The 576,716-nt window shown below is 33.6% G+C and overlaps 11 protein-coding genes, 4 long non-coding RNA genes and 1 other non-coding gene across 24 annotated transcripts; 8 read left to right on the forward strand and 8 right to left on the reverse strand.

Annotated features, from left to right (window-relative positions):
* The first annotated feature begins 2,303 nt into the window (after window positions 1-2,303).
* Window positions 2,304-8,646, forward strand: LOC139846707 (beta-amylase 3, chloroplastic). Its single transcript, XM_071836197.1, has 5 exons — window positions 2,304-2,884; window positions 3,409-3,619; window positions 4,452-4,562; window positions 4,679-5,497; window positions 8,501-8,646. The coding sequence occupies exons 1-4, from the start codon at window positions 2,340-2,342 to the stop codon at window positions 5,462-5,464; spliced, it is 1,653 nt and encodes a 550-aa protein (XP_071692298.1). The 5' UTR covers window positions 2,304-2,339; the 3' UTR covers window positions 5,465-5,497; window positions 8,501-8,646.
* LOC139847445 (uncharacterized) lies at window positions 5,696-7,669 on the reverse strand. Its single transcript, XR_011759492.1, has 2 exons — window positions 6,443-7,669; window positions 5,696-6,286 (listed from the first exon to the last, which is right to left on the reverse strand). It is a non-coding gene; the product is annotated as an uncharacterized lncRNA (long non-coding RNA).
* Window positions 7,678-8,429, reverse strand: LOC139847444 (uncharacterized). The gene is made up of 3 exons (XR_011759491.1): window positions 8,271-8,429; window positions 8,022-8,195; window positions 7,678-7,919 (listed from the first exon to the last, which is right to left on the reverse strand). It is a non-coding gene; the product is annotated as an uncharacterized lncRNA (long non-coding RNA).
* A 575-nt stretch (window positions 8,647-9,221) lies between the features above and the next one.
* Window positions 9,222-15,816, forward strand: LOC139846653 (uncharacterized). Of its 2 annotated transcripts, none has more exons than XM_071836138.1 (2): window positions 9,222-11,764; window positions 14,496-15,816. In XM_071836138.1, the coding sequence occupies exon 1, from the start codon at window positions 9,224-9,226 to the stop codon at window positions 11,738-11,740; it is 2,517 nt and encodes an 838-aa protein (XP_071692239.1). In that variant the 5' UTR covers window positions 9,222-9,223; the 3' UTR covers window positions 11,741-11,764; window positions 14,496-15,816. The 2 variants fall into 2 exon arrangements, with proteins under 2 accessions (XP_071692239.1, XP_071692240.1); XM_071836139.1 differs by having other exon boundaries at window positions 14,507-15,816.
* LOC139850087 (uncharacterized) lies at window positions 11,779-15,480 on the forward strand. Its single transcript, XM_071839681.1, has 3 exons — window positions 11,779-12,694; window positions 13,334-14,389; window positions 14,507-15,480. The coding sequence occupies exons 1-3, from the start codon at window positions 11,779-11,781 to the stop codon at window positions 15,478-15,480; spliced, it is 2,946 nt and encodes a 981-aa protein (XP_071695782.1).
* Window positions 15,817-87,769: 71,953 nt separating the features above from the next.
* On the forward strand, window positions 87,770-88,243 carry LOC139850088 (SNF2 domain-containing protein CLASSY 3-like). The gene has a single exon (XM_071839682.1). It carries the CDS (start codon window positions 87,770-87,772, stop codon window positions 88,241-88,243), a length of 474 nt encoding a protein of 157 aa, XP_071695783.1.
* Window positions 88,244-111,734: 23,491 nt separating this feature from the next.
* LOC139847584 (uncharacterized) lies at window positions 111,735-415,308 on the reverse strand. 5 transcript variants are annotated; one of them, XM_071837283.1, is made up of 5 exons: window positions 415,222-415,308; window positions 414,624-414,727; window positions 413,417-413,876; window positions 409,744-409,805; window positions 111,735-112,284 (listed from the first exon to the last, which is right to left on the reverse strand). In XM_071837283.1, the coding sequence occupies exons 2-5, from the start codon at window positions 414,629-414,631 to the stop codon at window positions 111,954-111,956; spliced, it is 861 nt and encodes a 286-aa protein (XP_071693384.1). In that variant the 5' UTR covers window positions 414,632-414,727; window positions 415,222-415,308; the 3' UTR covers window positions 111,735-111,953. The 5 variants fall into 5 exon arrangements, with proteins under 5 accessions (XP_071693384.1, XP_071693382.1, XP_071693381.1 ...); XM_071837282.1 differs by lacking the exon at window positions 111,735-112,284 and adding an exon at window positions 409,057-409,553 and having other exon boundaries at window positions 409,652-409,805; XM_071837281.1 differs by lacking the exons at window positions 413,417-413,876; window positions 414,624-414,727; window positions 415,222-415,308 and adding exons at window positions 409,945-410,505; window positions 411,377-411,473.
* Window positions 122,139-125,519, reverse strand: LOC139847263 (uncharacterized). The gene is made up of 3 exons (XM_071836925.1): window positions 124,320-125,519; window positions 123,006-123,267; window positions 122,139-122,771 (listed from the first exon to the last, which is right to left on the reverse strand). Exons 1-3 carry the CDS (start codon window positions 125,321-125,323, stop codon window positions 122,592-122,594), a joined length of 1,446 nt encoding a protein of 481 aa, XP_071693026.1. The 5' UTR covers window positions 125,324-125,519; the 3' UTR covers window positions 122,139-122,591.
* LOC139850779 (small nucleolar RNA R71) lies at window positions 342,326-342,432 on the reverse strand. The gene has a single exon (XR_011760160.1). It is a non-coding gene; the product is annotated as a small nucleolar RNA R71 (small nucleolar RNA).
* LOC139847988 (6,7-dimethyl-8-ribityllumazine synthase, chloroplastic) lies at window positions 385,920-401,255 on the reverse strand. The gene is made up of 8 exons (XM_071837726.1): window positions 401,030-401,255; window positions 400,828-400,946; window positions 396,024-396,119; window positions 395,842-395,937; window positions 395,629-395,707; window positions 394,409-394,455; window positions 394,081-394,140; window positions 385,920-386,264 (listed from the first exon to the last, which is right to left on the reverse strand). Exons 1-8 carry the CDS (start codon window positions 401,181-401,183, stop codon window positions 386,223-386,225), a joined length of 693 nt encoding a protein of 230 aa, XP_071693827.1. The 5' UTR covers window positions 401,184-401,255; the 3' UTR covers window positions 385,920-386,222.
* A 23,526-nt stretch (window positions 415,309-438,834) lies between the features above and the next one.
* Window positions 438,835-440,990, reverse strand: LOC139847134 (casein kinase II subunit beta-2-like). Its single transcript, XM_071836751.1, has 5 exons — window positions 440,697-440,990; window positions 440,081-440,317; window positions 439,823-439,932; window positions 439,552-439,717; window positions 438,835-439,309 (listed from the first exon to the last, which is right to left on the reverse strand). Exons 1-5 carry the CDS (start codon window positions 440,911-440,913, stop codon window positions 439,179-439,181), a joined length of 861 nt encoding a protein of 286 aa, XP_071692852.1. The 5' UTR covers window positions 440,914-440,990; the 3' UTR covers window positions 438,835-439,178.
* A 3,042-nt stretch (window positions 440,991-444,032) lies between these two features.
* LOC139848137 (phospholipid-transporting ATPase 6-like) lies at window positions 444,033-448,141 on the forward strand. The gene is made up of 2 exons (XM_071837868.1): window positions 444,033-446,700; window positions 447,103-448,141. Exons 1-2 carry the CDS (start codon window positions 444,033-444,035, stop codon window positions 448,080-448,082), a joined length of 3,648 nt encoding a protein of 1,215 aa, XP_071693969.1. The 3' UTR covers window positions 448,083-448,141.
* A 14,848-nt stretch (window positions 448,142-462,989) lies between these two features.
* Window positions 462,990-465,044, forward strand: LOC139847932 (uncharacterized). Of its 3 annotated transcripts, XR_011759748.1 has the most exons (5): window positions 462,990-463,046; window positions 463,600-463,637; window positions 463,723-464,153; window positions 464,232-464,367; window positions 464,524-465,044. It is a non-coding gene; the product is annotated as an uncharacterized lncRNA (long non-coding RNA). The 3 variants fall into 3 exon arrangements; XR_011759747.1 differs by having other exon boundaries at window positions 463,600-464,153; XR_011759746.1 differs by lacking the exon at window positions 462,990-463,046 and having other exon boundaries at window positions 463,053-464,153.
* Window positions 465,045-504,920: 39,876 nt separating this feature from the next.
* Window positions 504,921-507,966, forward strand: LOC139848106 (serine/threonine-protein kinase SAPK3-like). The gene is made up of 9 exons (XM_071837840.1): window positions 504,921-505,222; window positions 505,855-505,929; window positions 506,034-506,135; window positions 506,288-506,341; window positions 506,425-506,517; window positions 506,612-506,704; window positions 506,776-506,880; window positions 507,332-507,430; window positions 507,523-507,966. The coding sequence occupies exons 1-9, from the start codon at window positions 505,100-505,102 to the stop codon at window positions 507,805-507,807; spliced, it is 1,029 nt and encodes a 342-aa protein (XP_071693941.1). The 5' UTR covers window positions 504,921-505,099; the 3' UTR covers window positions 507,808-507,966.
* An 843-nt stretch (window positions 507,967-508,809) lies between these two features.
* LOC139847429 (small ribosomal subunit protein eS1) lies at window positions 508,810-510,953 on the reverse strand. Its single transcript, XM_071837101.1, has 7 exons — window positions 510,855-510,953; window positions 510,683-510,730; window positions 510,476-510,581; window positions 509,719-509,856; window positions 509,455-509,640; window positions 509,160-509,360; window positions 508,810-509,057 (listed from the first exon to the last, which is right to left on the reverse strand). The coding sequence occupies exons 1-7, from the start codon at window positions 510,863-510,865 to the stop codon at window positions 508,965-508,967; spliced, it is 783 nt and encodes a 260-aa protein (XP_071693202.1). The 5' UTR covers window positions 510,866-510,953; the 3' UTR covers window positions 508,810-508,964.
* A 25,753-nt stretch (window positions 510,954-536,706) lies between these two features.
* Window positions 536,707-538,084, forward strand: LOC139846552 (uncharacterized). Of its 2 annotated transcripts, none has more exons than XR_011759091.1 (3): window positions 536,707-537,079; window positions 537,248-537,452; window positions 537,814-538,084. It is a non-coding gene; the product is annotated as an uncharacterized lncRNA (long non-coding RNA). The 2 variants fall into 2 exon arrangements; XR_011759092.1 differs by having other exon boundaries at window positions 537,308-537,452.
* Window positions 538,085-576,716: the final 38,632 nt, after the last annotated feature.

Raw genomic sequence — 576,716 nt, forward strand, 5'->3', positions numbered from 1 at the left:
CTGTAGTTAACATAAGGTTACAAGGTTGTGTTTAAATTGAAGTTTAATAGAATTATAGAAGAATGGTTCATGGAGCCAAAATGAATGAATTTTCCAAATATGTTAAAGACATTTGATGCTTTTTTTTCATTAGGTTTTTCTCGGGTCATATCTAGTTTTTGATTGAGTCTTAGATGGTTCCTAATCTTCCGAGTAGTTTGCTTGATTGGTTACCCTCTTAGTCCCTTTGTTCGATTTTAGTTTGTAATGAGTAATGACGTTTTGTTTGTCATTCCTTGTGGTGCCGTCGTGAGCTTTTGTTCGGTTCATGTTGTTGGGTTGCTCGATAGTTCCTTCGGTTTGTATGGTTTTGGATTTCATCTATTCGATGAAGTTCGCCTTTTTAGTTATATAAGTTTCTTGTTTTTCTTAGAAAAAATAATAATTGAATTTTATATTATGAATGTTGAATTTACTTTAATTTTTATAACAAATTAAAGTCGACCAAAAATCATAGTACGGAATATATGAGAAATATATTTGGGCGAAGCCTGGGAGCGTTTATAAGTAGAGTATGTGGTGGACAAGATAAAAAGGAACAAGAAAGAGGATAAGGTGTTAATATCCTCCAATCAAACACAAAAAGTGATAACTCGATTCCACGTAAGAACGAAAAGTACGTTACCAGCTGTAAATCTAACCAAGATATTATTCCCATTCTTACATTTCAAACCTTTAAAATTCAAATTTACATACCGATGTGTGACAAAATAGATACATCCGTTGATAATGTTATCTCAACATATATAAATTTTCAAAATGACTATATGAGTATTAATTGGTTGAAGTAACTCATTCGATTGTGCATGCTAATTGCTAATTCTATTTGATTTTATATATGTTGATTGATCGTGCTTGATTAAACCACACAATTAGGACGATTTGATTGGTGTCTTGATATACAACTATACAATGTTTTGGGTTATGATATTTTATGAGTATTATTGACGTTATAACCACTTTGCACATGGAATATTCTATATGCGTAAATATAAAATATCTAAGCAAAGATTTTTAAGTGTACCATAAATACAAGTCGAGCGAGTCAACCAATGATAATATTCTCGTCAATCTTTGTTTCTAACTTATCCTGATTTAAATCCTAAATGTTTATAATTATTTACAGAATATTATTATTGTGAAGCAAATTTCTTTTAGCTTGAAGTATAACCATACCAAATAAATAACTTTGATTCTTCGAAAAGATTACTAATTTGGCAATTTTAAATTGCTTTTTTAATCAGGTTATGAGTTTAAGTGTACTAAATCCATCATATGAATACATTAACGAGTCCTATGATACAACATGTTAATGGATATGTAATGGTGGACAAAAATGATATAGATATTTAACCACCTAAGATATAGAGTAATGAGTAATATGTTTATAGTAGGGATGAGATCGGCACATGTCTCGTACTGTACTGTACTGTACTGATACCGAAAATTCCGATACCGAAACTAAGAAAAATCAAGAACGAATACCGTACCGAATATCGAAATCTGAACAGGTATTTTCGGTATTATACCTGTTTTTTCTGAATTTACATTTTTTTCAATTTTTACAACTTTTCTTTTTCAATTCACACAACTAATTTTGTCACACAACTAATATTGGTATACTTTTTGAATTATATTCACGAATATATCTTTTGACAAGGGTTTCATGGCATTTTGAAAAATAGAAGGTAGTGTAAAAGTTATATGAAGTGATTTGCATGGGTACGGATACCGAATGGTACCGATACTGTACCGGTACCGATAACGAATGATACCGTACCGAATGGTACCGATACCGAATAGTACCAATACCAAAATCGTGTCAAATCAAGAACCGATACCGATACCGAATACCATCGGTACAATATTTCGGTACCGGTAGTGGTATGGTACCGGTACGGTTTCGGTATTTCGGGATTTATGCTCATCCTCAGTTTATAGTATCTACCTGATTTTCTATAAAAATTATAAATAATAATAACGTTCTTTTAAAGAAGGGGGATGATTCTCACACACACTTTTTTGATCCTCACACACCTATTTTAACTTTTTACTCTTCTAATAATACTCAATTGGTGTGTGAGGATTAAAAAATATGTGTGCGAATCATTCCCCTTTAAAGAATGCTTACGCGTCTCTGAAAATTTTGGGTAACCAATTTTGATATTTTATGCCCTTTTTCCTACAAAAGGGACCCACAAATATTGTCTTCTATCCACATTTCATTTTATAAAGTAGCATAACACCCTTCTTACATTCCCACATACATACATTTCTTCAAAAATTTCTTAAAATTTCAAATGGCTTTAACTCTTCGTTCTTCTACATCCTTTTTAAATCTGAAATATATCAAGACAATAAAAACCCTTGACGATTTCTCCGCCACCATTAGTTTTACACAAATCAAACCTACACGTCGTTTAAGAGCCAAAAATTCGTTACAAGATGCTCAAATAACGCGCGATGATCAAAAGATGATATCGCCATTCGATCATGGTTTGTTCGATGAACAAAAAGAAAAATATTACTCTTTATCAAGTGGTCATCAAGTAGAAAACAACTCAAGGGTGCCTGTTTATGTTATGTTGCCTCTTGATACGGTTACATTAAGTGGCCATTTGAACAAACCTAAAGCGATGAACGCGAGTTTAATGGCGTTAAAAAGCGCAGGAGTTGAAGGTGTAATGGTTGATGTTTGGTGGGGCCTAGTTGAAAAAGATGGACCAATGAAGTATAATTGGGATGGGTATGTTGAACTTGTGAACATGGTTCAAAAACATGGATTAAAGCTTCAAGCTGTTATGTCTTTTCATCAGTGTGGAGGCAATGTTGGAGACTCATGCAGGTATACTAGCTAGTTAATTAAATTAATTTATTCTTTTAATTTCATTATTATATTTTCATTAGTAATCTTAATCATAATATTGTTATTATAGATATAAATTCAGGTCCTAAAGAAATGATGTAGAAGGATATTATTTGTTAGAGCCATCATGATATTTCAATATATACTTTTTTCTTTATCATAGTGTACGTATATTATATTTAATTATTAAGTACGAAGTATTTAATTTAGAGCTAGCCTAGTTTATATTTATATATTGGTTAATCCTCTACGGTAATTTATGTGATCTTTAGGGGATAATAATGATTTATATATACATAGGTTATTTATTTTCGTTATATTAATATTAAAAAGCTTTTTTGTAAGACGGTTTTTATTCATCCCAAAAGTTAATTGTTAATTATTTTATTTTCATAAAAATTATTATCTTCATTTCATTCTTATTCTTATTTTAGGTTATTTTAAATGCAAAATACATTTATTGTGTAGATTTTAACATCACAATTTGATTACAAACATTATAGCATCCCGTTACCACCATGGGTTCTTGAAGAAATCAACCACAACCCCGATCTCGTCTACACCGATCGATCTGGCCGTAGAAACCCCGAGTACATCTCTTTAGGTTGTGACTCGGTTCCGGTCCTTAAAGGAAGAACTCCTATTCAAGTTTATTCGGATTTCATGAGAAGTTTTCAACAAAAATTCAAAAGTTACCTTGGAAATGTTGTTGTGGTACGTAATACTTACTTTGTTCCGTCTATTACAAAAGTGCAACTTTATTACTCCATATTTATTTATTTGAGTTGTAATCTATTGAATACAATAATTTGCTTGAAATTCAACGGATCAATCAGAGCGCGACATGTGGCGCAACAATCACATGTGATTGGAAAAAAAAATTAAATAATTTTTTTTAATTTTTTTTGAATTTTTTTTTTTTTAAATTTAACATTTCAAATTCAATCACATGTGATTGTAAAACTCAATCACATGTGATTGTAAAACACAATCACATGTGATTCTGCATGTCAAATTTAATCACATGTGATTGGAAAAAAAATTCAAATTTTTTTTCGAAAATAAATTTCAACCGGAAAGTGACTTTAATTTGGTGATTTGATCAAGTTTGTTAGCGTTTCATGATCATATCTTCAAAATTTCAGACTTTAATTCGGTGATTTGATGAAAAACTTGGTGTTTAAAGGTTTTAACACAAATTAATTAAAAATCGTCATTTTACTATAAAAAAAATTCAATCACATGTGATTGAATTTGACATGCAGAATCACATGTGATTGGATATTACAATCACATGTGATGGCATGCAGAATCACATGTGATTGAAAAAAAATTAAAAAATTCGAAAAAAAAAATTTCGGAAAAAAAAAATTCGAAAAAAAATTAAATTTTTTTTTTGAATTTTTTTTCAATCACATGTGATTATCGCACCACGTATCGCACTCTGAATGTTCACTTGAATCTCAACTTAAAATTTAGTTTCATTTGAATATTTCTCTTATTTATTTATTTAAAATACTTATTAAATTTATTTTAAAATTTACAGGAAATCCAAGTGGGTATGGGCCCATGTGGTGAGCTAAGATATCCATCTTATCCAGAAAGTAATGGGACGTGGAGGTTTCCAGGAATAGGTGAATTCCAATGTTATGACAAGGTAATTATGCTTTCATTACTTGTACCGTACAAGTGGTTAATACATAACTAAAACATTCCTTTTTTTGGAAATTGTTTTTCTAATTAAAAGTCTTCATGTTATTTGTATATAAACAGTACATGAAAGCCTCACTAGAAGCAACAGCAGATGCAAATGGAAACAAAGATTGGGGAACTAGTGGGCCCCATGATTCCGGCCAGTACAATCAGTTCCCGGAGGACACCGGCTTTTTCCGGCGAGAAGGTACATGGGACACCGATTACGGCCGGTTTTTCATGGAATGGTATTCAGGTAAACTAGTCGAACACGGTGACAAAATCTTAGGTTCGGCAGACAGCATATTCCGAGGAACCGGAACAAAACTTTCCGGCAAAGTTGCCGGAATTCATTGGCATTACAAAACTAGGTCACATGCTGCTGAATTAACGGCCGGATATTATAACACTAGAAATTCAGATGGGTATTTACCCATTGCTAGAATGTTAGCTAAATACGACGTCGTATTTAATTTTACGTGCATGGAAATGAGGGATAATGAGCAACCAGAACATGCAAATTGTTCGCCTGAGGGTTTAGTAAAGCAGGTGAAGTCAGCGGTTATAATTGCCGGAATCGAATTAGCGGGTGAAAATGCGTTAGAACGATACGATAGTGGTGCGTACGGACAAGTTTTGGCTACGAGTAGATCGGATTCAGGGAACGGGTTATGTGCATTTACCTTTTTGAGATTGAATAAGCGGTTGTTTGAGGCGGAGAATTGGCGGCAATTGGTGAATTTTGTTCGGAGTATGTCGGAAGGTGGACGGGTGAAGTTGCCGGAACATGATTCGAGTAGAACTGATCTTTATGTTCGGTTTGTTGATCTTAAGTTGAAGGAGGATAAAGAGATTGTATTGGTGTAGATATTATTATTTTGTTTATGTGTACGTAACAAGGTTGAGGTCAGCCGCGCGATGCTGCGTCGGACCTGGGTTGTTTTTTCAATGCATACAATAATCAGCACACAATGAAGCATAGTTACATCTATAGCTGAAGGTCATTAGCATAACATATAGAAGAATCTACAACTGCAAATAATTCAAGTTTGTGACAAAAATAGATTTGTATAGTAAGTAATGCAAATAAGAATGAGAAAACACAAAAAACAATAGAGATTGACAGTAATATACTAATATCTTTAAACTGTCCAAACCGGTTTTGTTCCTTAAGAAATGCTGTAAAAAAAGAAGGCAATGTAACACGGGAACCAACTTCTGATCTAGCGTAACCACCCCTATCAACAGCGCCGTACAACCCACTTAGGTATACGGCTCGTTCTAAGAAGAAGGCTGTGCATAATGTGCCGCTCGCGTAACTCACAACAATAATACATATTCATCGTAAGCCTTTTGCATTTTCTACTTCTACATATTCACGTAATCTCATGACATCAGGAGGTTCCTTTTCTCTAGTTAACCAAACACGGCCTCGTTCGCAACACCCATGATCACAAACATGTTCGCAAGTAGATGCTTTCAGGCGTTCTTCATACAGAAAATTCGCATCAGAATGGCTACAAACGTTATAGCAAGCTCCTAAATATTGGTAAAACGAAGAGACACTTGATGTTTATACGACAATACATACATCAGTACGATGTAAACTGAAAAAGAACGACTATTTCCAAAGATACAAATTAGCCACACCTTCATCATTCGAGGCTACACCGCCATGACGATCAACAACTGGAAAAGCATGTACAACAGACGTTGCTAGTCAAATGACAGATTAAGCTTCCATAACCGCGCCAGAAAATAGATAAGGTATATCATGCAATTAACAATGCAGCAAAAGTGAAAAATAATGCTATCAAACACAAACAAAAGAAAAAAAGGCAGTACCAGGTGTAACGTGTAACAGATGAAGTAGAAACGTTGCACGAAGCTTCGTCTGATAACAGGACAGCAGTTCGTATGTTGTTTTTAATCCCAGAATTTATTACTAACAGTAGCAAAGGAAGGATATGGAAATGAAGCTTCCGCACAATTAAGATGCCGTAAGATGTTTGTAGTAGCAATTTGTCTTGAAGATATTACAGGCATTTCAGAACCAATATCGTGTTCACTAACAACCCCATGAGAAGTATTCTTATTGTGAGCTGACCAATTTTGGCGTTTTGCACTTGCAATTAGGCTGTTTCAGCCTAATATAACGAACCCCCATTCTCTCAAGGTCACATAGTAACAACATTATAAAATGAAAATATATAATTTATAGTATGAAATGTCAACTACTAATGCCCAAAGACTTATAGCAACAGCATTCGATAACCAACAGTATATGTAAACTAATTGCTAAACAACCGCACACTATGAACAACATTCAATAACCAAGGAAATATGTAAAAGCTAACTGCTAAACAAACGCAGACTATGAACATTTATAATAAAAAGCAAGGGATCAAAATCAGCAAAAACCAACTATTTACAAAAGTTAAAGAAAGACAAAAAAAACTTACGGAACGAAGCTCTAATATGGTGGATCACACTCACAAAACCTATAAAAACTCACCATTACAAATTTAAGAACAACTCAATCGGGCATTTTATCAAACATCTGATATGCATTTCTATTTTTTTTCTTTTTAGCAACTCATATTTCTGCTCAACAAAGCGTGAATATGCATACAAAAGGAATAAACAAACACCTAAATAATCAGTTAATTACAAATAGAATGCATCTTTTACAATCAATTGCAGGTTGAAGGCTTAAACTGTTTGGGAAGAAGATACAAATGACGATTTAAAACATCTTTTCGAACCTATAAAGAACAAATCAGATATATTTTATACTCCTATTCTGGATATTTTCATTTACAATTGTAGAACGAAATATCACCATCTAAGGTATAAAAAAAACCCATAGAAAAAACACTTGTATTAAAATCGAAAAAATAACGATAGTAAACTATTTTTACAACAAAAATAAACAAATAACCAAACATGAAATCTACTAATTATTAGAAAGTTACAGGAACAATACCAGGCGTAGATACGGACGGTGGTCATAGATGACAAAACAGTGATGTTGAGGGATTTGAGTTTTCTCGCATTAAACCGTAATCTTTATCCCAACGTTTATATGCTATCATTCAACAATTACTAACTATAATTATTTAAGCAAACAATTCACGGGAAACACTTCTCATGGACACAATAAAAGATACATAGCATCATGATACCATCAGTGACCATGCAAACGAAAATATAATTTAAAAAAAAAATCAATCCAAAAGTGCGTAACCAAATAAATACTACGTAATAACAAAAAATACCCGGATTCTTGTGAAATTGAAAGAGTAATCTGTAACAGAACCACCTAAATGGAAAAAAACCCCAAACATGAGGATGATAGAAACAACAACGATGTTTCATTTCATAAAAATCATGATGAATAAAAAACTTAAAATTGAGAACAAACCAACTGTGTGGAAGTCGGATGGCAAGGAATTGCGGAACTTCAGGGAACATAATAACGTTGAATCTCTTCCAAATCGTCACGAAATCACGAACCCTAGGATTAATACATAATAGCGATGGATCTCTTCCAAATCGTCACAAAATCAGAAACCCTAATGTTAAGTTAGAATCGCACCTACAAAATGAACCGGAGAGGAAACTTTGATTAGAAAATATGAGACGATATAGAACGTAAAATTTGAGGAAATACCATAAGAGATTGATGGCAGTTGAGAAGCTAAAACCCCAAGCAAACGGTGGTCGCGAAGGAGCCGATGTGTGGTGGCGACGGAGGTGGTAGCGATGGAGAGGATATGTGGTGGCGATGGAGGCAGTAGGAAGAAGCTTCTGGTGGAAAGTGGTAAGTAGATGGGAGTATATAAATAGGTTACTGTTGAGGAACAGTAAAAAAATTTGCTCAAATGTAATAAGTATAATAAGTTAAAGTTACTATTGATTAACTAATGGGATCAAGTATATAAGTCTATGTTAAGAGATGGAAATAATTAGAGTAAGTGTTATTTATGTTAAGAAGGTGGATTAATTTTTTTTGTTACATCTTTGTATTAAACCTTGTATATTTGTTGAATATTATTTTGATTAATCTAAATAATATTATTCTCTCCACCGCCACTCACCGTCGTCGCCGGAAACAAACCACCGTCTTCAGATCCATCTCTCAAACTCAATCTCCGATCATTACCAAATCTTAAAATCTGTGACGGTTCCGCTTTCATCTGAGCTGGCGGCATAGTTGCCGCCGGAGAAGAATTAGTCGCCGTAATTTAATTATCATCGGAACTTGACGACGATCGTTTCTTACGGATCGCACCGCCGACCGGAATTTTACGGAGAGTGCCGCCTTTAGTCGGATAAGGGAATTTTATTTGGGGATTTGTGGGTTTAATTGATAGACGGATAAGGCTTCTATGTTAGATGAAGCTATCGAATATCTCAAGCAACTTCAGATTCGAGTTCAGGTATCCACTTCTTTGGTAATTAATTACTTAATTTTAAAAAATTTGTTGCATCTTTATTAATATCAATCAAAAAAAAAAAAAAAAAACGAGTAAGAACAAATGAGGATGGGATAAACTGGTGGTTGGTTGCTAGTCAACAACTGATAAGTGAATTTAAGATCGGATTTTGAAATACTCTTTTATCATGTCAAACATACCGATATCCCCTTTTACACCAAAAGCATCGAACAACCAATCCCAGTCGAAACAATCTTTCTTTGCTGATAACAAGCATATCCGATATCAGCCTATCAATCAGGGTATTTGGGTTAAAATTGATCATAATAAGCAAAACTCACCTTCAAAAAACCCTAACCCTAATTACAATAACCAGCAGAATCCAACCCACCTTGTCCGATCCAAATCTGGTCTCAATCATCACTCGACAAGGTTAAACTCATCCTACAATCAATTATACAACAACTTCAAAATACGGGAATCAGCCACCAACCTTATCAATCGTTATGGCAAGCCTTTTCCAGATGCGAATAATTCTAAAACAAATCAATTGCCAAAACCGATCGACAAGTCTAGAATTACTTCATACCTCTTCCACAACTTTCCCGAACACTGGTGTTCAACGGACTTATGGGATGTTTTCAAAAAATATGGCAATATCCACGAGGTTTACATCCCCAGGAAGACCTTAAAAAACGGAAGGAAGTTTGGTTTTGTTAGATTCTTAGACGTTCCAGATTACCACAAAGATTCTCTTGCGAGGAGACTAAGTCTCATTGTTGCGGGTGACAATTTACTCAAAGTATACAAGGCCCGTGATCCCGAAGGAAAGAAACAAGCTCCACAGCCTAACAATGCAAAATCGGGTTCTAGGAACAATGTTAAGGTTGCATTTAACTCACCTGTAGACGAAAGGAATTTCAAAGAAGTGGTCCTAAACAAGCAGGCTACAAACTACGGCATCCCCTCGATTAAGGTAAATTCTAATGATGATCTTATCCAAATACTTGGTCAAGCGGTTATTGCCAAAGTTAAAGATCTTGAATTCCTTGAATATTTTAATGAAATATGTGAAAGTGAAAACCTTGGTGGGTTTACTATCAAATACCTGGGCGGGCATGATCTAATGCTTATATTTGAGGAACCCAACCCGGCCCTAGACTTGATTAACAATTCGGAACACCCATTATGGAAATGGCTTGAAGATATAAACCCATGGGATCCCGAAATTTACAAAACCTCTGGTAGACTTGTTTATGTTAACATATTCGGGGTACCTATTACTTGTTGGTTAGAATCCACATTCATTGACATAGCAAAAAATTGGGGCGAGGTAATTGAAACGTTTAATTGCTCTATAACCAATGAGAACAACCAAGATTTATCGCATGGCTCGGTAATTATCAAAACAAACAATTTCTCACCGATAAACGGCCAAGTTATTATCAACCCCGGTGACGTCAATCAATCTAAGGCTTACATCATTGAAGTTCAAAACTTTTCTATGTTTAACACTTATGGTGATATCGATAATTCGTCGAATTGGGATGATGAAATTCTTTCGGACGATCACATTTCTGACGAAGAGTCCCACTTGGATTGTGAAAATCGAGTTGAAGGAAACGCTGAAAAGACCACCCGTAACAACAACCACGATCCCACGCCTCCTCACCAAACCTCCTCTAATTCCTCTAAACGAATGGATACTCGTCCCTTTAATAATAATGCCGATAACCAATCTCTCCAATCTCCTAGCATATCGAAACCCATCAACCACTTTGACACCACAAACCCTCACACCCATAATCCTTCCAATCCCGAAACTGTTTTAAATAATACTAGCTCTACAAAAGAAACTAGCCCATCGAATGAAACTGATCCAATTGAACCACCTCCTATTCCTGATTTTAATACAGCAAGGCCATATAATACCACCTCATATCAACCAAAACCAAAAACCATCCCTTTGGAGTCCACTGTAATCACGCAGCCCATTACCACCAATACCCCCCCAAGCCCACCAAGAGAGGATACCCTTGCAATCCCGCAGCCCAACACTGTTATTAACGGCCCATCGAATCAAGTAAATGATACCCCTGTTACACCTAGCCACATCTCGGGTAAATCTAATATGGACAGCTCACCTCAACACATTCTAACAAATGATTTATGCTCACCAATAGTGACACAAGAACATGCAGATTCTGTTCCCGAAACCCTCCCTCACCATACCACAAACGACACCCCCTGTACTACCCCTTTAAACCCTCAATCCAACTCTCCATTAAATTTTATGCCTGCCCCTAACGCTACACAACAAACAAATTCCGATCCTTTCAACCTCGAACCTTTACTTTATACGGGTAAAGAAATTTCTAAAAAGAGAAAAATTTCTAGCACCATCGCCAAACCTATCATTAAGTCAAAAAACACCTCTCAAAACCCAGATTTTAAAAGACCTAGATCCAATATGCTTTACATCAAACATCTAGCTAGAAGTGGCCAAAAGCTTAGAATCTCTCAACTGGCTAAACGTTGTAAGTCCTCGTCTAACGGTGGTGGTAGCACATCCTACTTCTCGAAGGGATCTCATATGGACATGGTACATAACAAAAAGACTAAAAAGACAGGTTCTACCTCTAGCAAAAGCTTGGATACGTTCGAATTCGGGAAAAGCATCGGGATTCGTCGCAACAACCCATGAATCCACCTCCGTCACATCGATTCTGTAAGTTTTTTCTCATGTGTACGATTTCTCTTAATATTCGGGGTATTGGACAAACGGGTAAAATAAGCTGGCTTAAACGTATTTGCTATAAAGAAAAACCATCAATTCTAGGCCTCCAGGAAACCAAATGCGGCCAAACACGTGACAACACCATTGAATCTTTCTGGGGTAATTCTGATTTTAAATTCGTCCAAAAGGATTCGGATGGTGCTTCCGGAGGTATCCTAACTATTTGGGATACTAATATCTTTTCGTTCAACTATGCTATTGAGGGTGAATTCTTTCTTGCAATTTGTGGCACGTGGGCGGGTCATGACTCTGAAATTGCCTTCATTAATGTTTATGGCCCCCATTCCCATTCAAAAAAACTTAGACTTTGGAGCGAACTCTCATCCCTTACTAACTCCCTTAATATCCCACACATTGTTTTTGGTGACTTCAACGAAGTAAGAAACAAAACAGAACGCATGAACACAGAGTATAATCTAAATTGGGCAGATAATTTTAATAACTTTATAAATAACTCTGGATTAATTGATCTTCCTTTAGGCGGTAAAAGGTTCACAAGGATTTGTGAAAAAACAATGAAGTTTAGTAAACTTGACCGATTCCTCATTTCCGATGGCATCTTCACTATCTGGCCCAACACATCCTCCAAAACTCTAGATCGGGACCTTTCTGACCACTGTCCCATTATCCTAAGAAATAACCTCCTCGATTCTGGCCCTAAGCCAATACGTGTCTTTGACACATGGCTAGATCTAAAAGATGCCGACACCATCATAGAAAAGGCTTGGTTGATCCCAATTAGTGGGAATAGGCCTGACTGCATTTTCCGTAACAAACTAAAAAACGTTAAATTAGAACTTAAAAAACATAGTAATCAACTTGATAACTTAGACTCCCAAATACGTGATCATCTTACTGAATGTAATAATTGGGAACAAACCGCCGAAACTAGACCTTTATCCGAAACTGAAAAACAAAAATGGATCGATGAAAAAATGCATCACATCGTCAAAGAAAAAAAGAAAACAAACATGCTTAAACAAAAATCCAGAATCAAATGGGCGCTTGAGGGTGATGAAAATTCGAAATACTTTCATAACTATATCAAAAGAAGAACAAGTAAAAACAACATCCACGGGCTCTCAATTAATGGTACATGGACTGAAGATCCTAATCTAATAAAACAAGAAGCATATTCCTATTTTAACAACATCTTCCGATCCAAACACTTACGTGACGAATGCCCTTTCGATCATGTTTCACATCTTGAATACATTTCTTCCTTGGACAATCAACTCCTAGAAGCTAAATTTAACGAAAAAGAAATATGGGAAGCCATATGTAATTGCGATAGCTCTAAAGCTCCTGGGCCGGACGGTTTCAACATGAGATTCTTTAAAAAACATTGGGAACTGATTAAAACCGACCTCATTAAATCTCTAGATTGGTTCTGGGAAAACTCAGAAATCTCCAAAGGATGTAATGCATCTTTCTTCACATTAGTCCCGAAAAAACCCAACCCAATCGGATTAAATGAATATCGCCCAATCTGTCTAATAGGTAGCTACTATAAAATTCTCACCAAAATACTCTCCAATCGCCTTGCCATGGTCATTCATAAAATCATTGGTAGTGAACAAACAGCTTTCCTCAAAGGTCGAAATATCCTAGATAGTGTCCTAATTGCAAACGAAATAATTGATGAATTAAAACGTAAAAAACAAAAAGGTTTAATCTTTAAAGTTGACTTCGAAAAGGCATTTGACTGCATTGAGTGGGACTTTCTATTTAAAACCATGCACTTCATGGGTTTTGGTCCAAAATGGATTGGTTTCATTCGGGCATGCCTTTGGTCATCATCTATTTCTGTACTAATCAATGGCTCTCCCACCAAAGAATTTTCCCCTGAAAGGGGAATTCGACAAGGTGACCCCATTTCGCCATTCCTGTTCATCATTGTTGCTGAAGGTCTTAACATACTTGTCAAAAGAGCATTAGCCAATGGTCATTTGCAAGGATTAAAGATCGGACATGACAATCTCAATATTACACACCTCCAATATGCTGATGATACAATCTTCTTCGGCGAATGGAATAAAAGAAACGCCAAATATATCTCCAAACTACTAAAATGTTTTGAAAATATTTCAGGCCTCAAAGTTAACTTCCGTAAAAGCAAACTTTACGGTATAGGTACATCTACGACCGAAACCGAACAAATGGCTTGCTACATGAACTGCTCTGCGGGTCATACCCCGTTCTCCTATCTTGGACTTCCTATTGGTGTACCCACATCTCACGCCTCCTCGTGGCAGCCGATCGTTGAGAAATTCGACAAAAGGCTTTCAGATTGGGCTGCTAAATCTATTTCTTTCGGAGGTCGACTTACGACCATCAAATCAATTCTTAGTAGTATCCCATTATACTACTTCTCCTTATTTCATGCACCATCCGCTATCCTTAAGATACTTGAATCTAAAAGACGGAAATTCTTCTGGGGAGGATCTTCAAACGATAATAAAATTAATTGGATCAAATGGGACCAAATAATTTTGCCATACGATTGTGGGGGTTTAAACGTGGGGTCCCTCTTTGCTAAAAACATATCATTACTTTGTAAATGGTGATGGCGTTTTAAAAACGAAGATAATGCATTATGGGTAAAAATAATCAAAAGCATTTATGGGCCGGGGGGAGGGTTGGATACTAACTTTTTATGCAGGAACATTTCAGGTCGCACCATTTGGAAAGAGATTATTAAAGCTGGAAAAGTTGCTGACAATATAGGCACAACCTTCACATCCTCGATTTCAAAGCGCATAGGAAATGGCACATCAATAAGCTTCTGGCATGATATATGGATCGGATCTGAGTGCTTAAAAGATACATTTCATAGACTATTCATGTTGGAATCCCGCAAAGAAGCAACTGTTGCTGATAGAATAATGAACGTTAACTCTACCTCGATCGGTAATTGGGATTGGTCCCGCCCTCCTAGTGGTCGTGCAAAGGATTATCTCACGGAGCTCAACAACCTAATAACATCTGTTATTATTTCAGATCGCCCCGACTCATGGAAATGTTCCCTTGACACATCCGGCATCTACACTTCAGCAGCACTGTCAAATCTGATCAATAAGCTTAAATACGGCACAAACTCTAGAAACCTTTCACTACCTCAAAACAAATTCGTTCCACAAAAGATATTCATTTTCTCATGGAGGGCCGTTCAACAAAAAATCCCGGTTAGAAGCGAACTCGATAAAAAAGGAATTGACCTTCACACCATCTTATGTCCCTTATGTGAGCACCAAATTGAAACCATTGATCACGCGTTGTTAAATTGTCAAAAAGTATCTTCAATATGGATACAATTTCTCGATTGGTGGAATCAAAACAACATAAGAATCTCTAACATCAATGATGCCATCATCTCGGATCAAGGCATATCAAATAATTCCATTGGTTCTTCAATATGGCAAGCTGCTAAATGGATTGCGTGCTACATTATTTGGAAACATAGGAACTTAAAGATTTTTTCCGGAAAAATATGGAACCCCGCTGTGATAATCTCCGAGATCCAATCTCAAAGCTTTAGCTGGATCTCAAATCGTTCACGGAAGAAAACACCTATCGATTGGCATCAATGGCTACTCAACCCGTCATTTTACGTGTCACCTCCTTCAAACCGCATAGGCGTCGGTTAACATAATTTAATTCAAATCGGGATGGTTTCGTTATTCTATATAGCCTATGTGGGTTAGATTAAATGGGTTGGTTGTGTGTCAACTTTGTAGTCGCTTGATCGGCACGGTTGTCCCCTCCTTCCCCGCTTGTTGTTCTTTTACGCAAGTTCGTCCCTCGTAGTGTTATCTAGTCTACGTCTCCCCCGATCATAAATTCAGATAATTATTCCATATTTTCTCAGCTGATCCGTTTCGTTTATAGCATTGTATAAAAGCATATAGGGACTTGTATTGTAATATTCCATATAATAATAATAATATTTTTGCTTTTCAAAAAAAAAAAAAAAAAGTAGATTTTAATATTATATTTTCGACCGAATTGTTGTTCACGTGCATAAAATCGTTGATTATAATTTCACTTTTATATTAAAGTTAAATTTAGGTGAATATATTTATAAAAAAGTAACTAAGAGTAATATATAAACAAATAAGTTCAAAAATTCAATAGTTCTTTAGTTATCATGACAAAATAGTTTTTATGCACTTTAGTTATAAAATTTAACAGTCCAAACTTGGTTGAACTCAAGTTCGAACGTGTGCATTTAGCACGTTCGACCTTTGTCACAAGGTATGTTTGAAATTTTTTTCGATCACATCAGGCACAAATTAGTGCATAATGAGCGCATGTTGTGGGTTTAACGTTAGTAACGCGTCGTCCCTTATTGGGTATCATGATGCCAGAGCTATCGTCGCTCGCAAGTCGAGCTTGAAACAATTTATAATTTCATTTTTAATGGCTACTTTCTAAAGCTTGAAATAATTTACAACAATTGGTTTTGTTAGACGTTAATGTTGTTGATACTTAGATGTCTTCTTGTCATTATATATATATATATATATATATATATATATATATATATATATATATATATATATATATATATATATGCAGGATCAATGGGGAAGTAACCAGTCGGGGGGAAGCAATTTTTTTTTTCGTTTTTTTTGAATTTTTTTTTCCGACATCAAGATCACACAAAAATATGAACATTTAGAAGAGACACTTCGTGATGAATGTTATTATTTTTGCGGGAAAACGTCGAAGAAGTAATATATAACAATTATCGTGTTTTTCGAGCGTATGTTGAGGTTTTAGACATTAGGGTTTAGATATTAGGGTTTATAGGGTTTAGATATTAGGGTTTAGAAATTTAGGGTTTAGGGTTTAGATTTAGGGTTTAGATTTAGGATTTAGATTGAGTTTTTAACACGAACGGTTTAGAGTTTAGGGTTTAGGGTTTGGTGTTTTGAGTTTATGGAATAAACCCAAAACACCATACCCTAAACCCTAAACCCTAAACTCTAAATCGGGCTAAATTTTACTTCACAAAACATGGAAAAAAACGTTAACATTCTTCACGAACAATATTATCTTGAATGTTATTTTTGTCGATCGTTTTTCCTCCAAAATAATAACATTCATCACGAAGTGTCTTTTCTAAATGTTTGATGTTTTAGCAGAGTGGTATATAAAATAGCTATTAAATTTTACAAGAAATACTATTAAATACGATACAATTTTACACAAGATATTTATTTATTTAGAGAATGGATATACTTAAACCTTCCTACAACACTTATAGGCAGTGTACCTAATCGTACAGTAGTGTAGTTTTTAGTAAGTTCGGTTCGTTCCACAGGGAAATCTTTAAACAAAGCTTAACGCTATATTAGTTTACTTTTATAAAAATACAAATATATATATAAGTAATATTATTATTATAAAGGGGGGTTTTTACCGTTTAATGACCGGTTTGTCGATTTTAAAACTTTAGTCGCAGTTAAAACCAAATGTAAAATAATAAATAAATACAAGACTTAATTTAAAGCGTAAAGTAAATAACGATAATAAAATTGCGATTAATAAAAATGCGATAAAATAAACTTGCGATAATTAAAAAGTACGATAATTAAAAGTGCAATTAAATACAATAACAATAAAAATGCGATAATTAGAAGTGCAATTAAATATAAAATAAAGGAAATTAAATATGAAATAAAAGAATTATGCTTATTTAAACTTCCGTAATCATGATGTTTGACGTGTTGATTTTAGTTTTATGCCCATGGGTTAATTGTCCTTTGTCCTGGATTATTTAATATGTTCATACGGATTTGTCCATAATAGTCCATCAGTCATAAATATAAAGAGCGAAAGCCTTCGTCAAATTATTCTTATTCCCGAAGTCAAATATTCCAACTAATTGGGGATTCGAATTGTAACAAGGTTTTAATACTTTGTTTAATGAATACACCAGGTTATCGACTGCGTGTAAACCAAGGTTTTACTACTTTGTTAACAATTACACCAATTACCCTTGAATGTAATTCACCCCTGTTTCAACAAGTCTATTAACTATTAATCCAGTTCCGTATCCGGTAAAATGAATAATTATTGGTATTTATAGATATCCCGCCCACCGTACCCAGTCAAGCGTATGTGGTTATATATAAATACGTCGAATTATAAGTTTGTATATTAAATTAACAAGGTATTGTTTAGTTAATATAAAACCCATTAATAGCCCATAGTCTAATTTCCACAAGTGTCGTTCTCTTATCCAAACCCCAATTATGGTACAAAGCCCAATTACCCAATTTTAGTAATTAGCCCAACATCATGATTACTTCGGATTAAATAAGCATAATAATAACTTAGCTACGAGACATTAAATTAAAAAGGTTGAACATAACTTACAATGATTAAAAATAGCGTAGCGTTACACGGACAGAATTTCGACTTACACACTTACAACATTCGCTAACATACCCTTATTATTATGATTTAAAATTAAAATTAAAATTAAAATTAAAATATAAATATATATATTTACGTATATATTGAGAGAGAGAGATATTAGATGATTTTTGCGATCAGAATTCGTTTGCTTTTATAGGGATTTTCAGAGTTTGGGGCTCCGCGACTCGCGGCCCTTTTGGCCTTCAAACTCCGCGAGTCACGGAGTTTGAAAATACAGCTCACACACTTTGGAGTCTTTCTTGCCGACGGTTTTATAAATAAATATAATATATTAAATAATTATAAGAATTATTTAAATATTATATTATATTTATGTGCATAGTTGACTTGTAATTTTTAGTCCGTTGCGTCGAGCGTTGAGAGTTGACTCTGGTCCCGGTTCCGGATTTTCGAACGTCCTTGCGTACAATTTTATATTTTGTACTTTGCGTTTTGAATCTTGTACTCTTGTAATTTTGAGACGTTTCTTATCAATAATTGGAACCTCTTTTATTGTCTTTTGTACTTTTGAGCTTTTTGGTTGTTTGCGTCTTCAATTCGTCGAATCTGTCTTTTGTCTTCACCTTTTATTATTTAAACGAATATCACTTTTAAATAGAACAATTGCAACTAAAAGCTTGTCTTTCTTGAGGAATAATGCTATGAAATATATGTTCGTTTTTAGCATTATCAAATATTCCCACACTTAAGCGTTGCTTGTCCTCAAGCAATATCGTCTTGAAATACTAGAATCACTTCTTTATTCTTCACACTTTGTACATCAGTGATTTCTATACGGCGGTATAAACAATGGTAGTAACGATATGGTTTACAGTCCTACATGACTATAAAAATTTAGATCCATTAAGGAAATTGGATCTTTATGAAAACATTTGATTTTTGAAAATTAAATCTAGTTTTTACCCTAGATAAGTTTTCCGGAATAACCCTTTACCGGTGTTTGCAAAATATTTTTGTGGGTTTGGTGGGTTTCAGATTTGAAAATTTTAGCTCAAAACTTATGGTTTTGTGTCACCCACTTGCTAACCTTGTATTTGGAAAGCAACACGTCCAGTTTACTTGTCCCGTATATTACCTTTCGATAAACTACCGTCCGGTTGTAAAGGAAAGCGTTGAACAAGCAACTGTTAAGGCAATGTCCCCCGACATGCTTTTAATTATGGTCTATAACGTGTCGGACGCAATTACTATCCTTGGTAGGAGCAATAGTAAAGCTCACCCTTATAATTTTTCGGTCTGGCACAAGGTCCTGTCTTTGACCACTATGCAACCACCGTTCTTACGGTTGACACCCGATTTAGTTCAGGTGACCTAATGAATTCCAGGTGAATTCCTAGGATTTTACGTTCAATGGTAATGAACGCATTGAGAATAGGGTTTTCAGAAAACAAATCGGTTTTTTTTTTTTTATCAAAATATTTTCTCGTTCAAGCTCGAGTTTAGATATCATTGAATTCCATGAGTTTGTAATTCTCAATCTTTAAGGTCAATCTCAAAGATTGAGTAATATCAGGCTTAAAAGCTGATTTTTGATCTTTTAAGGAGATTATCCTTTCTGGGGATCTGATTCATTAGTCTTATCCAGCTAATTTGCATGGTGCCCCCCCATTTTACGAGATAAATCCTTCTCATGGTAAGGATAAATCTGACCACTTGGCGACCCTGTTTTATGCTGAGGTCCGTGGATTTCTGCTGATTTTAGTGATGACTTTTCTAGATTTTTCGTCAACCTACAGCTGGTCTGGACGACAACTTCTTGACCTAAATCAAGAAGCGCGTGTCTTTTTCGGAAGACTTTACTTCCTTTTAATGATGGAATTGATTCATCGTGTAGATCCATCTTTTCTTTTATCGGGTAAAACAATTTAGTTTAGTCCAAAGCAAAAGTATTTTCAGTTATTTGTTACAGATATATGTGATATATGTTTCGAATAACTTGGTAAATTTTCTCACACTTGGCTTTTATTTTCCTTTTTATCGTCCTCTATTCCATTTTAAATGAATTTTAACATTTTGGTTTGTTTCTCAATTTATGTCCTTTCTGAGGTAACAATAATTTCGGTGTTAAAACCTAGTTTTATCGTTCATAGATATGTATAAACATGATTTTGAGTTCATTTAATTGAAAATTTTGAAAAATTTTACTAGATTTGGGTAGTCAGTATATAAGACTAGGGCTGTTCTTTATTATCAGAGAGCACTAGATTCTAATACAACTACTGCTTTACTAGTATTTTTAATGGTAAACCAACGTTTAAGATAAAAATTTTAAAATCCGAAATAATTTAACCCCTTCCCACACTTAAGATCTTGCAATGCCCTCATTTGCAAGAAATCAGTAACAATTTAAATTATTGAGGGTGATTTGTGTGAAAATGATTAAATTTTACCAAAGTTTCCAAATATATTGGCGTTTGTTTGCTGAATGATAAATGGTGCACATCATTTGTTCATTCCGTCTTGTTGTTATTTCACATATATTTTGCATCTTGTCGTCAAAATTAGTTGCTTTTGCTGAACTTAATGTCAGTCTTTGAAAATGCGTTGTTTTACCCTGTTGTGTACATAAGATAAACTGCAAACATATATACATATTTTTGAAGTTTGGTATATTACCCCACATTCAAAAATTATTAAAATCTAAGAATAAAAGTTAGAAAATTATAAAAACTATTACAATATTAACATAAGTATTAAACGTATCAATCATTACAAATTACAAAATATTAAAAAAAAACTAAGTAGACTAGGGATGATATTGATACCAATAGGGGTTCCAAGCATAACCATAGGTGCTATAAAATGCTTCGGCAGGGTTATACGTAGGATACGGTGGTTGCATCGCTATAGACCAGGGAGGGAAGATGGGTTTCGGAGTAGGAATATAGTTTCTACCTATATGTTGGCAATAAGTTATGATTTGGTTTTGATGAACTTGCCAATCTTCAAATGCTCTCTGTCTAGCATTTTCGTACTCCTGTGCAGCTATAAACCTTTGCATTTCTTGCATCTCATTTCCCCCTCCTACATTACCTTGCTGTTGGTTTCTCTCAACCTGTGGATGTCTACCATGGTATTGTACTGCGGCGTTATTTCGCCTCTTCAAAACTTTCGCACCATGGTATACATTTAAACCTATAGTATCGCGGGGTTCTGGTTCTTCGACTAATAATCCCCCCCGACTTATATCCACACCGAGATATTCAGCAATCAAAGTAATAAAAATACCACCACCTATTATGCTATGCGGTCTCATCCCCCTAACCATAGCTGATAAATAATAACCCACACAATACGGTATACGTACAGCGCTTTGTGGGTCTCGAATACACATATGGTAAACACAAATCCTGTTCATTTACCTTTTCCTTGTTCTTACCTCGTTGTGTAATCGAATTAGCTAAAAACCTATGAATCACTCTTAATTCAGCTCTATCTATATCCAAATAAGAGTAATTTCCCCCTTTGAAACGGTGATGGCTTGTCATTTGACTCCACACACCGTGTGTATCAAAATTTTCATCTATCTTTCTACCATTTAGTATCAACCCTCTACAATCGGCAGATGCTAACTCCTCAGGCGTATATATACGTAAAGCCTGAGCCATGTCTAGTAAAGACATGTGGCGCATCGAACCTCCTAACAAAAATCTAATAAAAGATCGATCGGTTAAACTAGCTACCCGATCATTTAATTCTATACTACACAACAATTCTTCACACCATACTTTATATACAGGTCTACGCATGGTGAATAAACGTACCCAGTCATTAAAAGTAGAATTATCATATCTCTGTGCAAGTAATTCTCTAATTGGCCCGGCCAATTCTACAGCTTGTAAGGGTCCCCATTCTATGACCCTAGGTACCTCAACAACTTTAGAATGAAGAGTATGCAAACCCCTTTGATATTTTGGATAATCTATCCAAAGTCTGTCAAATCTCAGGTTCGGGTGCAACTCTTCCAAGTGCATATCAGAAAATGTCATGACTGGATGAGGTATATCTTGCTTGTAGTAGTTATCCACCTCCTGTTGTTCCGCATTCTCAGCAGGAGCATTGCGAGCTTGGGATGAAGATTCACCCCTTTCAGTCTGCAAAACACATCAAACACAATTTTTTGTGCATCCAAATATGCATTAGTGTCAGCAAAATCATCAATCAAAATAATTACAATGACATGATCAATTTATATCAAACTTAAGCTCATTTTCAAATTTTTATCAAATCTACACTTTTTCAAATAAGCATATACGAAAATGTTCGCCAAGTTCATAAGCATTCAACTCAAATAACATGTCAAAATAATCATTACTAGCAATTAAACAAGTTTCAAATGGCATTATCTTTCAAAAATCAAGTTCATGAATTTTTAGACTTGAAAAAGTCCACTTTAATTCTCAAAATCATGTTTAGGCTCTGATGTTATGCGAGGTGTATATAAAATAGTTATTAATTTTAGCAGAAAACACTATTAAATACGATACAATTTTACACAAGATATTTATTTATTTATAGAATGGATATACTTAAACCTTGCTACAACACTTATAGGCAGTGTACCTAATCGTACAGTAGTGTAGTTTTTAGTAAGTCTGGTTCGTTCCACAGGGAAATCTTTAAACAAAGCTCAACGCTATATTAGTTTACTTTTATAAAAATACAAATATATATATAAGTAATATTATTATTATAAAGGGGGGTTTTTTTACCGTTTAATGACCGGTTTGTCGATTTTAAGACTTTAGTCGCAGTTAAAACCTAATGTAAAATATAAAATAAATACAAGACTTAAATTAAAGCATAAAGTAAATAACGATAATGAAATTGCGAATAATAAAAGTGCGATAAAATAAAATTGCGATAATTAAAAAGTACGATAATTAAAAGTGCGATTAAATAACAATAAATAAAAGTGCGATAATTAGAAGTGCAATTAAATATAAAATAAAGGAAATTAAATATGAAATAAAAGAATTATGCTTATTTAAACTTCCGTAATCATGATGTTTGACGTGTTGATTTTAGTTTTATGCCCATGGGTTAATTGTCCTTTGTCCTGGATTATTTAATATGTCCGTCTGGTTTTCGTCCATAACAGTCCATCAGTCATAAATATAAAGTGCGAGTGTCCTCGTCAAATTATTCTTATACCCGAAGTTAAATATTCCAACTAATTGAGGATTCGAATTGTAACAAGGTTTTAATACTTTGTTTAATGAATACACCAGGTTATCGACTGCGTGTAAACCAAGGTTTTACTACTTTGTTAACAATTACACCAATTACTCTTGAATGTAATTTCACCCCTGTTTTAATTATTCTAGTGGCTATTAATCCATTCCCGTGTCCGGTTAAATGAACGATTATTCGTACATATAAATACCCCGCCCATCGTGTCCGATTGAGTGTATATGGTAATTTATAGGGACGCCCAATTGTAAATCTTTATATTAACATTAACAAACTATAATTTAGTTAAACAAATATAAAGCCCATTAATAGCCCATAGTCTAATTTCCACAAGTGTCGTTCTTTTGTCCAAACCTCAATTATGGTACAAAGCCCAATTACCCAATTTTAGTAATTAGCCCAACATCATGATTACTTCGTTTTAAATAAGCATAATAATAACTTAGCTACGAGACATTAATATAAAAAGGTTGAACATAACTTACAATGATTAAAAATAGCGTAGCGTTACACGGACAGAATTTCGACTTACACCCTTACAACATTCGCTAACATACCCTTATTATTAGAATTATAATTAAAATTAAAATATAAATTATATATTTTACGTATATATGAGAGAAGAGAGAAATAGATTATTAATTGTGATCAGAATTCGGTTAGCTTTATAGGGATTTTCGATTTTTGGGGCTCCGCGACTCGCGGTAAAATCCTCTTCAAACTCCGCGAGTCGCGGAGAATGAATTTACAGCTCAGTCCTTGGAGTCTTTCTCTGCCGACGGTTTTTATTTATAAATATAATATATATATAATTAATATAATTAATTATATATTATATTATATTTATATACCTAGTTAACTTGTAATTTTTAGTCCGTTGCGTCGAGCGTTGAGAGTTGACTCTGGTCCCGGTTCCGGATTTTCGAATGTCCTTGCGTACAATTTAATATCTTGTACTTTACGTTTTTAATCTTGTACTCTTGTAATTTAGAGACGTTTCTTATCAATAATTGGAACCTCTTTGATTGTCTTTTGTTCTTTTGAGCTTTTTGGTCGTTTGCGTCTTCAATTCGTCGAATCTGTCTTTTGTCTTCACCTTTTATCATTTAAACGAATATCACTTGTAAATAGAACAATTGCAACTAAAAGCTTGTCTTTCTTGAGGAATAATGCTATGAAATATATGTTCGTTTTTAGCATTATCAAATATTCCCACACTTGAGCGTTGCTTGTCCTCAAGCAATATTGTCTTGAAATACTAGAATCACTTCTTTATTCTTCACTCTTTGTACATCAGTGATTTCTATACGGCGGTATAAACAATGGTAGTAACGATATGGTTTACAGCCCCACATGACTATAAAAATTTAGATCCATTAAGGAAATTGGATCTTTATGAAAACATTTGATCTTTTGAAAATTAAATCTAGTTTTTACCCTAGATAAGTTTTCCGGGATAACCCTTTACCGGTGTTTGCAAAATATTTTTGTGGGTTTGGTGGGGTTCAGAATTGAAAATTTTAGCTCAAAACTTGCTGTTTTGTGTCACCCACTTGCTAACCTTGTATTTGGAAAGCAACACGTCCAGTTTACTTGTTCCGTATATTACCTTTCGGCAAACTACCGTCCGGTTGTAAAGGAAAGCGTTGAACAAGCAACTGTTAAGGCAATGTCCCGTGACATGCTTTTGATTATGGTCTATAACGTGTCGGACGCAATTACTATCCTTGGTAGGAGCAATAGTAAAGCTCACCCTTATAATTTTTCGGTCTGGCACAAGGTCCTGTCTTTGACCACTATGCAACCACCGTTCTTACGGTTGACACCCGATTTAGTTCAGGTGACCTAATGAATTCCAGGTGAATTCCTAGGATTTTACGTTCAATGGTAATGAACGCATTGAAAATAGGGTTTTCAGAAAAAAATCGGTTTGTAATTTTGATCAAAATATTTTCTCGTTTAAGCTCGAGTTTAGATATCATCGAATTCCATGAGTTTGTAATTCTCAATCTTTAAGGTCAATCTCTAGGATTGAGTAATATCAGTCTTAAAAGCTGATTTTTAATCTTTAAGGAGATTATCCTTTCTGGGGATCTGATTCATTAGTCTTATCCAGCTAATTTGCATGGTGCCCTCCCCATTGTACGAGATAAATCCTTCTCATGGTTAGGATAAATCTGACCACTTGGCGACCCTGTTTAATGCTGAGGTCCGTGGATTTCCTGCTGATTTTAGTGATGACTTTTCTAGATTTTTCGTCAACCTACAGCTGGTATGGACGACAACTTCATGACCTAAATCAAGAAGCGCGTGTCTTTTTCGGAAGACTTTACTTCCTTTTAATGATGGAATTGATTCATCGTGTAGATCCATCTCTTCTTTTCTTTCATCGGGTAAAAACAGTTTAGTTTAGTCCAAAGCAAAAGTATTTTCAGTTATTTGTTACAGATATATGTGACATATGTTAAGATAACTTGGTAAATTTTCCCACACTTGGCTTTTATTTTCCTTTTTATCGTCCTCTATTCCATTTTAAATGAATTTTAACATTTTAGTTTGTTTCTCAATTTATGTCCTTTCCGAGGTAACAATAATTTCGGTGTTAAAACCTAGTTTTATCGTTCATAAATATGTATAAACATGATTTTGAATTCATTTAATTAAAAATTTTGAAAAATTTTACTAGAATTGGGTAGTCAGTATATAAGACCAGGGCTGTTCTTTATTATCAGAGAGCACTAGATTCTAATACAACTACTGCTTTACTAGTATTTTTAATGGTAGCCAAATGTATAAAGTAAAAATTTTTAAAATCCGAAAGAATTTAACCCCTTCCCACACTTAAGATCTTGCAATGCCCTCATTTGCAAGAAATCAGTAACAATTTAATTTATTGAGGGTGATTTGTGTGAAAATGATTAAATTTTACCAAAGTTTCCAAATATATTGGCGTTTGTTTGCTGAATGATAAATGGTGCACATCATTTGTTCATTCCGTCTTGTTGTTATTTCACATATATTTTGCATCTTGTCGTCAAAATTAGTTGCTTTTGCTGAACTTAATGCCAGTCTTTGAAAATGCGTTGTTTTACCCTGTTGTGTACATAAGATAAACTGCAAACATATATACATATTTTTGAAGTTTGGTATATTACCCCACATTCAAAAATTATTAAAATCTAAGAATAAAAGTTAGATAATTATAAAAATGATTACAATATTAACAAAAGTATTAAACGTATCAATAATTACAAATTACAAAATAAAAAAAAAATAATAAGTAAACTAAGGATGATATTGGTACCAATAGGGGTTCCAGGCATAACCATAGGTTTTATAGAATGCTTCGGCAGGGTCATACGTAGGATATGGTGGCTGCATCTCTATAGACCAAGGAGGGAAGATGGGTTTCGGTGTAGGAATATAGTTTCTACCTATATGTTGGCAATGAGCTATGATTTGGTTCTGATGAACTTGCCAATCTTCAAATGCTCTCTGTCTAGCAGTTTCGTATTCCTGAGAAGCTATAAACCTATGCATTTCTTGCATCTCATTCCCCCCTCCTACATTACCTTGCTGCTGGTTTCTCTCCACCTGTGGATGTCTACCATGGTATCGTACTGCGGCGTTATTTCGCCTCTTCAAAACTTTTGCACCATGGTATACATTTAAACCTATAGTATCGCAGGGTTCCGGTTCTTCTACTAATAATCCCCCCCGACTTATATCCACACCGAGATATTCACCAATCAAAGTAATAAAAATACCACCTCCTATTATGCTATGCTGTCGCATCCCCCGAACCATAGCTGATAAATAATAACCCACACAATATGGTATACTTACAGCGCTTTGTGGGTCTCGAATACACATATGATAAAACAAATCTTGTTCATTTACTTTTTCCTTGTTTTTACCCCTTTGTGTAATCGAATTAGCTAAAAACCTATGTATCACTCTTAATTCGGCTCTATCTATATCCAAATAAGAGTAATTCCCCCCTTTGAAACGGTGATGGCTTGTCATTTGACTCCACACACCGTGTGTATCAAAATTTTCATCTATCTTTCTACCGTTTAGTATCAATCCTCTACAATCGGCAGACGCTAACTCCTCAGGCGTATATATACGTAAAGCCTGAGCCATGTCCAGTAAAGACATGTGGCGCATCGAACCGCCTAACAAAAATCTAATAAAAGAACGATCGGTTAAACTAGCTACCCGATCATTCAACTCTATACTACATAACAATTCTTCACACCATACTTTATATACAGGTCTACGTATGGTGAATAAATGTACCCAGTCATTAAAAGAAGAATTACCATACCTCTGTACAAGTAATTCCCTAATTGGCCCGGCCAATTCTACAGCTTCTAAGGGTCCCCATTCTATGACCCTCGGTAACTCAACAACCTTGGAATGAAGAGTATGCAAACCCCGTTGATATTTTGGATAATCTATCCAAAGTCTGTCAAATCTCAGGTTCGGGTGCAACTCTTCCAATTGCATATCAGAAAAGGTCATGACTGGATGAGGTATATCCTGCTTGTAGTAGTTATCCACCTCCTGTTGTTTCAAATTCTCAGCAGGAGCATTGCGGGCTTGGGATGAAGATTCACCCCTTTCATTCTGCAAAACACATCAAACACAATTTTTGTGCATCCAAATATGCATTAGTGTCAGCAAAATCATCAATTAAAATAATTACAATGACATTATCAATTTATATCAAACTTAAGCTCATTTTCATATTTTCATCAAATCTACACTTTTTCAAATAAGCATATACGAAAATGTTCGCCAAGTTCATAAGCATTCAACTCAAATAACATGTCAAAATAATCATTACTAGCAATTAAACAAGTCTCAAATGGCATTATCTTTCAAAAATCAAGTTCATGAATTTTAGACTTGAAAAAGTCCACTTTAATTCTCAAAATCATGTTTAGGCTCAAAGTTTGGATCATTTAACTACCTAGACATGTTACACTACTCAATTTAGCAACAATTCATGACAAAAATCGGCCATAACCTGTTTATATCAAAAAGCCCCAAATTGCTCAAGAACACAAACCCTAGATTACTCAAAATTTGAAGTTTAAGGCTTCTAATCATGTTAAACAGCATCAATCTAGGTTATACAAGCATAATACATAAACAATTTAAGCTTAATTACACTAAAAAGCATCAAAATCAAATTGGGGAAAAATTTGCTCAAGAACACCAAATTTCGGATTAAATGGTGTTTAGGTGTAGAAATTTACCGTTTTTCTTGAGTAATTCTTAGATAGCATCCTTCTCAACATGATTTTAGCAAAAGATTTGGTGATTAACGGTTAAAAATTGTGATTTTGGGGGTGTTTTTGGGTGTATTTTCGGCAGTATGTTCGCTGTGTTTTTTGAGTTTTGGGTTGGGGACTGAAACTGATCGTTCAGCTCTTTATTTTTTTTCTATAATCCGGCCCCTCCGCGAGTCGCGGGGATTTACCCTCCAAACTCCGCGAGTCGCGGAGTTTGGTATTTTTTTTTTTTATTATAATCATTAACTTATTAAAACAATTAAGTAATTAATTTTAAAATTTTGTTTCCCTTTTTATTTAGGACGAGGTCATTTCGGATCGATGTCCTAGTCCGTCCTTCGACAAAATTTTAAAATTTGTCTTTTTGTAGCGATTGTTTTAAAAGCTAAGATTTTTGGGTTTTTCAATGTTTTTGGCATACTCTAATTCAATAAGATTAAAAATAATGATAATAAAAGTTCTCGTCCCTCCTTCGGGTAAAGCAATTTCGGTTCAAAGACCTAGTCTTCAACTTACGACGAATTTTAAAAATCATATTCTTAACTTAATGAGATAAAGTAAATTTTTGTTTTTAAATTCACACAACTTAAATATAAAATTCAAAATTATTATTAAAAATTCACACCAAACTTAAAATTTGAAATGCATAAAATTAAAAATTTATATTTTAAAAATTCACACCAAACTTAATTTAAAAATTCATAAATTCATATCAAACTTATATTAATTTTTCAAATATTTACAATTTTAAAAATATTGATATTACAAAGTTTACAATATTTATAAAGGGTTCAAATATTAATTTTTAAAAAAAAACATGGTAAAAATAAAATTAAAAATCTTTTTGTCTTTTTATCCCACTTTAATCAATCAAATATTATCAAAAATATGCGCCCCTCTTTTCGGTAAAGTAATTTCGGTTCCAAGACCTAATTTAACTCATGACGAATTTTTGAAATATTTTGTGTTGATTGATTAAAGATATTTATACCTTAAGAATAAACGTTAAATTTCGCAGTGATGTAATAAATTTTTTGAATGATATCAATAATTTCGGTCGCCAAACCTAATTTTATTTAATGCCAATTTAATACTTTTTAGCGAACAAATTAGCGTTTATTATCAAAAGGTTAAAAATAAAAATAAAAATAAAAACTGTACAGACATACCTGTGAAATAGATTTCTTAGTTATATGATCTATCCCATTCATAAGATAGTCGGTTTAATTGGTTTTCCATGGCTACATAGGCGTAACCTCGAGCATTCAGTATCTTTTCTTCTAAACATATGAACGGTCCGTCTCTGCATAAAGTAACAAATTCGGTATTTGAATAGGTTTGATTATTTGAACATTTACCTCCATGTGACCATTTTCCGCATTTGTGACATCTTTCTAGGTGTCGTGCTCTTCTTTTCGCTGCGGATTTTCATTTTCCTTTACCAAATTGTAACTTATTATCTTCGCATCTGGATTCTTTTCTAACTCCGTCCATTCTTTCTCTGATTACTGATACTATTTCACTCGGTAGTATGTCATTATTTCTTTTAGTGATCAAAGCGTGTAGCATTAGACCATGGTTTAGTTCACAGGCAGTCTTCATTTCGTAAAAACCTAAAAAAAATAAAAATTCAGAATGGGGGGAGAAGACTAGTTCTTTAGGGTCTGCTAGGGAAAGACCATTCGGGTTCCATTTTCGAGAACTACACGAAAACAGACAATCTAACTCTAACAGAAATACATATTATCCTTTAAAGACTTGATTCTCCCCACACTTAGTTAGCTGTGGTGTCGAAATTGTGATTAACTTCGTTGTCGACTTCCATCGGACCATGTATGTAATGTTTAACTCTGTGACCATTAACTTTAAATTCAATCCCATTTGAATTTATCAATTCTATCGTTCCGTATGCGAAAACTCTTTTGACTATGAATGGTCCAGACCATCTTGATTTCAATTTTCCAAGAAATAGCTTGAATCGTGAATTGAAAAGAAGAACTCTGTCTCCTTCTTTAAATTCTTTTGAACTTCTGATTCTTTTATCATGCCATTTCTTCGTTCTTTCTTTATAGATTAATGAATTTTCGTATGCTTCATGTCTTAATTCTTCTAATTCGTTTAGTTGACTTAATCGTAGACGTCCGGCTTCATGTAAATCAAGATTACATGTCTTTAAAGCCCAAAATGCTTTGTGTTCAATTTCTACTGGAAGATGACATGCTTTTCCATAAATAAGTCTAAAAGGTGTGGTTCCAATTGGAGTTTTGTAGGCTGTTCTAAAAGCCCAGAGTGCATCCTCCAATTTAATGGACCATTCCTTCGGATTTGATCCTACGGTTTTCTCTAGAATACGTTTTAAAGCTCGGTTGGTATTTTCAACTTGTCCACTTGTTTGTGGATGATATGCGGTGGAGATTTTATGAGTTACTCCATATCTTTTAAGAACTTTCTCAAGTTGATTATTACAGAAATGAGTACCCCGATCACTTATTAAAGCTTTCGGTGTTCCAAACCTTGCAAAAAGACGTTTTAAAAAGTTGACTACAACTCGTGCATCGTTAGTTGGGAGAGCTTGTGCTTCCGCCCATTTAGATACATAATCAATGGCTACGAGTATATATAGATTATTATTAGATTTTGAAAATGGACCCATAAAGTCAATACCCCAAATGTCAAATACTTCACATACTTGGATGACATTTTGTGGCATTTCATCACGTTGACTTATTTTTCCGGCCCTTTGACATGCATCACAGGATTTGCAAAGAAGGTGTGCGTCTTTGTAAATTGTAGGCCAATAGAATCCAGCTTCATAAACTTTTCTAGCTGTTAGTTGAGGCCCATAATGCCCTCCTGTTGGTCCTGTGTGACAATGGTTTAAAATTTTACTAGCTTCATCTCCAAATACACATCGGCGTATTATTCCATCGGGACAACTTTTAAACAGGTGTGGATCTTCCCAGAAATAGTGTTTTATATCACTGAAGAATTTCTTTCGTCTTTGGTACGATAATCCTTTTTCAAGGAATCCACAAACTAAGTAGTTTGCATAGTCTGCAAACCATGGGATTTCTTTATAATCTATCTTCAATAGATATTCATCAGGAAAGTTGTCTTGTATGGCTGATTCATTTAGAACTTCTAATTCGGGATTTTCAAGACGAGAAAGATGATCAGCGGCGAGATTTTCTGCTCCTCTTTTATCTCGAATTTCAATATCAAACTCTTGTAAGAGTAAGATCCAACGGATTAATCTTGGTTTAGCATCTTGTTTTGAAAATAGGTATCTAAGAGCAGAATGGTCGGTATAGACCACCGTTTTTGCTAGAACGAGATATGATCGAAATTTGTCAAAAGCAAAGACAATAGCAAGGAGTTCTTTTTCAGTAGTTGTATAGTTCGTTTGTGCTCCTTGTAATCTCTTACTAGCATAATATATAGGTTGAAATCGTTTTTCAATCCTTTGTCCTAAAACGGCTCCCATTGCAAAATCACTTGCATCGCACATTAGTTCAAATGGTAGATTCCAATTTGGTGTTATCATGATCGGTGCATTAGTGAGTTTCTCTTTAAGAATATTAAAAGATTTGATACACTCATCTGAAAAGATGAATGGCGCATCCTTTTCTAGGAGTTTATTCATAGGTGTGGCAATTTTAGAAAAATCTTTTATAAAACGTCGGTAAAAACCGGCATGCCCTAGAAAACTCCTAACTCCTCTAACATTGGTGGGATGTGGAAGTTTAGCAATTACATCTACTTTAGCTCTATCCACTTCAATTCCTTCTTTTGAAATTTTATGTCCAAGAACGATGCCTTCTTTAACCATGAAATGGCATTTCTCCCAATTAAGTACTAGATTTGATTTTTCGCATCTAATTAGCATTCGTTCCAGATTAACTAGACATGATTTAAATGTATCACCGAAGACTGAAAAGTCATCCATGAATACTTCCATGCATTCTTCTATCATGTCGTGAAAAATCGCCATCATACACCTTTGAAAGGTTGCAGGGGCGTTGCAAAGTCCAAATGGCATACGTTTGTAAGCAAAAGTACCATAAGGGCACGTGAATGTGGTTTTCTCTTGGTCCTCGGGTGCTATTGGAATTTGAAAATATCCGGAAAATCCATCTAGAAAACAATAGTAACTATTTCCGGCTAATCTTTCCAACATTTGATCTATGAAAGGTAAGGGAAAGTGATCCTTTCTTGTGGCGTCATTTAATTTTCTATAATCAATACATACACGCCATCCTGTTACAGTCCTAGTAGGAATAAGCTCATTTTTCTCATTTGTAATGACAGTCATGCCACCCTTCTTAGGCACGCATTGAACTGGGCTTACCCATGGACTATCAGAAATTGGATATATCAAACCTGCATCTAGCAGTTTAATAATCTCTTTCTTAACTACATCTTGCATATTAGGATTTAGTCTTCGTTGGCGTTGCACATACGTTTTATGACCTTCTTCCATAAGGATTTTATGTGTGCAATACGAAGGACTTATTCCTTTAATATCATGAATCTTCCATGCAATGGCTGGTTTATGAGCTTTCAACACAGAAATGAGTTGTGATTTCTCATTTTCAGTAAGAGAAGACGATATTATTACAGGTAATTCAGATTCACCATGTAAATAAGCGTATTCCAAATGGTTTGGAAGTGGCTTTAACTCTAATTTCGGAGGTTCTTCTATCGATGATTTATATCGATATCTGTCTTCTTCTTTTAGCATTTGAATTTCTTCTGTTGTTGGTTCATATCCATTAGCTATAAGTGTAGCTAACATTTCAGCTTCATCAATTGGTTCATTACCTTCTCCTAAAGAACATTCTCCTGTTCCTTGTAATTCTGGAAATTCTTCTAATAATTCTGCATGTGCATCTATAGTTTGAATATAATAACATGTATCATCTGCAGATTGTGGTTGTTGCATTGCTCTATCAACTGAAAAGGTAACACTCTCATCCTCTATACTTAGGGTCAGTTTCTTACCGAACACGTCTATCATTGCTTTAGCCGTGTTTAAGAATGGTCTTCCTAATATGAAAGGAACTTGAGAATCTTCTTCCATGTCCAAAACAACAAAATCTACTGGAAATACTAAAGTACCAACTTTAACTAGCATGTTCTCCATTATCCCTCTAGGATATTTTATTGATCTATCGGCTAGTTGTATGCTTATTCTGGTTGGTTTCAATTCTCCAAGGTCTAGTTTAGCGTATAGTGAATACGGCATTAGATTTATACTAGCACCTAAGTCTGCCAATGCTTCTATTGAACTGAGACTACCCAGAAAACATGGAATTGTGAAACTTCCTGGATCAGATAGTTTTTCTGGTATCTTATTCAACAGCACTGCTGAACAATTAGCATTCATAGTAACAGCCGAGAGTTCTTCCATTTTCTTTCTATTTGAGATTAGATCTTTCAAGAATTTAGCATATCTTGGCATTCCTGAAATCACATCAATGAAAGAAAGATTTACATTTATCTGTTTAAACATATCCAAGAATTTGGATTGCTCGGCTTCAAGTTTTTCTTTCTTCATTTTACTCGGGTAAGGAAGTGGTGGTTGGTATGGTTTAACATAAGGTTTATCCTTAACTGTGTTATTTTCATTAACCTTTTCAACTACCAGTTCTTTTTCCTTATCTTGATCAGGTTGTGGTTCTTGTGGAGTAGGAATAGTTTCATCAGAAGTTACAGGTATTTCAGGTGATTTAAGTGTTGTACCACTTCTTGTGGTAATAGCTTTAGCTGTTTCATTCCTGGGGTTAGCATTTGTATCACTAGGTAGACTTCCCGGTTTTCTTTCACCTATTAATCTTGCTAGGTTACTTACTTCTTGTTCCAGATTTTGAATAGAAGCTTGTTGATTTCTAAATGCTTGAGCATTTTGTTCATTAGTTTGTTTTTGAGATGTGAAAAACTGCGTTTGAGTTTCAACTAGCTTCATCATCATATCTTCTAAATTCGGCTTTTTATCATCGGTTTGTTGTGGTGGTTTGTTTTGAAAATTTGGTCTTTGCTGATTGTAAGTATTATTGGATACTTGTTGATTGCTAGGACCTTGTTGGTTGTTGTATGGAATATTTCGGTTATAATTCTGGTTTTGATTGTAAATCGGTCTTGGCGGTTGATAATTATTCTGATAATTATTTCCAGGCCTTTGGTTTATGTATGAAATATTCTCTCTTTGTTCCATTGTTAATTCAATACTGAGACAATCTTTTGTCAAATGTGGTCCTCCACACTGCTCACAACTAATTCGTATTGAGTGAATATCTTTAGTCATCTTTTCCATTCGTCTCTCCACAGCATCTATCTTTGCGGAAATGGAATCTAAGTCATGGCTAGAATCGGCTCTAGCTGCTTTAGATGATCTAACGATATCTTTTTCTTGGTGCCACTCATGTGAGTGGGAAGCAGTGTTATCAATAATTTTGTAAGCATCAGTTTCGGTTTTCTTCATAATAGAACCACCAGCTGCTATATCTATGTCTTTCCTTGTAGTGATGTCGCATCCTTGGTAGAATATTTGTACTATTTGACAGGTGTCTAAACCATGTTGCGGACATCCTCTTAACAACTTTCCATATCTTGTCCACGCCTCATATAGAGTTTCATTTGGTTTCTGTGTGAACGTAACAATTTCTGCTTGAAGTCTTACGGCTTTAGATGCAGGAAAGAATTGTTTAAGAAATTTGTCAACTAAAACGTCCCATGTATCGATCGCCCCTTCAGGTAATGATTCCAACCAATCTTTGGCTTCTCCCTTTAAAGTCCAGGGAAATAACATGAGATATATCTGTTCATCCTCCACTTCTCGGATTTTAAATAGTGTGCAGATCCTATTAAAGGTACGTAGATGTTCATTTGGATCTTCCTTCGGCGTACCACTAAATTGGCATTGATTAGTCACCATGTGTAGAATTTGTCCTTTGATTTCATAATCTGGCGCATTAATGTCTGGATGAGTAATTGCGTGACCTTGGCCAGTGCTTTTAGCTCTCATTCGGTCTTCCATACTTAAAGGTTCCAGATTCTCCATAATTGAATTTGTTGAATCGGTATCACTAGATGATTCTGATTTAATGGTTTGTTCCTCAACAATCTCTGTTTGAATGATTGGTGGCTCCGGAGGAAAGTTTAATGGTTCAGGATCTACGAACCGTTCCTGAATATTCTCCGGATTCTCAATTGTGATGTTGGGTTCAAAAAATGGATTATCGGAAATTTGAACTGAAGTACTTGGTCGACTGGATGACGATTCTAAAGAAAAATCAACGGCGGTTATATTTGCTAAATGTCTTGATCTAGTTACAGGTGGTGAACGTACAAAAGGTGATGAACGTCTTGCTCGGTGCATTCACTGAATATCCTATTAGTTTTTAAAAGGAAAGAAAAATTATAATAAGTTATCCAACCAATAGACTTTTCTGATTTTGCTCACGTTTTGAATAGCCAAAAGATGCAGCAGAGGGGCAGGATTCGTTTGGTCTCAATATAATTGAGGACTGTTTGGCTCCAATAACCCGGTCCACGTACAAATCCAACTATTACTACGAACCAGAAAATTTTGATGTCTATTAATTTAACCACTTAAAATAAATTTTCGTAATTTTAAGAAATTTAGATAAGAAGTAGAAAAAATTCTAAGTCCTAAAAACTAGAATGGCGAGAAATGAGAAAGAAAAAGAGTTCGTCGAAAAAGGTCGAAAAAGAAAAAATGGTTGAAAAATAAAAGGTGACGGAAAAATAAAAGAAACTTATAAAAACTTAAAAATACTTGACTAACCTAACCTTATTACTACAACTAACTTAAAATTATAATCGCAAATTGAAATTACTAATTGGAATGATAATTAATACATAGTAAAAGGTCTAAAAATATTAAAGCTTACAGGAAAAACTAAATCCCAAATGGAAATAACTTAAAAAGAAACTAAAACTTAAAAAGGCATCGCAAAATTCTAAAGCACCTAAATCTTAGTCTAAGGAATAAGCACTTAAGGAATTTTACGGCAAAGCCTAAGAATCTAGGAGTAAAAATGACTATAGCAAAAACTAAGTTTAAAATTAAATATGAGCTAAAAATACAAATATTATGCTAAAACGATTAAAAAGGGACAAAATATAAAAATATGCAAAAAGTTGTAAAAATTACAATTTTTATAAAAATATTATTTTTATATATTTTTTTTTTTATAAAACTACTAATTTTACAATTTAATAAAACTAATTTAAACAAAATAAAACAAATTAAATAAAAAGAAATTTTAAAATAAAACTTAATTATAATAATAATACATAATTAGGGTTTATATTAATAATAATTAATAATAATCCGTAATAAATGCTGAATTAGGGCTTCTGTCGGCGAGTCAGAAAGTCTCCGCGAGTCGCGGTAATTAATGAAGAAAACCCCGCGAGTCGCGGGGTTCAGAATTTCAGATCTGGAGCAGTTTGAAATTTTTACGCGTTTTTTTTATTTATTTTCTGTTTTCTGTTTTTTTTATAAATAAAAGATATTTAATAAAATTTATATTATTATAAACTAAAATAAAAATAAAGAAACTTATAAAACTTAAATATTTAACAAAATCTTAAAAATACTTATATTTTTGTTTTTCTTTTTATATTTTTGAATAATTAAAACGTATTTTTACAAAAACGAATTTTTAATAGAAGTAATCTAAAAATCTTTTTTTTTTTTATATATTTGCGTTGCGCTTCCGGCGTTTAAGAGTGTTCCCCGGCAGCGGCGCCAAAAATACTTGATGTTATGCGAGGTGTATATAAAATAGTTATTAATTTTAGCAGAAAACACTATTAAATACGATACAATTTTACACAAGATATTTATTTATTTATAGAATGGATATACTTAAACCTTGCTACAACACTTATAGGCAGTGTACCTAATCGTACAGTAGTGTAGTTTTTAGTAAGTCCGGTTCGTTCCACAGGAAAATCTTTAAACAAAGCTCAACGCTATATTAGTTTACTTTTATAAAAATACAAATATATATATAAGTAATATTATTATTATAAAGGGGGGTTTTTTTACCGTTTAATGACCGGTTTGTCGATTTTAAGACTTTAGTCGCAGTTAAAACCTAATGTAAAATATAAAATAAATACAAGACTTAAATTAAAGCGTAAAGTAAATAACGATAATGAAATTGCGAATAATAAAAGTGCGATAAAATAAAATTGCGATAATTAAAAAGTACGATAATTAAAAGTGCGATTAAATAACAATAAATAAAAGTGCGATAATTAGAAGTGCAATTAAATATAAAATAAAGGAAATTAAATATGAAATAAAAGAATTATGCTTATTTAAACTTCCGTAATCATGATGTTTGACGTGTTGATTTTAGTTTTATGCCCATGGGTTAATTGTCCTTTGTCCTGGATTATTTAATATGTCCGTCTGGTTTTCGTCCATAACAGTCCATCAGTCATAAATATAAAGTGCGAGTGTCCTCGTCAAATTATTCTTATACCCGAAGTTAAATATTCCAACTAATTGGGGATTCGAATTGTAACAAGGTTTTAATACTTTGTTTAATGAATACACCAGGTTATCGACTGCGTGTAAACCAAGGTTTTACTACTTTGTTAACAATTACACCAATTACTCTTGAATGTAATTTCACCCCTGTTTTAATTATTCTAGTGGCTATTAATCCATTCACGTGTCCGGTTAAATGAACGATTATTCGTACATATAAATACCCCGCCCATCGTGTCCGATTGAGTGTATATGGTAATTTATAGGGACGCCCAATTGTAAATCTTTATATTAACATTAACAAACTATCATTTAGTTAAACAAATATAAAGCCCATTAATAGCCCATAGTCTAATTTCCACAAGTGTCGTTCTTTTGTCCAAACCCAAATATGGTACAAAGCCCAATTACCCAATTTTAGTAATTAGCCCAACATCATGATTACTTCGTTTTAAATAAGCATAATAATAACTTAGCTACGAGACATTAATATAAAAAGGTTGAACATAACTTACAATGATTAAAAATAGCGTAGCATTACACGGACAGAATTTCGACTTACACCCTTACAACATTCGCTAACATACCCTTATTATTAGAATTATAATTAAAATTAAAATATAAATTATATATTTTACGTATATATGAGAGAAGAGAGAAATAGATTATTAATTGTGATCAGAATTCGGTTGGCTTTATAGGGATTTTCGATTTTTGGGGCTCCGCGACTCGCGGTAAAATCCTCTTCAAACTCCGCGAGTCGCGGAGAATGAATTTACAGCTCAGTCCTTGGAGTCTTTCTCTGCCGACGGTTTTTATTTATAAATATAATATATATATAATTAATATAATTAATTATATATTATATTATATTTATATACCTAGTTAACTTGTAATTTTTAGTCCGTTGCGTCGAGCGTTGAGAGTTGACTCTGGTCCCGGTTCCGGATTTTCGAACGTCCTTGCGTACAATTTAATATCTTGTACTTTACGTTTTTAATCTTGTACTCTTGTAATTTCGAGACGTTTCTTATCAATAATTGGAACCTCTTTGATTGTCTTTTGTTCTTTTGAGCTTTTTGGTCGTTTGCGTCTTCAATTCGTCGAATCTGTCTTTTGTCTTCACCTTTTATTATTTAAACGAATATCACTTGTAAATAGAACAATTGCAACTAAAAGCTTGTCTTTCTTGAGGAATAATGCTATGAAATATATGTTCGTTTTTAGCATTATCAGGCTCAAAGTTTGGATCATTTAACTACCTAAACATGTTACACTACTTAATTTAGCAACAATTCATGACTAAAATCGGCCATAACCTGTTTATATCAAAAAGCCCCAAATTTGCTCAAGAACACAAACCCTAGATTACTCAAAATTTGAAGTTTAAGGCTTCTAATCATGTTAAATAGCATCAATCTAGGTTATACAAGCATAATACATAAACAATTTAAGCATAATTACACTAAAACGCATCAAAATCAAATTGGGGAAAAATTTGCTCAAGAACACTAATTTTCGGATTAAATGGTGTTTAGGTGTAGAAATTTACCGTTTTTCTTGAGTAATTCCTTGATAGCATCCTTCTCAACATGATTTTAGTAAAAGATTTGATGATTAACGGTTAAAAATTGTGATTTTGGGGGTGTTTTTGGGGTTTTTTCGCGCAGTATTTCGCTGTGTTTTGTGTTGTGGGTTGTGGACTGAGCAGTTCTTGCGTTTTATTTTTTTTCTGTATTTCGGTCCTCCCGCGACTCGCGGTGTTTGGACCCTTTTTTTATATTTTTTTTTATTTTATATAATCTTTAACTTATAAAACAATTAAGTAATTAATTTTTAAAAATTTTGTTTTCCTTGTTATTTAGGACGAGGTCGTTTCGGATCGATGTCCTAGTCCGTCCCTCGACAAAATTTTAAAATTTGTCTTTTTGTAGCGATTGTTTTAAAAGCTAAGATTTTTGGGGTTTTTAATGTTTTTGGCATACTTTAATTCAATAAGATTAAAAATAATGATAATAAAAGTTCTCGTCCCTTCCTTGGGTAAAGCAATTTCGGTTCAAAGACCTAGTCTTCAACTTACGACGAATTTTAAAAATCATATTTTTAACTTAATGAGATAAAGTAAATTTTTGTTTTTAAATTCACACAATTTAAATATAAAATTCAAAATTAATATTAAAAATTCACACCAAACTTAAAAATTGAAATGCATAAAATTAAAAATTCATATTTTAAAAATTAAAAATTAACACCAAACTTAATTTTAAAAATTCATATTATAAATTCACACCAAACTTATATTAATTTTTACAATTTTAAATATATTGTTTTTACAAAATTTACAATATTAATTTAAGATTTATATATTAATTTTAAAAACATGGTAAAAATAAAATTAAAAATCTTTTTGGCTTTTTATCCCACTTTAATCAATCAAATATTATCAAAAATATGCGCCCCTCTTTTCGGTAAAGTAATTTCGGTTCCAAGACCTAATTTAACTCATGACGAATTTTTGAAATATTTTGGGTTGATTGATTAAAGATATTTATACCTTAAGAATAAACGTTAAATTTCGCAGTGATGTAATAAATTTTTGAATGATATCAATAATTTCGGTCGCCAAACCTAATTTTATTCAATACCAATTTAATACTTTATAGCGAACAAATTAGCGTTTATTATCAAAAGGTTAAAAATAAAATAAAAAAAAATAAAAACTGTACAGACTTACCTGTGAAATAGATTTCTTAGTTATATGATCTATCTCATTCATAAGATAGTCGGTTTAATTGGTTTTCCATGGCTACATAGGCGTAACCTCGAGCATTCAGTGTCTTTTCTTCTAAACATATGAACGGTCCGTCTCTGCATAAAGTAACAAATTCGGTGTTTGAATAGGTTTGATTATTTGAACAATTACCTCCATGTGACCATTTTCCGCATTTGTGACATCTTTCTAGGTGTCGTGCTCTTCTTTTCGCTGCGGATTTTGATTTTCCTTTACCAAATTGTAACTTATTATCTTCGCATCTGGATTCTTTTCTAACTCCGTCCATTCTTTCTCTGATTACTGATACTATTTCACTTGGTAGTGTGTCATTATTACGTTTAGTGATCAAAGCGTGTAGCATTAGACCATGGTTTAGTTCACAGGCAGTCTTCATTTCCTAAAAAAAATAAAAATTCAGAATGGGGGGAGAAGACTAGTTCTTTAGGGTCTGCTAGGGAAAGACCATTCGGGTTCCATTTTCGAGAACTACACAAAAACAGACAATCTAACTCTAACAGAAATACATAAACCCCCTATACTTAGTTGAAATTGTGATTAACATTATTTTCAATTGAATCATCAACAACTTGTATATCTTTGACTTTTTCTTCAATCCATTTGTTGATTTCCTCCGTAATTTTCACAAATTCAACTAACATTGCCTTTTCTTTTGACGATAAATTGGATATTAATCGGTTATATAACTTAAAGTTTCCTTTAATCTTAGCATCGTGAATCCGTTTATAAAGTTTTTTCGTTGAACTGTTAAAAATGGGTTTATCTAATTTCGTATCATCAGCGGCATTCTTTGTGATTGGATCATCATTAAGTGTTTCTTCATCTTCCCCACACTTATGCGTTTTTATTGGTCTAACAGTTTTGGTTTGTGGAGATCTAAACTTTTGGTTCACAAAGGTGATCGATGTATCACCAACCCTAAGTGTCATTCTACCTTCTCTAACATCAATGAATGCCTCGGTGGTTGCTAAAAATGGGCGACCTAGAATTAGAGGAATATCAAGGTTTTCCTCCATATTAATCACTATGAAGTTTGCAACAAAGGTCAAACTTCCCACGTTAACAAGTAAATTATTTGCTATTCCAACCGGGTGTTTAATGGTTTGGTCAAATGATTGAACACCTATTTTGGTTGGTTTTAATTTACCCATGCCTAATCTTTTGTATAAGGAAAGAGGCATAATATTTGCACTTACTCCTAAATCTGCGAGTCCATTATATACAGCACCATCATTAAGTAAGCAAGAAATGATAAATTCACTCGGGTCTCCTGCTTTAGTAAGTCGAGTTGGTTTGTAAACTTTTTTCGGGTGTTCTTTCCTTGATTCTTTCATTTCTATTTGAATTTCTTGTTCACATTTTTCTTCGTTTCTTGGAATGGGAGGTTTGTATAGGAATTCTTTTTCATCACTCAAATTTGAATCCTCCCTATATTCCAATTTTAATTTTTCATATGTTGTTGATAACATATTTATGTTTTCATTTTGAAGGTTTTCTTGGGTGGTGAAATTATGATTAACTTCATTGTCAACTTCCATCGGACCATGTATGTAATATTTAACTCTGTGACCATTAACTTTAAATTCAATCCCATTTGAATTTATCAATTCTACTGTTCCGTATGGGAAAACTCTTTTGACTATGAATGGTCCAGACCATCTTGATTTCAATTTTCCAGGAAATAGCTTGAATCGTGAATTGAAAAGAAGAACTCTGTCTCCTTCTTTAAATTCTTTTGAACTTCTGATTCTTTTATCATGCCATTTCTTCGTTCTTTCTTTATAGATTAATGAATTTTCGTATGCTTCATGTCTTAATTCTTCTATTTCGTTTAGTTGACTTAATCGTAGACGTCCGGCTTCATGTAAATCAAGATTACATGTCTTCAAAGCCCAAAATGCTTTGTGTTCAATTTCTACTTGAAGATGACATGCTTTTCCATAAACAAGTCTAAAAGGTGTGGTTCCAATTGGAGTTTTGTAGGCTGTTCTAAAAGCCCAGAGTGCATCCTCCAATTTAATGGACCATTCCTTCGGATTTGATCCTACGGTTTTCTCTAAAATACCTTTTAAAGCTCGGTTGGTATTTTCAACTTGTCCACTTGTTTGTGGATGATATGCGGTGAAGATTTTATGAGTTACTCCATATCTTTTAAGAACTTTCTCAAGTTGATTATTACAGAAATGAGTGCCCCGATCACTTATTAAAGCTTTCAGTGTTCCAAACCTTGCAAAAAGACGTTTTAAAAAATTGACTACAACTCGTGCATCGTTAGTTGGGAGAGCTTGTGCTTCTGCCCATTTAGATACATAATCAATGGCTACGAGTATATATAGATTATTATGAGGTTTTGGAAATGTACCCATAAAGTCAATACCCCAAATGTCAAATACTTCACATACTTGGATGACATTTTGTGGCATTTCATCACGTTGACTTATTTTTCCGGCCCTTTGACAAGCATCACAGGATTTGCAAAGAAGGTGTGCGTCTTTGTAAATTGTAGGCCAATAGAATCCAGCATCATAAACTTTTCTTGCTGTTAGTTGAGGCCCATAATGCCCTCCTGTTGGTCCTGTGTGACAGTGGTTTAATATTTTACTGGCTTCATCTCCAGATACACATCGGCGTATTATTCCATCTGGACAACTTTTAAACAAATGTGGATCTTCCCAAAAATAGTGTTTTATATCACTGAAGAATTTCTTTCGTCTTTGGTACGATAATCCTTTTTCAAGGAATCCACAAACTAAGTAGTTTGCATAGTCTACAAACCATGGGATTTCTTTATAATCTATCTTCAATAGATATTCATCAGGAAAGTTGTCTTGTATGGCCAATTCATTTAGAACTTCTAATTCAGGATTTTCAAGACGAGAAAGATGATCAGCGGCGAGATTTTCTGCTCCTCTTTTATCTCGGATTTCAATATCAAACTCTTGTAAGAGTAAGATCCAACGGATTAATCTTGGTTTAGCATCTTGTTTTGAAAATAGGTATCTAAGAGCATAATGGTCGGTATAGACCACCGTTTTTGCTAGAACGAGATATGATCGAAATTTGTCAAAAGCAAAGACAATAGCAAGGAGTTCTTTTTCAGTAGTTGTATAGTTTATTTGTGCTCCTTGTAACGTCTTACTAGCATAATATATAGGTTGAAATCGTTTTTCAATCCTTTGTCCTAAAACGGCTCCCATTGCAAAATCACTTGCATCGCACATTAGTTCAAATGGTAGATTCCAATTTGGTGTTATCATGATCGGAGCATTAGTGAGTTTCTCTTTAAGAATATTAAAAGATTTGATACACTCATCTGAAAAGATGAATGGAGCATCTTTTTCTAGGAGTTTATTCATAGGAGTGGCAATTTTTGAAAAATCTTTTATGAAACGTCGGTAAAAACCGGCATGCCCTAGAAAACTCCTAACTCCTCTAACATTGGTGGGATGTGGAAGTTTAGCAATTACATCTACTTTAGCTCTATCCACTTCAATTCCTTCTTTTGAAATTTTATGTCCAAGAACGATGCCTTCTTTAACCATGAAATGGCATTTCTCCCAATTAAGTACTAGATTTGATTGTTCGCATCTAATAAGCATTCGTTCAAGATTAACTAGACATGATTCAAATGTATCACCGAAGACTGAAAAGTCATCCATGAAAACTTCCATGCATTCTTCTATCATGTCATGAAAAATCGCCATCATGCACCTTTGAAAGGTTGCAGGGGCGTTGCAAAGTCCAAATGACATGCGTTTGTAAGCAAAAGTACCATAAGGGCACGTGAATGTGGTTTTCTCTTGATCTTCGGGTGCTATTGGAATTTGAAAATATCCGGAAAATCCATCTAGAAAACAATAGTAACTATTTCCGTCTAATCTTTCCAACATTTGATCTATGAAAGGTAAGGGAAAGTGATCTTTTCTGGTGGCGTCATTTAATTTTCTATAATCAATACACACACGCCATCCTGTTACAGTCCTAGTAGGAATAAGCTCATTTTTCTCATTTGTAATGACAGTCATGCCACCCTTCTTAGGCACGCATTGAACTGGGCTTACCCATGGACTATCAGAAATTGGATAAATTAGACCTGCGTCTAGCAGTTTAATAATCTCTTTCTTAACTACATCTTGCATATTAGGATTTAGTCTTCGTTGGCGTTGCACATACGTTTTATGACCTTCTTCCATAAGGATTTTATGTGTGCAATACGAAGGACTTATTCCTTTAATATCATGAATCTTCCATGCAATGGCTGGTTTATGAGCTTTCAGCACAGAAATGAGTTGTGATTTCTCATTTTCAGTAAGAGAAGACGATATTATTACAGGTAATTCAGATTCACCATGTAAATAAGCGTATTCCAAATGGTTTGGAAGTGGCTTTAACTCTAATTTCGGAGGTTCTTCTATCGATGATTTGTATCGATATCTGTCTTCTTCTTTTAGCATTTGAATTTCTTCTGTTGTTGGTTCATATCCATTAGCTATAAGTGTAGCTAACATTCCAGCTTCATCAATTGGTTCATTACCTTCTTCTAAAGAACATTCTCCTGTTCCTTGTAATTCTGGAAATTCTTCTAATAATTCTGCATGTGCATCTATAGTTTGAATATAATAACATGTATCATCTGCAGATTGTGGTTGTTGCATTGCTCTATCAACTGAAAAGGTAACACTCTCATCCTCTATACTTAGGGTCAGTTTCTTACCGAACACGTCTATCATTGCTTTAGCCGTGTTTAAGAATGGTCTTCCTAATATGAGAGGAACTTGAGAATCTTCTTCCATGTCCAAAACAACAAAATCTACTGGAAATACTAAAGTACCAACTTTAACTAGCATGTTCTCCATTATCCCTCTAGGATATTTTATTGATCTATCGGCTAGTTGTATGCTTATTCTGGTTGGTTTCAATTCTCAAGGTCTAGTTTAGTGTATAGTGAATACGACATTAGATTTATACTAGCACCTAAGTCTGCCAATGCTTCTATTAAACTAAGACTACCCAGAAAACATGGAATTGTGAAACTTCCTAGATCAGATAGTTTTTCTGGTATCTTATTCAACAGCACTGCTGAACAATTAGCATTCATAGTAACAGCCGAGAGTTCTTCCATTTTCTTTCTATTTGAGATTAGATCTTTCAAGAATTTAGCATATCTAGGCATTCCTGAAATCACATCAATGAAAGAAAGATTTACATTTATCTGTTTAAACATATCCAAGAATTTGGATTGCTCGGCTTCAAGTTTCTCTTTCTTCATTTTACTCGGGTAAGGAAGTGGTGGTTGGTATGGTTTAACATAAGGTTTAGCCTTAACTGTGTTATCTTCATTAACCTTTTCAACTACCGGTTCTTTTTCCTTATCTTGATCAGGTTGTGGTTCTTGTGGAGTAGGAATAGCTTCATCAGAAGTTACAGGTATTTCAGGTGGTTTAAGTGTTGTACCACTTCTTGTGGTAATAGCTTTAGCTGTTTCATTCCGGGGGTTAGCATTTGTATCACTAGGTAGACTTCCCGGTTTTCTTTCACCTATTAACCTTGCTAGGTTACTTACTTCTTGTTCCAGATTTTGAATAGAAGCTTGTTGATTTCTAAATGCTTGAGCATTTTGTTCATTGGTTTGTTTTTGAGATGTGAAAAACTGCGTTTGAGTTTCAACTAGCTTCGTCATCATATCTTCTAAATTCGGCTTTTTATCATCGGTTTGTTGTGGTGGTTTGTTTTGAAAATTAGGTCTTTGCTGATTGTAAGTATTATTGGATACTTGTTGATTGCTAGGACCTTGTTGGTTGTTGTATGGAATATTTCTGTTATAATTTTGGTTTTGATTGTAAATCGGTCTTGGCGGTTGATAATTATTCTGATAATTATTTCCAGGCCTTTGGTTTATGTATGAAATATTCTCTCTTTGTTCCATTGTTAATTCAATACTGAGACAATCTTTTGTCAAATGTGGTCCTCCACACTGCTCACAACTAATTCGTATTGAGTGAATATTTTTAGTCATCTTTTCCATTCGTCTCTCGACAGCATCTATCTTTGCGAAAATGGAATCTAAGTCATGGCTAGAATCGGCTCTAGCTGCTTTAGATGATCTAACGATATCTTTTTCTTGGTGCCACTCATGTGAGTGGGAAGCAGTGTTATCAATAATTTTGTAAGCATCAGTTTCGATTTTCTTCATAATAGAACCACCAGCTGCTATATCTATGTCTTTCCTTGTAGTGATGTCGCATCCCTGGTAGAATATTTGTACTATTTGACAGGTGTCTAAACCATGTTGCGGACATCCTCTTAATAACTTTCCATATCTTGTCCACGCCTCATATAGAGTTTCATTTGGCTTTTGTGTAAACGTAACAATTTCTGCTTGAAGTCTTACGGCTTTAGATGCAGGAAAGAATTGTTTAAGAAAATTTTCAACTAAAACGTCCCATGTATCAATCGCCCCTTCAGGTAACGATTCCAACCAATCTTTGGCTTCTCCCTTTAAAGTCCAGGGAAATAACATGAGATATATCTGTTCATCCTCCACTTCTCGGATTTTAAATAGTGTGCAGATCCTATTAAAGGTACGTAAATGTTCATTTGGATCTTCCTTCGGCGCACCACTAAATTGGCATTGATTAGTCACCATGTGTAGAATTTGTCCTTTGATTTCATAATCTGGCGCATTAATGTCTGGATGAGTAATTGCGTGACCTTGGCCAGTGCGTTTAGCTCTCATTCGGTCTTCCATACTTAAAGGTTCCAGATTCTCCATAATTGAATTTGTTGAATCGGAATCACTAGAGGATTCTGATTTAATGGTTCGTTCCTCAACAATCTCTGTTTGAATGATTGGTGGTTCCAGAGGAAAATTTAATGGTTCAGGATCTACGAATCGTTCTTGAATATTCTCTGGATTCTCAATTGTGAGGTCGGGTTCAAAAAATGGATTATCGGAAATTTGAATTGGAGTATTTGGTCGACTGGATGACGATTCTAAAGAAAAATCAACGGCAGTAATATTTGCTAAATGTCTTGATCTAGTTACAGGTGGTGAACGTACAAAAGGTGGTGAACGTCTTGCTCGGTGCATTCACTGAATATCCTATTAGTTTTTAAAAGGAAAGAAAAATTATAATAAGTTATCCAATCAATAGACTTTTCTGATTTTGCCCGCGTTTCGAATAGCCAAAAGATGCAGCAGAGGGGCAGGATTCGTTTGGTCTCAAAATAATTGAGGACTGTTTGGCTCCAATAACCCGGTCCACGTACAAATCCAACTATTACTACGAACCAGAAAATTTTGATGTCTATCAATTTAACCACTTAAAATAAATTTTCGTAATTTTAAGAAATTTAGATAAGAAGTAGAATAAAAATCTATGTCCTAAAACTAGAATAGCGAGAAATAAGAAAGAAAAAGAGCGTGTCGAAAAAGGTCGAAAAAGAAAAATAAGAAAGAAGGATAAAAGGCGACGGAAAAATAAAAGAAACTTATAAAACTTAAAAGTACTTGAATAACCTAACCTTATTACTACAACTAACTTAAAATTATAATCGCAAATTGAGATTACTAATTGGAATGATAATTGATACATAGGTAAAAGTCGTCTAAAAATATTAAAGCTTACAGGAAAAACTAAATCCCAAATGGAAATAACTTAAAAAGAAACTAAAACTTAAAAAGGCGTCGCAAAATTCTAAAGCACATAAATCTTAGTCTAAAGAAAAAGCACTTAAGGAATTCTACGGCAAAGACTAAAAATCTAGAAGTAAAAATAACTATGGCAAAAACTAAGTTTAAAACTAAATATGAGCTAAAAATACAAATATTACGCTAAAACAATTAAAAAGGGACAAAATATAAAAATACACAAAAGTTGTAAAAATTACAATTTTTATAAAAATATTATTTTTATATTATTTATTTTATAAAACTATTAATTTTACAATTTAATTAAACTAATTTAACTAAATAAAACAAATTAAATAAAAAGTAAAACTTAAAATAAAACTAATTATAATAATAATAATAATTAGGGTTAAATAATAATAATTATAATTAATTACCCGTAATTAATTGCAGTTAGGGTTTCTGTCGGTGTCAGAGTTTGTCCGCGAGTCGCGGTACTCGATGCAGAAAACCTCCGCGAGTCGCGGGGTTCCAAAATCAACTCAGGTACGTTTTTTTTTTATTCGATGTTTTTTTTTTTCTTCTTATGTTTTATGTATGTTTTAAATAAAAACAAAATACTTAAATAAAACTTATATAAAAGTGAAGAAACTTTATAAAACTTAAATATTTAACAAAATCTTAAAAATACTTATATTTTTGTTTTTCTTTTTATATTTTCGAATATTTAAAACGTATTTTTATAAAAACGAATTTTAATAAAAGTAAACTAAAAATTTCTTTTTTTTTTTATATTAGCGTTGCGCTTCCGGTGTTTAAACGTTTCCCCGGCAGCGGCGCCAAAAATACTTGATGTTTTAGCAGAGTGGTATATAAAATAGCTATTAAATTTTACAAGAAATACTATTAAATACGATACAATTTTACACAAGATATTTATTTATTTAGAGAATGGATATACTTAAACCTTGCTACAACACTTATAGGCAGTGTACCTAATCGTACAGTAGTGTAGTTTTTAGTAAGTCCGGTTCGTTCCACAGGGAAATCTTTAAACAAAGCTTAACGCTATATTAGTTTACTTTTATAAAAATACAAATATATATATAAGTAATATTATTATTATAAAGGGGGGTTTTTACCGTTTAATGACCGGTTTGTCGATTTTAAAACTTTAGTCGCAGTTAAAATCAAATGTAAAATAATAAATAAATACAAGACTTAATTTAAAGCGTAAAGTAAATAACGATAATAAAATTGCGATTAATAAAAATGCGATAAAATAAACTTGCGATAATTAAAAAGTACGATAATTAAAAGTGCAATTAAATACAATAACAATAAAAATGCGATAATTAGAAGTGCAATTAAATATAAAATAAAGGAAATTAAATATGAAATAAAAGAATTATGCTTATTTAAACTTCCGTAATCATGATGTTTGACGTGTTGATTTTAGTTTTATGCCCATTGGTTAATTGTCCTTTGTCCTGGATTATTTAATATGCCCATACGGATTTGTCCATAATAGTCCATCAGTCATAAATATAAAGAGCGAAAGCCTTCGTCAAATTATTCTTATTCCCGAAGTCAAATATTCCAACTAATTGGGGATTCGAATTGTAACAAGGTTTTAATACTTTGTTTAATGAATACACCAGGTTATCGACTGCGTGTAAACCAATGTTTTACTACTTTGTTAACAATTACACCAATTACCCTTGAATGTAATTCACCCCTGTTTCAACAAGTCTATTAACTATTAATCCAGTTCCGTATCCGGTAAAATAAATAATTATTGGTATTTATAGATATCCCGCCCACCGTACCCAGTCAAGCGTATGTGGTTATATATAAATACGTCGAATTATAAGTTTGTATATTAAATTAACAAGGTATTGTTCAGTTAATATAAAACCCATTAATAGCCCATAGTCTAATTTCCACAAGTGTCGTTCTTTTATCCAAACCCCAATTATGGTACAAAGCCCAATTACCCAATTTTAGTAATTAGCCCAACATCATGATTACTTCGGATTAAATAAGCATAATAATAACTTAGCTACGAGACATTAAATTAAAAAGGTTGAACATAACTTACAATGATTAAAAATAGCGTAGCGTTACACGGACAGAATTTCGACTTGCACACTTACAACATTCGCTAACATACCCTTATTATTAGGATTTAAAATTAAAATTAAAATTAAAATTAAAATATAAATATATATATATTTACGTATATATTGAGAGAGATAGATATTAGATGATTTTTGCGATCAGAATTCGTTTGCTTTTATAGGGATTTTCAGAGTTTGGGGCTACGCGACTCGCGGCCCTTTTGGCCTTCAAACTCCGCGAGTCGCGGAGTTTGAAAATACAGCTCACACACTTTGGAGTCTTTCTTGCCGACGGTTTTATAAATAAATATAATATATTAAATAATTATAAGAATTATTTAAATATTATATTATATTTATGTGCATAGTTGACTTGTAATTTTTAGTCCGTTGCGTCGAGCGTTGAGAGTTGACTCTGGTCCCGGTTCCGGATTTCCGAACGTCCTTGCGTACAATTTTATATTTTGTACTTTGCGTTTTGAATCTTGTACTCTTGTAATTTTGAGACGTTTCTTATCAATAATTGGAACCTCTTTGATTGTCTTTTGTACTTTTGAGCTTTTTGGTTGTTTGCGTCTTCAATTCGTCGAATCTGTCTTTTGTCTTCACCTTTTATTATTTAAACGAATATCACTTTTAAATAGAACAATTGCAACTAAAAGCTTGTCTTTCTTGAGGAATAATGCTATGAAATATATGTTCGTTTTTAGCATTATCAATGTTCTTATTTTCATCCAATCTATAATGTTCGTGAACAAAGTTTTTTCAAAAAACGAAAAAAAAATTTGTTTGCTTCCCCCGCTTCCCCCGATTGGTTACTTCCCCATTGATCCTGCCCCTATATATATGTAAAGACCTCGACCTTATCCTCCTGGACGAAGTCATCAACAGTTGGTCCCATTGCGATGGTCGACTTCAAGTAATGTCCTTAACACGAGCTAATGCACAGCGGAAGACTTAATTCGTACCTGAGAATAACATGCTTTAAAATGTCAACATAAAGTTGGTGAGATATATAGGTTTGATGCTAGCAGCGTTATAACTATGGACCACAAGATTTCATATTCATAAACATAATACACTCGCAAGTGTATGAAAAGCATTCCAAGCAGTGGGCACCCGGTAACTAGCCTTAACAAGAGTGTGTACCCCTGAGTTATAATAATATGTGCATCGAATCAAGTGCGTTCCGTTAACCTCGAAGTACTAAACACCCGTTCTTCTAGTTTAGTAGTGACTAGAACAACATCTGGGTGGGGGTGTAAAACCCGATAGATCTATCTTTAGGATTCGCGCCTACCAGTTCATAAACCAATAGTTAAAGTTACCAAGCTAGGGGATTTTTTTGATTCAAACCCATGTAGAACGTAATTTTAGTCACTTGTGTCCATAACGTAAATCATTTATAAAAATAGCGCATGTATTCTCAGCCCAAAAAAATTTAAAGTTTAAAAGGGGACTATATACTCACCTAATGTATTTTGTAGTAAAAATACATATAACATCATTGATCAAGTATAAGGTTGGCCTTCGATTCACGAACCTATATTACGTATATATATTAACACATAATTGAAGTCAAATAATTTCATCTATTAATTATATAATACTTAATGAATGTTAATGTTTATTTAATATTTTATGGAATATTAATATAATTATGTATCAAATATTTTTTTTTATATGTATTTAGAAATATTGTTAATAATAAAAATGATAATTTAATAACTATGAAATTTTTTTACAATAATAATAATTTTAATAATAATAATAATAATAAGAATAATAATAATAATTCAAATTCAAATTCTAATTTTAATTTTAATAATAATAATAATAATGATAATAACACTAATTAATAATAATAATAACACTTTTAAATTTAAATTTTAATAAAAGATAAGCTTAATAATAATGATAATTCTAATATTAATCTTAATGTTAATACTTAATAGTTTAAATGATAAGAGTCATTATAATAATAATGATAATACTAATAGTTAATAATAATAATAACTACCTCACTAGAAAGAGCTCCAAAAAGAATAACTGCCCATGTCTGGGCTCGAACCCTGGACCTCTCGCTAACCCAATCCACTCCTAAACCACTCCTCCATGCTTGTTTTTCTATACAAATTGTAACCCGTTTTATTTTTAACCGAATATTAGCCTGTTTTTCTTTTCACCTCCATCTAAAAATCTGATCGATTGAACTCAAACCCAAATATAATTGGGCTTCAAAAAGAGACGTAAATTTTGCACAGCAGCCCACCTCTCGGCCCAATATCATAAGAACATAACGCAAGCCCAACACTTAAACCCACTCGGCCCAACAGGCTATAATGTTTACGGTCCAAAAGAAACAAGTATTACGACCCGGTTCAGTTTAATACGATGACAAAAACAGATAGATGTGGTGAGCTGGAGCTCACTTCGGTACTAGCAGCCATCCATTAACTAGGAATTTCGGTATTCCCTTTTAGTGGTCAACAACAAAAAAACTAAATTAAATGTAGTGGAAATTGGAATCCCATGAACACGTTTACATCCTGTCCCCTCAACTCTCTTACTTTATGTTAATCATATACAGCACCTTTCTATGTTTCTTTTTCTTTTTTTTTTTAAACCGAAAAGTATATTATCATTATATGAACAATAGTCACCATCCACTTCTAATCATCATTGTGTGAGTGTAAAGAAACAGTACAGCAAACAGAAGTATGGTTGTTCGGTTCGGGTTCACATTCAAGAAAAAGGATAGAGAGAAAAAAAAATAGAGATAGAGGAGAGTGACGGTTTATGGTGATTCGTTGGTGGTGGTTATAATGGCGGTGATGAGGTGATTAATTCGGACGTTCCTGGTGGTGAGTTGTGGATGGTTGGAGAAGGTCGATCAAGGTGATGGAGGATGGTGTTGGTTTGAATGAAAATAAAAAAAAATAGGGGAGAGAGAGTGAAAAACGGTTTGTGTAAAATGGTGTCCATGGTGGTGATCAAGTTTCGGAGATGATGAGCCGATGATTGCTAGAAGATGAGGTGGTGTCACGGTGGTGGCGGACATGATCATGGTTGCAATGATTGTGAGGTAGAAGAAGAAGTAGTAGCAGTGGTGTTAAAAGGTGTTTATTTGGTTGTAGGTGAAGATGAGGGTGAGATCAAAGGATTTCGACTTCGTGCTTTAGTAACGAGAACCGTATGGTTTCAATTATGGTTGTAGTCCATGAGTTAAGACGTTCATGGTGGTGGTTGATTAGGTGGCTCTCGGTAATCTTTTACGGTTGTATTGATGGTCGTGGAGGTGAGTTCATTCGAATAGCAAAGAGGAGTGGAAGAAAGTATCTAAGATTAAACGTAGGTGGCAGTTTACTTACAAGGTCGCTTGCGGTGTTGGTGGTCTATTGTTTGATGGTATTTGGTTGTAAGGTGATTGAAAGAATGGTGGCGGTTTATCTAATATGGTCGTGTATATAATTACATATAGAGAAGTGGTGGGTTTTGATGATATACATGAAGAAAGGTGGTAATAATGGTGGGTTGTGCCGATGGTGGTGATAGATTTTACAATTTTAGAAGTGGTAGTTTAATGGTGTGAAGTGGGCGAAGGCGACGGGTTGATCATATTAGTAAGGGTGGTGTATGGAAGAATGATGACCGGTGGTGAAGTTGAGGTGGAGGTGACGATTATAGGCGATATTGTTGGTGTGGTAGTGATGATGGGTTCGGTTAAACGAAAAACAGAAGATAGTGAATAAAGGAGGATGGTTTGATCGGAATAAAATATGAAGTAGAAGTAGAACCCAAAAGTGTGAGGTGTTAATCTGTGTTTGATATGTGTTTGATCAGAGAAAAATGTGTGTGTTAATATCTTGATACCTCATATGAAATGAAAGATAGAGTGATGTATATAAAGAATGATAAAGAGATATGATTGATCGACAGTTATAGTCACGAGTACACAGAAAGGAAAGAAAAAGAAATTTAAACTGAAAGGGATAGATTTTGGTATATGTATAATTGATTATATATTATCTTAATTAATAATAATAATAATAATAATAATAATAATAATAATAATAATAATAATAATAATAATAATAATAATAATAATAATAATATAAATCATATAATACAAATATATTTTCATTTAATATTTCTAATATCATAATTTATTAATTATAATATAACATTTATTGAAATATTTATATTTTACATTAATTATGAGTTGAAATAATATATATAAATTTATAACAACTTTTATTGTCTAAATACATTTATACATATTTAAGTCTGATAATTAGCTTGTATTTTATTATATATATACAACTATTATTCGTGAATCATCGGGCATGGTCAAAAGGGTAACTAATTATTCAAATATAGATTTCGAACCTTCTAGACTCAATATTAGGGTTTTTGCTTATCGTGTCGGAAACATATAGAAGATAAGGTTTAAATTTGGTTGGAAATTTCCGGGTCGTTACAGTACCCACCCGTTAAAGAAATTTCGTCCCCGAAATTTGGTAGAGGTTGTCATAAATAACAATAGGAACGTTTTCATGACAAATATGAGGTGATAATGGGGTTTTATCATTATTGATTAATATAGATAAAACAATTCGATCATGTGAAGCGTACGAGTGAAGCTATCACAAAAAATCGAGATAGAGATTTAACTTTTGACGTAGTCACGGTGGATTTTCAAAATTCAAGGAATTTAAGGAAATCTTCCAATTAGAAAGAAAATGTGATAGCACGATTTATTAGCAACTGTTGGAATTACGGGAGAACAGAAATATCAAGGAAATATTTCCGTGATATGCTTAGAGATCAAGTAGAATGAAAGAGTCGTGTAACATGTCACATGATGATGGTACTTTGAATCATCACATTCCATTAGAAACTCAACATGACTTATTGTAATATAATGAAGTTGATCAAGTTTCATTATATTACACTAATTCATGCATCAGTTCCCAACATTACTTCAAAACATTCATTTTTAAACTCGAAGATTTTAGAATTTAGAAACTAACACAGTTTCTTTTATGTTGTAACGCAGATGTTACGGAGTGGTAAATGTTTTCAGATAGTTGTGAAAATATCTCCAGAAATATGGAGAATATGTATAACGGAAGATATGAAGATATCTTATAATATCTAAGATAAGATGATGAGGAAGAATATCATCCGGGAAAGGTTTAGAATAAAGAGTAGGGTTCTTACTAACGGTTTCAGCAGGCACTGAATCGTTTGAATTCTTTGAAGTCAAACTTATTCTTTGTGATTTGTCCACAATCTCCTTCATACTTTACTCAATTCGTTTTCCAATTCTCAACCTTCTCTTTTTATGAGCTTTACCAACATACTGTACTTTATTGTCAAACTTTTGACTGTTAAAGTCGTTTACAGTTTTTGCTGCTTCATCAGCATTTCAATAACTACCTCATAGTTCAGGGTGTTTTTCAGAAACTTCACATTCGGAGTATGAAATTCTTAGGGATAAACGTTGTAGGTATAAATGGAGAAGTTATGCGAGATTTTCAAAATACTAATTTGCGGATTTTGCCAAAGGGATGACAAGCTGCTGATACATCCGATGATGATGTCGCGGAATATAAAAGGTTTTCCGGTAACGATGGCAAAGGGACAAGGTATAAATATCGAGGTTATAATAAGAGTAGTCTTTCTGAGAAGTCAAAGTGGAGCTGTGACAAAATTAGCTTCTTGAAAAGGAATCGCATGGTTGTTTTTGCTAATGAATGATAAGGAATTCGACGCGGATAGGTTTTAACTATGACATCGGTTTCGAAAGTTTTTCAGGTGCATAACTGTATGCATGAATCTCTTTTCCATAAACGAGGTGTGGCTGGTTCAATTTCTCAATCGAGGTGTTTTCAAGAATCATGAAGGATTTGAACGCGAATTGTAATTGTCGAGGTACAAATGAGGTTTAGAATAAAATCAAGTGGCAAACCTGAAGAATTGTTTAGTTTCATATGTTATAATCAACATTTTAATTCATTTTTAATTGTCCAAAGTTAGCAGTCCAATAGTCAAATATATTCATATATAAATTAAATATATATAATATTCGATTTAATTAATACGTATCGTTACCCGTGTACCGGTCTCGGTGTCGATCACAACTCAAAGTATATATATATATTTTGGAATCAACTCCGACCCTGTATAGCCAACTCCCACCTTCACATATAGAGTGTCTATGGTTGTTCCGAAATATATATATAGATGGGTCAATATGATAAGTCGAAACCTTGTATACGTGTCCCGTTATTTAAAATGCGTAAATAACAGAATGACGATAAATAAAGTGCGTAAAATAAATAACAGAAATTAAATGACGATAAATAAAATTGCGAGAATGTAAATTGCGATAAATTAAATGTTAATCAGTTAGCTGGGAACAGTTAGCCGGAACAGTTATCGTGGATTCCTATCACAATTTCAATTAATTAATCCGTTTGTTTCTAACACTTTTTATTTTTGTCCAATGTTTTCTTCGTTATGCCACTTGTTGGATTCTGCTAGGTCAAAATCCAAATATGAAATTTTGAATAGAGATGGTTATTCTGTGGTGAACGAATACGTATATCGGTGATTGTAAATAGAATAGCAATTGACCGTTGAATCAGATTCGAAGAATGTACAGTGTAACTTATTAATGTGAAATCTGAATATTTCTCGGGTACTACCCACCCGTTAAAATATTTTCATCATTAACAGTTTGTACGAAAGAATTTTTAATTACAATCTTTATGAAAATATACTTGCATATATATTTTCATCGAATGTAATCATGGATTTAATGAGTCAATAAGATATTAAACTCATTTGATTTATCGTTAATACTGGATTACATGATCTCTAAAACATTAGAGATTTCATAATTACCATGTCGAACGAAGATATATGAGGTAGAACGTTACATAAAGCGAAGGTAATCGATGTAAAACGATATATAGAGCGAAGATTATACTTGAAATACAGATGATGATATTAAGACGTGTGATGTTGATATCCGAGATACAGATCGTGGTGTTGAGATTTACGACGTGATTGTGGTTGGGTGTTAAGAGTATTATCGGCGTTGATGATGATGATACAGATTATGCTGCCGGTGCTGCTGCTGATGTTTGTAACCTTCGCACCGTGTTTTCCAAAGTTGTCACACGAGCGCGAAGTTCGTTAATTTCTGCTAGTACACCAGGATGATTGGCGGTTGGGGTGAGCGAATGAACAAGGTCCGAAATATGGGATAGGATATAATCGTGACGAGATACTCGAGAAATGAGAGAGAAAATGGTTTCTCAAATAGGTTCGCCGGTAAGTGCTTCAGGTTCGTCGTCAATAGGGCAATTTGGTGGGTGAAAGGGATCACCTTCTTCTTGTCTCCAATAATTTAGTACACTACGAACCCATCCCCAATTCATCCAGAATAGATGATGGGAAATTGATTGATCCATTCCAGTGACGCTGCCTTCGGAGTCCGAATGAAAATCCATATCAGCGTAGCTGTCGGAGTCGGAGGAATTCGAACTGGACGCGGAGTTCATCTTGTATAGTCGGGGAATGAATTTTTTTTTTTTTTTTGGTTTGGGATAAATTATAGGAGTTGAGTTTGATATTCTTCAATACATAACTTACATATGTATTTATAATACTCAAAATCCCGTGATTTGCGGAGAATCTTTGAAATTCGTCAGGCAATGTTTATAGTAACAGATACGTTAGGATACGAATTTTGTCTATACACTATCGATGCACTAAATGCAGTAAAACGTGTCTAGACTTAAGAATACTAAGCAGGCAATTCCTAAGGATGATAAGCAGATGATTTCCGACTAAATATAATAAGCAAAACTTTTGACATATAGACACGGTCAAAGTCCAGACTCATTAATGTATTCTAACAACTACTAGTCAGACACACTAATGCAAGACCTAGTTCACTAAGACCAACGCTCTGATACCACCTGTAAAGACCTCGACCTTATCCTCCTGGACGAAGTCATCAACAGTTGGTCCCATTGCGATGGTCGACTTCAAGTAATGTCCTTAACACGAGCTAATGCACAGCGGAAGACTTAATTCGTACCTGAGAATAACATGCTTTAAAATGTCAACATAAAGTTGGTGAGATATATAGGTTTGATGCTAGCAGCGTTATAACTATGGACCACAAGATTTCATATTCATAAACATAATACACTCGCAAGTGTATGAAAAGCATTCCAAGCAGTGGGCACCCGGTAACTAGCCTTAACAAGAGTGTGTACCCCTGAGTTATAATAATATGTGCATCGAATCAAGTGCGTTCCGTTAACCTCGAAGTACTAAACACCCGTTCTTCTAGTTTAGTAGTGACTAGAACAACATCTGGGTGGGGGTGTAAAACCCGATAGATCTATCTTTAGGATTCGCGCCTACCAGTTCATAAACCAATAGTTAAAGTTACCAAGCTAGGGGATTTTTTTGATTCAAACCCATGTAGAACGTAATTTTAGTCACTTGTGTCCATAACGTAAATCATTTATAAAAATAGCGCATGTATTCTCAGCCCAAAAAAATTTAAAGTTTAAAAGGGGACTATATACTCACCTAATGTATTTTGTAGTAAAAATACATATAACATCATTGATCAAGTATAAGGTTGGCCTTCGATTCACGAACCTATATTACGTATATATATTAACACATAATTGAAGTCAAATAATTTCATCTATTAATTATATAATACTTAATGAATGTTAATGTTTATTTAATATTTTATGGAATATTAATATAATTATGTATCAAATATTTTTTTTTTAATATGTATTTAGAAATATTGTTAATAATAAAAATGATAATTTAATAACTATGAAATTTTTTTACAATAATAATAATTTTAATAATAATAATAATAATAAGAATAATAATAATAATTCAAATTCAAATTCTAATTTTAATTTTAATAATAATAATAATAATGATAATAACACTAATTAATAATAATAATAACACTTTTAAATTTAAATTTTAATAAAAGATAAGCTTAATAATAATGATAATTCTAATATTAATCTTAATGTTAATACTTAATAGTTTAAATGATAAGAGTCATTATAATAATAATGATAATACTAATAGTTAATAATAATAATAACTACCTCACTAGAAAGAGCTCCAAAAAGAATAACTGCCCATGTCTGGGCTCGAACCCTGGACCTCTCGCTAACCCAATCCACTCCTAAACCACTCCTCCATGCTTGTTTTTCTATACAAATTGTAACCCGTTTTATTTTTAACCGAATATTAGCCTGTTTTTCTTTTCACCTCCATCTAAAAATCTGATCGATTGAACTCAAACCCAAATATAATTGGGCTTCAAAAAGAGACGTAAATTTTGCACAGCAGCCCACCTCTCGGCCCAATATCATAAAAACATAACGCAAGCCCAACACTTAAACCCACTCGGCCCAACAGGCTATAATGTTTACGGTCCAAAAGAAACAAGTATTACGACCCGGTTCAGTTTAATACGATGACAAAAACAGATAGATGTGGTGAGCTGGAGCTCACTTCGGTACTAGCAGCCATCCATTAACTAGGAATTTCGGTATTCCCTTTTAGTGGTCAACAACAAAAAACTAAATTAAATGTAGTGGAAATTGGAATCCCATGAACACGTTTACATCCTGTCCCCTCAACTCTCTTACTTTATGTTAATCATATACAGCACCTTTCTATGTTTCTTTTTCTTTTTTTTAAACCGAAAAGTATATTATCATTATATGAACAATAGTCACCATCCACTTCTAATCATCATTGTGTGAGTGTAAAGAAACAGTACAGCAAACAGAAGTATGGTTGTTCGGTTCGGGTTCACATTCAAGAAAAAGGATAGAGAGAAAAAAAAATAGAGATAGAGGAGAGTGACGGTTTATGGTGATTCGTTGGTGGTGGTTATAATGGCGGTGATGAGGTGATTAATTCGGACGTTCCTGGTGGTGAGTTGTGGATGGTTGGAGAAGGTCGATTAAGGTGATGGAGGATGGTGTTGGTTTGAAATGAAAATAAAAAAAAATAGGGGAGAGAGAGTGAAAAACGGTTTGTGTAAAATGGTGTCCATGGTGGTGATCAAGTTTCGGGGATGATGAGCCGATGATTGCTAGAAGATGAGGTGGTGTCATGGTGGTGGCGGACATGATCATGGTTGCAATGATCGTGAGGTAGAAGAAGAAGTAGTAGCAGTGGTGTTAAAAGGTGTTTATTTGGTTGTAGGTGAAGATGAGGGTGAGATCAAAGGATTTCGACTTCGTGCTTTAGTAACGAGAACCGTATGGTTTCAATTATGGTTGTAGTCCATGAGTTAAGACGTTCATGGTGGTGGTTGATTAGGTGGCTCTCGGTAATCTTTTACGGTTGTATTGATGGTCGTGGAGGTGAGTTCATTCGAATAGCAAAGAGGAGTGGAAGAAAGTATCTAAGATTAAACGTAGGTGGCAGTTTACTTACAAGGTCGCTTGCGGTGTTGGTGGTCTATTGTTTGATGGTATTTGGTTGTAAGGTGATTGAAAGAATGGTGGCGGTTTATCTAATATGGTCGTGTATATAATTACATATAGAGAAGTGGTGGGTTTTGATGATATACATGAAGAAAGGTGGTAATAATGGTGGGTTGTGCCGATGGTGGTGATAGATTTTACAATTTTAGAAGTGGTAGTTTAATGGTGTGAAGTGGGCGAAGGCGACGGGTTGATCATATTAGTAAGGGTGGTGTATGGAAGAATGATGACCGGTGGTGAAGTTGAGGTGGAGGTGACGATTATAGGCGATATTGTTGGTGTGGTAGTGATGATGGGTTCGGTTAAACGAAAAACAGAAGATAGTGAATAAAGGAGGATGGTTTGATCGGAATAAAATATGAAGTAGAAGTAGAACCCAAAAGTGTGAGGTGTTAATCTGTGTTTGATCAGAGAAAAATGTGTGTGTTAATATCTTGATACCTCATATGAAATGAAAGATAGAGTGATGTATATAAAGAATGATAAAGAGATATGATTGATCGACAGTTATAGTCACGAGTACACAGAAAGGAAAGAAAAAGAAATTTAAACTGAAAGGGATAGATTTTGGTATATGTATAATTGATTATATATTATCTTAATTAATAATAATAATAATAATAATAATAATAATAATAATAATAATAATAATAATAATAATATAAATCATATAATACAAATATATTTTCATTTAATATTTCTAATATCATAATTTATTAATTATAATATAACATTTATTGAAATATTTATATTTTACATTAATTATGAGTTGAAATAATATATATAAATTTATAACAACTTTTATTGTCTAAATACATTTATACATATTTAAGTCTGATAATTAGCTTGTATTTTATTATATATATACAACTATTATTCGTGAATCATCGGGCATGGTCAAAAGAGTAACTAATTATTCAAATATAGATTTCGAACCTTCTAGACTCAATATTAGGGTTTTTGCTTATCGTGTCGGAAACATATAGAAGATAAGGTTTAAATTTGGTCGGAAATTTCCGGGTCGTTACAATATATGTATATATATATATATATATATATATATATATATATATATATATATATATATATATATATATATATAATGCATTACTCCGTGTAAAATAAAAAGATGTCAATAAACGAATACTAAAATAATCAACCATCAAGACCAATACATGCACACAAAAAGGAACTTCCAATATAAAATAAGATAAACAAAGAGAAAAAATGAGATGCATCCGAACAGAACTTATGGAGTAGTATTTGGGTTTCTCACTCAATATACGCAAAGGAACAATTATACAGAACTTGAAATACACTTATAAAATGTCCAAGTATAACCATGTCTCAAATTCCATAATAAGGCGCCGCAAGCATATGTGTGAGTTTGCGCATACAAGATACGGCAAAACAAGAACAACAAAATCTTTTGCAACTCTGATTGGTCATGCCCACTTGTTTTTCTAGAAATCCAAGTCCACAACTTCAAGTGGATGTCAATTCGATTGAAGAAAAGGTCCATCAATTGGTTACAATGTATATCAAATCCGAACGCAATAGATGATCATGGCTAAACTCGCTTGAATACTAGTCTTCATAGTCTATACGTGTGATCACTTTTTCCTCATATTAAACCATAAGTTGCTTCAAGTTCCGGTACTTTTCAATTTACTTTCCGACTCTATGATTTTAAGTTTTGTAAATACTTACCTGGAGGTGCTTTTAAGTTTAATGAATACACTGAATTGCTGTCTTCTGGTACTTTTCAATTTACTTTCCGTCTATGTGAGGTAGCATGGTTATAATCAGACCTAACCAACAAATATTCAGTATTAAGAAATAAAATACATCAAATCAGCAAACAAAAATAGAACAATCATGTTTTCATTTACAAAAAAAATAATAATAATAAATTTGAAAAATGAAAGAATGCCCATGAACTAATATAATAGTTGAATTATGTTCAAACATCAATTCATGTCATTTTAGATTAAATTCTAAAGTACGATTAAAAATATTTGTACGACAAACAATTACTACTTATTTAAGCACTCCACTTGAAGCAAATGCATGATATCGAGACGTTCTAAGTCAACATGCTTGAATTCATCATCACCTACTCGATTCATTCGATTGTTGATAAAAAATAGTAATAGTAATAGTTATGATTGAATAGATAAAAAACAGAAAAACTCATGGATAAAGAATAGATTTTTGTATCTGAAGTTGTTGATTAAAAAAAGTACACAAAATAAAATTAGAGTTTTGAATCATGTATATAAACGTACCTTGAAACGTCGATATACATCAATAGTCGTTACATACAAGTAATCGACAAATATTACACATATAAACATCATAACACAACCGATCATCACCATCCTTCATCGTCGTGTTTAAATGAAACTATTTGAGGTCGCTGTTTGTTCACTTTTCTAGCCGTAGAACATTCTAGAGCAAAAAATTGATTATGACTTTGTGAGGATAATCAAATTAGGTTATAACAATGAGAGCAGTTTAAAAGAAACTGACGAGTCATTTATTTGATCTAGTAATTTTAAGAGTATATTAGAGAACAATTATTTATCTTGGTAGGAAAAAGGGTATTATATTATAAATTATGAGTTGTAATCACTTGCATCCATAAATATGCTTGAAAACCAAGGGACCAATGAGAACGCGACATGTGGCGCGAAAATCACATGTGATTGAAAAAAATTTTGAAAACAAAAAATTTTAAAATTTTTTTTCGAAATTTTTTTTTTGGATTTTTTTTCATTTTTTTTTAAATCACATGTGATGTGATTATGCATGTCAATCACATATGATTATGCATGGCAAATCCAATCACATGTGATTGTACAATTCAATCACATGTGATTGTAAAAAAAAATTGAAAAAAAAATGTTAAAAAAAAATTCGAAAAAAAAATTTTAAATTTTTTTTTTCGAAAAAAGTTTTTGAATTTTTTTTTCCAATCACATGTGATTTTCACGACACATGTCGCGCTCTCATTGGTCCCTTGAATCTCAACTTAATTTATGGATTCAAATGAATATTCCTCTATAAATTACCATATTAACTATTAGACAAAACTTATGAATAGCATCAGGGGTGTTTTCGTCTTTTCACATCTTTTTTTTGTTTGCTTTCTTTCAAGTAACACCACAAAAGCCCCCCACACTTTTTCCAAAAATTAAAATTGGCCCCCAAAACAGGGGGTTAAATCGTCAAATCAAAATTTCAATAAAATATCTTAAATAAACTCCACTCAAATATTCAACAGGTCATATCTTCTCGCTCGCAACGAGTTAAATTTTTTCGACACCATCCTTAAACTCGAAATAATTTTATGAACACAATGTCACTAACTATACGCAAAACTGACACTTTTAAAAAAACGCTAAATATTTAGGGTACTTTTCGTATATGTTGATTTTTCACTCGCAAGCTCCGTAACTAAACACAATAAAATACATTAAAAATCGAACCCCCGGCGCGAAGCGAGGGTTCGAAAACTAGTAATTATACCTATATTCTAAAAGAGATAGTGGAAACGAATAGTAAGGGCATTTTGGTCTTTTCAATTTTTTAATACCTATATTCTAAAAGAGATAGTGGAAATGAATAGTAAGGTCATTTTGGTCTTTTCAAATTTTTTTTTCATTTGCACAACAAAGCCCCCTCCCCCCACACTTTTCCAAAAAAAAAAAAAAATGTCAAATTATCATTTTCATAAAAAAATCTTAAATAAACTCCACCCAAATATTCAACGGACAATATCTTCTCGCTCGCATCGAGTCAAATTTTTCCAACACCATCGTTAAACTTGAAATAATTTTAGGAACACAATGTCACTAGCTATACGCAAAACGAACGCTTTTTAAAAAACGCTAAATATTTGGGGTACTTTTCATACACGTTTATTTTGCGTTATATTTTTAAAAATCGACAATTCTATAGCGAAACGCGGAGATGCACATATATTGTTAATTTAAAATAACATTTAGATTTTTCACAGGTTATACCTTTTAGTTCGACTCGAGTTGCGGTTCAACGACATCATCGTTCGCCACGAAATAATTTTACAAACTAAACGCAATAAAATACATTGAAAATCGAACCCCCGACGCGAAGCGAGAGTTCAATCACTAGTTACAAGCTAAGATGAATATAGACTTTTAGATAAGTTTTTTTTTTTTTTTTTCCTTTTGTTTTTTGAAAGACAAAGCAATACTCTCCCCATCCCACTATAAGCGCTGGTAATTCCATAATCATAACTCAATAGGGTCTTGATTTTTTTTTTCAGTACTACTTATATTTGAATGCTATTTTAGCGGTTTTTACTTTAAAAAAAAAATAACAAATTCGAAAATATATGTAGTCCGAGTATTTAAATTTAGTGGTATCCTATACAATTTCAAGAAAAAGCTTTAAATTCGAAAAATATATGGGGTCCTATAGTTAAATTTAGTGTTGTTTTATACAATTTAAAAAGTATTTTCTACCTAAAAATTTTAAACTAGTGGTGTCTCGTGACTCCACGGGGTATAATCTAGACTCGCCCTTGACTATAACTGTCCACTTACTTTTTGCACATAGTTTTAGTAAATATCACTAACTTCATTTTTCACCAATCAGAAATCTTCTATCTCCAGAATAACCTCTTCTCAATGGTTGAAATAAAAGTGGACACTTGAAATTAGACATTCTAAAATGGAAATGTGGATACTTGTGGTGGAATGGAGGGAGTCTTATTAATAGATAGGAAATGTACATGTAGGGATGCGAGCAGTGGCGGATCCAGAATTTTTTCCCACCGGGGGCGAAATTTTTTTAAAAACCATAGCAATTTTTTTGAGTAAAATATGGAGGTTTTGGGGTAAAAAATTGAAGTTTTTAGGCAAAATTTGAAGATTTGTGGGTAAAATTTGAAGGTTTTGGGTCAAAATTTAGAGAATTTTGAACAAAATTTGAAGGTTTTGGGGCAAAAAAAAAAATTCACCGGGGCAAAGTCGAAAAATCCAAAATTTTTACACTAAAATTTCGAAATCAACCGGGGGCGGGCGCCCCCCCTCCTTACACTCTAGATCCGCCTCTGGATGCGAGAGCATACGGGAAACGAAAAAAAAAACCCAAAAAAAACACAGATAGTCTAAATTTAATTTTTTTTAACAAAAATAGTAAAGAAGCATGCATTTTTGCACGAATAGTTTAAAATCATTACCTCAATGAAATTGATACGTTAAATGTTAACTAGAGACATGTGCTAGACATGTGAAGCTCATCAATCATCAATCCTCGTCTATATCTTTATCTTTATCCCAAATAAAAAACCAAATTTTTCTTTACAAACGGAAATATCATCTCCAAAAATTTCAAAAACCATAAGAATATATTAACACAAATTCTTATTTTTACCAGCCCCCCCTCTCTCTAACATAAAAACTCTACAGCCTCTCTCTCTTACTTTCGTTGGAAACCCTAGCACTCACCTCCGCCGCTATCGGCCTTCCGGCGCTTCGACTTAGGTCCGGCATCTTCCTTTTCGCGTTTTTTCTCTCCCGTTTTTAACTCAGATCCACTTTTTTCCAACCTTCCTCACGAATTTGCAACGAATTCCGGTCATCTTCTATCCTCTATTTACCGGTGACAGGCGGCGTAAGGTATGGTTCTCACACTTTTCTGTATCCCGGTGTTGATATGGGTAAGATTTATTATTTTTTATCGCTCCTTTCTTTTAATTTAAGGTTCGGTCATGTTCTTTTTTGTCCACCGGTCTCTTTTCCGGCCTTTTTGCCCGTCATACGTAGGCGGCGAGTTCCTTTTGGAGCTCTACGTCCCATTTGGCGACCTGTCCTTATTTTTCCAGTATATACTTATGTTTTTCTTTCTTCTTTGATAAACTACGGTTTTATATTTAGCTGGTTGATTCTCCGGTTCCTGGTTTTTATTGGGGTCCGTTTGTTTTCCGGCTTCCCTGTGTTTGGATCTACTCTCCATTTGGTCTGATTCCTGTTTCCGTTCCTGTTTCCGGCCTCTGCTGAAAAGCGGTCAGTTTTTGCCGGAGTTCACATAGCTGTTGTTTGTATCATCGGTGCTCTGGTCTTTTTGCTGCAATCCGGACGGATTTCTTGTCAGGTCACTGTCATTGTTAATAACTATCAACCTATGAACACGCCAAATAGATAGAAACAATAACATTTCAGCATTTAATTAATCTATTCCCTTAATCCAATAACACCAAAAAGATTATAATAACATATCAGCATTTAATTAAATTAACAATAAACCCAAAAAATTATAAGGATATAAACTACCGTTAGCCAAATACTAATATTTGGTTTAACAAATATTAAATTCAATAACATTAACATTAAATATTAAATCCGCCAGTACTAGCTTCCTCGATCAAACGTGGCATTTAGACTTCAAATATATTGTCAAAGCAAAATTTCTTATAAATTCATTGATCTCAAACACTGTCATATCATATTTGAGTTTCATCTCTAGATATTTCTTGTTATAACATTTTTGAATTTTAATCCTTCAATGGAACAACATACCATCAAACACAGCGGCCGGTGATTGTTGACTTCGGTAAATAGGCCTCGGGTTAGGTGTTCCTGGGTTGCCCGGTGATTGGTTTGGATTTGCGGTTTCTGAGGAGTGCTGTTGCGGGGTTGAATTCGGGATCGGGCTTATGTGTTTATGTTTTAGGCTTAGGTTTGGTGGGTTGTCTTTGTTTGACTTTTCAGTTGCAAGTCTTATAGTGCTTATGTATCGTTCATATCGTTTAGAACGAACATAGTTTCTCTAGAGATCGTTATGATATGTTTAATGTTGTACCACTGGAACCTCGGTTCTTTTATATATATATACATAATATTTTTGCCAAAAAAAAAATAAAAAATCAAACACAGCGGCCCTCTCAGAGGATTTCCGCCACATATGTATCATTTTCGTTGACTAAGGAAATTTGCAATACGTTGGAGGGTAATACATATGTTTAAACTGCTCAGCAAAAACATCTCGTACCACTCTGAACGTTGAGATTCAGCAAACATGATAGCAATGGTAGGGAAAGGTTTTCTTGATTGATTGTAATTGTTATCTTTTTTCACCTTCATCGTACGAAGAACTCACACAGCATCGTAAAATCCTCTAAAGTTGATTCGAATATCTTTCACAACATCCCGTTGATAATTGCGGGGGAGTTTAAACTAATACCATCATCAATAATTTATGAATCCGAAACTTTCATGGGGGTTCTTGAAGCCTGTGTGGTAGATGTCACACCCTCTAACAAGCACTGTTGGGTCGGGTTGACCAGGTTCTTGGATAATATTTCGAAAACGTTACGGATCACGTCTTTCGGTATGCTCCGTCTTGATCGGTGATATCACCGTTCAAGACTAAGCATATCGTATTACTGTTCAAGACGAAGCATACCGAGAGATGTGGTTCTTAATTTTTCAGAAATAATTATTCAAGAACCCTGTCAACCAGACCTATCAGTGTTTGTTAAAGGGTTTGATATGTGTACCACATAAGCTTCGAGAACCCCTATCGGATTCCGATGTTATTTGTGATAGTGTTAGTCTAAACTACCCCAACAGTTATTAACAGATGGTTGTGAAAGGTATTTGGATCAGTTTTGGAGGTTTTTATGATGCTGTGAGATACCTTCGTACGATGAAGGTGAAATAGGATAACAATTACGATCAATCTAGAAGCTCCTTCCTTACCGTTGCTATCATGTTTGCTGAATCTCAACGTTTAGAATGGCACGAAATTGTTTTCGCCGAGCAGTTTAAACATATCTATTACTCTCCAACGCATCGCTGATTTCTTTGGTCAACGAAAATGGTACATCTATGGCGGGATTCCTCTTAGTGGGCTGTCGTGTTTGATGGTAAGCCGTTCCATGAAAGGATAAATATTCGTAAACGTTATACCAAGAAATATCTTGAGATGAGCAAATATGATATGACAGTGTTTTGAGAGCGATGGATTTGTGAAAGATTTTGCTTCGACAATGTATCTGAGGTCTAGATGTCACGTCTGATCATTTACTATTAACCTAATACTAATACTAATATTTAATTTAACTAAATATTAACCCAATAATAAATTTCAGATATGACATCTAAATCTCAGAAGCATTTTAGAAACGGCTATATAATAGATACATCACTGTTTTTTCCCGTTATTAACTCGGATCCACTCTTTTCTATCCTTCCTCACGAACTTGCAATGATTTCCAGTCATCTTCTATCCTTTATTTACCAGTGACAGGTGGCGAAATGTGTGATTCTCACATTTCTCTTTATTCGGGTGTTAATATGGGTAAGATTTATTGTTTTTATCGCTCAATTTAAGTCTCGGTCATGTTCTTTTTTGTCCGCCGGTCTGTTTACCGGCCTTTTTGCCCGTTGTACGTAGGCGGCGAGCTTCTTTTGGAGCTCTACGTCCGATTTGGCGACTTGTCCAGATTTTTTGTGCTAGATCTGTGCTTTTTTGTTTTGGCCGGTGGTGCTTCTCGCTGCCGGAATTTTTTTCCATGTTTTTCTTTTTACTTTGATAAACAATGGTTTTATATTTAGCTGGTTGATTATCCGGTTCCTGATTTTTTTTTGGTTCCGTTTGTTTTCCGGCTTCCCCGTGTTTGGATATACTCGCCATTTGGTTTGATTCTGATTTCCGTTCTTGTTTCCTGCCGCTGCCGGAATGCGGTCAGTTTTTGCCGGAGTTCACATAGCTGCTGTTGGTATGATCGGTGCTCTGGTCTTTTTGCTGCAATCCGAACGGATTTCCTGTCAGGTCCCTGTCTTCGTTGCTTTTCACGTGGTCTAGCTCGCTCCATTTTCCCCTTCATCTTCATCTTGGGTGGGGTCGTTGCCGCCGCTGCCAACTTTGAGTTTCGCTTCGAAAAATTGATGTTTTCTGTTTTGGTCTCTCAGTAGTTTCCACTGCTATCGGAGTTTTAGATCTGACTGGAAAAAAAGGCCAACCCAAGGTCGTAAACCACCATTTCTAAACCGTCAACCATTTTTGAAGCTATCAGTTGACCTTTTCAACATTTAATTAAACTAGTAACTATTAAACCTATAAACACGCCAAAAAAAGATATAAACAATAACATTTAAGCGTTTAATATTTAATAACATTTTAAAAACTAAATAGATATAAACTACTATTAGCCAAAATATTAATATTTAATTTAACAACTACGGAGTATTAAATTTAATAACATAAACATTAAATATTAAATCCACCACCACTAGCTTTCTCGATTAGACGTGACATCTAGACCTTAGCTACATTCTGGAAGCAAAATATCTCATAAATTAATCGTTCTCAAACACCGTCATATATTATTTTGCGCTATCTCAACATATATCTTGGTGTAACGTTTTTGAATCTTATCTTTCAATGGAACGACTTACCATCAAACACGGCGGCCCAGCCAGAAGATTTTCGCCACAGATTTACCATTTTTGTTGACCAACGAAATCTCTCATACGTTGGAGAGTAATGGATATGTTTAAGCGGCTCAGCAAAAAACGACTTGCTATTTTGAACGTTGCGATTCAGCAAACATGATAGCAACAGTAAGGAAAGGTCGTCTAGATTTATTGTAATTGTTATGTTTTTTCACCTTCATCGTACGAAGGAATCTCGCAGTATCGTAAAATCCAACAAAGCTGACATAAAATTTTTTCACAACATCCCGTTAATAACTGCGAAAGAGCTGAAACTAATATTACCACCAATAACATATGAATTCGAAAACTTCTATGGGGTTCTTGAAGCTCATGTGGTACAGATCAAACCCTCTAACAAACACTCTCAGGTCGGGTTCGCTAGGTTCTTGGATGGTTATTCCGGATATATTAAGGACCACGTCTATCGATATGCTTTGTCTCGAACGGTGATATTTGTCTCGAACGGTGATATCACCGTTAAAGACGAAGCATTATCGTATCACCATTCAAGACGAAGCGTACAAAGAGACGTTGTCCTTAATGTTTCCGAGATAATTATTCAAGAACTGGTCAAATTGACCTAACAGGGTTTGTTAGAGGGTTTGATCTATACCACATAAGCTTCGAGAACCCCGCGGAAGTTTCGGATTTAAATGTTATTGTTATTGGTAGCAGTATTAATCTAAACTACCCCAGTAGTTATCAACATGATGTTGTGGAAGGCACAAATAGTTTTTTCTGAGCAGTCTAAACATATCTATTACTCTCCAACGTATGGCAGATTTCCGTGGTCAACGGAAATGGTACATCTGTTGCGGAAATCCTCTGAGTGAGCTGACGTGTTGGATGGTATGTCGTTCCCTGAAAGAATAAAAATTCGAACACGTTATACCAAGAAACGTCTTGAGATGAAAAGCAAATATGATATGACAGTGTTTAAGAGGGATGGATTTATGAGAGATTTTGCTTCGATAACGTATCTGAGGTCTAGATGTCACGTCTGATTTGAGTTTATTGTTAGTTTAATTAAATGCTAAAATGTTATTATTTATATCTTTTTTGGTGTTATTGGGTTAATAATGTAGTAGTTTAATTAAATGCTGAAATGTTATTATTTATATCTTTTTTGGTGTTTTTGGGTTGATAGTTATTAGTTTAATTAAAAGTTAGTATGAGGCAATATTCAAAACCTCACAAGGTAATGTTCAAACAAGATGAAATTTACCTAAGAAGTATTTAAATGTTGGGGTGGTGCTATGGAATTTCTTATAATGAACAATAAACGGGTTGAAAGTCCATTTTGTATACACTAACTGCAATTTCTATTTATTTTCTATTATCCTCTCTGAACTTTAAGTTTAGAGGCTAAATCTGATCATCTACTATTAACCCAATACTAATATCTAATTTAACCAACTATTAACCCAATAATAAATTTCAAATATGACATCTAGATCTCAGAAGCAGCTTAGTAACGAACTCCCTCATAAATCCATCACTGCTAAACACTCTAATGTATGTCCTTAGCTCAAGACTCGTGGATAGGCTTAGTCTCAAAGGCGGCTGCCCACTCAAAAGATTGCCGCCATTAGCCAACCTTGTCTGGTAACCATTGAAATTCGGAATACAGCGAAGAGAAGCACAAATCATTGAACCGCTCAGAGAGGAATGTTTCGTACCATTCCCACCGCTGCAATTCAGCTAACATTACCACGAGTGTAAACACAAGGTCTTTTAGATTTCTTATAATCGTTATTTTTTTTTCATGGTCGTTCGAAGATATCTCACCGCGACATAAAAACCCGAAAATCCGATCTGAATGCACTCAGAATGTACCAGTTATAGCTGAAGGAGTAGCTTAATCTAATACTGTCTTCTAAGAGATTATCCAAGTGAAAACAATTAAATTTGAACTATCGAGTTATTTTGAGGAAACCACAAGGACTATTCATGTAAATTTGTCTTGTTAGATTAACATTGTTAGAAGCCCTAATTTGGAGGTATTAAAGGCTATGCGATAAAGCCTAAACCTCCCTAAAACCTCAATTACGTCACTTTTAAAATCTGTAAATGGCGTCGCCGTCGCTGTTGCGCATTCGGCTTAATTTAAACGACATTAATATGGGAAATCTTACTGATGATAACGCTGGACACGTATTTTGAAGGGGGATAAGCCAATTATGAAGAGGAATACTTCGAAATGTGTTGGCCAATGTTTCTGAAATCATCAGTCAAGAACGTGATGAATCCGACCTAACAATTTTTGTTAAAGGGTATGATTTTATCATATTGGGTTCTTTGCGACTATGGAAGATTCTAAGTTTCTGACGTAAATCTATTAGAAGACAGTATTAGGTTAAGCTACTCTTCCGGCTATGACTGGTATGTTCTGAGTGGCATTCGGCACGCGATGTGATATCTTCGAACAGCGACTGTGAACAAAAATAACGATTATAAGCAGTCTGAAAGACCTTTCTTTTCACTCGTGTTAATGTTAGCCAAATCGCAGCGGTGGGGAATGGTATGAATCGTTCCTCACTGAGCGGTTCAAAGATTTGTGTTTATCTTCGCTGTATTCCGAATTTGTTTCGTACTTCCTTGTATAATTTTGGCTAGGGTGGCAATTCAACATTTTGCAACTACATGTGTTAACTGGGAAGTAATATATTTATTTATCGTGTGCATCCATATTGAAAGAACAAAGAAAGATACTAGAGGCATTCAAAACTAGCGAGGATGTCAACACTGCTTTCCTTTCAAAATTCGTCTTTACTTATTCGTTTTGGTTGTGGATTATATGGTTGTTCTGTAAATTGTTAATGTGCTGTAATCATTATTTCTGTTACTTAAAGGTGGGTGATAATTCAATAGATATTCGTGAGGCAAATGTGATTATTCAAATATCATCACATGTTGTGTTCAAGACGTCAAGAACCTCAGCGTCTTGGACGTATTCTTAGGGCGAAGGTGTTTTTGGCTTGGTAGTATTATACCAATGACTTGCAAATTGATAACTGATTATTTTTGTTATTTTGTGAATGATGATCGAGTGTATAGGTTCGTCTTCAAGATAGAATGGTGGGTGGAAAAGAAGAATACAATGCTTTCTTCTACGCGCTAATATGTACAAATACACAAGTAATATTATATTATTATTGTAAATATAAATAATTATGTTCGAATAAACCTTGGGACCTTAAAACCTAGTTTTTGGGATTGCAAAGTGTTTGCTGAGTTAATTTATCTGTACTGCAGGAAATTTACTACTCAAGTAAGAGGCCAGCAGCAGTTTCTGATCGATTAAGGATATAGCTTTAAGGTAACGTGTTACTTTTGGTCTGCAACTAGAGGGAGCTTTATGTTGCATCATTTTAATAGGGGAAAGCATTGTAAGTGAGCTCATATGGTATGGTGATATGTCAAGGGTAAATTACTTGTGTATTTCATTAGCCAAACTTTACAAATACTACTCATATCGTATTAATTAAGCATTTGTTGTTCGATTTAGGTATACTTGTGGTGGTGGTGGATACATGATGCCTTGTAGTGGAAAGAGGAAAGTATGTTTCCATCTTTCTAAAAGAATAGGTTGTTGATAATGTAAACTGGTGGTTCACTATAGTCAAACTTATGCCCCGTTTGGTTCACGGAATCCAATGGGATTCACGGAATCCAAAGGGATTCCGGTGGAATTTGAATTGTATTTAGACACGTGTCATGTCTAAATTTATCTCCAATTCCGCTGGAATCCCATTGGATTCCGTGAGCCAAACGGGATCATAGTCTCTTGTTAATCCAAATTTACGTATTTCTGCCTTGTGTTTTTTGTATTTCTCGGGTCTTCTTTTGCTTTGGGAATTCAGTTGCCTCCACTCGTTTTATGTTGCAAGACTAGTTTAAAATACAAACAACAGAAATGTGACAAATTGTAATCTCTTTGTAAGACTTGTCAATGTTTTTACTCTTATCATTTATTTATTTGTCAATATTTTGATCAACGTACTGCTCATATGCTTATTAGGAAGTGATGAACTCAATGATGCATCTCAGTTGCTGATTTTGCTTAGCAGATCTGGTGTTTTGCTCGTAAGTTATTATTATTATTATTATTATTTTTTAATATTTTCCTATATTTATTTATATATCTGGTGAAAACTCACTCAATAAAAGATGCTCTAACTTTATGCCAATCTTGTGGTTTAGTCTGCGCGTGCGTGCATGCAGGTATGCAAATGTATTCCTCCCCTTCATAAATATCATTATTTCTGCCACGTTTGAAATTCCGGTTAAAGAATTTGGCTTTCTTTGCAATTATTTTATTATGCTTTTTAAGTGATATCACCCCTTTTGAACTTTCTAATAAGCAGATGAAGTGTAATGAACAGGTTGGATAAGGGGTCAAATTGCCAAATTGGGTTGAAATGAGTCAACTATCTTTCAACTTTTATTCATTTTTCATGCGATTCATTGTGTATCCAATAGATTTCTATAGAAGTTTTTCTAATAAATAGGAGAGTACACTTTGGGCAACTTATTTTGACCCATTTGATTCATTTTTTCAAATTAAATGTTTTCGATTTACCATCTAAATTAGACATGTCATAGAATAGATAATTCCTAGAGTTGACCAAAATCAATTCATTTACGTGTATTTTTGCCTCAAATGAAAATTGAACTAGCAACATATTGATTAATTGAAAGGGATATAATATAATTCTTGCTACCGGCAAAGACGAAATCTGTCTAATTGAAATATATATATATATATAATATATAATATAAATCCTCTGTATACACAATCTGTCTTAAGATTAGTAGAACATGAGATTACATGATGTTTCACACAATATTTTCCAGTAACAAAAGATTAAATTAAATAAAATATTTGCATTTTATGGGATTTTTATTTTATCTTTCTGTGCATCATAACAACTTCCAACTTTCTCTAATTTAACTAACTGATTCCAACTTTGGAGCACGTGCTGAGAAATAGAGGCTGATTCTATAATTCAAAACGACAAAATGGGTCCTGTGGTATTTTCAAAACTATAAAGAGTTCAAAAGAATTTTTTCAACATAGAAGGTCATTGTAGTATGCATTTGTTTTACAAGTAGTCCACTTCGTTAACAACGTTAAAAACTCTGTTAAGTTCCATCACATGAGTTGCACATGAGGGTATATTGGTCTTTTAAGCTCCTCTGAACCTCTTTAACTTGTTACTTGCTTGGCTACTTATGTCAGTTTCCTTCCTGTCTCTACAAAGCTTAACAAAACTTCATTAAACAAACATGAACTACAATATAACATAAACAATTTCATCATTATAAAGTGTGGCGCACTACAACATTAATGTTTTTCTCTCTCTCCGGTAAGGTCTCTCTCTGACCCCGTTGCACCTCAAACAAATGAAAAAAAAAAAAAAAAAAAAAGCCCAAACCTTGATCGCAAATTGCTCCTAATTACCAAAGTAGCAATAGCTAAGTGGTACGCGATACCTTTGAAGCTGGGACCCACTTTGTGGAAGCTTGAACCCAAAATAGGTGCATGTTCAATCCCCACTCGCGACAAGAATTTACAACTCTTGTGGTAGTGGGATGATGATTGCTCATGTCACATGTGCGGGGACCCGGTGGAGGTAATTTTCCGGCATTCGACTCTTTCAGGGTGGGTCTAGTGGGTTTACAAATTACAAAGTAAACACATGGTCGGGGTGTTCCTGCCAAATATACAACTTTTGGACCTAAATTGCTCCTAATTTCCGTGCGAATTAGAAGCCACGCCTACACCAATAACTCGCATAATTTCTCCGAACCTGGGAGTACAATTTTCACCGGCATCTGTTACGAAACGCGCCGTCACGCGCCACCCTTTTAAAGCCACCGGAAGTTTTTTCGACCCCTTTTAGCTAGTTTTTCAGGTAATCTTCTGCAAGTGTTTTCCGACACGGCACCGGGTACAGTAGCAAGGGTTTTTTTTTTCAACAAGAAACACCCCATTTTCGTCTTCTGCCGCCATAGACCGCTAGAAACTGTCGTCGTAGACTATCGTAGATTATTTGTTGAATTTAGTTAGGGTTTGTAATTTGTAATTTAGGGTCTTGGTCAAAGTTGATTGAAGCAATCTTGATTTTGAGCCTACTTCAAATGATTTCATGTAGTAAGGAATGTAGCCTTTATAATATTTATTTTATATAGATCTTGATCTTGAAAATAAGGTGTAGGTTGAGTCTTGAATCAAGAAAGGTAGGTGAGGAATTTTTCCTAATAGGTAAAATTAAAAAGGAGGAAACTCTTTTGGGACGTGCATGTGTAGGTGGGAATTAAGGGTGGGTTGATGGGTTATACGACAAGAGGGGTCTAAATTGATGAAAATACCCTCATGTGCACTACATGTGAGGGAACTTTAACAGAGTTTTTAACAGCAGTTTGCGAATTGGACTCCTCGTAAAATAATGCATACTACAGGACCATCTAAGTCAAAAAAAATAAAATTTTGAACTCCCATTGTAGTTTTAAACAGGACCCGTGTAATTTTGTCATTAAAAATAGGAGATCATTCCACACTCAAGAAAGTACGGAGTAAATAACATTTATTTTAATATACATCACATGTGGATTAATACTTGGAGTTTTTCTAGAATAATGTTCAAATTGAGTGGTCTTGAAATTGAGTGAACTTGAGTTTAGTACTCATGTATCCCTCAATCTCATTTCAATAGTTCAGTATTTTATTTCGGACTATCTCATTCTGATAGTCCACTTTCATAAATAGATAACCATATAAACAACTTTTTCTATAATACTCCTAACATGATTATAAACATAAAACCAAAGTATATATACATATATATGTCTTCTCTTACTTCACATAGTGACTCATGTATACAAAATAGAAAACATAAACGGTTCATAGTCCATTACATATGATAAACAAAATTACATCGAGCATTTAAACTCTTTGATGTCACATGTATGTTCATGAATCTTAAACCATTAAACATTCAACTTAATGAAAATTAAAACTTCAGTATCATCAGTATAGATACTTCAAAAACTTGACTCTATTTCACCATTTTTAACTCCTTTCACTTACGTTCTCCTTTCACTTATGTTTATTGTTCCAAACTCAAAACAACCTCATCTATGAGGTTTTGATCACAGCAAATTTGCATTGACAAGTTACCCTGCCTTTCTAATTTACTCTTCCCTATATGTGGTATTTGGTAATCGTTGCCACCGTGAACCTTCATTATTTCCTTCATACATGTTTGAAGAGTTAGAAAAACATTATTTAGCTCACAAGATTGCATTTTATCAAAAGAATTTTGCACCGGCGAAACCATCATCAATTCAACCCAAAGGCTTTTGCGCTTGAAGTGATTGAATCGCTCGAAAAAATTCAAGGTCCAACACATTTAAATCGGAACTATTTGGTGGTTGAAAAAGAAGTCGTATATCAAATCCCTCTTGAGATGATGCTTCAAGAAACTTACTATCATTAACACTAATATGATGCCTTGCATTATCATGTTGAATGAATATTGGACCCAAATGACCGTGTGGCCATTTTGCTCTTATCGCCGGTAGGACCTTCTCTATTAATCATTAACCACACACGTGTAACTTCTTAGTCACCAATATCATAGGCTTTATTTCCATTGTCCCCGCAACTCGGTACTTGCTTGAACGCATAGCGGGTTCTAAAGTGGTAATAGCATCTTGACGATCTTGATATGTAAAACCATTTTTTTATCAATATGTACAACATTAAAGTTATCGTGAAATGCGGGACTTGGAGTTGACAAGGATCGGGTCACCATAGATAAACAAAACTCTAGCCTTGCTCTTTTATTCACATTTGTGAGATCCGGTTTGATTGCATTTGTGTGGGGTACTAATTCACCTTCTTTAACTTTGATGATTTGGAGAGCTCTTTATAAAAATAGCAAAAATTAATCACAAGAGAAAATAGTGTTTTTAGTGACTTTATATAAAACCAAAGCTAGATACAAATAATGATAAAATATCATTGCAATTTAGTTACTATATCACATCACACGTACTTAAATCCATTTATAATGAAACAGATAAGTTATTCTACATCCATAAAATAAAATATAAAATATAATCATTAAATAAAAGCACCTAAGCTTCTATGCATCACTTAAAAAGTGGAGTACGTACTTCTATCTAGAGACATGTAGCGATTAGTAATAATCTTCCTAATTATACTTGACTAATTATACTTGAAGGTCACAAGGTAAAGTGGAAATTTCTTATGTAGAACCAAAGAAACCCTCCTCTTCCATGTTCAAATCTTCATTCTTTGTATTATTCGGAAGCATCCAATTAAATAAGTAAAGAAGACTCGCTATCAATAAATTCTTTGCATTATTCGGAAGTATCCAATCAAATTTCGCTATCACGAACTATATAGTTGTAGGAGCTATGTTCATTGCTGGACACGATCTTCGATCTTCCCCCTCCAAACGGCATCAATGCAAATTCAACATCAAAATTCTCATACCTTTATGGATACAACTCGTTGGCACCGTTTCCCCAAATGTTGGGATCCCGACCTATACCCAAAACAGTTGTATATGGCAGGATATCACCCCAACTTGACAATGACTCAAGCTTTCGTGTGGGATCAATAATGGAGCAGGCGGGTGCAATCTGAGTGTCTCTTTCACCACCATCTTCAAATATGCCATTTTTGTAATATCGAGATCTTGCAATTCTTGTTTTCTTTCTGTTTGTTTTCGGATTTCATTTTGCAACTTTTGCATTACCCTAGTGTTTCTAGCGATCTCAGATATTGCCCATACTATTGTGGTGACAATTGTATCAACTCCGCTGGCAAGTACATCCTGAAAGCTATTTGGGAAAAATCAATTCAATATATTAACTTTATAAGGCTTGTCTGAGTGGTCACCGAGTTGTCCAATGAAGCATATCACCCGGGCTCAATTCATGGCTATGCCAAATTGTTCAAAAAAGGGAGTGTGACTAGAGGGTGTGCATAATGCGCAATTCACCCGGTACCAGGTCTCGCGCTCGGGGGGCTTGATTACCCGAGGTTTTACCTTCTATGGGGAGCCAATGTGCTCGTTCATAGGAGGGTTCCTCGCTTACCAAAAAAAATTTGAAAGCGGATTACTTACTATAATTAGTGCTTTGATATCATCTTTAATTAGTCAATCGGTAAGCAGAAGCATTCTCTTTGGATGATAACTCAATTATGGCATGAACAAAGTCTTTGTCGTCATCACTTAATTCTTTGATGTTTAAGATTGATGGTGAGGTTTGGTTAGTATTTGATGCAAGTTTCCAAGTATACAAAGTTTTGGAGGGTTAGGAGGAAGCTTATAAGGACTAGCCATGACCATTGATCTTTTCGTGGATCTTAAAGTATACTGAAAGATGCAGAAGATGAATGTGCTTGTTATAAGAAGCCATGAAGAGAAGATTTCCATATTTTAGTGATGTGTTTTTGTATGTTAATACTACTACATGTTAATTATAAGAATATATGGATGCTTGAAAAAATAAAGTACTCTAAGAAAACTAATACCTGCCAATCAATAAGTTGCATTTAAGTATATTAAATGTCTACTCTTTAACAAATCAACACATATCCACCTCAATGCATCACCAATTATACGACTAATTGCCTCTTCATCCATAAATTACACATTAATTAGCTTGTAATGTCACTACAAAGAAGATTTCATTTTTTTTTACACTTACTTTGTTTTTGACGCTTTAAAATATAAATAATTTGACATGTTTTTGACAACATTAAGTTTTACAAAATTTTTGACATCAAAAAGAAAAACTCATTGACAATTAAAAACGTTAAAAAGTTAGAGAAATGATAGGGCCACTCAATTGTTTCACACAAAATGTCCCACACACTGATGTGGCGACTGACATATATCTCCACGTCATACCCCCTTTATTTTTGCTCATTATTATCATTTCCATTTAAATTTAAAAAAATACTACGGAGTAATATATCTACATATATGCATTACTGTATTACGGAGTAATATTCAACTTATGGCCCTATCATTTTTCTACTCTAAATTATCTTCATCCATTACTAGATTTTAATGATACATATTACTTCTTAATTTCATCTGACACAAGGTGAGGATAAATTGTACATATTACTGTATTAAATTGGTTAATGATTGAAAAGTGTTAAAAAGTTAAAGCCGATATTACAATAACATGAAGTGGCTTGGATGGTTTTTTGGTATGTGCTGCCAAAAATCTAATATGTGGTGATGATGAACATAAAGGTTAATAGTAATGAAAAAGATAAAAATGAAACTGGATTCATCTTAGTGAAAACAATGATGTATGATTTCAATTTTGAATGACAGGTACATAAATCATACTCTCAGTGGATTGATAAAAATCGTTAGCAATTAAGCACCTTTAATCATACGTACGATTCTATGTAATTATATATTATATATTATACCATTCTTTTTTTTACTTTTCGCAAACTTAACCCCCCACTTTTATTAAAATACAAATCGCACCCCCACTTTATACTCTTATTAAAATACAAATCGCACACCCACTTTATACGTAAATTTTTTTCCCAAATTTCACAAACTTAACCCCTTAACTTTTATTAAAATACAAATCGAACCCCCACTTTATATACCTATATCTAAAAGGCAAAGGACAAATGAATAGTATCATTCCTTTTTCCGATTTTCGCAAATTTAACCCCCCAACTGTTATTAAAATACAAATCGCACCCCCACTTTATACTCTTATTAACACTTTTCGCAAACTTAACCCCCCACTTTTATTAAAATACAAATCGCACCCCCACTTTATACCCTTATTAAAATAAAAATCGCACCCCCACTATATACGTATATTTTTTTCCCAAATTTCACAAACTTAACCCCCTAACTTTTATTAAAATACAAATCGAACCCCACTTTACTAACTTTTTTTTTTTATTACTAATATTCAATTTTCACAAACTTAACCCCCTAACTTTTATTAAAATAGAAATCGAACTACCACTTTATACATATATTTTTTTCAAATTTCACAAACTTAACCCCCTAACTTTTATTAAAAAACAAATCGAACCCCCACTTTACTAACTTTTTTTTTTAAATAAAACCCGAACGCTAAAAGAAGCAACTTTCACAAAACAAACAACCCTTTAATGTTAGATGTCGAAAAAAAATTCTTTTTTACAAAATAGATCAAGACTTTTTTTTAACTCGCATTCAAAACGGAGCCCCGGCGCTAAGCGAGGGCTCCACAACTAGTTATCTTCGAAAGCTCTATTAATTTAACAATGGATGGATATTAAAGAGATTTTTTTGAGGGAACAAAGAGAGTACGTGGATATTTTGAATAGTTGGAAAGTAATTTATATAGATGGAAAGGATAATTTATTAAAAATAAATATATACCCTGTACGTGAGTAAAAATAAAGAAACACTCGAAGCTCTTACGTGGAGGTACATGTCATTAGGTCACATAAGTGTGTGGGACATTTTGTGTAAAAAATTGAGTGGCCCTATCATTTCTCAATAAATAGGACTAAAAAGTTTTTGACATCATCTTAAAATTTTTGACACATTTTTTCCCTCGCTTCTAACTTTTTGACACTTATAGGTGTTAAAAAGATGTCAAGTTATTTATATGTTTTAGAGTCAAAAATATTAAAAATATTGAAAGCGTCAAAAAATGAACATTCATGTATTGTAGTTAATTATGTCAAGACGTTTTATTTTGTTGATTGCATGGTATGATATATGCACAATAGTTACATGGTATGATATATGCACACTAGCTACACTGTAGCTTAAATTTAAGATATTCTATAAACCAGTATTAAGCGTACAAAACTTTTGAAGTAATCATAATGGACAATTTGTTTGGTATACTACACATCTCCTAATTATCAACCCAATAAACAGTGAGACAGAATTCAGTTGTATACATTAGGACTATAACCTAATTTAGGTCATTTAAATCATTTCCTAATTAGTTATTATCATGTCAGCTATAGTTGGCTATTGGCAGTTAAATTTCACTTATTTGTGGTCCGGTCAGTGGCGAATCCCGGATGAAAACGCAATAGAGTCCCCGAAATTTTTGAAAATAAACTATAAATTTTGAAAATATATCTTTAAATTTAGTGGTGTTCTACACAATTTGAAATATACATTTTATAAAAAAAAAATTACACTAGTGGGTCATGAAACCCCACTCCTACTACTATAAACTCGCCCCTTGGTCCGGTGCAAAATTGGTGTTTGGATGAATTTTTCACTTCCTTCTTTGATGATATTTGGTCTTGGCTTTTGCCGAAACCAAGGTCCTCTCTACTTTATTGATCATCTAGAGGCTCAAGGCTCAGAAACAATATCATTTTCAATGATTCAAGGTTTCGGAGATGCTTCATTATCGAATATATAGTTCCTAAAGTTTATAAAATAAACTACTAGACGTTGTGGTTACTAAACTATATGCGTATCTTGTAATTTCTAGCTCCGTACTAGTTTTTAGTGAATTTTTTTGTCATAAAAAAAAGTTGTATATGTTCAAAACTTATGTAATTTAACTTTTTCTAAAATAAAAAACGTTTATTTCCTGTTAATCAAACTCTAAAAAATGCATTCCCACTTTCTCAATGATAATTACGAAAATGTGAGATGCTACAATTAGTTACTATATTTAGTTATATGAGAGTAATAATTGGCTAGTATACCCTTATTAAACCCCTGTTTCCACTTTGAAGGAAAAGAGTACCATACTCGTTGCAATGTGTACAACACGGTAATGCGATAAACCAACAAAGGAAGGTTTTGGTGGGGGCCCACCATGCATTAACTTTTCTTGAAATTACCCGTAAATCGCAAATCAGAGTTTTTCGCGCCTTCCCGGTTACTTCTTTCGTGAATCAATTGTCATAATAATTTCCTCTTACTAATTCCGATTTAATTTTATTTGTTTCCCTATCTAGAACATAATTTGACTACCAGCTACTCGATTTCGAATTTTTATTCCCCGTCAAAATCGCGATTTAAAATTCAACTTGTTCAATGACGTCATCTGTTTTCCGGTGAGTACTGCAATTTATTCTCTATCGATTAAGTTTACTTAATTTTAGGTTTAACCGTGGTTAGGTTCTCGATTTAAAGTCGCAATTGAATCGCCAAATTCGAAGTTAATGCATTAAATGTGTGTGCCTATATATCTTTATGTTCATATTTATATAGTGTATATCAGGTTTATGAATGTGGTTGTTGTTCTGTGTGTTGCAATCACTTATGATTTGTTTGTAAACTGATAGATAGTGTGTGTTTTTGGTGCGTGTGTAGTTGAAGTTTGGTGTACAGGTGTAGAGAATTGAGTTATTAAGTGATGGATTTTTCGAAGACGAAGTTGCATCAGCGGACGCGTTCATGTTATGCTAAGCTTTACACAGAGTTGAGTAAGAAATCAAGTAGTGGAAGGTCACGCCGATCACGTGAGGAGAGTGAAGGAGATGAGGTTGAAGTTAGGGTTGAACAGAATTTGGGGAAAAAGATAAAGTGTGATAACAATTTGAACAGGGGAGTATCTGTGAATAAATGTAAGAATGTGAGTCAAGATAGTTTCATTGATAAGATAGACCTGGATGATGATGATGATGATGATGATGATGATGATGATGATGACGACGACGACGACGACGACGATGATGATGATGATGATGATGATGATGATGATGATGTTGTTGTTGATGTTGATGAGGATGATGATGATGACGATGATGATGATGACGACGACGATGATGATGATGATGATAATGATGATGATGATGATGATTTTCAAACCAAAGGTGATGTCAAAAAGGTTTCTATATGTGGGGAAAACAAGAAAAAGTTTCAAAAAGGGCTTTCGATTTCAGATAGGGTTCGTTTGGGAGCTGATAAATCACAACGAACCAGTGATGGTTACGATGCTCATTCATATATGGGTGATAAGGATAGGAATGGTAATACTAGTGTGAGATCACATGGAGGTGGTCTCCTTGATGAAAGTGATGATGATGATGATGATGATGCTGTGATATACTTGGGTGATGATGAGTCTTGTTTGGATGATTATGATCCCTCACATAGTTCTCGTGTTGAAAGCAATGAGGTGAAGATGAGTCCAGTAAAGCTTCAAACAGATTCTGATAAGTCATCTGAAGATGAAGGTGATGATGATCCAAAAAATTCAAAGTCACCTGATAACGATTTTATTTGGACTGAGGTTTCCAGAAAAGTACTAGATGATGATAAATATGAAGAATATGATGTTGACTGTGAAGGGATGAAGAACAAGAAAGGTAAGATTTTTAAGCATGGCACTAGTAGAAAAGAACGTTGTATCGGTGAAGACAAGTGGGTAGCTACTGAGGGCAGTTCAAAGAAGCAAAAGACTGCCTTGGATGATGCTCGTGTGCAAACGACAGATACAAAGGGCACCCAAAAGACTGGTAGGAGATCAACTGAAAAGCACGAAAAAGAAATTGATGTTATAGGGATTTTAGCAGATACGTTAAGGGATGATGATGGGGATAAGCTACTTAAAAGTTATGTCAGGCCTCAAGAAGACAACCCTGTCAAAGAAATACCTGTTAAGCAAGTACAGTCGTATATATTTAAGTTTGATGATGAGGACGTTATAGAACCGGAGAAATCAGAAATCGATATTGAAATGGATGGGCTTTTCAGTGAGATGTACGAGTGTTTGCAGTTTGAAGAAATTGGTTGCTCTAGCAATTCTGCCGTAAGTATTTAATTCATTAATTAATGTAACATAGAAATTAAATGAGCTATATTTTAGCATGCATATATGATTTCGCGCTTAAAACACTGTTCTCATATTATGCAATGCACAGGTTAATCGTGGTAATGGTGACGTTAAGGTGGACGGAACTGATAAATCAACCTGTTGTCAACAAGGACAACATCATCTTACTTTCAATGAGGAGTATGGGATCATCTGTAGACGTTGTTCATATGTTGAGAAGGAAATTAAAGATATTTTACCCCCTCTGGTTAGTCTCAACTTGTTCTTACTTAAACATGTTCGATTATGTGCTGTTTTTTTTATTAAGATATTTTTGTCTGTAGAGAAGATGTGACCCAAAGCTGATAGTGTAAATTGTTTGTTTTTATGTCTGCAAGATAAGTTAATGCATATTTTTTAAGTCTACAAAATATGTTAATGCATATTTTAAGTCTGCGAGTTTGCAGACAGAATAAGATATTCTTTTATCTTATGTCTTCTTCAGAAAAACAAACAATGTGCAGTAAAAACGTCGTGTGCATACATAAGACATAATAATATCTGCAGACTCAAAAACAAACGACACCTTAGTCTCAACTTGATATAGTTTTTTTTCTGCTGTCTTATATGCAGAGTAATAAGAGCCGAAAAGGAGGGCATGGCAGGCATGAATACGACCAAGACAAAACAAACAACAGGAAATTCTCTGACCTTCATCTATCTGGCTGCCATCATGATTCTAACGAAGGTAATTACGACAAAGGGACTGTTTGGGACTTGGCTCCCGGTGTTCGAGAATCAATGTATCCACATCAGCGTGACGGTTTCGAGTTCATTTGGAAGAGAGTAGGTGGAGGGATTTTTATCGATAACTTAGAAAAACGTCTTTCTACAGGTGGAAGCGGATGCATAATCTCTCATGCACCTGGAACTGGTAAAACCCGCCTCACGATTGTGTTTCTACAAGCATTTATGAAAATGTATCCAGATTCTAGACCTTTGATTATCGCTCCTCGTTCAATGCTACATACATGGGGTAAAGAATTTAAACAATGGAATTTTGATTTTCCATTTCATAACTTGAATAGCACCGAGTGTTCGGGACATGAAAATTTAGTTGCTGCAAACCTTTTAAAACAATCTGGGAAAGCAAAATCTTTACTCGGTTCACGTTTGTTAAAGTTGTATTCTTGGAAGAAAAGTTCAAGTGTTTTGGGGATTACTTATAGATTGTTCGAAAACCTCGCTGGTGAAGAAGGTAAGAGGAAAAAACCTGCAAATAACTATGAAGATGACGAGATAAAAAACGTGCTCCTTAAAGTTCCGACCGTTTTAGTACTTGACGAAGGGCATACTCCTCGTAACGATCAGAGTCTGATGTGGAAGGCGTTGTTAAATGTCAAAACGAAGCGTAACATCATTTTGTCTGGAACACCGTTTCAGAACAATTTCGACGAGCTATATAACACCTTCTGTTTGGTGAATCCTTTTTATTCGTTAGGGCTTTCGTCGTTGAGAAATGACGTTTTTACCCTCAAGCATGGACGAAAAAGTAATTCAGCAAGAGAGCAATGGGATTTGATCACGAATTCTGTCAAGAAAGATCGAAAAAAATTGGAACACCTGAAACCTTTGATTGACCCTTTTGTGCATGTACACAAAGGAACGATTCTTCAAGAAATGTTACCCGGATTAAGGGATGCTTTGGTTGTTTTAAACCCTACCGAAACACAAAAAACATTTCTTGGAAAGATTCGGGGATCAAAACAGTCATTTGAAAACAATCATTTGATGTCGTTAGTGTCTGTTCATCCTTCACTGCTTCTTCCACATCTTGATCATGGTAATAAGTATGGAAAAACGCTTGATACGTTTAAAAACGATCCTCGTTGTGGGGTCAAGACTGAATTCTTGATGGAACTTATTAAGCTTTGTGAAGCTTTAAACGACAAGGTTTTAGTTTTCAGTCAGTACATTAAAGCCACTGGAATTTATTAAGGAGCTATTAAAAACTAACTTTGATTGGATTGAAGGTAGAGAAATATTGTACATGGATGGACAACAAGATGAGAAGCATCGACAAACGTCGATTAGTATGTTAAACGGTCCTAAAAGTGAAGTTAAAGTTCTTCTTGCATCACTTAAGGCTTGTTCTGAAGGGATCAATTTGGTGGGTGCGAATCGAGTTGTGTTGCTCGATGTTCATTGGAACCCATCTGCCGAAAGACAGGCGATAAGCAGGGCGTATAGGCTCGGTCAGGAAAAAATTGTGTATGTTTATCATCTTGTTACTGGATTAATGGAAGGTGAGAAGTATATTAGGCAGGTTGAGAAGACACTACTGTCTGAATTGGTGTTTTGTTCTAACAATAAAGACGGTTCGAGTTGTAAAATTTCGACGAGTGAATCGGGTGATAGGATTTTAGAAGCAATGGTGCAACATGAGAGGCTTCAACATATGTTTGAGAAGGTGATTTACCAACCAAAAGAAGCTGATTTGGTTAACACTTTCGGGTCGATATAGTTTATGAACTGCCTAGGTACAATGCTCTACACTTATATGCTTGTTTATTTATTTATTGTTTTTATTTCTGCTTTCAAAACCATACAGTTTATATATTATTGCTGTAGAGATAACTGGTCATATAACATGGAGTTAATTCGAGTTTTTATGTAGTTGTGCATACAGAATTCTGAAGGAGACATGATGTTGGAACTTAGGAGGATGATTGTGATTCAGAACCAGGGGAGAGATACACGTGCGATCTTACTATCTTAGTTGGTCATTTTAACTTGTTAATTAACAGATAGCTTACTGAACCTTTAATAGTTTATGGTGAGGTATATGTATTCTGATAAATCATTGTTTGATCTATTATGATGCTTAAAAATTGAAACAGAATTAACTATCACTCTGAAATTGGGGAGAGAAGCATAGGTTAAGAAATTGGGTTCGTTTTGAGTTTTGACTCTTGCTCATTTGTTGAGTAAATCTAGAAAAGGTTACGATTTGATTTTTCTAGTCATTGTTAATTATCAAATCTCTTTAAGATTAAATTGTAGTAATGCGTGGTCATCTTGTGATTATACCGGACATTCAACACACGACGTAATGAGTGTATTCTATAACCTGTTTTAGATATTAAGCTTTAATGCTTCTAAGATTAAACAATGTTTATCAATTATGGTCTTTAAGATTCTGGAACATAAGCTAAAGGGTTTAAAAGATTACATAACCTGTTTAATACATCTTAATTAAAGGTATTACTTAATGGCAGCTCCCGAATATTAGGAAGAAAGAAAAGAAAAGAAGAGATTTAAAATATCTTTATCGTTATGTCATTGAGTTTTAAGATAAGAGAGGAATTATTAAATGTATTCTTGTTCTTGAACTGGATATAAAAAGAGAGTAGTATGACATTTAAAAAAAAAAAAAAAATACCAGAAAAGAAAAGAAACTGCTAATTGTTGTGAGAAATCATTTCTAAAAGTCAAATTTTTGGCTGCACAATTTTATAAGCCATTAAATGTACAGTTCATATTTGTAGTATAAATATGTGGGTAATGATGATGTAGTTTTTACACCATTTCTTAATACATATACTTCTTACATATACATTTACTCCATTGGTATACTTGTTTTAATCAAGTAGTCTATAGTCAAGAACCAGACAACTAAAGGTAGTTATAAAACTCCTAAATTATAACACGTTATCAGCACGAAGTGCTCCGTATAATCAAGGTTTATCTAAGCAAGCACACGTCACTAATCTAGGTAAGAAATTGTCTAACTTTTATTAACTTCACTAACATTTATATTTATGTTATTTAAGTTATATATGGTCGGTTATACCGCCTGAATTATATTTCTGTAATCTAACTTTTATTAACTTCACTAACATTTATATTTATGTTATTTAAGTTATATATGGTCGGTTATACCGCCTGAATTATATTTCTGTAATCTAACTTTTATTAACTTTTTTTTCAAAAAAAGGCGAAAAGCATTGAATTAATTGGAACGTTCTTCATCAAAACGATGAAGAAAAGGAAGTTACAAAGACGGAGTAAACACTCGGTCTAACCAAAAGCATACAAATGAAAGAAAAGTTAAAAACAAAGTAACGACGGGTTGTTTTCCCAAACGTAGAATTGTGACCCGTTGCAAAGCTTTAAATTTGAAGCCCAAAGGAAGGTCTTGAGTTTGATGTTGCGAACCAAAACCGAACGACACATAAATTTCCGATTGAAAATAAAGTCGTTTCTAGCCAACCACATTGCCCAAAAAGTTGCGGGACCTATTAACTTCCAAAACTTGGACGCTTTAATACCCATCCCGTGGAACCAATCTAAAGAGAAATCTTCTATAGAACCAGGAATTACCCAAACCAACTTCCACCATGAAAAGAGATCCGACCAAACCTTGAACGTCCACTTACAATGCAACAAAAAATGATTGACCGTTTCGACTTCCTCCAAACACCAAACACACAAATTGGAATGAGACGAAGGCAAAATATGTCTCTTAATAAGAACATCATACACGGGTATACTATGTCGAATAGCAAGCCAATGGAATAACATAACCTTAGACGGAACATTGTTACCCCAAACGACTTTTGACCACGTTGGGGGATTAACCGAATTCGAGTAAGCAAGCATTCTAACTGCATCTGAAACAGAGTAAACCCCATCCGGAGCAGCCGACCACAATAAATTGTCTTCCCTCATTAAGTTCAATTGTACAGGAGCTAATAAAAGGGCCATTTCATTTGCTTTTAATGAATTGAAAAGAGACAATGGGCGTGTAAAGCCCAATTCACCCTCACAAAACTTCAGTACATGAGGAGAAAAGGCAGAAAAACATTGGCTAACCTTGATTAGAGGAAAACGGCTTGATTCGAATAAGGAAGGAAATGTGTCTTTTAACAAACCATCAATTAACCAAACATCATGCCAAAATAAGATTTTATCACCATTTCCTACCTTCCATTTCCATACATTAGGACCAACAATTGGATGAAGAGACGGATCGTGTTGCAATTGATTCAAATCTCTCCAAATATGAGAGATTTGAGAAACAAATAAAGGAGAGTCACTATGCATAAGGTCTCTTCCAAAAGAAGACCCGAAAGAGGACGTCACTATAGATTTCCAAAGACAAGGCTTGTTAGAATTGATTTTTGCCCACCATTTAACAAGCATTGCTAGGTTTTTAAAACGAAGGGGAGTGACACCTAGCCCTCCCAAATCTTTGGGAAGACACACCATATCCCATTTAACTAAACACGTCTTCTTTTTAAGACAATCCCCCCCTAAAGAAAATTTCTCCGATAACGTTCTAGTTGTTTGATCACCGCCACCGGAGCTTTATAAATCGACATGTAATGAAGAGGGAGATTAGAGAGAACCGCATTCACCATCACCAAACGACCACCAAAAGAAAGGCATCTACCTTTCCACCCGGCAAGCTTCTTTTTGAACTTATTAACAATAGGATCCCACATAGCAATACGATTAGAATTGAAACCGATTGGGATACCTAGGTACACCATAGGGAAAGTCCCCACTTTGCACTCGAAAATAGCCGAAAAAGTAATCATGTCTTCTTTAGAAACATGAATGCCATATAAAGTTGTCTTAATAGCATTCATTTGAAGCCCGGATAATTGGAAAAAAAGACCCATTATAAACTTGATACGGTTTAACTCACGAACATTTGGTTGTGCGAAAATGATCGTGTCATCCGCAAATTGCGAATGATTAATAGACAAATTATTACCAAACTTGCAACCTTCCAAGAAACCATTGGCTAAATCTCTTGAGAGGAGTTTACTCAAGATTTCGGTTATGATGATGAACAAAAAAGGCGACAACGGGTCACCTTGGCGAAGGCCCCGGTGCATTACCCCTTCACGAGAAGGAGAGCCATTTAAGAGAACCGAAAATTGGATGTTCGAAATACACGTAGCAATCCAAGAAATGAACTTTGAACCAAACCCCATCTTATGTAAAACCAAGAATAAGAACTCATGGGAAACACAATCATAAGCTTTCGAAAAATCAATCTTAATCAAGATAATAGGAATCTTTTTACTCTTTGCCAAGTGAACAATTTCATTAACCACCATAACACCATCCGTTAAAAGCCTTGAAGGAACGAAACCGTTTTGATTCTCGCTAATAATAGACGGGATTGCTAGTTTTAGTCTATTAGCAATTGTCTTAGAAAGAATCTTATAAGGAGCATTGATCAAACTAATGGGACGCATTTGATTAATGGTTCTTGCCGAATTTGATTTTGGGATCAACACAATGAAAGACGAATTAAATCCTTTTGGAAAGGAAGGTGAGTCATGGAATTGAGCAAACATCTCCATAACATTAACCTCCAAAAAATGCCACCCTTTCTTAAAAAATTGTAACGTGAAGCCATCCGGGCCGGGTGTTTTATTACCATCGAAACCTTTAATAACCAAACAAACCTCATCAACAGAGAACTGCCCTTCAAGAGCAGAACAAACAGACAACGGTACTTGGGCCAGGCCAAGTGAGGCCCAATCCAAATCAATAACAGCATGCATAGATGGAAGGCTGTCAAACAATTTTTCAAAAAAAGAAACAGCATGTTCTTTAATTAAAGAGGGATCATCAATCCAAGAATCATTGATTTGCATACCTGCAACGTAAGATGACTGTTGACGAATTCGTGCAACAAGATGGAAGAATCTCGAATTTTTATCACCGAGCTTGAGCCAATGGAAACGAGACTGTAACCTCCTTTTCGATTCAATAGTGATGGAAGCTTTCTTCTTGCACAATTTTAAAGCAGTCAATTCTATAATTTCCGATTGAGAGAGATCACGACTTTTGTAAAAAGATTTTAACCTCTTGATTTCTGCTTCAATTAACTTTAGTTTGATGACAACCGTATCTTGATTCGAGGAATTCCAAAGTTTTAAATCTGCTTTTAACAATCTCAACTTTTTGTTGATAACAAACGCCGCCCAACCGTACACACTGTAATCGTTCCATAACTTTTCACAGAACCGAAAAAAACCATGTTTATTGATAAGGCTAAAAAGGAACATATATTTCATAGCATTATCCCTCAAGAAAGACAAGATTTTAGTTGCAATTGTTCTATTTTCAAGTAATATTCGTTTATATTAAATAAGTGCGAAGACAAAAGGCAGATTCGACGAATTGAAGACACAAAGGTCCGAAAAGCTAAAAAGTACAAGATACAATTAAAGTGGTTCAATTTATTGATGAGAAACGTCTAAAAATGACAAGAGTACAAGACGCAAAACACAAAGTACACGATATAAAATAGTACGAAAGACCGTTCGAAAATCCGGAACCGAGGCATGAACCAACTTTCAACGCTCGACGCAACGGAGCTGAAAGTACAAGTCAACTATGCACAAGAATATAATATAATATTTAAATAATTCATAATAAGAATAATATTAAATAATAAAAAGTTGTTAATTGAGCATAGTTCAGGGGTCATAAGTGAAAATTTCAATTTATCATTTGCCTATAAAAGGCCATCTAAATCGATGATTTAGATACACCTTTTTCCAATCTTCTTTCTTTCTTATGTAATTTATATTTATATTTATAATATTAAGTTTAATTTAAGATTAATAATAATTGGGTTATTGTAAGAAATGTTTTACGGGTTTTAAAGTAGGAACTCTGTCCGTGTAACGCTACGCGATTAATAATCACTGTAAGTTATGTTCTTCCTTTTTAAATTAATGTCTCGTAACTAAGTTATTATTATGCTTATTTAAGCCGAAGTAATCGTGATGTTTGACTAAATATTAAGACGGGGTTATTGGATTTTGTACCATAATTAAGGTTTGGGCAAAAGACCGACACTTGTGGAAATTGGACTATTGACTATTAATAGATGGGGGGTATTGTCTAATTGAGTGACAACTCATTGGAGTCTGTCGAACCTATCTTCAAATTAATTATTCTAATAATTAATAATGATTATGGTTGTCCTATTTAGTGACGTTCATATGGAATCTATTATAATCATTTAATTAATTATTCGGGTTGGGTAATTGATTATTCAAACTGATCAAGTGGGTAAATTAATATTCATATCTAATCAAAACAGGGGTAGATTACATACAGTGATAACTGGTGTAATTGTTGACAGAAGTGATAACTGCGTCACAGTTTAAATCCTTAATTAGTTGGAATATTTGAATTCGGGTATAAGGGTAATTTGACGAGGACACTCGCATTTTATATTTATGACCGATGGACTATTATGGATAAAAACCAGATAGGTATCAAATAAACCATGACAAAGGACAATTAACCCGAGTAACAATTAATTAAAATCAAAACGTTAAACATCATGATTACGGAAGTTTAAATAAGCATAATTGTTTTATTGTATTTTTCATCGCACTTTTATTTTCTGTCATTTTATTTTCTGTCATTTTATTTATCGCAATTTATTTTACGCACTTTAATTTTTGTCATTTATTTTTACGCTTAAAATCGACAAACCGGTCATTAAACGGTAAAACCCCCATTTTATAATAATACTACTACTTATTTATATATATATTTTTACAAATAAACTTAATAATATAGCGTTAACTTCACCAGCTCCCTGTGGAACGAACCGGACTTACTAAAAACTACACTACTCTACGATTAGGTACACTGCCTATAAGTGTTGTAGCAAGGTTTAGGTATATCCACTCGATAAATAAATAAATAAAACTTGTGTAATATTTCGTCGCATTTTGTAGTAAAAATTAATACTATTTCGTACACCCCGCTGCACACATCAAGTTTTTGGCGCCGCTGCCGGGGAGCGCTAAAACGCTATATTTTTAATTATAATAATATTGAAATAAAATATAATAATATAATAATATTAAAATAGAATATAATAATATTGAAATAGAATATAATAATATAATAATATTTTAGAATCGATACGTAAAGTTTTAAAAAGTCGTATTTATTAAATACTTCAGGGGTATATTATGTAACTTGTAATTAATAATTTCTATCATGTCGCTTTCATGTGAATAGTAAATTAATTAATTTCTTTTCATTTACTATTCATTAATAGTAAATGAATTAAAAAAAAAGTTTTGAAAAAAAATAATAATTATAAAAAAATTATTAATTTGTAAAAAAAAAATCATTTTTTTTAAAAAAAAAAGTTGTAAAAAAAAACGTTTTTTTTTAAGAAAAAAAATTCGTTTGCAAAAAAAAAAAAAAAAAAAAAAAAAAATTTGTAAAAAAAAAAATTTCGTTTTTAAAAAAAAAAAAAAAATTTAAAATTTTTTTTTTTAAAAAAATAATAAATAATAATTTTTTTTAAGTTTTATTACCTTTAGATTTTTAGACTATAGTTACAATTTTTAGTATTAAGTTTAGTTTTGCATAGTTATTTTTATTTCTAGAATTTTTAGGTTTGCCGTAAAATCCCTTAAGTGCTTATTCCTTAGACTAAGATTTAGGTGCTTTAGAATTTTGCGACGCCGTTTTTCGCGCTACTTTCTTATTTTTATTTTTCGACGCCTATTTTTCGACCTTTTATTTTTCGACCTTTTTCGACGCGCAATCTTTTTCTTTCTTATTTCTCGCCATTCTAGTTTTTAGGACTTAGAATTTTTTCTACTTCTTCTCTAAATTTCTTAAAATTACGAAAATTTATTTTAAGTGGTTAAGTTGATAGACATCAAAATTTTCTGGTTCGTAGTAATAGTTGGATTTGTACGTGGACCGGGTTATTGGAGCCAAACAGTACTCAATTATATTGAGACCAAACGAATCCTGTCCCTCTGCTGCATCTTTTGGCTATTCGAAACGTGGGCAAAATCAGAAAAGTCTATTAATTGGATAACTTATATAATTTTTCTTTCCTTTTAAAAACTAATAGGATATTCAGTGAATGCACCGAGTAAAACGTTCACCACCTTTCATACGTTCACCACCTATAACTCGATCAAGACATCTAGCTAATATTGTCGCCGTTGATTTTTCTTTAGAATCATCATCTAGTTGACCAAGAACTCCAACTCAAATTTCCGATAATCCATCTTTTGAACCCGACCTCACAATTGAGAATCCGGAGAATATTCAGGGACAATTCCAAGATCCAGAACCACTAATCATTCCTCCTGAACCACAAACCATTAAATCAGAATCTTCTAGTGATTCGTATTCAACAAATTCAATTATGGAAAATCTGGAACCTCTAAGTATGGAAGACCGAATGAGAGCCACACGCACGGGCCAAGGTCTCGCCATTATTAAGCCAGACATTAATGCGCCAGATTATGAAATCAAAGGACAAATCCTACACATGGTAACTAATCAGTGCCAATATAGTGGTGCACCGAATGAAGATCCTAACGAACACCTTCGTACGTTTAAAAGAATTTGTACACTATTCAAAATCCGAGAAGTGGAAGATGAGCAGATCTATCTCATGTTGTTTCCCTGGACTTTAAAGGGAGAAGCCAAAGATTGGTTAGAATCGTTACCTGAAGGGGCGATTGACACATGGGATGTTTTAGTTGAAAAATTTCTTAAACAATTCTTTCCGGCATCTAAAGCCGTGAGACTTCAAGGAGAAATTGTTACGTTCCCGCAAAAGCCAAATGAAACATTATATGAGGCGTGAACAAGATTCGGAAGGATGTTGAGAGGATGTCCTCAACACGGTTTAGACACTTACCAAATAGTACAAATATTCTACCAAGGTGTCAACGTTGCTACACGAAAAGACATCGACATAACAGCTGGTGGTTCCATTATGAAGAAAACCGCAACTGAAGCTTACAAAATTATTGATAACACAGCCTCCCACTCGCATGAGTGGCACCAAGAAAAAGATATCTTTCGATCATCTAAAGCGGCTAGAGCCGATTCTAGCCATGACTTTGATTCCGTTTCCGCAAAAATAGATGCTTTCGAAAGACGAATGGAAAAGATGAATAAAGATATTCACGCAATACGAATTAGTTGTGAGCAATGCGGTGGACCACACTTATTGAAAGATTGTCACATTGAACTAACGATGGAACAACGAGAGAATGTTTCCTATATGAACCAAAGGCCGGAAAATAATTATCAGAATAATTATCAACCGCCAAAGCTAAACTTTAATCGAAATCAAAACATTCTTTACAATCCAAATGGACCCAACAACAACTCGTACAACCAACAAGGTCCGAATAACCAACCAACTCAAAACAACACTTTCAATCAACAAAGACCTAGCTTGTATAAACCGCCACATCAAACCGAAGAGAAAAAGCCAAATCTAGAAGAAATGATGGCAAAGCTAATGGAATCTCAAACACAATTTATTACGTCTCAAACCCAAACGAACGAGAGGTTTGATCAGTCATTAAGAACTCAACAAGCTTCCATTTTGAATCTAGAAAAACACGTAGGTACTCTTGCTAGCATGATGAGTGAGAGGGAACAAGGAAAGCTACCGAGTGATACTGAAGTAAATCCTCGGAATGAGAATGTTAATATGGTGTCCACGAATTCTGAAAAACCAGCTCCAGAAGTTGGGGAGGTTTTAGATATGAGTAACAATGAAGAAGTTACAACACCACCACCACCCGAGTATGTAAAGCCAGTGGTGGCACCATACAAACCACCCATCCCGTTTCCAAGAAAAGGAGTTGAGTATGAGCAAGTAATAGGTAATAAAGATTGTGATACCTCTGGAAAGAAGAAGAAGAAAAAGAATAAGAAAGTACAAGAAACAAAAGCCGTAGAAGTAAACCCGGTGAATACAGTTCCACCAAAACCTCCACCTAGGGTAGGTGATCCGGGTGAATTTATTGTTCCTTGTCTACTTAGTGATTGTGTCATGTATGATGCACTGGCAGATTTAGGTGCAAGTGTGAGTGTTATGCCTCTTTCCTTATATAAGAGATTAGGTGTAGGTAAGTTAAGTCCAACGGATATGAGTGTTCGACTCCTTGATCAAACCATTAAGCACCCAGTTGGAATTGCTAACAACCTACCCATTCAAGTAGGTAATTTAACCTTTCTAGTCGAATTCATTGTCATTGACATAGAAGAGGACCCAAACATTCCTCTAATTTTAGGTCGACCATTCTTAGTGTCCACCGGGGCGTTATTTGATGTAAGAAATGGTAGAATGACACTTAGTAGTGATGACAAATCGATCACCTTTATGATTCGAAAGTCTAAATCTCCACCAACCAAAACCGTTGAACCAGCAAAAATGATTGGTAAGAACCATGTTGTTTTACCAACTCCAACGGTAGTGCTTAGCAATAATAAAACGCCTAAGTGTGGGGAAAATGAAGTAACACCTAATGATGACCTGATAACAAAGAACCCCGTTGTTGATACGAAATTAAATGACCCCGTTATTAATAGTTCAATGAAGAAACTTATTAAACGGATTCGCGATGCTAGAACCAAGGGGAACTTTAAGTTATGTAACCGGTTAGTATCCAATCTATCACCTAAAGAAAAGGAGAAACTAGTTGAAATTGTGGATATTACACAGGAATCCGACCAATGGTTAAAGAAAAAGTCACGGATATGCAAGTTGATTATGGACCAAGAGAAATTGACGATGAAGTTAATCACAATTTCGACACCACAGCTACCTAAGTGTGGGGAGATTTAAATGTTCTAAAAAGAAAATGCTGTCTAGAGTTAATTGTTCTGTTCTCGTGTAGTTCCGAGAATGGAATCCGATTGGTCTTTTCCGCTAGCAGACACTAAAGAACTAGTTTTCTCCCACCATTCTGAATTTTTATTTTTTAGGTTTTAATTAATATGCCTTTTAAATTTAAGTTTTGTGTGATTTTAAAAACAAAATTTACTTTATTTCATTAAGTTTAAAAAATTGATTTCTAAAATTCGTCGTGAGTTGAAGACTAGGTCGTTGAACCGAAATTACTTTACCCAAGGACGGGGCGATAAATTTTGTTATCATTATTTTTTTAATTTTATTGATCTAAAGTATGCAAAAATATATATATATATATATATATATATATATATATATATATATATATATATATATTATATTTTATAAATTTTTAAACGTGGGATAATATATCAAACTTTAAAAATATGTATATATATGTTTGTATTTTATGTTATGTACAAAACAGGGTAAAACAGCGCACTTTCAAAGAATGTCATTAAGTTCAGCAAAAGCTTCTAATTTTGACGACAAGACGCAAAATATCAAATGTGATATAAAACAACATGTTTGCAAACTCGGTATTTCCAATAACTTTTCTACACTAATCACCCTCATGAATTTATAATTAGAGTCTGATTTCATGCAAATGAGGGCATTGCATGATCTTAAGTGTGGGGAAGGGTTATAAATTCTCTCGGGTTTACACTTGGTTTATTTGCCAAATTTTGCGAAAATTTGAAAAATTTTCAATTAAATGAAATCAAAATCATGTTTATATATATTTATGAACGATGAAAACTAGGTGTTAATACCGAAATTATTGTTACCTCAAAAAGGACATAAATTGAGAAACAACCCAAAACGCTTGAATTCATTTAAAATGGAATAAAGGAGAATAAAAAGGCAAAGAAAGAAACTAAGTGTGGGGAGAATATACCAAGTTATTCAATTAAAAACTATCTATCACATGTTTGTGTAAAGTTTATTGCAGGTGCTTTTGTTTTGGACTAAATTAACTGTTTTACCCGATTTATTGTAATACTTTTGAAAGAAGAGATGGATCTACACGATGAATCAATTCCATCATTAAAAGGAAGTAAAGTCTTCCGAAAAAGACACGCGCTTCTTGATTTAGGTCAAGAAGTTGTCGTCCAGACCAGCTGTAGGTTGACGAAAAATCTAGAAAAGTCATCTCTAAAATCAGCAGGAAATCCACGGACCTCAGCATCAAACAGGGTCGCCAGGTGGTCAGATTTATCCTAACCATGAGAAGGATTTATCTCGTACAATGGGGAGGCACCGTGAAAATTAGCTTGATAAGACTAATGAATCAGATCCCCAGAAAGGATAATCTCCTTAAAGATTAAAAATCAGCATTTAAGCCTGATATTACTCAATCCTTGATATTGACCTTAAAGATTGAGAATTCAAACTCATGGAATTCAATGATATCTAAACTCGAGCTTGAACGAGAAAATATTTTGATCAAAAATACAAACCGATTTGTTTTCTGAAAACCCATTTTCAATGCGTTCATCACCATTGAACGTAAAATCCTAGGAATTCACCTGGAATTCATTAGGTCACCTGAACCAAATCGGGTGTCAACCGTAAGAACGGTGGTTGCATAGCATGGTCGGAGACAGGACCTTGTGCCAGACCAAAAAATCATAGGATGATCTTTACTATTGCTCCTACCAAGGATAGTACTAGCATCCGACACGTCAAAAGACCATAATCATCTGCATGTCATGGGACATTGCCTTAACAGTTTCTTGTTCATCGCTTTCCTTTACAACCGGACGGTAGTTTACCGAAAGGTAATATATGGAACAAGTAAACTGGATGTGTGCTTTCCGATACAGGGATAGCAGTGGATTACACGAACCTAAAAGTTTTTAGCCAAAATATTGATCCACAAATATATTTTGCAACAACGAATGGTGGGTCAAATCAGAAAACTTATCTAGGGTAAAATCTAGATTGAATTTTCAAAAGATCAAATGTTTTCATAAAGATCCAATTTCCTTAAGGATCTACATTTTTATAGTCATGTGGGACTGTAAACCGCCTTTCAAATGTGCACTTTGCTTTGGAAACCGAAAGTAAATCGGCTATTTGATTGCAAGTGTCGTTGACCTAAACCCAAGGCAATTATGGATGACACACCCACCTTTAACCATGGTTCTATCGTTACTATCATTGTTCATATCGCCATATCAAAATCACTGATGTATAAAGTGTGAAGAATAAAGAAGTGATTCGTGTGATGTATTTTATTTCAAGACTGTATTGCTTGAGGACAAGCAACACTCAAGTGTGGGGATATTGATAAGGCTAAAAAGGAACATATATTTCATAGCATTATCCCTCAAGAAAGACAAGATTTTAGTTGCAATTGTTCTATTTTCAAGTAATATTCGTTTATATTAAATAAGTGCGAAGACAAAAGGCAGATTCGACGAATTGAAGACACAAAGGTCCGAAAAGCTAAAAAGTACAAGATACAATTAAAGTGGTTCAATTTATTGATGAGAAACGTCTAAAAATGACAAGAGTACAAGACGCAAAACACAAAGTACACGATATAAAATAGTACGAAAGAGCGTTCGAAAATCCGGAACCGAGGCATGAACCAACTTTCAACGCTCGACGCAACGGAGCTGAAAGTACAAGTCAACTATGCACAAGAATATAATATAATATTTAAATAATTCATAATAAGAATAATATTAAATAATAAAAAGTTGTTAATTGAGCATAGTTCAGGGGTCATAAGTGAAAATTTCAATTTATCATTTGCCTATAAAAGGCCATCTAAATCGATGATTTAGATACACCTTTTTCCAATCTTCTTTCTTTCTTATGTAATTTATATTTATATTTATAATATTAAGTTTAATTTAAGATTAATAATAATTGGGTTATTGTAAGAAATGTTTTACGGGTTTTAAAGTAGGAACTCTGTCCGTGTAACGCTACGCGATTAATAATCACTGTAAGTTATGTTCTTCCTTTTTAAATTAATGTCTCGTAACTAAGTTATTATTATGCTTATTTAAGCCGAAGTAATCGTGATGTTTGACTAAATATTAAGACGGGGTTATTGGATTTTGTACCATAATTAAGGTTTGGGCAAAAGACCGACACTTGTGGAAATTGGACTATTGACTATTAATAGATGGGGGGTATTGTCTAATTGAGTGACAACTCATTGGAGTCTGTCGAACCTATCTTCAAATTAATTATCCTAATAATTAATAATGATTATGGTTGTCCTATTTAGTGACGTTCATATGGAATCTATTATAATCATTTAATTAATTATTCGGGTTGGGTAATTGATTATTCAAACTGATCAAGTGGGTAAATTAATATTCATATCTAATCAAAACAGGGGTAGATTACATACAGTGATAACTGGTGTAATTGTTGACAGAAGTGATAACTGCGTCACAGTTTAAATCCTTAATTAGTTGGAATATTTGAATTCGGGTATAAGGGTAATTTGACGAGGACACTCGCACTTTATATTTATGACCGATGGACTATTATGGATAAAAACCAGATAGGTATCAAATAAACCATGACAAAAGACAATTAACCCGAGTAACAATTAATTAAAATCAAAACGTTAAACATCATGATTACGGAAGTTTAAATAAGCATAATTGTTTTATTGTATTTTTCATCGCACTTTTATTTTCTGTCATTTTATTTTCTGTCATTTTATTTATCGCAATTTATTTTACGCACTTTAATTTTTGTCATTTATTTTTACGCTTAAAATCGACAAACCGGTCATTAAACGGTAAAACCCCCATTTTATAATAATACTACTACTTATTTATATATATATTTTTACAAATAAACTTAATAATATAGCGTTAACTTCACCAGCTCCCTGTGGAACGAACCGGACTTACTAAAAACTACACTACTCTACGATTAGGTACACTGCCTATAAGTGTTGTAGCAAGGTTTAGGTATATCCACTCGATAAATAAATAAATAAAACTTGTGTAATATTTCGTCGCATTTTGTAGTAAAAATTAATACTATTTCGTACACCCCGCTGCACACATCATTTATCACACCACCTGTTGTTAAAGCGAAAGGGTCTCGGGCCCCAATAAGCCAACTTTTTAGCCCAAATTAAAGGTTTATGATCAGAACGGTCACGATGATCGGATTGAAGGATTGCATCGGGCCACAACATTGCCCACTTGTAATTAACAAAAACTCTATCAATACGAGAGAACTTTCCAAACGGTTATTAACTTCACTAACATTTATATTTATGTTATTTAAGTTATATATGGTCGGTTATATCGCCTGAATTATATTTCTGTAATCTAACTTTTATTAACTTCACTAACATTTATATTTATGTTATTTAAGTTATATATGGTCGTTATACCGCCTGAATTATATTTCTGTAATCTAACTTTTATTAACTTCACTAACATTTATATTTATGTTATTTAAGTTATATATGGTCGGTTATACCGCCTGAATTATATTTTCTGTAATCTAACTCTTATTAACTTCACTAACATTTATATTTATGTTATCTAACATTTATGATTACTTATGCAATTAATCATTATTTATTTCATGCATACTAATGTTTATTCTTAAATTTATTATTTATGCATAATATGTTTATTCTCTTAATCTTCGTATTTATACTAAATGTATTTATACTAAATGTATTTTATAGTAATCATATTTATACTAATAAAATTCTTTTATTAAAATTATTTTAATACAACGGCAACATAACGATCGTTAACATTAATTAACGACGTTACAACAGTCATATATACATAATGGTTGTTAACGTCGATTGACGACGTTACAACGACTATATTTTTCAAATATAAATTAAACATCCCCGTTTTCACATTTTCACAAATCAATCTTCATTTTCTCAAATTACTACTCTCCAAATTTTTTTTATTAAAAGATGATTAACTCAAGGATAATTTTTCCTACTGTATTGGTCATAATAGCTATCATCCTTGTTGCTTGTACACCACTAGATGAATCTATATTTTATCCTTCCCTTATGGTTTTATTATTTGTAATCATACCATTATTCCTTTGTTTGCTACTTATGAATCTAAACTAATTCTAATTTCATGTTGTTATTTGTCTATGAAAAAAAAATTGATTATGATTATGATTATGATTTATGTTGTTCATCTTTCTGAAAATAGAAAATGTCAAACTTATCAAAGCTTGAGTTTGATGCCTTAGACGTATCGGGAACAAACTATACATCATGGGTTATGGACGTAGAAATAAATCTTGGATCATTGAGTATTCTAGAAACTTTAAAAGAAAACAATACTTGTTCCGATCAAGATAAATTAAAATCAATTGCTTTTATTCGCAAACATATTGATACCACCTTAAAACATATGTTTCTCACTATCAAAGATCCACATGTTTTATGGGAAAGTATCAAGAGTAGATTCGATAATCAAAAGGAAATATTACTCCCAGCTGCGAGGGAAGAATGGAGAAATCTAAGGTTCCAAGATTTCAAAAAGGTAAGTGAATACAGCTCGGCCATGTTCAAGATCCGTTCAAAGCTTCAATTCTGTGGTCAAGAAATAAGTGATGCTGAAATGATGGAGAAAACTTTCTCCACAATGCATTCTGCAAACATAACTGTGCAAAAAAAATTAAGATTGCAGAATTATAAAACTTTTTTCAAACTTCAAACTTATCTCTTAGTTGCAGAATTTAATAAAGAATTACTGATGAAAAATCAAGAATCTCGTCCTACCGGTGCGCTAGCATTTCCTGAAGCTAATGCTATTAACAATAATAATAATAAAAGAAGAAATGCACATGGACGAGGGCGTGGACAAGGTCGTGGCCATATTGGCCAAAACCATCATCATGGAAATTACCATAACAATAATAAAAATCATAACTATGTTCGAAATCACCCTTATGGTAATGGCCGTGGTGGTGGTCGTGGTCGTGGTGGTCGTGGTCGTGGACAAAGAAATAATAATCCACAAAATTATAAAATCCAAACACCATATAATCCCACAAATCACAATGTTGAAGAAGGCTCTTCAAAGAATGTTGAAGATTCTTGTTACCGATGTGGTAAAATTGGCCACTGGTCTAAAAACTGCCGAACAAATCAGCATTCTGTTAATCGGTATCAAGAATCCCTAAAGGGAAAATGTGACGATCGCTCCAAATCCATATGGACAATACGTCATTCATTGATTTCATTGCGAGGTATTTGACCTCTATATGATACATTTTGTAAACATTGCATTCTTTTGAAAAGGCACACCATAAATAAATATTTAAATCAAAGGTTTTCGACATCTGATGATTTCTACATATAGACAATCACCATAAATAATAGTTTACAATAGTACTTACGTTGAAAATGCAGTCAAAATAAGATACATGGTGATAATTTGGTGAATGCAACGTTTCCTTAAAAAGTATGTCATGTAAGACTCCATGCACATAGCTTGTCTAACATATAAGCAACAGCGGAAGACTTCTAGGAAACCTGAGAATAAACATGCTAACAAGTGTCAACACAAAGGTTGGTGAGTTCATAGTTTTAATGTTTCGCATAATCTGTGTATAAGGGTGGATCACAAGATTTCAGTTGTTTCATCCAGAAACGTTTATCAAAATATTCTACAAGATTGAGCACCCTGGTAACTAAACTTAACGTATATATAATTTGTACCCTTTGTATAATCATCTTAATAGTACACACAAACCAACGTATGCGCTTTTCAAATAGCATACGTCCGTTAAAAGGCTAGCGCTCTAGCTCGGATGGGGATATCAAGCCCTATGGATCCATATATAACTACTCGCGCCCACCAGTTCTTATAACCGGCAGTTACTAGTTACCAAAGCTAAGGGATTTTCGGTTCAAACTCGGTGTAGAATTTAGTATGTACTTGTATCCATTGCGTTTAAAATAAAGTGCATGTATTCTCAGCCCAAAAATATAGATTGCAAAAGCAATTAAAAAGGGAGCAAATGAAACTCACCTTAGCAGCACATAAAGTTGTTCACCAAAACGTGACCGAAACTCGGAATATCAAATAACCGTAGATCCCAAGCTAGAGAACATATGTTGGTCAATAAATGTCTATCAAGCTAGGTCAGATCATAGTGTATAACAATCCTAATGCTCGAGATCGACATACAAAAGTTATCCAAAGTCGTTTCAAAAAGTCAATTTTGACAATAGTTCAACAAAACGAGACATACCTTATATAAGGATTCATTTACTCGGTTGGTAATATTCAAAAATCCAATTTATCAATCTCGTAAACAAGTTGTTTAAATCTTAATTGTAGATTCAAAAGCAATTTCAATTAACGTTAATCATAATTCAGTTGATCATATCTTTTAATCCGTTCATCGAAATTATTCGATATCTAAATAAAAAGTTATTGATTTTTCGCCAGCTTTCCAAAAACATGTATATCATATACCTTTTACCAGTAATATATGTATTTACTTCGTGATTCATCATAACTGTTTAACAATAAAATTTAGCATACAAGCATGCATAAATATATATACTCGAGCACTAGACATGGATACACAATTAATGTATAAAAGATAAAATATGAGTGCTTACGTATCAATATTGAGATTCAATATTGTAGGAAAGTACGTAGACGCAACAGAGATGATAAACACTAGATTTGATTCACAAATATACCCTCGAACATTACCCATAACCTCCATAACAATAACCCATAATTTTCTTAGCTCTATCCCGCTCAAAAACCCATTTTGAAGGTGACACGCTCATAACCTCGTCGTAGTATTTTAGGTATATATACTACTAATAATAATATTATAATAAGATTAATAATAATAATATTAATCTTAATAATAATAATAATAATAATAATAATAATAATAATATAAAAAAAATATAATAATACAGAGGAATGAATCGAGCTTTTATAGTATGTGGCCTGCTATAGTACCTCATGCGATCGCATGAGTTTTCAGTGTTTTTGCCATGCGATCGCATGGCCGCCTTATCCTGTTTTTGTTTGCTAGTTCATCGACATCAAATAGTTTTACTGTAGCAAATAGTGTCTACTGTAGCAAATAGTGTTTACTGTAGCAAATCAATGTAGCAAAGTCGTTTTCACTGTAGCACTGTAGCAAAATACGGTTTCACTGTAGCAAATAGTGTTTTAATGTAGCAAATAGTGTTTTACGGTAGGAAAGTCATTTTACTGTAGCAAATAGTATTTTACGGTAGGAAAGTCGTTTTTACTTGTACATATATATATATATATATACATACATATAATTGTTCATGAATCGTCGAGAGCAGTCAAATGTAATTTAATACATGAAACAGTTCTAAAATTTTAAGATTCAACTTCATAGACTTTGCTTATCGTGTCGGAAACATTAAATCATTTAAAGATAAAGTTTAAATTTGGTCAGAAATTTCCGGGTCATCACAGAAAACGAAAAGAAGCAAATCTTGTGGATGATCTTGATACAAAAATCATTGAGCCAACTTGTGACTATTTTAATGAATAAATTTCTAATATCTATATATATAGATATCCTATTATATGTTCTCGTTAAATAAATGGTTGTAGATTTTTTAATCTACATCATATCTAGTTTACTACAAATTTCCTTATCATGTGCTATCATTTGTAACATGTTTTGAATGTAATATATTGATGAATTATGTATTCATTATTTGTTTCTCATATTTTTTTTTTTGAAGTTCATGATGTATACTGGTGGAATAAAAGATCAGTTAAATGGTGGAGATATTTGTATTGCAGACAGTGGTGCCACTCACACCATACTCAAATCTAAAAAATATTTCACAGACTTGAAAGCAACGGAAGGAACTATACATACTATATCAGGTCCTGTGGACTTAATAAAAGGAATGGGAAAGGCAAAATTCATGTTACCAAATGGTACGAATTTTCTGATAAATAATGCCTTATTTTCTCCAATGTCAAAGAGAAATTTATTAAGTTTCTCTGACATATACCAAAATGGATATGATTATCAGTCAGTGACAACAGAAAATGAAAAATATTTAAGTATCACTGATAAGAATCGTGTAATTGAAAAACTACCAAGACTTTATTCTGGTTTACATTATACACATATAAATGTACCTGAAGTAAATGTGGTAGTTAAAGAAAAATCATGTGATCCTGTAATGATCAGTTTGTGGCATGAGAGATTAGGCCACCCAGGATCAACAATGATGAAAAGAATAATACAAAATACACATGGACATCCATTGGCAGATCAAAAGATCCCTCATGATGCACTTATCCCATGTACATCATGCTCAATTGGAAAGTTGATAATAAGACCATCACCTCTTAAGGTTGAAAAAGAATCACCAATGTTTCTTGAAAGAATTCAAGGTGATATATGTGAACCAATTCATCTACCATGTGGACCATTTAGATATTTTATGGTTCTAATAGACGCATCTAGTAGATGGTCTCATGTTTGTCTATTATCAAGTCGAAATATGGCATTTGCAAAATTTCTTGCTCAAATTATTAAATTGAGAGCACATTTCCCTGATTATACTATTAAAAAGGTGAGACTAGATAATGCCGGTGAGTTTACGTCTCAAGCATTTAATAACTTTTGCATGTCTATTGGGATTATTGTTGAACATCCCGTTGCCCATGTGCATACACAAAATGGTTTAACTGAATCATTAATTAAACGATAGCAGCTAATAGCTAGACCATTGATAATGCGAACAAAACTCCCAGTATCTGTATGGGGCCATGCAATTTTGCATGCTGCATCATTAATTCGCATTAGACCAAGCGCAAGTCATACATATTCTCCCTTGCAACTTGCTTTTGGCCATCAGCCAAATATTTCCCACCTTAGAACATTTGGTTGTGCGGTTTATGTCCCTATCGCACCACCACAACGCACTAAAATGGGTCCTCAAAGAAGGATGGGAATATATGTTGGATATGAAACATCTTCAATAATAAGATATATTGAACCCATGACGGGTGATGTTTTTACAGCACGTTTTGCTGATTGTCACTTTAATGAAACATTATTCCCTAGATTAGGGGGAGAAATAAAAAATAAAGAAAATGATGTTTCATGGTGTGAACCTCAATTAATGTATCTTGATCCTCGCACAAAAGAATGCGAGACCGAAGTTCAAAAAATAATGCATATGCAAGAACTTGCGAATAAATTGCCTGATGCATTTACAGATACAAAAAGAGTGACTAAATCATATATACCAGCAGCAAATGCTCCAGATCGAATTGAAATTCCAAAAAATGATGTCATTCTTGAGTCTTTGCCACGCTAGAAACGTGGGAGACCAATTGGTTCCAAAGATAAAAATCCTCGAAAAAGAAAATCAGCTGATAATGAGGTAAAAGAAAGTGTTCAAAAAGAACTACAAATCAATACTCCTTCTGCAGAGGAGATTGATGATGTCAATGCGGAATTTTCAATCAATTATGCACATTCAAAAATATTATGGAACCGAAATGAAATGAAAAATCTTGATGAGATATTTTCATATAATGTTGCATATGACATCATGAATGATGATGATGATCCAGAACCAAAATCTGTCATGGAATGTCAAAATAGACATGATTGGGATCATTGGAAAGGAGCAATACGAGCTGAATTTGAATCGCTCAATAAAAGAAAAGTTTTCGGATCTATCATTCTCACACCTAAAGATGTGAAACCTGTGAGATATAGATGGGTTTTTGTGCGAAAAAGAAATGAGAAAAATGAAGTTAGAAGGTATAAAGCTAGACTTGTAGCTCAAGGTTTTTCTCAAAGACCAGGAATTGATTATGAGGAAACTTATTCTCCTGTTATGGATGCAATTACTTTTAGATACTTAATCAGCCTGGCAGTTTCTAAAAATTTAGAAATGCATCTCATGGATGTTGTGACTGCTTATCTTTATAGATCACTTGATAGTGATATATATATGAAGATACCTGAAGGATTTAAGGTATCAGAAGCAACCAATGCAAAACTCAAAGAAATGTACTCAATCAAGTTACAAAGGTCTTTATATGGGTTGAAACAATCGGGTCGCATGTGGTATAAACGATTAAGTGATTACTTGATAAGCAAAGGGTATACCAATAACCTTGTTTGCCCTTGTGTTTTCATTAAGAAAACAGCATTCGGATATGTGATCATAGCTGTTTATGTTAATGATCTTAACATCATAGGGACAAATAAAGAGATCCATGAAGCCATTCAACTTCTAAAGAAAGAATTTGAGATGAAAGATCTCGGAAAAACCAAGTATTGCCTTGGTTTACAAATTGAGCATATGCCTAATGGTTTACTTGTACATCAATCAACATATACTGAAAAGGTTTTGAAACGCTTCAATATGGACAAAGCAAAACCATTAAGTACTCCCATGGTTGTTAGATCACTCAATGTTGAAAATGATCCATTTCGTCCATGTGAAGATCATGAAGATATTCTTGGACCAGAAGTACCATATCTTAGCGCAATTGGAGCTCTGATGTATCTTATAAATTGTACGAGACCTGACATTTCTTTTGCAGTTAATTTGTTAGCAAGATTCAGCTCAGCACCTACAAAAAGACACTGGAACGGGATCAAACACATATTTCGATATCTTCGAGGAACGGCTGCTTTAGGATTATTTTATTCTAACAATTCAAAACAAGATTTGGTTGGATATGCAGATGCAGGTTATTTATCTGATCCTCATAAAGCTAAATCTCAAACTGGATATGTATTCCTAAATGGAGGTACAGCAATTTCATGGCGTTCTCAGAAACAAACACTTGTTGCTACATCCTCAAATCATGCCGAAGTCATTGCATTACATGAAGCTACTCGGGAATGTGTTTGGTTGAGATCAATGACACAACTCATTACTGATTCTTGTGGACTAGAACTTAATAAAAGTCCAACAACTATCTATGAAGATAATGCAGCTTGCATAGCACAGATGAAGGAAGGGTACATCAAAAGTGATCGAACAAAACATATACCTTCCAGATTCTTCTCATATACTCAAGGTCTCATCAATGACAACCAGATTGAAATGATATACGTTCAATCTAGCAAAAACTCTGCTGATCTTTTTACCAAAACACTTCCAACTGCTATTTTCAGAACACACATTCACAATATTGGCATGAGGCATGTTCAAAAGATGTAAAAGCTCAACGATGTCTACTTGAGGGGGAGTCAATTCTATGCTGCACTCTTTTTCCCTTAGCTAAAGTTTTTTCCCACTGGGTTTTCTTTAGCAAGGTTTTTAACGAGACAGTACTAGTTTCTCTCTAAATAAAATTGTCAGCCAAGGGGGAGTGTTGTGACAAAATCATTTCTAAAAGTCAAATTTTTGGCTGCACAATTTTATAAGCCATTAAATGTACAGTTCATATTTGTAGTATAAATATGTGGGTTATGATGATGTATTTTTTACACCATTTCTTAATACATATACTTCTTACATATACATTTACTCCATTGGTTTACTTGTTTTAATCAAGTAGTCTATAGTCAAGAACCAGACAACTAAAGGTAGTTATAAAACTCCTAAATTATAACACTAATCTTATATAAGAAAAAATATGTTAACTTAGGGACATTTTGGTTTATATTAGACTTAATTACATGAATAGTCACTGTGGTTTGTCAAATCTTGCAAATTTGGTCACTATGGTTGTATTTTTGCAAGTTTAGTCATTAGGGTTTTAAAAATTACAAGTTTAATCACTTAAGTTGACACGAAGGTTTGTTTTGTAGATTTTCTATATAGATACCAAGTTTTAGCTAGACGTTATCATCACAAACTAAAAAAATAATTATGACACTTGTAGGACCCATATGTTTGTATCTCATCCGCATCAAGAATCCATTGTGATTGTAATATATATAAAGACTAGACGAGACTTTTCTCAGTCATATAAAAAGCCACAGAGCAAGATGAGTATAGGGGATATGCCCATTACATGTAAAAGTCACGTGCATATATCAGAAGATAACTTGCATACTACCATGGTTGTAAAATGGTTGTAAGTTCCATGACTAGTCCGACTAATCCCCGACTAGTCACAATTTTTAGATAGGCGGACTAGTCATAATTTTGAAGTAGGCCAACTGGTCCCCGAACATTCTCCGACTCGGCCGATTAATTTGATCAAAGTTGTCAAAGGTCCAATTTAGCCTGTCAAAGTCGAATTTATTACTTCAAAGAAGAAGTTATTCATCACAGTCGGTCAAAGTATGTCATATAAAGTCAAAGTTAAAATTGGTTAACTTGACCGATTAAGTCCCTACCAAGTCTAACAGATTAGTCCCGACTAGCAACTTTAACAACCTTACATACTAGGGTGTTAGAACCCGCACACAAATAACCTTCGTGTTGGGTCCCACAAATGATATACAATCTAGATGGTAAAAAAACAGAATGAAAAAGGAAGACAATACAATACTAACTACATTGATTTTTTTCGCCAAGACATATCTCAAGTATAGCATGTCTTGATTTAGCACGGAATGCATGTTGTACAAGAGGGATGATTCGGATTGGAAGTTGATTGATTTCATTGCTTCTGCAAAGACTAACGCACTTCTTCAAGTCTTCATCGCCTTCTAGCTCCATCCATAATGGTCGTCGACTCAACCCCCCAAGTGAGAACGTCACCCTGTAATCATTGTCGGAGGAAACCAGATCATGAAACCTTAGGGAGATTTTTGTCTTCAGATCTTCAAATTCAACCGAGGCCGACACGTAGATACGCACATCCTCCTTGCAATCTTCTTCTTCTTCTTCTTCTTCTTTCAATGCTAAGAATTCGAAACGTTTTGCAGCATGGTTGTCAACATCTTCAACGGTTGCCCATTTAAGGGCATCCTCAGACTTCTTAATCGTCTGTAATCAAAACAAGGACAATAATAAATTATTACTGTATTATTTATTACATAAATACATAAGAAGGAATGGTTAGATTCGAGTGAAGAAAACACAAACCTTTAAAGGTTTTTCCAATTCTTTAAAAGTGTCAACATCTACAATAATCGGATGACCACCAAGTTGTGCCCCAGATGATAACTTGAAACTTGGCCAACAACTCTTTAGTCTTTCAAAGAGTGAATCCAAGAACACATAAGGGTTGTGGATGTTGTTGTCATCTAATTTGAATATCATCTCATACACATAATCAACATGTTCAATGTTAATATTCTTCATACATATGGCAAGAAAGCAGCAAGATTCAACAGCAGTGGCAGGGATCAATCCTTTTTTCTCCCCTTTAATATATTTTAATTTTGTAAAGTATGTTTCGTATGTTTCAAGCGCCTTAAGAGTGAGTCCACCAAACCCATCACCTATATTAATACATTGATTCACATAATCGAAAAATACATCTTTAAAATACATGTCTGTAGACCATAAACACTGGGCAATCCCATTTGTAGTATAACCATAAGTCCAAACTTCACAAAGAACTAGGCCATGATCGTTTTTAAGGATCCGCATCGCATCTCGAGCTTCATCTACTGCATCTTGAATTTCACACACGCCGTTGGCTTGTTATTAAAAAAAAAAAAAAAAAAAAATGCATTTGTTATAATTCAGTAGGCTTATAACTACCTTTAATGGTTATAAGAACAAAGAGAGAAAAAGAGAGAAGAAGGAGAGAAGAAATATTGATATTGATATTTCAAGAGAAATGGTGCACCTTAAATGGTTACCATACATGTCTATTTATAGTATAAAATATTACTATGCAAGAAATATAATAATAATAAAATTAACATCCAATCTAGATATTTTATAACACAATCTAGATATTTTATAACACTCCCCCTTGGATGACAATTTTATTAGAGAATAACTAGTACTGCCTCGTTAAAAACCTTGCTAAAGAAAACTCATTGGGATAAAACTTTAGCTAAGGGAAAAAGAGTGCAGCATAAAGTTGACTCCCCCTCAAGTAGGCAACGCCTGAGTTGTTACATCTTCTGAACATGCCTCATGCCAATATTATGAACGTGTGTTCTGAAAATAGCAGTTAGCAGTGCTTTGGTATAAAGATCAGCAGAGTTGTTGATTGAACGTATCTCATTTTAATCTGGTTGTCTTTTACGATATCTTGAGTATATGAGAAAAATCTGAGGTTTTCATCTGAAACTGTATCATCTAAATCTTTTATGTACAAGTTTGACCCTCGTGATTTGTCTACAGTCTCCTTCATGGTTTGTTCAAACCGTTGTTTCAGTTCCTATTCCCTTTCAGTCTTTTTCTGAGCCTTACCAATATACCATTCTTTTCCATCAAACTTATGACCGTTAAGACCGTTTATAGCTTTAGCGCCTCGTCAGCATTTATGTTTTGTTATGTCATTTTTGATACTCTTCTTTCATTTGTATTATGTAAGCTGTATTATCTTCATAGATAGTTGTTACGCTTTTATAGCGTTCTAGTCCACAAGAATCAATAATGATTTGTATCATTGATCTTAACTAAAATCATTCCCGAGTAGCTTCATGTAATGCAATCACTTCGGCATGATTTGATGATGTTGCAACAAGTGTTTGTTTTGAGAACGTCATGATATTGCGGTGCCTCCATTTAGGAATACATATCCAGTTTGAGATTTAGCTTTATGTAGATCGGATAAATAATCTGCATCTGTATAACCAAACCAATCTTGTTTCGAGTTGTTAGAATAAAATAATTATAAATCAGTAGTTCCCCGAAGGTATCAAACTATTTGTTTGATCCCATTCCAATGTCTTTTGGTAGGGGCTGAGCTGAACCTTGTCAACAAATTAACTGCAAAAGAAATGTCAGATCTTGTATAATCTATAAGATACATAAGAACCTCAATTGCACTAAAATATAGAACTTCCGATCTGTTAAAATTTTCATGATCTTCGCAGGGATGAAATAGATCAGTGTCAATATTGAGTGATCTAACAACAATGAGTTTGTCTTTAAAAAAAATGTTTTAAAATCTTTTCGGTATAAGTTGTTTGATGTACAAGTAAACCATTAGGCATATGCTCAATTTGCAATCCAAGGTAATACTTGGTTTTTTCAAGATCTTTCATTTCAAAATAATTCTTTAGAAGTTGAATGATTTCATAGATCTCTTTATTTGTTTATATGATGTTAAGAACATTGACATAAACAACTACGATCTCATATCCGAACATTGTTTTTATAAAACATACGTGCAAAATAAGTTTATATTTATACTCTTTTTTTTTATCAAGTAGTCATTTAATCGGTTATACCACATACGTCCCGTTTGTATAAACCCACTTAGAAATCTTTGTGATTTAATGGAATATATTCCCTTGGGTTTTACATTAGATGCTTATGATACCTTAACCCTTTAGGTATATTCATATATATCACTATTAAGTGATCCATACAGATAAGTAGTAACAACATTCATGAGATGCATTTAAATAACTACCAGGTTGATTAAGTATCTAATAAGTAATTGTATCCATTACAGGAGGATAATTTTTCCTCCTAATTCATTTCTGGTCTTTGTGGGAAATATTGAGTTACAAGTCTAGTTTTGCCTTGTAACTTCATTTGCACATTTCTTTTCGGATAAAAATTCATTTGTATCCCATACGTTTCACATCTTTAAAAGTGATAACGATTGATCCGAAAACTTTTCTTTTATCGAGCGATTCTAATTCAGCTCTTATTGCTCCTTTCCATTGACCTCAATCATGTCCATTTTGTATATTCAATGACAGATTTTAGTTCCAGATCATCATCTTTATTCATGATGTCATTGTAACATTATATGAAAATATCTCATAGAGATTTTAGTTTCATTTCGGTTCCATAATATTGCATAATTTATCGCAATTTTAGTATTTACATTTATCAATATCCTCTGCAGAAGGAATATTGATTTGTGGTTCTTCTTGAACACTTTCTCTTACCTCATTATCAGCTGATTTTCTTTTTCGAGGATTTTTATCTTCGGAACCAATTGATCTTCCACGTTTGATGCTTGGCAAAGACTCAACAGTGACATTATTGCCAGCTTTTGGAATTTCAGTTCGAGCTGGAGCATTTATCGCTGGTATATATGATTTAGTCACTTTTTTTATATCTGTAAATGCATAAAGTAATTAATTTGCAAGTTCTTGCATATGCATTATTTTTGAACTTTCGTTTCACATTCTTTTGTGCGAGTTCAATATACCTTAATTGATGTTCACATCATGAAGCATCATTTTATTTTTTATTTTTATTTCTCCCCCTAATCTAGGGAACAATGTTTTATTAAAATGACAATCAGCAAAACGTGCTGTAAAAACATCACCCATCATGGGTTCAATATATCTTATGATTAAAGATGTTTTATATCCAAAATATATTATCATCTTTCTTTGAAGAACCATTTTATTGTGTTGTGGTGATACAATTGGAACATACACTGCACAACCAATGTTTTAAGGTAGAAAATATTTGGCTCTTGGCCAAAATCAAGTATTAAGTGAAAATATTTACGACTTCCACATGGTATAATGCGAATTAATGTCGCAGCATGTAAATTTACATGTCCACATATAAATATTGAGAGATTTGTACTCATTATCAATTGTCTAGTTATTAGCTGTAAGCGTTTATCTATTGATTCAGCTAAACCAATTTTGTGTATGCACATGAGCAACTGGATGTTCAACAACAATCCCTGTAGATATATAATGATCATTAAATGCTTGAGATGTTAACTCACCAGCATTATCAAGTCTCATCCTTTTAATGGTGTAATCAGAATAATGTGTTCTCAATTTAATAATTTGTGCAAGAAACTTTGCAAATGCCATATTACGGCTTGATAACATACAAATATTAGACCATCCGCTAGATGCGTCTATTAGAACCATGAAATATCAAAATGGTTCACATGATGGATGAATTGGTTCATATATCTTACCTTGAATTCTTTCAAGAAACATTTGTGATTCTTTTTCACAATATACTTTTCATTAATCACCATATGTGCTTTCCATTAATCACCATATGTGTTTTTTTTTTATTTTTATAAATCACCATATGTGTTTTTTTTTTATCATATATCCTTTTCACCATATACGCTTTTAATCATATGCGCTGTGTTTTTCACCATATGCGCTTTTAATCATATGCGATTTTCATCATATGCGTTGTGCTTTTCATCATATTCGCTTTTTATCATATGCGCTTATCATATGCGATGCACTTTTTATCATATGCGCTTTTTTATGTGAATAGTAAATTAATTAATTTCGTTTTACTATTCATATGAATTAATTTAGATTTACTATTTTGTTAATTGAGTAATATATATATACATCATATACTTGTGACTCCGAAGGCTCAAATGAATTTGACCATATAGTTATACGTTGTACCTTGCACATTAATTTTCAGTAGAAGCTTTAGATGCATATTATTTTCAGTAGAAGCTTTAGATGCACTTTTTTTTTTAATCACCAAATACCACAAACACTTTGTTTGCGTTTGTTCATAGTCATCAATGAAAACCATTTTCTTTAATTTTATTTTATACAATAAAATTAACGCATCATTATTCTTTTCAAAAACAATAATCTATTGTTATTGTTCACTTGTGCCATGTTTAACAACAAAAGTCAACAACCTCTGTCTTGTTTGTTGTGGCAACCAAAAACAACCTTTGCTTTTGTTACCGAGAATCCAAGACCAAAAAACAATTAATTTTTAATTAATCTTTTATCAAAACCATAAATGATTTTATTGATCTACGTTGATATGGCCATAAAGAATTGACGGCTGACCTACTTTTGTAAGTGTATTTCGGCTATCATCCCGAAAACGCACAACGACCTTTTTTTTTTTTTTTTATGAACTATTTGTTTCATATCTAGCTTAGGCAATTATTGTGAACATTTGGTCCCTATAAGAGCATTTATTTTTTAGACTTTTAGTTGATTTGTACTTGTCACAATTAGGGATAGCACCCGCGCGTCGTGGATGCGGATCCATTGGATCCATCACCCGTACCCGCGGATTTTTTTTAAGAGACATCCAATTGAACCCTTGTTCGTTGAAACAATTTGACTATATTTTTACTCCCCATTATTAAACGGGCCATTTTGATGCACACTCTTAAAAAAATAATTTGTTTTTTAAGTTTTATTATTCAACCTCCTTTTTTCAACGGTCACGTTTTTAATAAAACATTTGACAAGTTTGGAAAAAAGTTTTTTATTGATTATCATCAAAAGTTTTCTATTGTCACTCTACTGGATGGAATTATGGCATACAACCAAAATTGCAACCCAACACTACATAAGAACAAAAAGGTTGTTTTTAATTAACATATGTATATGTGTTAAACTCGGAATAATAATAACTTATTTTAGAAAATTAACATAAGACATGTTGAAACATTTTTGTCACATTTAGCTCATCAAGTCTAATACTTATCATTGATAGATTTTATCACGTCTAGGAGATGTTTACTTTTTTCTTGTATTAAGTCCTACTTTCATTTACCTTTGTTTGGAAAAATTTTTTTTTTTTACTTTGCTTTCCCCCTTTCTGTAAAACTCATTTAAACACTTTCTTTGTTTTTTTTTTTTTTTAAAAAAACTTCCTTTTTTTTTACGTTACCCGTAAATTATAAATATATAAAAAAAACTTTTTGTTTAAATTTTTTTTTCTAGTTTTTAAAAGGCCACTTGACCAATTTTTTAATTCTTTCACAACACCTGATATCGTGATCGTGACCTTTCACCAAAGCAAGAGATATTCTTGATAAACTAAACACGGACTCGTGTTTGAAATTGTCGGCCACAAAAAAATTAATTTGATAAAAGTATATATATATTTTTTTAGTTATAGAAGGAGACCACTTCATTTTCAATACTTCATTTTTGACAAAAAACTATTCCATTTTACCATCCCCTTTTTTTTCTTACTTTAACTTTTAAGATATACTTTTAATAAAAATACAAACTACTTTTTCTTATTTTAACTTTTAATTTTAACTTTTAAGATTTACTTTTAATAAAAATACAAACTACTTTTTGTATTTTAACTTTTAAGATTTACTTTTAATAAAAGTACAAACTACTTTTTCTTATTTTAACTTTTAAGATTTACTTTTAATAAAAATACAAACTATTTTTTTATTTTAACTTTTAAAATTATAAATTTAAGAATAAACATTAGTATGCATGAAATAAATAATGATTAATTGCATAAGTAATCATAAATGTTAGATAACATATAAAGACCCCGTCGTATTCGTATTGATCGGAATTAATCTCGACCCATGGTACCGTGTTGTCAAATGACGTGTTGCGTACATAAAGTACCGTGTTGTCAAATGACGTGTTGTGTACAATCATGAGGTCTTATTAACATAAATATAAATGTTAGTGAAGTTAATAAGAGTTAGATTACAGAAAATATAATTCAGGTGGTATAACCGACCATATATAACTTAAATAACATAAATATAAATGTTAGTGAAGTTAGTAAAAGTTAGATTACAGAAATATAATTCAGGTGGTATAACCGACCATATATAACTTAAATAATATAAATATAAATGTTAGTGAAGTTAGTAAAAGTTAGATTACAAAAATATAATTCAGGTGGTATAACCGACCATATATAACTTAAATAACATAAATATAAATGTTAGTAGTCCAAAATTTGATATATTCGAGTCTGAAAATTATTAATAATTTCATACCTTGATTAGTGATTCGTGATCGTTTGAGATATCTTTTAATTACACTAAGCTTTTCGTGCTGATAACGTGTTATAATTCAGTAGGCTTATAACTACCTTTAATGGTTATAAGAACAAAGAGAGAAAAAGAGAGAAGAAGGAGAGAAGAAATATTGATATTGATATTTCAAGAGAAATGGTGCACCTTAAATGGTTACCATACATGTCTATTTATAGTATAAAATATTACTATGCAAGAAATATAATAATAATAAAATTAACATCCAATCTAGATATTTTATAACACAATCTAGATATTTTATAACAGCATTCTATTTATCAATTTTCAAATGGAAGTTAAGGTTTTTTCCTATTTCACCATCAACCACAACCTAACACTATCAATTTTACCTTATTATGTATGTATGCATATTTATATATGTATATGCATATGCATATATAATACTACAATTACCATAACAATCAACAACAAGCTTCCTGCTTGTATTTATCAACTTCCCGTCGATTTTAACTTAATATGTATAGTATCTTGTCCCCAAACATGATACGCACATATTCCCTAATTAATTAAAGCTTGTAATTATATATTAAACATGATTTGATTCAATGTAAAAGAATAGGGAACTGTCTAATCAAAATCAAAAATTCAAAGTCTTAACAATAATAACTATAATAATAACGTACTGTATCAATATATAAGAATTTGATTTTGATGGATTTGAGAGAAGAAGAAAACACATACCCCTACCCGACGATCCAGGTCCATCCTATCACGTATCGACGACTGCGAAGAAAATAAAACCCTAAACTTTTATTTCGTTCGGTTTATGGGCCTGATATTGGGCCTGTTATCTTTTGAAATGGTGGATGCTCTTCGAAAACGAGTCACGATTATTCGGACAAGAAGGGTTTCTTTAAAATACCTCGAGAATTGTGGTTTCTTGCTCCCTCCGAGGCAGTGTTGGTTGGTGACACCTCATCTAACGTTTTTACATACAAGATCGTCAATCGGACCGGAAAAACAATTGACCGAGAGACTTTAAACTTTAAAATGAAAAAATCCGTTCCATAACTTTACGGAACATTTAAGTGCTTAATGGTTAAGTGTGTATTTCAGCTCTGAATGGTTCAACACAGAATGTTGAATTCTGAGCATCAGATGTCAGAAACAAATACGATGACTGCTTAAGTGTACATCATTCATCGCTGTATCATTCAGTTAAAAGTTAAACAAACGCACTCGTTGTGGGGTCAAGACTGAGTTCTTGATGGAACTTATTAAGCTTTGTGAAGCTTTAAACGACAAAGTTTTAGTTGTCAGTCAGTACATTAAGCCATTGGAGTTTATTAAGGAGCTTTTAAAAACTAACTTTGATTGGATTGAAAACAGAGAAATTTTGTACATGGATGGAGAACAAGATGAGAAGCTTCGACAAACGTCGATTAATACGTTAAACGGTCCTAAAATTGAAGTTAAAGTACTTCTTGCATCACTTGAGGCTTGTTCTGAAGGGATACATTTAGTGGGTGGGACTGCGAATCAAGTTGTGTTGCTCGATTGTCATTGGAACCCAGCAGCCGAAAGACAGGCGATAAGCAGGGTGTATAGGCTCGGTCAGAAAAAAAAATTTGTGTATGTTTATCATCTTGTTAGTGGATTCATGGAAGGTGAGAAGTATATTAGGTAGGTTGAGAAGACAGAATTGTTTGAATTGGTGTTTTGGTGTAAAAATAGAGACGGTTCGAGTTCCAAAATTTCGATGAGTGAATCGGGTGATAGGGTTTTAGAAGAAATGGTGCAACATGAGAGGCTACAACACATGTTTGAGAAGGTGATTTACCAACCAAAAGAAGCTGATTTGGTTAGCACTTTCGGGTCAATATAGTTTACAAACTGCCTAGGTACAATGCTCTACACTTTTTTTTTTTTTTTTTTTTTTTTTTTTAAAAAAAAAAAAAAAAAAAAAAATGCTCTACACTTTTATGCTTGTTTATTTGTTGTTTTTATTTCTGCTTTTAAAACCTTACTGTTTATATGTACTTGTGCATACAGATTTTTCATTGAGACATGACGTTGGAACTTGGGATGATTGTGATTAAGCACTAGGAGAGAACATTGCTATTGCTAATCATATATATAAGAAAAAAAAAATGTGAACTTAGGGACATTTTGGTTATATTATCATGAAGGTTTGTTTTGTAGTTTTTCTATGAAGATACCAAGTATTAGCAAGACGTTATCATCACAAACGAAAATAAAACTTATCATAGTTCACACGTAAGTTCGACACTTATAGGACCCATATGTCCGTATCGGGTCTAGATCGAAGATCCGTTGTGATTGTAATATATAAAGACTAAACAATACTTTGTCAAAGTCATAAAAAGCCACAAAGCAAGATGTGTATGGGGGATATGCCCATTACATGTAAAAGGCACATGTGCATTTATCAAAAGATTACTTGCATACTACCATGGTTGTAAAATGGTTGTAACCGTTCCCAACTAGACCGATTAAGCCTGAATTAGTCGTGATTTTGAAGTAGACGTTCTAGTCATAATATTGAAGCAGGCGGACTAGTCATAATCTTGAAGTAGGCCAACAAGTCCCTGAACCTCAAAGTTGTCAAAAGTCCAATTTAGTCGGTCAAATCAAATTTTATTAATTCAAAATAGGTCTAAGTATGTCAAATAGAGTCAAAGTTAATAATTGGTTAACGTCTGACTAGTCTCCGAATTAGCCAATTAGTCCCTACAAAGTCCGGCCGATTAGTCACGACTCACGAATTTTACAACCTTCGCACACAAGAAACCTTCGTGTTGGGTTCCACAAATGAGATTCAATCTACATGTATCAAAAAAATCTCAAAAAACATAATGAAAGATTAGATTCTTCGGAGACGAAGATAATACAACACCAACTACATTGATTTTTTTCGTCAAGTAAAGACACAAACATGTACATTTAACATTTTACATTTGAACAAAAGAGGCAAAGGACAAGAAAAAGGCCTCCCAATTCTCATGAATCTTGGTGGCTATGCAGCATTATTATTGCTGTAATTAGCCCCTTCCTCGTATATATATCCTTTTGATTTCAGGATTACATCGTAAGAAAACAACAAGCACTTTAGTGCTCGTTGAATTCGTAAACCTACTAGTGGTAAACGTAGTCGCATATATAAACATATACTTATTTGTAGCTAGAAGAAAGAGGGATACCATTTGCTCCTCAATCAGTTACTACCTTCGATATCCTAAGCTGATTGCGGTTCCAGGGGGCACCACCAGCAACTTCTAGAAACCATCGTCATTCAAACACTACTTTCTTTAAAGTGAGGTTGAATAAACATAAGAGAATTAGACAACTTCAAGTGGTTGGTCATTAGTTTCATCATGATGATCCATTCGGTTTTGGACCGCTTTCACTGCCGCCACTCTTGCGGCATTCGCTGCTCGGTTAGCTGCGGTCACGGCTCTGTTCACCCTCTCATCGTTGTCAGCCACCGCAAGTGCTTTCTCAGCTATACGTCTCGCTTCCTGAAAATCAACACATTGTCATTTAATGTTTTTGCATAGTACTTACTCCGTCCCAAAATAACAGTCCCAGTTTTTGAAATATGACTAAATTTTTTGTGTTAAGTATTATTTGTTGAGAATTATACTAATGAAAACACGTAAAAGTCAAGTGAGACAGTTATTTTGGGACGAAGGGGTTAATAAACGAAAAAAAAATTAATAAATTATGATGATGGTCGTTGTAAGGTGAATTACTTGGACTGCTTTAAGAACTTTGGCATGAGAAATGGAAGACGATGCACTAGAAAGAGATGTATTTTGAGAGGTTGAAACGGTGAGGGCCCCGTTATCCCAGTGACCTGATTGAGTGTCTCCGTTTCTGAAAGTATACATACCAAACCCTTGTCGTCTACCTTCATGCCAAGCGCCCTCGTACCGATGCCCGTTTGCAAAACGGTAGACACCAAAACCGTGCATTTTGTCTGCAAAATATTCTCCGGTGTATGTGTCGCCGTTTCTGCATCATCATGTAATCACATTACTCAACTATATTATATACCAATGAAAATTGGAGGATACTTGAATCATAACAAAAAAATAAAGGGATAAAAAAAAAATCAATAACATTAACTAACTATAAACATGAAATGGAAAATTTGCTATCATCTTTGTAGGGCATGGTAAAATGAATAATTGCAATTATAGTTAGCTAGAGGAGTGCTAGTTTACTAATCATTTTAAGGTCATTAAATAAAAGACTACATAAAACAAGCAATCATCAACAAGAAATTCACCAACCAACCAACCAAGTTGACTATTTTTATGTAAAACTTATAATAACATTTCCAGCTTATAAATAGATATAAATGTAAGTCACAAGGATATGATTGACCTTACAATTTATTAAAATCAACGATATCATTGATCTGTAACGACCCATAAGTCATCAGTGTATCAGTTTGTTGATCGTTTCATAAATAACATAGTATAGACCTAACAAATTCTATATTGAAGTAAGATAATTACTATGCAATAGTCACAAACTAGCCCTACGCAGGGTATGTTTGAAGTGTAGCAAGCTTACGTTTATGTTTTCTAGAAGTTCAAGTTTTTTTTTTCCTTTGTTTATCGAGGAGCCCTCTGACCTTGAGATCATGGGCCGAGTCCTGTTTAGTTATACTCGAAGTACATAAAAATAAACCTACATTCGTATGTCCTTTTACAATGTTATACAGCTTCGATGATATTACCAAAAACTTGTCGAAAAATAACTCAACTTACCAACTAGTTTTGTAAAGTATATCAAAGTAGGATGCTTAATAATGTTGAACAGGGGAAAACCAAATTTGAAACAAAAGTCTAAGCAAGCATCAACAAATATCAAAGTCACAGATCACCATCAGCAAAACTAATTAATCCCAATTGAAACAAGTTAAACTTTAACTTAAAACATAACATAATACTAGATCACAAAGACACACATACACTTATCCAATCATCAAGATTAAAGATTCATTATTGATTAATATGTAAGAATCAGTCAGTCAAAAGATTAAGTTTTTAACTCACCTGAAATGATAATGGCCAAGCCCATGTTTGATACCTCCTTTAAATTCACCAGAATATTTGCTACCATCTTCACAAGTATGAACCCCACATCCATGACACTGTCCTTTAAACCACTCACCAGCATACATATCTCCAGTATAAAATCTATAAACCCCATAACCATGCCTTAATCCCTGCCTATATTGGCCTCGATATCTACTACCTTTAGCCCAAGTTTCGACACCATACCCATCATACTTTTGGTCAATCCAATCACCTTCATATCTCCCATTCAAATTATAGTAATACACCCCACTTCCTGAACATTTTCCTTTATAGAATTCACCCTCATAAACATCACCATTACTATACACCTTTACCAAGAACCCCGAATTCGTGTTATCCTCAATTGTTGCTTTTGACCCAATTGACCAAACCACTTGTGGGTTTGTTTTTGATACATTATCTGATTTATAAAGTTTCAAACTTGGGAAGTTTCGAGCAACGAATAACCGAATCGAAGGAAAATTAGTAGCATGGAAACTATTGATATTAAATGAAGATAAAAGAACACTACAGAAAGCAATCACAAAGAGTACATAAAGATAAAAAGATCTATAACTTAAAGAAAAGTAATATATTGAAGGTAAAAGAAGAAGGATTAAAACCCTAAAAGGAACTTTAATCCAAAAAAGCTTAACGTGAGTGAGCTTCAACAATTTTAAAGCAATTGTTTTAGTAGCTAAAAGGGCTTCTGAAGATGAACAACAAATTAATGATTTTTGATGTGAATTCCTTCTGGGGTGATTACAAAGATGATGATGATGTGATGTCTTTTGATGGGGATTCATAATAACAGGTCTTTTTTGTGGATTTGAAATTTGGGTTTCATAAAAATTGAATCTTTTTTGTTCATTACAATTTCTTGATGGAATTTGAATTTGAAGATGTGGGGTTCTTGATACAAATTCAGGGGAAGATGTTTTTTCTTCTCCGATCTGAAAACCGGTTTTTTTCTGACGCATTGACTGCAAAACAAAATTAAACTAAAAGTACCCAAATTGATTGATTACACCATCATTCAAATGAAACCCTAGAAATATGTGTTCTGTTTTTTGAATTCCGTGCAGTTTTCTTTTGAAATTAATTTGTAGATGAAATTTAATTTGGGAATTTCAGGTGGCTTGTGATATTTTGTCGTCTGGTTTTTTGGAAATTGGAAGAGGGAAACACAAAAAGGCTCAAGTGGGGAAGCTTTGGTGGTTATAAATATACAAGGGGTGATTGTGTTATTTATGTAAATTAATGTGGTTCTTTTTGTAATTTTGATTTTGGGACCACTGAATGTTTCTTTCTAGACCTTCATTTTTGTAGTATTTACAAATCTCACCGCTTCACTCAAAACTCTTTTTGCTCCATTACTTTTTACTTTTTAACTTTATAAGAAAAAATAATTAATTATAGATTAGGGATATTTTGGGAATGGTGTTTTCTCTTTTACTTTATTTTGGTAGAGAAGAGATGGTTACCCATTTTTCCTAATCGAAATTGTTTCACACTTTACTTATTCACGAAGCTTATTGTAATAACCAGTAAACTCTCACAATTTTATATTTCAAATTAGAATTTTTCTGAACATAACTAAGTGATAGTGATATAGTTAAGAAAATATTATATGATTTAACTCATGGTGCAAGATACTACACTAGTTATTAAGAATGGTTTTTACAAGGTACAAATAAAAAATTGCATGTTCTAATATTTTAAGCATAGCCTATAGGACTATAATATAATGATCAAGTTACATTTATTAAACAAAAATAGATAAGTAGAGCCGGATTTTGAGTCATGTAAGGTGTGCAATAATAACACATGATCAAAAATTTAAAAAGACTCAAAAATAGAATCCAACAATATCGTCTATATTTCATTTATGTATAAGTTTTATAAAATATTACATTCTTTGCAGTATTATTATACTAGTGGTAGGATCAATGGGGAATAAACCAATCGAGGGGAAGCGGGGAGAAGCAAAATTTTTTTCTTTCGTTTTTTGAAAAAGCTTTGTTCACGAACATTATTATAGATTGGATGCAAATATGAACATTTAAAAAAGACACTTTGTGATAAATGTTTTTAGTTTGGCGGTAAAACGCTCGAAGAAATAATATATAACAATTATCGTGTTTTTCGAGCGTATTTTGAGGGTTTAGAAATTAGGGTTTAGATATTAGGGTTTAGAAATTTAGGGTTTAGAGTTTAGATTTAGGGTTTAGATTTAGGATTTAGATTGAGTTTTTAACACAAACGGTTTAAGTTTAGGGTTTAGGGTTTAGAAACTAAACCCAAAACACCAAACCCTAAACCCTAAACTTTAAATCGGGCTAACTTTTGACAAAAAAATACTTCACAAAACATGAAAAAGAAAATGTTCAAAGATTAACATTCTTCACGATCAATATTATCTTGAATGTTATTTTTGTTGATCGTTTTCCCGCCTAAATAATAACATTCATCACGAAGACACGAAGTGTCTTTTTTAAATGTTCATGGTGCCGGTTTATGAGGCTTTGCGTTGATGAGGCTTTCCGAGGCAAGTCTCCACACATAAATTCTGTCCATGGTGCCGGTTTATGGCAGGCCATGGAATGGATTTGTGGTTTCTTGATTTAGAAGAATCGCAATGCTTTGGTCTTTAGAGGCAAAGGTTGGAACACTCCGGTTGCTCTTAATGAAATTCAAGTCGTCTCTTTCGAGTGGATCTCAAGAAGGTGTAAAGACAAAACAATCGATTGGAATACTTGGCTTGTTAGCCCTGCTGTGTATCTTTCTTAGTTTTAGTTGTGCAGCTCGCACACCCCTTCTTGTTTTTTTTTTAGTCTGTTTGTTTTTTTCGTGTAGGGCTGCTGCTTTTTGGTCTTTCTGGCGGCTGCTTTTTGCCCTCTTCATGTAATTTTCGAGTTTTATGCATCTGCTTTTCAAAAAAAAAAAAAAAAACAAACGAGTTTAAAAAACTGACAAATCTAAAAAAAATAGTACTACTATAAAGAACACAAGAATAAATAGAAAAACCAAATAATCAAACACGATAGAATCATGTAGGTGAATTTTTCAATTAGATAGTCGTATTACACAATCTTTTGTCTTCATGTTCTATCTTATACGGATTATTTATCAATGAAACTTTTAGCATTTAGCATAAGAATAATATAATAGTAATTAATTAAAACTCGTATAAGTTATACTTTTCACACAAAAGCTCATCGGAATGGTTCAATATTTTTCTCAATGTTGTCAATTGTCAACAATGTAAATTATACTCAATCTCAAATTTCAAAGTAGTAATCAATCATACACATACAAAATTAAGTATTGTTGTAAGAATTATAGATTAGTTTTTTTGAGTATATTTCAATTTTATACCTTCGATTTGATTGTAATGTGATCACTAGTTACAGGCCTAAAGGCGAACGGTTGGTGTGTGTAAAATACCACTTTTATCACAATTTGACTGATTCAAAAGGTATTTAATTGCAACGGCGACCTTGTGCTACACAAACGTATAGCCCCAGCCCCCAAGTATGATAGGTATGGCAACCTTTTGGTTCATACTTCTTTTATGGATTAAGCATGAACATGAAACCATGCAAGTAGCTTTATTTGTTCATTGAAACTCATTGTAATGATAATTACAATCAACATATTATTAGAAACGTGGATTGTCAGGTTGCAAATCTGGAACCGGATTGATAAAATTTTGTGAACACTTTCTCAATAAAGTATTTCGACCAAATTGAACACGGGTTGCACGAAATTAATATTTGGATAAGACTAGTATGATCAACTTTCTTATCCAAAAGAGAATTGATCCTTGACAATTGTAGAAAATAAATTCTGTAAGTTTGAGTGTTGAGAGAGATTGCGAAAGGAAAAATTTTCTGGAACTTTTCACCAATACAAGATGTCTTGTATTTATAATTGGTCAAAATGTACAATTAAAAGTTGTAACCCTTCAAAATTAGTTATGATCAATAGGCACAACTCTAGGCTATGCACTTGTTTAAAAGGGTGCATTAGGAGTTTATGTAACATCCCGCGTTTTCCGTTAAATTTATTTTAACACCGTCTTTTTTTAAAAATAATATCTTTCGTATTTAAATTCGTCGACTCCGTTGACGAACGTTCATAATATTCTCGTTATTTAATTATAACATCTCTCGTTAACTTGCGTTTTAAAAATATTCGATCGGTTAAATCCCGCACCCGCTTCTAAACTCGAGGGACTAAAATTGACACGGGGCAAACTAGTTGACTAGGTCAACTAGTCCACCCCAATCACCACCATTCAACCATCTCCCTCTCTCTCTCTTTCTCTCTAGCAAGAACACACACACAAACCCCAACTTCATAAAATCATCATCTAAATTCGATCTAGGAGGCTTACAACAAAACAAATTACATTTTCGTGATCCTCTCTTCATTCTCTACGATTTGATACTAACTTCATCGATTTTGGGTAACATTTCTAAAACTCTAGATTTCTCTAAATTCGTGTTTTTGATTTGAAATGGTGTTAGTTAGTGTCTATGGCTCGTGTCTAGCATGAATATATGATTTACTTGCTCGATTTGTTGTTTTGAGTAACTAGTTTGAACATTTGAAATGGGTTTGCTTAATCTTGCATTTTGGAAGATTAAATGTTGTTTGATTGTTAAAGTTCATGTTTTAATTGTGTTACTAGTATCACTAGCTTCGTTTTGATGCGTAGGTTGATTTGTAAAACTTCATAAACTTGATTAGTGATTTTGGTGATTTTGGATTAGGGTTGATAAGCTTTATATGAACTTTTGGTGCATCAAATGCTATGAATTGTTGTTGATAAGTGTTTAGTTGCAATGTGTGTTTGATTACCTTCGAAACGGCATATCATACATGTAAATTGGTTGCCCGAATCATGAAATGCGTTTTTAGAACTTGAAACTTTGATTATGAACGTTAAATGCGGTTTTGGGTTGTTGTAAGTGTTGAATTGCTTGATGAAATGTGTCTAGGTGTTTTCCTCGTCAAATTACCTTTCCGATGATATAAGATACATGTTCTAATTGTTTATGGATCATAAAATGTGATTATTTGGTTTTTAGCTCGTGCATACTTGTGAAAAACAGAAACAGACCTGCACAGATGGTGGCGCGGCGCGCCCCATCCCCGCGCGGCGCGCAGATGTGCCTGGTCAGATTCTGACCTCCTCGTCCCATTTCACGTGAAATGTTTGATGACCTACGGACCTCCGATTCACATGAAACTTGTTCTAATATACTTGTATATGAATATTTAGCATAGAAAAATAGTTCGGGACCCGACCCGAACGCGTTGACTTTTTCGTTGACTTTGACCAAGTTTGACTTTTAGTCAAACTTAACCAAACTTTTATACAATCATTCTAACATGCTTTTATACTTGTTTCTTGTATGAAACTTGACAACGTGATTCACATGCTATACTTAATCGAGTCGTAACGAGCCATAGGACTAATTGAACACATTTCACCCGACCTTGTGTCGTAACCGGTTAATTGATATAACTTACTTGTTTAGGTCAAGGCTAAGCAACTTTCATGCACACATTTACTTTGTGAAGTACTTTATACTCGTGCACTCGAGGTGAGATCATAGTCCCACCTTTTCAACAACTTTTATACTTTTAAATCGTGAGCTGAGAAAACATATACTTTGTTACATCTTGTACTACTTACTTTTATGTTTTGAACACAAGTGTGAAAACAAACATTCCACGTGCGAGTTAGAACAAAAATGCCTCAATTCGATTATCATTAGTTACACTTGCAGGGTGTAAGCGAGAACTTATATTGTGTGGCCATACGGGTTTAACAAACCCTCATTCGGACGGTTCGCTACCGTTATGCGGATGAAATATATTTTTGTGTTTTAGTGCGGGTTCTAGCACTGTGTGATGGGGTAACGTTGGTTAAGTTTTGATAATTGAGTGCTCGCGTATAACAACACTTTTGGAATGCAAATGATTTGGATAATCTACGTTATGGAAATACAAAATCTTGTGGTTCAAAAACAACGTTTAATACTTACTAAACCTATGATTTCACCAACGTTTTCGTTGACAGATTTCTCTATGTTTTTCTCAGGTCTTGCACGATATGTGATACATGCTTCCGCTCACTATTTGATACTTGCATTGGATGTCGAGTATACATGCATTACTTGGAGCGTCTTTTGACTTTACTTTAAACCGTGTCGCCTAGATTTCAAATGTACTTATAACCTTGTAACTTAACTTTTGGTTGAACAATTCTTGTAAACTTTGAAAACAATCTTTATTTTGAAATGAGGGCGACATATTTTGGTCAAACTTTGTCATAAAGACTTATGACCAGGTAATGGGACCCACGTAGTCGACGCCGTCACTTGACGATTTGTCGGGGTCGCTACAAGTGGTATCAGAGCCTTGGTTGTAGGGATTTAGAGTTCATTTGTGTCCACCCCGAGTCATAGGGTACATAGGTGAATCTAGACTACAACCGGCATATAGACTGAAGTAGGAATTACTTGACTATGCGTGCATTTATACTCGAACTCTTCTATCATATCTAACTCGTATTCGATCTTGATCTTACGTTAATAAATTTTGTTGACGCGCCACCTTGACCTTATGAAGTAATGTTAAATGCACATGAGAATCAGGGTAATATAATTTCCGGGATTATATTACGGTGATTCATATGGACATTCCGACATTATGACATAAAGAATTTAAGGCGAGTCAAGGAAAATTTTCTCTACATCATCATTTCCATATCATGATTAGTATTATTGAGAATACTAATCAATGATATTCTTGTGTCTTGAAGGAACAATGCCTCCCCGTCGCGGGCCACGTAATGAAACTTCCGAACAAGCTTTTCAACGCATGATAGCCGCCGCCATAGGTGCGGCTATGGCTAGTATCTCCTCCGACATCAATAACAACCACAACCACAACGACCATGGAGCCGGTAATTCAAACGAGGGTTGCTTCTACAAAACTTTCATGGGGTGCAAACCTCACACCTTCGATGGGACCGGAGGACCGGTTGTGCTCACCCGATGGTTTGAGCAAACAGAAGCCGTTTTTAGCATAAGCGGTTGTCGGGACCAAGACAAAGTCAAATATTCCACCCACACTTTTGCCGGTATCGCCCTCACATGGTGGAATACGTATGTGCTGTCGGTGGGTATCGATGAAGCCCACACACTCTCATGGGCCGACTTAAAGAAAAAGATGATCACCGAATACTTCCCGCGCGAAGAGACCCGTAAGCTCGAACACGAACTAAGAACTTTAAAAGCGGTCGGGAATGACCTAAGAGCATATAATCAACGATTTTCTGAGCTATCCTTGATGTGCCCAAACCTCGTGACCCCCGAACCTCTAAGGGTTGAACTTTACATGGATGGTCTCCCCAAGAGCATCAAACAAGGAGTAATGTCATCCAAACCCAGTAATCACCAAGAGGCCCTGAATATGGCCCGTCAATTGATCGAAACGGTAGACGAGATTGAAGTGCCGGCACCTAAAGCCGAGGATGAGTCGGGTGACAACAAAAGAAAATGGGAAGCCCCCCAATCGAGTAACTACAACAACAACTTTTCCAAGGAACCTCTCACCCCCGTCGGCAAGAAAAGTTATGCCGGGACACGACCTTTTTGCAACAAATGCCACAAGCATCATTTTGGTGAATGTGGCAAGCTAATTTGCCATCGGTGCCAAGGTAGTGGTCATATTGCCAAGTATTGTGGAAGTACCGCCCCCTTCACTCAAAAGGGACCCGACGCACCAAAGCCGAGTATTTGCTACAAATGCGGCCAATCGGGTCATTTTAGGAATGAATGCCCAAAGAATAAAGCAAAAACCAACGCGCGCCGTTGAACTTACAACATCGACACCTAGGATGCCCGAGACGATGATGGACTAGTCACGGGTATGTTTCTTCACAACAAACCGTATATTTCATACTTATTCGATTCGAGTACCGTTAGACGTTTTATAACCAAAGAGTTGACTCGTGCTCTTTATATTCCACCTCTTTCCCCCAGATACTACTTAGACGATTTAAGTGACCGACGGAAAATATTGTATGCCTATAAATTTTATTGGAGGATATACGTTAAGACTTTTGACTTGACACCTATAGGACTAGGGAGCTCGGAACCTATTCGTTTAAAGAAAAAAAAAAAAAAATGTTTTCCCCATCATCTTGTATAGATTATTGTGAACTGAGTAATTTTCGGTTGGAAACCGATACCCTCTCCCTCGCATCCATGACTTCATGATTATTTGCACGAATCCCGTATGTTCCAAATCGACCTCCGTTCCGGTTATCATCAATTGGGGGTTAAGTGAGACGATGTCTCCTAAGCCACTTTCCGAACTCGCAACGTTAGTTGTAAAACTCTCTTAGTACCGTTTGATTTATTTAGGGCTCGCCCGTATCCATAAACCTCTTGAACCGCGTATGCAAATTCATATAGACTAATCTGTTATCGTATTTATAGATGACATCTTAACTTATTTAAGTAAAGAAGGAAAACGAACAACATCACCATCTTACGCTCGAACTTTTGAGAAAAGAGCAACTTTATACCAAATTCTCCGAGTGAGAATTTCTGTTGAACGAAGTCCAATTTTCTAGACCATGATGTTAATGGTCAAGGCATTACAATCAATCTCGAAATCAAGCCACATGTAATCAGGAAACTCTCCCAACTCAGACTTGTATTCGTAAAATCTTAGATCTCGCCTGTTATCACCGAAGATTCATTTCTGACTTTTCTCGTGTTACCCGACTTTTACACTCGTTAACTCACTAAGGGAAAACTTTAAACCTCTCCGTGTTCGAACCTTGAGCGTGATTCTTCACACCAACATTTCTAGTTAAAATCGTATAGCAACAGATGGAACTCAAACATGGAAATATTTCTACTTGAACGCCGAAAGGCATACTCTCTCGACTCAAAAATTGACATAACTAAAATTCGTTATTTTGCACGAAGAATTCAAATACTAAATTGTGGATCCGATCAATATTCTCATCATCACGTACCACACTACATACCTCTGTTATTTCACCGTTACCGTCTGATATTACTGGAAATTAAAATAACACACAATCCAACGATACTTCACTCTTCTTTGACTTAACGCCCTTGTGTTTCTGATAATCGGCCAACTATTATTCAACCCCGAACTATACAACTACGTGTACTACCTCGTTTCTCTTTCAGACTTCAACTTTTGACAACTAGAGGCACGTTATGGCAACCTCGAGATGTAAACTCATCCTATTCTAAGTCCTCAATTCACTACTATCTTTACCGTTCACATTTCCGTTTAAAGAAACTCCTTGTAACATTTCTCCATGGATAGAGAAACTCCTCATATTACATAAGTATTCGCCACGAGGGTGAATAGTCCTAACGAACATTTTTCGAACCCTAACTAACTTGTTCAAACGTATCTTAAGAGATTCAATTCCAACACGGTGTATCTTTGTCAATTATTCCGTATCGAAATACTCGTTTCACTTCTAGTTTTACAAGGAACCTTGGGAACCCGCTTAGACATGAGTACCGCGTACCACCCACAAACTGACGAACCGAGCAAACGAACGATTTACGTCTTGGAAAGACATGTCACAAACTCGTATTGTCACCTTTAGTAGATCACTCTTACAACAGTAGTTACCACTCGTGTGTTCACGCGCACTTTCCGAAACCCTATATGACCGCTAATGTCATACCCCTGTTCATTTAACCAAAGCATCAACCACCGAAATCTGAACTCCATCAAGAAACAACAATTGAAATCATTCAAATCCGAGGAGGGCTCGAGACGATCCGTAGTCTCCAAAAGAGTTATACCAAACTTAGATGAAAACCTCACAAATCCCAGTGTGTAACCACGTAATATTGAGAAACCGCACCTTGGAAAGGTGTAATCCAATTTGGGAAATCGAGAAAGGCTATATCCGCAATATCGAACCTTTTGAAACCTTGGGGCGTATTGGAACCGCTTCCTATCGTTTAGAACTTCAGACTCAATTAAGTTTCCGTTTACCCTACATTTCGTGTAACAAACTTAGAAACGTGTCCTGTGGAACAGGAACGTGCAATCCTGCTAGGTACATCAACTATCGATGACAAACTTCTCTTCATAGGAAAACCAGTTGAAATCGGGGATCGTAAAACCAAACTTTAATACAACGTAAAAACCCTGACTATCCAAATTCATGAAAACACTCAAGGACGTACCTACACTTATTCATATTATGAACAACGTAAAGTCTCGAGTAAGAGATATCGACTACTACCTCCAACTAAATTTCGGGACGAAATTTCTTTTGAGGTGTGGATAATGTAACATCCCGCGTTTTCCGTTAAATTTATTTTAACACCGTCTTTTTTTAAAAATAATATCTTTCGTATTTAAATTCGTCGACTCCGTTGACGAACGTTCATAATATTCTCGTTATTTAATTATAACATCTCTCGTTAACTTGCGTTTTAAAAATATTCGATCGGTTAAATCCCGCACCCGCTTCTAAACTCGAGGGACTAAAATTGACACGGGGCAAACTAGTTGACTAGGTCAACTAGTCCACCCCAATCACCACCATTCAACCATCTCCCTCTCTCTCTCTTTCTCTCTAGCAAGAACACACACACAAACCCCAACTTCATAAAATCATCATCTAAATTCGATCTAGGAGGCTTACAACAAAACAAATTACATTTTCGTGATCCTCTCTTCATTCTCTACGATTTGATACTAACTTCATCGATTTTGGGTAACATTTCTAAAACTCTAGATTTCTCTAAATTCGTGTTTTTAATTTGAAATGGTGTTAGTTAGTGTCTATGGCTCGTGTCTAGCATGAATATATGATTTACTTGCTCGATTTGTTGTTTTGAGTAACTAGTTTGAACATTTGAAATGGGTTTGCTTAATCTTGCATTTTGGAAGATTAAATGTTGTTTGATTGTTAAAGTTCATGTTTTAATTGTGTTACTAGTATCACTAGCTTCGTTTTGATGCGTAGGTTGATTTGTAAAACTTCATAAACTTGATTAGTGATTTTGGTGATTTTGGATTAGGGTTGATAAGCTTTATATGAACTTTTGGTGCATCAAATGCTATGAATTGTTGTTGATAAGTGTTTAGTTGCAATGTGTGTTTGATTACCTTCGAAACGGCATATCATACATGTAAATTGGTTGCCCGAATCATGAAATGCGTTTTTAGAACTTGAAACTTTGATTATGAACGTTAAATGCAGTTTTGGGTTGTTGTAAGTGTTGAATTGCTTGATGAAATGTGTCTAGGTGTTTTCCTCGTCAAATTACCTTTCCGATGATATAAGATACATGTTCTAATTGTTTATGGATCATAAAATGTGGTTATTTGGTTTTTAGCTCGTGCATACTTGTGAAAAACAGAAACAGACCTGCACAGATGGTGGCGCGGCGCGCCCCATCCCCGCGCGGCGCGCAGATGTGCCTGGTCAGATTCTGACCTCCTCGTCCCATTTCACGTGAAATGTTTGATGACCTACGGACCTCCGATTCACATGAAACTTGTTCTAATATACTTGTATATGAATATTTAGCATAGAAAAATAGTTCGGGACCCGACCCGAACGCGTTGACTTTTTCGTTGACTTTGACCAAGTTTGACTTTTAGTCAAACTTAACCAAACTTTTATACAATCATTCTAACATGCTTTTATACTTGTTTCTTGTATGAAACTTGACAACGTGATTCACATGCTATACTTAATCGAGTCGTAACGAGCCATAGGACTAATTGAACACATTTCACCCGACCTTGTGTCGTAACCGGTTAATTGATATAACTTACTTGTTTAGGTCAAGGCTAAGCAACTTTCATGCACACATTTACTTTGTGAAGTACTTTATACTCGTGCACTCGAGGTGAGATCATAGTCCCACCTTTTCAACAACTTTTATACTTTTAAATCGTGGGCTGAGAAAACATATACTTTGTTACATCTTGTACTACTTACTTTTATGTTTTGAACACAAGTGTGAAAACAAACATTCCACGTGCGAGTTAGAACAAAAATGCCTCAATTCGATTATCATTAGTTACACTTGCAGGGTGTAAGCGAGAACTTATATTGTGTGGCCATACGGGTTTAACAAACCCTCATTCGGACGGTTCGCTACCGTTATGCGGATGAAATATATTTTTGTGTTTTAGTGCGGGTTCTAGCACTGTGTGATGGGGTAACGTTGGTTAAGTTTTGATAATTGAGTGCTCGCGTATAACAACACTTTTGGAATGCAAATGATTTGGATAATCTACGTTATGGAAATACAAAATCTTGTGGTTCAAAAACAACGTTTAATACTTACTAAACCTATGATTTTCACCAACGTTTTCGTTGACAGATTTCTCTATGTTTTTCTCAGGTCTTGCACGATATGTGATACATGCTTCCGCTCACTATTTGATACTTGCATTGGATGTCGAGTATACATGCATTACTTGGAGCGTCTTTTGACTTTACTTTAAACCGTGTCGCCTAGATTTCAAATGTACTTATAACCTTGTAACTTAACTTTTGGTTGAACAATTCTTGTAAACTTTGAAAACAATCTTTATTTTGAAATGAGGGCGACATATTTTGGTCAAACTTTGTCATAAAGACTTATGACCAGGTAATGGGACCCACGTAGTCGACGCCGTCACTTGACGATTTGTCGGGGTCGCTACAGTTTAAAACCCTAATAAAGCCTTTAAACAAGTCCAGATACGTTCAGGAATAATAACTAACTCTTGATGAAATGTTGCAAAACGTTTGGGCAAGAGTTGCACCAATTCTGCAGACATGCAGTAAAAATGAGGCGCATTTTCATGCCTAAAACTCATTGTCAACGAATTGGTCCATTTATAACTAAAAGTGCGTCGCATTTGCACAAAAGGTGTGACACACTTTTACCTTGACAGCTACTTTCAGTTTGCACTCTTACAAACCAATCTCAACTCAAGTTATCTCTTGAACCTTTTGACGAACGTGTACCTACACTCTCCAATTTCGTTCTAGAGTGTTAGAGATAGCTTCTACTCTCAATCTAGCAAATCCAATACACTAAAATACGATATGTTGGATCACACTAAAATAACCAACACACAATTTTATTAAATCATGACATATATCTATGTGAATAACTTTATCTCTTATCTACATATTTAATATGAAATGAAACTTTAAACGACAAAATTTTAGCGACTAAGTTATCTTTAGTTACATGTCCTACCCGCCCTATTGACGTACTTTCAGATATTTTCTCATGAATTAGTTATTCGATCTTAGTATTGACATGACGTTGATATAATAGTTAAGAAGTTCAGTCTCAAGTTACAAGGCATAAAGATGTCTAAAGACAACTATATATCATATCTTTCTTAAATATATTTCATAATGTACATTATATTTATATATACAATTTTGACCCAACAACTATTAAGTAAATAAATTTTATTTTTTTCTAAAAGCAAGTAAAATTTTTTATAAATACAATGGAGTATTACAAATCCCTATAAACTATACAATAAATTTGCATCATAAAGGATAACCTCACACGAATTACTATATTCAAGATCGGGAACCACTATGCACCACGGCACTTGAAAAGACGAGCTGGGATGGAGCAAACAAACAGTACCGCTGCTGCGATGACAAAGTCGATCACGCCCACCCATTTAACCAAGTGCGTAGAGGAGCCGAGATCCGAATAGCATAGTGGTATACAATTGTTTAATTTAGCCAATGCTCGTTCTTTGCGCGTTCGAGGATGTATAGAAGGATGGGTTAATGAGCCATTGATGCCACTCAATTGTTGACTTTTTTGATCTTTTTGAAATCCATGCGAATGTTTGAGATTGGGTCTCGGAGGTAATGTTTGCGGCATTCCATTCTTTTTTACTAAATACTTTAATGTTACGGTGTTTCCATATAATGTAGGATGAGGCCCATTTGATGGCTTGCCAAATGAAGGCACCAATATGCGTCGAGGTAAAGTTTGGGTTAATTGTTGTTACATCAAGGAGATTGGTTAGGTAATTGGTGGGAAGATTCCACCAATGTAGAATTGAGTTCCAAACCGATGTTGTTTTTGGGCAATGTGTGATGACCCGAAATTTTTTGACTTATTTAAACCAATTCTCTATACGATTTATTATTTTAACACGTTAAACAAAGTCTGTTAGATTGAGTCTCAAAATTTTAGAACTGTTTCATATATACAATTACCTTTGATTACTCTCGACGATTCGTGAACAATTATATGTATATATGTATATATATATATATATATATATATATATATATATATATATATATATATATATATATATATATATATATATATATATATGTACAAGTAAAAACGACTTTCCTACAGTAAAACCCTATTTGCTACAGTAAAAATTACTTTGCTACAGTAAAACACTATTTGCTACAGTAAAACACTATTTGCTACAGTGAAACCGTATTTTGCTACAGTGCTACAGTGAAAACGACTATTTGCTACAGTAAACACTATTTGCTAAAGTAAACACTATTGCTACAGTAACACTATTTGCTACAGTACACTATTGCTACAGTAAACGCTATTTGCTACAGTAAACACTATTTGATGTCGGCGAACTAGCAAACAAAAACGGAAAAGGCGGCCATGCGATCGCATGTCAAAAACACTGAAAACTCATGCGATCGCATGAGCTACAGTAAATCGAAAAGTAATATAAATACGCAGTTTGTTCGACAAAGTTTATCACAATTATCTCTCAATATTTATATTAATATTATAATTATAATTTTAAATTTAAGTTTAATAATAATAAGGTATATACAAGGGTATTTTTAATTCGGGTTTCAAACCGTTTTAAGCTAAGGAAATATTGGGTATTGTTCGGGGTATTGTTCTTGAATCCAAGGTCAACCATAAAGTCGTCTACCATCATTACGTCTACGCAATTTGCCAACAATATTGAGTCTCAATATTGAACTGTGAGTTATAGTCTCCCTTTTTAAATACTTTAAATATTTTTGGGCTGAGAATACATGCAATTTATTTAAACGCAATAAGACACAAGTACATACTAAATTCTACACTGAGTTAAACCGAAAATCCTTTAGCTTTGGTAACTAGTAGCTGCCAGTACATAGGATATGGACTGGTGGGCGCGAATAATTGTATATGGATCCATAGGGCTTGACATCCCCGTCCGAGCTAGAGCGCTAGCCTTTTAACGGACGTATGTTATTTGAGTTTAAGACACGTTGGTTTGCGTGTATTAAAACGAATGGGGTAATTATCACTATAGCGTTAAGTTTAGTTACCAGGGTGCTCTGTTACGTAGAATCTATTGATAAACTTTTGATGAAATCTTGTGGTCTATCTTTATATATGTTTATGACTCGAGCAATTAAACCTATAACTCACCAACATTCGTGTTGACTTTTTAGCATGTTTTATTCTCAGGTCCTTAGAATGCTTCCGTTGTGATGTGCTTGTTGCCTGCATGAAGTCTCTCATGCTTTGTACAAAGTTTATTGCATTCAAACTAAAACTGCGTTGTGTAATAAATAATTGGACTGTGATGTCAACCTGTAAATTAAAGACTTATGTATTTCGGGGTTTTGCTTATACCTAAGCACTCGCCCACATGTTTATAACTTTCTATGTTTAGAAAGTTACTTATTTTAATGAATGCAATATTTTATCAAAACGTATCATATAGAGGTCAAAACCTCACTGTGGAATCAATGATTAACGTGCCGCGTCAATAGCGATTTTGACGGGTCGTTACAGTTGGTATCTGAGCTTGAGGTCATAGGAAACCAGAAATTACATTAGTGTGTTTAACTGGTAATTGTTAGGATGCATTAGTGAGTCTGGACTATGACCATATCTGTTTTTACTGATTTTTGCATATTATTTGGTCAAAAACATTATATGTGATATATTTATATGCTAACGTAATTGTTGTTTCAATTATGTGATAGATGACTTCTTCTAATCCTATCATTTTGTACGACTCGGAATCGGACACTGAATCTATTCTATCCACAACTGAAAAGGGCGTTTCAATACCTATTAAAGAAGAAATTGTGTTTGCCGGAGAATCTCAACTCCCGGTAAACCCAGAGGAGGTTCCAGCTCCACCCAGCTTTAGTTTTCCGGAGCCACAGTATCGTTGGCATAGACCCATGATCCCTGGAGTAAACGAGGATCGTCCATTTCTAAACAAATGTGGACATTGGTCCAGATATACCGCCGAAGGGCGGGTTGTGCCGATTACGCCTGGCAGATTTCGGTTCATGACCACCGATACATATTCTCGCAGTTCGTCATCATATTCTCCTATACATGACTCAGACAGTTCGTCATCAGACGAAATCAGTAAGGAGGAGGATTTCGCTAATGAAATAAAAGAGGTCACTAAGGAGAAATTCCAACTTGCTATAGATAATAAAAACAATCACAATAATAAAAAGTCCTTAATTATTAAAAAGGAACAGGATCATTCGATCCGTAACCACCCTTATTGTATTAAACCCACTGAGGCAACGGGTACCTCAAAACCCCAACCAAAAATTAAATACACTGCCAGAATGTCTGTCGGACCATGTGCACACAAACAATTGGCAGAGAGAACCAAATGGGAAGAAGTTTCTGATAGTTCTGAATAAACGACCTCACAACCATAAATCTTCCATGCGCTATTCTATTGCTTATGTGTGCTACTCTATCTTGTTATGTAGAATAATCATATGTAAAATATCGGTATTGTATGGTATTGTATTATTTTGGTTTATTAATAATAAATGCATGGAATGATTATTTGTATTATTACTACTTCTTATTATTATTATTACATAATAACGTAGTAACTCGCTATAATTTTTCATAGTGGAATATTATTAGGATTTTAGTAGTTAATTCCTTGAACTAGCTATTATGTATGAACTTAACGGGTAGGTAATACCCTAGAAATAATTATAAAATGCTAATAAGAAGAAAAGGCTTTTATAATAATCGGTTCATATTATTAATATGCTACGATTAACTATTGACAACTCATTTTACCTATAATATTCTATATGATTAAATTATATCTGTTGTGTTTTTTGAAGAAACATGTCTCAAATGTCGGATGCTGAGTTTGAGCAACTAGTCGAAAAACGTGTGAATGAAAGAATTGCTGCAGCCGAGGCAGCAAAAGCAACAGCCGAAGCAACAGCCAAAGAAGCAGCCGTAAACACAAACTCACGAAACGGATGCTCATACAAAACTTTTCAAGGATGCAAACCACAGACGTTTAGTGGAACCGAGGGACCAGTCGGTCTAACCCGATGGTTTGAAAAGATGGAGTCCGTTTTCAAAATCAGTAATTGTACGAACGGAGACAAGTCAAAGTATGCTTCGTGCACGTTGCAAGACGGTGCACTTACTTGGTGGAACAATTATGCTAAAGTAGAAGGAATAGATACGACATATGATATCTCTTGGGAATAACTGAAAAAGATGCTAATCGAGGAGTACTGTCCTCGAAACGAGATCAGAAAAATGGAATCTGAGTTATGTAATCTGAAGGTTATCGGCGCGAATCTCAATAACTATGAAAAGCGTTTCATGGAACTAGCCTTGTTGTGTCCCGAATTGGTGCAAAACGAGAAACGAAAGATAGAAATGTATATTGACGGTTTATCGATCAATATCAAAGGAAATGTTACATCGTCCAAACCAAATATGATGCAGGAAGCCATGACAATGGCACACCAACTCATGGACCAGATCACAGAGAGTTCGATTAAGGCACCAATTACCGAAGTCAAGACAACTGAAGGAAAGAGGAAATGGGAAGACTATAAGGGAAAAAGTACTCAATTGAAGAAACAAGAAACTTTTAAAGGTAAACAACATGGGGCAACTGATAGTCCAAACTATAAGGGACCCCATCCGTTCTGCAAAAGATGTTACACACATCATGCAGGTTATTGCCAAGTGGTCTGTGATAAGTGCAACAAGAAAGGACATGTGGCGAAAGATTGTTATGCCACCGTTTCTGAAGTAAAGACAAAATCGACCGATGTCAAGAAATGTTATGGATGCGGGAAGTCTGGTCACTTTATAAATCAATGCCCTGATAAGGAGAAGAACAAAGAACCCTCACGTGGGAGGGCATTTAATGTTAGTGCCAGTAAAGCACGTGAGGATCCTAATCTTGTCACGGGTACGTTTACCGTTAATAATCAACTAGCTTCTATTATGTTTGATACGGGTGCTGATAGAAGTTATATGTGTAAAGACTTTAGTTCTAAACTAAAATGTGCATCATTACTTCTAGACGATAAATATACTATTGAATTAGCTAATGGTAAACTGATAAAAGCCGATAAAATTTGCCATGGTTGCGAAATGAATCTCGCTGGTGAAACCTTCAAAATCGATTTGATACCGGTAGAATTAAGAAGTTTTGACGTAATCGTTGGCATGGACTGGATGTCCAAAACAAGAGCGGAAGTTGTTTGCGCTGAGAAAGCAATCCGCATCCCTCGTAAGGATGAAACGTCATTAATGATTTATGGGGAGAAGAACAACTCGAAGCTGAACCTTATCAGCTGTATGAAGGCCCAGAAACTTATAAGAAAAGGTTGTTATGCTATTCTGGCACACGTAAAGAAGATCGATACTGAAGAAAGAAGCATTGATGACATGCCGGTTGTAAGAGAATATCCCGGAGTATTTTCAGAAGAATTACCGGGGCTACCTCCACATAGATGTGTAGAATTCCAGATTGATCTCATACCGGGAGCTGCACCTGTAGCCCGATCTCCATATAGACTTGCACCTTCAGAAATGCAAGAATTACAAGACCAGTTGCAAGAATTATCAGACCGTGGATTTATTCGTCCCAGTTTTTCACCTTGGGGTGCTCCTATTCTGTTCGTCAAGAAGAAGGATGGATCTATGAGAATGTGCATAGATTACCGAGAATTAAACAAATTAACGATCAAAAATCGGTACAAATTACCGAGGATTGATGATTTGTTTGATCAATTGCAAGGATCAAGTGTTTATTCCAAGATTGATCTACGCTCCGGATATCATCAGCTGAGAGTGAAGGAAGAAGATGTTCCTAAAACCGCGTTCAGAACCCGTTACGGTCACTATGTGTTTCTAGTCATGCCTTTTGGATTAACTAATGCTCCAGCAGTATTCATGGATCTAATGAATCGCATCTGTAGACCGTATTTAGACAAATTTGTCATTGTTTTTATCGACGACATATTTATTTACTCGAAGAACAAGGAATAACATGAGCAACACTTAAGACTGGTACTAGAGATACTCAAGAAAGAAGAATTGTATGCAAAATTTTTGAAGTGTGATTTCTGGTTACAAGAAGTACAATTTTTGGGTCATTTTGTCAGTAAACATGGAATTAAAGTTGACCCTGCCAAGATCGAAGCCATTAGTAAATGGGAAACACCGAAGACTCCAACACAAATCCGCCAATTCTTAGGTCTTGCTGGTTACTACCGAAGATTCATTCAAGATTTCTCTAAAATCACCAAACCCTTAACTGCATTGACTCAAAAGGGAAAGAAGTATGATTGGTCCACGGAACAGGAATCCTCATTCCAGTTATTAAAGAAGAAGTTAACGTCTGCACCCATTTTGTCATTACCGGAAGGAAATGATGATTTCGTGATCTATTGTGATGCTTCGCGCCAAGGTTTAGGATGTGTATTAATGCAACGCACAAAAGTTATCGCATATGCCTCACGACAACTAAAAATTCATGAAAAGAACTATACGACGCACGATTTGGAACTTGGAGCAGTAGTTTTTGCACTCAAAATATGGAGACACTATCTATATGGCACCAAGTGTACAGTGTACACCGACCATAAGAGTCTTCAGCATATTTTTGATCAAAAACAACTCAATATGAGGCAACGTCGCTGGGTAGAATTGTTAAACGATTACGATTGTGAAATCCGTTACCACCCCGGAAAGGCTAATGTTGTAGCTGATGCCCTAAGTCGAAAAGAAAGAGTAAAACCTCTTAGGGTCCGAGCCTTGATGTAACATCGGCCATTTTTTTTTTTTTAACACACAGCGGAAGACTTTATTAACTAACACACTATAAGTCGCGTCATTACATTAATCTGAGTAATTAAGTTTAAGTTTACACAACGGTGTTACGTTATTACAAAACATTATTTATACAAAAGTTCACATCAGAGTTGGGTTGTCAAACATGTCTTCTGCATCCATACCCATCCCGACTAGCAGTACCTAAACCTGCAAAGGGGGAAACATGTGGGGGATTAGCGCACCGCTAAGTGAATGGAATCTATCTAACAGATATAGCTTAAGCCACACACAAGCTATATACATCAACAATACCTGCTAACTACCAACTAGCATACAATAAGACAATACGAGGATCGGCGGCTTGTACGAGCACACGACTCCCAGCTGATCGGGCCTGAGTCTACCGATAGTCCCTGCTACTCAATTAACAGTATAGTTATCCAGATGCAGGGGATGCATCATTCACACTATACTCCACAATTAGTAGCCTATGGACCCAACCTCCCCTAGGCACGATTGACCTCATACGGACTCTAACCTCTCCCAGGCACGGTCTCGAGTCCCAGTCTCCCTAGGCCCGACTGGTGCCATTCACACAGTGTACACATAATTCACATACAACATCAGGCAAAAGGTATTATCCTATCATGGCAATTCCTACACTATGCATGGTAAAAGAGTCAACCACAGTAGCATGATATGCTACTTAAACTCTATCCGTAGATAGACCCACTCACCAATTACCAGCAACTGCTCAGTTATTATTTCTGAGCTTCCTCCTTGTCCTTTTCTCCTGAGAACAGCAAAAACCAAGTTAGAATAGTGTTCCCATCAAGATTAGACACACTGACAGCGAATTATAGCAAATTTGTAAAAAAATGCGTCCGCTAAAATTTTCATGCTTAACACTTGTGCACTTTCAAAATTTACATCCTGAAAATCTTAAAAAATACACGGACAGCATAACGGCTATAAATCAACACTTAGTAAAATTTTCACTGTCTAAGACCATCGGTCGATGGTCCCATCCATCGGCCGATCTTCAACACACCATCGGTCGATGGTCTCCCCCAATCGGTCGATCGTCAAAATTACATCTGCTGGTCAGAAATCATACACCATCGGTCGATGGTCTCGTCCATCGGCCGATCGTCCTCACCATCGGTCGATGGTCAACGACCATCGGCCGAAGGTAGTTCATCAGCTGCAACAGCAGCAAAGTGACGGGTTTCAACCCAAAATCACCAAATCTCAACTTTGGACACGTTTTTGACCTCAAAACTGGTTACATCTTTTACACTAAACATTTAGAAACATAAACCCATAACTTTTATGAACAAACAACAACAAATTGAACCAATTTGGACATCAAAACCCACTTTCATAAAACTTGACTAAAACACCCATTTTGACACTTATTTGATCACGAAATCAGATAAACTTTACCTTGTTAGAATCACAACAACATAAGGAACGATTTGACACCAAAATCAAGCTTTAATTCGAGATCAAATGATTTAGGGTTGTTTGAAGGAGGTGAAGTTAGGTGAGAGTGAGTGAGAGGAAGGTTCAGGAGCAATTGAGAGGAAATTAGCTGGTCTCACACTTAATTTGGGGTTAAAACCTCATACCCCACAACACACGGGTATTTACCAGTTATCTGATATCTTTCGCACAAGATTAGGTAACCCAAACGAGGTCCAAATAAAATAAACAAACATGTTCGGGGACCCTTGTCACAAACTGGTCACAACACAATTATATTAAAATACTAATAAAATAATTAAAATAAAAAGCACTTAAGACTAAGCACAAACCCTAAAGGCAAAAATAGACAACTTACAACTAGCCCGGGTTTCAGTCTGTTACAAATCCACCCCCCTTAAGGAGATTCCGTCCTCGGAATCTGGTCTTGGTCAAACAAATAAGGATAGCGGTTTCTCATCAACTCTTCCGTTTCCCACGTAAGATTAGAACCCAAACTGTGTTTCCACTCGATCAATACCATCGGTATCTCTTTATTTCTCAACTTAGTCACCTTTCGGTCAACTACACGGACCGGCTCTTCCACCAATTTCTTATTCAAATCGACCCTTAAATCTTCTAAAGGAAGAAGTTGTGTTTCATCATCAACTTTACACTTTCGAAGATAACACACGTTAAATGTATTATGAATACCGGCTAACTCTGGCGGAAGATCTAGCACCACAGTCTGATCATTCAACACTTCACTGATCAGAAATGGACCAATAAATCTCGGTGCTAACTTACCACGTTTACCGAATCTGATAACCCCTTTCCACGGCGAAACTTTCAGATACACTCGTTCACCCACACTAAAAGTTACCGGACGTCTACGCGGATCAGCATACATTTTCTGCCTATCTCTAGCGGCTTTCAACTTTTCTCTCGCAATTGCAACTTTTTCAGCTGTCATTTGAACAATTTCGGGACCTGCAAACTGCTTCTCCCCGGCTTCTAACCAACAAGTCGGAGTTCTGCAACGACCGTACAACATTTCATAGGGCGGCATTCCTATACTCGAATGATATGAATTATTATACGCGAATTCGACCAACGGTAAATGTGTATCCCACGAACCACCGTATTCTAACACACAAGCCCTTAACATATCCTCCAAAGTCTGTATCGTTCTTTCACTCTGACCATCTGTCTGAGGATGATAAGCTGTACTTAAATTCACACGTGTACCCAAATTTTGTTGAAGACTGTTCCAAAAATTCGACACAAATCTGGAATCTCTGTCTGAAACGATCGATAACGGCACACCATGTCGACTAACTATTTCTTTCACATACAAATCGGCTAACTCACTTAACGAAGCTGTCTCACGAGTAGCAAGAAAATGAGCACTTTTAGTTAGACGATCCACTATTACCCAAATCATATCATGTCGATTCTGAGTTCGAGGTAATTTGGTCACAAAATCCATCGTTATATGTTCCCATTTCCACTCTGGAATCTGTAACTGACGTAGCGAACCATAAGGTTTCTGATGTTCTGCCTTCACTTGAGCACAAATATGACACTTTTCGACATATCGAGCGATATCTGTTTTCATTGTCGGCCACAAATACACTGTTTTCAAATCATGATACATCTTATTACTACCCGGATGTACTGTCAGTCTGGATTTGTGAGCTTCCGTCATGATTAAATCCCTCAAATCTCCAAGCTTAGGCACCCAAACACGATTGTTTAAGGTCTTTAGTCCACGTGAGTCATCAATTAAGTCCACTTTTCGTTTGGTCATTTGTTCAGATTTAATATGTTCGTCCTCTAAAGCACAGGCCTGAACGGTTCTTAAGCTGTTAATCAAATCTGAAGTTATATTCAAACGAAGGAATTTCACATTTTCACTTGACTTTTTACGACTTAGCGCATCTGCAACCACATTTGCCTTACCCGGATGATATTTAATTTCACAATCATAATCTTTGATCAACTCTTGCCACCGTCTCTGACGCATATTCAATTCTTTCTGTGAGAAGATATATTGCAAACTCTTATGATCTGTACAAATAACACAATGAGTTCCATACAAATAATGTCTCCACAGTTTCAAAGCAAACACTACTGCAGCCATTTCAAGATCATGCACTGGATAATTCTTCTCATGAACTTTCAACTGTCGCGAGGCGTAGGCGATTACTTTATCTCTTTGCATTAATACACAACCCAACCCAGCATATGATGCATCACAGTATACCACGAAGTTGTCTGAACCTTCTGGTAAAGCTAACACTGGTGCCTGACACAGTAGCTGTTTCAAAATCTGAAAAGCCTTTTCCTGTTCATCAGTCCATCGAAAGGCTACATCTTTACGAGTCAACTTAGTCAATGGACCCGCTATTTTAGAGAAATCTTTGATAAACCTGCGATAATAACCAGCCAATCCCAGAAAACTCTTAATCTCAGTCGGAGTCCTCGGAGAATTCCAATTCATTACCGCTTCTATCTTTGTCGGATCAACTTTTATACCCTCGGTACAAATCACATGACCCAAAAACTGCACTTCACGTAACCAAAATTCACACTTTGAAAATTTTGCAAATAGTTGCTCACGTTTTAACAAGTTCAAAACCAACCTCAGATGTTCAGCATGTTCACTCTCTGTTTTCGAATACACCAATATGTCATCAATAAACACAATCACAAACTTATCTAAGAATGGACGACACACTCTATTCATTAGATCCATGAAGACTGCTGGCGCATTCGTCAACCCAAAAGGCATGACAAGAAATTCATAATGACCATACCTAGTTCTAAACGCTGTTTTCGATATATCTGATTCAGCAACACGAACCTGATGATATCCGGCTCGTAAGTCTATCTTAGAAAAGAATGAAGCACCCTGTAACTGATCGAACAAATCATCTATTCGAGGTAACGGATATTTATTCTTCACAGTTCTTTTGTTCAATTCACGATAATCAATACACATACGCATTGACCCATCTTTCTTTTTAACAAACAATACCGGAGCACCCCACGGTGAAGAACTCGGTCGGATAAACCCACGATCTAATAGTTCTTGAATCTGTGACATCATTTCACGGATTTCAGACGGCGCTAATCGGTATGGAGCTTTTGCAACTGGAGTTGTTCCAGGAACCAATTCAATCTTATATTCAACTTCCCTTACCGGCGGCAGACCTGGTAACTCATCTGGGAACACATCGGGAAATTCTGATACTATCGGAATATCGGCCACTGTTTTCTTTTCTTTCTTCGCATCAATCACATATGCAAGAAATGATTCACAACCCTTTGCCATCGACTTTTTCGCTTTCATCATGGTTATCAACAGAAAATTATACCCTCCCCGCTCCCCTCGGGCCACAACACGGGTTCCATCGGTCGAACGAAAGGTAATCATTTTCCTATCACACTTAATATTAGCCCTAAGCGAGCTTAACCAATCCATTCCTAATACTACATCAAAGCTAGGAATAGGTAACACTAAACAAGTCACCGGGAAAGACTTCCCTTCAATCTCTATACAAACTCCAGACACATATGTTGTGACTGGTGTGATCTTACCATCGGCTACTTCTACACTAACCGGCTTGGGTAACACATTAGCTGGTAAATTCAACTTAGCATAGAAATCTAGGGACATAAAACACCTATTGGCACCACAATCAAACAATACACGAGCAGGTATTGAGTTGATTAGAAACATACCGGTGATCACTTCGTCGGTTGCCACAGCATTCTCAACTGACATCTGAAAAGCTCTAGCCTCTGCTGTTGGAGGGTTCTTCCTCTTCTGCCCACTCGAGGCAGTTGACCCTACGGCTGATGCTGAACGCGCCCCTGACCCTGCCCCGGAACTACCACTCTTCGATGGACAACTAACTGCACGATGCCCTGGTTTATGACAACTCCAACACACACTATTCGGATACGGACATGCTGAAGACTCATGCCCAACCACACCACACTTTAAGCACCTTCTTGTAGCCTCAGAACACTGACCACTGTGAGAAGATCGGCACGTGTGACACCAATTCCCTTTACCTGATCCAGATCCAGTACTACTCTGACCACTTTTACCCTTCGATTTAAACCCACTAGACTTCTTAAATTTAGATCCTGATTGACCAGATACTTGTCCACCTTGTTGTAGCACATTACCAAACATTCTGTTTCTGGCAGCCTGAACATCACTTTCTACCATCTTAGCCATCACAACAGCTTGAGACAATGATGTAGCTGTTCTAACAAAAGTTCTGTACTCAGGCAGAATGATATTAACAAAATGCTGGATACGAGACGCTTCGTCTGGCACCCATTGTTGTACAAACCTCAGTTTATCTATAAACTTCTCTACTACCTCATCGATCGTCATTTGAGGTGTCATCTTCATTTCAAGAAACTCAGTCTTGATTCGGTTCATATCAAATGGATTACAATATTGTTCACACACCTTCCCATGAAACTGCTCCCATGTGATCATACTCACTTGCTCTTTTGGTATACTAGAAATCAAAGAATCCCACCAAATCATAGCCCTACCTTTCAACAGTCTACTAGCATATGTTACCTTCAGCTCGGGTTCACACTGACACGCTTCAAATACCCTTTCAACTTCTCGCAACCAATTGAGAGTTACAGTCGGATCAGTACTTCCAGAGAACTCAGAGGGTTTGCAATCACGGAAGTTCTTATAAGTACACTTTTTGGGTGGTTGCATGTAAGGTTGTTGAAACATTTGCATTTGGTACGGGTTCATCATCATGGGATTTTGGTAAGTAAAAGTGTTTTGCGGTGGCATATAATATTGGTTAGGTATTTGATTCTGAAACTGGTTCTGGTGCACATTAGGTATCGTTTGGGATTGCGCGGTTGGGAATCCCGGTGGTGTATCTTCATTTCCAGAATGCCTTGCCAATTCAAGCTCATTAATTTTGTCCTCAGCCTCTTTTAGCTTACTTTCTAATTGAAGGATGTAACTACTTTGATCATCATCAGACTCAACACCCTCTTCTGGTGCTCTGAATGTTCCGGGGTTAGATGGGCCAGTTGCGTTTCTATCAGCCATACCTGTGCTACAAAACAGCTTACACAAAAGCTTAGTGGATAACAGTTAGTTCAATCACAACTAACACACGTATATCCTATTTTCACTTAGCCCCCACTCCCACAGACATGTTTGACTTGCCTCAGGGTTTGGGAACAAAATACGCGCACGTATTTGCCGCCAAACCATGCTCTGATACCAACTTGTAACATCGGCCATTTTTTTTTTTTTAACACACAGCGGAAGACTTTATTAACTAACACACTATAAGTCGCGTCATTACATTAATCTGAGTAATTAAGTTTAAGTTTACACAACGGTGTTACATTATTACAAAACATTATTTATACAAAAGTTCACATCAGAGTTGGGTTGTCAAACATGTCTTCTGCATCCATACCCATCCCGACTAGCAGTACCTAAACCTGCAAAGGGGGAAACATGTGGGGGATTAGCGCACCGCTAAGTGAATGGAATCTATCTAACAGATATAGCTTAAGCCACACACAAGCTATATACATCAACAATACCTGCTAACTACCAACTAGCATACAATAAGACAATACGAGGATCGGCGGCTTGTACGAGCACACGACTCCCAGCTGATCGGGCCTGAGTCTACCGATAGTCCCTGCTACTCAATTAACAGTATAGTTATCCAGATGCAGGGGATGCATCATTCACACTATACTCCACAATTAGTAGCCTATGGACCCAACCTCCCCTAGGCACGGTTGACCTCATACGGACTCTAACCTCTCCCAGGCACGGTCTCGAGTCCCAGTCTCCCTAGGCCCGACTGGTGCCATTCACACAGTGTACACATAATTCACATACAACATCAGGCAAAAGGTATTATCCTATCATGGCAATTCCTACACTATGCATGGTAAAAGAGTCAACCACAGTAGCATGATATGCTACTTAAACTCTATCCGTAGATAGACCCACTCACCAATTACCAGCAACTGCTCAGTTATTATTTCTGAGCTTCCTCCTTGTCCTTTTCTCCTGAGAACAGCAAAAACCAAGTTAGAATAGTGTTCCCATCAAGATTAGACACACTGACAGCGAATTATAGCAAATTTGTAAAAAAATGCGTCCGCTAAAATTTTCATGCTTAACACTTGTGCACTTTCAAAATTTACATCCTGAAAATCTTAAAAAATACACGGACAGCATAACGGCTATAAATCAACACTTAGTAAAATTTTCACTGTCTAAGACCATCGGTCGATGGTCCCATCCATCGGCCGATCTTCAACACACCATCGGTCGATGGTCTCCCCCAATCGGTCGATCGTCAAAATTACATCTGCTGGTCAGAAATCATACACCATCGGTCGATGGTCTCGTCCATCGGCCGATCGTCCTCACCATCGGTCGATGGTCAACGACCATCGGCCGAAGGTAGTTCATCAGCTGCAACAGCAGCAAAGTGACGGGTTTCAACCCAAAATCACCAAATCTCAACTTTGGACACGTTTTTGACCTCAAAACTGGTTACATCTTTTACACTAAACATTTAGAAACATAAACCCATAACTTTTATGAACAAACAACAACAAATTGAACCAATTTGGACATCAAAACCCACTTTCATAAAACTTGACTAAAACACCCATTTTGACACTTATTTGATCACGAAATCAGATAAACTTTACCTTGTTAGAATCACAACAACATAAGGAACGATTTGACACCAAAATCAAGCTTTAATTCGAGATCAAATGATTTAGGGTTGTTTGAAGGAGGTGAAGTTAGGTGAGAGTGAGTGAGAGGAAGGTTCAGGAGCAATTGAGAGGAAATTAGCTGGTCTCACACTTAATTTGGGGTTAAAACCTCATACCCCACAACACACGGGTATTTACCAGTTATCTGATATCTTTCGCACAAGATTAGGTAACCCAAACGAGGTCCAAATAAAATAAACAAACATGTTCGGGGACCCTTGTCACAAACTGGTCACAACACAATTATATTAAAATACTAATAAAATAATTAAAATAAAAAGCACTTAAGACTAAGCACAAACCCTAAAGGCAAAAATAGACAACTTACAACTAGCCCGGGTTTCAGTCTGTTACACTTGAATATTACAATTCGTACTAATCTCACAAATCAAATTCAAGCAGCACAGTTAGAGGCTTTAAAAGAAGAAAATGAAAAAGGCGAAATGAGCAGAGGGTTAGAAAAACAGCTTGAAGTAAAAGCCGATGGAACCCTGTATTTTACTGATAGGATATGGGTACCAAAACATGGTAATCTAAGGCAACTAGTACTGAATGAAGCACACAAAACGAGGTACTCAATTCACCCAGGAAATGGGAAAATGTACCACGATCTCAAGAAGTTTTATTTGTGGCCTAATATGAAGACAGAAATTGCTACTTATGTAAGAAAATGTTTGACGTGTGCAAAGGTCAAAGCTGAGCACCAAAAGCCGTCAGGATTACTGCAACAACCAGAAATTCCGCAGTGGAAATGGGAAAGAATAACCATGGATTTCATTACGAAATTGCCAAGGACTGCAAGTAGTCATGATAGTATTTGGGTGATAGTTTGAAATGTCCCGTTCTTATTGATTAAAAACGTTCCATATTAATTGATTTCGTTGCGAGGTTTTGACCTCTATATGAGACGTTTTTCAAAGACTGCATTCATTTTTAAAACAAACCATAACCTTTATTTCATAAATAAAGGTTTAAAAAGCTTTACGTAGATTATCAAATAATGATAATCTAAAATATCCTGTTTACACACGACCATTACATAATGGTTTACAATACAAATATGTTACATCAAAATCAGTTTCTTGAATGCAGTTTTTACACAATATCATACAAACATGGACTCCAAATCTTGTCCTTATTTTAGTATGCAACAGCGGAAGCTCTTAGTATTCACCTGAGAATAAACATGCTTTAAACGTCAACAAAAATGTTGGTGAGTTATAGGTTTAACCTATATATATCAAATCGTAACAATAGACCACAAGATTTCATATTTCAATACACATCCCATACATAGAGATAAAAATCATTCATATGGTGAACACCTGGTAACCGACATTAACAAGATGCATATATAAGAATATCCCCATCATTCCGGGACACCCTTCGGATATGATATAAATTTCGAAGTATTAAAGCATCCGGTACTTTGGATGGGGTTTGTTAGGCCCAATAGATCTATCTTTAGGATTCGCGTCAATTAGGGTGTCTGTTCCCTAATTCTTAGATTACCAGACTTAATAAAAAGGGGCATATTCGATTTCGATAATTCAACCATAGAATACAGTTTCACGTACTTGTGTCTATTTTGTAAATCATTTATAAAACCTGCATGTATTCTCATCCCAAAAATATTAGATTTTAAAAGTGGGACTATAACTCACTTTCACAGATTTTTACTTCGTCGGGAAGTATGACTTGGCCACTGGTTGATTCACGAACCTATAATAATATATACATATATATCAAAGTATGTTCAAAATATATTTACAATACTTTTAATATATTTTGATGTTTTAAGTTTATTAAGTCAGCTGTCCTCGTTAGTAACCTACAACTAGTTGTCCACAGTTAGATGTACAGAAATAAATCGATAAATATTATCTTGAATCAATGCATGACCCAGTGTATATGTATCTCAGTATTGATCACAACTCAAACTATATATATTTTGGAATCAACCTCAACCCTATATAGCTAACTCCAACATTCACATATAGAGTGTCTATGGTTGTTCCGAAATATATATAGATGTGTCGAAATGATAGGTCGAAACATTGTATATGTGTCTATGGTATCTCAAGATTACATAATATACAATACAAATTGATTAAGTTATGGTTGGAATAGATTTGTTACCAATTTTCACGTAGCTAAAATGAGAAAAATTATCCAATCTTGTTTTACCCATAACTTCTTCATTTTAAATCCGTTTTGAGTGAATCAAATTGCTATGGTTTCATATTGAACTCTATTTTATGAACCTAAACAGAAAAGGTATAGGTTTTTAGTCGGAAAAATAAGTTACAAGTCGTTTTTGTAAAGGTAGTCATTTCAGTCGAAAGAACGACGTCTAGATGACCATTTTAGAAAACATATTTCCACTTTGAGTTTAACCATAATTTTTGGATATAGTTTCATGTTCATAATAAGAATCATTTTCCCAGAATAACAACTTTTAAATCAAAGTTTATCATAGTTTTTAATTAACTAACCCAAAACAGCCCGCGGTGTTACTATGACGGCGTAAATCCGAATTTACGGTGTTTTTTGTGTTTCCAAGTTTTAAATCATTAAGTTAGCATATCATATAGATATAGAACATGTGTTTAGTTGATTTTAAAAGTCAAGTTAGAAGGATTAACTTTTATTTGCGAACAAGTTTAGAATTAACTAAACTATGTTCTAGTGATTACAAGTTTAAACCTTCGAATAAGATAGCTTTATATGTATGAATCAAATGATGTTATGAACATCATTACTGCCTCAAGTTCCTTGGATAAACCTACTGAAAATGAGAAAAATAGATCTAGCTTCAAAGGATCCTTGGATGACTTGAAAGTTCTTGAAGCAGAATCATGACACGAAAACAATTTCAAGTAAGATTTCCACTCGAAATAAGATTGTTATAGTTATAGAAATTGAATTAAAGTTTGAATATGATTATTACCTTGTATTAGAAAGATAACCTACTATAAGTAACAAAGGTTTCTTGATCTTGGATGATTACTTGGAATGGATTTAGAAAACTTGGAAGTAAACTTGCAATCTTGGAAGTATTCTTGATTTTATGAAACTAGAACTTTTGGAATTTATGAAGAACACATAGAACTTGAAGATAGAACTTGAGAGAGATCAATTAGATGAAGAAAATTGAAGAATGAAAGTGTTTGTAGGTGTTTTTGGTCATTGGTGTATGGATTAGATATAAAGGATATGTAATTTTGTTTTCATGTAAATAAGTCATGAATGATTACTCATATTTTTGTAATTTTATGAGATATTTCATGCTAGTTGCCAAATAATGGTTCCCACATGTGTTAGGTGACTCACATGGGCTGCTAAGAGCTGATCATTAGAGTGTATATACCAATAGTACATACATCTAAAAGCTGTGTATTGTACGAGTACGAATACGGGTGCATACGAGTAGAATTGTTGATGAAACTGAACGAGGATGTAATTGTAAGCATTTTTGTTAAGTAGAAGTATTTTGATAAGTGTCTTGAAGTCTTTCAAAAGTGTATGAATACATATTAAAACACTACATGTATATACATTTTAACTGAGTCGTTAAGTCATCGTTAGTCGTTACATGTAAATGTTGTTTTGAAACCTTTAGGTTAACGATCTTGTTGAATGTTGTTAACCCATTGTTTATTATAACAAATGAGATGTTAAATTTTTATATTATCATGATATTATGATATATAATATATCTTAGTATGATATATATACAGTTAAATGTCGTTACAACGATAATCGTTACATATATGTCTCGTTTCGAAATCATTAAGTTAGTAGTCTTATTTTTACATATGTATTTCATTGTTAATACACTTAATAATATATTTACTTATCATTTAACATAATTAACCAAGTGTATCAATATCTTAATATGATTCATATGTACCTAGTAAGATGTTGTTATAACGATAATCGTTATATATATCGTTTTCGAGTTTCTTAAATTAATAGTCTCATTTTTATGTATATAACTCATTGTTAAAATACCTAATGAGATACATACTTATAATAAAATCATGTTAACTATATATATAACCATATATATGTCATCGTATAGTTTTTACAAGTTTTAACGTTCGTGAATCACCGGTCAACTTGGGTGGTCAATTGTCTATATGAAACCTATTTCAATTAATCAAGTCTTAACAAGTTTGATTGCTTAACATGTTGGAAACACTTAATCATGTAAATAACAATTTCATTTAATATATATATAAACATGGAAAAGTTCGGGTCACTACAATACCTACCCGTTAAATAAATTTCGTCCCGAAATTTTAAGCAGTTGGAGGTGTTGACGTATCTTCTGGAAATAAATGCGGGTATTTCTTCTTCATCTGATCTTCACGCTCCCAGGTGAACTCGGGTCCTCTACGAGCATTCCATCGAACCTTAACAATCGGTATCTTGTTTTGTTTAGGTCTCTTAACCTCACGATCCATTATTTCGACGGGTTCTTCAATGAATTGAAGTTTTTCATTGATTTGGATTTCGTCCAACGGAATAGTGAGATCTTCTTTAGCAAAACATTTCTTCAAATTTGAGACGTGGAAAGTGTTATGTACAGCCGCGAGTTGTTGAGGTAGCTCCAGTTGGTAAGCTACTGGTCCGACACGATCTATAATCTTGAATGATCCAATGTACCTTGGATTTAGTTTCCCCCGTTTACCAAATCGAACAACGCCTTTCCAAGGTGAAACCTTAAGCATGACCATTTCTCTAATTTCAAACTCTAAATCTTTTCTTTTACTGTCCGCGTAGCTCTTTTATCGACTCTGGGCGGTTTTCAATCTTTGTTGAATTTGGATGATTTTCTCGGTAGTTTCTTGTATTATCTCCGGACCCGTAATATGTCTATCCCCCAATTCACTCCAACAAATCGGAGACCTGCACTTTCTACCATAAAGTGCTTCAAACGGCGCCATCTCAATGCTTGAATGGTAGCTGTTGTTGTAGGAAAATTCTGCTAACAGTAGATGTCGATCCCAACTGTTTCTGAAATCAATAACACAAGCTCGTAGCATGTCTTCAAGCATTTGTATCGTCCTTTCGCTCTGCCCATCAGTTTGTGGATGATAGGCAATACTCATGTCTAGACAAGTTCCCAATGCTTGCTGTAATGTCTGCCAGAATCTTGAAATAAATCTGCCATCCCTTTCAGAGATAATAGAGATTGGTATTCCATGTCTGGAGACGACTTCCTTCAAATACAGTCGTGCTAACTTCTCCATCTTGTCATCTTCTCTTATTGGCAGGAAGTGTGCTGACTTGGTGAGACGATCAACTATTACCCAAATAGTATCATAACCACTTGCAGTCCTTGGCAATTTAGTAATGAAATCCATGGTAATGTTTTCCCATTTCCATTCCGGGATTTCAGGTTGTTGTAGTAGACCTGATGGTTTCTGATGTTCAGCTTTGACCTTAGAACACGTCAAACATTCTCCTACATATTTATCAATATCGGCTTTCATACCTGGCCACCAAAAATGTTTCTTAAGATCCTTGTACATCTTCCCCGTTCCAGGATGTATTGAGTATCTGGTTTTATGAGCTTCTCTAAGTACCATTTCTCTCATATCTCCAAATTTTGGTACCCAAATTCTTTCAGCCCTATACCGGGTTCCGTCTTCCCGAATATTAAGATGCTTCTCTGATCCTTTAGGTATTTCATCCTTTAAATTTCCCTCTTTTAAAACTCCTTGTTGCACCTCCTTTATTTGAGTAGTAAGGTTAGTGTGAATCATTATATTCATAGATTTTACTCGAATGGGTTCTCTGTCCTTTCTGCTCAAGGCGTCGGCTACCACATTTGCCTTCCCAGGGTGGTAACGAATCTCAAAGTCGTAATCATTCAACAACTTAATCCACCTACGCTGCCTCATATTCAGTTGTTTCTGATTAAATATGTGTTGAAGACTTTTGTGGTCGGTATATATAATACTTTTGACCCCATATAAGTAGTGCCTCCAAGTCTTTAATGCAAAAACAACCGCGCCTAATTCCAAATCATGCGTCGTATAATTTTGCTCGTGAATCTTCAATTGTCTAGACGCATAAGCAATCACCTTCGTCTGTTGCATTAATACACAACCGAGACCTTGCTTTGATGCGTCACAATAAATCACAAAATCATTATTCCCTTCAGGCAATGACAATATAGGTGCCGTAGTTAGCTTTTTCTTCAATAATTGAAACGCCTTCTCTTGTTCATCCTTCCATCCAAATTTCTTCCCTTTATGCGTTAATGCAGTCAAGGGTTTTGCTATTTTGGAGAAATCTTGGATGAATCTTCTGTAGTAACCAGCCAATCCTAAAAATTGACGTATATGCTTCGGAGTTTTTGGGGTTTCCCACTTTTCAACGGTTTTGATCTTTGCCGGGTCCACCTGGATACCTTCTTTGTTCACTATGTGACCGAGGAATTGAACTTCTTTCAACCAAAATGCACACTTTGAAAACTTAGCGTACAGTTTTTCTTTCCTCAATACTTCTAGCACTTTTCTCAAATGTTCTTCGTGCTCTTGATCATTCTTTGAGTAAATAAGTATGTCATCAATGAAAACAATGACAAACTTGTCAAGATATAGCCCACACACTCGGTTCATAAGGTCCATGAACACAGCTGGTGCGTTAGTCAATCCAAACGGCATAACCATAAACTCGTAATGACCATAACGCGTCCTAAAAGCAGTTTTTGGAATATCATCCTCCTTTACTCGCATTTGATGATATCCAGAACGTAAATCGATCTTCGAATAAACTGAAGAGCCTTGTAGTTGATCAAATAAGTCATCAATTCTCGGCAGTGGATACGGTTTTTGATGGTAAGTTTGTTCAACTCTCTGTAGTCAATACACAACCTAAATGTACCATCCTTCTTCTTGACAAACAAAACAGGAGCTCCCCATGGTGATGTGCTTGGTCGAATGAAACCACGTTCTAATAGTTCTTAGAGTTGGCTTTGTAGTTCTTTCATCTCGCTGGGTGCGAGTCTATAAGGAGCACGAGCTATTGGTGCAGCTCCTGGTACAAGATCTATTTGAAATTCAACAGATCGATGTGAAGGTAGTCCCGGTAATTCTTTCAGAAATACATCGGGAAATTCTTTTGCGACGGGAACATCATTGATGCTCTTTTCTTCAGTTTGTACTTTCTCGACGTGTGCTAGAACAGCATAGCAACCTTTTCTTATTAGTTTTTGTGCCTTCAAATTACTAATAAGATGTAGCTTCATGTTGCCCTTTTCTCCGTACACCATTAAGGGTTCTTGTGGTGACCCGGAAATTTCGACTAAATTTAAAATTAATCTTTAACGTTTCCGACACGATAAGCAAAGCCTATGAAGTTGAATCTCAAAATTTTGAACTATTCAATTACCCTTCGGTTGTTCTCAACGATTCGCAAACCATTATATGTAAATAGATACATATATATACTATAACTTGAAAACGTAACAAAGTTTTAATTGCATGATACCGTACATTAAACGTATTGGTTTATATATCTATTTGAATATATATGATTTCAAGTTATTTAGTAAACGATAGTAACATTCGTTTATTTATTCGATTAATATTTAGATAAGTTAACTAAAGCGTTTAAGATGAACCAGTAAAACACTAATTTGCTACAGTGTTTTCAAATTGCCACATTACTCAAAATGCTACAGTGTTTTTGAAAATCACTATTTGCTACAGTGAAATTGACTTTGCTACAGTGAATTGCTACAGTAAAAAATGATTCATAACTTCATTGGAGTATCAACCTCATACGCACCGTAGGCACCGAAGAATACTAATAACCATAAACGACGAAGTATTGATTCATAACTTCATTGGAGAAATATCCTGCAACGATTATGTAATCTTTAATATAGAAGAGATTATTCGTTTCTAGTTCTAACCGAAAATCAAATGAGTTTAATATCTCATTAAATCTATATTACATCTGAAGGAAATATACATACATATATTTTCATAAAGATTGTAATTGAAAATCCTTTTGTACAAACTGTTAATGATGAGAATATTTTAATGGGTAGGTAATACCCTAGAAATATATAAATTCCACATTAATATGTTACACTATACATTCTTCAATTCTGATTCAGCAATCATTAACTATACTGCTCAAACCTATAGATATACGTATCTGTTCATCGCAGAATAACCATTTTCATTCAATTTCATATTCTGATTTCGATAGATCAGAATCCAAGTCAAGATTAAACGAAAAACATCACTCTTAGATTCCTACATCTTTCAAAACCATGCTTCGAAAACCATGCTTTGAATTCAGAACAGTACTAGAACATCATATGATTACATTTTGCGTTCAAACCCATCGAAATTCTTGAAAACACTTCAACTAATGAACAAACGAGAAGACAAACCAACTACACGATATCTACGAGAAGATAGATTTGTACTTATAATCATACATCTGGAAAGCTCTCGAAACCTAAGTAAAACTTTAACACGTATCTGTAATAAATCCTTCGGCATTATTATTACTAAAAATAACCTTGCAGTTCCTTTTCAAAGTATCTAGTATTATCAACCATTCAACCAGTCAACGATAACCTTTCAGACTTGAAACTTTGGTATATACGTTTTTATTACCGGGGAACCTTTTATGTTCCACCACATTTGCAGTAAATTTAACAACAACTTCATTGATCCTTGATCCTCTGAAAAATCCTTATACTCATTGAAACCCTATCATGTACTCATCCACATCTTGTAACGGTAATTTCCATACCAACCACCGGGAATTAACAATCAGTATTTTGAATCTCGCAGCATTTTCTACGACAACAGTTATATATAGATAACATCCAACTTCTAGACTTATATACTTCGAATGTGAAGTTTCTGAAAAACACCCCAAACTACGAAACTAGTTCTCCGAATTTTGGAAAAATGTTGATGAAGCAGCAAAAACTGTAAACGACCTTAACAGTCAAAAGTTTGATGATAAAGAATAGTATGGTGGTAAAGCTGAGAAAAAGAGAAAATTTGGTACTGGAAAACGAATTGAGCAAACTATGAAGGAGGCTGTGGATAAATCACAAAGACTAAACCTGCCTTCAAAGAATACAAATGATTCAGTATCTGCTGAAGTCATTAATGAATACCTTGCTCCTGACTCAAAATCCGTTACGAACAAATCTTCTTCATCATACTTCGATATTAGAAATTCTAAGATATTATCATATCTTTCATTATAAATATCTTCGATATTTCTGAAGATATCTTCATAACTATTATCATCCGAAATTATTTATCTCTTCACGCTATCTATGTTACATCATAAAAGAAACTATTTTAGTTTCTAATTTCTGAAAATTTTGAAAAATGGATGTTTTTGAAGTAGTGTTGGGAACTGAAGCATGAGTTAGTATAATATAATGACACTTGATCAACGTGATTATATTACAGTAAGTCATGCTGAGTTTCTAATAGAACGTGATAAAGGTTCACAGATCCCACCCTCATCATGAACCATGTTACATAACTCTTTTATTCTATTTAACCTCTAAACATATCAAGAAAATATTTTTCTTAATGATTCGGTCTTTTCCGGATATTCTGGTAATTTGACAAATCAAGATCGTGCCATTACGATTACCTTCTTAGAACATTAACTATGTTCATTCCGAAATGTATAGCTACGAATTCTGGACCATTATTTGCTTAATTTAAAGTCGGGAAGAGAAAACAACAGCATGGAGCTCCGAAATATAAGGGAAAATATAAAGCCCAACAACAACACCGAAATTACAAACCATGTATATCAATACAGATAACAACGTAAATACACGGGAGAATGAAAAACACTATAACCCCAAGGTAATAGTTAAAGTTAACAGATTCTTCCGGTGGGAGTTGGAAAAGAAGGACGATCATTGTGATAGTCAGAATAAGAACAAGGATCAGAACTGGATTAAGCATTTTCAAAATCCTTGAAAGTATTGAAGTGGTGAAAATCAATAAAACGGAGGAGGTTAATTTATAATGGAAATATCAGACAGAGTAATCGAGGCAGATCACCGTATTTAATTATAGAGATCTTAATTTCCTTATTCACCAAATAATCAAATCTTTTAGATTTCAAAGATTTTCTTTAAATCCCTTGAATTCCAGAAATCAATCGTTACTATGTCAAGAGATAAGACGCATCTCTATTCTCCATTTCACTCTATTACGATAACTTCTCTTATACGCTTCGAATAATCGGATTATTTTATCCATATTATCCAACGGTGATAAAACTCTATTCATATTCGTTATGAAAACATTTTTATTGTTAGCCATGATGACTTCACTCAAATTTCGGGACGAAATTTCTTTAACGGGTAGGTACTGTGGTGACCCGGAAATTTCGACTAAATTTAAAATTAATCTTTAACGTTTCCGACACGATAAGCAAAGCCTATGAAGTTGAATCTCAAAATTTTGAACTATTCAATTACCCTTCGGTTGTTCTCAACGATTCGCAAACCATTATATGTAAATAGATACATATATATACTATAACTTGAAAACGTAACAAAGTTTTAATTGCATGATACCGTACATTAAACGTATTGGTTTATATATCTATTTGAATATATATGATTTCAAGTTATTTAGTAAACGATAGTAACATTCGTTTATTTATTCGATTGATATTTAGATAAGTTAACTAAAGCGTTTAAGATGAACCAGTAAAACACTAATTTGCTACAGTGTTTTCAAATTGCCACATTACTCAAAATGCTACAGTGTTTTTGAAAATCACTATTTGCTACAGTGAAATTGACTTGCTACAGTGAATTGCTACAGTAAAAAATGACTTGCTACAGTAACTTGCTACAGCAACACTATTTTAAAATGTATTTTAACAAATAGTGAGACGATGATTTATAGAAGTAAATGACCAAAACACTCAAACGTATAAGATACACTTTGAGTGACATAGTTTATGGATAATTTAAGGCTATATTTTAACAAAGGTACGAGTCACAAAATGTAAAATGCTAGTTTTCTTAGCGTACGAAAGGACATTTGAAAAACCGGAACCGGGACATAAGTCGAGTGATGACGTACGACTTATCGGAACAAAAATTACAAGTCAACTATGCACGTGAATTTAATATAATATATAATTAATTATTTAAATTATATATATTATATTAATATAAAATTATGTCGACAAACAAGAAGTTAAACAAATGTGAGCTGTAAAACATCCCCATGCGATCGCATGGGAAAAGGCCTTGGGAGCCATGCGATCGCATGGCAGACCTGGCCTGACCACATCTATAAATTAGATCGAAATCTGTTTTGTAAAACACATATATTACTCCGTATAATATTTATTATTATTATTATTATTATTATTATTATTATTATTATTATTATTATTATTATTATTATTATTATTATTATTATTATTATTATTATTATTATTATTATTATTATTAGTAGTATTATACATAAAATACTACGACGAGGTTATGAGCTTGTCACTTTCAAAATGGTTTCCAAGCGAGCTAGAGCTAAGGAAATTATGGGTTATTGCTAAGGAAATTATGGGTAATGTTCGGGGGTATTTTTGTGAATCAAACCTCGTGTTTATCATCTCCGATGCGTCTACGTACTTTCCTACAATATTGTATATCAATATTAAACAGTGAGTTTCATATGATCCCTTTTACCCTTTACATTTTTGGGGCTGAGAATACATGCAAATGCTTTATTAACCGATATACAATATTTATATGCGTGAGTTCATTGATCCCTTTTTATACATATTTTTGGGCTAAGAATACATGCGCTGTTTTATGAAATGAATACAAAAACTAAAACTGATTTGTGTGAGTTTCATATGATCCCTTTTACTCTCTACATTTTTGGGCTGAGAATACATGCAAATGCTTTATTAACCGATATACAATATTTATATGTGTGAGTTTCATAAGATCCCTTTTACTCAATATATTTTTGGGCTGAGAATACATGCGACTGTTTATAAATACTGAAAATACTAGATTTATATGCGTGAGTTTCATTGCTCCCTTTTTAATTGCTTTTGCAATATATATTTTTGGGCTGAGAATACATGCAATTTATTTTAAACGCAATGGATACAAGTACATACTTAATTCTACACTGAGTTTGAACCGAAAATCCCTTAGCTTTGGTAACTAGTAACTGTCGGTTATAAGAACTGGTGGGCGCGAGTAGTAGTATATGGATCCATAGGGCTTGACATCCCCGTCCGAGCTAGAGCGCTAGCCTTTTAACGGACGTATGCTATTTGAGAAGCGTACACGTTGGTTTGCGTGTATTATTAAGATGATTATACAAAGGGTACAAATTATATAAACGTTAAAGTTTAGTTACCAGGGTGCTCAATTTTGTAGAACCGATTGATAAACGTTTCGGATGAAACAACTGAAATCTTGTGATCCACCTTTTATGTAAAACCTATTGATAAACGTTTTGAATAAAACAAATGAACTTTTGTAATCCACATTGATATACGGATTATGTGTAATATTAAAACTATGAACTCACCAACCTTTGTGTTGACACTTGAAGCATGTTTATTCTCAGGATTCTAGAAGTCTTCCGCTGTTTGCTTATACGTGATACAAGATATGTGCTTGGAGTCATACATGCTATATACAAGAAACTTGCATTCACCAAACCATTACCATGTATCTTATTTTGACTGTATTGTCAACAGATGTATTATTGTAAACTATTTAAATGGTGATTGTCTATACGTAGAAATCCTCAGATGTTAAAAACCTGAAATTTATATATTCATTTATGAAATACCTTTTCAAACGAATACAATGTTACAAAATGTATCACATAGAGGTCAAATACCTCGCAATGAAATCAATGAATGACGTGTTCGTCCATATGGATTTGGAGCGATCGTCACAGTTGGTATCAGAGCGTTGGTCCTAGTGAACCAGGTCTTGCATGAGTGTGTCTAACTGATAGTTGTTAGGATACATTAGTGAGTCTGGACTTCGACCATGTCTGCATGATAAAAGTTGTTGCTTATAATTTTTTTGTTAGAAATTACCTGCTTATCATTCCTTGTGTGGAAAATTACCTACTTATCATTTGTAGTCTAGACACACCTTATTGCATGGATTGCATGACTAGTGTATAGACAAAATGAATATCTTAGCGTATCTGTTACTGTTACCTTTACTTGACAGTTTCCGAAAGTTTCTCCGTAATTCGCGGATCCTTTGTACTATATAAAGGTATTCTATGTAATTAGAATATCATCCGATATCCGAAAATCATTTCACATCGAAAATTATTTATTTAACCGTGTAAGATGAATTCTGCAAGTAATTCGAGTTCTTCGGATTCCGATATGAATTTCCACCTGAGTTCCGAAAGCAGTGTAACCGGAATGAATCAACCAATCAGTCATCACCAATTCTGGATGAATTGGGGATGGGTTCGTAGTCAACTTAATCAATGGAGACAAGAGGAAGGCGATCCTTTCCACCAACCGAATTCACCTCTTGGTGAGGAACCTGAGGCACTTACCGGCGAACCCGTTCGAAACACTATCTTTACCCTCATTTCCAGGATATTTCGCAACGATTATATGATAACTAGAATTTTAAACTTTATTCATCCTCTCGTACCAACCGCCAATCATCCCGGAATAATAGAAGAAGTTAACGAGCTTCGCGCTCGAGTTGTGGCTTTGGAGAATATGATGCACAATTTGCAGGCATCACAGGCAGCACCGGTAGCACCACCAGAACCAGCAGCACAACCAACAACAGTACCAGTACCACCAACAACAACATCCGCACCGTAAACCTTAACCTCACAATCTGTCCCACGAGTATCAACCTCATACGCACCGTAGGCACCGAAGAATACTAATAACCATAAACGACGAAGTATTGATTCATAACTTCATTGGAGAAATATCCTGCAACGATTATGTAATCTTTAATATAGAAGAGATTATTCGTTTCTAGTTCCAACCGAAAATCAAATGAGTTTAATATCTCATTAAATCTATATTACATCTGAAGGAAATATACATACATATATTTTCATAAAGATTGTAATTGAAAATCCTTTTGTACAAACTGTTAATGATGAGAATATTTTAATGGGTAGGTAATACCCTAGAAATATATAAATTCCACATTAATATGTTACACTATACATTCTTCAATTCTGATTCAGCAATCATTAACTATACTGCTCAAATCTATAGATATACGTATCTGTTCATCGCAGAATAACCATTTTCATTCAATTTCATATTCTGATTTCGATAGATCAGAATCCAAGTCAAGATTAAACGAAAAACATCACTCTTAGATTCCTACATCTTTCAAAACCATGCTTCGAAAACCATGCTTTGAATTCAGAACAGTACTAGAACATCATATGATTACATTTTGCGTTCAAACCCATCGAAATTCTTGAAACCCTTCAACTAATGAACAAACGAGAAGACAAACCAACTACACGATATCTACGAGAAGATAGATTTGTATTTATAATCATACATCTGGAAAGCTCTCGAAACCTAAGTAAAACTTTAACACGTATCTGTAATAAATCCTTCGGCATTATTATTACTAAAAATAACCTTGCAGTTCCTTTTCAAAGTATCCAGTATTATCAACCATTCAACCAGTCAACGATAACCTTTCAGACTTGAAACTTTGGTATATACGTTTTTATTACCGGGGAACCTTTTATGTTCCACCACATTTGCAGTAAATTTAACAACAACTTCATTGATCCTTGATCCTCTGAAAAATCCTTATACTCATTGAAACCCTATCATGTACTCATCCACATCTTGTAACGGTAATTTCCATACCAACCACCGGGAATTAACAATCAGTATTTTGAATCTCGCAGCATTTTCTACGACAACAGTTATATATAGATAACATCCAACTTCTAGACTTATATACTTCGAATGTGAAGTTTCTGAAAAACACCCCAAACTACGAAACTAGTTCTCCGAATTTTGGAAAAATGTTGATGAAGCAGCAAAAACTGTAAACGACCTTAACAGTCAAAAGTTTGATGATAAAGAATAGTATGGTGGTAAAGCTGAGAAAAAGAGAAAATTTGGTACTGGAAAATGAATTGAGCAAACTATGAAGGAGGCTGTGGATAAATCACAAAGACTAAACCTGCCTTCAAAGAATACAAATGATTCAGTATCTGCTGAAGTCATTAATGAATACCTTGCTCCTGACTCAAAATCCGTTACGAACAAATCTTCTTCATCATACTTCGATATTAGAAATTCTAAGATATTATCATATCTTTCATTATAAATATCTTCGATATTTCTGAAGATATCTTCATAACTATTATCATCCGAAATTATTTATCTCTTCACGCTATCTATGTTACATCATAAAAGAAACTATTTTAGTTTCTAATTTCTGAAAATTTTGAAAAATGGATGTTTTTGAAGTAGTGTTGGGAACTGAAGCATGAGTTAGTATAATATAATGACACTTGATCAACGTGATTATATTACAGTAAGTCATGCTGAGTTTCTAATAGAACGTGATAAAGGTTCACAGATCCCACCCTCATCATGAACCATGTTACATAACTCTTTTATTCTATTTAACCTCTAAACATATCAAGAAAATATTTTTCTTAATGATTCGGTCTTTTCCGGATATTCTGGTAATTTGACAAATCAAGATCGTGCCATTACGATTACCTTCTTAGAACATTAACTATGTTCATTCCGAAATGTATAGCTACGAATTCTGGACCATTATTCGCTTAATTTAAAGTCGGGAAGAGAAAACAACAGCATGGAGCTCCGAAATATAAGGGAAAATATAAAGCCCAACAACAACACCGAAATTACAAACCATGTATATCAATACAGATAACAACGTAAATACACGGGAGAATGAAAAACACTATAACCCCAAGGTAATAGTTAAAGTTAACAGATTCTTCCGGTGGGAGTTGGAAAAGAAGGACGATCATTGTGATAGTCAGAATAAGAACAAGGATCAGAACTGGATTAAGCATTTTCAAAATCCTTGAAAGTATTGAAGTGGTGAAAATCAATAAAACGGAGGAGGTTAATTTATAATGGAAATATCAGACAGAGTAATCGAGGCAGATCACCGTATTTAATTATAGAGATCTTAATTTCCTTATTCACCAAATAATCAAATCTTTTAGATTTCAAAGATTTTCTTTAAATCCCTTGAATTCCAGAAATCAATCGTTACTATGTCAAGAGATAAGACGCATCTCTATTCTCCATTTCACTCTATTACGATAACTTCTCTTATACGCTTCGAATAATCGGATTATTTTATCCATATTATCCAACGGTGATAAAACTCTATTCATATTCGTTATGAAAACATTTTTATTGTTAGCCATGATGACTTCACTCAAATTTCGGGACGAAATTTCTTTAACGGGTAGGTACTGTGGTGACCCGAAAATTTCGACTAAATTTAAAATTAATCTTTAACGTTTCCGACACGATAAGCAAAGCCTATGAAGTTGAATCTCAAAATTTTGAACTATTCAATTACCCTTCGGTTGTTCTCAACGATTCGCAAACCATTATATGTAAATAGATACATATATATACTATAACTTGAAAACGTAACAAAGTTTTAATTGCATGATACCGTACATTAAACGTATTGGTTTATATATCTATTTGAATATATATGATTTCAAGTTATTTAGTAAACAATAGTAACATTCGTTTATTTATTCGATTGATATTTAGATAAGTTAACTAAAGCGTTTAAGATGAACCAGTAAAACACTAATTTGCTACAGTGTTTTCAAATTGCCACATTACTCAAAATGCTACAGTGTTTTTGAAAATCACTATTTGCTACAGTGAAATTGACTTTGCTACAGTGAATTGCTACAGTAAAAAATAGCTTGCTACAGTAACTTTGCTACAGTAACACTATTTTAAAATGTATTTTAACAAATAGTGAGACGATGATTTATAGAAGTAAATGACCAAAACACTCAAACGTATAAGATACACTTTGAGTGACATAGTTTATGGATAATTTAAGGCTATATTTTAACAAAGGTACGAGTCACGAAATGTAAAATGCTAGTTTTCTTAGCGTACGAAAGGACATTTGAAAAACCGGAACCGGGACATAAGTCGAGTGATGACGTACGACTTATCGGAACAAAAATTACAAGTCAACTATGCACGTGAATTTAATATAATATATAATTAATTATTTAAATTATATATATTATATTAATATAAAATTATGTCGACAAACAAGAAGTTAAACAAATGTGAGCTGTAAAACATCCCCATGCGATCGCATGGGAAAAGGCCTTGGGAGCCATGCGATCGCATGGCAGACCTGGCCTGACCACATCTATAAATTAGATCGAAATCTGTTTTGTAAAACACATATATTACTCCGTATAATATTTATTATTATTATTATTATTATTATTATTATTATTATTATTATTATTATTATTATTATTATTATTATTATTATTATTAGTATTATACATAAAATACTACGACGAGGTTATGAGCTTGTCACTTTCAAAATGGTTTTCAAGCGAGCTAGAGCTAAGGAAATTATGGGTTATTGCTAAGGAAATTATGGGTAATGTTCGGGGGTATTTTTGTGAATCAAACCTCGTGTTTATCATCTCCGATGCGTCTACGTACTTTCCTACAATATTGTATATCAATATTAAACAGTGAGTTTCATATGATCCCTTTTACCCTTTACATTTTTGGGGCTGAGAATACATGCAAATGCTTTATTAACCGATATACAATATTTATATGCGTGAGTTCATTGATCCCTTTTTATACATATTTTTGGGCTAAGAATACATGCGCTGTTTTATGAAATGAATACAAAAACTAAAACTGATTTGTGTGAGTTTCATATGATCCCTTTTACTCTCTACATTTTTGGGCTGAGAATACATGCAAATGCTTTATTAACCGATATACAATATTTATATGTGTGAGTTTCATAAGATCCCTTTTACTCAATATATTTTTGGGCTGAGAATACATGCGACTGTTTATAAATACTGAAAATACTAGATTTATATGCGTGAGTTTCATTGCTCCCTTTTTAATTGCTTTTGCAATATATATTTTTGGGCTGAGAATACATGCAATTTATTTTAAACGCAATGGATACAAGTACATACTTAATTCTACACTGAGTTTGAACCGAAAATCCCTCAGCTTTGGTAACTAGTAACTGCCGGTTATAAGAACTGGTGGGCGCGAGTAGTAGTATATGGATCCATAGGGCTTGACATCCCCGTCCGAGCTAGAGCGCTAGCCTTTTAACGGACGTATGCTATTTGAGAAGCGTACACGTTGGTTTGCGTGTATTATTAAGATGATTATACAAAGGGTACAAATTATATAAACGTTAAAGTTTAGTTACCAGGGTGCTCAATTTTGTAGAACCGATTGATAAACGTTTCGGATGAAACAACTGAAATCTTGTGATCCACCTTTTATGTAAAACCTATTGATAAACGTTTTGAATAAAACAAATGAACTTTTGTAATCCACATTGATATACGGATTATGTGTAATATTAAAACTATGAACTCACCAACCTTTGTGTTGACACTTGAAGCATGTTTATTCTCAGGATTCTAGAAGTCTTCCGCTGTTTGCTTATACGTGATACAAGATATGTGCTTGGAGTCATACATGCTATATACAAGAAACTTGCATTCACCAAACCATTACCATGTATCTTATTTTGACTGTATTGTCAACAGATGTATTATTGTAAACCATTTAAATGGTGATTGTCTATACGTAGAAATCCTCAGATGTTAAAAACCTGAAATTTATATATTCATTTATGAAATACCTTTTCAAACGAATACAATGTTACAAAATGTATCACATAGAGGTCAAATACCTCGCAATGAAATCAATGAATGACGTGTTCGTCCATATGGATTTGGAGCGATCGTCACAGTTCTCCTTCTTCTCGTACAATGCAAATTGCATTTTTATAACATACGATCTCTGCTTTCACCTTCTTCAGCCAGTCCATGCCAACTATTACATCAAAACTCCCTAACTCTACTGGTATCAAATCAATCTTAAATATTTCGCTACCCAGTTTAATTTCTCGATTCCGGCATATATTATCTGCTGAAATTAATTTACCGTTTGCTAATTCGAGTAAAAATTTACTATCCAACGGCGTCAATGGACAACTTAATTTAGCAGAAAAATCTCTACTCATATAGCTTCTATCCGCACCCGAATCAAATAAAACGTAAGCAGATTTATTGTCAATAAGAAACGTACCCGTAACAAGCTCCGGGTCTTCCTGTGCCTCTGCCGCATTAATATTGAAAACTCTTCCGCGGCCTTGTCCATTCGTGTTCTCCTGGTTTGGGCAATTTCTAATAATGTGGCCCGGTTTTCCACATTTATAACAAACTACATTGGCATAACTTGCTCCGACACTACTTGCTCCGCCATTACTCGTTCCGATACCATTTGTTCCTTTCGTTCTGTTAACCCCTGGTCCGTAGACCTCACACTTCGCCGCGCTATGACCATTTCTTTTACACTTGTTGCAAAATTTGGTGCAAAACCCTGAGTGATACTTTTCACACCTTTGGCATAGCTGCTTCTGATTGTTGTTGTTGTTGTTGTTGTTGTTGTTTCGGTTGTTATTGTTGTTGGGATGATTGTTGTAGTTGCTGCTGTTGTTGTTGTTGTTGTTGTTGTTGGGCCGTTTGTTGTAGTTGCGATTAATGTTGCGATTGTTGGGATAATTGTTGCGATTATTATTGTAATTGCTGTTATTGTTGTATTGGTGATTCTTATCACCGTTTTCCTCCCACTTTCTTTTAACTTGCTTCACATTGGCCTCTTCAGCCGTCTGTTCTTTAATTATTTCCTCAATCTGGTTCACTAGTTTGTGAGCCATTCTACATGCCTGTCGTATGGAGGCGGGCTCGTGTGAACTTATATCTTCTTGGATTCTTTCCGGTAATCCTTTCACAAACGCGTCGATCTTCTCTTCCTCATCTTCGAACGCTCCCGGACACAATAGGCACAATTCTGTGAATCGTCTTTCGTACGTGGTAATATCAAATCCTTGGGTTCGTAACCCTCTAAGTTCTGTCTTGAGCTTATTGACCTCGGTTCTGGACGGTACTTCTCGTTCATCAAGTGCTTGAATGCTGACCACGGTAGTGCGTACGCATCATCTTGTCCCACTTGCTCTAGATAGGTATTCCACCATGTTAACGCAGAACCTGTGAAGGTATGCGTAGCGTACTTCACTTTGTCCTCTTCAGTACACATACTTATGGCAAACACCGATTCGACCTTCTCGGTCCACCGTTTCAATCCGATCGGTCCTTCGGTTCCATCAAATTCCAAAGGTTTGCAGGCAGTGAATTCTTTGTAGGTGCATCCTACACGATTTCCTGTACTGATAGATCCAAGGTTATTGTTGGTATGTAGCGCAGCCTGTACTGTGGCTATGTTTGAAGCTAGAAAAGTACGGAATTCCTCTTCATTCATATTCACGGTGTGTCGAGTAGTCGGTGCCATTTCCTTCAAAATAGTCAAATGGAACAAGTTAATCATACAGAATATTAAGAGTAGTTAATAGTATTTCGTAGCATAATATGAACTCATTTATAAAAGCTTTTTCTTCATATTAGCGTTTTATAAGTTTAATTCGGGTAGTACCTACCCGTTAAGTTCATACTTAGTAGCTAATATACAATTCAACTACTACAGTTCTATATGAAAAACTGATTATAATAATATTTCGCGTTCAAACTTTTATACAATATTTTACAAACTTACAATACCGCTTATTTTACATAAAGCATGAAATATAGCACACAATAACTTTGATACAAATTGTTGTGAAGATAATTCTAGCTAGTACACAAGTCGTTCAGCAAAGGCAATAAAGACACGTAATTCATACGTCCAGAAACAAGTCATGCATTCTGGTTTTACTAGGACTACTTCCCATCCTTGGTCTTGTGGAACATAACCGTTATGGCCGTTGATAAGACAGTGTGTTGTAACGTCGTCAAAGGGACGAGGGTTATGTAATGACCAACAGTCTCGTAATAACCTAAAAACCTCATTTCTTACCCCAATTACTGACTCCGTCACTTGTGAGAACGTTTTGTTTAATAGTTGTAGCCCGATTTTCTTTTTCTCACTTTGGTGAGAAGCGAACATTACTAACCCGTAAGCATAGCATGCTTCTTTATGTTGCATGTTAGCCGGTTTTTCTAAATCATGAAGTCCTATATTCGGATACATTGAGTCAAAATAATTTCTTAACCCGTTGCGTAAAATAGCATTTGGGTTCCCCGCAATATATGCGTCAAAGTAAACACATCGTAACTTATGGGTTTCCCAATGTGATATCCCCCATCTTTCAAACGAAAGTCTCTTATAAACCAAGACATTCTTGGAACGTTCTTCGAATGTCTTACAAACTGATTTCGCCGTAAATAGTTATGCCGAAGAATTCTGACCGACTCTAGACAAGATTTCATCAATCATGTCTCCGGGTAGGTCTCTTAAAATATTGGGTTGTCTATCCATTTTGTGTTTTTATACTGTAAAATAGACAAGAGTTAGATTCATAAAAAAAATACTTATTAATACAAGCAATTTTTACATATATCATAAAGCATAAGCACACTATATTACATATATTACACCACACGAATACAACTATCTTATTCCGACTCGCTCGTTTCTTCTTCTTCGGTTTTGGTTCGTTTTGCCAAGTTTCTAGGGATATATGATGTTCCCCTAATACGAGCTGTCGTTTTCCACAACGGTTTAGAAAAACCTGGTGGTTTAGAGGTTCCCGGGTCTTTGTTACAACTTAAGGGCTTCGGGGGTTGACGATACATATAAAGTTCATCGGGGTTGGAATTAGATTTCTCTATTTTTATGCCCTTTCCCTTATTATTTTCTTTTGCCTTTTTAAATTCAGTTGGGCTAATTTCTATAACATCATCGGAATTCTCGTCGGAATCCGATTCATCGAAGAATTGGTAATCCTCCCAATATTTTGCTTCCTTGCCAGAAACACCATTGACCATAATTAACCTTGGTCGGTTGGTTGAGGATTTTTTTACTTAACCGTTTTATTATTTCCCCCACCGGTTCTATTTCCTCCTCCGGTTCCTCCTCTTCTGGTTCTGATTCTTCTTCCGGTTCTGATTCTTCTTCCTGTTCTTCTTCGGGAACTTGTGAATCAGTCCAATATATATTCGACTCTTCGTTATTATTAGGTGAGTCAATGGGATTTGTGCTAGAGGTAAACATCTATCACACAATATCAAACATGTTAAGAGATTAATATATCACATAATATATACATGTTAATAATATATAGTTTCCAACAAAAATGTTAAGCAATCATTTTTAAAGAAAATACGGTCGAAGTCCAGACTCACTAATGCATCCTAACAAACTCGATAAGACACACTAATGCAAATTTTCTGGTTCTCTAAGACCAACGCTCTGATACCAACTGAAATGTCCCGTTCTTATTGATTAAAAACGTTCCATATTAATTGATTTCGTTGTGAGGTTTTGACCTCTATATGAGACGTATTTCAAAGACTGCATTCATTTTTAAAACAAACCATTACCTTTATTTCATAAATAAAGGTTTAAAAAGCTTTACGTAGATTATCAAATAATGATAATCTAAAATATCCTGTTTACACACGACCATTACATAATGGTTTACAATACAAATATGTTACATCGAAATCAGTTTCTTGAATGCAGTTTTTACACAATATCATACAAACATGGACTCCAAATCTTGTCCTTATTTTAGTATGCAACAGCGGAAGCTCTTAGTATTCACCTGAGAATAAACATGCTTTAAACGTCAACAAAAATGTTGGTGAGTTATAGGTTTAACCTATATATATCAAATCGTAACAATAGACCACAAGATTTCATATTTCAATACACATCCCATACATAGAGATAAAAATCATTCATATGGTGAACACCTGGTAACCGACATTAACAAGATGCATATATAAGAATATCCCCATCATTCAGGGACACCCTTCGGATATGATATAAATTTCGAAGTACTAAAGCATCCGGTACTTTGGATGGGGTTTGTTAGGCCCAATAGATCTATCTTTAGGTTTCGCATCAATTAGGGTGTCTGTTCCCTAATTCTTAGATTATCAGACTTAATAAAAAGGGGCATATTCGATTTCGATAATTCAACCATAGAATGTAGTTTCACGCACTTGTGTCCATTTTGTAAATCATTTATAAAACCTGCATGTATTCTCATCCCAAAAATATTAGATTTTAAAAGTGGGACTATAACTCACTTTCACATATTTTTACTTCGTCAGGAAGTAAGACTTGGCCACTGGTTGATTCACGAACCTATAACAATATATACATATATATCAAAGTATGTTCAAAATATATTTACAATACTTTTAATATATTTTGATGTTTTAAGTTTATTAAGTCAGCTGTCCTCGTTAGTAACCTACAACTAGTTGTCCACAGTTAGATGTACAGAAATAAATCGATAAATATTATCTTGAATCAATCCACGACCCAGTGTATACGTATCTCAGTATTGATTACAACTCAAACTATATATATTTTGGAATCAACCTCAACCCTGTATAGCTAACTCCAACATTCACATATAGAGTGTCTATGGTTGTTCCGAAATATATATAGATGTGTCGACATGATAGGTCGAAACATTGTATACGTGTCTATGGTATCTCAAGATTACATAATATACAATACAAGTTGATTAAGTTATGGTTGAAATAGATTTGTTACCAATTTTCACGTAGCTAAAATGAGAAAAATTATCCAATCTTGTTTTACCCATAACTTCTTCATTTTAAATCCGTTTTGAGTGAATCAAATTGCTATGGTTTCATATTGAACTCTATTTTATGAATCTAAACAGAAAAAGTATAGGTTTATAGTCGGAAAAATAAGTTACAAGTCGTTTTTGTAAAGGTAGTTATTTCAGTCGAAAGAACGACGTCTAGATGACCATTTTAGAAAACATACTTTCACTTTGAGTTTAACCATAATTTTTGGATATAGTTTCATGTTCATAATAAAAATCATTTTCCCAGAATAACAACTTTTAAATCAAAGTTTATCATAGTTTTTAATTAACTAACCCAAAACATCCCGCGGTGTTACTACGACGGCGTAAATCCGATTTTACGGTGTTTTTCGTGTTTCCAAGTTTTAAATCATTAAGTTAGCATATCATATAGATATAGAACATGTGTTTAGTTGATTTTAAAAGTCAGGTTAGAAGGATTAACTTTTATTTGCGAACAAGTTTAGAATTAACTAAACTATGTTCTAGTGATTACAAGTTTAAACCTTCGAATAAGATAGCTTTATATGTATGAATCGAATGATGTTATGAACATCATTACTACCTCAAGTTCCTTGGATAAACCTACAGAAAATGAGAAAAATAGATCTAGCTTCAAAGGATCCTTGGATGGCTTGAAAGTTCTTGAAGCAGAATCATGACACGAAAACAATTTCAAGTAAGATTTCCACTCGAAATAAGATTGTTATAGTTATAGAAATTGAATTAAAGTTTGAATATGATTATTACCTTGTATTAGAAAGATAACCTACTGTAAGTAACAAAGGTTTCTTGATCTTGGATGATTACTTGGAATGGATTTAGAAAACTTGGAAGTAAACTTGCAATCTTGGAAGTATTCTTGATTTTATGAAACTAGAACTTTTGGAATTTATGAAGAACACTTAGAACTTGAAGATAGAACTTGAGTGAGATCAATTAGATGAAGAAAATTGAAGAATGAAAGTGTTTGTAGGTGTTTTTGGTCGTTGGTGTATGGATTAGATATAAAGGATATGTAATTTTGTTTTCATGTAAATAAGTCATGAATGATTACTCATATTTTTGTAATTTTATGAGATATTTAATGCTAGTTGCCAAATGATGGTTCCCACATGTGTTAGGTGACTCAAATGGGCTGATAAGAGCTGATCATTGGAGTGTATATACCAATAGTACATACATCTAAAAGCTGTGTATTGTACGAGTACGAATACGGGTGCATACGAGTAGAATTGTTGATGAAACTGAACGAGGATGTAATTGTAAGAATTTTTGTTAAGTAGAAGTATTTTGATAAGTGTCTTGAAGTCTTTCAAAAGTGTATGAATACATATTAAAACACTACATGTATATACATTTTAACTGAGTCGTTAAGTCATCGTTAGTCGTTACATGTAAATGTTGTTTTGAAACCTTTAGGTTAACGATCTTGTTGAATGTTGTTAACCCATTGTTTATTATAACAAATGAGATGTTAAATTGTTATATTATCATGATATTATGATATATAATATATCTTAGTATGATATATATACAGTTAAATGTCGTTACAACGATAATCGTTACATATATGTCTCGTTTCGAAATCATTAACTTAGTAGTCTTATTTTTACATATGTATTTCATTGTTAATACACTTAATAATATATTTACTTATCATTTAACATAATTAACCAAGTGTATCAATATCTTAATATGATTCATATGTACCTAGTAAGACGTTGTTATAACGATAATCGTTATATATATCGTTTTCGAGTTTCTTAAATTAATAGTCTCATTTTTATGTATATAACTAATTGTTAAAATACCTAATGAGATACATACTTATAATAAAATCATGTTAACTATATATATAACCATATATATGTCATCGTATAGTTTTTACAAGCTTTAACGTTCGTGAATCACCGGTCAACTTGGGTGGTCAATTGTCTATATGAAACCTATTTCAATTAATCAAGTCTTAACAAGTTTGATTGCTTAACATGTTGGAAACACTTAATCATGTAAATAACAATTTCATTTAATATATATATAAACATGGAAAAGTTCGGGTCACTACATAGTTGATCGTCTAACTAAATCAGCTCACTTCCTACCAATAAAGGAGACAGACAGTATGGAAAAATTAGCACGCCTATATTTGAAGGAAGTAGTTTCCAGGCATGGTGTACCCATCTCCATCATATCTGATCGCGACACCCGATTCACATCACGTTTTTGGCAATCATTACAAAAAGCATTGGGAACTCGATTAGATATGAGCACCGCTTATCACCCACAGACAGATGGTCAAAGTGAAAGAACAATACAAACATTGGAAGACATGTTACGAGCATGCGTGATTGACTTTGGAACCAGTTGGGATCGACACTTACCGTTGGCAGAATTTTCATACAATAACAGCTATCATACGAGCATCAACGCAGCGCCATTTGAAGCATTTTACAGTAGAAAGTGCAGATCTCCTATCTGTTGGAGTGAAGTAGGAGAAAGACAACTTACTGGACCAGAAATTATTCATGAAACCACCGAAAAGATCATTCAAATACAACAGCGATTGAAAACGGCCATGAGTCGCCAAAAGAGTTATGCTGATGTAAGAAGAAAACCGCTAGAATTTCAAGTGGGCGACAAAGTCATGTTGAAAGTGTCACCCTGGAAAGGCGTAGTACGATTCGGTAAACGAGGAAAGTTAAGTCCTAGGTACGTAGGACCCTTTGAAATCACCGAAAGAATTGGAACAGTTGCTTATCGATTAAAGCTACCGCAAGAACTTAGTAGTGTTCACAACACATTTCACGTGTCAAATTTGAAGAAATGTTTAGCTGAAGAGGATGTCGTAATTCCTCTTGACGAAATACGAATCAATGATAAACTCCATTTTATCGAAGAACCTGTTGAAATCATGGACCGTGAGGTCAAACAATTAAAACAAAGCAAAATACCGATAGTTAGGGTTCGTTGGAATGCAAGACGAGGACCCGAGTTTACTTGGGAACGTGAAGATCAAATGAAGCAAAAGTATCCACATTTGTTCACTGATATCGCTCATGAAACAGGTACTACTCAAAATTTCGGGACGAAATTTTCTTTAACGGGGAGGTACTGTGATGACCCGAAAATTTTTGACTTATTTAAACCAATTCTCTATACGATTTATTATTTTAACACGTTAAACAAAGTCTGTTAGATTGAGTCTCAAAATTTTAGAACTGTTTCATATATACAATTACCTTTGATTACTCTCGACGATTCATGAACAATTATATGTATATATATATATATATATATATATATATATATATATATATATATATATATATATATATATATATATATATATATATGTACAAGTAAAAACGACTTTCCTACAGTAAAACCCTATTTGCTACAGTAAAAATTACTTTGCTACAGTAAAACACTATTTGCTACAGTAAAACACTATTTGCTACAGTGAAACCGTATTTTGCTACAGTGATTTGCTACAGTAAACACTATTTGCTACAGTAAACACTGTTGCTACAGTAAACACTATTTGCTGCAGTAAACACTATTTGCTACAGTAAACACTATTTGATGTCGGCGAACTAGCAAACAAAAACGGAAAAGGCGGCCATGCGATCGCATGGCAAAAACACCGAAAACTCATGCGATCGCATGAGCTACAGTAAATCGAAAAGTAATATAAATACGCAGTTTGTTCGACGAAGTTTATCACAATTATCTCTCAATATTTATATTAATATTATAATTATAATTTTAAATTTAAGTTTAATAATAATAAGGTATATACAAGGGTATTTTTAATTCGGGTTTCAAACCGTTTTAAACTAAGGAAATATTGGGTATTGTTCGGGGTATTGTTCTTGAATCCAAGGTCAACCATAAAGTCGTCTACCATCATTACGTCTACGCAATTTGCCAACAATATTGAGTCTCAATATTGAACTGTGAGTTATAGTCTCCCTTTTTAAATACTTTAAATATTTTTGGGCTGAGAATACATGCAATTTATTTAAACGCAATAAGACACAAGTACATACTAAATTCTACACTGAGTTAAACCGAAAATTCCTTAGCTTTGGTAACTAGTAGCTGCCAGTACATAGGATATGGACTGGTGGGCGCGAATAATTGTATATGGATCCATAGGGCTTGACATCCCCGTCCGAGCTAGAGCGCTAGCCTTTTAACGGACGTATGTTATTTGAGTTTAAGACACGTTGGTTTGCGTGTATTAAAACGAATGGGGTAATTATCACTATAGCGTTAAGTTTAGTTACCAGGGTGCTCTGTTACGTAGAATCTATTGATAAACTTTTGATGAAATCTTGTGGTCTATCTTTATATATGTTTATTACTCGAGCAATTAAACCTATAACTCACCAACATTCATGTTGACTTTTTAGCATGTTTTATTCTCAGGTCCTTAGAATGCTTCCGCTGTGATGTGCTTGTTGCCTGCATGGAGTCTCTCATGCTTTGTACAAAGTTTATTGCATTCAAAATAAAACTGCGTTGTGTAATAAATAATTGGACTGTGATGTCAACCTGTAAATTAAAGACTTATGTATTTCGGGGTTTTGCTTATACCTAAGCACTCGCCCGCATGTTTATAACTTTCTATGTTTAGAAAGTTACTTATTTTAATGAATGCAATATTTTATCAAAACGTATCATATAGAGGTCAAAACCTCACTGTGGAATCAATGATTAACGTGCCGCGTCAATAGCGATTTTGACGGGTCGTTACACAATGGAATAAGATACGTTCTATGGTTTCGATGTGTGAGTTACAAAGTGGGCAAAGAAGTGTGTCAAGGTTGATGTTGCAACTGTCGAGTTCGGTTCTAGTTGGGATTCTTCCGTTTATTACACGCCACATGAAGATATTGATTTTTTTGTGGTATCAATTTGTTTCTAGGCGTCGCAATTGAGGTATGCGAGTTAACAAGTTTTAAGTTATCGAGAGTAGCCGCTAGTGATTTTGTTGTGAAAATACCGGATTGATCAATGTTCCATTTTCAAGTGTTGGGATTATCGGATAGATTAATGTTGGCTAGGAGATTATTTAATTCCGTTAATTCATTAAGTATACGACCATTGGGTGTTCGTGACCAACTCATGTTCCAATCGTTGCCGAGTTGTTTGTACTGAGTCGATCCGAAACAGACGCATTTTTGTTTATTTCTAGCATAAAAAGTCTTCGAAACTAAATTAACCATTTCTATTTAAGTGAGTGGTTATCGTCCTTTCTTGAGTGTCACATTGAGATTTTCATAATGCAATTTATTTTGCAATTGGTTATAAAATCTTCTGGGGTTCTTGCAAATGGTGTGTTTTGCACATATATAGTAAGTTTCCTTCTGGAATTTTCCTTTGCAATATCATGAGTTTCCGTTTAACGGGTGTAGCAGTGAGCATGACTTATGGCTTCCTGAATATAGTCGAGTGAATAACTTATGATCCATTAAGTGATCTTAATATCCTCGTTGAAAAAAAACTACCAAGTATAAATGAGTTTTTCACATTTACCTATATACTAAATTTAGAAAGGACACGAACAATACCATAGCATGATGTCAACATTTTTTTTGTTATTTTTCGTTGTTTTTGTTTTCCTTTTTTCTTAAATTTGAGTTAAATAATCATCTTTACTCCCTCTCTCTATCATAGCCGATGGCCGAATATATTGTACTCGAAATAGGTTATCAGTCTCACTTAAATTTAATGAGAAAAAAATTGTACCCAAAAAAAATTTACTAAAAAATAAGTTGTTTACTAGTGTTTAACCCGGTCGACAATAATAAAATTATTAAATTTTTACACTCGCTCCATCTATATCCGGGTTTAAGTTCCGCCACTGATCATAGCCAATACCATTGTAAGTTTTAATATATTTTTTTTATTTGCTCATCAAAAGAAATTCAAATACACTACTATTATTTTGTGCGAGATCTCTAAAGAAACGACGTATATCCACTTCAAATGTTTAAACCATAAGCCACCTAACAAAAAAACACTAATGATAACTGTTATTTTATTATATGATATATTGAACAAAAACATTTAAAGTATAGACATGTTTGATTACTTTAAATTTGTAGACCCTATAAAGATGATTAGTTTATATGAATTAATTAGTTTATATGAATTAATAAACATTGCTAAATTATTAATAATACTCCAATACGTACGTGTTAGTAATTTCTTAAATTTAAGTCATTAAAGTTTGATGAGTACTAATTAAGAACACACTGGATAATACCAAAATAACTGGTAACGTGTACCCAACATGTACCTCACAACGCCTTCTCGTCGGCTAATTCCATGTGCCTCATCTATGACTATGATCTACTCCTAAATCCACCTCATAATCATTATTTTCTTTCATTTAATTTTTTTTCCTTAGTAAATATATATAGTTAACTAATAAAAAGCATACAATTAATCAACTAATCATGCGTAAAGTAATGCATCGTTGCGCTATGCACATTAGTCTAAAAGGCCCCCGCATTTCACGCTATTAGGGCACGCAACATGAGATCGTGAGTCATTACTTGCACCTCGAGATATTGACGCGATTTGCATGGCGTGACAGTATCCTTTCTTGGATATGGTTTCGACAATTCGTAGCCATAGGTGATCATGCTTTAGGCAGACTTTGTAGCCGGAGATCATGAATATTACGCATGAAAAGGATCTACGTACTATGTGTGTTTATCTAACTTACGGTTGACCTATAAATATTAAATACAAGCCTTAGGTTATCACCACAAGGCGGCATTTACAAGTAAACAATCATACTTAGCACTCTGACGATTAGCATTCTCAAGAGTCTCCACTCTCGAAGGTTTTCAAGTATGTTTCGTGAACTTTAAATTGTACAAACCCTAATCGTCGATCTGGTATGCTTGATCGAAGGTGGACACACTTTCATCGATCGTTTATATCTCAGCTACGGTTATCTACGACGATCAACCAATGAAATACATTACGTCGTCCTTTTACCCTTATTTATTGCATATTGCATTTTCAAGTCAAATGTATACACTCGTGTAAATATTTGCTTGATCACCTCGTGTAAATAACCCTATCAGTGCTACAAAAAAAATTTATAGATTTGTTTTTAACATTTGATACTTTTTTTCTTAAAAATAATAAGTATCTTTGATTATTTATTAATTTAATTGCCACTTGTATTATAAAATGTATTGTTACTCGTTAAGATATAAGTTCTTTTTTATCAACAACAACAATAATAATAATAATAATAATAATAATAATAATAATAATAATAATAATAATAATAATAATAATAATAATAATAATAATAATCCGTAATAATTTATACTTTATTTACTGTTTTTTTGTAGCCTGTTTTAAACGACTATAACCAAGGATAAATCTTAAGAGGGACAATGAGGAGTTAGTCAATTTGTACTTGTTAGAGTTAACAACGTTTGAGTTTTTAAATTAAAAAAATTAAAATTTGTATGAAGAGATATGGTCAAAATGGGGAAACCTTACAGAATTTGCGAGTTTACACCGTTTTGGTTATATTTCTTTTATACGAACTCATATTTATTTGATTTAAGATCTCAAACACTCGCAACTCAAATTACTACAATTTTCACTTATAAGGTTACCTTGATATTCAGAGCCTTCCGTCCGAAATTGTTATATTTTAATAATACATACTTTTATTGTTATTGATCTCAATGTTTACGCAGATTTCAACATTTTTGTGTTAGTATATTAGTATATACTAAGTGGTTGAAAAACTTTTGTATCAAACTTACTTTAAGGTTACTATATTCAATTTACTATTTTATTGATAGATACATATAACAAATTAAAATTTTATATTCTACGTTAAAATAATTTGATCTCCTCAATAAAACATGTTATGTTCACACCCTCTAACTAAAATGTTCAATATCCGCAGACCAATACTTCTTTTATAATACGTAATTGTAAAATTGTAAATTGGGATCCATTTCCTTCTCGGTCATATATAAAAAGTACGAGTACTTCGTACATAGTTCGGTAGAGTGAATACGTTTTATGTTAATGAAAGAAAACTAATAAAGCCCAAAAACTAACACGGATTAAAAATAGTTATCGTTTTAACTTGATATTGCTTAGACTTCATAAAAGAGAGTACTTAACGATCAAATAATTCTGTTACATATATGCGTAGCAATATCCTTAATCTAATTGCTAGCTTGTTTGGTTCTTTGGATTTTTTTTTTTTTTTATTATTATTATTATTTTTTTATTTTTTTTGACTGCGTGGTTTTCATCTTTGTATGAATAACTCTCTAACTTTTTATATATTAGTTTATAAAAATAAAAAGTAAAATATCTATATTTTATGGGCGTTGAAATTGAAAAGCAAACTCAAATTTGACCTCTTGTGATATATGGTTTGCATCATAGAAAAATAGTCTAAGAGTAGTTGGCCATTATTAAATAAAGACAGCTTTAATCACTTATTTATTAATAATTCATTGTAACTCATGATTTAAGGTGAAAATTAAAGGTTATAAAAAGATCTTAACAATATGTTCAGAGTGCATAATTATTTTAATTGGTAATATATTCAATAAAAATATTACAGTATTAAAGATAATGTATCTTACTTTAACTAAATCTTACACGAGTTCCGAGGTTGAATGTTACAAAATTAATTCATCGTTACTTATAAAGCTTTAGTTATATTTATAAATTGAAAAATCCGACAAACATAAAAACTACTATTTTAATTTATTGTACAAAAATTATTGTAATCATCAACTTAGATATTCGCCAATCGCTAGTATTATAAAATTATACTCCGTATTATTATTATTTGTTTTAATTTCTAGTTTCTTGGCCAATAATCATTGACGTTGATAGAATCTTTAAGAGCTATTATATTGGAATACTAGCTTAATATCCGCCAATTCGCGGGACTTTTTTAAGATATTTCCTAAATTTTAGTTTTTGTTTCCTATGCAGAAAAAAAAAACTAATATTATTACATCTCTACCTTAAGCTAAACAATACTTACACTTTGAATCTAAAACAATATCCATGTCCATATCACTAATACATTTAAAAATAATAATATTACTTGCAAACTTTATCCTTCATTCTCTTCACATTGCAGAAACCGCACGAAACTCAGTCAAACCCTGAAGTTCCCTCTGTCTTTCTCTCTCAACCCTCATAAGTTAGTCAAGTAGTGCTTGTCTACCACCGACCACGTAACCTCAACATGTCCCTTCTAATATGCTCCGGCTGCCCTTCATCCCCATTTCTATCACGACTTTGTTCATGAACACCGCCACCATGTTCTTCTCTACGACTGCCACGTGTCCCCCTCTGATGACTTGTCATTTGCACCCACCCCCTAACAATCCTCACTCTTTCACGCTTTGTTTCCCCAAGCCACTATGGACAATTACTCATCTGAGTAACACCAGGTGAACTATTGGTCACACCAGTCTTCCTCCAACCCTGAACAATATGCCTAACCCTTTCTCTCTCAATCTCACCAATATCAGGAGTTTGCTCACGGCTCGAACCATTATTATCTTGACCCACATTCTGCTGTTCATGAGGCCAAGTTGCATAATCATTTTCAATACTTGTAACATCCCCCAAACTACTTTGATGTTCACTCCCTCTACTGTGACAACCCGGAAATTTCCGACCAAATTTAAACTTTATCTTTATATTATTCCGACACGATAAACAAAGTTTGTTAAGTTAAATCTCAAGAAGTGTAAACTGTATTCATACATTCATTTAACCTCGACCAAATTCCGACGATTCACGAACCATTATATGAACGGACATAATTATATATGTATATGTGTAGATATTATAACTTGAAAACATTAACAAAGTATTAGATGAATAATACTTTACATGAACGTATTTGTTTCAAAATATATTTAATATAATTATCGACGGAAATAAAAGATAATATCAAATGAATGAATTATCAGATACATTGTGATTATGATTACGGGTCTCTGTAATGAGGTCCACTAAGATTTGAGAAATATATATATATATATTTTTTTAACAACATGCGGAATAAATGGTCTACAAGTAGAAACATATTATAAAACTTTAAGATTATTAAAGTTATTACTATTATCTTTATTGTTATAAATTTTAGAAATTATATAAAACGATTTGAGTGTCACGTCCTCTTTAAAACGGATATAATGAACCACTTTTGAAAATTTGCTATTGATGATAAGGATAAAGGTTTTAACGGTATTCTAAACTTTAGAATCTTTCTAGAAACCTTTTGACAAAGTATAGATGATAATGGTTTGTGATTCAATAAAATATAAATAAAAATAACGAAGATTAAAAACGTGTTTTAAAACTTATTGATTAGTAAAAATATTTTATATATATATATATATATATATATATATATATATATATATATATATATATATATATATATATATATATATATATATATATATATATATGTATATATAAGTATATATAGGAAATTCCAAATCATTCTTGTAAACAATAGTGGTACTCGTTCAATTGATATTTCAATAAGTTGATTGAACTTGTGAAAACTAAGTTTTTAAAGTGTAAACGTTATTTGATATTATATTTTCTATTATTTAAAAGATTTAGAATTTATATTTTTATAAACTTTAAATATAGTTAGTTTTGAAAAACTATAAATTTTATCGTTAGATAAAGATTTCGAATACATATATATTTGTTATATAAATTTCTAAATGATAATATGTGAAAGGACCCGTCCTAATCCATCTGGACGAAGTCACCAACATCTGGTTCCATTGCGATGATTGACTCTAAATCATGTCTTTAAAATGAGCAAATGCACAGCGGAATGTTTCTTTCATACCTGAGAATAAACATGCTTTCAAGTGTCAACCAAAAGGTTGGTGAGTTCATTAGTTTAACATAAATAATCTTTTCATAATTTTACTAGACCACAAGATTTCATATTTCCATTTCTCATAAACATACGTCCCATGCATAGAGACAAAAATATCATTCATATGGGTTGAACACCTGGTAACCGACATTCACAATATACGTATAAGAATATCCCCATCATTCCGGGATCCTCCTTCGGACATGATATAAATTTCGAAGTACTAAAGCATCCGGTACTTTGGATGGGGCTTGTTGGGCCCGATAGATCTATCTTTAGAGTTCGCGTCAATTAGGGTGTCTGTTCCCTAATTCTTAGATTACCAGACTTAATAAAAAGGGGCATATTCGATTTCGATAATTCAACCATATAATGTAGTTTCGATTACTTGTGTCTATTCCGTAAAACATTTATAAAAGCGCATGAATTCTCAGTCCCAAAAATATATACTGCAAAACTATTTAAAAAGGAAGTAATGAAACTCACGCATATAAATATTGTAAAACAGTTAATAAAGCATTTGCATGTATTCTCAGTCCCAAATATGTAAAGAGTAAAAGGGATCAAATGAAACTCACGTAATGTATTTTGTAGTAAAAATACATATGACATCATTGAACAAGTGTAAGGTTGGCCTCGGATTCACGAACCTATATCAGTATTATTTATCAGATAATATCATAAACGTATTAAATATTAATTATATAATATTTATAAAAGTTTTATGTTAAATTTCAATATGTACATTATTTACATATTACATACTTATTTCATATATTATATATGTATATTATATTTATTTATTTTATATACTATTAAGTTATCATAAAATTCAATTATTAATACTTTTGTCGATAATAAAAATAATAATATTAAAAATTTGTAATATGATACTACTAATAATATTTATAATAATTTTGTATGATGTTCATAATAATGATAATAATGATCATGATTATAATATTAATAATAATAATAATAATAATAATAATAATAATAACATGTTACTTTACTTTAATAATCTAATGATAATAACAGTGATAATATTAAGAATCATATTTATCATAACTTTGCGATTAATTTCAAAACTTATAAATACGGTTCCTTTAACTTAATTTCTTAGTCATGTTTATAACTGTATATGTATTCATATAATTTATAATTATTTTCTATATTTTTACCATAACAATTTTTATTACTAATTTTATAATATAGACATTTATTAATATGTTCATAATCATAATAATAATAATAGTATCAATAACACTACCTTAAGAACAATACTAGTACTAATAATGTTAGTGACACAAATTATATTAGTGTTAACAATAATAATAATTTACCTAATGATAATAATAATAACAATGATAATAATAATAAATGATAGTGAGAAAAACTACCTCACCAATATTTCCCAAAAAGATTAAAACTGCCCACGCCCGGGTTCGAACCCGCGACCCCTCGTTCGCACACAACACTGCCTAACCACGGCTCCATAACTGTTATTCTAATTTAAACCCCAACCGAATTAATATAACTTATTTTTCTTTTTGTTTGTACCATCTTCACTTCCTTCTTCTAAAAAATCGAACGACCCAGAACCAATAATCATCACAGAGATTTTACAATTTGAATTAAGACTTTCCACCTAAATATAATTGATCTAAATTTGCCTTGGAACTGCAAAAAAAATAATAATAATAATAAAATATATTGCTGCTACTGCACTCGTCGAGTGTGAAGAAGAAAAAAAAATTAGACTTCGAGTTTTAGAATGTTTTGGGAAATCTTTACAATATGAAATATTTTACATATCGTTCGTATAGATTTACCAAATCATTAATTTAACAAAAAAAATCGAATCAAGATCAAATTTCTTCAAGAACAAATTAGTTGACTTTTAAAAACTACAACTTTGACTTGTAAATTCATCTTTGATTCCACGAATTAAAAGCTTAGATTTTTTAGGTATATTGGATTAATAAATCCTAACACATTTGCTTTAACAGATTTTTAATTTGATCCGGAAATTGATTTATGGGATACAATGGGTTTACGAAAGAAGAAAAAAAAAATTAATAATAATAATAAATAACTGATTCTGTGGTTTTTATCTAGATTTCACAAACAGCCCTTAGCTATATAATGTTCAAATAAAGGATTTATATTACACTAACAATTGGTTGAGGGTTGATCACGGGTATACAGAATGAGGAGAAAAAAAAATTTAAAAGTTGAAAGGGATATATGAGATGTATGTGTGATAATTTATATAACTTATTACTTAGTATTTAATATTTAATATAATAACATTAATAATATTAATAATAATTAAAATACTAATAATAATAATAATAATATTAATAAGATAAATGAGTAATAATAATAATTAAGATGATGATATTAATATTATTAATGACAATAATAATTTGTATTATTTTCTAATTATAATAATAATAATGGTCTTTAAATAATAATAATAACATTAGGAATAATGTTGATAATAATATCAATAATATTACTAACACTTGTACATAACAACTTTTACATATTCATATATATATATATATATATATATATATATATATATATATATATATATATATATATATATATATATATATATATATATATATATATATATATATACTTACATATTTTGTTATACACAATGGTTCGTGAATCGTCGAAATTTGTCAAAGGGTAAATGCATCAATGTAAACAGTTCTAAAATTTTTAAGACTCAATATTACAGATTTTGCTTATCGTATCGAAATCATATAAAGATTAAGTTTAAATTTGGTCGGAGATTCTCGGGTCATCACAATACCTACCCGTTAAAGAAATTTCGTCCCGAAATTTGAGTGAGGTCGTCATGGCTAACAATAAATATGTTTTCCTGACGAATATGAGCTGATAAATAGAATTTTATCATTATTGAATAATACAGATAAAATAATTCGATTATTCGAAGAGTACGAATGAAGCTATCACAAAAGAGTGAAATGAATAAATGAAGTTTCGTTTTAACTTTTGACGTTGCCTTTGTTGAATTCCGGAATTCAAGGGATTTAGAAAAAATCTTCGAAATCTAAAAGATTTGATTCTTCGGCGAGTAAGGAAATTAAGATCTCTATAATTAAATACGGTGATCTGCCTCGATTACTCTGTCTGATATTTCCATTATAAATTAAGCTCTTCCGTTCCATTATTCTCACCATTCTTCTACTTTCTTTCTTAGTTCATATATCCAAAAGATTGTGAAAATGCTTAATCCAGTTCTAATCCTTGTCCTTATCCTTACTATCATAACAATCATTCTCCTTTTCCAACTTCCACCCGAGGAATCTGGTTACTTCTACTTTGCTCTTGGGGTTATAGTGCTTTTAATTTTCCCGTGTCTTTATGTTGCGATAAACATTGATATACACGGTTTGTAATTTATGCGTTGTTATCGGGCTTCATATCTCTCCTTATATTTCAATGTCCCCCTTTCTGTTTCTATAATCATTGTCATCCACAGTTAATACTCCCTCCTATTTGCTGCGATTTATACTCCAATTTCTATTTCAGATCTTTGTCCTTTCGTTTCTTCTTCTGGCGATTTGGCATCTCTTGTAATGGTCCAGAATTCGCCGATATAAGTTTCAGAATGAACATTATTAATGTTCTAAATAATAAGGAACGTAATAGCAAGATTTGATTTGTCAAATTACTAGATTCACTGAGAATAGAACTATCAAGAATACATTTTCTTGATATGCTCAGAAGTTAATTTGAATGAAAGAGTTATGTAACATGACACGTGATGACGATATGATCTGTGAATCATCACGTTCTATTAGAAACTCAGCATGACTTACTGTAATATAATCATGTTGATCAAGTGTCATTATATTATACTAACTCATGCATCAGTTCTCAACATTACTTCAATAACATTCATATTTTAAGCTCGAAAGTTTACAGAATATAGAAACTAACAATTTCTATATGATGTAATACTGATAGCACGAAGAGATTAATGATTTCAGATAAGAATAGTTATAAAAATATCTCCAGAAATATGGAGGATATTTATAATGAAAGATACGATAATATCTCCGAATATCTAAGATCAGGGGATGATAGAAACTATTATCTTCAAGGGTTTAGAGTAAGGAGCAAGATATTCACTAAAGACTTCAGCAGACATTGAATCATTTAGATTCTTTGAAGTCAAACTTATTCTTTGTGATTCGTCCACGGCTTTCTTCATAGTTTCGCATAATCTGCTTTTCGGTACTAAATTTTCTCTTGAATGTTTCCAATATAATGATACACAGGAAGCACGAAGAGGTATATATTTCCGGACTAGAATATTTTTGAAAATATCCTCAGAAATATCGAAGATATTGATGATTGTAACATCCCACCTTTTTCCGTTTTCTTTTCCGTTATACTAATTTAAACTCCGTTATGTGTTTATAACATCTCCCGTTAATACGCGTTTTAAAATATTCCGTTTAGGTATTTTCCGCACCCGACTACAAACTCGAGGGACTAAAATTGACACGGGGCAAACTAGTTGACTAGGTCACCTAGTCTACCCCAATTACCACCATTCAACCATCTCTCACTCTCTCTCTCTTTCTCTCTAGCAAGAACACACCCAATTTCCAAATTCATTCATTCATCATCTAAATCCGGATTAGGGAGCTAGCAACCAAATAAATTACATATTCTTGATCCTCTCATCATCCTCTTCGATTTGATGCTAACTACTTCGATTTTGGGTAACATTTCTAAAACACTAGATTTCTTTAAATTTGTGTTCTTGACTTAAAAGTGTGTTAATTAGTGTCTATGGCTCATTGTGATGTCGTGTATGTAATTTGTATGCTCGATTTGTTGTTTTTGGTGTAACTAGCTTGAATATGAAAATTGCTTGCTTAATCTTTGATTTTGGATGATTAAAAGTTGTTTAATTGTTAAAGTTCATGTATTAAATGTGTTACTAGCATCATTAGCTTCAAATTGATGTGTAGGTTGATTAAGAAAACTTCAAAAACATGATTATTGATTTTGAGATGTTTGACTAGGGTTTGATAGTTCTTGACATGAATTTTTGGATACTTGAATGTCATGGAATGTTAATTGTTAGTGTTTAGTAGTAATGTATGCTTCATTACCTTCAAAACGGCATATCATATGTGTGAATTGGTTTCCCGAAACTCAAAATGCAATTGATGAACTTGAAACTTAGGAAATGGACTTTTATTGTTCGCTTGATGAGATTTCGGCTATTGTAAATGATGTTATTGTTGGACCATAAGTGCTTAGTTGTATTCCTCGTCAAAATACCTTTCCAACGATATATGATAGGTATTATAAGTGTTTGCGGGTCAAGAGTTGGGTTGGAAAAGGTTTTGGTTCGTGCATACTTTGAAAACTGACCAGAATTCTCTGCCCAGATGGTGGCGCGGCGCGCCCCATCCCCGCGCGGCGCGCGGATTGGCCTGGTCAGATTCTGACCTCTTTGTCCCATTTCACGTGAAATGTTTGACTAGCTACCGACCTCCGATTCACATGAAACTTGTTCTAATATACTTGTATATGAATAATTAGCATAGAAAAATAGTCCGGGACCCGACCCGAACATGTTGACTTTTTCGTTGACTTTGACCCGACCAAGTTTGACTTTTTGTCAAACTAACCAATTAATTATGCAATCTTTCTAACATGATTCTATACTTGTATCTTGCATGAAACTTGACTAATTGATTCACATGCTATATTAATCGAGTCGTAACGAGCCATAGGACTAATTGAACATCTTTGACCGTTTGTGTTTACCGTTATTGATACAACCTATATGATTAGGTCAAGACTAGCTTTGTCTTTGCACGCGTCTACTTGTTGAAGTACTTTATTAACTCTTGCACTCAAGGTGAGATCATAGTCCCACTTTTACTCTTTTTGAACTTATATTTGGGATGAGAAAACATAAACGATTCTTTTGAACTAAGTGAACACAAGAACGGGAAAACAAACATTCTACATACGAGTTTAGAACAAAAATCCTCAATTCGATTATCATTAGTTACACTTGCCGGGTGTAAGTGAGAACTTATGTTATATGGCCATATGGGTTGACAACCCTCATCTTTGACGGTTCGCTACCGTCTACGGATGAAATATATTTTCGAGAATCAGTGTTTGTTCTAGCACTATGGATGGGGTATACAATGGATGGAATGTTAAGCTTTGATAATTGGGTGCTCGTGAAACAAACTTTTGGAATGTATTACTATTATTTCTTTGATGCAAATCTTGTGGTTCACTTGTACTTACTTACTTAAACCTATGATTTCACCAACGTTTTCGTTGACAGATTTCTATGTTTTTCTCAGGTCCTTGAACGATACATGATACATGCTTCCGCTCATTATTTTGATACTTGCATTGGATGTCGAGTATATATGCATACATGGAGCGTCTTTTGGATACTTTTAAATTGTGTCGCATAAGTTTCATTTGTACTTAAAACTTTGTATCGTAACTTGTGGTGGAACTATTCTTGTAAACTCGAACAACCTTTACATTTGAAATGAATGCGACATATCTTTTGGTCAAACGTTGTTTTAAAGACTTATGACCACGTAACGGGACCTAAGTAGACGGCGCCGTCAATGATGATTTGGTCGGGTCGCTACAGATGGTATCAGAGCGTTGGTTGTAGGGATTTAGAGTTCATTAGTGTCAACCCCGAGTCATAGGGTACATTGGTGAGTCTAGACTACAACCGGCATATAGACTTGAAGTAGGAATTACTTGACTACTTGTGCATTTATACTCGAACGCTTCTACTCATATCTACACTTAGTTCATCTTAATCTCACGTTGTTTAATTTGATTGACGCGCCACCTTGACTATATGAAATGATGTCGAATGCACATATGAATCAGGGTAATATAATTTCCGGGATTATATTACGGTGACTCATATGAACGTTCCGACATTATGACATAAAGAATTTAAGGCGAGTCGAGGAAAAACTTCTCTTTATCTTTATTCTATATCACGGTTAGTATTATTGAGAATACTAATCAATGATATTCTTGTGTCTTGAAGGAACAATGGCTCCTCGTCGTGTACGCCGCAATGAAACTCCCGAACAAGCTCTCGAACGGATGATAGCCACCGCCGTAGATGCGGCCATGGCCGGTCACTCATCCAACAACAATAATAATAACAACCACAACAACAACAACAACAACAACCAAGGAGCCGGTAACTCTAGCGAAGGGTGCTCCTACAAAGCTTTCATGGGGTGCAAACCCCACACTTATGATGGAACCGGGGGACCGGTTGTGCTTACTCGTTAGTTTGAACAAACCGAGGCCGTCTTTAGCATAAGCGGTTGCCGGGATCAAGACAAGGTCAAATACTCCACTCACACTTTCTCCGGAATTGCTCTAACATGGTGGAACACCTATGTTCAATCGGTGGGTACCGATGAAGCTCATGCCCTCTCTTGGGCCGATCTAAAGGAAAAGATGATTGTTGAATATTTTCCGCGCGAAGAAACCCGAAAGCTTGAGGAAGAACTAAGAGCTTTGAAAGCGGTCGGAAACGATCTTAAAGCTTATAATCAACGCTTCGCCGAACTATCCTTGATGTGTCCTAATCTTGTTAACCCCGAATCTCAAAAGATTGAGCTCTACATGCTCGGTCTTCCAAAAAGCATCAAACAAGGGGTGATGTCATCCAAACCCACTACTCATCAAGCCGCTATGAACATGGCTCGCCAACTAATTGAAACGGTTGACGAAATCGTAGTGCCGGCTCCTAAAGCCGAGGACAAGTCGGGTGGCAACAAAAGGAAATGGGAAGCCACTCCATCAACCAACTACAACAACAACACCTTCACCAAAAAGCCCTTCAACAATGACGGCAAGAGGGGTTATGCCGGGAACCTACCTCTTTGCAACAAATGCAACAAACATCACTTTGGTGAATGTGGCAAGTTAATTTTCCACCGGTGCCAAGGAGTTGGTCATAAGGCCAACGATTGTAAAAGTGCCACTCCCGTTGCTCGAAAGTGGCCCAATGCACCAAAGACGGGCACTTGTTACGAATGTGGTCAAACGGGTCATTATAGAAATGCATGCCCAAAGAAGAAAGCCAACCCCAACAACCGAGGCCGAGCCTTTAACATCAACACCGAGGAAGCCCGAGATGACAATGAACTAGTCACGGGTACGTTTCTTCTCAACAACTCTTATGTTACTTGCTTATTCGATTCGGGTGCCGATAAATGTTTTGTGTCCAAGACTTTAGCTCCTACCCTTTGCACTCCACCACACCCTTTAGATACTACTTATTCCATCGAAGTGGCCGACGGAAAACTCTTAAGTGCCGACACATATTACCGGGGGTGTACTTTGAACATTTTGGGTAAGGAATTTGAAATTGACTTGATACCCATGGAACTAGGAAGCTTTGATGTAATAATCGGTATGAATTGGTTAGTCAAAACGAAATCTCACATTCTTTGTGATCTTAACGCAATCCGAATTCCTATCGAGAATGGTGAACCTTTGATCGTCTATGGCGATAAGAGTTGCACCGGACTCAACCTCGTTTCGTGTATTAAAGTTAGAAAACTACTCCGTAAGGGTTGTTTTGCGATCCTTGCTCACGTTAAGAAAGTCGAGTCCGATGAGAAGCACATCGATGATGTGCCAATTGTTAGTGACTATTCCGATGTATTTCCCGACGAATTGCCAGGTCTTCCGCCTCATCGACCGGTTGAATTCCAAATCGATCTTATTCCGGGAGCCGCACCCGTAGCGCGTGCACCATATAGACTCGCTCCATCTGAAATGCAAGAATTGCAAAGTCAAATCCAAGAACTACTTGATCGTGGTTTTATCCAACCTAGCCATTCACCTTGGGGCGCTCCGATTTTGTTTGTTAAAAAGAAAGACGGATCCCTACGAATGTGCATTGATTATCGTCAACTAAATAAATTGACGGTTAAGAACCGATATCCTCTTCCTCGCATCGATGACCTCTTTGATCAACTACAAGGGTCTTGTGTATATTCGAAAATCGATCTCCGCTCGGGTTATCATCAATTGAGGGTTAAGGGGGAAGATGTCTCCAAAACCGCTTTCCGAACTCGTTATGGTAGTTATGAATTCCTTGTCATGCCATTTGGTCTCACTAACGCACCGGCGGTGTTCATGGATCTTATGAACCGCGTGTGCAAACCGTATCTCGATAAATTCGTTATTGTGTTCATCGATGACATATTGATCTATTCTAAAAATGAAGAAGAGCACGAACAACATCTCCGACTTGTGCTTGAACTTTTAAGACAAGAACAACTCTACGCCAAATTCTCCAAGTGTGAATTTTGGTTAAAGGAAGTTCAATTTCTTGGTCATGTTGTAAGTGACCAAGGTATTAAAGTCGATCCAACGAAAATCGAAGCCATTAGCAAATGGGAGACTCCTACTACTCCTACTCACATTCGTCAATTTTTGGGTCTCGCCGGGTACTATCGTAGATTCATCGAAAACTTCTCTTTGGTTGCACGTCCTCTAACCGCATTGACTCACAAGGGAAAGAAATTCATCTGGGCGACCGAACATGAATCCGCATTCCAAATCTTGAAAACGATGCTAACCACCGCTCCTATCTTGTCACTTCCCGAAGGCAATGATGACTTTGTTGTATATTGTGATGCCTCGAAACATGGTTTTGGGTGTGTATTGATGCAACGAACGAAAGTCATTGCTTATGCTTCTCGACAACTCAAAATTCATGAACGAAACTATACGACACATGATCTCGAACTCGGAGCCGTTGTCTTTGCACTTAAAATGTGGAGACACTATCTTTACGGGACCAAGAGTACTATCTTTACCGACCACAAAAGCCTCCAACACATTTTCGATCAAAAGCAACTAAACATGAGACAACGAAGGTGGATTGAAACCTTAAACGATTACGATTGCGAGCTTCGTTACCATCCCGGGAAGGCAAATGTAGTAGCCGATGCCTTAAGTCGAAAAGAAAGAGCGGTGCCTCTTCGTGTCCGAGCCTTAAACATCACCATCCACACAAACCTTAATAGCCAAATTCGGGTAGCCCAAGATGAGGCTCTCAAGGATGAAAACCTTTCACACGAGCTCTTGAACATTCTCGTCTCTCGATTCGAAAGTAGGGAGACCGGACTCCGATATTACGCCGGAAGGATTTGGGTGCCTAGTTATGGGGACCTACGAAGCCTTATTTTAGATGAAGCCCATAAGTCACGATACTCGATTCACCCCGGTGCCAATAAGATGTACCACGACCTTAAACAACTATATTGGTGGCCGAACATCAAAAGGGACGTAGCTACTTATGTTTCCAAGTGTTTGACATGTTCCAAAGTCAAAGCCGAACACCAAAGACCGTCCGGACTACTTCAACAACCCGAGATCCCGCAATGGAAGTGGGAAAGGATAACGATGGATTTTATCACCAAGCTACCAAAAACGACGGGCGGTTATGATACCATTTGGGTTATTGTTGACCGTCTCACCAAATCCGCACACTTCCTTGCCATGAAAGAAACGGACAAAATGGAGAAACTTGCACAACTTTACATTAAGGAGATCGTAGCCCGACACGGTGTACCTTTATCGATTATCTCCGACCGAGATGGCCGTTTCGTTTCTAGATTTTGGCGTACATTGCAAGAAGCGTTGGGAACGCGTTTAGACATGAGCACCGCATATCATCCTCAAACCGATGGACAAAGCGAATGTACAATTCAAACCTTAGAGGACATGTTACGAGCTTGCGTGGTTGATTTCAGAAAAGCTTGGGACAAGCACTTACCTCTCGCCGAGTTCTCTTACAACAATAGTTATCACGCGAGTATTAAAGCCGCACCTTTTGAAGCGCTATATGGCCGCAAATGTCGTTCACCTCTTTGTTGGGCCGAGGTAGGCGACGTGCAAATCACCGGACCCGAACTCATTCACGAAACCACCGAGAAAATCGTTCAAATCCGAGATAGGCTTAGGACGGCCCGAAGTCGTCAAAAGAGCTATACCGACAAACGACGCAACGATCTTGAATTTCAAGTCGGTGACCGAGTAATGTTAAAAGTCGCACCTTGGAAGGGTGTAATCCGTTTTGGGAAACGCGGGAAGCTAAATCCGCGGTATATTGGTCCTTTCGAAATCTTGGAGCGTATTGGAACCGTTGCTTATCGTTTAGATCTTCCGCCTCAATTGAACTCCGTTCATCCTACCTTCCATGTATCTAACTTGAAAAAGTGTCTTGCCGAACCCGATGTCGTCATCCCTCTCGAAGAACTTACTATGGATGATAAACTTCATTTTGTGGAGGAACCGGTTGAAATTGTGGACACCTCCGTCAAGACATTGAAACAAAGCCGAATCCCGATTGTCAAGGTTCGTTGGGATGCCAAAAGAGGACCCGAGTTTACTTGGGAAAGACAAGATCAAATGCAATGGAAGTATCCTCATCTATTTGTGAATTCAGAAACGCAAGATCTCGAGGAAGAAACAACGACTACTACGCCTACTTAAATTTCGGGACGAAATTTCTTTTAAGGAGTAGGTAATGTAACATCCCACCTTTTTCCGTTTTCTTTTCCGTTATACTAATTTAAACTCCGTTATGTGTTTATAACATCTCCCGTTAATACGCGTTTTAAAATATTCCGTTTAGGTATTCTCCGCACCCGACTACAAACTCGAGGGACTAAAATTGACACGGGGCAAACTAGTTGACTAGGTCACCTAGTCTACCCCAATTACCACCATTCAACCATCTCTCACTCTCTCTCTCTTTCTCTCTAGCAAGAACACACCCAATTTCCAAATTCATTCATTCATCATCTAAATCCGGATTAGGGAGCTAGCAACCAAATAAATTACATATTCTTGATCCTCTCATCATCCTCTTCGATTTGATGCTAACTACTTCGATTTTGGGTAACATTTCTAAAACACTAGATTTCTTTAAATTTGTGTTCTTGACTTAAAAGTGTGTTAATTAGTGTCTATGGCTCATTGTGATGTCGTGTATGTAATTTGTATGCTCGATTTGTTGTTTTTGGTGTAACTAGCTTGAATATGAAAATTGCTTGCTTAATCTTTGATTTTGGATGATTAAAAGTTGTTTAATTGTTAAAGTTCATGTATTAAATGTGTTACTAGCATCATTAGCTTCAAATTGATGTGTAGGTTGATTAAGAAAACTTCAAAAACATGATTATTGATTTTGAGATGTTTGACTAGGGTTTGATAGTTCTTGACATGAATTTTTGGATGCTTGAATGTCATGGAATGTTAATTGTTAGTGTTTAGTAGTAATGTATGCTTCATTACCTTCAAAACGGCATATCATATGTGTGAATTGGTTTCCCGAAACTCAAAATGCAATTGATGAACTTGAAACTTAGGAAATGGACTTTTATTGTTCGCTTGATGAGATTTCGGCTATTGTAAATGATGTTATTGTTGGACCATAAGTGCTTAGTTGTATTCCTCGTCAAAATACCTTTCCAACGATATATGATAGGTATTATAAGTGTTTGCGGGTCAAGAGTTGGGTTGGAAAAGGTTTTGGTTCGTGCATACTTTGAAAACTGACCAGAATTCTCTGCCCAGATGGTGGCGCGGCGCGCCCCATCCCCGCGCGGCGCGCGGATTGGCCTGGTCAGATTCTGACCTCTTTGTCCCATTTCACGTGAAATGTTTGACTAGCTACCGACCTCCGATTCACATGAAACTTGTTCTAATATACTTGTATATGAATAATTAGCATAGAAAAATAGTCCGGGACCCGACCCGAACATGTTGACTTTTTCGTTGACTTTGACCCGACCAAGTTTGACTTTTTGTCAAACTAACCAATTAATTATGCAATCTTTCTAACATGATTCTATACTTGTATCTTGCATGAAACTTGACTAATTGATTCACATGCTATATTAATCGAGTCGTAACGAGCCATAGGACTAATTGAACATCTTTGACCGTTTGTGTTTACCGTTATTGATACAACCTATATGATTAGGTCAAGACTAGCTTTGTCTTTGCACGCGTCTACTTGTTGAAGTACTTTATTAACTCTTGCACTCAAGGTGAGATCATAGTCCCACTTTTACTCTTTTTGAACTTATATTTGGGATGAGAAAACATAAACGATTCTTTTGAACTAAGTGAACACAAGAACGGGAAAACAAACATTCTACATACGAGTTTAGAACAAAAATCCTCAATTCGATTATCATTAGTTACACTTGCCGGGTGTAAGCGAGAACTTATGTTATATGGCCATATGGGTTGACAACCCTCATCTTTGACGGTTCGCTACCGTCTACGGATGAAATATATTTTCGAGAATCAGTGTTTGTTCTAGCACTATGGATGGGGTATACAATGGATGGAATGTTAAGCTTTGATAATTGGGTGCTCGTGAAACAAACTTTTGGAATGTATTACTATTATTTCTTTGATGCAAATCTTGTGGTTCACTTGTACTTACTTACTTAAACCTATGATTTCACCAACGTTTTCGTTGACAGATTTCTATGTTTTTCTCAGGTCCTTGAATGATACATGATACATGCTTCCGCTCATTATTTTGATACTTGCATTGGATGTCGAGTATATATGCATACATGGAGCGTCTTTTGGATACTTTTAAATTGTGTCGCATAAGTTTCATTTGTACTTAAAACTTTGTATCGTAACTTGTGGTGGAACTATTCTTGTAAACTCGAACAACCTTTACATTTGAAATGAATGCGACATATCTTTTGGTCAAACGTTGTTTTAAAGACTTATGACCACGTAACGGGACCTAAGTAGACGGCGCCGTCAATGATGATTTGGTCGGGTCGCTACAATGATGATATTTTGGAATTTTTTTAAGTTCGATGGTTGATGGAGAAAGATTTTCCGCAAGATTTTAACATGACTTCGGAGCAAGATAATCTCTAAAGATTTCATCGAATTCAGAACTACCCGGATTCTTTGAATATAGGGTTTGGTCCTTGTATTTGTTCTTGGTCTCCTTCATGGGTAGCTCAATCTGTTTTTCAATACCCAATTTTCTATTGAGCGTTCCTAACACTCCTTTCTTTATCATCAAACTTTTGGTCGTTTAGACCCTCTACCATTTTTCTGTTTCCTCTGCATTTAATGCTATGATATCTGAATCATCGGTTATTTATCCGAGGTGGTTTCAGGAAAAATTGTGTTTTTAGATGATTAAACGCTGATGGTAATATGGTGGAATATGAAAGGTTCCCCGGTAACAATAAAAGAACATACATATAAATCAAGGTGATAATAAGGTTGTTTTGAACGAAAAATCGTAGTTAATTTGCTGAAGCTGTGACAAAATTTGCTACTTTGAAAAGAGATCGCAAAGTTATTTTTGCTAATAAATGCCAAAGGATCTGAAGCGGCTACGTGTTAAACTTTTACCCAGTTGTCGAGAGTTTCTCAGATACAATACTATATACATAAATCTTTCCTTCCGTAGATGAAGCACGGTTGATTCATCCTATCGATAGAGGTGTTTTCAAGAATTATAAAAGATTTGAATGCAGATTGTAATCGACGAGATACATATGAGGTTTAAGATGAAATCAAGTGGCAAACTTGAAGAATTGTTTAGTTTCATATGTTATAATCAATATTTTAATTCATTTTAATTTTCCAATGTTGGCAGTCCACAGTTGATAGTCCACAGTTAGCAATTCAATAATTCATATACATTTTAATATATAATATTCGAATTAATTAATACGTAACGTGACCCGTATTCGTCTCAGACTCGATCACAACTCAAAGTATATATATTATTATAGAATCAACCTCAACCCTGTATAGCTAACTCCCGCATTACTGCATATAGAGTGTCTATGGTTATTCCAAATAATATATATAGATGCTTCGATATGATATGTCAAAACCTTGTATACATGTCCCGATATTTAAAGTGCGTAAAATAAATACAGAAATTAAATGACGATAAATTAAATGCGTAAAGTAAATAACAGAAATTAAATGACGATAAATAAAATTGCGAGAATGTAAATTGCGATAATTAAATTGCGATAAATAAAGTGTAATCAGTTAGCTGGGAACAATTAGCTAGGAACAGTTAGCGTGGATTCTTAACAAAATTTCTCCTAGTTAATTTGTTTGTTTCTAACAAATTTTATTTTTGCCAAATGTTTTCTTCATTATGCCACTTGTTGGATTCTGATAAGTCAAAATCCAAATATGAAGTTGAATAAAAATGGTTATTTTACAGTGAACGGATACGTATATAGGTGTTTGAAAATAGGATAGTAAATGACTGTTGAATCAGATTCGAAGAATGTACAATGTAACTTGTTAATGTGAATCTTAAATATTCTTCGGGTATTACCTACCCGTTAAAATATTTTCACCATTAACCGTTTGTACGAATGAATTTTTAATTACAATCTTTATGAAAATATACTTACATATATATTTTCTTCAGATGTAATCATAGATTTAATGAGTTAATATAATATTAATCTCATTTGATTTACCGTTATAACTAGAATACATAATCTCTAAAACATTAGAGATTACATAGTCGCCATGAAAAACGAAGATAATTGATGTAGAATGATACATAGAATGATGATTATACTCGAGGTACAGAATGAGATATTGAGGCACGGATTGTTGAAACTTGAGTTGTTGGTGGTACTGGTGCCATTGGTGCTGAGGTTGGTGATGTTACCGGTGTTGGTGATACTGCTGGTGCTTGCAAATTGTATACCGTGCTCTCTAAAGTTAATACTCGAGCTCAGAGTTCTCTAACTTCTTCTATTAACCCTGGTTGATTATCAGTGTGAGGTAGAGGTCGGATATCTTCTCTAGTTCCGTTAATGGTAGCTTCAAGACGAAAAATTCTTGCAAATAGGGTATAAACGGTGTTGCGAACGGGTTCGCCGGTGAGTGGGTCAAGTACTCCAAGGTTAGGTGGTAGATTCGATTCATGATATGGATTACCTTCTTCCTTTCTCCATAGGGTGAGTATGTCGAGAACCCATCCCCATTTTCTCCAGAAATCACGGTAGTTGATTGGTTGGTGTGCTCCTGTCACGCTGTCTTCGGAGTCAGAGGAACTTTGTCGATTCGTAGAGGCCATCTTACACGGTCTCAGGAAAGATTTTTGGTATGAAGAGTTTAGTGACAGTAATTGATAGTTGGATGGTATTATCAATGCATAATTTGCATAGATATATATAGTACCAGGATCCCTTAAATTAAGGAGAAATTTACGAGAGATATCAGGCAAGGTCTATAGTAACATATACGCTAAGATATGAATTGTCAGATACGCTAAGATATGAAATTTGTCTATACACTATTCATGCAGTCAATGCAGTAAAACGTGTCTAGACTAAGAATAATGAGCAGGTAATTTCCTAAGGATGATAAGCAGATGATTTCCGCTAAAAATAATAAGCAAAACTTTTTGACATGCAGACCAGGTCGAAGTCCAGACTCACTAATGCATCCTAACGACTTATCAGTTAGACACACTAATGCAGACATGGTTCGCTAAGACCACCGCTCTGATACCAACTGAAAGGACCCATCCTAATCCATCTGGACGAAGTCACCAACATCTGGTTCCATTGCGATGATCGACTCTAAATCATGTCTTTAAAATGAGCAAATGCACAGCGGAATGTTTCTTTCATACCTGAGAATAAACATGCTTTCAAGTGTCAACCAAAAGGTTGGTGAGTTCATTAGTTTAACATAAATAATCTTTTCATAATTTTAATAGACCACAAGATTTCATATTTCCATTTCTCATAAACATACGTCCCATGCATAGAGACAAAAATATCATTCATATGGGTTGAACACCTGGTAACCGACATTCACAATATACGTATAAGAATATCCCCATCATTCCGGGATCCTCCTTCGGACATGATATAAATTTCGAAGTACTAAAGCATCCGGTACTTTGGATGGGGCTTGTTGGGCCCGATAGATCTATCTTTAGAGTTCGCGTCAATTAGGGTGTCTGTTCCCTAATTCTTAGATTACCAGACTTAATAAAAAGGGGCATATTCGATTTCGATAATTCAACCATATAATGTAGTTTCGATTACTTGTGTCTATTTCGTAAAACATTTATAAAAGCGCATGAATTCTCAGTCCCAAAAATATATACTGCAAAACTATTTAAAAAGGAAGTAATGAAACTCACGCATATAAATATTGTAAAACAGTTAATAAAGCATTTGCATGTATTCTCAGTCCCAAAAATGTAAAGAGTAAAAGGGATCAAATGAAACTCACGTAATGTATTTTGTAGTAAAAATACATATGACATCATTGAACAAGTGTAAGGTTGGCCTCGGATTCACGAACCTATATCAGTATTATTTATCAGATAATATCATAAACGTATTAAATATTAATTATATAATATTTATAAAAGTTTTATGTTAAATTTCAATATGTACATTATTTACATATTACATACTTATTTCATATATTATATATGTATATTATATATATTTATTTTATATACTATTAAGTTATCATAAAATTCAATTATTAATACTTTTGTCGATAATAACAATAATAATATTAAAAATTTGTAATATGATACTACTAATAATATTTATAATAATTTTGTATGATGTTCATAATAATGATAATAATGATCATGATTATAATATTAATAATAATAATAATAATAATAACATGTTACTTTACTTTAATAATCTAATGATAATAACAGTGATAATATTAAGAATCATATTTATCATAACTTTGCGATTAATTTCAAAACTTATAAATACGGTTCCTTTAACTTAATTTCTTAGTCATGTTTATAACTATATATGTATTCATATAATTTATAATTATTTTCTATATTTTTACCATAACAATTTTTATTACTAATTTTATAATATAGACATTTATTAATATGTTCATAATCATAATAATAATAATAGTATCAATAACACTACCTTAAGAACAATACTAGTACTAATAATGTTAGTGACACAAATTATATTAGTGTTAACAATAATAATAATTTACCTAATGATAATAATAATAACAATGATAATAATAATAAATGATAGTGAGAAAAACTACCTCACCAATATTTCCCAAAAAGATTAAAACTGCCCACGCCCGGGTTCGAACCCGCGACCCCTCGTTCGCACACAACACTGCCTAACCACGGCTCCATAACTGTTATTCTAATTTAAACCCCAACCGAATTAATATAACTTATTTTTCTTTTTGTTTGTACCATCTTCACTTCCTTCTTCTAAAAAATCGAACGACCCAGAACCAATAATCATCACAGAGATTTTACAATTTGAATTAAGACTTTCCACCTAAATATAATTGATCTAAATTTGCCTTGGAACTGCAAAAAAAAAAAAAAATAAATAAAAAAATATATTGCTGCTACTGCACTCGTCGAGTGTGAAGAAGAAAAAAAAATTAGACTTCGAGTTTTAGAATGTTTTGGGAAATCTTTACAATATGAAATATTTTACATATCGTTCGTATAGACTTACCAAATCATTAATTTAACAAAAAAAATCGAATCGAGATCAAATTTCTTCAAGAACAAATTAGTTGACTTTTAAAAACCACAACTTTGACTTGTAAATTCATCTTTGATTCCACGAATTAAAAGCTTAGATTTTTCAGGTACATTGGATTGATAAATCCTAACACATTTGCTTTAACAGATTTTTAATTTGATCCGGAAATTGATTTATGGGATACAATGGGTTTACGAAAGAAGAAAAAAAAAATTAATAATAATAATAAATAACTGATTCTGTGGTTTTTATCTAGATTTCACAAACAGCCCTTAGCTATATAATGTTTAAATAAAGGATTTATATTACACTAACAATTGGTTGAGGGTTGATCACGGGTATACAGAATGAGGCGGAAAAAAAATTTAAAAGTTGAAAGGGATATATGAGATGTATGTGTGATAATTTATATAACTTATTACTTAGTATTTAATATTTAATATAATAACATTAATAATATTAATAATAATTAAAATACTAATAATAATAATAATAATAATAATATTAATAAGATAAATGAGTAATAATAATAATTAAGATGATGATATTAATATTATTAATGACAATAATAATTTGTATTATTTTCTAATTATAATAATAATAATGGTCTTTAAATAATAATAATAACATTAGGAATAATGTTGATAATAATATCAATAATATTACTAACACTTGTACATAACAACTTTTACATATTCATATATATATATATATATATATATATATATATATATATATATACTTACATATTTTGTTATACACAATGGTTCGTGAATCGTCGAAATTTGTCAAAGGGTAAATGCATCAATGTAAACAGTTCTAAAATTTTTAAGACTCAATATTACAGATTTTGCTTATCGTATCGAAATCATATAAAGATTAAGTTTAAATTTGGTCGGAGATTCCCGGGTCATCACAATATGTATATTTTATAAATGACAAAAATATAATATTTAGTTATATAACTAATTGATTATATTTATATTTCTTATAATAAAGATTTTAAATAATATTATTTAATATATTTTAACAAATAGCGAGTAGTCGATTTAAAGAAGCAAATGACCAAAACACTTGAACATTTAAGATACACTTTGAGTGGGATAGTTTTTCATTGATTTAAGTCTAGTTATTGAATAAGGTACACATCGCGTAAGGTAAAGTGCTAGTTTTCTAAGCGTACGAAAAAGCGTTCGAGAAATCGGAACCAGGACTTAAGTCGAGAGTAAACGTACGAGTCATCGAAACTAATTTTACTAATCAACTATGCTTGTAAATAAAATATAATATATATATATAATTATATAAATTAAATATATATATTAAATAATTATATTAGAGTGTCGGCAGCCCCTAAACGAGTGGATGTCAGCTGGATCAGAGGACCATGCGATCGCATGGCCATGATGCCCAAAAACCATGCGATCGCATGGAGGGCTGGGGCAGGTCAGGTGCTATAAAGCTCACAGTTTTGTGAGTCGAATTCATCTCTGCTCTCAATCTCTCACACTCTACTTACATTTATATTTATATTTATTAATATTATTATTATTATTATTATTATTATTATTATTATTATTATTATTAAGATTAATATTATTATTATTATTATTAGTATTAGTATTATTATTTATACATAAAAATACTACGACGAGGTTCTGCTCGCATGTTTTCGAAATGGTTTTTCGAGAGGGATAGAGCTAAGGAAATTATGGGTTATAGCTATGGAGGTTATGGGTATTGTTCAGGGGTATTGCTCGTGAGTCAATCTAGTGTTTATCATCTCCGTTGCGTCTACGTACTTTCCTGCAATATTGAATCACAATATTGATACGTGAGCACTCATAACTTAACTTTTATATATTATTAGTGTATCACTGACTAGTGCTCGAGTATATTTGATTATTCATGCTTGTACGTATAATATTGTCATTAGATAGTTTATGAAGAATTCTGAATTTAATACATATGCTACTAGGATAAGGTATATAATATACATATCGTTGGAAAGCTGACGAAAAATTAATAACTTTTCATTTAGAAAGCGTATGATTTCGATGAACTGTTTAAAAGATATAGTCAATTGAATTATCTATAATTTTAAGTATTATCGTTATCGTTATCGTTATCGCTATCGTTATCGTTATCGTAATCGTTATCGTTATCGTTATCGTCATTATTATCGTCATTATTATTATTATCTAATAATAATAATAATTATTATTATTATTATTATTATTATTATTATTAAAATTATGATTTTAATAGAAATATCATTGTTATTATTAGATATCATTATTATTATCATTTTAGTATTATTATAATTAAAAATTATCATTTTGAATAGAATTATTATTATTATAAAATATTATTATTATTTCAGTTAATAATAAAAAGTATCGTTATTATTAAAATTATCATGATTAGAATAATCATTTTATTATAATTAATAATTAATATCATCATTATAATTAATTATCATGATTAGAATAATCATTTTATTATAATTAATAATTAATCATTTTATTATAATTAATAAATATTGTTATTTTTATTATTAATAGAATAATAATAATAATTATTATTATTACAAAATAATACAACTTTTACTCATTATTATTATTATCAATATTATTTTATCGAATAAATATGTGATACAAAAATATTTTTACCACATGTAATATAATTACATTGATAATACATACCACTATATTTTTATGATATTAAGTGAACTTAATAAATTTTATTACTTGAGATATATAAAAAATATATTTTTATCATATTTATATTTTAATATAAATTTTATTTATTAATAAATGACTTGTATTATCTACTCTAATAAAATCTGATAAATATATTTAAATATATATAACGACTATATTTAAGTTATATAATAAACATGTATAGATTTTGTAATTCATTTTGGGTCAAATTGACTTTGTTGACTCTTGCATATCGATCTCGAGCATTAGGATTGTGATACACTACGACTTGACCTAAATTGTTAAACAGAGATTAACGAACATAAATATATACACTTAATATAGGTTCGTGAATCCGAGGCCAACCCTGCACTTGTTCAGTGCCGTCATTTGCATTAATGCTACGAAATACAGTATAGTGAGTTTCATTTGCTCCATCTTTAAATGCTTTTGCAATATATATTTTTGGGACTGAGAATACCTGCGCTGCTTTTATAAATGTTTTACGAAATAGACACAAGTAATTGAAACTACATTCTATGGTTGAATTATTATACTGGATATCACCCTTTTATCTTGGTAGCCTAAGAATTTGAGAACAGACCCCCAAATTGACGCGAATCCTGAAGATAGATCTATGGACTTTGACACGTCCCATCCTGGTTACGGATGCTTTAGTACTTCGATTTTATATACAGATGAGTGTACCTATATATTGGGGATATTCTAAATGCATTTGTTAATGTCGGTTACCAGGTGTTCACCATATGAATGATTTTTAATTCGCAGGTTATGCGTACTATTTTGTACTCGGGTTACGTGTATAATTATATATCTGAAATTTTGTGTTATATTAAAATGATGGAAATGAATGTTTATAATAAACTAATGAACTCACCAACCTTTTGGTTGACACTTGAAAGCATGTTTATTCTCAGGTTTGAAAGAAATATTCCGCTGTGCATTTGCTCATTTAGAGATATTACTTGGAGTCATTCATGGCATATTTTAAAAGACGTTGCATTCAAATCATTGAGTTCAATAAAGATTATTATTAAGAAGATAACAGATTAAGTCATTTATAGATTGGATATATTATGAAAGGGTATGCATGCCTGTCAACTTTCAATGAAATGAAAGTTTGTCTTTTAAAAACGAATGCAATGTTTGTAAAATGTAACATATAGAGGTCAAGTACCTCGCAATGTAACCATATGTTATTGTATTTATCCTTATGAATTAGGACGGGTCATTTGAGATGGTATCAGAGCGGTGGTCTTAGCGAACCAGGTCTTGCATTAGTGTGTCTAACTGATAGTTGTTAGGATGCATTAGTGAGTCTGGACTTCGACCGTGTCTGCAAGTCAAAAGGTTTTGCTTATCAATTCTTGTCGGAAATTACATGCTCATCATTCTTAGTCTAGACACATCTTACTGTATTGATTGCATAAATAGTGTATAGACAAAATTTATATCTTAGCGTATCTGCTAATGCATATCTTAACGTATCTGTCACTGTAAACTTTGCCTGACATATTTTAAAGATTCCTCCGTAATTTATGGGATTTTGATATTATATATACATATGTAATTTATGTATTAAAGAATACCAATTCTATGTCTTATAATCTTCCTCATATCGAAAAATCATTTCCCTACTCTGTACGAGATGGATCCTGCAACCAGTTCCAGTTCCCCGAATTCCGACAGCTATTCCGATATGGAGTTTCACTCGAGCTCCGAAAGCAGTGTGACCGGAATGGACCAACCAATCAGCCATCATCTATTCTGGATGAATTGGGGATGGGTTCGTAGCCTACTTAATCATTGGAGGCAAGAAGAAGGTGATCCTTTTCACCCACCACATTCCCCTATTGGCGATGAATCTGAAGCACTCACCGGCGAACCTGTTCGAGACATCATTTTCTCTCTCATTTCCAGAGTATCTCGTCATGACTATATACTATCTCAAATTCTAGATCTTATTCATCCGCTCGTCCGAACCAACAATCATCCCGGTGTAATAGAAGAAGTTAACGAGCTTCACGCTCGGCTAGTGGCTTTGGAACATATGGTGCAAAGATTACAAGCACCAGCAGCAGCAATGGCAGCAATAGTACCACCATCAACAACACCAACAGTACCATTACCACCACCAACAACAACCGCATCACAAACCTCAACTTCACAATCCGTCCTACGAGCATCGACGTCATACGCCCTGTAGATACCAAGGAATACCAACAACAATAAACGATAAAGTATTGATTCATAACTTCATTGGGGAAACATTCTACGACGATTATGTAATTCCTAAAGTTTAGAGATTATCTATCCTATCCTTAACCATAAATCAGTTGAGTGGATAGAAGATAAGGTAGAAACCCTGACTGGAATAGTGTGTGATTTACAAGCGAGACTTACATAAGCATCACCAGCACCGTTAGTACCGTCAGCATCGTCAGCACCAGCAGCATCTACCTCATCACAAGCTCAGCCAGATCCATAGTCACCATGAACATCATCACTGATCAACAACGAGTATATGGTATCAACGAGTTATGAAGTATTAACTCATTCCCTCTGAAGAATTTATATGTATATCTTATATATATATATTTTAAAAACATAATAAATCTTTTTGTACTAAGCTATTATGTGTGCATCTTAACTACTCGGTTAATTCATATTACTAATATGCTATGAGGTACATTCGTCGTTAACCACTTAACCAGCGTTAACTACAATCTCTGTCTCAAATCAATGAATTCCATTTAATAATAAACCAAGTGTATTATTCAATTGTACGTTTGATTTTTACACTTCCATTTTCGATATACTCAAAATTTTCAAGAAATCATCATTCGTATCTTGCGAAGTTCGCAAGAATACCACAAGCACCAACACCATTCACCGAGGAAAAATCAATAAAAATGAATAATGAAGTATTGATTCATAATTTCATTTACATTGAAGAGATAATCAGCGAAGATTACGTAATTTCTAAAGGTTTTAGAGATTATTCAATTCTAGATCCAGCCAAAAATCAAATGAGTCAATATTACATTAACTCATTAAATCTGTATTACGTCTGAAGAAAATATACATGTATTTTCATAAAGACTGTAATAAAATTTCCTTGTACAAGATATTACTTGTGAAACTTTTTACGGGTAGATAATACCCGAGAAATACTTAGATTTCACATTAATATGTTACACCGTACATTCTTCGATTCTGACTCACCAATCACTAACTATATTCACTACTTTTACAGCGATACACATTCTTTCATAAAATCAGGACAACCATTTTCATAAATTACATACCCTGATTTTGGACAAATCAGAAATCCAAAGTCAAGATTTAGCAGAAGATATCACTCTTAGATCCCTACATCTTTCAAAACTATACTTTGACTTCAAAACTATCCTAGAACCTCATATGAATGAAAGGACCCGTCCTAATCCATCTGGACGAAGTCACCAACATCTGGTTCCATTGCGATGATCGACTCCAAATAATGTCTTTACAAATGAGCAAATGCACAACGGAATGTTTCTTTCGTACCTGAGAATAAACATGCTTTAAAGTGTCAACCAAAAGGTTGGTGAGTTCATTAGTTTAACATAAATAATCATTTCATAATTTTAATAGACCACAAGATTTCATTTCCAATTCTCATAAATAAACGTCCCATGCATAGAGACAAAATATCATTCATATGGATTGAACACCTGGTAACCGACATTCACAATATACATATAAGAATATCCCCATCATTCCGGGATCCTCCTTCGGACATGATATAAATTTTGAAGTACTAAAGCATCCGGTACTTTGGATAGGGCTTGTTGGGCCCGATAGATCTATCTTTAGGATTCGCGTCAATTAGGGTGTCTGTTCCCTAATTCTTAGATTACCAGACTAAAAAGGGGCATATTCGATTTCGATCATTCAACCATATAATGTAGTTTCAATTACTTGTGTCTATTTCGTAAAACAGTTATAAAAACAGCACATGTATTCTCAGTCCCAAAAATATATATTGCAAAAGCATTTAAAAAGGGATTAATGAAACTCACGCATATAAATATTGTAAAACAGTTAATAAAACATTTGCATGTATTCTCAGCCCAAAATGTATATAAAAGGAGATAATGAAACTCACACATATAAATATTGTAAAATAGTTAATAAAGCATTTGCATGTATTCTCAGCCCAAAAATGTAATGAGTAAAAAAGGGAGCAAATGAACTCACCTAATGTATTTTGTAGTAAAAATACATACGATGACATTTGAAACAATGTAGGGTTGACCTCGGATTCACGAACCTATATCAAGTATATTCATTAACACCTTGTGATATTAATCAACTAAGTTTATATATATTTTTTATAGTATATATAGATACATATCCTTATATATATTTATATTAATCCTTATAATTTGGGGTAATACTTATATGATATATACACTTTATTAGATGTTACATTAATATAAATAATATTATATTAGGTAATATATTAAAATCTGAAATTAGTATACTTATGATATATGTAATAAATATATATTTTTATATTGATATCATTTGTTTGTAAAAATAATAATTATAATAAGAATAATATTGTGATAGTAATAATTAGATTTGAAATTAATAATAATAATAATAATAATAATAATAATAATAATAATAATAATAATAATAATAATAATAATAATAATAATAATATTAATAATAATAATAATAATAATATTAATAATGATAATAATATTAATAATGATACAACTAATGATAATAATGATAATATTAAAATGTTACTTTTAAATGATAGTTTCTAATGATAATACTAATGATAAATTTGATAACAAAAATGATAATTTTGATAAAATGTTCATTTCAATGATAATACTCATTCTAATTAAAATGATAAATTTAACAGTATTGATACTTTTAGTAATACTAATATTAATTTAATTAACCTAACAATTAATAATAATAACAATAATAGTACATATAATAATAATGATAAGTAACTACCTCAAATAGGCTAAAAAAATAAATTGCTCGCAACGGGACTCGAACCCATGACCTCTCGAACACCCGACACCCTTCTTAACCGTTCCACTGCTCCTGCTTTTCTAATTACAATCCCAGTCTAATACTATTTAACCCATCTCTCGGCCCAAGTAGTACTTGGCTTAATTACTCAGCCCAACAGAGTGAATACACGGCCCAACTCTTCGTTCCTGGCCCAACAGCGACTTTTATTACTAAAAAGAAAATTAGTGATGTGGCCTAGGTTCGAACCTATAACCTCTTGTTCCCTTAACACCCTGCCTAACCACTCCTCTGCTTAAACATTTCTATTTTAAATCGTGGATTAAAACCCATATAACTGTTTCACCTTCTTCTCCAACACAACACCCAAAACTATTCATCATCATCATTTTCATTATCATGATCTCTTATTTATTATCACATAATCATAATCAATTATCATAAAATCATCACGGTTAACATCTCGTGTATATCATCATTTTCACCAACGCTATGGCTCCCTATCACCATCAATACGTCCATCATCATCATCATCGCGTCATTTCATCATCTTCCCCGCATCATCTTAATCATGATCATAACCTCACCGTCCTCGTCATCATCTCCACGTAGCATCATCATTAACATCATATATAATCATCATTATTCGTAATTCATTTAACATCATCGTTACCGTCTCTTTGTGATTTTATGTAACATTAATATTTACATTCAGCTAAACAAATAATCATCATCATGATCAGAATCATAATTATATTATAACATAATCATAACATAATCATAACATAATCATCTTTACTTATTCATCGTCATCATCATCGAACTCATTTCATGATCACCATCATCAAGCTACGGTATCATCATCATCACCAATCTACAACATCATCATTATCATAATTGAATCATGATCATCATAATATTAACACCATACTTCACGTATAAATATCATCATCATAGAAACATCATTTCTACTGTTCATCATCATTTTTATAAGTGGGTTTTGAGGGGTGGCGGTTTGTGGGGCTTTCTCGTAAAGAAATGGAAACAGATAATGATAGCAGCTGCAACTGCAGCTATGGTTCGAAGGGAAAACGAAATAGAAGAACATAAACGATCATGGTTTCATTTTGATTCAGGTTGATCACGAAAATTAGCTGCAGAAATAGAAAAGAACAGTAGTAGTAGCGTAACATAGCAGTTTGTTTGAGGGTTGTAAGATGGTTCACGGTGTCTCCCATGTCTCGAATAATAAGAAAAGAAAGAACAGCAACTGTGTTAGGTTTTTGGTGATGGTTGATGATGGTTTTACGGTGGTGGTGTGTGACGAATACAAGGTGGTGATTCTCGTGGGTTTGCGAAGAAAAGGAGGTTCGATTTATGGTGGTAGTGATGATGGCCGGTGGTGGCGAGGGTGATAGGTGGTGACGGGATGGTGACTAGGGGTGAAGAAGATGGTTGATCAAGAGAAGATAGTTTCCCCAATAATAAGTCGTATAGATATAGATATATAGATGTATATAGTTAAAAGGTGATTGCCAATCACAAACACTAATCAATGACACTAATTAAAAACAGTATTAAATAGTAAGGCAGCCTGAGTTTTAACTTACTCTACCGACACTGGCTATATCGTGTCCACTGCTAAACAGTTAACGTATAAAAGTGCTCCTAAAAATCCCAAATTTTTAGATTAAATATATTTAATTATTTTACTCATTAACGGTTTGAAACCTGATCAAAAAGGTTCGAAAATTATTTATTTACTGTTCCAATTTATATGTACGGAGTACAAAAACTTAATTCGAAAAGGTAAAAAAAAAATATTTATCAAAACTATTATCTTTTTATTCAAATTTTGGAATAACTTTTATTTTAAAACTTCATATATATACATTAGACCTATTTTAAAAATAATTAAATGTCAACCAAAAACTATAGACGTTTACCATTTAAACTCATAATTAATTATATTCAATATACGCTATGTATATATATAAAAAATTTTAAATAACAAAATTTACTACGCAAATAAGTATATATTAAATAATTAAATTAAATATAACAATATATATATACAAGAGATATACATATAAAATAATAGTTTTTTTTATTATAATGTATTTTATTGTACATATTTATTTATAATTATAAGTGTATATAATAGTTTATTAATGTTCCAGTTATTATATATATTATACATATATTTATATATACACATATTTATATATATCCACATATTTACAAGCAATGGTTAGTGAATCATCAGGAACAGTAAAAAGTCAATAGAATATAAGAACATCGTTTCAAAATTTTCTGGACTCAACATTACGTACTTTGCTTATCGTATCAAAATCATATAAAGATTAAGTTTAAATTTAGTCGAAAAATCTCGGGTCGTCACAATGAATATTAATGATTACAATCTATGTTCAAACCCCTCAAAATTCCGGAAGACACTTCAAATAATGAACAATCGAGATGATGATCCAACCACATATTAACCACAGTTTTGCACCTGAAAAACTCTCGAAACCAAACTCATAGTTCAACACGTATCTGTGTCAGACCCTTTGACATTTATTAGCAAAAATAACTCTGCAATTCCTTTCAAAAATAACAAATTTTGTCACAGCTCCAGCAAGTCAACTTCGAATTTTCAGTCGAAACAGTCTTATTATAACCTTGATATATACGTGCCCTTTCTTCATCGTTAACGGAGAACCTTTTATATCTCACCACGTTAGCAATAAACTTACCAACAACTTCACTGATCTTTGACTTTCCGAAAAATCATTATATTTATCGAAACCCCATCATTTACTCATTCGCATCTTGTAACAAGAATTGTCATGCCAATTACTGGGAATCAGCAATCAGCATTTTGAAATCTTGCAGCATGTCTACGCCAACAGTTATATGTGTACATATAGCGTCTATCTCCTAGACTTATATACTTCAAATGTGAAGTTTCTGAAAAACACCCCAATCTACGAATTAATTCTCCAAATTTTTAGAAAAGTTGAATGAAGCAGCAGAAACTGTAGACAATCGTAACAGTTAAAAGTTTGATGATAAAGAATAGTGTGTTAGCAAAGCTCTGAAAAAGAGAAGGTTTGGAACTGGAAAACGGATTGAGCAAACCATGAAGGAGGATGTGGACAAATCACAACGACTAAAGCTGCCTTTAAAGAATCCAAATGATTCAGTGTCTGCTGAAGTCTTTAGCGAATACCTTACTCCTGACTCTAAACCTTTACGGACAAATCTTCATCATCATCCATCGATGTTAGAAATTCTAAGATATCATCATATCTTTCATTATAAATATCTTCGATATTTCTGAAGATATCTTCATAACTATTGTTATCCGAAATTATTTATCTCTTCGAGCTATATGTGTTACATCATAAAAGAAACTATTTTAGTTTCTAAATTCTGAAATCTTCGAGTTTAAAATATGAATGTTTTTGAAGTAATATTGGGAACTGAAGCATGATTTAGTATAATATAATGACACTTGATCAACGTGATTATATTACAGTAAGTCATGCCGAGTTTCTAAATGGAACGTGATGATTCACAGATCATAACGTCATTATGTGCCATGTTACATGACTCTTGTATTCTATTTAACCTCTAAAAATATCAAGAAAATATTTTCTTGATGATTCGGTCTTTTCCGGATATTCTGGTAATTTGTCAAATTAAATCGTGCTACTACATTTCCTTTCTACTTTGTATATTATGATAATTCGAAACTCCATACCTACGAATTCTGGACCATTACTTGCGAAAAGAAAAAAAAAGCATGAAACTGCGAAATAGAATGGGGGTATAAATCGCAGCAAACAGAAAAGATCATTAACTATAGATATCAATGATTATAGAAAGACAGAAGCAGAGACATCGAAAGATAGGGGAAGATATAAAGCCTGACAGTAACACACAAGTTACAAACCGTGTATATCAATACGTATTGCAACGTAGAGACACGGGAGAATTAAAAACACTATAACCCCAAGATAATAGTAAAAGTAAATAAAATCCTCCGGTGGTAGATGAAAAAGAAGAATGACAGATATGAAAGTTAGGAGTATATCAAGAATCAGAACTGGATGGAGCATATTGATGAATGCTTTAGGGAGAAAGAATAGAAGGTGTGAGTTGTAAGGAAACGAAGGGGGTGTATTTATAGTAAAATATCCGACAGAGCATGTGACAACCCGGAAATTTTTGACCAAATTTAAACTTTATCTTTAAATGATTTAACGTTTCCGACACGATAAGCAAAGTCTATGAAGTTGAATCTCAAAATTTTAGAACTGTTTCATATATACAATTACCTTTGACTACTCTCGACGATTCATGAACAATTATATGTATGTATATATATATATATATATATATATATATATATATATATATATATATATATATATATATATATGTACAAGTAAAAACGACTTTCCTACAGTAAAACACTATTTGTTACAGTAAAACACTATTTGCTACAGTAAAACACTATTTGCTACAGTGAAACCGTATTTTGCTACAGTGCTACATTGAAAACGACTTTGCTACAATGAATTGCTACAGTAAAACACTATTTGCTACAGTAAACACTATTTGATGTCGACGAACTAGCAAACAAAAACGGATAAGGCGGCCATGCGATCGCATGGCAAAAACACTGAAAACTCATGCGATCGTATGAGGTACTGTAGCAGGCCACATATTATAAAACGCGAATTCTGGTTCCAGTGTACATCCATCTATCTCGATCTCTTTCTCTATTATTATTATTATTATTATTATTATTATTATTATTATTATTATTATTATTATTATTATTATTATTATTATTATTATTATTATTATTATTATTATTATTATTATTATTATTATTATTATTATTATTATTATTATTATTATTATTATTAAGATTAATATTATTATTAATCTTATTATTATTAATATTATTAATTAGTATAATACATAAAATACTACGACGAGGTCTTGAGCATGTCACTTTCAAAATGGTTTTCAAACGGGATAGAGCTAAGGAAATTATGGGTAATGTTCGGGGGTATATTTATGAATCAAACCTAGTGTTTATCATCTCCGTTACTTCTACGTACTATCCTACAACATTGAATCTCAATATTGATACGTACGCACTCATATTTTATCTTTTATATATTAATTGTGTATCCATGTCTAGTGCTCGAGTATATATATTTATACATACGTGTATGCTAAATTTCGTCGTTAAACAGTTTATAATAGATCACGAATTAAATACATATATTACTGGTAAAAGTTATATGATATACATGTTTTTGAAAAGCTGGTGAAAAATCAATAACTTTTCATTTAGATATCGAATAGTTTCGATGAACGGATTAAAAGATATGATCAACTGAATTATAATTGACGTTAATTGGAATTGCTTTTAAATCTGCAATTAATATTTAAACAACTTGTTTGTAATATTGATAAATTGGATTTTTGAATATTACCAACCGAGTAAATGAATCCTTATATAAGGTACGTCTCGTTTTGTTGAACTATTGTCAAAATTGACTTTTTGAAACGACATTGGATAACTTTTGTATGTCGATCTCGAGCATTAGGATTGTGATACACTATGACCTGACCTAGCTTGATAGACGTTTATTGACCAACATATGTTCTCTAGGTTGAGATCTACGATTATTTGGTAATCCGAGTTTCGATCACATTTTGGTGAACGACTTTATATGATGCTAAGGTGAGTTTCATTTGCTCCCTTTTTAATTGCTTTTGCAATATATATTTTTGGGCTGAGAATACATGCAATTTATTTTAAACGCAATGGACACAAGTACATACTTAATTCTACACTGAGTTTGAACCAAAAATCCCTTAGCTTTGGTAACTAGTAACTGCCAGTTATAAGAACTGGTGGGCGCGAGTAGTAGTATATGGATCCATAGGGCTTGATATCCCCGTCCGAGCTAGAGCACTAGCCTTTTAACGGATGTATGCTATTTGAGAAGCGTACACGTTGGTTTGCGTGTATTATTAAGATGATTATACAAAGGGTACAAATTATATATACGTTAAAGTTTAGTTACCAGGGTGCTCAATTTCGTAGAATATTTTGATAAACGTTTCTGAATGAAACAACTGAAATCTTGAGATCCACCTTTATATATAGATTATACGAAACATTAAAACTATGAACACACCAACCTTTGTGTTGACACTTGTTAGCATGTTTATTCTCAGGTTCCCTAGAAGTCTTCTGCTGTTTGATTGTATGTTACACAAGCTATGTGCATGGAGTCTTACATGACATATTTTTTCAAGGAAACGTTGCATTCACCAAATCATCACCATGTATCTTATTTTGACTGCATTGTCAACGGAAGTACTATTGTAAACTATTATTTATGGTGATTGTCTATATGTAGAAATCATCAGATGTCGAAAATCTTTGATTTAAATATTCATTTATGGTGTGCCTTTTTAAAAGAATGCAATGTTTACAAAACGTATCATATAGAGGTCAAATACCTCGCAATGAAATCGATGAATGACGTGTTCGTCCATATGGATTTGGAGCGATCGTCACAGAGCAATCAAAAACAGATGATCGCATTTAAAGCGGATCCTAATTTCCTTGATTACCGAAGAATCAAATCTTATTACAAAGATTTTCTCCAAATCTCTCGAACTCTGGAAATCAATCCTATCTACGTCAAAAGATATGACAAATCTACACTTACTCATTTCACTCTTTTGTGATAACTTCACTCGCACGCTTCACTTAAGCAAATTGTTTTATCCATATTATTTGCTGATGATAAAATTCTAATTTTCAGTTCGTATGTGTCATGAAAACATACTTATTGTCAGCCATGACCATCACAATCAAATTTCGGGATGAAATTTCTTTAGCGGGTAGGTACTGTGACAACCCAGAAATTTTCGACCAAATTTAAACTTTATCTTTATATTATTCCGACACGATAAGAAAAGTTTGTTAAGTTAAATCTCAAGAAGTGTAAACTGTATTCATACATTCATTTAACCTCGACCAAATTCCGACGATTCACGAACCATTATATGAACGGACATAATTATATATGTATATGTGTAGATATTATAACTTGAAAACATTAACAAAGTATTAGATGAATAATACTTTACATAAACGTATTTGTTTCAAAATATATTTAATATAATTATCGACGGAAATAAAAGATAATATCAAATGAATGAATTATCAGATACATTGTGATTATGATTACGGGTCTCTGTAATGAGGTCCACTAAGATTTGAGATATATATATATATATATATATATATATATATATATATATATATATATATATATATATATATATATATATATATATATATATATATTAACAATATGCGGAAATAAATGGTCTACAAGTAGAAACATATTATAAAACTTTAAGATTATTAAAGTTATTACTATTATCTTTATTGTTATAAATTTTAGAAATTATATAAAACGATTTGAGTGTCACGTCCTCTTTAAAACGGATATAATGAACCACTTTTGAAAATTTGTTATTGATGATAAGGATAAAGGTTTTAACGGTATTCTAAACTTTAGAATATTTCTAGAAACCTTTTGACAAAGTATAGATGATAATGGTTTGTGATTCAATAAAATATAAATAAAAATAACGAAGATTAAAAACGTGTTTTAAAACTTATTGATTAGTAAAAATATTATTTATTTTTATATATATATATAAGTATATATAGGAAATTCCAAATCATTCTTGTAAACAATAGTGGTACTCGTTCAATTGATATTTCAATAAGTTGATTGAACTTGTGAAAACTAAGTTTTTAAAGTGTAAACGTTATTTGATATTATATTTTCTATTATTTAAAAGATTTAGAATTTATATTTTTATAAACTTTAAATATAATTAGTTTTGAAAAACTATAAATTATATCGTTAGATAAAGATTTCGAATACATATATATTTGTTATATAAATTTCTAAATGATAATATGTATACTTTATAAATGACAAAAATATAATATTTAGTTATATAACTAATTGATTATATTTATATTTCTTATAATAAAGATTTTAAATAATATTATTTAATATATTTTAACAAATATCGAGTAGTCGATTTAAAGAAGCAAATGACCAAAACACTTGAACGTTTAAGTTACACTTTGAGTGGGATAGATTTTCATTGATTTAAGTCTAGTTATTGAATAAGGTACACATCGCGTAAGGTAAAGTGCTAGTTTTCTAAGCGTATGAAAAAGCGTTCGAGAAACCACAACCAGGACTTAAGTCGAGAGTAAACGTACGAGTCATCGAAACTAATTTTACTAATCAACTATGCTCGTAAATAAAATATAATATATATATAATTATATAAATTAAATATATATATATTAAATAATAATAATTGAGTGTCGGCAGCCCCTAAACGAGTGGATGTCAGCTGGATCAGAGGGCCATGCAATCACATGGCCATGATGCCCAAAAACCATACGATCGCATGGAGGGTTGGGGTAGGTCAGGTGCCATAAAGCTCGCAGTTTTGTGAGTCGAATTCATCTCTGCTCTCAATCTCTCACACTCTACTTACATTTATATTTATATTTATTATTATTATTATTATTATTATTATTATTATTATTATTATTAAGATAAATATTATTATTATTATTATTATTATTATTATTATTATTATTAGTATTAGTATTAGTATTATTATTTATACATAAAAATACTACGACGAGGTTCTGCTCGCATGTTTTCGAAATGGTTTTTCGAGAGGGATAGAGCTAAGGAAATTATGGGTTATAGCTATGGAGGTTATGGGTATTGTTCAGGGGTATTGCTCGTGAGTTAATCTAGTGTTTATCATCTCCGTTGCGTCTACGTACTTTCCTACGATATTGAATCACAATATTGATACGTGAGCACTCATAACTTAACTTTTATATATTATTTGTGTATCCCTGACTAGTGCTCGAGTATATTTGATTATGCTTGCTTGTACGTTTAATATTGTCATTAGATAGTTTATGATGAATCCTGAATTTAATACATATGCTACTAGAATAAGGTATATAATATGCATATCGTTGGAAAGCTGACGAAAAATTAATAACTTTTCATTTAGAAAGCGTATGATTTCGATGAACGGTTTAAAAGATATAGTCAATTGAATTATCTATAATTTTAAGTATTATCGTTATCGTTATCGTTATCGTTATCGTTATCGTTATCGTCGTTATTGTCGTCATTATTATTATTATCTAATAATCAATATTATTATTATTATTATTATTATTATTATTATTATTATTATTATTATTATTATTATTATTATTATTAAAATTATGATTTTAATAGAAATATCATTGTTATTATTAGATATCATTATTACTATCATTTTAGTATTATTATAATTAAAAATTATCATTTTGAATAGAATTATTATTATTATAAAATATTATTATTATTTCAGTTAATAATAAAAAGTATCGTTATTATTAAAATTATCATGATTAGAATAATCATTTTATTATAATTAATAATTAATATCATCATTAGTAAATATAAATATTGTTATTGTTATTATTAATAGAATAATAATAATTATTGTTATTATTACAAAATAATACCACTTTTACTCATTATTATAATTATCAATATTATTTTATCGAATAAATATGTGATACAAAAATATTTTTACCACATGTAATATAATTACATTGATAATACATACCACTATATTTTTATGATATTAAGTGAACTTAATAAATTTTATTACTTGAGATATATAAAAATATATTTTTATCATATATAAATTTTAATATAAATTTTATTTATTAATAAATGACTTGTATTATTTACTCTAATAAAATCTGATAAATATATTTAAATATATATAACGACTATATTTAAGTTATATAATAAACATGTATAGATTTTGTAAATCATTTTGGGTCAAATTGACTTTGTTGACTCTTGCATATCGATCTCGAACATTAGGATTGTGATACACTACGACTTGACCTAAATTGTTAAACAGAGATTGACCAACATAAATATATACACTTAATATAGGTTCGTGAATCCGAGGCCAACCCTGCACTTGTTCAGTGCCGTCATTTGCATTAATGCTACGAAATACAGTATAGTGAGTTTCATTTGCTCCATCTTTAAATACTTTTGCAATATATATTTTTGGGACTGAGAATACATGCGCTGCTTTTATAAATGTTTTACGAAATAGACACAAGTACTTGAAACTACATTCCGTGGTTGAATTATTATACTGGATATCACCCTTTTAGCTTGGTAGCCTAAGAATTTGGGAACAGACCCCCAAATTGACGTGAATCCTGAAGATAGATCTATGGACTTTGACACGTCCCATCCGAGTTACGGATGCTTTAGTACTTCGATTTTATATACAGATGAGTGTACCTGTATATTGGGGATATTCTAGATGCATTTGTTAATGTCGGTTACCAGGTGTTCACCATATGAATGATTTTTAATTCGCAGGTTATGCGTACTATTTTGTACTCGGGTTACGTGCACAATTATATGTAACGACCCGCACTTTTTCGATCATTCTATACTTATAAGATTAATATTTACATAAATTAAACCTTGCCAACATGATAAGCAATCCAAATTGTCGAGACTGATATTTCCGAAAAGAGTTTTACACAACGTTTGACCGTCTAGTTTGACCGATGATATCACGAACTATACAATATATGATAATTATACGTTTGTGTATATAAATGTATATATACATATTTAACATGATTAATAAATGTTTTAATATCTCATTTTGTATTAATAACAACAAGTTATATGTGTATTTTGAAACTACTAACTTAAGTTTTCAAAACAATAACTATACGTAACGTTATTTGACATAAATACTTAAGACTTATAATGTTATACATATATTGTATAAGTAATGTATTTAATTACATTTAAAGAACTTAAATACATAAAACCATATAAGTGTATTCACAAAAGATAACTATATTTGAATCCTCATTTCATTTTTCACAAAATTTCTATACGTATACCTAGAGTATTTGTACTCGTATCATACCTAGCTCCTATACGTATTTACTAATAGTAAATACACATCAAAATCACCACCTAACCAGCCATTATTCATGCCCTTAGAGCTAGGTAATTACTTTTGGATGATTACTTGACTAATTATACAAGAAAACAACTAAAACTTTTGTCCTTGTACACCATCAAAAACGCCACCATCACCACCTTAAATACTTCCATTCATTTCCCATTTTTGATTCACTTTCACTTCAATTATCTTAGCAAAAACACACACTCTTTCAAGAACTCTAAACTCCATAACACTTCAGCAACTTACCAAGAAGATCTAGCTTCAAAAACCATACTAAAACACCATAAGAAAACCATACAAAAACACTTCAAGAAAACCCTCCAAGAACACCAACTTACTTCCAATCTTTCATCCACTTCCATCACCCTTTTTATTCTAGCTTCTTACTCCTCTTTTACAGCAAACTTATCCAAGGAACTTGAGGTAGAATCTATGTTCATAACCTTATTCGATTCATATATATATAGCTATCTTATTTTGTGGTACAAAAGTTTAACAACAAGAACATAGTTTGAATGTTTTCAAACTTGTTTGCAAACTAAATAGATCCTTCTAACTTAACTTTTAAAATACTTCAAGACCTGTAATATAACTTATGTATATGCTAATTTAACAAGGTAAAACTTGGTTTTTCAAAGTATAAGTATTTTTAGAAAAATGGTCATTAAATGATTTTGTTGTAACAAAAATGTTTAACTTCATATGTTTCACTAATGTTTCACTTATGCCGTATGATTTTGAATACAAACCAAGGTATTTACAGTTCATAGTCTTAAAGAAGAACTCGATCCAAGAAGATGGCAATTTGAATCAACGAAAACGGATTTGTAACGAAGAAACTATGACCGAAACAAAATTGGTTATCCTAGATCATTTCAACTACGGGATCAATTGGAAAAAAATGATATAAATCACATATTTCTAAGATAACATGATCTTTTATATATATGTACTTATAATTCAATTTTATATGGTTCAGGATCACCCGTAAACAACACGAGAAGATTAATCATAAGATCCCATGATTGTACGCAACACGTCATTTGACAACACCGGTACCATGGGTCAAGATTAATCTCGACCAATACATATACGATGGGATTTTATTTATTTTGTTGGGGGTTTTGTTTATTGCGGGTATATTAAACATCTAAAAATGAACCATTAAAATTGAATTACTAACATCGGACTGCTAACTACGGACTAAGGAAATATTCAAAATATTAAAAGTATAACAAGTATATATATATATAACGTTTGTTTTAAAATGAAAACATATTGATATATTATATATGGATAGGGTCGTGATATCAACCGGAAGACCGAGTCAAAATATATATATCATCAAGACAAGAGTGAGTATATAGTCCCACTTTTAAACTCTAAATATTTCGGGATGAGAATACATGTATTTTATGTTTTACATTATGGACACAAGTAACTGAAAAATATATTCTACGTTGAGTTGTACCACTGGCATACTTCCCTGTAGCTTGGTAACTAATATTTACAGCGGTATTGTAAACGCGAATCCTGTTGATAGATCTATCGGGCCTGACAACCCCAATCGGACTGGACGACCAGTATTCAACGGTTGCACAGTACTTCGTTTTGTGACTACACTTGGTACGGTGTAGTAAGATTTCATATTAAAGGGAATATGCGACGTGAAAATGTTAAGTATGGTTACCAAGTGCTCAACCACTTAGAATATTTTTATTGAAATGTTTATATACGAAATCTTGTGGTCTATATATATATATTGCTGCGCACTAAACCTATATCTCACCAACTTTATGTTGACGTTTTTAAACATGTTTATTCTCAGGTGATAATTAAAGCTTCCGCTGCATTATGTTGAATTTGAGCAGGATCTTGCGTACGCATATTTGTGTCAAAAATAAAACTGCATACCCAAGGATTTGTGTTGTAAAATATGCTCGAAATCGTGTTGTTATCATTATATGTAAAGTTTGTAAGTCGAAGATTATCGCTAAACGATAATCATCTTTTTATTGTCTAAAGCTTGTAACAAAAATAATGGTTATGGTTTGTAATGTATAATATATGCAGTTTCTCTTTTAAAAATGTCGCATATAGAGGTCAATACCTCGCAATGAAATCATACGTTATCTAACACGTTCTTATGGTTAAGGACGGGTTATGACATGTGGTATCAGAGCGGTGGTCTTAGCGAACCAGGTTTGCATTAGTGTGTCTAACTGATAAGTCGTTAGGATACATTAGTAAAGTCTGGACTTTGACCAGGTCTGATTTAAAAAAAAAACCATTGCTTATCACTGTTGGTTAAAATTTATATGTAAATATTATATAAGTACTAATGGGTTAGTTGTTGTGTGATAGATGTCGAGCTCAAAAATTGTTATCACAATCAACGACTCCGAATCAGAATCTTCAGATGGCGTTCCAGTCATTAACCTGTCCGATGACGAAAATGATATCCTTGGGGAAGACTCACAAATTCCGGATGAACCAACTATAAAGAACCCGGAAAGTGAACCCGAGGAGGAAAGTGAACCCGAGGAGGAAAGTGAACCCGAGGAGGAAAGTGAACCCGAGGAAGAAATACAGGAAATTACAAAAGACAAGTTCGAACTAGGAAAGAAACGAAAGGCTAATGAATTAGAAAATTCAAATCCCGAGTTTAATAAGAATGATGTGGCACCAATTCCACTCAACACTACCACCCCTATCCCCGCTATTCCTATTCGTTTTGTCCCGGCATCCAGTTCTTCAGTCCCACAGCCAAAATATAGGCAGACAGTTAGGATAAGCGTTAAGCAAATCTTTGTGTCTAAACGTCCTAGAAAATAGATCAAACGATGCGTTGCTGTGTCAAACCATGGAACCGAATAATGTTTTGTATAATATTAATAGTGTGGTTTGCTTAATGTTCGATGTAAGATAAGCATATGTAAAATATTGAAGTATGAAATGCAATAATTTTCCATGGTTAAGTATTATTTAGATTGTAGTAATTGATTCTGTACTAAGCTATTAAGTATGAACATTAACGGGTAGGTACTACCCAAGATATAATTATAAAACGCTAATAAGAAGAAAAGGCTTTTATAATAATACCTGGTTCATATTATTAACAAGCTATAAATGTACTATAAATACACACTACATCTATAATATTCCATGTGAATAATTATTTTCTTTCATTAGGAAATGGCGCGATTGAATCGAATGACGGAACAAGAACTCGAGGAACTCATCAACCAGCGAGTGAACGACAGAATGTTATGGGTTGAGGCTGCAAGAGCTGCTGCAGTTAATCCAAATCCTCGTGTAGGATGCTCCTACAAGACGTTCCAAGCTTGCAAGCCTTCATCATTCAGTGGAACGGAAGGGCCGATCGGTTTAACCCGATGGATAGAAAAGATGGAGACGGTGTTTAAAATCAGTGGTTGTGATGAAAAAGACATGACCAAGTTTGCATCGTGCACTTTACAAGATAGTGCACTCACATGGTGGAAGAATTATGTGAAGGCGGTAGGAGGAGATGTAGCTTATGATACTCCATGGGAAGAATTCAAAGCAATGATAATCACCGAGTATTGTCCAAGGAATGAGGTTATTAAGTTAGAAGATGAGTTACGAAGTTTGAAGGTGGTTGGTACTGAAATCACCAACTACAACCAGCGATTCATGGAATTAGTTTTGCTATGTCCTGAATTGGTTCCAACCGAAGAACGGAAGATTGAAATGTACAAAGCTGGTTTGCCCAAAAAGGTCAAGGCAAATGTTACAGCATCGAAACCTAAGACAATTCATGAAGCTATAACCATGGCGAACGAGCTAATGGATCAGGTCATTTTGGACAAGAAAGCATTCAATACTGAGGTGAAGGTATTGGGAAACAAGAAAAAGTGGAATGGAAGTTATGATCGAGGTAACCAACAACAACCTTATAAGAAACAAGAAACCACAAAAGGTGCGAGTAGTGGTTCAGGTTTTGGTTATAAAGGACAAAGTCCTTTATGCAACCGTTGCCACAAACATCATTTTGGTTACTGTAGTGTGTTGTGCACCAAATGCAATAGACAGGGACATCTTGCTGAAGATTGTAAGGCTCTCGTTACAAATGCAAATGGTAACAAGACTCCTGCCACCAACGCAAATAGAACTGCTTTGGCTAACATTACTTGTTTTGGGTGTGGAAAACAAGGTCATTATAAGAGCCAGTGCCCGAATCAGAATGGCGGACCTGCACGTGGAAGAGCGTTTGTTATTAATGCTAGAGAGGCACGAGAAGACCCGGAGCTTGTTACGGGTACGTTTACCATTAATAACTTATCAGCATCTGTCTTATTTGATACTGGCGCCGATAGAAGTTACGTGTGTATAAATTTTTACACTGAATTGAATTGTTCATCATTACCTCTAGATGCTAAGTACTTGATTGAGTTAGCTAATGGTAAACTAATTAAAGCCGATAAAATTTGTCGTGATTGTGAAATAAATTTAGCCGGAGAAACGTTTAAAATCGACTTAATACCCGTAGAATTAGGAGGTTTTGATGTAATAGTCGGCATGGACTGGATGTCCAAAATAGGAGCGGAAGTTGTTTGTGCCAAGAAGGCAATTCGTATTCCTGGTAAGGATAAAATACCGGTGATGATTTATGGAGAGAAGGGTAATTCAAAGCTAAAACTCATTAGCTGTTTGAAAGCCAAGAAGTGTTTAGAAAAGGGATGTTACGCTATTTTAGCACATGTTAATAAAGTCGAAAAGAAAGAAAAGTGCATCAACGACGTGCCTGTGGCAAGAGATTTTCCTGAAGTTTTTCCGGAAGAATTGCCGGGATTACCTCCATTTAGATCGGTAGAATTTCAACTAGATTTAGTACCAGGAGCTGCACCAGTGGCTCGTGCTCCATATAGACTTGCACCGTTCGAGTTAAAAGAACTTCAAAGTCAGTTAAAAGAATTACTGGACCGTGGATTTATACGACCAAGTACTTCACCGTGGGGAGCTCCAATTTTGTTTGTTAAGAAGAAAGATGGATCTTTCAGGATGTGTATAGATTATCGTGAATTAAATAAGTTAACTATCAAGAATCGGTATCCACTACCGAGAATTGATGACTTATTTGATCAATTGCAAGGATCATGTGTGTATTCGAAAATCGACTTAAGATCGGGCTATCATCAACTACGCGTCAAAGAAGAGGACATTCCGAAAACTGCTTTTCGGACACGTTATGGTCATTACGAATTTTTGGTTATGCCGTTTGGATTGACGAATGCGCCAGCTGTATTCATGGACCTCATGAATCGAGTTTGTAGTCCGTATTTAGATAAGTTTGTTATCGTTTTCATTGATGATATTCTTATCTATTCCAAGAGTGAGCAAGAGCATGAAGAGCATTTAAGGTTGATACTGGAGTTGTTGAGAAAAGAACAACTTTATGCTAAATTTTCTAAGTGTGCTTTCTGGTTGAAAGAAGTGCAATTTCTTGGTCACGTTGTTAATAGCGAAGGAATTCAGGTTGATCCAACAAAAACTGAAGCTATTGAAAAATGGGAGACTCCTAAGACACCAACGCAGATACGCCAATTTTTGGGTTTAGCCGGTTATTATAGAAGGTTTATTCAAGATTTTTCCCGAATAGCTAAGCCGTTGACAGCATTAACGCAAAAAGGGAAGAAATACGAATGGACCTCGGAGCAGGAGAACGCATTTCAATTACTGAAGAAGAAGTTAACTACGGCGCCTATTTTATCGTTACCTGAAGGGAACGATGATTTTGAAATATATTGTGACGCTTCGCGACAAGGTTTTGGTTGTGTTCTTATGCAACGAAAGAAAGTTATTGCATTTGCATCCCGACAATTGAAGATTCACGAGCGAAATTATACGACGCATGATCTAGAATTGGGAGCAGTCGTGTTTGCATTGAAGATGTGGAGACACTACTTGTATGGGGTTAAATTCACTGTGTTTACTGATCATAAAAGCCTTCAACATATTTTTGATCAGAAACAATTGAACATGAGGCAACGTAGGTGGGTCGAGTTAATAAACGACTATGATTGTGAAATTCGTTATCATCCCGGGAAAGCGAATGTGGTGGCTGACGCACTAAGCAGAAAGGAACGAGAACCAATTCGAGTACGAGCGATGAACATAAAAATTCGCATGAATCTCAACTCACAAATCAAAGAAGTTCAACGAGAAGCACTCAATGAAGAAAACATAAAGAATGAAATAATGAAAAAGTACGAGAAACAACTTGTTGTACGGGAAGATGGAATTCGGTATTTTGCAAATCGTATTTGGGTACCGAAGTTGGGTGGATTAAGGAAGTTAATATTGAACGAGGCACATAAGACAAGATACTCGATACATCCTGGAGTTGGAAAGATGTATCAAGATCTTAAGACACGTTATTGGTGGCCTAACTTAAAGACCGACGTTGCAACATATGTTGGGGAATGTTTGACTTGTTCCAAAGTCAAAGCAGAACATCAAAAGCCGTCAGGGTTACTTCAACAACCAGAAATCCCAGAATGGAAATGGGATGGTATTACCATGGATTTCATCACGAAGTTACCAAAGACTGCCTGGGGATACGACACCATTTGGGTGATTGTTGATCGTCTCACCAAGTCTGCACATTTCTTGCCTATAAAGGAAATAGATAGAATGGAGAAACTATTACGATTGTATATAAAGGAAGTTGTTTCAAGGCATGGAATACCTATTTCCATTATATCCGATCGTGATAGTAGATTTACCTCAAAATTCTGGCAATCACTACAGGAGGCACTAGGAACTCGGTTGGATATGAGTACCGCATATCATCCACAAACCGATGGACAGAGTGAAAGAACGATTCAGACTCTCGAAGACATGCTCAGGGCATGTGTGATCGATTTTGGAAACGGATGGGATAAATATCTACCGTTAGCAGAATTCTCGTATAATAATAGTTATCATGCGAGCATTGGAGCTGCGCCATTCGAAGCATTGTACGGAAGGAAGTGTAGATCTCCTATCTGTTGGAATGAAGTAGGAGATCGACATTTAACTGGTCCCGAGATCATACATGAAACGACTGAGAAGATAGTGCAAATCAAGGAGAGATTGAAAACAGCCCGTAGTCGCCAAAAGAGCTACGCCGATGTTCGAAGGAAACCATTAGAGTTTCAGGTCGGGGACATGGTTATGCTAAAGGTGTCACCTTGGAAAGGTGTAATACGTTTCGGCAAAAGGGGTAAACTGAACCCAAGATACGTAGGCCCGTTTAAGATCATCGAACGCATTGGACCGGTAGCTTATCGACTCGAGTTACCACAACAACTCGCCGGAGTACATAATACCTTTCACGTCTCAAACCTTAAGAAGTGTCTTGCAAAGGAAGACCTCACCATTCCTCTTGAAGAAATTCATGTTGACGAGAAACTACAATTCGTCGAAGAACCAATCGAAATCATGGACCGTGAAGTTAAACAGCTCAAACAGAGTAATATACCGATTGTTAAGGTTCGTTGGAATGCTAGAAGAGGTCCCGAGTTTACTTGGGAACGAGAGGATCAGATGAAGCAAAAGTATCCACACTTGTTTCTCGATGACGCAAAATAGGTACAATTTTAAAATTTCGGGACGAAATTTATTTAACGGGGAGGTAATGTAACGACCCGCACTTTTTCGATCATTCTATACTTATAAGATTAATATTTACATAAATTAAACCTTGCCAACATGATAAGCAATCCAAATTGTCGAGACTGATATTTCCGAAAAGAGTTTTACACAACGTTTGACCGTCTAGTTTGACCGATGATATCACGAACTATACAATATATGATAATTATACGTTTGTGTATATAAATGTATATATACATATTTAACATGATTAATAAATGTTTTAATATCTCATTTTGTATTAATAACAACAAGTTATATGTGTATTTTGAAACTACTAACTTAAGTTTTCAAAACAATAACTATACGTAACGTTATTTGACATAAATACTTAAGACTTATAATGTTATACATATATTGTATAAGTAATGTATTTAATTACATTTAAAGAACTTAAATACATAAAACCATATAAGTGTATTCACAAAAGATAACTATATTTGAATCCTCATTTCATTTTTCACAAAATTTCTATACGTATACCTAGAGTATTTGTACTCGTATCATACCTAGCTCCTATACGTATTTACTAATAGTAAATACACATCAAAATCACCACCTAACCAGCCATTATTCATGCCCTTAGAGCTAGGTAATTACTTTTGGATGATTACTTGACTAATTATACAAGAAAACAACTAAAACTTTTGTCCTTGTACACCATCAAAAACGCCACCATCACCACCTTAAATACTTCCATTCATTTCCCATTTTTGATTCACTTTCACTTCAATTATCTTAGCAAAAACACACACTCTTTCAAGAACTCTAAACTCCATAACACTTCAGCAACTTACCAAGAAGATCTAGCTTCAAAAACCATACTAAAACACCATAAGAAAACCATACAAAAACACTTCAAGAAAACCCTCCAAGAACACCAACTTACTTCCAATCTTTCATCCACTTCCATCACCCTTTTTATTCTAGCTTCTTACTCCTCTTTTACAGCAAACTTATCCAAGGAACTTGAGGTAGAATCTATGTTCATAACCTTATTCGATTCATATATATATAGCTATCTTATTTTGTGGTACAAAAGTTTAACAACAAGAACATAGTTTGAATGTTTTCAAACTTGTTTGCAAACTAAATAGATCCTTCTAACTTAACTTTTAAAATACTTCAAGACCTGTAATATAACTTATGTATATGCTAATTTAACAAGGTAAAACTTGGTTTTTCAAAGTATAAGTATTTTTAGAAAAATGGTCATTAAATGATTTTGTTGTAACAAAAATGTTTAACTTCATATGTTTCACTAATGTTTCACTTATGCCGTATGATTTTGAATACAAACCAAGGTATTTACAGTTCATAGTCTTAAAGAAGAACTCGATCCAAGAAGATGGCAATTTGAATCAACGAAAACGGATTTGTAACGAAGAAACTATGACCGAAACAAAATTGGTTATCCTAGATCATTTCAACTACGGGATCAATTGGAAAAAAATGATATAAATCACATATTTCTAAGATAACATGATCTTTTATATATATGTACTTATAATTCAATTTTATATGGTTCAGGATCACCCGTAAACAACACGAGAAGATTAATCATAAGATCCCATGATTGTACGCAACACGTCATTTGACAACACCGGTACCATGGGTCAAGATTAATCTCGACCAATACATATACGATGGGATTTTATTTATTTTGTTGGGGGTTTTGTTTATTGCGGGTATATTAAACATCTAAAAATGAACCATTAAAATTGAATTACTAACATCGGACTGCTAACTACGGACTAAGGAAATATTCAAAATATTAAAAGTATAACAAGTATATATATATATAACGTTTGTTTTAAAATGAAAACATATTGATATATTATATATGGATAGGGTCGTGATATCAACCGGAAGACCGAGTCAAAATATATATATCATCAAGACAAGAGTGAGTATATAGTCCCACTTTTAAACTCTAAATATTTCGGGATGAGAATACATGTATTTTATGTTTTACATTATGGACACAAGTAACTGAAAAATATATTCTACGTTGAGTTGTACCACTGGCATACTTCCCTGTAGCTTGGTAACTAATATTTACAGCGGTATTGTAAACGCGAATCCTGTTGATAGATCTATCGGGCCTGACAACCCTAATCGGACTGGACGACCAGTATTCAACGGTTGCACAGTACTTCGTTTTGTGACTACACTTGGTACGGTGTAGTAAGATTTCATATTAAAGGGAATATGCGACGTGAAAATGTTAAGTATGGTTACCAAGTGCTCAACCACTTAGAATATTTTTATTGAAATGTTTATATACGAAATCTTGTGGTCTATATATATATATTGCTGCGCACTAAACCTATATCTCACCAACTTTATGTTGACGTTTTTAAACATGTTTATTCTCAGGTGATAATTAAAGCTTCCGCTGCATTATGTTGAATTTGAGCAGGATCTTGCGTACGCATATTTGTGTCAAAAATAAAACTGCATACCCAAGGATTTGTGTTGTAAAATATGCTCGAAATCGTGTTGTTATCATTATATGTAAAGTTTGTAAGTCGAAGATTATCGCTAAACGATAATCATCTTTTTATTGTCTAAAGCTTGTAACAAAAATAATGGTTATGGTTTGTAATGTATAATATATGCAGTTTCTCTTTTAAAAATGTCGCATATAGAGGTCAATACCTCGCAATGAAATCATACGTTATCTAACACGTTCTTATGGTTAAGGACGGGTTATGACATTATATATCTGAAATCTTGTGGTATATTAAAATGATGTAAATGAATGATTATGATAAACTAATGAACTCACCAACCTTTTGGTTGACACTTGAAAGCATGTTTATTCTTAGGTTTGAAAGAAATCTTCCGCTGTGCATTTGCTCATTTAGAGATATTACTTGGAATCATTCATGACATATTTCAAAAGACGTTGCATTCAAGTCATTGAGTTCAATAAAGATTATTATTAAGAAGATAACAGATTAAGTCATTTATAGATTGGATATATTATGAAAGGGTATGCATGCCTGTCAACTTTCAATGAAATGAAAGTTTGTCTTTTAAAAACGAATGCAATGTTTGTAAAATGTAACATATAGAGGTCAAGTACCTCGCAATGTAACCATATGTTATTGTATTCGTCCTTATGGATTAGGACGGGTCATTTCATCTACCTTCTGTAGTTCTTGAAACATTTGTATTAGAATCAATACTTCTTTGATGTCTGAGTCTCACTCTCACCCTTTCACGAGCACGATTCAAAACATGCTCATCTTTCAACTCTCTCCACATTTGTATTAGAATCCATACTTCTTTGATGTCTGATCAATGAACATTGTGGTATTAAATTTACAATAAACAATGAACGTACCTGCTACCCTAATTTCAATGGGATATCAAACCCCAACGCTTTGATGTTTAAGAAAAATCCAAATTCATTCGACAATTGAATCATAAACTGTATTTATCAAACAAAATCTTCATCTTATTTAAGAATCGATAACATGAATCGTAATTTCATATTAAAAAAATTAATCGATAACTTTCAGTTCATTATAGAACAATACTCATCAATCATGTAAACGAATTTAAAGTTAAAAAATTTACAGGATAAATACCATTATCGATTGTGACAGCGGAGATGGTGGCGACGATGGTTACAAAGGCGACGAAAGTGCCAAAGGATGGAGTTTTATCGCCTCAAAGCCCTAATATTTAGACCCCAAATCAACAATCGATTACAAATTTGGAACGAGACCTTTAGATCAATATAAACAGATACTAACCTCTGAAATCGATGGTTGCTCTAAATTCTGATTCTGGTAACTGAAAACTGGCCCTATTTTTCTATTTTTCTTGACGAATGAGAACTGCAAAGGTGAACCCTATTGACACACCCAAAAAAATCCATTTTGACCCAAACTCAAATTTTAAATCGGATGGTAAACTGAGCCCAAACATTTTACCCATTACCTATTGCATTGTCCCCTATGTTGCCTCCCTAATGGTGTATGTACAAAATATAAACTTGATGATTTCAAGGAAATAATAAAGCTACTTGTGGTTAAATATCAATTGACTTTCAAATTGTATGTTGTTCAACGTAACCAAACTGACAATATCATATCGTATACTAAGTTTTGTAATCGCTTAATTCCGTATAAACAAATTGCATGTTTTGAGAAAACCTAATACAAGAGTTAGGTTCAACTCATAATACACCCTAATGGTATCTATTAGTATTGATGCGAAGTTTACCTACAATTTTGAGTGGTGATATATGAGCCTCTTCGTTCACTTGCCTGATCGCAGCTGCACATAAATCTTGTGCCACTGTGAAGAGAATAGTTCATTTATATTAGTGAACTTCTAAAAATCTAAAGCAAGCAGATTAGCATTATTAAATAGCCTGAAAGATTTAAAAGTAAATGGCTTGCTTTTGAGTGACAACTGACAAGTTGAACCAAGAACCTATTAGTATTTAACAATACCTTTAACTAATAACATAACCAAAAATACCTTTTGAAAGGCAGTAGGTTTATTTGCCATTTTAACAGATTTATTTCTAAACTATATAACAATGTTATACACAAAAGCTGATTAATTCGACTAGATCATGTCATTGAATGTTTTGCAAACTATATATCTTTTCTAATGCACCTGTTTCGCTTCTACTTGTGACTAAACTGTTAAATATTACATAGTTACTCCTAAATTAGATAAGTTGTCTTTCGCCCTTCCATGTTAAGTTTTGGGCTAGTTCTGTTGAACCAAGTAGGTAAGATATAGTAAATATGAATTAGTGTTGCTGGGTCAGTAGCAGCTAACACGAGTCAGCTACTCAAATTGTTTAGGTGTAAATATGTTTAGTCAGACTGGCCTATGACTTTTAACTACCACGTTGATGGAGTTTTATGATGTCTTGAAGACATAAAATAACATACTCCGTAAGTAAATACTGTATATATTAACGGTATGAGGATGGGTCACGTCAACATTCGCCCACAACAATTGAAGAACAAAGGACTATTATTGTGACGACCCGAAAATTTTTGACCAAATTTAAACTTAATCTTTATATGTTTCCGACAAGATAAGCAAAGTTTGTTAAGTTAAATCTCAAGAATTTTAAACTGTGTTAATACATTCATTTAACCTCGACCAAATTCCAATGATTCATGAACCATTATATGAACGGATATGATTATATATGTATATGTGTATATGTTATAACTTGAAACGTTAACAAAGTATTAGACGTATAATACTTTACATGAACGTATTTGTTTCAAAATATATTTAAAGTAATTATCAACGGAATTATAAGATAATATCAAATGATTGAATTATCAGATACATTGAATTATAATTACGAGTCTCTGTTGAGAGGTCCACATTGATTTGAGAAATCTTCCTATTTTAACAATATTCGAAAGATGGTAAAGAGAGTTACAAGTAAGGACAAATAGGTCAACTAATGAGAGTTAGACAAATATTAGTGGAAGACTAAATTACATAGTAATCAATTGATGTAGTTTCCAAATGTACGAAAACGCTTTTCGATATAATAGAACTTAATTATTTAAAATATCATTGATTAAATAAACGTAAGTTGGAATAATGGTTGTTAAATATATAGATAACTTGCAACTTGTATTTAAAACGTGTTCATTAAATATATATGTTTTCAAATTAGTTAAGTACACGATAGTAACACTCGCTTAGTGATGCGATCGATATTTAAAATGTTAGTACATAAATGAATTGTATCTATTTTTAAAAAAAAAATGAAAACGTTACGTGTTATAATATTTTTCTAACCGATTTTAAAACAAACTTTAAAATATAATTAGTTTTGAAAAACTAAATATTATATTATTAAATTAATATTTCAACTACATATAATACGTACAAATTTATAATTTTAATGAATATATATATATATATATATATATATATATATATATATATATATATATATATATATATATATATATATATTTTACAAAGTGATAGATATAATATTAACTTAGTCATAAAATTTTTTGAATTAAAATATACATTTTGACAAACAACGAAACATTGATTTATAGAAGCAAATGACCAAAACACTCAAATGAATAAGTTACACTTTGAGTGGGATTGTTTTTCATTGATCAAGTCTAATTATTGTTAAAGGTACACGTCGCGTAACGTAAAGTGTTAGTTTTCTAAACGTACGAACATGCTTTCGAGAAACCGAAACCGAGACGCTAGTCAAGTGACAACGTATGATTCACGGGAACTAATTTTACAAGTTTACTATACACCTAAATATAATATAATAATTAATTAATTATATAGATTAAATAATTATTTATAATTAATAATAATTAAAATGGGTGTCGGCAAGAAAGTAAATGGATACCAGCTACCTTTAGCGATCATGCGATCGCATGCTAGAACCATACACATCCCATGCGATCGCATGAGATGGCTGGATTGGTCAGATTACTATAAAACGCGTTTTAACTTCGGATATAAAACACACATACACATTACACCCTCTGAACACATAGTTATATATATATATATATATATATATATATATATATATATATATATATATATATTATTAAGATTAGTATTATTAATATTAATCGTATTATTATTATTATTAGGAGTAGTATTATTATTAGTATTATACATAAAATACTACGACGAGGTCCTGCTCGCATGTTTTCAAAATGAGTTTTTCGAGTGGGACAGAGCTAAGGAAATTATGGGTTATAGCTATGGAGGTTATGGATATGGATCAGGGGTATAGCTCGTGAGGTCAACCTAGTGTTTATCGTCTCCGTTGCGTCTACGTACTTTCCTACAATATTGAATCTCAATATTGATACGTGAGCACTCATAACTTAACTTTTATATATTATTAGTGTATCCCTGATTAGTGCTCGAGCAGATATGATTACGCATGCATGTATGTTTAATTAAGTTGTTATATAGTTTTGATGAATCATAAGTTTGATACATATGCTACTGATATAAGGTATAGGATATGCATGTCGTTAGAAAGCTGGCGAAAAATTAATAACTTTTCATTTAGAACTCGTGTGATTTCGATGAACGGATTAAAAGATAGAGTCAACTAAATTATTATTACTTTTAGTATATTTATTGTTAAAATGATTATTATTACTATCGTCGTTATTATCGTCGTTATAATTTTTATCTAATTATTATTATTATTATTATTAGTATTATTATTATTATTATTATTATTATTATTATTATTATTATTATTATTATTATTATTATTATTATTATTATTATTATTATTATTATTATTATTATTATTATTATTATTATTATTATTATTATTATTATTATTATCATTATCGTTATTAATAAAAGGTATTATCATTAGAAATTGTTATTTTTATTATTATTACTATCGTTATTATCGTTGAGGTTATAATTAGTATTATTATTTATCATTAAAATAGTTATTAGTATTATCATTAATATTAACATAATATTTATTATTATTAGTATTATAATAATTAAAACTAATATTAGTAACATCTAATTATTATGATTACTATTATTATCATTATTATTAACGCTATATAAAAGACGACTAAAAGCTATTAACAAATTGATTAGGAAATAATGAATATAAGTATCATGATGAAATTAAAATATTGAAAGGTATTGATTTAAATAAAAATATCTTTCCATTATTTTTATCATTATTATTATTATTAAAAGTATTATTAATATTCAAACTATAATTTTTACAAAAATTATTATTTATAGAAATATCATTGTTAATATAAAATATCATTATCATTTTAATAAAAATTATCATTTTATCATAATATTATTTTTTTAGTAAATATAAATATTATTATTATTATTATTATTAGAATAATAATAATTATTATTATTACAAAATAATACAATTTTTACGTACTATTGTTATTATCGATATTATTTTATCAAATAAATATGTGATACAAAGATATTTTACTACGTGTATTAAAATTACGTTAATAATACCTATCATATTATTTTTATGATATTAAATAAACTTTATAAATTTTATTACTTTAGATATATAAAAGTATATTTTTATTATATAAATTTTAATATAAAATTTTATTTATTAATAAATGAATTATATTATTTACTCTAATAAAATCTGTTAAAAATATTCAAATATATAGAACGACTATATTTACACTATCTAATAATCATGTATAGATTTTGGAAGTCATTTTGGTCAAGATGATTTTGTTAACATTTGCATATTAGTCTCGAGCATTAGGATTGTGATACACTACGACTTGACCTAAATTGATTAACAGATATTAACCAACATATAAATATATATACTTAATTTAGGTTCGTGAATCCAAGGCCAACCTTGCACTTGTTCAATGCCATCATATGCTTAATTACTATGAAATACAATATGTGAGTTTCATTTACTCCCTTTTTAAATGCTTTTGCAATATATATATTTTTGGGACTGAGAATACATGCGCTTTTATAAATGTTTGACGAAATAGACACAAGTAATTGAAACTACATTCTATGGTTGAATTATCGAAATCGAATATGCCCCTTTTTAGTCTGGTAATCTAAGAATTAAGGAACTGGCCCCTAATTGACGCGAATCCTAAAGATAGATCTATGGGCACTAACAAGCCCCAGTCAGAGAATTTGAACTGCTTTAGTACTTTGAATTTATCATATCCGAAGGGAGTCCCGGAATGATGGAGATATTCTATATGCATCTTGTTAAGATCGATTACCAGGTGTTCACCATATGAATGATTTTTATCTCTATGTATGGGATGTATATTTATGAGAAATGGAAATGAAAATCTTGTGGTCTATTAAAAATGATGGAAATGAATATTGATGATAAACTAATGAACTCACCAACCTTTTGGTTGACACTTTAAAGCATGTTTATTCTCAGGTATTAAAGAAATCTTCCGCTGTGCATTAGCTCATTTTAAAGATATTACTTGGAGTCATTCATGGCATATTTCAAAAGACGTTGCATTCAAGTCGTTGAGTTCCATAAAGATTATAATTAAAGTAAATGACAGATTAGGTCATTTAAAGTTTGGATATTATGAAATGGTATGCATGCCTATCAGTGTTCGATAAAATGAAAGTTTATCTTTTAAAACGAATGCAATGTTTGTAAAATGTATCATATAGAGGTCAAATACCTCGCGATGTAATCATATGTTATTGTATTCGTCCTTATGGATTAGGACGGGTCGTCTCAATTATCTATGAATTTAAGTCCTCATCAGAATGCTCCCTTTAATGTACGTCCTATTTTTGTTTTTAGACACAACAACTTAATTAAAAATGACAAACCTAACTTTGTATTCCTACAACAATTAGAATGTAAATATTACGACCGAGTCCACAATTTTTGACATTAAAACCAAACCAGTATTAACCACTAAGATTGATATAAAATTACACATTCCCCTTGATCCAAATAGCAAATATCATACAATATATTTTCATTTTAGTTGACTAATTTTTAATCTTCTATTTTGTTATCAAAATTTTATATAAGGATTCAAATAAGAGCAAGCTATTAGAAGATTGTTTAATTAAGATAAAGGTGATAAAACACTACGATGAATATTTATGTGCAATCATCAGTAGATTAACATATAAACATAGATTCAAGAAAGGTTAAAAATCAAATAACCGTGCGATGAATAGTAAAAAAATGCATAATTACACTCGAGTAATCGAAACTGAAGGCCGAAATCATTGCGTGGATTGAAGGTTATTTAATCATCGCCTTACCTACATCCTGACATCTGTTAGCCTTACACCTTTTCTCAGCTTTTACCTACATCCTGACATCTGTCCATATACCATTCATTCAATTCAAATACACTTTTCCATTCATTCTCTCTTAAATTACATACAGATATATTCACCCCTTTTTAACCATCGATGTATCGATGGATGGATTGATTTCAAAATTTATATATTTATTATAGATATAAATCAGAGTTTTTCGGTGATTGTAACCCCTACAGTTATGTTAATCGATGGTTTCATCTCCTACGGCGCATATCCGATCCATCTACTACAAACCCTAATACATCAATTGATTCGACTTTAGATTTCTGGATATTGATAAATTTGCAAATGTTCATCTCTGTTTTACTTATTTGTCAATAATAACTGCCAGATTTTTTCGTCATACTTTATTTCTTGGAATCGAATAGATAGAAACAATTCAACCTCTGCAAAAAGGTAACATTTTTCTTGACTGAGTATTTGTATTTTCTTTTTGAATAATTCAATTTATTTGACTGTTAACAGAATGGACATTGATCCTCTTTATTCAACACTAATCAAATTTTAATTGATTAGCTGCTAGGGTTACTGAGAATTCGGTTATAACTTGCTATATAACTAAAAAGATACTCCGTAATTAGTTGAATGTGAATGACTTTTTGTGGTTATATAGGATTTGGTTGCTGCTCTCGCTTCACAATCGATCTCTGTTTCAATTTCATCACCTAAACCTTTTCCAGGTATTAAATTTTGCTTTAATTTCATCTACTATGTCCGTCCTTGATTTTTGGATTTGTAACCAACATGATTTTAAATTTCTTCTTAATTACATATTTTTGATGATTACATAATAGTTCTTAATTATATGTGTTTGTGTTAACTATGCTATCATTTGTATGCCAAGTGTTCGATGAACTGTCTTAATGAAAACTTAGTTATCAGTTTCAGGTTATGATACATCTGATATAATCAGGTTTCTATTTATGAAGAGTCTACGCGTTAACTACATACCTCATGTGACGATCGCTCCAAATACATATGGACGAACACGTCATTCATCGATTTCATTGCGAGGTATTTGATCTCTATATGATACGTTTTATAAACATTGCATTCTTTTGAAAAGGTACACCATAAATGAATATTTAAATTAGAGGTTTTCGACATCTGATGATTTCTACATATAGACAATAATACCAACTGTGACGATCGCTCTAAATCAATATGGACGAACATGTCATTCATCGATTTCATCGCGAGGTATTTGACCTCTATATGATACGTTTTATAAACATTGCATTCTTTTGAAAAGGCACACCATAAATGAATATTTAAATCAAAGGTTTTCGACATCTGATGATTTCTACATATAGACAATCACCATAAATAATAGTTTACAACAGTACTTCCGTTGACAATGCAGTCAAAATAAGATACATGGTGATGATTTGGTGAATGCAATGTTTCCTTGAAAAATATGCCATGTAAGACTCCATGCACATAGCTTGTCTAACATATAAGCAAATAGCGGAAGACTTCTAGGGAACCTGAGAATAAACATGCTAACAAGTGTCAACACAAAGGTTGGTGAGTTCATAGTTTTAATATTGCGCATAATCTGTATATAAAAGTGAATCACAAGTTTTCAGTTGTTTCATCCAGAAACGTTTATCAAAATATTCTACAAGATTGAGCACCCTGGTAACTAAGCTTTAATATTATAATAAGTACCCCTGTTTTAATATACATGCAACCAACATGTACAATACACGCAAACTAACGTGTACTAACCTCAAATAGCATACGTCTATTTTATAGTTCAGGCTAGGGTTTCTATACCTGGAACAGACGGGGATGTCAAGCCCTATGGATCTATATACTACTACTCACGCCCACCAGTTCTTATAACTGGCAGTTAACAGTTACCAAAGCTAAGGGATTTTCAGTTCAAACTCAGTGTAGAATTTAGTATGTACTTGTATCCATTGCGTTTAAAATAAATTGCATGTATTCTCAGTCCAAAAATATAGATTGCAAAAGCAATTAAAAAGGGAGCAATGAAACTCACCTTAGCAGCACATAAGGTCATTCATCAAAAAGTGACCGTAACTTGAAATGCAAGATTAACCGTAGATCTCAACCTAGAGAACATATGTTGGTCAATACATGTCTAACAAACTAGGTTGGGTCATAGTGTATCACAATCCTAATGCTCGAGATCGACATACAAAAGTTATCCAAAGTCGTTTCAAAAAGTCAATTTTGACAATAGTTCAACAAAACGAGACATACCTTATATAAGGATTCATTTACTCGGTTGGTAATATTCAAAAATTCAAATTATCAATCTTACAAACAAGTTGTTTAAATATTAATTGCAGATTCAAAAGCAATTTCAATTAACGTTAATCATAATTCAGTTGATCATATCTTTTAATCCGTTCATCGAAACTATTCGATATCTAAATGAAAAGTTATTGATTTTTCGCCAGCTTTCCAAAAACATGTATATCATATACCTTTTATCAGTAATATATGTATTTAATTTGTGATTCATTATAAACTGTTTAACGAAGAAATTTAGCATACAAGCATGCTTAAATATATATACTCGAGCACTAGACATGGATACACAATTAATATATAAAAGATAAAATATGAGTGCTTACGTATCAATATTGAGATTCAATATTGTAGAAAAGTACGTAGACACAACGGAGATGATAAACACTAGGTTTGACTTGCGAACAGTACCCATAAATATTACCCATATTCTTCATATCTATAACCCATATTTTCCTTAGCTCTATCCCGCTCGTAAAACTTGTTTTTAAATTACTCGAACGGCACTCCGTCGTAGTATTTTATGTATAATACTAATTAATAATACTAATATTAATAAGATTAATAATAATATTAATCTTAATATTAATAATAATAATAATAATAATAATAATAATAATAATAATAATAATAATATAATAATAAATAAATATAATGCATACGGAGTGAGGATAGATGGATAGATGAAAAGGTGTAAAAACTGAACCCAAACTCGAGCAATTTATAGAACCTTTTCTGAAAAAGTACCCCATGCGATCGCATGGGATTTGTGATTCAAGGCCATGCGATCGCATGGCCCTCTGATCCAGCTCACAAACTTTTAAATTTTTGTTTGTCGACATAATTTTATATAATATATATAATATATTTAATTTATATAATTAATTATATATTATATTAAATTCACATGCATAGTTGACTTGTAATTTTCGTTCCGATGACTCGTACGTTGTCACTCGACTTATGTCCCGGTTCCGGTTTCTCGAACGCATTTTCGTACGCTTAGAAAACTCGCAATTTACGTTTTGTGACTCGTACATTTGTCAAAATATAGTCTTAAATTATCAATAAACTATATCATTCAAAGTGTATCTTAAACTTTCGAGTGTTTTGGTCATTTACTTCAATAAATCATTGTCTCGCTATTTGTTGATATATATATAATAACAAATCATTTTATGACCAAGTTAATATATATTTTCAACATTCATAAACACGTTTTAAATATACGTCGCAAGTTATTCATACAATTAATATTCCAACTTATCATATATATTCAAATAAATATTTAAACCAATGAGTTTAATGTACGGTATTAAACAATTAAAACTTTGTTACGTTTTCAAGTTATAGTATATATGTATCTATTTACATATAATGGTTTGCGAATCGTTGAGAACAACCGAAGGGTACTTGAATAGTTCAAAAATTTTGAGATTCGGTTTTACAGACTTTGCTTATCGTGTCGAAAATATTAAATCATTTAAAGATAAAGTTTAAATTTGGTCAGAAATTTTTGGGTCATCACAGTACCTACCCGTTAAAGAAATTTCGTCCCGAAATTTAAGTGAGGTCGTCATGGCTAACAATAGAAATGTTTTCATGATGAATATGAGTTGATAAATAGAATTTTATCACCGTTGATTTATATGGATAAAACAATTTGATTTCTCGAAGCGTATGAGAGAAGTTATCGTAAAAGAGTGAAATGAAAGAATAGAGATTCGTCTTAGCTTTTGACGTAGTTACGATTGATTTTCGGAATTTAACGAATAGAAAATCTTCATAATCTAAATAAGATTTGATTCTTCGGAATTTGCGGAAATTAGGATTTTCTTTGATTAAATGCGTAATCTGCCTCGATTGCTATGTCTGATATTTCGCTATAAATTGACCTCTTCCATTTCATTTGTTTTCATCACTCCTATAATCTTCTTCCTTATTTAATACTTCTTAATAGATTGTGAAAATGCTTTATCCAGTTCTGATTCTTGATATACTCCCAACTTTCATATTTATCATTCTTCTTTTCCATCTGCCGCCTGAGGAATCTATTCACTTTTACTATACTCTTAGCTTTATAGTGTTTTTAGTTCTCCCGTGTCTTTATATTGCTATACGCATTGATATACATGGTTTGTAAATTTCTAGTTTGTTATCGGGATTATATTCTCCTTTTTATTTCGAAGCTTCATGCTTTCGTTCTCTCTTTCTGCCTTCAAGTCAAGTGAATAATGGTCCAGAATTCGTAGGTATGGAGTTTTGGATGAACATAGTTAATGTTCTAAGAAGGGAATTGTAATGGCACGATCTTGATTTGTCAAATTACCAGAATATCCGGAAAAGACCGAATCATCAAGAAATATATTTTCTTGATATACTTAGAGATTATATGGAATGAAAGAGTTATATAACATGGTTCATGATGAGGGTGGGATCTGTGAACCTTTATCACGTTCCATTAGAAACTCAGCATGACTTACTGTAACATAATCACGTTGATCAAGTGTCATTATATTATACTAATTCATGCTTCAGTTCCCAACACTACTTCAAAACATTCATATTTTAATCTTGAAGGTTTCAGAATTTAGAAACTAAAATAGTTTCTTTTATGATGTAATACAGATAGCGCGAAGATATGAATGATTTCAGATAAGAATAGTTATGAAGATATCTCCAGAAATATCAAGGATATTTATAATGAAAGATACGATGATATCTTAGAATTTCTAATATCAGAGGATGATGCGGAAAATCTGTCTATGAAGGTTTAGAATGAGGAGTAAGGTGTTTGCTAACGATTTTAGCAGACACTGAATCATTTGGATCCTTTGAAGGTAGATTTCGTCCTTGTGATTTGTCTACAGCCTCCTTCATGATTTGCTCAATCCATTTTCCAGTTTCAAACCTTCTCTTTTTCTCAGCTTTACCACCATACTATTCTTTATCATCAAACTTTTGACTGTTAAGGTCGTTTACAGTTTTTGCTGCTTCATCGGCATTTTTCCAAAAGTCAGAGAACTAGTTTTGCAGTTTGGGTGTTTTTCAGAAACTTCACATTCGAAGTAAATAAGTCTAGGAGATAGACATTATATGTATATATATAACTGTTGGCGTAGAATTGCTGCAAAATTCAAAATACTGATTGCTAATTCCCGGTAGTTGGTATGGCAATTACCGTTACAAGATGTGGATGAGTACATGATAGGGTTTCAATGAACAATTATAATGGTTTTTCGGAGAGACTTTAAGTCACAGATTAATGAATTTGCTCGTACATTTACTGTTAATGTGGTGGAACATGAAATGTTCCCCAGTAACAAAAACGTATATGCCAAAGTTACAAATCTGAAAGGTCGTCGTTGACTGGTTGAACGGTTGATAATACTGGATACTTTTGAAAAGGAATTGCAAGGTTATTTTCGGTAAAAACAATGCTAATGGATCTTGCACAGATTTAAAGTCAAAGTATAGCTTTGAAAGATGTAGAGATCTAAGAATGATGACACCGGTTCAGAGTTATGACTTGGATTCTGATCCGTCAATATCAGAATATGTATTTGAATTTGTATGAAAATGATTGTATATCGTTGTGAGCATTGTTAATAATTTTTGAATCAAAGTTGAAGAATGTACAGTGTAACATATTAATTGCGAACTTATATATTTCCCGGGTATTACCTACCCGTTAAAGATTTCACAATTAATACTTTGTACAAAATAATTTTTATTACCGTCTTTATGAAAATATATGTATGTATATTTTCTTCAGATGTAACACAGATTTAATGAGTTAATATCATATTAAGCTCATTTAATTTTCGGCTTGACTTAGAAATGATTAATCTCTAAAACATTAAAGATTACATCATCTTTGCGGAGTATTTTGCTAATGTAATCAATACTTCATTATTTATTCTTATTCCTCGGTGAAGGATGTTGATGCTCGTGGAATTTTTTTTTTGTGAACCTTACAAGGCACAGATGATGTTTTCTTGAATATTTTGAGTACATTGAAAATGAAAATGTAAAATAAATTATGTATTGAATAATACACTTGGTTTATTATGAAATGGAATTCATTAAGTTGAAACAGAGATTGTAGTTAACAATGGTTAAGTTGTTAAGGAAGGATGTACATCATTGCATATTAGTAATATGAACTAACCGAGTAGTACCTACCAGTTAAGATTCACGCGTAATAGCTTAGTACGAAAAGATTTATTTTGATTTCAAATTTCATATATATTAAATATACATAAAATTTCTTCAGGGAAAATGAGTTAATAATTCATCGGTTATTGTTGCTGGTATTTATTGGTAACTACGATGCGTATGACGTTGATGTTCAAGGTACATATTGTGATGTTGAGGCTTGTGGTGCGGATGTTGTTGGTGGTGGTAATGGTACTGTTGGTGTTGTTGTCGGTGGTACTGTTGATGCCGGTGATTCTGCTGGTGCTTGTAACCTTTGCACCATATTCTCCAAAGCCACTACCCGAGCGCCAAGCTCGTTGACTTCTTCTACTACACCGGGATGATTGGCGGTTCGGACGAGCGAATGAATAAGATCCAGAATTTGAGAGAGTATATGATCATGACGAGATATTCTGGAGATGATAGAGAAAATGGTATTACGAACAGGTTCGCAAGTAAGTGCTTCAGGTTCTTCGCCAAGAGGGCAATGTGGTGGATGGAATGGATCACCTTCTTCTTGTCTCCAATAATTAAGTAGACTACGAACCCATCCCCAATTCATCCAGAATAGATGATGGCTAATTGGTTGATCCATTCCGGTTACACTGTCTTCGGAATTCAGGTGAATATCCATATCGGAATAGCTGTCGGAGTTTAAGGAATTTGAACTAGATACGGGATTCATCTTACACGATTAGATAAAGGATTTTTGGTATGAAATGATTTTTGGGTATCGGATGATATTCTAATTACATAGAATACCAATATATAGTACAAGGGATCCCGCAAATTACGGAGAAATTTTCGAAAGCTGTCAGGTAAAGTTGACAGTAACAGATATGCTAAGATATGAAATTTGGTCTATACACTATCTATGCAATCAATGCAATAAGACGCGTTTAGACTTAAGATGATAGACAGGTAATTTCCGATAAGAAATGATAAGCAAAACTTTTGACATGCAGACACAGTCGAAGTCCAGACTTACTAATGTATCCTAACAATTATCAGTTAGACACACTCATGCAAGACCTGGTTCACTAGGACCAACGCTCTGATACCAACTATGACGATCACTCCAAATCCATGTGGACGAACACGTCATTCATCGATTTCATTGCGAGGTGTTTGACCTCTATATGATACGTTTTATAAACATTGCATTCTTTTGAAAAGGCACACCATAAATGAATATTTAAATCAGAGGTTTTTGACATCTGATGATTTCTACATATAGAAAATAATACCAACTGTGACGATCACTCCAAATCCATATGGATGAACACGTCATTCATCGATTTCATTGCGAGGTATTTGACCTCTATATGATACGTTTTATAAACATTGCATTCTTTTGAAAAGGCACACCATAAATGAATATTTAAATCAAAGGTTTTCGACATCTGATGATTTCTACATATAGAAAATCACCATAAATAATAGTTTACAACAGTACTTCCGTTGACAATGCAGTCAAAATAAGATACATGGTGATGATTTGGTGAATGCAATGTTTCCTTGAAAAATATGCCATGTAAGACTCCATGTACATAGCTTGTCTAACATATAAGCAAATAGCGGAAGACTTCTAGGGAACCTGAGAATAAACATGCTAACAAGTGTAAACACAAAGGTTGGTGAGTTCATAGTTTTAATATTGCGCATAATCTGTATATAAAAGTGAATCACAAGTTTTCAGTTGTTTCATCCAGAAACGTTTATCAAAATATTCTACAAGATTGAGCACCCTGGTAACTAAGCTTTAACATTATAATAAGTACCCCTGTTTTAATATACATGCAACCAACATGTACAATACACGCGTGTACTAACCTCAAATAGCATACGTCTATTTTATAGTTCAGGCTAGGGTTTCTATACCTGGAACAGACGGGGATGTCAAGCCCTATGGATCCATATACTACTACTCACGCCCACCAGTTCTTATAACTGGCAGTTAACAGTTACCAAAGCTAAGGGATTTTCAGTTCAAACTCAGTGTAGAATTTAGTATGTACTTGTATCCATTGCGTTTAAAATAAATTGCATGTATTCTCAGTCCAAAAATATAGATTGCAAAAGCAATTAAAAAGGGAGCAATGAAACTCACCTTAGCAGCACATAAGGTCATTCATCAAAAAGTGACCGTAACTTGAAATGCAAGATTAACCGTAGATCTCAACCTAGAGAACATATGTTGGTCAATACATGTCTAACAAACTAGGTTGGGTCATAGTGTATCACAATCCTAATGCTCGAGATCGACATACAAAAGTTATCCAAAGTCGTTTCAAAAAGTCAATTTTGACAATAGTTCAACAAAACGAGACGTACCTTATATAAGGATTCATTTACTCGGTTGGTAATATTCAAAAATTCAAATTATCAATCTTACAAACAAGTTGTTTAAATATTAATTGCAGATTCAAAAGCAATTTCAATTAACGTCAATCATAATTCAGTTGATCATATCTTTTAATCCGTTCATCGAAACTATTCGATATCTAAATGAAAAGTTATTGATTTTTCGCCAGCTTTCCAAAAACATGTATATCATATACCTTTTATTAGTAATATATGTATTTAATTTGTGATTTATTATAAACTGTTTAACGACGAAATTTAGCATACAAGCATGCTTAAATATATATACTCGAGCAGTAGACATGGATACACAATTAATATATAAAAGATAAAATATGAGTGCTTACGTATCAATATTGAGATTCAATATTGTAGAAAAGTACGTAGACACAACGGAGATGATAAACACTAGGTTTGACTTGCGAACAGTATCCATGAATATTACCCATAACCTCCATATCTATAACCCATATTTTCCTTAGCTCTATCCCGCTCGTAAAACTTGTTTTTAAATTACTCGAACGGCACTCCGTTGTAGTATTTTATGTATAATACTAATTAATAATACTAATATTAAAAAGATTAATAATAATATTAATCTTAATATTAATAATAATAATAATAATAATAATAATAATAATAATAATAATAAATAAATATAATGCATACGGAGTGAGGATAGATGGATAGATGAAAAGGTGTAAAAACTGAACCCAAACTCGAGCAATTTATAGAACCTTTTCTGAAAAAGTACCCCATGCGATCGCATGGGATTTGTGATTCAAGGCCATGCAATCGCATGGCCCTCTGATCCAGCTCACAAAATTTTAACTTTTTGTTTGTCGACATAATTTTATATAATATATATAATATATTTAATTTATATAATTAATTATATATTATATTAAATTCACATGCATAGTTGACTTGTAATTTTCGTTCCGATGACTCGTACGTTGTCACTCGACTTATGTCCCGGTTCCGGTTTCTCGAACGCATTTTCGTGCGCTTAGAAAACTCGCAATTTACATTTTGTGACTCGTACATTTGTCAAAATATAGTCTTAAATTATCAATAAACTATATCATTCAAAGTGTATCTTAAACTTTCGAGTGTTTTGGTCATTTACTTCTATAAATCATTGTCTCGCTATTTGTTGATATATATATAATAACAAATCGTTTTATGACCAAGTTAATATATATTTTCAACATTCATAAACACGTTTTAAATATACGTCGCAAGTTATTCATACAATTAATATTCCAACTTATCATATATATTCAAATAAATATTTAAACCAATAAGTTTAATGTACGGTATTAAACAATTAAAACTTTGTTACGTTTTCAAGTTATAGTATATATATGTATCTATTTACATATAATGGTTTGTGAATCGTTGAGAACAACCGAAGGGTACTTGAATAGTTCAAAAATTTTGAGATTCGGTTTTACAGACTTTGCTTATCGTGTCGAAAACATTAAATCATTTAAAGATAAAGTTTAAATTTGGTCAGAAATTTTCGGGTCATCACACCTCATAACACGATTTCATTTATCATAAATAACTATCCTCAAATGTAGAGTAAAATACTTATAATGATGTTTCAATGATTTTATGGAAATATTATTAAAATTTAAGTGATATGTCGTTTAGAAGGATTATGGATTAGCATACAATATGATACAACTTTTGTTGGTAAAGTTCAAGACTTGATTTCTTTTATTGTGAGCACAAAATAAATAACCGTAGTTGAAATATTCAAACTCATGACTTGAAATTGGTTATTGCAACTCGAATCTGTTTTCAATACCTAAAAAACCTCTTGCAGACATTTTGTTCTATGAGTCCATCAGTTGTAAAATGAAACTTTCACCTGTAATTGACTATCTGACTTTTGATTGGTTTCATAGGTCTGGATGATTCTTAGTAACACACACAATTATCTTCTAAGTTAGTTATTTGGTACCTTTTTTCCACTTATTATTATTTATAGGATAGGATACATATGTGTTGAATATTATTTTGCTTCTATATACTCACAACAATTTCATTTTTATGTAGGTTATTGTTTAAAAGGCCTCTAATTAAACTGTAACTCCTACATCCTTTGCTTCTCTTCAAGATAAACATCATATAATAGTGAATGAAAGTGAATTTATATATGTATTCATTAACTGATCTATGACTTGAAAGTGTTCGACAACTCATATCTTGCAAGGAATCAAAGGATAAGTTGAAATTCTCAACACAAAAAGAACGGACCCTAATGTAAGTATTTGCAATGAGAAAACACATTGTACTTTATTCCAGAGAATAGCAGGTATTACCATACTTTTATAACCAGTAAGCTATGTTATTTTGATTATTTGTAACTCTTATAGTATGCTTGCATATAACCAGTAAGCTATATCATTAACTTAGTTAAATGATCCCAAAAATCGTATTTAATGTCTTTGATATCGGTAAAGAGTTGACATGAAAAGTATGAAACGTATATGTGGTTTTGTTCGTTTTGCAGATTATGCAAGTTTCTTAAATGATCTAAAAAACAACAATAACAATAACAGTATGTGAATGGTACTCTTCAGATTAGGTGTATTTGTTATTACTTTATTTATATAATAAAAAAATTTATTTGATAATTTCCATTTCTGTATATAGGTCAAGTCTTGAAGATCTCTCATACTAAGCCACAAGATGACCATATATCATCTGGAGGATCTTTTGACTCACATAATGATGCTACTTCCTAGGCATTCTCCATGTAGGTACATGCTCCAAAGATTCTTCATTTTTGTCCATTTGATATTTTATTACAATTTAGTTACTTGGTTAGTTTATATTGATAATCTGCACTTCACTTCATTCATTAAGTTACCTTACATTTAAATCTATGTTAATTCTATGTCTGCAGGTACAAGTAGAAGGGTTTTTCAACATGTAGAGTGTGGGTCAAGCATGGCCAAAGCTCCAGACAACTGTCATGTACGTTGGGCAAGTGATTCAAGGTAATCAAGTTTGTACTTGGTTCACCAAAACTTACATAGCTAAATAATTTGGGCATATCTTTATAGTGTTATTTTTCCAGAATTCAGCAATATTAATTTAAGTGTTCCACCAGGGGTGCTAAATGGGTTGTTTAAGTGGGTGACAAGACACGGTACTACTTGTGTAGGTCAAAATGGGCCGGGTCGGTATATATTATGTTAATTCTTTGATACATAATTAACGATACTAAGCTGATTACAAAATTTTAGCTGTTCAAGGTTGGGCTAATGTCTTCATTTTCCATTTTTTCTTTGTTTCTTTTTCTTCTAACAGTTTATTCTATTTATTCAATTACTCAGTCATGCGAATGTGAATTCAGACCTACATATTCACGATAGGTGTTTTTTTTTTTCTGTTACTCAAACAGCCTATATGCAGCTCATATGGCTAACAGACTAACCAAATAATGACTATTTCCATCTATGCTTCATATGAAGTGAATGAAATCTTGCTTACATTAGATACATACAAATGGTATAATCTCACATCTGCTGGTCAGCATATTAGGTTGTGTAATGAAAAAATAAAGTTACTTTCTTTTGAGTAATTTACTAGGGTTTTAATGTTTGGTGTCTTGAGAAACATAAGGAAAATTGTTGCTCCTCACTATGCTCCTCACTATCTGGTTCTTTTTCTTTGCTATTATTTATTTGTAATCAATATAGAAGTATTGTGTTCAATTGGGTTAATATAAAAGTGTATGTAAATATTCAAATCCATCACTTTTTCTTGCATAGAAGGTCCTACCTGGGTTACATATGGTCTTCACTTAGCTTTTAACTAAAAATGTGTAATTTGTAAATGAAAATTCTTCTGACAACTTACAATTCCAGAGCTACAACCAAGATGTGCAACTGCAGCTACTAATGGTAACGTTCTTTTATTATAACATCGTGATTCGTATTTTTTAACAATTTCTTCATTAACAACAACCAATTTTGAATATTGAGTTTATTTAGGCTATTGGATCGTCAAAACTGTGGCTGAGTTATTTTATGGTTCCGCGGGCTCGATTGTAGTAGTTTGAGGTTAGAATTATTTTACTCTGGTAAATAATTAGTTGTGTTTGATGATACTTTCCTGTGTACGCTTACTATGTCTAAGACTTAAAATCAGTTTTTTAAAATCATTTAGTAAGTGGTGTATTATAAATATTAATCAAGTGGAGTAATTAACATGTACTTATTACATTTTATGGATGTAAGCTGATCAGCAAATTGAGAAGAATGACAAAATTGATAAACAAATGAGGTCATGCCATTGGTACCCAGGTAAAATATTCATATCTGCAAGTATACATTGCAGACTATACAATCTGATGTTTTATTTAAGCGATAAAACGTACTTGAAGTTTTTTGATTTTCATATTAAGGTTTCATGTTCGAGTATCACCAGCCATCAATTTTCAAATGAATCGATTTCTTTACATGCATACTGAAATTGCAAAGAACTGGGTAGGAAGCGACGACTTCTTATTAATTCAATTTTGTAAGTTTTTTTCATCCATTAATCTACGCTGTTTTTTTAGGTTTAGTTGTTGTTTGAAGCCCGAGATTGAATTCATCTTTAAAACCAAAAATTGGAAACATAATTAGTGTTAATTGTTTTAATTTTTTTAATGGATCTAGTTACTAATTATTGTTTGCACTTACTTTTTGTGTTTTTGTTAGTTTGATGTTCACATTTAAATTATTAATTATTTGTGGTTACTTACTGGCTATGGCTGATGTAGATATATGTGAAAACAGATGCAGTTTTGTCGAAAGAAGTTGCTAATCCTTCAGTTCGTGCCATTTTACAAACTACGAATGTATAATGTTTTTATACATATGACTTCAAATTGGCTCAACATAGTCCCAATGACTTTCAGGTATCTGCTTTATCTAATTTCATGTACTCTTACTGTGATTATACATTTTCATCTAATCACTGCACTTCAAAACACTGGTGTTATATCGCGATGGCTTCAATCTGCAGGTTCAGGCATTTTTCAAAAGTTTTTTACTTACTATCTACATTAAGGTACCTTTACATTATGTTGTTAAATACATTTATAATCTTTTAAATATATTTATAGTATGTTTACTTGATTTATGCACTGTTATAACCTATGCGTCTACAATATTTGGTTAAAAGTTCAATATGTTGTGGCACTAAACTTAACATTGTGCTGGTTTGGAAGTATGGAAACTGGTATGAAGCATAAGAGGAAAAAATATTGGTCTTGGGTCATAAATATTGTAAGTAACTAAAGGGAATTGTGGAAGCGTTTGTGTTTGTTAAACTTTGGTTCAAAGACTACTAAAAATGTAGTCTACAAGGAGGTACTACAACACATATAGAAACAAGTTCGAATTAACATGCTTATAGATTATATATTCCAGTTTAATAATTATACAATTCAGTTTATAACAACTACAAATACTATTACATAATATGTACTTTCATGTTTTTATGTGCAGGTCAGGTAAGCATTGATCGAATTTGAAATGTACTTGTATGTTACTTATTTTAAAAAACATCAATAACACATACGTTGTTTTATAAGATTGTGAAACTTTTTGATTACATGTTTAATTCAACTGTGCAACGCACGGGCTATTGAGCTAGTTTAGTAATCAAACAAATCAAGGTCAAGATTATGAGGTCATAATCAAAATTAGGTAAAAATTAATGGTCTAGATTAGTGATTACTAATTAAATGAATGACTAAGATTAGATTTAGCTTTTTAAAATGACCTATTTTTAGTTTTGTTATTATATAGAAAATAGATAGGAATATGTTTAAAGGTAAAAGAATATTTATATTTTTTTTCGCGAAAAGAAGGAAATATATTAAAACAAACGATAACTTCATCTAAACAATGAAGGATACTGAGAAACAAAAGAATATTTATATATATTTATATTTATATTTATATAATCAATAATGATATGGAGGTCACGTGCAGGTCACAAGCTAATAAAGTCTAGTGCAAGTATCAATTTGTCAGTTAGAGGGAAACGCTCTTATTTAAATGTTGGGAAAATAGAATTTGTTGTTGATTGTAACAAATTAGCTATAATCGTTAGCTTAGATAGTAGATTAACCGATGTAATGAGGTAAATCATTTCTCTTTCCATTTCTGTAACTCTAGTTTTATCAATAAAACATATCGATTGCAATACTTAAGATTCGATTCTTCATTCTAAGATCTCCATTTTGTAACTAGTGTTTCCTCGATTCAATTGAGTTTAGAAATTACATATCAAGTTTGGTATCAGAGTGATTTCTTAGGAAAATATTGAGAAATTGATCGAAAATGGTGGTGAATACTTGAAACAACTATAGCGGTGCAATCGGAGAAGAAGATCCACTTGATCGATTCAGAGATTCAGTCAATCAACTCAGTCAAACTATGGCAGATATGAATACATCGATTAATAACATATTCGATGGTCTTCTTTGTCAATATCAGTATCTCAATGGTCAATCAACTTAGTCAAACTATGGCAGATATGAATACATCGATTAATAACATAATCGATGGTCTTCTTTGTCAATATCAGTATCTCAATGGCGAGATGCAAAAGATGAAAGTAGCGAAGGTACTAGTAATCAAAACACACAATTGACAAGATTCACGAAACTAGAGTTCCCTTGTTTTGATGGTGAAGAATTCAAGAATTGGTTATAAAGGTGTAATCAGTATTTCACTGTCGATAGAGTGGATGATGATGAAAAAGTACATATTGCTTTGATACATCTTCATAACAAGGCATTGCACTGGCATCAAAAGATCGTAAAGAATCATGAGGAAGATGTCGAATGGTGTGAGGACCCGTCCTTATCCCCTGGACGAAATCATCAACATTTGGTCCCATTGCGATGATCGACTCCAAGTAATGTCCTTAAAATGAGCAAATGCACAGCGGAAGACTTAATTCGTACCTGAGAATAAGCATGCTTAAAAGTATCAACCAAAAGGTTGGTGAGTTCATAGGTTTATCATAACAATCATTTCAATATATTAATAGACCACAAGATTTCATAATCATAAACATAATACACTCGCAAGTGTATGTAAAGCATTCTAAGTGGTTGAGCACTTGGTAACCATACTTATCATTTAATCAACGTCGCATATTCCCTTTATTATGAAATCTCACTACACCGTACCAAGTGTAGTCACGAAACGAAGTACTGTGCAACCGTTGAATACTGGTTGTCCAGTCCGGTTGGGGTTGTCAGGCCCGATAGATCTATCAACAGGATTCGCGTTTACAATACCACATGTAAATAGTAGTTACCAAGCTATTAGGGAAGATATGCAGGGTGGTACAACTCAACATATAATATATTTTAAGTACTTGTGTCTATTTCGTAAACATTTATAAAAGCAGCGCATGTATTCGCAGCCCAAAAATATATTTTGCAAAAGCAATTAAAAAGGGAGCAAATGAAACTCACCATACTGTATTTTGTAGTAAAAATACATATGACGTCATTTAACAAGTGTAGGGTTGACCTCGGATTCACGAACCTATATTAATTATGTATATTAACATATATAACAACTAACAAGTTTATGTATTAATAATTTACATATCATATTACTAAATAAGTTATATTTACCCTATATACTTTAAGTAGTAAATATTTATTTCTATAATACATTTATTTATTTTAATTTAGTAAATACTTAATAAAGTAGTTTAATAATATAATATTTATATAGAAATTTAATTCAAAGTTTATGTATGATATAAATATATATATTTATATTATTAATATATTTTATATATAGCTTAATTAGTATAAAAATTTAGTAATATTTAATATTAATATATTTGTAATGTATTTTTGTAAAATATTAGTTATTTGTAATAATAACCATAATAGTGATAATATAATGATGATAATAATAATAACAATAATAATAATAATAATAATGAGTAATAGGTAACTACCTCAAGGATGTAGTCCTAAAAGAAAATGCCCAAGTCCGGGTTTGAACCCGCGACGTCCCGCTAACCCGATAAAATATCCAAACCAATGATTGCCCCTTACTTTTTGTTGAAATTCATTCCATCTTTCTAACCATAATCATTTCTATTATTTAATTATCATCATCTTATTATCATAACTTCATTATTATCATAACATGGCATCATCCTCATCATCATGTATAACCTACGCGTATGTATTCTCACCACCATTCATTCCATTATCATCAATTTCCTTTATCTCGTATCCTCATTACAACCATTTGCTACAGACCCGAGTGAGAAGCCCAATAAGAGCCCAATTCATTTAGTCCAACACACTAAATAATATAAGCCCAAAAGAAAAAAGAAGAATTCGGTCCATTTACATAGCATTTTGTAGTTGATAAGAAGAAAAAAAAAAATAGGGCAGCCTCATGTACAGTTAAATCATCAATCATTTAACATAAACGTACAGCTGTATAGCATCACTTTCATAATCATCATCATAATATATCGAGTATCATCTTCTCACTGTATCATCTCTACATTATCATTAACTCATACAATCATCATCGTATAACCATCAGGTACATTCCATCATCTTTGTTATTTACCACGTACATCATCATTATTCACTACTTACATCAACCTTCGTTTCATCTTCAACCTCGGTTTCGTAACAGTTAGCTACAATCATCGGTTGCAACAGAAGCAGACGGCAGGGGTACTACAGTGGAGCTACAACAGAGATTGAAGGTGGTGGTTCTTGATCGAGTTAATGAGAGAGAGATGGATAGAGAGAGAATTGATTTTATACGGTGGCGAATGGCTGCAATAGTAGCCTGTTTTTGTCGAGCATGAGTAGTAACATAGGAGATAGGGCTGTGAAAGTTTCTTGATCATATTAGTGGTGGTTTATGGCGATTATTATTATTTTTTTTAAAACATAAATAAATGAATTTGAGGTGGAGAGCTACGGTGGTGAAGGGTGTTTATGGCGGATGATGGTTGAGATGGGTTGTGTGGTGGTGGTTCACTCAGCCAAAATAGTAGCGAGAAGGAGATAAGAAAGAAAGAAAGAAAAAAATAATAATGAACGAGGATATGGTAGTGTCTTGGTTGGTAACCGTGGTGGTTATGGGTATAGATGGGGTGATCATCAACAAGAGTGGTAGTGATGGTGTGGTGATCTTGGTGGTGTTGTGGAGAAGGGTGGCGTTTGAGATGTTTATTGGTGGTCGTTGGTTTTGAAGCTAAACAAGAAAGAAAAACAAGTTAGCTGTAGCAGCGTGGATCATGATGATGACAGGGTGGTAGAAGATGGACTAGTGGTGGCTGAAGGAGATTGTCGGTGGCCGTGGTTGTAGAGTTGAGATGGTGTTGGTTCGATCACGGCTAAACAAAAAGGAGAAGAGATATATATAGAGAGAGATACATATATATGGAGAGAGAGTAGTGGTGGTAGACATGGTGGTTCCCGGTGGTGATTGATGATGGCGGAAGTAGTGACTTCGGTGGTCTAGTGGCGAGCAAGTGTAGCAAGGGATAGTGATAAGACGATGGAGTTAGGATGAAGAATGGTTTCATCATTGTGTAAATATATGTATATGTATATATAAACTAGGTAATCATAGTTATAATATATAATACATAATACATAATAATTATAATCTAATTCAAACCAAACGTGACAATTGAAATAATAATAATTAATTAGCAGCCTCAAGTTGATTACTCTACCGACGGTGTTTCCGGATAGTATATCGTACCCCGTTGGTTAATCAATGATGGATAAAAGTCCACAAAAAAATTCCAAAATTTTAAATTAACTATATTTATTTATTTTAGTCATTATGGTATAAAATTCTATCATAAATTATTAAATAAAAATTACATCAACTGTCCCTCTCATTTATGGGTGAAATATAAAAAAAAGTTAAAACTTAACATATAGTTCCTAAATACATTTTTAATAAGTCTAAAATTTATATAACTCATTCTCAGATCACCGTTTATTTTAAAATCACATATATATATAGATACCTTTTAAATAATAGTTATGATATATATTATTTTATTTTACATTATTAAATTATTAATTCTAACAATTACGTCATATAATATTTCAATTTATATTTCCAAATTATTATATTCATCTATACATATATATGTAAATACACACAAATCTATTTACAATGAGTTGTTCGTGAATCGTCGGAACTAGTCGAAGGTCAAATGAATATATGAAAATAGTTCAAAATTTTTGAGACGAAACCTAACAAAATTTTCTTATTGTGTCAAAAATACAAAAATCGTATCGAGAGTTTGGTTTAACATTAATCGAGATTTTCCGGGTCGTGACAGTACCTACCCGTTAAAGAAATTTTGTTCCGAAATTTGATCGAGGTCGTCATGGCTAACAATAAAAATATTTTCATGACGAATATGAATTGACAAATAGAGTTTTATCATCATTGAGTAATATGGATAAAACAATTCGATTACTTGAAGCGTATGAGTGGAGCTATCACATAAGATCGAGATAGAGATTTAACTTTTGACGAAGTCATGGTGGATTTCCGGAATTCAAGGAATTTAAGAAAATTTTCTAATCAGAAAGAAAATGAATTAGCACGATTTATTAGCAAACTGTTGGAATTACGAAATAACAGAAATATCAAGGAAATATTTCCGTGATATGCTTAGAAATTAAGTAGAATGAAAGAGTCGTGTAACATGGCACATGATGAGGGTGTGATCTGTGAACCATCATCACGTCCCATTAGAAACTCAGCATGACTTACTGTAATATAACCACGTTGGCCTGACATCATTATATTATACTAACTCATGCTTCAATTCCCTACACTTCTCCACAATTCATTCATAATTTATACTTAGACTTTATAGAAGTTTTCAATATAATGGAATACAGAAATACAAAGAGGTAGATAATTTCGGACAAGAATATTTATGAAAATATCCTCAGAAATATCGAAGATAGTTATGATGATATTTTGGAATTTCTAAGTTCGAAAGTTGATGAAGAACAAATTTTCGCAAGATTTTAACATGACTTCGGAACAAGATATTCTCTAAAGATTTCGGCGGATCCAGAATTTCCTGGATTCTTTGAATATAGGGTTTGGTCCTTGTATTTATCCTTGGTCTCCTTCATGGTGTGCTCAATCCGATTTTCAGTGCCAAATTTTCTATCGAGCGTTCCTAACACTTCTTTCTTTATCATCCACTTTTGGCCATTAAGACCATCTACAACATGCTGCTTCGTCAGCATTTTCAAAGTTCACGGATCTGGGTCATCGGTTATCAAACCGAGGTGGTTTCAGGAGAATTGTGTTTTTAGATGATTAAATGCTGATGGTAATATGGTGGAATATAAAAGGTTCTCTGGTAACAATAAAAGAGCACACAGATATATCAAGATTATAATATGGTTGTTTCGAATGAAAAGTCGGAGTTGACTTGCTGGAGCTGTGACAAAATTGGCTAATTTGAAAGGGATTACCCAAATTATTTTGGGTAATAATAACACTAAAAGAATTAGCACAGCTACGTGTTAAACGTTTACTCAGTTTCCGAGAGTTTTTCACATGCATAACTATATGCATCAATCTTTTTTTTCCGTAGATGAAGTGTGGCTGGTTCATCCTCTCGATCGAGGTATTTTCAGGAATCATGAAAGGTTTGAACGTGGATTGTAATCGTCAAGGTACAAATGAGGTTTAAGATGGAATCAAGTGGCAGACTTGAAGAATTGTTTAGTTTCATATGTTATAATCAATATTTTAATCCATTTTAATTGTCCAATAATGGCAGTCCTTAGTTGATAGTCCACAGTTACAGTCCAATAATTCATATATAGTTTAATATATAATATTCGAATTAATTAATACGTATCGTGACCCGTATACGTCTCAGACTCGATCACAACTCAAACTATATATATTATTGTAGAATCAACCTCAACCCTGTATAGCTAACTCCCGCATTACTGCATATAGAGTGTCTATGGTTATTCCAAATAATATATATAGATGCGTCGATATGATATGTCAAAACCTTGTATACGTGTCCCATATTTAAAGTGCGTAAAATAAATAACAGAAATTAAATGACGATAAATAAAATGCGTAAAGTAAATAACAGAAATTAAATGACGATAAATAAAATTGCGATAATTAAATTGTGATAAATAAAATGTAATAAGTTAGCTAGGAACAGTTAGCCAGGAACAGTTAGCCAGGAACAGTTAGCGTGGATTCTTAACAAAATTTCTCATAATTAATTTGTTTGTTTCTAACAAATTTTATTTTGTCCAATGTTTTCTTCATTATGCCTCTTGTTGGATTCTGATAGGTCAAAATCCAAATATGAAATTGAATAAAAAGGGTTATTCTGCGGTAAACGAATACGTATATCGGTGGTTGTAAATAGGATAGTGAATGACTATTGAATCAGATTCGAAGAATGTACAGTGTAACTTATTAATGTGAAATCTAAATATTTCGAGGGTATTACTTACCCGTTAAAATATTTTCACCATTAACAGTTTGTACAAAAGAATTTTTAATTACATTCTTTATGAAAATATACTTGCATATATATTTTCCTTAGATGTAATCATGAATTTAATGGGTCAATATGATATTAGACTTATTTGATTTACCATTAGAATAAGAATATATAATCTCTAAAACATTAAAGATTATATAATCTCCATTCGAACGAAGATAAATAATGTAGAATGATTTGTAGAACGATGATTATACTCGAGATACAGAATGAGATATTGGGCATGTGATGTTGAAACTTATGTTGTTGGTTGTACTGTTGATGCCGATGATGTTGCTGAAGCTGGTACGTTTTGCACCATATTCTCCAAATTGATTACTCGAGCGCGAAGTTCGTTGACTTCTTGTATTACTCCGGAATGATTGTCGGTCGGAACGATCGAATGAATAAGATCTAGGATTTGAGATAGTATATAGTCGTGACGAGATACTCTGGAAATGTGGCTGAAAATGGTGTTTCGGATAGCTTCGCCGGTAGGTGCTTCAGGTTCTTCGCCAAGAAGTGAATTCGGTTAGTGGAAGGGATCGCCTTCTGCGCGTCTCCATTGATTAAGTCGACTACGAACCCATAAAATGAATTGAGGATGGATGATTAGTTGATTTATTCTGGTGACACTGCTTTCGGAGCTTAGGTGAAATTCCATATCGGAATAGCTGTCGAAATCTGAGGAATTCGAACTGGTTGAGGGATTCATCTCGTACGATCAGCTAATGTATTTTCGATAAGAAATAGATTATAGGATGTAGATTAGTACCCTGTAATACATAATTTACATATGCATATATAATACTAAAATCCCTTAAGTTACGGAGAAATCCACGGAAGCTGTCAGACAAAGGTAACAATAACAGATATGCTAAGATATGAATTTATCTATACACTGTCTATGCAATAGAGGCAGTAAGACATGTCTAGACTAAGAATGATTAGCAGGTAATTTCCTAAGGATGATAAGCAGATGATTTCCGACTAGAAATGATAAGCAAAACTTTTGACATGCAGACACGGTCGAAGTCCAGACTCACTAATGCATCTAAACAACTATCAGTTAGACACACTAATACAAGACATGGTTTGCTAAGACCACCGCTCTGATACCACATGTGAGGACCCGTCCTTATCCCCTGGACGAAATCATCAACATTTGGTCCCATTGCGATGATCGACTCCAAGTAATGTCCTTAAAATGAGCAAATGCACAGTGGAAGACTTAATTCGTACCTGAGAATAAACATGCTTAAAAGTATCAACCAAAAGGTTGGTGAGTTCATAGGTTTATCATAACAATCATTTCAATATATTAATAGATCACAAGATTTCATAATCATAAACATAATACACTCGCAAGTGTATGTAAAGCATTCTAAGTGATTGAGCACTTGGTAACCATACTTAACATTTAATCAACGTTGCATATTCCCTTTATTATGAAATCTCACTACACCGTACCAAGTGTAGTCACGAAACGAAGTACTGTGCAACCGTTGAATACTGGTCGTCCAGTCCGGTTGGGGTTGTCAGGCCCGATAGATCTATCAACAGGATTCGCGTTTACAATACCACATGTAAATAGTAGTTACCAAGCTATTAGGAAAGATATGCAGGGTGGTACAACTCAACGTAGAATATATTTTAAGTACTTGTGTCTATTTCGTAAACATTTATAAAAGCAGCGCATGTATTCTCAGCTCAAAAATATATTTTGCAAAAGCAATTAAAAAGGGAGCAAATGAAACTCACCATACTGTATTTTGTAGTAAAAATACATATGACGTCATTTAACAAGTGTAGGGTTGACCTCGGATTCACGAACCTATATTAATTATGTATATTAACATATATAACAACTAACAAGTTTATGTATTAATAATTTACATATCATATTACTAAATAAGTTATATTTACCCTATATACTTTAAGTAGTAAATATTTATTTCTATAATACATTTATTTATTTTAATTTAGTAAATACTTAATAAAGTAGTTTAATAATATAATATTTATATAGAAATTTAATTCAAAGTTTATGTATGATATAAATATATATATTTATATTATTAATATATTTTATATATAGCTTAATTAGTATAGAAATTTAGTAATATTTAATATTAATATATTTGTAATGTATTTTTGTAAAATATTAGTTATTTGTAATAATAACCATAATAGTGATAATATAATGATGATAATAACAATAACAATAACAATAATAATAATAATAATAATAATAATAATAATAATAATAATAATAATAATAATAATAATAATAATAATAATAATAATAATAATAATAATAATAATAATAATAATAATAATAATGAGTAATAGGTAACTACCTCAAGGATGTAGTCCTAAAAGAAAATGCCCAAGTCCGGGTTTGAACCCGCGACGTCCCGCTAACCCGATAAAATATCCAAACCAATGATTGCCCCGTACTTTCTGTTGAAATTCATTCCATCTTTCTAACCATAATCATTTCTATTATTTAATTATCATCATCTTATTATCATAACTTCATTATTATCATAACATGGCATCATCCTCATCATCATGTATAACCTACGCGTATGTATTCTCACCACCATTCATTCCATCATAAACAATTTCCTTTATCTCGTATTCTCATTACAATCATTTGCTACAGACCCGATTGAGAAGCCCAATAAGAGCCCAATTCATTTAGTCCAACACACTAAATAATATAAGCCCAAAAGAAAAAAGAAGAATTCGGTCCATTTACATAGCATTTTGTAGTCGATAAGAAGAAAAAAAAATAGGGTAGCCTCATGTACAGTTAAATCATCAATCATTTAACATAAACATACAGCTGTATAGCATCACTTTCATAATCATCATCATAATATATCGAGTATCATCTTCTCACTGTATCATCTCTACATCATCATTAACTCATACAATCATCATCGTATAACCATCAGGTACGTTCCATCATCTTTGTTATTTACCACGTACATCATCATTATTCACTACTTACATCAACCTTCGTTTCATCTTCAACCTCAGTTTCGTAACAGTTAGCTACAGTCATCGGTTGCAACAGAAGCAGACGGCAGGGGTACTACAGTGGAGCTACAACAGAGATTGAAGGTGGTGGTTCTTGATCGAGTTAAGGAGAGAGAGATGGATAGAGAGAGAATTGATTTTATACGGTGGTGAATGGCTGCAATAGTAGCCTGTTTTTGTCGAGCAAGAGTAGTAACATAGGAGATAGGGCTGTGACAGTTTCTTGATCATATTAGTGGTGGTTTATGGCGATTTTTTTTTAAAACATAAATAAATGAATTTGAGGTGGAGAGCTACGGTGGTGAAGGGTGTTTATGGCGGATGATGGTTGAGATGGGTTGTGTGGTGGTGGTTCACTCAGCCAAAATAGTAGCGAGAAGGAGATAAGAAAGAAAGAAAAAAATAATAATAATAATGAACGAGGATATGGTAGTGTCTTGGTTGGTAACCGTGGTGGTTATGGGTATAGATGGGGTGATCATCAACAAGAGTGGTAGTGATGGTGTGGTGATCTTGGTGGTGTTGTGGAGAAGGGTGGCGTTTGAGATGTTTATTGGTGGTCGTTGGTTTTGAAGCTAAACAAGAAACAGAAACAAGTTAGCTGTAGCAGCGTGGATCATGATGATGACAGGGTGGTGGAAGATGGACTAGTGGTGGCTGAAGGAGATTGTCGGTGGCCGTGGTTGTAGAGTTGAGATGGTGTTGGTTTGATCACGGCTAAACAAAAAGGAGAAGAGATATATATAGAGAGAGATACATATATATGGAGAGAGAGTAGTGGTGGTAAACATGGTGGTTCCCGGTGGTGATTGATGATGGCGGAAGTAGTGACTTCGGTGGTCTAGTGGCGAGCAAGTGTAGCAAGGGATAGTGATAAGACGATGGAGTTAGGATGAAGAATGGTTTCATCATTGTGTAAATATATGTATATGTATATATAAACTAGGTAATCATAGTTATAATATATAATACATAATACATAATAATTATAATCTAATTCAAACCAAACGTGTCAATTGAAATAATAATAATTAATTAGCAGCCTCAAGTTGATTACTCTACCGACGGTGTTTCCGGATAGTATATCGTACCCCGTTGGTTAATCAATGACGGATAAAAGTCCACGGAAAAATTCCAAATTTTTAAATTAACTATATTTATTTATTTTAGTCATTATGGTATAAAATTCTATCATAAATTATTAAATAAAAATTACATCAACTGTCCCACTCATTTATGGGTGAAATATAAAAAAAAGTTAAAACTTAACATATAGTTCCTAAATACATTTTTAATAAGTCTAAAATTTATATAACTCATTTTCAGATCACCGTTTATTTTAAAATCACATATATATAGATACCTTTTAAATAATAGTTATGATATATATTATTTTATTTTACATTATTAAATTATTAATTCTAACAATTATGTCATATAATATTTCAATTTATATTTTCAAATTATTATATTCATTTATACATATATATGTAAATACACACAAATCTATTTACAATTAGTTGTTCGTGAATCGTCGGAACTAGTCGAAGGTCAAATGAATATATGAAAATAGTTCAAAATTTTTGAGACGAAACCTAACAAAATTTTCTTATTGTGTCAAAAATACAAAAATCGTATCGAGAGTTTGGTTTAACATTAATCGAAATTTTTCGGGTCGTGACAAATAGTCCGTTGATGAAGAGGAAATACAAATACAATTTGGTTTGACTATTGAAGATCTAGTGAGGGGGCTAAAGAATTTGTGTCAAATTGGACATATTCAAATGTATAATGATGAATTCGAACGATTGTTGAATAAAGTGGAGATAAATGAAAAACAAGCAATTAGTATGTACCTTGCAAGATTACAAAAAGAGATCGAAATACCTATTAGAATGTTCAAGACAAAATCAATGGAGGATGCTGTGTGTTTGGGAAATATGCAAGAGGAAACAATAGGTGCTACTAAAAGAAGGTATATGCGGAAATAATATACTTGAGCCGAATTCAACACCAAAAGTTAACTCAATGTGATGAGGAACCCAAACTATTATAAGCACCACAATGTTTTTACCCAAGGCCGATGTGGGATGATTTATTCAACACGCCCCCTCACACGAAGCGCAAATTTACTGCGGGCGCGGTCCCAACATCAATTATCGGGCTATTTACTCCACAGTATACTTCTATTCTTCCTACACCTAAAAGTAACAGTAATTTTTTCCCATGTTTTGGTAATCAAGGGGCGGCTGAGAGCAATAACATGGGTACGAATAATACTAAGTTGACATTAGTCACTACTCCCACTATACATGTACAAAGAATTGGCAATTCATATCAAAACAGGAAACAACTAACACAAAAAGAAGTCGATGAAAAAAGAATGAAACATATGTGTTATTATTGCGATCAAAGGTACACATCGGGATACAAATGTAGTGGTCAGTTGTATTCACTAGAGGTTTTGAGAGTGGATGATTTGGGTGACTATGAAGAAAATAGTGAACATCATGTAGAAGTAGTTGAAATGAATGACCAAATTGAAAATGATGACCAAGCTCCATTAATATCCCTAAATGCTTTAACAGGTACTAGTACGTATTAAACGATGAGAGTTGTTGGTCACGTACAAAAATAAAATGTTCAAATATTGATTAATTCGGGTAGCACTCGTACTTTTTTGAATCTAAATATGGCTAGAAAATTGGGTTGTGATCTTAGCACTATTGAGCCTATGATGATCATTGTTCCGGGTGGTAATAGAATCAAAGTACAAGTGTATGTGTTAAGTTTAGTTGGCACATTTGTGGTCAACTATTTGTAAGCGATATGGTGCTCATTCCTTTAGGAGCTAACGGGATGGTCTTGAGAATACAATGGTTGAAAACCCTTTGGAGACATATGTTGGAACTTGATGATCTATGTATGATATTTGTGTACAAAGGTAAAAAGGTTGAGTTAAGAGGCAAGAAATATGCAACATCACAAATACAGAATGGCAAATATTTGAGCAAAAATTTAGGTCAGCAACAAGCCCACGTCTATTTGAGTTCAATGACACTTTGTGTTTACCTAAGCTAATTATGGAAGATGGAAGTGAGTTGTAATAGTAACCCAACAGGAGTGTCTAATTCGCCAAAGATAGATGATCTTTTAACTGACTATAAGGAAGTGTTTGATGTTTAAGTAGGCTTGCCTTCTAAACACAGTTTTGATCATAGAATTCCATTGAAGGAAGGCACTCAACCCATTAATATACACCGGTATTGATACCCGCCAAACACAAAAATATGCGATTGAGCAAATGGTGAAGGAATTATTAGAAACGGGGGTTTTACATTCGAGCCATAGTCCATTTCGGCGCCACTTATTATGGTTAAGAAAAAGGATGGTTCGTGATGTGTATCGACTATAGAGAGCTTAATAACCATACCATTAGGGACAAGTTTACTATACCCATTATTGAAGAACTGATCGATGAATTGAGTGGTTCAAAGTATTTTTTCAAAGCTCGACTAAAGGTCCGGCTACCATCAAATAAGAAGGTACGATGATGATATTTCAAAGACAACATTTAGAATACATGAAGGGAATTATGAATTTCTTGTAATGCCATTTGGCCTAACAAATGCTCCATCTACATTTCAAGCTCTCATAAATGATGTTTTCAAGCCATTTTTATACAAGTTTACTCTAGTGTTGTTTGACGATATTTTGGTTTATAGTGCAAGTTTGGACTCTTGTTGAACACTTACACATGGTCTTACAAGTGATGCGGCGAAATCAATTATATGCTAAGATATGAAAATGTACGTTTGCAACACTTGATGTTGAATATATGGGTCACGTAATTTCGTGAAAAGGAGTGGCAATGGGCCCTTCAATGGTGGAAGATTTTCTCAAATGATCACAACCTTAAACAATTACGAGGGTTCTTTGGACTCACGGCTTATCATAGGCGATTTATCAAAGGATACTCCCATATAAGCTACCCACTGACCAAACTACTTAAAAAAGACTCTTTTTGCTGGACAAATGAGGCTACCATTGCTTTTGAGGCAAAAATGGCAATGCAAAGTGCCCCTTTTCTAAAATTGCCCGACTTTTCAAGAGTTTATTATTGAAATTGATGCTTCCAGTATCGGTATTGGAGTAGTTTTACAACAAGGTGGTCACCCTATAGCATATCTAAGCAAATCGTTATCTAGTTTGTCTAAACACCTTTAGATTCTATTAAATCCATTAGCAAGTAGTATTTTAAAACATTAAACTTAAGAATTTTTCATTAGATTTAACATGATATCGTGTTAAGAATGGTTGGATCCACAAAGGAATCGAATTCCTATAGCTATTCTGCTTTATTACCGCCCAAAGTATGCACGTCTACCTAGTAAGGGCCACGTACATCCTCAACATGGGCTAAGGGTGAGTGTCGGGAGCCTAGAGCATAGCCGATTCAATCAGAATCAACATAACCTAGTTCCTGGTGACATGCCAATCTACAATTTAGTAAATCGATTGATAGGGAATCTAGTGTTTACATGAAAAATATTTTAGATGATGAAATAAAAATCTTTTATATAAATACATTCATCATCCTAGCTTAGTTAACGAAATCACAACCAACACACCATTTATCTTTACAGTTTTATATACTTTATGTCACTTTTATTTACTTGTTTTAATTAGTAACCATAATATACAACCCTCAACTCTCTTTTAATTCGCACAACTTGAGAACCATATTTAGTGGTGTATAGAATAAATTGGTTGGACTTGATTATTGAATTTTCGAACAGTCACCAATTTATTGGGACCAAAAGGTTCCTGCCTCTCCACACAAGGTGTACCTGCCATTTGTCTTGGATAATCAACTGTGTGAAACCCTTCACTAATTAGATCACCTAATCTGGAACGCATTCGTTTCAAATTGGGTCAGTTTTAAAGAACGATCCTAGATCATACTTTCCACTATTAACCTTTGGATTAATATAGAGAGTTGATTTAGATCCCAACCTTACAAATTATTACAATTCTACCTGATTTACCTTAGATAGTCCTTACGCCTAACGACACGTAAAAACGTGACTAATCCGGGTATATCATAAGGTCAGTCTGTACATGGTTTATGAGTTCTATCATATCAAATGTTCTCATTGGATCCATTCGTTATATATATATATATATATATATATATATATATATATATATATATATATATATATATATATATATATATATATATATATATTAAATGAATCCAGATAAAACTTTTGATAGAAGAGAACCCAGAGAACTCCACAAACTAACTTCAGTATGTGGATGTATGTAGAGGCATACTGAAATATAATATTTCTTTTAAGATCTTTAAAAAAAAAAATTCGCGTAGAGGATGCTATGTTTCACCATTTTCATTTCATTTCTACAATTTTAGTTTAGGAGTTGATTAGTTTCGAAGTTAATTTCCATATCTTTTATGTAATTTTATTTAAAGAATTGAAGTTCTAGTATTTCAAGCTTTACATTTCTGCTACTATTTGAAGATTAATACAAGTTGAAGTTCTCTTTTCATATGCCTTGTCTTTTTAATTCGTTAATAGTTTTTCCCTTATTTACTTTAATGCATTTAATTATGTCTTTTATTCATTTTATCATTTCTGCCATGATTAGTATTTATAATTATAGTGTTGGCTTAGATTGATGAACCTATAAACATTCGGACTTATTTTATTTAAGTGAGTCCGGCGGCCTAATGAGAGCGGCCGGCGGCCTGAGATCTTAAAATACCAGAAATTATTTCGAACACTGTCTATAGTTTTTAGATTAATTTTCTGTTTATTAACACTCCAACCCGGCAATAATCAATGGCTAGCCGGCGGCGGAGTATAGAACACTTAGGATTTTACTAAAATCTGGATAGAGCTTGGTTTAGCCGGCGACTGCCTATAGCTAGCCGGCGGCCTACTTGTTCAATAGGTAAGACAACATCAGATCGCAACAGTCGGCGGCCTGATATGAACCGAAGATGAAAACTTGATTTTTAAATGCTTTTTGTTGAGAATACTTACGACTTAATTATACAGACCCATTGTTCTTAGTTGAGTCACTCGTTGCATGTGTAGTAAATTATATAGTGTTAGTATGCTAATGACCGGTATAAGGCCTTGCATGTCAATTTGGATCCCGATAGACTTAGAATCGTGATATCGATACATCAACGAACTGGACCCTCTTGATGTATTTGATTTGGTGGAATTAACGACTCTACTCGATTAAGTCACGTAGTATGATCATACGTTGAACCTTAGTAGCACTTAAGTTACAGTTAAATATACTTTGATGGTAGTAGGTGTAGTAACCCGCTATTCGAGTCTAACAGTTAAAGTCATTTGAAAATACGTTCTTAATATAAATGTCCGAATGTGAAGGGGCTTGACGTCCGAGTAGACATCCATTTATTTATTATTCATATTTCGTTATTATTATATTTTATTTATCTTATTTATTTATATGCTTAACACAACCTCAAAACTTCCAAAACAATTTTTATATTGTTTCTCGAGAAATATCAACGAATCATCAATTCTTAACCTTAAATATCCGCCCCTCTTGGGACGAACAGAGCTTGCCAATTACTTTACTACACCGACCGATTTATTTTGCTCATTAGGTGTGCCTTAGACTTTAGTGATTAGTAGTTCGTGTATTATAATTTAAAAGGTTCCCATTGTTGCTAAAACGACATCAATATGATATGTAATATATATATATATATATATATATATATATATATATATATATATATATATATATATATATATATATATATATATATATAAAGGTCTTCATTGAAGTTTGCATAGGAGAAAAGTCAAAGATCTTAGTGTATTTTATACTGATCGAGCTTAGTCTGCCGCAGACTAAGGACAATTTTATGTGGTTCTTTGAGTTCTATTTTATGCAAAGTTCTTTATGAATCCTTTATATATATATATACATGTATATATATATATATATATATATATACATATATATATATATATACACATGTATATATATATAGGCAAGATCAATGGGGAAGTAACCAATCGGGGGGAAGCAAATTTTTTTTTTTCGTTTCTTTTGGAATTTTTTTTTCAGGCAACAAGATCACACGAAAATATGAACATTTAGAAAAGACACTTTGTGATAAATGTTATTATTTAGGCGGGAAAACGATCGACAAAAATAACATTCAAGATAATATTGTTCGTGAAGAATGTTAACATTTTTTTCTTCTTCATGTTTTATGAAGTAAAATTTAGCCCGATTTAGAGTTTAGGTCTTAGGTCTTAGGGTTTAGGGTTTAGGGTTTATTCCATAAACCCAAAACACCAAACCCTAAACTCTATACCCTAAACTCTAAACCGTTCGTGTTAAAAACTCAATCTAAATCCTAAATCTAAACCCTAAACCCTAAATTTCTAAACCCTAATATATAAACCCTATAAACCCTAATATCTAAAACCTCAACATACGCTCGAAAAACACGATAATTGTTATATATTAGTTCTTCGAGCGTTTTCCCGCCAAGATAAAAAACCATTTATCACAAAGTGTCTTTATTAAATGTTCATATTTTCATCCAATCTATAATGTTCGTGAACAAAGTTTTTTCAAAAAATGAAAAAAAACAATTTTTGCTTCCCCCCGATTGGTTACTTCTCTCTTGATATATATATATATATATATATATATATATATATATATATATATATATATATATATATATATATATATATATATATATATATATATATATATATATATATAGTGGACCAATCCATGGATAAGCACTAAATGGGGTACAAACTGGATAAGTAAAATTTCAAAAAAAAATTAAAAAAAAAAAAACGATCCTTTAATATGCAAATAGAAGAAAACGAAAAAATTTTAAAAAGTTTTTTAACAAAATCGTTCGAAAATCGATGATGAATGGTAAACATCGATGATGAATGGTAAAAATTGATGATGAATGGTAAAATTAACCATTCATCTGGTTAATTTATCATTCTTTTTGTTCGCGATGAATGATAAAATTAATCAATGCTAAAAAAAACAGATGAATGGTTAAATTAACCATTCATCTGTTTATGATGAATGATAAAAAAACAGATGAATGGTTAATTTAACCATTCATCTGGTTTTTTTTAGCATTGATTAATTTTATCATTCATCGTAAACAAGATGAATGATAAATTAACCCGATGAATGGTTAATTTTACCATTCATCATCGATTTTTGAAAGATTTTGTACTTTTTTTTTATGAAAAAAATTGATTAGAGGTGCATTTTAATGCAGATTTATGAATGTAAAAAAAAATTCAAAAAAAAAAAAATTTTTATTTTGCTTATTCCGTTTGTACTCCTTTTAAGCTTATCCATGGATCGTGCCCCTATATATATATATATATATATATATATATATATATATATATATATATATATATATATATATATATATATATATATATATATATATATATATATATATATATATATATATATATATATATATATATATATATATTTGATGAAGTCCCCTTTTCATTGTATAGTTATTCATTTTTTTCGAAAAAGAAACATATAATATTTAAAATACAAATGTTCGTAGAAATATACTCCATAAAAATCTTGTAGTTGGGGGATTATTATATGTATATATGCTGATATCGATTGTCTCATTGGGTCGCTGCGCCTCTTCCCAATCCTAACCTCCCTTGTGGCTGACCACTTAACAATCAACTACCAACTCCTTCCCACCACGTACGTGGCTTTTATATTTCTATTTTCTATTTAGATTGAAAAATAAAATCATCAATATTAATTTTAGTAATGAAATGTCCACTTGTAATTTTAAAAACATCCACAAATTTTATGCACTGTGTAGTTGTGTTGGTAAAGCATGAAGTGAATTTAATTAAAATCACAAATAAAAATATCAACACCATAAGGTTTTTTTTTTTCATCCTTGTCCCTAAAGTATTTTTTTTCATCCTAACACATAAAGTTATGATATGGTTTCATTTAGGTCCCAAGTTAACGGATTGAGTTAACGGCAGTTAACCATGTGGACCTAAATGAAAACGATATCATTACTCTAAGGGTTAGGATTAAACAAAAATATTTTATAGACAAGAATTATACAAAAATACTTTAGGGACAAGGGTGAAACAAAAATATTTTATGGACAATGATGAAAAATAAAGGTAAATCTTTAAAGATCAACGACGTAATTAAGTCAAGCGGGAACGACACTTTAGGGGAAAAAATAACAATTCGTACTTACTTATATATGGGATGTCAACTGTAAAGGTGCATGAGTGGTGTTTGGTCTATTACAAGCAGTGGCGGAAGTAGGATTTTTTTCACCGAGGGCGAATTTTTTTTAAAAACGTAGGCAAAATATGAAGGTTTTTGGACAAAATATGGAGGTTTTTAGGCAAAAATATAAGATTTTTGGGCAAATTTAAATGTTTTTGTACAACATTTGAAGATTTTGGGGCAAAATATATAGGTTTTGGGCAAAATATGTAGGCTTTGGGGGGGGGGGGAATCTACTGGGGTCAAAGTCGCAAATTCCAAAATTTTTACACCGAAGATTGCTGAAAATTGCAAATCCACTGGGGCGGGTGCCCTCTTGCCCCTACATAAAACCTTCCCGTGTTACAAGTGGTTGGCTCTTTGCCTGCGCAACAACTCCCACCAGGCATACCTTTTGAGTTCTTTTTGTCAATATCTTTCGAATCTATTATTTGAGGCAACAATAAGGGTCGATTTATTGAGTCGAGAGACACTGACAAAAAGAACTCAAAAGGCAGACCAGGTGGGAGTTGTTGTGCATGCAAAGAGCCAACCACCCGTAACAGCAATCGTTCCAGCTTGACTTAATTACTCCCTTGGTCCCTAAAGTATCTTTATTTCATCCTTGTCCCTAAAGTATTTTTGTTTCATCCTAACCCTTAAAGTAATGATATGGTTTCATTTAGGTCCCCATGATTAACTGCCGTTAACTCAATCTGTTAACTGGGGACCTAAATGAAACCATATCATTTAGGATGAAACAAAAATACTTTATGGATAAGGATGTAAAAAGATAAAACTTTAGGGACCAAGGGTTTATTTAAGTCAATAAAAATATCAACACCATATTAATTTTTACTTTTTTCCTCCTGAAACGAAAAAATGGTGTCGGATTTCTTTTCATTTAGTTAAATAGTTAAATACTTGAATATTTGAAGTCATCCATAAATGTAATAATCATAAAAAAATATTTTTTTACCTCAACGGCTCAACCACGATGGTCAATCTATTACCATCACATGATATACTAGTTGATCTGGTCGTATTCTCACAAGAGTGAGATGCCTAGAAAAATATTCAAAACAAGTCACGAGAATATTCGATTAATTTGTGCACATCTAAATAAAAAATTAGTCAACATAAAATAGGTTTGTGAAAAAAACCTCATATGTTTAAGTGTTTTGTATCTTTGTATAACTTTCACATATTTATTTATTTATATTTATTTATTTATTTATTTATTTATTTTATTTTATTTTATTTCATTTATATACTAAAACTCACGCTCAAAATCCTCGTTTCAGTTCTATTTTATTGTCGTTTTGAGTTTGCGTTCACACTACAAACGGCCCCTCAAATTCGGCTTCATTTACACAACGACCCATCATGTTTCCACTTTTTGTAAATATATAATTTTATTAAAATAAAAGAAAATTCGACCCGTATTTTTAACGGGCCCTATCTTCTCGCTCGGTCCGAGATAAATTTTTCCGAGACCACCGTTCAACTCGAAAAAATCAGACGGACCCAACGGGACTAACTATACGTGAAACGGACATTGTTAAAAAAACACTAAATAGGCCCTATATTCTCGCTCGGTGCGAGTTAAATTTTTCCGAGACCACCGTTCAACTTGAAATTATTTTACGAACACAACGCGACTAACTATACGCGAAACGGACATCGTTAAAAAAACACTAAATATTTCGGGCTATATTTCATACATATACATACACGTCCAACAAACAACCCAACCTACTAGATATATTAGGTACCAAACAACGTATATTCAAATTCGACCGCGCGTTGAATATAACCGCAGCAACGCGCGGTCAAATTTTTTTCTGGTTTTTCGTAAGATTTGGGTTCCACCGCTCCACTTTCATAGTTCCATGTCCGAAAGAATCAAGCGATTATTACCCAATATATTAAATTTAATTTTGTAAATATTTTATAGATACAAAATACAAATACAAATATGAATTAGAGTTTGGAAAGTGTCTATTAGTAGTTGATAGGGATACTTGAAAACGATGTTTAATTAATTATTGTGACAAGTATTTGCCCTCATCTTATATTTTTGGACTCACACACTTCCTTGTCAAATATGCAAAGGTTTTTATATGAATATCTTTATGAAAGTGAAGTTTAATGAAAATAGCAATAGCAATTAATCATATCTCCAAAATAAATTCAAATTTGTTATAATATAGATTATGTGCCTCACATATTTATTTCTACATATCTCTAAAGTCTCAAAAGTCAAAGATTTATGAGACAAATTTCTAACAACATATCTATTAAACTATTTGATGCATAGAGTTGTACAGTGATTTAACTATTTGATGAATAGAGTTGTACAGTGATTTGAGTAGTATAAATTGATATCATGAATGTAAGTGAGAGGCACCATCATTTTCTCATATAATTCTCAGAGTATACTTCCTCTCTATTCTTACATACAAATATATATATATATATATATATATATATATATATATATATATATATATATATATATACAAGTTCTTAATTAAAGCATAGGCCACTAAAGGTAGTTATAAAATCCTAAATTATAACACATTATCAGCACGAAGTGCTCCGTATAATCAAGGTTTATCTAAGCAAACACACGTCACTAATCAAGGTAAGAAATTCTTTAACGATATCTTCTATTATTTATTAGTAAGGTAAATATTATTATCATCATAAGTAAAATTATATTTCTGTAATCTAACTTTTATTAACTTCACTAACATTTATATTTATGTTATTTAAGTTATATATGGTCGGTTATACCGCCTGAATTATATTTATGTAATCTAACTTTTATTAACTTCACTAACATTTATATTTATGTTATTTAAGTTATATATGGTCGGTTATACCGCCTGAATTATATTTCTGTAATCTAACTTTTATTAACTTCACTAACATTTATATTTATGTTATTTAATTTATATATGGTCGGTTATACCGCCTGAATTATATTTCTGTAATTTAACTCTTATTAACTTCACTAACATTAATATTTATGTTATCTAACATTCATGATTACTTATGCAATTAATCATTATTTATTTCATGCATACTAATGTTTATTCTTAAATTTATTATTTATGCATAATATGTTTATTCTCTTAATCTTCGTATTTATACTAAACATATTTATACTAAATGTATTTATAGTAATCGTACTTATACTAATAGAATTCTTTTATTAAAATTATTATTAATACAACGAGTACATAACAGTCGTTAACGTCAACTAACGATGTTACAACGGTCATATATACATAACGGTTGTTAACGTCAACTGACGACGTTACAACGACTATATTTTTCAAATATAAAATAAACATCTTCGTTTTCACATTTTCACAAATCAATCTTCATTTTCTCAGATTACCACTCTCAAAAAGTTTTTGTAAAGATGATTCACACAAGGATGATTTTTCCTATTGTATTGGTCATACTAACTATCATCATTGTTGCTAATATACCACCGGGTGAACCTATATTCTATCATGCCCTTGTGGTTTTATTATTTGTAATCATACCATTATTCTGTTGTTTGCTACTTATGAATTTAAAATGATTCTAATTTCATGTTGTTAGAAATTAATTATGATTATGATTTATGTTGTTCATCTTTTTTATAATAAAAAATGTCGAATTTGAAAAGGCTTAAATTTGCTCCTTTAGAATCAAGTGGGAACAACTACTTAACATGGGTTATAAATGTAGAAAAACATCTCGAATCAATCGGTATTTTAGAAACCCTGAATGAAAATAACAATTGTTCCGAACAAGAGAAAGCAATAACAAGTATTTTTCTTAGCAAACATATTGACGAGTCCTTAGAATCTACATATTATATGATCGAAGATCCAAGTGTATTATGGAAAATATTCAAAGATAGATACGATATTAATTATCAAGAAATAACGGTGATCCATGAAAGAATAAAATTAAAGATGTTAGTAGACGCTCTTATAAGAATTCTGGAGATTCTTATTAATGATCTGGTAACATGGATCATCAGTCTAGTATTTCTTGAATACATGAACATCTTGTTTATCTCTACAAATAAGTCCCAAAAGAAAAGAAAACGAGAGTGAATCTTTTGAAAAATCTTGATTAAATAAACCCTAAGCTACCTTGAGACTTGAATGGTTTGAATTTTCTAAGATGCCTAGCTTGTTATGTATCACTCATAAATAAATGATTTTAGACCATAACGCATATATTTATTAAGTGTTATCTTTTATGTACTTCATATTGTAACTTGTTTGCAGGTAATATAATTTGATTATCTTGCTGAAATATAACTCATTATTTGCTTATCTTATTTGAAGTTTTAGTATAAATCCTGCTGAAATACAACATCAATTAAATGGTAAAGACCTATGTATTGCAGATAGTGGTAACATACACACTATGACCAAATCTAAGAAATATTTCATTGATTTAAATCAAATGAAGGAATTATAAATACTATATCAGGTCTTGCAAACTTGATATAAAGAACGGAAAAGTCAAAAATTCATATTACCAAATGGTACGAACTTTTCCATGTTTATATATATTAATTGAGATTGATATTTACATGATTAAATGTTTCCAACATGTTAAGCAATCAAACTTGTTAAGACTTGATTAATTGAAATATGTTTCATATAGACAATTGACCACCCAAGTTGATCGGTGATTCACGAACGTTAAAACTTGTAAAAATTATATGATGACATATATATGGATATATATATAGTTAACATGATACTATGATAAGTAAACATATCATTAAGTATATTAACAATGAACTACATATGTAAAAACAAGACTACTAACTTAATGATTTTTAAACGAGACATATATGTAACGATTATCGTTGTAAAGACATTTAATGTATATATATCATATTAAGAGATATTCATACATGATAATATCATGATAATATAATAATTTAAAATCTCATTTGATATTATAAACATTGGGTTAACAACATTTAACAAGATCGTTAACCTAAAGGTTTCAAAACAACACTTACATGTAACGACTAACGATGACTTAACGACTCAGTTAAAATGTATATACATGTAGTGTTTTAATATGTATTTATACACTTTTGAAAGACTTCAATACACTTATCAAAATACTTCTACTTAACAAAAATGCTTACAATTACATCCTCGTTCAGTTTCATCAACAATTCTACTCGTATGCACCCGTATTCGTACTCGTACAATACACAGCTTTTAGATGTATGTACTATTGGTATATACACTCCAATGATCAGCTCTTAGCAGACCATGTGAGTCACCTAACACATGTGGGAACCATCATTTGGCAACTAGCATGAAATATCTCATAAAATTACAAAAATATGAGTAATCATTCATGACTTATTTACATGAAAACAAAATTACATATCCTTTATATCTAATCCATACACCAACGACCAAAAACACCTACAAACACTTTCATTCTTCAATTTTCTTCATCTAATTGATCTCTCTCAAGTTCTATCTTTAAGTTCTAAGTGTTCTTCATATATTCTACAAGTTCTAGTTACATAAAATTAAGAATACTTTCAAGTTTGCTAGCTCACTTCCAATCTTGTAAGGTTATCATCCAACCTCAAGAAATCTTTGTTTCTTACAGTAGGTTATCATTCTAATACAAGGTAATAATCATATTCAAACTTTGGTTCAATTTCTATAACTATAACAATCTTATTTCAAGTGATGATCTTACTTGAACTTGTTTTCGTGTCATGATTCTGCTTCAAGAACTTCGAGCCATCCAAGGATCCGTTGAAGCTAGATCCATTTTTCTATTTTCCAGTAGGTTTATCCAAGGAACTTAAGGTAGTAATGATGTTCATAACATCATTCAATTCATACATATAAAGCTATCTTATTCGAAGGTTTAAACTTGTAATCACTAGAACATAGTTTAGTTAATTCTAAACTAGTTCGCAAACAAAAGTTAATCCTTCTAACTTGACTTTTAAAATCAACTAAACACATGTTCTATATCTATATGATATGCTAACTTAATGATTTAAAACCTGGAGACACGAAAAACACCGTAAAACCGGATTTACGCCGTCGTAGTAACACCGCGGGCTGTTTTGGGTTAGTTAATTAAAAACTATGATAAACTTTGATTTAAAAGTTGTTATTCTGGGAAAACTATTTTTATTATGAACATGAAACTATATCCAAAAATTATGGTTAAACTCAAAGTGGAAGTATGTTTTCTAAAATGGTCATCTAGACGTCGTTCTTTCGACTGAAATGACTACCTTTACAAAAATGACTTGTAACTTATTTTTCCGACTATAAACCTATAGTTTTTCTGTTTAGATTCATAAAATAGAATTCAATATGAAACCATAGTAATTTGATTCACTCAAAACGGATTTAAAATGAAGAAGTTATGGGTAAAACAAGATTGGATAATTTTTCTCATTTTAGCTACGTGAAAATTGGTAACAAATCTATTCCTACCATAACTTAATCAACTTGTATTGTATATTATGTAATCTTGAGATACCATAGACACGTATACAATGTTTCGACCTATCATGTCCACACATCTATATATATTTCGGAACAACCATAGACGCTCTATATGTGAATGTTGGAGTTAGCTATACAGGGTTGAGGTTGATTCCAAAATATATATAGTTTGAGTTGTGATCAATACTGAGATACGTATACACTGGGTCGTGGATTGATTCAAGATAATATTTATCGATTTATTTCTGTACATCTAACTGTGGACAACTAGTTGTAGGTTACTAACGAGGACAGCTGACTTAATAAACTTAAAACATCAAAATATATTAAAAGTGTTGTAAATATATTTTGAACATACTTTGATATATATGTATATATTGTTATAGGTTCGTGAATCAACCAGTGGCCAAGTCTTACTTCCCGACGAAGTAAAAATCTGTGAAAGTGAGTTATAGTCCTACTTTTAAAATCTAATATTTTTGGGATGAGAATACATGCAGGTTTTATAAATGATTTACAAAATAGACACAAGTACGTGAAACTACATTCTATGGTTGAATTATCGAAATCGAATATGCCCCTTTTTATTAAGTCTGGTAATCTAAGAATTAGGGAACAGACACCCTAATTGACGCGAATCCTAAAGATAGATCTATTGGGCCTAACAAACCTCATCCAAAGTACCGGATGCTTTAGTACTTCGAAATTTATATCATATCCGAAGGGTGTCCCGGAATGATGGGGATATTCTTATATATGCATCTTGTTAATGTCGGTTACCAGGTGTTCACCATATGAATGATTTTTATCTCTATGTATGGGATGTGTATTGAAATATGAAATCTTGTGGTCTATTATTATGATTTGATATATATAGGTTAAACCTATAACTCACCAACATTTTTGTTGACGTTTTAAGCATGTTTATTCTCAGGTGATTATTAAGAGCTTCCGCTGTCGCATACTTAAATAAGGACGAGATTTGGAGTCCATGCTTGTATGATATTGTGTAAAAACTGCATTCAAGAAACTTATTTTGTTGTAACAGATTTGTATTGTAAACCATTATGTAATGGTCTTGTGTAAACAGGATATTTTAGATTATCATTATTTGATAATCTACGTAAAGCTTTTTAAAACCTTTATCTATGAAATAAAGGTTATGGTTTGTTTTAAAAATGAATGCAGTCTTTGAAAAACGTCTCATATAGAGGTCAAAACCTCGCAACGAAATCAATTAATATGGAACGTTTTTAATCAATAAGAACGGGACATTTCAGTTGGTATCAGAGCGTTGGTCTTAGAGAACCAGAATTTTTCATTAGTGTGTCTTATCGAGTTTGTTAGGATGCATTAGTGAGTCTGGACTTCGACCGTGTTTACTTGAAAAATGATTGCTTAACAAATTTTGTTGGAAACTATATATTTTTAACATGTGAATATTATGTAATATATTAATCTCTTAACGCGTTTGATATTATGTGATAGATGTCTACCTCTAGAACAAGTCCCATTGACTCACCTAATAATAATGAAGAGTCAAATGTAAATTGGAATGATTCGTGGACTGATTCACAAGTTCCCGAAGAGGAACCGGAAGAAGAGTCGGAACCAGAAGAAGAATCGGAACCGGAAGAAGAATCAGAACCGGATGAAGAAATAGAACCGGTGGGGGAAATAATAAAACGGTTAAGTAAAAGAAAATCCTCAACCAACCGACCAAGGTTAATTATGGTCAATGGTGTTTCCGCTAAGGAAGCAAAATATTGGGAGGATTACCAATTCTCCGATGAATCGGATTCCGACGAGAATTCCGATGATGTTATAGAAATTACCCCAACTGAATTTAAAAAGGCAAAAGAAAATAATAAGGGAAAGGGCATAAAAATAGAGAAATCTAATTCTAACCCCGATGAACTTTATATGTATCGTCAACCCCCGAAGTCCTTAAGTTGTAACAATGACCAGGGAACCTCTAAACCACCAGGTTTTTCTAAACCAATGTGGAAAATTATGGCTCGTATTAGGGGAACATCATATACCTCTAGAAACTTGGCAAAACGAACCAAAACCGAAGAAGAAGAAACGAGCGAGTCGGAATAAGATAGTTGTATTCGTGTGGTGTAATATATGTAATAAAGTGTGCTTATGCTTTATGATATATGTAAAAATTACTTGTATTAATAAGTAATTTTTTTATGAATCTAACTCTTGTCTATTTTACAGTTTAAAAATACAAAATGGATAGACAACCCAATATTTTAAGAGACCTACCCGGAGACATGATTGATGAAATCTTGTCTAGAGTCGGTCAGAATTCTTCGGCACAACTATTTAAGGCGAGATCAGTTTGTAGGACATTCGAAGAACGTTCCAAGAATGCCTTGGTTTATAAAAGGCTTTCGTTCGAAAGATGGGGGATATCACATTGGGAAATCCATAAGTTACGATGTGTTTACTTTGACGCATATATTGCGGGGAACCCAAATGCTATTTTACGCAATGGGTTAAGAAATTATTTTGACTCAATATATCTGAATATTGGACTTCGTGATTTAGAAAAAGCGGCTAACATGCAACATAAAGAAGCATGTTATGCTTACGGATTAGTAATGTTCGCTTCTCACCAAAGTGAGAACAAGAACATCGGCCTACAACTATTAAACAAAACGTTCCCACAAGTGACGGAGTCGGTAATTGGGGTAATAAATGAGGTTTTTAGATTGTTACGGGACTGTTGGACATTACGTAACCCTCGTCCCTTTGACGACGTTACAACACGCTGTCTTATCAACGGCCATAACGGTTATGTTCCACAAGACCAAGGATGGGAAGTAATCCTAGTAAAACCAGAATGCATGACTTGTTTCTGGACGTATGAATTACGTGTCTTTATTGCCTTTGCTGAACGACTTGTGTACTAGCTAGAATTATCTTCACAACCATCTTGTATCAAATTTATTGTGTGCTATATTTCATGCTATATGTAAAATAAGCGGTATTGTAAGTTTGTAAAATATTGTGTAAAAGTTTGAACGCGAAATATTATTATAATCAGTTTTTCATATAGAATTGTAGTAGTTGAATTGTATATTAGCTACTAAGTATGAACTTAACGGGTAGGTACTACCCGAATTTAAACTTATAAAATGCTAATATGAAGAAAAAGCTTTTATAAATGAGTTCATATTATGCTACGAAATACTATTAACTACTCTTAATATTCTGTATGATTAACTTGTTCCATTTGACTATTTTGAAGAAAATGGCACCGACTACTCGACACACCGTGAATATGAATGAAGAGGAATTCCGTACTTTTCTAGCTTCAAACATAGCCGCAGTACAGGCTGCGCTACATACCAACAATAACCTTGGATCTAGCAGTACAGGAAATCGTGTAGGATGCACCTACAAAGAATTCACTGCCTGCAAACCTTTGGAATTTGATGGAACCGAAGGACCGATCGGATTGAAACGGTGGACCGAGAAGGTCGAATCGGTGTTTGCCATAAGTAAGTGTACTGAAGAGGACAAAGTGAAGTACGCTACGCATACCTTCACAGGTTCTGCGTTAACATGGTGGAATACCTATCTAGAGCAAGTGAGACAAGACGATGCGTACGCACTACCGTGGTCAGCATTCAATCACTTGATGAACGAGAAGTACCGTCCCAGAACCGAGGTCAATAAGCTCAAGACAGAACTTAGAGGGTTACGAACCCAAGGATTTGATATTACCACGTACGAAAGACGATTCACAGAATTGTGCCTATTGTGTTCGGGAGCATTCGAAGATGAGGAAGAGAAGATCGACGCGTTTGTGAAAGGATTACCGGAAAGAATCCAAGAAGATATAAGTTCACACGAGCCCGCCTCCATACAACAGGCATGTAGAATGGCTCACAAACTAGTGAACCAGATTGAAGAAAGAATTAAAGAACAGACTGCTGAAGAGGCCAATGTGAAGCAAGTCAAAAGAAAGTGGGAGGAAAACGGTGATAAGAATCACCAATACAACAACAACAGCAATTACAACAATAATCGCAACAATTATCCCAACAATCGCAACATCAATCGCAACTACAACAAACGGCCCAACAACAACAACAACAACAACAACAACAACAACAACAACAACAGCAACTACAACAATCATCCCAACAACAATAACAACCGCAACAACAACAACAATCAGAAGCAGCTATGCCAAAGGTGTGAAAAGTATCACTCGGGGTTCTGCACCAATTTTTGCAACAAGTGTAAAAGAAATGGTCATAGCGCGGCGAAGTGTGAGGTCTATGGACCAGGGGTTAACAGAACGAAAGGAACAAATGGTGTCGGAACGAGTAATGGCGGAGCAAGTAGTGTCGGAGCAAGTTATGCCAATGTAGTTTGTTATAAATGTGGAAAACCGGGCCACATTATTAGAAATTGCCCGAACCAGGAGAACACGAATGGATAAGGCCGCGGAAGAGTTTTCAATATTAATGCGGCAGAGGCACAAGAAGACCCGGAGCTTGTTACGGGTACGTTTCTTATTGACAATAAATCTGCTTACGTTTTATTTGATTCGGGTGCGGATAGAAGCTATATGAATAGAGATTTTTGTGCTAAATTAAGTTGTCCATTGACACCTTTGGATAGTAAATTTTTACTCGAATTAGCAAATGGTAAATTAATTTCAGCAGATAATATATGTCGGAATCGAGAAATTAAACTGGTTAGCGAAACATTTAATATTGATTTGATACCAGTAGAGTTAGGGAGTTTTGATGTGATAATCGGTATGGACTGGTTGAAAGAAGTGAAAGCAGAGATCGTTTGTTACAAAAATGCAATTCGCATTATACGAGAAAAAAGAAAACCCTTAATGGTGTACGGAGAAAAGGGCAACACGAAGCTACATCTTATTAGTAATTTGAAGGAACAAAAACTAATAAGAAAAGGTTGCTATGCTGTTCTAGCACACGTCGAGAAAGTACAAACTGAAGAAAAGAGCATCAATGATGTTCCCATTGCAAAAGAATTTCCCGATGTATTTCCGAAAGAATTACCGGGATTACCCCCACATCGATCCGTTGAATTTCAAATAGATCTTGTACCAGGAGCTACACCAATAGCTCGTGCTCCTTACAGACTCGCACCCAGCGAGATGAAAGAACTGCAAAGCCAATTACAAGAACTTTTAGAGCGTGGTTTCATTCGACCAAGCACATCACCGTGGGGAGCTCCTGTTTTGTTTGTCAAGAAGAAAGATGGTACATTCAGGTTGTGTATCGACTACCGAGAGTTGAACAAACTTACCATCAAGAACCGCTACCCACTACCGCGAATCGATGACTTATTTGATCAACTACAAGGCTCGTCTGTTTATTCAAAGATTGACTTACGTTCCGGGTATCATCAAATGCGGGTGAAAGAAGATGATATTCCAAAGACTGCTTTCAGAACACGTTACGGTCATTACGAGTTTATGGTCATGCCGTTTGGTTTAACTAATGCACCAGCTGTGTTCATGGACCTTATGAACCGAGTGTGTGGACCATACCTTGACAAGTTTGTCATTGTTTTCATTGATGACATACTTATTTACTCAAAGAATGACCAAGAACACGGTGAACATTTGAGAAAGGTGTTAGAAGTATTGAGGAAGGAAGAATTGTACGCTAAGTTTTCAAAGTGTGCATTTTGGTTGGAAGAAGTTCAATTCCTCGGTCACATAGTGAACAAAGAAGGTATTAAGGTGGATCCGGCAAAGATAGAAACTGTTGAAAAGTGGGAAACTCCGAAAACTCCGAAACACATACGCCAGTTTTTAGGACTAGCTGGTTACTACAGAAGGTTCATCCAAGACTTTTCCAGAATAGCAAAACCCTTGACTGCATTAACGCATAAAGGGAAGAAATTTGAATGGAATGATGAACAAGAGAAAGCGTTTCAGTTAATGAAGAAAAAGCTAACTACGGCACCTATATTGTCATTGCCTGAAGGGAATGATGATTTTGTGATTTATTGTGACGCATCAAAGCAAGGTCTCGGTTGTGTATTAATGCAATGAACGAAGGTGATTGCTTATGCGTCTAGACAATTGAAGATTCACGAACAAAATTATACGACGCATGATTTGGAATTAGGTGCGGTTGTTTTTGCATTAAAGACTTGGAGGCACTACTTATATGGAGTCAAAAGTATTATATATACCGACCACAAAAGTCTTCAACACATATTTAATCAGAAACAACTGAATATGAGGCAGCGTAGGTGGATTGAATTATTGAATGATTACGACTTTGAGATTCGTTACCACCCGGGGAAGGCAAATGTGGTAGCCGATGCCTTGAGCAGGAAGGACAGAGAACCCATTCGAGTAAAATCTATGAATATAATGATTCATAATAACCTTACTACTCAAATAAAGGAGGCGCAACAAGGAGTTTTAAAAGAGGGAAATTTAAAGGATGAAATACCCAAAGGATCGGAGAAGCATCTTAATATTCGGGAAGACGGAACCTGGTATAGGGCTGAAAGGATTTGGGTACCAAAATTTGGAGATATGAGAGAAATGGTACTTAGAGAAGCTCATAAAACCAGATACTCAATACATCCTGGGACGGGGAAGATGTACAAGGATCTCAAGAAACATTTTTAGTGGCCGGGTATGAAAGCAGATGTTGCTAAATACGTAGGAGAATGTTTGACGTGTTCTAAGGTCAAAGCTGAGCATCAGAAACCATCAGGTCTACTTCAACAACCCGAAATCCCGGAATGGAAATGGGAAAACATTACCATGGATTTCATCACTAAGTTGCCAAGGACTGCAAGTGGTTTTGATACTATTTGGGTAATAGTTGATCGTCTCACCAAATCAGCACACTTCCTGCCAATAAGAGAAGATGACAAGATGGAGAAGTTAGCACGACTGTATTTGAAGGAAGTCATCTCCAGACATGGAATACCAATCTCTATTATCTCTGATAGGGATGGTAGATTTATTTCAAGATTCTGGCAGACATTACAGCAAGCATTAGGAACTCGTCTAGATATGAGTACTGCCTATCATCCACAAACTGATGGGCAGAGTGAAAGGACGATACAAACTCTTGAAGACATGCTACGTGCATGTGTTATTGATTTCGGAAACAGTTGGGATCGACATCTACCATTAGCAGAATTTTCCTACAACAACAGCTACCATTCAAGCATTGAGATGGCGCCGTTTGAAGCACTTTATGGTAGAAAGTGCAGGTCTCCGATTTGTTGGAGTGAAGTGGGGGATAGACAGATTACGGGTCCGGAGATTATACAAGAAACTACCGAGAAGATCATCCAAATTCAACAACGGTTGAAAACCACCCAAAGTCGACAAAAGAGCTACGCTGACATTAAAAGAAAAGATATAGAATTTGAAATTGGAGAGATGGTCATGCTTAAAGTTGCACCTTGGAAAGGCGTTGTTCGATTTGGTAAACGAGGGAAATTAAATCCAAGGTATATTGGACCATTCAAGATTATTGATCGTGTCGGACCAGTAGCTTATCGACTTGAGTTACCTCAACAACTCGTGGCTGTACATAACACTTTCCACGTCTCGAATTTGAAGAAATGTTTTGCTAAAGAAGATCTCACTATTCCGTTAGATGAAATCCAAATCAACGAAAAACTTCAATTCATCGAAGAACCCATCGAAATAATGGATCGTGAGGTTAAAAGACTTAAGCAAAACAAGATACCAATTGTTAAGGTTCGATGGAATGCTCGTAGAGGACCCAAGTTCACCTGGGAGCGTGAAGATCAGATGAAGAAGAAATACCCGCATCTATTTCCAGAAGATTCGTCAACACCTTCAACAGCTTAAAATTTCGGGACGAAATTTATTTAACGGGTAGGTACTGTAGTGACCCGAACTTTTCCATGTTTATATATATTAATTGAGATTGATATTTACATGATTAAATGTTTCCAACATGTTAAGCAATCAAACTTGTTAAGACTTGATTAATTGAAATATGTTTCATATAGACAATTGACCACCCAAGTTGACCGGTGATTCACGAACGTTAAAACTTGTAAAAATTATATGATGACATATATATGGATATATATATAGTTAACATGATACTATGATAAGTAAACATATCATTAAGTATATTAACAATGAACTACATATGTAAAAACAAGACTACTAACTTAATGATTTTTAAACGAGACATATATGTAACGATTATCGTTGTAAAGACATTTAATGTATATATATCATATTAAGAGATATTCATACATGATAATATCATGATAATATAATAATTTAAAATCTCATTTGATATTATAAACATTGGGTTAACAACATTTAACAAGATCGTTAACCTAAAGGTTTCAAAACAACACTTACATGTAACGACTAACGATGACTTAACGACTCAGTTAAAATGTATATACATGTAGTGTTTTAATATGTATTTATACACTTTTGAAAGACTTCAATACACTTATCAAAATACTTCTACTTAACAAAAATGCTTACAATTACATCCTCGTTCAGTTTCATCAACAATTCTACTCGTATGCACCCGTATTCGTACTCGTACAATACACAGCTTTTAGATGTATGTACTATTGGTATATACACTCCAATGATCAGCTCTTAGCAGCCCATGTGAGTCACCTAACACATGTGGGAACCATCATTTGGCAACTAGCATGAAATATCTCATAAAATTACAAAAATATGAGTAATCATTCATGACTTATTTACATGAAAACAAAATTACATATCCTTTATATCTAATCCATACACCAACGACCAAAAACACCTACAAACACTTTCATTCTTCAATTTTCTTCATCTAATTGATCTCTCTCAAGTTCTATCTTTAAGTTCTAAGTGTTCTTCATATATTCTACAAGTTCTAGTTACATAAAATCAAGAATACTTTCAAGTTTGCTAGCTCACTTCCAATCTTGTAAGGTTATCATCCAACCTCAAGAAATCTTTGTTTCTTACAGTAGGTTATCATTCTAATACAAGGTAATAATCATATTCAAACTTTGGTTCAATTTCTATAACTATAACAATCTTATTTCAAGTGATGATCTTACTTGAACTTGTTTTCGTGTCATGATTCTGCTTCAAGAACTTCGAGCCATCCAAGGATCCGTTGAAGCTAGATCCATTTTTCTCTTTTCCAGTAGGTTTATCCAAGAAACTTAAGGTTGTAATGATGTTCATAACATCATTCAATTCATACATATAAAGCTATCTTATTCGAAGGTTTAAACTTGTAATCACTAGAACATAGTTTAGTTAATTCTAAACTAGTTCGCAAAAAAAAGTTAATCCTTCTAACTTGACTTTTAAAATCAACTAAATACATGTTATATATCTATATGATATGCTAACTTAATGATTTAAAACCTGGAGACACGAAAAACACCGTAAAACCGGATTTACGCCGCCGTAGTAACACCGCGGGCTGTTTTGGGTTAGTTAATTAAAAACTATAATAAACTTTGATTTAAAAGTTGTTATTCTGGGAAAACTATTTTTATTATGAACATGAAACTATATCCAAAAATTATGGTTAAACTCAAAGTGGAAGTATGTTTTCTAAAATGGTCATCTAGACGTCGTTCTTTCGACTGAAATGACTACCTTTACAAAAACGACTTGTAACTTATTTTTCCGACTATAAACCTATAGTTTTTCTGTTTAGATTCATAAAATAGAGTTCAATATGAAACCATAGCAATTTGATTCACTCAAAACGGATTTAAAATGAAGAAGTTATGGGTAAAACAAGATTGGATAATTTTTCTCATTTTAGCTACGTGAAAATTGGTAACAAATCTATTCCTACCATAACTTAATCAACTTGTATTGTATATTATGTAATCTTGAGATACCATAGACACGTATACAATGTTTCGACCTATCATGTCCACACATCTATATATATTTCGGAACAACCATAGACACTCTATATGTGAATGTTGGAGTTAGCTATACAGGGTTGAGGTTGATTCCAAAATATATATAGTTTGAGTTGTGATCAATACTGAGATACGTATACACTGGGTCGTGGATTGATTCAAGATAATATTTATCGATTTATTTCTGTACATCTAATTGTGGACAACTAGTTGTAGGTTACTAACGAGGACAGCTGACTTAATAAACTTAAAACATCAAAATATATTAAAAGTGTTGTAAATATATTTTGAACATACTTTGATATATATGTATATATTGTTATAGGTTCGTGAATCAACCAGTGGCCAAGTCTTACTTCCCGACGAAGTAAAAATCTGTGAAAGTGAGTTATAGTCCCACTTTTAAAATCTAATATTTTTGGGATGAGAATACATGCAGGTTTTATAAATGATTTACAAAATAGACACAAGTACGTGAAACTACACTCTATGGTTGAATTATCGAAATCGAATATGCCCCTTTTTATTAAGTCTGGTAATCTAAGAATTAGGGAACAGACACCCTAATTGACGCGAATCCTAAAGATAGATCTGTTGGGCCTAACAAACCTCATCCAAAGTACCGGATGCTTTAGTACTTCGAAATTTATATCATATCCGAAGGGTGTCCCGGAATGATGCGGATATTCTTATATATGCATCTTGTTAATGTCGGTTACCAGGTGTTCACCATATGAATGATTTTTATCTCTATGTATGGGATGTGTATTGAAATATGAAATCTTGTGGTCTATTATTATGATTTGATATATATAGGTTAAACCTATAACTCACCAACATTTTTGTTGACGTTTTAAGCATGTTTATTCTCAGGTGATTATTAAGAGCTTCCGCTGTCGCATACTTAAATAAGAACGAGATTTGGAGTCCATGCTTGTATGATATTGTGTAAAAACTGCATTCAAGAAACTTATTTTGTTGTAACAGATTTGTATTGTAAACCATTATGTAATGGTCGTGTGTAAACAGGATATTTTAGATTATCATTATTTGATAATCTACGTAAAGCTTTTTAAAACCTTTATCTATGAAATAAAGGTTATGGTTTGTTTTAAAAATGAATGCAGTCTTTGAAAAACGTCTCATATAGAGGTCAAAACCTCGCAAAGAAATCAATTAATATGGAACGTTTTTAATCAATAAGAACGGGACATTTCAGAGCATATGACTAATGACTTACTTATACATCAAACAACTTATACCGAAAAGATTTTTAAAAAACATTTTAATATGGACAAGACAAAAACCATTAAGTACTCCTATGGTTGTTAGATCTCAATATTGATACTAATCCATTTCATCCTCTAGAAGATCATGAAGATCTTCTTGGTTCAGAAGTTTCATATTTTAGTGTAATTGGGGCTCTTATGTATTTTACAAATTATACAAAACCTGACATTTCTTTTGCAGTTAATTTGTTGACAATGTTCAGCTCAGATCCTACCAAAAGACATTGGAATGGGATCAAACAAATAGTTTGATACCTTCGGGGAACTACTGATTTATAATTATTTTATTCTAACAACTCGAAACAAGATTTGTTTGGTTGTACAGATGCAGATTATTTATCTGATCCACATAAAGCTTGAAACAACCCAACCCGTATTCCATACGATAATTTTTTTTTTTTAAATAATACACATTTACGCGTCAATTAAATATGTAAACCATTCCACACGTTTCGTTAAAACATACAACAAGTTTAGTGTTTACAAAAGGCACAAAGGCCATTAACGAATGTGATACAAGTTTGACCAATAAAAAATGATAGTTTTAAACCAAACAACACATCGAGCATGGTTTGGGACTAAACTACCCAAAACGCTAGGCCAACTTCCAAAAGCTCCAACATAACATCATCAAGGGACACCTAGTGCCCAACAACCCCCTTGCCCTTGTCCACACCTGCATCTAAAAAGATAAACAACGAGAGGGGTAAGCTAATGCTTAGTGAGTGCAACAATTACACGTTTACATATACAACCTACTTACTTGCAATCACTTACGCATTTACCGCATACATGCTAGCATTATAAGTAATCATGCCATCACAAGTATAACACTAAACCTTTCACCATACGAACTAGCATAACAATAGCATATAGTTTAAACAATATAATATGCTACAATCCACACACACACAACCATGGTTAACCAAACGAATGAGGGAACGGTGTTTAAAGACCGTCGGAGTTCATAACAACCATTAGTGCACTTAACACTTCGTACACTAACCCCACGGGCGGCAGCTTAACACGTCGATACTTCACCCCGGGTGGTGCCTTAACACTTCGACACTTCACCCCGAGTGGTGTCTTAGCACATCGACACTTCACTCGTTACATCTCTCGGAGTGGCATCTTAACACATCGATACTTCACTCCCGAGTGGTGTCTTAACACATCGACACTTCACTCACCACGTGAGGAGTGGTGTCTTAACACGTCGACACTTCACAACTCAACTACACAAATAAATACATCATATATGCACGCATATAATTATTCCACTCACCTTAACACTTCGGTGATGATTATGCACTTTCGAAACTTCAAGGCGACGTACCTAATACATAAGTACACATTTAATTACACAACTAGTGGAACTTACCACACTACATATCACTTGAGCATTTAATGACCCATTTGCATTAAATAGCTCTCCTACCTCAAAACCGCCCATATATGGCCAAGACTCATATTAAATTACTAAAGCTAGTGATTTAAGTCTACTAACATTAATTAATCGCAACTTAGGGTAATTCATACCCATTTCACCCAATCTAGGTCAACATTACCCCTTTTGACCCATTTTAACACTCTTTCAACATTAAACAAGTGTTTTAAAGCTTAACAACACCATTAATACTTACAAATCTTAAATCATAAGGCCAAACCCTAGGTTATAGCTATTTAAGATTTCCTTTCACCCACATAACCCAAGTTCACCCATTCAAACCCCAAATGGGTCATACAAGTCTCTAGTAACCAAAACCCTAGCCATTAACCAATTAAAACTCAAAACTTAGAGTTAGAACTTACCGAGACTATCAACGGGTAGCTAGAGACAAGAGGAACAAATTTAATTCTTGCTCCAAAGATCAACCCTCAATCCTTCACTCTCAAATCTCACCTTTAATTCAATTGGGTTTTGAGTTTTGGGAGAGAAAATAGAAAGAAAAGGGGAAAGAAATTCAATTAAATGAACAAGTGGATGAGATTTAATGCTCCCATCAGACTTACATGTCAAATTACCAATTTGCCCCTTAAATTCCCTTAAAATGAGCTAAGTCCGAATTCTGTCCAGCAGGACTTCCGCGGCGCTGCCAATTCATCTCGGCGCGACATTCAACATGAAAATCGACCCTTCTTAACCCTCATTTTGTTCCTGGTTTGCTTGTTATGCCGCGGCGCGGACCATTTTGTCGCGGCGCGGCCTAAGGCTGTAACTGAGCAGCTCGACCATCTTAAACAAATTTCAACATTAATTAATTTTTGTACATTTCAAACCCGGTTCCTATTCTCACCTAACCTTCAACTATATTCTCGCAAGACTTAACGCTATCAAAACCCACATATAGACTTGCTTATGCACACATTATCAAGTATACACATACATATATATATCTATACATATATTCATACATTTACGCGTAAGCTAACGAGTTATAAACGTACAAATGATTAAGTATGTACCTTTCAATACGTACGGGAAAAAACGGGATGTTACAACTCTCCTCCACTTGAATCGGAGCGCGTCCTCACGATCCAAGCCGCATGACAAGCCGGAAGATAGACCAAGACAAACTCTTCGGATTCCCATGTAAACTCGGAACCCTTTCGATGTCGCCATTGCACCTTGAAAGTTCTAATTTCCTTGTTTCGCAACATCTTAACCTTCTCATCAAGGATTGCAACCGGTTCTTCTGCATACTCTAGCTTGTTATTCAACGTAATCTCATCTAAAGGCACCCAAGTCGAGTCATCCGCAAGACACTTACGAAGATGGGAAACATGAAACGTGTTATGGATTCCCTCAAGTTCTTCAGGTAACTCTAGTCGATAAGCAACCTCACCAACACGTGCCGAAACCTTGAAAGGACCAATAAACCGAGGAGCTAACTTTCCTCATTTCCGAAACCGGATAACACCCTTCCATGGAGAAACCTTAAGCATCACCATGTCACCTTCTTGAAACGCAATCGTTCTCCTACCTTTATCGGCATAAGACTTTTTGTAACGACCCGGATTTTTCCGATCGTTTTACACTTATAAGATTAATATTTACATAAATTAAAACTTACCAACATGATAAGCAATCTAAATTGTTGAGATTTATGATTTTGAAAAGAGTTTTACATAACGTTTAACCGTCTAGTTTGACCGATGATATCACGAACTATACAATATATGTTAATTATACGTTTGTGTATATATATGTATATATACATATTTAACATGATTTAAGGATGTTTAAATATCTCATTTTGTATTAATAACAATAAGTTATAAGTATATTTTGAAACTACTAACTTAAGCTTTCAAAACGATAACTATACGTAACGTTATTTGACATAAATACTTACGACCTATAATGTTTATACATATATCGTATATATAATGTATTTAATCACTTTTAAAGACTTAAATACATAAAACAATATAAGTATATTCACAAAAGATAGCTATATTTGAATCCTCATTCCATTTTTCACAAGATTTCTATACGTATATCTAGAGTATATGTACTCGTATCATACCTAGCTTCTATACGTATTTACTATTGGTATATACACATCAAATCCCCACCAACCAGCCCTTGTTCATGCCTTATGTATAAGGTAACTACTTTTGTTATTTAGTATGACAATTTCACATGATTAAAAGATCTTTTCACAAAATTACAAATTTATACACCTTTTACACCACCATAAATACATGCATCCATTTTCAATTTTTGGAACATCATTTCTCTAGCTAAACACACACACTTACTACCCTCATGTCTCTCTAAGAACTCTAGCAAAAATCCTCTCAAGAATCACCTTAAACACCACCATAAAAAGATCAACAAAAACACTACAAAAATACAACTTTCAATTCAAGTTTATGTCTTAAGTTGCTTCCAATCTTTCATCCAATTTCATCACTCTTTTGGTTCTAGGTTTTTACTCCTATTTTACAGCAATCTTATCCAAGTAACTTGAGGTAGTAACTTTGTTCATAACCTTATTCGATTCATATATATATAGCTATCTTATTGTATGGTATACAATTTTAACAACAAAAACATAGTTTGAATGATTTCAAACTTGTTTGCAAACTAAATAGATCCTTCTAACTTAACTTTTAAAATACTTCAAGACCTGTAATATAACTTAAATATATGCTAATTTAACAAGGTATAACTTGGTTTTTCAAAGAATACCTTAAAAACTGTTTTTATGACGTCGGAGTGCAACCGGGGGCTGTTTTGGGTTGGATAATTAAAAACCATCTTGAACTTTGAATTGGAGGTTTATATTCTGGAAAAATGATATTTCTTATGAATATGTTAACACATAAAAATTTCATGATTTAATTCATAGTATAAGTATTTTTAGAAAAATGGTCATTAAATGATGTTTTTGTAACAAAAATGATTAACTTCATAAGTTTCACCAAAATTTGACCTATGACCTATGATTTCGAATACAAACTAAGGTATTTACAGTTCATATTCTTAAAGAGGGACTCGATCCAAGGAAGTGGAAAGTTGAATCAACGAAAACGGAGTTGTAACGAAGAAATTATGACCAAAACAAAATCGGATATCCAAGACTAGTTTAGCCACGAAAATAATTGGAGAAAATTAAATAAATCACATCTTCCTAAAGTAACATGATATTTTATACATATGTACTCATAATTTAATTTTATATGGTTCAGGATCACCCGTAAACAATACGAGAAGATTAATCATAAGATCCCATGATTGTACGCAACACGTCATTTGACAACACCGGTACTTTATGTACGCAACACGTCATTTGACAACACCGGTACCATGGGTCAAGATTAATCTCGACCAATACATATACGATGGGGGTTTTATTTATTTCATTGGGGGTTTATTAAACAACTAAATATGAACCATTAAAATTGAATTACTAACATCGGACTGCTAACTACGGACTAAGGAATTATTAAAAGTATTAAAAGTATTATAAGTATATATATGTGACGATTGTTTAAAAAGAAAAGGTATTGATATATTATATATGGATAGGTTCGTGATATCAATCGGAGACCAAGTCGAAATTACATATCTTCAAGACAAAAGTGAGTATATAGTCCCACTTTTAAACTCTAAATATTTCGGGATGAGAATACATGTATTTTATGTTTTACGCTATGGACACAAGTAACTGAAAAATATATTCTACGTTGAGTTGTACCATTGGCATACTTCCCTGTAGCTTGGTAACTAATATTTACAGCGGTATTGTAAACGCGAATCCTGTTGATAGATCTATCGGGCCTGACAACCCCAACCGGACTGGACGACCAGTATTCAACGGTTGCACAGTACTTCGTTTCGTGACTACACCTTGGTATGGTGTAGTAAGATTTCATAATAAAGGGAATATGCGACGTGATTAAATGTTAAGTATGGTTACCAAGTGCTCAACCACTTAGAATATTTTTATTAAAATGTTTATATATGAAATCTTGTGTTCCATTGTTATAACGCTGCTAGCATCAAACCTATATATCTCACCAACTTTATGTTGACATTTTAAAGCATGTTATTCTCAGGTATGAATTAAGTCTTCCGCTGTGCATTAGCTCATGTTAAGGATACTACTTGGGACCTTTTAAGCCATGATACAAAGACGTTGCATTCGAGTCATTGGAGTTCAATAGAGAATATAAATAAGTAAATGACAGATTAGGTCATTTGGATATTATGAAATGTTAGACGAAAATGTCAAATATTGATGTAATGATAGTTTGCCTTTTAAGAATAAATGCAACGTTTGTAAAATGTATCATATAGAGGTCAAGTACCTCGCAATGTTATCATATGTTATTGTATTCGTCCCTATGGATTGGGTCGGGTCGTCTCATGTGGTATCAGAGCATTGGTCTTAGCGAACCAGGCCTTGCATTAGTGTGTCTAACTGGTAGTTGTTAGGATGCATTAGTGAGTCTGGACTTTGACCGTGTCTACATGTCAAAAGTTTTGCTTATCATATCTAGTCGAAAATCATCTGCTTATCATCCTTAAGAATTGCCTGCTTAGTATTCTTAAGTCTAGACACGTCTTACTGCATTTGGTGCATCGATAGTGTATAGACAAAATTCGTATCCTAGCGTATCTGTTGCTATAGACATTGCCTGACGAATTTCAAAGATTCTCCGTAATTCACGGGATTTTGAGTATTATAAATACATATGTAAATTATGTATTGAAGAATACCAAACCCAACTCCTACAATCTATTCCAAACCAAAAATTCATTTCCCCGACTGTACAAGATGAACTCCGCGTCCAGTTCGAATTCCTCCGACTCCGACAGCTACGCTGATATGGATTTCCATTCGGGCTCCGAAGGCAGCGTCACTGGAATGGATCAACCAATTTCTCATCATCTATTCTGGATGAATTGGGGATGGGTTCGTAGTATACTAAATTATTGGAGACAAGAAGAAGGTGATCCCTTTCACCCACCGAATTGCCCCATTGGCGACGAACCTGAAGCACTTACCGGCGAACCTGTTCGAGAAACCATTTTCTCTCTCATTTCTCGAGTATCTCGTCACGATTATATCCTATCCCATATTTCGGATCTTGTTCATTCGCTCACTCCAACCGCCAATCATCCTGGTGTACTAGCAGAAATTAACGAACTTCGCGCTCGTGTGACGGCTTTGGAGAACACGGTGCGAAGGTTACAAACACCAGCAGCAGCACCAGCAGCATAACCAGTACCGTTAACAACATCAACCTCGCAATCTTCAGTACCAGTAGAATCATCGACGTCAACGACATCATCAGCATCAACACCAACCGTATCATTACCACCACCAACAATCACATCCGCACCACGTACCTCAACATCATCATCTGAACTTCGAATATGATCTTTGTTCTACATATCATTCTACACCGATTACCTCTTCTTTACGTATCGTTCTTCGTTCGACATGACGATTATGTAATCTCTAATGTTTTGGAGATTATGTAATCTAGTAATAACGATAAATCAAATGAGTTGAATATTTTATTGACTCATTAAATTCATAGTTACCTCCGAAGAAAATATATATGCAAATATATTTTCATAAAGATTGTAATTAAAAATTTCATTCGTACAAACTGTTAATGATGAAAATATTTTAACGGGTGGGTAGTACCCAAGGAATATTTAGAATTCACATTAACAAGTTACACTGTACATTCTTCGAATCTGATTCAACGATCATTTATTATCCTACTTACAATTACCGATATACGTATCCGTTCACCCCAGATTAACCATTTCCATTTAAATTTCATATTTGGATTTTTACCTATCCGAATCCAACAAGTGGCATAATGAAGAAACATTGGCAAAATAAAAATTGTTAGAAACAGATGAATTAATTAATTGAAATTGTGATAGGATTACACGCTAACTGTTCCGGCTAACTGTTCCCAGCTAACTGATTAATATTTAATTTATCGCAATTTACATTCTTGCAATTTTAATTTCTGTACTTTACATACCGTCGGGACACATGTACAACAACACGTCGGATTAATTCTGAGACAACACGTTGTATAATGGGTCATGATATATATTTATTTATTTTACGCATTTTAAATAACGGGACACGTATACAAGGTTTCGACTTATCATATTGATCCATCTATATATATATTTCGGAACAACCATAGACACTCTATATGTGAAGGTGGGAGTTGGCTATACAGGGTCGGAGTTGATTCCAAAATATATATATACTTTGAGTTGTGATCGACACCGAGACCAGTACACGGGTCACGATACGTATTAAGTAATTCGAATATTATATATTTAGTTCATATATGAATTTATTGAACCATTGGACAATCGGACTATTGGACTGCTAACTTTGGACAATTAAAAATGAGTTAAAATGATGATTATTACATATGAAACTAAACAATCCTTCAAGTTTGCCACTTGATTCTATTTTAAACCTCATTTGTATCTTGACGATTACAATTCGCATTCACAACTTTTCATGATTCTTGAAAACATCTCGATCGAGAAGTTCAACCAGCCGCACCTCGTCTACGGAATAAAGATTTATGCATACAGTTATGCACCTAAAAATTTTTGAACTCGAAGTTATAGTTATAACGTATCCGCATCGAATTCCTTATCATCCATTAGCAAAAACAATCACGCGATTCCTTTTCAATTAACTAATTTTGTCACAGCTCCACTTCGATATCTCAGTAAGACTACTCTTATTACAATCTCGATATATATATATATATATATACGTTGTTCTTTCGCCATCGTTACCGGAGAACCTTTTATATTCCATCATATTACCATCAGCGTTTAATCATCTAAAAATACAATTCTCCTTAAACCATCTTGGTTTGATAACCAATGACCCAGATCCGATAACTTTGAAAATACTGACGAAGCAGCATGTTGTAGAAGGTCTTAATGACCAAATGTTGATGATAAAAGAAGGAAGTGTTAGGAACGCTCGATAGAAAATTGGTACTGAAAACCGGATTGAACAAACCATGAAGGAGACTCTGAACAAGTTACAAGGACTAAACTTGTACATAAAGAATTATGACGATTCTGTAGCAAACACCTTGCTTCTGAATCTAAACCCTTACGGGTCAATCTTCATCATCATCCTTCGACATTAGAAATTCCAAGATATTATCATATCTTTCATTATAAATATCCTCAATATTTCTGAAGATATTTTCACCACTATCCTTATCTGAAATCATTTATCTCTCTGTAATATCTGCGTTACAATATAAAGGAAACTGTGTTAGTTTCTAAATCCTTCAAGTTTAAAATAGGAATGTTCTGAAGCAGTGTTGGGAACTGATGCATGAACTAGTATAATATAATGAAACTTGATCAACTTCATTATATTACAGTAAGTCATGTTAAGTTTCTAATGGAATATGATGATTCACAGTACCGTCATCATGTGCCATGTTACACGACTTTTACATTCTATCCAATTCCGAAACATATTAAGAACAAATCATCTTGATAGTTCTATTTTCCTGGATATTCTGGTAATTTGACAAATCAAAATCGTGCCATTACCATTCCTTTCTTAGAGCATTAGCTATGTTCATTCCGAATTTTATACCTACGAATTTCGAACTATTGATCGCTTGACTCAAGGACGGGAAGAAGAAACGAAGGGACAAAGTCCCAAAATAGAAATTGGGGTATAGATTACAGCAAATAGGAGAGAGTATTAACTATGGATGACAATGATTATGGAAAACAGAAGCAGGAGCATCGAAATATAAGGAAAGATATCAAACCCAATAACCACCCAGAAACTACAAACCGTGTGTATCAATACGTATGGCGACGTAAAGACACGGGAGAATTAGAAACATTATAATTCCAAGAAAATCATAAAAGTGAATAGATTCTTCTAGCGGTAGATGAAAGAGAAGAATGAAAGATATGAAAGTTAGAAGTATAACAAAAATCAAAACGGGATGAAGCATTTTAAAGGATACCTTAAGGTATGAATTAGAGGAGGAAGAGTAAGAGATGTGAGGTATGGAAGTAAGAAAGGGAAGGAGGTGGATTTATAGTGAAATATCCGACAAAGAAATCGAAACAGATTATCGCATTAAATCAAAGGAGATCCTGTTTTCTAAATCATCGAAGAACCAAATCTTATTACATAAGATTTTCTTTAAATCCCTTAAATTCTGGAAATCAATCCTAATCTCGACATCGGTTAAAACAATTCTATATTCACTCATTTCATTCTTTTGTGATAGCTTCACTCGTGCGCTTCACATGACCAAATCGTTTTATCCATATCTTCCAATAATGATAAAACTCTATTAATACCTCATATTCGTCATGAAAACATTCCTATTGTTATTTATGACAACCTCTACCAAATTTCGGGACGAAATTTCTTTAACGGGTGGGTACTGTAACGACCCGGATTTTTCCGATCGTTTTACACTTATAAGATTAATATTTACATAAATTAAAACTTACCAACATGATAAGCAATCTAAATTGTTGAGATTTATGATTTTGAAAAGAGTTTTACATAACGTTTAACCGTCTAGTTTGACCGATGATATCACGAACTATACAATATATGTTAATTATACGTTTGTGTATATATATGTATATATACATATTTAACATGATTTAAGGATGTTTAAATATCTCATTTTGTATTAATAACAATAAGTTATAAGTATATTTTGAAACTACTAACTTAAGCTTTCAAAACGATAACTATACGTAACGTTATTTGACATAAATACTTACGACCTATAATGTTTATACATATATCGTATATATAATGTATTTAATCACTTTTAAAGACTTAAATACATAAAACAATATAAGTATATTCACAAAAGATAGCTATATTTGAATCCTCATTCCATTTTTCACAAGATTTCTATACGTATATCTAGAGTATATGTACTCGTATCATACCTAGCTTCTATACGTATTTACTATTGGTATATACACATCAAATCCCCACCAACCAGCCCTTGTTCATGCCTTATGTATAAGGTAACTACTTTTGTTATTTAGTATGACAATTTCACATGATTAAAAGATCTTTTCACAAAATTACAAATTTATACACCTTTTACACCACCATAAATACATGCATCCATTTTCAATTTTTGGAACATCATTTCTCTAGCTAAACACACACACTTACTACCCTCATGTCTCTCTAAGAACTCCAGCAAAAATCCTCTCAAGAATCACCTTAAACACCACCATAAAAAGATCAACAAAAACACTACAAAAATACAACTTTCAATTCAAGTTTATGTCTTAAGTTGCTTCCAATCTTTCATCCAATTTCATCACTCTTTTGGTTCTAGGTTTTTACTCCTCTTTTACAGCAATCTTGTCCAAGTAACTTGAGGTAGTAACTTTGTTCATAACCTTATTCGATTCATATATATATAGCTATCTTATTGTATGGTATACAATTTTAACAACAAAAACATAGTTTGAATGATTTTAAACTTGTTTGCAAACTAAATAGATCCTTCTAACTTAACTTTTAAAATACTTCAAGACCTGTAATATCACTTAAATATATGCTAATTTAACAAGGTATAACTTGGTTTTTCAAAGAATACCTTAAAAACTGTTTTTATGACGTCGGAGTGCAACCGGGGGCTGTTTTGGGTTGGATAATTAAAAACCATCTTGAACTTTGAATTGGAGGTTTATATTCTGTAAAAATGATATTTCTTATGAATATGTTAACACATAAAAATTTCATGATTTAATTCATAGTATAAGTATTTTTAGAAAAATGGTCATTAAATGATGTTTTTGTAACAAAAATGATTAACTTCATAAGTTTCACCAAAATTTGACCTATGACCTATGATTTCGAATACAAACTAAGGTATTTACAGTTCATATTCTTAAAGAGGGACTCGATCCAAGGAAGTGGAAAGTTGAATCAACGAAAACGGAGTTGTAACGAAGAAATTATGACCAAAACAAAATCGGATATCCAAGACTAGTTTAGCCACGAAAATAATTGGAGAAAATTAAATAAATCACATCTTCCTAAAGTAACATGATATTTTATACATATGTACTCATAATTTAATTTTATATGGTTCAGGATCACCCGTAAACAATACGAGAAGATTAATCATAAGATCCCATGATTGTACGCAACACGTCATTTGACAACACCGGTACTTTATGTACGCAACACGTCATTTGACAACACCGGTACCATGGGTCAAGATTAATCTCGACCAATACATATACGATGGGGGTTTTATTTATTTCATTGGGGGTTTATTAAACAACTAAATATGAACCATTAAAATTGAATTACTAACATCGGACTGCTAACTACGGACTAAGGAATTATTAAAAGTATTAAAAGTATTATAAGTATATATATGTGACGATTGTTTAAAAAGAAAAGGTATTGATATATTATATATGGATAGGTTCGTGATATCAATCGGAGACCAAGTCGAAATTACATATCTTCAAGACAAAAGTGAGTATATAGTCCCACTTTTAAACTCTAAATATTTCGGGATGAGAATACATGTATTTTATGTTTTACGCTATGGACACAAGTAACTGAAAAATATATTCTACGTTGAGTTGTACCATTGGCATACTTCCCTGTAGCTTGGTAACTAATATTTACAGCGGTATTGTAAACGCGAATCCTGTTGATAGATCTATCGGGCCTGACAACCCCAACCGGACTGGACGACCAGTATTCAACGGTTGCACAGTACTTCGTTTCGTGACTACACCTTGGTACGGTGTAGTAAGATTTCATAATAAAGGGAATATGCGACGTGATTAAATGTTAAGTATGGTTACCAAGTGCTCAACCACTTAGAATATTTTTATTAAAATGTTTATATATGAAATCTTGTGTTCCATTGTTATAACGCTGCTAGCATCAAACCTATATATCTCACCAACTTTATGTTGACATTTTAAAGCATGTTATTCTCAGGTATGAATTAAGTCTTCCGCTGTGCATTAGCTCATGTTAAGGATACTACTTGGGACCTTTTAAGCCATGATACAAAGACGTTGCATTCGAGTCATTGGAGTTCAATAGAGAATATAAATAAGTAAATGACAGATTAGGTCATTTGGATATTATGAAATGTTAGACGAAAATGTCAAATATTGATGTAATGATAGTTTGCCTTTTAAGAATAAATGCAACGTTTGTAAAATGTATCATATAGAGGTCAAGTACCTCGCAATGTTATCATATGTTATTGTATTCGTCCCTATGGATTGGGTCGGGTCGTCTCACTTTTGTCGATCTTGTGCCGCTTTAAGTCGAGCCCGAATCATCTCAATCTTACAATTCGTCTCCAAAACCAAATCAGAGCTCCCGATCTCTCTTTGACCCACTTCTCCCCAACAAATGGGAGTTCGACACCTACGCCCATAAAGCATCTCATACGGTGGCATTCCAATACTAGTGTGGTAACTATTATTGTACGAGAATTCCACCAATGGCAAGTGCTCATCCCAACTTCCACCAAAATCAATAATACACGCCCTTAACATATCCTCCAACGTTTGGTTCGTACGCTCGGTTTGACCGTCCGTTTGAGGATGATACGCCGTGCTCATTTTCAATTGAGTACCCATATCTTCATGAAACTTGTTCCAAAACCGGGACGTAAAACGAGTATCTCGATCCGAAACAATAGATATAGGAACCCCATGTCTCGATATCACCTCCTTGATAAACAACTTGGATAAAATCTCCGATGATATCGTTTCCCGAATGGGAAGAAAGCACTTTTCGTCAATCGATCAACTATCACCCAAATCGTATCATATTGGGTTCTCGCCGTCTTCGGTAACTTAGTAATGAAGTCCATGGTAATGTGCTCCCATTTCCATTTCAGGACTTCCAAGGGTTGTAACTTACTGTACGGCTTTTGGTGTTCGGCTTTAACTTGCAAACACGTGACGCATTGTTCAACATACTTAACCACATCACGTTTCATACCGGGCCACCAATAATCTTTCTTCAAGTCATAGTACATCTTTGTTGCACCCGGATGAATGGAATACTTTGACTTATGTGCTTCATCTAGTAGCACTTTTCGGTTACCACCCATCTTAGGTACCCACACTCTTCCTTGAAACGACAACAAACCACGCGAGCCCATAGTAATGAACTCCATTTGCCCCACAATCCGCTCTTCATGCTTGTTGTGAACATACGCTTCTATTTGAATCTCACCAAGCTTTACAAGGAAATCGTTAGTAATAATCATGCGTAACGATCCTACTCGTATCGCCGAATGTTGACTCTTTCGACTCAACGCATCCGCGACCACGTTCGCCTTTCTCGGATGGTAAAGTATCTCACAATCATAATCCTTTACCACATCCATCCACCTACGTTGACGATAATTCAAATCTCGTTGAGTAAAGAGATGTTTCAAACTCTTATGGTCCGAATAAATCGTACACTTGACACCATACAAGTAGTGGCGCAAAATTTTCAACGCATGAACCACTGTCGCCAATTCAAGATCGTGAGTCGGGTATCTCTTTTCGTGTTCCTTTAATTGTCGAGAGGCGTAAGCGATGACTTTACCTCTTTGCATCAAAACACACCCGAGCCCATTTAAAAAAGCATCACAATAAACCGTCATGTCTTCTACCCCTTCCGGCAACATTAACACCGGAGCTTGACACAATTTCTCTTTTAACAATTGAAAAGCGATTTCTTGCACGTTCTCCCAATTGAACCTTACGTTCTTCCTCGTCAATTTAGTCAAAGGAGAAGCAACCTTAGAAAAGTCTTGGATGAACCGACGATAATAACCGGCCAATCTGAGAAAGCTTCGGATTTTCGTAGGCATAGTCGGTTGTCCCCAATTCTTCACCGTTTCTATCTTCCCCGGGTCTACTTGAATTCCTTCTCGATTCATAATATGGTCAAGGAATTGAACTTCCCTTAGCCAAAATTCACATTTGGAGAATTTTGCATACAACTTCTCCTTCCGCAATGTCTTCAACACTTCACGCAAATGGTGCTCATGTTCCTTCATACTCTTAGAATAAACAAGTATGTCGTCGATGAACACAATTACCGACTTGTCCAACATAGGTTGGCACACTCGGTTCATAAGATCCATGAATTCCGTCGGTGCATTCGTAAGACCAAAAGGCATAACTACAAACTCATAATGCCCATAACGCGTTCGAAAAGCTGTTTTCTCTATGTCTTCCTCACGGACCCGCACTTGATGATAGCCGGACCGTAAGTCAATCTTAGAAAAATACATTGCACCTTGGAGTTGGTCAAACAAATCGTCAATCTGAGGCAATGGATAACGATTCTTGATCGTCACTTTATTCAACTCCCTATAATCGATGCACATCCGCATACTTCCATCTTTCTTTTTCACAAACAAAACCGGAGCACCCCATGGCGAGGAGCTCGGTCGAATGAAACCCTTCTCAAGCAACTGTTGGGTTTGATTTAACAACTCTTGCATTTCCGTTTGCGTTAAACGATAAGGAGGTTTAGCAATGGGAGTAGCTCTCGGAACCAACTCAATGCGAAATTCTACTTGTCTTTCCGCCGGAACACCCGGTAACTCATCCGGAAAAACGTCTTCAAACTCATTAACCACCGGAATTTTACGAATGGGTGGTGGCTTCACGAGTATCAACTACATGAGCGAGATAACATACACCACCACTCTTGAGAAAACGTCGTGCCCGTGCATAAGTGCATAATGGTACAAGTCATCTTCGTTTATCACCATGAATAATCAACTCTCCCCCACTTGGGGTTCTCACACGAATGAACTTATCATGGCATACAATATCGGCTCTATAACGATCGAGCCAATCCATGCCAACAACAATATCAAACTCACCCAAAGTCATCGGAATGAGATCGATTTTAAACGTTTCGGTACCAAACACAACATTACAATCTTTACACACATCAACCCCTAGCACCATCTTACCATCCGCTATTTTAACTTCTACCGGATGACTTAACTTAGCTAGCGGTTTGTTAAGCTTAGACACAAATCGAGATGATACAAAAGACAAATTAGCACCGCTATCAAATAATATCTTTGCCGGATTAGAGTTAACCATGAAAGTACCTGAGACAACTTCATTGGAATGCCTGGCCTCATCGTTGGTCATCAAATAATTCCGCCCCTTAGCCGTGCCCGCCGCCTTCTCTAACCTCTTAACATGATCACCCCGCAAGTCGGGACACTCCGGCCTCTTATGCCCTTCTTTACCACAATTAAAACAAGTGAGCTTGGTTGTGGTTGATTGTTTCGGGCACTCACGAGCCATGTGCCCCCTTTGCCCACAATTGTAGCAAGCATAAGTAAAATCACCGGAAGCACCCTTCTTAACACTACCAACACTCTCGGAGCCCTTCTTGTGCTTCTTGTTAGAAAAGTTCGAATGACTAGTAGCTTCAAACTTCTTTTTGCCGAAGGTAAAGCCACTCTTTCTCAAGATGAGCGACTCGAAACCTTTGGCCATATCAAACAACTCATCAAAACTCTTCACCACATTCACGCTTATCTTCTCTTGATAATTATCATTCAAGATTTGGTAAAAGTCTTCCTTCAACATTTTATCATTCCCGACATACTCCGGGCAAAATTGAGTTTTCGACAAGTAAACGGATTTAAGAGTATTCAAATCCATCGACCCTTGCCTCAAGGAACGTAACTCATCCTTAAGCCTAGTAAGATCGGCCGAAGTTTGGTACTCTTGGAAGAACTCCGTTTTGAACTCATCCCAAGTAAAATCCATGCATTGTTCTTCGCCATAAACTTGGATTTTTGCATCCCACCATATCTTCGCATCACCTCTTAGCATGCTACAACCATACCTTATCTTTTTATCAATCGGGCATTCACAAGTTCGAAAGGCCCCCTCCATATCGGAGATCCACCGGGAACTCTTTAATGGGTCTCTTTCGCCCTCAAAAGTAGGTGGTTGAGCATCCTTAAAGTTCTTATAGAGAAAGTCACGTCTTCCCACATTATCTTCATGTAGGACGGCTTTAACTTGTTCTTTGACTACATTGACCAATTGTTCGTCAATTGAGTCTAGGAACATCTTCTTGATATCCACAAGGTACTCCGCCTTTTGACTTTTAAGAATGGCCTCAATCTTGGCCGTCAACTCGGCGTCCTCACTAGTGCCCCCATTTTCGGTGTCGTGTCTGTTTCTCATCTTCATTCTATAAAACGGAAAAGATTAAACAACGAACGAAACAAAAGGACATAACACGTATGCATATACGTATACCCTACACTTCTCCATCTAACTCAACAATCGTCATACATTACTTGTTTGACACGATTCGCACCCGTAACAATGGTAGCTAATCATTGTTACGCGAGCACGTCACATTAACTTGCTAGTACAACATCCATCTTATGATTGCTAAACACAACACAAATCAATTAGCACGAGGTTAGTTCACATAACCAAAGCACTAACAATTCCCGATTAGACCCAAAGTCCTACAAGTCCCGCATAAAAGCGCATGCACAATAAAGTCTAAGTCTAGGCACCTATCTCAAGTCACCAAAATCCCTTAGACCATGCTCTGATACCACTTGAAACAACCCAACCCGTATTCCATACGATAAATTTTTTTTTTTAAAATAATACACATTTACACGTCAATTAAATATGTAAACCATTCCACACGTTTCGTTAAAACATACAACAAGTTTAGTGTTTACAAAAGGCACAAAGGCCATTAATGAATGTGATACAAGTTTGACCAATACAAAAATGATAGTTTTAAACCAAACAACACATCGAGCATGGTTCGGGACTAAACTACCCAAAACGCTAGGCCAACTTCCAAAAGCTCCAACATAACATCATCAAGGGACACCTAGTGTCCAACAACCCCCTTGCCCTTGTCCACACCTGCATCTAAAAAGATAAACAACGAGAGGGGTAAGCTAATACTTAGTGAGTGCAATAATTATACGTTTACATATACAACCTACTTACTTACAATCACTTACGCATTTACCGCATACATGCTAGCATTATAAGTAATCATGCCATCACAAGTATAACACTAAACCTTCCACCATACGAGCTAGCATAACAATAGCATATAGTTTAAACAATATAATATGCTACAATCCACACACACACAACCATGGTTAACCAAACGAATGAGGGAACGGTGTTTAAAGACCGTCGGAGTTCATAACAACCATTAGTGCACTTAACACTTCGTACACTAACCCCATGGGCGGCACCTTAACACGTCGATACTTCACCCCGGGTGGTACCTTAACACTTCGACACTTCACTCCGAGTGGTGTCTTAGCACATCGACACTTCACTCGTTACATCTCTCGGAGTGGCATCTTAACACATCGATACTTCACTCCCGAGTGGTGTCTTAACACATCGACACTTCACTCGCCACGTGAGGAGTGGTGTCTTAACACGTCGACACTTCACAACTCAACTGCACAAATAAATACATCATATATGCACGCATATAATTATTCCACTCACCTTAACACTTCGGTGATGATTATGCACTTCTGAAACTTCAAGGCAACGTACCTAATACATAAGTACATATTTAATTACACAACTAGTGGAACTTACCACACTACATATCACTTGAGCATTTAATGACCCATTTGCATCAAATAGCTCACCTACCTCAAAACCGCCCATAAATGGCCAAGACTCATATTAAATCACTAAAGCTAGTGATTTAAGTCTACTAACATTAATTAATCGCAACTTAGGGTAATTCATACCCATTTCACCCAAACTGGGTCAACATTACCCCTTTTGACCCATTTTAACACTCTTTCAACATTAAACAAGTGTTTTAAAGCTTAACAACACCATTAATACTTACAAATCTTAAATCATAAGGTCAAACCCTAGGTTATAGCTATTTAAGATTTCCTTTCACCCACATAACCCAAGTTCACCCATTTTAACCCCAAATGGGTCATACAAGTCTCTAGTAACCAAAACCCTAGCCATTAACCAATTAAAACTCAAAACTTAGGGTTAGAACTTACCGAGACTATCAACGGGTAGCTAGAGACAAGAGGAACAAATTTAATTCTTGCTCCAAAGATCAACCCTCAATCCTTCACTCTCAAATCTCACCTTTAATTCAATTGGGCTTTGAGTTTTGGGAGAGAAAATAGAAAGAAAAGGGAAAAGAAATTCAATTAAATGAACAAGTGGATGAGATTTAATGCTCCCATCAGACTTACACGTCAAATTACCAATTTACCCCTTAAATTCCCTTAAAATGAGTTAAGTCCGGATTCTGTCCAGCAGGACTGCCGCGGCGCGGCCCAATTCGTCGCGGCGCGACATTCAACAAGAAAATCGACCCTTCTTAACCCTCATTATGTTCTTGGTTTGCTTGTTATGCCGCGGCGCGGACCATTTTGTCGCGGCGCGGCCTAAGGCTGTAACTGAGCAGCTCGACCATCTTAAACAAATTTCAACATTAATTAATTTTTGTACATTTCAAACCCGGTTCCTATTCTCACCTAACCTTCAACTATATTCTCGCAAGACTTAACGCTATCAAAACCCACATATAGACTTGCTTATGCACACATTATCAAGTATACACATACATATATATATCTATACATATATTCATACATTTACGCGTAAGCTAACGAGTTATAAACGTACAAATGATTAAGTATGTACCTTTCAATACGTACGGGAAAAACGGGATGTTACAAAGCTAAATCTCAAACTGGATATGTATTCCTAAATGGAGGCACCGCAGTATCATGGTGTTCTAAAAAACAAACACTTGTTGCAACATCATCAAATCATGCAGAAGTGATTGCATTACATGAAGCCATTCGGGAATGATTTTGGTTGAGATCAATGACACAACTCATTACTGATTCTTGTGAACTAGAACGTGATAAAAGTCCAACAACTATCTATGAAGATAATGCAGCTTGCATAGAACAAATGAAAGAAGAGTATCAAAAGTGACAGAACAAAACATAAATGCTGACGAGGCGCTAAAGCCATAGACGGTCTTAACGGTCATAACTTTGATGGAAAAGAATGGTATGTTGGTAAGGCTCAGAAAAAGACTGAAATGGAATAGGAATTGATACAACAGTTTGAGTAAACCATGAAGGAGACTGTAGATAAATCACAGGGGCTAAACTTGTACATAAAAGATTTAGATGATACAGTTTCTGATGAACCTCATATTATTCTCATACACTCAAGATCTCATTAAGGACAACCAAACTGAAATGAGATATGTTCAATCCAGTTAAAACTCTGTTGATCTTTTCACCAGATCACTTTTAACAGCTATTTTCAGAATACACGTTCACAATATTGGCATGAAGCATGTTCAAAAGATGTGACGACTCAACGATGTCTACTTGAGGGGGAGTCAACTCTATATTGTACTCTTTTTCCCTTAGCTAAAGTTTTCATCCCACTGGGTTTTTCTTTAGCAAGGTTTTTAACGAGGCAGTACTAGTTGCTCTCTAATAAATTGTCATTCAAAGAGGAGTGTTATAATATACATTGTGTGCCTGACATATTTATTTCTACATATCTCTAAAGTCTCAAAAGTCAAAGATTTGTGAGACAAATTTCTAACAACATATCTATTAAACTATTTGATGAATAGAGTTGTACAGTGATTTAACTATTTGATGAATAGAGTTGTACAGTGATTTGAGTAGTATAAATTGACATCATGAATGTAAGTGAGAGGCACACTCATTTTTTCATATAATTCTCAGAGTATACTTCCTCTCTATTCTTACATACATACATACATACATATATATATATATATATATATATATATATATATATATATATATATATATATATATATATATATATATATATATAAGTTCTTAATTAAAGCATAGGCCACTAAAGGTAGTTATAAAATCCTAAATTATAACAAAATTTTATTTTATATTTATATGTTTTGTTTTATGGTTGATTACAGGTGCAACTATTTTTCATGATTAATTTAATTTAATATATATATATATATATATATATATATATATATATATATATATATATATATATATATATATATATATATATATATATATATATATATATATATATATATATATATATATATATATATATATATATATATAAGGAAATGTTAGCTTAATATTAATCTTGATTGATTGAGTGTTTTCACTTTGATTTTTACATTGATTAATATTTTCTTTTCTCTCATGAGAATAGAAAGGTGGTTAGAGAGGTCCCAACGATTTGGTCTTGGCATCCGTCTACACAGCTACCCAGCAGAGCGCCGATGGCAGCGGATCTCCGTGCTTCTCGCCCTACAATCCGTCGTTCAAATCGCCCTTTTTCATTTCTTTCCATAGTATTTTCCTGTACGGCCAACGGTTAGAAAAAGGAACGTTTGAAAAAAAAAATTCTCCAACGTTTACGGAAAATTTTGATATTTTTTTAATTTATTTATTATACTCTGTGTATATATTCCATATCATATCAACACTTTCAATCCAATTAACACATTCAATCCAATTTCTCACCAAAATTTTATTATATAAAATTAGCTCCAAAAAAAATTCCAAAGGTAAAAGCAAACAAAGAGAAAAAGTTCAAGAGAGAAACGTGTAGTGACCCGAACATTTCCATGTTTATATATATTAAATGAGATTGATATTTACATAATTAAATGTTTCCAACTTGATAACCAATCAAACTTGTTAAGACTTGATTATTTGAAATGAGTTTCATTTAGACAATTGACCATCCAAGTTGACCAGCGATTCACGAACGTTAAAAACTTGTAAAAACTACATGATGTTATATAAATGGATATATATATGGTTAACATGAGATTATGATAAGTAAGTATCTAAATAAATATGTTAACAATGAGTTATATACAAACAAATGAGATTATTGATTTAAGAAACTCGAAAATGATATATATATATATATATATATATATATATATATATATATATATATATATATATATATATATATATATAATGATTATCGTTATAACAACGTATTACTAAATACATATGTATCATATTAAGATATTGTTACACTATATTTAACATGATAAAATGATAACTAGGTAAATCATTAAGTGTGTTAACAATGAACTACATATGTAAAAACAAGACTACTAACTTAAGGATTTCGAAACGAGACATATATGTAACGATTATCGTTGTAATAGTATTTTAACATATATATATGATGTTAAGATATATTTATACACCATGTTATTATGATAACATAACAATTTAACATCTTATTTAAGTATTATAACAATGGATTAATAACATTTAACAAGATCGTTAACTTAAAGGTTTCAAAACAACACTTACATGTAACGACTAACAGTGACTTAACAACTCAGTTAAAATGTATATACATGTAGTGTATTAATATATATTAGTACACTTTTGAAAGACTTCAAGACACATATCAAAGTACTTCTACTTAACAAAAATGCTCACAATTACATTCTCATTCATTTTCATCAACAATTCTACTAGTATGTACCCGTATTCGTACTCGTACAATACACAGCTTCTAGATGTATTTACTATTGGTATATACACCTTTAATCATTCATTCTTAGCAGCCATCTTAGAGTCAAAAACATGTGGAACCATTATTTAATAACTTGTTAGACTAATGAGCTAAAAACAAACTTAAGGATCTTTTTTTTCTTTATAACAAGTAATCCCGTTTTTATGATTTTACCCCATTTTTTCATTCCATTTTCTCATACTTACACTCCAAATTCTCTATCAAAATACTCCTAACATCATACTTGATCATCTCTAAGCATTTTCACCATCTTTTAGCTTCAATTACAAGCTTTAATCATCATAAAAACAACCATTCAAGAACACTTCAAGAAATCTTTCAAACTTGCTAGCTTACTTCCAATCTTGCAAATCCATTTCAAGTGATCATCCAATCTCAAGAAATCTTTCTTATTTACAGTAAGATATCTTTCTAATTCAAGGTAATACTCATACTCAAACTTTGATTCAATTTCTATAACTATAACAATCTTATTTCGAGTGAAAATCTTACTTGAACTTGTTTTCGTGTCATGATTCTACTTCAAGAACTTTCAAGCCATCCAAGGATCCTTTGAAGCTAGATCTATTTTTCTCTTTTCCAGTAGGTTTATCCACAAAACTTGAGGTAGTAATGATGTTCATAACATCATTCGATTCATATATATAAAGCTATCTTATTCGAAGATTTAAAATTGTAATCACTAGAACATAGTTTAGTTAATTCTAAACTTGTTCGCAAACAAAGTTAATCCTTCTAACTTGACTTTTAAAATCAACTAAACACATGTTATATATCTATATGATATACTAACTTAATGATTTAAAACCTGGAAACACGAAGAACACCGTAAAACCGGACATACGCCGTCGTAGTGAAATCGGGGGCTGTTTTGGGTTAAAAAAAATAAAAAGTATCTTAATCTTTGAATTGGAAGTTTGTTTTCTGGAAAAATGATATTACATATGAACATGATACTATATCCAAAAATCATGGTTAAACACAAAGTGGAAGTATGTTTTTCAAAATGGTCATCAAGATGTCATTCTTTCGACGGAAATGACTACCTCTTTAAAAAATGACTTGTAACCTGTATTTTTGACTATAAACTTATACTTTTTATGTTTAGTTTCATAAATTTCAGTTCATTATGAAACCATAGCAACTTGAATCACTCAAAACGGATTTGAAACGAAGAAATGACGGGTAAAACAAAATTGGATAAATTTGCTAGTTTTAGCTATGAAAATTTTGTAACAAATCTAGACTAAACATATCCTAACTAATTTATATTATATTATACATATTATATAATCTTAGGATACCATAGACATGTATGCAATGTTTTGACATATCATATCGAACCATATATATATATATATATATATATATATATATATATATATATATATATATATATATATATATATATATATATATATATATATATATATATATATATATATATATATATATATATATATCGGAACAACCATAGACACTCTATATGCAGTAATGTTTGAGTTAGCTATACAGGGGTGAGGTTGATTCCAAAATATTATATATATACTTTAAGTTGTGATCTAGCCTGAGACTTGTATACACTGGGTCGTGGATTGATTCGAGATAATATATATTGATTTATTTTAGCACATCTAACTGTGGACAACTAGTTGTAGGTTACTAACGAGGACTGCTAACTTAACAAACTTAAATCATAAAAACGTAATAAAAAATATTGTGAATATATTTAAATCATACTTTGATATATATATATGTACATATTTATTATAGGTTCATGAATCGACCAGTGACCAAGTCTTATTTCCAACAAAGGAAAAATCTGTGAAAGTGAGTTATAGTCCCACTTTTAAAATCTATTATTTTTGGGATGAGAATACATGCAGTTTTAAAAATGTTTTACAAAATAGACACAAGTGATCAAAATTACATTCTATGTTGAATTATCGAACCGAATATGCCCCTTTTTAGCTTGGTAGCATAAGAATTGGTGTTTATTATAATTGCCACCAATTGACGCAAATTCTAAAGATAGATCTATTTGGCCCAACAAGCCTCATCCGAGTTACGGATGCTTTAGTACTTCTATTTATCATGTCCGATGAGAGTCCCGGAATGATGGGAATATTCTATATGCATCCTGTTAAGGTCGATTACCAAGTGTTCATCATATGAATTATTTTTATGCAGATTGCATGTTGTTTATGAGAAATGGAAATATGAAATCTTGTAGTCTATTATTACGATTTGATAAATATATAGGTTAAACCTATAACTCACCAACATTTTTGTTGACGTTTAAAGAATGTTTATTCTCTGGTGATTATTAAGAGCTTCCGCTGTTGCATGCTAATTTATGGACAAGAGTTGGAGTCAGCATGCTTGTATAATATTGTTTAAAAACTGCATTCAAAGACTTAAATTGATGTGTAATATTATTGTAAACCATTATGTAATAATCGTGTGAAAATGCTATATTTTAGATTATCATTATTTGATAATCGTCATAATATTTTTAAACCTTTATCGATAAAATAAAGGTTATGGTTTGTTTTAAAATCGAATGCAGTCTTTGAAAAACGTCTCATATAGAGGTCAAAACCTCGCAACGAAATCAATTAATATGGAACGTTTATAAATTGATATGAACGGGACATTTCAGTAGGTATCCGAGCGTTGGTCTTAGAGAATTGGAATTTTACATTAGTGTGTCTTATTGAGTATGTAGGATGCATTAGTGAGTCTGGACTTCGACCGTATATTTTTCTTTAAAAACGATTGCTTAACACTTTTTGTTGAAAACTATATATATTTAACATGTAAATATTATGTGATATATTAATCTCTTAACGTATTTGATAATGTGTGATAGATGTCTACCTCTAGTACAAATCCCATCGACTCACCTAATAATAATGAAGAGTCGAATATATTTTGGGAAGATTCACAAATTCCCGAAGAGGAACCGGAAGAAGAGGAACCCGAAGAAGAGGAACCGGAAGAGGAGGAACCGGAAGAAGAGGAACCGGAAGAAGAGGTTCCGGAGGGGAAAATTTTAGGAACCACTGAAAAACAGACAAATAAAAGAAAACCCTCAACTAATGGACCAAAATTAATAATGGTCAATGGAGTTTCCGCCGAGGAAGCAAAATATTGGGAAGATTACCAATTTTTTGATGAATCGGATCCCGATGAGGATTCCGATGATGTTTTAGAAATTACCTCGACCCAATTTGAAAAAGCAAAAGAAAATAATAAGGGAAAGGGCATCAAAATAGAGAAACCTGATTCCAACCCCGATGAACTTTATATGTATCGTCAACACCCGTATTTCTTAAGTTGTAACAATAACCCGGGAACCTCTAAGCCACCAGGTTTTTCTAAACAATTTGTGAAAACAACGGCTCGTATTAGAGGAACATCATATATCCCTAGAAAATTAGCAAAACGAAACAGGTCCGAAGAGGAAGAAACTAGTGAGTCGGAATAAAGAGTTGTAATCATGAGGTGTAAAATATGTAAAATAAGTGTGCTTGTACTTTTCTTGTTGTATGTGAAAATTTCTTGTATTATTATCTTTTACGAATCTAATTCTAGTCTGTTTTACAGTATAAAAACACAATGGACGTTAAGGATAGACAACCAAAAATTTTAGAAGACCTACATGGGGACATGATTGATGAAATCTTGTCTAAAGTCGGTCAGAATTCGTCGGCACAATTATTTATGGCAAATTAGTTTGTAGAACATTTGAAGAACGTTCCAGGCATACCTTAGTTTATAAAAGTATTTCATTTGAAAGATGGGGTAGTCGTGTTTTCTTTAAAGCGTTAAATGCGGGAAACCCAAATGCAATTTTACGCTACGGGTTAAGAACCTATTTTGACTCAACATATCCCAACGTAGGACATCGTGAGTTAGAAAGAGCTTCTAACATGCAACATAAAGAAGCATGTTATGCTTACGGGCTAGTGATGTTCGCTTCTCACCAAAGTGAGAAAAAGAACATCGGATTACAACTTTTAAATAAAATCTCCCCACAAGTGACGGATTCAGTAGTTGGGGTAAGAAACAAGGTTTTTAGATTGTTACGGGGCTGTTGGGCATTACGAAACCCTCGTCCCTTTGGCGACGTTACAACATGATGTCTTGTCAACGGCCACAACGGTTATGTTCTACAAGACCAAGGATGGGAAGTAGTCTTAGTAAAACCAGAATGCATGACTTGTTTCTGGACTTATGAATTACGTGTTTTTATTGCCTTTGCTGAACGACTTGCGTATTAACTAGGATTGTTGTCATAACTGTTTTGTATCAAAGTTATTGTGTGCTATATTTCATGCTATATGTAAAATAGCGGTATTGTAAATTTGTAAAAATATTGTATAAAAGTTTAAACGCGAAATATTATTGTATTTAGTTTTTCATATAGAATCGTAGTAGTTGAATTGTATAGTAGCTACAAAGTATGAACTTAACGGGTAGGTATTACCCGAATTAAAACTTATAAAACGCTAATATGAAGAAAAAGCTTTTATAAAAGAGTTCATATTATGCTACGAAATACTATTGACTACTCTTAAATTCTATATGATTAACTCAATTCTTTTGGCTATTTTTGAAGGAAATGGCAGCGATGACTCGTCAGAACTTGAACATGAGTGAGGAAGACTTCCGTGTTTTCCTTGCTGCGAACATAGCCGCAGTGCAGGCCGCAATGCAAAATAACAACAATAACTCTAGTTCTAGCAGTGGAACTAATTCCACAAGAAATCGGGTAGGATGCTCCTACAAAGAATTCACTGCCTGTAAACCTTTGGAATTCGATAGAACCGGGGGTCCAATCGAATTAAAACGGTGGACCAAAAAGTTTGAATCGGTGCCATAAGTAAATGTACTGAAGAAGACAAAGTAAAGTACGCTACGCATACCTTCACAGGTACTGCATTAACATGGTGGAACACCTATCTTGAGCAGGTGGGACAAGATGCTGCTTACGCACTACCGTGGTCAGCATTCAAGCACTTGATGAACGAGAAGTATCGTCCCAGAAACGAGGTCAATAAGCTTAAGGTAGAGCTTAGAGGATTACGAACGCAAGGTTTTGACATCACCACGTACGAACGACGATTTACAGAGTTGAGCCTATTGTGTCCAAGAGTATTCGAAGATGAAGAGGAGAAGATTGACGCATTTGTAAAATGGTTACCAGAAAGGATTCAAGAAGATGTGAGTTCACACGAGCCCGCCTCCATACAAAAGGCAAGTCGAATGGCTCACAAACTCATAAATCAGATTGAGGGAAGGATTAAAGAACAGGCGGCCGAAGAGGCCAACACGAAACAAGTCAAGAGAAAGTGGGAGAAAAACAGTGACAAGAGTTACCAATACAACAACAACAACAATCACAACCACAATCGCAACAACTATCCCAACAACCGCAACATCAATCGCAACAACAACAATCGCAATCCCAACAACAACTACAACAAGCGTCCCAACAACAATAACTTCACCAAACCTCTCAACAACAATAACAACCACATCAATCCCAATAGCAATCTCAATAACAATAACTGAAATGTCCCGTTCATATTGATTATAAACGTTCCATATTAATTGATTTCGTTGCGAGGTTTTGACCTCTATATGAGACGTTTTTCAAAGGCTGCATTCGATTTTAAAACAAACCATAACTTTTAAAATATTACGACGATTATCAAATAATGATAATCTAAAATATAGCGTTTTCACACGACCATTACATAATGGTTTACAATAATATTACACATCAATATATGCCTTCGAATGCAGTTTTTAAACAATATTATACAAGCATGGACTCCAAATTTTGTCCTTAATTTAGTATGCAACAGCGGAAGCTCTTAACAATCACCTGAGAATAAACATGCTTAAAACGTCAACAAAAAATGTTGGTGAGTTATAGGTTTAACCTATATATTTATCAAATTGTAATAATAGACCACAAGATTTCATTTCTCATAAATACACATCTCGTATCAGGCATTTCACAAACTGCATAGAGATAAAAATCATTCATATGGTGAACATCTGGTAACCGACCTTAACAAGATGCATATAGAATATCCCCTATCATTCCGGGACTCCCTTCGGACATGATAAATTCGAAGTACTAAAGCATCCGGTACTTTGGATGGGGCTTGTTGGGCCCAATAGATCTATCTTTAGGATTCGCTTCAATTAGGGAGTCTTTTCCCTAATTCTTAGATTACCAGACTAAAAAGGGGTATATTCGGTTTAATATTTCAACCATAGAATGTAGTTTCACGTACTTGTGTCTATTTTGTAAAACATTTATAAAACTACATGTATTCTCATCCCAAAAATATTAGATTTAAAAAGTGGGACTATAACTCACTTTCACATATTTTTACTTCGTCGGGAAGTAAGACTTGGCAACTGGTCGATTCACGAACCTATAACAAATATGTACATATATATCAATTTATGATCGAAATATATTCACAACATTTTTTATTACGTTTTTATGATTTAAGTTTGTTAAGTTAGCAGTCCTCGTTAGTAATCTACAACTAGTTATCCACAGTTAGATGTACAGAAATAAATCAATATATATATATATATATATATATATATATATATATATATATATATATATATATATATATATATATATATATATATATATATATATATATATATATATATATATATCTTGAATCAATCCACGACCCAGTGTATACACGTCTCAGGCTAGATCACAACTCAAAGTATATATATTTTTGGAATCAACCTCAACCCTGTATAGCTAACTCAAACATTACTGCATATAGAGTGTCTATGGTTGTTCCAAATAATATATATATGGGTCGATATGATATGTCAAAACATTGTATACGTGTCAATGTTATCCCAAGATTACATAATATGTATAATACAATATAAATTAGTTAGGATATGTTTAGTCTAGATTTGTTACAAAATTTTCGTAGCTAAAACTAGCAAGTGTATCCAATTTTGTTTTACCCGTCATTTCTTCGTTTCAAATCCGTTTTTAGTGATTCAAGTTGCTATGGTTTCATAATGAACTGAAATTTATGAAACTAAACAGAAAAAGTATAAGTTTATAGTCAAAAATACAGGTTACAAGTCATTTTTTAAAGAGGTAGTCATTTCCGTTGAAAAAATGACATCTTGATGACCATTTTGAAAAACAAACTTCCATTTTGTGTTTAACCATGATTTTTGGATATAGTATCATGTTCATATGTAATATCATTTTTCCAGAAAACAAACTTCCAATTCAAAGATTAAGATACTTTTTATTTTTTTAACCCAAAACAGCCCCCGATTTCACTACGACGGCGTATGTCCGGTTTTACGGTGTTCTTCGTGTTTTCAGGTTTTAAATCATTAAGTTAGTATATCATATAGATATAAAATATGTGTTTAGTTGATTTTAAAAGTCAAGTTAGAAGGATTAACTTTGTTTGCGAAAAAGTTTAGAATTAACTAAACTATGTTCAAGTGATTACATGTTCAAATCTTCGAATAAGATAGTTTTATATATATGAATCTAATGATGTTATGAACATCATTACTACCTCAAGTTTAGTAGGTAAACCTACTAGAAGTGACAAAAATTGATCTAGCTTCAAAGGATTCTTGGATGGCTTGAAAGTTCTTGAAGTAGAATCATGACACGAAAACAAGTTCAAGTAAGATTTCCACTCGAAATAAGATAGTTATAGTTATAGAAATTGAATCAAAGTTTGAATATGAGTATTACCTTGTATTAGAAAGATATCTTACTATAAATAAGGAAGATTTCTTGAACTTAGATGATTACTTGGATTGGATTAGAAAGCTTGGAAGTAATCTTGCAAACTTGATAGTATTCTTGATTTTTATGAAACTAGAACTTATAGAATTTATGAAGAACACTTAGAACTTGAAGATAGAACTTGAGAGAGATCAATTAGATGAATAAAATTGAATAATGAAAGTGTTTGTAGGTGTTTTTGGTCGTTGGTATATGGATTAGATATAAAGGATATGTAAGTTTGTTTTCATGTAAATAATTCATGAATGATTTATAATATTTTTTGTAATTTTGTGAGATATTTCATGCTAGTTGCCAAATGATGGTTCTCACATGTTTAATGACTCATATAAACTGCTAAGGAGCTGATGATTGAGTGTATATACCAATAGTATATACATCTTAGAAGCTGTGTATTGTACGAGTACAAATACGGGTGCATACGAGTAGAATTGTTGATGAAAATGAATGAGGATGTAATTGTAAGCATTTTTGTTAAGTAGAAGTACTTTGATATACGTCATGAAGTATTCCAAAAGTGTATTAATACATCTTAATACACTACATGTATATACATTTAACTGAGTCGTTAAGTCATCGTTAGTCGTTATATGTAAGCGTTGTTTCGGAACCTTTAAGTTAACGATCTTGTTAAATGTAATTGATCCATTGTTATTACACTTAAATGAGATGTTAAATTTTTATGTTAACATGTTAACATGTTGTATTAATATATCTTAATATCATATAAATATGTGTAAAATACTATTACAACGATAATCGTTACATATATGTATTGTTTCGAAATCCTTAAGTTAGTAGTCTCATCTTACTCATGTAGTTCATTGTTAATACGCTTAATGATATATGTAATTATCATTTCATGATGTTAAACATAGTGTATTAATATCTTAACATGATACATATGTATTTAGTAAGACGTTGTTGTAACGATAGCCGTTATATATATCGTTTCGCGTTTCTTAATTCACTACTTTCATTTTATGTATATAACTCATTGTTAATGTACTTGGTGAGATACTTACTCATCATAATATCATGTTAAATATATATATATATATATATATATATATATATATATATATATATATATATATATATATATATATATATATATATATATATATATATATATATATATCATGTTGTTTTTACAAGTTTTAACGTTCGTGAATCGCCGGTCAACTTGGGTGGACAACATGAAACTCATTTCAATAAATTAAGTCTTAACAAGTTTGATTGCTTAACATGTTGGAAACATTTAATCATGCAAATATAGTTTTTATTTAATATATAATCATGGAAAAGTTCGGGTCACTACAACAATGACAACAACAATCAGAAAATTCCATGCTATAGGTGTGAAGGATATCATCCGGGTAAATTTTGTGAAGTAGTATGTACCAAATGTAATAGGAAGGGTCATGCTGCAACGAAGTGTGAAGCATTCGGACCAGTGACTAAAAGAACAAATACTGCCCACATTATTTGTTTCGGATGCGGAAAGAAGGACCACTACAAAACTACATGCCCAAAACAGGGAAATAATAATGGGCAAAGCCGTGGGAGAGTTTTTAACATTAATGTGGAAGAAGCGCAGGAAGACCCGGAGCTTGTTACGGGTACGTTTCTTATCGATGAAAAACCTGCTTACGTTTTATTTGATTCGGGTGCGGATAGAAGCTATATGAGTAGAGATTTTTGTGCTAAATTAAGTGGTCCATTGACGTCTATGAATAATAAATTTTTACTCGAATTAGCAAACGGTAAATTAATTTCGGCAGATAAAATATGTCGGAATCGAGAAATTAAACTGGTTAGCGAACGTTTAAGATTGATTTGATACCAGTAGAGTTAGGGAGTTTTGATGTGATAATTGGCATGGACTGGTTGAAAAAGGAGATAGCAGAGATCGTATGTTACAAAAATGCAATTCGCATTGTACGAGAAGAAGGAAAACCCTTAATGGTGTACGGAGAAAAGAGCAACGCGAAGCTAAACCTTATTAGTAACTTGAAGGCGCAAAAGCTAATAAAAAAAGGTTGCTATGCCATTCTAGCACACGTCGAGAAAATACAAACCGAAGAGAAGAACATCAATGATGTTCCCGTCGTAATAGAATTTTCCGATGTATTTCCGAAATAATTACCGGGACTACCTCCACACCGATCTGTGGAATTTCAAATAGATCTTGTTTCAGGAGCTGCACCAATAGCTCGTGCTCTATACAGACTCGCACCCAGTGAAATGAAGGAACTCCAAAGCCAACTACAAGAACTTTTAGAGCGTGGTTTCATACGACCAAGTACATCACCATAGGGAACTCCTGTTTTGTTTGTCAAAAAGAAGGATGGTACATTCAGGGTGTGTATCGACTACCGAGAGTTGAACAAACTTACCATCAAGAACCATTATCTACTACCGAGAATCAACGACTTATTTGATCAACTACAAGGCTCGTCAGTTTATTCGAAGATTGATTTACGTTCTGGGTATCATCAAATGCGGGTGAAGGAGGATGATATTCTGAAGACTGCTTTCAGAACGCGTTACGGTCATTAGGAGTTTATGGTTATGCCGTTTGGGTTGACTAACGCACCAGCTGTGTTCATGGACCTCATGAACCGAGTGTGTGGACCATACCTTGACAAGTTTGTCATTGTTTTCATCGATGACATACTTATTTACTCAAAGAATGATCAAGAGCATGAAGAACATTTGAGAAAAGTGCTAGAGTTATTGAGGAAAGAAAAACTGTACGCTAAATTTTCAAAGTGTGCATTTTGGTTGGAAGAAGTTCAATTCCTCGGTCACATAGTGAACAAAGAAGGTATTCAGATAGATCCGGCGAAGATTGAAACTGTTGAAAAATGGGAAACCGCGAAAACTCCAAAACATATACGCCAATTTTTAGGACTAGCTGGTTACTACAGAAGATTCATCCAAGATTTTTCCAAAATAGCAAAACCCTTGACTGCATTAACGCATAAAGGGAAGAAATTCGAATGGAAGGATGAGCCGGAGAAAGCGTTTCAATTGTTGAAGAAAAAGTTAACTACGGCACCTATATTGTCATTGCCTGAAGGGAATGATGATTTTGTGATATATTGTGACGCCTCAAAGCAAGGTCTCGGTTGTGTATTAATGCAACGAACGAAGGTAATTGCTTATGCGTCTAGACAATTGAAGATTCACGAGCAGAATTATACGACGCATGATTTGGAATTAGGCGCGGTTGTTTTTGCATTAAAGACTTGGAGGTACTATTTATATGAGCTCAAAAGTATTATATATACCGACCACAAAAATCTTCAACACATATTTAATCAGAAACAACTGAACATGAGGCAGCGTAGATGGATAGAGTTATTGAATGATTACGATTTCGAGATTCGTTACCACCCGGGAAAGGCGAATGTGGTAGCCGACGCTTTGAGTAGAAAGGACAGAGAACCTATACGGGTAAAAACTATGAATATAATTATTCGTACTAACCTTACTACTTAAATTTTTTTTTTTTTTGAAAAGCACCTTACTACTTAAATAAATGAGGCGCAACAGGGAGTTGTAAAAGAAGGGAATTTGAAAAATGAAATACCCAAAGGGTCGGAGAAACACCTTAATATTCGGGAAGACGGAACTCGATATAGAGCTGAAAGAATTTGGGTACCAAGGTTTGGAGATGTGAGAGAAAAGGTACTTAAGGAAGCACACAAAACCAGATATTCAATACATCCCAGAGCAGGAAAGATGAACAAAGATCTCAAGAAACACTTTTGGTGGCCGGGTATGAAAGCCGATATTGCTAAGTACGTAGGAGAATGCTTGATGTGTTCTAAGGTCAAAGCTGAACATCAGAAACCATCATGTCTATCTAGGCATGACAATGGATCGGATATGGATCAAGTGGTGTCATATCCACATCCATATCCATTTAGTTTTTGCTCATCCATATTCATATCCATATCCATTTAGATTCAGTTCATCCATCCATATCCATATCCAGTGGATTAAGCGGGTTAATGGATATCCATTGGATATTTAAAAAATGTTATAATATTTTCTAATATGTACTGAAAACAAACACGTAATATAACAAAACTAAAATTAACATAACATAAATTAAAATCCTTAAACCAGTATGTGTAATTTTTGTCGAAGATTCAATATGATTTATTAAATTTACCATTAAACGTAGATTATGACATATTATATGTCTAATATTTTGTTTATTAAGTTAGATTTACATGTTTAATTATGATTCCTCATAATGAATTCATTATATAGTTACAAACAAAAGGTCTGTGTAATGGTAAATACATTTGAAATAGTTATTATATATGCATATATTTATATTTTTGTATTTGTATATGTATTTCGGGTGTAAATGGATATATCCATGGATGAAATAATTCATCCATATCCATTTAGGTTCATCCATATCCGTATCCATATCCATTTAAGATCATCCGTATCCGCTTTAAGCGAATCGGATCGGATGGATATCCATCGGATCAGATGATCATTGCCATCCCTAGGTCTACTTCAGCAACCTGAAATCCCGGAATGGGAATGGGAAAACATTACCATGGATTTCATTACTAAATTGCCAAGGACTGCAAGTGGTTATGATACTATTTGGGTAATAGTCGATCGTCTCACCAAGTCAGCACACTTTCTGCCAATGAGAGAAGATGATAAAATGGAGAAGTTGGCATGACTATACTTGAAGGAAGTTGTCTCCAGACATGGAATACCAGTCTCTATTATCTCTGATAGGGATGGCAGATTTGTTTCAAGATTATGGCAGACGTTACAACAAGCATTAGGGACTCGTCTAGACATGAGTACTGCCTATCATCCACAAACTGATGGACAGAGTGAAAGGATGATACAAACGCTTGAAGACATGCTACGAGCATGTGTTATTGATTTTGGAAACAGTTGAGATCGACATCTACCATTAGCAGAGTTTTCCTACAACAACAGTTACCATTCGAGTATTGAGATGGCGCCGTTTGAAGCACTCTATGATAGAAAGTGCAGGTCTCCAATTTGTTGGAGTGAAGTGGGGGATAGACAGATTACGGGTCCGGATATAATTCAAGAAACTACCGAGAAGATCATTCAAATTCAACAACGGTTGAAAACCGCCCAAAGTCGACAAAAGAGTTACGCGAACATTAAAAGAAAAGACATAGAATTTGAAGTTGGAGAGATGGTCATGCTTAAGGTTTCACCTTGGAAAGGCGTTGTTCAATTTGGTAAACGGGGGAAACTAAATCCAAGGTACATTGGACCATTCAATATTATTGATCGTGTCGGATCGGTAGTTTACCGACTTGAGTTACCACAACAATTCGCGGCTGTACATAACACTTTCCATTTCTCGAATTTGAAGAAATTTTTTGCTAAAGAAGATCTCACTATTCCGTTAGACGAAATTCAAATCAATGAAAAACTTCAATTCATCGAAGAACCCATTGAAATAATGGATCGTGAGGTTAAAAGACTTAAGCAAAATAAAATACCAATCGTTAAGGTGCGATGGAATGCTCGTAGAGGAACCGAGTTCAACTGGGAACGTGAAGATCAGATGAAGAAGAAATACCCGCATCTATTTCCAGAAGATTCGTCAACACCTTCAACAGCTTAAAATTTCGGGACGAAATTTATTTAACGGGTAGGTACTGTAGTGACCCGAACTTTTCCATGTTTATATATATTAAATGAGATTGATATTTACATGATTAAATATTTCCAATATGATAAGCAATCAAACTTGTTAAGACTTGATTATTTGAAATGAGTTTCCTATAGACAATTGACCACCCAAGTTGACCGGCGATTCACGAACGTTAAAAACTTGTAAAAACTACATGATGTTATATAAATGGATATATATATATATGGTTAACATGAGATTATGATAAGTAAGTATCTCCATAAATATGTTAACAATGAGTTATATACAAACAAATGAGATTATTGATTTAAGAAACTCGAAAATTATATATATAATTATTATCGTTATAACAACGTCTTACTAAATACATATGTATCATATTAAGATATTGTTACACTATATTTAACATGATAAAATGATAATTAAGTAAATCATTAAGTGTGTTAACAATGAACTACATATGTAAAAACAAGACTACTAACTTAAGGATTTCGAAACGAGACATATATGTAACGATTATCGTTGTAATAGTATTTTAACATATATATATGATGTTAAGATATATTTATACACCATGTTATTATGATAACATAACAATTTAACATCTTATTTAAGTATTATAACAATGGATTAATTACATTTAACAAGATCGTTAACTTAAAGGTTTCAAAACAACACTTACATGTAACGACTAACGGTGACTTAACAACTCAGTTAAAATGTATATACATGTAGTGTATTAATATGTATTAGTACACTTTTGAAAGACTTCAAAACACATATCAAAGTACTTCTACTTAGCAAAAATGCTCACAATTACATTCTCATTCATTTTCATCAACAATTCTACTCGTATGTACCCGTATTCGTACTCGTACAATACATAGCTTCTAGATGTATTTACTATTGGTATATACACCTTTAATCATTCATTATTAGCAGCCATCTTAGAGTCAAAAATATGTGGAACCATTATTTAACAACTTGTATGACTAATGAGCTAAAAACAAACTTAAGGATCTTTTTTTTTTATAACAAGTAATCCCGTTTTTATGATTTCACCCCATTTTTTCATTCCATTTTCTCATACTTACACTCCAAATTCTCTCTCAAAATACTCCTAACATTATACTTGATCATCTCCAAGCATTTTCACCATCTTTTAGCTTCAATTACAAGCTTTAATCATCATAAAAACAACCATTCAAGAACACATCAAGAAATCTTTCAAACTTGCTAGCTTACTTCCAATCTTGCAAATTCATTTCAAGTGATCATCCAATCTCAAGAAAACTTTGTTATTTACAGTAAGATATCTTTCTAATTCAAGGTAATACTCATACTCAAACTTTGATTCAATTTCTATAACTATAACAATCTTATTTCGAGTGGAAATCTTACTTGAACTTGTTTTCGTGTCATGATTCTACTTCAAGAACTTTCAAGCCATCCAAGGATCCTTTGAAGCTAGATCTATTTTTCTCTTTTCCAGTAGGTTTATCCACAAAACTTGAGGTAGTAATGATGTTCATAACATCATTCGATTCATACATATAAAGCTATCTTATTCGAAGATTTAAACTTGTAATCACTAGAACATAGTTTAGTTAATTCTAAACTTGTTCGCAAACAAAGTTAATTCTTCTAAATTTACTTTTAAAATCAACTAAACACATGTTCTATATCTATATGATATGCTAACTTAATGATTTAAAACCTGGAAACACGAAGAACACAGTAAAACCGGATATACGCCGTCGTAGTGAAACCGGGGGCTGTTTTGGGTTAGAAAAATAAAAACTATCTTAATCTTTGAATTAGAAGTTTGTTTTCTGAAAAAATGATATTACATATGAACATGATACTATATCCAAAAATCATCGTTAAACACAAAGTGGAAGTATGTTTTTCAAAATGGTCATCAAGATGTCTTTCTTTCGACGAAAATGACTACATCTTTAAAAAATGGTTTGTAACCTATATTTCCGACTATAAACTTATACTTTTTCTGTTTAGTTTCATAAATTTTAGTTCATTATGAAACCATAGCAACTTGAATCACTCAAAACGGAATTGAAACGAAGAAATGACGGGTAAAACAAAATTGGATAAATTTGCTAGTTTTAGCTACGAAAATTTTGTAACAAATCTAGACTAAACATATCCTAACTAATTTATATTATATTATACATATTATGTAATCTTGGGATACCATAGACACGTATGCAATGTTTTTACATATCATATCAACCCATATATATATATATATATATATATATATATATATATATATATATATATATATATATATATATATATATATATATATATATATATATATATATATATTTCGGAACAACCACAGACACTCAATATGCAGTAATGTTTGAGTTAGCTATACAGGGTTGAGGTTGATTCCAAAATATTATATATACTTTGAGTTGTGATCTAGCCTGAGATTTGTATACACTAGGTCGTGGATTGATTCGAGATAATATATATTGATTTATTTCTGCACATCTAACTGTGGACAACTAGTTGTAGGTTACTAACGAGGACTGCTAACTTAACAAACTTAAATCATAAAAACGTAATAAAAAATGTTGTGAATATATTTAAATCATACTTTGATATATATGTACATATTTGTTATAGGTTCGTGAATCGACCAGTAGCCAATTCTTATTTCCAACAAAGGAAAAATCTGTGAAAGTGAGTTATAGTCCCACTTTTAAAATCTATTATTTTTTGGATGAGAATACATGCAGTTTTATAAATGTTTTACAAAATAGACACAAGTGATCAAAATTATATTCTATGTTGAATTATCGAACCGAATATGAATGATTTTTATGCAGATTGCATGTTGTTTATGAGAAATGGAAATATGAAATCTTGTGGTCTATTATTACGATTTAATAGATATATAGGTTAAACCTATAACTCACCAACATTTTTGTTGACGTTTAAAGCATGTTTATTCTCAGGTGATTATTAAGAGCTTCCGCTGTTGCATGCTAATTTATGGACAAGAGTTGGAGTCAGCATGCTTGTATAATATTGTTTAAAAACTGCATTCAAATACTTAAATTGATGTGTAATATTATTGTAAACCATTATGTAATAATCGTGTGAAAACGCTATATTTTAGATTATCATTATTTGATAATCGTCGTAATATTTTTAAACCTTTATCGATAAAATAAAGGTTATGGTTTGTTTTAAAATCGAATGCAGTCTTTGAAAAACGTCTCATATAGAGGTCAAAACCTCGCAACGAAATCAATTAATATGGAACGTTTATAAATCGATATGAACGGGACATTTCAAAACGCAGTCGAGCAAGATATGTATCAACTTTTAATCAATACTACGCAACAAACTAGCATTTTTTCTCAATTTGAAAATATCTACCCCTTTACGAATATATTTCCAAATGTCCAAACACAACAACTTCCATACTACCCAAACCAATACCAAACACAACAACTTCCATACTACCCGAACCAACATCATCAATGATTTCCAACACCAAACCTGACACCAAACACTACACCTTATTATCCAACACTACCCGGTGAATCAGATAACGAAGAAGTTCCCGAAACACCACGGAAAACCGAACACGAGGCCGAACCCAAACCCGTAGCCGATCCGAAAGGAATGAAAGTGAAGTGTCCGAAATTTCCTTGGACCGACGAGGAAACTAAAATTTTAATTGAGCGTTTTGTGTATGTTTCCGAACACTCGAACACGGGAAAACGTTTAATTCGCTAGTTCGGGAGCAAAGACGTGCAGATCAAATAATTTGGGGTGAAGTCCGAAGACAATATAATTTGCTAGTTCGGGAGCAAAGACGTGCGGATCAAATTAGTGGAAAATGGAGTAAAATGGCACGGGATGTTAAGCAATTTATCGCAATTTATTCAAAGCTCGAGGGACATTGGCAAACTGGTTGCGAGGGGGAAGATCTTATGAGAAATGCAAGCACACAATTCAAGCAACAAACCAAAAAGCCGTTTAATTTTGAGGATGTGTGGCGAGATCTAAAAGTTTTCCAGGTGAAGGTATCACGGCTACAAAAAAAGAAAACAAGTCGAAGATATACCAATTAATTTGACCGAGGAAAGTTCCAAACCGAACACAAGCATGAACCCAAACCCAAGTCAATTTGAAAATGTATTTAAGGATTAAGACCCAATCCGACGTCCTTTAAGACGAGAGAAAAGTTAAAAGAATTTTGTACTCATCTGATGCCGTGAGCCGTATGTCATCCGATGAAGTACGATTAAAGATAGCTCAATTTGCCGGAGCGTCACAACTAGCGACAAATAAAATAATGGAAAGCTACGTGAAGACAACAACATGTGAACAATGTTTTAAGGTTTGAATCTTTTTTCCAAACCGGCTTCACATGACTTGCCTTCCGACGAATACACATGCTAATGAGGGCTCGGGAGAGAATTAAGTAAAGATATGCAAAAGAATGGGAAGCTTCAGATGAGAACGAGTAGTTTGTTTATTTGTTTTCTAGTATTTATTTTTATTAATGTCGTTTTTTAATTATTATCTTAGTGTTTTTAATTTTTAACTATTGTAATGTTTTTAATTTTTAATGAAATTTTAGTTTTAATTTAATTTTAAAATGTAAAAAAGATAATATAAAAATAATTAAAAATGTTGAGGAAGTATGTCATAGTTAGTAGTGTCTAGTCTTGAGTTAGTCATGAGAAGGAAATGCTGATGTGACATTAATGTGCTAGCTAGTCCTGGAAAAAAAGTGTTGTCATGTTTGGGAGCACTCTTAGTATGGGTGGAACTTTGGTAATGCATCCTTCCTGGCTTCTCGCGTTTGAAACTCGTATTTATTTCATTATTTTATATGATCTTATTTGAGGAATTAAGTAAATTTATTTTATAATTATTTTTTTAGCTAAACTTCATATAATTATGACAAAATTGCTGAAATGGTCCCTGTGGTTTGTACCAAAATGCTAGTTTCGTCCCTGTGCTTTTTTTTGATGGATTTGGTCCCGGTGGTTTGTAAAAGTTGCTGATTTAGTCCCTCTGACCGACGACCGTCAAAAAAGACCGTTAACTCCAGTCATGTGCCAAACATGTGAGGGTATTTTCGTCATTTTCTTTTCAAATTAGCAAAATTGCTGAAATGGTCCCTGTGGTTTGTACCAAAATTGCTGAATTGGTCCTTGTGGTTTGTACCAAAATCCATTTTATGTTGGCTCTCTCATCCCCTTCATCTTTATCCCTTCCTTAAATGATGAACAAACCCTAAATTTTTTTTTCTTTATACACATCAATTAACAAACACAAACTTCAATATTATCAAATCTAAACTCAAATGCTTGTTAAACAATTGTGAATTTCGTTGCAACCATTAAATTTATCCAACTTATAACCCTTTAAGAAAACTGAATCAAATTAAAACAAACAAAAAACGAGTTTCATGAAAATGGGTTTGAGGACCAGGAGCCTAAAATCCAATTTACAATATCCGAATTCAATATCCAATTTACAAAATGTTATTTTAGCCATTGAAATTAATTCCACATGAACACTAGATCCAAATTCATTTAACAATTTCATTAAAATGGTTTCAGGTCAGTTTGAAAATAAATCAATGGTTCCATACCTTCATAGAACTTCATTTACAAATAATGGTACTGTATCTTCAACGAAATCAAGTACTATATCTTCAAAGTGGTTTCATCATCGAACTGCAACACTCCTCATCATCATCGAACTGCAACAGCACTCATCATCATCGAACTCAAGTACTGTAACTTCAAAGTCGTTATTCAGATTCAGGCTTCGTGTCTAAGAATGAAAAATCAGGCTTCGATTTAAAGGAATCGGGCTTCGTACCAACGTGTTACTTTAACGGCGACGGCGGTGATGCTGGTAAGTTTGGAAAACGGCGACGACAGTAAGTTTGGGTTTGATTTCATCTTGTTGTGTATGTTGGTCCAACACAACTGCTCTTATTACATGGTTTCATCCAAATTTACAGATCTGGAACCTCAATCAATCAGTTTTACTCTGTATTTTGTAATTGTTAAGATGGGTATTAATAGAAGAGAAATTGAGGAATTTTTGCGAGTGGTGGGTTTTTGATATTGTAATTGTTAACAACGATTCAATCTGGATTGGTGGATTTTTTGATTTAATCCTTATTTCTTTTATAGATGTAGGAAAAAACAAAGGATAGATGCTATAATTAGAACAAAATTGGGTTTATGTGTATGCTTGAGTAGGTGAATTTAATGTGGGGAAGAAGAGTAGGTAATAAAAAAAGGAAGAAAATTCAGCAATTTTGGCACAAACCACAGGGACCAATTCAGCAATTTTGGTACAAACTACAGGGATCATTTCAGAAATTTTGCTAATAAATAAAAGAAACTGACGAAAATACCCTCACATGTCTGGCACATGACTGGAGTTAACGGTCTTGTTTGACGGCCGTCGGTCAGAGGGACTAAATCAGCAACTTTTACAAACCACCGGGACCAAATCCATCAAAAAAAAGCACAGGGACGAAACTAGCATTTTGGTACAAACCACAGGGACTATTTCAGCAATTTTGTCTATAATTATTCTAACGAAATATGAATTATAGACAAATAATAGTTGATCACTTAGATTTATATCCTAAAATAATATTAGCAAATAATTAAAAGTTATATATAATAACTAGTGAAATGACCTGTGAAATCACGGGTTTATTTAAACGAAATAATTTAATGACATGTTTTAGGTATTAAGTGAATGTAAATAATAAAGTCATTTATTTTAATAACCCGTTTAACTAAGAAACTTGTCGCTATTTTTACAAATATATATAGACACGTATTTTCACATACATATGTAACGTAATTAATTTCGTAAAAATAATCCATATTTGAATATTAATAATATAATAATTATAATTATAATTATAATTATTATACAATGTAAAACCATAAAAATTTTATTAAGTTTTTACATCATGTAAAAGTTACATATGATTAATTATTAAAGAAGATACGGGATTTAGCTTAGTTACACTCTTAAAAAATAAAATCATCAGTACATTGTCACCTCGAACGAAATTTTATTCGAACACAGTGTTAGACGTTCGAACGCGGTAAATAACATTGAATTCGACGAAAAAGTCTTGTACCTATTAAATGTGTTTGAACACAATGTATTTTTTTTGGACATTTTATTGTTTGAATTCATGTTCGAACATATATAGACGTGTGTTCGACCGTATTGTTGTTCGGATAAAATAAACTTTTTAATTAATGATGCTGAAATCAGGATTTTCAAAAACAAAGATTTATTTCATATCAAACAACAATTAAATAAAATAAACTAAATAAAAATACATAGCATAAATTAAATACAGTTACATAAGACGTTCAATTTGAAAAATCAACATAATCTGAATCACGATAAATTCTGTTAATAATATCTTCATCTATAAATAGATGATACACCATAATCCTTTAATCTATTATCTTGCATATTTGTTTTTTATTATCCCAATATTCGTCGTACATAAGAAAACTTGCTTTGTTGTCTCTGACAGTGTTTTCTTCCAAATAAATAACGTCCGTTTAATCCCAATCAATTTTTTCTTTTTTAACGCTCTCAAGTGCCTTAAATCAAAGTCACCAACATCAATAACTTCACACGATTCTTTCGACCACGACGTATGACTTCTAGCCACCAGTAACATATACACAGAGCCATGAAACAAATGATAATTTGTGTGTAAAGATAGATATGTTGTGCGTAATAATGAGATAGAAATTGATGTATTTGTAGTGTAAAAATCGGATATGTATGGTTTAGACTTTAGAACAATAATATGTGCGAACTTAATGTAATAAATTTAGGTTTCAACACTAAATTGTTCTAACAAAGTGGTATTTAAAAGAGTTTGATGACAATCTTGTTCTAGTATAGTACATTTATCCTAAGATTTTTGAGATAACATTTTTCTTGCCAAGATTTTCAAATTCTCTGGATAAGATTTTCTAAGATTTTCTGACATTTAAGGATAAAAATTTATCACTTTAGCAGCTTTATCTGACATTATCAGGATAAGTTTCGATATAAGATTTTAGTATTTAGAACAAACTTCGAACAACTTTGGCACGAGTTTGGCTACGTTTCTTATTTTGGGAATGAAATGGAAATGTCTGGAACCAGAATTATATAGTGGGTTAAAACCCATACCACATAACACATGGGTATTTATTAGTTATCTGATATCTTTCGTTCTCCGTTAGGCAACCCTAATGGAGTCCAAATCCAAACGAACCTGTTTTGTGACCCTTGTCACAAACTGGTATCAACTACCAAATAATCATAAACATAATTATTTGAATCATTAAATAACACAATACAAGGGTAATTTAGTCATTTTCATCTAGGCCCGGCCTCAGGGTGTTACGAAGGCCGCCTACACAAATTCTGGTAAGTCAAAACTCTAACTTTTTTATTCAGATAATGAATAAATTTAAAGTTTATATATGTTCAGGAGGTCGATTTGTTACTCTCAACAATGTTATAGTTTATGTGCCACCTAACTACCATCGAGTACTAATGAAACTGCCTGTTATACCAGAATCTGGTAAACCCATGAATCGTAGGAGATTACTAAAAAAAATGTGTTAAGAAAGCGTGAGTTAGACTTAGAATCACAAGTATGTATGAAATACAAATGAATAACTATGTGCTGAATATCACTGACGGTGAAGAGGATTTTAGTGATTTCTTATCCACCCAATTTCAAATCAATCCATTGAAATATACCTCGTCAATATTGCACGTTCCATGCAAGGTTTGGGTAGGCATCCTCATGGTAGTAGTAGCAGTGGTGATACCAGATTACGTCCATGCAATTATACTCATGCTACAACGTTTAATTCAAATTAATCATCTTCTTTACAATCAAACACCTCACAAAATGTATTTTTCACATAATCAAACACCTCACAAAACTTATTTTTCACATAATCATCAACATCCTTATAATCAGTGTCCTTACAATCAAACACCTCACAATATACAATATTCGTATGATCATATCCATCCTTATAACTAGTATCCTTACAATGAAACACCTCAACATACACACTATCAGTTAATCATCCTCTTCAATATAACCATGTCAATGCAATACCTCAACATGTGCATTATCCATCAAATCCAACCAAATAGTATAACCATCTGCATCAAACCGAATAGTATAACCATCCACATCTTAATGTGTAGTGTCCTTCTAGTCCAACCGAACAGTATAACCATCTACATGTTAAGGTGCAGTTTCCATCCAGTACTACCAATTAGTATAAAACTCTAAACATCAAGAAATGAAACTACCACTCCAACCACTGAGTCGGCATACGAAGTTGACCTTCCATTGACTGATTATAGTGAATCTGAAAACGATGACATGGAAGATATAGACCTTATAAAGAAAACAAATCACCCATTCATGAATATGATGGTTGAAGAATCAGATGATAATGATGATGATGAACATGTAGAAAACGACCAAACATAAGACAAACCAAGGGATATGCCACTATTACTATGTAATACTGAAATCCGACCTGATGTGTAACCTATATCTATCACAATATACAAACTTTCAGAAACTGTCAATGTCTATTAAATATTCGAAAACAATGAGTCATTTCCTCTCGAACATCATACTAATTGCTTGGACGAAGGGTTCCAGACTTGAGTTATGTAATCAGACCAGACACGGTATACAAACAATTGTATCTCACTGATATCGCTCCATTTATATATGTTTTATCTCGCGATATGTACCTCACTTTGTTCGGTTTTTGACTATCTCGGGGCCTATTTTGTGTGCCATTCAGCTAATTGGTAAATTGAGGACTAAGGAGTTGATTTGGTGTAAAATTGACCAAATCTTGGGTAAAATTGGCTAAGGAAATGAAAAGTGCAAAATCATCATCAAAAGCGCCGCACCAACTGAAAAGCGATGTTCTCATGCACATTTCAGCTCCATTCTTCATCAGTGAGCAAAAGCGCCGTTCCTACAGCAAAAGCGCCGCTCCTCCAACAAAAGCGTTGTCCCTGATTTGAGCCAAAAGCGCCATTCTTCATTAAAGCCAAAAGCGCCGCTCCTGAACCAGAAGCGGCGCGCCTGTCGCTGTTTCAGCCCAGATTTTCAGCCCCGTAAAAGGAACGGGATTAGGTCATTTTTGATATGCATCTTTAGAGAGCATCTTCTTAGGGTCCGAATTTCACATACAAAACCCTAATTTCATCATCCATTAGTGTTTAAGGGAGGATTCAAGGAAGTTTGCTCAAGATCCATCATTGTTTAGCTTAGATCTTCATCTTCTTTACCTTTTGGATTGTAATCTTCACTTTACTTTATATATTCTACATTGATTACTTGTAATAACTTGAAGTTGATGATTGTTTATGTTTCTTTGCTTATTATTAGTTTGATCTTAGCCATGATTGGCTAAATCCTTTGTGTTTGCTTATCTATGAATCTCTAATGCTAGTGTTTGCCCCAAATCAATTGAATATTATTGTTTGAATGAATTACATGATCATGTGTTGTTGAATTAGCTAAAGACCATTGCTATGAATTTGTTTTAGGCTTTACTTTGATTACATATGTTGAGTAGCTCTCTTAGTGATTTGAGAAGTGAATCAATGTGTGCTTCAACACCTTTGGTGATCTAGACAACTAGCTAGGGAATTTCAAGTGATTGTGTTCTTGATCTAGGTTGGTTTTTAATTGGCCTTTAGTCAACATAGTAGTGCCGATTATCTTAAGTGATTTCAATAGTTGGAGGTTTTAAGTGATTTCAACCCAAGCTCAATCTTAATGAACACATCATGCTTAACTCAATCTTAGGATACAATGCTTATGTGAATTCGCGGAGTGTCATTTGATTTAAGGTTTGGAAGTGATTCTAAACATTTAATAGTTCAACAACTAATAAGATAGCAAAATAGGCAAAACGGGGCAAGCCAAGCATAGAGAGAATTAGATAAGTGAACACTTCTTAGTTAATTTGATTTAAGTCTTAATACTTTGCTACTTGTTTCTTGCTACTAGTTTACTCGTTTAGTTTAAGTTTGTTTAATTGAACAAGTTTTAGTTGTTAGTTACTATCAATCGAAACCCCCCAATCAAACAAACTCTAGGACAATCGATAGTTTCAAATACTTGACTTGTACCACTCCCTTGGGACGAACTTAATAAGAATACTTACATTGAAGTGCTATAATAACCGGGTTCTAAGTGCTCGTTAGTTGTGTGTGCTTATTTGTTAGTGTTTTAATCATATATAAATTTAGAGGGTAAAAGTTATGCATAACATCACACGCCATCATACTTTATTGGCGCCGCTGCCGGGGAGCGGTTAGCCTAGTTAGGTATTTGGTTTGAACTTTTGATTGTTCGGTCCTTTCGTAAGGGTTTACCCTTACGGAAGTTAGTTTTCGCATTTTATATATTATTTTTGTTTGGAAAAACTGCTTGTGTTTGTGTTGTGATTGAAGGATAGGTGCCTTTGGTGTATGAAAACAAGGTCTTACAAGGATCAAGAGTTCACACATCCTTTCACCGATCCGAAAAAACACGTGCACGGGGTTTATAATCGTAGAGAAGCAAGGGTATTAAGAAAGAATTTTGAAGCTTTTCCATTTTGTTTAGAAGACATGGATCCTAATGGTCAACCGATTCTCAATGAAGAGGGCAATTCTAATGGTCCTCCGGTTAATCAAGAGTTATTAAATGATCCAAATGACACACCAATGTGGAACGTTAGATTGGTTGCACCAACGTTGCGGATAATCGGAAGATCGATGGTAACTTTTTCACGTTGATCAATGATACATACTTTCATGGGTTGATAGATGAGAATCCGTTTGAACACATTCAACACTTTAGTGATCTTTGTGATATTTACAAAACCAAAAACATCACCGACGACGCTTTTAAATTAAGGGCATTCCCCTTTACACTTCAAGGAGACGCAAAAGCTTAGATGAGAAGTTTGCCATCCGATTCCATAAGGTCTTTTCAAGAATTAAACAACGAATTTATCAATCACTTCTTTCCACCGTCAAAAGTAGAGCGACTTAGAATGGAGATTAATGGGTTCACCCAACGGGGGGATGAGAGTTTGTATGATGTATGGGTATGATTCAAGAAGCTACTAATAGCTTGCTCGCCGCATGGTTTGATGAAGAAGGAGTACATCAATACATTTTTATCGGGGTTGTAATACTTTAACGAAGCAATATCTTGATTCTTCATCTGGTGGGGTATTTATGTACAAATCACCAAATGCGGTCGAAGTTTTGTTTGAAGATATCTCGGTCAACACATATGAATGGGAACCTTCACCACGAGATTTGACAAGAAAAAGTGTAGCACAAATAGAGAGTGATAATGGGCAAGTGACGCTTGCAAGCTTGAACAATCAATTTCAAACATTTGGGAAAGAGTTGAGAAAGGTTCAATAAATGGTAGTTGCAATGCAAGTAGGTTGTCAACGATGCGAGGGTCCACATCTCACTAAGAATTGTCCTCAAATTACTCAATGCAATAATATTGATCTCGATGATATTCCCATGAATTCGGATGCTCATGTGAACTATGTGAGTAATCAAAACTATCAACAGGGAGGAACATCGAAGCAAAGCTACTACAATCCTAATCAAAAACAAGTGTCATTCAACAACCAAACCAATACACCACCCGGATTCACAAACCAAAATCCAAACCAGGGTTATAACAACAACTACAACCAAAACCGGAACAACAACTTTCAATACCAAAACCAACAACCTTACAACAACCAACCTTATAACAACCAAGCCAATTCGAATTATCAAAACAACCAAGGTTATAGCCAAGCACAAAATAACCAAGGTTACAATCAACAACTTCAACAAAACATTCAACAATCCCAACCCACGAAGAGCTTGGAAGAAATTATGCAAAACTACATCAAGAAAGTAGAATCAACCGAAGCTTTCCTAACAAAAGAAAATGAACTTTTGAAGCAACATATACGGAAACAACAAGCCTCATTCCAAAACCTTGAGAGTGCCGTTGGAAGACTTTCAAATCAAGTTGCCGAAAGAGCACAAGGAACTTTGCCTTCAAACACTCAAGTTAACCCAAATAATAATTACATCAACCGAAACAACCAACAACCCCAACACAACTAACAAAACCACCAAAACAATACGAGAGTTATTCCAATTGAGAACAACACCACCAACCCGAACCCAAATCAAGCGAGTTCATCAAATCCCAACAATACTTATGCTCAAGTGAACTCTATTGATTCAACCGAAGGGGAGCAACACGAATATCCTCAAGTTTTTGCATTTGACGTTGAAGGATAAAAGTTGATTTCGATGAATCGTTAGATATTGATAGTATAGATTATGTGGTATTCAAGTTTTCGGAGGATTCAGACGAAGCAACATTCATTCCCTATCAAGTTAAAAGTGTAATGTCCATGGAGGCTACCGAGTCGACATGCAAGGAATTAAAGGGTGAATTTGAGCGAATTAAGATGGGAAATGTTGAAAAATAGTTAAATATTAAAACTTTATTGAATACAAAGGAGCAAAAGAACAAGGTCGAGGTTCTTGCTACATCAACCAAGGAGAAAAGTGAAACACCGATCTCCCATCCTCAATCATTACCTCCTACACATCTAAAGGATGTGGATTGTAAGTCAACTTTAACCGACAATGAAAATATTTATGTTAAACTCCCGTTGGCGGAGGTGCTTGAGAATATGCCCAACTACGGGAAATTTTTGAAGACACTCATGGCCAAAAAGGGAGATGTTGAGCAAGCATCCACCGCTTTCTTGAAAAAAGAGTGTGATGGTATTTTGAAGAAATGTAACCTACCACCGAAAACGGGTGATCTCGGACCTTTCCTTATACCATGTAATATAAACGGGTCGGAGATTCTTACATCTTTAGCCGACTCGGGGGGCGAGTATCAACTTCATACCCTACTCCATTTATATAAGGTTAGGCCTAAGTGACCTTTCACCCACTACAATGGGAGTTAAATTAATTGATCAATCAATTAACTCTAGTGTGGGGATCGCCGAAGACTTAATTGTTAAGGTAGGGGACATGGAATTTCCCATTGACTTTGTTATTGTTGATATAAAGGAAGACCCAGTTATACCTCTTGTTTTGGGAAGACCATTCTTAGCAACCGCGGGTTCTTTCTTTTACTTTAAAATCGAGAAATTGACTCTTCGGGACAAAGGAAAATGCATGAGCATACGAACAAAATGTGTTAAAGCACCATCAATACCATTGACCACACCACAAGTTGTTGCTAGTGTGCAATGCATCACATGCACAAAGCAAGTTGGTTCACCAACAAAAGATGGTGGAGGATTGACCAAGGGAATTCAAGGTAAACCTAAAGATCAAAACGACATTGTTGATAAGTCTATGAGAAAATTATTTGGGCGGGTGCATCGGGCTTCATCCAAAAAGGATGAACACTTGAGAAAACGCCTAGTGTCAAACTTGTCAAAACGTGAGAAAGTCAAACTTAAGGAGTTAATCAATGAAACCAAAGTAACGAATGATTGGTTGATATCAATGTTAAGTGGTGGTGGTAATGATCATGTGGCCCTTAGCTCAAAGGGAGGGTAAGTTTACCGCCCCGGAGTTAGTTGAAATCTTAAGGGGATGGGAGTCGGGAGATAGACTCGTTAAAATCTTTCCACAATTGTGTATATAGTTCTTCTTTTAGTTGCATTTTGTTTAGAATTATATGATATTCCTTTCTTAGTTGCATTTTTATGTTTTTGTATTGCATGCATATGGGTAAACTGTAAAACACCAAAAATAGTTTGTGAATGGGTCAAAATGGACTTTAAATTAGAAAAACTGCAATCAGGTACAAAAGCGGCGCTTTTGTCCTAGAAGCGAAGCTTTTCACCATCAAGAGATACGCTTCTGTTTCAAGAGCGACACTTTAGCCTGTGTTTTGGAACAAAAATGGGCAGTAGCAAAGAACGGCGCTTTTGTTTCAAAAGCGACGTTTTCATTCGCCTAGAGCGACGCTTTTTCTTCAAGAGCGATGCTGCTGGTTTCACCAGGAGCTGCGCTCCTGTACCAAAAGCGGCGCTCCTGTACCTGGTTACTTAAGCAATCTACACGACCAAAACATCTCTTTTTCACACCCAACTCCAATTTTCTCTTTAATAGCTGCGCAATCTTAACCCTAATCGACCCAAAACTTCAAATTTCATCAATTTTCTTGCAAATCTTCATCATCTAACATGGAAAAGTAAGAATCTATCATTTTAATTCAATCTTTAACATGATTTGGTTGATTTTTGCTAATTTTCTCTTTATGCTTAATTCGTAGATTATGCTTGATTAATGATGTGAATGGTCAAATTGTTGATGAATCTAGACTACATTTGTGATGACCCGGGAATTTCTGACCAAATTTAAACTTAATCTTATATGATTTTGACACGATAAGCAAAGTCTATAATGTTGAAGTCTCAAAAAAAAAACTTTGAATTGTGTGCATGTATTCATTTAACCTTTGACAATCTCCGACGATTCACGAACAGTTGTTTGTAAATAAATATGTATGTATACAAAACGTAGAATATATAATAATGTGAAATTTATAAAATATACTTTAAACATTTAAACTAAATATGTAAGATAAGATATAATAGTTATAATAATTTCATTAAGATAAATATTAATATTAATATTAATATTAATATCAGTATTAATAATACTATTAAAAAAATAATACATAATATGTAATCTGATACAGGTAATTTATTACATTATTATTATCACCTCTTATTATTAATATCATTAAAAGTCATTATTATTATTTTTACTACTAACAATTATCAGTTATATTATTGTTATCATTATTAGTGTTATTGTTATTAGTAAAAGTATAATTGTAATTAATGTGTTTATCAAAAGTATTATCACTAATTTGATTACTAAAATTATCATTTTATTTAAAGTTATTATTTTCATCATTCTTATTAGTATAATTATGATATTAATATCATTATTATTTCTATTATCATTATTATTGGTTTTATTATTATTAATATTAAGTATTTATATTTGTATCATTAGTATGTCCCTTTATATATTTAATAATTTGATATAAATATAGTAGTTATACATATATATATATACAGATACAGATATATTACATGGATAAATATAGTTATTTAGTTATTAAATACATATACAGATTTATGTAAATATATATATACCGTACATACATAGATATAAACACCTTATACGTATGCTAATACAGATGTGGAAAGGGGTTCAGTTTGCAATCTTTATCATACTGTAGGTAATGTTGAATTCTGTCTAAAACCAGTACAGGTTTATTCCAAAAAATCACAAGAAACAATTTCAGTTAGTAAGATCGTACGCCTTTTTATTTCTTTATTTTTCTTCTGTATCTGATGTATCTACTTTGTTGACCTTTGGGACTTCATAGTAAACGAATTATTTGATAAAATTGATTAACACACTCAACTCTTTTACGATCATTGTCAATTAGAACCCATACAACTATTTTCATACTTAAATCATCAAAAGAAACTCAATGAAACCACCTCTTCTATAACTAACTCAAATCCACCATCTTCTATCTCTCTTTTCTTCTTGTTTTTTTTTGAGGAACCACCATTAACAACCATTAATACCTCACCACTATAAACTATTCGCTTAACTGCTGAGTACCACAACCCATTTAATATATTCTCTTCTTTTCATTTAGAGTCATGAACCATCACACACTCAAATCATCTCGTGCAACCTCAATTCACTCGAAACTTGTTGCTACTACTGCACTTTGTTTTCTTAGCTTTGAATCATCGTGAATCATCACAAACTCCTCAACTTGTTTCTGATTTTGCCCAACACCGAAATCACCATGATAACTACCATAACCACCATTATTACTATCATCTTGTTTCGAGAACTGCAGTTATATGATCATAAACTTCGAACGAAACCACCCTGTATCATGCTTGGCCACCACAGCAACAAGAAAATCGCTGCAACTCTTTGTATTTATTCTTCTATTTCCTATGTGAACCCAAAACACCACCACGGCCGAGCATCATCACCATGACCCGTCACTTCTCTCTCTCTCTCTCTCTCTCTCTCTCTCTCTCTCTCTCTCTCTCTCTCTCTATTTTCTCTCTTATTATTTTCGTGAACCTGCTGCAGTTTCTGTTTCAACTCTCCATTTTAACAATGATAAAGTGATTGATCAATTATTTGTGGAACCAAAAGTAGACATTCATGGCTGACCAAGACTACCATGGGGGACGGTTCTTTTATTTTTTTTTTTTAAAAATGAATGATGATAAAGTGTAGAGAGCATGCGTACATTTTATCCTTGATTGCCACTGCCATTCGATTTTTATCAAAACAAAATAACCCCACTTGATTGAATAAAGGAAAATAAAAATTCAGTTTTCTACAAAGTGGTTTGATTGGGATCAACCTGTTTTTTTTACGAGCTGCAAACCCCACCTTCTTTGCCTTGTCAACTCATTTGATTCACTACAACAGCTATTCGATCATTGTTACAACCGAGATTTATTTTAATTTCCCAAACAAGGAGTTAAATAATTAAATGGTGGGCTAGGGACCAAGAATGGTCACTAAAAGTGACGTTCAATATATTCTTTTAAATAATCACGCATGATTATGATGGAATGTTGTTGGAATGACGTGTTTGTTGTAATATCATTTGTCTGTACCAATAACCAACCACTTGATTCAATATAATCGTGATATTTTTGTTGGTGGGCCGTTAGACGAGTTAATGATATGAATATCGATGACGTGATTAGGATTTCATGATGTTATGATTTTTTTAATAGCGAAGTGTCGATGTAAATCGATAGATGAGATGTTATGAGGTGACGATAGATGGGAGGAGAAAAAAAAATCATGAGTTTGATAATACACGAAGGATTTAAATGATGATGAAGAGATTAAGTATGATATTAATTTTGTAAGAAGAAGAAGTGAAACAGAAACACCAGCTATATAGTTTTGGGTTAGAGAATTAAATTGGAAAAACAAACTAGCTCAGATGGTTAGAAGTTTTCGGGTTAGCGGGACGTCGCGGCTTCAAACCCAGACTTGGGCATTTTTGTTTAAGGGCTACTCCTTTGAGGTAGTTATTACAAAAACTCTTAATATTATTATTTCATTATTTTTATTTATTTATTTATTTATTATTATTATTATTATTATTATTATTATTATTATTATTATTATTATTATTATTATTATTATTATTATTATTATTATTATTATTTATTATTGATTGTTGTTAAGTAATTACTATTATTACCAATATTAGAAATAAAATTATTACTATAATCAATATTATTATCATTATTATCTTTTCATTAAAATTATTATTATTACTAACATTACTTTTATTACTAGTAATATTATCAAAACTATTAATAGCAGTATCATTACTAAATCTAATTACTTTTAGTATTATTATTATTATCATAAAAAGATATAAATTTTTATTTATTATTATTGATATTATTTTACCAAATAAATAGCTACATAAGAATGTATTTAAATCATATCGCATAATAACATTCATATTTTCATAATAAATACTAATTACTTATCTAAAGTATATAAAATAAATATATTTAATATAATTACCAATGAAACATACAAGTTACTGAAATAACATTTAATAATAATATCTAAACTTGTTCGATTACAAGTATATGTTTTAATAAATATATGAATAATATAGGTTCGTGAATCCGAGGTCAACACTACACTTGTTAAATGACGTCATATGTATTTTTACTACAAAATACAGTATGGTGAGTTTCATTTGCTCCCTTTTTACATCATTACATTTTTGGGCTAAGAATACATGCAAATGCTTTATTAACAGTTTTACAATATTTATATGCGTGAGTTTCATTTGCTCCCTTTTACTCTTTACATTTTTGGGACTGAGAATACATGCGCTATTTTTACAACTGCTTTATTAAATGCCTTTGAAATATATTTTGAACTGCGAATACATGAAATGCTTTTTTATAAATGTTTGACGAGATAGACACAAGCAAAACATTCCTCGAATGAATTATTATGCAGACAGAAGTTCTGCGGGTTACCATTGAATTATGTGGACATGATAATTGCCACCATTGAATTATGTGGACATGATAATTGCCACCATTGAATTATGTGGACATGATAATTACCACCAATTGATGTGAATGTTATATATCGAGAGAATGATTTTTTTTACACACAGGTTATGTGTATTAGTTTTGTGCACGAGATATGTGTACGGTTACTAAGATTTATGAAAAATGATTTCGTACACAAGAAAGGTGTACTGTATTTAAAAGATATCGCATGTGCATTACAGGTGGGTATAGGATTCGGGCCCATTTGTACCATGCAGGATTTAAATCTTGTGGTCTATCAAAATGATGAATTTTATTGTTTTATGATAAACCTATGAACTCACCAACCTTTTGGTTGACACTTGAAAGCATGTTTATTCTCAGGTATGAAAAAAATCCCCCGCTGTGCATTTGCTCATATTACATGGAGTCGTTCATGGCATATAGAGGTCAGAACCTCGCAATGGGACCAACTGTTGAAGACTTCGTCCAGATGGATTAGGACGGGTCATTTCAGTTGGTATCAGAGCGGTGGTCTTAGCGAACCAGGTCTTGCATTAGTGCGTCTAACTGATAGTTGTTTAGATGCATTAGTGAGTCTGGACTTTGACCGTGTCTGCATGTCAAAAGTTTTGCTTATCATTTTGTGTCGAAAATTACCTCCTTATCATTCTTAGGGAATCACTTGCTTATCATCCTTAGTCTAGACACATCTTATTGCATTGATTGCATGTTTAGTGTATAGACAAAATTTATATCTTAGCATATCTGCTAATTCACATCTTAGCGTAGCTGCACCTGTAGACTTTGCTTGACAGCTTTCGTAGATTCCTTCGTAATTTATGGGATTTTAGTATTACATATGCATATGTAAATTATGTATTGTAGTGTACTAATCTACATCCTATTCTATTTCTTATCGAAAATCCTTCATCTGATCGTACGAGATGAATCCCTCAACCAGTTCGAGTCCTTTAGATTCCGATAGCTATTCCGATAGTTATTCCGACAGCTATTCCGACATAGAGTTTCACTCGAGCTCCGAAAGCAGAGTCACCAGAATGAATCAACCAATCATCCATCCCCAATTCATCTGATGGGTTCGTAGTCGACTTAATCAATAGAGACGCGAAGAAGGCGATTCTTTTCACCAACCGAATTTACCTCTTGACGAAGAACCCGAAGTACTTACCGGTGAACCAGTCCGAAACACCATTTTCACCCTCATTTCCAGAATATCTCGCCACGATTATATTTTATCTAAAATTCTAAACTTTATTCATTCGCCCGTTCTTACAGACAATCATCCCGGAGTAATAAGTCAACGAACTACTCGCCCGAGTTGTAGCCTTGAAAAATATGGTGCAAAACGTACCAGCTTCAACAACATCAATGGCACCAACAGTACCATCAACATCAATACGAGTACCATCAACAATCCATGCCTCAATATCTCATTCTGTACCTCGAATATAATCATCGTACTACGTATCGTTCTATCTATTTTATATTCGTTCGACATAGCGATTATGTAATCTCTAATGTTTTAGAGATTATATATTCTTATTCTAATGGTAAATCATTATTAATATTATATTAACTCATTTAATCCCTAATTACATCTGAAGAAAATGTATATGTATATGTTTTCATAAAGATTGTAATTAAAAATTCTTTTGTACAAACTGTTAATGGTGAAAATATTTTAATGGATAGGTAATACCCGAGGAATATTTAGATTTCACATTAATAAGTTACACTGTACATTCTTCGAATTTGATTCAACGATCATTTACTATTCTATTTACAATCACCTATATACGTATCCGTTCACCAAAGAATAACTATTTTCATTCAAATTCAATTTGATATTTGGATTTTGATCTATCAGAATCCAACAAGTGGTATAATGAAGAAATAATGAACACAATAAAAATTGATTAGAAACAGACTAATTAACAATATGAAATTTTGTTAAAAATCCACGCTAACAAAATTCTAGCTAACTGTTCCTAGCTAACTGATTACATTTTATTTATCACAATTTATTTATCACCATTTATATTCTCGCAATTTTATTTATTGTCATTAAATTTCTGTTATTTATTTTACGCACTTTAAATATCGGGACACGTATACAAGGTTTTGACATATCATATCGACGCATATATATATATATATATATATATATATATATATATATATATATATATATATATATTATTTGGAATAACCATAGACACTCTATATGCAGTAATGCGGGAGTTAACTATATAGGGTTGAGGTTGATTCTACAATAATATATATACTTTGAGTTATGATCGAGTCTGAGACGTATACGGGTCATGATACGTATTAATTAATTCGAATATTATAAATTAAACTATATATGAATTATTGGACTGTTAACTGTGAACTATCAACTGTGGACTAATAACATTGGACAATTAAAATGAATTAAAATATTAATTATAACATATTAAACTAAACAATTCTTCAAGTTTGCCACTTGATTTCATCTTAAACCTCATTTGTATCTTGACGATTACAATCTACGTTCAAACCTTTCATGATTCTTGAAAACACCTTAACTGAAATGATAAATCGACCGCACTTTACCTACGGAAGAAAAGATTGATGCATATAGTTATGCACCTGAGAAACTCTCGACAATTGAGTAAATGTTTAAAACGTAGCTATGCTAATTTCTTAGTGTTATTATTACCCAAAATAACTTGGAAATCCATTTCAAAGTAGCAAATTTTGTCACGGCTCCAACAAGTCAACATCGACTTTTCGTTCGAAACAACCTTATTATAACCTTGATATATATGCGTGCTCTTTTATTGTTACCAGGGAACCTTTTATATTCCACCATATTACCAGCAGACGTACCAGCAACCTTGTTGCTTCTTGGCTTAAATCTCTATGATAAATCATTATATTATTTATTCGTTGAAACCCTATCATATACTCATCCGCATCTTGTAACGAGAACTGCCATACCAATTACCGAGAATCATCAATCAGTACTTTGAAACTCATAGCATATCTACATCAACAGTTATATGTATAACATTTATCTCTTAGAATTACGATGTTTCATTATGAAATTCTGAAAAGCACTCAGTCTACAAATCAATACTCTGAATGTTGAAAAAGCTGAATGAAGCAGCAGAAATTGTAGACAACCGTAAACGACCCTAATCATCAAAAGTTTGATGATAAAGTATAGTATGTTGGAAAAGATCAGAAAAGTTGGAACTGGAAAACGGATTGAGCTAACCACGAAGGAGACCAATGACAAATACAAGGACCATACCCTATATTCAAAGAATCCAGGTAATTTTGGCTCCGATGAAATCTATAGAGAGTATCTTGCTCCGAAGTCATGTTAAAATTTTGCGGAAAATTTTTCTTCATCAACCTTCGAACTTAGAAATTCCAAAATATCATCATAAATATCTTCGATATTTCTGAGGATATTTTCATAAATATTCTTGTCCGAAATTATCTACCTCTTCGTGTTTTCTGTATTCCATTATATTGGAAACTTCTGTAAAATCTAAGTATAAATTATGAATGAATGGTGGAGAAGTGTTGGGAATTGAAGCATGGTTTAGTATAATATAATGACGCTTGGCCAACGTGATTATATTACAGTAGGTCATGCTGAGTTTCTAATGAAACGTGATGATGGTTCACAGTAGATCATACCATCATCATGTGTCATGTTACATAACTCTATCATTCTACTCAACTTCTGAACATATCAAGAAAATGTATTCTTGATGGTTCTATCTTCCGTGATGTTGATAAATTTGAAACTCAAATCGTGTTATCAGGTTCCTTCCTGCTTAGAACATTATAATCATTCGAAACTTCATACCTATGAATTCTGGATCATTATTCGCTTGACTTGGAGTCGGGAAGAGAAAACAAGAGCATGGAGCTCCGAAATATAAAGAAAAATACAAATCCGATCACAAACACATAAAATACAAACCGTGTATATCAATGCAGGTAGCAACATAAATACACGGGAGAATGAAAAACACTATAACCTCAAGGTAATAGTAGAAGTAAACATATTCCTCTGGTGGGAATTGGAATAGAAGAATGATTGTTGCGATAGTCATAATGAGGTTGAGAATCAGAGTTGGATTAAGCATATTCACCATCATTGAAAGTATGGATCGAGAAAGAAAGTATTGGAATGGTGAAAATAATGGAACGAAAGGAGTTCATTTATAGTGAAAATACCAGATAAAGCAATCGAGATAGATAATCGCATTTACTTATAGAGATCTTAATTTCCATAAATCCCGAAGAATCAGATCTTATAGATTTCTAAGATTTTCTTTTAAATCCCTTGAATTTCGGAATTCAATCGAGACAACGTCAAAAGTTAAGACGAACCTTATTTTCCTAAATTCAACCATGACTAGTCAAAAGTTATGATGAAACTTGTCTTTCTCATTTCACTATTTAGTGATAGCTTCATTCGTGCTCTTCGAATAATCGAATGATTTTATCTGTATTATTCAATAATGATAAAACTCTATTTATCAGCTCATATTCGTCAGGAAAACATATTTATTGTTAGCCATGATGACCTCACTCAAATTTCGGGACGAAATTTCTTTAACGGGTAGGTACTGTGATGACCCGGGAATTTCTGACCAAATTTAAACTTAATCTTATATGATTTTGACACGATAAGCAAAGTCTATAATGTTGAAGTCTCAAAAAAAAAACTTTGAATTGTGTGCATGTATTCATTTAACCTTTGACAATCTCCGACGATTCACGAACAGTTGTTTGTAAATAAATATGTATGTATACAAAACGTAGAATATATAATAATGTGAAATTTATAAAATATACTTTAAACATTTAAACTAAATATGTAAGATAAGATATAATAGTTATAATAATTTCATTAAGATAAATATTAATATTAATATTAATATCAGTATTAATAATACTATTAAAAATATAATACATAATATGTAATCTGATATAGGTAATTTATTACATTATTATTATCACCTCTTATTATTAATATCATTAAAAGTCATTATTATTATTTTTACTACTAACAATTATCAGTTATATTATTGTTATCATTATTAGTGTTATTGTTATTAGTAAAAGTATAATTGTAATTAATGTGTTTATCAAAAGTATTATCACTAATTTGATTACTAAAATTATCATTTTATTTAAAGTTATTATTTTCATCATTCTTATTAGTATAATTATGATATTAATATCATTATTATTTCTATTATCATTATTATTGGTTTTATTATTATTAATATTAAGTATTTATATTTGTATCATTAGTATGTCCCTTTACATATTTAATAATTTGATATAAATATAGTAGTTATACATATATATATATACAGATACAGATATATTACATGGATAAATATAGTTATTTAGTTATTAAATACATATACAGATTTATGTAAATATATATACCGTACATACATAGATATAAACACCTTATACGTATGCTAATACAGATGTGGAAAGGGGTTCAGTTTGCAATCTTTATCATACTGTAGGTAATGTTGAATTCTGTCTAAAACCAGTACAGGTTTATTCCAAAAAATCACAAGAAACAATTTCAGTTAGTAAGATCGTACGCCTTTTTATTTCTTTATTTTTCTTCTGTATCTGATGTATCTACTTTGTTGACCTTTGGGACTTCATAGTAAACGAATTATTTGATAAAATTGATTAACACACTCAACTCTTTTACGATCATTGTCAATTAGAACCCATACAACTATTTTCATACTTAAATCATCAAAAGAAACTCAATGAAACCACCTCTTCTATAACTAACTCAAATCCACCATCTTCTATCTCTCTTTTCTTCTTGTTTTTTTTGAGGAACCACCATTAACAACCAATACTACCTCACCACTATAAACTATTCGCTTAACTGCTGAGTACCACAACCCATTTAATATATTCTCTTCTTTTCATTTAGAGTCATGAACCATCACACACTCAAATCATCTCGTGCAACCTCAATTCACTCGACACTTGTTGCTACTACTGCACTTTGTTTTCTTAGCTTTGAATCATCGTGAATCATCACAAACTCCTCAACTTGTTTCTGATTTTGCCCAACACCGAAATCACCATGATAACTACCATAACCACCATTATTACTATCATCTTGTTTCGAGAACTGCAGTTATATGATCATAAACTTCGAACGAAACCACCCTGTATCATGCTTGGCCACCACAGCAACAAGAAAATCGCTGCAACTCTTTGTATTTATTCTTCTATTTCCTATGTGAACCCAAAACACCACCACGGCCAAGCATCATCACCATAACCCTTCACTTCTCTCTCTCTCTCTCTCTCTCTCTCTCTCTCTCTCTCTCTCTCTCTCTCTCTATTTTCTCTCTTATTATTTTCGTGAACCTGCTGCAGTTTCTGTTTCAACTCTCCATTTTAACAATGATAAAGTGATTGATCAATTATTTGTGGAACCAAAAGTAGACATTCATGGCTGACCAAGACTACCATGGGGGACGGTTCTTTTATTTTTTATTTTTTAAATGAATGATGATAAAGTGTAGAGAGCATGCGTACATTTTATCCTTGATTGCCACTGCCATTCGATTTTTATCAAAACAAAATAACCCCACTTGATTGAATAAAGGAAAATAAAAATTCAGTTTTCTACAAAGTGGTTTGATTGGGATCAACCTGTTTTTTTTACGAGCTGCAAACCCCACCTTCTTTGCCTTGTCAACTCATTTGATTCACTACAACAGCTATTCGATCATTGTTACAACCGAGATTTATTTTAATTTCCCAAACAAGGAGTTAAATAATTAAATGGTGGGCTAGGGACCAAGAATGGTCACTAAAAGTGACGTTCAATATATTCTTTTAAATAATCACGCATGATTATGATGGAATGTTGTTGGAATGACGTGTTTGTTGTAATATCATTTGTCTGTACCAATTACCAACCACTTGATTCAATATAATCGTGATATTTTTGTTGGTGGGCCGCTAGACGAGTTAATGATATGAATATCGATGACGTGATTAGGATTTCATGATGTTATGATTTTTTTAATAGCGAAGTGTCGATGTAAATCGATAGATGAGATGTTATGAGGTGACGATAGATGGGAGGAGAAAAAAAAATCATGAGTTTGATAATACACGAAGGATTTAAATGATGATGAAGAGATTAAGTATGATATTAATTTTGTAAGAAGAAGAAGTGAAACAGAAACACCAGCTATATAGTTTTGGGTTAGAGAATTAAATTGGAAAAACAAACTAGCTCAGATGGTTAGAAGTTTTTGGGTTAGCGGGACGTCGCGGCTTCAAACCCGGACTTGGGCATTTTTGTTTAAGGGCTACTCCTTTGAGGTAGTTATTACAAAAACTCTTAATATTATTATTTCATTATTTTTATTTATTTATTTATTATTATTATTATTATTATTATTATTATTATTATTATTATTATTATTATTATTATTATTATTATTATTATTATTATTTATTGATTGTTGTTAAGTAATTACTATTATTACCAATATTAGAAATAAAATTATTACTATAATCAATATTATTATCATTATTATCTTTTCATTAAAATTATTATTATTACTAACATTACTTTTATTACTAGTAATATTATCAAAACTATTAATAGCAGTATCATTACTAAATCTAATTACTTTTAGTATTATTATTATTATCATAAAAAGATATAAATTTTTATTTATTATTATTTATATTATTTTACCAAATAAATAGCTACATAAGAATGTATTTAAATCATATCGCATAATAACATTCATATTTTCATAATAAATACTAATTACTTATCTAAAGTATATAAAATAAATATATTTAATATAATTACCAATGAAACATACAAGTTACTGAAATAACATTTAATAATAATATCTAAACTTGTTCGATTACAAGTATATGTTTTAATAAATATATGAATAATATAGGTTCGTGAATCCGAGGTCAACACTACACTTGTTAAATGACGTCATATGTATTTTTACTACAAAATACAGTATGGTGAGTTTCATTTGCTCCCTTTTAACATCATTACATTTTTGGGCTGAGAATACATGCAAATGCTTTATTAACTGTTTTACAATATTTATATGCGTGAGTTTCATTTGCTCCCTTTTACTCTTTACATTTTTGGGACTGAGAATACATGCGCTGTTTTTACAACTGCTTTATTAAATGCCTTTGAAATATATTTTGAACTGCGAATACATGAAATGCTTTTTTATAAATGTTTGACGAGATAGACACAAGCAAAACATTCCTCGAATGAATTATTATGCAGACAGAAGTTCTGCGGGTTACCATTGAATTATGTGGACATGATAATTGCCACCATTGAATTATGTGGACATGATAATTGCCACCATTGAATTATGTGGACATGATAATTGCCACCATTGAATTATGTGGACATGATAATTACCACCAATTGATGTGAATGTTATATATCGAGAGAATGATTTTTTTATACACAGGTTATGTGTATTAGTTTTGTGCACGAGATATGTGTACGGTTACTAAGATTTATGAAAAATGATTTCGTACACAAGAAAGGTGTACTGTATTTAAAAGATATCGCATGTGCATTACAGGTGGGTATAGGATTCGGGCCCATTTGTACCATTCAGGATTTAAATATTGTGGTCTATCAAAATGATGAATTTTATTGTTTTATGATAAACCTATGAACTCACCAACCTTTTGGTTGACACTTGAAAGCATGTTTATTCTCAGGTATGAAAAAAATCTTCCGCTGTGCATTTGCTCATATTACATGGAGTCGTTCATGGCATATAGAGGTCAGAACCTCGCAATGGGACCAACTGTTGAAGACTTCATCCAGATGGATTAGGACGGGTCATTTCAACATTGATGTTTATTAACATGATTTGCATGATTAGTTACATCGATTTCAACTTTGAAATTCTAGGGTTCATCCAATTTGGGGGTTTTTGATTTTGAGCCAAATTGGAGTGTTAATTGATGTTGTTGATGCTTAATTGTTAGGTTACCATGATTATCTTGCTTTGAATCCGTCTTTTATGCTTTTATAATTTGAATTTGAAAATTAGGGTTTATAAGTTTGAGGTTTGACTTGGTTTGACCATTTTGAGTTTGTGATTAGTGATAATGTATTTTTTTGCAGTATATTTATATTATAACATGAAGAATTACCATGATTTTATGAATGCTCTTTGTTTTAGCCGAAATTTGCACGAATTAAACTTTGACTAGGGTTGACTTTTTGCAATTGGCTCATGTTGACCATGTTTGACCTAATGAGACTTAATGAGTGATGATAATGCATGTTTAGCTTGTGATTCTACTTATGATTTACCATTTCATTGCATGAGCTAAATTATGCAATCTTTTGATGACTTTGAGATTATGCCATAAGATTCAACCTTGTTTGATTTCATGCTTTACAATGATGAATTGCACTTATTTTAGTCATGAATGCTAAATGTTTACATGAGTTGCATGATAAAACTTGTTGTGTATTCTTGGAATCAACTTTGTAGCGACCCAACAAAATCGTCATTGACTGCGCCGTCTACTTAGGTCCCGTTACGTGGTCATAAGTCTTTAAAACAACGTTTGACCAAAAGTATGTCGCATTCATTTCAATTATAAAGATGTTTCAAAGTTTACAAAGTAGTTCGACGACCAAACATGTTACAATGTTTTAAGTACAACTGAAACCTATGCAACACAAATTAAGTTAAGTCAAAAGACACTCCACGTATGCATGTATACCCGACATCCAAGCAAGTATCAAAAATAATGTGCGGAAGCATGTATCACCTAGCGTTCAAGGACCTAAGAAAACACATAGAAAACTGTCAACGAGGTCGTCGATAACCCTTAATTGGTGATAACCCGAGTTGAATATACTTGTGATCCTTGTAGTTGATCAAAGAAGTCGTCGATGCGCGGAAGAGGATATCGGTTCTTAACCGTTAATTTGTTTAGTTCACGATAATCGATGCAGATTCGTAGGGATCCATCTTTCTTCTTAACGAATAAAATCGAAGCGCCCCATGGTGAATGGCTAGGTTGGATGAAACCACGGTCAAGTAGTTCTTGGATTTGACTTTGCAATTCTTGCATTTCGGATGGAGCAAGCCTATACGGTGCACGTGCTATGGGTGCGGCTCCCGGAATAAGATCGATTTGAAATTCAACCGGTCGATGAGGCGGAAGACCCGGCAATTCGTCGGGAAATACATCGGAATATTCACTAACAATTGGCACATCGTCGATGAGCTTCTCATCGGTCTCGACTTTCTTGACGTGGGCTAGGATCGCGAAACAACCTTTACGAAGGTATTTTTCAACTTTAAGGCACGAGATGAGGTTGAGTCCAGTACAACTCTTATCGCCACAACTCTTATCGCCATAGACAATCAAGGGTTCACCATTCTCGATAGGAATTTGAATCGCTTTAAGATCACAAAGTATGTGAGATTTCGTTTTGGCTAACCAATCCATACCAATTATTACATCGAAGCTCCCTAGTTCTATAAGTATCAAGTCAATTTTAAACTCTTTACCCATTAAGTTTAACGTACATCCCCGATAAAATTTGTAGGCACTCAATAGTTTCCCATTGGCCACTTCAATGGTATAAGTGGTATCTAGTGGGAGTGGTTTAGTGCTAAAAGAATGAGTCAAAGTCTTAGTTACAAAACTCTTATCAGCACCCGAATCGAATAAGCAAGATACATAAGAATTGTTGAGAAGAAACGTACCTGTGACTAGTTCATTGTCATCTCGGGCTTCCTCGGTATTGATGTTGAAAGCTCGGCCGCGTGTATTGGGGTTAGCTTTCTTCTTTAGGCACGCATTCCTATAATGACCTGGTTGGCCACATTCATAGCAAACACCCGATTTTGGTGCATTGGGCCCCTTTTGAGCAACGAGGGCGGTACTTCAACAATCGTGGGCCAAATGACCACTTCTTTGGCACCGGTGGTAAAACGGCTTGTCACATTCACCATAGTGATGTTTGTGGCATTTGTTGTAAAAAGGTTTATTTTCAACATAACTTTTCTTGCCGTCGGAGGTGAAAGGTTTCTTGACGGGGTTGTTGTTGTTGTAGTTACTTGATTGAGTGGCTTCCCATTTCCTTTTGTTGCCACCCGATTTATCCTCGGCTTTTGGTGCCGGTACTACAATTTCGTCCACCGTTTCTATCAATTTGCGGGAAATCTTCAAAGCTTCTTGATGATTAGCGGGTTTGGATGACATTACCCCGTGTTTGATGCTCTTTGGAAGACCATCCATGTAAAGTTCAACTCTTAGTGACTCGGGGTTCACGAGGTTTGGGCACATTAAGGATAGCTCGGCGAACCGTTGATTGTAAGCCTTGAGGTCGTTTCCGATCGCTTTTAAAGTTATTAGCTCTTGTTCGAGCTTGCGAGTCTCTTCACGCGGGAAGTATTCGATGATCATCTTTTCTTTCAAATTGGGCCAAGAGAGAGCGTGGGCTTCATCAGTACCCACCGATTGTATATACGTGTTCCACCACGTGAGAGCGATACCGGCGAAAGTGTGGGTGGAATATTTGACCTTGTCTTGGTCCCAGCAACCGCTTATGCTAAAAACGGCTTCCGTTTGCTCAAACCATCGAGTGAGAGCAACTGGTCCCCCGGTCCCATCGAAAGTATGAGGTTTGCACCCCATGAAAGCTTTGTAGGAGCATCCCTTGTTTAAGTTACTGGCTCCATTGTTGTTGTTGTTGTGGTTGTTGTTATTGTTGTTGTTGTTGGATGAGTGTCCGGCCATGGCCGCATCTACGGCGGTGGCTATCATGCGTTGAAGAGCTTGTTCGGGAGTTTCATTGTGTGGAACCCGACGAGGAGGCATTGTTCCTTCAAAACACAAGGATATCGTTGATTAGTATTCTTAATAATACTAACCGTGATATGGAATAAGGATAGAGAGAAAATTTTCCTTGACCCGCCTTAAATTCTTTATGCCATAATGTAGGAACGTCCATATGAGTCACCGTAATATAATCCCGGCAATTATATTACCCTAATTCATATGTGCATTCGACATTATTTCATATAGTCAAGGTGGCGTATCAATCAAATTAAACAACGTGAGATTAAGTTGGAATAAGAGTTAGATATGAATAGAAGAGTTCGAGTATAAATGCACAAGTAGTCAAGTAATTTCTACTTCAAGTCTATATGCCGGTTGTAGTCTAGACTCACTAATGTACCCTATCACTCGGGGTTGACACCAATGAACTCTAAATCCCTACAACCAACGCTCTGATACCATCTGTAGCAACCCGACAAAAATGTCATTGACGGCGCCGTCTACTTAGGTCCCGTTACGTGGTCATAAGTCTTTAAAACAACATTTGACTAAAAGTATGTCGCATTCATTTCAATTATAAAGATGTTTTAAAGTTTACAAAGTAGTTCGACGACCAAACATGTTACAACGTTTTAAGTACAATTGAAACCTATGTGACACAAATTAAGTTAAGTCAAAAGACGCTCCACGTATGCATGTATACCCGACATCCAAGCAATTATCAAAAATAATGTGCGGAAGCATGTATCACCTAGCGTTCAAGGACCTGAGAAAACACATAGAAAACTGTCAATGAAAAATGTTGTTGAAATCATAGGTGTATTAGTAACGTTGTTTTAGAACGACAAGATTTAATATAGTTGATTATCCAAATCGTTTGTATTCTAAAAGTATGTTTGCGAGCACCCAATTATCAAGACTTAACTGTTTTGTACCCTGTTACGTAGTGTTAGAACATACACTATACTCGAAAATATATTTCATCTGCTAACGGTAGCGAACCGTCCAAATGAGGGCTCGTCAAGCCCAATATGATCACATAACATAAGTTCACGTTTACACCCTACAAGTGTAACTAATGATAATTGAATTGAGGATTTTGTTCTAACTCGCTGTGGAATGTTTGTTTTCGTACTTGTGTTCAAAGCATAAAAGTATGATACATATATGTTTCTCATCCCATAGTTTAAAAGTAAAATTTGTTGAAAAGGTGGGACTATGATCTCACCTTGGTTGCACGAATAGTAAATTGTACTTCACAAAGTAACGTGTGCAAGAACGAATGCTAGTCTTGACCTAAACAAATAGGTTCGTATCAATATCGGTAAACACGGTTGGTTAAAGTGTTCAATTAGTCCTATGGCTCATTACGACTCGATTATAAAGCATGTGAATCAAGTTGTCAAGTTTCATGCAAGAATCAAGTATGCAAGAAGATTAGAATGTTTTAAACAAGTATTGGTTAAGTTTGGACAAAAGTCAACTTTGGTCAAGTCAAAGTCAACGAAAAAGTCAACACGTTCGGGTAGGGTCCCGAACTTTTTTTCTGAGGTTTTTAATCATATATAAGCATGATAGAACAAGTCATGTGAATCGGAGGTGCGTAGCATAGCAAACATTTTTCGAAAAAGTGTCATGGTGAACAGCCGCTGAACATGGCTTATGTCGCGCCGCGACATGGGATGGCCGAGTCGCGGCAATCAACTGTAGCTGGTGCCTGGCTCGTTTCAAAAGTCTAAGTCCCAAACCAAATTTCATTCAAACACATTTAACGAACCGTAAACATTCAAGGCGCGTATCTTATATCGTTGGAAAGGTAATTTGACGAGGAACACAACTAAATACATTTTATCAATCAAAATTATTATTTGCAATAATCGAATTTCCAAATTGAATGATCAATTAATGCCCATCATTAATGCTTCAAATTCATAAATGCACATTTATGATTCGGGAATTAAATGCACATATATGATACGCCGTTTCGTAGGTAATTATGCATACAATACAACTAAACACTTACAAACCACATTGCAAAGCATTCAATGCATCAAAAGTCCATTTTACTTCTATCAAACCCTAACTCAAAATCATAAATTTAGCAATTATGTTTATGGAGTCTTTCTAAGTCAACCTACATACCAAATTGAAGCTAGTGATGCTAGTAACACATTTAATACATGCACTTTTAACATCTAACAACATTTAGGCAAACAAATCACAAGATCAAACACACCCATTTATCAAGTTCATGCTAGTTACTCAAAACAACAAGATCGAGCATATAAATCACGTATTCAAGTTAGACTTGAGCCATAGACACTAATTAACACTTTTATAAGTTTAAAATATCATGAACACAAAATCTATTGTTTTTAGAAAGTTATCCAAATGCAATAAAGTTGGTATGGATTCGAAGAGGAAGATGCAAGGATTCCAAATATGTAATTTATTTGAGTTGATGCTTGCTAGATCTTGAATAGATGATGAATCTTTGATTTGGTATTTAAGAGAATAAAGTGGAAGTAGTAAAAGAGTGAGGAGGTGAATGAGTGGAAGGGATGATGGTTTGACCATTTGACCTAGTAACATCTTTGGTCATTTGGCAAGTCTAGTCCCTCGAGTTTGAATCGAGTGCGTGAATTACCTAAACGAGATATTTTAAAACGCGTATTAACAGAGGATGTTATAATTATATAACGGACTTTAAATAGTATAACGGAAGGTAAACGAAAAAAGGCGGGATGTTACAAACTTGGTCATGATGATTGAAGTTTGAGAGCTAATTGTTTATGTGCTAACATATACCTCTCCACAATGTGTCTATTATTGTTTTATTTTGTAGACTAATGAACCCCCAAGATCACATGGCTCCTCAGGAAGTGGGGCTAAACGCCAAAAGAGTGTTGGAATCAACGGTAGGGGTAAGAGACCTGCAGCTGAACAAGAGGTACATGACGAAGAAGAAGAAGTGCCAACAATCCTAGAGGATATTCGTAGGCTCTCAGCAGACCCATGTCTGCAACATATTTTAATGAACGAAAACTTTAGAGTGGGCCTAGAACTTAGGCTCAAAGACAAATTCTACCCGGGGAAGTACATTGAATGGTCTCTTCTTGATGAAGCTGGTATTAGAGAAGAAGTTGAGGGTCTTTTCAAGGTTAAATATGGGACCTTATCACTTAACCCTTGGGTCCCAATTTTGAAATACAATGAGCCCATCTATATCGTCCCAACTCTTAAGTTCACCTCCACTCTAGTTGTCAACTATAGGGTAGAAGAAATTGATGACCCTGATTACATGACTTTTTACTTGGGCGGGCAACACTGAAGCATGAGTATACTCCAATTCATCAAAGCCCTTGGGATATATAGAGAGTTTAAGAATAGTACCACCATTCTTTGGGATTACCTTTTGACATGCAAAGTCCCCACTACAAACCCTAAGGAGTTTAACTTTCAAGCATCTTGGCACCAAATGAGCTGCGAGGCTTTTAGCCCAGGAAAAATAGTTGCAAACACCCTACGAACAATCCCCCATAGGATCATAGCCTGATTCATTGCAAATACGGTTAACTACCGTTACCATAGCAATGAGAAAATGTCCTACTTGGACATTTGGCTCACTGATCGAATCTTTCATAATAAAAACATCCATGTCCCACATGTTATAGCTGACTATCTTTGTGATAAGACCAGGACTAAAGGGAAAAAGAGTACGGTAGGTGGCATGTTTGTGACTAGGATTGCGAATTATTCAGGGATTGACCTCTCGAGGTACACGGCCAATAAAATGGATAGATTTGGGTATGCTGATTTTAAGGGAGGTAAAATTCTTAAGAGGAATCACAACAACCACATGAGGAGATGATATGATTTGGAAAATATTAATGTGAAAGAAGAGAATGAGGAAGAAGAAGAAAAGAGAATGACGTGCGAATTTGAAACGGGTAACATAGGAGCGAGTAGTGGAGCGACCGGGGCGGGAAGTAGTATGCCTAGCGGGTATGATCAAACCTGGCTTGTAAATTAATTTGGTCAAATTAACATCATCCAAAGCAACCAGGAGTACGAGGCGCGCTACAAATTTTCGGGCCTCCGTGCGGTTTCGCAATGGCAAGTCCATTGTGACCAATTAAGCCACGTGGACCCGAATGCCCCACGGCCTTTTTCTCCCACATTCAATCCGTATGACTTTGAGCACCCTCGAACCCAACCTTTAATTGACTATGATCCCAACGAAGCATATAGGAGAGCTGAGGAGTTTGAGCACTTTGAACGTTTAAGGCAACAACAATAACAGGAGCAAAACGATTGGAACGGGCCACCCAATTATGATGATTATCCAAACCCGAACCAATTCGGGAGCTCGTACTATAGAGGGTATAGTTGGTGGTAATTCCTATTGTTGTGCTCTCGCTCTCTCTTATTTGTTGGTTTAGTTAATATTTATGATCGTTGGATTGTGAAACTTTTATTTGAACTATTGGCATGTAATAACTATGGGCAGATGGTTTGGGAGTTTTTGAACAATTGGTTGATGATCGATGTGTGTTTGGGGTGATGAGAACAATTTAATTTATGTTTGTTTGTGGTTATTGATGGTAGAAATTCTAATCCGGAGGGCATGTGATTCTCGGATGAAACAATTAGAATTTGAACTTGGGCATGTAGGTTTGTGATGTTTATTGTTGATTTTGTTGTTTGATGTTGATTGATTCGTTGAATTATGCATGCGTGATGTTAATCATTGTTATATTATGCTTATTTTGTGGAAGCATGGAGATTATATTTTGTTTGTGATCTTGTCAATTGAGTAGTTTGGTTGAATATCTCATTGTCGATGGATGTTTGTATGGCTTTATTGATATCTTTAGAGCGTTATGACTTTATTATGGGTGCGCATACTCCCCCGAGTATAGCCCCACACATTTTGTACCTTGTGAGCATACTTCAATTGTAAGGAATGCCATATGCACTTGGCTCCTTCTTTTGGCTCATCAAGTGGTACAACGACATGCAAGCGACCTTGGTGACTATATGTTTCTCGAATGGTAACAACAAAGATCATTTGATCTTGCCCAGTTTTTACTTCATTTTCTCTATACTTTTCTATTTTAAAATGTCCCTCATTTTCACTCATTTTATCGCTTTAATGTAATGAGGGCATTGCATATGCTAAATGTAGGGGGGGAGTTAAAATTTCGGTCCGTTTTAAACTTTTTCGGGTAAACGTATCACACATACTACAAAGTTTCAAGCTTGCATTGTCGAAAAAATTTTGGAACAAGTTTTTAACCATTACACTAATTCATATCATAAACATTAAAATGGTTAAAACTTGTATAATTTTCAAAATTTTTGGGAAAAGTAAAGTCTTTTCCTTGTTTCTCAAACTTAAGGAAGTAAAGTCTTCCTTTTGTTTCATTTTTTAAACTTCACCAAGTGAAAGTAAAGTCTTTCACTTTTCATATGATTTTGAGCTTAAATGATAAAAATTTTGAGGAAAATCAAACTTGTTCTTGAAAGTTAAAGTCTTTCATGCACGTGCACCAAAACCAAGTGTTTAAAGCTTTATGCTTTAACACTTCCAGATGAATCGAGTCCATCCATTGTAGGGAGTCAAGTCTCCCGAATTTCGTCTTACTTGGTGTGGGAGACTTCCTGATCCACACCATTTCATATTGACATTAGTTGTCTCATCATTTCACGATGTTTCAACCGATGTATCATACCGTGGGAAGAGGAGCCACCGAGCTTCAACGTGTGCTATCTTCTTGATGAAGAGCAATGGCTTCGTGCTAGTGTTGCTAGACAACACAACCCATAGCCAAAAGCTATGACACCCTTGTTCGATCAATTATGGAAAGGTAGTACCTACTTCCTACCTTTTCTCAACATAAGCATAAAAGCTTGTTATGTATGAAGTAGATGAGTGAATAAAAGTTTCGAGCATTGACACTCCCGGGAGAGTCAAGTCCTCCCATTGTCCCATTTTGGAAGTCAAGTCTTCTAAACTTAGAAGTAAAGTCTTCTGAGTTATGTGTGTTCCAAGCTTGGGAGTAAAGTCTCTAAAGTCAATCTTGAGTCTTTTTAAAGGAAGTTAAAGTCTTCCTAGTGCTTCAAAATTTGGAACTGACGGACTCTCTTATTTAGCCACATGGGGCCCTAATTTCACGAACCTCCATTAATGCTTTCGCCCTACTATGAGAGAAACCATAGAGTTGTGATAGAAAGCTTGATGAGTGTCGGTCATCCTGAGCCCGGGGTGACCAATAAAGGTGGGCTACCCAGTCCCTTACCTTTGGCACACCCACCTTAACCCTATATTTGGAATTGACGATCATTATTTGGAATTGACGACCATTCTTGGAATTGACGAAAATAGGTGTTTTGGGGGCATGGAGGTGGAAGAGGGATAGCCATTGCAAGTTGATGAGGTGAGCATTCTTTTTAGAAGCGTATTCTTTGCACGATGTATCTCATGATTGGTGATGATGTGTACGATTTTCATGGCCCTTATTCATTTTGGGTGCATTTTACATCTTTTGAGTACACTTTGAGTTTGTTTGAAGTAGGCTTATATTTGTCATGGTTGATTAGTTTGATGAGTTTATGGCTATCCCGTGAATCCTACATATTTGGTCAAGGTCAAGGAGGTCTAGTTTCGAGTTTGTAAAGATTTGATACTTATTGATTGGTGTTTGATGACCTTCTCGTAGATGAAGTTGACTTTGACCGGGGGCATGATTGGTTCGGGTAGACTTAGGCTTGAATTATATTTATGTTAGTGATGATGTAGCGTGAGGGTACGAAATAGTATTATTTTTACTAGGAAATACTACAAAATATGACACAAGTTTTATTAATTTACGGATGGGATATACCTAAACCTTGCTACAACACTATAGGCAGTGTACCTAATCGTAGAGTAGTGTAGTTTTTAGTAAGTCCGGTTCGTTCCACAGGGAGCTAGTGATTACGTACTATATTTTTATAAAACTATACTTATATAAATATATATATATATATATATAAGTAGTAATATTATTATAAAAGGGGGGTTTTTACCGTTTAATGACCGGTTTGTCGATTTTATATTTTTAAGCGTAAAGATAAATGACAATAATTAAAGTGCGTAAAATAAATAAATGACGATAAATAAAATAACAATAAATAAAATTGCGATAGAATATGAAATAAAAGGATTATGCTTATTTAAACTTCCGTAATCATGATGTTTGACGTTTTGATTTTAATTAATTGTTACTCGGGTTAATTGTCCTTTGTCATGGTTTATTTGATACCTATCTGGTTTTTATCCATAATAGTCCATCGGTCATAAATATAAAGTGCGAGTGTCCTCGTCAAATTACCCTTATACCCGAAGTCAAATATTCCAACTAATTAAGGATTTAAACTGTGACGCAGTTATCACTTCTGTCAACAATTACACCAGTTATCACTGTATGTAATCTACCCCTGTTTTGATTAGATATGAATATTAATTTACCCACTTGATCAGTTTGAATAATCAATTACCCAACCCGGATAATTAATTAAATGATTATAATAGATTCCATATGAACGTCACTAAATAGGACAACCATAATCATTATTAATTATTAGGATAATTAATTTGAAGATAGGTTCGACAGACTCCAATGAGTTGTCACTCAATTAGACAATACCCCCCATCTATTAATAGTCAATAGTCCAATTTCCACAAGTGTCGGTCTTTTGCCCAAACCTTAATTATGGTACAAAGCCCAATTACCCAATTTTAGTAATTAGCCCAACATCATGATTACTTCGTTTTAAATAAGCATAATAATAACTTAGCTACGAGACATTAATATAAAAAGGTTGAACATAACTTACAATGATTAAAAATAGCGTAGCGTTACACGGACAGAATTTCGACTTACACACTCAAACGATCTCTATCATAAATCTTATTATTATCATAATTTAAAATTAAAATTAAGATTATTGTTATATCTTATTACATTAACATTATGATAGAGATTTTTAGATATTGATATTGATAATAGATTTTTAGGATAGAAAAAGGGATGCTTTTAAATTGATCGATAATCATCGCCTTTTATAGGCAAAATATGAAATTGAATTTTCATTTACGACCCCTGAACTATGCTAAATTAACAACTTTTTATTATTTAATATTATTCTTATTATGAATTATTTAAATATTATATTTTATTCTTGTGCATAGTTGACTCGTAATTTTTACACCGTTGCGTCGAGCGTTGAGAGTTGACTCATGTCCCGGTTCCGGATTTTCGAACGTCCTTGCGTACTATTTTATATCGTGTACTTTGCGTTTTGTAACTTGTACTCTTGTCATTTTTAGACGTTCTTCATCAATAATTTGAACCTTTTTAATTGTATCTTGTACTTTTGAGCTTTTTGGACCTTTTTGTCTTCAATTTGTCGAATCTTCCTTTTGTCTTCGCACTTATTTAATATAAACGAATATCACTTGAAAATGGAACAATTGCAACTAAAATCTTGTCTTTCTTGGGGGATAATGCTATGAAATATATGTTCCTTTTTAGCCTTATCAGTATCCCCACACTTGAGCGTTGCTTGTCCTCAAGCAATACAGTCTTGAAATAATATAATACATCACACGAATCACTTCTTTATTCTTTACACTTTGTACATCAGTGATTTTGATATGGCGGTATAAACAATGATAGTAACAATAGAACCATGGATAAAGGTGGGTGTGTCATCCACAGTTGCCTCGGGTTTAGGTCAACGACACTTGCAATCAAATAGCCGATTTACTTTCAGTTTCCAAAGCAAAGTGCACATTTGAAAGGCGGTTTACAGTCCCACATGACTATAAAAATTTAGATCCTTAAGGAAATTTGATCTTTATGAAAACATTTGATCTTTTGAAAATTCAAGCTAGATTTTACCCTAGACAAGTTTTCTGATTTGATCCATCATTGGTGTTGCAAAATATATTTGTGGATCAATATTTTGGCTAAAACTTTTAGGTTCGTGTAATCCACTGCTATCCCGGTATCGGAAAGCACACATCCAGTTTACTTGTTCCGTATATTACCTTTCGGCAAACTACCGTCCGGTTGTAAAGGAAAGCGATGAACAAGAAACTGTTAAGGCAATGTCTAATGACATGCTTTTGGTTATGGTCTTTTAACGTGTCGGATGCTAGTACTATCCTTGGTAGGAGCAATAGTAAAGATCATCCTATGATTTTTCGGTCTGGCACAAGGTCCTGTCTCCGACCATGCTATGCAACCACCGTTCTTACGGTTGACACCCGATTTGGTTCAGGTGACCTAATGAATTCCAGGTGAATTCCTAGGATTTTACGTTCAATGGTAATGAACGCATTGAAAATGGGTTTCAGAAAACAAATCGGTTTGTATTTTTGATCAAAATATTTTCTCGTTCAAGCTCGAGTTTAGATATCATCGAATTCCATGAGTTTGAATTCTCAATCTTTAAGGTCAATCTCAAGGATTGAGTAATATCAGACTTAAAAGCTGATTTTTAATCTTTAAGGAGATTATCCTTTCTGGGGATTTGATTTATTAGTATTATCAAGCTAATTTGCACGGTGCCCCCCCATTGTGCGAGATAAATCCTTCTCATGGTTAGGATAAATCTGACCACATGGCGACCCTGTTTGATGCTGAGGTCCGTGGATTTCCTGCTGATTTTAGAGATGACTTTTCTAGATTTTTCGTCAACCTACAGCTGGTCTGGACGACAACTTCTTGACCTAAATCAAGAAGCGCGTGTCTTTTTCGGAAGACTTTACTTCCTTTTAATGATGGAATTGATTCATCGTGTAGATCCATCTTTCTTTAAAATATATTACAGTAAACTGGGTAAAACTGATTAGTATCGTCCAAAGCAAAAGTACCTGCAATAATTCTTATACAAAAATGTGATAGATAGTTTTTAATTGAATAACTTGGTACATTCTCCCCACACTTAGCTTTTATTTATTCTTTTCTTTGCCTTTTTATTCTCTTCTATCCCATTTTAAATGAATTCAAGCGTTTTGGGTTGTTTCTCAATTTATGTCCTCGAGGTAACAATAATTTCGGTATTATCACCTAGTTTTCACCGTTCATAAATATGTATAAACATGATTTTGAGTTCATTTAGTTGAAAATTTTTCAAATTTTCACAAAATTTGGCAAATAAACCAAGTATAAACCTGAGAGAATTTATAACCCTTCCCCACACTTAAGATCATGCAATGCCCTCATTTGCATGAAATCAGACTATAATTTAAATTCATGAGGGTGATTAGCGTAGAAAAGTGATTAAAAATACCGAGTTTGCAAACATATTGTTATTTCACATTTGATTTTTTGCGTCTTGTCAAAATCAGTAGCTTTTGCTGAACTTCATGACAGTCTTTGAAAGTGCGCTGTTTTACCCTGTTGTGTACATAACATAAAATACAAACATATATATACATATTTTTGAAGTTTGGTACATAACCCCACGTTCAAAAATTTATAATATATAATATTTTTGGCATCCTTTAGATCAATAAAATTAAAAATAATGATAACAAAATTTGTCGCCCCGCCCTCGGGTAAAGCAATTTCGGTTCAACGACCTAGTCTTCAACTCACGATGAATTTTAGAAATCATTTTTTAAACTTAATGAATTAAAGTAAATTTTGTTTTTAAAAACTTAAATTAAAATGCATATTAATTTCATAAAAAAAAAACCTACAAAATAAAAATTCAGAATGGAGGGAGAAAACTAGTTCTTTAGTGTCTGCTAGCGGAAAAGACCAATCGGGTTCCATTCTCGGAACTACACGAGAACAGAACAACTAACTCTAGATAGCATTTTTTTTAGAACATTTGAATCTCCCCACACTTAGGTAGTCGTGGTGTCAAAATTGTGATTAACTTCATCGTTAATTTCTCTTGGTCCATAATCAACTTGCATATCCGTGACTTTTTCTTTAAGCCATTGGTCGGATTCCTGTGTAATATCCACAATTTCAACTAGTTTCTCCTTTTCTTTAGGTGATAGATTGGATACTAACCGGTTACATAACTTAAAGTTCCCCTTGGTTCTAGCATCGCGAATCCGTTTAATAAGTTTCTTCATTGAACTATTAATAACGGGATCATTTAATTTCATATCAACAACGGGGTTCTTTGTTATCATGTCATCATTAGGTGTTACTTCATTTTCCCCACACTTAGGCGTTTCATTATTGCTAAGTATTACCGTTGGAGTTGGTAAAACCACATGGTTCTTACCAATTGTTTTTACTGGTTCAACGGTTTTGGCTGGTGGAGATTTAGACTTTCGAATCATAAAGGTGATCGATTTGTCACCACTTTTAAGTGTCATTCTTCCATTTCCTACATCAAATAACGCCTTGGTGGACGCTAAGAATGGCCGACCTAAAATTAGAGGAATGTTTGGGTCCTCTTCTATGTCAATGACAATAAATTCGACTAGAAAGGTTAAATTGCCTACTTGAACGGGTAGGTTGTCAGCAATTCCAACTGGGTGCTTAATGGTTTGATCAAAGAGTCGAACACTCATATCCGTTGGACTTAACTTACCTACACCTAATCACTTATATAAGGAAAGAGGCATAACACTTACACTTGCACCTAAATCTGCTAGTGCATCATACATGACACAATCACTAAGTAGACAAGGAACAATAAATTCACCCGGATCACCTACCCTAGGTGGAGGTTTTGGTGGAACTGTCTTCACCGGGTTTATATTTACGGCTTTTGTTTCTTGCACTTTCTTATTCTTTTTCTTCTTCTTCTTTCCAGAGGTATCACAATCTTTATTACCTATCACTTGCTCATACTCAACTCCTTTTCTTGGAAACGGGATGGGTGGTTTGTATGGTGCCACCACTGGCTTTACATACTCGGGTGGTGGTGGTGTAACTTCTTCATTGTTACTCTCATCTAAAACCTTCCCATCTTCTGGTGCTGGTTTTTCAGAATTCGTTGAAACCATATTAACATTCTCATTCCGAGGATTTACTTCAGTATTACTCGGTAGCTTTCCTTGTTCCCTCTCACTCATCATGCTAGCAAGAGTACCTACGTGTTTTTCAAGATTCAAAATGGAAGCTTGTTGAGTTCTTAATGACTGATCAAACCTCTCGTTCGTTTGGGTTTGAGATGTAATGAATTGTGTTTGAGATTCAATCAGCTTTGCCATCATTTCTTCTAGATTTGGCTTTTTCTCTTCGGGTTGTTGTGGTGGTTTATACAAGCTAGGTCTTTGTTGATTGAAAGTGTTGTTTTGAGTCGGTTGGTTATTCGGACCTTGTTGGTTATACCAGTTATTTTCGGGTCCTTTTGGATTGTAAAGAATGTTTTGATTTCGATTTAAGTTTAGCCTTGGCGGTTGATAATTATTTTGATAATTATTTCCCGGCCTTTGGTTCATATAGGAAACATTCTCTCGTTGTTCCATCGTTGGTTCAATGTGACAATCTTTCAATAAGTGTGGTCCACCGCATTGCTCACAACTGATTCGTATTGCGTGAATATCTTTATTCATCTTTTCCATTCGTCTTTCGAAAGCATCTATTTTTGCGGAAACAGAATCAAAGTCATGGCTAGAATCAGCTCTAGCTGCTTTAGATGATCGAAATATATCTTTTTCTTGGTGCCACTCATGCGAGTGGGAGGCTGTGTTATCAATAATTTTGTAAGCTTCAGTTGCGGTTTTCTTCATAATGGATCCACCAGCGGTTATGTCGATGTCTTTTCGTGTAGCAACGTCTACGCCTTGGTAGAATATTTGTACTATTTGATAAGTGTCTAAACCGTGTTGAGGACATCCTCTCAACAACTTTCCAAATCTTGTCCAAGCCTCATATAGAGTTTCATTTGACTTTTGTGTGAACGTAACAATTTCTCCTTGAAGTCTCACGGCTTTAGATGCCGGAAAGAATCTTTTAAGAAATTTCTCAACTAAAACATCCCATGTGTCAATCGCCCCTTCAGGTAACGATTCTAACCAATCTTTGGCTTCTCCCTTTAAAGTCCAGGGAAATAACATGAGATAGATTTGTTCGTCTTCCACTTCTCGGATTTTGAATAGTGTACAAATTCTATTAAACGTACGAAGATGTTCGTTTGGATCTTCATTCGGCGCACCACTGAATTGGCATTGATTAGTCACCATATGTAGAATTTGTCCTTTGATTTTATAATCTGGTGCATTAACGTTTGGTTGAGTAATTGCATGACCTTGGCCAGTGCGTTTAGCTCGCATTCGGTCTTCCATACTTAGAGGTTCTAGATTTTCCATGATTGGAAGTGTTGTATCCGAATCACTAGAGGTTTCTAATTTAATGGTTTCTTCCTCAACAATCTCTGTTTGGATGATTGGTGGTTCTGGAGGAATAATTAGTGGATCAGGGTCTCGGAATTCTCCCTGAGTATTCTCCGGATTCTCAATTGTGAGGTTTGTTTCAAAAACTGGGTTATCGGAAATTTGAGTTTGAGTACTTGGTCGACTGGATGACGATTCTAAAGAAAAATCAATGGCGGCGATATTTGCTAAATGTCTTGATCGAGTTACAGGTGGTGAACGTATGACCGGCGGCGAACGTCTTGCTCGGTGCATACACAGAATATCCTATTAGTTATAAAAATAATAAGAAAAACTTATATAAGCTATCCAATTAATAGACTTTTCTGATTTTTGCCCACGTTTCGAATAGTCAAAAGATGCAGCAGAGGGGCAGGATTCGTTTGGTCTCAATATAATTGAGGACTGTTTGGCTCCAACAACCCGGTCCACGTACAAATCCAACTATTACTACGAACCAGAAAAATGTCAACGTCTATTAACTTAACCGCTTAAATAATTTCTCTTTCCGTTTTAAGATTTAGATAAGAAGTATAGAAAATTCTAAGTCCTAAAAACTAGAGTATCGAGAAATAAGGAAGAAATAGATTGCGCGTCGAAAAATGTTGAAAAATAAAAGGTCGAAAAATAGGCGTCGAAAAATAAAAATAAGAAAGTAGTGCGAAATACGGCGTCGTAAAATTCTAAAGCACCTAAAACTTAGTCTAAGGAATAAGCACTTAAGGGATTTTACGGCAAAGCCTAAAAATTCTAGAAGTAAAAATAACTATGGCAAAACTAAACTTAATACTAAAAGTTGTAACTATAGTCTAAAAATCTAAAGGTAATAAAACTAAAAAAAAAAAAATATTATTTATTATTTTTTTTAAAAATTTTTTTTTTTAAAATTTTTTTTTTTTAAAATTTTTTTTTTTAAAAATTTTTTTTTTTACAATTTTTTTTTTTTTTTAAAATTTTTTTTTTTTTTTTTTTACAATTTTTTTTTTTTTAATAATGAATTTTTTTTCTAAAAAAAAAACGTTTTTTTTTTTTTACAATTTTTTTTTAAAAAAACGATTTTTTTTTTTACAAATTAATAATTTTTTTATAATTATAATTTTTTTTTTTCAAAACTTTTTTTTTAATTCATTTACTATTCATGAATAGTAAATGAAAATAAATTAATTAATTTACTATTCACATGAAAGAGACATTATAGAAATTATTAATTATAAGTTACATAATATACCCCTGAAGTATTTAATAAATACGACTTTTTAAAACTTTACGTATCAAATTTTGATTCTAAAATATTATTATATTATTATATTCTATTTCAATATTATTATATTATTATATTCTATTTCAATATTATTATATTTAAAAATATAGCGTTTTAGCGCTCCCCGGCAGCGGCGCCAAAAACTTGATGATGTAGCGTGAGGGTACGAAATAGTATTATTTTTACTAGGAAATACTACAAAATATGACACAAGTTTTATTAATTTACGGATGGGATATACCTAAACCTTGCTACAACACTATAGGCAGTGTACCTAATCGTAGAGTAGTGTAGTTTTTAGTAAGTCCGGTTCGTTCCACAGGGAGCTAGTGATTACGTACTATATTTTTATAAAACTATATTTATATAAATATATATATATATATATATATATATATATATATAAGTAGTAATATTATTATAAAAGGGGGGTTTTTACCGTTTAATGACCGGTTTGTCGATTTTATATTTTTAAGCGTAAAGATAAATGACAATAATTAAAGTGCGTAAAATAAATAAATGACGATAAATAAAATAACAATAAATAAAATTGCGATAGAATATGAAATAAAAGGATTATGCTTATTTAAACTTCCGTAATCATGATGTTTGACGTTTTGATTTTAATTAATTGTTACTCGGGTTAATTGTCCTTTGTCATGGTTTATTTGATACCTATCTGGTTTTTATCCATAATAGTCCATCGGTCATAAATATAAAGTGCGAGTGTCCTCGTCAAATTACCCTTATACCCGAAGTCAAATATTCCAACTAATTAAGGATTTAAACTGTGACGCAGTTATCACTTCTGTCAACAATTACACCAGTTATCACTGTATGTAATCTACCCCTGTTTTGATTAGATATGAATATTAATTTACCCACTTGATCAGTTTGAATAATCAATTACCCAACCCGAATAATTAATTAAATGATTATAATAGATTCCATATGAACGTCACTAAATAGGACAACCATAATCATTATTAATTATTAGGATAATTAATTTGAAGATAGGTTCGACAGACTCCAATGAGTTGTCACTCAATTAGACAATACCCCCCATCTATTAATAGTCAATAGTCCAATTTCCACAAGTGTCGGTCTTTTGCCCAAACCTTAATTATGGTACAAAGCCCAATTACCCAATTTTAGTAATTAGCCCAACATCATGATTACTTCGTTTTAAATAAGCATAATAATAACTTAGCTACGAGACATTAATATAAAAAGGTTGAACATAACTTACAATGATTAAAAATAGCGTAGCGTTACACGGACAGAATTTCGACTTACACACTCAAACGATCTCTATCATAAATCTTATTATTATCATAATTTAAAATTAAAATTAAGATTATTGTTATATCTTATTACATTAACATTATGATAGAGATTTTTAGATATTGATATTGATAATAGATTTTTAGGATAGAAAAAGGGATGCTTTTAAATTGATCGATAATCATCGCCTTTTATAAGCAAAATATGAAATTGAATTTTCATTTACGACCCCTGAACTATGCTAAATTAACAACTTTTTATTATTTAATATTATTCTTATTATGAATTATTTAAATATTATATTTTATTCTTGTGCATAGTTGACTCGTAATTTTTACACCGTTGCGTCGAGCGTTGAGAGTTGACTCATGTCCCGGTTCCGAATTTTCGAACGTCCTTGCGTACTATTTTATATCGTGTACTTTGCGTTTTGTAACTTGTACTCTTGTCATTTTTAGACGTTCTTCATCAATAATTTGAACCTTTTTAATTGTATCTTGTACTTTTGAGCTTTTTGAACCTTTTTGTCTTCAATTTGTCGAATCTTCCTTTTGTCTTCGCACTTATTTAATATAAACGAATATCACTTGAAAATGGAACAATTGCAACTAAAATCTTGTCTTTCTTGGGGGATAATGCTATGAAATATATGTTCCTTTTTAGCCTTATCAGTTAGTATTTGAGAATTGAATATTTGAAGCTTGCTTTGAGCTTGAGCTAGTGGAGAGATTGTTTTAGTTTGTTTTGAGAAGAAGAGAAGTTTATGCTTGAACCTAGCAAGTACAAGTTTTTGGGGAACATACTTGCCATCAAGTGCCTATTCATGGGAGGTATTAATTTGTGCCCAAACTTTTTGTGCTTTGGCATTGTTCACTTATTCATTCTCTATCTCCAAAGCTTGTTTTGTCGATTGTTTGCTTGAGGACAAGCAAAGATTCAAATGTAGGGGGTTTGATATCGCTCCATTTATATATATTTTATCTCGCGATATCTTCCTCACTTTGTTCGGTTTTTGACTATCTCGGGGCCTATTTTGTGTGCTATTGAGCTAATTGGTAAATTGAGGGCTAAAGAGTTGATTTGGTGTAAAATTGACCAAATCTTGGACAAAATTGGCTAAGGAAATGAAAAGTGCAGAATCAGCATCAAAAGCGCCGCTCCTCATTCGAGCGCCACTCCTGGGGAGCTAAATCACCGCACCAACTGAAAAAGTGACGTTCTCATGCACATTTCAGCTCCATTCTTCATCAGTGAGCAAAAGCGTCGTTCCTACAGCAAAAGCACCGCTCTTATCCAGCCAAAAGCGTCGCTCCTCCAACAAAAGCGGCATCCCTGTTTGAGCCAAAAGCGCCGTTCTTGATCAAAAGCGCTGCTCTTCATTAAAGCCAAAAGTGCCGCTCCTAAACCAGAAGTGGCGCTCCTGTCGCTGTTTCAGCCCAGATTTTCAGCACTATAAAAGAAACGAGATTAGGTCATTTTTGATATGCATCTTTAGAGAGCATCTGCTTCGGGTCCGAATTTCACATACAAAACCCTAATTTCATCATCCATTGGTGTTTAAGGGAGGATTCAAGGAAGTTTGTTCAAGATCCATCATTGTTTAGCTTAGATCTTCATCTTCTTTACATTTTGGGTTGTAATCTTCACTTTACTTTATATATTTTGCATTGATTACTTGTAATAACTTGAAGATGATGATTGTTTATGTTTCTTTGCTTATTATTAGTTTGATCTTAGCCATGATTAGCTAAATCCTTTGTGTTTGCTTATCTATGAATCTCTAATGCTAGTGTTTACCCCAAATCAATTTAATATTGTTGTTTGAATGAATTACATGATCATGTGTTGTTGAGTTAGCTAAAGATCCATTGCTATGAATTTGTTTTAGGCTTGACTTTGATTACATATGTTGAGTAGCTCTCTTAGTGATCTGAGAAGTGAATTAATGTGTGCTTCAACACCTTTGGTGATCTAGACAACTAGCTAGGGAATTGCAAGTGATTGTGTTCTTGATCTAGGTTGGTTTTCAATTGGCCTTTAGTCAACATAGTAGTGCCGATTATCTTAAGTGATTTCGATAGTTGGGGGTTTTAAGTGATTTCAACCCAAGCTCAATCTTAATGACCAAATCATGCATAACTCGATCTTAGGATACAATGCTTATGTGAATTCACGGAGTGTCATTTGATTTGAGGTTTGGAAGTGATTCTAAATATTTAATAGTTCAACAACTAATGAGATAGCAAAATAGGCAAAATGGGGCAAGCCAAGCATAGAGAGGATTAGATCAGTGAACAGCTCTTAGTTAATTTGATTTAAGTCTTAATACTTTGCTACTTGTTTCTTGCTACTAGTTTACTCGTTTAGTTTAAGTTTGTTTAATTGAACAAGTTTTAGTTATTAATTAATATCAATCGAAACCCCCCAATCAAACAAACTCTAGGACAATCGATAGTTTCAAATACTTTACTTATACCGCTCCCTTGGGACGAACTTGATAAGAATACTTACACTGAAGTGCTATAATAATCGGGTTCTAAGTGCTCGTTAGTTGTGTGTGCTTATTTGTTAATGTTTGAATCATATATAAATTTAGAGGGTAAAAGTTATGCATAGCATCACATCACATCACATCACTCACCAAATTGTGCATGGGAAATAATGGCCAGGTATATTCGCGACGATCATAACTGGGAAGTAAGAATGATGAATGATGCACACACGTTCTCAAAAACATAAATTCTGCCAAACAATAAACACGCCATTATAAAGGTGAAACATACTAAAAGAGCTCATTGAATAAGCTGGTTGTGTCTATCGACCGAATGATATCAGACTTGATATGGCAGGCCGCTATAAAATAAGTCTATCATACAACTAAACGCAAAGATTTAAACGTTATGAAATTGAGTTGTTGAGGGGTAGTAATGCAGAATCTTTTTAAATAATACATTTGTATCAGCATAATCTTAAACTGTGTAACCTAGGGAGCATCACCTACATTCTCACCGATGAGGAAGACAAATATTCTATGAGTTACAGGTTGATTGGTGCAAATGTATGTTTTAGATTGTTTATATTTATTGTTTGTTTTATGTTGTTCATATTATTTACAACAAAGTCATTGTTATGTAGATATGTTCATTCGTTCGCCATGTACGCTCGATTTGAAAGGTAGTTATTTAGGGACCAACTTGATTAATGTGGGTATGGATGCGAACAATGACATCTTGCCTTTTAGCATACGTTGGTGCAGGAGAGACTACCGATCATTTGACATGGTTTTTGGGGAATCTAAAGGATACCATACATTCTTCAGAATGTGTTAGGGTGCAAACCAAAGCCCCACATCGGTCATGGGACAAAACAAATGTATGTATATAAGTCTAAGGGGAAGTCCCTCTATCACCAATTTGTTTTAAAAAAGGATGGACTCTTGGCCTTTTATTGCAGGACATTGTGTTTGGGATATTCGATCCTTACAACTGGTATCAGAGATAGGCTATAGCCCCGATGTGGTGGACAGTGCAGTGGGCGCACCCCTGAGCGTACGCAGCGATGTGGCGCACCCTGTCGACGATGAGTCACTCCTGAAGCCTTGTACCCAAATCTCCCTGATCCTGGACCCAATCAGGTGGACAGTTCCGAGGTTGCGGAGGTAAAGGTTGGACCGGACTATCGTTGGAGGGGAGGCCCAGATGGACTTGGGTTTGAGGGGAGGTTTGTTAGGGTGCAAACCAAAGTCTCACATCGGTCATGGGACAAAAAAAATGTATATATATAAGTCTAAGGGGAAGTCCCTCAATCACCAATTGGTTTTAGAAAAGGATGGACTCTTGAGCTTGTATTGCAGGATATTGTGTTTGGGCTATTCGATCCTTACAGAATGTTGTACTAAGAATCTAACATTTGTATCTGACAGGGCTCCTTTAATAGATGCGGACATTTCATATATTTTTCCAGAAGCGTTTCATGCACTTTATGCACGCCACTTGCTCATGAACCTCAAGACCGTATCTAAATGGGTTAAACATTATGAATGTCATTACTGGTAGATGTGCAAGGCTTACACGAAGTCTGGTTTTAATCATCATTTTAGAGTTTTATCCACACGTCTTCCAGATTCACGTCGAACGTTGCGTGAAATAGGGTTATAGATGGTCGAAGCACCATGATGTACGTGTTCGTTATGCTTACTTAACAACCAATAATGTAGAGTCCATTAACACTCTGCCAGTTCATGTGAGGAAGCTTCCCCGTTACAATGCTACTAGAGTTCTTTAGAGCATCAATACAACAACAGTTTTGGGAACATCGAATCACTGATGCTGCTTTAACAACACATGTCACACCATATGCTGAGCACAAGTTGGGTAAAAGAAACAACAAGTCTCGAGTTAGGACGGTTAAACCGTCATCACAAACTATCTTAGAGGTGATGGATGAGAAAAAGAATGAGATTGTCAATCTAGAAACAAGAACTTGCACATGCAAACAATTGTATTTGTTCGGACTACCCTGTGGGCACGTAATGGCGGTGGCAAGATATTTCAATATACGAGACGCTACTGGTGACGTAGAGAGGTATGTCACCACGGAGACTTGTCGGGTTGCATACAAAGAGTGTATTACCCACTACACCATAATTCCGAAAGGGTGGATCCAGAGAATCTTCAAACTGCTAATGCACCAGTACTTACTAAAAGACAAGCTGGTAGGCCATAGGGGACACAAGGTATTTGCTTGAAAGGAGATGGAAAAAAAAACATTTGAGCGACATTGTAGTCATTGCTTGGAACCTGGCCATAGTAGATTGGTTTTCCTGGCTAGCTATGACTGATCAACTCAAACATGGAAGCCAAGGGCAAAATCAAGTAGGAAGGGTAAAGAAAAAGCGCCAATTTCAACCCTAACCAAATACCCAATTTGAGTGATGATTAAGGGTACAACGATGTGAGCTACTTCGTTGTGTGTTGTGTAATTTGGCATGTAATAATGCTATGCTTTAAGACATTATGTGTGTTTCTAGATTTATGTGTTGAAAAAAATAATTGTGTGTGAAAATCTTGATTCAACATCATTAATTTGAAAAGTTTACTGTATTCGAACATATTCTCGTTCGGACACACATATGTAGTTGTTTGAACAAGAATATATTCGAACACAATAGACTGTGTTCGAACTCAGATAACGTGTACGAGTCATTTTTGTCGATATCGATGGCATTCGACGTGTTCGAACATCTTACACTATTTTTTACCAACATCTTGTTCGAGATAGTGTATTGACACAATTATTTTTGAAAAATATTGACACAATCTTACACAATTTTTACTCAGATAACGTGTAAAATGTAATAACATTTTGAAAAAAGTGTATTTGAGCTCATTTCTCAAGAAAAATATGATCTCCTTAAAAAATTATATGAAATAAAAATTTTGTGAAATATTATATTTTCTTAAGGTTAGAAACAAACCTATTTAAATTATTATATCTTTAAGTTTACAAAATAAAAAAAATATATATATTTCTTAAATAAACCGTGTGATTTTGTTTGGAAACAATTAAATTGAGACGTCGACTTACCCCTGCTTGTTCCTTTAAATATTTGATGTAACCATCACAAGATAGTTCACTGATTGAGGCGTGAATTACATGTGAGATGTCGCATGATCAAATATTGAGATGATTAGGGAAGGTTTGGTAAATGATTACAGATGGGTTACGAATAAGCTGCCTACAATAGAGTTGAATATAATCAACCTCCCAAATAAAAAACCTCCTAATCATAATATTCACACATAAAATTTGCATGTAAGTAAAAGAATCATACGTATTTAAATATATTATTTTTAAAAATTTTGTGGGTAAGTAGTTTTTTATTAACTTTTTACATAATAATTAAGATCTTCAATCTCCTTTCTTTTAGAGAAAGGTTTTATAAATCTCAGTTATGTTAGGCTGAATGCATATTTAGGGATATACGCTACATTGCTATATTTGTAGTATTGATGCAATATAGACACTAACATAAATTCTAATATAAGTGTGTGTTTATCGAATTATTCATTAAAAATCGTACGTCGACATATATTGTTGTCGTAACGAGCGAGTAGAAATAAGCTAGCTATGGATCGAACAATCTGGAAGAGGACATGGAATGAGAGAACTGGATAAGCACACACAAGGAACAAGCCATCCAATTTGAACTAAAGATGTGGATCCTTTTGTCACTACAAATATATTATCTTTTAATTTGATATTACAAGAGCCTATGTTCCAAGCAATAACATTATCCTTTCCAATTCCTTAAAACCCTTATCATATATATTTTTTAAGGATAAAAATACTTGATTTGACAGTACATTACGAGTATATTATATATTATCCTTTTAATTTCCAGGTAAATAATTATAATAACTCTCGACCTATAACGCAATGAATAAAATTTTTCTTATTTAAGTTGGCCGTATAATTTTTTACTAAGATATACAGAACCAAATCGAGTTATCTTCGTACTCTTAGAAAAATTGAAGTTTTTCTTGATTTATAAAGTATATACTACCACTCATGTTGTAAAAAACCACGATTAGTCCATTCTCATTTTTCAAATTTCAATTAATTAATCAGTAAACGTTGATTAATGGAAATGGAATTTGTAAATTATAGTTGATCAAAGTTAAAATTGGACAATCTGAAATTAACCTATAATTTAGAATATATATATATATATATATATATATATATATATATATATATATATATATATATATATATATATATATATATATATATATATATATATATATATATATAAGGGCAGGATCAATGGGGAAGTAACCAATCGGGGGAAGCGGGGGAAAGCAAAATTATTTTATTTTTTTTCGTTTTTTTGGGAATTTTTTTTTCCGGCATCAAGATCACACGCATTTAGAAGAGACACTTCGTGATGAATGTTATTATTTAGGCGGGAAAACGATCGACAAAAATAACATTCAATATAATATTGTTCGTGAAGAATATGAACGTTTTTTTTTTTTCATGTTTTGTGAAGTAAAATTTAGCCCGATTTAGAATTTAGGGTTTAGGGTTTAGTGTTTTGGGTTTATTCCATAAACTCAAAGCACCAAACCCTAAACCCTAAACCGTTCGTGTTAAAAACTCAATCTAAATCCTAAATCTTAACTCAAAATCTAAACCCTAAATTTCTAAACCCTAATATCTAAACCCTATAAACCCTAATATCTAAACCCTAATATCTAAACCCCAATAGCTAAAACCTCAAAATACGCTCGAAAAACACGATAATTGTTATATATTACTTTTCGAGCGTTTTTCCGCCAAAATAAAAACATTTATTACAAAGTGTCTCTACTAAATGTTCATATTTTCATCTCATCTATAATGTTCGTGAACAAAGTTTTTTCAAAAAACGGAGAAAAAAAAAAGTTTTTGCTTCCCCCCGCTTCCCCCCGAATGGTTACTTTCCTCTTGATCCTACCACTATATATATATATATATATATATATATATATATATATATATATATATATATATATATATATATATATATATATATATATAGTGGTAGGATCAAGAGGGAAGTAACCAATCCGGGGGAAGCGGGGGGAAGCAAATTTTTTTTCTTTTCGTTTTTTGAAAAAACTTTGTTCACGAATATTATAGATTGGATGAAAATATGAACATTTAATAAAGACACTTTGTGATAAATGTTTTTATTTTGGCGGGAAAACGCTCGAAGAAGTAATATATAACAATTATAGTGTTTTTCGAGCGTATGTTGAGGTTTTAGACATTAGGGTTTAGATATTAGGGTTTAGATATTAGGGTTTATAGGATTTAGATATTAGGGTTTAGAAATTTAGGGTTTAGGGCTTAGATTTAGGGTTTAGATTTAGGATTTAGATTGATTTTTTAACACGAACGGTTTAGAGTTTAGGGTTTAGGGTTTGGTGTTTTGGGTTTATGGAATAAACCCAAAACACCAAACCCTAAACCCTAAACTCTAAATCGGGCTAAATTTTACTTCACAAAACATGAAGAAAAAAAAAACGTTAACATTCTTCACGAACAATATTATCTTGAATATTATTTTTGTCGATCGTTTTTCAGCCAAAATAATAACATTCATCATGAAGTGTCTTTTCTAAATGTTCTTATTTTCATCCAATCTATAATGTTCGTGAATAAAGTTTTTTCAAAAAACGAAAAAAAAAAATGCTTCCCCCCGATTGGTTGCTTCCCCATTGATCCTGCCCCTATATATATATATATATATATATATATATATATATATATATATATATATAATGTTTATTGTTTTCTTCTATTTTGACACATAAATTATAGTATAATTTAAAATTTAATATTTAAATGTATAAAGGTACAATTCAATTTATCCCTAGTTAATCCCCGAATTGCCAATTACTCCTTCCAAATTCCCAACCGATTCAACCCCAAATAGCAATTTTTGCAACCTTGCTCACTAATCAACTTTTAACATATATCTATGAAAAAGCATAATGATCATGCATCCATATAATTAGGCTGTAAAAATGTCTAATTGCTGAAATCAAGATGCATACTCAACCTTTTCCACTTGGGTTTCATCATTATTAAGTTGACATATTGAATGTACTCAACGAAATCACAAACACTGATTGTTCCTGCAAATTTACTCCCAAAAAGAAGGAAAAAAAAAACTATTTCAATAAAAAGGATTAACCGACTCTTTTAGTTATTTAGTCAACAAAAATATTCATTGATTGAACGTCTGTGTTGCAACGGAACACCCAGTAACGCTCATCTTTCTCACTAACGTTATCTCAGAACAATTTGAGTTCATCGACGGACATAATTCTGCAAGATAATGTTGGCACAAATTTTTACTCCTTCAAATGATGCTCAAATAGAGATGCCATTTCAATCTGCAATTCAGGTAGAAGCTTCAGTGAACACAGTTGACACAACTATAAGGTGACGTATGTAAGCGAAGTCAAAAAGATATTTTCCAACGGCACTAACGATCATACAACTATGCATCACATTATAAGCATGATTCAATCCAACCTAACTAATACCATAAATAAGAATGACCATAACACATTTTGACATGTTACCCAACCCACCCATTTTGCCATCTCTTTTTAAGAAGGATATGAAAAGCAAGGAATAAAAAAAAAACCAAATTGACCTGAAAACATAGTGCCATTTGTAACATCCCGCGTTTTTCCGTTAAATTTATTTTAACACCGTCTTTTTTTTTTATAATATCTTTCGTTATTTAAATTCCTAATTTCCGTTGACTAGCATTCATAATATTTCCGTTATTTAAGTATAACATCACTCGTTTACTCGAGCGTTTTTAAAATATTCGTTCGGTTAATTCCCGCACCCGCTTTGAAACTTGAGGGACTAAACTTGCCAAGAGGGCAAAGAGATGACTAGGTCAACTAGTCAACCTTCACCCTCCTCCATTCTTTTCAACCTCCCCATTTCATTACTTCCATTTTTATTCTCTCAAAACCTCAAACACAAAATCATCATCTAAATTCGATCTAGGAGGCTTGCAACAAAACAAATTACATATTCGTGATCCTCTCTTCATCCTCTACATTTTGGTACCAATTTCATCAAGTTTGGGTAACATTTCTAAAACTCTAGATTTTCTCTAAATTCGTGTTTTTATACTTGAAATGGTGTTAGTTAGTGTCTATGGCTCGTGTGTAACATGAATATATATTTTGTTTGCTCGAATTGTTGTTTTAAGTAACTAGTTTGAACATTTGAAATGGGTTTGCTTAATCTTGCATTTTGGAAGATTAAATGTTGTTTGATTGTTAAAGTTCATGTTTTAATTGTGTTACTAGTATCACTAGCTTCGTTTTGATGCGTAGGTTGATTAAGAAAACTTCAAACACATGATTATTGATTTTTGTGAATTTTGGTTAGGGTTTGATAGACTTTGAAATGAACTTTTGATGCGTTGAATGCTTGTTAATGTTGTTAGTAAGTGTTTAGATGCATTGTATGCTTAATTACCTTCGAAACGGCATATCGTATGTGTAAATTGAATTCCCGAATCATAAAATACGTTTTACGAACTTGAAACTTTGAAAATAAACCTTTCTTGATCAATTGACGAGTTTTCGGTTATTGTAATTGATGTTTTTGCTTGTGAAAGGTAGTTAATTGTATTCCTTGTCAAAAGAGCTTTCCAATGATATAAGATGTGTATTCTAAGTGTTTACGGTTTGCGTTTTGTGCTAAATTGAATTTTGGATCAAGACTTGAACTTTTGAAACTGACCAGGTGCCAGGCCACGCCTAATGTCGCGGCGCGACGCCTCTGGCCGCGGCGCGGCAATAGCCGTGTTTGGGTTCTGACCTACTTTGTCAAATTTCGAAAAATGTTTGCTATGCTACGCACCTCTGATTCACATGTAACTTGTTCTAACATGCTTATATATGAATAAAAACCTCAGAAAAATAGTTCGGGACCCGACCCGACCCCGTTGACTTTTTCGTTGACTTTGACCAAGTTTGACTTTTAGTCAAACTTAACAAAACACTTGTACAATCGTTCTAATCTTATTTTATACTTGATTCTTGCATGAAACTTGACAACGTGATTCACATGCTATATAATCGAGTCGTAATGAGCCATAGGACTAATTGAACACATTTCGCCCGACCTTGTGTCGTAACCGGTTAATTGATACAACTTACTTGTTTAGGTCAAGGCTAAGCAACTTTCATGCACACGTTTACTTTGTGAAGTACTTTTATACTCGTGCACTCGAGGTGAGATCATAGTCCCATCTTTCAACAACTTTTATACTTTTAAATCATGGGATGAGAAACATATACGGTTTTATACTACATACTTTTACACTTTGAACACAAGTACGGAAACGAACATTTCACGTGCGGGTTTGAACAAAAAGCCTCAATTCAATTATCATTAGTTACACTTGCAGGGTGTAAACGAGAACTTATATTATGTGATCACATGGGCTTGACGAGCCTCATTCGGACGGTTCGCTACCGTTAGCGGATGAAATATATTTTCGGGTCTAGTGTATGTTCTAACACTACGCAAAGGGTGCAAAACAGTTAAGTTTGATAATTGGGTGCCCGGGATACAAACAACAACTTTGGAATGCAAATGATTTTGATAATCATCTTATACTAAATCTTGTGGTTCAAATACAACGTTTACTAAAACACCTATGATTTCACCAACGTTTTTCGTTGACAGTTTTCTATATGTTTCTCAGGTTCATACTTGGCTATTTGATACATGCTTCCGCGTACACTCATACTTGCTTGGAGTCAAGCATACATGCATACACTCTGATTTCTTGCTTGGGGTCAAGCATACATACATACATACGCTAGTGATAGCACCTTTGGATTCAAACATATCGTTTACATACTTACGCTATTTATAGCAACCGTGATTTTAAACTAATTATGTCGCAAGTTATCTCATTTATAATTTATACTTTTGCAAACTTAAAATTGTTGTCGAACGGTTTTGTAAACTAAACTTTGTAAGTTTTGTACGTTTCAAATGAATGCGACATAATTTTGGTCAAACGTGTCTCATATAGGGACTACGACCACGTAACGGGACCTAAGTTAACGGCGCCGTCAATGACGATTTTGTCGGGTCGCTACAGATGGTATCAGAGCGTTGGTTGTAGGGAACTAGGATGTGCATTAGTGTGTCTGACAGAGTCATTAGGACGCATTAGTGAATCTAGACTACAACCGGATAGTTAATCATTTCATCCTGACTTGCATTTGCTATAGATAGCACTTACTTGACTATTTGTGCATATATACTTGAATCTTTCTTAGGTGAACTCCATAATGGTACCAAACTTTCATCATACGAATCCGTATTCTGCCACTTCCTGGTAACACACGTAAATTCGAGATTCATGCGCGTAAGGATGACAACGACTTCATTGGTCACACTTGTTCGGGAACTCTGTCTCCCAGATTGTTATTTGCCACCGTTTCAACTTACTACCGGTGTCACACCGGTGTTCCTTACTATCTACCACTTCTTGTTACTACCATCACTACTCTAGGTGAGTATCGTCATCGCTAATTATCACTACGGTTGCGTACTTTTTGTTATCATGATTCGTTACTCTTTTCGTGCCTAAGGGCATTATCGCTTGACTTGAACCGCAATGACGTGAACAATCATTTATACACTTCCCTCGGGGAACGCTGCTTTATAGTTGCACTAATTCTTTCGATTCAATACGAGTCACGTTAGAGACGTCGTTACACTTTGTTTATTTTAAACTTCACGATTACACGAACTTGAATCTATAGAGTGATGTGGGAATGGAGGTATGAGTTAGCGTAATATAACGACACTCGATCAACGTGGTTATATTACGGTAAGTCATACCAAAGTTCTAATGACACATGATGGTGGTTGGACTCGATCAACCTAATCACCACCATGTGCCATGTACATGACTTTATTTTTCTTGTTTGAACATCCGACAACTCCGAGAATACTGATAACAACCATACCCGGGACACATCGTCGATTATTGTCGAACCATATTTATGCTTCCAAATGAATGGCAAATTCTTTCAACATCAGACGTATGTTACACGTGTATACTATCTCGTTTTCTTATAGTTTTTATAGACGAACTACAAAATGCTTGGTATGCTCACATCGAGGCGAAAACTTCTCTCGCCTTACACTCGTACTTCCGTTTAAGGAAATATTTTATCTAAATTCTCAATGGAGAGAGAGACTCTTCACACTACACTAGTATTCGCCTCGAGGGTGAATAGTCCTATCGAACATTTTCGGAAACCGATAAATCTTCCGCGGCGCGAAATTCTTGAGAAACAGAAACTTGTTCCAACAAACATTTTCAAGTCCTAACGAACTTTTTTCAAACATACCTTAATGAAATATACATCGTTTCGGATCGAGATCCTCGTTTCACTTCTAAATTTCGGAGTGCCTTACAAAAAGCCTCGGGACCACGTTTAGACATGAGTACAACACACCAATCACAAACCGACGGACCAAACAAACATACGATTCAAACCTTGGAAACCATAATACGAGTTGTGTTATCAACTTCAAATTTACTTTAGAAAAGTTTTTGCCTTTAACCAAATTCTCTTACAACGATGGTTATCATTCAAGTCTTAACGTCACACTTTCGAGGACCCGTATAGCCGTAATTGTCGTTTTCTTAAATTGTTGAACCGAAGTAGGTGACAAGCGAACCACCGGACCCGAAATCATTCATGAAACAACCCGAAAATTTTTCAATTCCAAGAAAGGCTCAAGGCGGATCGTAGTCGCCAAAAGAACTACACCGATGTTAGACGTAAACATTTCAAATTCCAAGTGGGCAACCGCGTAACGTTAAAAGTCGCACCTTGAGAAGGTGCAATCCGTTTCGGGAAACATAGAAAGCTAAATCTGCGATACACAAAACCTTTTAGAATCCGGGGGCGTTTTGAACCCGTTACTAGCCGTTTAGATTTTCCGACACGTTTGAGTCTCCGTTCATCCTACATTCTATGAATCAACTTACAGAAGTGTCTTGCGAAACAAGAACTTGTTATTCCTTTCGATGAGCTTACTATCGATGACAAACTTCACTTCCTAGGAGGACCGGTTGAATTATAAATCGTGAAACCAAACTTTAAAACAACGTAAAATCCCAAATGTCAAGGTTCGTTGAAATACTCAAGGAAGTACCTTCACTTATTCGTAGAATCGGCAACACAACATTTCGAAGAAGAAACAACTACTACTTCCAACTAAATTTCGGGACGAAATTTCTTTTAAGGTGTAGGTAATGTAACATCCCGCGTTTTTCCGTTAAATTTATTTTAACACCGTCTTTTTTTTTTTATAATATCTTTCGTTATTTAAATTCCTAATTTCCGTTGACTAGCATTCATAATATTTCCGTTATTTAAGTATAACATCACTCGTTTACTCGAGCGTTTTTAAAATATTCGTTCGGTTAATTCCCGCACCCGCTTTGAAACTTGAGGGACTAAACTTGCCAAGAGGGCAAAGAGATGACTAGGTCAACTAGTCAACCTTCACCCTCCTCCATTCATTTCAACCTCCCCATTTCATTACTTCCATTTTTATTCTCTCAAAACCTCAAACACAAAATCATCATCTAAATTCGATCTAGGAGGCTTGCAACAAAACAAATTACATATTCGTGATCCTCTCTTCATCCTCTACATTTTGGTACCAATTTCATCAAGTTTGGGTAACATTTCTAAAACTCTAGATTTTCTCTAAATTCGTGTTTTTATACTTGAAATGGTGTTAGTTAGTGTCTATGGCTCGTGTGTAACATGAATATATATTTTGTTTGCTCGAATTGTTGTTTTAAGTAACTAGTTTGAACATTTGAAATGGGTTTGCTTAATCTTGCATTTTGGAAGATTAAATGTTGTTTGATTGTTAAAGTTCATGTTTTAATTGTGTTACTAGTATCACTAGCTTCGTTTTGATGTGTAGGTTGATTAAGAAAACTTCAAACACATGATTATTGATTTTTGTGAATTTTGGTTAGGGTTTGATAGACTTTGAAATGAACTTTTGATGCGTTGAATGCTTGTTAATGTTGTTAGTAAGTGTTTAGATGCATTGTATGCTTAATTACCTTCGAAACGGCATATCGTATGTGTAAATTGAATTCCCGAATCATAAAATACGTTTTACGAACTTGAAACTTTGAAAATAAACCTTTCTTGATCAATTGACGAGTTTTCGGTTATTGTAATTGATGTTTTTGCTTGTGAAAGGTAGTTAATTGTATTCCTTGTCAAAAGAGCTTTCCAATGATATAAGATGCGTATTCTAAGTGTTTACGGTTTGTGTTTTGTGCTAAATTGAATTTTGGATCAAGACTTGAACTTTTGAAACTGACCAGGTGCCAGGCCACGCCTAATGTCGCGGCGCGACACCTCTGGCCGCGGCGCGGCAATAGCCGTGTTTGGGTTCTGACCTACTTTGTCAAATTTCGAAAAATGTTTGCTATGCTACGCACCTCTGATTCACATGTAACTTGTTCTAACATGCTTATATATGAATAAAAACCTCAGAAAAATAGTTCGGGACCCGACCCGACCCCGTTGACTTTTTCGTTGACTTTGACCAAGTTTGACTTTTAGTCAAACTTAACAAAACACTTGTACAATCGTTCTAATCTTATTTTATACTTGATTCTTGCATGAAACTTGACAACGTGATTCACATGCTATATAATCGAGTCGTAATGAGCCATAGGACTAATTGAACACATTTCGCCCGACCTTGTGTCGTAACCGGTTAATTGATACAACTTACTTGTTTAGGTCAAGGCTAAGCAACTTTCATGCACACGTTTACTTTGTGAAGTACTTTTATACTCGTGCACTCGAGGTGAGATCATAGTCCCATCTTTCAACAACTTTTATACTTTTAAATCATGGGATGAGAAACATATACGGTTTTATACTACATACTTTTACACTTTGAACACAAGTACGGAAACGAACATTCCACGTGCGGGTTTGAACAAAAAGCCTCAATTCAATTATCATTAGTTACACTTGCAGGGTGTAAACGAGAACTTATATTATGTGATCACATGGGCTTGACGAGCCTCATTCGGACGGTTCGCTACCGTTAGCGGATGAAATATATTTTCGGGTCTAGTGTATGTTCTAACACTACGCAAAGGGTGCAAAACAGTTAAGTTTGATAATTGGGTGCCCGGGATACAAACAACAACTTTGGAATGCAAATGATTTTGATAATCATCTTATACTAAATCTTGTGGTTCAAATACAACGTTTACTAAAACACCTATGATTTCACCAACGTTTTTCGTTGACAGTTTTCTATATGTTTCTCAGGTTCATACTTGGCTATTTGATACATGCTTCCGCGTACACTCATACTTGTTTGGAGTCAAGCATACATGCATACACTCTGATTTCTTGCTTGGGGTCAAGCATACATACATACATACGCTAGTGATAGCACCTTTGGATTCAAACATATCGTTTACATACTTACGCTATTTATAGCAACCGTGATTTTAAACTAATTATGTCGCAAGTTATCTCATTTATAATTTATACTTTTGCAAACTTAAAATTGTTGTCGAACGGTTTTGTAAACTAAACTTTGTAAGTTTTGTACGTTTCAAATGAATGCGACATAATTTTGGTCAAACGTGTCTCATATAGGGACTACGACCACGTAACGGGACCTAAGTTAACGGCGCCGTCAATGACGATTTTGTCGGGTCGTTACACCATTATCTTGGGTACCATATGTTACAACTCTAAGATGTGGGTTGATAGTTGATAGCCCTATGATGGAGAGTTGTAACTTAAAAACCATGATTGGTCAATAACTACAAACGCACTACATATTAGCATATTTTCTAAACTACTTTACTCAATTTAATTTGGTGACCCACAGTTTTTGTTCCTTGTTATCGTTTATTATAATTTTCTTTTAATTTCTCTTTTTTCTTTTCCATTTCCCCGTTGTGACAGGAGAGGTCAGAAACAACTAGAAAGAATTATAATAGAAACAGAAAGGTAAGCACAAACACAAATGGAAGATGGACCAAGCATGAACATTCAGACCATAAAAAAAAATAAATCTAAAAACCATAAAGTACACCATAGGAAAAAAAAATTAAAAAAAATAACTTACGGCGGTCAAAGCTGCTTCAGATCCCTTGTTACCTGCCTTACCGCCAGCACGATTCAAAGCCTATACAAATGTAACAACAAATGTTCAATCACTTATTTTTACAGCTCACAAGTTACAATTCACTTGGGTAATATTATGAAAGTTTGAGGTTTTGAAGTGAGATAGATGTCAAATGTGTTTGTTTTCCCAATAAAGAATAGAGCTAAGATAAACTTGACATGTTTACTAGTTCTACTTGGACACAAGCACATTCTTCTTTGGTTTCAATATATGACAAGAATTCAGAACACAATTAAAGTGTGATAAACAGGTAGACAGTCATAGATACCTGATCCATGTCTTCAGTTGTCAAGACTCCAAAAATACAGGGAACACCTGTCACATTGTAATTGAATAATTTAACAATAATACATGTATATTACTGAAATAAAAGCGTTGTCTTCCCTTGAGTTTGGCTTTATGTCATTATGGTACACATAACACCCTTGTTTACATGATTATGTCTGATTTTCACACTATTCATGTATCTATTGATGATACTGTTATGTATGTACGTATGGTCCTCACATATATGCTAGTCAGTTCAACTGGTTGTGATTTCAACCTATAGATGCATCCGTATCAGGCATCACTATTAACTACTTTTGGGTGTGACTTTACAAGGTCGACCTATCTTTTTAGAAGCTCCTATTACAGAGCAAGTGTTATGTTCTGCCGTTTGAATAGGTACGTACACTGGACTAACAACACGGCATAATGTTGTTGCTAAATATGTCCATCACCTTGTTTTAGGGCCCTGTTGGTGTCTCACCATATGTCACCGGATACACTTGTTGACAAATGGATCACACAACACAGATCAAGTACAAAAGTACAAAACTTGCTTGATATAGTCATCTAGTGGACAAATGTCAAATATATGTCCTTAGAGACTTAAAGTATGTAAGAAAATCATAACACCAAACTTGACAATATGCTTATTTCTGACTAAATTCATGCAATTTTAGTGGGAGTTCCTAAAACATTATAACCCAAGAAATCAGTACGGCTCACTTTAACATCCAACTGTTCATTATTATAAGTCTGGAAACACAAGAAATCACAAGAAACTTTGTGAAAAGCCACAACTTTCTTGCCACCAACGTTGTTATGATGTGATAAAGTAAGAAATAAAAACACGTCGCCTAATTTCTAATTTTAAGCTCGATAACCTGTGGCATTGCCTTGTATAGAACTACTTGTAAGAACATATTACTAATATAATTATATAATTATTTAATTTAATTATTAATATACTTATAATTATATAATTATTTAATTTAAATATTAATATACTCACTTTGTGTTTACGAAAGCCCAGAACTTGTCCACAACTTCATTCAAATACGGAGTAATACTTCATTTTTTTATTTGTACTAATAATTCATCTCTTCTGCTAAATTTTTTTATCTCATCTCACTTTCACTTGTTCTTATGTATCGATATTTCTAAGCTTAATTAGTATTTGATAGTTATATAAAACATGTTAAATTAAAAAGTAAATCCAACCTGAATTAAGACCAGCTGAAAGGACTCCAGAAGCAGCAGAATTTGCAACAGCATCATAGTGAGTGGTATCACCCCTTACCTAGAAAAACATAATAGTTATATGTATTCAGAATTTACTTTAAATTTAACCTTTTTCGTTACAAAAATGCATATTACATATGTAAGGTAATGTTACTAAAACAATCACAAAAGAAAAGGGAATGAATATTTCACCACAGCTCCTATGCACAAAATCGCATGGTATTTCCCTGATTTTCCAAGCCGTTCAGCAACCAAACCGATCTCAAAACTTCCAGGAACCCACACAACCTAATAAGTTCAAACACCAAATTGTTAATCAAAGTAAAATAAAGCACGATTTTTCTTCTTCTGTATATTTATAAAATCATACATACATCAATATCTTCTTCATTCACTGAATACTTGTTAAATGTATCCAAAGCACCTTCCAATAGAGGCCTTGTAACAATCTCATTAAACCTTGCAACCACCTAATTCATGAAACAAAAAATAATTATAACAATCTATTGCACCATATCAGAAGTATACGTCAAAAATCAAATATGATTTATATGATACAGGGCAGCGTTGTAAATCTCCTTATTTCTCTCCGAGATCTCCTTATTTCTCTCCGAGATCTCCCCGAGATCTCGTTTTTAAAAGGCAACCGAGATGAGATGTCCATCTCCCGAGATTCCCGGTCAACGGGGTCAAACTTGGTCAAAGCCACGATTTCTCAAATTTTCTTGCTCATTTCTCGGATTTTCTCGTAAAATCGCGTAATTTCTCTGATTTTCTCATTCATTTATGTGATTTTCTTGTAAAATTTTGTAAAAATGTATATAACTATACATATATATTTATCTATATATATTAATTTACAGGGTATGTGTTGTTAGTGTATCTAAGATTGTTATTAGACATTTGTCTTATGTTATGTAAACTTAGTTGCTAAGAAAACTTAGCTATTAAGTTTTCTTAGCTATTAAGTATTCTTAGTCATTAAGTATTCTTAGCTATTAAGTTTTCTTAATTATTAAGTATTCTTAGTTATTAAGTATTATTATCTATAAAGAATACTTAGATATTTTAATTTTCTTACTAGTTAAGAAATTATCGGTATTCGTGATACTTACCTCCTAAGATTTCTTAGAAGTTAAGTAAGTCGCTTTTTGTAAGCCTATAAATAGGAGTGTAATCAAGAGTTGGAATATATAACCAACCTTCAAATTATTTCTATTCTACACTTTTATTATGTATTCTAATCTACTTAGCAACAAAGTCTTGCTATCTTAATCTTTAGCATCAAAGTCTTGCTATTCTAATCTTTAGCAACAAAGTCTTGCTACCTTAATCTTTCAAGAGTAGATTTCTATTCTATTCTTGAACATTTACAGTGGTATCAGAGCTTTCTTCTTAAGGGGCTGTTTTATTCACGATAAAAAAAATTTAAACTAGACATGACATCTAGTTCAACTGCTCCAGCAATTCCATTATTTAATGGATTGCACTATCATATTTGGGCAGTAAAGATGAAGACATATTTGAAGTCTCAAGGTTTATGAAAGGTTGTAGAGACTGATGAAGATCCTCCAGCACTCAGAGCAAACCCAACTGTTGTTCAACTAAAAAATTATGAAGAAGAGTTGCTGAAGAAAGATAAGGCACTTACCTGTTTACATTCAGGACTTGCTGATCAAATTTTCACCTCAATAACGGACTTGGACACACCAAAAGTTGTGTGGGATAAAATCCAAGATACCTATGAAGGTTCTGATAGAGTAAAAGCTGTCAGATTATTGACTCTCGGACGAGAGTTTGAATTGTTGAAAATGAACGATGATGAACTCGTAAAAGATTATTTATCGCGAATAATGGATGTTGTTAATCAAATTAGACTTCATGGTGACAAGATTTCAGACCAGAAAGTGGTGGAGAAAATAATGATAAGTGTTCCTCAAAAATTTGAAGCCAAAATTTCCGCAATAGAAGAATCTTGTGATGTTAGCATGCTTACAGTTTCTGAACTAACAAGCAAGCTTCAAGCACAAGAACAAAGGGTCTCTATGAGATCCGAAGAAAAGGTTGAAGGTGCTTTTCAAGCTTCTTTCAAAAATAACAAGGCTGAAAATTCAAGACAAAACACGTACAAGAAAGGAAATTACCAAGGTACTTTCCCTCCGTGTAAAGTTTGTCAAAATACAAATCATCAAGATGTTGATTGTTGGTTCAAAGATAAACCAAACTTTAAGTGCAATTTTTGCAAAAAGTTTGGACATATTGAGAAATATTGTAGAGCAAAGAAAAATCAGGGCCAAACAAAGGAACTTCAGTTGGCAAATATCTCTGAAGAAAATCAGGAAGCAACTGAACACTTGTTCATGGCATCGCATGTCGATTACAAAAGTAGAGACGTGACTGTTGATGAAGGAGCCTATCGGGATTGGAATATGAAAGAAGTTAAAAGGCATGAAGCTTCTATTTCAAATCTCCAAAAAGAAGCTCATTATGATGATCCAGAATTTGATGTCGAAGACACAACTAACACCGAAGTTTTGAGAACCAGAAAAATTGCTGATGTTTACGAGTTTTGTAATCACGTTGTTATAGAGCCCGAAAGCTATATTGAAGCTTCCAAACACGATGAATGGAATGAAGCCATGAAAGTAGAACTTGAAATGATCAAGAAAAATGACACATGGAGACTTGTTGATTTGCCAACGGGTAAGAATGCAATAGGTGTCAAATGGGTGTTTAGAACTAAGTTTCAACCTGATGGTTCAGTTCATAAACACAAAGCAAGGTTGGTAGCGAAAGGATATTCTCAAATTGCCGGTGTGGAATTTAGAGAGACTTTCGCTCCAGTTGCTCGTCATGATGTGATCAAGTTATTGTTAGCTGTAGCTGCTCAACGCAATTTGAAAATTCATCATCTTGATGTGAAATCTGCATTTTTGAATGCTGAACTTGAGGAGGAGATTTATGTAAAGCAACCTCAAGGCTTTGAAGTAGCCGGCCAAGAAGATAAAGTATACAGACTATATAAGGCACTTTATGGTCTAAAGCAAGCACCAAGGGCTTGGTATTCTAAGATTGATGCTCATTTAATAAATCATAATTTCAGGAGGAGTCCAAATGAGTCAACTCTTTATGTGAAACAATTAAATTCTCAAGAGGTGCTGATTATCTCTCTTTATGTTGATGATTTACTTGTGATTGGGAGCAACGATAGACTTGTTGAGGAGTTCAAGAAACAAATGAAATCTGAATTTGAAATGTCAGATTTGGGACTCGTGCATTATTTTCTTGGCATGAAAATTAATCAACAAACTAGTGGTGTTTATATTTCTCAGAAAAAGTATGCAAGTGACATGCTCAAGAGATTCAACATGTTTTCATGCAAACCAGTCACATCACCACTTGTTTTAAATTACAAGTTGTCTAAAGAAGATGGAGATAAGCTAGTTGATCCAACTCTATACAGAAGTATTATCGGGAGTCTATTATATTTGGCAATCTCAAGACCCGATTTAGCTTATGCAGCTAGTTTCTTATCAAGGTTTATGACTTCACCAACTAGTTCTCACTTGGGAGCTGCCAGGAGAGTCTTAAGATACTTAAAAGGTTCTCTCGATCTGGGGATTATGTTCGAGAGAAACAAAGATGTGAAACTTGAAGGATATTCTGATAGTGATTGGGCTGGAAGTGTTGATGATATGAAGAGTACTTCTGGTTATGTTTTCAATCTTGGTTCAGGTGCATTTTGCTGGAACTCAAAGAAGCAAAGCGTTGTCGCACAATCTACTGCAGAGGCAGAATATATTGCAATCGCGGCTGCTGTGAATCATGCTGTTTGGATAAGAAAACTGTTGCCCGACTTGGATCTGACTCAAGAAAGTCCAACAATCATCTATTGTGATAACAAATCTGCAATTGCTATAACAGAGAATCCGGTGCAACACTGAAATATTGCACCTCCGATGATCAATTGGCAGATATGCTTACAAAGTCTCTCACGGGAATGAAGCTAGATCAATTGAAGACTCGACTTATGATGTCCAACAACAATCTTAAGGAGGAGTGTTAGTGTATCTAAGATTGTTATTAGACATTTGTCTTAAGTTATGTAAACTTAGTTACTAAGAAAACTTAGCTATTAAGTTTTCTTAGCTATTAAGTATTCTTAGTCATTAAGTATTCTTAGCTATTAAGTTTTCTTAATTATTAAGTATTCTTAGTTATTAAATATTCATATATAAAGAATACTTAGATATTTTAGTTTTCTTACTAGTTAAGAAATTATCGGTATTCGTGATACTTACCTCCTAAGATTTCTTAGAAGTTAAGTAAGTCACTTTATGTAAGCCTATAAATAGGAGTGTAATCAAGAGTTGGAATATATAACCAACCTTCAAATTATTTCTATTCTACACTTTTATTATGTATTCTAATCTACTTAGCAACAAAGTCTTGCTATCTTAATCTTTAGCATCAAAGTCTTGCTATTCTAATCTTTAGCATCAAAGTCTTGCTAACTTAATCTTTCAAGAGTAGATTTCTATTCTATTCTTGAACATTTACATGTGTAACATGTAGCTTACCGGAGTTTAAGCTTATGTATTTCTTAAAGCTAAAGCTTTAAAATAGTATGCTCCTTGAAGTAGATTTTATAAAGAAGCTTTAGCGTACGCAAAGAAACAATTATCTAAAACATAATATAGCTAATTTTAGGGTATTATTAATTGAGTGTCTATTGTGTCATTTTACAAGCATCTCCAGTTAAGTGTTTCAATAAACATAGAACTTGATTCCATATTCTATTGTATGGATCGAATTCCAACAGACTATATTGTAAGTATAAACCTTTCAAATTGTTGATATTGTATGCCTTTGATTTATGCTGACATGATAGCTAGATACATTGTCATACCATCAAAAACCGGTGATGTCACCTGTTTACGAGCTAAAACAGATCTGGCACATACGATAGCAACAACTGAAAAGCTGATACTGATACACACAATATAACAGAATATCGAGTGAAAGTTGCATATATTTTTAAACACTTAAAATACTTCAACTGCTATTTGTGCAATTAAGCTGATCGTTGACTTTTTGACTAAACATATCCATAAACTGTGCAATAATAAAGGAATTAAATTAAATTAAATTAAATTAAAATAGAGATAGGGAACTAACAATAGCAAAACGGAAACCCTGGGCTTTAACAAGCGAACCGGTTAAATGACGAACCGCTTCGGTTTGAAGTAATGATTTCTTCTTCTCAATTGGTGCTACAAATAACGGATTTGCTAAACCTAATTGCATCAATTAATACGGAATTTTAATACATTAAGTGTAAAATGTTGAAAAAGTTTTGATGAATGAATAAAAAACTTACATTTTGGGGAAAATTGAATGAGTGATGATGTGGATGAAGTTGTACGGAGAGAAAGTGAAGATGAACGATGGTGAAGTCGTGATGAGGGAGGTGATGATGACGTGGAATAGTTATGATGATGAAGAAGAAAACTTGATGAAGCAGCGGCGGCCATTGTTGATTGGAGTTTGGTCTGAAATGGGAACGAGTTCACTTTCCCCTAGGTCAACCCTCAATAGTTCAACTAATTTCCAGAAAATAAAATGTTTAAGAAAATGCAACATTTTTTAGCTTTCTATTAAAAGTGATTTTGACCCTCTTCTCATTTTGTTTTTCGTATTTTTTTTGTTTTTTTTTTTGTTTTTCGTATATTAAAATTTAAAATGCGCATACGGATAACTGAAATATAAAATTACTCCCTATAATTGTGTTAATAATAATATAAAAAATACTTTACAAAGTTTAAAACAAAACTCGGGCGTAGATGTAGAAAATCATTTTTTTTTAAATAAAATTTAAAAACTTTCTACGTCCCAATTTTGACCACATTCAAAAAATATATAGTTTAGAAAACATTATTATTACATTGTACTTTTTATCAACTTTACAGTTTTATCTTTAACTTTTCACTTATATTTTTGTCCTAAATGATATTTAAAAGCATAAATGAACTTTACCTTTTTATTATTATTAATATTTGAATTTGAAAGTAAGCAATTAATTTAAACAACCTAAAAAGAATAATTGACGATAAATATAGAACGAGTGGAGTATTATATATGATGTCATTTAAAAAAAAAAAGAATAATGATAAGATTGTTATAAAAAAAAATAAGAAGAAAGTCAATAAAAGATATCGACACGCTTGCAAAAAAAAAAAATTATATATATATATATATATATATATATATATATATATATATATATATATATATATATATATATATGCATGACGTCAGTGACATGAAAAAAAAAACTTATACATGATATCATGATGACGCCAACCTTATATCATAAAAGAAAAAAACTATGTACTTTTCACATTTTAATAAATGTATTTATAAATTTGTTAAAGGTTAGAAGGTGTAGATGTAACGAACAAGAGCCACGGTAAAATAAAATCATGATATATAAGCTGTGACTTCATTCCAATAATACATGATATGAATATTATTCTCAATTTTGGATTAGATTTGATTTCATCGTTTCATGTAACAATAAATAAATAAATAAATATGATACGCCCTAAACATACGAATTTCACTTGTTTCCAATTATTCATTCGTTCACCCTTAAAACTTAAAACCCCACTCAAGATTATCACATACAGTCAACATTAAAAGCAAATTATTAGTTTACTTATGCATTATAGCATAACTTTCATCCTGCCACATCTATAGCGGACTAGGTGTTGTTTGACCCTTAAGGAACATTGTATTCATATACAGAAACCATACGCTGATAATAAACAGTATCATACTTAACCACTAATTTGTTGTTCTTTCTGTAACTCGATCAGCCATAAATCAGGGCTAGTTGAAGACAAAAACATCAGAGCTATACAAAGAAAACCCAAATAATAATACTCGTAGTAAGTATACATCAAACGAATAAAGTCTAGGTAATGATCGTGTTGAAAATTCTTTGTTGGATTCGGATCAGATTGTTTCATCACGTATAGAAATGTCGTCTGGTACATTGGCGAGTTTACATACAATTGTATAGGGTCATACGACCCCACTACTTAAAAAAATTTTATACAATGTATTCTTCAAATTGTATAGGACGTCACTAAAATTAACTATAGACCCCATCAGATTTTCATCATGAATTCGCCACTGGTCTGGTGCTGTTGTTTTTTATTCGGAAATTGTTAACAAGCATGATTATGCTCGTATTCAAACGAATGAAGTCTTTGGGCTTGGTTCCGAATTAAAGTTTGCATCAATTGATGATTCTATTTTCCTGGGCTTTGTGCCGGGTTGTGGCCAAGATATTGTTGGGTTTGTTAACGACCTAGATTCTGTTGTTGTAGATCCATTGGCTTATGTTGGGCCTAGTATTGGGCCCGAACTATCTGCGGCTCCTTGTTTGATTGCGGGCTCGGTTTTGTCCGACGATAAGGGAGCGGGGTTTGAATGGGATCATGAAGATTCGAAGATGGAGAATGGCAAAAAGAATGCGTTGGGTGATAAACAATATTGCCGTTTATAAAGGCGAGTCGGAGCCATATGATGATAACATTACGCTTGCAGGCGCGATTGAAGAAGGCGGAGAAGGAAAAGAAAGAAGAATTGTTGGCTAAACGTAACTTGGAATCGAAAGAAGATAGCCCGTTACCGATTTTGGTCGTAGTGGAAGAAGTTATTGCGACTGCGAGGTACCCTCGTGCGGAAGTTTTTGTAAATCGATATATGTATTGAAGAAAGATGTTTCAAGGACTTTACTTGGAGAAGTTAATCAGTTTTCAAGAAAGAAGGTGTATGAGGCTTCCAATTCCCGACACTTCTATGCTTAGAGATCACACCGATGACTTGGATTACGAGGACGCTATCCAAAACTTGTTAATGGGTGCTCATCATGATGAAATAGACGGCGGTTCATCAGCAAAGGGATAAGAAATATGTCCGTGGAGGCTTTTGCGCTTTCGATGACATGATGACAATTTTGCCGGGGCGAGTGCACCCCTTGATGGATCCGTCAATGTGTTATCTTACAAGATAAAGAATCAATCTAGGTTGAAAACTTTGAAAGAGACGATTAATGATAAGTTGAAAAGAGCGCAACCTGAGAACTTGGGTTTGTCTCGTGATCCCTCGTTTACTTTTTTCTGTTCGTTGATTTCTTTTTTGATCGCTTGGTTTGGACCATGTCTATCGTGTTGCGTCAGTTTAGAATTGTTTAGTTTGTTTGTAGATTTTTTGAGGTTGTTACAGGGGGCTCGTTTATAGATAGTTTTGCTCTACATGATTGCTTTCTAGGCACAAGCTTCCGTGTCCCCCATTTCTTTTGTAGTATCAGTTGAGTGCGCTTCTCTTTAGAAAACGACCTCGTTTCTATATGAGTTTTTAGTTGTCTTAGCAAAAATAAAAAAAAAATATAATACATCAACCTATACCAGCTTCTCTTGAGCTACATAGAAACGTGGCGTTTTAGTAATAGACATACTATACAATATAGACATTGTTGCAGCCTTAAAAAACTTGTATCCAAATTGGATACAACAAAATTCTTTTTTATGTTTAATAGGTACAAACATGTCTTCTGGTTGAATAGATTGTTATTCATCATCATCAAAAGAAGAAGAAAAAAGAAAAAAGAAAAAAAAAACATGACAAGTAATCAGTGAATGAATCGGTGAAAGGAAACGGATAATATGAACTACAAATACATATTATTAAGTGAAAAAGAACAAGAATGTTATCAGGGAGCCAATAACTAGCAGCCAGCCTGGAGAAACAACCTCCAAGGCACATGTTTGGATCCAGGATTGGATTAAAGGTCATGGCTTGTGTACCTTGAACCCAAAGACTCTAGGAATAAGTGTTCCGGGTGGTCAACCCATCCCATTTGATCCGTTACTCAGCCCACCCAACCCGTCCGTTTTGACACCTATATACTATTTTTATTTGTATAGCATTATCTGTGTACTTTATTATACTCACCAATAGAGTGCCTCTAACAGTTTTTGAATTTGCTTCTCGTATGTATGCTATTATTATTATTACACAAGAAACACGTTTCTTTAAGACATATAGCGTACCAGATTATTGACTGTCCTTAATTTTGGTGGCTGACTGCAGTTTCACCTAAAAAGCAAGAGGAAGGAACAAACACATGAGGAAATTACCAAACCAATTATAGTGCCAAACGTTGTTGTTTTGTTACTTAGCAACATCTGTTAAGTGTTAGTCATGTCATAAAAAAAATGCTACTCGTAGTGTTATATATTTTTTAACATACCGGGTGTCCAAATTGCAACAAGTTATATATGAACAAGGATCATCAGGCTCTCGCACGTCCAACTGAAATTAAGAAAATGCTTGTCGAGAAGCATACATTTTACTGAGAAAAAAAAAAAGACATTTACAGTAATCAAGAAGCAAGTACCTTTAAACTGCAGCCCTTTTACAATTATGTCCCTTCCTTCTAGGTTCATACACGACTATCTATCTGCATAACTGACCCACAACTATTCCAATTCAAAATTTTAATTGTTTTTTTTCCTTTTACGCTTAGAACTGTATAATTGTTAGAGTTGGTGATCAGTAAGTGTGTATATGAACGACACAGACGCCAACCATTATTATCAATAAGCCTGTAGGCAGACTATGTCAGCCACAATTATCTCATACCGTTTGCTATAACAGTGAGAACGCTCAAACATACCCTAATGTAAAATGGATGATGCAATACTAGATAATATTTTGAAGTTAAAAATTGTTATATCAATTAGAAAGAATACATCACAAATTTTCATCTTAATCTAACTACTTTAGTTGATACGAACAAATCATATGCAACAAATGTGACTGGCATGTGATCACCACCTTCTAGAAATATCAACAACCTTCTGGAACTATCTCAAGTATCGCGTATTGTAATTTAGCGAGGACTGCATGTCGTACAACAGGGATGATTCGGATTGAAAGTTGATTGATTTCATTGCTTCTGCAAAGACTAATGCACTTCTTCAAGTCTTTATCGCTTTCTAACTCCATCCATAATAATGGTGGTGGACTCAATCCCCCAAGTGAGTAGGTCAGCCTGTAATCATTGTCGGAAACCAGATCATGAAATCTTTCAGAGATTTTCGTCTTCAGATCTTCAAATTCAACTGAGGAGACGACGATACGCACATCCTTGCAATCTTCTTCTTCTTCTTTCCATTTAAGGGCATCCTCAGTTGTTAGACTTCTTAATCATCTGTAATCAAAACAAGGCAAATAATAAATTATAAATTATTATTATTTATTACGGAGTATTTATTACATACATACATAAGAAGGAATGGTTAGATTCCATTGAAGAAAACATACCTTTAAAGGTTTATCCAATTCTATAAAAGTGTCAACATCTACAACAAATCGGATGACGTCCAAGTTGTGCCCCAGATGATAACTTGAAACTTGGCCAACAACTCTTTAGTTTTTCAAAGAGTGAATCCAAGAAGACATAAGGGTGGTGGATGTTGTCATCATCTAATTTGAATATCATCTCAAAAACATAATCAACATGTTCAACGTTAATATTCTTCATGCATATGGCAAGAACGCAGTAAGATTCAGCAGCAGTTTCAGGGATCCATCCTTTTTTCTCCCCTTTAGTAAATTTAAATTTCGTGGAGAAGTATGTTTCGTAAGTTTCAAGCGCCTTACGAGTGAGTCCACCAAACCCATCACCTATATAAATATATTGTATATAAATATATTGACGAGTATAATCCAAAAATTCCTCTCTAAGAAATATGTTAGTAGTCAAAAAATGCTCGGCAGTCCCATTTGTAGTATTATAACCGTAAGTCCAAACTAAGCCAAAAACTAGGCCATGATCTTTTTTAAGGATTTCTTTTGCACGCTGAACTTCATCTAATGCATGTATTACACCCATAACGTCGAACTCCTCGTCGTCCTGTAATTAAAACAAAAAACAAAATATATTTATCGATTTTCAAATGGAAGTTAAAGTTTTTCCTATTTCAACCATCAACCACAACCTAACACTATCAATTTTACCTTATTATGTATGTATGTATGTATGTATGTATGTATGTATGTATGTATATGCGTATGCATATATAATAACAATTACCCTAACAATCAACAACTGCTTGTATTTATAAACTTCTCGTCGATTTTAAATTAATACGTATAGTATCTTGTCCCCAAACATGATACGCACATATTCCCTAATTAATTAAAGCTTGTAATTATATATGAAACATGATGCTTCAATGTAAAAGAATAGGGTACTGTCTAATCAAAATCAAAATCAAAATCAAAATAAGAAAATCAAAGTCTTAACAACAATAATAATAATAACGTACTGTATTAATAAATAAGAATTTGATTTTGATGGATTTGAGAGAAGAAGAAGAAGAAGAAAAAGAAAACACATACCTCTACCCAAGTATCCGAGTCCGAGTCCATCCTATCACGTATCGACGACTACGAAGAAAATAAAACCCCAACTTTTTAATTTATTCTAATTGCCCTAGCTACCTTTTTCGATCTCTTGTACGTAGTACCATTTATGTATCAGCTGTTTCTTGCTACTACTGCTTCCGTTTCTGCAACTCATAGCCTTTCAGTTGTTGATGGGCCTTTTATTGGCCCAGTCCGTGTTTTGGTTACGTCAAACAAATAAAGTCTAGGTGATGATCCTGTTGAAAATTCTTTGCTGGATTCGGATCAGATTGTTTCATCACGTATGGAAACGTCATCTGGTGCATTCGCGAGTCTACATACAATTGTATGGGATCATAGGACCCCACTACCTAAAAAAAAAATTATACAATGTATTCTTCAAATTGTATAGGACATTACTAAAATTAACTAGGACCCCATATATTTTTAAAATTTATGATTTTTTAAAGGTAAACAACCACTAAAGTACCCTTAAAATGTAATTATCTTTGGAAAAAAAAATAAAAAAATTGAGACCCCATCGAATTTTCATCAAATTTTCATCTGGATTCGCCACTAGTGTAGGTGCTGCTGTTTTTTATTCGGAAATTGTTAAGGAGCATGATTCTGCTCGTATTCAAACGAATAAAGTCTTTGGGCTTGGTTCCGGTTTAAAGTTTGGATCAATTGATGATTCTATTTTTAACGCTCCTGGGCTTTGTGTCGGGTTGTGGCCAAGATATTGCTGGGTTTGTTACTGATCCAGATTCTGTTGCTGTAGTTTTTAAAGGCGAGTCGGAGCCAAATGATGATAAGGGAGAATCACAAGAAGAATAGTTTGGGTGATAGACTCTATAGCCGTTTTTAAAGGCGAGTCGGAGCCAAATGATGATAACATTACGCTTGCGGATAGATTGGCCCGATTGATGATAACATTAGATTGTGGTTAAATTGGCCCAATATAGACATTGTTGCAGCCTTAAAAAACTTGTATTCAAATTGGATACAACAACAGAAACAAAAGAATTATGTTTAACAGGTACAAACATGTATTCTGGTTGCAGAATAGAATGTTTATCATCATCATCAGAAAAAATAAAGAAACATGACAAGTGATCAATGAATGAATCGGTGAAAGGAAACTGATAATATTTATGAACTACAAATACATACTTTCGGTTCTTAGTCAACAAGTCAAAGTTCAACGCATTTAAGAGGGAGAAAGAAGCAGGCAGCTTTCTTAGCTAAATGACAAAATCAGTACTACTACTAATACCAATAAGATAATAAAAACAAGAAGCATATATAGCACAATTTACACTGAAGTCACGATTGTTGCTCAAGTGAAAAAGAACAAGAATGTTATCAGGGAGCCAATAGCTAGTAGCCGGGTGGTCAACCCCCATTCCATTTGATCCGTTACTCAGCCCACCCAACCCGTCCGTTTTGACACTTATATACTATTTTTATTCTGTGTACTTTATTATACTCACCAAAAGAGTGTCTCTAACGGTTTTTGAATTTGCTTCTCGTGTGTATGCTATTATTATTATTACACAAGAAACACGTTTCTTTAAGACATAGCGCGTATCAGATTCTTGACTGTCCTTAGTAATTTTGGTGGCTGACTGCAGTTTCACCCGAAAAACAAGAGGAACAAACACATGAAGAACACATGAAGAAATTACCAAAACAATTAGTGCCAAAAATGTTCTTTTGTTTCTTAGCAACATCTGTTAAGTGTTAGCCTGAAACTTGGCAAACAACTCTTTAGTGTTAATAAGAGCGACTCCAGCAAGACACAAGAGTTGTTGTCGTTGTTTAATGAAAAGAACTCAAACGCATAATCACAATCAGTGTTCGTCAAGCATAATCACAACCATTGTTATCAATAAGCCTGTAGGCAGACTATGTCGGCCACAATTATTCCATACCGTTTGCTCTAAGAGTGAGAACGCTCAAACATACCGTAATGTAAAATGGATGATGCAATACTAGTTAATATTTTGAAGTTAAAATTGTTATATCAATTAGAAAGAATACATCACAAATTTTCATCTTAATCTAAAGAGTTGATACGAACAATCATGTGCAACAAATGTGACTGGCCGGTGATCCACCAACTTGTGGAAATATCTCAAGTAAAGCGTGTCTTGATTTGGGGCGGAATGCATGTTGTACAAGAGGGATGATTCGTATTGGAAGTTGATTGATTTCATTGCTTCTGCAAAGACTAATGCACTTCTTCAAGTCTTGATCGCTTTCTAGCTCGATCCATAATGGTCTAGTCAACCCCCGAAGTGAGTAGGTCACCCTGTAATCATTGTCGGAAACCAGATCATCAAACCTTTGAGAGATTTTCGTCTTCAGATCTTCAAATTCAGTTGAGGCCGAGATGTAGATACGCACATCCATGCAACCTATAAATTGATTTATGTTAGTGGTGGCTCTGGTTTTGAGCTTTTGACAATGGAAATAAAAATAAATAAAAAAAATTAGGAATCTGATCATTAATTACCTCCATCATCATAAGTATTAGTAGTATTATTATAGAGGTTTGTTGAATTGGATGTTCCAAATTGTTGTTGCTTCACATCCTCCTCCTTGCAATCTTCTTCTTCTTCTTCTTTCCATTTAAGGGCATCCTCAGACTTGTTAGACTTGTTAATCATCTGTAATCAAAACAAAGCAAATAATAAATTATTATTATTATTATTATTATTATTATTATTATTATTATTATTTATTCATTACATACATGCATAAATACATAAGAAGGAATGGTTAGATTCGAGTGAAGAAAACACATACCTTTAAAGGTTTTTCCAATTCTACAAAAGTGTCAACATCTACAACAATCGGATGACGTCCAAGTTGTGCCCCAGATGATAACTTGAAACTTGGCCAACAACTATTTAGTCTTTCAAAGAGTGAATCCAAGAACACATAAGGGTTGTGGATGTTGTTGTCATCTAATTTGAATATCATCTCAAAAACATAATCAACATGTTCAACGTTAATATTCTTCATGCATATGGCAAGAAAGCAGCAAGATTCGGAAGCAGTTGCAGGGATCAATCCTTTTTTCTCCCCTTTAACATATTTTAATTTTGTGGAGAAATATGTTTCGTAAGTTTCAAGCGCCTTAAGAGTGAGTCCACCAAACCCATCACCTATATAAAAATATTGACCCATATAATCCGAAAATTCTTCTGTAAAAAAAATGTCTGTACTGATTAAACTCTTGGCAATCCCATTTGTAGTATAACCATGCGTCCAAACTTCACCAAGAACTAGGCCATAATCTTCTTCAAGGATATAACTTGTTTCTAGAACTTCCTCTACTGCCTCTACAATGGCAAACACGTTGGCCTGTTATTAAAACAAAAAACGGATTACATTTATATTTATCAATTTTCAAATGGAAGTTAAGGTTTTTTTCCTATTTCACCATCAACCACAACCTAACACTATCAATTTTACCTTATTATGTATGTATGTATATTTATATATGTATATGCATATGCATATATAATACTACAATTACCATAACAATCAACAACAAGCTTCCTGCTTGTATTTATCAACTTCCCGTCGATTTTAACTTAATATGTATAGTATCTTGTCCCCAAACATGATACGCACATATTCCCTAATTAATTAAAGCTTGTAATTATATATGAAACATCATGATTTGATTCAATGTAAAAGAATAGGGAACTGTCTAATCAAAATCAAAAATTCAAAGTCTTAACAATAATAACTATAATAATAACGTACTGTATCAATAAATAAGAATTTGATTTTGATGGATTTGAGAGAAGAAGAAAACACATACCCCTACCCGAGGATCTAGGCCCATCCTATCACGTATCGACTGCGAACAAAATAAAACCCTAAACTTTTTTTTTTTTTTTTTTTTGTTCTAATTCTAATTGCCCTACCTACCTCTTTCGATCTCTTGTATTTAAGTTCGGTTAATTCAGTTTTATGCTCAGCCCTATGTATAGTATCTTCTCCCTAAACATGATACGCATATATTCCCTAATTAAAGATTGTAATTATAAATGAAACATGATTTGATTCAGTGTAAAAGAATAGGGAACTGTCTAATCAAAATCAAAATCAAAATCAATAAATCAAAGTCTTAACAATAATAATAACGTACTAGGGCAATTAGAAACAGGCACGCGAGAATTTGATTTTGATGGATTTGAGAGAAGAAGAAGAAGAAAACACATACCTCTACTCGAGGATCCAGGTCCATCCTATCACGTATCGACGATTGCGAACAAAATAAAACCCTAACTTTTTAGTTTGTTCTAATTGCAAGCTAGCTGCGTGCCTGTTTATTGCTACTACTGCTTCCGTTTTTGAAACTCGAGTTGTTGATGGGCCCGTTATTGGCCCAGTCCGTGTTTATGTTACACCTGATGGATGTCACTCTGGTGGTAATGGGCATGTTATTAGCCCAGAATCAATTTCGGTTGATGGGCCTGATATTGGGCCTGTTATCTTTTGAAATGGTAGACGCTCTATGAAAACTAGTCACGATTATTCGGAAAAGAAGGGTTTCTTTAAACTACCTTGAGAATCGGGGTTTTCCTTGCTCCCTCCGAGGCAGTGTTGGCTGGTGACACCTCATCTAACATTTTTACATACAAGATCGTCAATCGGGCTGGAAAAACAATTGACCCAGAGATGTTAAACGTTAAAATGAAGAAATCAGAACCGTAACGTTACGGAACATTTAAGTGCTTAATGGTTAAGTGTGTATTTCAGCTCTGAATGGTTCAACACATAATGTTGAATCATTGAGCATCAGATTTCATAAACGGATGCGATGAATGCTGAATTATTCAGCATTCAACGCTGAATCATTCAGTTAAAAGGTAAACAAACGCGCTCGTAGTCTTATTTTTGTAATTACCATTTGTTGTCAATTAGCATATGTTCGTCTTATCTTTGCAATTAATTTTTGTTGGAATTCTTTTAGCCAAAAATATGTTTTTAGAATGTGTTTATAGATCAAGTATAGCCGGCCTTGGAGATGTGGCCTTATGCCATTTGTTATAAACCGGCCGGAAGGCCGGTGTTATGTCATGTGTCAAACCGACTTTGAGACTGCCGATATATGCCTATGTGGTATCAAAAGCTTAAAGTCTTGGAATATTGCTCTAATGTCGTATCACGCTTGGAGTATTATCACTTGTAAGCAGTCTTTGTGGGTGAAATGGATTCATTCATATTGCCTAAGGTCAAGGAATTTTTGGGACATTCCAATTGCTGTAGGTTCAAGTTGTGGATGGAGAAAAGTTCTAGGTATTCGTGATCATATTAGACCACTCACAACCATGACGCACTTCCTTCCCAAGACTGACTGTCACATCAGCACTTACTTCCCATCACTAACCCAAGACCTTTTACTAACATCCATGACATACCCATCACACACTTTCATCACATCCACTAAATTAATTATTTATTTAAAAGTACAAGTTTAAAGGCATAATGTACAAATCATAGAATCAAGCCCCCATCTTCAATTGTGCGCGAGATGGGCGGGATGCGAGACGGGCAAGGTGAAGACGTGCTCATGATGGGGTGCTAGTAATGTTGTCCTCAAGGACTTGGGCCAAGACACAACTGCGGAACCGTTGTGAGTGGTCTTAAATAAATTAAAAACTCAAGATCACCTTAGAGCCTGGGATACAAACGTGAATGGTGTTGGTGCAGCATGTCCTTTTTTTTTAGACAGCTGTTAGGATCACCCAGGGGGACTTAACCACCTATGCGCTCATCTCCTACACATTTATACCCGCCCCCCAACTGCGTGCCCAGGAGAAAACCCTCACCAATCCCATACGGGGCATGGACGGTAAAAACCCCTCCCCTTTAACCCCCCAACGCGATGTGGGAAATGTGCCATGGGTGGAACTTCATGGCAGGGATGAAATTGTAGGTTAATATGTAGCCAATGGGGGCCGAACTCCTGACCTCCCCTAAAGGAGGCAGGCCACCAACCGATAAACTACATCACAACTTCCAGCATGTCCTTTTTGCAAGAGTGTTCCAGATTCTCAAGTTCATTTGTTTTTTAAGTGCAACTTTTCAAAAGGGTTTGGGCAAAGGCGAAAGCCTTTATCCTGGTGCAGCTTCCTAGTGATAATTGGCTGCAAGTCTGATAATTGCCTTGTTTTGATTACAGATGATTAAGAAGTCTAACAAGTCTAACATGTTCAACGTTAAAGGTTTTTCCAATTCGAGTGAAGAAAACACATACCTTTAAAGGTTTTTCCAATTCTATAAAAGTGTCAACATCTACAACAATCGGATGACGTCCAAGTTGTGCCCCAGATGATAACTTGAAACTTGGCCAACAACTCTTTAGTTTTTCAAAGAGTGAATCCAAGAACACATAAGGGTGGTGGATGTTGTCATCATCTAATTTGAATATCATCTCAAAAACATAATCAACATGTTCAACGTTAATATTCTTCATGCATATGGCAAGAAAGCAGCAAGATTCAGCAGCAGTTTCAGGGATCAATCCTTTTTTCTCCCCTGTAATAAATTTTAATTTTGTGGTAAAGTATGTTTCGTATGTTTCAAGCGCCTTCTGAGCGAGTCCACCAAAGCCATCACCTATATAAATACATTGTCTCACATAATCCGAAAATTCTCTATTAAAATATATGTCTGAACTGATGATACACTTGGCAATCCCCTTTGTAAATTGTAGTATAACCATCATGGTTGCAAAACTCGGATTAAATCGGCGAGAACTCGCCGAGTTATCGTTTTCAGTAGCTCACCGAGAACTCGATGGCTAACTCGGCCTATAAATCAGTCAACCGCCGGTCAACGGCGGTGAACAGCCTGTCAACGGCGGTCAATTATTCAGATCTCGCCGGAAATGACAGGAGAAAGAAAAGAAGATGAGAGAGGAAGGAAACAAGTTGAAACCGGTCACAAAGTAGGTCGTAAGTTGCTTAAATCTGCTGTGACTTTTTGAATTTTATTAAAGTTTTTTGTGGAGAAGAAGATGAGAGAGAGAGAGAGAGAGAGAAAAAAGTTACTCTGTAAGTTGCTTAAATTTGTACTCCATTTATTTTCTAGGCATATTATATACCATTATTTATATTTAAATATATATTATAATTATTAAATTATATTATATATTTATTTATATTTATATATTTTTATATATAATATCAGCCATGTACTTACTGACAGCTATAAGAGATTCACTTTAGATTAATTTCTTTTACTTTTGGCAAATGACAATAAAAGTCCCTAAAGTTTAACAAAATCAAAATAACATGAACATACTTGATATATTATACATATATATTGAAAATAATTAGTTATATTAGAAAAGTCAACAAAAGTCAACATCCGAGTACTCCTCCGAGTTCTCCCCGAGTCGCCGATTACTCCTCAAAAACCTCCGGCCGAGTACTCCCCGAGTCGCGAGTTTTACAACCTTGATAACCATACATCCAGACTTCACAACGAACTAGGCCATGATCTTTTGAAGGATATCTATTGTTTTTCGAACTTCTTGAACTGCCTTTAAAATGGCACGCCCGCCCTGTTATTAAAACAAAAAACGGATTATATTTTATCAATTTTCAAATAGAAGTTAAGGTTTTTCCTATTTCACCATCAACCACAACCTAACACTATCAATTTTACCTTATTATGTATGTATATATTTACTTAGATATGTATATGCATATATATTAACAATTACTATAACAATCAACAACAAGCTTCTTGCTTGTATTTATCAACTTCCAGTCGATTTTAACTTAATATGTATAGTATCTTGTCCCCAAACATGATACGCATATATTCCCTAATTAATTAAAGCTTGTAATATATGAGACATGATGATTCAATGTAAAAGAATTGGGAACTTTCTAATCAAAATCATTAAATCAAAGTCTTAACAATAATAACTACAGTATAATAAATCAAAGTCTCTTAACAATAATAATAACGTACTAGGGCAATTAGAAACAGGCACGCAAGAATTTGATTTTGATGGATTTGAGAGAAGAAGAAGAAGAAGAAAACACATACCTCTACTCGAGGATCCAGGTCCATCCTATCACGTATCGACGACTGCGAACAAAATAACACCCTAACTTTTTAATTTGCTCTAATTGCCCTAGCTACCTTTTTCGATCTCTTGTACCATTTATGTATTAAGCTGTTTATTGCTAATACTGCTTCCGTTTCCGCAACTCATAGCCTTTCAGTTGTTGATGGGCCTGTTATTGGCCCAGTCCGTGTTTTTGTTACACCTGATGGATGTCACTCTGGTGGTAATGGGTGTTATTAGCCCAGAATCAATTTCGGTTGATGGGCCTGATATTGGGCCTGTTATCTTTTGAAATGGTGGATGCTCTTCGAAAACGAGTCACGATTATTCGGACAAGAAGGTTTTCTTTAAAATACCTCGAGAATCGTGGTTTTCTTGCTCCCTCCGAGGTAGTGTTGGTTGGGCCGGAAAAACAATTGACCGAGAGACGTTAAACGTTAAAATGAAAAAATTCGTTCTGTAACGCTATAGAACATTTAAGTGCTTAATAGTTTAAGAGTGTATTTCAGCTCTGAATGGTTCATCACATAATGCTGAATTATTGAGCATCAGATGTCAAAAACAAATACGATGAATGCCGAATCCTTCAGCATTCGGCGCTGAATCATTCAGTTAAAAGGTAAACAAACGCACCCATAGTCTTATCTTTGTATTTACCATTTTTTTGTCAATTAGCATATGTTCGTCTTATCTCTAAAATTAACTTTTGTTGGAATTCTTTTAGCCAAAAATATGTTTTTGGAATGTGTTATAGATCAAGTATGTTGCGGTTAGATTGGCCCGATTGATGATAACATTAGATTGCGGTTAGATTGGCCCAATATAGATATTGTTGCAGCCTTAAAAAACTTGTATTCAAATTGGATACAACATTTTTTTTTTTTTTTTATGTTTAAGAGGTACAAACATGTCTTCTGGTTGCAGAATAGATTGTTTATCATCATCATCAGAAAGAAAGAAAGAAAAAAAAAACATGACAAGTGATCAATGAATGAATCGGTGAAAGAAAACTGGTGAAAGGAAACTGGTGATATGAACTACAAATACATACTTTTGGTTCTTAGTCAACAAGTCAAAGTTCAACGCATTCAAGAGGGAGAAAGAAGCCGCTTTCGTAGCTAAATGACAAAATCAGTACTACTAATACTTGTAATATTATAAAAACAAGAAGCATATATAGCACAATTTACACTGAAGTCACGATTGTTGCTCAAGTGAAAAAGAACAAGAATGTTATCAGGGAGCCAATTAATAGAAGCCAGCCTGGAGAAACAACCTCCAAGGCACATAGAATGTTATCAAGAATGCTGTTAGGGAGACTCGCGTATAGATAGTTTCGTTTAGATAGTTGCTTTCTAGGTGCGAGTTTCCTCGTTTCCCCCGACTTTTTGTATTCTTTGTTGAGGACGTTTTTCTATGGAAAAAAAAAAAAAAAAACCTCCAAGGCACATGTTTGGATCCATGATTGGATTAAAGGTCATGGCTTGTGAACCTTGAACCCAAAGACTTTAGGAATAAGTATTCCGGGTCATGTTTGGATCCAAATTGTAAATCATATTCATATCATGTATTAAAGGTCATGGCTTGTGAACCTTCTAAAAAAATCAACCTTGTGGAAATATCTCAAGTATAGCGTGTCTTGATTTGGCGCGGAATGCATGTTTTACAACAGGGATGATTCGTATTGGAAGTTGATTGATTTCATTGCTTCTGCAAAGACTAATGCACTTCTTCAACTCTTGATAGCTTTCTAACTCCATCCATAATGGTCGAGTCAACCCTCCAAGTGAGTAGGTCACCCTGTAATCATTGTCGGAAACCAGATCATCAAACCTTTGAGAGATTTTCGACTTCAGATCTTCAAATTCAGTTGAGGCCGAGATGTAGATACGCACATCCATGCCACCTATAAATTGATTTATGTTAGTGCTGGCTCTGGTTTTGAGCTTTTGAAAAATGAAAAAAAAAAAAAATAGGAATCTGATCATTAATTACCTCCATCATCATAAGTATTAGTAGTATTAATAAGGTTTGTTGAATTGGATGTTCCAAATTGTTGTTGCTTCACATCCTCCTCCTTGCAATCTTCTTCTTCTTCTTTCCATTTAAGGGCATCCTCAGACTTGTTAATCATCTGTAATCAGAACAAGGCAAATAATAAATTATTATTATTTATTATTCATCACACACACGCGCGCGCTCGCGCACACGCACACGCACACACACGCGCACACGCACACGCGCGCACACACATACATACATACATACATACATGCATGCATGCATGCATACATACATACATACATACATACATAAGGAATGGTTAGATTCGAGTGAAGAAAACACATACCTTTAGAGGTTTTTCCAATTCTATAAAAGTGTCAACATCTGCAACAATTGGATGATGTAACGACCCGTCAAAATCGCTATTGACGCAGCACGTTAATCATTGATTCCGCAGTGAGGTTTTGACCTCTATATGATACGTTTTGATAAAATATTGCATTCATTAAAATAAGTGACTTTCTAAACATAGAAAGTTATAAACATGTGGGCGAGTGCTTAGGTATAAGCAAAAATCCCAAAATACATAAGTCTTTAATTTACAGGTTGACTTCACAGTCCAATTATTTATTACACAACGCAGTTTTATTTTGAATGCAATAAACTTTGTACAAAGCATGAGAGACTCCATGCAGGCAACAAGCACATCACAGTGGAAGCAGTCTAAGGACCTGAGAATAAAACATGCTAAAAAGTCAACACGAATGTTGGTGAGTTATAGGTTTAATTGCTCGAGTCATAAACATATATAAAGATAGACCACAAGATTTCATCAAAAGTTTATCAATAGATTCTACGTAACAGAGCACCCTGGTAACTAAACTTAACGCTATAGTGATAATTACCCCATTCATTTTAATACGCGCAAACCAACGTGTCTTAAACTCAAATAACATACGTCCGTTAAAAGGCTAGCGCTCTAGCTCGGACGGGGATGTCAAGCCCTATGGATCCATATACAATTATTCGCGCCCACCAGTCCATATCCTATGTACTGGCAGCTACTAGTTACCAAAGCTAAGGGATTTTCGGTTTAACTCAGTGTAGAATTTTGTATGTACTTGTGTCTTATTGCGTTTAAAATAAATTGCATGTATTCTCAGCCCAAAAATATTTAAAGTATTTAAAAAGGGAGACTATAACTCACAGTTCAATATTGCGATTCAATATTATAGGCAAATTGCGTAGACGTAATGATGGTAGACGACTGTATGGTTGGTCTTGAATTCAAGAACAATACCCCGAACAATACCCAATATTTCCTTATTTTAAAACGGTTTGAAACCCGAATTAAAAATACCCTCGAATATACTTTATTATTATTAAACTTAAAATTAAAATTAAAATTATAATTATAAATATAAAATTTACGTACAGAAATGATTATGAAAAATTCGTCGAGCAAAACTGACCTTTTATAGTACTTTTCGATTTACTGTAGCTCATGCGATCGCATGAGTTTTCAGTGTTTTTGCCATGCGATCGCATGGCCGCCTTTTCCGTTTTTGTTTGCTAGTTCGTCGACATCAAATAGGTTTACTGTAGCAAATAGTGTTTACTGTAGCAATAGTGTTTACTGTAGCAAATAGTATTTACTGTATCAAATAGTGTTTACTGTAGCAAATCACTGTAGCAAAGTCGTTTTCACTGTAGCACTGTAGCAAATTACGGTTTCACTGTAGCAAATAGTGTTTTACTGTAGCAAAGTCATTTTTACTTGTACATATATATATATATATATATATATATATATATATATATATATATATATATATATATATATATACACATACATATATATATGTATATTTACATAGTATTAAATCATATAGAGAATTGGTTTAAATTAGTCGAAATTTTCCGGGTCATCACATAACCTCCCTGTTAAAGAAAATTTCGTCCCGAAATTTTGAGTAGTACCTGTTTCATGAGCGATATCACTGAACAAATGTGGATACTTTTGCTTCATTTGATCCTCACGTTCCCAAGTAAACTCGGGTCCTCGTCTAGCGTTCCAACGAACCCTAACTATCGGTATTTTGCTTTGTTTTAATTGTTTGACCTCACGGTCCATGATTTCAACAGGTTCTTCGATAAAATGGAGTTTATCATTGATTCGTATTTCGTCAAGAGGAATTACGACATCCTCTTCAGCTAAACATTTCTTCAAATTTGACACGTGAAATGTGTTGTGAACACTACTAAGTTCTTGCGGTAGCTTTAATCGATAAGCAACTGTTCCAACTCTTTCTGTGATTTCAAAGGGTCCTACGTACCTAGGACTTAACTTTCCTCGTTTACCGAATCGTACTACGCCTTTCCTGGGTGACACTTTCAACATGACTTTGTCGCCCACTTGAAATTCTAGCGGTTTTCTTCTTACACCAGCATAACTCTTTTGGCGACTCATGGCCGTTTTCAATCGCTGTTGTATTTGAATGATCTTTTCGGTGGTTTCATGAATAATTTCTGGTCCAGTAAGTTGTCTTTCTCCTACTTCACTCCAACAGATAGGAGATCTGCACTTTCTACCGTAAAGTGCTTCAAATGGCGCTGCGTTGATGCTCGTATGATAGCTGTTATTGTATGAAAATTCTGCCAACGGTAAGTGTCGATCCCAACTGGTTCCAAAGTCAATCACGCATGCCCGTAACATGTCTTCCAATGTTTGTATTGTTCTTTCACTTTGACCATCTGTCTGTGGGTGATAAGCAGTACTCATATCTAATCGAGTTCCCAATGCTTTTTGTAATGACTGCCAGAAACGTGATGTGAATCGGGTGTCGCGATCAGATATGATAGAGATGGGTACACCATGCCTGGAAACTACTTCCTTCAAATATAGGCGTGCTAATTTCTCCATACTGTCTGTCTCCTTTATTGGTAGAAACTGAGCTGATTTAGTTAGACGATCAACTATCACCCAAATAGTATCATGACTACTTGCAGTCCTTGGCAATTTCATAATGAAATCCATGGTTATTCTTTCCCATTTCCACTGCGGAATTTCTGGTTGTTGCAGTAATCCTGACGGCTTTTGGTGCTCAGCTTTGACCTTTGCACACGTTAAACATTTGCTTACATAAGTAGCAATTTCTGTTTTCATATTAGGCCACCAATAGAACTTCTTGAGATCGTGGTACATTTTTCCATTTTCTGGGTGAATTGAGTACCTCGTTTTGTGTGCTTCATCCAGTACTAGTTGCCTTAGGTTACCATGTCTTGGTACCTATATCCTACCAGCAAAATACAGGATTCCATCGGCTTTTACTTCAAGCTATTTTTCTAACCCTCTGCTCATTTCACCTTTTTCATTTTCTTCTTTTAAAGCTTCTAACTGTGCTGCTTGAATTTGCTTTGTGAGATCGGTACGAATTGTAATATTCAAATCTTGGACCCTAAGAGGTTTTACTCTTTCTTTTCGACTTAGGGCATCAGCTACAACATTAGCCTTTCCGGGGTGGTAACGGATTTCACAATCGTAATCATTTAACAACTCTACCCAGCGACGTTGCCTCATATTGAGTTGTTTTTGATCAAAAATATGCTGAAGACTCTTATGGTCGGTGTACACTGTACACTTGGTGCCATATAGATAGTGTCTCCATATTTTGAGTGCAAAAACTACAGCTCCAAGTTCTAAATCGTGTGTCGTATAGTTCTTTTCATGAATTTTTAGTTGTCGTGAGGCATATGCGATAACTTTTGTGCGTTGCATTAATACACATCCTAAACCTTGGCGCGAAGCGTCACAATAGATCACGAAATCACCATTTCCTTCTGGTAATGACAAAATGGGTGCAGAAGTTAACTTCTTCTTTAATAACTGGAATGAGGATTCCTGTTCCGTGGACCAATCATACTTCTTTCCCTTTTGAGTCAATGAAGTTAAGGGTTTGGCGATTCTAGAGAAATCTTGAATGAATCTTCGGTAGTAACCAGCAAGACCTAAGAATTGGCGGATTTGTGTTGGAGTCTTCGGTGTTTCCCATTTACTAATGGCTTCGATCTTGGCAGGGTCAACTTTAATTCCATGTTTACTGACAACATGTCCCAAAAATTGTACTTCTTGTAACCAGAAATCACACTTCAAAAATTTTGCGTACAATTCTTCTTTCTTGAGTATCTCTAGTACCAGTCTTAAGTGTTGCTCATGTTCTTCCTTGTTCTTCGAGTAAATCAATATGTCGTCGATAAAAACAATGACAAATTTGTCTAAATACGGTCTACAGATGCGATTCATTAGATCCGTGAATACTGCTGGAGCATTAGTCAATCCAAAAGGCATGACTAGAAATTCATAGTGACCGTAACGGGTTCTGAACGCGGTTTTAGGAACATCTTCTTCCTTCACTCTCAGCTGATGATATCCGGAGCGTAGATCAATCTTGGAATAAACACTTGATCCTTATAATTGATCAAACAAATCATCAATCCTCGGTAATGGGTACCGATTCTTGATCGTTAATTTGTTTAATTCTCGGTAATCTATGCACATTCTCATATATCCACCCTTCTTCTTGACGAACAGAATAGGAGCACCCCAAGGTGAAAAACTGGGACGAATAAATCTACGATCCGATAATTCTTGCAACTGGTCTTGTAATTCTTGCATTTCTGAAGGTGCAAGTCTATATGGGGATCGGGCTACAGGTGCGGCTCCTGGTATGAGATCAATCTGGAATTCTACACATCTGTGTGGAGGTATCCCCGGTAATTCTTCTGGAAATACTCCAGGATATTCTCTTACAACCGGCATGTCATCAATGCTTCTTTCTTCAGTATCGATCTTCTTTACGTGTGCCAGAATAGCATAACAACCTTTTCTTATAAGTTTCTGAGCCTTCATACAGCTGATAAGGTTCAGCTTCGAGTTGCTCTTCTCCCCATAAATCATTAATGACGTTTCATCCTTTCGAGGGATGCGGATCGCTTTCTCAGCGCAAACAACTTCCGCTCTTGTTTTGGACATCCAGTCCATGCCAACGATTACGTCAAAACTTCCTAATTCTACGGGTATCAAATCGATTTTGAAGGCTTCACCAGCGAGATTTATTTCGCAACCATGGCAAATTTTATCGGCTTTTATCAGTTTACCATTAGCTAATTCAATAGTATATTTATCGTCTAGAGGCAATGACGCACATTTTAATTTAGAACTAAAGTCTTTACACATATAACTTCTATCAGCACCCGTATCAAACATAATAGAAGCTAGTTGATTATTAACAGTAAACGTACCCGTGACAAGATTAAGATCCTCACGTGCTTCACTGGTACTAACATTAAATGCCCTTCCACGTGCGGGTTCTTTGTTCTTCTCCTTATCAGGGCATTGATTTATAAAGTGACCAGACTTCCTGCATCGAAAACATTTCTTGACATCGGTCGATTTTGTCTTTACTTCAGAAACGGTGGCATAACAATCTTTCGCCACATGTCCTTTCTTGTTGCACTTATCACAGACCACTTGGCAATAACCTGCATGATGTGTGTAACATCTTTTGCAGAACGGATGGGATCCCTTATAGTTTGGACTAGCAGTTTCCCCATCTTGTTTACCTTTAAAAGTTTTTTGTTTATTCAGTTGAGTACTTTTGCCCTTATAGTCTTCCCATTTCCTCTTTCCTTCAGTTGTCTTGACTTCGGTAATTGGTGCCTTAATCAAAGTCTCTGTGATCTGGTCCATGAGTTGGTGTGCCATTGTCATGGCTTCCTACATCGTATTTGGTTTGGACGATGTAACATTTCCTTTGATATTGATCGATAAACCGTCAATATACATTTCTATCTTTTGTTTCTCGTTTGGCACCAATTCGGGACACAACAAGGCTAGTTCCATGAAACGCTTTTCATAGTTATTGAGATTCGCGCCGATAACCTTCAGATTACATAACTCAGATTCCATTTTTCCGATCTCGTTTAGAGGACAGTACTCCTCGATTAGCATCTTTTTCAGTTCTTCCCAAGAGATATCATATACCGTATCTATTCCTTCTGCTTTAGCATAATTGTTCCACTAAGTAAGTGCACCGTCTTGCAACGTGCATGAAGCATACTTTGACTTGTCTCCGTTCGCACAATTACTGATTTTGAAAACGGACTCCATCTTTTCAAACCATCGGGTTAGACCGACTGGTCCCTCGGTTCCACTAAACGTCTGTGGTTTGCATCCTTGAAAAGTTTTGTATGAGCATCCGTTTCGTGAGTTTGTGTTTACGGCTGCTGCTTTGGCTGCTGCTTCGGCTGTTGCTTTTGCTGCCTCGGCTGCAGCAATTCATTCATTCACACGTTTCTCGACTAGTTGCTCAAACTCAGCATCCGACATTTGAGACATGTTTCTTCAATAAACACAACAGATATAATTTAATCATATAGAATATTATAGGTAAAATGAGTTGTCAATAGTTAATCGTAGCATATTAATAATATGAACCTATTATTATAAAAGCCTTTTCTTCTTATTAGCATTTTATAATTATTTCTAGGGTATTACCTACCCGTTAAGTTCATACATAATAGCTAGTACAAGGAATTAACTACTAAAATCCTAATAATATTCCACTATGAAAAATTATAGCGAGTTACTACGTTATTATGTAATAATAATAATAAGTATTAATAATACAAATAATCATTCCATGCATTTATTATTAATAAACCAAAATAATACAATACCATACAATACCGATATTTTACATATGATTATTCTACATAACAAGATAGAGTAACACACATAAGCAATAGAATAGCGCATGGAAGATTTATGGTTGCGAGGTCGTTTATTCAGAACTATCAGAAACTTCTTCCCATTTGGTTCTCTCTGCCAATTGTTTGTGTGCACATGGTCCGACAGACATTCTGGCAGTGTATTTTATTTTTGGTTGGGGTTTTGAGGTACCCGTTGCCTCAGTGGGTTTAATACAATAAGGGTGGTTACGGATCGAATGGTCCTGTTCCTTTTTAATAATTAAGGACTTTTTATTATTGTGGTTGTTTTTATTATCTATAGCAAGTTGGAATTTCTCCTTAGTGATCTCTTTGATTTCATTAGCGAAATCCTCCTCCTTACTGATCTCGTCTGATGACGAACTGTCTGAGTCATGTGTAGGAGAATATGATGACGAACTGCGAGAATATGTACCGGTGGTCATGAACCGAAATTTGCCAGGCTTAATCGGCACAACCCGCCCGTCAGCGGTATATCTGGACCAATGTCCATATTTGTTTAGAAATGGACGATCCTCGTTTACTCCAGGGATCATGGGTCCATGCCAACGATACTGTGGCTCCGGAAAACTAGAGTTGGGTGGAGCTGGAACCTCCTCTGGGTTTACCGGGAGTTGAGATTCCCCGGCTAACACAATTTCTTCTTTAATAGGTATTGGAACGCCCTTTTCAGTTGTGGATAGAATAGATTCAGTGTCCGATTCCGAGTCGTACAAAATGATAGGATTAGAAGAAGTCATCTATCACATAATTGAAACAACAATTACGTTAGCATATAAATATATCACATATAATGTTTTTGACCAAATGATAAGCAAAATTCAGTAAAAACAAATATGGTCATAGTCCAGACTCACTAATGCATCCTAACAATTACCAGTTAAACACACTAATGTAATTTCTGGTTCCCTATGACCTCAAGCTCGGATACCAACTGTAACGACCCGTCAAAATCGCTATTGACGCAGCACGTTAATCATTGATTCCACAGTGAGGTTTTGACCTCTATATGATACGTTTTGATAAAATATTGCATTCATTAAAATAAGTGACTTTCTAAACATAGAAAGTTATAAACATGTGGGCGAGTGCTTAGGTATAAGCAAAAACCCCAAAATATATAAGTCTTTAATTTACAGGTTGACTTCACAGTCCAATTATTTATTACACAACGCAGTTTTATTTTGAATGCAATAAACTTTGTACAAAGCATGAGAGACTCCATGCAGGCAACAAGCACATCACAGCGGAAGCAGTCTAAGGACCTGAGAATAAAACATGCTAAAAAGTCAACACGAATGTTGGTGAGTTATAGGTTTAATTGCTCGAGTCATAAACATATATAAAGATAGACCACAAGATTTCATCAAAAGTTTATCAATAGATTCTACGTAACAGAGCACCCTGGTAACTAAACTTAACGCTATAGTGATAATTACCCCATTCGTTTTAATACGCGCAAACCAATGTGTCTTAAACTCAAATAACATACGTCCGTTAAAAGGCTAGCGCTCTAGCTCGGACGGGGATGTCAAGCCCTATGGATCCATATACAATTATTTGCGCCCACCAGTCCATATCCTATGTACTGGCAGCTACTAGTTACCAAAGCTAAGGAATTTTCGGTTTAACTCAGTGTAGAATTTTGTATGTACTTGTGTCTTATTGCGTTTAAAATAAATTGCATGTATTCTCAGCCCAAAAATATTTAAAGTATTTAAAAAGGGAGACTATAACTCACAGTTCAATATTGCGATTCAATATTGTAGGCAAATTACGTAGACGTAATGATGGTAGACGACTGTATGGTTGGTCTTGGATTCAAGAACAATACCCCGAACAATACCCAATATTTCCTTATTTTAAAACGGTTTGAAACTCTAATTAAAAATACCCTCGAATATACATTATTATTATTAAACTTAAAATTAAAATTATAATTATAATTATAAATATAAAATTTACGTACAGAAATGATTATGAAAAATTCATCGAGCAAAACTGACCTTTTATAGTACTTTTCGATTTACTGTAGCTCATGCGATCGCATGAGTTTTCAGTGTTTTTGCCATGCGATCGCATGGCCACCTTTTACGTTTTTGTTTGCTAGTTCGTCGACATCAAATAGTTTCTACTGTAGCAAATAGTGTTTACTGTAGCAAAAAGTGTTACTGTAGCAATAGTGTTTACTGTAGCAAATAGTATTTACTGTAGCAAATAGTGTTTACTGTAGCAAAGTCATTTTTACTTGTACATATATATATATGGGTAGCAAACCCAGTTATGGTAAAGAAACCAGATGGATCTTGGCGGATGTGTGTAGATTTCACAGACATCAACAAAGCGTGCCTGATGGTAAAAGTGTGCAGTGCTTAAATTGCCTTTTCAAACTTTTAAATTTATATAACCTTTATTTAATACACTTTAATACCCTAACGAGCAACAAGACCCGATCAGATATATTATTTTAGGTTATCGTCCCAAGAGAGCGTAGATGCCTTTTTAAGTTGGTTTATTATATAGCTTAGCTCTTATTGAAGAACTAAAGATAGATTTTTATGTGTTTTAATGTTGTTAATTTTTATCTCTTAGGAAAGAGATGATTGAAAAATAGATTTTAATAAACGAAATAATAAATGCTTAATAAAAAAAAGATAAAGAAACAAATAAATAATAAAAGTAGCTACGTGAACGAATAACTTCTAAGGGAATCATATTAGACAAGTTTCATAACTTATATTAACAAAAATCAAGATAATAATCATAGACCAACTATTATCCCTAAATAGGTTAAGACAAGTGTTGCATATCATTCAATAAGCAGGACTTAAAGCATATACTAGACACGTGATGTGCATGGCTAACATCTCAATTCTTAGTATTTAATTCAATTACATGATACATATCAATCTTATGATGGTGATTAATATGCAAATAGATTGACAAATTATATAAACTATTAAACATCAAGTAGATCAACTCAAGTTACTAGCTGAAAGTCAATTATTACTTGGTTCTCATGCAATCATTAATCAAACACATTCAAACAGAGGTTCTTCGACCAAGTCTAACAATATTAAACTTTATTATATAAGCATAACTCAAATTCACCGGATTTATCACTAACTATGTTGTTTAACTTAATTGCATGCAATCCAATTTAACAAGTTTGATTGACTAGATCTAACAAGTAGCATGAATTGAATAATAGATCGTTGGATTAAGTGCTAATCAATCCTAAAATCTAGCATTTAATCATTAAGCATGATAAATAAGCATATTAAAACATAGCAGATTCAAAACAGTTTAAATAATCATTACAGAAACTCAATCTCTACAGATCCAGAAAAACCAGAAAACTGCACAAAATGAAGCACGAAGCCGGCGGCTTTGTTCCAGTCAAGCCGGAGGCTTGGACTGGTGAAGCCGGCGGCTTCATCTGATTCCTAGATAAAGTTATTTTTTGTCCACGTAACCACTATGAACATTTAGTTCATAGTGGTAGATGAATAGATAACAGAAACAGTAGATAAAATGCGATAAAAAGAGTAAATTGATAAGGACATGTACCTTTAAAAGGTTAATGGAAAGATAACTTTTATTGATAGCTTGATTACAACTTGAAATTGAAACCCTAAACTAAGAGTTTTCGTTTTTTTAGTGAAAACCCTAATAGAAAAATGAAAGTACATACAAAAACTGACACAAGAGGCCTCTATTTATAGTTTTCAAAAATAGTGGTCGAAGCCGGCGGCTTCAATGGGAAGCTGGCTGCTTCACTTGGTCGGTTACTCTTATCGCAAGTTTAACGTAGTCAGCAAGTTGGAAAACATGTAACTGCCTAGGCCAAGCCGGCGGCTTCATTGTCAAGCCGGCTGCTTCGCTGATCTGCAATCTTTTTGATTTCGTTTTCTTTTTTAGCTTTTTCTTGGGCTTTAAGTACACAAAATTGACTTAAGCCGGCGACTTCAGTTGCAAGTCGACGGCTTCACTGCTATTTCTCGAATTCTGGTGTTTTTTGCAAGGTTCTGGAATTTTCTGGACTTTTGTCACCAAGTAGGCGGCTTGAGGCCTTTATGCAACCTTAATTGTTTTTGATCATGTTTATCATATAACTTTAAACAAAAACAATAAAAATACCTTTTTCCCCATTTTATTCATTTTAGTGTGTTTTAGGTATTAAAATGATCTTAAATAATAAGATAACTCCTTAAAATGTTATGAAAAACTTGTATAATTTAGAAGTTATCAAATTCCCCACACTTAAGTTTTTACTTGTCCTCAAGTAAAATTTTGATATCATATCAATATTTATCATTTTTTTTAGAATCCTTTTCTTATTTTGTATCAAGAATTATAACTGGGTATCATAATACAGAGCTGAAGTAAAATGTAAAGTCAAAAAGATGTCTAATCATTTAAAAAGTTAGCTTTTATTATTATAAGAACTAGTCTCAACCAGACCAAGGAGGACAAGTGGTCCTAATGGTAATTAATCCAGATTTATACAAGTTGGTCATCATTTGACTCTTTTATTTTTTAATTATAGTTTAAAAGTGTGTGGTTCTCATTGGAACTCTTTTTCCCTCGTTCTCATCACTTTTATTGGTCTTCATTGGGCTCTTTTATTTTTCTAGTTTTTTTTGCTTTCATGCTTAGCATTAGTATTTCATTTGACATTTTTTTCTAAATTGGCCATCATTGGGACTCTTTTGCTGCCTCAGTGGTCCATGCTTGTTATGTCATATGGTAGTGGCTATAAGTTTGTAATCGTTTCACAATATTTGGCGTTTACTTCCTATCTTAAACAAGTAGTCCGATCTCGAAGTTAAAAGTAGTTCTATTATTATTTTAAGATTAAGTTAATGAAAAGACATAAGTTTGACTAAGAATATATACTTCCTAAAATTTTTTAATTTGTACTCATTTTTGCATTTATTTTAAAATATTGGTAAATTTTTGAGTGATTAATCATTTTCCTCCCCACACTTAGATTATGCAATGTCCTCATTTGAATTCTTAATTCAAAATAGTAATAAATGAAAGATATAATTGTAAATAAGGAAAAGAGTGATGTTACTTGATTGTAGGATCGCCGAATAATTGCAGAGTTGATATCTTAAGATTCGAGATAGACAACTTAACAGAATTTTGTTAAACAATGCAATATATAACACAAACATAATCTTTTATTAATAACTTCATCACTTTAACACTTATGAGCTATATTGCTCTTACATTCATAATTAAAAATTGAATTTAAATGATATAGAAAACAAAACAAAATCCTAATAAGACATATAGGGATAGGTAGTTTTGATTATAGAGACGGTTGTGCGACTCATTCTTCCATCGGAATTACTCCTTAGGCTTATTCTCCCCACACTTGTTTTTCTCAATCTCATTTAACATTTTGATTTGCTCTAAGAAACTCAATGTGGTATAAAGACCCCTACGAAACGACATTTCAAATTTAATATTTAAATCATGGATTTGCCTCCTCACTTCTTCACTAATCTTATATTGTTCCTTCAAGAGTTCCATCACTATTTTTTCAACAGTAAGCTCATCATCATCTTCTTTATTAACTTAAACCATTTTCACATTTGTTCGCGGAATCCTAGATCTAGGCACTAATGGAATGGACTCAATAATCGCACCATAACGAATAACCGGAGTATTATATGCATAGTTAAGGTTGCTCAAGCGGTAGCTAGAAACGGAGATCCCATAAGTAAAGGAGTAATAGGATCTTCTTCCATGTCCATGACCACAAAATTAGCTTTGTAAAAAGCATAACCAACTATGACTTCAACTTCTTTAACGATTCCCAATGGTTTTTGCAAACGGTTATCGGCAAAACAAACAATTCCTTGGATAGGCTCTAAAGACGGCAATCCTAGCGATTGTAGACAGAAAATGGCATAACATTAATGCTAGAACCAGCATCGGCTAATCCCATGATCGAAATGGAACCACGAATTAAAAAAGGAACATGAAACTCCCCTGGATCGGAACAAACAACATGAAACTCAGGTTTTTCTGATGGAAATACTGGATCAATTTCAAATGAATATAAAGGGCGAAAACCTTCCTTTTCTCGTTCTTTTAATTTCTCTATAAGTTCAGGTAATCAATCTTCATCAGAAATACACTTGGATTTTTGCCACATCATCATTCTCACTAGCTTTTTCATTAACTTCTTCTTCCTCGTCAAACAACTCATGCATAAAAATAACCTCATCACGATCAAAACCTTGAACCTTAGCATCTTTTGACTTATCTTCTTCATCCGCAGTTAATTTCTTAATTTCTTGATCATACTCCTCTTCTACCATATCAAATTCCCATAAATACCTCAAACCAGGTTCATAAATGTCAACCATATTCACCTCTCTAACCACATTAACGTTTTCAAAACGAACCCCCGTTGATTTTTCAGATTCAGTTGGAACTTTTCCTTCAACAAGTTGAAAGAACTTAGTAACATTGGGTTCTAAGCTTTGAATGGACGCTTGATGATTATTTTGCACTTGGGAAAGTTGAGCTTTTATGTTATCATTGACTTCATTTTTATTCTTGATGAAAGTTAGGATGCTTTCTTCAAGATTGGATTTCTTTTCGAGTTGAGCATTAGGAGACGAATTTGGAATAAAGGGCGCTCTAACGGGATAGAAACTGGGTGGATTTTTATTATAATTAGGATAGGGTGCATTATAATTATTACGATAATTTGGATTTCCTCCCTGATATTGATTCACATAAGAGACATTCTCGATCTGCTCCATAGCAAGACTAGCAACACAATCTTTCGTAGCATGAGGACCTTGACATTTTCACAATCTACCTTAATTACATGCATTTCTTTGGTAAGCTTTTTTATTTGCCTTCCTAGATTACCCAACTGCGCATTCATAGCCTTAATCACAACCTCAGAATCATAACTAACAGATTTGACAGAATGAGAAATGTCTTGGTCTTGATGTCATTCGTGGGAATGGGCAGCTAACTTATTAATCAACGATTCAGCTTCTTCGGCAGGTTTACTCATTATATTTCCTCCAGAAAACATATCAATCTCTCTTCTCGTAGCTATGTCACAACCTTTATAGAAAGTAGTTACCTTTTTAAATGTATTCAAACCATGTTGTGGATATCCCCTAAACAATTGACCAAATCTAACCCACGCAGAGTAAAGTGTCTCATTACATTTCTGACGAAAATTAGCAATTTCAGTTTGAAGGGTGACAATTTTGGACGCGGAAAGAAACGAGTAAAAAACTTTTCAGCCATAGTATCCCAACTAGTGATATCTCTTTCGGGTAACAAATTTAACCACTCTTTAGCTTCATCTTTTAACAACCATGGAAATAAACGAAGATAGATTTTATTACTTTCAACATTAGAGATATTAAACAGATTGCAAATATCCTTGAAGTTTCGAATGTACGCATTAGCATCTTCTTTTTCAGTACCCCTAAATTGGTTATCCTTAAGCAACTGAAAGATAAGACCCATAACATCAAAATTTTCAGTTATAGTTGACTGAGTAATGGCGTGACCTAATCCTTCCCGACCCGTTTTCATTAATGCTTTCATTGAATTTTTGGTAGTCATTTCAATGTCTGAATCAAAAAGAGATCCCAAACGATTAGAATCAGGACTAGAAGGTGGACTAGACACTGAACTATCTTTAGTTTGAGAAGTATTTTCTTCATCGAAGTTTTAATTTCCTAAAAATGTTCGATGGTACTTATAACATCGTCGCGAATTGAGTTTCCTCCTAACGCGTGTGTGGGTGACAAATGACAGCATTCGATGTCGATATTTCCATTCAAAAAAGTTGTTGCATAATATATTTATTTATTTATTTTGCAATAAAAAGCAAAAGTAAGATGATAGTTCTCTTACGGGTGAGAGAAGAGATATAGCACAGTATTCTCACGGGCCGGAAGTGTAAAAGCCCGGTAGCCTATTCATAGTTCGGAATGAAGCCCCGTATGGTCTAATAAAGTTGCTACTTTTCCTATGCGCTTATAAGTAGATAACGTCAGACTTTGCTTGGTTTAAAACATCTTTAAAAAAAAGAAATCCAATATCAAAGTAGAACTGTTTAAAATTGCTCCTTGACCCAAGAAAGGAACAAACGAGATTCGGTAACTATATTTAAAATTTTAAACTCGGTTGAAGGTAATTAAATGAATGGTAAATATTATTTTTATTATTGGCTTTTCTTATTTAACTTTGATATTAGTGTTTATATATGGTAACTTTAATAACTTATAAATATGAATTTAAGGGTGTGTTTGTTTGCCTCTTAATGGAATGGTTCATCACTGAATGCTGAACCATTCAACATTCAGTGCGTTTGTTTCTGACCTCTGAATGACATATGGTGCTGAATGGTTCAGAATTCAGCTCTGAACCATTCAGAGATGAAACACACTCTTAACCATTAAGAGCCTACATTATCTATAATATTCTCCTCAAATCATATCCTGATCACCTAACTACCAAGTATATTGAATTTTTTATTCATGTCACACATTAATAAGGTAGTTTTAGTCAGTTCATATCGTTCATTCTAAATGATTATCAAACAGCTTATTTTCATTCAGAGCAAATCTTATTCAGAGGCTCTGGACCATTCAGATTCTGAATCATTCAGCACTAAATCATTCAGTTTTATCAAACGCACCCTAAGTTATATATGTTATAGTTTGATTATCTATATACTTATATAAAAAAAAGATTTCTTTAGCTTACTTGTCAACAAAACCATTTTTTAAGGGGTTAATGACAAGTGAAATTTACACTTGTCAAATTCTCAATGAATGTGATTAAAATCCATTAAATAAATGATTAATAACAATATTAGAGAATAAAGAAATTAATTAAAAAAATGAGAGCAATTTAGTACGGGTAATTCTAAGATATTGTTGTAACTAACAAATTAGAAAAATATGCTTAATTATAGTAGAACACATCTATCCTTATAACAACTCACGAGTTAAATATAATTTGTTTAAGAAAAAAAGTATACAGGCCCTTACTCTATAGCAAGCCATATAGACTAATTACACTTGTGAATTAGTAGACCACTTACGATAGATATTCATTATTGTGTCGTTATTCATTTATATGTCATTATCGTGAATCAAGATCGCTAGAAAAAAAAATTATGTTTTTATGTAACTAATCTTTAAACAAATATTGAGTAGCCGTTCAACGCACGGGCTCAAAAACTATCTCATCCTTAAATCAACTAACTGGATCATCATCTGAACGAGTAGATGAATGAATTCGAGCTATCTCATGTGATAAACTGCGACAATTTGATGTTATCCGATTGATGTGATGATACTTCAACTTTGATTGACGTGTAATAATCTATTGTATTTTCATCTTGTGAACTTTTGAAATACATGATATGATTCTCATTTTTTAGATCAGATTTGATTTCATCGTGTTTTATCTAACAATCGTACGAATTAAATACGCTCTCACTTGATTCCAATAATTCATTCAGCCTTGAAATAAAAATACGCTCTCACTTGATTCCAATAATTCATTCAGCCTTGAAATAAAAACGCTTTTTAACCCCGCTCAAAATCTTCACAACTTCATTTACAGCCAACACTAAAAGCAAATTGCTAGCTTACTTATGCATATGATAGCATAACTTTCATACGCTAATATAAATAGTATCATACTTAACCACTTTGTTGTTTTTTTCTGTAATTAAACCATAAATCAGGGCTAGTTGAAGACAAAAACATCATAATTATTTTTATTTTATTATTATTTTTTTTTGAACGGCAAGATTGCATCAGTCCGGACCGAAGCCTAGTCATCATTTGCACACACACACACACGTTCGGGCAGGAAACCCGAACCACGATCACAGGGATCCGAACCCTTAAACCATCCCGAGGGGCAGGCGGGCCGGACCTTAGTCCCGGATCGGGTCGGTAAAACCTTCCCTTTGGGCTGACCTCAATGGAGCCTATTTCAGTCCATGTTTAATTTGGTTATTCAGAAGCCAGGTTCGAACCCTGGACCTCTTACCCGGCGAGGATGTTAAACACCACCGCGATACCACTCAGGCAAATGACTCGGTGGTAAAAACATCATAATTATACAAAGAAACCCAAATAATAATACTCATAGCAAGAATACATCAACCTATACGAGCTTCCTCTCGAGCTACATTGAAAAAGTGACGTTTCAATACAGAAATACTATACTATATTGACATTGGTGCAGGCTTAAAAAAACCTTGTATCCAGATTGGATACAACACGAACATGTCTTCTAGTTGCAGAAGATTATCACCAAAATGCCCTTTTTTTAGAAGCATGTTGACTGACAGCCCTTAAAAAAAAAAGTTGACAATTTGCCCTCGCAAGGCGCAAGACTCCTTGCGTCCTTGCGACCTTGCGTCTTTGCGACCTTGCGACATTGCGACCTTGCGTGTTTCCTTAAAAGAACTAGTTAAATGAAACTTGATGATGAGGTATGCCTTGCGTCCTTGCTGAGGTATGCCTTGCGTCCTTGCGCCCGTCGCAAGGTCAACCTTGCGTCCTTGCGTGACTCGCAAGGTCAACCTTGCGTCCTTGCTTATTTATCTTTTATGTTTCTTTGGTTGCAGATTTTGATTCCAGTACATTTTTCAGATCCTGAACATTTTATACTACTCACTTTGAACTTAGATGAACAGAGAGTATTTGTCTATGATAGTTTAAAGGGTTGTTTGAAAAAAGGTCAACTCGAGGCTGTCTTCAAAAACTTGTCAGACAACTTGCCGATATATTTGAAGGCTATTGATTACTTTAACAAGAAGCAGGACTCACAAATTGTTGACTATTATGAGAACAGAGAAGATGTAGAGTTGATGATCGAGGATGCACCGTATGTGCCAATGCAGAGTGGTGGCCATGGTGATTGTGGTGTTTGGGTCTGCCTTCATATGAAGAGGATAGTTTTTGGTTGGGATCAGATTGACAACATTGGAGACCCTAAAAAGGCTGCAAAGGACTATAGAATTCGAATGGCAAGAACATTTTTCCGTGCACGCTTTGATACACAGGAACCACCACCACCAGAGGACCCAAAGGACGCAAGAGGTTGTTAAGTAGTTAACTGGTAGATGTAATTATTATACAGTTTTTAGTTAAAACATGTAATTTTTGAATGTAAATAATCTGGGTCAGACGCAAGGCTTTTTTTGCGTCCTTGCTTCTGGTTATGTGACAGACGCAAGGTGTTGTTTGCGTGCTTGCGTATGTTTGATGGTATACGCAAGGTCTTGTTTGCGTCCTTGCGTCTCCTTAAATGACATACGCAAGATATTGTTTGCGTGTTTGCGTATGTTTGATTACATACGCAAGGTTTTTCTTGCGTCCTTGCATCTATATATAGGTCATCCTTTGCGTCTTGCGTTTGGTTAAGTTGTCCGACGCAAGAGGTGGATTTGCGTCCTTGCGCCTTATGTTGAACAAAAACCATCCATAACACAAATTTAAACAACAAACTGAGACTGATAAACATAAACAACAAACTGAGACTGATAAACAACAAACTGAGACTGATAAACAACAAACTAAAACATGAACTAACTAATTCTGGTCTAAATCGTACGTTTGAAAAAATTGAGACTGATAAGCTTGCGAAGGTTCGACTTTCTCTTTCGACTTTGACTTTGATTTTGAGGATGTTTTTTTAACCCTCTGAGAAGTAGATTCACCGGTTAGGTCATAAGAAGCGTTACATGTTGTTCGGTTATGACCTGCTTGCTTGCAACGAGTACATGTTCTTACTCTCTTTTCAGTTTCTTCACCTTGAGATGGAATCCGATCGGTACTTTTTGGGCGTCCAGGTGCTCTTTTCTTTTGAATTGGGGGGTTTACGATTTTTAAGATCTTGGGCCCTGGATCGGACTATTCGGATCGATGGGGCAAAGGAAGGATGTGTTCGGAATATGTATTTATATAAGTTTGAGACAAGAACCAATGTGATACATAACATGTAACATCTTCCACTCCGAAGAGTCGTGCTGCTGCCAACACATGTCCGCAAGGTATGCCTGATAATTGCCATTGCCCACATGTACATGTTCTATCTTCTAGATTAACGAGGCCGTTTTTCCTTCCATCACGCACCTCTATTAGATTGTTTGTCGATGGAAATGCTTGTCATCTTCTTGATTTGTTCGTCCTCTTACCTAATTTACGTTCAACATATGGAGTAACCATTGAAGTAAGACTAACTGCTTTGTTGTGATGTTTGAAAAACCAATCATGTATAGAAGCGCGAAAAAATTCCAATAACATGCAAACTGGTAGTTTGCGAGCATGTTTGGATAGAGCGTTAATAGACTCTACACTGTTGCTAGTAAGGTATGCATACCTAACATGATCAGCATGACTTCTGGACCATTTGTTTAAACCAACGTCATTTAGATACTTGTGAGACGCTTTTAATCTTCGTTGAAATACACTAACATGATCTTGAAAATCTGACAAACGATAAGCCTTAACCATTTTCCAATAGTGCCATTCAAAATATTTGAATTTGTTGAACATCGTTTTTATGTTCATGAATAGATGACGTGCGCAAAAAGAGTGAAAGGCTTCAGGAAACACATTTGAAATACCATGTGCTATTGAAGGAGCACGATCAGAAATAAAGGTAATCTCTGACATACGATTACTCATATCACAACTTTCTAAATGATCTCTTAGATTGCCAAAAAACCATGACCAAACCTCGTTTGTCTCGCCTTCACCAATTCCATAAGCCAATGGCAAAATTCCGTTATTGGTATCCATTGCAACAACGACTAAATTTGTACCTAAGTATCCAGCTTTCAAATGTGCACCATCAACGATGATAATAGGGCGAACATTTTGGACAAATGATCGAATCTGCACGCAAACAAATCAAATGAGATTGCTATTAGTTTAAGATAAAACAATTTTAGGATGAGTGATACTTACAACTGCGCCAAAAGACATGTAACACATCACGAATCTATTTTCATTGTCAGTCACCACATTTGTCATGCTTCCTGGGTTATGAATCTTAATGTTATGAAGATAAATGGGAAGCATTCGGAACGAGTCATCCATACTACTACGGAGCATCTCTATTGCATGACACTTGGCTCTCCATGCTTGATTGTAAGAAATGCTCACCCGAAAACGGTTGCCAACATCATCACGTATATCTTTTGGGTTATAGTCTCGATTTGCGGCTTTGAACGATTCCATCAGAATACTTCCTAGCACCTTTTTGGTTGCATGTTTATTATTTCCCATAATTTGGGTACGTGAGCATGTGTGTACGTCATGCAATTTCTTTACGACGAAGTTGTCAGTGTGGCGTATTTTGTATGCACTACATGTCCACTCACAATTTGGCAACATGCATTTAGCGGTGAATCGAGATTTGTCCGACTTTACAGGCTTAATTTGGAAGTTTTCTTCAAGACATTTTGTGTATAGATGGTTTACAAAATCATCCTTGTTTAAAAAAGCTTGTCGAACTTTAATCAAATTGGATACTCTATAACTGGTTGTTATTTGGCTCGTAGATTCAGTCTCTTGGTCATGCTCACTCAATAAAAGTGGCATATTCCAGAATACATCCTTTTTTTCTTCCTCTTCTTCATCTTCATCTTGATCTTCTCTGTCATTTTCTTCCTCCGAAGCACTAGACGCGACAACTGATTCAAAAGGGTGATCTGTTTTTTTAATTTTACATACGTTCTCAACTTCATAGTTGAAGAAATCAAACTCTTCTGTGTTTGGAGGTGGTACTTCAGGTCGTGCTTCTTCCAAATTGGGTGTCTGAAGGTTTGTGCTCTCCTCGTTTGTTGGTAGGTTTTGTTGGACATCGTGTGTTGGTAGGTTTTGATGGACATTGTGTACTGGTAGGATTTGCACTGACTGTAAGTTTTCTGGGAGTTGATGCATTGTAACTTTGTCGACAATGTAAATATTAATAGGAGCATTTGATATTGCATGTTGTAGAAAATCACGAAAGTCTTCATAATCATCAGTAATATCAAAAACAAGATTATCGACAACATATCTCATTGAAACAGGAGCATTAGGTGGCAATAATTTTTCTAAGAACATTTTTTAACAATATTCTTCGAGTAATTGGTTTTTGGGGAGCAACTGGGAGTTTTAATCGTGTTCTAAAACAATCTAGAGACAAATACATAGGTAAGTTATTAATAAATTGAAAAGAACCACCACAACATATATGAATAACAAAGGTTTCATTATCACTAAAACTCATTATTTAAAACAAAGAAAGTTACCTTAATGACGCTTGAAATTATATGATTTATGTGGAAATGAAGGAAATGAAGTGAAAATAGAGCTGGTAATATGTAGTTCCAGGAAAAGTTATCCGTAATAGTACAAAATCTTATCCACGAAATCGTACAAAATCTTATCCACGAAATCATGGAAATCTTATCGGGATAAGACGCAAGACGCAAGACGCAAAGGCGCAAGTCGCAAGACGCAATACGCAAGAACGCAAGGCTGTTTGTTGCGATTGGAAGTAACGCAAGGTCGCAATGTCGCAAGGTCGCAAAGACGCAAGGAGTCTTGCGCCTTGCGAGGGCAAATTGTCAACTTTTTTTTTAAGGGCTGTCAGTCAACATGCTTCAAAAAAAGGGCATTTTGGTGATAATCCCTTGCAGAAGAGGTTGTTGATCATCATCATCAGAAAGAAAAAACATACATGACAAGTGATCACTGAACGAATCAGTAACAGGAAACTAAGATTATGAACTACAAATACAAACTTTAAGTTCTTAGTCAACAAGTCAACGTTCAATGCAATAAAGAGGGAAAAAGAAGCAGCTTTCCTAAATCAACAAAATCAGTACTAATAATACAAATAAATGAAACATGAAGCATAACACTCTTTACCACACAAATTTTTTTCTTCTAATATGGGTGTTAAAGGATCCTCGGGTTGTGATTTCATTTCTTATCAGGCCTTTAAACTGAAGTCACGATTGTTGCTTAAGTAAAAAATAACCATAATGTTATCAGGAAGCCAAAATCGACCAGCCTAGAAAACGACCTCGAAGGCACATGTTTGGATCCGGGATTAAAGGTCATGGCTTGTGAACCTTGAAGCCAAAGACTCTAGGAACGTAATCCTGCGTTGTCTTTTGTGGTTTGAGGTGTCCATACGTCATCAAGAACAAATGTGGAAATGTTGACCCAAAATAAGCTCCATCCAGGTCTAAATACCGTTAAAGAAATATTGCAAGATTCACATACACAAAACTATAATCATTATAAGAAAAGATGTTCACTTTTCAAATTCTAAGTTACCTTGTGATGACTCCGGTCTATAAAACTCATTTCTTTTCTACATATATAGCTAAAATTAGAAACTTTGAACTGAATGATCAAAAAGTTATAATACCCTTTAAATAAATAAATCATTAATTTGTAGTAAGTTGTTACTATTAAAAAGGATACTATCTTGAAACCTGGATTGAGGGGTATAAATATCTTCACATTTTGGACAGAATATTTTAACATTGTTTTGTCTAGAAATGTCTGATTGACCAACGGGAAGGCAGGGTTGACCACAGCAGTACACTCTTGGGCATCTGCCAAATTCTGCGTTTTTATACTTCTCGAGCTGCCAAAATTGATAATTTGCTCCACTATAACTTTTCACATAAATCTATATCTATATCTATTTATATAAGAAAGTAACAACTAAAGTTGTTGAGCAAATTCTTACCATAGTACCCAATCCTTTAGTGGTTAAAATATATCGTACATGAATTAGACCATATAGCATCTCTGCTGCCGATTCAATTATTTCATTTTGCTCTTCTGAAAACATATCACCTGCTTAAGATGAGAATGTACAACAATTAAAGGAGATAACATTATAGAAACAAGTAATACATGCACACACTGAATAACACATATGGAAATTAAGATGCTTGTACAATTAATTTCAAAGATATTAGGTAAGCATTAGAAAAAAATTTACCGTGAGACGATTCGACGTCCAGAATTAAATCAAGGGCGTAATCATAATAAGGAACTTGGCTACTCAAACCACACAGATTAAAATCGTCTTGGATATAATTTTCATCAACTTCACAAAAAAACTCATTCCCACGTAGACTGCAAAACCATGATATCCATGATGTATCCTCCCCATCTGAGCCGCTAACATCTGATTCTTCGCTATCTGTTTCAGATTCCTCTACTACATTTTCCTCTCCTACATAAAAAAATCAAGTGAAAACCATAAAAAAATCAATTATTAGAACCTATGCTGATATATAATCTGCAGACAGTATATAACATTGAGAATAAATAATATAGTAACTGTCAAGTGAAAACATAAATCCTAATATTTTTACAGTTATTCTTTTCAAACATTTAGTGTTTTCTACTTAACCAACCAAGCCAGTATGTACTGATAGATGAGCACACAATTAATTAAATAAAGAATATGACAAAACAAGATAAAAACCTAAATTTGACAGTCGATTCAAATGGTAAAATCAATTACTCAAATCAAGAATATATACCTACTAACCAGCTAACCTAGCTCATATCGATACAGAGATTAAAGGAATGAAAAAAGGAAAACGAACCTTTGGAATGTTTCTTATTAGGATAAGATGACCTAGAAGACGAAGAAATTTTAGGGTTTCCAGGTGATGAACGGTCTTTATTGCTATTATTATTATTAACAATAGTTTCTTTTCCGTTGCTTAAACTCAACCCTGTTCCGCCAGCTCTGGAACTTGTAGCCGTTGAAGATCGTTCCATTTTACCCTTGGATCCTATTCCACCTCTTTCTCTGTACATTCTAATTTTGTATTTGAAACCCTAACTGGAGAGAAATAGAAAGGGGATTAGGGTTTTCCTGGAGAAAGGAAGACTTAATTTTATTAAATTATAAATTATAAATGAAATTTTTATTTTCTTTTTTAGAATTTTATTTGTGTTTTTTTTTTTTTTTTCCCCTGTAAAGTTCGTCGGTTTTTAGACCACTCCCTATGGGAGCATTACCCGTAGCCACCCGTAGCCACCCGTTAGTTACCCGCATAATGCCATAGGCACGGATTCATTATAGGTATTAGTTATAGGAGTCTCACCATAGATTTAACGAATGGTTATTGGAAAAAATGGGACCCAGTCACCCCACATGCTAGTAGCTTTTTGTAAAAAATAACCCTTTCACCAAATGTACAAACCTTTTATGCATATTTTACAACTTTTTTGTGTTGATTAAAATAAATATAAAAAAAATAATTAATGATGTGGCAGGTAAGAGAAAGATGTTTTAGCCATTATAGGCATTGTTTAGTTATAAGATTTTATGGGTTAGTTATAGGATTTGAGTGCTGATGTGGCGCTGATGTGGCATGTTAAGAGGATGAACAGTTTAGTCACGATAAAGAGTGGCATTAGTGGAGCAAATATATATGTGTGATAAAAAAAAATTATAGAAACCGGTGGGTGCCGGTGATGTTTTCGGGGATATATAATACAGATAATTTTATTTTATCGGCGGGCACAACAAGTTTGGGGCTTAAATCGTCTGCCATCTGTTATAGGGTTCATACGGTGCATCTGCGCATAAAACGCATATACAATTAGGTATCTCCACTATAATTTTTTTTTTTTCACTATAAATTTTGTTATGAAACGGGTTACAGATTAATAATACCTAATTAGTTCTTAATCGTGAAACGCTTTTTAAATTAAGTATTTCGATCCTTTCCTGCCTCGGGTTGCACGAAATCTTAATTGAGATAAGACAAGAACGCAATTTGATCATAGCCAAGAAGAGATCAAATTATAGTTTTAGTGAGAATGTGAATATTTCTGTGTATGTTGTTATGAAAAGCATAAATCTCAAAACCGAATTAACATTCTATTTGAGACAGTTAAAAACGAAGGGACACAACCCTACAATTTAGGCGGGAATAACTATTACTTAACAGTCATGACATTTGGCGAGAAAGCCGGTTGGAGGCACCTTTTTGGTATAGAACAATAGTGGCTTTTCGGTTGAGGCTCTGCCCCTTGGACCCCGCAAGGGGGCGCGACCCTCTTGGCCCCCACCATATTGCGACAATGTCTAGTCAACCCTTATAGGCGTGCACTCCGCATTCTCTGAACCCGTTACTAAGTATAACTAGACAACACTTGCTTTTCAAGTAAATCTCAATTACCTAAAATGATTGTTAGATGACACTAAAATCACCAACAAATTTAAAAGTATTTAAGCTCGTTAACAACTAGTATTAAAATCCAAATAATCGTGAAGATTATATAAAAGTAATTACGTATATGTTACAAAATATAAGTAATTTTAACTCGTGTTCGTCTCGACCACTTTTGAATTATGAAAATTTCAATCTTTTAACTTGAATATTTAACGTTATAAAGAAAAAATCACAAATGATTTTATGATTTGTATCGAACTACTCTCATGATCTCTATGATTTTATTTCGATCAAGATGGTCCATATAATTTGCACTTGAATCACTGATGATCTCCGTCCTTAACGTTCGTTTGCTTTTCACGTTAACACATCTCACATGTCAGGCAAATGAGGATATTTATGTCATATAACATATCATCTTCATTATCCATTATCTTTAAATAAAAACTTGACACTAGCTTCAACCTTCAAATTCAAATTCATTTTAAATTCAACCATATTATTCATTCTCGTTTTTTTACTAACATCGTAATTACTCCGTAATAAGCATTATACCATCTCAAAACTTACCCGCATACTTGGACTTTAAAAACCCAGATATGAAACTCACGAAATCACAGAATCTTACAAGTTGTAAATCAGCAACAATTTCTTCGTCATTATCATTTTTCTCGTCATCATCACACAATCATAGAATCCCAAAACTCACTCGTCATCACCATTCTCGTGAAATCAATCTAATTTCAATTTAGGGATGACAATTAACGTAAAAAAATCCGGGATCTGCAAGTATCCGTACCCCGTGATGGACGTTAAATCTAAAAATTTTACCTGCTCATACTAGACGGGTAAAATTTTGTACCGGTGACGAGTCACAGACAGACCGTAGATATATATTACTCGCAACGGATAAAATCCAACCTGTAAAATTCGTGATTTCCGTTTAAAAAATACACGGGTATATCCATTGACGCAATACATCAATTTACTTAATTTTTGATGTGAATTTCAGATTATTTTCACACAACTATTGGGCCAACTACTTGGCCCAATAGCCATTTGGTCGTAAATTCGTAATAATCTTATTATTTCACCAGCTTTTCTCATTTATATTTGCTAGTACAGTATTTGATTTCAATCAAGAAGCTCGACCAAAACACCTACTCAATTCTTCAACCCTTTCTAAAATCAACATGCTTTGATACCCATGATTTAAAACTTCCAACTCAATAGCTCAATTTGAAAAAGAAAAGCTTCGATTCTAATTTCCGTACACTTCCCAACGCACAGGTTACGCCACCGGAATCTGGGAATCTGCTGACGTGGAAACCAAGATGAACCGTGTTCTTCCCCTTTCTCTTTGTCCGCTGTCACTTAAATCACATGTATCTCTTACCTTTATCCTATTCCATCGCTTTAATTTATTACATTTACCCTTAAAAAAAAAAAATTTGTAGTGACGGACTGATTAATTAGCCTTCGTATGAACGCAACTCATCTTAATTTTTAATACCAGTATTAATTAGTTAATATAAAAACTTATTGTTCAATTTTTAATTCAACGTAAAATGCTCCTGGTCAATCATTTTCTTCCTCAATTTATCAACCATTTTTCTCTTCTCATATCCCACAGCAAATCCTCTTAACCACAACATCTTACATTCCATTGCCGGAGCTTCAATCTCCGATCAACCCACCACCGTTACCCTAATCGAAAATGCGTAATATTCCCAATTTTCCGATTTCAATTTGATGGGAAAACGTGGTATTGGGGCAAAGCTGCTTCGTAGCAGCCTATACACATTAGCTAACATCCGTACAAAACCATCGTACAAAAAAGAAGAAGCTACCGGTGAATTATCCGGCTATCCACGTGTCATCCACGTCAACCAACCCACCGTCGTCCCAGAAGACACGTCAGCACCAATCTTTTGTTCAAACTATGTATCAACAACTAAATATACCTTCTATAACTTTCTCCCAATAGCCTTGTTTGAACAATTTAACCGTGTGGCCAATTTTTATTTCCTGGTTGCAGCCGGTTTAACGTTCACCGATTACGCACCTTTCGAATGGCCTAGTCAAGTTGTACCATTAGCATTGGTGGTTGGTTTTAGTCTTGCGAAAGAAATGTACGAAGATCTTCAACGAAATTGGCAAGATAAAGCTGCGAATTGTCGAAAATCGACTGTTCATATTGGAAACGGTGTGTTTGATTCGAAACAATGGCGCGAAGTTTGTGTTGGTGATATTGTTAAAGTTAAAAAAGATGAGTTTTTTCCTGCTGATTTGTTGTTGTTACAATCTAGTTATGAAGATGGTATGTCTTATGTTGAAACCATGAATTTAGATGGTGAGACTAATTTAAAAGTTAAAAGAGCTTTACAAAATTTATCATTTCCTATAGTTGATGATGATAAATCATCTCATTTTAAGGATTTTAAAGCGACGATTCGTTGTGAAAATCCTAATTCGAATCTTTATACGTTTACGGGGAACTTAGAATACGATGGACATATTCATCCGCTTGAACCGGCTCAACTTCTTCTTCGTGATTCGAAGCTTAGAAACACCGAATTTGTGTTTGGTGTTGCGGTTTTCACCGGGAACGATACTAAAGTTATGCAAAATACGACACAATCGCCTTCTAAAAGAAGCAAAATCGAGTTACAAATGGACAAGATTATATACTTGTTATTCGGTTTGTTGATATTTATCTCGATTGTTAGCGCGTCGGGGTTTGGATTATTCGTTAGGAATATGGTCCCGTTTTGGTGGTATTTAATGCCCGATGTACCCGGAGAGGATTTCGATATAAACAATTTCTTGATTTCGGGGTTACGTCATCTTGTAACCGCACTTATGTTGTACGGTTATTTAGTACCGATTTCGTTATATGTTTCGATTGAAGCAGTTAAGATTTTGCAAGCGAGATTTATCAACAACGATTTGCATTTGTATGATGAAGTTACTGGTGTCCCTGCGAATGCAAGAACGTCTAATTTGAACGAACAATTAGGGCAAGTTGATACAATTCTTTCGGATAAAACGGGCACATTGACTTGCAATCAAATGGATTTTTTAAAGTGTTCGATCGCAGGGTGTCCTTACGGGAAACGGCTTAGCGAAGTCGAACTTGCGGCTGCGAAACAAATTGCTGCGCAACTTGAATCGAACGATGCAGAATCATCTTCAGATGATGCTGCATCGTTAGAGGCTATTACGATTAACGATGATGGTAACGTTAATAAAAAGGAAACGATAAAGGGGTTTAGTTTTCAAGATGATCGTTTACAGAACGGTAATTGGTTAAAAGAACCGAATGCTGATGTCATCTTGTTGTTTTTTCGTATTCTTGCTGTTTGTCATACTGCAATACCCGAAGTAAATGAAAAAACAGGGGAGTTAACGTACGAAGCTGAGTCACCAGACGAAGGTGCGTTTCTTGTTGCAGCTCGAGAATTCGGGTTTCATTTTATTAAACGAACTCAAAATAGCGTTGTGGTTCGCGAGCGTTTATCGAAGGATCAAGAACCTGTTGAGAAAGAATACAATATCTTAACTCTGTTAGATTTCACTAGCAAACGAAAACGAATGTCGGTGATCGTACGCGATGAAACGGGCCAAATTCTTATGTTTTGTAAAGGTGCGGATACGATCATTTTCGATCGATTAGCGAGTAACGGGAAAATGTACCTCGAATCAACAACGAAGCATTTGAATGATTACGGTGATGCAGGGATGCGTACGTTAGCACTCGCGTATAAAAAGCTTGAAGAAAGCGAGTACTCGAATTGGGCTGAAAAGTTTCACAAGGCCCAAATTGCGTCAGGCCCAAATCGAGAGGAGCTTCTAGAAGAACTGTCTGATTCAATGGAACGAGAACTGACACTCGTCGGTTCAACTGCTGTTGAAGATAAGTTACAAAAAGGTGTTCCTGAATGTATTGATCGATTAGCGTTAGCCGGTTTAAAGATTTGGGTTTTAACGGGCGATAAAATGGAAACAGCGATTAATATCGGGTTTTCGTGTAGTTTGTTACGACAAGGTATGAAGCAGATTTGTATTGTTGTTGATGCTGAAATGTTAGCTGAATCTGGTAAAAATGTTATAAAGGAGAATATATTAACACAAATCACAAATGCAGCACAAATGATTCAGAACAAAAAAGATACTCGTAATTCACCGTTTGCTTTGATTATCGAAGGGAAAACGTTAACGTACGCTTTAGAAGACGATTTAAAGTTTCAGTTTTTAAACCTGGCGGTTAATTGTGCGTCTGTTATATGTTGTCGAGTTTCGCCAAAGCAAAAGGCGTTGGTGGTTAGGTTAGTTAAAGAAGGAACTGGTAGAACGACGTTAGGGATCGGTGATGGTGCAAACGACGTTGGTATGATTAAAGAAGCCGATATTGGAATAGGTATAACTCCTTGTGAGACCCATACTCTTAAATTTGGGTCAATTGGGTCAAGCTTTCGGCTCAAATGGGTTGTGTGAACGGGTCAAATAGGTTGATCATAACAAATTTTATCCGCCAAACATTTATAAAATAATTTATGAAAGCATTAATAGTTATATTATTTAATATGTAGATTAATGTTTTCTTATATATAATAAATAAGAATAACTAAAATAATATAATATATGTAAAAAATCAAATGTAAAGGTATATGACCCGTAAACCGTTTTGACCCGTTACCCAACTCGACCCAACCTGACCCATTTGGACCCGTTTAAAATTTTTACCTATGACCCACTTCAAACCAAAACCGTTTTGACTCATTACCAAACATACCCAACCTGACCCGTTTGTCATGTATAGGTATAAGCGGCGTTGAAGGTATGCAAGCAGTTATGGCTAGCGATTTCTCGATTGCACAATTTCGATTCTTGGAAAGATTATTGATTGTTCATGGACATTGGTGTTACAAAAGAATATCAAAGATGATTTGTTACTTTTTCTACAAGAACATAACTTTAGCCCTAACATTATTCTACTTTGAAGCCGAAACGGGGTTTTCGGGACAAATGCATTACGACGATTGGTACATGTTGCTTTACAACGTGTTTCTCACTTCGTGTCCCGTTCTCGCGCTTGGCGTTTTGGAAAAAGATATATGCGCCGAGTTTTGTTTACAGTTTCCCGCGTTATATCAACAAGGCCCTAAAAACTTGTTCTTCGATTGGTACAGGATAATCGGGTGGTTAGCAAATGGTGTCTACGCTTCGTTTGTTATATATCTCGTAAATCTAAAAATCTTTAGTCCCGAATCGTTTCGTAAAGAAGGACAAACAGCCGATATGTATGTGATAGGTACGGCTATGTTCACAAGCATCATTTGGGTGGTTAATGTGCAAATCTTTTTAATATCACATTATTTGACACGTGTACAATTACACACGATTTGGGGTAGTATCGTCGTATGGTATTTGATAGTTTACATATATGGAATGATGCCGGTTAAATGGTCATCGGGCAATATATACCATCAACTGACTGAAGTTCTTGGGCCGGCTCATAAATTCTATTTATCGACGGTTTTTGTGACGTTGTTATGTAACTTGCCGTATCTTATTCATATATCTTATCAAAGATGTTATAATCCGGAAGATCATCATGTTCTTCAAGAAATGAAGAATTTGAGGAAAGATGTGACGGATAGGAAGATGTGGAAGAGCGAACAAGATAAAGCGAGACAAGAAACGGAGATAGGTTTATCGGCACGAGTTGATGCGAAAATGAGGAACATGAAAGGGCGAATGACGAGAAAGTATTCTTCGCTTGCGGTTCGTTCTTCATGATCGAGTTGAAGTTTTATCACAAGTACAGATTTGTTGTTTTGCTTTGTAGATTTGTATAGTAGGCAGATTTTGGTACAAGTAAATTTGTTTCAATTCAATGAAAATATTATAGTTTTTTCATTTGTTTGTAAATTGTAATTTAATTGTTTTGTTTGTATATCAATAGGAATGACAATTTGTGTCAGGTTAAGGTTGTGGGTTGTATATCAATAGGCATGACAATTTGTGTCAGGTTAAGGTTGTGGGTTGGAACCAGAAACACAGACAGTACCCGCTCAACTTAATTATATAAACATGTTAGTTGTTGATTTAAAATACAGATATTCGAAGGGAAAAATAAAACAATCAGTTAGGTGTAGGGGCGCAAGATGGGGCAGGTCATTTGTGCTTATCTAATTTGAAAAATAAGTACTCCTAAGGTTTTTAAAAATAAATGTTGGAGTGGTCCTATGGTTTTAAACGAGTTACAAGTCCATAGTTACGAGTGGATAACACGCAGGTAAGGGAAGCAAAAGGTTGATTGGCAATTTATGGCTTTGAGATCCGATGGCTACTCTCGCTTAACACAGATAGAACCGTGGTGGCTGACATCTCATCATACATTTATAGCGTCTATGTTCGTCTCGTTATGTATTGTCTAATTAGAGTTTAGGATCATTGTCATAAGGTTTAGTTTTGTTGTTTTTAGTTCTTTTGTAAAGTGATTATTTATTAGTAGTAATTTGTTTGTCTTTTAAAAAAAAAAAAAAATCCTAACTGGTGACCGGTAGGCAGTGACGGATCAAGAAAAAAAATTCACCGGGGGCAATTTTTTTTTAAAAACATAAGGATTTTTTTTTTTTGACAAAATATAGAGGTTTTGGGGTAAAATATAGAGTTTTTTTTAGCAAAATTTAAAGGCTTTTGAGCAAAATACGAAGGTTTTAAGGCAAAATATTAAGGTTTTAGGGCAAAATATGAAGGATTTGGGGCAAAAAAAAAAATTCCACCTGGGGCAAAATCGAAAAACCGAAAAAATTTACACTAAAATTTCGAAATCGTCGGGGGCGGCTGACCCAACTTGACCCCCTCCCTCCGCCCCTGCCGGTAGGTGGTTAATTTATGTTTTATCATTGGAAGATTACAATAGTTTGATTCTTTTTGAAGTGATTATTATTATTATTATTATTATTTTAAATTTTTTTTTTTTTTTTGAAGTGATTATTGGAAGAAACATACTTTCAAAGTTTTAGTATCAAAACTTTTCTCGAGATTTTCAAAACATGAGTACTTTTTAGTTTTGATTTAATTACGCCAATCATCCCTAAAGTTTATCTTTTTTCAGCATGGACCCTAAAGTTCATTTTTGTTTCAACCTAACCCTTAATGTTCTGATTTAGTTTCAAATACGTCCCTAAAACTAACTGGCGTTAAGTAATCTTCGTTAGTTTGAATAATAGGAGGGTAGTTTGGTCATTTTATGTTAGATAATAATAATAATAAATGTATATCGTTAATTAAATAGCTGTGATTCCCAGTTTTATGAACCAATACTTCACTCCTAATTTATGAACCAGTCTCTTAAAAACTTCATGAACCAATTCCATGCCCTCTGTTTCAATCTGCATTACCAGTTTGATAATTAAATGCACATGCGCACAGAAGTAAAAAATTAGCCTAATAAATTGGAAACGTGCATTAGTAACTAACTATGATCACTAACATGTATACAACTTACAAACTACATGCAAATAAAGGGATATAATGGAAACGTGAACAATTATCTATTCAACTGTTATCATCGACCAGGAACACCAATGTTCATATCGCGCTATTGGTCAAAATCCAATGGACACAATTTTGTATTTGATGTCAAATATAAATTCAGAATATGTCACACCCCCAAAATGGACCAGGGGTAATTATGACCAATCATATCATAACACAGTTGTATAAGCGAGAACGACTCTAAATGAGACGTTTTATTTATTAAATAAACAGCGGAAGCATTATTCAAAGTTTTACATCATAAGAGTACAGTAAATGGAAAATGTCTTAAACAAAATGATAAATATGAATGATGGACTCCATGCAAGCAGCAAAGCATACATCAATCATCTAGTAGCAAGTAGCAGCGAGCTCAATCATCACCTGAGACAAAACACGCTTAAAGTGTCAACCAAAAAGGTTGAGTGAAATTCATAGGTTTATAAATAATATCCAAAGTTTTAGACCACAAGATTTAGTTTAAAGTTGATTGATATAGAAATATCAATCTAAAAGTGTTGCTGCATTTTGTAATATCGCTACTAAACAAGTTTACCCTATGACACCTTGTACTGTCAGTGTCGTGGAATCATTATTATGTAACCAAAGACCAACGGTCGAATGGTTAGAGACGTTACTCTCAATAGGCCTACTCAAAATAATTAAGTTTGCATTTAAACGTAGCAATTAACGATATTACGGTAGGGATTTAGCATGAATCAAAGCATGACAGCATAGTTAACAATTTAGTACTTGTGTCTAAGCGTAAAACAGTTATAAAGCAAGCATGTGTCTCACCCCAAGTTGTAAACAGTAATGAAATAGTAAAAAGTGGGGCTATGAAGTTCACCTTAGTAGCACACGAAAGAATTGAACGGAAGGACGTGACCGAGATCTCAACCTAGAGATAGAACGTATGATCAGACATTGCCTAACAGACAATAGTATATAGTACTATATTGATAGTAATGGTTCACTAAAGAATTTCCATTTTCAGAAGGTTACTATTTATGGAAAGTTTCCACTTATAGTAATTTTCCAATTTTAGAAAGTTCGGGTTAATCTTTAGCAAGACGTTGTACAACTTTACTCAAACTTCGTTGCTATAAAATAAGTCAGGAATGACCAGATGTAACCGGGGGCCCAGGACTCTTGACCAGAATCTAAGTCATGGCATTCGAGATCCACAAGCTTACCCATAAATGGCAACCTAGACATCATTCACTTACGACCGTGAGTAGCGATGAAGTTCACATGAATTATACATTATCTTTGATTAACCTTCACTTTAGGTGTATACACACAACGAATTATTAATGTACTTAATAATTATATATGTGATAATATAACCTAAGTATTATTTAATATTTAGTTATTATACCTTAGTATGTCTTATATATATTAAATATAATTACCTTTAAATAAATGCCTAAATTACTTCAAAAATAATAATGTTTTATTAATCGAACATTATTCAAAAATGTCTAAATAATAAATTAAATATCTAAAAATTACATACATAATTTTTATAGTCTTAGTTAATCATATAGATTAGTAGAAAAATTTAAGAAAATGTTTTTATTATATTCTTGTATTTATTTTTGTTTTTACCCTTAATGTATTCACAAAACAATTTTAATTCTACATAATTAATAAATAGACCCAAATAATTATTTTTATAATTTTTATAAGTTTCTATCAGTCTAATAACCTGTAGAAAAATATTTAAAAAAATATTTTTTATTATTTTATATTTATTCTTAATTTACCTTCGAATTACATAATAATAGAGTTTAATTATATAATAAATACCAATTTGACCCAAGCAATTATTTTTATAATTTTTTTTCAGATCTATATAAGTTTTAAAAACTTAGAAAAAAATTATATATATTTTATTTTTGGTTAAAAGTATTTATTACGAATTTTACATTATTTTTACGTTTAAACACTACATAATTTGTATTTAATTATAAATAATATTCCATAAATTATCAAAATTATTTTTATGCATCATAACACTTATAATACTAATTATAACATATAAACATAATTAATTTCGAATTTTACAAAGAATATACAATAAATATAAGTATAAATGACAATATTGAAAAAAAATTAATAAAAATAGAAAGTACCTCAAATTTTCTTCAAGGTTTTGAGAGAATAACTTAAGTTTTTGTGTTTGGCAAGAAAAAATGAATGAGGAGCCATGTATTTATAGGTAAAAAATGGTTTGTGAAAAGAAAAAAAAAATAATAAAATAAAGGTGCCAATTTTGACAAAATAATAAAAACATGTTAAAAATGTTTTTAATAAGTTTTTGTTTTTGAAAATATTTAGTCAAAATTCATGGGCTCATTATTTAATTTATTAAAAAAAATCTTATTTCTTTTTATTTTTATTTTTTTATAAGCTAAAAATATATATAATGATTAAAATAACTTATCATTTAATTAATAATTATGTTACATATAGTTTTAAATATAATACGCATTAATATTAACTAAAGTTATTTTATATAATTAGTGTAAACTTTAGTTAACAGAACGTGTCAACTAAAAATAAATATTTGATCAACGTCGAATTTAATTATATATTACGTATGGATAACAACCCTATAGTCAAATTAGTCAATTCAGGTATGGAAATATGAGGGTTGTTATAGTACCTACCCGTTAAAAGAAATTTCGTCCCGAAATTTAGTTGTTGCCATTAATCGGTGTTGTTCGTACATAGACGAGGATATTTACGTTTTATTTGGTTTTCACGTTCCCAGGTATGCTCGGGGCCTTGCGTGAATTCCAACGGATAGAATATTGTTCTGTTTCAAGAATTAAAATCATACATACTATAATTTCTACAAGTTCTTCTACGAAGTTCATTTTATTATTAATGCGGAGATCATTCAAAATGATGATGTTATACAAGTCATTTCAGTAAAATGGATATATAAAATGTGTTATGAATAATATCGAGCTCATTTAAACCTTGAGCGTTTATGCCACAATGTTAGGGTAGACAAAACAGAGAGTAGTTCATGAAAATTATAGTCATGAAGTTTGATAGAGATCATCATTGTTTACAACAAGAATATTGTAATGATGAATATAAGTTGAAGAATAAAGTTTTATCACTATTGAATAATATGGATAGAACGATTCGATTATAGAAAGAGTATAAACGAAGCTATCGTAAAAGAGTGAATGAGTAAATTAAATGTTCGCCTTAACTTTTGACGTAGTCACGATTGATTTTCGGAATTCAAGGGATTAAAGGAAATCTTCGTAATCTATAAGATTTGATTATCCGGTATTTACGGAATTTTGGGATTTCTTTGATTAAATGCGATGAATTGCCTCGATTGCGGTGTTTGGAAATTTTGCTATAAATTAGCTTCTTCCGTTTCATTATCTTCATCACTTCTATACTTTCTTCCTAGATTCATACTTCCAAAAGATTTGTTAATATGCTCAATCCCGTATTGATATTTGTTATTATATTGACCATATATGCAGTCATGCTTCTTTTTCTTTTACCACCAGAGGAATCTGTTTACTTCTACTATGCTCTTGGGGTTATAGTGTTTTTAATTCTCCCGTGTCTTTATGTTGCTATACGCATTGATATACACGATTTGTAATTTCCGTGTTGTTATCGGGCTTTGTATTTTCCCTTATATGTCGGAGCTCTTTACCTTTTTATTCTGCTCTCGACTCTAAGTTAAGCGAGTAATGGTCCAGAATTTGTAGGTATGAAGTTTCGAATGAACCTAATGTTCTAAGCGTAATATCACGATTTGATTTGGTAAATTACCAGAATTACTGAGGATAGAACTATCAAGAATATATGTTCTTGATATGTTCAGAGATTAAGTAGAATGTAAGAGTCGTGTAACATGGCAAATAATGATTATAAAGTCTATGAATCATCATCTTCCATTAAAAATTTAGCATGACTTACTGTAATATAATCACGTTGGCCTGACGTCATTATATTATACTAACTCATGCTTCAATTTCCAACATTTCTTCAAAACATTTATAATTTAAACTTGAATTTTACTGAATATAGAAACTAAAATAGTTTCCTTTATAAAGATATCGCAAAGAGATACTTAATTGTGGACAAGAATCGTTATGAAAATATCTTCAGAAATATAGAGGATATTTATAACGACATTTTGGAATTTCTAAGTTCGAAGGTTGATGGAGAAAAATTTTCCGCAAGCTTTTAACATAACTTCGGAGCAAGATATTCTCTAAAGATTTCATCGGATCCAGAATTACCTGGATTCTTTGAATATAGGGTTTGGTCCTTGTATTTGTCCTTGGTCTCCTCCATGGTTAGCTCAATCCATTTTTCAGTTCCAAATTTTCTTTTGAGCTTTTCCAACGTACCATTCTTTATTATCAAACTTTTGGCCATTGAGACCATCTACAATTTTGTTGTTTCCTCTGCATTTAATGCAGCCATATTTGATTCATCGGTTATCAATCCGAGATGGTTTCAAGAAATTTCATTTTTAGATGATTAAACGCTGATTGTAATCGTCAACGGTTCTAATGGTTGATGAATAGGCGTTGTTGATTTCAAAAGTAATGAACGATAATTTCGGTGGTTTGATGTGATAATTCATCATAGAATACGAATGAATATAATTCATGAATGTAGTGATCTTTAGGAAGATTACACTTTCTAAAGCTTAACTTGGATTCTAATATGTCCAAATCAGAATAGGTAATTAAATTTGTATGAAAATGGTTGTTCTTTAGTGAACGGATACATATGTGGATGTAAGTAGTATAGTTACTAATTATTAAATCAGAATTTAAAGAATGTACAATGTAAGATATTGATGTGAGATATAAATATTTCTCGGGTTTTACCTACCCGTTAAAATATTTTCACAATTAACAGTTTGTACAAAAGGATTTTTAATTACAATCTTTATGAAGATATACGTTCATATATGTATTCTTCACGTATAATATAGATTTAATGAGTTAATATACTATTAAAATCATTTGATTTGCGGTTGAAGCGAGAATAAATAATCTTCAAAACTTGAGAGATTACATAATCATCGCAGAATCTTTCTTTAATGAAGTTATGAATCAATACTCCATCGTTCATTGTTATTGATATACCTCGGTATATGATGTTGATGCTCGTGGAATTCTTGTGAAATTCACAAGGCACGAATGATGTTTTCTAAAGAGTTTTGAGTACATCAAAAATGAAAGTGTAAAACCAAACATGTATTTGAATAATACACTTAGTTTATTATGAAATGGAGTTTATTGTGATGAAGCAGTGATTAACGAGGAATGTATATCATAGCATATTAGTGATATGAATTAACCAAGTAGTACATACTATTTAAGATTCACACGTAATAGCTTAATACGAAAAGATTTATTATTGTTCCAAACCATATATATATAAAGTATACATATATAATTTTCAGGAAGAATGAGTCAATACATCTTAACTCATTATTACTAATATTCCTTGGTATCTATGGGGCGTATGATGTTGATATCCGAGGTACAGATTATGGTGTTTGTTATTGGTGAAGCTGATGTTGTTGGTGGTGATGCTGTTGGTACTGGTGGTGATGCTGGTTATGCTGCTGTTGCTCGTAGGTTTCGCACCATATTCTCCAGAGCCACCACTCGAGCGCGAAGCTCATTGACTTCTTCTATTATTCCGGGGTGATTGGCGGTTCGGACAAGTGGATGAATAAGATCTAGAATTTTAGATATTATATATTCGTGACTGGATACCCTGGAAATGAGGGTGAAAATAGTGTTCCGAACGGGTTCGCCGGTAAGTGCTTCAGGTTCTTCACCAAGAGGTGAATTCGGTTGGTGGAAGGGATCACCTTCTTCTTGTCTCCATTGATTAAGTTTACTACGAACCCATCCCCAATTCATCCAAAATAGATGATGACTAATTGGTTGGTTCATTCCGGTTACGCTGCCATTGGAGCTCGAGGAGTTCGAGGAATCATGTGAGAAATTCATATTATCTGATCGGAATAAGGGTTTTTGTTATGAGATGAGTGTTGAATATTGAATGATATATTTGTCTTCTTGATATACGTATATATAGCAAAAAGATTTCCGTAATTTACGGAGGAAATTTAGGAAAAGTGTTAGACAAAGTTTATTAAGATAGATATGATAAGATATAATAAGATATGATGTGTCTATAATCCAATAATAGCAGTATGACGTGTCGAGATCATAAAATGATAAGTATGTAATCTGATAATCTTTCGATTAAAGACTTTCAATTCGTAATGGCCTATTCAGGTCTAGGGGCTTGAGCTATAGGATCCTTTAAATCGGTAATCCAAACCCTTCCATTCTAGAGTTTCGTAGACGCCATCCGTCAAGAAAATTCAATAACGAGAAATAAAAGGTATAAAAGTAATGAATATGAGTAGTGATGACATTATAATGTCTTTGAGATTCTCGATAACTCAATGACATTTTTCGGTTCGCAAACTAATGCATAAAGGCATAAAGCATATAGGTACGTGATATAACAGGGAGTTATATACGTTTGAGTATGAATAGTAACAAATATAGGAGTTTCAAAAATTCATGGATAATATTTCATGTAATACATATGTAATACACAAAACCATGATAAATGACATAGGAATGTCGAGAACGGTGTCGCATTTAAATGTGGTGGCGGAATTGAATAGTACTTAGGAGAATGAGCAGAGTTCTTAGATTGGCTCGGCATTCTAAGATAAGTAAAGTTTCTAAAGTATAGTGTAGCATTTAACAGTTAAAGGCAACAATTAAAGGCACTATAGTCAAAAGAAGTTGTAGTCCTACATTGCTAAGGTACCTAATTGTATAAGGCACACATAAGATGCAATCCTGTTCTCTACAACAACCTGCTCTGATACCAATCTGTCACACCCCCAAAATGGACCAGGGGTAATTATGACCAATCATATCATAACACAGTTGTATAAGCGAGAACGACTCTAAATGAGACGTTTTATTTATTAAATAAACAGCGGAAGCATTATTCAAAGTTTTACATCATAAGAGTACAGTAAATGGAAAATGTCTTAAACAAAATGATAAATATGAATGATGGACTCCATGCAAGCAGCAAAGCATACATCAATCATCTAGTAGCAAGTAGCAGCTAGCTCAATCATCACCTGAGACAAAACACGCTTAAAGTGTCAACCAAAAAGGTTGAGTGAAATTCATAGGTTTATAAATAATATCCAAAGTTTTAGACCACAAGATTTAGTTTAAAGTTGATTGATATAGAAATATCAATCTAAAAGTGTTGCTGCATTTTGTAATATCGCTACTAAACAAGTTTACCCTATGACACCTTGTACTGTCAGTGTCGTGGAATCATTATTATGTAACCAAAGACCAACGGTCGAATGGTTAGAGACGTTACTCTCAATAGGCCTACTCACAATAATTAAGTTTGCATTTAAACGTAGCAATTAACGATATTATGGTAGGGATTTAGCATGAATCAAAGCATGACAGCATAGTTAACAATTTAGTACTTGTGTCTAAGCGTAAAACAGTTATAAAGCAAGCATGTGTCTCACCCCAAGTTGTAAACAGTAATGAAATAGTAAAAAGTGGGGCTATGAAGTTCACCTTAGTAGCACACGAAAGAATTGAACGGAAGGACGTGACTGAGATCTCAACCTAGAGATAGAACGTATGATCAGACATTGCCTAACAGACAATAGTATATAGTACTATATTGATAGTAATGGTTCACTAAAGAATTTCCATTTTCAGAAGGTTACTATTTATGGAAAGTTTCCACTTATAGTAATTTTCTAATTTTAGAAAGTTCGGGTTAATCTTTAGCAAGACGTTGTACAACTTTACTCAAACTTCGTTGCTATAAAATAAGTCAGGAATGACCAGATGTAACCGGGGGCCCAGGACTCTTGACCAGAATCTAAGTCATGGCATTCGAGATCCACAAGCTTACCCATAAATGGCAACCTAGACATCATTCACTTACGACCGTGAGTAGCGATGAAGTTCACATGAATTATACATTATCTTTGATTAACCTTCACTTTAGGTGTATACACACAACGAATTATTAATGTACTTAATAATTATATATGTGATAATATAACCTAAGTATTATTTAATATTTAGTTATTATACCTTAGTATGTCTTATATATATTAAATATAATTACCTTTAAATAAATGCCTAAATTACTTCAAAAATAATAATGTTTTATTAATCGAACATTATTCAAAAATGTCTAAATAATAAATTAAATATCTAAAAATTACATACATAATTTTTATAGTCTTAGTTAATCATATAGATTAGTAGAAAAATTTAAGAAAATGTTTTTATTATATTTTTGTATTTATTTTTATTTTTACCCTTAATGTATTCACAAAACAATTTTAATTCTACATAATTAATAAATAGACCCAAATAATTATTTTTATAATTTTTATAAGTTTCTATCAGTCTAATAACCTGTAGAAAAATATTTAAAAAAATATTTTTTATTATTTTATATTTATTCTTAATTTACCTTCGAATTACATAATAATAGAGTTTAATTATATAATAAATACCAATTTGACCCAAGCAATTATTTTTATAATTTTTTTTCAGATCTATATAAGTTTTAAAAACTTAGAAAAAAATTATATATATTTTATTTTTGGTTAAAAGTATTTATTACGAATTTTACATTATTTTTACGTTTAAACACTACATAATTTGTATTTAATTATAAATAATATTCCATAAATTATCAAAATTATTTTTATGCATCATAACACTTATAATACTAATTATAACATATAAACATAAATTTCCATGTTGTTAGGTATCTTTGGATTTCACATTGTCACTCTTGAAAATAGGTATACTTCTCGAATAACTTTTACAAATTGTTAATGGTTAATGGATTTATATATGTTTGTTATTGTTCTTTGTTCTGATATGTATGGAGTGCCTGAATCTCTTTTATGTGTAATTTGTCATTTTAATGTCTTATACTTGATAGCTGGTTGTTTATAAATTTCCATGAAACACAAAAAATCACAACAAAAACAAAGGAAGCTCATACGACAACACAGTTTTAAGAAATGAAATCAGGAATAACTACATCACATCAATATTATATTTACATGTGCATCATAGAATATTGTTGATATGGAGTTCTTTAAGTAGTGAAGTTGCAATCTGTTTTGACCTGCTATTTGGTTTACTTAAAGCACTCCAAATACCAGGTGATATGGAGTGCTTTAAGAAGTGAAGTTGTAATCTAAATTGTGTCAATTTAAAGTCAAACAGATGTACAAAAGAAAACAGAATAGTACTGATGTTGTTTTTTTATGTTGCATCTTAACAGTTTGCTATATCTGTGATGGTGAAATACGTGTGCCTTCGGTCACCTCTTGGCAAGGCAACATATTAGTTGCAGCCATGGTGACTGATTAAATGTTTCTGATGCCACCTATTACATGGAGTTTGGTTGCCATCTTAAGACATGGTAGCCTCTTTGTTGTTAAATGATTGTAGCAAAAAAACATATGTTTTGCCATGATTTTCAATACCGTTGTTCAGTTGGAATATCTATCAGTGACATCGTCTTTTGGCACTCACAACTCAAGAAGGTTTAATAAAGTAGGCTGTGATGATATATATGTGGGATTTGGGTCGAGCAACGAGAAAAAATGAGTTCGTATCTTGGCGAGGCAATCAAAAGATAGCAGCCATGGCGATTCATGTTCTCTGCTTGATTTTAAACACGGATCTGAGCCTCATTTCTTCTTCTTTTTTCTCCTTATCAAATTTCTGTTGGTATTACTATTGTTATTTACTAATCATGAAGTGTAGGAGGTATTAAAGATGTAGTGACCCGAACTTTTCCATGTTTATATATATTAATTGAGATTGATATTTACATGATTAAATGTTTCCAACATGTTAAGAAATCAAACTTGTTAAGACTTGATTAATTGAAATAGGTTTCATATAGACAATTGACCACCCAAGTTGACCGGTGATTCACGAACGTTAAAACTTGTAAAAACTATATGATGACATATATATGGTTATATAAATAGTTAACATGATATTATGATAAGTAAACATATCATTAAGTATATTAACAATGAACTACATATGTAAAAACAAGACTACTAACTTAATGATTTTGAAACGAGACATATATGTAACGATTATCGTTGTAACGACATTTAATGTATATATATCATATTAAGAGATATTCGTACATCATAATATCATGATAATATAATAATTTAAAATCTCTTTTGATATTATAAACATTGGGTTAACAACATTTAACAAGATCGTTAACCTAAAGGTTTCAAAACAACATTTACATGTAACGACTAACGATGACTTAACGACTCAGTTAAAATGTATATACATGTAGTGTTTTAATATGTATTCATACACTTTTGAAAGACTTCAAGACACTTATCAAAATACTTCTACTTAACAAAAATGCTTACAATTACATCCTCGTTCAGTTTCATCAACAATTCTACTTGTATGCACCCGTATTCGTACTCGTACAATACACAGCTTTTAGATGTATGTACTATTGGTATATACACTCCAATGATCAGCTCTTAGCAGCCCATGTGAGTCACCTAACATATGTGGGAACCATCATTTGGCAACTAGCATGAAATATCTCATAAAATTACAAAAATATGAGTAATCATTCATGACTTATTTACATGAAAACAAAATAACATATCCTTTATATCTAATCCATACACCAATGACCAAAAACACCTAAAAACACTTTAATTCTTCAATTTTCTTCATCTAATTGATCTCTCTCAAGTTCTATCTTCAAGTTCTAAGTGTTCTTCATAAATTCCAAAAGTTCTAGTTTCATAAAATCAAGAATACTTTCAAGTTTGCTAGCTCACTTCCAATCTTGTAAGGTGATCATCCAACCTCAAGAAATCTTTGTTTCTTACAGTAGGTTATCATTCTAATACAAGGTAATAATCATATTCAAACTTTGGTTCAATTTCTATAACTATAACAATCTTATTTTAAGTGATGATCTTACTTGAACTTGTTTTCGTGTCATGATTCTGCTTCAAGAACTTCGAGCCATCCAAGGATCCATTGAAGCTAGATCCATTTTTCTCTTTTCCAGTAGGTTTATCCAAGGAACTTAAGGTAGTAATGATGTTCATAACATCATTCGATTCATACATATAAAGCTATCTTATTCGAAGGTTTAAACTTGTAATCACTAGAACATAGTTTAGTAAATTCTAAACTTGTTCGCAAACAAAAGTTAATCCTTCTAACTTGACTTTTAAAATCAACTAAACACATGTTCTATATCTATATGATATGCTAACTTAATGATTTAAAACCTGAAAACACGAAAAACACCATAAAACCGGATTTACGCCGTCGTAGTAACACCGCGGGCTGTTTTGGGTTAGTTAATTAAAAACTATGATAAACTTTGATTTAAAATTTGTTATTCTGAGAAAATAATTTTTATTATGAACATGAAACTATATCCAAAAATTATGGTTAAACTCAAAGTGGAAGTATGTTTTCTAAAATGGTCATCTAGACGTCGTTCTTTCGACTGAAATGACTACCTTTATAAAAATGACTTGTAACTTATTTTTCCGACTATAAACCTATACTTTTTCTGTTTAGATTCATAAAATAGAGTTCAATATGAAACCATAGCAATTTGATTCACTCAAAACGGATTTAAAATGAAGAAGTTATGGGTAAAACAAGATTGGATAATTTTTCTCATTTTAGCTACGTGAAAATTGGTAACAAATCTATTCCAACCATAACTTAATCAACTTGTATTGTATATTATGTAATCTTGAGATACCATAGACACGTATACAATGTTTCGACCTATCATGTCGACACATCTATATATATTTCGGAACAACCATAGACACTCTATATGTGAATGTTGGAGTTAGCTATACAGGGTTGAGGTTGATTCCAAAATATATATAGTTTGAGTTGTGATCAATACTGAGATACGTATACACTGGGTCGTGGATTGATTCAAGATAATATTTATCGATTTATTTCTGTACATCTAACTGTGGACAACTAGTTGTAGGTTACTAACGAGGACAGCTGACTTAATAAACTTAAAACATCAAAATATATTAAAAGTGTTGTAAATATATTTTGAACATACTTTGATATATATATGTATATATTGTTATAGGTTCGTGAATCAACCAGTGGCCAAATCTTACTTCCCGACGAAGTAAAAATCTGTGAAAGTGAGTTATAGTCCCACTTTTAAAATCTAATATTTTTGGGATGAGAATACATGCAGGTTTTATAAATGATTTACAAAATAGACACAAGTACGTGAAACTACATTCTATGGTTGAATTATCGAAATCGAATATGCCCATTTTTATTAAGTCTGGTAATCTAAGAATTTGGGAACAGACACCCTAATTGACGCGAATCCTAAAGATAGATCTATTGGGCTTAACAAACCCCATCCAAAGTACCGGATGCTTTAGTACTTCGAAATTTATATCATATCCGAAGGGTGTCCCGGAATGATGGGGATATTCTTATATATGCATCTTGTTAATGTCGGTTACCAGGTGTTCACCATATGAATGATTTTTATCTCTATGTATGGGATGTGTATTGAAATATGAAATCTTGTGGTCTATTATTATGATTTGATATATATAGGTTAAACCTATAACTCACCAACATTTTTGTTGACGTTTTAAGCATGTTTATTCTCAGGTGATTATTAAGAGCTTCCGCTGTCGCATACTTAAATAAGGACGAGATTTGGAGTCCATGCTTGTATGAAATTGTGTAAAAACTGCATTCAAGAAACTTATTTTGTTGTAACATATTTGTATTGTAAACCATTATGTAATGGTCGTGTGTAAACAGGATATTTTAGATTATCATTATTTGATAATCTACGTAAAGCTTTTTAAACCTTTATTGATGAAATAAAGGTTATGGTTTGTTTTAAAATGAATGCAGTCTTTGAAAAACGTCTCATATAGAGGTCAAAACCTCGCAACGAAATCAATTAATATGGAACGTTTTTAATCAATAAGAACGGGACATTTCAAAAGATAAATAAACAGTTAGAGAGTGGAGCAATATTAAAACGTCTCTGCTTATGAAGGTAAACATTTGTTCACTTGCAGTTATTTTTCTCCAATTGAAATTAATGAGTTTTGGTATTGAAATTTGATTATTTTTCTCCGTCCGATTTTTTGGCGTCGGTAGTGTCTATCCATATGTTTCGTTGCCACAGATTTCACGCAAGTATTATTTGTAATGCGCAAATCGTTTAGACACTTTATCTAATTCTGTTGTGTCTACAAGTGGTGTTGGTTTTAGTGTTAGTGACTGCTGGTGATTGATATAATATGTTAGACGATATATTGATGTAATTTTATACGTTTGCATTGCACATATTAGATGTCAACTTGCTTTTTGTAAGTTATGAGTTATTATAATTCACATGATAGTAATCAGTGGTGTTTTTGTAAAATTTGTTTGTAAGTAGTAGTTCTTTTTCTTTTTATTTTCTTAAAACTTAGTTGCAATGGTGACGTCTTGGTAATTTTTTATGGTCACAAGGATAATGCATTGTTGTATAAGGTGATAGCTATAGTCAATTCAATGTCTTCCCTTCTTCTATTGTCCTGCTTAACTTATAGTTGTCACTGTAGGTACTTCTTCGCATTGCCTTTAATTGCTGCTTTGTTGAGTAAGTTTTCTGATGTCCTTTTACTTTTTAAGCCATTGCCTTATGTTATATTTAGTTGCTTATTTCCATTTGAAAACGTTCATAGTGTGCGATTGTTTAACGAGTTGATCATGGTTATGGATATCTGGTGCTCGAATTGGTCGGTACATATAGAGGCTTTAGGTTATTGTTCATTCTGCTCTTTTGTTGCATAACTATCCTATATTATGTTTAATTTTTTTTGAGTTTGAGGATATATTAGTCTGTTTTGTTATGCTCTGTTATGCTGCAGCAGCAGCCTAAAGTTAAGTGCGAAATGTCAAGAGATTCAATAGAAATAGAAACGCTTCTAATAGTGGATTTGATGGCCACATTATTGATTTTCATATACCAGTAGTGTCTTCAACACAAGCAGCTACTAGAAATATGTTAGGAAGTCGTAATCGTTTGGAGGGTTTTGTTTCTGATCCTTTGTCTTTTGCTGTCAACACTTTGAAGCTATCCAAAACACTGCAAGTACCCCGATAGTTGAAAGTGGTATTGTTTTATTTATTTATGGGTTTTTCTTTTGTGATTCATGGTATTGTTTTCTAAATGACATTTAACTTTTTTCAGATCTTGATGGTCATAATGGTATGCCTGTTGCAAAGTAGTAATCACTCGAAGACTTTCGTTCTACATATTTTGTCCTCTGCTGCTACCACTTCTGAGGCAACAAGAAACACTATAACTCTCCTAAGTGCTCAAAATTGTAATTCCATATTTATTTATGTGGTTCCTAAGTACTCCAATATTTAACCATTTTCTTTATTATCAAGTAATTGGTGTATCTTTGTTTATTCCTTACTTGCTCAACATAAGTAGTTTTTATATGTGTAAAATTCCTCATGATATTGCAACATGACAGATAACACCACTATGCGATCTCAAGCCCGGTGACGTCGGAAACACAATTGTAGCTAAAGTACACGGGACACAACACCAACGGCTTTCTGCTGCATGAATACTACTGTCCTATTAACCTCTCTTACACAAGTAATAGTAGATATGAGAAATATGTTGCAACTGCTGTCAAGTATAATGTTTTCATGTTACAATAACAACAAATTAATTAACAACATATGCAAATTCAACGTGCTCATGCATCTTTGTGTATTGGATTTGATAAGCAATGTCCTTCAGTACATCATTCAAAAGATTCAAGGACACAAAAGCCATAAAGGAAAAAGATTCAGCATTTTACAAGTAATGTTTTGGTAGCATAAACAAATCTCAACACAACAAATCACGACAACTTTTGTTTTCTTACCACACGACCAAAAGCTACTTCAAATGGATAACCAACGGACACCGCAGCAACGCGCGGTCCGATTGATTACTAGTTATAAACTATTATTATTATTATCAATGTTATTATTATTACTACAATTATTCTTATTCTTAGTCTGTCTTACTATTAGTCTTATTCTTTGTATTGTTCTTAGTCTTAGTATTAGTCTTATTCTTAGTCTTAGTCTTAGTCTCAGTCTTAGTCTCAATCTTAGTCTCAGTTTTGGTATTAGTCTTGGTATTAGTCTTGGTCGTGGTCTTGGTCTTGGTCGTGGTCGTGGTCTTGGTCTTGGTCTTGGTCTTAGTCTTAGTATTAGTACTAGTCATAATCATAGTACTAGTACTAGTATTAGAGAGGTCCAAATGGTTTTGTTTTAGTCCTCCACGACTAGACGCCACATCAACACTTCCTTCCTAGGACTAAACACTCCCAACAATTACATATTTAAATAAATAAATAAACGTTACAATAATTCAAATAAAATGCGACATAAATAAAAATAAAATACTACAAATAAATTACTCGTCGTCGTCGTCATCCGGACGTGCCAATTCCTTAGCATATTTTTTCTTAATTCTTGCTCGTTAATTCATCATCATTTCATATTCGTCGGGAGAAAAGTCTCGTGATACCGGTTTGGAAAGAAGCTTTAAACTTTTCAACATTGTTCTCGTCTTGCTTTCTTCACAAAGATTTTTCATGGTTTTAGTCGCCGCTAGTTGAGAAGCTTCGGCGGATTGAGCTATCTTTATCCGAACTTCGTTGGATGACATACGACTCGCGGCATCGGATGAGTACGAATCCCTTTCACTTTTAGCTCGACTTGGAGGACGTCGTATTGGGTCGTTATCTTTAAATAAATTTTTAAATTAGGTTGGGCCGGAGTTCGTGCTAATTTTTGGGTTCGAACTAGCCTCGGTGGAATTGGTAATTCATCGGCTTGTTTTCTTTTGTTGGTAGCCGATATACCTTCACTTACCATAAACTTCGGGCAATCCCTTAAAACTAGCCACACATCCTCAAAAGCGAATTGTCGTTTGGTTTGGTGTTTGAATTGTTTTCGGGCCACATTCATAACGTCCTCCCCCGAACAACCACTTTGCCACATTTTCTCAAGTTTCGAATAAATAGCAATAAAAATCTTAACCTCTTTGAGTTTTAGCCCATTTACCACTTATTTGATCTGCACGCCTTTGCTCCGAAACTAACGAATTGTATTGTCTTCGGACTTCACCCCAAAATGAATTATAAGTTTGGTCGTTTCCCGGATCCGGATGTTCCGAAACATACACATAACGCTCGGCTTAATTTTTTGTTTCCAAGTCTGTCCAAGGAACTTTTGGCCACCTCACTTTTTCTCCTCGAACATCGGCCACGGGTTCATCTTTGGGTTCGACATTGGCTTCGACATGGCATGGAGTTTCGGGAACTTCTTCATCATCTGATTCGTCACGAAGTCTTGGATAATATGGTGTTTGTTGGGATTGTTGTTGAGATTTGTTAAAGATACAATATAATTATTTGAAATATACATAAGTTTGTTCTTATAATTGCTTGGTTGAGTATACAGGTTCATTGTAGCTGAATGATTAAGCTGGAGTGGATGTGTTGCTGGTTGCTGTTGGTATATGGTGTTCAAGGTTGATCTGAAGGCTCAAACCCTTTGTGAACTATGTGTTGTTTAACTTTAAATAATACACATGGTGTGGAGTTCAAGTTAGATGACACACATATGGTATGCAGTTGGGTTTGAGTATCCATTGTTATTCATCACTTATAAACCACATGGACCAGTTGTGTACACTACCAAAGTTGTGTCTAGTAAACTACAGGGACTAGCTGTGTACAGAAGAAAAGTTGGAGGTCTTCCTTGTATTTGCGTATTTTAGTTCAGTGTATAAATAGGGTTGTTTTAGGATTTCTTTCATTCATTCTACTGTATACGATTTGCGTGGTTTATAAAGATGAGTTTCTCTGAAAATGTAATACTCTGTTTTGATCAATTAAAGTTGGTTTGTGGTTTGTTGTGTGAGTGATTATCTTAATCATTCTACTTTATGTTCATGGTATCAGAGCGTTTGCCTGGTATTCGTTGCTTTGATTGAAATCCAATTTAGGGTTTCATATTGTTACGTATTGTGTGTTGAAATTGGGATTCGTTTGAGATTTCTCATCTCAAAGGAATCTGTGTTTGGTAAACGATTCATTGGGCTAGATCTGAGGACGTTCTTCTTTAATTTAGGGTTCAATTTGAAACCCTAATTCTTGGTTATCTGTATTGTTCTTGTTCTTGAAGTTATTCAAGAACATCTTCCGCTGCTGTTATTGAAGAGATTGAGGAGGAGTACTCTGTAAGGAAAATTCTTCCTACCTGTGATTGTAGCAAGGTCCTACACGTAGGAGTTTCTGTGCTTACGGGAATCAACTGCCCCTACATGTTATACTTGGCCTATAGCCAGGACAATCTTCCTCTTTATTTTTCATTATATTGTTTGTGTTTGTTACTTAAAGAGTTTTACTGTACCAAACTCTTGAACCTTGGTCAATAGATTTCAAGGAAACCTGATAAAGTACAATGGTTTTTTTAAGTGTTGTTCATTAAATTGTTTGAATATGAGTGATAGTGGTGATTCTGTCACCATGATCAGTAAATTGGATTTTGGAAATCCTCTTTACCTTCATGCTAGTGACATCAGCAGTACACATTTAATAAGTATTAAACTTAAAGGTACAGAGAATTATAAATCTTGGGCATGTGCCATGGAATTGGCCTTGGAGACTAAAAAACAAAATTGATTTTATAAATGGAATAATGAAAAACAAGATGATGATGAAGCTTTAGTAAATAAATGGGACAGGTGTATTGTGATCAGATATATAGGCATATATATGTATATTTCAAGTACAAAAGGCACTTTAAATGCAAGTACAAACAGCACCGCAGATATGAGATTAGCATTTTATGCGTTGCGGAAGCCGCATAAAGGAACTGTGCGAAGATGTCCCGCACAAACATTGCGGGTATGTCGGTGTTGCGCAGTCATTGGATCCGCGAAAATTCCAAACCTATAAATAGGGAGCTTGGCCTCTCATTTTAGGTTGTTGATTCTGTGCAATTGCTAAGGTTTTTATGGTTCACTTGTGAATACGCCCAAGCCTTAATCATAATCAAGCCAAGGTAATGCAATCAAGACCGGGACATGGTGATTGATCACTATAATCTAAGTGAAAGACGATCATAAGGTCCCAAAAACATTATCAACACCATCATCTACCCCTTATTGCACTCAATTTCTAAATTAGATCTAAACATCTAATTTAGGATTGATCAATTGGCGCCATCCGTGGGACATGAATTAAAAAATTGAATTTGATAAATCTATTCCGTGTAATTGAATGATTTAATTGCGAATTCAATTGTGTTCATGTTCTTGTTCGACGATTTGCAGGTTTCCATATCCAATTGAAGGCGTTAAGCTAAAATGACAACACACAATAAAAAGAAGAATAGTAACACGTCTGATATCTGTGATTTTCGAAGTTCAACGTCATTTGATTTTCAGGCAAGTCATGAGATCAGTAAGCAAACAAAAGATTTGCTTGTTAAAACATCAGGAAACGCTATCGCTAATGAAGGAACGCAACAAAGTGTTGTAATTGAAAAGGCAAATGCAGCCAAACGCAATACTCAACAAGCTCTTAGTCAGCGCGAAGAAAATGTTACGAAGGTCAATTCTGCCAATTCCCAAGGGAATGCGGATAAAAGCTCTGCAGTTGAAAGCATTGCGAATGATACAAGCAATAACGTAGCAAAAGATGCAACAGTTAAAACTGAAAAACGTGTTATAATGCCTTTAGAGGCGCGGCGGTTACTTCAAGAGAAGGGACTTGACCTTCATATTCCTCTAAATTACGAATTGCCGCTTAATGACACATTGTCACTGATATGCGTAAAACACACCTAATCTTATTGTAATATGATTACGAATTCGTCCACAGAGAGCAGTGTTTAAGATTTAACGACTAATAATTATTCTGAAGATTTAGTTGTAAAAATGGGGGTTTTGAATTAAAACTAAATTAAGAAAAATAAATAAACACGAATTCAATGAGATAAAGGGGTATTCACTTAGATTCAATTCCCTAGGATCTTGATTGCTTTTATTAATAACGATGTAATTAAATCCCTAAGTGTAATTGTCGTTAACCTAGTTCATTAATCAATTAATTAACTAGTATGATAAGCTGGTGTCCCTCACTTAGATACTAATTATATCATGAAAGTGTTGGTTTTTCACGTTGGTTACCCACACGCTTCTGAAGAACACAATCAATCAATTTTTAACTACTCAAGATGGTGATTCAGTTGAAGGGTAAATCGGTGGCCCTCTTTAGGCTTCACAATTACCTACTCAATTGATAAAATTAATTACTAGTCTAATTATACTTGTGTCCCGCATGCAATTCAACCTATTTAATTATTTCTCAATAACCTAGATAAATTAATTAATTTAGTAACTCTCGTTACATCGATCAACAGACAAGTAATTAATGGGATCAATCAATGAGAGTAATTAAGAATCATGGATCAAGAGCAATTATTAATACATACAAAAGATTAGCAATCCATCACCTAGGTTCAATCATCTAAGTGAACACAAAAAAAGATTTAGTTCATATTATAGATCGAAAACAAACAAAAATAATTGAAGCATAAATAATTTATCATTCGCATAGACACAAATAATAAATCAACTAACAAATAATAAACCAGTGAAAGCTTGGTCCGAGGTAAGATTTTCTATATAGAACATCATCACACAGTTCGTACATTGGAGCTTTGTCTCTTATCTTTTTGGCCTCCTTGTCATCCCCGAGTAGCGACCCCGTCTTTAGGAATTCAATTATGTTGGTCATTCAGCAATGCTCAGCTTCTTCTACGACAACGGATAGTTTACTTAACACACCCACTTGTTTGTTCTAGCTCCGAGGTATATGACTTATCTGGAAATCATCAAATTCGATAATCAGGGATCACACCAATGCTAGGTATGCATGCATTCCCTCGTCATGAGTATCAAAAGTATCATTAATCTGGTTCGTGACAAACTGGGAATCAACGTACGCTTGGAGCTTCTTGACCCCATTTCCCTAGCCAGTCTCACTCCTTCCAGTAGGGCTTCGTATTCTGCTTCATTGTTTGTCACCTTGATATTAAATCTTAGCGCATACATGTGCTCTTCCTTATTGGGACAGGTAAGCAATAAACTTGCACCTGCTCCTTCCGGACCACTCACACCATCAGTATACAACTCCCAGAGTTCCAATGTTGGCGCTATGTCACCCTCCATGTCAGGCGTAATCGGCATGTCGGAAGTAGTTTCTACTAAGTAGTCCGCTAGTATTTGCCCTTTCACTGTGCTTCTGGCGCAAAAGTTAATCTCATGTTCTCCTAACTCGACCGCCCACTTCGTTAATCATCCCGATGTCTCCATCTTATATAGGATTTGTCGGATAGGCTAATCAGTCAGTACTACTATAGGGTGAGCCTGGAAGTATCACTGTAACCTTCGCGCGGTAATCACAGGGGCGTAAACGAACTTCTCAATTGGGCGATAATTCAATTCACTCCCCGTCAGATCTTTGCTGACAAAGTATATAGGTGTCTGCACTTCGTCCCTTTCAGAGATTGGAACGGAACTAACAGCTTCTCGCGCAATTTCTAAATACGAGATGAGGTTTTCCCCAGCAATTCACGCGGTTAAGGTGGGGAGGTTATTACGTAGTGCTTTCATTTCTTGAAATGCCTTTTCAGCCTCCTTTATCCATTTGAAATCAGATTTTTTCGCGCAATTCTTTAATGTGCTGAAGAAAGGGAGAGATCTTTCAGCGGATCTTGACAAGAATCTAGTCAGCGCGATGAGTTTTCCATTGAGACTTTGAACCTGTTTTTTGGTTTTTGGATACAGCACGCGTTCAATAGCTTCAATCTTTTTCGGGTTAGCTTTGATTCCCCTAGTGGTGATTACGTGTCTCAATAATGATCCTTCTTCTTCTCCAAAACTGCACTTTGATGGTTTGAGTTTCATGTTAACGCTGCAGAATGTATCAAAAGTTTCGAGGATGTCTGCTAGCAGCTGTTCCTCACTGTTACTTTTGATGACCAGGTCGTCTACATATGCTTTCAGGTTGCGACCAATCTCTTTAGCGAAAGTCGTGTCGATCATGCGATGATAAGTGGCGTCAGCGGTTTTAAGTCCGAAAGGCATCTTTGTGTATCAATATATGCCATGGTCTGTATGGAATGCGGTCTTTTACTCGTCTTCCTGTGCCATTAGGATCTGATGATAACCATTGTATGCGTCTAAGAAGCACTTAAATTTGAATCTTGCAAGAGATTCGACCTTCCAATCGATTTCAGGCAGTGGGTAGTTATCTTTTCGGCACGCTTTATTAATTTCCTTGAAGTCAACACATAAGCGCCACGATCCGTCGGCCTTCGGAACCGGGACCGGGTTGGCCACCCATGTTTGGTAATTTACATGGCGTAGGATGTTTGCCTTAACCAACTTGTTTACTTCCATGAGCATCCATTCACTTCTGTCGGGCGCCATGGGCCTCTTCTTTTGCCGAACATGTGTCATGTTCACATTAGCGTTACGATTATGTTGCGCGACATCCTGCAGAACACCTGTCATATCTGCGTCGCGCCAGCAAAATACATCCAAGTTGGTCATAAGGATGTTTCGAAACTTGGCTTATGTTTCCTTCGTCAAACCCGACCCTATTTTCACTTCTGATCTGGGTAAGGGGGGTTTGTTACGATGAGGCACCCTGACGATGTCTGACCCACTAATTTTTCTTCTTCTTTTACCGTGAACTGAAGCACATAGTACTTCAAGCGGGGTTGATTCGAGAGTAGCAACTCCTTGCTTTGTCGAAAACTTTACTAATGCATGAATCGTTGATGGTATTGCTCCAAACCTTTGAAGGGATATTCTGCCTGGTATGGCGTTGTACCTGGAGTGCGAGCGCATAACACAGAATTTGACATTTTCGGTGCGCGTCTTAAACTTATCTTTGTCGTCTCTTAATTCTAGTTTCAGATCCAGAGTGCCTATGGGCCATGCCGATTCCATTGAGAATCCAGAGAGCACCATAGTCGAAGGTCAGATGGCTTGCTTTACAAACTATGGTAATTTTCTGAAACATTGCTCGTATAGTCGTATATTATGTCCACACTGCTACCGGTATCCATATGTAAACATCGTATCCTGTATCCAGATTCAGACATGTATCCTTGAACCACTATAGGTGCGCATGAGGTGTTATTTAACCGGACATCGGGAAAAGAGACTCTTGTAACCTCTTCACTTATCTGGTCATCTTTGCGTTTTCCATCTCTGCACGAGGATATAGTGGTCATATTTCCATATGCCTTTCTTTCGACCGCTTTGTTATAGATAGCGCAACGAGAGCACCATTTGATCAAGCATAAATTAGTCCAAGGGGTTCGGTTCCTGCAAGATCAACAATAAAGGGTGATTTAAGGGTTACTTAAGTTTAACTCTCCGGTCTGGAGTATCGTGAATAAGCCTCACACGAGATGATGATCTCAGAAAGGGTGGTTAAACTTGACCCACCATCATTCGGGTTAACCGGAGTTGATGGCTCGTGGACGGTGTTAATATTTTATGTTCAAAGAACGTTACCTGAGAACCGTAATACAATTGCGCAGATAGAGCACCAGAATAAGTGATATTCTTCCTCTCTCTCTGTCTTTTTTATGAATCTTTGTGAGCTTGGTTGAAAGTATTTATAGGTAAGAGTAGTTGTCCTTTTCTTTGCCACGTTGGCGATAAGAAATAGGGAGGGGACATAATGGTACAGAATAGTATTATTCTATCGCATGGATCGTGCACTCACGTGGTCCCCTCCATATCATGTTGTTTTGCCACGTCCTGCCACTTGTACGACTACTAAGATTTCGTCCTTAATGCCTTGTACTATCCTTTGTCATATTCAGTCTTTTCTATCCTTCCACGTATCACCCTGATGGCGCGATACTTGGCGCGAGACAACATTGGATGAATTTCGCCACATATCGCGCGTCAATGACCCTCAAAGATGGTTGAATGCGCAACTACAATCATACGCTTGCGTGAAATGTTAGCGTATTCTATGCGCGTCATTAGTCAGATCGGAAAGCGATGTTCAAAGGTTCAATAAAACAAATTGGAAAGTTAAAAAAGAAAGTCAGATCCGAAAGTCATGTTCAAAGGTTCAATAAAACTAATTTGAAAGTCAAAAAGGAAACTAACATCAGGAAGTCATGTTCAAAGGTTCAAGAAAACTAATTGAAAAGTCAAAAGAAAAGTCATATCAGAAAGTCATGTTTATAGGTCCAAGAATACTAATTGGAAAGTCAAAAAAGAAAGTCATATCAAAAAGTCATGTTCAAAGGTTCAAGAAAACTAATAGGAAAGTCAAAAAAGAAAGTCAGATTGGAAAATCATGTTCAAACGTTCAAGAAAGTCAGTGATAGTGCTCCAAATGAACATATATTTAGTAGCAATATCCTCCAATATGTAAATTATTTAGTTGTAATTGTCCTATTTTAAGTTGTAATCGTTTATATTAAATAAATGCGAAGATAAAAGGCGAAAACGACGATTTAAAGACGCAAATGACCAAAAAGCTCAAATGTACAAGATACAATCCAAGTGGTTCAATTTATTGATGAGAAACGTCTAAAAATGACAAGAGTACAAGTTGCGAAACGCAAAGTACACGATATAAAATAATACGCAAGGACGTTCGAAAATCCGGAACCGGGACATGAGTCAACTCTCAACGCTCGACGCAACGGACTAAAAATTACAAGTCAACTATGCACATAAATATAATATAATATTTAAATAATTCTTAAAATTATTTATATATTATATTTATTTATATATTATGTCGGCAAAGCTAAGATCCAAATTGATGTGAGCTGGAAAATCAAACTCCACGACTCGCAGAGTTTGAAGGCCAAAAACTCCACGACTCGCGGAGTTTGAAAAATCAGAAATCCCTATAAAAGGCCATGCATTCTGCCGAGTTTAAGAATATAAATAATAATAATAATACTCTGTAATAAATAATAAATAAATATATATATATAATATATATATATATATATATATATATATATATATATATATATATATATATATATATATAGTATAGGGTAGTTTTATATTAGATTAGTTCGGGTTATGTAAAGGTTATTTTACGGGTTTTTGAAGTCGAAATTCTGTCCGTGTAACACTACGCGATAAATACTCAATGTAAGTTATGTTCTCCTTTTTAAATTAATGTCTCGTACTTAAGTTATTATTATGCTTATTTGAGCCAAAGTAATCATGATGTTGGACTAAATATTAAAGACGGGATAATTGGGCTTTGTACCATAATTGGAGTTTGGACAAAAGAACGACACTTGTGGAAATTAGACTATGGGCTATTAATGGGCTTTATATTTGTTTAACTAAATGATAGTTTGTTAATTTTAATATAAAGATTTACAATTGGACTTCCCTATAAATAACCATATACACTCGATCGGACACGATGAGCGGGGTATTTATATGTACGAATAATAGTTCATTTAACCAGACACGGAAATGGATTAATAGTCACTAGAATTATTAAAACAGGGGTGAAATTATGTACAAGGACACTTGGCATAATTGATAACAAAGTATTAAAACCTTGGGTTACACGCAGTCGATAACCTGGTGTAATTATTAAACAAAGTATTAAAATCTTGTTATAGTTTAAGTCCCCAATTAGTTGGAATATTTGACTTCGGACATAAGGATAATTTGACGAGGACACTCGCACTTTATATTTATGACTGATGGACCGTTATGGACAAAAACCAGATGGACTTATCAAATAATCCAGGACAAAGGACAATTAACCCAGGGTAATAAATAATCAAAACGTCAAACATCATGGTTACGGAAGCTTAAATAAGCATAATATATTTTATTTCATTTTTCCTCGTACTTTTATTTATTGTCATTTTAATTATTGTTATTTATTTTATATTGTTATTTAAATATCGTCATTTACTATACGCTTCGTTTAAAATAAAAAATCGACAAACCGGTCATTAAACGGTAAACCCCCTTTTATATTATTATTATATATAAAAATATATATTTTGTACAAATATAGTTGTTTAAAATATAGTGTAAAATAAGTCGTCTCCCTGTGGAACGAACCGGACTTACTAAAAACTATACTACTCTACGATTAGGTACACTGCCTATAGTGTTGTAGCAAGGTTTAGGTATATCCCATCTGTAAATAGTTAAAACTTGTGTAATTTGTATCGCTTTTCGTATCAAAAATATATAGTATTTCACGTATTTAATAGTATTTCCTAGTAAAAATATAAACTATTTCATACCCCCACGCTACGACATCAAGTTTTTGGCGCCGCTGCCGGGGACTCGGCGAAACGCTATATTTTTAATTTATTTTTCTATAAATATATTTATATATCATTTTAGAAAAACAATATAAAATTTAAAAAAAAAAAAAACGTCTTTCAAACTCCACGACTCTTGGAGTTTGCAGGCTTAAAACTCCACGACTCGCGGAGCCACCCTAACAGGCACACCCAGGAACCCTACTTCGCATTAATTACGGATTATATTAATTATTATTATTTTTTAAAACCCTAAATTAGTTTAATTAATTTATTATCTAGTTTTAGTTTTAATTAATTAGTTTTAATTAATTATATTTAGTTTTATTATATATAAAAATTAATACTTTTATAAAATAAATATAAAAATAATATTTTTATAAAAATAAGTAATTTTATCACTTTTTATTTTTATATTTTGTATCCTTTTATTTAGTGTAATCGTAATATTTTTATCGTTCGTAGTTAATTTTAAATTTAGTTTTGCCGTAGCTTATTTTTATTTTTAGATTTTTAGGCTTTGCCGTAAAATCCCTTAAGTGCTATTTCTTTAGACTAAGATTTAGGTGCTTTAGAATTTTGCGACGATTTTAAAATTTTATTGCCTTTTAAGTCACGAAGCGCTACTTTCTTATTTTTATTTCTCGATATTTTTTGACGCGCTTCTTTTTCTTTCTTATTTCTCGCCACGCTAGTTTTAGGACTTAGAAATTTTCTCTACTTCTTCTCTAATAATTCCAAACGAAAAATTATTTTAAGTGGTTAAATTGATAGACATCCAAATTTTCTGCTTCATAGTAATAGTTGGATTTGTTAGTGGCTGAGTTGTGAGCTTCCGATTTAAAGGGTTCTGGCTCCCTGCTGCATCTATTGGCTATTCGAAACGTGGGCAAAAGCAGAAAAGTCTATTAATTTGATAACTTATATAATTTTTATATTTATAACTAATAGGATAATTAAAATTTGGTAATAAGCGCATTATGAAAAGTCTCGAAGATATTTTGGAAACTCTTTATGACATACAAAATCAATACTCTCAACCGAGTATTGATGACAATTCGTTCGGTCAATCTTGGATCACGAATGACGAAACAATAACTGGTTGTGAAATCTGTGGAGATTATCACTCAACATGGGAATGTTATTATTACGTTCCTATAGAAAATTATGCACCCACGTAACCTGAATGGAATGATTATGAAGAATACAATTCAAATTGGGATTATTCCCAAGAATATTTCCAAACTCAACAACCAGTAGACGAGGAAAATTACGTGTCTGAAAATTTATTAGACAATATGAAAATCAAACTCGAAGAACTCAATGCTCAAAATGAACAAATGAGAGAGTTTGTAAACCGGCAAGCTGAAACTCTATCAGACTACACACCTGTTGATCTGAGGAGTATTGTACAAGAAAATCTCATATCATCGAATTTTGATGAATTCGAGAGCTCCGAAATCACCAACTATCCCGATGATACTTTTTATCCAGTCTTACCAATTTCACAACATAATGACACATTAGCCTCTACCGACGAAATCATCAATCCATCAATGGATGATGAAAAAGAAGTAAGGGTGACAAATTGGTACTCTTGGAAAAATGATAACGTTGAAAATTTTACCCCCGAGGCCAAACCGAACTTCACCATTACACAACCTTCCAACCCAATATTCTCAATAGATGAGTCATCTACCGAAAATGAACTACGAGCTGTAATAGATAATGACACCTCGGATTTCACCTAATTGGGTAATAGAGGTGAAAACTTTGATCCCGAGAATAAACGGAAGGAAATGTTAGGAATTGTCCACCCTATAGAAATATGAATGTCGGTGTATATTGATCCATTTGACCAAGAACCAGAAAAGAGACATATCCATTTACTAAAAGCTACACTTAAAAAAGAATTAAGTAGTGACGATCGGGCGGGTCTAAACTTTAAACCCATTGATATAATATATACCACCCGAGATGTAAATAACTGGCTCACTATTTTAATTCTTGGAACTTATTCTACCGACTTCACATGTCGTCAGCTAAGTGTGGGGAAGTTTAACCCCACTTAACGTTAAATTAGGGGTTCGGGTTAGTGCATAACTCGTTAATAAAAATGCATGATTAGGGTAAAAGACGCTTTTTCAAATATTAGTAAACAGTTCAGAAAAGCAGCCGTTTTTGAAAAAAAAAGCATGTGTGATAAAACAAGAAGGAATGAACGATGAGGCGCGCCATCTATCATTCGACGAGCTTTGTAATTACAAACTGGGTATTTTCAATCATTTTTCTACACTAATCACCCTCATGAATTTATAATTAGAGTCTGATTTCATGCAAATGAGGGCATTGCATGATCTCAAGTGTGGGGAAGGGTTATAAATTCTCTCGGGTTTATACTTGGTTTATTTGCCAAATTTTATGAAAATTTGAAAAAATTTCAGTTAAATGAATTTAAAATCATGTTTATATATATTTATGAATGGTGAAAACTAGGTGTTAATACCGAAATTATCGTTACCTCGGAAAGGACATAAATTGAGAAACACCCTAAAACGCTTGAATTCATTTAAAATGGAATAAAGGAGAATAAAAAGGCAAAGAAAGAAACTAAGTGTGGGGAGAATGTATCTAGTTATTCAATTAAAAACTATCTAGCACATGTTTCCGTAAAGTTATTGCAGGTGCTTTTGTTTTGGACTAAATTAACTATTTTACCCGATGTAAGAAAAGAAAAGATGGATCTACACGATGAATCAATTCCATCATTAAAAGAAAGTAAAGTCTTCCGAAAAAGACACGCGCTTCTTGATTTAGGTCAAGAAGTTGTCGTCCAGACCAGCTGTAGGTTGACGAAAAATCTAGAAAAGTCATCACTAAAATTAGCAGGAAATCCACGGACCTCAGCATCAAACAGGGTCGCCAAGTGGTCAGATTTATCCTAACCATGAAAGGATAATCTCCTTAAAGATTAAAAATCAGCTTTTAAGACTGATATTACTCAATCCTTGAGATTGAGCTTAAAGATTGAGAATTCAAACTCATGGAATTCAATGATATCTAAACTCGAGCTTGAACGAGAAAATATTTTGATCAAAATTATAAACCGATTTGTTTTCTGAAAACCCATTTTCAATGCGTTCATTACCATTGAACGTAAAATCCTAGGAATTCACCTGGAATTCATTAGGTCACCTGAATAAAATCGGGTGTCAACCGTAAGAACGGTGGTTGCATAGCATGGTCGAAGACAGGACCTTGTGCCAGACCGAAAAATCATAGGATGATCTTTACTATTGCTCCTACAAAGGATAGTACTTGCATCCGACACGTTTATAGACCATAATCAAAAGCAAGTCACGGGACATTGCCTTAATAGTTGCTTATTCATCGCTTTCCTTTACAACCGGACGGTAGTTTATCGAAAGGTAATATACGAGACAAGTGAACTGGATGTGTTGCTTTCCTAATACAAGGTTAGCAAGTGGGTAACATAAAACCACAAGTGTTGAGCTAAAATTTTCAAATCTGAAACCCACACAACCCACAAAAATATTTTGCAAACACCGGTGAAGGGTTATTCCGGAAAACTTGTCTAGGGTAAAAGCTAGATTGAATTTTTAAAAGATCAAATGTTTTCATAAAGATCTAATTTCCTAACGGATCTAAATTTTCATAGTCATGTGGGACTGTAAACCGCCTTTCAAATGTGCACTTTGCTTTGGAAACCGAAAGTAAATCGGCTATTTGATTGCAAGTGTCGTTGACCTAAACCCGAGGCAACTGTGGATGACACACCCACCTTTAACCATGGTTCTATCGTTACTATCATTGTTTATACCGCCATCTCAAAATCACTGATGTATAAAGTGTGAAGAATAAAGAAGTGATTCATGTGATGTATTATATTATTTCAAGTTATGTATTGCTTGAGGACAAGCAACGTTCAAGTGTGGGGATATTTGATAGTGCTCCAAATGAACATATATTTAGTAGCAATATCCTCCCAATATGTAAGTTATTTAGTTGTAATTATCCTATTTTAAGTTGTAATCGTTTATATTAAATAAGTGCAAAGACAAAAGGCGAAAACGACGATTTGAAGACGCAAATGACCAAAAAGCTCAAATGTACTAGATACAATCCAAGTGGTTTAATTTATTGATGAGAAGCGTCTAAAAATGACAAGAGTACAAGTTGCGGAACGCAAAGTACACGATATAAAATAATACGCAAGGACGTTCGAAAATCCGGAACCGGGACATGAGTCAACTCTCAACGCTCGACGCAATGGACTAAAAATTACAAGTCAACTATGCACATAAATATAATATAATATTTAAATAATTCTTAAAATTATTTATATATTATATTTATTTATATATTATGTCGGCAAAGCTAAGATCCAAATTGATGTGAGCTGGAAAATCAAACTCCACGACTCGCGGAGTTTGAAGGCCAAAAACTCCAAAACTCGCAGAGTTTGAAAAATCAGAAATCCCTATAAAAGGCCATGCATTCTGCCGAGTTTAAGAATATAAATAATAATAATAATAATAATAATACTCTGTAATAAATAATAAATAAATATATATATATATATATATATATATATATATATATATATATATATATATATATATATATATATATATATATATATATATATATATATATATATATATATATATATATATATATATATATATATATATATATATATATATAGTATAGGGTAGTTTTATATTAGATTAGTTCAGGTTATGTAAAGGTTATTTTACGAGTTTTTGAAGTCGAAATTCTGTCCGTGTAACACTACGCGATAAATACTCAATGTAAGTTATGTTCTCCTTTTTAAATTAATGTCTCGTACTTAAGTTATTATTATGCTTATTTGAGCCAAAGTAATCATGATGTTGGACTAAATATTAAAGACGGGGTAATTGGACTTTGTACCATAATTGAGGTTTGGACAAAAGAACGACACTTGTGGAAATTAGACTATGGGCTATTAATGGGCTTTATATTTGTTTAACTAAATGATAGTTTGTTAATTTTAATATAAAGATTTACAATTGGACGTCCCTATAAATAACCATATACACTCGATCGGACACGATGGGCGGGGTATTTATATGTACGAATAATAGTTCATTTAACCGGACACGGAAATGGATTAATAGTCACTAGAATTATTAAAACAGGGGTGAAATTATGTACAAGGACACTTGGCATAATTGATAACAAAGTATTAAAACCTTGGGATGCACGCAGTCGATAACCTGGTGTAATTATTAAACAAATTATTAAAATCTTGTTACAGTTTAAGTCCCCAATTAGTTGGAATATTTGACTTCGGACATAAGGATAATTTGACGAGGACACTCGCACTTTATATTTATGACTGATGGACCGTTATGGACAAAACCAGATGGACTTATCAAATAATCCAGGACAAAGGACAATTAACCCAGGGTAATAAATAATCAAAACGTCAAACATCATGGTTACGGAAGCTTAAATAAGCATAATATATTTTATTTCATTTTTCCTCGTACTTTTATTTATTGTCATTTTAATTATTGTTATTTAGTTTATATTGTTATTTAAATATCGTCATTTACTATACTCTTCGTTTAAAATATAAATCGACAAACCGGTCATTAAACGGTAAACCCCCTTTTATATTATTATTATATATAAAAATATATATTTTGTACAAATATAGTTGTTTAAAATATAGTGTAAAATAAGTCGTCTCCCTGTGGAACGAACCGGACTTACTAAAAACTATACTACTCTACGATTAGGTACACTGCCTATAGTGTTGTAGCAAGGTTTAGGTATATCTCATCTGTAAATAGTTAAAACTTGTGTAATTTGTATCGCTTTTCGTATCAAAAATATATAGTATTTCACGTATTTAATAGTCTTTCCTAGTAAAATATAAACTATTTCATACCCCCACGCTACGACATCAGTCAGATTGGAAAGTCAAAAAAGAAAGTCAGATTGGAAAGTCATGTTCAAAGGTTCAAGAAAACTAATTGGTAAGTCCAAAAAGAAATTCAGATCTGAAAGTCATGTTCAAAGGTTCAAAAATACTAATTGCAATGTTAAAAAGGAAAAGTCAGATCGAAAAGTCATGTTCAAAGGTTCAAGAAAACTAATTGAAAAGTCAAAAAAAAACAGTCTGATTGAAAAGTCATGTTCAAAGGTTCAAGAAAATAATTGTAAAGTTAAAAAGAAAAGTCAGATCCGAAATCATGTTCAAAGGTTCAAGAAAACTAATTGGAAAGTCAAAAAGAAAAGTCAGATTGGAAATTCATGTTCAAAGGTTCAAGAAAACGAATTGAAAAGTCATGTCCAAAGGTTCAAGAAAACTAATTGGAAAGTCAAAAGAAAAGTCTAATTAGAAAGTCATGTTTGAAGATTCATAAATACTAATTATAAAATTAAAAAGGAAAATCATATCAGAAAGTAATGTTCAAAGGTTCAAGAAAACTAATAGGAAAGTCAAAAAAGAAAGTCGGATCGGAAAGTCATATTCAAATATTCATAAAAACTAATTAGAAAGTCAAAAAGAAAATTCAGATCGGAAGTCATGTTCAAAGGTTCAAGAAAACTAATTAGAAAGTCAAAAAGAAAAAATCAGATTGAAAAGTCATGTTCAAAGGTTCAAGAAAACTAACCGGAAAGTCATGTTCAATGGTTCAAGAAAAAATTGCTTCTTACCCTTATTTTTATGTAAAGGATCTAGTAGGTTGGGTAGCTTTTGCTATCTTTTCTTCCATTCTTATTTTATAAGTAAATGAAAGCGGTATTCCCCCTTATATCTAAAATAAGTAGAATCAAAGAGAGTTGTAGATTCGTAAAACAGGAGAAGAGCCTTTTCTTTCTATTATATTAGTCCAGCACGCTAGCTGCAATCTTTCTAAAGCAAGAAGGGAAGGAAGTTGACTTTGAGAAAGAAAGGCCTTCTCTTCTATTTCTCTAAAATCTTGAGGCGGATTACGGCCCCTTTGATGAAAGGTAAGCGCTTTGGCAGGGGCTCTTTTTAGCACTTTTAAGGAAGTGAAGACGAATAGTCGACTTTGTTGCCTGCTTGACTGCTTTCATCTTTTGAAGCGGAGAAAGGGTGAAAGCTAATAATCACTTTTTTCCATAACTTACTTGGAAAATGGAAACTCATGCCTTTCCTTAATCAGTTACTTGCCTCCTTCTGCTACTATTGATTCCGCTGAGTTCATATCCGCTCTTGTGCTAGAAGAAAAGAAGAGAAGAATCTAATGATTTCCCTAATTCTGTGAGAAAGAAAAACCAGTTTGTTAGAGCTAGGGCAGAGAAGCAATCAACAGAATGGGTCCCTGTTGTTCACAAGTGAAGGCACTGAACGGATCAAGATCTCGTAAATTCATTTTTCTTTCTTGATTCAAATAAGAAAGAACTTCTTTCGCTATTGAAGCCATGCCTGAGCTGTCAGCTAATAATGCCACCACCTGCTGCCATGCCATTCCTTGAAGAACCAAATTAGAAAGTAAAAAAAGAAAGTCAGATTGGAAAGCCATGTTCAAAGGTTCAAGGAAACTAATTGGAAAGTCAAAAAGGAATGTCAGATGTAAAAGTCATGTTCAAATGCTCAAAAAACTAATTGGAAAGTCAAAAAGAAAAGTCAGATCGGAAAGGCATGTTCAAAGGTTCAAGAAAACTAATTGAAAAGTCAAAAAGGAAAAGTCAGATCAGAAAGTCGTGTTCAAAGGTTCAAGAAAACTAATTGGAAAGTCAAAAAGAAAAGTCAGATCGAAAAGTCATGTTCAAAGGTTAAAGAAAACTAATTGGAAATTCAAAAAGGAAATCCATATCGGAAAGTCATGTGCAAAGGTTCAAGAACCCTAATTGGAAATCAAAAAGGGAAGCCAGGTCGGAAAGTCATGCTCAAAGGTTCAAGAAAACTGTTTAGAAAGTCAAAAAGGAAAGTCACATCGAAAAATCATGCTCAAAGGTTCAAGAAAACTAATTGTAAAGTCAAAAGGAAAGTCATATCAGAAAGTCATGTTTAAAGGTTCAAGAATACTAATTGGAAAGTCAAAAAGAAAAGTAATATCGGAAAGTCATGTTCAATGGTTCAAGAAAACTAATAGAAAAATCAAAAACGAAAGTCAGATTGAAAAATCATGTTCAAAGGTTCAAGAAAACTAATTGGAAAGACAAAAAAGAAACTCGGATTGAAAAGTCATGTTCAATGGTTCAAGAAAACTAACTGGAAAATCCAAAAAGAAAGTCAGATCAGAAATTCATGTTTAAAGGTTCAAGAATAGTAATTGCAAAGTTAAAAAGGAAAGTCAGATCGAAAAGTCATGTTTAAAGGTTCAAAAAAAGTAATTGGAAAGTAAATAGAAAAATGTCAGATTGGAAAGTCATGTTCAAAGGTTCAAGAAAATAATTTTAAAGTAAAAAAGGAAAGTCAAATTGGAAAGTCATGTTCAAAGATTCAAGAAAACTAATTGGAAAGTCAAATTAGAAAGTCATGTTTAAAGGCTAACGAATACTAATTGAAAAGTCAAAAAGGTAAGTCATATCAGAAAGTCATGTTCAAAGGTTCAAGAAAAGTAATAGGAAAGTCAAAAAGAAAAGTCAGTTTGGAAAATCATGTTCAAATGTTCAATAAAACTAATTGGAAAGTCAAAAAGCAAAGTCACATCGAAAAGTCATGCTCAACGGTTCAAGAAAACTAATTTGAAAGTTAAAAGGAAAGTCAGATAAGAAAGTCATGTTTAAAGGTTCAAGAACACTAATTGAAAAGTCAAAATGGAAAGTCAGATTGGAAAGTCATGTTCAAAGGTTCAAGAAAACTAATTGAAAAAGTCCAAAAAGAAAGTCAAATCGGAATGTCATGTTCAATGGTTTAAGAATAGTAATTGCAAAGTTAAAAAAGAAAAGTCAGATTGAAAAGACATGTTCAAAGGTTCAAGAAAACTAATTGGAAAGTCAAAAAGAAAGTCAGATCGGAAAGTCATGTTCAAAGGTTCAAAAAAACTAATTGGAAAGTAAAATAGAAAAGTCAGATTGGAAAGTCATGTTCAAAGGTTCAAGAAAATAATTTTAAAGTAAAAAAGGAAAGTCAGATCGAAAAGTTATGTTCAAAGATTCAAGAAACTAATTGGAAAGTCATATCAGAAAGTCATGTTTAAAGACTCAAGAATACTAATTGAAAAGTCAAAAAGGTAAGTCATAGCGGAAAGTCATGTTTAAAGGTTCAAGAAAAATAATAGGAAAGTCAAAAAGGAAAGTCGGATCGGAAAATCATGTTCAAATGTTCAAGAAAACTAATTGGAAAATCAAAAAGGAAAGTCACATCAAAAAGTCAGGCTCAAAGGTTTAAGAAAACTAATTGAAAAGTCTAAAGGAAAGTCACATCATAAAGTCATGTTTAAAGGTTCAAGAATAGTAATTGGAAAGTCAAAATGGAAAGTCATGTTCAAAGGTTCAAGAAAACTAATAGGAAAAGTCAAAAAGGAAAGTCAGATCGAAAAATCATGTTCAAAGGTTCAAGACAACTAATTGGAAAGTCAAAAAAAGAAAGTCATGTTGGAAAGTCATGTTCAAAGGTTCAAGAAAACTAACTGAAAAATCCTAAAAGAAAGTCAGATCGGAAAGTCATGTTCAAAGGTTCATGAATAGTAATTGCAAAGTTAAAAAAGGAAAGTAAGATCGGAAAATCATGTTCAAAGGTTCAAGAAAACTAATTGGAAACTTAAAATGGAAAGTCATATCATAAAGTGATGTTCAAAGGTTCAAGAAAATTAATTGAAAAGTCAAATAGGAAAGTCATGTTCAAAGGTTCTATAAAACTAATTAGAAAATCAAAAAGGAAAGTCAGATCGGAAATTCATGTTCAAAGGTTCAAGAAAACTAATTGGAAAGTCAAAAATGAAAGTCAGATCGGAAAAACATGTTCAAAGGTTCATAAAAACTAAATGGAAAGTCAAAAAGGAAAGTCGGATCGAAAATTCATTTTCAAAGGTTCAGGAAAACTAGTTAAAAAGTCTAAAAGAAAAGTCAGATTGGAAAGTCAAGTTCAAGAATTCAAGAAAACTAATCGGAAAGTCAAAAAGGAAAGTCAAGTTGGAAAGTCATGTTCAAAGGTTCAATAAAACAAATTAGAAAGTTAATAAGGAAAGTCAGGTCCGAAAGTCATGTTCAAATGTTCAATAAAACTAATTGGAAAGTCAAAAATGAAAGTCATGTCGGAAAGTCATGTTCAAAGGTTCAAGAAAACTAATTAGAACATTATCGAACATTATCGAACAAGAAAACCATTGTCTCAGGCGATGGCTCACCAACATCCGTCCAGGCAATCGTTCATTCCCATCAGCAGGGAAACTCGCATGGTTAAACATCATGGGAGTCCCTGTCAAGTACTGAAATCAGAACAAATTCTAAAAAATCGGGAAATGGTGGGGTCCAATTCTAGATACTCAAAACTGTGATTTTAGAAGAGACCAAAATCTTGTAGCAGGAAGAATCCTAATCAAAGTTCGAGGTACAAAAATCATCAATGAAACAGTCAAGTTACGTATGGGTATGGAGACGTTTTTTGTGAATGTAATCGAAGAGGTCAATGATATTTTAGTTGGATATGGAGGATCCGTGTATTAGTGATTGGGAAGAAGGTGAATTTGTGTCGGATGATTATATATCACAATTCAGTTCCGATGATGAAAATGAAGGTGATCGGAAGGCAGGTAACGACATTAAGGTGATGACCGAAATAACTGTGTCGGAGAAGGAGGTAGGAGACGAAGGATCAGGGTGCAATGATGGAAACTTTGGAAACATGAAAATTATTTACGGCTCTTGCAATTCCAAGTCAGACAATAATTGCAAGACAAAGCGTGACACTCGAAACTCAACAGATGAGTCAACTGGGCAAAATTCGTGCTCACCAAACCCTAATAATACTACGAATGAAGATGCGGCAAATTATGAGCCTATTAATGAAAACGAGCCCATTATGCCTAATGAGCCCATTATGAGGGAGGAAGTGCAACTCGCTGAGCCCAATCCATTAAATGAGCCTAACAATAGTGTGATAAACACAATCTAACAAGAAGAGGTTAAGCCCGCTTCAGATAGTGAGCCCATCAATAATATTAATGAGCCCATTGTCAGCCCAAACATACCCCTAAGTAACACATACGTGATACCGGATACATTCGTGGATGGGGAAAATGTACAAAGGAAACTAGTGAACGTTGCTCCACAGAAAAAAGGTAGAAAGAAACGGGGTTCAAAACGAGTTGTGACAAACATTGATTCGGAACACTACTCTGAAGAGGATGCGGATAATATGGTTGATGGATTATGTGATGATGGGGTAAATATTGAGGTGGTTCCAATTAAAAAGAATAACAATACCGATAGGAATTCGTTCAAGGGTAATTGGAGGGCGTCTTCCTTAATTATGCGAGAAAAATGTTTTGGCTAGGTCGCAACAAAAAGGGAAGAAGAAAGGGAGTAAAGGAAGTGATTCAATAGGGGATAACATGGAGCGCAATTCAAGTAGTAAAAGGGTTAGGCATTCCAAGTTGAATAATTTTCAGGATGTTGTGCAAATAAACATACATCGGAGGACAGTGTTGGGCTTGGAGAGTTCGCAAACCAAATTTATCTTGAATGGGATTGTGGGCCGCCACGGGTCTAAATTCCTTCATGTCTCTCATTTTTGTTATTTCATTATGAAAATCATGTCTTTTAATATTAGGAGTTTCGGGTCGGGTAAAGATAGTAAAGTTGGTGATTTTAAAAATCTAATGTTTCGTGAAAATCCTTGTATTGTTGCACTACAAGAAACCAAGTGCAACACCATTGATGATACTTGGGTTAAAATTGTAAAGACCCGTCCTAATCCATAAGAACGAATACAATAATATTTGGTTACATCGCGAGGTACTTGACCTCTATATGATACATTTTACAAACATTGCATTCGTTTTTAAAAGACAAACTTTCATTACATTGAATGTTGACGGCATGCATACCATTTCATAATATATCCAACTATAATTGACTTAATAATAGTCTTGATGAACTCAACAACTCGAATGCAACATCTTTCGAAATATGTCAAGAATGACTCCAAGTAATATCTCTAAAATGAGCAAATGCACAACGGAAGATTTCTTTCATACCTGAGAATAAACATGCTTTAAAGTGTCAACCAAAAGGTTGGTGAGTTCATTAGTTTAACATAAATAATCATTTCCATCATTTTAATAGACCACAAGAATTTCATTTCCAGTTCTCATAAATATACGTCCCATGCATAGAGACAAAAATAATCATTTATATGGTGAACACCTGGTAACTGACATTAACAAGATGCATATAAGAATATCCCCTATCATTTTAGGAAATCCTTCGGACATGAAAAAAATGAATTCGAAGTACTAAAGCATCCGGTACTTTGGATGGGGTTCGTTAGGCCCAATAGATCTATCTTTAGGATTCGTGTCAATTAGTAGATCGGTTTACTAATTCTTAGGTTACCAAGCAAAAGGGGCATATTCGGCTTCGATCATTCACCCATATAATGTAGTTTCAATTACTTGTGTCTATTTCGTAAAACATTTATAAAAGCAGCGCATGTATTCTCAGTCCCAAAAATATAAAGGGTAAAAAGGAAAATGAAACTCACATAATGTATTTTGTAGTAAAAATACATATGACGATATTGAACAACTGAACAATGCAGGGTTGGCCTCGGATTCACGAACCTATATCATTCGTATATATATTAAAACATATATTAATAATCGAACAAATATATATATATATTATAATTAGTGATATAATTAATTTATATATCTCTTTATTACTATATAAAAATATAATTTTTGTTATGTTATATGTATCAAATATTTTATATGTATATATTTTATTTGTTTAAAAAAATATATGATAGTTTTGATATTAATGATTTACTAATAATAATAATAACTTTATTAAAAATGATATTTTTAATAATAATAATGATATTGTTAATAATGATACTTTTGTTTAATAATAATAATAATACTAATAATTACAAGAGTGGTACTAATACTAATGTTAATGAAAATAATGATAACTTGTATTATTTTCATAATGATAATAATAATAATAATAATAATCCTAATCATAATAATAATAATACAACTATTAGTGATAATAATATTCATACTTATTTTTATAATCATAATAAATGAAATTTTTTACCATAATACTTATAATAATGTTAATAACTAATATTCATAATACTAATCATAATCTTCGCATTTAATTTCTAAACTAGTGACTAAAGTTTCTATAACATAAATTTATAAACTTAATCCTAATAATAGTAATACTTATATTAATAGTAGTCTTATAAAATTAATAATAACGATAATAATAATAATAGTTAGTGATAATACTGATAGTGATAATGATGGTAATATTAGTAATAATAACAATAACTAATAATAATGTTGATCATATTAATAATATTATCTATAATATCTAATAATAATAATGCTAATAATAATAATAATAATAATAATAATAATAATAATAATAATAATAATAATAATAATAATAATAATAATAATTAGTAGTATTAATAACATAATAATAACAATAATAAATAATGATTTAAAAAGAATATGAAGCTACCTCAAAGCTTTTAAAAAAAATAAATGCCTCAGACGGGACTCGAACCCGTGACCTTCCGCTCCCACACAAACACACTTAACCATCGGACCATGCTTGTTTTCCTGAATTAATTCGTAACTCCCATATACTTAATCCGTTTTGAGGAAACCCAACAACAATTTCATAAGCCCAACATTTAGCTTAATCCTCGGCCCAACTACACTAAAATAGAATTCGGCCCAAATAATAATCATAGCACAACTGAGGTTTAGTCTGTAAATAACAAAAAAAATATACGACGATAGCAGCAGTCGACATATTCTGGTTCCTTCATTCTCATCGAACATCATTATCATCTCATCATCTTCAACATCCTAACATCATCATCACACTTTTATCATCGACATCATCCTTTTTATATAGAAACAGACACAGGAACACAGCGAATAATTCAATAATTTTTGATGAGGGTTTGTGCGTTTCTTTTGAATAAGATAGCAGTAGTAAGAAAGAGTGGCTGTAGGGCTGTTTTTGTCGACCAATGTACAGCGAAGAAAAAAAAACAAAAGTAGTTGCAGTAGCGTGGAGTTAAATGGGTTTCTCCTTCCTCTCATATTATTTATTGTTGTGGCCCATCACCGGTTATTATCATCATTCTTTTACGATTAAAACGTCATCATCATTTTACCTTATTATGTAGCATCTATCGTCATCTTCTTGCTCATTACCGTATCCATTATAATTTCTTTTTATGGAACAGTAATAGTTCGAATATGTGCAGCAGCCTGGTTCATTGTTTTCTTCTTCATTTCATCACATCGTCTCTATCATCATCATCATCACCCCTATCGTCACCATCTTCCTTATCACCATCATCTCGTTGTTTCAGGTTGTTGTTTGAACTGGGTTCATGGAGAAAACAAAAAGAAACAGAATAAATCGATGGGCAACAACTATTGTGGTTGGGTGGTGTAGCTAGTGATGATGGTTATGGAGTTTGGTTACACCTTGATCGAATAAGATTGGGAAACATGCGTAAATAGTTTCTTGTTGTGTAGGTAGTTCGATTAATAACCAGAGATAGAACAGTAGTGGGTTACGTTTGGGTATCAAACAACAAAAGTGGCGTTGTCTTTGCATAAGAAAGAAATCGAGCATCAGTCTTGTAGTAGTGATGGATTGGGTGTTCGACAGAAATAAATAAATAAATAAATAAAATGGCGATGGTGAACGAACCAGGATCACAATGCTTCGACAATGGTGTGTTGTAAGTGGCTCATGGTGGTGGTTGAAGGTTATAGAGTGGTGACCGGAGATGGAGGATGTAGGTGGTGGAAGGTTGGTGATTAAATGAAAGTGGTGTGTGGTTGAACCGCATCATAACCAAATTGTAATACGTAGTTAGTAGTTTCAAGTTATAATATTTTGATTTTATGGTGGTGTTGGAGTGAATAATGGCCCAAGTGATAAGGTGACCTTGAACGAATATTGCCAAGTATGTGTACTAGTTCGTTGGCTTTTTATAGCCTTTGTGATGTTAATGAAAAACAGGGAGATATTTAATATGAAATCACAAGTGGACATTGTTTACATATTCTATTTATATTATAAATATGTTTGAGTATATTGTGGGTCTTGTTAAGACTTTTGTGTTACTGAATTGGAAAAAGAAAGATAAATAGAATATGGTACATAATCATTTAAATGGTGTAGAAGCACATGCAGTGTTTGTGTGTAAATCATACAAATATAATAAAGTGATTGAAAGTGTGATTGAAAGGGAAAGGAAACGAAAAGGTATTCTCACTTCTCACATGGGTTTAGAATTGTCTACAAGGAAAGAAAAAAAAAATGAAATTTATGTGGTGGTGGGGTGTATATGTTATCTCATATCCCTATATGTGTATATATATAACTAGGATTCTTACATAATATATTAATAATATATAATATAATAATAAAACTTTTCATCTCATAAATGTGTGAAACATATAGAATATTTTAGCCACCATTTGTTATTCTATACGGACACTTTTCTCACGGAGATTAAATCGTGGTATGTTGTAAATCAGTGGCGGATAAAAGTGTTCAGAAAAATCCCATATTTTTAATTTAACTATATTTATTTATTTTGATCATTATGGTATAAAATTCGATCATTAACTATTAAATAAAAATTACATTAATTATTCACTCCCAACCCTAAGTAAAATATAAAAAGTTTTAAAACTCAACAAATAGTTCCTAAATACATTTTTAATAAGCCTAAAATTTATAGAACTCATTTTCGTATCACCGTTTATTTTAAAATTACATAAGTTCGAATATAACTTGCTTAATACAATCGAAACATCAAACGAGTATTACAATCATTTAGTATTTATTTTTAATATACTTTATTTATATATAGAGATATATTTTAAATAATAATTATTATAATATCCTATTTTTATTTTATTAATTTTTAATAATAACAATATATAATACTTCAAATTATATTTAGAATTATTATTTATATATACATACACACATATCTATTTACAATTAATTGTTCGTGAATCCTTGGGCACAGAAAAGGGTAACTGTTTACGTGAATAAAATTCAAAATTTTCGAGACTCAACATTACGGACTTTGCTTATCGTATCGAAACCATATAAAGATTAAGTTTAAATTTGGTCGGAAATTTCTGGGTCGTCACAGTACCTTCCCGTTAAAGAAATTTCGTCCCAAAATTTGATTGGGATGGTCATTGCTAACAATAAATGTGTTTTCATGACTCATACGAGTTGGAATTTAGGGTTTTATTACCATTGAGTAATAAGGATAAAATAATTCGATTATTCGAATAGTACGAATGAAGCTATTACCAAAGAGTGAAATTAGGAATCAAAAATTCATCTTAACTTTTGACGTGGTGACGGTTGAATTCCAGAACTCAGGGGATTTTAAAGAAATCTTTGAAATCTAAATAAGATCTGATTCTTCGGGATTTAAGGAAATTAATATCTCTCTAATTAAATGCGGAGATCTGCCTTGATTTCTTTATCAGATATTTCTCTATAAATTAACTTCGTCCGTTCCATTACTTTTACCACTCCTATACTTAATTTCAAAAGATTGTGAAAATGCTTAATCCAGTTCTGATCCTTGTCCTTATCCTTACTATGGCAACAATCATTCTCCTTTTTCAACTTCCACCGAAGGAATCTGTTTTCTTCTACTTCGCCCTTAGGGTTATAGTGTTTTTAATTCTCCCGTGTCTTTATGTTGCGATAAACATTGATATACACGGTTTGTAATTTATGTGTTATTATCGGGCTTTATATTCTCCCTTATATTTCGGAGCTCTTTACCTTTTTATTTTCTTCTCGACTCTAAGTCAAGCGAATAATGGTCCAGAATTTGTAGATATGAAATTCGGAATGAACATAGTTAATGTTCTAAGAAGGAAATCGTAATGGCACGATCTTGATTGGTTAAATTACCAGAATTCAAGAGAAAAGATAGAACTATCAAGAAATTTTGTTCTTGATATGTTTATATATTTGATAGAATGTAAGAGTCGTGTAACATGGCACATGATGATGTTAAAATCTATGAATCATCATGTTCCATTAGAAACTCAGCCTGACTTACTGTAATACAATCACGTTGATCAAGTGTCATTATATTATACTAATTCATGCTTCAGTTCCCAACATTACTTCAAAATCATTCATATTTCAAACTCTAAGTTTTTCAGAGATTTAGAAACTAAAACAGTTTTATTTTATGACATAACACAGGTAGTGCGGTGAGATAATTAATATCGGGGTGAAGATATCTTCTGAAATATCAAGGATGTTAATAATGAAAGATACGATAATATCTTAGAATTTTAGAATCAAGTTGTGATGAAGAAATTCATTCACGATGATTTAGAGCGATTAAGGAGCAAGGTATTCGCTAAATATTTCATCAGAAACAGAATCATCAGGATTCTTTATGTACAAGTTTAGTCCTTGTGATTTGTTCAGAGTCTCCTTCATGGTTTGCTCAATCTGTTTTCTAGTACAAGTTTTCTATTGAGTGTTTCCATCACTCCATTCTTTATCATCAAACTTTTGACTGTTAAGACAGTCTTCAGTTTTCACTACTTTCTCAGCTTTTTTAAAACTCAGAAAACTAATTTCATAGGTTAAAGCGCTTTTCAGAAATTCAGAATTGAAGATCATAATTCTAGGAGATAAATGTTATATGTATACATATAACTGTTGATGTAGACATGCGGCGAGATTTCAAAATACTGATTGCTGATTCTAGGTATTTAATACGGCAATTCTCGTTATCATATGCAGATGAGTAGATGTTAGGGTTTCTATGAACATAATAACTCTTCAGAAAGTCAAAGATTAATGAAGTTGCTGGTAAGTTTACTGTTAATGTGGTGGAATATAAACGGTTCCCCAGTAATGATGGCGAAAGGCAACGTGTATATCGAGGTTATAATAAGACTAGTCCGATTGAAAAGTCGAAGTTGATTTGTTGGAGCTGTGACAAAATTGGCTATCTCGAACAGGAGTTGCAAAATTAATTTCGGTAATAATAACGCTAAAGGAATTAGCACAGCTACATGTTAAACGTTTACTCAGTTTCTGAGAGTTTTTCAGGTGCATAACTATATGCATCAATCTTTTCTTCCGTAGGTGAAGTGCGGTTGGTTCATCCTCTCGATTGAGGTGTTTTCAAGAATCATGAAAGGTTTGAACGCAGATTGTAATTGTCAAGATACAAATGATGTTTTAAGATGAAATCAAGTGGCAAACTTGAGGAAATGTTTAGTTTCATATGTTATAATCAATATTTTAATTCATTTTAATTGTCCAATATTATTAGTCCACAGTCGATAGTCCACAGTTAATAGTCTGATAATTCATATATAGTTTAATATATAATATTCGAATTAATTAATACGTATCGTGACCCGTGTACATGTCTCAGACTCGATCACAACTCAAAGTATATATATTATTGTAGAATCAACCTCAACCCTGTATAGCTAACTCGATCATTACTGCATACAGAGTGTCTATGGTTATTCCAAATAATATATATAGATGCGTCGATATGATATGTCAAAACCTTGTATACGTGTCCCGATATTTAAAGTGCGTAAAATAAATAACAGAAATTAAATGACGATAAATAAAATTGCGAGAATATAAATTACGATAAATAAATTGCGATAAATAAAATGTAATCAGTTAGCTAGGAACAGTTAGCTAGGAACAGTTAGCGTGGATTCTTAACAAAAATTTTCTCATAGTTAATTTATTTGTTTCTAACAAATTTTATTTTGTCCAATGTTTTCTTCATTATGCCACTTGTTGGATTCTGATAGATCAAAATCCAAATATGAAATTGAATGAAAATGGTTATTCTGTGGTGAACGGATTCGTATATCAGTGGATGTAAGTAGTAAATGACCGTTGAATCAAATTCGAAGAATATACATTGTAACTTATTAATGTGAAATCTAAATATTCCTCGGATATTACCTACCCGTTAAAATATTTTCATCATTAACAGTTTGTACGAAAGAATTTTTAATTACAATCTTTATGAAAACATATATACATACATATTTTCTTCAGATGTAATCATGGATTTAATGAGTCAATATGATATTAAACTCATTTGATTTACCGTTAGAACAGAATCTATATAATCTCTAAAACATTATAGATTACATAATCGCCATGTAGAACGAATATAAATGATGTAGAACGATATGTAGAATGAAGATCATGCTTGGGGTATAGATTGTTATATTGTGGCGTGTAGTGTTGATGGTACGGGTGCTGTTGCTGGTGGTTCTGTTGGTGTCGGTGATGTTGCTGAAACTGGTAAATTTTGCACCATATTCTCCAAATTGATTACTCGAGCGCGAAATTCGTTGACTTCTTCGATGACTCCGGAATTATTGGCGGTTGGAACAAGTGGATGAATAAGGTTTAGAATTTTAGATAGAATATAATCGTGGCGAGATATTCGAGAAATAAGGGTGAAAATGGTGTTTCGGACTGGTTCGCCGGTAAGTGCTTCAGGTTCTTCGCCAAGTGGGCAATAAGGTAGATGGAAAGGATCACCTTCTTCTTGTCTCCAATGATTTAGTAGACTACGAACCCATTCCCAATTTCTCCAGATTTGGTGATGACTGATTGGTTGATCCATTCCTGTCACACTGCTTTCGGATTTTAGGTGAATATCCATGTCGGAATAGCTGTCGGAATAACTATCGGAATAGCTATCGAAATCTGTGGGACTCGAACTGGTTGAGGGATTCATCTCGTACAATCAGATGAAGGATTTTTGATAAGAAATAGATTATAGGATGTAGATTAGTACCCTATAATACATAATTTACATATGTATATTTAATACTAAAATCCCATAAGTTACGGAGGAATCTACGGAATATGTCAGGCAAAGTTACAGTAACAGATACGCTAAGATATGAATTTTGTCTATACACTATTCATGCAATCCAGGCAATAAGATATGTCTAGATTAATAATGATAAGCAAGTGATTCCCTAAGAATGATAAGCAGGTAATTTTCGACACGAAATGATAAGCAAAACTTTTGACATGCAGACACGGTCGAAATCCAGACTCACTAATGCATCCTAACGACTTATCAGTTAGACACACTAATGCAGACCTAGTTCGCTAAGACCACTGCTCTGATACCACATGTAAAGACCCGTCCTAATCCATAAGAATGAATACAATAACATTTGGTTACATCGCGAGGTACTTGACCTCTATATGATACATTTTACAAACATTGCATTCGTTTTTAAAAGACAAACTTTCATTACATCGAATGTTGACGGCATGCATACCATTTAATAATATATCCAACTATAATTGACTTAATAATAATCTTGATGAACTCAACTACTCGAATGCAACATCTTTCGAAATATGTCAAGAATGACTCCAAGTAATATCTCTAAAATGAGCAAATGCACAGCGAAAAATTTCTTTCATACCTGAGAATAAACATGCTTTAATGTGTCAACCAAAAGGTTGGTGAGTACATTAGTTTAACATAAATAATTATTTTCATCATTTTAATAGACCACAAGAATTTCATTTCCAGTTCTCATAAATATACGTCCCATGCATAGAGACAAAAATAATCATTTATATGGTGAACACCTGGTAACCAACATTAACAAGATGCATATAAGAATATCCCCTATCATTCCGGGAAATCCTTCGGACATGATAAAAACGAATTCGAAGTACTAAAGCATCCGGTACTTTGGATGGGGTTCGTTAGGCCCAATAGATCTATCTTTAGAATTCGCGTCAATTAGTGGATCGGTTTACTAATTCTTAGGTTACCAAGCAAAAGGGGCATATTCGGCTTCGATCATTCACCCATATAATGTAGTTTCAATTACTTGTGTCTATTTCGTAAAACATTTATAAAAGCAGCGCATGTATTCTCAGTCTCAAAAATATAAAGGGTAAAAAGGCAAATGAAACTCACATAATGTATTTTGTAGTAAAAATACATATGACGATATTGAACAACTGAACAATGCAGGGTTGGCCTCGGATTCACGAACCTATATCATTCGTATATATATTAAAACATATACTTATAATCGAACAAATATATATATTATTATTAGTGATATAATTAATTTATATATCTCTTTATTACTATATAAAAATATAATTTTTGTTATGTTATATGTATCAAATATTTTATATGTATATATTTCATTTGTTTTAAAAAAATATGATAGTTTTGATATTAATGATTTACTAATAATAATAATAACTTTATTAAAAATGATAATTTTAATAATAATAATGATATTGTTAATAATGATACTTTTGTTTAATAATAATAATAATACTAATAGTTACAAGAGTGATACTAATACTAATGTTAATGAAAATAATGATAACTTGTATTATTTTCATAATGATAATAATAATAATAATCCTAATCATAATAATAATAATAATATAACTATTAGTGATAATAATATTCATACTTGTTTTTATAATCATAATAAATGAAAATTTTTATCATAATACTTATAATAATGTTAATAACTAATATTCATAATACTAATCATAATCTTCGCATTTAATTTCTAAAATAGTGACTAAAGTTTCTATAACATAAATTTATAAACTTAATCCTAATAATAGTAATACTTATATTAATAGTAGTCTTATAAAATTAATAATAACGATAATAATAATAATAATAGTTAGTGATAATACTGATAGTGATAATGATGGTAATATTAGTAATAATAACAATAACTAATAATAATGTTGATCATAATAATAATAATAATAATAATAATATAATAATAATAATAATAATAATAATAATAATAATAATAATAATAATAATAATAATAATAATAATAATAATAATAATAATAATAATTAGTAGTATTAATAACATAATAATAACAATAATAAATAATGATTTAAAAAGAATATGAAGCTACCTCAAAGCTTTTAAAAAAAATAAATGCCTCAAACGGGACTCGAACCCGTGACCTTCCGCTCCCACACAAACACACTTAACCATCAGACCATGCTTGTTTTACTGAATTAATTCGTAACTCCCATATACTTAATCCGTTTTGAGGAAACCCAACAACAATTTCATAAGCCCAACATTTAGCTTAATCCTCGGCCCAACTACACTAAAATAGAATTCGGCCCAAATAACAATCATAGCCCAACTGAGGTTTAGTCTGTAAATAACAAAAAAAAAAGAAATACGACGATAGCAGCAGTTGACATATTATGGTTCCTTCATTCTCATCGAACATCATTATCATCTCATCATCTTCAACATCCTAACATCATCATCACACTTTTATCATCGACATCATCCTTTTTATATAGAAACAGACACAGGAACACAACGAATAATTCAATAATTTTTTATGAGGGTTTGTGCGTTTCTTTTGAATAAGATAGCAGTAGTAAGAAAGAATGGCTGTAGGGCTGTTTTTGTCGAGCAATGTACAACGAAGAAAAAAAAACAAAAGTAGTTGCAGTAGCGTGGAGTTAAATGGGTTTCTCCTTCCTCTCATATTATTTATTGTTGTGGCCCATCACCGGTTATTATCATCATTCTTTTACGATTAAAACGTCATCATCATTTTACCTTAATATGTAGCATCTATCGTCATCTTCTTGCTCATTACCGTATCCATTATAATTTCTTGTTATGGAACAGTAATAGTTCGAATATGTGCAACAGCCTGGTTCATTGTTTTCTACTTCATTTCATCACAGCGTCTCTATCATCATCATCATCATCATCACCCCTATCGTCACCATCTTCCTTATCACCATCATATCGTTGTTGCAGGTTGTTGTTTGAACTGGGTTCATGGAGAAAACAAAAAGAAACAGAATAAATCGATGGGCAACAACTATTGTGGTTGGGTGGTGTAGCTAGTGATGATGGTTATGGAGTTTGGTTACACCTTGATCGAATAAGATTGGGAAACATGCGTAAATAGTTTCTTGTTGTGTGGGTAGTTCGATTAAAAACCAGAGATAGAACAGTAGTGGGTTACATTTGGGTATCGAACAACAAAAGTGGCGTTGTCTTTGCATAAGAAAGAAATCGAGCATCAGTCTTGTAGTAGTGATGGATTGGGTGTTCGACAGAAATAAATAAATAAATAAATAAAATGGTGATGGTGAACGAAACAGGATCACAATGCTTCGACAATGGTGTGTTGTAAGTGGCTCATGGTGGTGGTTGAAGGTTATGGAGTGGTGACCGGAGATGGCGGATGTAGGTGGTGGAAGGTTGGTGATTAAATGAAAGTGGTGAGTGGTTGAACCGCATCATAACCAAATTGTAATACGTAGTTAGTAGTTTCAAGTTATAATATTTTGATTTTATGGTGGTGTTGGAGTGAATAATGGCCCAAGTGATAAGGTGACCTTGAACGAATATTGCTAAGTATGTGTACTAGTTCGTTGGCTTTTTATAGCCTTTGTGATGTTAATGAAAAACGGAGAGATATTTAATATGAAATCACAAGTGGACATTGTTTACATATTCTTTTTATATTATAAATATGTTTGAGTATATTGTGGGTCTTGTTAAGACTTTTGTGTTACTGAATTGGAAAAAGAAAGATAAATAGAATATGGTACATAATCATTGAAATGGTGTAGAAGCACATGCAGTGTTTGTGTGTAAATCATACAAATATAATAAAGTGATTGAAAGTGTGATTGAAAGGGAAAGGAAACGAAAAGGTATTCTCACTTCTCACATGGGTTTGGAATTGTCTGCGAGGAAAGAAAAAAAAAACAGGAAATTTATGTGGTGGTGGGGTGTATATGTTATCTCATATCCCTATATGTGTATATATATAACTAGGATTCTTACATAATATATTAATAATATATAATATAATAATAAAACTTTCATCTCATAAACGTGTGAAACATATAGAATATTTTAGCCACCATTTGTTATTATATACGGACACTTTTCTCACGGAGATTAAATCGTGGTATGTTGTAAATCAGTGGCGGATAAAAGTGTTCAGAAAAATCCCATATTTTTAATTTAACTATATTTATTTATTTTGATCATTATGGTATAAAATTCGATCACTAACTATTAAATAAAAATTACATTAATTATTCACTCCCAACCCCAAGTAAAATATAAAAAGTTTTAAAACTCAACAAATAGTTCCTAAATACATTTTTAATAAGCCTAAAATTTATAGAACTCATTTTCGTATCACCGTTTATTTTAAAATTACATAAGTTCAAATTTAACTTGCTTAATATCAATCGAAACATCAAACGAGTATTACAATCATTTAGTATTTATTTTTAATATACTTTATTTATATATAGAGATATATTTTAAATAATAATTATTATAATATCCTATTTTTATTTTATTAATTTTTAATAATAACAATATATAATACTTCAAATTATATTTCGAATTATTATTTATATATATATACACACATATCTATTTACAATTAATTGTTCGTGAATCCTTGGGCACAGAAAAGGGTATCGGTTTACGTGAATAAAATTCAAAATTTTCGAGACTCAACATTACGGACTTTGCTTATCGTATCGAAACCATATAAAGATTAAGTTTAAATTTGGTCGAAAATTTCTGGGTCGTCACAAAAATAAGTAGTGGACTTGACGATGTGGGTTTTGTACAAAAAGAAAAGGTCAGTAAATCGGGTGGGTTATTGCCTTTTTGGGACAAAAACGAGTTTGTGGCAGATCAAGTTCTTAGGGATGAGTTTTATATTGCGGTTATAGGGAAATGGTATGGGCGGGATGAACCTTTGATTATTGTTAATGTTTATGGACCACATGATGATGCTAACAAATAAAAAATTTGGGCGAGTTTTGAAAATTTTGAAGGACACACGACGTGGCTTGGGTCCTTTGTGGGGATTTCAATGTAGTACGGGATCAATCGGAGAGACAAAATTGTGTGTTCATAGAAAAAAGGGCTAAGTGGTTCAACGACTTCAAAAACAATCCGAAATTAATTGATGTCCCGCTTGGTGGTAAAAGGTTTACCAGAATTTGCGATAATGGCTTAAAGTTTAGCAAGCTCAATAGATTTCTTATTTCTGAGATGTTCAATGCTATGTGGGATGAAGTTTCGGTACTTGCCCTAGAGAGAAAAATGTCTTATCATTGGCCTATTATTTTTAAGGGATATATCTATTGACTTTGGCCCTAAACCAGTTAAAGTATTCAACGAATGGTTGGTGATGGAAGGTGCGGAAAAAGTTATCAATGATGCGTGGAAAATTAAGGTTAATAGTCGTAGGCTTAATTGTGTATTTAGGCTAAAATAAAAAAAAATGTGAAATTTGCATTGAAAGAGTGGAGCCAACAGACGTTTGGGAAAATAGATGTGGAAATTGAGGGGTTGAAGAATGAAGCATGTGATTGGGAAAAGATGGCCGAGAGTAGGATTCTTAACGATGATGAAAGAGAAAAGTGGTTAGATACGAGAAGGAAATGGTTTGAATTAGAAAAAGTTAAGAAAAACATGGCAAAACAAAAATCTCGGGTCAAATGGATTCTTGAAGGCGAAGAAAACACAAAGTACTTTCACTCCTTTATTCGCCGAAGGCATTCCAAACGCAACATTCGAGGTCTTAATATTAGTAGCGTTTGGTGTGAGGATCCCATCGGTATTAAGCAGGAGGTGTTTAGACACTTTAGTGCTCAATTTAAATCAAATACCACCAATAGGATGAAACTGTCGGGTACTGATATTCCAAGTAGTGGGCCGATTGTCCCAATGCCGAAGGAGCTGTCCCTCGAGCAAGCAGCCAGTCTGGAAATTAATTTTTCTGAAACTGAGGTATTTAATGCCATTAAGGAATGTTGTGTGTCGAAGGCTCCCGACCCGGATGTGTTCAAATTTAAATTCTTCAAGTTGTATTGGGAATTGGTGAAAGATGATCTTACAAACGCCCTTAATTGGTTTTAGGACAAATGTGAAATTTCTAATGGCTGCAACGCTTCTTTCGTAATCCTAGTACCTAAGAAACTAAATCTATTGGGGTTAAACGATTTTCGTCCCATTAGCTTGATCAGGTGCTATTACAAGATTCTAGCGAAAATCCTTTTCATTCGAATTCGCAACGTGTTATCAGGTCTTATTAGTAATGAACAAAGCGCGTTCTTTAAAGGTAGATACATCTTGGATGGTGCTCTCATTGTTAACGAGTCGATTGGTTATCTTAAAAAGAATAAAAGGAAAAGTTTAGTGTTCAAAGTGGATTTCGAGAAATCCTTCGATAGCCTAAGTTGAGAGTTTCTTCTTGAGATTATGAGGCGAATGGGTTTTGGGAAAAATGGCGTAAGTGGATCTTAGCTTGTCTCCATTGGCTTCTATCTCTATCCTTGTTAACGTGTCGCCTACTAATGAGTTTTATATTGAACGCGGAGTAAGATAAGGTGACCCATTATACCCGTTTCTCTTTATTATCGCGGTCGAGGGGTTAAATTTCCTCATCAAAAAAGCTATTGATTGCGGACTTTACAAAGGTGCTAGAATTGGCTCAGAAAATATCAACATCTCGCACCTACAATACGCGAATGATACCATCTTCCTTGGTGAGTGACATCGTCAAAATTTTTGCAACTTGATGAAACTTCTCAAATGTTTTGAAAATGATTCGGGTTTCAAAATTAATTACAACAAAATCCAACTATTCGGTTTAGGTGTAAACAAAGATAAAGTAGAAGTTTTGGCTAATCGGGTGGGATGTAAAATTGGTGAACTTCCATTCACTTATCTTGGTTTGCCTATGGTTAAGAATATGAATCGTGTCGAAAATTGGAATCCCGTGATTGAAAAATTTACCAAGAGATTGTCGGATATATTATTATGGTGGAAGGTTGACGCTCGTTAAATCGGTTCTTAGTAGCTTACCGATATATTATTTTTCGCTCTTTCGTGCCCCGTTGAGTGTAATTAAAGAACTTGAGAGTATTAGACGTAACTTTTGTGGGGGGGGGGGGGGGGGGGGGGAATTTAGCTTTATTGGGAAAATGGTTTTGGCGGGCTAAAACTGAAAGTAATTCACTTTGGGTGTCGGTTGTTAGAAGAATTCATGGCGCTAACGGTTTACTCCTACATTCGGGTTCTCATAGCCCGAATGAAAAGAGTAGTGTGTGGTTAAACATTGTGCGTGCAGGTTATGGTATCGAGGCTTTGTGAGTCAACTTGGCTAACTCCCTTTCAAGACACATTGGCGATGGTTCGAGCACAAGCTTTTGGGATGATCCTTGGTTGATTGCTTCACCTTTAAAAGAGAGTTTCAAGAGGCTTTGTCATTTGAATGCAGATCGCGAGGCAAGGGTACGAGACAGACTATTTTGGGGGCTGATACGTTCGAGATAGGCTGGAATTGGCGACGTGAGCCTTCGGGTCGGGCGATAACTGATTTGAACCAATTATTGAACTTATTGAGTTCATATGTTAAATCGGATAGGGATACGGATTCGTGGGTATGGAACTTAGCAACAAGCAGAATCTTTACTACCAAGAGACTTTCTTCACTTATCGACGAAAAAATAGTTGGAGGCAATGCAACACCAAATGATGAAGATTTGCAAGCTTTGGAGTGGACATGTGCGTACTCAATTTGGAGAAATCGAAACCCAAAAGTCTTCTCTAAGGTTTGTTGGAACTCTTTGACGGCCTTAATGGAGATACAACTTAAATCTTTTGAATGGATATCTACTCGAATAAAGAGTCGCAAGTTAGACTGGTTGAAGTGGATTTCGGATCCGTGGTCTTGTGTGGTTTAGCTATGGTTCATAAGTTCAATAGTTGCTCCATAGGCAACCTTTTCTAGCGTATATAGCTTGTATATATCGAGTACTGTTTTTGTGTATTGTTGTAGCCTAATCGGCAACTGGGCTGTCTAGTCTTCCCTAGTCCTAGTCCCTAGTCCTAGTCCTAGTCCTACTCGTTAGCGTTAGCGTTAGCATTAGCATTAGCATTAGCTGATGAGTTATGTTAAAGTTACAAAAAATTATAAAAAATAAATGAATTTTTTGTAGTATTTCGTATAAAAATCTGTTTGTGTACATCTTCCTTGATATCACTAGCCCATATATAAACAATTCACTTAAAACACAAAACTCCTTTAAACGAAATCCGTCTTTAAGGCTGTGTTGGGAAAGAAATGAATTGAGATGAAGGGGAATGAAGGGGAGGGGAGTTGGATCCTTCCAATTTAGAAGGAAGCATATGAAGGAACACTAAACTTTTAAATTTTCTTATTACTTCATTCCCTTTCTTCCCAACATACAACTTGGGAACACAGCCTAAAATTTTATAATCGTTTTCTATAATAGGTAGTACGGAGTATTATGAAAAGAGTAACAAAAAGTAATTACTCCGTAAGTGTCATTAGTCAACACTTCAAGTTGAATTAGCAATGTTTAAATAAATAACCGATGCTTAACGAAATCTTTTTTAATTCCCAAATTTTACCCTAGAAAAGAAAACATATTATTACTCACTAGATCCTTTGAATTGAGCTCGTTTTCTAACTTCTAAGCTACTACTAATAACAACTACTGTAAAACTTAATTTAACTAACAATGACCCTTAATTTATAAATTATATACTCCGTAATTAAAATAATTAAGAATACTGTATAATGGTGTATCCTATCGAATACATGCATAAAAAGCATAATGATCGCATAAAATTACCATCAGAAGCACTGAGAACAACAGTTTTATGAGACTGTCCGCCTACCGTTCTCCGCTGTACAGGCTGCTCCGTCATGCGTAAGCCCTGAAGGACGCCTAGCGCGTAAGCCCTGGCCGGAGAACGCCACTTTCAGCATAAATTTCGGATCACAAGTAACAGAACGTATCATCATCTGACACGTGTCCCCGAACAATCCGGTGGATCTGACACTATAAATAGACCCATTGGGTCGTCATTTTACACAATTCAGACACTCTAATAAATTTGAGAGCAGAGACTTCACCCCTCTCTCTAGCACTTTCTGTCACTAGAAGTCATCCGGCTAGCAATTCTACGCTCTACGGACGACAGATTGATTAAGCCACCCCACAAGTTTCTGTACTTGTAAACCGGATCTGCAGGATTATTTTCCAAGAGCAAACATCAATCGGCAACACTCGCCCACCTAAAGCTAGATTACTTCAAGTATCGTGTTTTCTAGTATAGTGTTTACATACTAAGCCTTACCTCCTCAAATAGGTGTTAACACTGTACTTCCCAAACCCCAGTTTATATTGATGTCTTGATTTAAAGCAATCATCTTCTGTTTCAATTCGTTTCATCTGGGTATAGTTTAATTTGACTTACTTTTAGTGGGTTTTAATATTAAACACATTTTGGGAGTTCATTGAATTTTCTTGAGGAATTTGTTTACAATGGAGGAAAAATATGAGCCATTGAAAGAACTTGGTTCTGGGAACTTTGGAGTTGCAAGGCTTGTTAGAGATAAAAGGACTAAAGAGTTGTTTGCTGTCAAATACATTGAAAGAGGCAAAAAGGTATCAACTTTATTTTTATTTTTTATTTTTCAGTTAATTTGATGGATAGGTTGTAATCTTTATTTCTTTTTCTTTGAAACTGGCTACTGGGTTTTTGTTTGATTCTTTTGTACATGTAAATTAAAGAATAATAAAAAAAGTTCCCATTTTTCATTTAGGAATTTTTTTTTCTTTTGCTGAATAAGATGATGAAGAGCAAATAGTTTTCTTGATTTGATTCTTTGATATTTACAAGATTCACATTGTTGAGTTGATCTTCTTTTTGGGTAGAATTTTGTTGATCTCATAGTAGTTTAAGTAAAGTTTCATAAAAATGGAAACTTTTTTATAGGCTAGGGTTTGACCCATCTCAAGTCAACCATAGATCACACTTACATGGACAGTGTAAAACATTAATTCATGAGATTAAGGTTGATAAAGACTTTTTAACAATTTTAACTTGGAGATGATCAAGTAAAGGGCATTAGGAAAACGTAAACTGAGTTACCTGCTATGTATAGAGATTGACTAAATAGATCACACGTACATGGACAATGTAAACCTTTGCGTTTATTGTATACAAGACTGACTAATTCAAGATGCTGAAACGGATCTCGTACTTTTGGAGGCTAATTTTTATTTTCTTCTTTCAGATTGATGAAAATGTTCAGAGGGAAATCATCAACCACAGGTCGTTAAGGCATCCAAACATCGTTAGGTTCAAAGAGGTAAGTTTGAACTTTCAGCTTTTGACTCATTTAGAACTAAAGTTAATAATTCAATTACATGAAGATAAAGTTTCTTAATTTCCACATTTATTGCTAATTTGCAGGTCTTATTAACAAAAACACATTTGGCTATAGTCATGGAATATGCAGCTGGTGGTGAACTCTTTAGTAAGATCACCAGTGCTGGCAGATTCAGTGAAGATGAGGTTTAAACATTTATCTTCTTTATTATTATTATTTTTTAAAATTTTTAATTTAATTTCAGCAACATAACTGCCAATGTGCAAGAATTACAAGTGAGAAATCTTCTTTTTTTAATTTTAATTTTTTTTTTTTTTTTTTTTTTTTTTTAATACAGGCTCGGTTTTTCTTCCAACAACTTGTATCAGGAGTCAGCTACTGCCATTCCATGGTGAAAATGATAATATCTATTTAGCAATTCGAGTTACGAAAATGTACAAATTGTTTCTTAAATGATTATTTATTTGTTTTCAGGAAATTTGCCATAGAGATCTGAAACTAGAGAACACTCTCCTAGACGGGAGCCCAACCCCACGTCTCAAAATTTGTGATTTTGGTTATTCAAAGGTTTACTAATACTGTAAATGTCATCGTTTTAAGTAAAGTTTGCATTTTATATATTTCCTTTTTTCCATTTTTATTTTAATTGTGTTTTGGGCAGTCTGGTTTATTGCACTCGCAACCAAAATCTACTGTTGGAACACCTGCTTACATTGCCCCTGAGGTTCTATCTCGAAAAGAATATGACGGAAAGGTAATTTTGTTTTAAGTAGATTATCATTTATTTTTTGTTGTAATAAACAAGTGAAAATGGTTTTGTTTTAGATTGCAGATGTTTGGTCCTGTGGGGTGACACTGTATGTTATGTTGGTTGGGGCTTACCCTTTTGAAGATCCCGAAGACCCTCGAAATTTCCGGAAAACTATTGGGGTGAGATATCTTTGACTGTGGGGTCTAATATTAGTATAATAGTATTAGTACTTTCCAAAATTACTGTCTCGCTTTGACTTTTTTAAGTATTTCTTATATAACTTTGACTTTAAATATTTTTGTTTGTATAATATAATATTTGATTTGATGAAAGCTAAACCAATGAAAACACATTTTAAAACCGACTCCATTCATATAATTTTCATCAAATATTATATAGCACAAGCAAAAATATGTTAAGTCAAAATTTAAAAAGGACTTCGAACAAAACTAGAGAAATAATTTTTTCTGTTACATTACTGTTTCGGGCTTGAAATGTACATTATACTTCTGAAGAATTCGATGGATCTTAACAGAAGATGAAGTTTGGAAATACTAACATTTGACCGACAAAGTCAAACAAAGACTTGATCTTAATAGTAATTGTTAACATGGTTATGATTTTTAACAGAGAATTGTGAGCGTTCAGTACTCGATTCCAGATTACGTGCGTGTTTCTGTTGAGTGTAGACACCTTCTTTCTCACATCTTCGTTGCAAATCCCTCCAAGGTAAACCTTTTGTCTGAAAATTACGTTTCACTTTTTTATTATTATTACAATACGAATATTCATAAGTGAGGTTTTTTTAAATGTTATTTTAGAGAATCACAATAGAAGAAATAAAGAAACATCCCTGGTTTCTGAAGAACATACCGAAAGAGCTAGTTGAAGGTGAGAAAACAAACTATGAGAATGCAAGTCGTGATCAATCACTGCAAAGCGTTGATGAAATTAATAGAATTATTCAAGAGGCGAAGGTCCCCGGGGAAAGTTCTACTGCTACTAGTGTGCAGGCCCCAATTGGTGGATCGTTAGATCCTGATGAGGAGGAATTCGATTTGGAGAATGAGATCGATTACAGTGGGGACCATTCTGGTCAAATTTGAGGATCTGTTTCGGCCTAAGCTTATTATGTGTAACAAGTTTGTGTTGTTTGTATTTACTAGACTGGTCTTTCATGTGATCAGATAATGTTATGTTGCAATGGACAATAAGTTTTTAAGGTAAGGTATTCAGTTTATGATGGATATGTCAGAGTAGATTATACCAATAGTCATTGTATTTGACATGAAATTACAATAACCGTCTTTATTTTTGAAAACTCACAATAGTCCATATGAATTTTATGAAATTACACCAGTCACTTTATCTTTTAAAATTGCAAGTTTAGAAACAGGAACGAGCGTCGATCATCCAAGAACTTATCTAGAATTGTACGTTTATAGCCTATGGTTTATTTAAAATGTGCGTTAAACGTCCCTTCTATAAGTACATTTTAAAAACTTAAAGACCAATATACATTGTACAATTTTAAGTAAGTCACACACGATCAATGTAAATTTTACAAAATAAGGACGGTTGGTTTGATTTATCGAAAACCGTAGAGACGACGGACTTACACTACCAAATCAATCAAGAATGTAAGTGTAATTTGCAAAAGATAAGAAGACTAATATAAAGTTATGTAAACAAGAGCTATCGCTATAGTTTACTATGTCAAAAGTTTACATTTACATTTACGGTTTATTTTACAGAAAATCGAATTTGATTGTTGTTTCCAACATGTGGTTTAGTATTTCAATTTTTGTTGTTGATAGAACTTGAACATGAGAAGATAACAAGTTAAAGAGGGGAAATTTTGTGTAGCATTTGATTTAACCAAAAACACAATTTCCTCACTTCAATGAGCTTATGTAAGTATTCCAGTAATACTTTTAATATGATAAAACCTACATAAAACAAGGATTTATGAAAGCTGTAACCTATTTTAAATCCTCTTAGATCATATAAAAAACGACATCATTCATGTTCTTGATTCCAGCTTTAAAGGAACGGCGTGATTCAGTTGCTTAGCAAGGGTGATCAACAAATATATAATAAAGCATTAATTGAAGTCAAAAAGCATCGGCAAGCTTTTATTATGCTTCAAATATTCTCAAAAACACAACTACAAAATTCCATATCAAATTTAAGAACAATATTCATCACTAATCCCAGAAACAAAACCAAGATTACATATAAAAAAAAACAACATAACTCTGATTTAAGCACCAATAACCTCAGTTACTTCTGGCACTGCCTCCTCTGCAGGCCTCTCCATCTTAACACCTACATCATCTGAATAATCACCATGAACCTAAACCAACACATAAAGTTGTAAAATTTAGAAATATGATAAATGTAGACAGCATTCTACAACAATATATAAAATAAAATAAATATAAAAAATATAACTTGCCTCCATTAATTTCCCAATATCAAACTTTGGTGCCTTCAAGATCTTAACTTTGCGAATAAACACATTTTGTAGCGGGTAAATGCTAGACGTAGCTTTCTCTATCTCGCGCCCAATCGACTCCGGAATAAACTTCTGCACCAGCTCTTTAAGGTCACAAGTTTGTGCTTGGGTCACCATAATCTCCCTCATTTTGCGACGAATCTAACAAAAAACATAAAACCTTAACAACCACAACTTAAAGAAACACAATTCATCAAGAACACAACTTTAACTTTTATGTTCCATAAATGCTGACCTGACGGATCTGGCTAGATTGTGCATAGCAGGTCCTTTTCACCTGGTTAGCACGCTTTTTGGTGAAGCCAATGCAGAACATCCTCAAAGTGTAGTTATCGGTGGTCTTAACATCAACGTGTGCCTCAATCAAAGACTGCCATTTCTTCACTAGAGATCTCAATTTGTCTGTTGTGAAGTCCATGCCCTAAAAAAGACACACAAAGGTTTAGTTTAATATGAAGAGTTGAAAATATAACAAAGAAACTTAAAAATTGATTCGTACCCAAAATTGAGTCAAGACGTTCTTTCCTTGAACATCTTCGGCTCTCAAACGGATCTTTCTGAAAGCATGATCCTCATCATTTTGAAGGTCAGCCAATGATACTTCAAAAACACGATGTTTGAGACCTTCTGAAGCAATCTGAAAATAACAAACAAATAAAAAGAACAACTTCAGTTTCTAATGCTCAAGCCATCACATGTGATGAATACAAAGAGGACAGAAACAAGCAGTTAAAAAGCGCAAAAGAATATAGTCTAAAATGACTTGTCTAATACAATTGCAACCCAAATCCACTTAAATTCTATGTGATCATTTATATTTTCACAGGTCAAGAACTACAGACCCCTGTTGAAACTTAAGAAGCCAAAAAAGTGTACACTTTTCAACATCTCAGGGCAATACAGCATGAAATATTATAAAATGTGGCATATGTGGATCATTTTATCAAAAAAAACAAAAGTTTATGACAACATCATGTAAAGATGTATGTTCAACAAACATTTCTACGTTCCTTCAACTAACAAGTCCTTACATGCATTTTAACAAATTTATACTAAAAGTAAATTCAATTGCAAAATCAGCAACACTTATTAAGTTCTTAGGTTTATAATTACATACATTCATTTTAACTTAAAGATCAAATGCAACGTGTTCAATAATCAGAACAGTAACTAACATATATATAGCTTCCTAAATGACAATATATTAAAGTTTCTATTACCAAATCTTTACAAATACATAAGGAATAAAACAATACCTTTGTACCCTGAGTACGTGAAACTAGGGTTTTGCCAACATTTCGAGTGCTGAATAGCGATGGTGCTTTGATATCATACCAATCCTTCTTTGAGAAAGGATCAGCTCTGTTTCATTAACAAATTTACATTAATTAATTATTAATTATTTAAATATTTATAGAAAACAAAACAAAACAAAAAATTAAATCAAGTGGAATAAAACTAACGCTTTCTTCTTTCCACTCTTCTTTCCCTTTGAAATTCTCTTGTTCTTTCTGCGAAGGATTCGAATTGAATATAAAAAAGCAAATAATACGAAGACAGAATTCATCGCATGAATACAAAGATACAGAAAATATATTTATAGATATGAAGAAATTGATTACGTAGAGACATTACCCGACCGCCATCGTGAGTGTTGAGTGAAGGAAGAAAAAACAGGGGAGACTTGAGGCTGCGGTAGTAGATGAATTGAAACCCTAGTATTTGATCCACTCAATACCCTAATTTATTTATATGTTCTTATTTATATATATATGTTTCACTTAGCCCCTTATTATTTCATGCATTTTTCATTTGGGGACGGATATTTACTTTTCGCAAATTTTAAATCCGACCGTTAAGTTATGTCAAATGTTTTGCTCCGTAGACTCCGTACTAACTTGATAGGTTTTGGAAATTATTAGAAACCCCTTCCTTTGATAAACCATTATTAATAACAAGCGGGACCCCCTTAACCCCTCTGTTGTCGCGACACCGCATTAGTAAACTTTAATAGGCTTGCACTCCACACCCCAATAACTCTATGTTAAGACCCAATATAGAAAATAAATGATCATCAACTTCAAAAGCTAAGTCAGTTTGATAAAAGGGGTTCAGGTTTCAAGTTTAATTATTCAACTGAATAATTAAAGGAGGTTCGCCTGCAATGAATCCGTGCTGCACGCAAAGTGGGTAGTCGCTCCGGAATTAGTCAGTTCAAAAAAAAAAGTTGGACCCATTAATAAAAAAAAATTATTCAACTGAATGTTGTCTATGTCATTCTCGGGTGTTTTGTGGTAATCTTGAGGATTTTGGATGAAATTTGGTGAGGTGAGCTGTAATTCTTACCTTTAATTATATATCTATTCGTTTGCTACAACTTAATTGTAATTCTTACTATCTTTTACTCTAGCTTAATTGAGGATAGTTGAATTTGTTTAGTAGTTTACCATGACATTTGTATTAACTCACATTTTTTGTGAAGTTAAAGATACTTAGGTAAGATATTCCTTCTCGCAAGTAAAATGAAAATGTTGAAGCAATAAATGGACTAAACGTGTATGATTAGTGAAAGATTTCATAAGTTGATATTTTTAGTGTTTTGTTGCTTTCTGTATATATGTTGTATGGAGTAATGAACATGTAAGGGTGGTTCTCGTTTTCTTTTTTAGAAAGAATGTAATGTAATGTAATGTAATGGAACCTTTGAAAGTAAATAGTCTAAATGAATAACACTTGATAATCTTGTTGACCTATGCGTATTGTTGGCGTAATGTTGGTTGAAGAAAGAGAAGGATCCGTTGGCTCCCGATAGGCAACAAGCAACAAGCACGACACCGGCTCATTTGGACTTCTGGCCTTATATTAGGAAAAGGCGAGGTAAATCTAAAGTTATAACAATGATAAGAAACGATATCGTGCATTCCAAATTGCTAATAGGGTTAATTTGTTAATTGTTAGCAATTAATAACGACTGTAATTATTATGCCCGTTTCATGTGTTTGAGAATTCGTTTACGTCTGGTTGTATATTGAGTATATCAACACTATTTTTTATAATTTGGTACTGTCTATTTTCTTCTTCATTTCAGTTTGTACGGTTACTTAAAATTAAGCACTCATCTTCCGCGGGTTATTTTTTATTCTTTGTTGCTCCGTTGGTCACTGTATTATACCTCCATATTTGTTAACAGCGTCCCCCGAGTTAGTTTTTTGCCTTTAAAATCATTTGTTTATCAAAAATTTGCAAGCATCATCCATCCGTATAACTTTCATTAAATAAGTCCGTTAAGTCATTACATATGCATTGGATGTGAGGGTAAAATCGTCTTTTCGCCATTATTCTTGCCTGAATGTGAAACTTGCTCTTGTTCTTCTCTAAGGGTGTGTTTGGCACACAAGCTTCTAGGAGCTTATGGGAGCTTAGGCTTATTTTTTTTCATAAGCTCCAGCTTCCAGTCTTGTTTGGCAGACACATATTTCAGAGCTTATTAAAAATATAAGCTCTATAAAAATAAGCTAGTTGAAGTAGCTTTTGAAAATAAGCTAAGAAGCTTATGGAAGTAAAATTACGTTATTAGCCCCTAAATCATCATTTATCATTTATTTTATTGTCCTTTTACGTCATTTTACATACATAAGCTCCAGCTACTTTATCAACAACAACAACAAAATCCAATAACACATGAGTTGTGTATGGGGGAAGTGAGATGTAGACAATCATTCTCCTATCCGAGAATAAAAACAAGTCATTTCTCCACTCAAAGTGAAAACACTCTCAAAAGTAGAGAAAGTCACCCCTCTTTCTATTCAACGGATAAAGAGATAGCTTTCGAGTGGACCTCCGGCCAATAAGTAGGAAATTTTTTAAAAAAAATAAAAATTAGTAAAATAAAATTAAAGCACCATGAAAATAGTAGAATCAAATTTTCATGGGTTTTAAATCCTGCATGGAATTCAATTTAGGCTATAAAGAGCAGTCAAGACGCTTGACGCTTGTTGTTAACTCAAAAATAGAGCCTACTTTATCAAACACTTAGCATAAATAGGCTTCAGCTACTTTATCAAACACTTATAAAACATAAACTCCAGCTTCTAACTTAAAAATTAAGCTCCAGCTTTCAGTTTCAGCCACAAGCTCCAGCTTAAGTTATAAGCTAGTTTCATCCAAACACACTCTAAAACTACAAATCCTAATTTTTTACAAAAAAAATAAAAAAATAAAACAAAATACTAACGACAGAATAATCAATTCAACTTTAGGTTAATTCACGAAATACATGGTGTCCAAATGTTATCCACACAAATACAAATTTAGATCCGATACCGGGGAAATAAAATAGGTGACCCAAACGGCGAGTAGTTTGCAAGTACACCCAACCAACAAATTTTTAAAATTTCAAATCCTCATTTCAAATCTTTTTAAAGTTATATGGGCTTATTAACTCCATCATTGCTGATCATAAGTCGTAAACTAATGTAGGTAATTCTATATTGAAAGTTCCTTCATAAACTATGAGAAAAATCAAAATTATAAGTTATAATCATTGCTGTTTGACATTAAAAGTCAAAATATATAATTTACGACAAGAACTTTGTGTTGTAGCTCATGTGGTAGTGATCTGCATCTCTTACCGAGAGGTCGGAAGTTCGACTCCCGTGGGGGTGCATGATTGCACACAAAGTTGCCCCTTAACCCTTGAATTCCACCCAAGGGTGTCTTCCGCACATCACGTTTCGGGGACAGTTGAGGACGGGGGGTTTTACCGCGCAGATCAGCAGTTGGAGGCGGGTTATGCAACTGTGGGAGATGAACATGTGAGTAGTTTAGTCACCTGGATGATCACAAACTGCTATTAAAAAAAAAAAAATTCATAAACAAGAATGAGAAATGAATTTTATTATCTTAGTGTATTTTTGTGTGTGTTTCATTACAAGGTTGCCAGTTTTATCGAGCTGAAGGTCGTGGTCAATCTTGGGATTAAAAGGAAATCACTTGAACTCCGTAAGAAAATCTTTCACATTGTAAAAACATTTTAGGACAAAAAAATATATTTTAGAAGAAATAATATAAACAGGGTAAAAGCTAATTATATCTGGAAGTGGTCAATCTTCAATTTCAAAAGGAAATCACTTGAATACAGTCATACTAACAATTTATTTTAGTATATTGAACTCAAAGTAAAGGAAAGGCTGAAAAAGTAAGAACTTAGTTAGATACCTAAAGGGTTCCATTTGTTATCATGAAGATAGTACAGTATACTAAGGGTCGTTGCCAATATAAACTTATTTGAATAACTGATCCCTTTAATATAACATGCCAAGGGAAGTGGTCCACTGACATACTTTATGGGCTGTACTTTTAAAATAAAAAGCTAATTTGAACCCCCCAAATGACATCCAATGTAAGAGGTCTACTAGTACCAACTCCTTTTACTTGTGCTACTTATAAATACCTTGCATATTACACTTGTGTCAAGAAAGTAATTCATCTTCTGTAATCTTTTTAGTTTTTTTTGCATGCATTTGTTCAGGACTACAGCGCTTTTACTTCAGAAGAGTATAAATTAAGATGAGGTATAGCATTGAGCCAAGATACATTGTTGCACCTCTAGTAAACCTTTTCCTTTCCTATTTCCTACCTTTTAGATTTAACGAGGACGAAGTCAAGTTGTTGTTTGTCTCGCTTATCGCCATAATCACATGTCTATTCGTCTTCATGTCAAAATCACTTGCTCTATTAGCATCTCTTGCAAAGATAATGGTCGATTCCTCGTTTTTCAAGATGACATTTTCTATGCTATTGATGATATAACTTCTTGCCATGTGAATATCATTTGTAAAATTTCTAATAGTTTCCAGGGTCATGTCGTCTCTTATATCATGCCATATGGGGCACAGGATCAATTTTCTTTGTTTAATGAAATAAGAATAGCTCTAAGAGTTAGTTGAAGAAGTTAACTTTAGGATTTGTATGATAATTGAGACTCCAAAGGTTAGCATATGTTGCTATTCTTGATTTGATTATATGTTCATAAGCTTTGAAGACCTTGTCTTGGTGTGCTATAGTATACAGTACCCTTTGTTTGGTGTGAAGTTAATTTTATGTAGGAGTAAAACACACTAAACTTGTTTCACATGGTACCTAAGAACCATATTGTATAATCAAGATGGTTAAAGGTCATAATACACAACTGTGCATCTCACATATTAAAAGGAAGGGTTACTTTTGTTAAAGTGTTCATTTGGGAAAAAGCTTATTTGAACCCCTTAAATAACATTTTTCAGGAAAGTGGTCTTCTAGTGCCAACTATGTGACTTGTCTCGTAAGATAGCTATTTGAAATGGTTTTAACAATGTACAACACGAGCGCCTCTATGCGTAAGCCCATGGGTCCCGTGACACCATTAATTCATAAACAATTTTACAAAATAACGTAACATTAATTAATAATGTATATGATACCACTAAATTTAACTATAAGACCTCATATATTTTTGAAATTTATTATTTTTTCTTAAGGGTAAACAACCACTAAAATACCTTTTAAATATAATTAGCTTTGAAAAAATAAATTGGGTCCCCTATGAGGTTACATCTGTTGGGGATGTTGGTGGAATGCGGTGGCAGAAGATGAATTCCGGATTTCCGAGGGTCCTTTATTAATTTTGCCCACAAAAACTGTAATTCATAAACTCATAAATATACACAAATGGGAATATCAAATGAGTGTAAAATGTAAGCTTGTTGCAACACCTATGATTTTGACCAAATTTTATTTATACATGTAAACAACCACTTTAGAACAACTTTCGGGTCCCACACAATTAGATTTAATACTTTAGACCGTGACCATTCAAAAGTAGACTATTTCACCTTTCCGTAGACAACTTATATATTAAAAACGGAGTTAAGGTTTAAAAGTTATGGTGTATTGCTGTTGCTGCTCTGTTGCTGGCCAGTAACCAAACCGCTGCTACATCTGATTTTGACATACATTTTAAATTGGTTTACACTCGAAAATACCAAACATATTATACACCGTTTTAAAGCCTGTCGTGTATATTTTTATGTCCGAATCATTAATCTTCATCCAAACTTATCTATTTTCATGTTACGGGTCCGCAAAGTAGGTCCGAAAGTCATTTTCACACTTTTGAACAAAATGACACCAAAATTAGTTAATAACCCAAACTTTTATCCATTGTACCAGAGTAACCCAAAATCATTTCACAACTCTAAAATGACATTCTAAACATGTTAGAAACTTCATATTTCCATAAGCAATACAAACGGGTCAAAATGGACAATTATGACCCAAATGAATCATAATTTCCCACCTACACCAAAATAAGCTCAAAACCCATTTTAAAAATACCAATACCTGCATATACACTTGACATGACATTGTGGACATATTCAAACCAACAAATACCCAGTTTAACACCATATGGTCGGAACGGGTCAATGGGGTCAAAATTCTGGTTGATAAATTTTAATCTAATTAGGGGTATAGAAGATATTTAATCTAATTTAACATATTCAGTATCGCGAAATCTTGCGTTACTACTAAATTATATTTTAGTCTTACAGAATTGCGGGTTACTTAAACGTATATCTTAAATGTACGATATTTACATCATTAAAAACTTAATCAAAATTTTGACTGTAAAATCCCGCGAATTCGCGGGTTATAAACTAGTAATATAATAATAATAATAATAATAATAATAATAATAATAATAATAATAATAATAATAATAATAATAATAATAATAGATCTTAGTTATTACTATATTATTGTGATGATGAAAACTATTTTTCCATGTATGAATGCGCATATCCATCCATACTTTTACATTTTATCAATATAAATAAAATAAGATGTTGATAAACTGTGATTAAATTCTGGATGACTAGAAGGTACTCTTTTATCTCCTATGTTGAGGCTAAATACGCACAAAAGGTTGTCTCTTCCATGAATGGCTCCAGGTTTCGGTCAACCTATTTATGTGGGTCGACCGACGAAGAAGGTGCAGGGGTTTAAAAGATACAGTGGTTACAATCGGGCTCCTTTGAAGGCTAAGCTTCGACGTAAAGTCTCGACCAATTCTGTGACGCCCCGTACAAAATCATCGTGTACGGATCATCAACAAAAGGATCCTTACAATGTCAAACACTATATGCTGTTTAAAACCCAGTTTTGCATTCATGAAAAGATAACTTCAATTGTTTTACAAAAGATGAATAGAAAACATTAACATGAGTACATGATACTAAGGTCATTACAAAGCCATTGTTTTGAAAATAACATAAGTTGCGAATGCAAAGTAAAAGTTTCATGCTTGAGACATCTCTAAACAATGCAGCGGAAGTCTAACACAGCGAGTCTGTAACAGCAAGTCTATACACCAAGACTATAACAGCAAGTCTAACAGCGGAAGCAACAACGTCTAAGCACCTGAGAAATACATCCTTAAAAAGTCAACACGAATGTTGGTGAGCTATAGTTTGTTTGTAATCATTAATATAATGTAGACCACGAGATTTCAGTGCCTCAACCAGCAGTTTAAATCAGTATTTCAAATCAGTATGATAAAGTATATGCTTATCCGTGGGCACCCGGTAACTAAACTTAACAAGTAGTATATCACCCCCTAAAAGTGCACTTGGCGAGTGCGTTTGTCCTCGAAGTATTAAACACCCGTTGAATGCTAGCGCGACTAGCCCGAGTGGGGATGTCAAACCCTATGTATATCTAAGATTCGCGTTCACGGTTCAAAAACCAATGATTAAACGTTACCGAGCTAAGGGGAATCTTTGTGTCGTTATGTCACCTACACATATATAAAGTTTAAGTACTCGTGTCTAGTATGTAAAACGTAAAAAGCGCATGTATTCTCAGTCCCAAAAATAGTAAAGTAGAAAGGGATGCTATAACTCACAGTGAATAAGCAGTAAAAGTCGATATGAAAAGTATGCAAGTAGTAAGTCGGTCCGAAAGGTCGTCAACCTAAGTCAAAGGTAACTAAGTCAGTATATTGTCCCTAAAATTTTAAAAGTGAATAAATTAAGTCTTAAGTATCATCATCATTCGTAAAAGCTAAAGTAAGTTTTTAACAAGAATAGAGATCGAAACAATAGGCTAACTTCGGACAGCTATTACGACCTCTATACAAAACGAAAAGACGCGTGGTCAGTAGCCAAGGCTCCGTATGTGAGTCCTCTAACCGCTGCCCAATTTTCAGATCCTAACTTGATGTTGTTTGACCGTGGCGACGGTTCAAGCGCGAGTAGGTCAGAATTTTCAGCACGTCGTTACATAGGCGTAGTGCTTTTCGGAAGGCTATAAATCCTAAACTGTATATCGGATTTTGGCGAGTCTTAAACGAAAGGTCATATAATCGAAACGAACTATCTGAAAATCAATTTTCCAGAAGCCTCGAAAGTCTGATCAGACCCCGAAAAACAGTAAACAAGTGCTCCGGTGGGTTTCTTGGTGCTTGATGCTTATCACTGTTCTCATCCTTGATGCGTGTAAGCTTCAAGTGTACAACTCTTTGATGTTCTAGCATCACTTTGACCAAGTTTCAACCATCAACACACAAATGTCAAGACTAAGTAAGAATACAACTCGCTTAAGAGTTTTAGAAGGATGGTGAACCAAGGTTACATCATATTCTTAGTCTTAACACAATTACAAGTTCTATCTACAACTAAAGCTACAAACTTTTATTCAATCAAACAAGTAAGAACATAAATTAGGTCAAACAAAGTAATGGAACCCTAAGCTAGAGAGCTTGGATCCTTTCAACAAACATTATGAGATTGCAAAGCTAGAAAGCTTGAATCTTTTATGTTCTTGAAGATCTTGAATGCATAAAGCTAGATCTTCAACTTTCATGAAGACCATAAACACAAGTTTTGATCTTTATAACGAAATAAAGAGATCATAAGCTAGAAAACTTAGATCCAACAAAAGTAATGAAGATTCAAAGCTAGAAAGCTTGAATCTTCCATGTTCTTGAAGGATTCAAATCAAAGTTTGAATCTACAAGATATAACAAGATCAAAAGGCTAAAAAGCTTGATCTTTACATGATGATGATGATGATGATGTCGTGATCTAGAGAAGAAAAGAAGAAGAAAAAAATTTAAAACTTACACTTTTTAGAGTGAAAAAGACTAGAGAGAAAATTAGAGAGTAAGTGTGTGTGAAATGTGAATGAGATCAAGTGTAAAATGGAAGGAATAAGCTTGGTATTTATAGTGGTGGGGAGGGTGCATGGCCGTGGGCATTATGGGGGACAAGGGGGACAAGTTTTTGCTTTTTGGTTAGTGGTGGTCTAAATGTGGTGCTTACTGTTAGGATCCCATGCAACATTCCTAGTAATGGTTAACAAAAATGCTAGTATGTTGGCTCTTATAAATGGGTTTTTGTCCTACATATTAATGGGTCACTAGTCCAAAAAAATTGGGCTAATTAAATGGTCCATTAGCTAGAGTAGGGTGGGCTAAAGTCCAACAAGGTAGAAAGTCCAACAAGACTAACTAGTGAGCATAAGTAAATTACTAAGCGTAATTAAGCATAAGTAAATTACTAAGTGTAATTAAGCGTGAATAAGGAAATTAAGATCTCTATAATTGAATACAGTGATCTGCCTTGATTACTCTATCCGATATTTCCATTATAAATTAAACTTTTTTCGTTCCATTATCTTCCACCACTCCCATTTTCTATACTCTAATTCATATTTCCAAATCATCAGTTAATATGCTTCATCCAGCTTTAATTCTGGATATATTCCTGACTTTCTTATCAGTCATTCTCCTTTTTCATCTACCACCAGAGGAATCTGTCTATTCTACTATGCTCTTAGGTTTGTAGTGTTTTTTTAGTTCTCCCGAGTCGTTACATTGCTATACGCATTGATATACACGGTTTGTAATTTCGGCGTTGATGTTGAGCTTTATATTTTGGAGTTCCATACTTTTATTTTTCTTTTCCCGACTTTAAGTCAAACGAATAATGGTCCAGAATTCGTAAATATTAAGTTTCGAATGAACCTGACTAATGTTCTAAGAGAGAGATTGTAATAGCACGATCTTGATTGGTTAAGTTACCGGAATTCAAAAGAGAAGATAGAATTATCAGGAAGATATGTTCTCGATATGCTTATAGATTAGATAGAATGTAGAGTCGTGTAACATGGCACATGATGACGTTATGATCTGTGAATCATCACGTTCCATTAGAAACTCAGCATGACTTACTATAATATAATCACGTTGATCAAGTGTCATTATATTATACTAACTCATGCTTCAATTCCCAACACTACTTCAAAAACATTCATACTTTAAACTCGAAGGTTTCAGAATTTAGAAACTAAAATAGTTTCTTTTATGATGTAACACGGATAGCGTAAAAAAATAAATGATTTCAGATAAGAATAGTTAAGAAAATATCTTCAGAAATATCGAGGATATTTATAATGAAAGATACGATGATACCTTAGAATTTCTAATATCGATGGATGATGTTGAAGATTTATTCGTAAAGGTTTAGAGTCAGGAGTAAGGTATTCGTTAATGACTTTAGCAGATACTGAATCATTTGGATTCTTTGAAGGCAGGTTTAGTTTTTTTGATTTGTCCATAGTCTCTTTCATGGTTTTCTCACTTCGTTTTCCAGTTCCAACATTCTGAGCTTTGCCAACATGTTATTCTTTATCAAACTTTTGACTGTTACGATTGTCTACAGTTTTTGCTGCTTCATTCAGATTTTTCAACATTCCGAGTATTTATTCTCAGACTGGGTGCTTTTCAGAATTTCAGAATTGAAGATCATAATTCTAGTAGGTAAATGTTATACATATTCGTATAATTGTTGATGTAGAAACGCTGCGAGTTTCGAAATGCTGATTGCTGATTCTCGATAATTGGTATAGCAATTCTTGTTACAAGATGCGGATGAGTACATGATAGGGTTTCAATGAACAGATATGATGGGTTTTCAGAGAGGTTTAAGTCAAAGATAAATGAAGTTGCTGGTAAGTTTACTGCTAATGTGATAGGATATAAACGATTCTCCGACAACGACGACAAAAGGCAACTTATATAATCAAGGTTATAATAAGGCTAATCCGGATGAAAGTCGAAATTGATTTGCTGAAGATGTGACAAAATTGGCAAATTTGTAAAGGGATTGCAAAGTTATTTTTGGTAATAACAACACTAAAGGAGCTAGCATAGATACGTGTTAAACGTTTACTCAAGTTCTGAGTGTTTTCAAGTGTATAACTATATGCATCAATATTTTCTTCCGTAGACGAAGTGAGATTGGTTCATCCTCTCGATTGAGGTGTTTTCAAGAATCATGAAAGGTTTGTGTCATAACCCGACCTTAACCATAAGGACGAATACAATAACATATGATTTCATCGCGAGGTATTGACCTCTATATGCGACATTTTTCAAAAACTGCATTCGTTTATACAATACAAACCATAGCTTTTATTACAAATACAAGGTTTAAACAACTTAATAATGATTATCGTTTAGCGATAATCTTAGACTTACAAACTTTACATGTGATAATAACAATACGACCTCCAACATATTTTACATTACAAATCCTCTGATATGCAGTTTTATTTTTGACACAAATATGCATACTCAAGATCTTGCTTAAATTCAACATGTGGCAGCGGAAGCTTTTAGTTATCACCTGAGAATAAACATGCTTAAAACGTCAACATAAAGTTGGTGAGATATAGGTTTAATGCCGGCAGCGTTATAAATATAGACCACAAGATTTCATATATAAACGTTTTAATAAAAATATTCTAAGTTGTTGAGCAGTTGATAACCATACTTAACATTTAATCAACGTCGCATATTCCCTTTATTATGAAATCTTACTACACCGTACCAAGTGTAGTCACCGAAACGAAGTACTGTGCAACCGTTGAATACTGGTCGTCCAGTCCGGTTGGGGTTGTCAGGCCCGATAGATCTATAAACAGGATTCGCGTTTACAATACCTCATGTAAATAGTAGTTACCAAGTTACAGGGAAGTATGCCAGTGGTACAACTCAACGTAGAATATATATTTTTAATCACTTGTGTCCATAACGTAAATCATAAAATGCATGTATTCTCATCCCGAAATATTTAGAGTTTAAAAGTGGGACTATATACTCACCTTTTCCTTGAAGGTATTTAACTCGACTTGGTCTCCGATAGATATCACGAACCTAACCATATATATATAATATATCAACATATTTTCTTTTCAAGTAATCGTTACATATATATATATATATATATATATATATATATATATATATATATATATATATATATATATATATATATATATATATATATATATATATATATATATATATATATATATATATATATATATATACTTATAATACTTTTAATATTTTCTTAGTCCGTAGTTAGCAGTCTGTTGTTAATGGTCCACAATTAGTTGCTCAATAAAATAAATAAAGACCCCATCGTATTCGTATTGATCAGAATTAATCTCGACCCATGGTACCATGTTGTCAAATGACGTGTTGCGTACATAAAGTACCGTGTTGTCAGATGACGTGTTGCGTACGATCATGAGGTCTTATGATTAATCTTCTCGTGTTGTTTACGGGTGGTCCTGGAATATATAAAATCAAATCATAAGTAAATATATATTAAATATTATGTTAATTAGCCAAGATATGATTAATCCGATTTTGTCATAATATGATATATTACAGGTTTTGAAGTGTTTTAAAAATCAAATTAGAAGGATCTATTTAGTTTGCGAACATGTTTGAAATTATTCAAACTATGTTCTTGTTGTTAAAAATTTTATAACACAAAATAAGATAGCTATATAAATATGAATTGAATAAGATTATGAATAAGGTTACTACCTCAAGTTACTTGGATAAAGCTATTGGAAAAGATAGAAAATAATCTTGATCAAACTTTCTTATGATGATTATAGGTTGTTCATGAAGCTAGTTCTTCATGAGTATTTGCTGAGATTGTGAAGAACACTTAGAGTTCCTAAGAGTGTGTTTTTGGTTAGAGAAAGATGGTTGTAAGAATGAAATGAAAAACCAAGGTGATGGTGATACTTATAGGACAGTCTGGTTGTTGAGGAAACAAGGACAAATTATTGTGTTGAATTTTTGAGTAATAATGTATACTAGCTTACAAATAAGATTCCCTCTTATCTAGGGCAGATCTAAAGCTGATAAGGATATTGATTTGATGTGTATTTACCAATAGTAAATACGTATGGATGATGAGTAAATACGTATGGTTGCCACCCCTTGGACCTCGCTTATCGGGGGCGCTGCCCCCGAACCCCCGTCATAATCAAGATAAGTTCAAACAAGTGTGCACTCCACACTTCCCCAAACTTGTTCGATATTTATCAAGATTATTTTGGTTACAAATTAATCCCATTACACTTAAATCATATTGGTGACATAAATCACAACACATTATAGATTGTAAGTATATATGTCAAAGAACGTTACATATAGTTATCGTTTTGAAAACTTAAGTTAGTGGTATCAAAGTATACTTATAACTCATTGTTGTTAGTTCACAATGAAATGTTAAACCATCCTTAAATCATGTTAAATATGTATAGATATGTACATATACATAATCGTATAATTATCGTGTGTTATATAGTTCGTGATATCATCGGTCAAATTGGACGGTCAAACGTTGTGTAAAACTCTTTTCAAAAATATAAGTCTCAACAGTTTGAATTGCTTATCATGTTGGTAAGGTTTAATTTGTGTAAATATTAATCTCATAAGTATAAAACGATCGGAAAATTCCGGATCGTTACAGTTTGAACGCAGTTTGTAATCGTCAAGTTGTAACCTTTGCACCAAATTCTCCAAAGCCACTACTCGAGCGCGAAGTGTAACATCCCGTGTTTTTCCGTTAAATTTATTTTAACACCGTCTTTTTTTTAAAATAATACCTTTCGTTATTTAAATTCGTAGTTTCCGTTGACTAACGTTCATAATATTTCCGTTATTTAATTATAACATCACTCATTTACTCGAGCGTTTTCAAAATATTCGTTCGGTAAAATCCCGCACCCGCTTCTAAACTCGAGGGACTAAAATTGACACGGGGCAAACTAGTTGACTAGGTCAACTAGTCCACCCCAATCACCACCATTCAACCATCTCCCTCTCTCTCTCTTTCTCTCTAGCAAGAACACACACACAAACCCCAACTTCATAAAATCATCATCTAAATCCGGATCGGGAAGCAAACTTCAAAACAAATTACATATTCGTGATCCTCTCATCATCCTCTTCGATTTGGTACCAAATTCATCCATTTTGGGTAACTTTCTAAAATCACTAATTTTCTTTAAATTCGTGTTTTTGACTTGAAATTGTGTTAGTTAGTGTCTATGGCTCGTGTATAATATGAATATATGTTTTGTTTGCTCGATTTGTTGATTTGAGTAACTAGTTTGAACTTTTGAAGTGGGTTAGCTTAATCTTTGATTTTGGATGATTAAAAGTTGTTTAATTGTTAAAGTTCATGTTTTAATTGTGTTACTAGTATCACTAGCTTCGTTTTGATGCGTAGGTTGATTAAGGAAACTTCAAAAACATGAATATTGATTTTTGCGGATATTGGTTAGGGTTTGGTAGACTTAAAACGAGCTTTTGATGTTTCGAATGCCATGGAATGTTAATTGTTAGTGTTTAGTTGTAATGTATGTTTCATTACCTTCAAAACGGCATATCGTATGTGTAAATTGGATTCCCGGATCATAAAATACGTTTTACGAACTTGAAACTTTGATTATGAACGTTCATTGAACATTTGACGAGAATTTGATTATTTTAAATGCATGTTTTGATTGATAATATGTACTTAGTTGCATTCCTCGTCAAAATACCTTTCCAACGATGTATGATAGGCGTTATAAGTGTTTGCGGGTCAAGTGTTGTGTTAGAAAAGGTTTTGGTTCGTGCACACTTGGAAAAACTGACCAGAATTCTCTGCCCAGGTAGTGGCGCGGCGCGCCACATACCCGCGCGGCACGCAGAATCACCTGGCCAGATTCTGACCTCTTGGACCCATTTCACGTGAAATGTTTGACTAGCTATCGACCTACGATTCACATGAAACTTGTTTTAATATACTTGTATATGAATAACTAGCATAGAAAAATAGTCCGGGACCCGACCCGAACGTGTTGACTTTTTCGTTGACTTTGACCAAGTTTGACTTTTAGTCAAACTTAACCAAACTTTTATGCAAACGTTCTAACATGCTTTTATACGTGATTCTTGCATGAAACTTGACAACGTGATTCACATGCTATACTATTCGAGTCGTAACGAGCCATAGGACTAATTGAACACATTTCACCCGACCTTGTGTCGTAACCGGTTAATTGATACAACTTACTTGTTTAGGTCAAGGCTAAGCAACTTTCATGCACACGTTTACTTGTTGAAGTACTTTTATACTCGTGCACTCGAGGTGAGATCATAGTCCCATCTTTCAACAACTTTTATACTTTTAAATTATGGGATGAGAAACATATACAGTTTTATACTACATACTTTTATACTTTGAACACAAGTACAAGGAAACAAACATTCCACAGCGAGTTAGAACAAAAATCCTCAATTCGATTATCATTAGTTACACTTGCAGGGTGTAAGCGAGAACTTATATTGTGTGGCCATACGGGTTTGACAAACCCTCATTACGGACGGTTCGCTACCGTCTACGGATGAAATATATTTTCGAGAAACAGTGTATGTTCTAACACTATTGTGATGGGGTTCTATGGGAGGAAACGTTAAGTCTTGATAATTGGGTGCTCGCGAACAATACTTTTGGAATGCAAACGATTTTGATAATCAACTATGGGAACACTAAATCTTGTGGTTCAAAAACAACGTTTACAAACACCTATGATTTCACCAACGTTTTTCGTTGACAGTTTTCTATATGTTTCTCAGGTTCATACTCGGCTACTTGATACATGCTTCCGCACACTTTGATTTCTTGCTTGGGGTCAAGCATACATACATGCATACGCTAGTGATAGCACCTTTGGATTCAAACTTTTGTTTACATACTTACGCTATTTACAGCAACTGTGTTTTTAAACTAATTATGTCGCAAGTATTTCATTTATACTTTATGACTTTTGTAAACTTAGACTTGTTGTCGAACGGTTTTGTAAACTAAACTTGCAAGTCTTGTACCTTTCAAATGAATGCGACATAATTTTGGTCAAACGAGTCTCATATAGGGACTACGACCACGCAACGGGACCTAAGTTAACGGCGCCGTCAATAACGGTTTTGGTCGGGTCGTTACAAGTGGTATCAGAGCGTTGGTTGTAAGGAACTAGGATATGCATTAGTGTGTCTGACAGAGTCGTTAGGACGCATTAGTGAATCTAGACTACAACCGGATAGTTAGCCATTGCATTCTGACATACATTTGCTATAGATAGCACTTACTTGAATACTTGTGCATTAGGCAAACTTTTTAATGGTACCCAACCTTCATCATACGAACTCGTATTCCGCCACTTTTTGGTAACACACGTGAATTCAAGGTTTATACGCGTACGGATGACCACGACTTCGTTAGTCACTCTAGTTCGGGAATTCTGACTCCTTGGTTGTTATCCACCCCGTCTCAGCTTATTATCCACAAGTGTTGTAAAGTTACCACCACTACTCTAGATGAGTATCGTCATCACTATTTATCACTACGGTTGCGTACTACTCGTTATCATGACTCGTTACTCTTTTCATACCTAAGTACATTTTTGTCTGACTCGAACCGCATTGACGTGAATAATCATTTATACACTTCTCTCGGGGAACGCTTCCTTAGAGTTGCAGAAATTCTTTCGATTCAATACGAGTCACGTTAGAGACGTTGTTACACTTTGTGTATTTTAAACTTCACGATTACACGAACTTGAATCTATAGAGTGATGTGGGAATGGAGGTATGAGTTAGCGTAATATAACGACACTCGATCAACGTGGTTATATTACGGTAAGACATACCAAAGTTTCTAGTGACGCGTGATGGTGGTTAGACTCGATCAACCTAAACACCACCATGCGCCATGTACATGACTTCATCTTTTCAGGTTTGGACATCCGAAAACTCCGAGAATATTTATAACAACCATACCGGGGACACACCTTCAATTATTGTCGAATTATATTTATGCTTCCGAATGAATTACCGATTCCATTCGACTTCAACCGTATGTCGCACGGGTATACTAGCTCGTCCTCGCGCAGTCTTATTGACTAACTACAATTTACTCGTTATGCTCACATCGGGGCGGAAACTTCTCTTGCATCACCCTCGTACTTCCAGTTCAGGAGGTCCTTATTCTAAATTCTCAAAGGAGAGCGACTCTTCACGTCATATAAGTATTCGCCGCGAGGGTGGATAGTCCTAACAATCGTTTTCAAAACCCGATAAGAACTTGCCCCGACGAACGTTTTTGGAAACCGATAAATCTTCCGCGACGCGAATTTTCTTGAGAAACTTGTCCTAGCTAACGTTTTCAATTCCTAGCAAACTTGTTCTATATGCCTTAGGGAAATGTACCCCGTTTCGGATCGAGATCCTCGTTTCACTTCTAGATTTTGGAGTACCTTACAAAAAGCCTCGGGACCGCGTTTAGACATGGGTACCGCGTATCATCCACAAACCGACGGACCAAGCAAACATATGATTCAAACCTTGGAAACCGTAATACGAATTTGTATTACTAACTTCAAATTTACTTGAGGAAAGTATTTTCCTTTAGCTTAATCCTCGTACTACAATGATCTTCATTCGAGTTTTAACGTCACACCTTTTGAAACCACATGTGACCGGAAACGTCATTCTCCTTTGACGAACCAAATAAACGATGATCAATTCACCGGGGCCGAGTTTATTCATGAGCAACCGAAAAAAAAAAAAAAAAAAAAATATATATTTATTCATATTCAGGTAAAACCCTACGCGACTCGTAATCACCAAGAGCTACGCCGATGTTAGACGTAAACGTTTCAAATTCCACGTGGGAAACCGCGTCACGTTAAGAGTCGCACCTTGGAAAGGTGCAATCCGTTTCGGAAAAACGTAGGAAGCTAAATCCGCTATATTTTGATCCTTTAAATTCTTGGGGTGTTTTGGACCCGTTGCTAGCCGTTTAGATTTTCCGGCTCATTTCGAGTCTCCGTTTATCCTACATTCGATGTATCAACTTAAAGACGTGTTTTGCGAAACAAGAACTTGTTATTCCTTTCGATGAGCTTACTATCGATGGTACACTTCACTTCCTGGGAGGACCGGTTGAAACCATGAATCATGAAACCAAACCGTAAACAACATATGATCCCGACCGTCAAGTTCGTTGACATGCCCAAGGAATTACCTTCACTTATCCGTAGAATTTACAACGCAAGATCTCGAGGAAGATTCAACAACTACTACTTCCAACTAAATTTCGGGACGAAATTTCTTTTGAGGTGTGGATAATGTAACATCCCGTGTTTTTCCGTTAAATTTATTTTAACACCGTCTTTTTTTTTTAAAATAATACCTTTCGTTATTTAAATTCGTAGTTTCCGTTGACTAACGTTCATAATATTTCCGTTATTTAATTATAACATCACTCATTTACTCGAGCGTTTTCAAAATATTCGTTCGGTAAAATCCCGCACCCGCTTCTAAACTCGAGGGACTAAAATTGACACAGGGCAAACTAGTTGATTAGGTCAACTAGTCCACCCCAATCACCACCATTCAACCATCTCCCTCTCTCTCTCTTTCTCTCTAGCAAGAACACACACACAAACCCCAACTTCATAAAATCATCATCTAAATCCGGATCGGGAAGCAAACTTCAAAACAAATTACATATTCGTGATCCTCTCATCATCCTCTTCGATTTGGTACCAAATTCATCCATTTTGGGTAACTTTCTAAAATCACTAATTTTCTTTAAATTCGTGTTTTTGACTTGAAATTGTGTTAGTTAGTGTCTATGGCTCGTGTATAATATGAATATATGTTTTGTTTGCTCGATTTGTTGATTTGAGTAACTAGTTTGAACTTTTGAAGTGGGTTAGCTTAATCTTTGATTTTGGATGATTAAAAGTTGTTTAATTGTTAAAGTTCATGTTTTAATTGTGTTACTAGTATCACTAGCTTCGTTTTGATGCGTAGGTTGATTAAGGAAACTTCAAAAACATGAATATTGATTTTTGCGGATTTTGGTTAGGGTTTGGTAGACTTAAAACGAGCTTTTGATGTTTCGAATGCCATGGAATGTTAATTGTTAGTGTTTAGTTGTAATGTATGTTTCATTACCTTCAAAACGGCATATCGTATGTGTAAATTGGATTCCCGGATCATAAAATACGTTTTACGAACTTGAAACTTTGATTATGAACGTTCATTGAACATTTGACGAGAATTTGATTATTTTAAATGCATGTTTTGATTGATAATATGTACTTAGTTGCATTCCTCGTCAAAATACCTTTCCAACGATGTATGATAGGCTTTATAAGTGTTTGCGGGTCAAGTGTTGTGTTAGAAAAGGTTTTGGTTCGTGCACACTTGGAAAAACTGACCAGAATTCTCTGCCCAGGTAGTGGCGCGGCGCGCCACATACCCGCGCGGCGCGCAGAATCACCTGGCCAGATTCTGACCTCTTGGACCCATTTCACGTGAAATGTTTGACTAGCTATCGACCTACGATTCACATGAAACTTGTTTTAATATACTTGTATATGAATAACTAGCATAGAAAAATAGTCCGGGACCCGACCCGAACGTGTTGACTTTTTCGTTGACTTTGACCAAGTTTGACTTTTAGTCAAACTTAACCAAACTTTTATGCAAACGTTCTAACATGCTTTTATACGTGATTCTTGCATGAAACTTGACAACGTGATTCACATGCTATACTATTCGAGTCGTAACTAGCCATAGGACTAATTGAACACATTTCACCCGACCTTGTGTCGTAACCGGTTAATTGATACAACTTACTTGTTTAGGTCAAGGCTAAGCAACTTTCATGCACACGTTTACTTGTTGAAGTACTTTTATACTCGTGCACTCGAGGTGAGATCATAGTCCCATCTTTCAACAACTTTTATACTTTTAAATTATGGGATGAGAAACATATACAGTTTTATACTACATACTTTTATACTTTGAACACAAGTACAAGGAAACAAACATTCCACAGCGAGTTAGAACAAAAATCCTCAATTCGATTATCATTAGTTACACTTGCAGGGTGTAAGCGAGAACTTATATTGTGTGGCCATACGGGTTTGACAAACCCTCATTACGGACGGTTCGCTACCGTCTACGGATGAAATATATTTTCGAGAAACAGTGTATGTTCTAACACTATTGTGATGGGGTTCTATGGGAGGAAACGTTAAGTCTTGATAATTGGGTGCTCGCGAACAATACTTTTGGAATGCAAACGATTTTGATAATCAACTATGGGAATACTAAATCTTGTGGTTCAAAAACAACGTTTACAAACACCTATGATTTCACCAACGTTTTTCGTTGACAGTTTTCTATATGTTTCTCAGGTTCATACTCGGCTACTTGATACATGCTTCCGCACACTTTGATTTCTTGCTTGGGGTCAAGCATACATACATGCATACGCTAGTGATAGCACCTTTGGATTCAAACTTTTATTTACATACTTACGCTATTTACAGCAACTGTGTTTTTAAACTAATTATGTCGCAAGTATTTCATTTATACTTTATGACTTTTGTAAACTTAGACTTGTTGTCGAACGGTTTTGTAAACTAAACTTGCAAGTCTTGTACCTTTCAAATGAATGCGACATAATTTTGGTCAAACGAGTCTCATATAGGGACTACGACCACGCAACGGGACCTAAGTTAACGGCGCCGTCAATAACGGTTTTGGTCGGGTCGTTACAAGTGGTATCAGAGCGTTGGTTGTAAGGAACTAGGATATGCATTAGTGTGTCTGACAGAGTCGTTAGGACGCATTAGTGAATCTAGACTACAACCGGATAGTTAGCCATTGCATTCTGACATACATTTGCTATAGATAGCACTTACTTGAATACTTGTGCATTAGGCAAACTTTTTAATGGTACCCAACCTTCATCATACGAACTCGTATTCCGCCACTTTTTGGTAACACACGTGAATTCAAGGTTTATACGCGTACGGATGACCACGACTTCGTTAGTCACTCTAGTTCGGGAATTCTGACTCCTTGGTTGTTATCCACCCCGTCTCAGCTTACTATCCACAAGTGTTGTAAAGTTACCACCACTACTCTAGATGAGTATCGTCATCACTATTTATCACTACGGTTGCGTACTACTCGTTATCATGACTCGTTACTCTTTTCATACCTAAGTACATTTTTGTCTGACTCGAACCGCATTGACGTGAATAATCATTTATACACTTCTCTCGGGGAACGCTTCCTTACAGTTGCAGAAATTCTTTCGATTCAATACGAGTCACGTTAGAGACGTTGTTACACTTTGTGTATTTTAAACTTCACGATTACACGAACTTGAATCTATAGAGTGATGTGGGAATGGAGGTATGAGTTAGCGTAATATAACGACACTCGATCAACGTGGTTATATTACGGTAAGACATACCAAAGTTTCTAGTGACGCGTGATGGTGGTTAGACTCGATCAACCTAAACACCACCATGCGCCATGTACATGACTTCATCTTTTCAGGTTTGGACATCCGAAAACTCCGAGAATATTTATAACAACCATACCGGGGACACACCTTCAATTATTGTCGAATTATATTTATGCTTCCGAATGAATTACCGATTCCATTCGACTTCAACCGTATGTCGCACGGGTATACTAGCTCGTCCTCGCGCAGTCTTATTGACTAACTACAATTTACTCGTTATGCTCACATCGGGGCGGAAACTTCTCTTGCATCACCCTCGTACTTCCGGTTCAGGAGGTCCTTATTCTAAATTCTCAAAGGAGAGCGACTCTTCACGTCATATAAGTATTCGCCGCGAGGGTGGATAGTCCTAACAATCGTTTTCAAAACCCGATAAGAACTTGCCCCGACGAACGTTTTTGGAAACCGATAAATCTTCCGCGACGCGAATTTTCTTGAGAAACTTGTCCTAGCTAACGTTTTCAATTCCTAGCAAACTTGTTCTATATGCCTTAGGGAAATGTACCCCGTTTCGGATCGAGATCCTCGTTTCACTTCTAGATTTTGGAGTACCTTACAAAAAGCCTCGGGACCGCGTTTAGACATGGGTACCGCGTATCATCCACAAACCGACGGACCAAGCAAACATATGATTCAAACCTTGGAAACCGTAATACGAATTTGTATTACTAACTTCAAATTTACTTGAGGAAAGTATTTTCCTTTAGCTTAATCCTCGTACTACAATGATCTTCATTCGAGTTTTAACGTCACACCTTTTGAAACCACATGTGACCGGAAACGTCATTCTCCTTTGACGAACCAAATAAACGATGATCAATTCACCGGGGCCGAGTTTATTCATGAGCAACCGAAAAAAAAAAAAAAAAAAAAATATTTATTCATATTCAGGTAAAACCCTACGCGACTCGTAATCACCAAGAGCTACGCCGATGTTAGACGTAAACGTTTCAAATTCCACGTGGGAAACCGCGTCACGTTAAGAGTCGCACCTTGGAAAGGTGCAATCCGTTTCGGAAAAACGTAGGAAGCTAAATCCGCTATATTTTGATCCTTTAAATTCTTGGGGTGTTTTGGACCCGTTGCTAGCCGTTTAGATTTTCCGGCTCATTTCGAGTCTCCGTTTATCCTACATTCGATGTATCAACTTAAAGACGTGTTTTGCGAAACAAGAACTTGTTATTCCTTTCGATGAGCTTACTATCGATGGTACACTTCACTTCCTGGGAGGACCGGTTGAAACCATGAATCATGAAACCAAACCGTAAACAACATATGATCCCGACCGTCAAGTTCGTTGAAATGCCCAAGGAATTACCTTCACTTATCCGTAGAATTTACAACGCAAGATCTCGAGGAAGATTCAACAACTACTACTTCCAACTAAATTTCGGGACGAAATTTCTTTTGAGGTGTGGATAATGTAACATCCCGTGTTTTTCCGTTAAATTTATTTTAACACCGTCTTTTTTTTTAAAATAATACCTTTCGTTATTTAAATTCGTAGTTTCCGTTGACTAACGTTCATAATATTTCCGTTATTTAATTATAACATCACTCATTTACTCGAGCGTTTTCAAAATATTCGTTCGGTAAAATCCCGCACCCGCTTCTAAACTCGAGGGACTAAAATTGACACGGGGCAAACTAGTTGACTAGGTCAACTAGTCCACCCCAATCACCACCATTCAACCATCTCCCTCTCTCTCTCTTTCATGCACACGTTTACTTGTTGAAGTACTTTTATACTCGTGCACTCGAGGTGAGATCATAGTCCCATCTTTCAACAACTTTTATACTTTTAAATTATGGGATGAGAAACATATACAGTTTTATACTACATACTTTTATACTTTGAACACAAGTACAAGGAAACAAACATTCCACAGCGAGTTAGAACAAAAATCCTCAATTCGATTATCATTAGTTACACTTGCAGGGTGTAAGCGAGAACTTATATTGTGTGGCCATACGGGTTTGACAAACCCTCATTACGGACGGTTCGCTACCGTCTACGGATGAAATATATTTTCGAGAAACAGTGTATGTTCTAACACTATTGTGATGGGGTTCTATGGGAGGAAACGTTAAGTCTTGATAATTGGGTGCTCGCGAACAATACTTTTGGAATGCAAACGATTTTGATAATCAACTATGGGAATACTAAATCTTGTGGTTCAAAAACAACGTTTACAAACACCTATGATTTCACCAACGTTTTTCGTTGACAGTTTTCTATATGTTTCTCAGGTTCATACTCGGCTACTTGATACATGCTTCCGCACACTTTGATTTCTTGCTTGGGGTCAAGCATACATACATGCATACGCTAGTGATAGCACCTTTGGATTCAAACTTTTGTTTACATACTTACGCTATTTACAGCAACTGTGTTTTTAAACTAATTATGTCGCAAGTATTTCATTTATACTTTATGACTTTTGTAAACTTAGACTTGTTGTCGAACGGTTTTGTAAACTAAACTTGCAAGTCTTGTACCTTTCAAATGAATGCGACATAATTTTGGTCAAACGAGTCTCATATAGGGACTACGACCACGCAACGGGACCTAAGTTAACGGCGCCGTCAATAACGGTTTTGGTCGGGTCGTTACACGAAGCTCGTTGACTTCTTCTATTACACTGGGATGATTGTCGGTTCGGACGAGTGGATGAATAAGATCTAGGATTTGAGATAGTATATAATCATGACGAGATACTCTGGAAATGAGAGAGAAAATAGTGTTACGGACAGGTTCACCGGTAAGTGCTTTAGGTTCTTCACCGAGAGGGCAATAAGGTGGATGGAAGGGATCACCTTCTTCTTGTCTTCAGTGATTAAGTAGGCTACGAACCCATCCCCAATTCATCCAGAATAGATGATGGCTAATTGGTTGGTTCATTCCGGTCACACTGTTTTCGGAGCTCGAGTGAAACTCCATATTGGAATCTGAGGAACTTGAACTAGTAGCGAGTTCCATTTCGTACGATTCGAATAAAGGATTTTTCGATATGAAATGATTTCCAGCTATCGGATGGTATTCTATTTACATAGAATATCTATATATATAGAGCAAAATATTCCGTAGATTACGGAGAAATTTACAGAATATGACATGCAAAGTTTACAGTAACAGATACGCTAAGATGTGAATTTAGCAGATACGCTAAGATATGAATTTTGTCTATACACTATTTATGCAATCAATGCAGTAAGATGTGTCTAGACTAAGAATGATAAGCAGAAAATTTTCTAAGGATGATAAGCAGGTAATTTTCGACACGAAATGATAAGCAAGACTTTTGACATGCAGACACGGTCGAAGTCCAGACTCACTAATGCATCTAAACAACTATCAGTTAGACACACTAATGCAAGACCTGGTTCGCTAATACCACCGCTCTGATACCATATGAAGCGACCCGTTCTGACCATATGGTGTTAAACTGGGTATTTGATTATGAGCCACAAAATACAGGCACAACCTGCAGTAATAAACCAAATGAACAAAAAATTCATTTAATTAAAGTAGATGGGATATGCACACTAAAACCTTAAATAAGCCAAAATCTTAAGATTTAAAAATCCAGATAACCATGAAGCGTCAAGTCTAACTTTCCATTTTAATAGTCGATGTCTGCATACATTATCTATTAAAAAGTCCAAAAGGTGCATACACATTATATTAATACCCACAAACACATCATTTTATCTATTACAAATATCAAGTAACCAACCAACTTATTTGGGCATAGTTTATGAAACCAAAGACGGACAAAAATGAACACAATCAGTCCATCGGAGCCCGACCCGCCCAAATGGAACTGATGCAAAATGGAAAACTACTTGACAAAGAACATAACCCTGACACAACTACTGTTCAAAAAAACTGCCCGACAACCCAAACACATATGTTTGACTAAAAAAATGAAGGAATACCTCACATAGAGTTATTTTTAATAGAAGTATGTGATGTAACAAATAATAAATGGTAAAGTATATGATACCAGTGTTGCAAAAAACCCGATTACTCGCCGATTAATCCCTGATTAATCATTTTTAAGAGCAATCCGTTCCGATTTCTAAAAATCCGTTTAATTAAACGGTCAACGTCAATTGATGGGTCAAAATCGAATTTGGTAATCAAAGTTGGTCAAAGTTAAAAATGGTTAACATTTTAACATGAATTTGTAATAGATCTTTGTAGTTTTTGAGAAAAATAGATAATTTTAGACAATTACGTTAGAGTTTATTTTTATATTTATGGTTTTTTTCTATATTTACACATATATTTTTAAAAATTTAGTATTTAAATGTATACAGTACAATCCGATTAATCCCCGATTAATTCTCGAATTACCGATTAATCCTTTTAAATTCCCGGCCGATTAATCCCCGAATAGCGAATTTCGCAACCTTGTATGATACAGTTACTTTAAAAAATGGTTTTTTTCTATTAAACTTCGCTTATTTGGCACGTGAAAACATCTCTTCTATACATTATAATAAAGTCTTAATTGATATATCATTAACAACAACTCTTAATCTACACCATTAAATTAAATCAGTACCTCTGTCTCTAAACCATTGGATCTAATTATAACTCAACAAGTCATTCTTAATCAATTTTATATCCTTAATACCCCTAAAAAAAAATACACGGACCTTAACACATCTATTCGGATCTTCAGTTCTATTCGGATCTTGAGTTCTAACAAACACATTAGGGAAAAAATCTCTAATGAACCCTCCTACATGCATCATCTTCAAAAATCATAGGTAATAATCACACTCGAACAAGGTTAGCGGGTTGATTTACATCATCAATCATTGCTGTAGCATAATCAGTATCGAACAAGGACTAAAAAAATTAGGGTTCCATCCAAAAATATGCGTGACTCAAATGATACAATGAGGGATTCAACATTCAAATTGGTCGATGACTTAAATCCAATCCAGATGCAGGACTACAACTATTAGTCATTGATCGATTCGATTGTACTCTAAATATTATGGTAACCTAGATTCCCATTCCAATTCATCTTCATCCAATGAGTTTCAAAGAAGGTAGGTTTTATTATTGAGCTTTATATTGGCCATGGTAAAAGTCGTTTCATTAAACTTGAGAATGCACCAAAAAAGTTGTTAAAAGATCTATGATATTATGTTTAGAGTTTTGATATTATGTTTCTGATTACTTGATTGCTGATGTACCGTTTTTCTTTTGCAAAACAGAAACTTATTTAATTAAAAAAGTTAATGGTTGATATAAATATCAAACTCAAGGTACTGCAGCTATGGTTTGATGTACATCTACATACTTAATAAAGCTGAGCAAATCATATTCAACAACGGATAGTAGTACCCGAAGTTTGGTATCTTGTGCACACCAAAACTTTGTATTCATCACTTTGAGGCGAGACTGAATCATAAAAATGAGGTATCCAACTGCTATAATATCCTAGTTCAATCCGATTATTTATGGTTTACCATTTTGATAAATAATGGGTAATTTCCCGTATAGGTTGAAAATGTAGTTCGTTTAGCATTGAAACGTCACCTTAAGCACAACACCAACCTCATAAATAATCAGTCGATTATTATAAAGCTACAAATATAATTTAATAGACATTTGCCTATTCTAAAGCTATTATTGGAAATGAATGGTGATGGTAGAGAAGTGGTACAAAAGAGTCAAAAGCAATGAGGTTGATTTGTGTTAATTTAAAGGTTTATGAGTTTATGAGTTTTGGTGAGTATTTGAATGATTATGACTTATATGTTTGTATAAACATTTACAGGTAGGATGGAACCAATATGTTACAATTGTTGATGGGAAATTAAAGTTTTCACTAGCGATTCCTGAAATAGGTACATGTGGGAATTATTAGTTTTTATTTGTGGAACTCTGTGAATGATCAAAAGAATGCTTATGAGGCCTCATGAAGACACAATTTGAGATCATAAACTCCTTACTCTAAAATTTGAGATCATAAACTCCTTATGCTGTATATCTAAGGTATACAAAAGTTTTTTAAATAATAATTAAAGTATGGTTTTTGTTTCGATTATTCAGGATGTTTTTGGCATAAGACTTTGCTTAGTTTCAAGATTTTTATGTATCAAATTTTAGGATTAAGATTGCACAGTTGAGCTCTTTGTGGTACCATTCTTGCTTTAAGAATGAGAAGCCAAATATAAAATTGCAGAGCCTATAGTTAACTTAACTGTTTAGAAGCCTTTTGTAAAGCTATGACATAATGGAGGATGTGGGTTGATTCTAATAGTAGCCGTACAAAAACTCATTTGGTGTTTGTGGAATAAAAGAATATACTACTAAGAAAGATTTCGCCTTGATTATAATAAAGTCTTTCTTTAAGTTAACTCACGAGCTTTTCAAATGATATAGAATTCTGGGAATTAATGCTTTTGGCACTTAGTTTGACAAATTTTATAGTACCATCATTTATGACAAGTGAGAAAAATGAGAGGTTAAGGGGGTTGGGTAATTGGTCAAAGCTTTCTCGGGTTAAATGGATAATATATGTGCAAATGAGTCGGCTAAAATCGGGTTGACTTAAATCACTTCTGTCCAACTTCTGGTAGTTTCTAAATAAGTGTATTAAATAGGTACATTACAAAAATATTATATATACCTATATCTAAAAGGCAAAGACTAAATGAATAGTACTATTCCTTTTTTCACTTTTCGCAAACTTAACCCCCAACTTTTATTCAAATACAAATCGCATCCCCACTTTATACTTTTATTAAAATACAAATCGCACTACCACTTTATACGTATATTTTTTCCCAACTTTTATTAAAATACAAATCGCACCCCCACTTTATACTCTTATTAAAATACAAATCGCACCCCCACTTTATACGTATATTTTTTTCCAAATTTCACAAACTTAACCCCCTAACTTTTATAAAAATACAAAACCCCCACTTTACTAACTTTTTTTTTTTACTAATATTCAATTTTCACAAACTTAACCCCCTAACTTTTATTAAAATATAAATCGAACTCCCACTTTATACGTATATTTTTTTCAAATTTCACAAACTTAACCCCTAACTTTTATTAAAATACAAATCGAACCCCCACTTTACTAACTTTTTTTTTTAAATAAAACCCGAACGCTAAAAGAAGCAACTTTCACAAAAGGAACAACCCTTCAATGTTAGATGTAGAAAAAAATTCTAGGCCAAATGAATAGTACTATTCCTTTTTTCACTTTTCGCAAACTTAACCCCCCAACTTTTATTAAAATACAAATCGCATCCCCACTTTATACTCTTATTAAAATACAAATCGCACCCCCACTTTATACGTATATTTTTTTCCAACTTTTATTAAAATACAAATCGCACCCCCACTTTATACTCTTATTAAAATACAAATCGCACCCCCACTTTATACGTATATTTTTGCCCAAATTTCACAAACTTAACCCCCTAACTTTTATTAAAATACAAATTGAACCCCCACTTTACTAACTTTTTTTTTTACTAATATTCAATTTTCACAAACTTAACCCCCTAACTTTTATTAAAATAGAAATCGAACTCCCACTTTATACGTATATTTTTTTCAAATTTCACAAACTTAACCCCCTAACTTTTATTAAAATACAAATCGAACCCCCACTTTACTAACTTTTTTTTTTTAAAATAAAACCCGAACGCTAAAAGAAGCAACTTTCACAAAAGGAACAACCCTTCAATGTTAGATGTCGAAAAAAATTCTTTTTTACAAAATAGGTCAAGACTTTTTTTTTTACTCGCATTCAAAACGGAGCCCCCGACGCGAAGCGAGGGCTCCACAACTAGTTATATCTATTTGAGAAAGTTGTATTATTAGTTAGTATTAATACACTTAGTGTAATTTTGACCAAAGAATTATTAGTTAGTATTAATCACTGTTGCAAAACACCCCGTCTCGAGCCATCTCGATGCCCGTTGCGACGGTTTAGTGACTAGCCCGTTCCGTCTCGAAGAAAACCGTCTAATATGACTTTAACGACCCGTCAAAGTACACTTGACGACCATCGTTATCATGGTCCCACAGCTTAATCATAACTCTATATGAATTTGATAAATAACCTTGCATTCTTTATTTAAAAATGATTTCATATAAAGGAAACCTATCTAAAATATGTAAGTTTAGAAAAACCATACATTATTACTTAACTAAAAGTTGACCAAAACAAAGTCAACAACATCCACTATTAAATGTATCAAAATTAAATCATAAGTATTTAATAATTAAATTATAATTAAATAATAACTAAGTCTTATAATAATTAAATAATTAATTAATCCTTATTATAAGTCTTTTAATAATAATCTCATAATATAAGTTTAATACTTATCATAAGTATTTTTCATTAATAATAAAGGTATTATTAATCATAAGTTTAATTAAAAGTTTGATAAAATCATAATTAATTAATAAATTATATAATAAACATGTATAAGTCTTAAATTAAAATAATTGCTTTTTATAACATAAGTAATTTATTAATAATGAAATTCATTATTTATATCATAAGTCATAATTAATAACCATAAGTTTTAATTAAAAGTTCATCGGGTCATAACTTGAGCCCCGGGAATCGATTTTCGGCGGGTCTTATTAACCAACCTACCCGACACCATTAGTGTGATCAAGAACACCCCAAGAACAGAAAACAAGTCATGACTTACAGCCATAAATCAACTTGTAGCTTTAATCCGTTCAAAAACATGTTTTAGTCATACCGGGTGATCCGTGGTTCGGATTTCGATGACCCGAACATGAAAGTTCATCCCATCATCAATCCTAACACACTAGTACACCCTAAAGACTCCAAAGATGATCACAAAGTCGGACCATACCTGTACCAATTCGTTTTCACAGTTTAATTTCAATAAAACATCATTTTAATCATATCTAGAGCTCCGGGAATCGAAATGACATGAATCCGGAGTCTAAAATTAATGTCTTGATGAGAGGAACTCATATAAATAATTTAATTTCACTTTTATATCAGTTATATATACAGAAAACAACAATCAAACCGCTGTCCCAAAACAATCAAACCGAAAACATGAATTAACGAGCACTTCTGTGCATACAATTAACAATACGATAACATATAATCATCATACTACTAATATAACATATAAAATCAGTAAAATAAATGAAAAATTTGAAAAGCTAGGGTTAGGGTTTATACCCTAATCAAGAATCAAATGGTATGAACGTGTAGAGGAGATCGAGAGGAACGCGTTTATGCAATTGATTTGATGATCCAAGCACTTGATTGAAAGAAGAAGATGATGATATATGGCTGATGGGGGACGTTCAAAAAGGGAGGAGAAAGAGAGAAAAGAAAAAAAATGAAGCTAGGTTAAAAATGAGAAGCATTTTGGTAATTTTGATCAATTTAATCCCAAGTTTGAAAATTTGACAACCTAACCCCCTCCCCTTTGAAATTTTCGACTGAAATAGGTAGGGTGGGCTCCACTTGTGGGCCAAATTGATGCTAAGAGTATTTGCTTGTGGCCTGAATGCCCGAACGAAGCCCGAAACGCGAAAACACCGCTACGCGATTAAATATTCGGAGAGATAACGCGTACGTGACAAATAAAATATATAAACACCATATATGTTCATATGACATCAAAATATCATATTTAAAATAATTTGGATTTAAAATTCCCAAAAGTGTGACCGTTGGTTTGAAAACCGAAATGATTCGCCGGATAGAAATCCGCGACACGTAGAAACGTATCACTTAAAATATGAATATAAATATTCACATAACACATAATAATTAATATATTATTACAAAAATAATATTATAGGTCATAGAAATGACGTGGCACGAATAACAATTAATGGTCGTTAAATAATTAACGGCAAAAGATAACGGAAAAAGTAAGGTCGTTACAGTACCTTCCCGTTACGGAAATTTAGTCCCGAAATTTAAGCAGGTGCAGGGGTTGACTTGGCATCTGAGAACAAATGTGGGTACTTCTGCCTCATCTGATCTTCACGCTCCCGAGTGAACTCGGGATCGCGTCTGGCGTTCCATCTAACTCCGACAATAGGAATTCTACTCTGCTTGAGAGCCTTAACCTCTCGATCCATAATTTCAATAGGTTCCTCAATAAAATGGAGTTTCTTATCAACAATGCGTTCCTCCAAAGGAATAGTTTCATCGGCCTCGGCCAAACACTTCTCTAAATTCGATACATGAAAAACGTCATGAACAGCACTGAGTTCTTGTGGCAATTTCAAACGATAAGCCACTGGTCCAACTCTCTCAATGATCTCAAACGGTCCAACAAAACGAGGATTCAACTTTCCCCTTTTACCAAAACGTATCACGCCCTTCCAAGGTGATACCTTCAACATAACACGGTCACCAACCTGAAATTTAATATCGTTCCTTCTCTTATTAGCATAACTCTTTTGCCGACTTCTGGCGGTTCTCAATCTTTCTTTAATTTGTACGATCTTCTCGGTAGTCTCATGAATAGTTTCTGGACCTGTGAGTTGAGCATCCCCAACCTCATTCCAACAGACAGGAGACCTACACTTTCTACCATACAGAGCTTCAAACGGTGCGGCTTTAATACTTGCATGATAACTGTTGTTTTAAGAAAACTCAGCTAGCGGCAAATATCTATCCCACCCGTTACCAAAATCAATAACACACGCTCGTAACATGTCTTCTAACGTATGAATGGTCCTTTCACTCTGACCATCCGTCTGAGGATGATAAGCAGTGCTCATATCCAACTTAGTTCCCAAAGCTTCCTGCAAGGATCGCCAAAACCTCGATATAAATCGGCTGTCTCGATCTGAAATAATAGATACAGGAATACCATGTCTAGAAACAATCTCCTTCAAATACAAACGAGTAAGCTTCTCCATCGAATATGTTTCCTTAATCGGCAAAAAGTGAGCTGACTTAGTGAGTCGATCTACAATCACCCAAATGGCATCATAGCCACCCGCAACTCTTGGTAACTTAGTAATAAAATCCATCGTAATACCTTCCCACTTCCACTCGAAAATCTCGGGTTACACCAAAAGTCCAGACAGTTTCTGATGTTCAGCTCTAACCTTAGCACAGGTCAAACACTTAGCCACATACATAGCCACATCAGCTTTCAAATTAGGCCACCGATACAGCTCCTTAAGATTATGATACATCTTTCCTGAACCAGGATGAATAGAGTACCTAGACTTATGAGCCTCATCTAAAACAAGTTGTCGCAGATCACCAAACTTCGAAAACCAAAGGCGTCCCGCAAAATACCGAGTACCATCAGTTCGTACCTCTAACTGTTTACTCGAGCCTCGGACCTTCCCGTTACAAAATTCTCCTCCTTCAAGGCTTCTTGTTGAGCTGCAAGAATCTGCCTTGCGAGGTTTGTTCGAATGGTCATATTTAAGGCTCTAAACCTACGAGGTTCAACTCTCTCTTTTCGAATCAAAGCATCAGCCATGACATTGGCTTTTTTTTCCGGAATGGCTAAAGGAGTTCACAATCATAATCGTTCAACAATTCCACCCATCTTCGCTACCTCATATTCCACTGTCTTTGATCAAAGATATGTTGAAGACTTTTGTGATCAGTGTACACTGTACATTTGACCCCATATAAGTAATGTCTCCACTTCTTGAGTGCGAACACAACAACTCCCAATTCAAAATTATGGGTTGTATAATTCTGTTCATGAATCTTCAACTGACGTGACGCGTAAGCTATGACTTTCTTTCGATGCATCAAAACACAACCAAAGTATTGGCACGAAGCATCACAATAAATAAAAAAATCATCATTACCCTCAGGTAGTGATAATATTGGTGCAGAAGTTAACTTCTTCAGAGTTTGGAAAGCAGACTCTTATTCACTCTTCCACTCGTACTTCTTCCCCTTATGCGTTAAAGCAGTCAGAGGTTTCGCTATACGAGAGAAATCTTGAATGAACCTTCTATAGTAACCCGCTAACCATAAAAATGACGAACTTGAGTAGGAGTTTTCAGAATTTTCCACTTTTCAATCGCCTCGATCTTAGCAGGATCCACCTGTATTCCTTGTTTACTAACAACATGTCCAAGGAACTGAACTTCTCTTAACCAGAAAGCACACTTAGAGAACTTAGTGTACAACTCTTCTTTCCTCAATAAACCAAGCACTAACTTCAAATGCTCTTCGTGCTCTTCATCACTCTTAGAATAAATAAGGATGTCGTCGATGAATACAATAACGAATTTGTCCAGATAGGGTCTACACACACGGTTCATGAGGTCCATGAACACAGCAGGTGCATTTGTCAATCCGAATGGCATAACAAGAAATTCGTAGTGACCATAACTGGTGCGAAAAGCAGTTTTCGGAAAATCATAATCTTTAACACGCAGTTGATGATAACCGGAATGAAGATCGATCTTAGAATAAACAGACGAACCTTGAAGCTGATCGAACAGATCATCAATTCTAGGAAGAGGGTAACAGTTTTTAACTGTAAGTTTGTTCAACTCACGATGATCAATACACAATCGGATCGAACCATCTTTCTTCTTAACAATCAAAACAAGAGCTCCCCACGGGGACGAACTGGGACGAATGAAATATAGTTGCAACAATGCAGGAAGAAATATATGGAGTATTCATATCAGTGGCATGGATATTTAAGGCAATTCTCTCAAAGGATATAACGAGGATCATGGACTTCAAAGTAAATTTTCATTACATTTCCGAAAGGAAGACGTACGAAAGGGGTGATATTTCAACGAGAGTGAACTTCCTTGTACAATGAGCGAGGAAATCTAGGATTCATCCATATTCTTAAATTTATGTGCGGATGAAAAGAACGCAAACCATGGGTTATAAAGAATGGTCGACTCCAGGTGAGATGAATCTCCAAAAATAATTTCGTGCACCTCAAAGTATTGAATCCTAGGATTGGTGTTTACGAGGGTGTTGCGGTAAGCCGTGAATGTAACGACCCGGATTTTTCCAATCGTTTTATACTTATGAGATTAATACTTACATAAATTAAACCTTACCAACATGATAAGCAATCCAAATTGTTGAGGCTTGCGTTTTTGAAAAGAGTTTTACACAACGTTTGACCGTCCAATTTGACCGATGATATCACGAACTATATAACATATGATAATTATACGTTTGTGTATATATATGTATTTATATATATTTAACATGATCTAAGGATAGTTTAACATCTCATTGCATACTAATGACAATGAGTTATAAGTATATTTTGAAACTACTAACTTAAGTTTTTAAAACGATAACTATACGTAATATTCTTTGATATATATACTTATAACCTATAATGCTTATACATGTATCGTATATATAATGTATTTAATCACTTTTTAAGGACTTAAATACATAAAACAATATAAGTATATTCACAAAAGATAGCTATATTTGAATTCTCATTCCGTTTCCTCAAGATTTCTATACGTATATCTAGGGTATATGTACCCGTATAATACCCAGCTTCTATATGTATTTACTATTGGTATATACACATCAAATCAACATCCTAATCAACATTATTACTGCCCTAGATATGAGGTAACTAGGATTTGTCAAGTAGCATGAATTATTAGTAAGAAAACAAAATTAGGAATCCTTTTCTTTCTTTATAAACTAAAAACGTTTTTATGAATGCACACCATTTCTTCACTCCATTTTCTCATACCTACACCCTCATTTCTCTCTCAAAATACTCCTAACTTCATACTTGATCATCTCCAAGCATTTTTCGCATCATTTAGCTTCAATTACAAGCCTTAAACACCATAAGAAAACTCTTTCAAGAACATATCAAAATAACCACCCATTTGAAGAAGTATACTTCCAACCTTTTGATCTAACTCCACCACTCTTTGATTCCAAGATTTTTTCTTATCTCTTACAGTAACTTTGTCCAAGTAACTTGAGGTAGTAACCTTGTTCATAATCTTGTTCGATTCATAATTATATAGCTATCTTATTTTATGTTGTAAAATTTTAACAACAAGAACATAGTTTGAATGATTTCAAACTTGTTTGCAAACTAAATAGATCCTTCTAACTTAACTTTTAAAACACTTCAAGACCTGTAATATATCATAATGATATGCTAACTTAACAAGATATAACTTGGTTTTACAAAGAACACCTTAAAAACTGAATCTACGTCGTCGGAGTGCAACCGGGGGCTGTTTTGGGTTGGATAATTAAAAACCATCTTGAATTTTGAATTGGAAGTTTATATTTTGGAAAAATGATATTTCTTATGAATATGTTAATATATAAAAATCTCATGGTGTAACTCAAAGTGTAAGTATTTTTGTAAAAATGATCATCTAGATGTTGTTTTTACAACGGAAATGATCACTTTCATAAGTTTTATCAAAGTTTGACCTATAACCTGTGATTTTGAATACAAACTAAGGTATTTTCAGTTCATATTCTTAAAATTTGACTCGATCCAAGGAAGTGGCAAGTTGAACCAACAAAAACGGAGTTGTAATGAAGAAACTACGACTAAAACAAGATTGGGTATCCGAAGCTAGTTTAGCTACGAAAATATTTGGAGATAAAGTAAATTAATCATATCTTTTCTAATTAATATGATATTTTATATATAATTACTTATGATTTGATTTTACATATTTCAGGACCACCCGTAAACAACACGAGAAGATTAATCATAAGACCTCATGATTGTACGCAACATGTCATTTAACAACACGGTACTTTATGTACGCAACACGTCATTTAACAACATGGTACCATGGGTCGAGATTAATTCTGATCAATACGAATACGATGGGGTCTTTATTTATTTATTTTATTGAGCAACTAATTGTGGACCACTAATATCGGACTGCTAACTACGGACTAAGAAAATATTAAAAGTATTATAAGTATATATGTAACGATTAATTGAAAAGAAAATATGTTAATATATTATATATATGGTTAGGTTCGTGATATCTATCGGAGACCAAGTCGAGTTAAATGCCTTCAAGGCAAAAGTGAGTATATAGTCCCACTTTTAATCTCTAAGTATTTCGGGATGAGAATACATGCATTTTATGATTTACGTTATGGATACAAGTGATTAAAAATAAAGGGAATATGCGACGACCAGTATTCAACGGTTGCACAGTACTTCATTTTGGTGACTACACTTGGTACAGTGTAGTGAGATTTCATAATAAAGGGAATATGCGACGTTGATTAAATGTTAAGTATGGTTATCAAGTGCTCAACCACTTAGAATATTTTTATTAAAACGTTTATGTATATAAAATCTTGTGGTCTATATTTATAACGCTGCTAGCATTAAACCTATATCTCACCAACTTTATGTTGACGTTTAAAGCATGTTTATTCTCAGGTTCCTAGAAGTCTTCCGCTGTTTGAATATATGTTAGAGAAACCATGTGCATGGAGTCATACATGTTTTATTCGAGGAAGCATTGCATTCACAAAATCATCACCGTGTATTTATTTTGACTGCATTGTCAACAGAAGTATTCTTGTAAACTGTTATTTACGGTGATTGTCTATATGTAGAAATCATCAGATGTCGAAAACATTGAATTTTAAATATTCATTTATGGTATATCTTTTCAAAAGAATGCAATGTTTATAAAACGTATCATATAGAGGTCAAATGCCTCGCGATGTAATCATATGTTATTGTATTCGTCCCTATGGATTGGGTCGGGTCGTTTCATGTGGTATCAGAGCGGTGGTATTAGCGAACCAGGTCTGCATTAGTGTGTCAAACTGATAAGTCGTTAGGTTGCATTAGTGAGTCTGGACTTCGACCGTGTCTGCATGTCAAAATTTTGCTTATCATTTTGTGTCGAAAATCATCTACTTATCATCTGTAGGAAATTACCTGCTTATCATCTTAAGTCTAAACGCGTCTTACTGCATTCATTGCATGAATGGTGTATAGACAAAATTCATATCTTTGCGTATTTGCTAATTCATATCTACGCGTATCTGTTACTGTAAACTTTGTCCGACATATTCCGTAAATCCCTCCGTAATCTATGAGATCTTTTGATCTATATATGTGGATATTCTATATAATTAGAATACCACCCGATAGCCGGAAAATCATTTCATATCGAAAAATCCTTTATTCAATCATACGAAATGGAACTCGTCACTAGTTGAAGTCCCTCGGATTCCGATATGGAATACCACTCAAGCTCCGAAAGCAGTGTGACCGGAATGGATCAACCAATCAGTCATCATCTATTTTGGATGGATTGGGGATGGGTTCGTAGCCTCCTCAATCTTTGGAGACAAGAAGAAGGTGATCCCTTCCATCCACCAAATTGCCCTCTTGACGATGAACCTGAAGCACTTACCGGCGAACCTGTTCGAGAAACCATTTTCTCTCTCATTTCCAGAGTATCTCGTCATGATTATATACTACATCAAATTCTAGATTTTATTTATCCGCTCGTCCGAACCGACAATCACCTCGGTGTAATAGAAGAAGTCAACGAGCTTCGCACTCGGGTAGTGGCTTTGGAGAATACGGTACGAAGGTTACAAACACCATCAGCAGCATCAACAGCATAACCAGTACCGTCAATAACATCAACATCGCAAGCCTCAATACCCTAAGCACCAGCAGCATCACCAGCATCAACGTTATCACCATCATCAACATCAACAGGATCATTACCACCACCAACAATCACATCCGCATCACACGCCTCAATATCACCATCCGTACCTCGGATATCAACGTTACACGCACCATAGATACCAAGAAGTACCAACAACAACAAACGATGAAGTATTGATTCATAACTTCATCGGAGAAACATTCTATGGTGATTATGTAATCTCTAAAGACATAGAGATTACCTATTTCTGCCTTAACCATAAATCAGATGAGTGGACAGAAATGATAAAAGGAAGAGTAGAAACCCCGACAAGAATGATGCGTAAGGTACAAGCTAGACTTGTTTTACCAACAGCATCAGCAGTACCCTTAGCCTCACCAACACAGTCAGTGCTGTCAACATCGTTAGAATCATTAGCAACTTTAACATCACAAGCTCCACCAGTTCAAGAATCACCGTGGACATCATCAATAACGCGTATATTGCATCAACGAGTTATGAAGTATTAACTCATTCTTCTGAAGAATTTATATAAATATTTTATATATATGAATTCGGAAACCAAAATAAATCTTTTCGTACTAAGCTATTAAGTATGAATTGAAAAAGGGTAGATACTACTCGTTTAAATTCATACTACAAATATGCAATGATGTACGTCCTTCATCAGCAACTTAATCATCGTTAACTACAATCCCTGTTTCAATTCAATGAATTTCGTTTTATAATAAACCAAGTGTATTATTCAATAATATGTTTGATTTTACACTTCCATCTTCAATGTACTCGAAGCTTACTGGGAAACAACATTCATATCTTGCGAAGTTAGCAAGAGTTCAATGAGTATCAGCATGATTCACTAAGGAAATATATATAAGAATAAATAATGAAGTATTGATCCATAACTTCATTAATATTCTGTGAAGAATATGTGGTTCCTAATCGTTTTAGAGATTACTTATTCTAGCTCAAACCGAAAATCAAATGAGTCTAATATTATATTGACTTATTAAATTCATGATTACATCTGAAGAAGATATATATGTACATATATTTTCATAAAGATTGTAATAAAATTCTCTGGTACAAAACATTACTTGTGAAATTTTTTTTAACGGGTAGGTAATACCCGAGAGATATATAAATTCACAATTAATATGATTATATTCTTCAACTCTGATTCAACAATCATCAACTATACTCACTACCTTCACAATAATATACATTCTTTCATAGAAATCAAAACAACCATTCTCATCCAAATTTGATTACGACAAAACGAAATCCAAGTCAAGACTTAACAGAAGACATCACTCTTAGGACTCTTACATCTTTCAAAACTATACTTTGACTTCAAAACTATGCTAGAACATCATTCGATTCTTGGAACCCAGAAAAATATTTGTATCATTCAAAGTCCTAAAACATCATATGTATATTAACAATTACAATCTATGATCAAACCCTTCGAAATTCCTGAAGACACTTCAAATAATGGACAATCGAGATGATGATCCAACCACACATTACCCGCAGTCTTGCACCTGAAAAGCTCTCGAAACCAAGGACATAATTTAACACGTATCCGCGTTAAATCTTTTAGCATTTATTAGCAAAAATAACTTTGCGATTCCTTTTCAAAATAGCAAATTTTTTCACAGTTTCAGCAAGTCAACCTCGACTTTCCATTCGAAGTAGCCTTATTATAACTGTAATACATACGATTACCCTTTTGTTACCAGGGAACCTTTTATATTCCACGACATTATCAGCAGATGTACCAGCAACTCGTTACCCCTTTGGCGGAATCAACAATTGGTATTTTGAAATCTCGCAGCATTTCTATTTCGGCAGTTATATATATATACAACGTCTATCCCCAAGAATTACATATTTCAAATGTAAAGTTTCTGAAAAATGCTCTAGTCTACGAATTAGTGCTATTAAGTTTTGGAAAAGACTGATAAAGTGGTAAAGACAGTAGACAATAATTACGGTCAGAAGTTTGACAATAAAGAATAATAGATTGGAAAAGCTCGAACGAAAAATTTGGTACTGGAAAACGGATTGAGCAAAGTATAAAGGAGGTCGTGGACAAATCACAATGACGAAATCTACCTTCAAAGGATTCAAATGATTTAGTGTCTGCTGAAACCGTTAGTAAGAACCTTACTCCTTATTCTAAACCTTCACAGACAGATTTTTCGCGTCATTCCCTGATCTTAGATATTCTAAGATATCATCGTATTTTTCATTATAAATATCTCCGATATTCTTGAAGATATATTCCCAACTATCCTCATCAAAAAAATCATTTATCTCTTCACAATATTTGCGTTACAACATAAAAGAAACTGTGTTAGTTTCTAAATTCTGAAAAATTCGAGTTTAAAATATGAATGTTTTGAAGTAGTGTTGGAAACTGAAGCATGAATTAGTATAATATAATGACACTTGATCAACGTGATTATATTACAATAATTCATGCTGAGTTTCTAAATGGAACATAATGATTCACAGATCATAACGTCATCATGTGCCATGTTACACAACTCTTACATTCTACCCAATCTCCAAACATATTAAGAACATATCTCCTTGATAATTCTATCTTTTCGGACATTCTGGTAACTTACCAAATCAAGATCGTGCAATTACTATTTCCTTCTTAGAACATTAACTATGTTTATTTCAAAATCCATACCTACGAATTCCGGACCATTATCCGCTTGACTCGAAGTCGGGAAGAGGAAACAGAAGTATGGAACTGTTGAATATAAAAGAAAATATAAAGCTCGACAACAACAAATAAATTACAAACCGTGTATATCAATACGTATTGCAACGTAAAGGCACGGGAGAATTAACAATACTATAACCCCAAGGTAATAGTATAAATAAATAAAATCCTCCGGAGGTAGATGAAAAAGAAGAATGACAGAGATGAAAGTTAAGAGTATATCCAGGATCAGTACTGGATGAAGCATACTGATAAATGTTTTAAAGTATGAATTGAGGGAGGAAGAATAGAAGGTATGAGTTGTAAGGAAATGAAGGGAGGTGGATTTATAGTAAAAGATCCGACAGAGCAATCAAAATAGATGATCGCATTTAAAGCGGATTCTAATTTCCTTGATTATCGAAGAATCAAATCTCATTATGAAGATTTTACTCCAAATCTCTTGAACTTGGAAATCAATCCTATCTACGTCAAAGATATGACGAATCTATACCTACTCATTTCACCCTTTGGTGATAGCCTCACTCGTACTCTTCACAAAAATCAAATTGCTTTATCAATATTACTTGATGATAATAAAACTCTAATTTCCAACTCGTATACGTCATGAAAACATACTTATTGTCAGCCATGACCATCCCATTCAAATTTCGGGACGAAATTTATTTAACGGGTAGGTACTGTAACGACCCGGATTTTTCCAATCGTTTTATACTTATGAGATTAATATTTACATAAATTAAACCTTACCAACATGATAAGCAATCCAAATTGTTGAGACTTGCATTTTTGAAAAGAGTTTTACACAACGTTTGACCGTCCAATTCGACCGATGATATCACGAACTATATAACATACGATAATTATACGTTTGTGTATATATATGTATTTATATATATTTAACATGATCTAAGGATAGTTTAACATCTCATTGCGTACTAATGACAATGAGTTATAAGTATATTTTGAAACTACTAACTTAAGTTTTTAAAACGATAACTATACGTAACATTCTTTGATATATATACTTATAACCTATAATGCTTATACATGTATCGTATATATAATGTATTTAATCACTTTTTAAGGACTTAAATACATAAAACAATATAAGTATATTCACAAAAGATAGCTATATTTGAATTCTCATTCCGTTTCCTCAAGATTTCTATACGTATATCTAGGGTATATGTACCCGTATCATACCCAGCTTCTATATGTATTTACTATTGGTATATACACATCAAATCAACATCCTAATCAACATTATTACTGCCCTAGATATGAGATAACTAGGATTTGTCAAGTAGCATGAATTATTAGTAAGAAAACAAAATTAGGAATCCTTTTCTTTCTTTATAAACTAAAAACGTTTTTATGAATGAACACCATTTCTTCACTCCATTTTCTCATACCTACACCCTCATTTCTCTCTCAAAATACTCCTAACTTCATACTTGATCATCTCCAAGCATTTTCCCCATCATTTAGCTTCAATTACAAGCCTTAAACACCATAAGAAAACTCTTTTAAGAACATATCAAAATAACCACCCATTTGAAGAAGTATACTTCCAACCTTTTGATCTAACTCCACCACTCTTTGATTCCAAGATTTTTTCTTATCTCTTACAGTAACTTTTTCCAAGTAACTTGAGGTAGTAACCTTGTTCATAATCTTGTTCGATTCATAATTATATAGCTATCTTATTTTATGTTGTAAAATTTTAACAACAAGAACATAGTTTGAATGATTTCAAACTTGTTTGCAAACTAAATAGATCCTTCTAACTTAACTTTTAAAACACTTCAAGACCTGTAATATATCATAATGATATGCTAACTTAACAAGATATAACTTGGTTTTACAAAGAACACCTTAAAAACTGAATCTACGTAGTCGGAGTGCTACCGGAGGCTGTTTTGGGTTGGATAATTAAAAACCATCTTGAACTTTGAATTGGAAGTTTATATTTTGGAAAAATGATATTTCTTATGAATATGTTAATATATAAAAATCTCATGGTGTAACTCAAAGTGTAAGTATTTTTGTAAAAATGATCATCTAGATGTTGTTTTTACAACGGAAATGATCACTTTCATAAGTTTTATCAAAGTTTGACCTATAACCTGTGATTTTGAATACAAACTAAGGTATTTTTAGTTCATATTCTTAAAATTTGACTCGATCCAAGGAAGTGGCAAGTTGAACCAACAAAAACGGAGTTGTAATGAAGAAACTACGACTAAAACAAGATTGGGTATCCGAAGCTAGTTTAGCTATGAAAATATTTGGAGATAAAGTAAATTAATCATATCTTTTCTAATTAATATGATATTTTATATATAATTACTTATGATTTGATTTTACATATTTCAGGACCAACCGTAAACAACACGAGAAGATTAATCATAAGACCTCATGATTGTACGCAACACGTCATTTAACAACACGGTACTTTATGTACGCAACACGTCATTTGACAACATGGTACCATGGGTCGAGATTAATTCTGATCAATACGAATACGATGGGGTCTTTATTTATTTATTTTATTGAGCAACTAATTGTGGACCACTAATATCGGACTGCTAACTACGGACTAAGAAAATATTAAAAGTATTATAAGTATATATGTAACGATTAATTGAAAAGAAAATATGTTGATATATTATATATATGGTTAGGTTCGTGATATCTATCGGAGACCAAGTCGAGTTAAATACCTTCAAGGCAAAAGTGAGTATATAGTCCCACTTTTAATCTCTAAGTATTTCGGGATGAGAATACATGCATTTTATGATTTACGTTATGGACACAAGTGATTAAAAATATATATTCTACGTTGAGTTGTACCACTGGCATACTTCCCTGTAGGTTGGTAACTACTATTTACATGTGGTATTGTAAACGCGAATCCTGTTGATAGATCTATCGGGCCTGACAACCCCAACCGGACTGGACGACCAGTATTCAACGGTTGCACAGTACTTCATTTTGGTGACTACACTTGGTACAGTGTAGTGAGATTTCATAATAAAGGGAATATGCGACGTTGATTAAATGTTAAGTATGGTTATCAAGTGCTCAACCACTTAGAATATTTTTATTAAAACGTTTATGTATATAAAATCTTGTGGTCTATATTTATAACGCTGCTAGCATTAAACCTATATCTCACCAACTTTATGTTGACATTTAAAGCATGTTTATTCTCAGGTTCCTAGAAGTCTTCTGCTGTTTGAATATATGTTAAAGAAACCATGTGCATGGAGTCATACATGTTTTATTCGAGGAAGCATTGCATTCACAAAATCATCACCGTGTATTTATTTTGACTGCATTGTCAACAGAAGTATTCTTGTAAACTGTTATTTACGGTGATTGTCTATATGTAGAAATCATCAGATGTCGAAAACATTGAATTTTAAATATTCATTTATGGTATATCTTTTCAAAAGAATGCAATGTTTATAAAACGTATCATATAGAGGTCAAATGCCTCGCGATGTAATCATATGTTATTGTATTCGTCCCTATGGATTGGGTCGGGTCGTTTCAGTGAATATCGAGAGTAGAAACTTCTCAAGCGGTCTAGTGTAATATATATCCATGATACCCACTATAACAATAGTTGGGGTGGAAACCCACCTAGCGCCTTTTCTACAATAGGGTGACCACCGAGTGTACCCCAGAAAATTGATTTATCGGTCCGCGTTTCGGCCATGTCCAACCATAAGAGGGAAAATTTTATGAGCGCAAAGACTTTCCAACAAATTTTATAAAACCGGCATCCAAAATGGTGTAAGAGTTTCTATCAATGAACTTAATGGTAAGTTTCATCCTTAAACGGAGGATGAGAAGAACTGTGATCCAAACACTCTGTAGAGTAATGCGAAAATTTGATAAAATCAATCAAAGGAGTTTTGAAAAAACTTTAAACGTTTGATGTGACAACATAAACGGAATGAAGTTCTTAGTAAATTTAGAAGTATGTACAACATGTACCATTTTATATAAAACAAATTGACTTAGTTAAACAACTCAATAAATGAGTGGTTTTAAAATAATTTTGAAGGTATGATTTAGTATATACTAGCTAAATTGGTAAGGGTAAATTTATTCATTTGAATCCATACGTACATATATGATTTTATAAATTGTATACATGACAAAATATTTCATTACTTCTATTCGCCCATAAATCTCGTGAGAACCGCCCAATTAAACAAATGTGTAAAAATTCTGATGATAAACCGAGTATTCATATTTAAGAGGTTACGAGTTGAAGTAAGATCGTGGAAGATCGAGTAAAGGACTTGAATCGTTGTGCAACATTTGACCAACAAATGTTACGAGGTCATGAAAACCAATGAGTTAAATGTTGTTTTGACTATTATCATTACATAAGTCCTTGGGCCAAAACTGTTCCTGAGCGAAGCTGTTGCTAACAAGCGAGTTATGAAGGATAGAGCATGAGATAGATAATCTGGTTAAAACGATCTTCTCGTATATCAACAAATAAGATAATGAATATTTTCCCTACCCATGTAATACATTGTAATTTCTGAATGAGTAGTGTAAAAACTTTCTTTGACTCGATTTCTATTCCTCATGTCACAATATTGGGACTTCTTTATGAATTAACGTAATATAATCACATTGGCCTGACGCCATTATATTTCACTAATTCATAGTTCCATTTCAATAGCACTACATGAGGTCAGGACACGCGATCAACCTCGGATTTCCACACAATTTTCCTAAAATGATTTCTTAAACAATGTGCTAAGAATAGCACAAGAGACATAAACATCAAAAGTAACGAATAGGAGTAACGATGACATAAAAATGTCTTCGAAGTACCAAGAATCTCTAAAAGTCAAGAATGACATTTTCCGGTTCAAAAACCAAAGCACATAGCCACAACAACACAAAGGCACGTAATATAACAAGAATGTTATATACCTAAACATAGTAGCTGACATTAAAATGCCGAGCATTTAGAAGTCAAGAATGTCATCTCGCGTAATATAACTCAAACGTTATATACATAACCATAATAGATGACATAGGAATGTCGAGAATTTCAAAAGTCAAGAATGACATCCCTCGGTTTCACTACCAGGGGTGTTCTTATAAGGATAAGTTGGCATGAGTCGAAGAATACGTTTAAATCAGAATGGGAGTTCCTCCCGGATTCAGAACATAATAAAGATGTATGTATGATAACAATATACATACCAATACGATACAAATAATCACATATAATAATATATTATCGGCCGGGCTGTAGACTAGACTCACTAATGCACCCAATTGACTCGGGTAACGATATCAATGCAGCCTAATTCCCTACAACCAATGCTCTGATACCAACTTTAACGACCCGTCAAAGTACACTTGACGACCATCGTTATCATGGTCCCACAGCTTAATCATAACTCTATATGAATTTGATAAATAACCTTGCATTCTTTATTTAAAAATGATTTCATATAAAGGAAACCTACTAAAATATGTAAGTTTAGAAAAACCATACATTATTAATTAACCAAAAGTTGACCAAAACAAAGTCAACAACATCCACTATTAAATGTATCAAAATAGAATGCAAGTTAATGTTTAACAAAAGCTGCCATCATAAATATGCAGACTCTCTAAGCACAGCGGAAGCAATCAATCATGAACCTGAGAATAAAACATGCGAGTAACTATCAACAAAAATGTTGAGTGAATTATAGGTTTATTATTGCAAACAATATTTAATTGAAGCCATAAAAATTTATGTTTGAAAACATAAAAACTCCTTTTTGGACCACAAAATTATATGCTAGAAAACATATAAAAACATTATTCCATTTTCCGTGAGCCACCTGGTAACCACTTAACCATTTATTTACCCTTGCCAAACACATTAATTAATATACACCGAACAAGTGTATCTTCAACTAAATACGAAGTACTAAATATTCCGATTATAAATTGCTAGCGCGACTAGCTCGAAATGGGGTTGTCAAACCCGATAGATCTATCCATAGGATTCGCGTTCACCAGTAGAAACCAGTGATTACAATTACCAGATTAGGGAATATTTTTGTTCGACTCACAATGAATAATTTAAACCAACTTCCACTTGTCCAAAATATAAAATAAATTGCATGTATTCTCATCCTAAAAGATTTAAAATAGAAAAATGAGACTATAACTCACCTTAATAGCAAACAAAGTAACCACACAAATAAGCGAACAGCAAATGAAGTAAAGTGATCAGGAATGATCACAACGCCGACCTATAAATAAAGCAGGTTGATATAAATAACTAACTTAGGTCAAGTCTTAGTATGATAGCTATTGTATATGTTGCAAGTAGACATAGAACAATACTCAACATGCATCGGTTTGATCGGAACAGCGTACGGACACACACTTTCTATTTTTAGAAGGTTTCTATTTTTAGCAGGTTTCCATTTTTGAAAAATTTCTATTTTAGGAAAGTTTCTATTTTTGGAAAGTTTTCAAATTTAGAAAGTTTCCATATTTAGAAAGTTTCTATTTTTAGAAAGTTTTTAAGTTAGGAAAGTTTCCTTAATTAGAAAGTCAACTAAAGTCAACTAAAAGTCAAAGTTAATCGAAAGTCAACTCAAAAGTCAACCTTGGTCAAACATAGTCAACATTAATTTTAAAAGTGTAAGTTGTAATAATAATATAAGTTATAATGTTAATTAAAGTTAAATATGTATAATTATGTCATAACATAAGTTTAATTAAATTAAAATGAATTATTAAAGTTAACATAAGTTTAAATGATATAATTAATATAACATAAGTATTTAAATAACTAATTAAATATTAGTCATAATATAAGTATTATTAATTAATAATAAATTTTAAATCATATCATAAGTATTACTAATTAATAATGAATTATTAATCATATCATAATTTTCTAATTATAATTATTAAATCATAAGTATTTAATAATTAAATTATAATTAAATAAAAAAAATATAATTAAATAATAACTAAGTCTTATAATAATTAAATAATTAATTAATCCTTATTATAAGTCTTTTAATAATAATCTCATAATATAAGTTTAATACTTATCATAAGTATTTTTCATTAATAATAAAGGTATTATTAATCATAAGTTTAATTAAAAGTTTGATAAAATCATAATTAATTAATAAATGATATAATAAACATGTATATCATAAGTCTTAAATTAAAATAATTTCTTTTTATAACATAAGTAATTTATTAATAATGAAATTCATTATTTATATCATAAGTCATAATTAATAACCATAAGTTTTAATTAAAAGTTCATCGGGTCATAACTTGAGCCCCGAGAATCGGTTTTCGGCGAGTCTTATATATATCTTCGCCTAACCAACTCACCCGACACATTAGTGTGATCAAGAACACCCCAAGAACAGCAAACAAGTCGTGACTTACAGCCATAAATCAACTTGTAGCTTTATTCCGTTCAAAAACATGTTTTAGTCATACCGGGTGATCCGTGGTTCGGATTTCGATGACCCGAACATGAAAGTTCATCCCATCATCAATCCTAACACACCAGTACACTCTAAAGACTCCAAAGATGATCACAAAGTCGGACCATACCTGTACCAATTCATTTTCACAGTTTAATTTCAATAAAACATCATTTTAATCATATCTAGAGCTCCGGGAATCGAAATGACATGAATCCGGAGTCTAAAATTAATGTATTGATGAGAGGAACTCATATAAATACTTTAATTTCACTTTTATATCAGTTATATATACAGAAAACAACAATCAAACCGCTGTCCCGAAACAATCAAACCGAAAATATGAATTAACGAGCACTTCTGCGCATACAATCAACAATACGATAACATATAATCATCATACTACTAATATAACATATAAAATCAGTAAAATAAATGAATAATTTGAAAAGAAAGGGTTAGGGTTTATACCCTAATCAAGAATTAAATGGTATGAACGTGTAGAGGAGATCGAGAGGAACGCGTTTATGCAATTGATTTGATGATCCAAGCACTTGATTGAAACAAGATGATGATGATGATATATGGCTGATGGGGGATGTTCAAAAATGGAGGAGAAAGAGAGAAAAGAAAAAAAAAATGAAGCTAGGTTAAAAATGAGAAGCATTTTGGTGATTTTGATCAATTTAATCCCAAGTTTGAAAATTTGACAACCTAACCCCCTCCCCTTTGAAATTTTCGACTGAAATAGGTAGGGTGGGCTCCACTTGTGGGCCAAATTGATGCTAAGAGTATTTGCTTGTGGCCTGAATGCCCGAACGAAGCCCGAAACGCGAAAACACCACTACGCGATTAAATATTCGGAGAGATAACGCGTACGCGACAAATAAAATATATAAACACCATATATATTCATATGACATCAAAATATCATATTTAAAATAATTTGGATTTAAAATTCCCAAAAGTCTGACCGTTGGTTTGAAAACCGAAATGATTCGCCGGATAGAAATCCGCGACACGTAGAAACGTATCACTTAAAATATGAATATAAATATTCACATAACACATAATAATTAATATATTATTACAAAAATAATATTATAGGTCATAGAAATGACGTGGCACGAATAACATTTAACGGTCGTTAAATAATTAACGGCAAAAGATAACGGAAAAAGTAGGGTCGTTACAATGTCAATCAACGGTCAAAATTCGGGTCAAAGTTGAAAAAAATCAGGTCAAAGTCTCTCAAAATTCGGAAAAGCCAGAAAGTCGGTAAAATCGGTCAAAGTTGTCGTATTTTAGTTTGAAATTTCTGTATTATATTAACGGTGATAGCAATTATGAGTATAAATTAGTCAATTAAAGGTTTTTGGCTTTAAAATATGTACACATATATACATTTATATACTTATATATTTAAAAGTCAAATTTGGTCAACGTCCGTCTCGACCCCCGTCTCAACCCCGTCTCGACCCCGTCTCGAACTTCTCGACCTTTTTAGGACCCGACCTTCTCGGCCCCATCTCACGTCTTTTGCAACCTTGGTATTAATACACTCAGGGAAACTTTTTGACATGTTTCAACATTTGCATTATGTAATATGATTGCGTCTAAGTTTATCATCTATTTCTTGATTGACAGGTCCTAGAAGGTAAAGTTTTTGTACATCAGTAGAAGGTAAAGTAATTAAATCAAATTCTATAAACCATATACAAAGAATAGATGACGAACTGAATCAACACATTTGAGGCATGGACAAAGCTCTCATTATTTATTCTTAGCTACGCAAATCTGGTTGGATCAAAATTTTAGTCAGTGGTATATGCATTAGATCACCTATCTGGTAGATAATAAAATGTCTGGATGGCTTGCACGCATATTTGATTTTGACAAACTAAAACCTGGTAAGGATGAAAGTCTGATGTACTTCTTTTTCCCTTTCATAATATTTCTTATACTTCTTATATCAGCGATAATGTTAGCTTTTATGGTAGCTGGCAAACAATCATTTTGTTAATTGATTGTAGTCTCTGTTAATCTGCTAGAAGAGAAATACTTCAAAGTAAGTGTTGGTCCAACAGTTGGTGTCAAAGGCTTTATTATTTTGCTTTTGCTTTGGAATATGCTAAAGTTTTCAATACCTCAATAGCAAGGTTGCAAAATTCGCTATTTGGGGATTAATTGGTAGGGACTTTGGAAAAATTAATCGGCAATTTGGGGATTAATCGGGGATTAGTTGGATTGTACTGTATACATTGAAATATTTAATTTTAAAAATTATATGTATAAATATAGAAAAAAATCATAAATATAAAAATAAACTTTAACATAATTGTTTAAAATTGCTCATTTTTCTCCAAAACTATAAAGTTCTAATTTAAATTCATGTTACGATGATAACCATTTTTGACTTTGACTGACTTTGGTTAACAAATTCGATTTTGACCCATCAATTGACATTGACTATAACGACCCTCACTTTTTCATTCTATATTTCTTTCAATATTAAATGCCCAAGCAATATCAATAAAACTTAATGATTAAACTTTAGTTAATAATTGTTAAGTATTAAGAATTATAAAACATATCAATTAACTTTGTATAATAATTGACAAGTTAATAAAAAATGTAAATAATAAGCTAATTAACTTTTGTGAACAAAATGTAATACTCTAAACTTGTTGCATTTAAACAATTTAATTAAAACATTTAATGAACTATTTAAGCTAATTTAAAGTACAAGGTTTAAAACGAAAAAGTTCCAAACCATCCCATGTATGCCTTAGCCGAATTTTTAAAGGGTAAAATTACCCTTTTGCCCTCCCAAATTCGGCCACCCCATCACTAAACCCTAACCCTAACTTTTCCTCCAAGTAAACCCTAATTCTAGAATGCTCCAGGTGTGTGTATAAATAGGGACCTAGGCTAAAGCTTTTCATACACCAAAACAATTCTCCTAATCCTCTCTCAAAGATAAATCTCTCTCTCTCTCCCTCTCCTAGGCTCATGGCCACCACCACCATCGAAATCATCACCACCATCTTCAAGGTTTTCAAGTGATCTTTAAGCTCGGTCTTTGTGATCTTCAAGGTGTTCTTGATTTTTGGAGTGCTTTGATCTTCATCTTCAAGTGTTTCTTCTTTTCTTTTGTTAATCATCATCATATCTTCAAGGTATAACATAAACCCTAAACTTATTTACATAATCTTTGATCTATGTTTTCAATGCATATTCATGTTACAATCTTGTTAATTCAAACAAATAAACACATATACATTATATACATGCACACGCATATATATATATATATATATACATGTAAAAAAAATTAAATATGTATGTATATGTGAAGTCGACCGAAAAAAAAGGGGGGGATAAGAGTGTTTGATCTTTAGAAACCTATAACCTAATAAAGATTATGTTAAGGTGGTTATAAGTGGAAGGTATATACACATTACATATATATCTACTAGTTTAAAAAATATATATATAAATATATACATACATACATATACGGCTTTTTATAAAATAAAAAAAGGAATTTTTGTTTGATCTTTAAACCCTAGGAGATTTGATAAAAGATTTGTTAGAGTTTAAAAAGGAAACAAATAAATATATACTATATATATGTACGGTTCATATATCTATATATAAAAAAATATTTTTATTATCAATATACATACACATACGCCTAGATATATAAAACAAAATAATAAAAACTATATACATATACATATACACGATATATATATACATATATATATATAAAATAATAAAACCCTAATTAAACCTAAACCCTAAAACATTAATTAAAACCCTAATCATTAAATACTACTCTAATTAATTAAACCTAATTAATTAATAAAACCCTTAATACTACTTATACTATATTACTAATACTACTTAACACTTATACACTTATACTACTACCTAACACTTACACTATTAATAATACTTATAATATACTACTTATAGTATAACACACGATTACAATAGTCATTCACGATAACGTGTGATTACTCGAACGTCAACGCTACTTAAGGCCTAGGGTGACCCTTGGTACCACTATGGGACGCTTGTGGATTACGAATGCCAAACTTAGATTTTGGTCAAGAAATCCTGGGCCAACTGGTAACAATTGGTCATTCTAGTGACTCGGCGGTGGAATAGATGTTTGGGTATGGTGCACAATGTCAAATTCGACTATGGTAATCATACACTTAGTTACTTTCACACTTAATAAGTGGTAGACTTCTTAAGAACAACACACTAGTGTTCAACACTAACTTACTAAAAGTAGAAACTTACTAGGAATGGAACTTAGTAAAACGAACTTAAAACACTTGCATACTTAAGCTTAAATTTGGGCAAAACATTTAACTACTCTTAAATGTCAATAGGTTGACTTTCCGCTCATCTATCAAAACTTTCTATTCCGAGGAATAACTCTCTCCTACTTACTAAGGTGAATTCATAGCCCCACTCTTTATTGCTAGCAAATTTATTTAACTTATTTGGGGTGAGACACATGCTACTTTTACTATTTACAATTTAGACACAGGTACCAACTGTTAAACTATGCTATACCCGACTATGTCTGACTAAGTCCCTACAGTGATATTTTTAATTTCTCGTTAAATGCATTCTTAATTATTGGGGGTAGGCCTATCGGGCGTAACGTCCCCGATACATTTGACTAAGTCTTTGTATTACTTGATAATGAAATTAAACCGATAAGTATAGACACAACTTGTCATTGGGGTAAACTTTGAACGTCTAGTCTAAATATCACGAATTGGCATAACTTTTTAATCCCTGCGAGATCAACTTTATAAACTAAATCTTGTGGTTTAAAACAACGGTCAAACATATTTGTTAAACCTATGAACTTCACTCAACCTTTTTGGTTGACACTTTAGCATGTTTTGTCTCAGGTGCCGATTAATCAAGCTTATTTACTTACTGCTTATGTGATGTTACTTGGACTTAGGATCAAGAGATATCCCATTTATTATTCTTGCATTTGAAACAATTACTTTATTGTAATTCCCATTATTGTAACGACATTTCATTTTCCGCTGCATACTCAATAAAATTTGTTTTTATCATATAGTATTGTTCTCGTATTATAATATGTTGGTTTGTTTGATATTAAGTCACATTTCACCCAGGCCCTAACTGGAGGTGTGATAGAATGTTATCAGAGCATAACCAGGTTGTTATAGAGAACCATGATTGCATCTTTATGTGTGCCTTACTTGCTAGCTAGGGTGCCTTAGCAATCTAGGAAACTATAACCTTTCCTGCCTTAGACTTAAAGCACTTAGGATTGCCCTATAATCTTAACAACTATGCTTTAATAAACTTGACTTAAAGATTCTAATCAAAGTCTCTTTCCTAATGTTAGGATGTCAAGCTCAAGCGTTAATCAACCAAACAAAATGACTCTCTTCAAATCATCTGAAGAAATGATTCGCTTTAAACCTACCATCGAAGTAGGTACTGGATACTCTTCTACTAAAAGACAAGTCCAAAGCCCACCTTATGGTCTTGGTGGTCCTCCCTCACCAAAATATAGTCCGAATACTTTACCTAAGTCTCCCGACTACCACCCAACCCCAAGAAATGAAGACAAGGGGAAACGCCATGCTAATTTTAAAGAAGATGGCCCGTCTAAGAAAAGAGTCCGATCTCCTTCTTATGATAACCATAACGCCATGTGTGAAATCATGAATCTGCGAACAACTACCGAGAAGAACTTTGATGGTTTACTTCATCATGTTGCAAGGGTCGAGGCTCGAATGGATGAAAAAGACCTAGTGATCAAGAAACTTTTGGAGGAAAATGTGGAGTTAAAGAAAGAGATAAAGTTGGTGAAGTATGAGGAAGAACGTAACACCCACTGGGGAAAGCAATCACTTGCCCATCTCAAGGAGGATGTTGATTTCTGGATGGATATGGAAAGAAATCGAGTCAATAAGCAGCTTGCTCTAAAGGGGTACGATAACAACGCAGTCAATAGCCGTGTTACTAACCTCTATGATAACCTCGAGTATCTCTACGAGAAGCAAAAGGTGAGGAACGAGAAAGTTAATGAGTTTATGAAGAAGGTTGAGGACGGGAAGAAGAAATATGAAGATTACTTCAATCTTAATATTTCCTAGTTTATTTTTCCAATTTCTTATCTATGTAAAGACTATGCCTTAAACTATTTCTATTTCCGAATCGTGTATTAAAAAGGCTTATTTAATGCCTCATTCTAATAATATAAAGTGTTCTGTTAGAACCCCGAGAAAGGAGTAATACGAGTTTCCCTAGCCTTATGGAGGATCGTTTATACGAGGCTATATAAAGGATCCAAGGCTCCCTAGATTAGCTAAGCTTAGCCACTGTTATGTAGAGATTTTCAAGAGAGGCGTGGAAAGTCAATCTTGACTGATTGACTTTCTCTCTCAATCTTAATGGTTAATCTTCACATTCATTGATATTCATGAGATCTAGGATCCTACATGTTCTATTAATATCATGTGATATCAATGCTTTATTTTATTCATACTTGTAATTGCTCAAACTTATAACTTGTCAACTTATCAAACTTATGTTCACTTCTATGTAGTGACATCATGGTTCATCCAGCTACACCTACCGTTAACAACATCGTGTTGACCACTGAGAAATTCCAACAGTTACTCGCTGCCGCCCAAGGCAACACTCAAGCTAATAATGCCAATCCTCAACCGAAACCTTGTTCTTACAAGGATTTTACGAACTGCCACCCTCCCACTTTCAAGGGAAATGAAGAGGCTGTCGAACTAGTTCGATGGTTCGAGAAGCTAGAATCTATCTTCCGTGTTTGCAACTGCGGGGATAACGATCGGGTCAAATATGCCACTAGCTCATTAGCTGGCAATGCTTTGACTTGGTGGACTGCTCATGCTAAGTCCGTGGGGATTGATAATGCTAATGCAATCCCATGGGATGAACTCAAAAGCATGATGGTTAATAAATTCTGTCCTAGGAGTCAAGTTCAAAAATTTAAAGCCGAGTTCTGGGAACTCAAGGTGAAGGGTACCGACATTGAAAGCTATACCAATCGTTTTCTTGAGCTTTCTACTTTGTGTCCCGAGATATTTCCTACTGAAGCTAGAAGGATTGAAAGGTATATTGAAGGTCTCCCCGAGGATGTTCAGGGGAATGTTATTGCTGCCGAGAAGGTTACTCTTGATGCTGTGATTCTCATGGCACAAAATCTGATGTTGGCCAAGAGAAGAAGAGTGTCGGCTAATAAGCAGGTTGATACTAAGGGTAATGAAGGTAAAAGGAAGTTTGAGCAGTCTCAAGGTTCGACTCAGAATGTTAGTAAGAAGCCTGCAGATAGTACAAGGACGAATTATAAGGGTACCTATCCTTTTTGTATTCGTTGTGAAAGGCATCACCTGGGGCGGTGTACTGCTACTTGTTCGTTGTGTAAGAAAGTGGGACACGTTGCTAAGACGTGTAAGACTCCTCCAAAGGATAAAGCTGTGGTTCCTGCCAAAGCTCCTCCTACTTGTTACACTTGTGGAGAAAAGGGACACATTCGTCCAAATTGTCCTAAGAAGAAAGATAATCCCGCTACTGGAGCCAATACTATTGCTGCAAAGGGTCGTGCGTTTGTAATTACTGCTGCTGAAGCCCGAGATGAAGATGAGGTCATCATGTGACGACCCGAAAATTTTCGACCAAATTTAAACTTAATCTTATTATGATTCCGACACGATAAGCAAAGTCTGTAATGTCGAGTCTCGAAAATTTTGAACTGTTCAATTGACCATCGACTGCTCTCGATGATTCACAAACAATTAATTGTAAATAGAGATGTGTGTATGAATATATAAATAATAATTCGAAATATAATTTGAAGTATTATATGTTGTTGTTATAAAAAAATTAATAAAATAACAATAGGATATTAAATAATTATTATTTAAAATATATCTAAATATATATATATATATATATATATATATATATATATATATATATATATATATATATAAAGTATATTAAAAATAAATATTAAATGACTGTAATACTCGTTTGATGTTTCGATTGATATTAAGCAAGTTAAATTCAAACTTATGTAATTGTAAAATAAACGGTGATACGAAAATGAGTTCTATAAATTTTAGGCTTATTAAAAATGTATTTAGGAACTATTTATTAAGTTTTAACACTTTTTATATTTTACCCAGAAATGAGAGGGACAGTTGATGTAATTTTTATTAAACAAATTAAGGATTGAATTTTATACCATAATGACCAAAATAAATAAATATAGTTAATTTAAAAATATGGGATTTTTCTGAACACTTTTATCCGCCACTGATTTCGCGATGTAGCACAGTCCGTGTAAACTGTCGGCACAAAATACAAATATTTTAGCTGCTTTACTGTTGTTTAAAAGTTCATTTCAATTAGTGCACAAATTACTATTTCTTTCTTTGACATTATATGATATATGGTTGATTATAACATAGTATTACTTTATCATTATTCTATATATATACTAGCATACAGATACATATATAGAGATGTTAGATATAAGCCAACTCTATCACCATTTCTACCCTAGCTATAACCGGCAACCACCGTCAACCTCAACCGCCACCATGTCCACCACTTTGAACCACCAAACTGCCACCTCAACACCATTGTGTAACAACACCTCAACCTCCATCATCACTAAACGTACGTCCCCTTTTTCTGCCTGCTACTGCATTTTGGACAGCTGGAAAATGATTCACGGACCACCATCATCCTTGTAATCACATCGCCATCACCACCATTCACCAACATATTAACAATACCATGACAAACCACCATCACCTACGGTGTACTTATAATTCTATAAACATCACCTCCATTTTCAACTATCAAAACCCATGAAGATACCACTCCACTTATTTCCTTTTCTTGCTCGATGGAACCACCACCCCTACTAGTTACATTGGCATTCGACCTAACCACCATCACTCGAATCCTCGTAAATTACTGCTTGTTTTGTTGAAATTCGATCAGACCCAAACAATATTGATCAATTACTATTTCTGTTATTCCGGTTCTGTTGCTGGCTAAAGATACCATCGTGAACCATTCTCATCACCTACAACCCACAACCACAACCATCATTCGAACAAGAGTGATCCTCCTGCGTGATATTTGTTTGCTGTAGCTCATCTAACTACCCTATTCGTAAACCCAATCAATCGGACGTTTTCCTACTACTACAACCGTACCTTCTGTTTCGATTTTGTACAGTAAACCTAAGTTGTATACGTAATGGGTTATGATATGTTGGGCTATTTAAATTTGAGTTGGACTAGAAACTTGGGCTCTTAAGGAAACGGGTCCACGATGTTACAAGCTCTTATATTTTTTTGCTGTTCGATTTCCTTTTCCTATTATGATGATGATGAACGAAAATTATGAAGATAATAACATGATCATGATGATGTTATCGAAGAAGATGATATTATGATTATGATGTTTGGTGATACGTGATGATGATGATAGTTGATAACCTGCGAAATTATTTTTTTTCTTCCCTTGTTGATTGTCGCGACTATTAAAGGCGAAGAAGACAACAGAAATTTATTTTTATCTGTTAATTAACGGATCAATTAAATCTGTTTTGGGTTTTTAAGGCAACTTGGGCCAGATTAAATAAATTGATTGGGCTATTCGTTATTGGGCCATGTTATAGAAATACGGGTTATATAGAGATGAGATGGGTATAAATCAGAAATACAGAATTTGAGGAGTGGTCATGGGTGTTTATGTGTGAGCGGGAGGTCTTGAGTTCGAACCTGGTTCGGGACGTATCTTTTTATTTAAGCTTTAGAAGGTATAATTCATTACCAAAAATTATTATTTTTATTATTGTTATTACTATTGCTATTACTAATTATTAATGTTATAATTGTTATTATTACTAAAATTATTATCATTACTTAGTATTATTGTTATTATTATTCCTAATATTAATATATGTATTATTATTATTATTATTATTATTATTATTATTATTATTATTATTATTATTATTATTATTATTATTATTATTATTATTATTATTATTATTATTATGATCATTATCATTATTATGAACATAATACAATCTATTATTATAAATATCATCATTAGTATTATTTTATAATTTTTAGTATTATTATCATTATTATCAACAAAAGTATTAGTAATAATATCATATTTATTGTTAATACGATTAGTAGTATGGTTATAATTGAACTTATTATCATTATTAACATTAGTAGTAAAATAGATATTTTTATAATTATTATTATTTTTAAGAATTAGGTATTATTATCAAAAAGTAATATTTTCATTACTATTATTTTTAGATTATGCATTTTATTAAAAACTATTATTATTATTTTTTCTAATATGAGTATTATCATTATTATTAATTTTATCACTACAAATATTATCTTAGTATTATTAAAATGCTGTTTTAACAAACAAATGATATATATAAATAAATATATATATATATATATATATATATATATATATATATATATATATATATATATATATATATATATATATACTTAATATATGATATAACAAAATTAATATTTTATTTAGCTAAAATATATAAAAATGAATACCTAGAACATATAAGTTGTTAACATAAAAAGGATATAATTAATAAATTTATATATATATTTGTCCGATTACAACTATGTATATTAATAAATATACAAATGATATAAGTTCGTGAATCTGAGGCCAACCTTGCATTGTTCATTTTCGTCATATGTATTTTTACTACAAAATACATTATTGTGAGTTTCATTTGCTCCCTTTTTAAATGCTTTTGCAATATATATTTTTGGGACTGAGAATACATGCGCTGTTTTTATAAATGTTTGACGAAATAGACACAAGTACTCAAAACTACATTCTATGGTTGGATTATCGAAATCGAATATCGCCCTTTAGCTTGGTAACCTAAGAATTAGGGAACAGTACCCCTAATTGACACGAATCCTAAAGATAGATCTATGGGCCTAACAGACCCCATCCGAGGTACGGATGCTTTAGTACTTCGACTTATTATTATACAGATGAGAGGATTCTGTTTTGGGGATATTCTATATGCATCTTGTTAATGTCGGTTCCCAGGTGTTCACCATATGAATGATTTTTATCTCTATGTAGTTTGCGAAATGCCTGATATGAGATGTATATCTATTGAAAAATTGAAATCTTGTGATCTATTAAAATAATGGAAATGATTATTATGATAAACTAATGAACTCACCAACATTTTGGTTGACACTTTAAAGCATGTTTATTCTCAGGTATGAAAGAAATCTTCCGCTGTGCATTTGCTCATTTTAGAGATATTACTTGGAGTCATTCATGACATATTTTAAAAGACGTTGCATTCGAGTCGTTGAGTTCATCAAGATTATTATTAAGTCAATTATAGTTGGATGTATTATGAAATGGTATGCATGCCGTCAACTTTCATTGTAAAGAAAGTTTGTCTTTTAAAAACGAATGAAATATTTGTAAAATGTATCATATCGAGGTCAAGTACCTCTCAATGTAACCAAATATAATGTATTCGTCCAGATAGATTAGGACGGGTCCTTATACATCACGGGTACGTATCTTGTCAATAATTGTTACGCAACTATTTTATTCGATACGGGTGCCGCCAGAAGTTACGTGTCTAGTGAATTTTGTACCCTATTTACTGAAAAGCCTCAACCCTTAGAAACTAAACGATTAGTAGAAATAGCCAATGGAAAGATCATGAAAGTTGATAAAATCTATAAAAACTGCAACCTAATCTTAGCCAACAAAGAATTTAAGATTGACCTTCTGCCGGTTGAGCTCGGAAGTTTTGATGTCGTAGTTGGGATGGATTGGTTACGTCCATTAAAAGCTGCAATCATGTGTTACGATAAAATCGTTCATGTTCCATTGGGAAATGGAGAGACTCTTATCATCCAGGGTGAAAAGAGTGGTTCCAATCTCAACATTATCTCCTGTATTAAAACCCACAAATTCCTTATGAAAGGTTATCCAGCTATTCTAGCCCACGTTAAGATGATTGAATCGAAAGAGAAGTGTATTGAAGATGTACCGGTGGTTAAAGACTTTCCCGATGTGTTTCCCGAAGATCTTCTGTGACGACCCGGAAATTTCCGACCAAATTTAAACTTTAATCTTTATATTATTCCGACACGATAAGCAAAGTTTGTTAAGTTAAATCTCAAGAATTTTAAACTGTGTTCATACATTACGATTCACGAACCGTTATATATAAATAGATATGTTATGTATATATATATTATAACTTGAGAATATTAATAAAGTATTAAACGTATAATACTTTACACGAACGTATTTGTTTCAATATGATTTTCCACGAAATTAAAAAAAATATATATTAAATGATTGAATTATCAGAAACATTGAATTATGATTACAAGTCTCTGTTGAGAGGTCCACTATGATTTGAGAACATCTATTCCTCTTAACGATATTCAGAATAATTTGTAAAGCTATTTATAAATAAAAACAAAAAGTGTCATTTAAGAAAGTTAGACAAAAGTTAGTGGAGAATTGGTTTCCATAATATTCTATTAATCTATTTTCAAACGTACAAAGACGTTTTCAGTTTAAAAAGAACTTTATTATTAAAACGTATATAACTTTTATAAATATCTAGAATCACTTTTGACAACTCATTACTTAACCAGTATAATAAATATAACGATATTTATATTTTATTTCATTAAATATATATAACGATTTAAATTAATATTATATATATTTATACGCGTATTATACATACATAGTTTTTATACTTTTACTATACTTTAACTATACCTTTACTTTACTTTTACTTTTACTTTACTTTAACTTTAATAATTCACTTTAATAATTCATACTTTAATAATTCACTTTAATAATTCATACTTTAATAATTCACTTTAATAATTCATACTTTAATAATTCACTTTAATAATTCACTTTAATAATTCATACTTTAATAATTCACTTTAATAATTCATACTTTAATAATTCACTTTAATAATTCAAAAATCTATTATAAATAGAATTCAATAGGTTTCATTATTTCATAGAAACTTGAAAATATATTTCTCTAAACTCTATCAATCGATTTATGTATATATATATATATATATATATATATATATATATATATATATATATATATATATATATATATATATATATATATTTGCTCTGTATTATTTCAAGATATTATTAGTATACATAAAATATTACGACGGAGTGCTGTCCGAGTGATTTCAAAATAGTTTTTTTGAATGAGTCGAAGCTAAGAAAATTATGGGTTATAGCTATGGAGGTGATGGGTATGGTTCATGGGTATGCTCGTGAGGTCAATCTAGTGTTTATCATCTCCGTTACGTCTACGTACTTTCCTGCAATATTGAATCTCAATATTGATACGTTCGTGAATCCGTGGCCAACCTTGCACATGTTAAATGATGTTATTAGTATTTTTACTACGAAATACAGTATTGTGAGTTTCATTTGCTCCCTTTTATATATATTTTTGGGACTGAGAATACATACACTGTTTTTATAAATGTTTTACGAAATAGGCACAAGTACTAAAACTAATTCTACGTGGTTTAAACCAGAAATATACCCTTAGCTTGGTAACATTAAACTACTTGTGTATGTACGGTAGGCGCGAATCCTAAAGATAGATCTATTGGGCCTGACAAACCCCATCCTGACTATGGGATGCTTTAGTACTTCGAGGTTATTTTAAACACACCTAATCTGGTGTACTTCAGAGGGTAAAACATGAACGTTAAGGCTTGTTACTGGGTGCCTACGACTTATAGAATACTTTTATACACTTGCGAGTGTACATATATTTATAAACGGAAATCTTGTGGTCTATTAATATATTGAAATGATTGTTATGATAAACCTATGAACTCACCAACCTTTTGGTTGACACTTTAAAGCATGTTTATTCTCAGGTATTAAAGAAATCTTCCGTTGTGCATTAGCTCATTTTAAGGATATTACTTGGAGTCATTCATGGCATATTTTGAAAGACGTTGCATTCGAGTTATTGAGTTCATCAAGATTATTATTAAGCCAATTATAGTTGGATGTATTATGAAATGGTGTGCATGCCGTCAACTTTTGTTGTAAAGAAAGTTTGTATTTTAAAAACGAATGCAATGTTTGTAAAATGTATCATATAGAGGTCAAATACCTCGCGATGTAATCAACTATTGTGAATCGTTTATAATGTATATGAGCGGGTCCTTTCAGTTGGTATCAGAGCGGTGGTCTTAGCGAACCAGGTCTGCATTAGTGTGTCTAACTGATAGTCGTTAGGATGCATTAGTGAGTCTGGACTTCGACCGTGTCTGCATTTCAAAAGTTTTGCTCATCATTCTTGTCGAAAATTACCTGCTTATCATTCTTAGTCTAGACACATCTTATTGCATTGATTGCATGAATAGTGTATAGATAAAAATTCATATATTAGCATATCTGCTAATTCATATCTTAGCGTATCTGTTACTGTAAACTTTGCCTGACATATTCCGTAAATTCCTCCGTAATCTATGAAACCTTTTGCTCTATATAATTAGAATACCACCCGATAGCCGGAAAATCATTTCATATCAAAAAATTCTTTATTCAATCGTACGAAATAGAATTCGTCATTAGTTCAAGTCCCTCGGATTCCGAAATGGAATCCCAATCAAGTTCCGAAAGCAGTGTGACCGGAATGGATCAACCAATTAGTCATCATCTATTCTGGATGAATTGAGGATGGGTTCGTAGCCTCCTTAATCATTAGAGACAAGAAGAAGGTGATCCCTTCCATCCACCACATTGCCCTCTTGGCGAAGAACCTGAAGCACTTACTGGCGAACCTATCCGAAACACGATTTTCTCTCTTATTTCTAGAGTATCTTGTCACGATTACATACTACACCAAATTCTAGATTTTATTTATTCGCTCGTCTGAACCGAAAATCACTCCGGTGTAATAGAAGAAGTGAACGAGCTTCGCGCTCGGGTAGTGGCTTTGGAGAATATGGTGCAAAGGTTACAAACACCAGCAGCAGAACCAGCAGCATAAACAGTACCACCATCAGCAACACCAACAGTACCATTACCACCACCAATAACAACATCCACATCCCACACCGCAACATCACAATCTGTATCTCAAACATCAACGTCATACCCCCTGTAAATATCCAGGAATATCAACAACAACAAACAATGAAGTATTAATTCATAAACTTCATTGAAGAGATATCTCTGCGGCAGTTATGTAATCTCCAAAATCTTAGAGATTATTTAATTCTGACCGTAAATCGGATGAGTGAACGGAGATGGTAGAGTAGAAACTTTGATCGAAAATGGTGTACGATTTACAAGCTAGATTTGTTTTACCAACAGCATCAACAGGACCGTAGCATCATCAACACAGTCAGTGCCGTCAGTATCGTCAGAATCAACAGCACCTGTAACATCACAAACTCTGTCAGTTCAAGAATCATTGTGGACATCATTACGAATCAACAACAAATATATTGTATCAACGAGTTATGAAGTATTAACTCATTTCCAATCGAAAGATTTATATGTATATTTTATATGTATAAATTTTTAAACCATAATAAATCTTCCCGTACTAAGCTATTATGTGTGAATCTTAACTACTCAGTTAATTCATATTACAAATATGCAATGATGTACGTCCTTCGTTCGCAACTTAACCATCGTTAATTACAATCTCTGTCTCAATTCAATAAAAATCCAATTCATAATAAATCAAGTGTATTATTCGAATATATGTTTGATTTTACACTTTTATCATCGATGTACTCGAAACTTTTCAAATAACATCATTCGTACCTTGCGAAGTTCACAAGAATTTCACGAAAACCAACAAATAACAAAGTAATGATTCATAATTTCAATATTATTGAAGAAATACTTATGCAATTTATAAAGTTTTAGGGATTACTCAATTCTAGTTCCAACCATAAAACAAATGAGTTTAATTTAATATTATCTCATTAAATCTATATTACATCTAAAGAAAATATACACATATATTTTCATAAAGACTGTAATAAACTCTTTTGTACAAAATATTAATTGTGAAAATTTTTTAACGGGTAGGTAATACCCGAGAGATATATAAATTCACAATTAATATATTACATTTTTTGAAACTGATTCAGCAATCATCAACTATACTCCCTACTTTCACAACAATATCCATTCTTTCATATAAATCAAAACAATCATACTCATTCAAATTCAATTACATATTCTGATTTTGAAATCGCATAATTCAATTCAAAATATAACCAGTATCATCACTCTTAGATTCCTATATCTTTCAAAGCTATACTTTGACTTCAAAACTGTGTTAGAACATCATATGTATTAACGATTACAATATGTGCTCAAACCCTTCGGAATTCCTGAAGACACTTCAACTAAGGAACAATCGAGATGATGATCCAACCACATGTTACCCACAGTTATACACCTGAAAAACTCTCAAAACCTAAGTCATAGTTCGACACGTATCCGTGTTAGACCCTTTGGCATTTACTAGCTAAAATAACTTTTCAATTCCGTTTCAAAATAGACAGTTTTGTCACATCTCCAGCAAGTCAACTTCGACTTCTCAATCAAAACAGTCTTATTATAACCTCAATAGATACGTTGCCCTTTCGCCAAATTTACCAGGGAATCGTTTATATTCACCACATTAGCAATAAACTTACCAACAACTTCAATGATCTTTGACTTTCAAAAAAAAAAAAAATCATTATAATTATCGAAACCCTATCATATACTCATTCGTACCTTATAACAAGAATTGCCATACCAATTATTGAGAATCAGCAATCAGTATTTTGAAACCAGGTAGCATGTCTACATCAACAATTACATATACACACAACGTCTACCTCCAAGACTTACATTCTTTGAATGAGAAATTTCTGAAAAACACCCTAAACTGCGAACCAGTTCTCGAAATTTTGAAAAATGCTGATGAAGCAGCAAAAACTGTAAACGACCTTAACAGTAAAAAGTTGGATGATAAAGGATAGTATATTGGCAAAGCTCAGAAAAAGAGAAGCTTTGGAACTGGAAAACGGATTGAGCAAAGTATGAAGGAGGCTGTGGACAAATCACAAAGGCTGAACCTGCCTTCAAAGAATCCAAATGATTCAGTACTTGCTGAAGTCATTAACGAATACCTTGCTCCTGACTCTAAATCCCTGCGGATAATATCCTTCATCATCCTCTGATATTAAACATTCTAAGATATCATCGTATCTTTCATTATAAATATCATCCATACTTCTGAAGATATTTTTATAATTATTCTTATCTGAAATCATTTACCTCTTCGCGCTATCTGTATTATATCATAAAAGAAACTATTTTAGTTTCTAAATTCTGAAACATTCAAGTTTAAAATAGGAATATTCTTGAAGAAGTGTTGGGAGTTGAAGCATGAGTTAGTATAATATAATGACACTTGATCAACGTGATTATATTACAGTAATTCATGCTGAGTTTCTAAATGGAACATGATGATTCACAGATCATAACGTCATCATGTGCTATGTTACACGACTCTTGTATTCTCTTTGATCTCTAAATATCAAGAAAATATTT

Source organism: Rutidosis leptorrhynchoides, chromosome 5, assembly GCF_046630445.1.
Source record: "Rutidosis leptorrhynchoides isolate AG116_Rl617_1_P2 chromosome 5, CSIRO_AGI_Rlap_v1, whole genome shotgun sequence".
NCBI classification, from domain to species: Eukaryota; Viridiplantae; Streptophyta; class Magnoliopsida; order Asterales; family Asteraceae; genus Rutidosis; species Rutidosis leptorrhynchoides.

Excerpts from the sequence above, each read along its gene's own strand:
- LOC139847134 (XM_071836751.1), bottom strand. The coding sequence starts at position 440,913 with ATGTACAGAGAAAGAGGTGGAATAGGATCCAAGGGTAAAATGGAACGA. Across the intron at positions 439,933-440,080 it reads GGACGTCGAATCGTCTCACG|GTGATATGTTTTCAGAAGAG; the intron begins GTAAATTTTTTT and ends CATCTTAAGCAG. Across the intron at positions 439,310-439,551 it reads TCAATCCAGGTTTCAAGATA|ACCTGGATGGAGCTTATTTT; the intron begins GTATCCTTTTTA and ends AACGGTATTTAG.
- LOC139850087 (XM_071839681.1), top strand. The coding sequence starts at position 11,779 with ATGTGTACGATTTCTCTTAATATTCGGGGTATTGGACAAACGGGTAAA. Across the intron at positions 12,695-13,333 it reads ACGTGATCATCTTACTGAAT|GTAGCTACTATAAAATTCTC; the intron begins GTAATAATTGGG and ends TCTGTCTAATAG. Across the intron at positions 14,390-14,506 it reads TAAAAACATATCATTACTTT|GTCGCACCATTTGGAAAGAG; the intron begins GTAAATGGTGAT and ends GGAACATTTCAG.
- LOC139848137 (XM_071837868.1), top strand. The coding sequence starts at position 444,033 with ATGGGAAAACGTGGTATTGGGGCAAAGCTGCTTCGTAGCAGCCTATAC. Across the intron at positions 446,701-447,102 it reads AGAAGCCGATATTGGAATAG|GTATAAGCGGCGTTGAAGGT; the intron begins GTATAACTCCTT and ends TGTCATGTATAG.
- LOC139847988 (XM_071837726.1), bottom strand. The coding sequence starts at position 401,183 with ATGGCCGCCGCTGCTTCATCAAGTTTTCTTCTTCATCATCATAACTAT. Across the intron at positions 395,938-396,023 it reads TGAATGAAGAAGATATTGAT|GTTGTGTGGGTTCCTGGAAG; the intron begins GTATGTATGATT and ends TGAACTTATTAG. Across the intron at positions 386,265-394,080 it reads CTGAAGCAGCTTTGACCGCC|ATTGAAATGGCATCTCTATT; the intron begins GTAAGTTATTTT and ends CCTGAATTGCAG.
- LOC139846707 (XM_071836197.1), top strand. The coding sequence starts at position 2,340 with ATGGCTTTAACTCTTCGTTCTTCTACATCCTTTTTAAATCTGAAATAT. Across the intron at positions 2,885-3,408 it reads AATGTTGGAGACTCATGCAG|CATCCCGTTACCACCATGGG; the intron begins GTATACTAGCTA and ends CAAACATTATAG. Across the intron at positions 3,620-4,451 it reads ACCTTGGAAATGTTGTTGTG|GAAATCCAAGTGGGTATGGG; the intron begins GTACGTAATACT and ends TAAAATTTACAG.
- LOC139847584 (XM_071837279.1), bottom strand. The coding sequence starts at position 411,400 with ATGGACCTGGATCCTCGAGTAGAG. Across the intron at positions 410,506-411,376 it reads ACCTGGATCCTCGAGTAGAG|GCCAACGTGTTTGCCATTGT; the intron begins GTATGTGTTTTC and ends TTTTAATAACAG. Across the intron at positions 409,806-409,944 it reads AATTGGAAAAACCTTTAAAG|ATGATTAACAAGTCTAACAA; the intron begins GTATGTGTTTTC and ends TTTTGATTACAG.
- LOC139846653 (XM_071836138.1), top strand. The coding sequence starts at position 9,224 with ATGTCAAACATACCGATATCCCCTTTTACACCAAAAGCATCGAACAAC.
- LOC139850088 (XM_071839682.1), top strand. The coding sequence starts at position 87,770 with ATGGATGGACAACAAGATGAGAAGCATCGACAAACGTCGATTAGTATG.
- LOC139847263 (XM_071836925.1), bottom strand. The coding sequence starts at position 125,323 with ATGCGTCAGAAAAAAACCGGTTTTCAGATCGGAGAAGAAAAAACATCT. Across the intron at positions 123,268-124,319 it reads CTTGGCCATTATCATTTCAG|AAACGGCGACACATACACCG; the intron begins GTGAGTTAAAAA and ends ATGATGATGCAG. Across the intron at positions 122,772-123,005 it reads AAGTTCTTAAAGCAGTCCAA|GAAGCGAGACGTATAGCTGA; the intron begins GTAATTCACCTT and ends GTTGATTTTCAG.
- LOC139847429 (XM_071837101.1), bottom strand. Across the intron at positions 510,582-510,682 it reads AAGAGTGGAAAGAAGAAAGC|AGCTGATCCTTTCTCAAAGA; the intron begins GTTAGTTTTATT and ends TTAATGAAACAG. Across the intron at positions 509,058-509,159 it reads ATATTGGGAAATTAATGGAG|GTTCATGGTGATTATTCAGA; the intron begins GCAAGTTATATT and ends GTGTTGGTTTAG.
- LOC139848106 (XM_071837840.1), top strand. The coding sequence starts at position 505,100 with ATGGAGGAAAAATATGAGCCATTGAAAGAACTTGGTTCTGGGAACTTT. Across the intron at positions 506,136-506,287 it reads GCAGATTCAGTGAAGATGAG|GCTCGGTTTTTCTTCCAACA; the intron begins GTTTAAACATTT and ends TTTTTAATACAG. Across the intron at positions 506,705-506,775 it reads GAAAAGAATATGACGGAAAG|ATTGCAGATGTTTGGTCCTG; the intron begins GTAATTTTGTTT and ends GTTTTGTTTTAG.